The sequence below is a fragment of the Lissotriton helveticus genome, chromosome 1_2, assembly GCF_964261635.1.
Source record: "Lissotriton helveticus chromosome 1_2, aLisHel1.1, whole genome shotgun sequence".
In the NCBI taxonomy this organism is placed as follows: domain Eukaryota; kingdom Metazoa; phylum Chordata; class Amphibia; order Caudata; family Salamandridae; genus Lissotriton; species Lissotriton helveticus.
The window spans coordinates 37,508,299-37,995,885 of record NC_136058.1 but is presented as its reverse complement, the minus strand read 5'-3'; the positions used below and the strand labels follow the sequence as shown (position 1 = coordinate 37,995,885).

The 487,587-nt window shown below is 45.6% G+C and overlaps 2 protein-coding genes and 1 long non-coding RNA gene across 7 annotated transcripts; 1 reads left to right on the top strand and 2 right to left on the bottom strand.

Moving 5' to 3' along the window:
- Positions 1-1,977: 1,977 nt before the first annotated feature.
- Positions 1,978-230,195, bottom strand: CRYZ (crystallin zeta). 3 transcript variants are annotated; one of them, XM_078668603.1, is made up of 9 exons: positions 230,079-230,195; positions 191,128-191,244; positions 190,128-190,280; positions 187,955-188,118; positions 162,365-162,416; positions 114,755-114,904; positions 54,081-54,182; positions 51,181-51,276; positions 1,978-3,001 (listed from the first exon to the last, which is right to left on the bottom strand). In XM_078668603.1, exons 2-9 carry the CDS (start codon positions 191,236-191,238, stop codon positions 2,840-2,842), a joined length of 990 nt encoding a protein of 329 aa, XP_078524729.1. In that variant the 5' UTR covers positions 191,239-191,244; positions 230,079-230,195; the 3' UTR covers positions 1,978-2,839. The 3 variants fall into 3 exon arrangements, with proteins under 3 accessions (XP_078524729.1, XP_078524739.1, XP_078524747.1); XM_078668613.1 differs by lacking the exon at positions 230,079-230,195 and adding an exon at positions 229,733-229,919; XM_078668621.1 differs by lacking the exon at positions 230,079-230,195 and adding an exon at positions 228,750-228,843.
- Positions 138,501-139,696, bottom strand: LOC144797847 (uncharacterized). The gene is made up of 3 exons (XR_013603477.1): positions 139,298-139,696; positions 138,920-139,031; positions 138,501-138,808 (listed from the first exon to the last, which is right to left on the bottom strand). It is a non-coding gene; the product is annotated as an uncharacterized LOC144797847 (long non-coding RNA).
- A 97-nt stretch (positions 230,196-230,292) lies between the features above and the next one.
- TYW3 (tRNA-yW synthesizing protein 3 homolog) lies at positions 230,293-356,903 on the top strand. 3 transcript variants are annotated; one of them, XM_078668633.1, is made up of 6 exons: positions 230,293-230,679; positions 252,793-252,873; positions 337,188-337,286; positions 343,429-343,500; positions 351,955-352,088; positions 356,649-356,903. In XM_078668633.1, the coding sequence occupies exons 1-6, from the start codon at positions 230,503-230,505 to the stop codon at positions 356,851-356,853; spliced, it is 768 nt and encodes a 255-aa protein (XP_078524759.1). In that variant the 5' UTR covers positions 230,293-230,502; the 3' UTR covers positions 356,854-356,903. The 3 variants fall into 3 exon arrangements, with proteins under 3 accessions (XP_078524759.1, XP_078524773.1, XP_078524766.1); XM_078668647.1 differs by lacking the exon at positions 252,793-252,873; XM_078668640.1 differs by lacking the exon at positions 343,429-343,500.
- The last annotated feature ends 130,684 nt before the right edge of the window (positions 356,904-487,587 follow it).

Genomic DNA, 487,587 nt, shown 5'->3' with positions numbered 1-487,587 from the left:
CTTTGTAGGCTTCCTGAATAGCGTGCGTCAACAAGCGCTATATAAATATAAACCTTTGTCCTCCTCTATCCTTCTGCTATCATTCCAAATCCAAATAACTGACTAACCTATCCACCACTTAAAATGTACTTGCATGTTTTACTATACTAATTTAACACTAATCCTCTATGGGTCCCAGAGTAGCGTGCTACTCGCCGAAAAAGTGCTTCGACGCCTCGTCAGGGGTAGTAAGCACTATATAAATGCAATTACAATACAATACAATACAAAGCTCCACCAGCTTGATTCTTCACACTGCAGCATCGACCCCTTGCAGGGACTGCCAATGCGAATCTCTAGCAATGCCTGTGACGCTGGCCAGCTCCTCACACTTTGCCAACAGCCTCCTGCAACACTCTGTCTGCGCCTTGTGGCAATGTTCAATGCGAACAGGACTCTTGGCACGAACTTGAGAAGGTTAACTTCAGCGGGACTAACCTGGTGACTGTATCCAACCTGAGCTCCATCGTCTAGCATGTGTATATGGCCCAAGTGGGCACTTTGTGCTTTTTGGTGCTATTTTCACAAAAAGAAATTAAAACGTCATATCTCTGGTTTTACTGATTTAATTTTTTATGTTTTGATCTTGTTTTATTTAATAAATTCTGCTCTGTCTACACCGGGGATCTTGTTGTGTGGTGTTTTTACTTTTTTAAGTGTTGCACAAACACTTTACACATTACCTGTAAGTTAAGCCTCACTGCTCTGTGCCAAGCTACCTGGGGGTAGAGCACAGGTTAATTTGGGGTTTGCTTGTGTCTTGCCCTCACACATATTGTGGTTGCTGCTTGACCAGGGGTCACACCCCAGTCAACCAGTAACTCAATTTCTCACACTAGTGCACTGCGTTCCACGCTTTCATCACAAATAATCATGGCATTTTGCCATAGGAAATCCAGTACAAGCTACTAAGCTCTGGAACTCATTGCCAGCCAAACTTTAAAGCATGCAGGAATATGTACACTGCAGATGACAGTTAGAAACCTGGCTATTTCCAAGATAACTAGATCATCCCACAACCTTAGAACCAAAACTGGAAAGATAATCACACTTTCAACTTCAGTCTACAGTTTTCAACCCCCAGATATAGAACAACTTCAACAAATCACCACTATCTATATCCAGATCAGCAAAGAAAGGCTGACCTATGGTTGACTGGGGTATTGTATAGTAATGTTAATTTACATACAACGCTTCTGGGCCACACTTATACCAATACACTTAGCCACCAACTTTAAGTTAATCATCTAGCACTCATATGTATGCTATGAATATTGTCAATCTCCCAGTTGTGTAGCACATCATACACCAGCCATCACCAAATGAACAGGGATGGAATAACTGAAGTGATGTGTCACATACTACTGGCCAACCGGAAAACTCTAATCTAATGCACCACTGCTAGTCAGGGAACAGCCAGAAAAAAGCGGGCAGAGCCTAGCGAGTTCGGACTAAGTAAACCTAACCACGCTTGCCTTAACCACGCATATGCATGGTTAATGCAGTGCGCAGTCTAGCAGCTGCCGGGCGCGACTTGAAAGCAGAAAGACCTTGGATCTTGGCGGAGGACATGGTGAGGTAAGTGGGGCTGGGTTTGGGGGATAGTTTGGCTGGTTTTGGGGGGTAATTACAGGGTGGGGGGTCGAGGGTTGTTTTCAGGGCTTGGGAGAGAGGCGGGTTTGTTTTCAGGACTGGAGATATTTTTATTTTCAGGGTTGGGAAAGGGGTTGTTTTCAGGGCTGGAGAGGGGAAGTGTTGAGGACGCATAATATGACGTACATACTGTTGTTTTCCCTCTGCATAATCCGCTCCACACAAGGCAGGAAGGATGCAGCTTTTAGACCAAGGTAACATTTGGCAATTCTTGTGAATTGTTGCTGCTTAATAGCTGCACGATTCACTCCTTTAAAGCAAAAACAATCAGACACATTTACAAAATATGAGAAATCAGCATTTATTAGTCCCGAGAGAAATTTTCCTTATTGCAAGTATAATCTCCAGGATTTTGCATTACCTGAAAATCCCGGAATTACACCATAACGCAACGCTGCGGAGTTTCAAGTCACTAGAAAACTCAATATCCAACACTGCAGGGGTTCAATTCATGCTTCAATTTGTAGAATCAAGCAGAAAAACCTCTGCAAAACAGATATTAGTTTAAAGCCTATGAAGAAAGGAAATAAACGGTTGTTGTCCTTAAGCAGAAAAGGAGTAATGCAGACTAGTATCGAAGTCAGGAGATATTACGAAGAGGGTCAGGGCAATGCAGACTTCCCACTCTCAAATCCATAGAACGCCTTCTGCATGTCCTTGACCGTTTTGAAAATGAAGGTCTTCAGTTTGGCTTTGGCCACATAACTGCACTCACAGCACTGATAAAAATGACTATATGGACGTCAAACAATGCCTGTGTGCATATTGTTAAAAAATCCTGATAATAGACTATTCAAGTAAGAAGCTTAGACTGATACTGACAGGGTGATCTGATCTTGGTGGATGTGTCTGGGACAGAAGAGATTAGGACCAAACCAAGTACCTCATTTATTGCAATAATATTTCAAATTGAACCTGAAGTACAATTTACAGACCAGAAGAAATTGTTTCATAACATGAAAGACATGATAAAACTGTTTGCAAAGCAATGCAACAAATGTACATAACATTTCTTTACAAGTGAAATTAACAAGAAAGATTCAAGCAGATGTTAACCAACCGCTATTTCGGTAAATGTGTTTTGGATGAAATTTGCCATTAAAGATTTCTTAAACAAAATAGTACAGTTTCAACCTGCATTACTTTTTCACATGATCAAAACCATCTTCCCTAGGGCCCCCTTGCTATTGATGATATCTTCATGAGCTTGGGATACTTTCTCCAGTGGATACTCTAGGCCAGTTACCGGCTTCAGCCAACCTGATTCCATCCCAGCAAAAAGAGCTGCAGCAGACTCATCTCTCTCTGCCTGGATCAGAAAGACATAGCATTATTACAACATTTAGTACAATATATTTAGTACAGGTTCAGAAAATAGAATTCTGTCACTCATAAATTTACTATAATAAAAAATAGGGTCAACATAATCAATCACTTTAAACGTCTTATGATCTCATGTACTACTTTTTAAAAGGTGTCATTCATAAAGTATTGCCTTTAACAATGGTTTTACTCAAATACAGAAGTGTAGACATTTTGGATCCATGGGGGAGGGAAAACCTCGAAGCTTAAGACGCTCAACTATACCTTTCACAACACTGATTTTTAGCTATTAGCAAAAAGAGGTTTGTCAAAGGCTTTCAAAGTATCCCTTCTCTCTCTTTGGCATACTGACCAAGTAAGAGCCTTGACCTCAAAAACATTGCTGGGGGATTTAAGGCCCAAAAAATAACCATACAAAACAGAAAAAATAACAATTTTAACATCCAAACCAAGGTACATATGAAAAGGTTTTTATATGTATATATTTATAATATGTAGTAGGTGAGAGCCTACAAGCTCGATATAAAAGCCCACCTCTAGTTTTATTATTACAGTTTTGTTGTGAAGCCTCTAGTCACCTGTAAAAGCCGGCTCAGGTAAGCGTGGTGGGGCGGGATAGGGCGCAGCAGGGGGGGGGGTCGACTCCCCCCGCACCCCACCCCTCCCCGGCCTCACCGTGCTTACCTAAGCTGGCCGCTGCTGTCTAGAATAAAGTGCCAGTGCTTTTAAAAGGTCCCACATACCATGTGAAAGAGAGCTGTAGTTTTCTGTTAACTTATCCATGCAGCCACACATGGAGAGTACGGGGTCAAAAAAACGCCCATGATGGCTTTGGTTCTTGTCAGCATTAGAGGGTTATACAGATGTTGGGCCCCTATGGAGCGTGATGCTCATCTGACAATTGATTGCTCCCTGCTGTGGCCATTGTGTCTTTCAGAAGGGAACGAGTGTGCTGTACAAATTTCCTGAACTTGGCCATGTCTGCCTCAGTGTCCCAAGATGGACCGCTGGCGGACGGCTTTGTTTGCTGTACCAAACCCCTGTAGGCGAGAAATTGGCCTGAGAAGGTTCCGACGGGCCGGTTGCAATGCCCGGCAGCATAAAAGTATGTGTGCTAATGAGTCCCTTTTGTATTTGCACAGTCTGCACTCTATGATGCATCCACGGGACTTCCAGGTTGAGTACAGTGCTCTTAAGGGGAGCTGGGACAGCCTTGCTGCTAAGATTTGATTTAAAGCCCATTTCCTCAAGGCCAGGTTGAGGGGATGCTTTGTTGCTAGGATTCTTTGCGGTAATTTTGTGGTTTTGTGAAGGCCCTTTACCTGGAGAGTTTCCAAGTCTAGATCACGAGACTGAAGACGCAGTTGTTTCTTGTTATTTTAATGGATGTATAATCAATTATATTTTGGTCAAGGTTCTCCATAGCCAGTTGCAAGGATTCCTTTGCTACAGTGATGTTTGTGGAACAGGGGTTTTTCGGTCTAGTGAAAATGTTTTTTATGACAAGCTTCATCTGGGGATGAGATTACCAAAAGAAAAAAAGTACTTTGCCAAAGCAGCCAGCCCTTCTAATTTTTATTGAATGAGATCGAATTCTAGACAGATCAGGGTATTCCTTGTACAAGGGGGAAGGTGGAATCATTTCTTGTAGGCTAAACACTGTATTTTTCCTAGTCTGCTGCTAGCATGCCAGGGAATGCCTGCCCCGCATATTTGACAGACGGAAGCAGTTTGTCCTCTATCACCCTTCGTATAACCGTTGTCATTGAACTATCAAGGGTGGCATTTAGCCTACAAAGGGTACACGTAACCATCTTCCCTTTCAACCTCATTTTTTGCAGCTGGAGCGAGGGTTGTCCTGATTCGCACAATCAAGCGCCCAGGTAGTTGTAGCCTTGTACACATTCCAGGCTCAATGATCCAAACCACCATTTAGTGAGCCTTTTTTGGGGTAGCTACCAAAAATCTGTATCTTGGATTTACATGCATTGGCGACCAGCTCATTCTGGGAGTTGTATATTGTCAAAGCATTGAGAGCTTTTTGTAGGCCTACTTTAATGTGGTCCAGGCAGAATAGGTCATCTGTGTATTGCATCAAATGGATTTTTTTAATTCCAATTCTTGGTGTGACAAGAGAGGCTCCACATAACGCCGGGCCCAAGTCTGTGGTGTATAGTCGAAGGCGGCCTTTTATGCAGGACAAATTTTAGGGGCAAAAAACTCTGCCAAAGAGCTCTTTTGTATTTACAAGTCATTGACTACTATTGACTCGTCTGCAGATCCAAAGAGTTGCTCGATCGAAATGTGCGATCGTATTGCCAATTACTCCACCAAAGTCGAGAAAATGTATTCGACCTTCCCCAACTCTCGTTCCATGGGGACCGAGCCTGAAGTAACATCAGTCGGCATGGAGAGTTTGGGGCTCCTCACAAAATTCGTCACCCCTCCTCCTGTGGAGCTAGTCAGGACATGTCTCTCAGTAAAATCTGGCTCCCCTCTGGACCCGGTGTCCCCCAAGCGGTTGGGGGACAGCCTGGGAGTCCTGGAACCCTACATAAGGCATGTCCTGGATATCTCCTTCAAGTCTGGAATGTTGCCCGAGGGGTGGAAACAGGCGGTCGTGCTCCCCCTCCGAAAGAAAGCTCACATTGGTTTTGAGGTGTTGGAAAATCTGAGACCTATCTCACTACTACCTTTTCTGTGCAAAGTAGCTGAAAAGGTGGTAAACACTCAAATTATGCACCATGTAGAGGAGGTGGGTTTGTTACACGACACGCAGTTTGGTTTCAGACCGCGTCATTCCACTGAGTCGGCCCTTTTAATGGCAACAGAACACCTGAGACAGGGTGTAGATGAGGGGCACACCATGGCCTTAATTCTACTCGACCTCAGCGCGGCATTCGACACTGTAGCACATTCAACCTTGCTACAGTGTCTGAGTAAAGGTGGCATTGCGGGCACCGCGCTGAGGTGGATCCAGGCGTTCCTGACGGGAAGGAGTTTCCGGGTGAGGCAGGGTGACTGTTACTCCAGTGGGGTACCTTTGGGCCAGGGCGTGCCTCAGGGCTCGTCCCTGAAACCGACCCTGTTTAACCTGTACGTGGCGCCTGTGGCATCTATTGTGGAGAGTCATGGCCTCCAATTGGTATCATACGCAGATGATACGCAACTGGTCATCTCCCTGTCACACGCGCCCTGTCTTGCTGCGGATGGCTTCCGTCTGTGCATTAAAGATCTTGCCGACTGGATGGCCATGAATTGTTTGAAGCTTAACGGTAGCAAGACAGAGGTGCTGGTGGTAGGGAGAGCCCAGTCGGCCTGGTCATCGGCCTGGTGGCCATCTTGTCTCGGGCCAACCCCCATCCCCTGTCAGGAGGCAAAAAATCTTGGCATATGGTTCGACGCGGGTCTTACCTTCGGGCCCCAGATCAATCGTGTGGTCGGAGTATGTTTTGGGATTCTGAAAAGACTGAGGAAAGTCCTTGACTTACTGCCGCTGGAAGCTCGTCAAACTTTGGTACATGCTCTGGTGACCGCAAGGTTGGATTATGCAAACCTGCTGTATTTGGGAGCGCCGAATAAAAGTGATAGCCGTCTTCAGGTGCTGCAGAATGCGGCAGCACGCTTGATCCTCAGGCTACCTAAAAGAGCGCCTTCGAAACAGGCTTTGCAAAAACTACACTGGCTGCCTGTGAGGAGCAGAGACGAGTATAAAGCCCTCTGCACCTGCCATCGGATTTTGAATGGCAGGGCACCCCGTCCGTTGCAGAGTTTGATCGAAGCCTATGAACCTGCCAGAGCGCTTAGATCTGCGGGGGGGGGGGACTGCTGAGGATCCCTAAGGTGAAGAAGGCTCGCATGGGAGGCAGATCCTTCAGGCACCTAGCACCAAACCATTGGAACAAACTGCCAGTGGCTCTTCGCTTGGAACCAGTAGAAACTAGGTTCCGAGCCAAATTAAAAACCCACCTCTATGTTAGATAAATTGGCCCGCGTGGCAGCCCCAGTCTTTTTTCTGTTTATGCTCTCCCACCGTTAGCGCGGGGACACGCCGGTGTGCGTAACTCAGCGCTTTACAAATGTCCCTATTATTATTATTATTATTATAGGTTAAATAGTAGTGGAGCCAGCACACACCCCTGCTTTAGCCCTCAGTCTGTGGCAATTTTTGCAGTGGCGGAATCCCCAGTGAGTTTGATCCTTACCCAGGTCCTGCAGTAGAGTGACCTAATAGTTCACAGTAGTTTTGGGCAGATGTTTTCCACTCCTCCAGAACATGTTTCGGAGTACCCCATCAAAGGCAGCTGAGTAGTCAATAAAACAGGTGAAAACTGGGGGTGGGGGAATTGCGAGATATTGTTTGCTGGGCTAAGTACGAGAGGAATGTGATGTTATCAACTCTGTAGACCCCTGATCGAAACCCCGTCTGATAGAATGGTAGAAGCCCTTCAGTGTGTACCCAATCTGCTAATTCCAGCAGGAGAGTGCTGGCATAAGACTTGACGTCAATGGGAAACAGGGCTATCATTCAGTAATTTTTGGGGTCAGTATTTGTGCCTTTCTTAAACATGGGCTGCAGAAGGTAGTCCCTCCATGAATTTGGCACTTCTTCCAGGAACCTACATTCTGCGTAGAACGTTGAAAGGGTTGAGGCCCAAAACTGCGTGTCCTCTCTGAATAAGAAACCTGGCAGCCCATTTGGACCCGGGCCGCTGTCTTTTCTGATCTTTTTAGGATGATGCATACTGCTATTTTGCTTGGGCCTGCGTGCACTGCTGGGGACGAGGCACCTCAGTTCCCGTTTCGTTGGATATTCTCTTCGGATCATATTGGGCCAGTGTTGTCCTGGTCCCTAGTGTAGAGTGATTTCTTGTGTGTGCAATCCGTATCTCGTCTGGGACCGAGTTTCCTCTATTGGAAGCCCCGTAGGTTTGGTTATTCAGATATTCTTAAAATCGTTGGGTATTATTGGGGGACAGCAGCTCAAAGTTTTTTTATCCATTCATCTTCCTGTCCTTTTTTTGTATTTCCAAATGAGTGGTTTATGTTGCTTGGCTGCTAAACTTAGCTGCTTTTTTGAAGATGCACTTTTTATTTTCCTGTGCGCTCTTTGTTTTGTTCTTAACAACAGAATACTTTGTTTGATCTCTGGGACTATACCAAATACATGAATTACATTATTTGTTTTTATTCTTGCCCACTTCACTCGGTGCAGCATGCCCAATTCCAATGTGAGATTGCCCTAGGCCTCTATGATGTCAGATTTGTTTGTCACTAATGGCCAGCCTTCCCAGGTTGATTTCCAGCTTTCAAATTTATAGATGGACATTTGTGACCACTTCATTCTCCGCAAGAGTCTATACTGTTCCTTGCCTTTGGCACATCCTGGGGGGGGGAAGGGTATGGCGGATTTTAGCTGTTACATCCAAGCGTACCAGCAAGGCTGCTTAATCGCTTGCGTCCTGTTGGAAGACGTCGTAGCTGAGCTTGGCTTTACTTATGCACTGGCTCTGAACGATGCGATCAATACTGGTCTGATTTTTCAAGGTGGGTAGATAAGCCGACCTAGGTTAGCCTGTATTGATGCAAATTGTGCTGACTCTAAATTATGGGACATGGAAAAGATGTAAAATCTCACCGTATCACTGGCAACCCTGCAGTGTGTGTTCAATTCTCCCAGATGGTACATTTTAAAATCTCCAAGTATAATGATTTCCAAGGACACATGCTGTGCTATTATGGCCTCAATTTGTTTGATTAATTGGTCCAGCTTATCAATCAATCAATCAATCAATCATTTGTTAAGCACTACATACCCGCGAGGGTCTCAAGGTGCAGGGAGGAAGAGCGGGGGTGGAGGGAGGTGGGGGCCGCTACGTATCGAACAGCCAGGTCTTTAGTATCCTCCTGAAGGTCAGCAGGTCTTGGGTCTGTTGTAGGCTCAGTGGGAGGGTGTTCCTTGTCTTGGCGGCGAGGTGGGAGAAGGATCTCCCGCCGGTGGTTGTTCTTCGGATGCGCGGGACGGTGGCGAGTGAGAGGTTGGCGGAGTGTAGCTGGTGGTTGGGGATGTAGAAGGAGAGCCGTCTGTTGAGGTAGGCTGGGCCGGTCTTGTGGAGTGACTTGTGTGCGTGGATGAGGAGCTTGGAGGATATCCTCTTGTTGACGGGGAGCCAGTGTAGGTTTCTCAGGTGGGGGGTGATGTGGCCGTGTCGTGGTACATCGAGGATCAGTCGTGCCGAGGCATTTTGAATGCGTTGTAGTCGATTGATGACCATTACAGATTTCTTTAGGTTATTTAATACCAGTTTTGTAGTACTCTACACAACACATATTGCTCATAATTGAATTTACCTCTTCAAATAATTGGTCACGGACCATTTTTTCATTCCCGTCGTCGATTCTTGAGCTTGGTCGGGGCTCCCGCGTAGAGGGCGTTTCCGTAGTCGAGTCTGCTGTTGACGAGGGCCTGGGTGACTGTCTTTCTTGTATCTGTCGGCATCCATCTGTAGATCTTGCGGAGCATGCGGAGGGTGTTGAAGTAGGAGGAGGAGACGGCGTTGACTTGCTTGGTCATCGAGAGCGTTGAGTCGAGGGTGATTCCCAGGTTGCGTGCGTGGTCGGTGGGGGTCGGGGCTGCCCCCAGTGCCTTTGGCCACCAGGAGTCGTCCCAGGCTGACAGGTTGGAGCCGAGGATGAGGACCTCCGTCTTGTCCGAGTTCAGCTTCAGACGGCTGATCTTCATCTACTCGTCTTATCAAGGGCCTTGGGGATTATAGTATATGTTAACTATCAGTATAGGTAGATGGACTGCCGGGCTTTTTAGGCCTTTTAAAGTGCCTACTAGGAACATCTCGGTGGTGTGTTTAGTTCAACGAAGGTCAACTTTGTTGCGTGTTTAATATATACGGAAATGCCTCCCGAAGGCATCCCAAAAAGATGGATTTTCCTGGCAGGTTTATGAAATTCTGTATACCCTGGTAGTGGGGTTGGTGTTAACGCCCATGATTCTTGTATGCAGATATGATATGCCACCTCGAGAAATGTAGTCGTAGCCAAACTTTGAAGAGTCTTGGTAATGCCTAAGACGCTTCATGTCATAATGTTAAAGGGTGGAATTATGTCTTCCATGCCTTTGGGGCAGGGATGCCTGTGCTAGGAGCATAACTGCATCTTTTTGGCCAGGCTGGTGGAGACCCAACCCCAGTAGGTTGAGTTGGGTTAGTGGAGTGGGAAAGAGGATTCACTGCTTGTCGTAGTAACTACTTGCATACCCCTGCTCTGTTCATTCAGCCTCCACCTGATGTTCATGCTCCCATAGTCTACTAGGGTCCCAACTTGCCTCGTCCCCTTCAGGATGCACATCATGGAGGTGTTTTTAGGTCGAGGCTAAGCATCGCATGTGCATTCGCTCGACATTGTGTATCTCTCTCTGGGCTTTCACGATGCCCATCACACGCCCATCCCTTTCATAGGGTAACTGGCCTGGCTTTCTGGTTTGGTATGTAAACCCTTAACTTTGTCCCACCTTCTGCCTGTTAAGGTACCACCCTGCAGGCTGGTCCTGTTACGTGGATCATTTCAGGAGCGGCCATACATAGTGTCAGTGCGCTCTTTTTCTTTTGCTTTGGCTAATTTTCTTCGCTGCCTGCTGCTTGTGTTTGCACCAGCCGTTGCTCATGTTGACTTTGATCCTGCTTCCTCACATTGTCTGAAAGAGCTGTGGCAATATAAAGAGGATGGGATTCTTTCTTCGTATCAGGAGGAAACACGCTTAGCAACCAGAAAGTGCCTGACTCGTGCCCCATCCCATCTTACCTTTCATTGCTCAAACCAAGAAGGGAAGCATGCCCGCCTTCAACATAGGAGTCAATACCAATCAGGTTCCTAGCTCATCCCTTCATCTTCTGTGAGAACTTAGTTCCTAGACCACCTGTATTATGGCACAATCCATTGCGCACTCACGAGATTGACTATCTTCAACAAGGTGGAACTAAATGAAGTTGGATGAGTAAACTATTTATTTTTTAAGTGTGTGTTGTTATGTGTTTATTTTACAAGGATGCTTTCTACATTTGTGTGTGACTTCCAAGTGTTACTTTTTTTTTTTAACTGTTTATTTTATATTTTGGGCACATTTACTAAGCACGTGTAGTTGTTGCTGAAGCGCTCTGTCTGCGGAGGCATCAGTCTTTAAAGGGCCACGCTTCCATGTCTACCGTGTTTACCCTTTCACTCAGGCTTCTTGGTGCCTGAGAATTTTTTAGAACAGTGCCTGGCTCAGAGTTGCTTCCCTTTGCTTCAGCTTTCGAAAAGAGAGTATTTTAGGTTTCAGTACATTAGGTAGTTTCAGTTGATTAGCTTCTTGTGCCAACCAGCTGAACACTTTGTTGTTTTGTACCATGTTAGCAGCCCAAGAACAGCTTCAGAAGATCAGACCGCCACTACTGCTGACGTAAGCTTACTTGTAACAATAAGGAACCAAATATTGTCACCCCCATATCCAGACTCTTCCTGAGAGAAACAAGTCAAGGCTTATGTGTCTGACATTGCACTTCTATCCCCTTTACCTCCTTCATCTCCAACGTGAAAGGAAAGCTGTTTTTTTCCAAATCACTCTGGTGTAATTTTACGTTCCCCTGCAGGAAAGTTCACTTCTGTAGTCCTTTCCACGAAATTCATCTTTCAGCAATATAACACAACTCTAAACTACTTCCGCCTACGGCACCAATAAACAATCTTTCTCTCGAAGATGTGCTCCTAATGCATTGATTCATATGGCCTGTTCTAAAGTATTTTGAATGTAGTTTTAGATTATGATAAAACCAAAGCAAAACTAGAGCTCCTCTGGGATTAGCGTCTCAGATGTTAGGTGTGCTTTTTGGCTGGATAACGTCACTTTTTGATAAAGGAATTAATCACTGAATAAGGTGACAATTAGCAGAAGCAACACTTTTCTTGACGTTGAAGACTATTTCCCAGCTGTTTGTGTAGAAAAACATAGAACTTTATTTGAAACAATTGCCCTTGGGTCTATTTTAACCCGGTTATGCCCCTAATTACTGGCATTATTAGAGTATAAAGTGCTATATTATAAGAAGCACTTGCAATGCATTAGTTCTCCCATTTACGCGAGTTGGAGCTATTCGGATTGTAAATAAGAATACCTTTTATTTATGTGTTTTGAAAACCTGCAAGCAATGCGTAAACTTGCGCTCTGTACTTATAATCCTTGCTTACAAGAAGCAAGGCTGGCAGTAAAAGAGGCACAGTTACTGCCAGCCTTACTTTTCGCAAGCAATGGCTAAAGGTACAGAGTGCGTGTTAACGCATCGTTGCAGGTTTTCAAAACACATCAATAAAAGGAATTGTCATTTACAATGCCAATAGCTCAAACTCTCGCAAAAGTGAGACCAATTGCATTGCAAATGCTTGTTAGGAGATGCTTCTAAAATTAATGGATACCTTTCCTTGGCTATCATCAGTATATCAACCCCCCAATTAGCAAATTTCCCTTTTTCAATATATATATTTGCTTATATTCTGGCACCTCGCCATGTTACGATAGTCAGTTCTCTCCCTGCGTCTGAATCGGGGGGATCAAACTGTACCCTGGTAATATCCCTGATAGTAATATGAGACAGGGATTGAATGTGTTTCGGGAGTTTCAGAATGTTTGCTCTATTTAAAATGTTTATTTTACCTTTAGATGCGTACAACAGAGTCATACTTATTATTAGGTTTCGCCGGAGCCAGCGTGCTTGCGCTACTCTGCAAGACTTTTAGTAAGGGCTTTAAACTCGGCAGACACGCTCATGTGTGAGCTTTTTTTTCATCACCCGCTGTTGGCCTTTGCATGCCTCTTTCTAAGAAAGACAGCACGGAATTGGCCAAAGGAGGGTGCATGTCCCGCCTTCTCTCTCCCCTGGCCTAGAGAGCTCGGGAGCGAGCAGCAGCGCCATCTGTTTACAACTATCGCGCCGTGTCTCGCGGTCGCGTTAATTGGAAACAGATGGCTGTCGCGCTGGCCCTGGTGCAGTTTTGCTCCAAACGCGGCATTTTCACTTTCGTCGCCGACCTTGTTTTAATTATGTTTCTGACTCTCCTTGGGGTTGGAACCACAGTGTACCGCAGCTGGTGCCATTCGTCAGTTTAGCAGGACCTCACGACCTACAATGAACTCAGTCCGCTCAAGTTAGACCTTGTACGGTGCCAAGGACGCCCAACCGGGACATCATGTACTGTCTACAGTTTTGTAAAGTGCTACGGTAGGCCTTAAATCATAATCAAATTTAGACTTTTTTATCACAAACGATCGGGCTGCAATTCAGGTACTGTTTTCATTTCCTGTGTTTTCCCCATAACTTTAAGCCTTGCTGAATGACTGAAAGTTCTGAGAAAATAGCGCTGTGTTGCATTATAATGCTATGTAAAAACGCTATTACAATACTTCTCCCATGAAGGTGCTCACGTCGTTTATATACAACTTAATTTTATACTACGAGAGTGCTCACAGTCACAACATATATATGCAACTTCATTTTACAGCATATTTTCATAAGTAATAAGTTTTAGCATGTAAAGGTAAAGTTGTTTTATCAAAGGGTTTTGCATGCAGTAGCTACCTCCGCTACGTGGCAGAGTCAGAGTTTTGCATGAATTCTGTGTTTTCAATGTAATGCGTAGTTAGTAAATCTCCGCAAACTCCGCTAGCGGAGCGGAGTTCATTGCCCACGGTTATTTGTCAATGCCCGGCAGGCTGAGCCTTTTAGTGCTCCTGTGTTATGGCTTGCTGGGGAAGGCTGGCAAAATGGTTATCCAACTCACAGCTGAAATAATAAGCTTTTGTCACACATTAGGAACTTGATACTGCACTGACATCTACTGGCCACATTGAACATGATTGCCCACTGTTACTGACCACCTTAGCCTTTGCCTCCAAATATTAGACATTTTTCGATTGTCAGTGTTCTTTTCTTGTTTAGTCTCACGTTTGTAATCCATTCCTGCATTCCTCACATACTTTACCTATTGACTGGTGTGTTTGCATTATTACTTTCACTACACATGTTGGTCTCCCAAGGCAGGAATGATGAAAGCAGTGGCAATGTGAGCCACCTTTATGGAACTACCAGGGCCCCTAGAGAGACATAGAGCCAATGGATATAAAGCTTTGAGATGCACTTTGTAGCAGTTGGCACTATGGAGTACAAAGTACAGTGTAAAAATCTATAGATTACAATTGCCTGGAGTGCTGAAAGTAGACAACTATTTGAAAATGTGACACACATGGAGACACATGAAAGAGAAGAAACCTGAGATCAAAACATAGAAAAAAAATAGAACATTTTTACGCTACACCAGTATTATTATGGAAAGTCATCATTTGTATTATAGATATCAGGCACCAGAGGAGTCCACTGAGGTGTACTTTGCAACATTACACATGTTGGTGTCCACATGTTCATTTAACAAAAGAGACAACATGATATGCGACCAAGAGGTCATGCATACCATGTGTATAATGAGGAGAGAAGCAGGAATGAATGCTGCCATTGTGGATGAAACAATCATGTAGCAACATACAGACTGTGTCCAGCACTTGGCAAAAACTGTCAACAGATTGTACCCAGCATTTGGCAAAGACTGGCAAAATAGTCACTTCTTCTGCATTTTTGACAAAGTTTGTTGGTTACTAGTCAAATTCAAATGTGAACACGTTGCGGAGTGGAGTTTGTTTTCCTCGCTTGCAATCGGCAACGTCAAGTGTGCGAGTGAGGAAAATCAACTTCCTGGTGAGATTTATCAACGCGGGGGGGGGGGGGGAGTCAGGTTTCTCATTGCGAGTGGTCGCGAATGCTTGCAACCGCTCGTGTTGAGAAACTGCCCGTTCACGTTGAGAAAGCTGCTGCTCAAGTAAAAATCTACTCAACGGGGAGAAAAGTAAAGCAGGGACCGCTTGCACTGTGCATGGTGCCATTAGCAATGATTGCACAGTGCAGACAAGCATCCGGCACTGAGCAATCACTGCAAATGGCATTTTCCTATTGTACTCCGCCGCTAGTGGAGCTCCGCGTAGTGTGAAGGAGTTTTTTTGCACTTCGCTGAGTTCCGCGTAGGGCAACTCCTCGAACTCCGCCCAGGATTAGAAATGACCTCTGAGCATACTGTACCACTCCTCATAGTGTGACGGGCAAAACCCAAAAATAAATTATAGAGAGACTTGGTAGGCTCCCATCAACCAACCTACAGCTCCATTGGTTTAAAAGAGGGGCAAAGTGTGTTCTTATAATATAGCTTAAGAGAAGGAAGCAATGTGTGGTATTGTTGGAAAAAAAAAATTCCTCTATAATGAAGCAGCATTATGATCTAAGAGAGGCAGTGATCCAAGGAAGAATATGTGTTGCGGGTGTGGTCAGAAACATATGCCCACATAAAGTCAGTGGAGACAAATTTGGTTGTCCCATTGGAGTAATTAAAACCTCAAGTTCAGCCTTGATGCTACAGAATGAGAATTGGTGGAGTGTTTCACATACTATGTGGGTACCACGCCAAAACGTTCTGCCTAGACTTCCTTTTAATACAAGAGATGATGTGGAGTGTGGCCTTAGCAATACCTCCTCACAATGAAACTCATGTGTGACTGTAACCTACCACCCAGTGTGACTATGCTCAAGGTCCAAACATCAAAATAAAGCGAGTGTCCAATCTTCGTATAATGTTGGCATGCCGGTTAGATTCAACCACCAATGGATCGTAAACTGCGCCAACACCCTTGCCCCCTCAAAAAGGCCACTGGCAAACAACACGTCAAAAAAGAGAGCCGGTTTACCCCCACACATCAAGAGTACAGACGCACCTGTAGACAGCTCGAGAAGACATGGAGGAACAACAAAACCCCAGGACTTAATGCCACCTTCAAAGCAGCCACCCCCACACACCACCACCTCATCTAACCACAAGGAAGAAGGCCCTCCAAGACTGAATCACCAACAACACACACAATAGCAAAAAACTCTTCAGCATCATCAAGGAGTTCGCCAAATCCAACAGCGAGGGCACAGACGTCCCACCCACCCAAGACCTCTGAAACAGACTCAGCACCTTCTTATACCACAAGATCAAGACTATCTACAACAGCTTGGACACCTAGGACCACCCAAACGAGCCAGCAACCAACGCAACCAACGCCGATCCCCCCTCGACTGACTCTGCCCAGTTGGTCCCCACTCACCACTGACAACACCATGAAGACCATGAAAAGCATTCACTCCAGAGCACCTTCCGAACCCTGCCCGCACTGCATCTTCCACAGAGCCGCCTGCACCATCTCCTTCACACCCTATCTATGGTGAACCATCAACTGCTCCCTCGAGACCGCCACCTCAACCCAGTCCTGAAGAAACCCCCTGCAGACCCGATGGACCTCAAGAACGTTTTGCCAATCTCCCTCCTCTCCTTTCCAGCTAAAGTCATTGAAAAAGCCTTCAACGCCCAGCTCACTGACTTTACCAAAACCAACCACATTCTGGACAGCTCCCAATCCGGATTCCAAAGCAATCATAGCACTGAGACAGCCCTTCTAACCACCACCAATGCCTCCTTGACCAGTGCAAAAACACGGCCCTCCTCCTATTGGACCTTCAGTGGTCTTCGACACCATCTCCCACCGAACCCTAGCCAGAAGACTCCACGATGCTGGTACCCGAGACAAGGCTTTGAACAGGGTCCACTCCTTCCTCACTGGCAGAACACAGCGGGTAAGACTCCCACTGTACCTCTAAAAACCAACAGTGATCAGTTGCAAAGTACCCCTGGGCTCCTCCCTCAGGCCCACCCTCTTCAACGTCTACATACCCTCATCAGCAGTAGACTCGACTACGGCAACACACTCTACACCAGTGTCACCCAGAAACTCCTCCGAAGACTCCAGAATGTCCAGAACGATGCAGCAAGACTAATCCAAAACTTCCCCTGTCACAGCCGCATCACTCAACACCTCCGCAACCTCCACTGACTCCCAGTCGCCAGAAGAATTACCTTCAAACTCCTCACCCACGCATACAAGGCCCTTCACAACACCGGACCCACATACTTGAATCTCCGCCTCACATTCCATGTACCCAGACACCTCCGCTCCGCTCAGCTTTCCCTGGCTATCGTTCCACGAATCTGCAAGACCAGAACCGGAGGAATGTCTTTCTCCTACCTCGCCTCCAAGACATGGAACACCCTGCCCATCCACCTCAGGAAATTACCCTTGCTGACACAATTCAGGAAAGACCTCAAGACCTGGCTCTTAGGATGAACTCAGCATTTTACCAACCCTGATTGATTGATGGATTGAGACAAAGATTATGTAATTAATTTACTGCCTCAAAGAGAGGGGGGAGATGTAATTCATCTTACATAGCATAGAAGTAATACCTCAAGTTTATTATTCATTATTCTCTCCCTGTATTACCATTGTTTGTCTCACCAATTCCCCTCACTCCATCCTTGTGTGTCTGTGCATGCAAACTGTTGCATGCTGTATTTTAGAATGTTGGGAGATTGGGAGTGGTTGGGAGTAGGGAAGTTGAGGCATTCTATGAAAGATAATGTGACATGGTCATAAATGTTGTGCTCTTAGCAGAGGCTCCTGTGATCATTACAGTCACTTTGAGTAGCTTTTAGATTTGGTCCAAAGCAGAGAAACAGCACATAGGGGTAGACAACATAACACGTCTCCAGTAGCTGCTCCACCCACACAGGATGTCACAACACCAGCCTTCATAAGGTGCAGTCTCTTGCACTGGAATCAGTTCCTGTTTTTGCCAGCACTACCGTGGGTCCAAAGCTCTACTTTGAGTCAACACAAAATGTGTCAGCAATTTCTTCAATGACAAGGGTAGATGTAACCCTGTAGGATCCCAGGGTTCAAACCCATTTGACGGTATCCTAATTAGATGTCTGCCTAATCCCCACAACATTTGATTAAGGTTTGTGGGCATCAATTATGTCCCCAAAGCCTGCGACTTCTGTATTGCCATGCACAGAAATGCCATAAGGGAGCATGAGCCCTAAATGTTCTTAGGTCAGCCCCATAAGGACAGTTCAAAACAGTATCTTTCCTCTGACAAGGGACAAAGGTCTAATCTTATTCAAAGACACGCTCAATATCCTTGGAAGATTTACTTAAGGTGAGAAATTTGCAGTAAGAAGAAGCGATGAGCAGCAGCCTCTCTCTGTTACAGGACTTCTCTGTCAGCACTCCAGATTAATACTTGCACTTCCTCCTTACAAGCTAATGAGGCTAATTCTGTTCAAATCTGCTTTAGCACACCGATCTCCCTAGCCTTCTCTGGCATCACCCTCTCCCACCCCCCTTTCTCGGAGGCCCGAAAATAGTTCGCAACCACCATGCTCCTGTTGCGCCCTCTAAGTTCATACAGAATAGGGTGACAAGACATCTCAGATTTGCCAGGGACGTCCCAGTTTTCACCAGCTGTGCTGGCAGATTTCGGTAAATATGTCTCATGCCCCGTTTTTTGGAGAGGATCAACTCAAGACAGTGCGAGCTACATTATGTGTTCCAAAGCAGGGCTAGTTATCAGCTTTTATAAGAAAGCTATTTAATTAACAGGTATTATACTGGGTATAAAAATTGAATTGTATTTCTTTTCTTAGTGTCTCTTCTGAGTTTTTATGTTGATGAGCGTTGGTATTCTGCGCCCCCTTGGTTTATTTAAAATTGTAGTCCTTCTAGGTCTGCGGTTTTTAGTTTTCAAAATCTGGTCACCCTCCTAGAGAACTGCCTGCAGAATTCTGCAAAAGTCTCCCCTCAGGCGTGAAGGCAACCCCTCTTTCAGTGGGATTTTGGGAGGGAGGAGGGCAGATGGGACACACGCACACATACACACACACACACACAACCATGCACACACACATACATTCACAACACTCATTACCAAACATTCAAACATACATGCACGTACCAAACATTAATTTGAAAAAATAAGTTAAAAAAAAAATCACACTTACTTGCAGCTCTGTCTCGGAGGTCCCAAGAGGCTTGGGACTGCTGCCTTCCCTCACTAGCTGACCTGGTCAGCCAGTGAGGGAAGGCAGCAGTCCCTACGTCGTCACAGATTGGGATGGGGTCAGTGAGACTGCTGACCGCACCTCACTCTATGGTGAAGTGTCACTGATTGACAGTGGACCCTGGGCCCTTGAGGGCTTAAAACTGAAGCACCCAGGAGGGAGGCAATGAGTGACGCTACCCTTGGTCACTGAGGGGAAGGGCTTTAAGGGCCTTTGCTGAGATGAGGTCAAGCCCACAGGAGCTGCAACTTCCTCAGTCCAGCAAAGTTCAGCTCAGGCAGCCAGGAGTCTGTGCATTTCGTGCATGCCTAGATCCTGGCTGCCTGATCTGCAAATGAACAGTGTCTGTCAGGCTGACCTTTGCCAGCCTGATAACCCTGCTCTTGAGGGGCAAGAGGTGAGGGGCGTGGCCCCTCAACCTCAATGGACCGGCTCCTCCTGCCCTATATCCTATATAGACGGTTGGCTAAATAGCCACAGGTTGCTGAAAGTTATCACCGTGACATGGGGCCCACGCCGGTTGCCAGTTAAGAGTCACGCTTGTCCAGCTGGTCTTAAAAAAACTGTATTTAAGAAGACATTTTGCCTTCACCTGACTTTAGGTTATGTTGTGTTGATTTGTATAGTCCACCAATCACCCGTTAAAGCATGGGCTTTTGGCATTCAGATCATCGCCTTGTGATAGAAAAGAATGGAGGCGAAAAGAATGCAGGCCGTACTCAAGCCTGAAAAAAAACACACAAAAAACGCCCTGAAGGGTTCACTAAAAACTTTATATGGCCACATAGACTCAATTCAAAAACTGCACTTAAACACTGTCACTCAAATACAAATACATTTAGGAGAAAACATTCAAGGATCTATTAGAAATGGGAAAAAGAGTATAATTAATTACTATGACATACAGAGACAAGCGACTCTTACATGAAAAAATAATGTATTATTGAAATAAACAATTTAATTTTCAATGGTTATTTCTCATGTACGCTCCTTTAAAACACTGGATGGCGCTGTCGCCTTATCTATGATACACACGGAATTATCACGGTGACACGCTAGAGGGGGCGTCACGTGCATTGCAAAGGCAGCAAGTAGGCAACAAGCACCACGTGGCAGGAGGAGAAAAGCAAACCAGAGTTCACCGTGTCAACTCCTGTGTACGAGACATTTATTAATTATATAAGGGCCGTTTGAGACAGAGTGCTCCAAACCCACATGAGAAAATATGTATTTTTGCGAGGGATACTTTCACGTCCACGTGACACGTGTCAAACGCAGCAGTACAACCAGCGCAGCCAGACACGGTTTATGAGATGACGCCGAAAGTGAAAACCGGACACTGCTTTTTGCTAACCTGAAAATCTTAACTCCCGTGACAAGAGGGAACACACACTCAAAGGACTTCGAGACACTCACAGATGTCTCGCTTTTATAAAGAGCACGTTTAAACCCGCTGTAACCATGTGAGGATTAGAATCAACAGACAGCGGTGTTGTGCTCTCATTAACACACTTGTTGCACAAGCACGGGAATGGCTTAACACCCCTCTCAAGGTGGTGATATTTATTTACTGTGCGACGTCAGCAGTTCCCAGCCTCGCGTTGTCATGTTTTACTTGTACAGCCAATCATTTGCCTATAAACATTTCTTTCATTTCTAACTAAAGATAGCTATAATAACCAGAAGAGTTTCGATGTGCAATAGTTTAACTCGCACCTGTCGTCTATAATACTCAGAAAAAGTAACGTTTGCCTACAGCCACATTGCCAATATTAATGGTGAATTGCTTCGACAAAATACATCGACCTCTGAGCCATTCACAAACAAAACAAACGCCAGGCTCCAGTAGCCAATTATTCAAGATGAGCCCACAGCACTCTCTATTCTGCCACGGGAGTTTACTTGTCCCTAATTCAGAAACCTTTCCCTGGTCTCAAATTGACAGGCAGTCTTACAAATGGTACTGGTGCATGAGCCAACTTACAAAAACACACAGACACAAAATGTACCTGGGGACATTTTCTTTGTGTGGACCGGATTTACACAGCCATTTGCGGGGCAAAATACTCACATGGATTCACAGATTATGAAGTGATGAAATCCTCCCCCACCTCTGCACACACTCAACGTGCACTTGCAAATGTGGCATTCCCACCACTGTACTGGAAGCTACACAAATGCAAATATAGAATTATGGGAGGGTTGGTGTGTATGCTTGCATTATCCTGTCTGCATAAGTAGGCGTGTAAACTCACACACATACATGGTGGGCATTCACATACTACTCACAGATAATTTACCCATGCTCGCAAATTCACCAGGGATCCGGAAAGGGACTCTAACTGCCACAGATGCATTAACTACTGTGGGGGTAACTCTGAGGACCTGCTGTTTGGCGTTTTGAGTGTTGGCTGTTGTCATCCCTTCCCTGCTTGGAGTCCCGGTCCCCCTGCCTGCCTCTCGCCGTCCCGCTGGTGTTGCCATCTGGCCGGCACGACCGCCGAGCGGAGGCCGGGCCGGGGACCACATCTACCGGCAACCTTTGCGGACCCTGCATCTTTCAACAGCGCCAGGAGGCGCATAAAAGTGCTGTAAGCCCCTGCCGAGCGGGGTAACTCTGAGGACCTGCTGTTTGGCGTTTTGAGTGTTGGCTGTTGTTGGAGAAGTGTGGCTCACTGGTTAGAGGCGGCAGACCCGTAAGCAGAGAATGGCCCGGGACCAGGGTTCGATTCCCGACGCGGCAGGGTCGTGGACCAGGGTCAGCGGACTCGATAATTCTCGCCTCGGTGCCTACTCTAGTCAGAAACCACACTCGGCAACTCTGGGCATCAGCTTGCCTCATCTTCACAACGACCCCCCCAGACCGCCGGGGATGCTTGGTCGCACCTTAGAGATACCCATCAGGGACCATCTCTCAGGGTGAGCCAGGACGGGTTACCCAGCGGTCGAAGCGTGGAGATACTCCTCCGGGAGTCGATTCCTAGCGCTATATAAACCCACAATTAAATTAAATTAAATTAAATCCCTTCCCTGCTAGGAGTACCGGTCCCCCTGCCTGCCTCCCGCCGTCCCGCTGGTGTTGCCATCTGGCCGGCGCGACTGCCGAGCGGAGGCCAGGCCGGGGACCACATCTACCGGCAACCTTTGCGGCCCCTGCATCTTTCAACAGCGCCAGGAGGCGCATAAAAGTGCTGTAAGCCCCTGCAGAGCGGGGTAACTCTGAGGACCTGCTGTTTGGCGTTTTGAGTGTTGGCTGTTGTTATCCCTTCCCTGCTTGGAGTCCCGGTCCCCCTGCCTGCCTCCCGCCGCCCCACTGGTGTTGCCATCTGGCCGGCGCGACCGCCGAGCGGAGGCCGGGCCGGGGACCACATCAACCGGCAACCTTTGCGGCCCCTGCATCTTTCAACAGCGCCAGGAGGCGCATAAAAGTGCTGTAAGCCCCTGCTGAGCGGGGTAACTCTGAGGACCTGCTGTTTGGCGTTTTGAGTGTTGGCTGTTGTCATCCCTTCCCTGCTTGGAGTCCCGGTCCCCCTGCCTGCCTCCCGCCGTCCCGCTGGTGTTGCCATCTGGCCGGCGCGACCGCCGAGCGGAGGGCGGGCCTGGGACCACATCTACCGGCAACCTTTGCGGCCCCTGCATCTTTCAACAGCGCCAGGAGGCGCATAAAAGTGCTCTAAGCCCCTGCCGAGCGGGGTAACTCTGAGGACCTGCTGTTTGGCGTTTTGAGTGTTGGCTGTTGTCATCCCTTCCCTGCTTGGAGTCCCGGTCCCCCTGCCTGCCTCCCGCCGTCCCGCTGGTGTTGCCATCTGGCCGGCGCGACCGCCGAGCGGAGGGCGGGCCGGGGACCACATCTACCGGCAACCTTTGTGGCCCCTGCATCTTTCAACAGCGCCAGGAGGCGCATAAAAGTGCTCTAAGCCCCTGCCGAGCGGGGTAACTCTGAGGACCTGCTGTTTGGCGTTTTGAGTGTTGGCTGTTGTCATCCCTTCCCTGCTTGGAGTCCCGGTCCCCCTGCCTGCCTCCCGCCGTCCCGCTGGTGTTGCCATCTGGCCGGAGCGACCGCCGAGCGGAGGCCGGGCCGGAGACCACATCTACCGGCAACCGTTTATATGTTCTTGTGGCCTATATTGCTTTAGGCCCTAATTGCAATACATAATGAGTTCGAGCTCAACAAAAGGATTACTGCCTTTGGCTATTGGTGGCAATAAAGGGACATTGGATGACTTTGTGTTTAGGGTAGTTCCTGATACTGAGAGGGAAAGTCTACTCGCAGAGCGATGCGCTGAGCGACGCCGCTCTGTTGAATCACTTAAAAACAAACGTCCCTCCCCTGGTCCTTCGCAGCTAGACACATCTTTGCATATTAGTTGTCCCGACGTGAATGAGGATTCTGATACAATATTTAATAGTATCCCAATCCCACTCCTTTTGCAAGATGTATCTTCTACTCCGGATGTTGTTCCATCTTCTCCCTGCGAACTATTACCAGTAGTGGAAGTTATATCTGACAAACCCTTACCGGTGGCAAAGGCTATGCGGAAAAAGCCTATTAATACAAAGTAACCTATAACACAAGGCTCACCCCCAAGAAAAAGAAGGAGAAGGGGAACTGACCCTCAGAGGAAAAAGATCAGCCATACTGACTTTGGCAAATCTGCTAAAGGCTTGCCACCAAAGACATCCACTATACCAGTACAAGGTTCCCCAGCACAACGGTTGATACGAGACCCTCCCGATGTGGATCTGAAGGGAACTATGGAACAGTTAATTAAATGCTCAACTTTGCTGTTGATAGAGAGACTAACTAGATTAGAAGATCGCCTTAAATCACTAGAGGAAGCACTTGCGGTAAACTCAGGGGTTCCAAAGCATAATGTGATGCCAGCATTGGCTCCCCCACCTATGGTACAAGTTTCAAATATTATTGCTAAAAAAAATCCTCATAATATTGAGCCGGGAAAACTCAAATCCCCAAAGTCAGTCATCCACAAACCTACGCTCCAAACTGTACAACATGTTCCCAGAGAGGCACAGGAGGGAGAGAGACCACCTGACAAATCCACTGCTTCAAACAAGCAGAGGAAATTAAGTCCAGTCAGGTCCATAAAGCCAAGGGGTCTCCAAGTGGATTTGCCACCGAGGCGGTTCCGCTGGTGGTGGTCCTTACTGGAATCCCAATATTAGAGGTTGGAAAGAGGGAAAATTATGCCCAGCTAAAAAACAAAACTACGCATTGGCTCAGGCAGAATCGTCCCCTTCCTCCTCATTTAAACGGCGAGATATTACATGTTCGCCGTCTCCCATGGCTTGGAAGTAGAGTAAAGGACAAAAAGGGAGACATCATTGTCATAAATTTTAGGGACCACAGAACAGTAAGTTATATTCTAAACTGGTTTCCAGAAAATGGTAATAGCTCCATCATACCCTATGATCTGACCTATTTTTACCCCAGATCCTCATTGGTTGCTATGCCCAATCTCAGGGTCCCAACTTATTCTCAGGACAATTACTTCATACCCCTCCAAAATCGTTACAAGGCTCTTTCAGGCTTAGAGGGGGTGGATTGACTTTATCATTCGCTTGTCGTTCATGAATCGGACAGCAGAGTGTTGGCCGGGTCTGCAAAAAATATCGAGCCAAATTGCACGCATGTTTCCCCCGAGCTTCAGTTAAATAACTTTGTACCTCAGGACCCTGATGGCATTCTTGCCTCCAATCTTGGGGTTCCGATCATGCACCTAAACCCTGGCGACTCTGCCCCTGTCGCCCCCAACCAGGAGATGTTAGGGAGTGTTGATCCAACTAACTCTGGGCTTGGGGATGGTTTTCTTGCTCAGAGTTCCTCTCTTACAGCGTTTATGGCAGAGGACGAGATGCTGAAAATAGTTAGCTGGAATATAGCGGGCTTATCGCGTAATCTGGATATGCCCGAATGGAACCTCTTCATTGAGGATTTTGGAATATGCTTATTCCAGGAAACTTGGTGCGTGGAACCTCGATATAAGGTCGGATATACAACCTATTTTGTTCCCGCAATCCCTCCCCCCTCGGGGAGAGGTCGCCCTTCAGGCGGGTTACTGATCTGGATAAGTATTTCACTGGGTTATTGTATAACGAGCAGAGTCACCAGGTCTCCGGATTTACAGAGATGATCAATTAGAGGGCCCTCAGGGGGGAGGTCCCTAGAGATTTTTAATGTTTATGCTAGACCCTCAAAAGGAAGCAAGCCCTCATCGACTATCAGCTCTTGAAGGCGAACTTAGTTCTGGTTGTGTCGACTCATTTATAATGATAGCAGGGGATTTCAATTGCACTTTTGAACCCCTAGTGGTGGATGACATTTTGGGCGGCCAAGAGGTCAATGGTAGGAGAGGTATTCCATTCCTCTCAATACCACCAATCAAGCGTTGGACCCCAGGAGCTATCCATTTAAATGCCCTGACTCTGGAACACGGTGTCAGGGCAGTTAATGGTCGGACAAAGTCAGATATTGGTGGGGCCCATACTTTTAACAGAGTAGGTCATTCATCTCGAATTGACTACATTCTGTTGAACTTTAGTTTCTGGGAATTTTTGCTGGACATGGCAGTTTTGCCCTCAATTGACAGTGATCACAATCCATTATCTCTGTCACTGTCCTCTAGTCGGTTGGGTGGGAAAAATCCCCAAGTACCCCAGGCCTGGAAGTCGTCATCCGAAGTCGGCCCCTCTAACTGTGGGAGACGCCTGAAATGGGAAAAGGTTGCTCTGGATGAAGGAAAGATATTGGAAATAAGATCTATTATGGTCAGCGCTATTTCCAGTTTGGATACTGTTGCAGTAAATCCCCATGAGGTTTCTACTTTATTTAGCAACACTACTAAAGCATTGGGTGACCTTTTTATCATACAGAACCCAGGACATAGGGCCAACAGGTTGGGGCGCCCCAAAGGCAATCCAGGCCGGTATTCTGCCTCTTGCCGAAGCGCCAAAACAGATGTAATTAAGGCGGTTAAAACTAGGGACAGTAGTTTAATCAGTACTGCCAGGAAGACGTATGGGCGCGCTATCCGTACAGCGAAGAAAGAGTGGGAGGACCAATATTGGTGTGACCTAAAACTAGCGAGTGCTGGGAGGGACTCTAGGAGTTTCTGGGATTTGGTTAGAGCCATGGATAAACCCATGGACTCCCTTGTAACATGTAATATCTCAGAGGTGTCATGGTTCAATCACGTTTCTAAACTGTATACCGTGGCCTCGGGCGTGGAGGACGATTGTACTGAGAGTTATTCTCGAGACTTCCTTGGGCTAGATGAGATCTGTTTGTTTACAGGGAAGGAAGTAGAGGTTGCAATCTCATGTCTTATCCCAAACAAAGCTGCGGGGCTGGACGGCCTTCCAGGAGATTTGATTCGCATCTCCAAACTAGAATGGGGAAAGCTCATAGCATCCCTACTCAATGCTAGTTTCAATGATGCCCCTTTTCCAAGCTCATGGATGGGCGCAGAGGTCGTCCCGATTTTCAAAAAAGGGAGCCGGGACGACCCCGCTAATTATCGCCCTATAAGTTTACTGGACTCCACCCAGAAGGTTGCAGGCACAGTGGTTTTGGGGAGAGTGCTACAGTGGGTAGTGGAGAATGGGATTCTTTCTGATTTCCAGGCAGGCTTCAGGGCTGGTACAGGGACCATTGAACAATCATTCCGCTTATTGTTGTTATATTGGAAGGTGGTTCTGTTGGGCAAAGGCAGTCTGTATCTTGCCTTCATAGACTTACGGACTGCCTTTGACCTAGTGCCCCGTAACCGTCTATGGAAGGTCCTATCTAACTTGGGCATGCCACGGTACCTATTATCCCTGATAATTAAGTTCCAGGAAGATAATTTTGCCCAGGTTCGGTGGGGAAATCAGGGCCAAAAGACTGCTAGAATATCTGTAAATAGAGGGGTCCGCCAGGGTTGTGTTTTAGCCCCCACACTGTTTTCCTTATACGTTAACGGTGTGGTGGAGCATCTTTTACAATACCCTGCAGATGCTCCATCCCTGGCGGGCAAAAGAATACCTACGCTCCTATTTGCAGATGACACCCTACTGATTTCGAAGACCCCGGTCGGGCTGCAGAGCCTCCTTGTTAGGTTCCAATCTTTTTGTGATGCGAGGGGGTTAGAAATCAACTTGGGGAAGACCAAATATCTGATCCTGAATCCCCCGAAGAAGATGGGCAGGCCTCCTGTGTTGAACTCAGTATGCCTCGAAAGGGTCAAGGAGTTTGACTATTTAGGAATCCGCCTCACCGACACCATGAGGTGGAACTGTCATCTTCAAAAAATGCTGTTAAATCACAAAAGGGTGGTGGGGGCCCTGCTTAAAGAACAGCGTTCCTCTACCTTTAAACCAATTGCCCCGGTACTGGATATCTATAAGGCAAGAGGTGTGAGTGCGGCATTGTACGGGGCAGAGCTCTGGTGGGGCGCAGAATGTGGATGAGTTAACCTGTTCAGAACACAAATTCTTGAAGGACTTGATGGGTCTCCCTTATAGTACCCCCTCTGTTCCTCTACTCCTTGATATGGGCTGTCGCTCTATCAAGTATCAGGCAAGGCTACGCCCTCTTCTCCTCTGGGCGCGCCTATGGAGAGTCCCGGAACTTGCGAGTTATGCGGAGGGGTTAAAAGAGGTTTTATCATTGCCTGGCTGGCACAGAATAAGATGGTTAAGGGATGTGAAATGGTTACTTGGAGAAGTGGGTCTTGGAAATATTTGGCAGTCTAGGACCGCACTCCCCAAGTCTGCCCTGAAAAACTCGTATTGGAAATGGGTAAGGGACTCGAGAAACTTAAATCCTAATGTAGGTAGTTCTACTGTCGAATTCCTATTGCATAAGGAGGTGGCATTCCGAGAGCCCTATCTCGATATCATCACTAAACCTAGAGATAGGGCTCTATATTTTAAATTTAGAGTCGGAGTGCTGCCTGTCCACGAATTGACTGCCAGATAGAAGCCCCCAGCACAGACCATTCCATTCTGCCCATTCTGTGAGACTATGATCGAGACAGTACCTCATCTTCTTTTTGTATGCCCCGCATACAATGCCCCTCGTATTAGGTGGTTGAAATCCATCTGCAAAGAATTAGGTACAAGACATTGTGGTGAGGCCCTACGCATTCTGAAATCGGATACACAGCCCCTACTTGTCTGTGGCTTGGCGAAGTTTTTAAATTGGGCTTGGTTGATCAGGTCCAAAAGGCTTTCTTACATTGTTTAATTGAGATTTTATGACTATTTTATGTAATTTATTACCGCCATTTGTATTTCGTATTTCGATTTTTGTATAACTGTTACTTTCATGAAATAATGCTTCATATGTATTTCAATAAGGCTTTTTATGTATTTTAAAACTGTACTGTGATGCTTTTAAAGATAAATTCATATCGAAATAAAGCCTACTTTGACTGACTGACTACTGTGGAGTGCACAGACAAGAAACCCACAGTTGTAAATGACCATTCAAGGAGTGGGAATTCTAAAGTGTGCTTGAGAAAACCACAAACCTGAATATTTCTGGTATTTCTAAACTCCTTTCCACCCTGAGAATAGTCAGAGATTTAGTCCAGTCAAGGGCACATTACATGAAGGGAAGGGAAACGGATCACTCCCAGAATTCTGGGGGGGGAGTAGGGGGAAGAGCTTTCCCCCACATCGGAAATAATTTCCCCAACAGAGTAAAAAAAGGTGCATTTGTACAAGAGGCTCCTTTCCCCTGTACAAAGTTCTCCATGACGGAGAACTACTGACAGCAGGATGATGAGGAAATTGTCACATGACATTCCCAGTGAAACCTGTACTTGGAGCAGTTTTCCCAGGCATACTGCCTGGAATGCTTATCGAAAGCTCGCTCAGCCGGAAATGTAAATCTCTGACCAAATTCTTATATTTTTCAGGTCGAGCCTGAGCCACCGCGCAAGCGCTGCTCTGGCGATGATCTGCTGTAGTACAGTACAGAGAGAAGCCCCGCCCACTCCCCTACTAGTATTTTTCATTGGCTTGTGTCTTTGTCCTTCGTAAATGCTGGCTTCTGATTCCTAATTAGGCTTGTTAGTCCCTCCTTCGTACGGCCATGTCTTCATTTGTAACCTCATAAACACACGAAAACCCATTCTCTAAGGCAATTTATGTTAAAATTAAGTGTATCAGTCGCTTTGGTTTTCTACTCTGCGAAGTGTATATATCACTAAAGTTTTTTTTATATACAAGTGTATCTACAACAAACCCCCTTATTCTTTATTTCTTGTGTGGTAGTTTGCAACACTCTTTTGCCTATCATTTAAAAAGACGCTTTTTCCACTGACAGTCCTCCAGAAGGCAAAAGGTGACTGAAGTGTAGTTTTTACAATTCTCAATATATTCAGTACACCAAAAGACTTTTAAATAAGCCATAAGCACCAGATGCTAGTGAAAAAAGTGTGAAAAGACAAAATGACCCTTCACGGGCGAACCACCAATGGGGTAACTGGTAGGTACTCACCAGATAAGCCCACTATTCTCATCATCGGTGGCCATTTTGTCCCAAAGGAAAAGTGTCCAAATAAGAGAAAACATTAGTAAACTGTGTAGGTGCAGTAGAGTGACAGATAAATACACTCCACGTTTGTGACGAAAAGTGATTAAAATTGGCAGACACATTTTTCTCGCAATTACTTTATTATTCACTAAGTGTAATCTGTCAAATGCCTCTAAATTTATGGCAAATTCTTCAGGGCCAGACACCTCGTCACAGCACCAGTGTTGGACACAACACTCTAGTAGACTGTCAATTGAAAAAGAGCAAAACACTGTGTTAGAACCTGCTTACTCCCAACGGGATCTATATTCTAAAATCAGGATCATAATAGTTACCCTCAATCAGCTTATGTCTTTCCAGCTTGTGAGGTGACACTGTAGTATTACAAACTCCGCGTGTGAGTCCTCCTTTTTGATTGTCCCTTCAATCGTAGTATCAATTTAAACTCATGCCCCAAACATGGAAGAGTATTTTTAAAAAGCACGTATACTGAGTTGTTACAAGCTTTCATATACCACATATCGGTGCACCAAACAGCCTCAGTATATCAATTCTGATCATGCCCATTATTTGAGATTCAAAATCTTGCATTCCTTTACTGTAGTCTAATTTTCACACAAGAATGGAAATCCATCTTTTCCATTACATTACGCATTATTAAGTGTACTCCACACCGCCAAAACATAAAACACTTGTGTACACTGCTTACGCCTCTACCTTCACAGATAAACCACAAGGTCTTAATCTAGATGCTTATTGCGTGTATCGCGAGACTACGGTCCATATCTCTAGCTCAAACTCAAAAGCAACGTACTCGAGAGCATAGGCTCTCACCCATTTCCGGCCCCCCTACTCCTCACCGGCTGGGGCCTCACGTAGCGTGGCCTCTCATCCTTCGTCTTCCTGCCGCTTCGGAGAGTGTTTAAACACACTTCGAGTAGCGGTCACGTGTGCACGTGGCTAGCGCATTGTATGGCCGCCACTCTACAGCACCTACACAGTTTATTGGTCGTATCTGGTGAGTACCTACCAGTTACCCCATTTGTGGTTCGCCCTTGAGGGGTCATTTTGTCCTTTCACACTTTTTTCACTAGTATCTGGTGCTCATGGCTTAGTTAAAAGTCTTTTGGTGTACTGAATATATTGAGAATTGTACAAACTGCACTTCAGTCACCTTTTGCCTTCTGGAGGACTGTCCGTGGAAAAAGGGTCTTTTTAAATGATAGGCAACAGAGTGTTGTAAACTACCACACAAGAAATAAAGAATAAGGGGGTTTGTTGTAGATACACTTATATATACACTTCGCAGAGTAGAAAACCAAAGCGACTGATACACTTCATTTTAACATAAATTGCCTTAGGGAACGGGTTTTCGTGTATTTATGATTTGTGAGTGGAGGGCAACCCGTGGTCTCTTTCACCCTCTGTGCTCCTTTTTGCATATATTCATTTGTAACACCCATGGCTACTAGCCCCTTTACTTGGTTGTTACACGGTACGTGTACTATTTTCTTTACTAAGTTTCCCCTACATTAGGCATGATGATGTGCTTTGCTTACATTCAGCGGGCCATGCCCACTTTCACTTTCGAAGCAGCAGGACAAATGCGGCCATTTGTTTGCAATGCCGTAGGTCTCGCATTTAAATGCGAGACCTATAGCATTGCAAATATTTTCTTAATTTCAAGCTTGATCCCTATCAATGGTGGCCGCGTGTCTTTTCTTTTGTAGCGCACAGCCGCCTAACTTTACGCTTGTAGCTGCATGGCATCTAAAGCGAGCTTCGCACAAGCCACAACACAAAACATTTGAAAACTACGGCACAGCAAGGACACCAGCGTCACAGGCAGGAAGCTTGCTCCACCTGTGGGGCATGGACAGAAGGGGAGCTGCAACCGACAAAACACCAGAAACAAACCCATAGTGCTGTCCTCTTCAAAAAAGCTGCATATCCCAGTTGCACCCGAAGTCTCTCAGTATGCAATAGGTATCCGTTTATATTCTGTTGTATTACTATCATACTACCCCAGCAAAACAACAACATTCCTAAAATACCCGCCAACGTCGTTTTGCCTATATCTATTCATTGCTTACCATTTTTTTTGGTGTCCCTTTTATTCTTCCAAAATGGCCTCCACATTGTTTAACATGATGCGTGAGACACATCCAGTTACTTGCCTCGTAGTGTTGTTAGGAGCCTATTGTAATTTTCCCAATTCATGCCCTTATATAGGTATAAATCACCATATCCTTATATAGGCAAAGAAATCATAACCATATTTAGACATATCTCATGCAGTCCAAATACGGCAGGGCTAATTCCACTAGTTCCGAAAATCTACAACGATTTCTTGGAAAACTCGGCTTCAGCAGCTAGGGACTTCCCCTTGCTCGAAAACTGACTTGTCCAAGAACTCATGGAGTTTTCAAAGAACTGAGACTCTTTAATGACGTTATTATGTCCACCTTTACGTCAAACTCGGTACCTTCAAGGTATAAATATGCCCACACTTGCCATAGCAAACGCACAGTGTTTTGGAGCAGTTCGACTATCTACTTGCCCGACGCACCCTGCTACTGCAAGTGCCGAAGGAAGCAGACACTCCAGCAGACGCACTGAGAGAGACACTGTCTTTTCTCTGCCGAGAAATCCAGCTCCAGTGTTTCCAAGCTAACCTTGCGGGTTGTTGGGAAAGCGAGTCCTGAGCCTGACCTTCTTCATTCCAAATCAAGGTACGGAGCTGATTAGACCCTAAGAGAAATCTCGGACAGATTCTTGGCAAAGAATAGTAAATTTATGCTACACCTGACTTACTTCTTCCCTCGTACTAAGCTTAGGTTAGGTACATCGGGGTAGGCGTATTTTAGAAGCACCAGTTGAGTACTTTTAGCCTCTGTTATTTATGTATGTATTTATCTATGGTTTAGGAACCATACAATGCTCTTACAGTATTATTTTATTCTACTCTTTCTACTGTATGCATTATATTTTGCAACCAGTTTTACGATTGTAGCAGTTCATTTCTTATGCTTGAGAAAGAAGACTGTTCAATAAATCCTTTTATTGAAAACGCCCGTCTATCTATATCTCAGCACCTCTGTTGAAACGAAGCATGCACGATTGACTGAGTGAAATATCTATCTATTGTTTCCATAACTCTGAAGTTCAGTTTTATCTTGGGGAAACAAAGTTGTCATGTTTATGCGGTTGTCAGAAACTAAATCCCTTCTTGTGAACTTGAGAAAGTTTCTAGTGACCTCTGAGCTAGCTGGCACTCACAATTAGGTCTAATATATTCGATAGAGACCTAGTAGACATAAGTCCTACGTCACATCTATAGGATATATTATTCCAATGCGCAGAGCCTTTTGGGAATATAGGAATTACACTACATGGCGCCCAACGTTTCGTAAAGCACTAATTTAACGCTGGATACTAGTGTAACTCAGTTGTGCTTTTCACAGAGACCCCTTTTATCCCGTAAAAACTCAAATAGATGTCTGGAATGGTTAAAGGATAAAAATATCTACCTTAGACTGAGTAGGACGAAAAATCCTATATATTAGTTTTTGGTTTGTTCAACGTTGAAGGATACAGTGTTCCAAAAGATTGTGCACCTAATCTTTGTTTCCTTGAAACTTGCTCTGCAAACTTTCATTAAACAATGTGGAATAACGACAACACCGAAACCGGTGGAGCTGTAAATACTCAACCAGGTTTTGATACCACAGGGTTTAATGAAGACGACGTGGATGCCATAATCATCCCGGAAAACGTAAGAAAAGCCATAGCTATAAAGCTTATAGAAAATGGCCTATCAGCAAGAGGTGGTAGAGTCCTATTTGTCATAGAGGCACATGAATATCGGCAGACAGAGGTATTCTGTTCATGGATTATCTTTCCACAAGCAAATCCAACAACACATGTGTTTCACTTCTACAAGATGGAGGAACCTCCAGCGGAATAAGCTCCTTTTGAGGACATTGAAATTCCACTAACTTACCAAGAGCATCAGCTCTGGTTTAAAGGCGCCCTACAACATCAAAATCACATTACCTGGCTCGGTCCACTAGGTAGACCAGGAGCAACATGGCCAGTACTAGCCAGCTATACACCACATCCTGACATGGAAAGAATGACAGATGTAGAACTGTTAGCTCAGCTAAAACAATCAATTAAAATCCATAGACAATTGGTACAATATGTCATGCTATAAGAATTCCACAGCACACCCCTCATCAGGGGATCATAATAAAAATTACACTACAGACTATACAAACAGTCATTGGTAAGTTTCCCGCAAAAAGCTGAAATGAAGGTCACTTCAACAGAAAAAATTCTGACAGCGGTTCAAACTGCAGTAGCAAAAGAGAGAGCCCTCGCGCAGGGAAAACGCATTAAGGTCGTTACTCCTGTACCTGCCTTAGAGGCAGTGACAAAAGCTAGCATTCCAAATGCAAAAGCTCTACATCCAAGATGGATACAATGGGTTAATTCCTTTGCTGCGACAGACGTTGAATAAGTTATTGATCCTTACTTGAGGACACAAGAATTTCTCCAAATACGAACAAGAATGTCCTTCGCCCACTGAAATTCTGCCTCTAGAACATTACGGCTGTATAATAATATATACAGACGGATCAGCACAACCCGTAATTGGGGGTAAACAAGCTAATAGTGCTGCGTGCACGATTGTTAAAGGTCGCTGGTGCGATGGTAAATTCAGACCCATGGTCACAAAAACTCAATCTCTAGGAGATTGTACAGCTCAGCGAGCTGAACTACAGGCTTTCAAGATGGCACTTTAAAATACCGATCACGAATTCCCCACACTCAGTGTGCGATTCGTATTACTGCGTCCAGTCTTACAATGACTATCTGCAGAACTGGGTTCAAAATGGTTTTAAAAACGCAAGCGGTGGCATAATCAAGCATAAAATGCTTTGGGAACAAGTAGTTCTTTTACAGAAAGTACTACAAAAGACTCAAGTGATCCATACACTGAGTCATCAGCGTAATGGCGTTCACCTTGAAGGGAATTCATTGGCTGATGAAGCTGCGAAGGCAGCTGTGCAAACGGCTTCCGTAGCTGCAATCACTCGTTCAAAAACAAAAATAGACAGTGAAACCATGCTCGCTGTCAATGCCACGAGCAAAGGCAGCGGAGTTGCGTTTCCTCTAAACTATCCACTTGAGTATACATACGTAATTGATGCAAACTCTGTTCCTTATGCTCGAATTCCTGGAGTGGGGGATAGGGTAATTCCAACCAGGAACCGGAGCGGTGCTCTGATTCACAAAGCACATATGGGAGAGGGTCTGATACATCAAGGGATCTCAAAATCTCTATTAGAATTAGAAGAGATGTACTGGTGGCCAGGGATGAAAGCTCACATATATGAATTCGGAATTAATTGCGATAACTGTTACAGAGATCACAGCTTGGAGCGCCACCAGATTCCTGACTACAGTGTAGCCAGCCCAGTACAGACACCATTGTTAGATAGCATTAGACTATCCACCCTCAGACGTCCCCATGGACAAAAGCGGTCCCACAAATATTAGGACGAGATTCATTTGGATGTAGCCTCAGCGCTCGGCTGACGCCTGAACTGTTATAAAAGATTTGCGAGTCTTCATCGGCACACATGAAATCGGTACGCTACATTCTGACCAGGGACCTGCGTTTAGCTCTAGGGCTTACAAAGAGGCCATGGCCAGTTTGGGCATTGCATTGTGGTTTTCGAGTCCATTCCATCCTGAGGGAAATCCGGTTGTGGAGAGAAAAAACTGTGACATAAAGCAATCTATAACAGCTAGGGTATTAGGTTTGGGTGATGGGTGGGTCAGACATCTAATAAGTGTCCAACGTAGTCTTAATAATCTGCCAAGACATTCTCTGGGTGGAATAACTCCATATGAAATCCTTTTTGGTACTAGAATGTTGGTTGAAGACCTCGATCGTCATACTTCAGTGGTGGAACAAAAACCCTTTGATATCAAAGATCGTTTGGCTGTTTTACAGGACTTAAATGAAACAAGAAAAAGTCTAAAAAACACTATCGAAAAGCCAACGACCACTGAAGAAAAACCACCTGTCCCAGCAAGACCGGTCTGGATTCCAAAGATTGGGGATCTGGTCAGAGAGAAAATAGCGGATAAGAAGGAATTTGGGCCTTCTTACAGAAAACCAGTACCTGTACTAGCAGTCCATGGATCAAGAACAGTGTTACTGCCGCCCCTTGCTGGAAGAAAGGAGAACCGGTCCGTATCAATTTACCTGGTAAAACCACACCATGTGGCCGATAATAAGTAGTAGGCCCAGTGGACTCCCAAGATGTAGCAGACGACCAAATCTTGCTACTATCCAAGAGGTTCAAACTGAAAGACTCATCACCTTTAAAAATTCTGCAGTGACAAAAGAAGGACTATGCAATAAAGCCATGGAACATGTGCCTCTTGACACCCAAATAACAGTTCGTCAAGACACTCCCGTCTACAATGATGTAGCATCTGACTATACAAACATGTCAAGGGAACAAGCAGCTCCAGCAATTTCAAATAATCCGGATGAGATACCAACAATTGACAGAACTGCCTCTGGCTATTTCATCAACTTTGATACATTTTCTGAGGATCCAAGTGAGCCAGAAACAACGCCAGCAAATAAAACTTTCAAGGAACAATTAACGGAACCAGCTTGCAAATACATATCTAGTTTCACCATGGGTTGAATTTTGTATTGTGTTAGGTGTACTTTTTCTCCTGCTATGGCTCATTCTTGTTTTTAAGTTTGGGAAAGCTGATAGATAGAAAATATAGTAAAATGGACACAGCAAGTAAGAACATCAACTTGCTCCTGAAACCACACAAATCATCTCAGCGTGAACAACGAGACCGGTCATCAGTGAACATCACAGCCCTTCATCTACCTGGTGGAATAGAATGGGATAGAACTGATTATGACATTTATGGCCCTGTCGCGCTGCTGAAGATTCCACACCAATTTAAGGTTTCCTTGAGTGATTTTGTTTCACCTAGTACATTTTCTGATGATTGGGACTTTGAGACTGTTAATAACATTATGACAGACTTAGAAATGTCAGCAAAATTAGCAAAACATGAATACTTAGAAGGTTCATCAAATTATGAAGAAATTTATTGTTTTAATCATTGTGGTCATCATTATTTGCACAAATCTGCAAACCCTAGAAATGTTTTAACTTATAATGAATAGGAACATTGTCCGACACCTCCAAAAGGTAGCTCTAAAACATCCTGTAGAAAATGTCCATACTTTACAGGTTTTAATGTCACAAATCCAGAAATCTTTTACTTCAAAAATGTTAATAAGACAGGCGTGAAAAGTATGTTGACAAATACTAAACAGATTTATTCTGCAGCCTTTTATGCTCAATTGTCCACATTAGGCTTTGACTTTTGGAAAAACAACATTGAGACAAAAAGTGTTTGGGGCACAAAAGACTGGCAGGTACAAGGTTTAGAAGCATTGTTCAGAGCCTGCATCATCCCAGAACAAATGCTGTTCTTAAATGAGACTGTACAACAGACATCTTTTCTTGGCATGGCTAAGATAAAAGATTTAAACAAACCGTCCATACCTAAGCCCACACCTGATAGTAATAGAACTACAGATGAGGAGGTAGACGTTAATTATATTTTACAACAAAACAGAAGTAATCCTGAATGGAAAAAATGGTTAATCTGGCCCACAGACATGAATATCTGTCAAGATAGATTCCTGAACAAGACACAAGGGTTTACAGTAACTCGGCCAGATCCAAGATATGTCCAGAGACAACATCCAGGGATAATAACAACTTACAGTGTAGGAAAACTGTGCCTTGAATGGCTACAAAAATCCAAACTCCCAGATATAAAACAGCACTTAACTTTACTTAAAGATGGCGTTTTTGCAGTGTTTTTATATAGCGCGAACTAGACCCGAACCGAATCAGGTATCAGAGCGCTTTACATATTTTCCAGTTACGTTACATGAGGACACACTTTCATTTTAGGCACGGGGAGATTAAGTGATTTGCCCAGAATCACAGGAGGTTTTTGGCGTCGTTACCGAGACTCAAACCCAGATCCCCAGGTCCGAGGTCGAGCACCCTAGCCGTTAGACCAACCCCTCTCCCCAATTCTTACGTGGACCTCGTAAACCACGTAAAAAACGTTTCATATACGCCGGTATATACGTGGCTTACAATGATGCTTGGAAAGTCACGCAAATGGAAACTGCTGAACGAATGCGAGAAATTGATCGTATTAATCTAGAGAAAGCACTATCTGTAGTTGACCATGGGTTAACAACTCTGTCGTCCAGAATGTATTCTTTGGACAGCATTGTATCCTCTGCCATAGAGATAATGGAACATGAATTGCTAATGGCCAGTCTCAATTACGTTCTATAATGCTGTCAGGCTGGACGTTACAAAGCCTTCGTTCTGACTATGTGCCTTGGCGTCTAAGCAACACCACGTCACTGTTTACTGTATTTAACCTTACAGATAAACAAATCTCTTTGGCACAGAGGGAAGCAGACTATACGGTACTGAGCATAGAAAAACTGGAGAGATTACCATTGACCGTTTCTGAGAAAACATCAGTTGAATGGATAATACATGGCACCATCACAATACCAGTGACGATTTTCAAGTTTCAATATTGCTTAAAACACATACCAGCAGGCCTGTATGAAAGGTTGGGTAAAGAATACATAAAGTCGACCTGGGATTTACCATACACACACAAATGTTGGAGTGGGGGAAAGGAGGTATTTCTTAGTGGAAGAAATTGTAAAAACACATTAAGCGGTACACTTCTGTGTCAAGGCATTAATTTACATGGAGCCTGTGAGGGTTCTTCAAACAACTTATCATGCCTCTTGCAGGGTTCCCCGGCGGCCGTGATAGATCCAATTTTTAGGCAGCTTTCCAATGATAGCTACATAATGTTGAATGATCACAGCTGTTGTGGAATGATGCCAGAAATAGCCTATCTAGTTAGTGTGTCAGCCATGGTCACTTGTTGTATGCAAGTATTGTTTCCTTAAAGCAAGACAGACGGGGAGTCGCCACTATGGCCTTCACTGAACATCTCTTCTATACGAATTGATGCTTTAAGCAGAATGAAAGCCATTCTTTTACAAAAAACTGTGTCACTGACCTCGTCCAAAGAGACGTATGATCTGCAAGTTGCAAGGTCCTCTGCGGAGATACATGCATTATTATCAACAAACTGCCCCATACATTTCGCAGAAATGTTAGGTCTTATCTTAAACATGTCTGATACCAGCGGTATTGTACATGTATTTAAGACGGGTTTTTTTAAGCAGTCCTGGGCATTTTTCCTAACTTCGTGCACTCTGTGTTCGGCGGCCTGCCTCTCATCTCGGGACTCATAGCAGGGATCCTATTTTTATTCCTCCTGCTCCGTTATGGCAAGTCCGGCCACCAGGGATACCCAAATTCCCATGGAGAATGCTCTCCAGGCCATGCAGTATTGTGAAAGAATAACACAGATCCTTGGCTTGGCTCGTTTAAGAGATCTGAATACCACATGGTTCCTGTCATTCAGACCAATCTGGCAAGATTGCATCTTACCTGTTCTACGATGCCTGCTTTGTGGAGAAGAATGAGTTTTAGATATCTGTCTAACACTTCCATAAGCAATGCCAACGGATGTTGATGTTTTACTGGGTCCGGTAGCGGCTCATGTATTGTGTTGCCCCCAACGGCTACCAATCCTGATGACGGCAGTCGTTGAGATCTCACCGGCAATTCCAGCTGAAGGTGTGAAACGCGGACCAACAGGCACACAGGTACCATCTACTACGAACATTGCTAACGCGGCTGACGCTGACGGCGATGTTTCACATCTGTGTACAATTGATCATCTTAATGAAGTGGTTCAACTTTCATCTACTGTGGTAGACGATTTCTTTGCCCGCCTTGACGACTTTATGTTTTCTCCTGACACCGAGAATAACTTTTGAAGTTAGCATACAGCGTTCTTTTGAAATCTGAAGTTTGACCTTCACTTTTTTCAACACTGAAAACTTCTGAACTTTATTTTTTTTCTCTCTCTCATTCTATGATTTGATTTGAAATGAACTCTTGACACAAAGCAATCTGCTTAAAGTAAAACTATTCTTAGAGAACAAGAATTCTTTGAATACTTCCTAGAAACATTGACCTAATCGACAAACAAGTTGTATATTCTGCTATGGGATGGTCTCGATTTTACTTCTGTAACTAAGAGCCATTTCATAAATGTAATTGAATGATTCATTCAGTTAGCATTTCCAATATAATATTACAGGCTTACAATGAAATAATTGCTTTTAAATGCGTTCAGTACAAATGCTCATTTTTTCGTGTGCAACCATTTCAAATGCATTTTATATGTATTTTTGGGTGGGATTGTAAACACATTCTCTAGATTATATGTTTTAGTGCTTGATCTTAGATGAACATGGTAACGTGGAGTGGGTGTTGTGTACCATTTTAGGACCCTATTGAAATTTTCCTGATTCATGCCCTTATATAGGTATAAATCACCATATCCATATATAGGCATAGAAATCATAACCTCATTTAGACATAGCTCGTGCAGGCCAAATACGGCAGGGCTACTTCCACTAGTTCCGAAAATATACAACTCCTCCCCCACAACAGCCAGCCTTCACATCACCCCCTTATTCCCTTCCCCCCCTAGCACGGATGCGCTTCCCAATAACACCTATCCTCTCGCTAACGCCCCCAACACCCACATCAGCTCCGCCTCTCCACCCGGACTGCCCCCTGTCAACGTATTCGCCGGTTCAGCGCCAGTACCCTCCCCCAACACCGCGCCCATCATCACCTTGGACATTATTATGTCCACCCTCCTCCAATTGAAAGAAGAATTTCACTCCATTAAAGAGTTGCTCATCACACACCCCATCAGACACCCCCCCCATCACCACCCTTACCACACCTAACACCACGTCCCCCTCACCGCCTACTCGCCCTACCACACAACACTCCACACACCGGACTTCTATCCCCCCTCGCAACACCAACAATCGCAATAACAATTGCAATCTCATTACTACCAAGCGCAATACTCCTCCTTCCTCTACACCTAACAACACTTCCTCCACACCTCCTACTCGCCTCATCACACATCTTTCCCCACATTGGACTTCTACCCCCTCTTGCAATACCACCAATCGCCCCAGACGCACCACCAACACGATCTCTGACCTTGACGTACACACCCTTCTCCACTCTTACGACCCGGCTCCCCAAAAGCCACTAGCTACCAACAACATGTCCATCCCAACGATTATATCTAACCACCTCAGGCACCAAAAGGATAACAACAGAGGCGCTGTCCCTAACAACCTCACTAATGTACCCCTCGTTTTGGAATCATCCTCCACCCTTTGCACCCCTAGCCTTAAATGCATAGTTCTCAACTGCAGATCGGCCCAAAGACATTCCACGGAGGTCGCCGACCTCATCATGTCCCTGGAACTGGACCTAGCCATTCTGACTGAAACATGGCTGTCTGATTCCTCCACACCTATACTGGATATCCTAGTCCCCCCCAACTACTGTATCATTAGACTTGACAGGGACAAAAAGATAGGCGGTGGAATTGCCTGCATCTACAGAGGCAACCTCTCAGTCTCCAAAGTGACCGTCTCCTCTCTTACTTCCTGTGAATACCTCTGCCTTGATATCATCAGCGAAAGCAAACCGGTATGTTCCCTACACATTATATACCACCCACCTGGGGACAATCTCTCCTTCGTCCAACAACTCATGGATACAATTACAGCCAACTCAGGACGACAGCACACCCAAATTTTCCTTGGCGACTTCAATCTCCACTGGAATGACAACAGTGACACAGTGGTAAACAGCCTCAAAAGCTTTCTCAACGCACTTGATCTCAACCAAATATGCAACAGCCCGACCCATAAGAGAGGTTCTACCCTTGACCTTATCATCTCCAAAGAGGGCGCTATTCAACTGGAGTCAATCCAACCTTGTGACTGGTCAGATCACCATATTGTCTCCTTCATCATCAAGGAAAAAACCAGACTTAACTCAGTTCAACCCCCTAAGCACAAAGTGTGGAAAAGAGACTTGAAGAAACTCAACCCAAACTCCCTACCACCTAACAGCTGCAATCGGCTACTTCCCCCTCCCGGCGATACAGACGTTCAACTTCTGACTGACTACTATCTCAATACTATGTCCACAATAATCGATGAGGTGGCGCCCATGCAACTGAAAAGAGTCTCGTCCAAGAAGACTTCCAACCCATGGTATGACGGAAGCCTCAATGAGGATAGACGGGCGATGCGAATGGCAGAGCGCACCTGGAGGTCAGCCCCTTCTGCAGTGCACCTAAAAAGTCTAAAGAAACAGAGAAACGCCTACTTCAGGAAAATAAAACGCTCAAAAAGAGACTTCTTCAGCCTCCAGCTCGCCCAAGCTAAAAACCGTCCAAGAAAACTGTTTGAGTTAGTCAGAACACAATCCAAAGAGCATCCCCAGACAATCAGCTCCATGGACGTTACTCCTTCCTGCGAAGACTTCTCTGCCTTCTTTATCCAAAAAACTGAGAGAATAAGAAGCGATCTCCTCAATGACGCTATCCTGTACTCCAACCCCCGACTCTCAGCAATACCTCAACCAAAGAACAATGCTACTTGGTCATCCTTTGACACTTACTCCGTAGAAGAAATTGGCAGACTGCTCAGCGCCCTGAAACCTTCCAATCACCTCTCTGACCCCCTTCCTGCTAACGCTGTAAAAGACTTTTCCCCTTGGCTTCTCCCACTCTGGTCTAAGATTATCAATAGCTCTCTTCAACAAGGATCCATCCCCAACGCCCTCAAAGTAGGGCAAGTCACACCGCTACTAAAAAAACCAACAGCAGACCCCACTGATCTAAACAATTACCGCCCTATTACAAACATTCCCACTCTCGCTAAACTGTTGGAAAAATGCGTTCAACTACAACTGACTAAACACATAGATAAGTTTGATCTCCTAAACGCTCATCAGTCAGGCTTCCGAGCAGGGCACAGTACCGAAACTGCCATGACTCACATAGTGGACGATGCCCTCCAAATCCTAGACCAAAACGATACCTGTCTCCTCATCCTTCTGGATCTCTCCTCAGCATTCGATACAGTTAAACATGAGAACTTACTCGAACTGTTAAACACAAGAATGGGCATATCTGGGACTGTGCTAAAGTGGTTCACCTCATTTCTACACAACCGGACACAAAGAATCAAAAGCAACAACCTGCTGTCCTCTCCGGTACCGGTATCGCTAGGCGTCCCTCAAGGATCCTCCCTCTCCCCAACACTGTTCAACCTAGTTATGGAACCTCTCACCACGTTGCTACAGGCTTCTAATGTGCACTTTCACATGTATGCCGACGACACCCAACTTTATCTCAAAATACAATCTCCCAAGGACATCATGCTGCTGAACACCACGATCAGGAACACCCAATCCTGGCTTGCAGAGAATCACCTCAAACTCAATGCTCTGAAGACCGAGTTCCTCCTGATGTCACCTCCCGCTAAAATATCCACGGCTCAAACATGGCTTAAGCAATTAACGGTTCTAAATGTACAGCCCATCGTAGTAGACTCAGCAAAATCTTTAGGCATAACACTTGACACCAATCTCAACATGCAGCAGCACATCAGCAAGGCAACCAAAGGAGCGAACTTCCAAATCAATACCCTGAGAAAACTTAAACCCTTCCTTCCTGCCAAAGACTTCCAAACTGCAGTACAATCTATAGTCATCCCGCACATAGAATACGGTAGCACCGCCCTCTGCGGGCTCCCCCTAACTACTACGGCACCCCTAAGAGCGTCCCTTAACGCCGCAGCGAGACTCGTCACAGGCTCAAAAAAACACTCGCATATCTCCCCGGACTTTAAATCACTGAACTGGCTACCTTTTGAAGCCAGAATCCAACTGAAAATCGCATGCATGACACACAAGGCTGTGCATCTGAATTCACCCGCCTACCTCACTCAAAAGTTGACAATTTCGGGTGGCTCCCGAACTACTAGGAGCACAAGCAATCTTTTGCTGAAACCTCGAAGATTTCGGAAGGAAAAAACGTATAAACGCTCCTTTTCAGGAATGGCACCCAGGATCTGGAACTCACTCCCTCCTGAAACAAGGCTCATCTCCTCCAACACAATCTTTAAGAATGAAGTTAAAGCGATCCTCATGGCAAAATACACATGACCTATTACTACGTATCACTCATGAATCTGCTCTGTAAGCCCTGCCCGTCCATGGCCTATTGTACCCTGTATTATCGAATTATGTAATTGTATACGCTCACTCTTTGTACTTTGTTATAATGTTTGATGCACCTGGTTGATTATGTATATTGTTTACATTGTTGACGCACCTGGTTGACTTTGCACACTTTACCCTCTCCACCTCAACCATCCTTACTTCCCTTCTACTGTCGCACCTGTGGGACTATACATCCTGCACACACCCACCTCAACTAGGCCCACCTTTAAACTCTAAATACTCTAAACACGCTTAAGCAAGTATATGCTCCTTGCTATGGCACTTTATGCTATTGACACAATTGTTTGTCTATACTCAGTGTACCTACACTACCACACCTTTGACCTACCTCATGTCCTTTGACCTACCTATGTAACTAGCACCTTGTACCTAACTACCTAATATTCGCTTCTTTACTTTGTATTTTTACTTTGTATTTTTTACTTGTAAAGCGCTCTGATATCTGCAAAGATCTTGTTCGCGCTGTATAAAACTCTCACAATAAATAAATAAATAAATACAACGATTTCTTGGAAAACTCGGCTTCAGCAGCTAGGGACTTCCCCTTGCTGAAGAACTGACTTGTCCAAGAACTCATGAAGTTTTCAAAGAACTGAGACTCTTTGATGACGTTATTATGTCCACCTTTACGTCAAACTCGGTACCTTCAAGGTATAAATATGCCAACACTTGCCATAGCAAACCCACGGTGGTTTGGAGCAGTTCGACTATCTACTTGCCCGACGCATCCTGCTACAGCAAGTGCCGAAGAAAGCCGACCCTCCAGCAGACGCACTGAGAGATACGCTGTCTTTTCTCCTGCCGAGAAATCCAGCTCCAGTGTTTCCAAGCTACCCTTGCAGGTTGTTGGGAAGTCGAGTCCTGAGCCGGACCTTCTTCATTCCAAATCAAGGTACGGAACTGATTAGACCCTAAAAGAAATCTTGGACAGATTCTTGGCAAAGAATAGTACATTTATGCTACACCTCACTTACTTCTTCCCTCGTACTAAGCTTAGGTTAGGTACATCGGGGTAGGCGTATTTTAGAAGCACCAGTTGAGTACTTTTAGCCTCTGTTATTTATGTATGTATTTATCTATGGTTTAGGAACCATACAATGCTCTTACAGTATTATTTTATTCTACTCTTTCTACTGTATGCATTATATTTTGCAACCAGTTTTACGATTGTAGCAGTTCATTTCTTATGCTTGAGAAAGAAGACTGTTCAATAAATCCTTTTATTGAAAACGCCCGCCTATCTATATCTCAGCACCTCTGATGAAACGAAGCATGCACGATTGACTGAGTGAAATATCTATCTATTGTTTCCACGACTCTGAAGTTCAGGTTTATCTTGGGGAAACAAAGTTGTCATGTTTATGCAGTTGTCAGAAACTAAATCCCTTCTTGTGAACTCGAGAAAGTTTCTGGTGACCTCTGAGCTAGCTGGCACTCACAATTAAGTTGAATATATTCGATAGAGACCGAGTAGACATAAGTCCTACATCACATCTATAGGATATGTTATTCCAATGCGCAGAGCCTATTGGGAATATAGGAACTACACTACAGTAGTAACTACATAACAGAGGATTCTCCTTCACTCACTTTGTGCGCGCAGCTCTTTGCTCCTGAACGGACTCAACTGCCATATTTATTTAACTACCATTCAATGTATATTCATTCAATATTGTTTATTTAGTAGAAGCCTGAATCCAAACACGTATTTTAATTTTCTGACTGGTTTTCCGTTTGGGACGTTCCTCATTTTTTTCTTTATACTCCAGAAAAGTATTCTTTACAAAACGGCACCTTGCCTTCCCCTTGCATCTAGCACACTCTTCATAAGTTAAGCTTTGTATCACATGTAAAGCTCCAGCTGAACACAGAGCAGCACACTAGCAACTCTCTCCAGTGCCATAAACACGTACCATGTCCACATTTAACATAACATCATAATACCATTTGGCAAGTACAATGTGGTACAGTCAAGGAAAAGCACAAGGGACAATAAGTAAATAATAGCACTTTATACCCTACATCAACACCACATAGAGCGAGCAGCCCCCCATTTTTTTTGCTGTGCTAAAGTGCACCACAGTTTTAATAATTTTGTGATACACCCTCAAACAGGGCCCACGACAGACACCATGAAACCACAAGCCTTGCCTGTGCATCCCCCATTTCCTCTCCCAGAAGCTGCGTAAACGAATCAGTATTTAAGGACAAGCCGCAAGGTGCACTGCTCCCCCTTCTAAACTCTTTAGGTAGCTTGCCCACGGACTAGCATTCATGCATCATTACTAAAAGCAGCACGTGGAGCTTTCATTTTTTCAGCAAGTTAATTGTTGCATTTTTAAAATCCTAAAAAAAAACAGTATAAGAGCAAGTGAATTAGGTTCAGGTTTTTGACAGTTGAAACGTCTATCATTCAATTCCCATTCCCAATGTAAATACTTGTGTCCTATTTCTAGACTGTGAAACCTATGGTCCTTCGTTTCCTTTGCTGATTCTCTCCCAATATACTTTCAAATAAAAAAAAAGGATTCTTAGGCATTTCCAGACAGATTTTAGTCTCCTTCATGCATAGGTTAATTGTTTTCTTTGAGCCTGCGCTATAATTGCCTTTTTTTTTTTTGCAACATTGGTTTTATTACCTATTGTACACTGCTTATGCAAAGCTGTTTATACATAATGACTTAAATTCCTAAAGAATTACGTAGTTTATTTTATACATGATTTCATGGTCACCATCTCTTATTAGATTCCTGTAAACTATTTTCAGTACTAGCTGTCAATCTTTGCAGACCGGAAATTGATGAGACAATATACCGGATGTATGCTATCAAAATGTTCCTTAGAAGTCCATCTCCATTGTGGGTCCTTAATTTGCTTGCTTTGTTTTTCTTGCACAATTCCTTCCTACCACCAGTCTACCAGCCATTGCACGATTGAAAAACTTGTAGTAAATGGGCTATGACGTAAAGATAGTGGTCTAGACCTGCGTGCCGGTGAAAGGTCTTGCACTGGGTCTCTGTCCAGGTTTTAAAATAACAGTATTCTTTTTTTTATGTTTTCTGACCCTCTTCTAGTTGTAAAAATGGGAAAAAAAGGACAAAGCCTACATGAAGGTTCATGAAAGCCATTTCACCTTAGTGAATCCCGATTGTCTCTTTCAGATTTGTTTTACTTTGCATTTCTTCACCGGTTCATACGTATTGATTTTTGACAGTATTTGCATCAAAGTGCATTAGAGAAATTTTATTGGGATTGCATAGATGGCAAGTATGTTACAATATTATCACAAAACTAAAGATATCCATTCTCAAGCACGCTCTTTCTCAAGTTTACTGAAGGTGTAGAGCCAAGCTGTCCCCAAGCAGACTATTGCCCCGCGTTTCTTTGCTGCTGCACTGGGTAATTTGAAATATGGTTGACAGAATAGGTAGGGCAGTAACTATCTACCTCTTGAGAATGCAGAGTTCTTCATCTGGAACTGACCCTGTTTCTTGTTGGGTTTGATGCTTTTCCTGCCATTAGACCAAAGCAATAGAGGTAAATGGGGATGTGAGATACATCTAGTTCCTTCCACATACCGACATTGGAAATAAATTGGGAATTGCAATACTGTTTCGTTTCAAACTTTCCTGATTGAAGAAAACTTATTAGAGTTGTCCAGATTATGAACGTTTCATGCCATAGTTCCAACTAAGACTCCATTGACTACTACCGCTATTACAGGTCATCAATGTTTCGCAGATACAGATGTTAAATGTGATCCACCAGTATGCAACACACCATCTTCTAATTTTAACTGCATGTTTGGTCATACTACCTCATGGTAGGATTATTGAAACTGAGTATTCTGGCCTCCTGTGCTCACCTGGTGAGAAGTTTTGACCACCAACCGCATAATCAGCATCAGTACATACATGAAGTTTGTTTTTCCTATGAGTAGTGGGGCAGGGCTGACTGCTAGGTGAAATCAGCCACCACTGAGGGGAATACACAGTGTGTTCCCACTTACTGATGGCTCTCCAATACCAAGTTCACCGCACTGCTTGCAGGTTATGTAAACACATAAATAAAAGGCATTATCATTTACAATGGCAATAGCTCAAACTCTCGCTAATGTAAGACCCATTGCATTTCAAATGCTTGTTTCATTACTGGGGCCCAATTTGTTCTCTTCTTGTCTCCAATACTGTCAAAAATGACATCCATAATTACTATAGATGAATAAACTACTCGGTGTATCAGCAACTGTTGTGCTCTTGGTACACTCAGGATGTTGACAGTGTGTAACAGTAATGCCTACATGCCTGTCTGACTGAGCTGTTCAATTAGTCTGTAAACAATATGTTTAGTTAGACAAAAATCTTCAAAAACAGCATACATGCCCAGTATATGAACAAATGCTCTTTGTAAACCAATAAAATCAGTTAAACATTCTTTAATAAAGTCGTTCACTACTATTAAAACCTTCCTATTACACAGGTCACATCCAAATACCTCATATTCTTTAAAGATTCTGCAGCTTGTCTTCGATCTTATATTCCATACAAAATGAGAGTTAGCTTTAAAAAAAAAAATTGTACCAGCAGTAACCACATACAATCTAATAAAATATGTCGCAAATTACATCTTAGATTCAATACACATGTTCAGTTACTATGGTTATAAAATGTCATTCTTTACTGTTGAACACAAAACAACTTCATCACAATGCTATACTTCAGCGGCTCAATGGTACGTTGGGTAAGATATCAATATATGGAAACAATTCTCAACTTTTAAATCTCTAATGCTCAACATGTCTGACTACTTCAAAACATTTAGGCACAAAGGTATCACTATCTGCCAGGTACTCTAGAGACTGCGCCTGGGAATCTGGGGCTAAAGGTGTGCAGAGCAGGCTCTGAAAAGGCATGCAGGCTGCAATTAGGAGACAACAGGGAGATGCCAGGGGCCCTGCACACAGTCCAGCGCGCACTCAGTATGTGCCAGGATCTTTGGCCCCGAAACTCTGGGACTGCAGTGGTCAGGGTAAGAGTGAAGCTGTGACCAACAGAGCTGCTGTCACGGTTACTGGAGGTTATGACTGGGATGCCGAGCCTGAAGGCATGCTACGCGGTCTCTGGAGAAGCAGTGCAGGCTGTGGCTGGTAGAACTCCTTTAGACTGTTGACCTATGCAAATAACTGAGAAAACACGCAAGACTGCACAATAATCCTGTGGAGTAATCCAAATGTGACCAACACTTCAGTTAAGCAATTGCGGAATGGGGGTGTCCTCTGCATGTAGGTTTTGTTAGTGTTGTTGACATGAGCTCTGGCAAATAGCTACGGTAGGCTGTAGCCAGAACTAACCGTTACCCCTTCCCTGAGAGTTTACAACATGGGATACCTCAACAAATAGATAAGGATAGGTTTCCTTCGACAGAAGCCCTTACTTGCATGAAGCAAGTTCTTATTTCAATACACAGGAGTAAACCCCTGGACCTTTTCGAACAATGCAGAACTGAACTCCACCAAATTAAAAAAAACTGTTTTGGTTTGTAATCTGGAATCAGAGACAAGCTCACCCTATGTCTACCCCCAGGTACTTTGTGCTTGTTGAGCACAATAAAAATCGTAACCATATAATTTTTGGGGCAGATTGTCAGATTAGTTCCACTAATTGGGAGTCTTGACAAAGGCTGCAGGCAAAATACTTATTTTTTCAAGATTCACAAACATCTCCATAACTATTTTGCACCAATCTGAAACTGCACAGGCTGCAAAATGAAATATCTGTTAATCACCTCTTTAAGCTCATTCTGAAACTAGCCAAATGAGACACGTTTAGGAATCACGTTATGCCTATAATATATTTCAACATAAATTAGGCCCAATGTATTCACACATGTTGAAGATGTTCCCTTGATGGGTCTGGGCCTAAAACCTTCACCCTATCATTTGACCGTTTTCAGGAAACTCTTGATCTCAGCACAATTTTTGCCTTCAATTTATTAATGCACATTGAAGTTCACTATTTATTGCATAGAAATCTAGCACTTGGAGAAAAATTGTCTGAAGTTAAAAATTAATGAAGAAATAAAATGATTAGGTGCTGAAGAATAGGGCTGTATGCTAAACAGTGAAGGAAGTAAAGGGCGAGAGGTGAGGGCGGCACTATGAGACTAGGATAATGAGGGAAGGGACAGAGGCACGGTTTATTGTTGCAGCAAATACATACCTCGGAAAAAAACTTATGTTCATACATTAATTAGTGAAAAATAGTCATGTAACTTAGTCCACAATCGCAAGCTCTATGCCACATGAATTTTCAATCAACCAACAAATCCTACTCACTCAGTTCATTTGGTGCCACAAGAATGCTAGCCTATCTGAGCAGAAGAGGAGCCATTGGAGAAACAGACGGCAGCGTCCATCCAGAGTGAAACTTATTTTCACTTCACTTTGTGACGTTCACAATGGAAGCTTATACTTGTTTTAAATTTATATAAGAATTTACAAAAAGGTAGGTCCTGTTAAGAAAAAACACTTCAAAAGTCCACTTGGGGTTGCCTTGCTAGCATGAAAATTCTGCAAATGTTTTTGGGTTAAAACTTTTCTCCATACTCAAAATTGTATCACGCTGAAAAGTTTCTCACAAAGAAACTTTACTGGTGAAATTATAATTTGACATACTGCTACTGAATATTCACCTGTTTACAATAACGTGCCTTATGGAAAGTGATTATTAAACATTAACCACGTCCCATAAAAACTGATTGAATTAAATCTTTTAGTCACTGTTTATTTAGCAACAAGATGCCACTCTTGGTGATGGTTCACACAAATAACAAAATGCTGCATAACATCAGATAGAACCACAAAATCTGATGAGATACGTTCAGAAACCTATTACAATATATATCAATTTACAATATTTGCACTGAGCACCACAATCAATCACTGACTCTCCTTGGTAGGCAACCTAACTGTGGGTGGTCATGATAAAGAGTGGTGCAAAATCCCCCCTTATGCCCCAGTAGAGGGGCTGGGAATGGAAATGAAGTCTTCTCAAATGATTAGCACTCTACATGCTGTATTTGGCCACTGGTTGCAATCTAATACTATTCAATCAGAAACAAACATTCACCTTTTTTGGCATAATCAAGCCTACATTTTCTTACCTTGGTTTGACTGAACAGAGAAACACCAATAATGCTGGTTTCTTTCACCATGGTGTCCCTGGGGTTTATTTCGATTGAGCCCCTACAGCCTACGATCTGTTACAGAACACAAAATTGAAACATGAATTTCAATCGAGAGCAAGAAATAAAAAATACACCATTTCAAATCCCATGCACCTACAGTATTTACAAAGAGCAGCTTGAGTTACAAAGTTCCATCTCAGAAGGCTTAGCAAATCTCCGGGCTTGGCTGCATGTGTTGGGAAATTTAGTCTAGCCTCGGCGGCTCTGTGACAAAAACACATTTCTTTTGGTCAATTAAATTTCCTCCAGGTATTCTTGATAAAAGAGAACTCCTCCCTCATATCATATTTGCAGTTACACAAGCCCAACACAACTTGCTTAAGGGAGTCACATAATGTATGTCCTACTCAGTTTCAAAAGAGCTCGAATCCTGCAGTTGAGGTACTACTTCAAAAAGGACACCACAGCTCATATTGATTTGTCTAGACTGCACCATTTTATTCCCTTGAAAGATCTCTGTCGAAAAATGTGAGAATGAGGTCAATCTAGAAGTGTCCAGACTTGTTTTTTTATTACTGCCCAGTTGCTCCAGCCAAAGGATGAAGCATGAGGTTCAAAAGAGTTATCACAAAGAAGACAGAATGTCTTCACTTCACTCTAGCACAAAATGAAAAGCCCACACAAAACATTTTTTTCCATCTCAGAAGCAATAAATGTGATGTTGGTTTCCAAACACCACAATTTCAAATATCACTCTGCGATTGTTGTAGCGACACAGTTGTAGTGCGGTTTAGCATGTAATCTCTATTGCATGTCCAATAGGGTGACCAGATTCCAAAACAAAGAAAGGGGACAGGTCATAGACATAGAAGTAGGACTACGGTTTGCAGTAATCATCGACATAAAAGTAGGACAATTTCACAGCTGTCATAGACATAGAAAAGGGACTACAATGACCGCTCCCTCCACAGATCGAGATGAAGCATTACAGACGACAAATCAGAGGTCTTTTATTACTACTTGCAAGTCCCTTTGTGACTACCAAAATTCATAAACTTAGACTTTTGGTCTAAGGTTACCATTGTGAATCATGCCCAAAGTACTGACGCTGTTAAGACCAAGTACAAATCAGCTTGAAGTGCATATTGTCACTGCACTCTAGCACTAAGCAGTGAGCCCGCTCGTGTGGACCTCCCCATTCTGCTGGCTTACAAGGCCAAACTCAAGTTGAATTTGGGCAGGAGAGGTGTGGCGAGGCAAACGGAAGGGCTGCCGGTAGATCTTAAGAATGTACAGAATGAGTGACTCCATTGTATTGCCTCTTGGCCACACACACACACACACTAGTCACACCCACACACAGATTGCACATAGCGGCCATCAGTGAAACGTACACACAACATGCATGGCACAGCACCTTTCACAGGCCGGCTGATGTAACCTGATTTCTCTGTGCTGGCCTAGATACTGACTTGACACTGCTTACTAATGCCACTACGCATGATCAATCATCTCCCACATAATTTCTTATTAGTAGCTCAAGGCTGCCGGCCACGCGGGATCTGACCAAGTAAGTGTTGGCATCATAGGGCCCAAGGCTGGCTTGCCCAAAATGCTAGAGGAGGCGTGCTGCAGTCTGCCACGGTCAGTTTTCACTTGACTTCACTGTGGCGCTGTGCTTTAGTTGGATGATAATAGGAAATTAAATTAAGAGCTTACAAGATGCTTGTAGGTGTCTCTCGAAGGTGGTGCCCGTGTATGTGAAGGCGGCTGATACCCAGATGTATACCTGTGGTACATGACTGATAGCTAAACTGAAGATGAAGTGCATTAAAAACACAATAATTTTTGGAGCATATGGGTGGAAAATAGAGCAGGACGTTTATTTTGTATATTAACTCATTTGTGCTGAGCGGGCTCAAGATGAACAGGCCATTCCTTAAAGAACTTTGAAAAAAATGTCTAAGTGTTGTGAGAGACTCGTTTTTAAGATTAAAAACACTACAGCGCACTAGCGGTTGGCTATACTTGAGACTTCCCTGCGCCTTCAGGTGCTTTGCTGCAGCTGAAACATTTTTTGTTGCTCAAATTTAATTTAATGTAATATATTTCCCTCTCTTCATTGCTTGATTTTGCTCGCTAAAAAGTGTCACTCAGTCCTTCAAATGTCACTCATAATTACATTAAAAATATGAAAATGTTACACATAGCAATATAAAACCTTGGCAGCCATGGCTGCTTAGTCCTGCTCGCTAAGGACTACCGTCTGATTTTCGGAACATGAGTGTTTGCAAAGTCTAATTCGGCCGGGACATTTCAGATGAAGACATTAAACAACATTAGGGCAAGCATTTAACCCTGTTTCAAGTCATTTATACCTTCCTGGATATGCAGTTTCCATCACCAAGGTTGATCCTAACCTGTAGCTGGCGCTGCGTTGTACAAAGGGAAGGGAAATCCTGAGAGAAAGGCTCTCTCTTCAAAGGATTTCCCTTCCTGATACAACGCTCGGCTCTCCTAAGTGACATGACGTTAAGAAAAGAGAGCATGCGAGCGTCTGCTCAACTGAAACACCAATAAAACACCGGGACATTTCTATGTTTACCCCGGACACGGTTTAAAAACCCGGACATTTCACTGACTTGGAGAAAAGTGTCGGGACACTTCTTCAAAAACGGGGACCGTCCGGGGAAAACTGGGACGTCGGGTCCCCCTAATGTCCAAGCCATGCCATCCATTTCATGCCTAAGCCCTGCCCTCCCCTGCATGAATTAGCATGGACTGTTCTTAAACACGAGAAATCAAATTAGTATCACCAATGTAATTGCACAACCCAATGGTCAACTTCAATCACAGCTGCACAACAAAATACTTACAATTACTCTTCCATCCTGTGACAGAAGTTTTAGATCATTGCTGAGATTAACGTTCGATAGCATCTCTATTATCACATTAATCCCCTGCTCGGCCGTTGACTCCTGAAAGAAAAATGTAAAGCATTGTATAATTATGAACTAAGTGACTTTTGAAATCAAAGCAACCGAGATCTAGCAAACTCTGAAGGTACATCAACTTCATTCACTCTTTCGCTGATATAAGGTCTTAGTTATGGGTCCTATTTTTTTCTCATGGTATATCAATATACCCTTAAAGTAGATAGCAAATAACTTACTTTTGGCTGCCGAATGGCGAGTTTAAACAAGCAGTGGTAAAGCCAATATGATAGGTAACACACATAGAAGAGAGAGCTATTGACCTTGCCAATGCTTTTTTTCATTTGCATCAACATGCCAAAAATGGCCACCAGTGCATTACAATGTATGTATCATAATACATGCTCAAACATGAGAGTACATGGCTGGACATTTTGGAATGGGTTTTCCGTTTAAAAACAGCCATTTCAAGATGGCTACAGAGACGCACGCATGTATCGTGACTCTAGTCACTTCAGGGCCACAGGACCCCCCGCCCCAACATTTACAACATCCCGCAAATAACACACAGACACAAGTGTTAAGATTGGGAAAAATTGCTGCAGGTTTATTATTACATACAACATTATGTAATCACGGTGGGTTATCTTACGGATGATCAAAGGGCAGGCCGCCTTCTCGCCACCTGCCCGCCTGTTGAGCCAATCAGCACAGTGGCGAACCACCCAACTGCTGCACCATTATGGTAATAAAACTACACATGCCCCTTGCGGGGCGTATCTAGGCAAACCCCCGGTTGCACAGGCCCACAACCGCCCGAAGGACTACTGGGGCGCCGACAAAAGTTCCTGGACCTCTCATGAGGTTCCAGGTTAGGCTCTGGCACCCCTATGTGCCCGCTGAAGTACATTGTTGCACCTCTCAGCTTCCGGATCGCCCTGTAACTCCGCCTGCAACGAAAAAGGAACACATTAAAAACTCCCTTATGAGCGCCTCCCCCAAGCAGACACTCTGGGTAAGAGGTAGGGAGGGAAAAGAGTGTCCCCGACGTGGAGTGCGCAACGTCCGGAGCGGCAAAGAGGCCTGAGAAATGGCGAGAGGGAGAGATATACCCCCCTCTCCCTGCCTGCCGCCCCGGACGCGCGTCACCGACCCGCCCACATCCCACAGAGCAACGCCTGCCCTGGGGAGGAGTGGCTGACCATATTACGGGACGGGGGCAGCCCTCCGCGACTAAGGGCCCGCCCTCCTGATGGCCACAGGGTGGCCTCGGGCAGGCGCATAGTCACTTCAGGGCCACAGGACCCCCGCCCCAACATATACAACATCCCGCAAATAACACACAGACACAAGTGTTAAGATTGGGAAAAAAAATTGCTGCAGGTTTATTATTACATACAACATTATGTAATCACGGTGGGTTATCTTACGGACGATCAAAGGGCAGGCCGCTTTCTCGCCACCTGCCCGCCTGTTGAGCCAATCAGCACAGTGACGAACCACCCAACTGCTGCACCATTATGGTAATAAAACTACACACTCCCCTTGCGGGGCGTATCTAGGCAAACCCCCGGTTGCACAGGCCCACAACCGCCCGAAGGACTACTGGGGCGCCGACACGAGTTCCTGGACCTCCCATGAGGTTCCAGGTTAGGCTCTGGCACCCCTATGTGCCCGCTGAAGTACATTGTTGCACCTCTCAGCTTCCGGATCGCCCAGTCACTCTGCCACAGCCCGGCCGGCGGCCACCGTCGCCGTCCGGGCCCCCCACCACTTCGCTTTTTAGGGAAACCTGCAACCCCTGCTCTGCAGAGCATTTTGTCGGTCCAAGGAACAAGACCAAAATGACAGGTGAGCGGTGGACCCTTTCCACCTCGAAGCGACCTGATCCTGACATGAAAATTACATGCCTGAAGTAACCCAGGCCCCTCTGCCCCTAATCTGCAGATACCCCGGGTCTTTTTAATGCTTTGCAACCATAGTGTAACCATGCCCGGTTACCTGAAGTCATACTTCCAGGTGACTGACAAAGTGATGAGGAGGGGCCCCTACTACTGAAGGTGCTTCGAATCGAACAATAGGCGTTCCAGCACATGCCCTGCAACTCAACCACACCCTTCACAACAAGCGTCCGCAGGCTATACCCAGCAAGTTACAACTCCTGCTGTACGCCGTTCTCCGCATAACATGGAGAAAGTGTGCTTACAATGACGCTTGTGCAGCTATACTCGAAAGAGCACAGGGGCCTTGAAGGGATAAATACATATTATACTATATACTTGGGCGATGACTTTGCATATGCCAATACAGGATTGAACCGGTATAACAACAGGCATCACCTGCCCTCTCGGGTTTAGTCTGGAAGCAGCTTAGGCCACGCTACTTGTAGATAGCTTGTCTGTAAGAATGACTTAAGACCACCACCAAGGGATTGCTGGGACAGAAACCAAGTGCCCCCTTAAGATCCCGACGTGCAACATGACACGCCCGCTGACACCACAAGCCCACTGAAACTAGTCAGCAAATACCCCAGGGAACGAATCCCTCTACAGCAATAGTGTAGACTATCCCAGGTCCTAGAGGTAATACCCCTGGAAAGAGCCCAAGAGATGGGGGGCCTTCCCTGCTGATATCGCTCCCTGATCAAAACCATAGTAGAACCAGCGCATGACACTGATACCCACCACACACCTTCGCACAAAGCATCAGCAGACTACACCCAGTAATGTACTAATTCTGCTGAAATGCCGTGCACAAACATACAACAGTGAACCCTGCTTTGTGTACGCTTGAGCTGTGGAAAAGTAAATTTTGCCATGTTCTGTGTCCCTACGTGTCATCCATCATATGTTATGTGTGCATGATTAAATATGCATATGCATTCCCCATGTTCGATTAATGACGCAATTACAGTTGTGTCCACCTCTAGTATGCCAGTTTCCAGTCCTCGTGAATACTACGAATATCAGGCCTATGTAAAGCTACGTTGCCACGTTTCTCAGTGTGCACGTTATTCTATTATAAAGTCCCCGTTTCTAGGCCTCAAAAGGGCCTGGACACCAGACTCAGCTCCTGTCTCCTGAAGCCTCGCTGAGGAGCGATACAGCCCCCACCTGTATCCTCGACCCTTCACTTACTTCCTGCCTCGCAGTGCCCGGTCCAGCCTGGCTCAGTCTCTGAGTCTGCCAAGAATATGTTATGATTCCAGTTATCAGTTCAGTCCTCCTTCTCTGCATTCCTAAGCTACTGAACTGCATCAATAGTTTCCGTCATTGTCTAGCCTTCACGTCTCCACGTTAGAGAAATACTGCATTTAATGGTCATTTAATATTCTTCATCACGCACTACATGTAGAATAATACATGGTCCAGTCTTAGAATCAAGTCAGCCTTTCCTCTCCTGACTTCTAGTTTATATCAACATGTTCTCTAAACATCAGATACTAGATACTGTTTAGGTACATGTCGCCCTGACTCTCCAGACTTCAGTCTCTGCTCCTAGCACAGAGTTCATAGCCCCCAGCTTCTCCTAGTGATACGTCATTGCTAGTTTGCGCGCACCATCAGGTTAGAGGTCCCGGCTCCTTAGGTAGCCCCCTCCATGGTTTCCGCCCCATTCATGACATATTCTGTTACGTTTGCATCACATGTCTATGTATACGCCCTGTTACACCTCTTTTTACCCTTATCTTTCGCGACTGCTACGCGTCACGCCTTCTGCTCCACCCACTGCTACGCCTACTGCAATGTAATGCTATGTGTTTGCGTTATGTATATATGCTCATGTATTGTTATTAAAAGTCAGCGCGCTCATCCCAGATCCAACCCCAGCAGCTGCTGGGCCCTGCCATCCTATTCCTATGCAGGTTGTCCTGTTCCTGTCCTTATGCTGTATTAAACCTGCAAAACTCCTACTACCTCGAATCTTGACTCTTATTTATTGAGCTATCTGTTATGATATATGTCTAGTCAAAAAGAGAGGTATTATTTATTTATTTACCACATAATGGCGCCCGAATAGGGACTTGCCCTTTCCCCACGCGTCGGTGAAGCCACGCCGACCCCCTGACCCTCTGCAGTCGTGACGGAACTCTTCTGTGCACCGGCAGATATTTCTGCTTCAAGTATCCCTCAGGCCCACGGAGGAGACGGAGGAGGCGGTCCAGCATCCAAACGAGACGGTGGAGGAACGCGGCGAGTCCCGACCAGAGCCCAAGCCAAGAGTCCAAGGTCCGAGGTATCCGGAGGTCCACCCGTAACTGAAGTCCGAAGTTCGTCGTCCGTCGTCGTAGCAGTCCAGTCCAGTCCGAGGCTTTCCGTTCTTGCTGCCCGGTGAGTACCATTACTGGGGTAGTATCTAGACAGGGTCAATCTAAATTGACTCTGGTCCGTGGGTTGGTGGTACCCAGACTCACAAACGAAGTGTTCACCTAGGTGGATACGGGTCTTGATGCGTCCCTTTATGGGACCGGTATGTTCCGTACTGTTTCAGCAGTGCATCCAGTAACTCTAGTCTGTTCCGTTCTCGAGAAATTCTTGTGTTCCTGTTCTCAGTATTCCAGGTAATATTCTGTCCGAACTGTTATGTTATGATGTTGTTCAATGTATTTCCAATGTCGTGGTATGCCTGAATTGTTCTCCAAATTGTTATTGTTTCTCGTGTATTGTATTGTGTTCCGATTCAAGTTTACAATGTCTCTCTTTTCGAGATTACGTCAGTTAAAAACTAGAAAGGGTTTGTTAGAAGAAGCAGTTCCTGTTCCGCCGAGGGACAGTCCAGGTCACTTTATGTATCAGAAGCATGGCATAAGCGCCATATTGTATCTAGATTTATGGGTAGAGTATACCAAACAGTTAGAAGAAAAGTATAGATGGCCCGTATCGGGTACATGGGATGCCGAGTGCATCATGCGAGTAGAAGAAGCATTATGGAAAAAGAAAGCCAGACAGTCACAGAAAGATGCCATCGAGTTATGGCGTAAAGAAGCTCATAAAAGAACCGAAAAAGAAATCAGAAAGTCAGAATTAAGTAGAGAATCCTTAGAACGAGCACAAGAAAAAGAACTAATCGAGATAGGTGAACAAGTCAAAGCCGAACAGTCAGACAGACAGAGGCATGCCCTTATTAGGGGTATGTATCCTCTCCTTGCCGAGGGCTTGCCAAAAGCGACCCCAGAGGCATCCAGTAATTTCCCGCCACCATTAGTTCCGACCATGCTACGTCACAAACAGACCGCAGCTGATATTTTTATTTCGTCCTATTTGGACGACACAGTCCCAGAATATGCAAATCCTGTTCGTGCTCCGCCAGTCCCTGTAAATCAGGCACTTCCCGCTTCTCCAGACACCGGAGTACCTGTTACGGTACCCCCGGTCCAGCCCGCCATACAAGTCCAGCCTGCATTTCCATTTCCCACTCTGCCAGGACGAAGAGCCTCAGTAGACGACTCCAGTTTAGGGGCCGCAGGGGGAGGTACTCCTCAAACCCCGCCGCCACACAAGCGTTTAACGACAGCCGAATTACATGCACAAGCGTCACAGCGTACGCCTAGACATCAGACTGTAGCAGAAATAAGAAAATCCCTTGCCGAATGCGGCTATGATCCAGTCCCAGGCGAGGATAATATGGTTTTATATTCATTCCGCGTAAGAAAGGTGGCCGAGTATCTAGTCACCTTACCGAATATGAAAGAAGATCTAGACAGAATATATCGTTTCATCCGTACAGGGGATGATCCAGAAAGTATTAGCGAGGCCATGTCTCAAAGGAAAGCCGAGATCCAGCTCATGATATTAAAGTTTCTGATCAATTGTCTAATAAGAGAACAAGATTACCCGTCTAAAGATCCGGCCGAAATGAAAACCCTAACAAGGTGGAGTGATAATATAGCCGAGGGTAAGCACAAGACCGTCGGTGCTATGGAGAGTATGTACAAGAAAATCCGTAGAGAAATAATAAAGATACACGAACAGCGTAAAGCAGCACAAGTAAGCGAGAAAGAAAGTAACTCTGATACTGAAGAGGTAGAGGACGAGAATCCCGCCAGAATAGCGTATGTAGGAAAATCTAGATTTCCAGATCGCCATTTACGCCTAGAACACAAGTCTATTTTCCATCATCCAGCACCAGAACAAGGTTCACTAGAACAAGTGTTTCAAGCTACCGATCACATTCTGAAATCACGAATCGGTTACAGTGAGTTAAGTACCATGCATGAACAAGAACTAGCCCGATCAGCAGTCCGATGGATTACTGATTCTACCACTTTTCCAGACGAAATAGTGGCACAAATGTTTCTGAAAATGCCCCCAGCCGAGCAACGACTGGTGGGTATGTATATGATTCAGCACCTCATTACTTTGTATGAGGGTCAACACTCTGATCCAGGCCCGTTACATGATATCCTGAACGAGTTACTCCAGTATAGATGGAGAGGTCTAGGTACCGACTTAATTAGTGTCATTCTAGAACAGCGTCACAAATATAGAACGTTTCTGAACCCGCATTTTGTTCATGCCTCACCTCCAGAAGGTAAACCATTTTACATGGAAAGACAGAATCCGTTACGAGAAGTCCACCCAGTTAAAGGAACGGGTGGCGAAATGCAGCGAGTGTTTGTTTACACTCCAATTACAAAGATGGAACTCCTCGAGATGAAGAAATTAATTCCCTGTCATGACAAAGATCCAGCAGGGTTCCATAGAGAATTAAAAGACATGCTCCGTATGGGAGAATACACATATCCAGATATAATTAAAATGTTAAAGGTTCTGCTGCCCGCAGGGGTGTATGAAAAGCTCAAGGAAAAAGAATGGGAGGTGGGAGAGAAAAAGATCGATTGGGCAGTCCTAGAAGCTGAAGACAAGGCACGAGTACCAGGTACCGGTCTTGGAGATAAATGTAAAGAATTACCAGAATTATTAATACAAGTTTTACCCAGATTATTGACAACGAGAAAAGAAGACTGGGATGCAATCTCAGCCTGTAAACAAAAGCAAGATGAGGATATTAGTGATTTTTATTCTAGATTTGAAAAATGTTTCAGTATCAACAGTGGCCTCAAGACAAGTAGTGAGTCATACCCTCACCTTTTTGTTACTAAATTAGTCGAGAATTCAAGCCCACAAATTAAAAATCGAGTTTTGAAAGTCGAAAGTACCTGGCAAGCTAATACCCCGTCCCAGATGTTGCAAATGCTCCAATACCACCAGAATAGAATCAGAGAAGAGCAAGAACACGAGAGAAAACGTATGAAAGACACGAAAATGAAAGTACTAGTTGCACAATCTGTTCCTCAAGACAGTCAGAAGAGGGGTCCGAATCAAGCCAGTCATCCTGCAGCTCCCGTTAAAGGGAATTGCAATTATTGTAAACAGCCAGGTCATTTTATAAATGAGTGTGCAGTCCTGAAACACAACATAGCTACCGGTAAGACTAAAGAAAGACCACGTCCGCCTAGACAAGAACAAGTTTCACAGATTCCTCAGCCACAGAATGCACAACAGACAGTTCCAGCACCGCAGCCTATTGCTGCAACACAGCACGTTACATCGCAGATGTACCAGTATGCACAGTCTGAGTATCCAGAGTACCAGCAGTATTCATGAAACAGCCTAGAGAGGGAGGTAGGCTTGCCTCTCATCGAGATACCTGTAGATCAAGAAGGTCCCTATGTTCACAGTCAAGTATTAGGGAAAGACAGAAAGTTTTTGATTGATACAGGGGCAAGTAGGACCACAATTAGTCACGCCGAAGTTCCAGGGGCTCCGCTCTCAGGCTCAAGAAATGTTTCCCTTGGATTTTCAGGAAAACCTATCGTAAATGAGATTTCAAAGCCAGTTACTCTAGAAGTAGGTCCATTGTCCCGCACTACTGATCTGTTACTTACTAAGTCATGTCCAGAAAACCTATTAGGCATTAAGACACTGAAAGAGTTAGGTGCAGTTATATGCTGTTCCCCAGAGGGAATACGATTGTTCCTACGTGACTTTAAGGGTCACTATGTATTACGAGATTTTGATTCAAGACTGTCTAATGTCCCGCAGCATTTATGGGCGCAAGGTCCAACTGATGTAGGTTACATGCAAATCACACCCTATCGTGTGACTCTCAAGCCAGGTGTAGTGTTACCACGAATCAGACAGTACAGATTGCCACCTGAGGCTGTAGCAGCCTTATCCAAAATTATTGACGAGCTTATTGCTCAAGGAGTGGTTGTAGAAACTGACTCCAATGTATGTAATTCTCCGATCATTCCAGTCATGAAACGTACTGATCCAAATGCACCCCCAGTATATCGATTAGGGATTGACCTACGAGAGCTTAATAAATGTATTATTCCTCAGTACCCAGTTGTCCCAGACATCTCTTCCCTATTAACGGCCATTGATTCCGAAGCCACGTTCTTCACTGTCATTGACCTCAAGAACGCATTTTTCAGTGTTCCTATTCATCCAGACAGCCAGTTCCTTTTCGGATTTTGTTTAAATGGAAGGAGCTATATGTTTACACGAGCTCCTCAAGGTTTCACAGAAAGTCCTAGTATTTACAGTCAAGCACTCAAGAGACAACTAGACAACATTCACATGCCAACTGACACTGCCCTGCTCCAGTATGTCGATGATCTACTGATCACAGCCCGTTCTGAACGTGGTTGCGAGCGAGCATCCCTTACAGTCTTGTATTTCCTAGCCGAGATGGGGCACAAGGTGTCCCCTTCTAAGCTTCAATTCTGTGTCCAGCAAGTGGTCTACTTAGGACACTTACTGTCCAAGAGGGGTAGGCAGTTGACACCAGACCGTATCCAGTTAATAGCAAGTCTTCCTCAGCCCAAGACCCAGAAGGAGGTACGTGCTTTTATCGGCCTTACTTCTTACTGCAGACAATGGATTCCTCAGTATGTATTTCTAGCCAAGCCACTGATACAGTTAACGACACAGGAGGCAGCCGTATCGACTGTCCTCCCTTGGACATCTGAACATACACTTAGTTTCAATGAGTTAAAGAAAGCCCTATGCCAAGCTCCAGTTCTAGCGACACCGAACTACAGTAAGCCTTTTACACTTTTCGTTACTGAACGCGAAGGTACAGCATTATCTGTTCTCACACAAGATCAAGCAGGACAATACAAGCCCTGTGCTTATTTTTCGAGCACATTAGATCCTGTAGCCCAGGCTCTGCCTGCGTGCCTCAAGTCAGTTGCAGCCACAGCACTAGCTATCAGACAAAGTGATTCCATAGTCTTAGGACATACCTTGACAGTACAAGTTCCACATTCTGTGGAAGTTCTTTTAAACCGAACACAAACTCAGCACTTGACAATTGCACGTTTAACAGGTTATGAATTGACACTGTTCCAGCCACACATAGAAATCAGACGCTGCAACATCCTGAATCCTGCTACATTGTTACCATCAGTTAATTCAAATTCTGCCACACATGATTGCGTGGAAGCAGTTAACATTATGACTAAGCCAAGACAAGATCTGACAGATATTCCGTTATTAGATCCCGACCTGACACTTTATGTGGATGGTTCGTGTATGAGAACTAGTACAGGAGAACTAGTCGCCGCGTATGCAGTGACTACTGACACCGAAGTTATAGAGACACACCGTATTGACACCCTGTCCGCTCAAGCAGCAGAGCTAGTTGCTCTGACACAAGCCTGTATACACGCCAAGAACTTGAAAGTTAATGTTTACACAGATTCACGTTACGCATTTGGAGTTGTACACGACTTCGGAGTGCTCTGGCAGGAGAGAGGTTTCATGACTTCTCATGGAACCAAGATTCAGCATGGTCTCCTTATTCAAGCTCTGTTAGATGCCATACACTTACCGACATCTATTGCTATCATGAAGTGCAAAGCACATACGAAAGTTACTGACACTATTTCCCAAGGTAATGATCTAGCAGATCGCACAGCCAAGCTTACAGCACAGACTCTAGACATTCCAGTTAATCAGACACATGCTCCAGATCCGATTACATGTATGACAGTTAAGGACCCTACTCAAGATGTCATAGATATCCAGTTACATGCTACTCCTGAGGAAATCAAGAAATGGTCCGAACAAGGAGGGGTCCAGACAGATCAAGGATGGTTAACGAAGGGTAGAGCCACATGGTTTCTCCCCGACTCTATGGTTCAAGTCATTATCAATACCGCACATAGTCCAGCACATTTAGGAGAAAAAGCTATGTTAGACAGTATCCAGAACATTTGGTTCAACAAGCATTTACGAGCTGCAGCCAAGCAGAAAGTCCGTACCTGTATGATATGTTGTCAGTTTAATCCAGGTAAAAGTGTCCCGGTGGAACAAGGTGGATTCCAGCCCCCTGACCACCCTTTTGAAGTCCTCCAGATGGATTATATTCAGATGGAGCGATGTCGAGGTTTCAAGTATGTCCTTGTAGTTGTATGCGCTTTGTCCAGGTGGACAGAAGCATATCCAGTTCCAGATTACACAGCCGCGACCACTGCCAAGCAGTTGGTTCGTGAGTTCTTCCCTCGTTATGGACTCCCTAGAGTCGTATATTCTGATAACGGCCAGCCATTCTCATCTGAACTCATGAAGCATGTTTCCCTGTTGTTAGGGTACCAGTGGAAGTTCCATTGTGTACGCCATCCTGAAGCAGCCGGTCTCGTAGAGAGACATAATCAGACTCTGAAAATCCGAATTGCAAAAGTGTGTAAAGAAAAAGGTGTGGACTGGCTAGTAGCTCTGCCAGTCGCTTTATTTTATATGCGCATGGTCGCACATTCCAGATCAGGTCTGTCCCCGTATGAGGTCGTTTTCGGCCGCCCCCCTAACATGTGGGGTACACCTAGACCCCGAAGTATTACCGATGTTTCAAGTAATATGCTGACAGATTACCTAGCTTCCTTGATGTCTGCCCTCAACTCATGTCGTTCACAGGTTGCCGCCGCATTTCCAGACAATACCGAGGTGGCACCGCATGAAATCGTTCCAGGATCCATGGTGATGGTCCGCAACTTTGACAGATCAAGTCCGCTGGAGCCTCGTTGGAAAGAGCCTCGACAGGTCCTCCTCACCACCCGTACAGCCGTGAAGTTGGAAGGACGCAAAGGCTGGGTACACCTTTCTCATGTCAAACTTTTTAATGGACTGAAACCCGTCTTAAAGAACATTTCCCAGGATTTGAAGGATTGCCAAAATATTGTTCTCAAGGACTGTCCCGCCAAAGACATTGCTACAACCCCTCCCCTGTTAGAGAAAACTCCGCAACAGGAGTACAAGCTAAAACTCCGGTCTAGTAAAATAAGTCAGTCAGTTTGATTGTCTAAGTCCTCCCCTAGGTGAAACGGTTAGACTGTTTCTGACATGTATAAAATAGACCCCCATAGTGAGAGAGTTAGTCAAAACTCAATCCGATGTATCGTTTTTCTATGTTTCATATTATTTCTCAGCCTTATGATTTCCTGCACCAGTTATGCATTTTACCTGTATTTCTCAGTTCTTCATGTAAATAAGTCTGCTAATGCTACAGTAGAGCACACGTTTAGTGATCTGCCTCCTCATGAACTCTCTTACCGCCTCGCCATGCGAAATAACTCATTTATCCGCATGTTACATTACTCACACCAGACCAGCAATGCCACTAATTGTTGGGTGTGTGGTCGACTCCCCCCTTTCCAGACACAGAAGGGAGTTCTGCCACTCTTTCCTTATCCATTCTCACATAATGGTTCGTGTGGAGCATGGTCCACGTTAACGTCATCCTCAACAGATATGTCTTTTCTTAACAGTACATGTTTTCCAGACAAGCAAGGTCTTCCCCACAGAACAGGGTTAGATCTAGAAAATGAAGTGTATAATTTAGGTAATTATTCGTCGAATTTCATGGTCTTGAATGTTCAGTCTGATACTACTCCAGACTTACCTGCTATTTCAGTACTACCAGTCAAAGGCGAATTATGTGTCCGTAATTATGGTTCTGTACATGTAGGACATAGTGATTGTACTACTATTGTCAAGTATAGTGACAGTGGGAAATCTATCTTCAAAGCTTCACGTCATTCTTATTTTATTTGTGGTCAAACTGCATATGTTCGTTTGCCTCTCGATTGGGAGGGAACCTGTTACATTGCCTTCCTACTGCCACCAGTTTTCCTAGCCCCATCTGATTATCACAGGAATACACATCTAGTACACGTTAGACATAGAAGGGAGTCCCCAATTGTCGATTATACTGAAACTGCTCTAGAACAGTATACAGATTTCAACAGAGGTTTCTTTTTCTTTATAGGACCTATCCAGAATAGTAAACTGATCCGTAGGTTAACCAGAACCCTCGAAGCTGTAGTAAATGAGACTGCCTCTGCTCTAGGTAACTTAACCGAAGAGCAGTCTGCTATGAGATTTGTCGTTTTACAGAATCGTCTCGTCCTTGACGTCATACTGGCCGATAGGGGCGGGGCCTGTAGAGTCATCGGATCTAGTTGCTGCATTTTCATTCCAAATAACGCGCCGTCTGTTTATTCAGCTATAACCAGACTCCATAAAATTGCCCATCTGATACACCAAGATCCAGGCACCTGGACATGGTCCGGTTGGTTCTGGAATATAATTTCCGCATGGGGATGGAAAATATTGTCCTTCCTAGGTATTGCAGTAGCGATCATATTCAGCTGCTGCCTCTGTATACAATGTGGCCCTGCGATTTGCGGCATTTGTGCTACCTCTTGTATTCCTAGTCCCAAGCCCCGTTCTAAATCCCGTTCCAGGATAATTCGAGACGAGCAAATGATACTGTATGAAATGATAGACGGTATCATGAAAATTGATGTTTCCTGATGGAAACGTAGTGACAAGGAGGGAATGTGGAAAAGTAAATTTTGCCATGTTCTGTGTCCCTACGTGTCATCCATCATATGTTATGTGTGCATGATTAAATATGCATATGCATTCCCCATGTTCGATTAATGACGCAATTACAGTTGTGTCCACCTCTAGTATGCCAGTTTCCAGTCCTCGTGAATACTACGAATATCAGGCCTATGTAAAGCTACGTTGCCACGTTTCTCAGTGTGCACGTTATTCTATTATAAAGTCCCCGTTTCTAGGCCTCAAAAGGGCCTGGACACCAGACTCAGCTCCTGTCTCCTGAAGCCTCGCTGAGGAGCGATACAGCCCCCACCTGTATCCTCGACCCTTCACTTACTTCCTGCCTCGCAGTGCCCGGTCCAGCCTGGCTCAGTCTCTGAGTCTGCCAAGAATATGTTATGATTCCAGTTATCAGTTCAGTCCTCCTTCTCTGCATTCCTAAGCTACTGAACTGCATCAATAGTTTCCGTCATTGTCTAGCCTTCACGTCTCCACGTTAGAGAAATACTGCATTTAATGGTCATTTAATATTCTTCATCACGCACTACATGTAGAATAATACATGGTCCAGTCTTAGAATCAAGTCAGCCTTTCCTCTCCTGACTTCTAGTTTATATCAACATGTTCTCTAAACATCAGATACTAGATACTGTTTAGGTACATGTCGCCCTGACTCTCCAGACTTCAGTCTCTGCTCCTAGCACAGAGTTCATAGCCCCCAGCTTCTCCTAGTGATACGTCATTGCTAGTTTGCGCGCACCATCAGGTTAGAGGTCCCGGCTCCTTAGGTAGCCCCCTCCATGGTTTCCGCCCCATTCATGACATATTCTGTTACGTTTGCATCACATGTCTATGTATACGCCCTGTTACACCTCTTTTTACCCTTATCTTTCGCGACTGCTACGCGTCACGCCTTCTGCTCCACCCACTGCTACGCCTACTGCAATGTAATGCTATGTGTTTGCGTTATGTATATATGCTCATGTATTGTTATTAAAAGTCAGCGCGCTCATCCCAGATCCAACCCCAGCAGCTGCTGGGCCCTGCCATCCTATTCCTATGCAGGTTGTCCTGTTCCTGTCCTTATGCTGTATTAAACCTGCAAAACTCCTACTACCTCGAATCTTGACTCTTATTTATTGAGCTATCTGTTATGATATATGTCTAGTCAAAAAGAGAGGTATTATTTATTTATTTACCACAGAGCAACTAACCTCAAGCAAAGTACAGCGGGCTATTTTAAGTGCTCGGTGCAAAATAGTATAGCTTGAGTGGTGGACTCACATTTGGTAAGCAGCCGATAACACATGCCCCCTGGAGGCCGAAGACTGCCTAGACCCTGACTGCTTAGACCCGGAGACTGCTTAGACCCTGCTGACAAAATTCAATAGCTTGTCTAAAAAGTTGACTGACATCCCCCGCCAAGGGATGAGTAAGCTGAACCAAGGAGTTCCACCTCTGAACTAATCAGCATAACCCCCGGGCAGAATCCCTCTACAGCAATAGTGTAGACTATCCCAAGTGCGTGAAGGAGGAGGGCAGAGAACCTATCCCTGCCAAAAGGCCGAAGCGGTTGCCCAAAACATTCTAGCCGGCCAAGGCCACTCAAGCTGACATAGGACTGTGTAGATCCTACGCTGTGCACACTCTATTTACATGAGACTGAAGGGGGGTAGAGCTATCCCTCTGTGCTAAGAAGTTGTGCAGCTGAGTTCCATGCGGATCATACTCTGATCCCAGAGAGGAGCTATCAGCACGCCCAGTCATCTCAGACATGACTGAGCTATGCAGAATAACCTACATCCTAATCCTGAAATGAGCCCATCACGAAGCTGTTCAAACGCAAAGCAGGGGAGCCCAACCACACTAACCTAGAAGGGAAGCTGCGTGTACAAATCCTGATGGAGTCCATCGTACACAGCCACCACCAAATAGTGAAAACGAACAAAAAAGGGTGGGGGGTTTGGAATACCAGATAGACATTCTGAATGTCCATAACCGCTGTCACTTCACTTCTTGCACAATACAATATGAGAGTTTTCTAGTGGCCCACTTCTATAGGTATATTGGCAGTCCAGGCTCAGGCGGTGGTTACACAGTAACTACACTAGATCGTGACATGGGTGTAACCCTGCAGGCTGTAGACCTTATATACCACTAAAGGCAGCAGAAACTCCAGAACTGATGGCACAGCGGAAAGGCTGCCTTCCAGATACGGAGCCTTGGAAGAACAGACAGACAAAAGCAGTGTCATGGAAGAGAAAATTGACTATTGTCATGTGACCCTTTCTTCTCGTGGTTAAGAAAAAACAGTGCAGGTCCCGGGATTGTTTAAAAGACCAACTATCCCTCTTGGTTAAGGCCCTAGGCGATAGCTATGTGCCAGGGGCTATTATGACCTAATAGCTTAGGGCAGATCTAGCATTTGCTAACTATCCAAGTTTTGGCACAACCGTAGAAGGACTTCCCTACAGGCCTACCTTGCCATGACAGTAAGAAAGATAATACCCAAAAGTGAGGGCCCCTCCCAATGGAGCGCCACAGGAAAGGGCACAGTAGCAGATCTGCTATATGTATGATAACAAAGGTGCCAATATAAATTCCCACACAGCCATAAGGAGTCACAACGTGGCTCGGGGCTCCCCCTAGCACACCTATAGCACACTGATTCCTCACTGTTGTGGTCTACGTACTTCTGTTCTGACAGTTGCACTATCTTGTTTTGAGTTAATGGTAAATGTAGTCAAGAAGCGCTCAAAGTCGGCCTTACAAATGTGCCAGAACAGGCGTACATCACATACATGTATACTGAGCGCAAAATTACGCGCCTCTCCTGGACCGAGCAGTCATACATAATTCTGCTGTGCACACATGACCCATTGCTCGGCACCTCACCTGCGGGTGACAGGCCCTGATATACACGTCCGCTGCTCGCCCCTCACACCGTGTCTGTTCCATGCCATTCCTCTGCATGGCCACTCATTTACAAGCCCCTCAAAAACATGCCCTCCGACCACCGAATGCAGGGCTAGGTGCGTCGTACATCTCCGACAACATGCCTCAGACACATGAATACATATAGTGGACGGCTTGCCCCAGTTCAGGCCCCTTAAATGTGAGCACTCAAACCCATAAGTATTCTAGCCACCACATACTGTATCTGTAAGCTGGTGACCTGAAACACTGCCCATCTCCTGTACACCAGCAAACGGTTGTGTGTACATATTGTCCACACTATGCAGTAGCATTTGCTTGGCTGGTGTATCGCATCAGACCTAGAACTGTATCCTCAGACCTCTGTACCTACTGATCACCTCATGCCCGGATGGCTTCCTATTTGTCTGGACTAACACAGATCTCTAATTTGGGCACACGGTTATACGTATACAATCCTCACCTCATACACTACCAGCTTGCAGCATAGCCTGATGTATCACACGTCTTGCACAGGGGCACCCCGACACACGTGCTCATTAACCGCCTTATGCCGAATACCCTCGCTGGTGGCCTGGTGTACCACACACTTCAATGCATGTACTCAAACCCATAAGCAGCCAGAATAAATCACCTTAACCCATCTGCAGGCACCCCGGATATATACGGGGATGTGAATCTCCTATCTGGGATTTACAGTGTCTAATGCAGGCACACAATGGTATGTACTTACTGAGTATACATACAGAATCAGCTTGCTGCTAGCCTGGTTGCCTCACACCCACACAAGCACTTCATACAGGTGTACACAATCCCGGAAGGCACCTCATAGCTTGTGTAACACAACAAAGCTACCACTCACCACCTTTCCTAGGCATCTGTGAATGATTGACTAATACAAGATTATTCGCCCAGCGTAAATGTGATGCAACTGACACTCAGCGTAAATGTGATGCAACTGACTCTCAGTGATGCGCTCTGCCACCTATGTGCACAGAACGCGCTATGAACAACACCCTTAACTAAACGACTACAGCTCCTACCCCGCAGCCTGATGGGAGCATAGCCATGGCTAGTATCATGAAAATCGGTTCATAAATGCGCCACTCAGACCTAGAAAAGTTCGCGCCAGATCTAGGTGGATTGGGTAACATACACACGCCTCTTATCTCCTGAAACACAGCTTTGTAATCTGTGTATTTGAAAATATCTCCTCCCGTGACATTACCGTTCCTAGGTGAAGCGCTCTGCCGCCTACAGGATCGCGGTGCGGGGGCAGAAGGTGTACTGGAGCGCGGTGCGGGGGCAGAAGGCGTACTGGGGTTACTACCAATCCTACCACCCTGTCACCATCGCCTCCTACAGCACAGTAATGATCGCCTTTGCATTAATATAACACAAAGCATCATGCCTGCTGAGAGTCATGGCCCTAAACCCCAGACGATGCAGCAGGGCAAAAACTCACAGGAACGTTACCCGTTCATCGGCAAAGAAGAGAGGCTGGATAATATAGCAGACAAAATTGGAACGACGCCAAACAAAACGGCCTATGTGACCAACGGCAGCCACAGCAAGGTGTAGGAAGCACCCCGATGACCTCGCGCATGCCTCGACTTGTATTGCGCCCATAGTAGTCTAAAATACTGACCCGCACTAACTACCGGGGGACGCCCTGATATACCGACCGAAGCTACCGGGAATCAGTAGGGCAGATGGGAATGCTAACACTACGCTTATGACGCCTGAACACGTCTCACTGATACCCTCTATGAAGTACATTTGCTAACTGTGTCACACGCACTCTATCTATTGACACTCTGCCGCTTGTCTTCAGCGCATGCTCTGCAACTTGCTCACTACACTTATATCCCCACCACGAGAGTGAATACTAGACCCGTGGTGAAGCGCTCTGCGAGCCTGGATCAGTCGACGCATAAATTAGCATAGAAATAAAATAACTGGCCATGCAAAGAACTCCAAAGGTCGGACAGCCTATAGAAGCGGGGGCCCTCGTTGGGCTAACACAGGAACCGGGTGGCCTAAGACCGACCCGAAAAGGGGGGGGGTTACACAAGGATTGTCTCACTTCCCGTCCCCACCCCAACAAATGCAATTAGAATGGGCCAACGCCAGGCAACACCTGTACAAGAAGGCTTGTATCCCGCCTGTAAGGAGGGGCAGACGTCCAGGCGACATCACCCACGAAGTGCCACGGAGAAAAGTTGCCAGAGGATATGGAACGCCACAACCGGGAAGTACTCGCATCCAAAGAACCTGAAAATGCGCAGATGAACCTCGCATTACGGACTCCTATCCATGCTACTGCACAGAAGACCCTGCATTACGGCAACCGAGGCAACCTGAAATGAAAGAGCTATGACTCATAACACGTAACTTGGTCCTCGTAAAACCGGACAAGTGATACCATTTCGCAAATGACAACATTCCTCTTTGCCGCTCCGGACGTTGCGCACTCCACGTCGGGGACCCTCTTTTCCTCGTCTTCTCCGACCTAGGTGGTAGTGCCGAGGAGCTGCTGCATTTGTCAGGCGTCGTGTTCCCGGTCCTTCTGTTTTACGTGGTGAGTGGTTTAGGGACACCCTTGTCGTCCTCGTTTAGCTTGCTTAGTGGTATCGTGTCGAGGAGCGGCTGCGGTTATCTTTCTAGACGTTGTGTCCCTGATCTTTCCGGCTTATGGTATGTGGCGGAGCGCTTCCAGGCCCCTCCAGTTGCCCCCTTACCTTGGGTGGCATGGGCTTGGAGGCCCGGTTTGCATGGCCTGGCTGGATTACACGTGCGCCAGGTTTGTCTGCCTTGGTGATGGGGGCAGTGGTTTTCCGGCCGGGTCCACTGTGTGTGTGCAATAAGAGTATTGTGGAGGGGATCGGAGTAGTGTGGATAGTTCCGAGAAACGATTTGTGTCGTCATATGGCGAAGCTGGTGCTATATGAAGCGCGCTGATGCACTATTTTGTGTTGGAATTCGCCGCGTTAGGGTAATCTAAAGGGCGGCAGAAGTTCTTAAAAGAGTGGCCCGACGTGGAGTGCGCAACGTCCGGAGCGGCAAAGAGACCTGAAAAATGGCGAGAGGGAGAGATATACCCCCCTCTCCCTGCCTGTCGCCCCGGACGCGCATCACCGACCCGCCCACATCCCACAGAGCAACGCCTGCCCTGGGGAGGAGTGGCTGACCATATTACGGGACGGGGGCAGCGCTCCGCGACTAAGGACCCGCCCTCCTGATGGCCACAGGGTGGCCTCGGGCAGGCGCAAACTCATTAGCGGCCACTGTATTTTTTGTATAATATTTTGTACCACTCGTGTGGCCCTGAAGAAAAGAATGACACTGTCAGGTAAAAGGCAACCCAGCTTTATATAAATGGTTAGGAAAATCTATTTTCACAATTTGTCCCACTTGGGAAGTGTTGGGTGTCCTGTGTGAGGGCTGCAAGGGTGCTTCTGTCTGGCGTTCTGAGTTGTTACTATGCCTCTACATTTTGTTGAGACTATGCAAAGCTAAACTTCATAGATTATGAATATTTGTGTCGCTATCCAAATGCGTCCACCTTTCTGCCTTAGCTTACCAATGATGCTGCACTACAAGTGTCTGTGGCAAATCCTCCAGTTACACTGAAAAAACTACAAAGGTCCCTCATGTTTGTGGTGGATCGAGAATACAAAGAGGAAGGCGGCCCCCAGTGCTGTCAGGTAATCACTGAGCCAGGGGGACACTTGAACGTGCAATACACACACGATTAACACCGTGTGTTAAGCGAAAGCATATTGGAAGGGTTTTTCTGTGTGCATTTGGCAGGCTGCTGCTTCTCTCCAGCTCATTGAAGATTTATGGAAACAGATGCTGAGCTAAAAAAATAATTTGTGACAAAGTAAAACAAACAAGCAATCACCTGTTAGGATCTCTGTCTGCAAACAGTGGAAATACAGCTTTTGAGCACTCTGGTAAAAGGATTATAAGCATACGCACCAATACTATTACCTATATTTGTTTAACTTGAATATTTTGAACTAAAGATAAAATCCTTAAAGTTTAGTTTAGAGTTTATGGTAATAGGGCTATCCTTTCTCATCCCCAAAGAGAACATCAATCATGCTTGTGGTGCTCGGTGTTAGGACTCGGAGCTTTTAAGGAGGTCCCATACCTTTAGTGGCTGTTCAGGGTGTGCTGTGATTTGCTTTCAGCCTAAACGGGACTCCAAGTCCCATGATGCCTTGGGGCGTTCGAGAGAGACCATGCTTCTGTAGTAGGGGATCTCTGTGTATAGTCATAATCTAGTGAATAGTCCCGCCCATATGCGTGGACCCCGGAGCAATCAAAAATAATCTCTTACAGTGTCAAAAAATGCAGAAAAGCATAGACACTTAAGAGAGAATTTAAAGACAGATAATGCAGCCTAAAAAGCTACACTGTCCAGTACTTCAACTAGAAATTCCACCACAAAATCCACAAAACAGCAAAAAGCCTGTACAGATTTCCCTTGCTTTAACAGCAAACTCCCTCAGGAATGATAGAGAGAAGAACCTGGACAGACAAGCCCCATAGGCTGCCATTATGTGGCTCAGAACAGGATACTGTGCCTTTAAGAGAATCTTCCAGAACCTTCTCCCAGTATCCCAGAATGCATAGCAGGTTCAACTTACTTTCAGTTCTTTTTTCCGGCTCCTGCAAGCAGGACCCTGGAGCATTGAGCTCTCCCTTTTCAAGGGTTTTGTTGGTGTTTTTTCACTAAATTCGATTTTGTGTACTTTTAAAGTACTTTGGTGTCTTTCTTCTTGGTTTCTGCACTCTTTTGTTGTCCATAATGCCTGCATTATTTGACAAATGCCCGGAGTGCTCCAGGAAGAAGGCCAAGTCAGACCCCCATGAGGTGTGTATCCTCTGCCTTCCCTCTTCCCACATCCCAGAGGAGTGTGTGATCTGTAGAGGCTTCTCTGGCAGGGCCCTGAAGGACAGGAGGAAGATCAGACTTCAGGGACTTGAAGAAAGAAGACTGAAGGCTCGAGGTGGGTCTGGAGGGGCTTCTACTGCCCATGCTGAGGCCTCTGGGGGGCTCCCCAGGGGCAGGAAGTCCAGCAAACGTCCAAGGTCTCCGTCTGGGTCGGTTGCTCTGACCACGACGTCGAGAGGAAGGTCCACGGCCAGTTCCCGGTCTCCCCAGGGCTCTGGGTTGAGAAAACGTCGCCCGTCGACGTCGAGGGACTTACACAGGCCGCCGTCGAACCCGGTGTCGATTTCTTCGTCGTCGCCGTCGAGTGGACGGCATCGGAGGGCCCGGCGTCGGCGCTCGCCGTCGAGGCAACACCGCCGTTCGCCATCGAGGGCGAGGTCATGGTCGTCGTCGTCGAGGGGATCCTCGTCGTCGAGGCCGCCGTCGAGGAAGGCGAGGTCGCCGTCGAGGCGGAAGAGGTCTCCGGCGCTGAAGAAGTCGACGTCGAGGCGCTCGAGGTCGACGTCGAGGCGATCGAAGAGGTCGTCGTCGAGGCGGTCGAGGTCGCCGTCGAGGCGTCAGCGCCCGTCGTCGAGGCGTCAGCGCCCGTCGTCGAGGTTTAGAGGATCGTCCATCTGGTCGGGGTCGACGTCGAGGCATAGAAGCCGGTCGACGCCGGGGCGTGTGAAACGGTCGACGCCGAAGGGCCGCTCGACGTCGAAGGAACCGCGGTCGACGTCTGAACACCGGTCTTCGACGTCAGGGGGTCGTAAGGACAGGCCGAGGACTGTGGGGGGCTCCCCTCAGTCAGGACAGGATGGTGGCTCGCCGGGAACGGCGTACTCAGAGGTGTATACCCCGAAGAAGTCTGTTAAGCCGCCTCCTCCTCCTCCTTTGCCTAGAGGTCCTCCTCCGAGGGCTTCGACCCCTCCTCCATTGCCTCCTCTACCTGCTCTTCCGTCAGGACCGCAGGCCCCGGTGCCGGGTGCTCCTCCTCCGGTTCCCCGAGATCGGTGTCGATGCCCAGACTCCGAAGAAGACTCCTAAGTCGAAGGTTCCTCCTAAGACCAAGACGTCCGACCCGGGGAAGCCGGCGGAGCGTCCCCAGGCCCAGGAGATCGAGGTCACGCTCCGGGAGGAAAGACAGATCTAGGAGTGGACACGGTTCCTCCTCGAGATCCAGACATCGCCATAGGAGGCATAGGTCCAGGTCCCGTTCGGCCTCTGGGACCCATTCATATTCACCTACATTGTCGGATTCACCGGAGACGAGGGTGTCTCCGATAGATGACATTGGCACGTTCCAGGAGGTTCTCCTGAGAGGGGCTGCGAAGTTGGGGATCAAGGTGACGGCCCCTACGCCCACAACTTCTGTGATCTTCGAGACTTTGCACACGAAGCACCTGTCTCGCCCCCTACTGCCTTTGGTGCCAGGACTGGTCGAGCCTGCTGAACAGCTCTTCCTTACGCCGGCGGTGGTGAAAGCTGCTCCCTCCAGGCTTGTCAAGAAGTACAGGGCTCCAGAGTCGGACCCGGCCTTCTTACGGAAGGACCCAATGCCTGATTCGGTGATTGTGACGGCAGCTCGGAAACTACATGCTACCTCCCCGTCCTCCACTGTGCCTCCGGATAAGGAGAGTCGCTGGATTGACTCAGCTGGACGGAAGGCGTGTGGGACGTCTTCCACGATGATGAAGGCCTCCAGCGACTCGGCGTTGTTGGGGCGATACGACCGTGCACTGTGGGATTCCATGGAACAGTTTGCGTACCTTGTCCCGCGCGACAGGAAAGAGGACTTCATGGAGATCGTCCAGGAAGGGATGCTGGTTTCGAACCATGCCATCAGCGCCGCGGCGGATATCTCCCTGCTGGCCGCGCATGGATACTGCCACGGTATCAATCAGAGACGCTATGCTTGGCTCCGGCTGACGTCGCTCAAGCCTCAAGCGCAACAACGAGTGGCAAATCTGCAGTTTTTCGGCGACACCCTCTTCGGGAAACACGCAGATGACGAAATGGCCAGGATGAAGGCCGAGGCTGAAACCCTGACGGCTGTGGGCTTGGAGAAGCCAAAAGAAAAGAAACCCTACCGCCAGTTCCAACGACGGTTCGGGTCGCAGGGTAGAGGAAGGGGACAGTCTTCTGGGCAACAACAGCAGCAGCAACAACAGCAGCAATACAGAAGACCCTTCCAGAAACGTCAGAGGGGTAGAGGTGGACAGCAGTCCTCTACCGCGAACAAGGGCCCGGCTGGGTCTCGCCCCTGAGCGGTTACTTCCCCTTCGTCCGTTACCCGCTCCGGTGGGGGGAAGCGTTAAATTTTTTCTGGCAGAGTGGAGAAAAATTACTCAGGACAAGTGGGTGCTGAATATTGTTTGCAATGGATACAGTCTTCGGTTCATCAGCCCTCCTCCATCGATTCCTCCGGTCAGCTCGCAGTATCAACTGCGCGAGCTCCAGGCGGAGGCCGACATCCTTCTAAGGAAAAGGGCGATAGAAGATGTACCTCTGTCTCAAAGAGGAAGAGGTCTGTACTCCCGGTTCTTTCTGGTCCGCAAAAAGGACAAGAACGAGTTCAGGCCCATTCTGGACTTGCGACAGGCAAACAGATGGATTTGCAGAGAAAAGTTTTGCATGCTGTCGTTGCATCAGATTTATCCTCAGCTGCAGCGGGGAGACTGGCTTTGCGCCATAGACCTACAGGATGTGTACTTCCATGTGCCCATTGCACACAAACACAGGAAGTTCCTGCGATTTCAAGTCGGCACCAATCACTATCAGTACACGGTACTTCCGTTCGGGCTGAAGTCTGCGCCCCGGACGTTCTCGAAGTGCATGGCAGTGGTAGCGGCACACCTGAGGAAGAACAAGGTGTTTATCTACCCGTACCTGGACGATTGGTTGATCAAGGCCTCCTCCTTCTCGGAAGCTCAAGCACACTTCCAGAAGACGTGCGTTCTCTTGAACAAGCTGGGGTTGCACATCAACATGTCCAAGTCTGTCCCGACTCCGGTCCAGTGCATCCAGTACTTGGGAGCCTCCATCGATACGCTGTCAGCAAGCGTGTCTCCTTCGGAAGAGCGACGTTTATCACTCCTTCGGAAGGCTCAGGCTCTCATGTCCACTCCATCCACGACAGTGAGGACGGTGTCTTCTCTGCTGGGATCGATGGCCTCTTGCATCTTCCTGACACCACATGCGCGGCTGCACATGAGACCGCTGCAGGAGTGCTTGGAAGATCAGTGGGACCAGAGGAGAGGATCTTGGGACGACAAGATACGACTGTCTCTACATGCTCTCCAGTCTCTGAAGTGGTGGTGTTCAGCAGAGAATCTCCTCAGAGGGGTTCCCTTCCACAAGGACATTCCCACTCAGACTATCGTGACGGATGCTTCTCTCCTGGGATGGGGAGCGCACTCCGGAGACCTGCAGATTCAAGGGACGTGGTCCCCGTCGGAGTCCACGTACCACATCAATTTCCTGGAACTCAGGGCTGTTTACTTGGCGCTGAAGGCTTTTCAACCGTCCTTCCGGACCAACTCTCTGCTTGTACAGACGGACAATATGACCACGATGTATTATCTCAACAAGCAGGGGGGCTCGAGATCACGCACTCTGTCTCAGGAGGCGCAGGCGATCTGGCATTGGCTTCTGGCTCGAAGACTCTCGATAACGGCCACTCATCTGCCAGGTGTGCAGAATGTTCAGGCAGACGAGCTGAGCAGATTGATTCAGGAAAACCACGAATGGGTCATAAACGACGAAGTACTAGGAGAAGTCTTCGCAAGGTGGGGCACTCCAGACATAGATCTGTTCACCACCGCCGAAAACAGCAAATGCAGAGACTTCGCCTCCAGGTACTACCAGCCGGGGACGCTGGGGAACACGTTATGGATCAACTGGTCGAACAGCTTTCTGTACGCTTTTCCACCCATTCCCCTGATTCCAGCGGTTCTCATCAAGCTCTCCCAATCCAGGGCGAAGATGATTCTGATTGCCCCGGAATGGCCCAGACAGTGGTGGTTCACGGACCTGCTTCACCGGTCTCTCCTTCCTCACATGAAGCTGCCGTGCAGGCCGGACCTTCTCACGAAGTTCGGGGGGCGGATGGTGCACCCCAACCTCTCGTCTTTGAGTTTGGCGGCATGGCTCCTGAAATAGTGCAATATGGCCATTTGAATCTCCCAGAGGATTGCATGGACATACTGAAGGAGGCTAAGCGACCTTCCACTCGGACTTCTTATGCTTACAAGTGGAAGAGGTTTTGCATCTGGTGCAAGTCTAAGAACTATGACCCTACGACATGCAAGGAAGATGTCATCCTTCCATATCTGCTACATCTGGCGCAGTCTGGCCTTAATGTCCATTCCATTAAGGTTCATCTGGCTGCTTTGACTGCCTACAGGAAATGCCCTTCATAGACTTCCTTCTTCCAGATCCCTGTGATCAAGGATTTTTTGGAAGGCTTGAAGAAAGTGTTCCCTCCTGTCAGGCTTCCTTCGCCTTCATGGGACTTGAATGTGGTGCTGTCCAGGTTGATGAAGGAGCCTTTTGAACCTATTCATAAGGCTTCGTTGCAGCACCTGTCCTGGAAGGCGGCGTTCCTCGTGGCCATTACATCGGCCCGCAGGGTGAGTGAAATTCAGGCGTTGTGTTGCCAAGAACCTTATACTGTATTTCATGCTGCTAAGGTTGTTATGCGTACTCACCCTAAGTTTCTTCCCAAGGTTGTTTCTGATTTTCATATCAACCAGACTATAACTTTACCTACGTTCTTTCAGAATCCTTCCTCTCCAGCGGAAAGGTCTTTGCATTCCCTGGATGTTAGGAGGGTGTTGAAATTTTATCTGGATAAAACCAAGGATATTTGTAGGTCAGACCAATTGTTCATCAATTATGGATCAGTCAGGACGGGTCTTGCTACCTCTAAACAGTCCATCCCGCGGTGGATTGTGTCCTGCATACAATTGTGTTACCAAAAAGCTAATAAGACCTTAGGAGGTAAGCCTAAGGCTCATTCCACCAGGGGCAAGGCTGCCACGACAGCATTGCTTCGTAATGTTCCGATTGCAGAAATCTGCAAGGCGGCCACTTGGAAGTCGGTTCATACCTTTGCTAAGCATTACTGCCTGGACACTGATGCTAGGGCAGATGCTCAGGTTGGACAGGCTTCACTGCGAAATCTGTTCGCCAAATAGTGGTGTTGATTCTCTTTTCTCCACCGCCGCTTTGGTGTGGGGATGGGCTTGCCATTCTATTCACTAGATTATGACTATACACAGAGATCCCATACTACAGAAGGAGTAGTTTCTGTCCTGTAACTCCAGTTCTGTAGTAGGGGTATCTCTGTTATAGTCATAAGCGCCCGCCCTGCTCCCCGGTGGAGAGAGACATATTCCTTTAAGGAATGCTACAGGTCTGGCGTGTTACGCCTTCAAAAAGTAAGTTGGACCTGCTATGCATTCTGGGATACTCGGAGAAGGTTCTGGAAGATTCTCTTAAAGGCACAGTATCCTGTTCTGAGCCACATAATGGCAGCCTATGGGGCTTGTCTGTCCAGGTTCTTCTCTCTATCATTCCTGAGGGGAGTTTGCTGTTAAAGCAAGGGAAATCTGTACAGGCTTTTTGCTGTTTTGTGGATTTTGTGGTGGAATTTCTAGTTGAAGTACTGGACAGTGTAGCTTTTTAGGCTGCATTATCTGTCTTTAAATTCTCTCTTAAGTGTCTATGCTTTTCTGCATTTTTTGACACTGTAAGAGATTATTTTTGATTGCTCCGGGGTCCACGCACATGGGCGGGACTATTCACTAGATTATGACTATAACAGAGATACCCCTACTACAGAACTGGAGTTACAGGACAGAAACTACTCATTCTTTCTGCACCAATCAGATGCAGACTGGGAGGTTCATATGCCTCCTCCCTCTTACTTGGCGGTGCTTGGTTTTCTCGTTTGGATTCCTGCTGGGTTCCGACCCGTGTGTCATTTGTACTTTCCTTCGTTCCCTTGGAATTGCAGTTTGTTCTTTCCGCTCCCTGTGCGAGAGCTGCGCGAGGCCTCGTGGGCTCTTGTGGTGAACTCCGAGAACATTTACTCTCTGCGGCATTTTCGAGCTGAATCCTGTTGCCGCTGCAAGCGCCGGATTTGAATCTGCTTCCTCCGCCGCCTAAACGGCTCACAGGTGTGGCGCTGGGAAGCGTTACACTGTCCCGTGGGCCGCTCCCTTGCTCCCCTGCTCCCTCGGACCCGAAAGCTGTGGATGACTGCAGCTAACTCTCGGCATTTGTTTGAAGTGAAAAGACAAGTGCCGAAGCGTTTATTTCCTTGCTCGTTTGTTTCTGTTCAAGTGTAAGCCGGGTGAGAAAAGCCGGTTTACTTAACCCTTGTGAAGACCTTCTTCTGTTGTTTGGAAATCTTATCGTTTGTGCACAACAACGCTTTGTTCATTCTAGAGCTGTACAAAGGACACGGGAACTCTCTATGTTGCATCAAACAAAACTTTATTGACAATTACGTCAGTGGGCAGACTTTCTCTGGTGTACTTCGTTTTTGCCTGCATAGCGAGGATTATCGCTTACCTTCAATTCTATTTTGGAACACTTATATTTGAGAAGTGACTCAAGTCTATTTTCACAAAACTCTCAATTGAATCTATTTCATTTATCTGGAGAGACCAAAGTATCTACCCTTCTTTTGGTTCGTATATTGTTTTATTCTTCCATGGATTCCTTTTGGGTGTGATACAATATTTGGGCAGGTAAGAGCGTTACAGCACATTCTGTACAGAGATATAGCGAAAAGCTCCTTCTTGTTACCATCCTGATTCTGATAAGGTTCCTGTTGTGTGTTCTGTTTTCCTCTCTCCTCTGCAGGGTACTGTGTCCATTCCACCTTGCACTCTTGAGTGCCCTGTCTTCAATTTGGAGACCTATGGGTTTTGGTCTCTCTCTTTTTTGGCGACCACTCAGACCTGTGTGTATATATGCTCGCTAGGTGTGTGGTGTCGTTTGAAACAGAGAGGGATACTGTCTACACTTCTGAGGACGCTGGTTTCTGCCTGGAGCTCGTTCATCGCCCGACACTCGGAGGACACACAGGAACAGCGTCCACCAAAAACAATCCTCGAGTCATTATGAAAGCAGACACTGAACTAAAAAAAATATATAATTTGGGAGAGAAAGCAAAATAAACAAGCAATCATTTGTTACGATCTCTGTCGGAAGTCAATGGAACTGCAGCTTACGCATTTTATGTAATTGATTTGCTCATGCAGTTTTATATAGCACACATATTATCAAAGGTGTTAGAGCACGTTTCAAAAGAAATAGATTGCATAAGGCATATAAATGACATTACCCATGGGTGTTGAGACATTCACAATAGACAAAGAGCATTAAAGTAAGATATAAATCACAGCAGTCATTAAATATTGAAAAACTAGATATGGGCAAGTGGCAGGCATAGGAAGGAGTCCAATGAAGTTGAGATAGAGAGGTAAAAATCAAGGCAACGAGCAGTGTGGAAACTAGACCAACTTCCTGTAGAATGGAGAAGAGACATTAGCTATAATGTCTTCCGAAAGGAAGGGCTTTCAGTTAGTATTTAAAGGTATCCAGCGAGATAGGGGTGCATAACTTCGGAGGTAAGGAGTTCCAGACTTTGGTGGCACTTCTTAAAAAGGGCTAAGTCATTAGTCGTTCCTTTTGAAAAGTCGGGGGTCCTAGCAGTAGAGCTTCAGCATTCTGGGATGGTCTAGCACCAGCAGGTAAATTAAGGTTGTCGGTTAGGTAATGTGGGGAGGATGTGTGCAGAATCTTGTGAATGATACATGATGTTTTGTGCATAGCCCTCATTTCAATGCAACATCAGTAAAGAGTTAGCAAAATCTGTGAAATATAGTAATTCCTTTTGGACCCAGAGACTAAACATGCTGGCATATGGAGGACTACTTTAAGTGCAGTGAGATAAATCTTGGGAAAAACAGACAGGATAGAAATACAGTAGTTGATTCTAGATAGCACCTGTGATTGAAAAAGATATGTTAGATCTTGCTCTAGAACAAAACAGCAAAATCTACAGAAAAGATGCAATTTAAAGCTTACATTTCTGGCCATGGTATTGGTTTAGGATTATAAAATGAGTCAAAGGATTTGGCACTGTTGAAAATAGTAGGTTTGCTGCGGAGGATGCAGAATTAGTCAATTTAGGGTTGTACTTCGTATTGATGATTTCGATGAGGATAAATTCAATTTTGGATTGATTCAGTTTTAACTGATTTTAGTCATCCAATCTCGGTTGTGCAGAAGAATATATAAAAAGAGAGAGGAATCCTTGGTAACCCAAAGGACTGGGTTCAAACAAGAACTTTTTATAACAAGCATTTGCAATGCAATAGGTCTCGCATTAGGAACGTTTGAGCTATTGGTATTGTAAATAACACATTTTTATTTTTGTTTTGTTTTTGAAAATAGCGAAATTAATAGCTTTGTCATTTACAATGCCAATGGTTATAACTTTCGCAAATGTTACACCTATAGAATTTGTAATGCAATAAGTGTTGTATTTACGTGACTTACATGTATTGATATTACAAATAACAGTGGCTTTAATTTAAAAAAAATAATTAATCTATATATATAAAAACGAATGTATGTCTGTCTGTCTGTCTATCTGTTTGTCCTTTATGCATTACTACACGGAAAAACAACAAATCGTGTATGCACAAGCACTCGAATAAATAAATAGAATTAAAACACCATTCATCCGATCGCCATGAAACTTTGGAAAGTTGTTGAGTACGCTCCCGCGAAGGTTTCGGCCATAAACATTTTTAAAATATCGGCCCTCCAGGGCCCTTATAATCTTTTGAATACTGATGTATGCACAAGACGGAAAAACAAAAAAACGTGTATCCACAAGCCCTCGAATAAATAAATAGAATTAAAACACCATTCATCCAATCGCCAGGAAACTTTGGGAAGTTGTTGAGTACACTCCCTCGAAGGTTTCTGGCATAAAAATTTGATGTACGCACAAAACGGAAAAACAAAAAATTGTGTATCCACAAGCACTCCAATAAATAAATAGAATGAAAACACCATTCATCCGATCGCCAGGAAACTTTGGGAAGTTGTTGAGTACACTCCTGCAAAGGTTTCTTGCATAAAATCTTTTTAAATATCGGCCCCCAGGGCCCTCATAACATTTCGAATACTGATGTACCCACCAGACGGAAAAACAAAAAATCGTGTATCCACAAGCACTCAAATAAATAAATAGAATTAAAACGACACTTTGAAATGTTTTCCATATTAAAATGAATACGTTTCAATAAAAATGACACAATGTAAATTGAATGTTATCATGACGAGTTTCCTTGAATTTCCTTTCTTCGGAGATCGCAGCAACGGGCGACCGGTAAGCCAGTACTTAAATAAAAGTTATTGTAATTTATAATGGCAATATCTTAAACTTTTGTAAATAACTTTTGTGAAGATAATTTTCAGTGTATTTTATTTTGACAAAAATAAAAAGAACAGAAGTGAAATATTAACATCTTTTTGTTACATTTGTAATAAAACTTGAAACATTGAGAGAACATATCTGAACCAGTTGTTGTTGAATGGTTGCACAGATTGATGCTGTGGTTGCGCTGAGTGATGTTGTGATGGCGAACAAGTGATGCTGTGGCGTTCAGTGATGCTGTGGTAGCGCATAGTGATGTTGTGGTGTCCCTGAGTGATGCTGTGGTGGTGCTGAGTATGCTATGCTATGTTTTGTTTTGCTATCCTGTTTTGTTTTGCTATGCTATGTTATGTTATGTTTTGCTATCCTATGCTTTGATTTGTTATGCTATGCTATACTGTGTTTTGTTACGCTATGCTATGTTTTGCTATGCTATGCTTTTTTATGGTATGCTATGTTTTGTTATACTATGCTATGTTTTGTTTTATTATGCTATGCTATGTTTTGTTATGCTATGCTATGTTTTGTTGCATTTTGTTAAGCTATGCTTTGTTTTGCTATGCTAATATATGTTTTGTTTTGCTATGCTATGTTTTGTTGTGTTTTGTTAAGCTATGCTATTTTTTGTTGTGGCTTGCTATGTTTTGTTATGCTATGTGTTGTTGTGTTTGGTATTTTTATGCTATGTATTGTTATGCAATGCTATGTTTTGTTTTGCTATCCTATGCTTTGTTTTGTTATGCTATGTTTAGTTTTGCTATCCTATGCTTTGTTTTGTATGCTATTCTATGTTTTGTTGTGTTTTGTTATGCTATGCTATGTTTTGCTATGCTATGTTTTGTTATGCTATGTTTTGTTATGCTATGCTTTGTTTTGTTATGCTATGCTTTGTTATAATATGTTTTGTTATGCTATGCTGTGTTTTGTTATGCTATGATATGTTTTGTTATGCTATGTTTTGTTATACTATGCTATGCTTTGTTGTGTTTTGCTAGGCTATGTTTTGTTATGCTATGTTTTGTTTTGCTATCCTATGCTTTGATTTGTTATGCTATGCTATGCTATGTTTTGCTATCCTATGCATTTTTTGTTATGCTATGCTATGTTTTGTTATGCTATGCTATGCTGGTGAGGGTGTGTGAGGGTGAGTGATGGTGTGAGGGTGAGGGTGGGTGAGGGTGTGTGAGGGTGAGAGGGTTGTGGGGGTGTGAGGGTGAGGGGGTGTAAAGTCCACATAACTCTGCAGCAGACTGATTTACCTTCGCCTCATATTTAATTAAAAAAAAGAACGGAAGTAACACTACTATTGTCTTGAAAAAGAAGGTGTTATGTGAACATACCTTCTAAACACGTTGACGCTCCTATGGCAGCCACAAATCCATCTGTTTGAACATTACCTTAGATGTTTATGACTTGTAAGGCATCAAGGTTCATGTGGTGAAATCTTGTTTTTTGGATTGTGGCAATTGATGACAAAGGTTACTGTCTGTTTTTGAACTCTTGTGTAAAAATTTTTGTCTTTTAACTTGGATCAATTAGTTTTATTATTGAAAGAATTGTAAGTGCTTTATTGTGATTTCTCTGACAGAATTGTTTTTATTATATAATGTCTTGAAAAATATATTGTTTTAATACATTAAAACCATCAATTCAATAACTATAGGTTCTTTGTGTCAATACTTAGCAGACTCAAGGTGTGGATGTGGTCGGTATGACTGGATCTAAATGCATGTGACTTTGACCACGAGTGGGATGTAAGGTGTGGATACAAAACATTCCCTGAGGACATTTTTGTAAAAAGTCATCCAATCTCAAACAGTGTTTATAGTGTAGGCAAGTTGTGAGATATCACATAGAGAGAAGAACTTTAAGTGCAGTTGAGTATCATCATCTTACTGATGATAAAGGTTCCCCACATTTTTCATTCAGGCCACAAGAGCTTCAATATAAAGGTGAAACAAGGTCAGGCCGAGGATAGATCCTTGAGGGATCAGTTAACCTAAGATACTGGTTTTGAGAAGCATGCATCAATTTTTAGCCTCTGCGACCTACCAATGAGATATGATTCAAACCTGTTGAAATCCACACCATCAATGCCCAACCATTTTTTTTTAGATTGTCAAGAAGCATGCAGTGATTTACTGTATCAATGGACGCTGATCGGTCAAGAAAAATAAGGAGGCAGGTGTTGCCTGAATAAGGAATACAGAACGCATCAACGAGCATCTGAAGCAGTGTTGTTTCAGTGCTGCAACCTTGATTAAAATCCAATTAGTATTTGTCTCGGAGGTTGTTGTCTTCGATGTGTAGGATAAGTTGACTCACTACACATCTTTTGATGTTGGAAATGGGACAAAAATTGTTTAGATCATTTGTGTCTGTGAGAATTTTTGAGGTGTGGGCTTACTTGTCGACTCTTGAGGCACTCTGGAATCACTCTCTGGCTGAGCGAGAGATTCACTAGTTTCATCCACTAGGGGAAAATATGAGTGTAAATGTCTTTGGCAATGTTGTCAGGAATATGTTCCACAAAATGATTTGAAGGTTTAGTCTTCATGATGGTTGTAAGTAGCTCTTCCTTCTCAATTATGTCAAAAAGTTGCCAAGTGTTCTTGGATTTGCCTGGATTGATCAGGTTGGATTGGTCATTTGGATGGATAATCAGGGATTGTTTCATCGATTTTACTTAGGACTCAAAATCTTCCAATTTTGTGGCAGGGTCAGCAAATCTAATGGGCAACGGGGGCGATTAGCAGTTTTAACCAGTTCCAAATGTTGTTTCGGCTGTTTCTAGGCTGAGTCGATGAAAGATCGAACATGAGTTGCTTTCACAACAAAAATGTTCCTTTTAGTATAATGATGCTGTGTTTGGGAGGAAAGTGGGGTTGGTGCGGAATACGATTGTCACTACAACACATAAGGGTCTCCCATACGGACTAATGACTGAAGAAAGAGGGTGTAGGGTCGTAATATCCCTCAAATGTTTCTGATGTTATGCATACCCAAACATCCGCTATTAAAGTGAGTGATCAGGGCATTTTTAACTCTTATTAGACCCAGATACCTGGTTTGATCAAAGTATTTTTTAACTCTTATGCTCCCTGGAATGTGGATGAGTCCCAATGATATAGCATGCCACTAATAGATTGGGTGTTAGAAATGGGGGTCTCTAGCTGGAAATTGTTTGTACCTTTGTCCAAATAGGGACCCTTCCTTCTAGTTGGGATAAGGGGGGTGCACTACTGAAATAACCCCTACTCACCCCCTTGGTAGCTTGGTACAAGCAGTCAGGCTTGTCTCAGAGGCAATGTGTAAAGCATTTGAACATAACACAGTAATAAAGTGAAAACGCTACAAAAGGACACCACACCAGTTTTAGAAAATATTTATCTGTGCAAACAAGACCAAAACGATAAAAGACCAACATACAGTAATCAAAAATATGCACTTTGCAAGGATGACTTAAAAATCTAGTAACTTAAAAGCCGACAGCTCCATCTGGGGCTACCGCGATGCTGAAAACAACAGAATCCAACAGTTCCGGCCACAGCATTGGTGTGGACCGGCGTTAGTGTCAGCAGACTCGTAAACAGTACCTTTAGTTCCTGTCAACTGCGTCGGTGTGGGTCAGATGTGGCAACCTTCGCGGCTGCTATGTATAGCGCATCGGTGTGGCATCCGGGCCCTCAGGTCGCGGTGCAGGCAACGGCTCGGTGAACGGTATTCCAGCGGTGTTGGTGAGACCAGGGCTGCGGTGCGGAGTGAGGAGGTGTAAGCGGCAGTCCTGGTTGATGGGAGCTGGTGTCGGTCGGCCCACACTGCGGTGTGGAATGGGGTGGAGGGTCATGTGACTTACAAGCTGTGCCTCCAAACCTTAGTGCAGTCAGAGTGTTGAGGTCAGCGTGCAGGGATGTCGGCGGTGAGACCAGGGCGGCAGAGTGAAGCGAGGCGGTACAGAGTGCGGTGCCCACTGGTCAAGGAGGGGTGGTGGTCATCATTGTCGGTGAGACCAGGGTTGCGGTACGAAGTGTGTCAGTGCCTTCTGTGGGTCCTTCAGGACAAGGAGCCAGCTGGGGTGTTGGTGACAGCTTTCCCCCTCTGTGGCAACTGATACCAGCGGCTCCAGAGGCGGTACCCTGAGTTAATGAAGTTTTGCCCTCCCTGAGACTTTGTGAACAGGAAGCAAGCTATATTTCAAGCCCTTGGAGATACTCAGCGACAAGTGAAGAAGGTTCAGTCCAGTCCATTCACTGCCCAAGGCAGAAGCAGTCACAGCAGGCCAAGCCAGCAAAGCAACAACACAGCAAAGGGGAAGTGCTCCTAGTAGCAGCTCTTCCAGCTTTTTCTCTGCAGGTTCCTTGATCAAAGCGAGTTCTGGGGTCTGGGCTCCAATATTTAAACTCAGTTTCTCTTTGTTGTCTTTGTCAGAGAATGTCTGTGTGCAGTCCAACCCAGTCTCTCTGGCCGAGCTTCCCGACAGGAGAATGAGGCTGCATTGTCCAAGGCAGACCAGGGCCATTCAGATGCAAGGAAATCTCCCACTACTCTAAATGCAGCCCACGTCTATTCAGCCCAGCCCTGTCTCATCCAGTAAAGGCAGGACACACCTTAACTCCCCCCAGTGGCTGTCTGGAGAGAATGCACATCCCAGGTCCTTTTTTCTCCAAAGGCAGACAGTCAATCAACAACCCTTCAGCGGCACAGAGGATGGCTAAGCAAGAAAATACCTACTTTCTCAAAGTGGTATTTTCAAACAAAGAACATAAAAATCATCTTTACTAAAAGATGCATTTCTACATTCTGAGTTCAGGCATACTTAACTCCATTTCTCTATCTTGTCGCAATGGGAAGATATACTAGTAAAGTGTTTACAAAGTATTCCCCATTCTATCCAATGGGACAGATTGCCTTTCAACAGTGAAAATGAATTGCACTGTATTTCACCATCTGGACAAGTTACACACACCAGTACATGTTCTACCTTTCACATGTACTGCACCCTGCCCATAGGTGTACCTTGGGCCTACCTTAGGGGTGACTTACATGTAATGAAAGGGAAGGTTAGTGCTTGGCTAGTGGGTGACTTGCCAAGTCGAAATGGCGGTAAAAACTCCGTGCAGACAATGCAGTAGCAGGTCCGACAACCCTTTGAAAGGCTGCTCATGTGGGTGGCACAATTGGTGCTGAAGACACAGTTGCAGCAATTGATTTACAGGCCCTGGCACTCTCAGTGCTCTTTACTACGGAATAACCAGTAAATCAAACATGCCAATCATAGAAGCACCAATCCTTAATAAAATTTACAATTACAATAGACAGCAGTGAGAAAGTGGGCAGACACTAAACCAGCAAAAACAGGGTCAAAACCAGGAGAGCAAAAAGAAAGGGGAACCACGCCAAAAGATGCCAGACCTAACACATGTCCCTTCCAGCTGAAAGTAGGGAGTATTACCCTACCTCCTTGCAGTTCTCTTCACTAAAATGGAAGAACCTGAACACTATCAGTGTTCGCGAGTTCTTTGCCAGGGCGGTGCTCCACCGTAAAGTCCATTCCCTGTAGGGAGATGGATCACCTCAACAGCTTTGGGTGCTCACCCCTTCTTTGCATCAACCATCTGAGGGGCCTGTGGGCTGTCTGAACTCTGAAGTGAGTCCCAAACAGGTAGGCTTCTTCAGTGCCCAGACCACAGCAAAAGCTTCTCGCTCGGTGGCACTCTGCCTCTGTTCCCTGGGGTGTAGTCTCCTGCTAAGTAAGATTGTAGGCTGGTCTAGGTCCTCATTGTTCAGTTGTGTGAGAGCACAGCTCCCACACTGTGCTCTGAAGCATCAGTATGCACTAAGAATTCCTTGGAGAAGTTGGGTGACTTGAGCATGGGTGCCATGCATATGGCTGCCTTCAGGGCATCAAAAGCTTTCTGCTAGGCTTCAGTCCAGATCACCTTTCTGAGCAGCTTCCTGGAAGTTAGCTCTGTTAAGGGGGCAACAATGGTGCCTTAGCCCTGAATAACTCTCAGATAGAAGTTGGTGAGACCTAAAAAAGCTCTCACCTTTGTCTGGGCCTTGGGGTCTTCCAAGCCAGAATGGTGTCAATCTTAGGCTGTAGGGGCACCACCTGGCCGGTTCCTACCTGGTGCCCTAAGCACACCACAGATCCCTGCCCGATCTAGCACTTACTGGCCTTGAGCATGAGGCCTGCCCTCTGCAGAGCCTCCAACACTTCCCAGAGGTGTTGCAAGTGTTCTTCCCAGCTGGAACTGAACACTGCATGGTCATCCAGGTAGGCAGCACTGCAATCCTCCAGCCCAGCCAACACCTGATTGACCAAACTCTGTTAGATGGCAGGGGCATTCTTCAACCCAAAGGGCATCACCCGAAACTGGAAATGCGGACCTCTCCTTGGTACCCTCGGTTAAGGCAATCTGCTAGTACCCAGACATAAAATCGTGCTGAGGAACGAGGAAGCGCCCAACCGATCAATGAGCTCATCAGCTCTAGGGATTGGGTGCACTTCAGTCCTGGTGATGGCGTTGAGCCCAAGGTAGTTCACAAAGAACCGCAGTTCAGAAGTGGCACCGGGTGAATCAGCCTTTGGGGCCAAGACCACTGTGCTCACCCAAGGACTGTTTGGGCACTCTATCACCCCCTAATGCCAATATCTTAGATATCTCCTCTTTGATGCTGGCTCTGACACGGTCAGTCAACATATAAATCTTGTGATTCACAGGAGAGCTGTCAAAGTGTCCACGTCATGGGCACACCAGTGAGTAACATCTGGGGTCAGGGAGAACAGCATGGCAAACTGCCCCAGAAAATGGTGATAGACACTCTGCTGCTCTGGGGTGAGTGCAGTGGAGAGGATCACACCTTCAACTGACCCAACATTGCTCTTTGGCAAAATAGGTTCACTCCCCTCTTCCACCCCATCATCTGTCAACAAGAGCATGCTTACTTCAGACCTCTCAGAGTTAGGCTTTAGGCGGTTCACATGGAGGAGCTGCAAAGGATTTCGGGGGTCTGCAAATTCACCGGGTAGGGGACATTACCTTTGAGCTCCATCACCTCAAAAGGCCCAGTCCACTTGTCGTGCAAGGCACAAGGTTCGACTGGAGCCAAGACCCACACTTTCTGGATAGGCTGAAACTCTACCAGACTGGCATTCTGGTTGTACTAGTGTTTTATCTCCTCCTGGCTTGCTTGCTTACATGCTTGCCTGAGCGAGTTTCCTGAAGTGAGAAGCTTGGTTCCTGAAGGTAAGCATGTAGCTAAATACATCCTGGGGATTTTTCCTGGGAGCTGTCTCTCAGCCTTCTGTGACTAAACTGAGAGGTCCTCTCACAGGGTACCCATACAGAAGATGAACCCTATTGACTTCTGTGGTACTTCTCTGTATGCAAAGAGAAGGGATGGTAAGAGGACATCCCACTTATGACTCGGGTTTGGTGAGACCCTTGATCATGCCCTTTAAGGTTTGGTTGAATATCTCTCCACCAAACCATTACCTTGTGGGTGATAAGGAGTGGTGATCATGTAGGTTACACTGCACTCCTCCCACAGGGATGTCATATGCTTGGAAATGAAATTAGTCTCACAGTCAGATACCACCTCTCTGGAGAGACCCACAGGGAAAAAGATCCCCATTAACGCCCGGCCCACCACTGGTGCGGTCGCTGTCCTGAGCAGGATAGCCTCCATGTACCAGTTGGCATGGTCCACCAAGACCAGGATGTACCTGTTGCCCATGGCTGTCTTGGGATCCAGTGACCCCACAATGTCCATCCCCACCCTTTCAAAAAAGGTTGTAGAGGATCCTTACACTTCCTCCCACTCTTACCACTTGCCTGGCAAGTATGGCAATATCTGCAATGTGAGTCTGATGGCCTTTGTGTTTGGGGCCAAAAGAAGTGGGTGACAACCCTGTCAAAGATCTTGTCCTACCCCAAATGTCCTGCCAAAGGCACGTCATGAGCCAGGTCCAGTAGGAAGGTCCTGAAAAGCTGGGATACCACCAGCATGCGGGCTGACCTAGTCTCAGCGACCTTAGGCTTGCTGTATAGCAGACCATTCTCCCAGCAGATCCAGACTGATCACCAGTTGTCTGGTTTGCAGCCTACCACCGCACCCTTCAGAGAAGAGCATTCCTTCTGCTCCCTGCAGAATTCTTCCCTGATGGGACCACCTTCTTGCTGCCAATGGGTTAGCTCAGATAAGTCCCCTCAGTTCAGCTATCAGCTCCCCTGTGGGTACCGGGGTGTCCCCCTCAAGATCAGCCTCCTCCCAGGCCATGGGAACCTCAGGGGTGGGTATACCCACCCCCTGCCCTTTCTCTTGGCAGGAACCTGGGCCACTGTTTCGGGCTCCAGGTCCTTCTGATCACCCTTCCTGGCTGCCCTAGACAGTGGTCACGCATGGCCACTCTGGCAACCCAGGCATCTCCAAGTTAGACCTAAGCTCAACATCCTTCCACAAGGACTGCTCCAGGTCGTTACCTAGCAGACAATCTACAGGCATGGTAGGGCTCACAACCACCCTCAATGGACCCGAGACCACCCCTCCCCCCATTCAAAGGGAACCTGCAGCACCATACATGGGCGCTCGGAGTTGCCCCCAGCAACTACTTGGTGGAATGCCCCGGGGACTACTTATTCCTCAGAGACCAAGTGACACCGGACTGAGGTCACACTGGCTCCAGTATCTCCGAGAGCCTCTACCCTTCTCCCATTGATGGTCACCCAGGCACTGTATTTCTTAGTGTTATAAGCACCTGGTTCCATGGGACAATCTCACTGTCCCCTAGTAAGATGAAGGTCATTTCAGAGGGATCCCCACCCTCCCGCGGGTACCCCTCCTCCTTAAGCGCTACACTAGCCAACACCTTGGACTGCCCACCAGTGGGTGGCTGTGCCCTCTGGGGACACTTTGGGTCCCCCTTCAAGTGACCCACCTGCTCACAGGCATAGTACTTGCGGGGGCCGGTCTCTGCAAGCTTACCTGAAGAGACCTCTTGTTTCTTATCTCCTGGGGGATGGGAAACTTTACCCTTGGTATTAGTTTGGGGCCCTTTAGAAAACTCATGTGCTATACCCTTTGTCCCCCCATACCCTTTGTCCCCCCACTCTCCTGCTGGGGAACCTGACCACCTTTGGCAGAGTCTCCCCATATACCTTCTTGTGGACCCTGGTACTCACCCAGCGGTCCACCTTGATAGCAAGCTTCCTGGGGTCAGTCAGAGCTGACTATCAGTCAAGTGCCAGTGCAGCTCTTCAATGCATAGACAAGTGCTCCCATGCAATCAAATTATAGAACCCCTGAAAATCTGTCACATTACTACCCTTCACCCAACCATCCAGTGACCTGCAAAAAGAATCCAACCAAGAGTTTGCATCAGTTTTCCTACTGGACCTAAACTGATCCCTGTACTTGTCAGGAGTGAGACCATACCTGGTGAAAAGGGCTTCTTGCATATCAGCATAGATGAGGCTCTGCCCCTTACCCAAAGCTACTAAAGTGTCCCTCCCCTCTTCTGGGAAAAGAGGCCACAATCCTGCTCCCCAATTCTTTTCAGGGACTACATTCATGTGTATTGATGCCTCATAACCCTGAAACTACCTTTGTATGTAATCCCCCTTCTTGAATTCAATGCCTACATTCTTCGGGGTGAGAGCAATTCTATCTGTCCGCTCGAAGAAATTGCAGCCACCTTCTATGCTGTACCTGCTTCTTAGGTCCAGCTCCTTAATGTGACGCTCATGATCCAAGATCATCTTCCTTTCCTCCATGGCTATTCTTTTATCTTCCCTCTCATTTTTCAGCAGGAGTTTTCACAGTACAAAATAATTGCCTCCCGCCTGTCCTTCAGTTCCTCTGCGGACAAGCCACTGCTGCCTGGTCTGGAGGGTTCCCCCCTCCCAACAGCACATTCATCCCAGGAATAGGCTCCTTCACCTCCATAACAGGATTTTTAGACTGACCGCTGGCATGCCTGGCTGCTACCCGGTCCCTCAGCACCTTTTGTAGCTCCTCTTTCCTGGTGAGACCCCTGATTTGGACTTTGAGGTTCTTGCAAATAGCCTTCAACTCCTTCACATTGTAGCTTTCTAACCTCTCCTCCTCAAAAGCCAATTCCAAAGATGCAATAGAGGATGCTCTTGACTCAGGCACAATGCAATGGAAAGTTCAAGTTCCAAAACAATAGGATCACAAAAAATAGACCAAAAAGAAACAGTAAGTGGTACATAGTGGTCTGCTATATGGTAGTAGTGTACACCAATCACGGTAGGTCAAGTGCAAACGTAAGTCCTATCCTCACCGCTGACAACCAATGTTAGAAATGGGGGTCTCGAGTTGGCAATGGTTTGCACCTTTGTGCAAATAGAGACCCTTGGTTCTAGTCAGGATAAGGGGGATACACTACTGAAATAATCCTTGCTCACGCCCTTGGTAGCTTGGCATGAGCAGTCAAGCTGATCTCAGAGGCGATGTGTAAAGCGTTTGCAGATAACATACAGTAGTACAGTGAGAACTATACAAAAGAACATCACACCCATTTTAGAAAAAAAATATTCATCAATCAATCAGTAAATTTGTAGAGCGCGCTACTGCTCGAACAACCAGGTCTTGAGGTGTTTCCTGAAGGTGAGATGGTCTTGGGTCAGTCGTAGGTGAGCGGGGAGGGAGTTCCATGTCTTAGCTGCCAGGTAGGAGAAAGATCTTCCTCCGGTGGTGGTTCTGCGAATCCGTGGGACGGTGGCGAGGTTGGTGGAGCGGAGCTGGCGGGTGGGGGTGTAGAACGAGAGACGGTTGTTGAGGTATTCAGGGCCCATGTTGTGGAGCGCTTTGTGTGCATGGGTGAGCAGCCTGAACGTGATCCTCTTGCTGACGGGGAGCCAGTGCAGTTTTCTCAGGTGGGCGGAAATGTGGCTGTGGCGAGGGATGTTGAGGATGAGTCGTGTGGAGGCGTTCTGTATGCATTGAAGGCGTTTCTGAAGTTTGGCTGTGGTTCCTGCATATAGGGTGTTCCCGTAGTCCAGTCGGCTGGTGACGAGGGCCTGGGTGACCGTCTTTCTGGTTTCGGTGGGGATCCACAGGAAGATCTTTCGGAGCATGCGCAGGGTGTTGTAGCACGAGGACGAGACTGCTTTGACTTGTTTTGTCATCGTGAGGGAGGAGTCCAGGTTGAATCCCAGGTTGCGTGCGTGGTCCACCAGGAATCGTCCAAGGCGGACGGGGATTGTCCGAGGATGAGGACCTCCGTTTTGTCCGAGTTGAGCTTCAGACAGCTGTGCTTCATCCATTCTGCGACATCTTTCATTCCATCCTGGAAGTTGGCTTTGGCGGTGAGAGGGTCTTTGGTGAGGGAGAGTATCAGTTGGGTGTCGTCGGCGTAGGAGATGATGTTGATGCCGTGTTTGCATGCGATGGTGGCGAGGGGACTCATGTAGATATTGAAGAGGGTTGGGCTGAGTGAGGAGCCCTGGGGTACGCCGCAGATGATCTTGGTGGCTTCGGAGCGCAAGGGAGGGAGGCGGACTCTCTGGGTTCAGTCGGAGAGGAATGATGTGATCCAGTCCAGGGCCTTTCCTTGGATCCCAGTGTTGTAGAGGCGGGTTATTAGGGTGCGGTGGCAGACTGTGTTGAAGGCTGCTGAGAGGTCCAGGAGGATGAGAGCGGCTGTCTCTCCGTTGTCCATCAGGGTCCTGATGTCATCGGTGGCTGCGATGAGGGCGGTCTCGGTGCTGTGGTTGGCTCAAAATCTGGACTGGGATGGGTCGAGCGAGTTGTTTTCTTCGAGGATTGCAGACAGCTGTTTATTGACGGTCTTCTCGATGACTTTAGCTGGGAAGGGGAGAAGAGAGATGGGGCGGAAGTTCTTGAGGTCTTTTCTTCAGAAGGGCGTTGATTTCTGCGTGTTTCCAGCTTCCAGGGAAGGTGGCTGACATGAAGGAGCTGTTGATGATGTTCCGGAGGTGGGGTGCGATGATGGTGTCTGCTTTGTTGAAGATGTGATGAGGGCATGGGTCGGATGGGGGGTCGGAGTGGATGGTGTTCATGACGCGGATGGGGTCTTCCGAAGGGCGTTGATTTCTGCGTGTTTCCAGCTTCCAGGGAAGGTGGCCGACATGAAGGAGCTGTTGATGATGTTCCGGAGGTGGGGTGCGATGATGGTGTCTGCTTTGTTGAAGATGTGATGAGGGCATGGGTCGGATGGGGGGGTCGGAGTGGATGGTGTTCATGACGCGGATGGGGTCTTCCGAGCTGATGGAGGTCCATGCACTGAGGCTGTTGGTGGGGGTCGTTGGTTTGATAGCTGGAGGTGGTGTCTGGGGTCCGAAGCTGTTGTGTATCTCTGCGATCTTGGGGTGGAAGAATGTGGCGAGGGAGTTGCAGAGGTCTTGCGATGGTGTGATGTCGTTGTTGCTGGCGCTGGGGTTGGAGAGCTCTTTGACGATGCTGAAGAGTTCCTTGCTGTTGTGGGCATTGTTGTCCAGCCGCTCTTTGGACAATGTCCTTTTGGTGGTGCGAATCATATGGTGGTATTCGCGGGTGGCGCTCGAGGGCGGTCATGTTTTCTGATGTCCGTTCGTGGCGACAAGCTTTCTCAAGGGTTTGGCATGATTTCTTTGCGGCTCTGAGGGCGTCTGTGAACCATGCGTTTTTTCTGTTGTAGTCTTGCCTGCGGGTTTCTTCAGAGGGGCGAGGTCGTCGGCTCAGTTGGTGATCCACTGTGCGAGATTGTCTGCTGCGTCGTTGGTGTTGTGGGTGTCTACAGGCGGGTTCTGGCTCAGCGATGTGGTCAGTTGGTCTGTGGTGACTTTGCTCCAGCTTCTGCGGGGGATCTGTGGTGTCTGGTGGTGGGAGGTGGTTTTCCTGAAGGTGAATTGGATGCAGCTGTGGTCGGTCCAGTGAAGTCTGGTGGAGTGGCTGAAGGAGACGTGGTTGCTGGTGGAGTAGATGGGGTCGAGCGTGTGGCCGGTGAGGTGGGTGGGCGTGTCCACCAGTTGCTTGAGTTCGGGTTGGCGAGGTTGTCGAGCAGGGCGGTGGTGTTGCTGTCATTGTTTTTCTCCAGGTGGAAGTTCAGGTCCCCTAGGAGGATGTACTCTGGTGAGGCTAGAGCGTGCGGGCTGATGATGTCGGCGATGGTTTCACTGAATTTTCTCCGTGGGCCCGGGGGTCTGGAGATGAGTGTTCCTCTGGGGGTCGGTGTGGATCTGGAAGTGTAGGTGTTCGGCGGCGGTGAGTGTGTCTTCGGACATGACGCTGATGGTGTTCCTGTAGATGATGGCGATTCCTCCTCCAGGTTTGTTGACGCGGTCCTTCCGGGTGATTTTGTAGCCATCCGGGGTGGCTATGGCGATGTCGGGGGCCGAGGAGGTGCTCATCGAGGTTTCCGTGAGGAAGGCGACGTCTGGTGCTGTAGTATCAAGGAGTTCCCAGAGTTCGATGGCGTGTTTGTGAACGGAGCGGGTGTTGAGCAGGAGGTGGTTGTTGCTGTCGTTGCTGAGTTCGGTGGGCGGGGTGCAGGTTCGGAGGCAGGAGAATTTGCATGCTTGGCAGGTGAAGGGTCCGTGGGTGCGCCTCGGGGTAGCTCGGTGGCAGGTGGCAGGTCGTCCGGTGTTGAATGCGGTGAGGGTGGCGCTGTGGTACCTCAGTCGGGTGCCCTGGCATCGGCTGGGGCCAGGGGTTCTGGCACTGGGCACGGTCCAGGCGCGGACGGGCGCAGACGGGCTCGCCTTTGGCGCGTCCGCTGCGCTTCCGCGCTGTGCCTTCCCTAAGAGGCAAAGTGGGAGGGAGGAGCAGCTGGGAGGCGGGAGCGGGCGGCCAATGGCCGAGGGTATTGGGCACAGAAGGCAAAAGGGGGCGGCCCGCGGGAAGCAGGGAGCGAGTGGGGGCACAGAGGGCAAGGGCAAAACGAGCGGCAAACAGAGGGGAAGAAAAACTACAGAATACAAGCCAGAAATGGGGGAGAAACAAGTCAGCAGCAGTCACAGGCAACCTGGAGGAGCCGTGCGGCGTGGGGAGCGACCAGAGGTCAGGTTGCACTCACAGCCGCGTGGTGCCCTCCTTAAGAGGCCAAGTGGGAGGGAGGAGCAGCTGGGAGGCGGGAGCGGGGCGGCCAATGGCCGAGGGTATTGGGCACAGAAGGCAAAAGGGGGCAGGGCCGCGGGGAGCAGCGGCGGGAAGCAGGGAGCGAGTGGGGGCACAGAGGGCAAGGGCAAAACGAGCGGCAAACAGAGGGGAAGAAAAACTACTGAATACAAGCCAGAAATGGGGGAGAAACAAGTCAGCAGCAGTCACAGGCAACCTGGAGGAGCCGTGCGGCGTGGGGAGGACCAGAGGTCAGGTCGCACTCACAGCCGCGCGGTGCCCTCCTTAAGAGGCCAAGTGGGAGGGAGGAGCAGCTGGGAGGCGGGAGCGGGGCGGCCAATGGCGAGGGTATTGGGCACAGAAGGCAAAAGGGGGCAGGGCCGTGGGGAGCAGCGGCGGGAAGCGGGGAGCGGGTGGGGGCACAGAGGGCAAGGGCAAAACGAGCGGCAAACAGAGGGGAAGAAAAACTACAGAATACAAGCCAGGAATGGGGGAGAAACAAGTCAGCAGCAGTCACAGGCAACCAGGAGGAGCCATGCGGCATGGGGAGCGACCAGAGGTATTTATCTGTGCAAACAAGAGCAAAACGATAAAAGACCAACATACAGTAATCAAAAATATCCACTATACAAATGTGACTTATAAATGCAGTTCCTTAAATGCCGGTAGCTCCATCCGGGGCTACCACAGGGCTGAAAACAACAGAATCCAAACGTTCCGGCCGACTGCGTCAGTGCAGACCGGCATTAGTGTCAGCAGACTCCGGCCGACCGCGTTGGTGTGGGCCGTTCGTGGCAACCATCGCGGTTGCAATGTGAAGCGTAGCGGTGCGACGTGATGTGCCCTCAGGTGAAGATGCAGGCAACGGCTTGGCGATAGTCGTTCAGCTTGTTGGTGAGACCAGGGCTGCGATGCTGAGTGAGGAGGTGCTCGTTGCAGTGTTGACAGGTCACTGTGCAAGCGGCAGCACCGGTTGATGGGAGCTGGCGTCGGTCAGCCCACACTGTGGTATGGCACGGAGCGGTGAGTCATGTGACTTACGAGCAGTGCTCCCAAACCACGATAAAGTCACAGGTGTCAAGGTCAGTGGGCAGTGACATCGTCGGTGAGACCAGGGTGGCGGAGTGAAGTGAGGCAGTGCTGAGTCCGGTGCCCACAGGTCGTGGTGCAAGCAGCAGCTCGGTGGCAGTCATCGGTAAGACCTTTGTTGCAGTGCGAAGTGCAGCAGGGCTTTCTGCGGTGCCTTCAAGACCAGGAGCCAGCAGAGGTGTCTGTGACGGTGTCGGCTGCTTACCCCCTCTGTGGCAACAGAAACCCACGGTTCCAGAGGCAGTACCCAGAGGTAAGTGAAGTCTTTGTTGTCCCTGAGACTTAGTGAGAAGGAGGCAAGCTCTATTTCAAGCCCATGGAGATACTCCATGACAAGTGAAGACATTTTCAGTCCAGTCCTTTCACTGCCCAAGGCAGAGGCAGGCCAACCCAGCAAAGCACAGTAAAGGGGCAGAACTCTTCCTAGCTGTTCTTCCAGCTCTTCTTCTTGGCAGGTTCCTTGATCCAAGCGAGTTCTAAAGTTCTGGGCACCAATACTTATGCTCAGTTTCTCTTTGTTCTCTTTGGCAGAGAGTGTCTGTGTTCAGTTCAAACCAGTTTGGTCCTCTCTGTCCGAGCTTCCTGGCAGGAGGTGTGGACTGCATTGTCCAAGGAAGACCAGGCCAATTAAGGTGCAAGGAAATCTTCTCCCACTACTCTAAATGCAGCCCAGGTCTATTCAGCCTAGCCCCGATACATCCAGGAAAGGCAGGACACACCTCAATCCCCCCGTGGCTCTCTGAAGAGAATGCACATCCCCAGCCCCTGTCGCTCCAATGCCAGACAGTCAATCCACAGGCCAGTAGAGGCACACAGGATGGCTAAGCAAGAAAATACCTACTTTCTAAAAGTGGTATTTTCAAACAAAGAACTGAAAAGTCTTGTTTACTAAACGATGCATTTCTACGTTCTGAGTTCAGGCATACTAAACTCCATTTCTCTATCTTGTCCCAATGGGAAGATATACTTGTAAAATGTTTACAAAGTATTCCCCATTCCACCCTATAGGATAGATAGCCTTTCAACAGTGAAAACAAAATTGCATTGTATTTCGCTATCAGGACATGTTATACACAAATGTGCTACCTTTCACATGCACCGCCCCTGCCCATAGGTCCTACCTTAGGGGTGACTTACATGCAATGAAAGGGAAGGTTAGGGCTTGGCAAGTTGGTGCACTTGCCAGGTCGACATGGCAGTAAAAATTGTGCGCACTGGAAGGTTTGAGAACCCTTTCAAAGGCTCTTCGAATGGGTGGTACAATCAGTGCTGCAGGCCTACTAACAGCATTTGATTTACAGGACCTGGCACTCTCTGTGCACTTTACAAGGGACTTACCAGTAAATCAAATATGTCAATCATGGAAACACCACTCCATAATACAATATACAGTAGGAGCACTTGCACTTTAACACTGGACATCAGTGAGAAAGTGCGCAGAGATACTAAACCAGCAAAAACGGAGTCAAAGCCAGGAGGTCAGAAAGCAAAAAGACTGGGGAAACACGCCAAACGATGGCAGGTGGGTAAAGGACTAAAAAAAGATAAAAGTAAAAAATATAACTTAAGGGTTTCCTGATGCAGGGTGTGCATCTTTTCCAAATTTTGGTTATGGGATATCCTTATGTATTGCAGTAGTAAGCAGGGATATTGTATCCATTATAATCTTCTCTCTTCCCTTCAAGAGAAGTGATTAGAGAAGAATTTACCTAGACCCTTGTGTTTGGGAATTCGATTGTTGCCATTTCTTCTCCTGCAATCTCGGGGATCTTATGCCCATGTACACAGTCTTGTTGAACCAGGGAGCACGTTGTGCTGAGCAGACAACTTGCATACCAATAAAGCTTTGGCCATTATTCACACAGCTTGAATCCTTTCTGCGAGAGTTAAACTCTTTAAATATTTTACACATTTATAAGCCTGAAGTTTTCCTTTTTTTGTAACATGGTGCATATTTACAGTAAAAATAAATAACTCTACCTTTTTATTGTCAATCTGAAATTTTCTAGTGCTAGGAACACTCATTTAGTAACATACCTCATGTTTCTTTGTTTTTCCAGAGTTTTCAGTATGCATCAGTATTTGTGGTCTGAGGTGGTTTTGCCTCTCATATCTCCACAGGGAGCAATTGTAGAATAGGAGTGGAGAACTGCTGGGCAATCTATCTACTAAATGACCAACTACTACATGATCTGTAAGCAATAGGTACAGGGTTGCCAGAGTTCTAAATAAATAATACGAGTGCTCAGCAGAGTTGTGTGTGTAGTCCGCCCAAAGCACAGTGGAAGGATTAACCAGTCCCATTAGAACGCATTGCAGTCTTCAATTTAGATAGACACCAAAGTCATCTAATCATGAGTAAGTATTGATCCGAAGCCCATTCTACATATAAGATATATATTGGAAACAACAGGTCTGCCTTAAAAGCCTCACAAAGAAGACACACATGCATAGTAGTGCCAAAATGGTTAAATGATGTTTGCGATATAAACCTCTCTGCTGACAGAGTGAATAACATTTCATACTAGAAGGCGCTGCTATTTAGAGGGGCGTAAAAGCTGTCCCATGTAGCTGTTGGTGTATTAAATGGTATTACAGAAAAAGGTCCGTGTCGAAATATCAGCACTAAAATTGAGCTATATGCACTACAGAAATTGATAATTCCCTACCCACTCCCACATGCTAAAGTTACATCAAATTGCAATTGGAAATTAAGCAACTGCATGCACAAAACTGACGGCAACAGAAACAAGAAAACTTACAATTTTACAGTACAACAACGTGATCTAGAGCATGTTAAAAAGATTTTATCATAAATAACACTGCATTAATTAATAGCTATTACAATGAGCAAAACAATAGGAAAAACCACAGGCATGGATGTGCATCATGCAGCCATCCTGAGAAGTGCCAACTATGTTTATAAAATGCAGAATTAACTCATAACTATCAAAATATTATTACGACGTAATTTACAAGGCATATGTGCTGAACACATTGGCTGTTACCATTCTGTACAACTGTATCATTTTTCAGTTCACCAGCACATCAGGCTAGCTCCCAGTTTGAAATGTTGATACCAAGAAGCTACATTTGGCAACACCTTGTGGTGCAGGGGATCACTTCATAACTTCCTAAGAGAGTCAGATGTCTAGTATTATTAGTGATTTTAAAATACAACGTGAAACTTCAACTCAGTCTTATTTTATAAATTAATTTCCTTGCCTGGAGTTTTGCTTTGTAACTAAATATTTTTGGGGAGATATTTACTGATACGCAAATTACACAGATAAAGATATGAATCATTAATTCAGATACAAGCATTTTATGGGGGAAAAAGATTTCTAATTTCGTTTTTAATAAAGCATTACATTAGAGTTCCAAACCTATGCCAAAGACCCTCAAATTCGTGTTTGATCTGACTCAGGATTCCCAGTAAAATTGCAAGGAAATTGCTGACGTGTTTGTCCAAATTAAGGAGTGGATGATCTCAAGTCAGCTAAGCCTTGATTAGGCACAAAATTAATTTCTACTGGTAGACAAGGATCACTGGTCGGAAAATCATAGTGTCCTCAATAGTTATTTCAGTGCAGTTCACACAGAGCGTCCTGTGAGAGATAAAGACTCTGAATTTCCTGTTTGTCACTAGATGACCAAATTAACTGCATAATGGCAGCATACAATTACCATCAGAAGCTCCTTTTTTAGGCCAGTTATATGCACTCGCTAGACAACTAGGCTACAATTGCTGGGGCCACTGTAGGCACCAGAATGGATTACAGCAAAGCCTTGCTTGGCGGCGGGGGCTCTAAATCTAATCAACAGGTCTTGCAGAAATCTGCATTTAGGAGTATTATCAGCCCTGGATGTGTCACACCTCCTGGTTCTTTGGAGGCTTCACTGGCTCCCAGTGGCTTCATGAATTAGATTTAAGAGCCTGATGTTCATTTATAAATGTGTTTTACAACAAGCCCCTGGCAACTGAATGCAGCAGTTTCTGCCACATGGGCCAGTTAAAGCAATCTAATTGGCAAATACAAACCTGTGGATTCCTCTCATAAGCAGAAGACAAAAGTGAGTGGTTAGGCTTTTCCTAACATTGCTTTTCCTAAAATGCCTTTCCTTGAGACTTATGGCACATGAATCAATGCAGGTCTTTTCTGAGTTCTCTGGTGACAACGCTGTTCCATTATGGGCCAGATGTATCAAAGGTTTTCACCCATTCTGTGTCTGGGGAAATGTGTTCATACATATGGCCCTATGTGTATTAGCCTCAGTGCTTATTTGCTTAGCTGGTATTTAGAGTTTTCCAAATTAGTGATCTGATTTGGACATTCAGTAGATTGGATCAGCTTTAGGAGTATGTCCATATCAATTTAGAGAGCAGACTGCTTTTGTAAAAAACTATTTAGTCTTTCTTTAGGAAACTTAAGGCAACATGTATCAAACAAACTGTGCAAATCAAGTTTGCCCATTTGCGAATGAAAAATAGCCTCTCGAGATGTATGAAAGGCTTTGTAGTCACAATTTTAGGTAATTGCAAAAATTGTGATTACCTAAAATTTCAACTATAAATAGGGAATCTGTAGTAATAAAGCATAACACTCAAGTAGATCAGTAAGAGAAGTTTTTTATTTGTCAGAGATTAGGTAAATCCCAACAGCCCCAGCCAGGCACAGGCACATATCTCCTACCGAATAAGGGACCTTGGCCACGCCAGAACCGGAGTTGATTTCATGAGAATGTTATACGGTCACAAAGGTCTTGGCCTAGACAGGGTTACCTAAACCCAATATGTGACATCTCCTTTCTTAACGGCAAATAGTAACATTTCCCATTAAAAACAAAGCAATGTTGACTGTAAATAACAGGTTACAGAAAGGAAAAACATTTGAAGCTCAGTATATACGTTTCAAAATGCAAAACAAAGGTTACTACATCCTTAATAACAAATTTGCTAATAAACGATAAAAACTATATACCTTCTCCCTTTCTCATTTTCATTGAGCATTTGAGTGTTTCAATTACATACATACTCTGCTAAATAATCAGGCAATTTCCTTGTTCTCACACACGTTCAGCATGTGTTTCACCCTCGACCTCCTGAACCTCTTTGTCATATTCTTTGTTGTTGCATTTCTCATACCAAACCACATTATCCAACCCTACATTCGGTAACCTTGAAACCTCCTTCCTTGCTCCTCTTTAGTTTTCTTGTGATACAAGGCCACCCTTATCAAATTCCATGTCTGACCATTGCCAAGTCTAACCAGTTACCACCAACTTGACTCACTTGGTAATGACCTCTGAATTTGGATAAACTCCTATTAACTCCCCCCGGTTTTACTTTGACCTAGTCTCCTGTGTGAATTAACCTTTTCTGTACTCTTTCCGTATTCACTCCTCTTTCTTGTTTTCTGATTTTCTCTAGCATCCAATATGTTACCATCTTGGTACCCGCTCATTTACCCCTCATCATTTCAAAGGGACTTTTGCCAGTTCCGCAATGTATGGTAGTGCAATACTACCATAACATTTCCTTCACTGCCTTCTGTACTTGGACACCATTAGTGGAAGCAAGTTGCATGGTACCTTTGACCATCTTATTTATTCTTTTGCGCTATCCATTGCCTTGTGGATTGTATCAGGAGGTACAGGCATGCCTTATACCCAATCTTGCAAAGACGTTCTCCATATCAACAGAAGTTAACTGTTTGCCATTGTCAGTAAGGATCACAGCAGGGATTCCCTTCCATTGAAACACCTCACTCAACACATTGATGGTCGCCTCAGTGGTAATAGATCTCATGAACACTACTTCCACCCATCTAGACTTTGCATCCACAAACATTGCAGCATATCTCTCATGTTCCTGTAAACACTTAAAAGGTCCAATAAAGCCCAAGCATACTTTCTCCCAAACATTCTCCACCTTCCCCACATGTTGATCCTCATGGATTTACCAACCCCTAGCCACAATCTCTTTTCTGACTCCTTTCAGCGAACACATTTTTCCACCCCCTCGTTCATCTGTTTATCCATGAGCGGCCACCAAAATCTTACTTCAACCCTCCTGATGGTGAGTGTTTGACCTAGATGTCCCTCATGTGCCAGCTTTATTACTATGTCCTGGAATGACAAGGGTGGTATAAAACGTTCTCCCCTCAAAATTACCCACTCACCCTGAACAGACAACTCATCTTTCACTTGAAAAAATAGGCTTAAGCCCACTGGAATGGCACTTTCCCTTCTATCATCATCTAAAATAAGGCACATTACCCCTACGTGTGTTGCCATTCTTCATACCTGTAAACCATTCCACCTTGGAAACAGCAACTTCTAACCCTTCAGTGACCTCATCAAAATTGGCAACCACCTCCTCGTATTCAAATTCAAACTCATCAACACTGTCATCAGGTAGTCTTGAGAGGCAATCCGCCACAGCATTTTTCCAACCTGGTACATATTGAACATTACAATTGTACTCTTGTAATCTCACTGCTAAATGGGCTAATCTTCCAGAACAGTTTTTTGTGCCATCAGGCCCCAATACTTCAATAAGGCTTTGTGGTCAGTTCTCAAAGTGAATGTTATGTTATGTTATGTTATATCCAACTCTTCTATAGCGCACGGCTACCCCAGAGGGTGTCCCGGCGCTTTGAATGTACTTCCCCATAGAAACACTCAGAAGTATTGGGTAGCCCAAGCAGCTGCCAATGCCTTACCCTCTAGGACCAAGTACCTTCTTTCAGTGTTAGACAAAGAACGTGAGGCAAACATCACAATTCTTCTATCTGACCATGTTTCAGAGCCAAAACAGCACCAATACCAAGTGCACTGGTGTCGGTGGTCACCATCATTTTGTATTCCATTTGGAAAGGTGCAAGTACCCCCACTTGGGCTATATCCTCCTTAATCTTTGTGAACACTTCCTGTTGTGCTATATTCCATGCAAACGTCTTCCCCTTTCATAACAACTCTCTCAAAGGTTCTGTTTTTGATTCAAAATCCCCCACAAATTTCCAGTAGTACTCGACCAGCCCCAAAAAGGATCTCAATTGGTCCTAATCACATGGTGTCTGCAGATTGACAATTGCACTTACTAGGTTCTGTTTGGGCTTAATTATATCCCTAGCAATGTGATACCCAAGATAATCAACCTCTTGCACCCCAAATACACATTTTCCCTTCCTCAAAGTCATTCCAGCATCCCAAATTCTTTTAAACACTTCGCTCAGGATTCTGCTGAATTCGACTTCATTGCAACCAAAAACTAAAATGTCATCCGGTGAGAACACTCGATTTTCAATGTCACTCAAAATTGTAGTGATAGGACACTGAAAAGCACTGGCAGCAGAGCACAATACATTGGGTAACCTATTAAACAGGAAAGTTCCCTCTGACGTTATGAATGAAGTAAGGTGTTTACTATTAGGATGCAATCTGACCCGGTGATATGCACTCTGTAGATCGAGTTTGGAGACAAACGTTCTCCCCGATAGCATCATAACAATCTCATTTGTGTTAGGCAACGGAAAACTGTCTATAATCACACTCTTATTTAAGCTGCAAATGTCAACACAGAAAATAAGAGACTCGTCAGTTTTCTTCGTGATCACCACGGGTGCTAGCCATTCCGTGGCCTGCACTGGCTCTATTACCTCCTCATCCAAAATGTATTGTATTATTTCTTTGGCTTTGGCACGTGCCACCATTGGTACCCTCTATGCCACATGTTTAACTGGGATAGCATTGCACTTGAGTATGATTTTATGCAGGAAATCCTTTGCCTCCCCCACCTTCTTCTCAAATACCCTGGCATTGTCATTTAGGTAGCTCATTAACTCACCTCCTTCGACCACCATAACTTTATTTTCTGCTCTAGGATCTACTTTTATATGTAACTCGTACTGATGCGCCCAACGCAAAATACATAACCAACAGTTGATGGACAGAATGCAGAACAATGTCATACATTCACCCCAGTACAGAGATCTGGGCCTAAATCCATTGTTTTTTTGCTCACCATGCCATTCCAGTTTGAACCCAGCCATATGCAGATCAGTCTTGACCCTGTGCCTCATGGGAACAGTCCAGCCCAAACTGCCAAGCCAGGTTCTCCCTGGACTGGAAACAAGCATCCTAGGGCCAGTTTCAGGGTTTCACCCCTCTTCAGCCAGGATAGCTTGATTCCAGTGGCATAGAGAGCACAGGACCTACGTCTGGGCATACCCATCCCACTCAGGGTGACAAATGCAAAAACAACAGTTGATGGACAGAATCCAGAACAATGTCATACATTCACCACAGTACAGATATCTGGGCCTAAAGCCATCGTTTTTTGGCTCACCATGCCATTCCAGTTTGAACCCTGCCATATGCAAATCAGTCTTGACCCTGTGCCTCATGGGAACAGTCCAGCCTGAACTGCCAAACCAGGTTCTCCCTGGACTCGAAACAAGCATCCGAGGACCTAGGCATTGTTCAACACTCCGTCCATTGTCCCCTTTGGTTTTGCTTTGCTCGCCCTAAGTTGGCAGGGTATGCCCAGACGTGGGTCCCTTGCTCACTTTGCCACTGGATTCAAGTTAGTCTGGCTGATGACCGCTGATTAGCCAGAAACCAGTCCCAGGATGCTTGTTTCAGGTCCAGGGAAGACAGTTTGGGCTTGACTGTTCCCATGAGGCACCGGGTGAGCCTGATTTGCATATGGCCATGTCTGAAGTGGGGTGGCGGAGTGAGCTAACGAATGATGATGGATTAAACCCAGATCAGTTGACTGGGTGTGAGTGCTTGCAATGTTCAACACTCCGTCCATCATCCCCTTTGGTTTTGCTTTGTACGTAAAATAGGTGGCCGATCAGGAGCAACAAACACCTTACCTTTCATGCACCTTCCTGTAAACTTAATGACCGCCATGATGTACCGCAACCCTCCAAAACTCAACCCTTAATAACCCCTCAACACAACAACAGAAGGTACCAGATAACCCCATGCCACGAAACACCATATAACCACTTGGGTATTTTAGTTTAGAGAGAACCAGAGTCAACAATCAAAGATACTATCTTTCCATCAATGTTAAAGTCAGCTGTCGGTCATTTTCTATTTTTTCTCCATTTCCTCCTCATCCTCTTCTTTAACGTTCAATACCCTATGTTCATTCTTTTCCTCCTCTACACAAGCTTTTCTTTTCACTAGCTCTGCACAAGTGTGCATAATGCCCTTTCCTCCAACATTTGTGACAATTCTTAGTCTGTGCAAAACAATTTCTTGAGTATGCCAATGGGAATTTGCTGCCACACCTGTGACAAATACATGCCCCAACACGAGATGTTGACCGTCACCTTAGTGTTTTTATCTTTACCATATCTTGCTCATCCTAACTGTGTTTTAGCTTTTACAATAGTTACCAATTCAGTCTCGTCTTGCATGAGTGACACTTCTGTTCCTTTTTCTTGAGAAATTATTCTCATTTATTTCATACACTTCTGCGATTGCTCAACCACATTAGCAATATCAAAGTCCTCCTTAAGAGTAGGATTCTTCACAGCCCACAGCCGTTCTTGTTTTTTTTAATGTTGCTTTGAACTATTTGTTGGTCTCTCACCATCTCATCAGTCATTGACCCAAACTGACATTTAATAGACAATTCATATAATCTGGGCACAAACTAATTGACCGTTTGAGCAACCCTTTTTTGTGGAGTACAAAACTTGTGTCCGCACATAACCACATTTTCCTGCTTGGCAAACCTCATTCTTAACCTGACAATTGCATCTTTGTATATAACATCCATCTTTTCTATAGATTGTGGTAGATATTTAAAACACACTGCCCACCTTTGCCCAAAGCTCCAAGCAATAAAGCTTTCTTATGTATTGCAGGAAATCTAGTACCATCCAATGCCACCAAATAGTTCTCAAAGCAGTCTATCCAATCTTCACATTCAATGGGTGGATCACCAGCAGACATTATGAACGGTGGTGGAGCAGTATTCGTATTATCCAGATTCATATTTGTCCTTTTTATCCCCTGGAACTTAAATGGTGTGTGTTCCTTTATTTTTAAATTAAACATTTACACCCAACACTATAGCGTGCAAATCGCTGAAAAATCCACACAAATGCAGACCTGCCATCCACATTAGCGTGCAAATTGCTGAACACTTAACAAAAGCTGATCTGCACTTTTTATGGAATGTGCTAATTGTACAGAAGCGTGCAAAATCGCTGGAGAAATCTTTTGTACCAACAGTGAGGCAAATGCTTCAAAGAAACCCTGCACCTGCAGTACCACCATTAAATGTCGCCCAAGTGACTGAAAAAATATGGGGTGTATCTTGAACATGCACCACATGGAAGGCGAAAGCGATGCAACAGCCTTTTACAACGTAATAGGTCAGTCAGCCCGCCTGAGGAAATTCATATGCACTGGAGGCTGCTCGTGCAATATGTGGCCTCATAAGCCTAAATATGCCAAGAATCTTCGTACGTGTCTGAGGAAATTGCTAACCAGCGAAAGCGGGTATTTCAATTCTTCTTTGACTGGCGCAATGTTGAAACAATTCCAAAGTGCACCTCTGCCACGCACAAAAGTCACATACCTCAAGTGTGTGTTATGGCTCTTCACACCATGTAGTGGATACACCCCCTATCTCAGTGCCTCCTCGCCTTCAGGAAATGCCTGACCAGTCAATATTGACACAGTGCTTCTTCTCACATGCCCTTCATGCCTTCAACGATGCCTCTCCAGGCACACTCTTAGGGAATAAGTGTGAGTTCCTCTATGAATTTCCTGATCGCTGAGAACACCCTGCCTGGCCTGGATCATTGCCAAAAATGTAGTAATAAAGCATAACACTCACATAGATCAGTAAGATTACTATTTTATTTGTCAGATATCAGGTAAATCCCAACACCACAAGCCAGGGGTAGCCAACGATCCCCCACAGAATAACGGACCTTGGCCACACCCGAACCTGAGGTGATATCATGAGAATGTTATGAGATCACAAAGATCTTGGCCTAGCCAGAGTTAGCTAAGCCCAATATGACCGAATCACAATTTGCAATTCCCTTGGCACATCTACCAAGCATTTTCTAAAGGCAAACTGTGCATTTTGGAACTGATATTACCACCGACTCCAAGTCGATTGTAACCATGTGAAAATGTTGTAAAATGCATAAAAATGCATTTTTCAAAATGCCATGTAGCACACACATGCTGGGGTGCTTCAGGGAGACATTAGGCCCCCGGGCACCCTTGGTATTGCATTACCTAAGTTGTGATTACCATAGGTACGAATGGAGTAGTATTACCTAATAGCAATTACCTAATTGTTATTGCGAATCTTTAGGAATCGCTATTAGGTAATCACTATTTTCTTACATGCCATTTTGCATTCTTTAAATAGCGATTCCCTAATGTTTAAGGAATGCCAAATAGATTATTGATACATGTGCCCCTTTACATCTCATGAAAACGTTTTGGAAAACTGGGACCTGGTTACAAGATTTGGAAGCATACAAAATCAATAATGCATTCATTAGGGCTTTCCTAGACTCTGTTGTGTATCTTGTCTCATCCAGATTAAAGTTTACCTCCTTACACTAATTTATGCAAGTATTCATAGACATGGATTTCTGAGCACATGTTTTTTTTAACAAGTTAATGTTGCTTACTCTTTTCTTACTTTCACAATGCTATAACTATAGATAATCTATACAAACCGGTCTAGAAATATACCTACAACAAATTAAATGGGCAAAAAAACATACATGGGAGATGGAATAGAAACAAAGATGAAATGAAAGAGCTGTGCAAAGTTTGTTATCTATGAATTATACAATTCTATGGACAATAACCACATAACTTAATAATATACACATTAAAAGCACCTTGCTTGATCACTTTATCCAACCAATATTATTTCATATTTCATATTTGCTTATCTATTCTAACAGGAACCAGGTGACTTTTCTTACCTGGCTATATCAAAGAGTACCTTGGATCAGTAAACAGTCCTCTAAGAGCAAACATATACCGAGATACAATTCTGAGGAGACAGTTCTCTTTCACACCTCCCATGGTTACAGCATGGATTATAGCTATAACTCAGCACCAGTAACCCAGTTACTTTGTAGATCTACCCCTTATATGTCTCACCGCCAAAGGCCTTACTTACCAGATGACGACATTTCCAGAACAGACACCACCTTTATTTAACAACACTTCCTATATACCCCAGTGCCAGTTGCTGCCACTTTATATATGTTCAAAGATCTCCCCAAGGCTCGCATTTGGGGCGTTGGGGGCACGTGTGGCCCTACATCCATCTTTGAGGACACTTGGTGGTGGAGAAAGGCCCAGGCTTGATGGTTTACAAATAGGGATCCTGGTTTTCCGTTTAAACGGATTTTTACATATAAATACAGACGGAAAACAAGTTTTCCTTTAACTGTATTTATATATAAAAACGGGGAAATACTATAATACATCAATAGAATTACACCTCCAACCATCTGGTGTCTCCCCCTCCTTAGAGGGTTAAGAGGTGTCGGCCCGGGCCGACACAACCTGGCACACACATAGCCGAGCACATCAGAGGTCTTTGACAGACCGTTTACTTGTTAATGAGGCTTTTTTGTTCTTTGACCCCTTAGCCCCTGCCTCGTCACTCTGCTGATTGCACCAGCAGCTGTCTTTTCCTCGCAGACTGGGGTTTACTTCTGGAAACTAAAGACAAACATCAAACTTAAAGAAAAAAAAAACTCCCGAATTCGTGTCAACGAGAGTATAAAAAAAAAGGATGTAAACATTTACATTTAGAATCCTTTGAAAACTTTGCATGTTATTCGCCAACTTTTTTCCCTTGCCGACAACGTTGTTGGTGCCACACATCACGAGATGCACTCCAGGTGGGATGGGATTTCATCCAGCAGGTCGTGCACACAACTATTGCTGTCCATGAAGCGCTACATAAATACCAGTATAATACAGTATCTATGTCCCTTTGAAAGATCTTTTGGTGAAATGAAAACCAGCAGCTCTGGCGAGTGCTATATAGGGAGGGGTACTGCAAGGGTCGTCCCCCACAACCCTCTACTGGTCGGCCAAATCCCCACACTGGCGCTCGGGGAGGTGGGTCTCAGGGTCTGCCTGTGTGCTGGAGGCGAAGCCGTGAATAAACAAACGCTCAGTAGTCCAACCGGGGAGTGGGGGATTAAGAGAAGTTTTCAAGATAAGATTTTTAAAAAAAGAGAAACAAATTAAGAGCTTTTTTTTGCGTGGGCTGAGAAAGGAGACAAGAGGCAGTCGGTTTAAGCACCACAATGAAATGGAACCAAAAAAAGAAAAAACACTTTTTGCTGCAAATGTCTTTGCAAAATGCAGCCTCAGGAGGAGAGAAAAAAAGTTTTAATATACAAACAATAAATACATAACTAAATAAAGCAAGACAGAGTAGTCACAAGGTGGGCAGACTGGTTTTATTTACACTGAAACACATTAGTGCCACCTTACAGATTTTGTGAGTGAAGCACTACTTTTCCTTTCATGTTGTTAGCTTTTCAAGCAAAAACACTCATTGATTTCTGAATGAGTTTAAAAGTTTAAGTTGTATTCCCTATGAGTGTTTGCTTTCTTTCGGTATGTTGTTACTTTTTTTTAGGGGTTAACAATTTTTGGAAACAACCGCGTAGTAGGAGAAAAATAGTGTTATGAAAAGTATTTAAAATGAATGAGCCCTACAAGTCTTGGCCATCATACAAATGATACACCAATCCAGAATCCCCCGTGAAATACCTGCTGCATAGGAGCACACACATAATTACTATGAATTGCCAGCTATAAAAAAGGGTGGCTGTGGCCGATTACATGCCCCTACCAAGTTTCAAAATAACGTAGCACTGTTGGTCGATCATTTACTGGCTTCGTTTGGCATGAAGCTAATGGGGAACTTGGATGCTATCACTATAATTGTTCTTAGAAACATTCGAGTTGAAGTGGTGCTATTGCCATATGCCTTCACCCTGCCACTGTGTCACTCAAGCAAAAGGGCCATGAGTTGCCCAAATATTATGTACGAAATATATATTTATATCCAAGTCAAGATGCCTCAGCTACTCGCCCCCAAAAACTGCAAATGGAAGGCCGTAGCTGAGGCAGAAGGAGCGATGAGATATACAACTCCTTGCGTGAAAAAGAAGCAAAATGGCAAACAAAAAACCTGTACAGGATGGCCTTGGTAGCAGAAATCTAAGGGGATTGTCAACTGAGGGTCTGTAAAAGAAAGAAGATGCCAGATCAGTATTATACACTGATGGCCATCCTCTGCATTATTGTGTAGAATCTGGGGACAGCAGACGCACTGAGAGACATTGAAAGTGGCTGAGTGAAGTATCTGAGAAGGGATGAGTGCTCCAGTCAGAAGACTGAAAAAAGGACAGACTCAGCAATGAGTCTACTATGGTGGGCATGCATTGCTATGCCGCTTACATCCTTGGCTTTTTTCAGGGTTCTAAAGTGAAGGAGCATATAACGAAGACACAGAGATCAAGGGTCCATGTATATCTCAGATAGTTACTCTTCTAAAATGCAGCCAGATTTCACTCCACAGGTAATATAGGAAAAATGTGAGGGTGGACAAACTAAAGGGATCTGCCCCCCTCATCCATACAGTTTTGTGATTTGATCGAATGGCACTTAAGAGGTGCAACAAGACTAGGCAACATGAACGTAAAACTTAATTTATTTTACAAACTTTGGGTTACTCGGTTTGTGGTACAACCCATTGTAAAGTGGCCATGTAGCTTTGCTTGCCTTAAAATAATTTTAAAAAGTGATTACGTGAATCAAATGTAGTACGAGGGAAAGGAGTAAACTGAAAATCCAAAAAGGTATAACTTCTACAAAGTGGTTTGGGCACATTTGAATGAGCTCATATAACAGTGTAAATAAGTATGGTAATCTAAACAATAGGCTGTATTGAAGAACCTCATTTATAGCGGTGCACATATTGAAAAGATTAAACAACATGTGTGGTGTTTTCAGTGCTTGTAAAATGAAAATAATGTAAGTGGTTGAAATACTTTATAAAATGTGAAACGACATATGTATGTTTGCATTTTTGATACAACAAGTGCACCAGAAAACAAGAATGTAGTGGCATTGCATATAACAATATCAGAAGCTCGTGGGAGAGAAATGCACATTGAACACAATTGCTTTTAAAATATATATGAAATACCTTAATTTTTTTGATGTAATCCTCTTCTTTGTGATTAAAAACTTCATGAGCTCCATTTTTTAAAACTAAATCCAGTCCGTCCTGAGAACCAGCTGTGCCGAGGACCTTCAAACCATACGCTCTGGCAATCTGGCATGCAGCTATACCAACCTAAATATCAATAAGGTTTTTAAAACACGGATTGAAAAATATTCCCTTTATCTTACACAACTTAAAGTTTACTTTATTAGCATTCATCATCTATTGTAAAATAGCAAATACATGAGTTGTGTGATTTAAAAAAATAGTTATGTTATCAACTTACATATAAAAAAAAGGAATCGAAATTACCGGACCAGGTGAGACAAGTGATTAGCCTAACACATGGCTATTCTCCTGCCCAATGTAATCAGCAGTTAGCCCTGAGAATCGGTTTCTTTTCTTGATGTGCAATCAGCTAGAGATTCTTTCTGAGGATAATTTGTCTTTTAACCTAGGTTTATCCCCCAGTTTTGTGCAGTAAATATTAGCGCCAAGACGCCTCTGGCATTCGTGCTCTTTATAAATCTCTCAATGTCAATATATATCAATATCATTTTGAGAACAGGAACAAGCTAAGTTAGCACACCACCTAATGTAAGAGTATTGTAGACTCTAGGTAATTCTAGATCCTCCCTTAGAATCGATCAATTTCAACAGATATTTAGTAACTATTTCGCCATTGGATATACACAATGTCCAATTCATAAACCGTAACAACAGATTCAGAAATCCAAAACAAGTAGTATTCTTTATTAAAAATCCATATGTAGATTAGACTTCTCAGCTCACACCGCTGTTCTGAATCCGTTGTTACGGTTTATGAATTGGACACTACCTAGAGTCTACAATACTCTTACATTAGGTGGTGTGCTAACTTAGCTTGTTCCTGTTCTCAAAATGATATGCACTTTGTGTGCTATTTAACACTCTTGGTAGTGAGTGTGTATCAGGCTATATAAGCACCCATTGTTTGTTGATGTAAATTTATGATAACTTTATGATTTCACGTATATTTTTGTATCTTGAGATAGATTACTTTATGTGCAGACGCTTCTCCTTGAATGAGGAGAACACTACTACCGACCTCTTTGTAATATATCAATATCAATATTGACCTAATGATTAAAAAAGTGGGTAGCGCACTAACTTCCTGGGAATGCCACCAATATTAAGTCTTGGCATGGAAGGGGGCAAGACTAATTGCTGAAAGCAGTTAAATAAAAATAAAAATATTTTATTCCAGTCAAGCATATGTCCTTGGATTCAGATGTGAAGGCAGAATACAAGGAGGCAGGATTGCAACACCCATTGGGCTCATCGGCTTCAGCCCCCTCTGTCGTGTGTGTCAGCCCGGGCTGAGACAGCTTCGCGGGCTGGCGAGCGTCTAATTGCAGTTGCACCCGAGAACTTCACTGGTCTTTAAAAGACCATTGACTTGTTAATGAGGCTTTTGTTGTGTTTTCACCCCTTCTTAGAGCCACTCTGCCTATGGCTGGAAGAATTAGCCATCCCCCCTGAAATCTTTTTTAGCCCCCTCTCCCCCAACTTTGGCTCTAGTTGCCCACCTGCAAGGAGGTCATGATTGACATCCACGACTGTAAACAGATCTAATAGGGCTAGGCAATACTATGTCATTAAAAGAGATAACCTACAGTCTTGGTCACAACATATGGTTTTATCAGTCAATCAATACAGTAATTTTCCCACCTCCATACACAGAGGATATTCTGGTTAAACTGCTTTTCATTAGTGTATTCAACACAGAAGTCCAGAAAGGGTGTATGACAGGCCATTACCATCAAATATAAAGTATGTCACACCTCCCCCCCATGGATGGCTACATAGCCAGCAGCAAGAAATGGAGCGGCGTTTCACTTTATGAAGTTTGCTTGGTGACCACTGCCAGTCATGGAGGATTTAAAAAAAAAAGATGAACTTCAGCCTAGCTTCTCCGCTACTTTTAAGGTCTACACGGTCTTCTGTTGTATATTCCTTTATACAGGTGCTGTAAGACGCCACTTGTTCTTAAGAATGATGCTAGTTGAGTATAGCTCACCTACCAAGGTTTCAGAGAGTCCATTAATTATATTTCTAAAGCTGCTCCATTTGGTCAAGCGGCTGTGCACTATACAATCTGAAAGATTTTGGGACAACTGTCCCAGTTTTGTGTGAGACAGTCTTTCAGTTGTTGATATCTCCAGTCTGTGGGTAGCCGAGGAATGCTTTAAATTTGCCCTCGATTAACAATGCAATGCAATGCTCTTAGAGGCCCAATTAATACATTGAAAAGGCTGATTATAGATAAGCAGATATGCAGTTTTCCAGATAGGAGCTTGAGATCTCTAGACACATCATTCAATGGATGATAGTGTGTTTTGGTCCCTTGTAGCCTTTTGTCTCCTGTAGAGTATTTGTAGTCCTGAGGAATTGTTTTTTATGTGTTCCTCTATTGGGATCCAGTCAGGCATCTCTAGCTCAGAGGTGAAACAATATACCATCCAGGATAAATGATGTGCTCTGTAATGAAGTTCTAAGTTCGATAAAAGCAGGCCCCCTGATGTTGTGGCTGCTCAAAGGCTTATTGTCACTATTCTAGGAGTCATGTTACCCCAAACATACGATCTGACTGTATAATCGAGACTTAGAAGTTATTTTAGGGGTATATTCAGAGGAATCATGCCAAACACGTATATATTATTTTTAATTGCTCTTTATTGAAAGTCTTCATGTTAAATACAGAAAAAACAAGGGAAACACTTGCATATCTTTATAGGTGAGATAACATAACTTTCTCATATCCAGAACGACTGTCCACGAAGATGAGTGCATGAGGGCTGTAGGCACTATCATGACCACCGGGTAGGGAGGAGGGGTTCACATGCTGCGCAGTCAGTGTCAATGTGGGGTTACCCACCCATGAGGGGAGGTGTTGATGTGGATTGTACACTGGCGTATGATATTGGGTCCCGTTGAGAAGTCACTCTCACTGTGTCAAAGCAAGAGGCGTGCCTACACCCCCGTCTATGGTGGTCCGAGCCCAGCGCCAGCTCCAACAGTATGGTATTCCACCCAGTGATCTGCGGGACCTCCCCGGCCCTGAATCACAGATGCCTGGAGAGGTCATTGCCCATTCCCAGAATATGTGTTTCCAGGACTGGGTGGATGAGGCATTCACAGCCTTCCAGTTCTTAAAGATTTCTCAGCACACTAGTGCAAGCGCCACATCAATGATCTTGGACCCCTCCCTGTCTGTCTGGGGCACGGCATAAGACCCAACAAGCATGACTTCAGGGTGTTGAGGTGGTGGCCGCCTATAATGCGCTGATGAATGGGCAGATTTCCGTTCAGAAAGGCCACAGTGCAGGTCACTGCCAAGTCACTTGGAAGAAGTCAGCATGCTTAGAGACAAACCTGGGGCAGCTGTCTGAAACTGCAAGGAATAGCCAGTGCAGTGTACATAGTTAAATTGGAGTAGTTTAAATCATGCTTTTCTGGAAACTATGTGAATGCCGTTCAGGTTATGGGACCAATCCTAGTCAGTCAGTTCAATTTGGAGGTCCAGGCTCCAGCAGAGCCAAAGGGCCAGCAGTCGGAGGCTCTGTGTCCGAGGCACTCCAAGCATCAACCAATGCTTTCTTGATGGCAGCGTGAGTTAGGAACTGCCCAGACAGGACAGCATCCGGTCCACAGAGCTTTTCGGACTGGAGTGGTTTTCCAGCTTCATGCAGGTGTCAGAGAGTATCCACGCCCACTCAGTGCCATCTCCCCGAGTGGTTTGGGCTCCCAGTTCAGCACATCTCCGTAGGCACTACATAGAAAATTTGGTGAATATGTGATTTTACATCATTTGGGACAAAGGTACCTAGACCAACAGTGTTGAGCTACGCGTAACTGCAGAGAAAACAGAGACCCTTGCAGAATATGTCCCAGCGCGCCTTTCAGGACCTCCATGAGAGAGACTCTAGGCCAGAGGCAATGAGCCCCCAGCGATGCCTCTGGAGCCAGCCAGGTCATCAGCCACTGTTGAGGTGCTAGGTAGTATGCTTAGAAACTATGCGCTGCCAGTCTACTCGCCTCTGGGTGGGGAAATAGTTTGTCTAAGACTACCCTGCATTGGCCATCCACCCATATACGGCTGGATAGCCAAGAGTCAAGTTCCTGAATCACCGAGCCATGAAGGAGTGATAGAAGAATGGCAAACAGGTGCAGTAGATGTGGAAGAGCTACCACCTTGGACAAGGCTACCCTCCTCATCGGGGACAGTAGCAAGCACTGCCAGAACACTGAGGTCTGCCTTAGGGCTGCCAGCTGCCTACCGAGGATGCCCTCAAAGACAGTAACCAATATTCTATAGACCTGGACACCCATGTATTTGAATGCATTTTGTGTAATCCGAACCGCCATTGGTGCACCCTTTGACATGAAGAGGATACAGGCCTCCGTGAGCGGGAACACCCAGAGTTTGGCCACTCTGACCCGAAGGCAAGAGAATTTCCCAAAGGAGTGCACCACCTCCATTGCCTGGCCCAGTGTATTGTTTTTCTTGTTGTTGGCAGGATTCAAAAAGTGAATGCGAACATCAAAACATGAACAATTCATGAAAGTGTAATAAAAACACGAAATCACTCCAATAGTTTAGGTGGTTCCTTTGATAAATGACTTCAATTTGAAAGCACACCCTGACACCCCGTTGATGATATATCACTGTGTTTGCATCAGTTTATGGCTAGCATCCACCTTTGACATTGCGCAGAGCTCGAGGGAGCTCCAGTTCGGTCTACGTCCGGTGGTCATGCAAAGATGCTTGTACCACCGTGGTAGTCTTTATGCAAATCCCAAGGATGTAAACTTTGAATGCATCTCATTCCAGTAGAGGGTCCGAGGCTGTCCCTGTTTTGACGTCAAAGTAGTTGCGAATTACTCCCTCTATCGTGCCACAGTAAGCACGGTCTTCGAGTGCCATGCATTCCAGCCACCATGTGGGGACCTTTGCTCAAGATGGCCCCCACTGCAAGGGACAATGGCCTGAATTGGTTTGGCTAAAAGCTCTGCATAATGCACTGCTCTGGCCAGGTGAGGGGATGTAAACAAATCTATTCTCGTGTGTGTGTGCGGTAGAAATGTGAGTATTCCCTATCTAATGGGTGTGTCCTATGCCATGTGTCATAAGTTTCCATTATGGCCCAATTTGTCATGCTATCGGCTTCTCTGCGACTGCCCAGCTGGTAGAGGGGGTGGGATCTGTCCAGCATGGGGTCAAGCACACAGTTGAAGTTCCCAGTTATGACCAGGGTCTCAGTCAAGGAGTAGTCCATGAAGTATTCCAGGCTCTAGAAATGCGCAATTTAGTGTTAGGGAAGTAGACTCTCAGTTTGTGGATAGGGGGGCCGGTCCAACTGTCTGCACAGGCACACATACCAACCCTCAGGGTCCACCTGGTGAGTTCCCGGCTGAAAGTGTGTGTTCTGATTCAAACCAGGACTCCGTCAAACCAGGTGACCACCGCGTTATTGAAGCGCTGAGCGTTACTTAGACTTGCGCTGTGGTGTGAATCGCGCTGCTCTTTTTAAAACCTGTTTGCTTTTTATTTTTCCTCAATTGCATTTTGCCTTTTAACTTGCCATCGCCGCTACCCCCCCCTGGCCCCTCACCGCATATAATAACAAATTCAAGCACCGCTGCTTAGCGGGTCCGGGCTCCTGGGGTTCCGCATCACGTGGTCTCTGACGTGACGCCGTCGCCATCTTGGGAAGGCTGGTTCCTTCACATCGGGGGTTAGCGCGCTAGCGCTTGTTACCGCCAGTCGCCTACATAAGGTGAGTCTGGACACGGGGTCTGCCTGGAGAAGGTGACCACCGCGTTATTGAAGCGCTGAGCGTTACTTAGACTTGCGCTGTGGTGTGAATCGCGCTGCTCTTTTTAAAACCTGTTTGCTTTTTATTTTTCCTCAATTGCATTTTGCCTTTTAACTTGCCATCGCCGCTACCCCCCCCTGGCCCCTCACCGCATATAATAACAAATTCAAGCACCGCTGCTTAGCGGGTCCGGGCTCCTGGGGTTCCGCATCACGTGGTCTCTGACGTGACGCCGTCGCCATCTTGGGAAGGCTGGTTCCTTCACATCGGGGGTTAGCGCGCTAGCGCTTGTTACCGCCAGTCGCCTACATAAGGTGAGTCTGGACACGGGGTCTGCCTGGAGAAGGTGACCACCGCGTTATTGAAGCGCTGAGCGTTACTTAGACTTGCGCTGTGGTGTGAATCGCGCTGCTCTTTTTAAAACCTGTTTGCTTTTTATTTTTCCTCAATTGCATTTTGCCTTTTAACTTGCCATCGCCGCTACCCCCCCCTGGCCCCTCACCGCATATAATAACAAATTCAAGCACCGCTGCTTAGCGGGTCCGGGCTCCTGGGGTTCCGCATCACGTGGTCTCTGACGTGACGCCGTCGCCATCTTGGGAAGGCTGGTTCCTTCACATCGGGGGTTAGCGCGCTAGCGCTTGTTACCGCCAGTCGCCTACATAAGGTGAGTCTGGACACGGGGTCTGCCTGGAGAAGGTGACCACCGCGTTATTGAAGCGCTGAGCGTTACTTAGACTTGCGCTGTGGTGTGAATCGCGCTGCTCTTTTTAAAACCTGTTTGCTTTTTATTTTTCCTCAATTGCATTTTGCCTTTTAACTTGCCATCGCCGCTACCCCCCCCTGGCCCCTCACCGCATATAATAACAAATTCAAGCACCGCTGCTTAGCGGGTCCGGGCTCCTGGGGTTCCGCATCACGTGGTCTCTGACGTGACGCCGTCGCCATCTTGGGAAGGCTGGTTCCTTCACATCGGGGGTTAGCGCGCTAGCGCTTGTTACCGCCAGTCGCCTACATAATGCTCGCCCGTAGCGTAGCGGTCTAGCGTAGCGGTCACGCCTTCGCTACGCCTGAGTCTCGCCAGAGTCCTGCCCGTCTGCGCCCGTCAGCGCTAAGGCAGGGCTAGGGCAGGGGACTCTGGCCTGTTCACGATGATTTCCGCTGAGAATATCCGCCTACTGCGGAGTCAGGTAATTCCCTGTCGACATGGTACACTGGATCCTCTTAGTGGGCCTTATCAGTGCCCCTTTTGTCTTTTTAAACTACCTCTACCGTTGCCCATCAAGAGTTTGCAAGCTAGGCCGGCTACGGTTTGTAAATTGGACACTGTTGTAGTTTCGTCTACTCCATCATCTCTTAAAATCTTTCATCTAAACGTCAGATCATTATCTTGCCACGCCCTTGAAGTTTTTACCTTGATAACGGACGAGGCTCCGGATATCTTTTTCTTTACGGAAACTTGGCTGCTTGACCAGTCTATGGCGGTTATGAACCTAGCCTTGCCTGTGGGATATACTATGCACTCCCTTCCCCGTAACGCCAGAGGTGGAGGTATAGCAGTTGCGGTGAAGTCATGCTACCCCTGCATTTGGAAACCCATCCCATTGCCAGGATGTGAGAGTGCCCTTTGTAACATCTCAGTTAATCCCCACTTTACGTTTACGGGACTTCTGATATATCGGCCCCCTGGTCCCGATGGTGCCTTTCGCCAAAGCCTCCCGGAGGTGATCTCCTCCCTAGCTCTGAAATCGGCGAATTTTACAATCCTAGGTGACCTTAACCTTCATATGGACGTTCCACTCTCCAACTCGGTACACACCCTATTGGAGGATTTGGAAGCGCTCCAAATGACTCAACTGGTCCAACTACCGACCCATACGGGTGGCCACATACTAGATCCCGTTATAACGAACCTGGCAACCAACATTTCAGTCCAGCCTCCTAGACCAATGGCATGGACTGATCACCATTTGATTGAGATCCTTATTGCCACTACTTCTTCTTTCCCGGAAAAGAAGATTCCAGCCAGTTTCAGACGTCCCTGGAGAAATTTGAATCTGGAGCATTTCCATCAGCTACTGATGAAATACCATCCTTCACCTCCTACTGAAGTCTCCCGGGGCTATGATACTTTCTGTGAATGGCTCAATCAATCTTTAGATAAACTCATTCCGGCCAAGTGGTGTAAGACCAAATCGAGCCCTTCAAGCCCTTGGTACGATGAATCTTTGAAAGCTCTGAAAGTCTCCTGCAAAAAAGCAGAACGCGCTTGGCGTAAAGCGTATGATACTGACCTCAAGGCGGCCTATAGGGCTTGCACTAGAGTGTATCATCGGGCCATTTGCACTGCTAGGGCTGCTTTTTACGCTCTGGAGATAAAAAATAGTACAAACCCCTCCAAGGTCATCTTCAGGGTATGTAAGGACCTTACCAGCAAGAGGACGGACACTGTTACTATTGAGCCCTCCTTGGCACATTGCGAGGATCTAGCCTCGTTTTTTGTTGAAAAAGTGGAGGCCATCTACAGGTCATTTTCTCAGCTTCCCATCTGGGAGGAAATGCCTACTTCTATGGCCCCAAAATCATTGCTAACCATCCCTAGTCCGACCAGGGATGAGTTTTTAGCTCTGACAACAAAAGTTAAATCCGGCTCTCCGGATGATCCTTTGCGACCTGCTCAGTTCCGGGAACTTGCTGAATGTTGTTATCCTGCCCTTCATGATCTCATCAACATATCTTTCAGCTCCGGCAGTGTTCCCAAGGCCTGGAAACAGGCTGTGGTCATTCCGATCCTTAAGAAACCTACCCTCGATCCGACCAAACCAGAACACTACCGGCCCATTTCCCTTCTTCCTTGGCCAGCCAAGCTAGCGGAAGCTCATGCTAACCGCATTTTATCTGCTCACCTGCAAGAAACGAATCTACTGGATATTTCCCAGAATGGATTCCGTGCAGGTCATAGCACCGAAACAGCTCTCTTGGCTGTGGTGGAATACATAAGGAAGAAGTTGGATCAGGGTCAGACGGTGGCACTGATCCTTTTGGATCTCAGTGCCGCTTTCGACACGGTGTCCCATCAGATTTTATTACATCGTCTGATGGAGGCTGGAGTCGGAGAGACGGCACTTGAGTGGTTTCGCTCTTTTCTTAAGGATCGAGGTTTTAAAGTGTCCACCCCCCCTTTTGTTTCTGCGTCACGTCCTATTCTTCAGGGTGTTCCCCAAGGTTCGGCTCTTAGTCCCACTTTATTTAATTTGTATGTTCAGCCTTTGGCGGAGGTTGCCCATAGTTTTGGTCTTTCCTTAGTGTCATACGCCGATGACACGCAGCTGGCGGTGGCACTGAATGGAGACTCCAGCATGGACGCCCCCACCTTCCAGTCAGCGTTAAAAGCTGTTGCTGGCTGGATGACGGACAACCGATTACAACTAAATGCCTCTAAGACCGAGGTCATTATCTTCGGTAAGGAAAGTGGTCTATGGGGAGATCAATGGTGGCCTACTGATCTTGGCCCTGTGCCTACCCCTGTGAGTGAAGTCAGAAACCTTGGGGTGTGGTTCGATGACAAGCTTTCATTTATTTCCCATACCAAACGCGTGGCTGGCGCATGTTTTGGTACTTTGCATGGTCTGAGACCCATTTTTAAATTTTTCGATGCTGAGACCAGACAGATCATGGTCCAGGCTCTGGTTCTTACCAGACTGGACTATGCCAACTCTCTGTTTTTGGGCTTAAACCAGGCCGAACTGTCCCGTCTCCAGAGGGTTCAGAACGCGGCGGCTAGGATGCTTGTCGGCCTCCCGAAATTTGTCTCAGCTCGCCAAACCATCCGCAATCTTCATTGGCTTCCGATTGAGCAAAGAGTTAAGTTTAAAGCCCTCTGCTTAACTTTTAAAATCCTCAACCTAGCCTCTCCCCCGATCCTTGCACAGACTATTCTGCACTATGTTCCTACCAGAGCTCTTCGCTCTGCTAGTCTTAACCTTGTCATAGTGCCTCGTTTTAAAAGGGCTAGAGTGGGTGGTCGCTCGTTTTCAGTGCTGGCGGCTGCTCTTTGGAATTCTCTTCCAGCTCCACTCCGCTCAATTTCAGATCTGCTTCCTTTTAGGAAGACCTTGAAGACTTTTCTTTTCTCCACAGTTTAGCCTGTTTTTTGTCCAGCTTTCTTAATCGTGTTGTGTTATTCAGATCTCCAAGCGCCGGGACGCCACTTGGCTGCGGCATCCGCGCGCTATATAAAAAATAGTTAACATAACATAACATAACGTAGGTAGAAAATGTTGTGTAGTAGAGCGGACATTCCCACCGTGCCCACAGGCACTGTCCCTCAGCCACGGTGAGATTTGTTTCTTGTAGGATTCCGATGTGGGAATGAGTGTGGTGAGGTATGAGTTAATCAGATGACGTTTACCTGGGGGACCCATCCCCTGGATATTCCGGATTTTAAAATTGTATGCAGAGAAGTGGGGCATGACGTGGTTGGAGAAGAGAAAACATCCCTCCACGCACTACCGTGCCTTGAAGTTGGTTATTCACGAAGGTGAAATGCCATGTCTGGATAACCCATGTTAGCTTGCTGTGAGTGCCCTCCACCTCAATATAATAGTACCATCTGTGCTATTTTTAAAAGCAAAACTAAGGAGAAAGTGTAACATGTCCGACAACAAATCCCCACCAAGGGCTGGGACAAAATCCATAACCAATAAAATCAAGAAATAACTAAGAACTAGAAAGGCCAGAGAAGAACAACTGCAGTCAGAAACAAGACCACAGAGGGCGAGGTGAAGACTCAAGGGAATGGCAAAGATTGAAGGATCTCAGAAAGGACAGCTAAGCAGTGGAAAAGCAAGGCCAAGAAGGGAGGGAGCAGGGCATGGGGAGGGGAGGCGGAGGTACAGAGCACCAGAGAATTGTAAAAGCCGGAGAGAGAGAACAATTGAGATGAAGGACATTGGGGAGGCGTGATCAGTGGCACCACCCTGTATAGTCCATGTCACCTTGCTGCCAGCCTGTTGAGGACACAAAAATAGCAACAGAAGCCAGGGACCCAGGGACTCTTTCTGCAGCGGGTGTTTTGGTGACCCTGATGCAGAGACTAGTTGGGCTAAACTAAGTCCTCTAGCAATGGCGTCATGATTTTGGGGCGTGACATTGCCTTGTTTCCGGACCTGGTCAGTGTGGTATTGTGGTATTCACCTGAGTGATACCATGGTGATGGAACCTTGGGGAACAGAATGTTGGGAGGTTGAAGCAGGTGATGCAGGGGAGCTGATGCTGATGGATGGGACCTTTGAATCTGGAATAAACTTCTTCTACCTTATTGGAGTCTCCTGGTTCTTGAGTGATACCGATCTTACACTGGCGACGAGCGAGGGATCACATTTCAGCATTTCAGATAAGGATCAGGGTTTCAACATCGTTCACGATCAATCTCTGGATTTACATGTTACTTGGCTGAGAGATGTCCGCACTGGAAAACATCTCATGTGAGTTTTGAGACTTCCTTCTTTACTTTACAAACAATTATTTTGTGGTGGACGCATTGCGGAAACTCAAAGTCAAGTTACCCTCCTGCTTTGGGTTTATTGGCTTTATGTTATAAGGCTGTTACTAGGGCAAACTTGCTCAGACATTGGCCACTGCTATTCTGTTATGTTTACGGGATTGGGAGCACTCAACACGCAAATTCACCCCAACATTTCATATAATAATGGGATTGGGAGTGAACGGCGCAAGCTCATCCCGATATTGTCTACTTAAACAAAAAGCACACAGAGGTGCATGTCATTCATCACACTCACCTCACTAGACAAGTCACTGGAACCCTGCAGCACACAACTCACAAAGCAGAATTCTGCAGTGAACTATCTGTGAAGCTTTTCATCTGTGCACGTCATGTTCTCCGTTAATCATACATCTAGACCACACGTCCCACGTAATTTACATGATGTGGACGCCCTTTTGGATCGGGAAGTTACTACGCTAAGGACATTCGCATGCTCAATACATCTGTATTTTCAATTATTTCTATTTCAGTGATGCGCACACTCACTTGATGATTTCCTGACTTCCTTGTTACCGCTCATCCTACATCCAGTCAAACCTCAGTGATGCACACACTTCTCTCCGATGCGCATTCTTGTTTACTGATTTCCTGTTAACTGCTGATCCTGCATCTAGTCTAAGCTCAGTGATGCGCACAGTCTCGTCTGATGCGCACACTCAATCCATTTACAGCGGTTGCTAACCATTGAGGTACTCTTTGATGTAGAGTGTGGTTTCTTTTTAATATGACTATCTACTCACAATATTTTTACAATGGTGAGATACACCAATTATTGAATCTTTATTTACATAATGCTTTTGCACAGGAGGTGATAATACTTACTTTTTCAACTTGTTATTAATTCCTACAACAACTCCGAGTGGAGCTGTATTTCAGTTCTGGTTACCACGAGTCTTTGTTGAGTTGAACAGTATATTTTATTATCGTGTTATTAGTATATTTTTACTCACTATGCAAAATGTAACAGCACCTCGGTTTTTCCTAATGTCACCAGGAGATCCTCCCATTAAGTGGCAAAAATGGAGAAAAGTGTTTGAAAGATAAGCAAAGGTTTGCGGTACCTCTCTGAGTGCAGAGAGGAAAACAGCTCTTCTCCTACATTGTCTTGGTTTGGAGGGTCAAGAAGTGTTTGACCATCTACCTGAGATTGTGGGTGAAAATCTGAATGAATATGAAATTTGTATCTTGAAACTTGATAGACATTATCTACCTAAAGTGAGCACCATTTTAGAGGGCTGTCATTTGGGGCGTAGAACTCAAAGTGATGGGGAAATCGGTAGAAAATGATGTCACTGCTTTAAGAAAATTAGCATTTTCATGCAAGTTTGGTGCTTTAATTGAAGAAAGGGTAAGGGACCAATTCATGCTTGGATGTAATATGGAAAAAGACAGGGATGATTTGTGGCAAAGAGATGATCCCTCCTCAGATGAGGTGGTAATAACGGCAAAACAGATATAGCTGTCTTTGAAATGTGTAGAGGTTATCACGAGAGAAGAATCTAAGGGTGATGTAGTCCACTTAGTGAAAAGTTCCTCCAAGGAGAAAAACCAAAAGAAAGAAACCAATCATAAGGTTGAAAGGAACTTATCAACCTAAATGCTAAAGATGTGGGAAATGTGTTCATTTGCCAATGACAAGAAGTGTCCTGCACTCAAATCTACCTGCTCAAATTGTAAAAAAAACGGGGAATTTAGCTGCAGTTTATAAAGCTAAAACGTTAAGGGGAAATGTTAATGGAGTCAGAATTGAATAGAACGGTGACAGTGATGAGTGTACTGATTTTGATTGTGGTCAAATTGTTTCACAAGTGACAGCTAATGAAAAGATAGGTCCATTGGAAGAGGTAAGGGTGGAAGGGAGTAAAACAAAGGTGTTGTTTGATTCGGGGGCAAAAATTACCATTGTCTCAAAATAATTGTATCTATACAACCTCAAAGACAAAATAAAAATTTTAAAACATGACATTAGGCCGTGTGCTTATGGTGGAGAACCTATAAAAACTATTCGGCTATTTTGGGGGTTTATTTGAATATGAAGGAAGATATACCTCTGCCAAGATCTACGTATCACAAAAGGGTGATAGCATTCTGAGCTGATTTACCCAGAGAGATCTTGGTGTGATCCTTGATCCCAATAGTGAACCCCCCCCCCCCATTATTTTGAAAGAGGGGTTTCAAATAAAAGAGGTGAATATACATGAAGGTTCAGATGACACATTCTCAAATGTTAAAAAAGGAGTTTCCAAGGGTGTTTAGGAATGAACTTGGGTGTCTTTGTGGCTACATTCCCAGTATACGATTGGTAAATGGGGCCAAACAGGAAAGGTATGTGGTGTGCCATTTGCTGTAAAGGAGGAGATGATGTTGGAATTGGAAAAAATTAAAGCTGATGGAATCATTTAGGAAGTAGAGGGAACACAGTGGTTGGCTCCAGTAGTGGCTGCTAGGAATGCTAATGGTAGTCTGTGCCTATGTGTGGACTTCAGAGAGTTAAATAAACAAGTAGTAGTTGATAAATATCCTCTCCCTAACATCTCCGATATGCTAATGCTGTTGAAGGGTGCCAAGGTCTTCTCTACCGTAGATCTTAAATCACCCTACAATCAAATTATGCTTGATGAAACATCTAGGGACCTTACCTCTTTCATAACACCTTTCGGCACCTACAGATTTGTTAGATTACCATTTGGGTTGGTGTCGGCAAGCCTCCGTGTTTCAAAGAACCCTTGATGAGGGTTTGAAGAGACAGAAGGGTGTAAAGATTTACCAAGACGATGTATTGATTTTTGACAAAGACAGTGAAGAACACGATGTGAGAATAAGACAGGTATTAGGCTAGACAATTACACGTTTAAGAAGACTTTAATAGATTACTTAGGCCACACAATAACTGGTGAATGGGTAACACCCAAGAGTGATTTAGTGAATGCTATATAGAAATTAGCATCCCCTACCAATAAGGATGAACTCATGACATTTCTTGGAATGGCAGAATACTACAGCAAATTTGTTAATGTGTTTGCAGAGATGTGTTATGCAAAGGTGTTGAATTTGCATGGACTGAAACATGTGAAACAGAATTTAAAGAAATGAAGGAAATGTTGGGCAAGACTCCCAAATTAAGAGGTTTTGACCCTTCTGGATATTCAGTCTTAATCACTGATGCAAGCATGAAAGGGTTAGGAGAGGTATTACAATAAGAGTCTAAGGGGTTCAGAAAATGTCATTCTGTGTCTCTTGCGCAGTCTCCATGGGGCAGAGCTATGCTACTCCGTCATTGAGAGGGAGGCTCTGGCAGTTCACTGGGCAGTCGTAAAATCTATTCTGTGGGACGAAGTTTGAGGTTCGCACAGACCACACACCTATATATGAAATATTTTAAAAAGGGCATTGATACAGTGTCTGGAAGAATATCCAAATGGGTTGTTGTGTGGCAGGAGTACAACTTTCAGATAAAATACTTACCTGGTGTAAAGAATAAGGTGGCTGATACACTTTCAAGATTAGTTGAAAGTACTGAAGGAGAGGAGTGTCTTGACAATAGTGAGGAGGATGAATGGGTATTTAAGATTGAATGCGATTGTCTCAAGGAGGAGAGGTGGTGTGATGCATGTGCAGTGGACAAGGAAGTACAAGCAGTTGTCAGTTTACTGAGGGAAGGTTGGCATTCCAAAGTTAAGGGTGTTGGTGAAAAGTATTGGAATGTTAGAAATGAGCTCTCTGAGAGTAATGGACCTTTGTTTAGAGGTACCAGACTACTTCCTCCTGTTTCTTTTCACCAGGAGCTTTTGGTTTTGGCTCATGCGGGTCACCAGGGCATATCTAAGACCCAAGAGAGACTCAGGTTGACCTACTGGTGGCCTGGTATGGATGTGCAAGTAGAATGGTTGGCGAGGGAATGCATTCCATGTGTTATGAGTGAAAAAAAGCGTGAAATCCAAAGTACAGCACATGGTGATCAGGGACCATCCAAAAAAACATGGGAAGAAGTAGCCCTAGATATATTGGGGCCCATACAAGGTAATGGGTGTGTAGTCTATGTTCTGGTCCTCATGGACATGTATTCAAGGTGGTCAGAATTGAAAATATCTAAAGGCATTGAGACTAGACATGTTGTACCCTTTCTTAAGGAGGTGTTTCAGAGAGAGGGCATACAGAGTGTCTTGTTAACTGACAATGGAGTACAACAAGTTTCAAAAGAGATGGAAGAATGTTTGGAGAAATGCTCCAAACATAAGAGATGTTCATTTTATCATCCAGAGAGAAAGCATGGTAGAACGCTTCAACCATGTGTTAAAAGAAACCGTCACCATGGCCAAACAAAATAGCTTGGATTGGAAGGAAGAAATAAGAATAGTAATTGTAACCCCTGCACTATCCAAAACTTACCCTACTATTACACCCCCCTGGAGTAAGAATAGTAATTTTAACCCCTACACTATCCAACATTTACCTTAATAATACACAACCCTGGAGTAAGAATAGTAATTAATACTCCTAATAGTACATTTCTAAATTACTTGTATTTATTTAAAAATAATAATATTCTTTAAAAAAATGTAAACTCTTGTAAAAAAATATTAAAAAAAGATCTTTAAATATATATGTTTAAAAAAATAAGATAATAATTAACTACTTAAAAAAATATTTTAAAAAAGTTACCACGCTTTATATTGATTTCAATGTAAAGAAATGTCCTTCGTTTATTTCCATAGATGTCTAGGTGATTGCCGCGTTTATCTTTTTTGAAGTCATTGTAAGAGTAAGGCGGGAGGAAAAAGAAGCCTATTGGAGCATCCTAAAGGTAAGAATATTATTATACATAACTAGTAAATTTTTAATTTGAATTTTAAAAAAAGAATACTTACAATGCGTGAATGTATTATTTAGTTTATTTATTAAAATACTTAATTTACAATTTAGATATTTTGAAAAAAATTATAAAAAACATTTTTTTAACATATCGGTAACCTTTATTTATAAATAACATTTTAGTTAGAAAATAAATTAATCTTAACAATAAATAGTACATAAATTGTCCTTTTTCACTAGCTCCAGATGACTTATTCGCGTATACGTGAATCACGAAGGCAGCTATTTTGAGGAGCGTCGCCGGACAGAGCAGAAGCAAGGAGACCTGCGCTCAGGTAAGAAACTTTAAAAACGTATTTACACTTGTAAATGATGGTGTGAGATGTGAGTGACATTTATTGCAAGGAGAGAAGAGGGAAGTTTAGATAAGTATATTATATGTATAGTTGGTATATTTTTAGCATGTCTCCGAACTTGTTGCTAGTGTATGCCCACGTCGGGTCACGTGTGAACTGATTGTTTCAAAAAGTGTTTGTTAAATAGGATGTAGTACATTTAATTAACTGTAAAATATGAGATTTGATCTAAGAAAGGCAAAGAGATTTTTTTTTTTAGAGAAGACCGGAGAAAGAAGAAGATCGATTTACGAAGAATGGATTTAATTTTGGGAAACCAGATTTTTGGGGGGGAATTTTGGATTCAAAGAGGACTTCAATGTTATTTTGTTTTTATTGCCAAGGAATATTTTAAAACAACTGAGGATTTCGATGGTTTAGATTTCTTTACGAACAAAGAAGATGGATAGTTTTTTCTATTTTTTTTGGGATTCGAGAAAATTTGGATTTGGAGAAGAAATATTTTTGGGAATTTTTTTTGTAATTCGATCTTTTTCGGAAGGATTCATTTTTGGAATGGAGTGCCAATTATTTGGAATGTTTTTTTGGGGGGAATTGGAGTTTGAAAAAGAAGATTTTTCGAAGGCGTTTTTGTTATGTGGATTCCAATTTGGGAAAAAACAAGCATGGAAAAGATTGTGATGGATTGGAATATTAAAGAAAAATAAAGAAAAAAAGAAGACATCTAAGGTAAGGGGACCCGACTTTAATTTTAAAAAAAATGTTTTGAAAAATGCCAATTTAAAAGTCTATTTTTATAATTTAGGGCAAAACAGGAAAGTAATAGAGTAGGTAGAGTTAGTAATGTAGAATGTGTGCAACATTATCCAGGTAGTCTGAAGCCACACACAACGAGAATTGTTGTAATGCACCCAATAGTCTATCAGACATTTCCTTTGACCTTTTAGAACTGCGTGGGTTTAGACTACCTGTTAATGCTTGGGACATTCTCATTTCTTGTAAGCTTTGCTCCTTCCTCAAAGTTTCCAAAAAATGATAAAAGTTGGGGTGAGGTTTGCCAATTGTGTGGTTGAAGGAGTTGTGCCATCCCTCTATGGCATTGTTTGTCTTTGCTCCTCCTTCTAAGCAGCTCGAGTAGCAGTTCCACTACTCCACATGGAAACGTGGATTCCTCCTGCGACCCGACCTGCTTAGATGCCCAATCAGAGTCTTTGAAATGTGTAGAGGTTATCACGAGAGAAGAATCTAAGGGTGATGTAGTCCACTTAGTGAAAAGTTCCTCCAAGGAGAAAAACCAAAAGAAAGAAACCAATCATAAGGTTGAAAGGAACTTATCAACCTAAATGCTAAAGATGTGGGAAATGTGTTCATTTGCCAATGACAAGAAGTGTCCTGCACTCAAATCTACCTGCTCAAATTGTAAAAAAAACGGGGAATTTAGCTGCAGTTTATAAAGCTAAAACGTTAAGGGGAAATGTTAATGGAGTCAGAATTGAATAGAACGGTGACAGTGATGAGTGTACTGATTTTGATTGTGGTCAAATTGTTTCACAAGTGACAGCTAATGAAAAGATAGGTCCATTGGAAGAGGTAAGGGTGGAAGGGAGTAAAACAAAGGTGTTGTTTGATTCGGGGGCAAAAATTACCATTGTCTCAAAATAATTGTATCTATACAACCTCAAAGACAAAATAAAAATTTTAAAACATGACATTAGGCCGTGTGCTTATGGTGGAGAACCTATAAAAACTATTCGGCTATTTTGGGGGTTTATTTGAATATGAAGGAAGATATACCTCTGCCAAGATCTACGTATCACAAAAGGGTGATAGCATTCTGAGCTGATTTACCCAGAGAGATCTTGGTGTGATCCTTGATCCCAATAGTGAACCCCCCCCCCCCATTATTTTGAAAGAGGGGTTTCAAATAAAAGAGGTGAATATACATGAAGGTTCAGATGACACATTCTCAAATGTTAAAAAAGGAGTTTCCAAGGGTGTTTAGGAATGAACTTGGGTGTCTTTGTGGCTACATTCCCAGTATACGATTGGTAAATGGGGCCAAACAGGAAAGGTATGTGGTGTGCCATTTGCTGTAAAGGAGGAGATGATGTTGGAATTGGAAAAAATTAAAGCTGATGGAATCATTTAGGAAGTAGAGGGAACACAGTGGTTGGCTCCAGTAGTGGCTGCTAGGAATGCTAATGGTAGTCTGTGCCTATGTGTGGACTTCAGAGAGTTAAATAAACAAGTAGTAGTTGATAAATATCCTCTCCCTAACATCTCCGATATGCTAATGCTGTTGAAGGGTGCCAAGGTCTTCTCTACCGTAGATCTTAAATCACCCTACAATCAAATTATGCTTGATGAAACATCTAGGGACCTTACCTCTTTCATAACACCTTTCGGCACCTACAGATTTGTTAGATTACCATTTGGGTTGGTGTCGGCAAGCCTCCGTGTTTCAAAGAACCCTTGATGAGGGTTTGAAGAGACAGAAGGGTGTAAAGATTTACCAAGACGATGTATTGATTTTTGACAAAGACAGTGAAGAACACGATGTGAGAGTAAGACAGGTATTAGGCTAGACAATTACACGTTTAAGAAGACTTTAATAGATTACTTAGGCCACACAATAACTGGTGAATGGGTAACACCCAAGAGTGATTTAGTGAATGCTATATAGAAATTAGCATCCCCTACCAATAAGGATGAACTCATGACATTTCTTGGAATGGCAGAATACTACAGCAAATTTGTTAATGTGTTTGCAGAGATGTGTTATGCAAAGGTGTTGAATTTGCATGGACTGAAACATGTGAAACAGAATTTAAAGAAATGAAGGAAATGTTGGGCAAGACTCCCAAATTAAGAGGTTTTGACCCTTCTGGATATTCAGTCTTAATCACTGATGCAAGCATGAAAGGGTTAGGAGAGGTATTACAATAAGAGTCTAAGGGGTTCAGAAAATGTCATTCTGTGTCTCTTGCGCAGTCTCCATGGGGCAGAGCTATGCTACTCCGTCATTGAGAGGGAGGCTCTGGCAGTTCACTGGGCAGTCGTAAAATCTATTCTGTGGGACGAAGTTTGAGGTTCGCACAGACCACACACCTATATATGAAATATTTTAAAAAGGGCATTGATACAGTGTCTGGAAGAATATCCAAATGGGTTGTTGTGTGGCAGGAGTACAACTTTCAGATAAAATACTTACCTGGTGTAAAGAATAAGGTGGCTGATACACTTTCAAGATTAGTTGAAAGTACTGAAGGAGAGGAGTGTCTTGACAATAGTGAGGAGGATGAATGGGTATTTAAGATTGAATGCGATTGTCTCAAGGAGGAGAGGTGGTGTGATGCATGTGCAGTGGACAAGGAAGTACAAGCAGTTGTCAGTTTACTGAGGGAAGGTTGGCATTCCAAAGTTAAGGGTGTTGGTGAAAAGTATTGGAATGTTAGAAATGAGCTCTCTGAGAGTAATGGACCTTTGTTTAGAGGTACCAGACTACTTCCTCCTGTTTCTTTTCACCAGGAGCTTTTGGTTTTGGCTCATGCGGGTCACCAGGGCATATCTAAGACCCAAGAGAGACTCAGGTTGACCTACTGGTGGCCTGGTATGGATGTGCAAGTAGAATGGTTGGCGAGGGAATGCATTCCATGTGTTATGAGTGAAAAAAAGCGTGAAATCCAAAGTACAGCACATGGTGATCAGGGACCATCCAAAAAAACATGGGAAGAAGTAGCCCTAGATATATTGGGGCCCATACAAGGTAATGGGTGTGTAGTCTATGTTCTGGTCCTCATGGACATGTATTCAAGGTGGTCAGAATTGAAAATATCTAAAGGCATTGAGACTAGACATGTTGTACCCTTTCTTAAGGAGGTGTTTCAGAGAGAGGGCATACAGAGTGTCTTGTTAACTGACAATGGAGTACAACAAGTTTCAAAAGAGATGGAAGAATGTTTGGAGAAATGCTCCAAACATAAGAGATGTTCATTTTATCATCCAGAGAGAAAGCATGGTAGAACGCTTCAACCATGTGTTAAAAGAAACCGTCACCATGGCCAAACAAAATAGCTTGGATTGGAAGGAAGAAATAAGAATAGTAATTGTAACCCCTGCACTATCCAAAACTTACCCTACTATTACACCCCCCTGGAGTTAGAATAGTAATTTTAACCCCTACACTATCCAACATTTACCTTAATAATACACAACCCTGGAGTAAGAATAGTAATTAATACTCCTAATAGTACATTTCTAAATTACTTGTATTTATTTAAAAATAATAATATTCTTTAAAAAAATGTAAACTCTTGTAAAAAAATATTAAAAAAAGATCTTTAAATATATATGTTTAAAAAAATAAGATAATAATTAACTACTTAAAAAAATATTTTAAAAAAGTTACCACGCTTTATATTGATTTCAATGTAAAGAAATGTCCTTCGTTTATTTCCATAGATGTCTAGGTGATTGCCGCGTTTATCTTTTTTGAAGTCATTGTAAGAGTAAGGCGGGAGGAAAAAGAAGCCTATTGGAGCATCCTAAAGGTAAGAATATTATTATACATAACTAGTAAATTTTTAATTTGAATTTTAAAAAAAGAATACTTACAATGCGTGAATGTATTATTTAGTTTATTTATTAAAATACTTAATTTACAATTTAGATATTTTGAAAAAAATTATAAAAAACATTTTTTTAACATATCGGTAACCTTTATTTATAAATAACATTTTAGTTAGAAAATAAATTAATCTTAACAATAAATAGTACATAAATTGTCCTTTTTCACTAGCTCCAGATGACTTATTCGCGTATACGTGAATCACGAAGGCAGCTATTTTGAGGAGCGTCGCCGGACAGAGCAGAAGCAAGGAGACCTGCGCTCAGGTAAGAAACTTTAAAAACGTATTTACAATTGTAAATGATGGTGTGAGATGTGAGTGACATTTATTGCAAGGAGAGAAGAGGGAAGTTTAGATAAGTATATTATATGTATAGTTGGTATATTTTTAGCATGTCTCCGAACTTGTTGCTAGTGTATGCCCACGTCGGGTCACGTGTGAACTGATTGTTTCAAAAAGTGTTTGTTAAATAGGATGTAGTACATTTAATTAACTGTAAAATATGAGATTTGATCTAAGAAAGGCAAAGAGATTTTTTTTTTTAGAGAAGACCGGAGAAAGAAGAAGATCGATTTACGAAGAATGGATTTAATTTTGGGAAACCAGATTTTTGGGGGGGAATTTTGGATTCAAAGAGGACTTCAATGTTATTTTGTTTTTATTGCCAAGGAATATTTTAAAACAACTGAGGATTTCGATGGTTTAGATTTCTTTACGAACAAAGAAGATGGATAGTTTTTTCTATTTTTTTTGGGATTCGAGAAAATTTGGATTTGGAGAAGAAATATTTTTGGGAATTTTTTTTGTAATTCGATCTTTTTCGGAAGGATTCATTTTTGGAATGGAGTGCCAATTATTTGGAATGTTTTTTTGGGGGGAATTGGAGTTTGAAAAAGAAGATTTTTCGAAGGCGTTTTTGTTATGTGGATTCCAATTTGGGAAAAAACAAGCATGGAAAAGATTGCGATGGATTGGAATATTAAAGAAAAATAAAGAAAAAAAGAAGACATCTAAGGTAAGGGGACCCGACTTTAATTTTAAAAAAAATGTTTTGAAAAATGCCAATTTAAAAGTCTATTTTTATAATTTAGGGCAAAACAGGAAAGTAATAGAGTAGGTAGAGTTAGTAATGTAGAATGTGTGCAACATTATCCAGGTAGTCTGAAGCCACACACAACGAGAATTGTTGTAATGCACCCAATAGTCTATCAGACATTTCCTTTGACCTTTTAGAACTGCGTGGGTTTAGACTACCTGTTAATGCTTGGGACATTCTCATTTCTTGTAAGCTTTGCTCCTTCCTCAAAGTTTCCAAAAAATGATAAAAGTTGGGGTGAGGTTTGCCAATTGTGTGGTTGAAGGAGTTGTGCCATCCCTCTATGGCATTGTTTGTCTTTGCTCCTCCTTCTAAGCAGCTCGAGTAGCAGTTCCACTACTCCACATGGAAACGTGGATTCCTCCTGCGACCCGACCTGCTTAGATGCCCAATCCATGTGTCTTCAAAGTAATTTAGTAAGGGTGGCAATTTTTCTTCGTTTGATGTGTAAAAGTCAGATTCTGTAATTGCAGTGCAGTACTCGTCTACACTATCAGGAGGAACAAAGCAAAGTGCACTTCGTTTTTTTATTTGAATTGCAGTTTGCTATCCGATACGTAATCCACTACTAAGGATGTTTTTGTATCTTACGCCAAAATGCCTGGGAAAAATGGAAAAAACATCCTTGAATTTGGGTATCTGTGTACGTTTTAGAAATAACATTTTATCATTGCGAATTCAAAATCAATAATAATTTTCCTAGGACTTTTGTTTGATGTTTTGGATTTTAACACTGTTAAAAGTTCAGTGTAAGTAGTGGATTGTTTATCAGGTAGCAAACTGTATACTAAGGGGACTACTGTATTGTTAATTTTTGCATGAATAGTTTATATTTGGGTGAATGGATGGGGCATGCTTTTAAACGTCCCATCCATCATCCAAACATCACTATTCTCTAACTTTGCTAGATTACGGGGTGTGCTAAAGAGAAGTATTCGTTTTTGAGAGTTTTTGTTGTCATTCAGTACGAAAGGTTCGTTAGATAGAGAAACAGAGTTCAGGAGGAATAAGAATGTCAGAGTATGTTTGAGGGGTAACTCTTTGAGGGTTACTTGCCTGTTTTTTGCGTTGGATAATTCTTCTCAGATTGGGTATGACGCGCATACTGCTAGCAACATGACTAAGGACATGCTGGGCAACCTCCCTCAAAATGGAACCAGAGGATTCATTGGAGGTGCTTGCAATATCTTTCATTTCATTTATTGTTTCTCTCACCTCAATCTCCATTGCAGAGGCAGAGTGGTTATGCTCTGTTGTTTTTACAACTGTCACCCAGAGTAACCGCTCCGCCTGTGCAATGGATTGAGTAGTATTGCACACACCTCCAATGTCTCCTTGGTTCTGTTATTCTCTCCTTGCAATACATGTACCCTGCATGCTTAAGAAGTCGGTTTCCTTTGCTGGATGTAATATAATGGGTTGTCTTATTCATTGACATTATCTGAAATGATAAGAAATACAAAAATAAATTGTCAGAATTACTATTATATTATGTGTTATCATTTTTATGGGTCTAATTTTTTTGAACAGTTGCTTAAAAACTGATACATGAAACATTATATGCTTGCTTGATGTTCTGATTTTTTTGATTTTTCCTGTTGATAGAAATATTCTTTGCAAAATTGGTTTAAGTTTTTTCACCTTTTTGGTTGGTTTCTTCTTTGTTTCGATGGATTAGGTTGGTTTTCTGGTAGGTTCGTTGACTTTTCAAACATTTGGGCTGTAAGATAAGAATTTTTTTGTTAATTTTATATTGTCGTTTTGCTATATTGGTCTATATGGAGAAAAAGGGGTTAATTTATTTTTCTTTTCATTTTTGAATAATAATTACCTTTAGTAATGGATGTAGGATGTAGTGAAGATGCTGGTGATTTTCTTTTGAAGGTGTTCTAAAGGTAGTGTTTTTTTCTTCGTTGATTGACTTCTGTTGTAAATGTTGATATCTGTTGTAGGATAAAATATATATATAATTTTAATTTAGATTTATTATATCCCGATTCATAGGATTTAAAATAGTGCATTAATTCAAGGTAACAAGTCATTACTTTGTATAAAAAGCAATTTTGAAAGCAAATGTTTTTTTTAAAAAATTTAGAAAAAAAACCCAGATGTATCAGTTAAGAATCAGTTTCAGAAATGTACACAATTTTGTTTTTCATCATTTAAAAAAAATGCACATGTTTAATGAGGTTATTATTAATTTATATACCTTGAACATAGATGTCGTTCTTTGATATTGGTTTAGTTTGTTCTTTCAATTGAATATTGATATGGGCAGAAGTATTTTCTGTATGCTGTAATTAAGTAAAAATGATAGGATTTAGTATTATTACCATTTTAAACAGACACTTTGATAGTTCATTAAAAGAAATATATATAAAAATAGCTTCAGTACATTTCATACATTGGCTTCATTTTGAATATTTTATTATAAAATACTAGCTTACCTGTCGCGCGTTGCTGTGATCTCCGAAGAAAGGAAACTCGTTATGATAACATTCAATTTACATTGCGTCATTTTTATTGAAACTTATTAATTTTAATATGGAAAATATTTCAAAGTGCCGTTTTAATTCTATTTTTTATTCGAGTACTTGTGGATACACGATTTTTTGTTTTCCCGTCTGGTGCGTACATCAGTATTCGAAAGATTATGAGGGCCATGGGGGCCGATATTTAAAACATCTTTATGCCAGAAACCTTCACGGGAGTGTACTCAACAACTTCCCAAAGTTTCATGGCGATCGGATGAATGGTGTTTTAATTCTATTTATTTATTCAAGTGCTTGTGGATACACAATTTGTTGTTTTTCCGTCTGGTGCGTACAATTCGAAAGATTATGAGGGACCGATATTTAAAAAAGAATTATGCCAGAAAACTTCGCGGGAGTGTACTCAACAACTTCCCAAAGTTTCATGGCGATCGGATGAATGGTGTTTTAATTCTATTTATTTATTCGAGTGCTTGTGGATACACAATTTGTTGTTTTTCCGTCTGGTGCGTACAATTCGAAAGATTATGAGGGCCCTAGGGGGCCGATATTTAAAAAAATGTTAAGCCAAAAACCTTCGCGGCAGTGTACTCAACAACTTCCCAAAATTTCATGGCGATCGGATGAATGGTGTAGTAATGCATAAAGGACAAACCGACACAGACAGACAGACATACTTTCGTTTTTATATATATATATATATATATATATATATATATATATATGTATATATATATATATATATATATATATATATATATATATATACACATATAGATTCTTAATTCGGCAAATTAATATGAAGCACCTTTTTTAATTATCATACAACTCAGATTCATTTCAACATTTCAATTATAAAGTAATTCTCCTTTTGCGAACGAAAACTCACTTATTTGGTAAAACCACTCTAAATTGTTTTTAATTAATTCTCTTACTTTCACGTTTTGTAAATAGTTTTCAAATATTCTGCTCCTTGGATAAATGTCTGTGTAGTTTTCAAAAAACTTGAAAAATAATATATATTCATTAATTAAAATTTTATAAGGTTTAATAATTAAAGTTAATATTATATTAGCAATGTATTATACTTACTTGATTATTGAGAATGGTTGAAACTGTATGCCACTGTCTTAGTTTCTGTGGGAGAGTGATAGGCAGCGTTAGATGCGTGTTCTCTCGATGGTAGTCAGATGACCACTGATTTCAAAATGGTGTACAATCATTATTTATACCTTTTTTTTTGGTCTCGCCTTTATTTTCATAAAAATATTCATTTTGATTCACGTCTTTTTTGGATTCATTTTATGTGAGAACTTATAATTTAATTTATCTGTAAAAAAGTGCCTGTTTATTGCGTACGTCAGTGTTTACTCCTCCATTTTGTTTGCTGCAGGTTCCATTTCTTGTCATGAAAAGTGTTGTAGGACTTGTGTTTGTGAAAAGCATTTAAAATGGTGGCTCGTTTTTAGCTATTTCGTTATTTTTCTTTGTTGAGTACGTTTTTCTACGATTTCTAATGTTTTTATTATATATATAATTTAGTTTTGTTTTCGGAGTTAAAAATGTTGTATTTTTGTCTTATTTCATGCTACTTGATTAATACCAGAGTATTAAAATGAATACCCGAGTATTCATTCTGCAAAATGTGTCAGTTTTTTAAGTAAATGATGTGCTCAGTTGGGTTCCATTTTGTAATACACTTACCCACCCAAAACCTCTATTTTCCCTGCATCCCGTGCCAGGAGTTATTTTACAAATGTAATTAAAAATATATTTTTTTGCGCTGTAATGGTATGTGTAGTATTGTTTTGCATTGTAATGGCACTTTTAATGCATTGTATATATTTTGCGTTTTAATGGTATGCGTTGTTAAAGCATGCGTTGTGTCGTCATACATCCAGCCCTTTTCACTCAGGCAGCAGGGTAACAGGGCAACAGAGCATCAGTCCTTCTTGCAGAGCAGATCAGCAGTCCTTTTGAGTCCTTCACAGGTCCAGAGGTGTACTGAAGTGTTGGGTCTCAGAGACCAATATTTATACCTGGTGCCAGCTTTGAAGTAGGAGAAGGGTTTGGTTTTTCCACCCCAGAGGTGTTTGGAATTTCCTGCCTCCCTGCCCTGTCCACATCTTGTCTGGAGCACAAAGGACTAGTGTCAAAGCCTTTGTGAGAGTGCTCAGGCAGAGACTTTGCGATGTGCATATATAGCAGGTGATAGCTTGCCGCCTATCAAGTCAGAGATGGCCCATCCTGCCAAAATATATACACCTTTTGCCTCACTGTCTGGGATCAACACACAAAGGACAGCCATTTATTCTGCCTTTGTAAACCAACCGTCAATGGAGGAGGACCACTCTTAGGATACCAGCCCTCATCCCGTAGCTTTGTCCAATTGGGTTAGTTTTTCTGAAAGAACAAATGAGATGGCATAAAAAGACTATGTTAAAGATTAAATCAGATTACATACATGCCCTTCAGGACCCTTATTTAAGCTTGCACCTAATAGTACTTTTGAACAAATCACGGAAAAAAACAGAGTATCCCTCAGCCTGGAAGCACGCCCTGGTCCTGCCGTTGGTGAAGAAAGGTGGGGCAGATCATATGTAGAATTTGTCCAGTTATCCTCTCATTTCTCTCATGCCATACGAGGTGAAGGTATTGGAAAGATTAGCTAACAATCAACTTCCCCACTATTTGGAGAGAAAAAAGCCTGCGGGACTACTCCCAAACTGGTTTCAGGACCAAAAGCAGGACTGAATCCACTGTGTTGGCAGTGCTGGATAGCATCAGGTTCCTGGTCGATGAGCGTAAATCTGCAGCCCTCACACCTCCTGGACCAGTCTGCACCATGTCCCACCACCTATTCTTACATAGGCTGCATGAAATCAGCCTGCCTTCCACTACTTTACAGTTGTTTTGATAGCTTCGGAGCAATAGACCTAAAACGGTGAAGCTGCCCCCTTTCAAATCCAGCCCACGGTTGACATATTATGGGGTTCCCCATGGGTCTTCCCGAAGCTCCACTTTGTTTAATGTTTATGTGTCACTTCTGGCAGTATTGTTAAAGCTTGGGGGTTTGAGAGCACTACTAGGCAAACGATACCCAGCTCATTATTTCTATCAATGGTAGTAATACGGAGACGTCAGGAAATATAGTGTGCTTCCTTACAGATGTGGTATTCAGTCACACTGTCTGAAATGCAACGCAGAAAGGACTGAAATGCAGCTGTTTGGACTGACTCTTGTTGGCCCTCTTTGTTAGGCTCTGACCCCAGGCCTAAACGTGTAGCTAAGAATCTGGGTTTCCTGATCGATTCATCTCTCTTCATGCAGGACCAGATGAATGCAGTCATTGGGAGCTACTTTGGGCTCCTACGGACTCTTCACAGACAATTTCAGTGGATCGCAGTGGCGTGGCATAAGACCACTGAAAAGGCTTTGATTGTGAGCAGATTAAACTACAGAAATGCTCTGAATGTTGGAATGGCTAATCATTTGTTTACTCGCCTCCAATTGATTCAAAATGCAGCGGGAAGAACGATTTGCAATATTCCCCATCGAGAACTTGGTGACAGCTTGCTTAAATTCTCTTCACTGGCTTGCAGTTCTTAAGAGAGCCATCTTTAAGTTACTTTGCAATGCACACAGAGTGCTTTACGACACTGGTCCAGCAACCTTGCATGGTAGAGTCGCATTTTACAAGCCAGCCATTGCCCTCCGCTCCACTAAGCAGGCTTTCATACAATGTAGACGAATAAAGAGATCTATAATGGGTGGCCACTCCTTCAGTTACTTGGTAGCTTCACACATGAATGCCCCCCTTCTCAATATAGGATTTAAGTCTGATGTTTCCGGAGAATGTTAAAGACTTCCCTTTTTTTGCTCTAATGGCTTTTTTGATCTATGGAGTCTATTTGTTTTGAGGGCCTGTGCCATGATATTCCTTAGGAGATGGCTGAGCGCTCTACAAATACTATAATAAAAAAAAAATCTGACCCAGGATACAGACTGCTGGCAGCAAATGGTCAGGTCAAGAAAATGTGGCATTTTCAAAATCGTAACTTAAAATCCACTTTACTGTTAAAAAGGGTTATAAATGACAACTCTTTAGACACCAAACTCGATATTACCATCTGCTCCCAATTTCAAGTTAGCACTTATTAAATGTAATAAGGTACCCCAATGTTATCCTATGGGAGAGGTAGTTCTTGTAGTAGTGAAAAATGAAAAGTATATGCTGTAGTGACAGGGTACTAAGGTCTTCACAAGACAAGAAGATATCACAATCTTCATGTTCCATAAAAGGAGGGGGGTGGGAGCTAGGCAGTTATGTTATGGAAGTTTTATATAGCGTTCAGCTACTCAAACCGAGTGTCCCGGCACTCAGAAACCTAGTCAGACTGAGAGAAAAGCCCAAGATTACTGTGAGAATAACCATGTCTTAAGCCCCCACCTAAAGGAGAGCAGGTTGTTTAGCTGTCTGAGATGTACTGGCAGCTTGTTCCACAGTTGGGGGGGGCCAAAAGTCTGTATGAGCGCCCGCCAATACGTGCTCACTTGACCTTAGGAACAGAGGCAAAGGCCAGAGACGCAGATCGCAAGGACTGGACAGGATAATAAAAGTGCACCCTTTTCCTCAAGTAAGTTGCTCCAATTCCGTGTAAGGATTTGAAGGAAGTGGTCAGTGTCTTGAACAAGATGCGTTTTCGCACCAGAAGCCAGTGCAAAGATCTCAGCAGCCCAGAAGTCTTTGATCTACGACTCAGGCCGTATATAGCCCTGGCAGCCGAATTTTGGACCAGCAAGAGACGAGTTATTAGATACTCTGACAGACCGAGAAAAAGTATGTTTGCATAGTCCAGCCGAGATCCTATAAGAGCTTGCACAATAATCCTCGTGAGAGAAAGAAAAAAGTGGAAGGAATTTTTGAGACATTTTAAAAAGCCATAGCACTGACCAGCAACTGTAAGGATGTGCGATTTAAAATTGAGGCTGCAATCAATTTTTTCCCCTAGGTTTTTGGCCTCCTCTGTGACAGACGAAGGGGGGGGACATATCGGCGGGCCATCAGGATTTCCAATTATCATCTGGTGGACCTCCAAAGAAAATAACCTCCGATTTGTCTGAATTGCACCTAAGCTGATTCAGTTGGAACCAGGCGAAAACTGCCGATAGGCAACCTTTGATTTTATCGCCCGGGAAAATTAGAATTTTTGTCGCAGGTAAAAAGAAGCTGCGTATCGTCAGCATAGGATACAATTTGGGCGCCGTGAGCCTCAACTAGAGTAGCCAACGAGGACATATAAATGTTAAAAAGGGATGTACATTGTTACAACGCATGCTTTTAGCATGCATGCTGTAACAACGCGGTTTTTATAACGCATTCTTTTACAACGCATAACAGAAAAGGGTGTTGGATAGTGAATATTTTAATTTACTATTCCAACACCAGTCCCCGTTGACACTAGGGAAGGTGTCTGATAGTAAATTAAAAGTATTCCCTAATCCTTGAGCGCCCCCCAGAGTCATGCGTTGTAATAGAATGCGATTTAAAGACTGCATTGTAATAGCACTGCATGCTAAAAGTTACGTCGTAAACGACGTTCCCCGTTAAAAAGAGTCAGACTGAGAACAGATTCCTGTGGGACTCCAACCTCCAAAGGAGAAATGACGGCTGAGAAAGGAGGGGTCCAGATCGATTGCTGGCGACCTGAAAGAAATGGTTTAAACCAGTCAAATACCGTCCCTCTAAGACTAATCTCCTGTAGTCTAGCAAGAAGACGGTTGTGAGGGAGTTATCAGATGTGCATTGAGATGGAGCAGACATTACCTTCTTTGTGCTTTATATTGTGTGACAATTCCAATCCTTGTCGGCAATTGTAGAACAATCGAAACTTGGCACAACTGAAGGCTGTATAAATCTGTGCTTTTTCCGGGGGCGCTAGAGGGCGCACAAGCGGAATGGCTGCTTAGGCTAGTAGCTCCCGCGCCTTGGCAAGCTATCCTCCACATATCCTTCGCCACAGGGTGACGATTCGTCATATACATTCATCAAAAGCGATAGAAAGGTGTCCTCGACACTCGTTCCAAGTTTGGAGCCGCTGCGTGGTGCGAGGCCGGAGTTATAGCCGATCTCGAATTCACCGGAAGGGGGTCTGGAGCCCGTGAGCGGAGAGACCCGGCTGCAGCACTCTACGACACACCGGGGCCGGCCACGAGGAACTAGGCCGCGCTCTCGGACGCCCGCCCGGCGCCGACACAGAAACTGCGTGAAGGACTGCGGCTGGGGGTGAGGTGCGGAAGCCCCGTTGCCTGTGTCGGTCCCCCCCCTCTCCTGCCGTTGCGGACTCCCGGAGCCTTACCCGCAGGTGAGCCGCCTCCCCCGCCGGGGAGGCGCTGAGTGGCGGAGCGCTCCCCGAGCGGCTGGGGGGTCGGCGACGTGCCAGGCTTCTCGTGGGGAGGCGGGGGCCGCGGACTGCCCCGGGCCGGCGGCGGTGATCGTCTCTTGGGCCCCCCGGGCGGGAGGGGCTGTGACGCTCGGCATTACCGGGAGACACCTGGCCCCGCTTGCTGCGCCGAGCGGGCTGCTTAGTGATTGTACACCTACTGGTGCCACTGGGAGCTGGGCTGGACCCCTTGAACTGGCAATATTCCGACTTTTCCTGCAATTGGGCACTGCTTGCTGCCAGACCCCGGCGGATCTTATCCTGACAGCTGCCCTCCTTTGTCCTGGGTGCTGGTGGCCGTCGTAACGGATCTTGGCTCGTAGCTGGGACCCGCCAGATCCACTGGGAGGCTGGAGTTGCCTTGTCGCTGCCCCCTTGGACGTTGTGCCCCGACTTTGCGGACGCGCCTGGGACATCGTGAGGTGCCTGGACAACGTGCCCTTCCCCCGACAGCTGCTGCCCTCTACCCTCGCCTTCTTCCTGGAGGCTGCCACGTTACAAGCTGCCAGTGCCTGTCCGGCCCCCCTGCTTCCTCGCCACCTACCTGCCTGACCACTATACGCAACAAGCCGACGAGATACGCGGCAGCTGGATACCGGTACTTGCCGCCACCATGGGATGCCTAGATAACCGCCAAGCGAAGCTGAGTTTTGAGGGAGCCAAAAAGGGCGCGAGGTGCCCTCGAAGGCCGCTACACCCCCAGCGGCTGAACTGGACCTACACAGCCTCTTTCAGGAGATGCGCCAGGGGTTTGCTACGGTTGTCGAAAAGGTTGATGGCGTCACTGCACGACTGGACGCACTGGTCCATAAGGTGGATCGCTAGGAGGAGCGACTGACGGCCACGGAACAACGTATCTCCGAGACCGCGGATGTTGCCGCGACTCACACGTCGCAGCTAGTTCGAATGGACAATCTGCTCAGGATTATAGCGGCTAAAAACGAGGACTTGGAGGCCCGCAGCCGCCGGAACAATATACGCATTACGAATGTGCCGGAATCTACAGATACGGGCAGGATGGAACTATATGTCGAAAAACTGCTTAAGGGATCTATCGGGGGCGCGCTTTTTCTCCCCACTTCATTGTGGAGCGAGCGCACCGTTCCTTAGCGCCTGTGCCCAAACCCGGATTGCCGCCTAGACCCATCATTGCCAAACTTTTGAACTATCGTGACCGGGACGCTGCATTGAGGGCGGCCCGAACTCAACGGACTCTGCATTATAATGGTATCACATTTTCCATATATCCGGATTTCACCCCGATGGTGCAGGAAGAACGACGCAAATTTCTCCCGGTAAAAAAGAAGCTGCGGGAGGCTCAGGTGGATTATGCCCTCCTATACCCGGCGAAGCTGCGGATCACACATCAAGGCACGCAGCGTTTTTTCACGAATCCGCAGAAGGCAGAGGATTTCCTAAAATCGCTCCGGAGAGTGCGCAGGAAGGAGCGAGATGCTGCGGCGGATATTGAAGACGACGATTCGCCGCCAGCGCCAGACGATCAATAAATACATGCACAGACTGTGTTGGATGTTTCCTCTACACTGACTGCAAGACGCCCATCGTACTACGTGTGGACACTGAGAGGGATACCTGCACCGGACCTGCACGGACTCGACATGCCTGTGGTAATGTAAACCAAGGACCACTCTCTTGGCCCTGAGCTCCGCCGAGGGCGGTACAGACTGGAGCTAAGGACCGAGAGGGGGCTGTGCGTGCTCTATTCCTTACCCCTACAGGGTGTTCCCCTTAAGATTACTACTGTTCTTGATGTTGTTGTAGGGGTTGCCAATGGCTGGGTGGGGGGCGGGAGGCTGGGTGGGGCTCATTGGCTACTGGCATGATTGGGATGCTGGGGTGGGAGGGGGGTTGGGTTGTTCTAAGAAGAGGCGATTATTGCTTGGACTATGTATGCAGATTCTACGAAGGTTTATGCCCCTGGGCTGGTGGGGTGGTGCAGTCCCGAACTCATTGCCTTGGTTGGTACTGTCACTTCTGCTGTTGACCTACTTATGGCTACTGTGAATGCTAACGCGCAATTGACTTATTTGTCCTGGAATATTCGTGGTTTGAATAATGCTAAGAAATGTCGCAATGTCATTGCCTATCTTGATAGACATCATGTACAGGTTGCCATGCTGCAGGAAACCCATCTGCCGCCACGTGCTAGAACTACTTTTGCGAGCAGATGGGCTGGAGACCGCGTCTTTTCTTCACACTCTACCTATGCGAGGGGGGTGGCTATTATTATAGCCCGCACTGTACCGTTTCACAAATGTCGGGAGCTGGTGGACGGGGAGGGGCGCTGCTGTGGAGTAGGCTAGGCCGAGATACATTCACATTTGTTGTTGCATATGCACCGAATGTGGACGCACCTGCTTTCTTTTCCACTCTATGGGGCAAGGTCATGGCCGTAGGATCACGCCACGTCATTTGGGGAGGTGATTTCAATCTGGCACTGGTACCTCAATTAGACAGGGCGGACGGAGTTTGCACTTATAAACCTAGAGCGCGAGAGGCGCTGGAGGGGGTGCTCGCAGAGGGTGACTTGCTAGATGCCTGGAGACACTTGCACCCACTCAGGAGGGAAGGCACACACTTTACCTCTCACACGGGAACGTGGGCACGATTGGATTATTTTTTAATTACCAAAGAGATAGCCTCAGAGTTGATAGGGGTGGTACACCTACCCTGGACATACTCTGATCATAGTCCTGTCATGCTTCACCTCCGCATACCTGGGTGGGATAGCCCAAGGCCACACTGGAGACTCCGCCCTGACATCTTGCTGGACACTGTGTTTCGAACTGAACTAGGAGAAGAGATAGCTGCCTTTTTCCCCAGAAATAAGGGATCAGTGGATTCGGTGGAACACATATGGGAGGCATTCAAGGTCACCATCAGGGGCTACTGCATCTCCAAGAGTAGTGGGGTTCTACGTGACATCCTCCGTACTATTAGCTCATTGGAGAAGGAGCTGGGAGCTCTGGAATGTCGTATGGTGGAAGAGGCTGACCCGGTACTACATGCTGCTTTCAGGGAGACGCTATCCAAGTATGAGGAAGAAGCTGCTAGGGAAACCAGGTTCCGTGGTAAACACTGGCAAGCCCGAAAATACTGCGAGGGAGATCGGCCTGGGAGGGTGCTCGCCGCGCTCACACAACTTTCAAGGGGCCGCAATATCATTGTTGAACTCACTGATACACATGGCACCACAATTCGAAACTCGGATGAGATTCTCACCACATTTACAGCACACTATCGCTCGCTCTACACCTCCATCACGGGGTCCGACACGTCATATGCTGATTATCTAAAGGATGTAGCGCTGTGCTGGCTCAGCGATGGGGATAGGGCATTCCTGGCGGCACCTTTCGAACTCGACGAGATCCGCGATGCCATCATGTCTCTTCAGAATGGTAAGGCCCCAGGCCTAGATGGCATTCCTGCCGAGTTTTACAAGGCTTACATTGATTATAATGGCTCCTGTCCTACGCGAGATATACTCAGAATCCCTAAGTGATGGCATCCTTCCTGGCTCCATGCGCGAAGTGGTAATCACCTCCCTCCTGAAACCTGGCAAGGATCCCTGCTCCTGTGACTCTTACCGCCCACTCTCCCTCCTAAACTAAGATGTGAAAATACTCGCTAAGGTTCTGGCTACCCGGCTCTCACTACTGATGACTAGAATCGTGCTGCCCGATCAATCTGGATTCGTGGCTGGCCGGTCTACTTCACATAACCTCCGTCCTACGCACGGTCCATCCCGACATGCCTGTCGCGGCCGTCTTTCTCGATGCGACTAAGGCTTTCGACTCTGTCGAATGGCCTTACCTGTTCTCGGTATTGACTAGCATGGGATTTCCGCCTTTGTTTATATCTTGGGTTCGTCTGCTTTATACTCGCCCCGCGGCGAGAGTATTGATCAATAATCGCCTATCGCAACCTATCGACATCAGAGGCACGCGTCAGGGCTGTCCACTATCTCCCTTATTGTTTGCCATAGCAGTTGAACCTCTCGCCTGCCGCTTGCGTCAGCTACATCGAGACGGGGCGGTACAGTGCCTCCAGCGACAAATAGATGTGTCCCTCTATGCGGACGATATTACATTATATGTTAAACACCCGAGATACACCTAAATCCCTTACTCAGGGAGTTGGTTATGTTTGGCGGGATGTCAGGTGTGCATATCAACTGGTCTAAGTCCCAACTCTTCCCCTTAACGGATGCGGTAGATGACTTTTCCCTTGACTATCCATTGGAGTGGTGCCGGACGGACCTCCGATACCTGGGGATCCGTATCTCCCGAGATAGGGAAGAGACATTGCGATCCAATTATGGAGTGGCAATCACTAAACTGACCGCCACTGTGGATCGCTGGATCACCCTGCCGCTATCCATGGCTGGCAGGGCGTCCCTTATCAAAATGGTTATCCTTCCCCGTTTTCTTTACTTATTTCTTAACATTCCCTACTTCCCCGGCGCTTTTTTCTTTAAGACACTAAAGATGGAACTGCGCAGGCTTTTTTGGGGAGGCAAGAGTCCACGACTCAAATGGTCCACGCTTACCCTACCCTACGACAAAGGTGGCTTCGATGTCCCTGACTTTGTGGAGTATTATCAATGCGCGCAGGCACACTTCGCGTACCACTGGATGGCTCCCACGCCTTTCATGCCACATATCGCGGTGGAAGATTGGATTGTGCATCCTCTTCCACTAAGCGGATTGCTTCACTGTCCGGAATCCTCCATCACCACGCCGAATACTTCGGTCTCGTGCACAATGGATGCATGGCGCCGGATAGCTAAGAGCTTGTCCTGCCGCCTACCCTATTCACCGAAGCTGCCGCTCACCTATCATCCTAATCTCACCCTACTATGGTAACAGGGATTCTGTAACCTCTGTGCAAAGCTACATGTCTCCTGCTGGGGTGACTTGTTTGCTAACGGGCAGTTTAAGACGGCGGACCTATTCTTCGCGGCACATGCCCACACCCCTCTAGAGCTATTTTATTACGTGCGCTTACGTGCGGGGATGAGAGACATCCTACCTGACTTCCCTAACGAACCTGAAGTTCTCCCTCCGCTTCATTTCCTATTATGCTCCCAGGATGGGACTCATTTGGTCTCTGGCCTTTACCGCCAGCTTAGGGGTGCGGCTCCGATGCCGGAATCTGGTGCTCGGTCGCGTTGGGCCGCTGAACTGGCCACTGACATCAGGGACGAACAGTGGCTGTACTGCTGTGCGCTCACCTCCCGCATATCTGCCAGCAGCAGATTGAAAATTATACATTATAAATTTCTACAGCGGCTGTACTATACGCCAGTAAAAAAAACATAGATTTGGCCTGGCGGACGATAACCGTTGCATACGCTGCCGTGCCGCTCATGCGGATGTGTTGCATCTGGCGTGGGAATGCCCTCAGGTGGCGCTTTACTGGCAGCAAGTGACGAGTGCCCTCGAGGACATGACAAAAACCACTGTGCCCATGGACCCCTTGGTGACACTTCTCAGATATACTCCGCAGATCCCTAGCTCATGCCGGAAATTTGTTGACACTGCACTTCTGTTGGCCAAGCGACTCGTGGCTTGTCGGTGGGGCCGAGGAAGGGCGCCTAAATTTAAGGACTGGCTTGCGGACTTGACTCATTGTCAGGACCAATATACTACGTTTGCCGAACTCTTACCTATATCCAGTCGGCCCAAAGATATATGGGGTCCCCTGGTGTGCTATCTTCTAACACGGTCAGACGATGTGGGCGCGCCTGACGACAACCCTGTTTCTATTTGATGACAGGTCTCATGGCCCGACACGGCCCATCACTCCAGACCCTGCATCCACAGCTCATTGTAGACAATGCTGGCCGGGATCTGTCGTCCCTGGGCCGGGATGACTCGACTTGCCTTCTGACCACTACACAGTATCTGACACTGGGAGCCTTCCTCCCGATGGCGACTGCCCCCCCCCCCCCATGTTAGACCGGGATCCCCTACATCACAGCAGGCACATCCTCACACTTCTATTCTATTACATCACACCGCATTTCACGCCCCTGCATCCGTCGCGATCGACGGCTTGGATGGTTGACTGTTGCAAGTATTGTATTAATGGTATTGAGACGTGCACGGCTCTGCCTTTCAGGGATGCCTTACCGCTTTGGTACCTTCTATTGTCCAAGAAAGACTGAATTGCCTCTTAGTTTTTTTCACTGTTGGGGAGTTTTCTATACTGTTATGACACTAAACGTTACCTTTGAAAACGCTGTTCTGCTGCTGCTCATCCTTCAAACGCCACGCAACATCGGCTGTGTTACCTCCCTCGCTTACAAATGTATCACGCCGCCGGGCCTCAGGGATGCCGGTTACAAGGCTGTGTTCTACTTACTGTAATACGCTGCCGGCCTCCGGGTTGTGGGCGCGAAAAGCTGTGTATTCATTATCATCGTACGCAATAAAGATGTGTTGAACTAAAAAACAAAATACAAAAAAAAATAATAATCTGTGCTTTTTCCTATAAAGGCATCAAGACTTTAAAACAGGCATGCTGAGTTGAACACACCATTGCTGCCACTTTTGGGTACAGGAGGGCTAAAAGTAGTAGGTTCCTTTTGTATGAATCTGTGAGGGACGGGGAGGCAGCAAAAAATACATTACAAATTAAAAGTGTGAGGGAAGTTGTCATCACGCCTTTGGGGTATCCGGAGTCATACAGGTCTCTGGAAGGGAATGTATCAGGAGCATGATTCTTAGCATTGTCTCTGTGGCGGCCATGCAGTGTATGAGAAACTACTGTGAAGAAAAGCATGTTCTCACGGAAATTGCCGGTGTGTAGCAGTCTGTCGTCTTACAGAGATTATCTCACATCCATTGTGGTTTAGTTGCGGTCCTTCAAAATCTGTTGTAGTTCATCTGGGTCATTCAGTTCTCTGATTATGCCACCAATCTTTATTAACAAGGTTGCTTGATCTTGAAGATCATAGCACATATCTTCATCTACGAGCAGGATGCAGAGAGCCAGGAATTTCTTTCAGATGACATTTGATTCAAATGAGAAGTCAGTGGCATCCGAACGTTTGTGATCTCTATAGATATAGGTATCATGCTTCTTAAAGGCTTGCAGTATTTACAGAGTATGCAGAAGGCAGGCTATGAAAGGTTAGGTGCAGATACAACTGAGCTGATGTCTATGTCACAGCCTGTATGCCCTCTGGAATTCCCGGGATTAACCGAAGTCCATGGAGAGTAGATTCTTTATGAAGGAGGTCAGGATTTAGGTAATCTCTGCTCCTTCTTCGGTTTCCGGAATACAAAATATTTGTAAATTGTCTCTCCCAGACCAGTTCTCAAATTCGATCACGTTTTTCTTTTTGAGATTCCAACGTTTTTCACCCCAATCTGGACTTTCAAGTAACTTAGGCTCAATCTCATCAACATGACATTCAGTCTTGTTGAGTTGTGTCATTGATGTCTCCAGTTCATTAGGAATGGTTTTGAGTGCTTTGTTCATGTCTGCATTGGCAATCTCCACTGTGGAAATTGAGATTTTATACTTTTAAGTTCATCAAAGAACACAATGTGCCCGTTGGAATTACTGTGGAATTCAAGTATTGCTCTCTTTTCTTGCCTCCACTTTTCAGGGCCTCCAAGAAAGTTAGTTATCTAGCAGGTTTGTGATTAGACAATCATGGTAGTCGAAGGAGTGTTAATTGTTGAGCCATGGGTATTCACATATATTTAAAGTTCCTGACGAGTACTATTTGCAGGGGACATCAGGAAACAGCAGTTTGTAGCACCGGATATAGGAGGAAATAATCAGTGTGATCTTCTGAGCAAACAACAATAATTAACAAAGACCTCCACCAGATGGCACCCTTTCTCTGCTCTTAAGCAAATTCACTCTCATTAGGGACCCTTGTAGTCATCATCAGGCATACCCCTACCCAATCCTATATGGTGGATTTTAAACCATCAAAAAAGTAGGGGCCTCTAGGTGCCCTCCACTGACCGACCTGCAGAATATTGCAGGGGCTAGACCAGACTGCCCTTCACGTAGGAAGCCTCATTGCTCCAATGCTACAAGCGCCATCTCCTGGGGCCATCACCACTATCAATCGTCTCACCTCTCCTTGCCCCCCCAACATCATCCATGGTTGAAATTGCATACATCAGGATTCCAGCAGCAGTGGTCCTCTCGTGTAAAATAACAGTTGAGCAGTGGCTCTAGCAGCCTCAAGTAGAGGAGCAGTGAGTGTGGGTACGATTGCCTCCTTCTCTGCCATGGGTATGATGTAATGCAGGGCCTGCTGATTAAGAGCCTATGAGGTCATACTAGCAGTAATAGTCCCCATGTTACTACCCAATTCTGTATCAGGACTGGAGGCTACAGATTATGCATTATCCTCTTTGCTTAATTTTTAACAGCAGTCATCTAAACACACATAAACCATAGGGATGCTATAAAAAATGACAAATCCTTGAGTTCCAGCACAAACACCTATGCCATTACAGAATGTCAAGTAACCAATAAGCAGACACATCAAGGTATAAACTGGCTGACCCATCTTAACTCCTCCTCTTCTTTGCTGCTCAAGGCCATGTTTAGTATTTCTTCAGCTTCTTTAATTTCTAAAGATCAAACATTTTTCATTGCATGAAACTACTCTTTACTGGTTTTACGGTATATGCATCGAGCCTGGCAGCGTCACTAGCTCGATTTTCTTACCTCACGGACTGTTGTTGGTGGTAATCTGGCTTTGTCCCCACTGGGGAGCACCACACAGACTGAGCTGCCACTGCCATTTTAGAATTTGTCTCTGGTGGGGGATGCAAGCGGTGCACAGTGTGAGCTTCTCTCGCCTCATATGTGAGGCACAGACGTCCTCTCTTTTCTCTGAATTTCATCTTGCGCCCCTTACTGCGAGATTCCCCCAACTCTGAGGGGATGTGCACAGCATTTTGGAGAGGTGGTGTCCCAAGCCATACAAAACTATGTCCAGTGGACCATTACAAAATCGTTAGGTCCTTTGGCTGAGAAGCTTCAGATGTTTTTTGAAGGCATGCCATGTTCGATGCTTCAAGATGCCTCGGTTCCTCCAAGGCAGCAGCCCACTTCCCTCAAAGTCACATCCAAGAGAGATGCCTTGGAACAACTTAAATTGGCCTACTTGACTTCTTTGGCCTCCTTCTTGGAGGAGGATTTGGAAGAAGACATCCCAGACTATATAGTGTCTGTCAAGATGCTGGACCCTCAGAAGGTGATACTGATGTCTGATTAGGATGCTAGATCTTGGTTGCCTGTCCTCTAAAAAGAGGCACTTGGATCCTTCTGCAGAACAAGGCCCTTCTGGTTCATCTAAAAGCCTGTTATTGTGGGATACTTGTGGAGAAGTGTGGCTCAATGGTTAGAGCAGGCAGATCTCGATGCAGAGCTCTGGCCAGGGACTAGGGTTCGATTCCCGCCTCGTCGGGTCTCGGGCTCATTAATTCTCCTGACCGGATATTCTCGCCTCAGTGCCTATTCTGATCATGGGTCCCGCGCTGCAACTCTGGGCAATAGCTTGCTTAGTCTCCACAACGGCCCCCACAACGCGAGGGATGCCTGGTCTGCACCATGGGTGTGCCCAGGAGTGGACACTTCACAGGGAAAACCAGGAAGGGTTCCCTTGCGGTATTCGTACAAGCGCCGGGAAACCCACTGCGGGTAGCTGTGCGCTATACAAGTACAAAAACATTTACATTTACATACTTTTAACCTGGAGGACATAATACACCTGCACTCCACAGACTGGACGCCGTCCCTCAAGACCACAGCCTACTTACAAAGTAGATTTCGCAAGTCATTCTCTAAGGAGGTTAGGAGTCTGCTTTACGAAGAATGATCCAGACCTTCCTAAGAGGGAAAAGTAGCTTTGACCCTCAACATTGATCCTAAGTTGTCCTCTTTTATGGGTAAATTTGTTAGAGACCCTAAAAAAGGGTTCTATCGATCCTGGAAAGGTTGCCAGGATAAACTATTTGATATTTCTGGTCACTGGCAAAAAACCTGAATATGGCTTTCCTAGCGAAAGACCAAGACACCCCTATTGATCCTAATGTGCTGGCTTATTGGGCAATGCTAACTGTGCCCTGTCATCTGAGCCTTGCAATTTTATCCTCCTTTGTATTGACCCTAAGCTTTGCGAGCCGACTACTTACGAGGCTGGGCCCTAAGCTGATAGGCTTCTCTTCGGTGATCCTTTTCTTAAAGAAGTGGTGAAATTTGTAAACACATTTACTTCTCTTGACAAAGCTCAGAGGGCATTAAAAAAGGTTTTCCAGCCCCACCTTTTTTCCCTGGCTGGTCGAGGTCGGGTCGGGCCGCTCCACGAGCCATTTGCAGTATACAAGCTGATCTTTTCAAGGCCAGAGCCAGAGAAGGTCCTTGGATTGTAACGACAGATAGACAGAGAACAACCCCTTTCTACCTGACCCAAGGTTTCAGAGGACGAAGTGGTGACATTTGTAAACAAATTTACTTCTCTTGAAAAAGCCCATAGGGCATTGAAAAAAGTTTTCCAGCCCCACCTTTTTTCCCTGGCTGGTCGAGGTCTGCCCGTTCCACAAACCATTTGCAGTATACAAGCCCAACCTTTCAAGGTCAGAGAAGGTGCTCCGGTTTGGAACGACCGAGAGAGAACAACCCCTTTCTATCCGACCTGAGGTTTCAGAGGAAGATTCCACCAAGCGAATACCTATGGATAAAATTCCAAGGTAGATTTGGGGGGGGGGGGCAGAATGTGCTTTTTCTCCAAAACTGGATTTCCATTACTCGTGTTCAGTCCAAGGTTTTCAAGTGGAGTACTACGAGACTCCAGTTCAGATGAGTATTACTCACCAACTCCACTTTCCAACTCACAAGAATACTTTCGTAAATCAAAAGTTGTCTGCTCTTCTACAAAAGCGAGCCATAGCGACATGTAAACTTCATTCGATGGGTTTTCTCAGCAAAATTTTCCTTTATCTACAAAAAAGTCGGAGACTTCCGCCTAGTCATCAGCAAATACTACTACTGTCCTTAACCTTCATTTGAAAATGGAAAGGATTCATCTGTTAAGGGACCTGCTGAGAGAAGGCGACAACATGGTCTGCTTCACCCTGAAGAATGCCTATTTGACAGACCCCCCACTTGCCCCATCACCATAATTTCTTACAGTTCCAATTGCGGGAAACTGCCTACAAATCTTTGGCACTGTCCTTTGGGCTCTCATGCTTGAGTTACTCAAGCCGGTGGTATAGTTTTTGAGGGAGAGAGGGATCCGATTGATGACTCCCTCTTGATGTAAAATGATCCCAGTTTACTCACAAAGCAATTGAATTTCACAATAACGCTGTTAGAGTCTCTAGATTTTGGCCATCAATCTCAAAAAGCCGACCTTCCTGCAAAGAGCGATAAAGAAGTAAAATCGTAAATCTCTCTCTACTTCTTTGGTTACCAGCATCCATCCAGGGTATCTTCATGGGACCCCTCTATTATGAGGCTTTCAGTGTTTGAAGGTTGCTCACCTGCGCAAGCGTTTGTGCTATTCATACCAGGTTGCTCTCACTCCAAAGGTACGTCACACACTACAGTGGTGGCTCGAACACATGGAAGCTTGGAATGGAACAGCCATTTTTGGTCTCATTTCAGACATGATGGTAGAGTCCAATGCTAGCCGTTGAGGTTGGTGTGCTTGCTGCACCAACATCTCAACAGGGGGATGTTGGTCAAAATCAGAGCTATCCATACACAAACATAAGTTTTAAACTTGCATAAACTGAAGCCTCAAGTCCTGACATAGAATCAAATATTTTCTAGCATTCGTGAACAAGTATTTTCAATTCTTCAATTCTTTTAAGGACACAACGGCAAAGATTATCCTTCCTGTTAATTGTATACTTGTTCAATTATTCTTCGGCTAACTATAGTGATGGTGCTTGTTCATGTTTTTTTTCAGAGATTATGAGAAAGGTGGCCTACCCGGTTATTGTGCAACTTTAAACTCTCTCAATTTTAGTTGCAGATCAAAAGCAAGAAAGAGGTCGAGAATTTTATTACCAAAGAACGTTTTTGCTTGCAGCAGAGTTAAGATGGTTCCGCCGGTTAATACATTGATAGGTCTGCTAATGTGTTACTGGACATTCTGTTATGACATGGGTGGTTGTGCTGGAGCTCTGGGATTTGTAGTTTTTCATGTCATCCCTATGGCTTATGTGTGTTTACATGGCTGCTGTAAAAAATAAATCAAATAGGAGAATGCATAATCTTCACCTCCATGTCATTAATAGAAATGAAAATTCTTGTTCACGATTGCTAGAACAGGTCTGATTCTTGCAGCTGGGGGCCTCGTCCCCATCGTGCTCCTACACAGTTTTGTTCACAGCTGAGAAAAAAAAACAATCCAGCTTTCAATGCCAGTTTACAGTGGCCAATGGGCAGGGCTCATTTACAGTTTGCCATCTTCCTCATGGCCAGGAAGTGCCTCCATCAATACATTTCTTAAGACTAAAATGTTTTGATTAACTGTGATTACTTGGTGACACCTTTCTTTCTTGATAAAACAAAAAAGAAAAATGCTGATCAATAGCAGCCCGATAAAGAGGCAAATACCAGCAAACGTGTCACCTATATTTGCCATGTTAGGAAAAATAAATGTAACTGACAAACGGAGAAGTCTTTTAAAAAATTCGGTGTCAATGTGAGCCAAAGTGGTAAAAAAGTGAACTTATAGCCACTATTTTCAAATATTCATCTCCTCCAGGTAAGAGAGATAGTAATTCTTGGCCATCCTATCCAATTTTTTTTGTTCCATAAAGCTGTTCATGTAACCATCACAAAAGCTTTTTCTGAAACTTTAAATGGAAGATCACTTAATGGATTCATGGTTACTGTTATACTTGTCAACAATCCAGCTTGAATTGTATAAGCAAAATGCATGTCAGTTATATGTACCCCAAACAAGAACTCATCAATTCCAGATTCACATGCAGAACCTTATGTGCGGTTGTTGAACTACCTTTAAACTCGTTTTTTTAATTAAACTATGCAGTTACTCTGTTGGGTACCTACAAAAATAATTTAGAGACTTGTTTTCTTGGGCAACAATTTTGTTAGCCTTTGGACAAGCAAAGTGACAAAAAATTGTGCATGTCGATAGAGGCAAACTGAATACAAATGTTTAGGGTATATCTTTCAAGCTGGTCATGGAGGTGGGATTTGAGAATCCCTATGGCTCTAATTTATAAAGAGAAGTTGCTAATATTTTGGCATGGTAAGCTTCCATAGAGTCCCCAGAATATACCATGACAACCTTGTATTATTTAAGTCAGGTTAGTCCAAGGACAATCACACTTTTATTTAAGTGGGATTTTGTGATATAGGTTGGAAACAAACTAATGTACAGCTTATTAAAAAGACAAGATGCTTTACATCCAGAATTATTTTTTTTATTGTTTCAGCTGGGAGGAGGAATTACTTTTCTGCAGCAATTCTTGGGGTATTTAGAATTATTTGCTGGTCTTTTAATATCCTAGTTCATTAGTAAAGAAGTTAACTAATGATGGTGAAAGTACATACCTTTAAGGGGCTACCTTTGTAATTGGGAAAGGACTATTAGGTGTGCCCAAAACTAAAGTAAACCAGTGTGGTCCAAGTATAGATTTTTCTAATGATGACATCATTACTGCAGAGAAGAGAGTTTTCCTCAGCATATGCATTTCTACACCATCAAATTATATTTGTTAACCAATAAACTATACAAAAGTGTGACACCTTTTAAGAAGAACCAACTTGATTAGTATAAGCAAGAACTTAAAACCTTGTCCAGGCCAGACACCCTGTTGGAACTTTGAAGTTCCAATCATAGAATTTTATTTGATTCACTTCTGGCTGAGAACCAACAATACACTTTATAGTCCCCGATCCAATTGGTCACTATGATGGCAGACCTAAAGCCAAATATTTAGGATATCCAGATTAGATACGTTTACATGTGACAGTTCTAAATGTTGGTAGTTAACCACATTCCCAATGGCTTTCCTGAAATCATGGTTTGATCAGATCTCATGTCATTGGGTACTGGACACTTAAGTCTCGACCATAGCCTGGAAGTTGGAGCTTAAACCTTTCTGGAATGGAAACTGCTTCAAACACAGCATTGGCTTAGTACTTTGAAAGCTGACAGGGTGTTTCTAAGCATGAAATATTCAGATATGAAATAAGCATCCTAACTCTCCACTGTGTGTTCTGGACGAAGGCTAGAATCAACAGAGCTTTAGCCATTACATCATTTTTTTTATAATTGTACTGAATCAATTTTAGATAAAGTGGCCATTTCTTATCTTTCAAATTGGCAAGAGCTGGATCTGTCCTGATCAGTACAGGAAAAAGGAATTACTGTTTAGACTTATTTCAACTTAAAACACTTGCTCATTTCAATAGAGTCCACTTCCTAAGAACATCATTCTGGGAACATGGACAGAGAATAAGATTCTGAAGACAAGGGAGGACTCTAGTGGAGAACTATTATCCTATTGGTAAAGGGCTACCATCAACATTAAAGGCATATATACTGCTTTTAGTGGCTGCTGCCTCGATTTGAATGAGGCACTCAGAAAAGGATCATCATGTAAAGGAATACAACAAAGCAAAGTTCGTCACCATCATTGTATTACAGCTATAAAAAAAAAAGTACAATAAGGAAATGCTACTTTGGAGTTTTCCTGTTGTAACAATCAGTTTTGTTATCATGTGACCTCAGAAAACAGAGCGAGGGCAGTAATGTGATGTTTCCATCTAAGATTTTGAGTCTTTAAACAAAAACGTATTCTTCTAAACTATTGTAATATGTGCAGACATTAAAACTTCATGAAACACTCAAAAGGTGACAGTTGGAATCTAGCAATAAGTATTAAATCTGACAAGTCTAACACAGTATAACCCGTTCTCTTGCCCACCATGCCACCTCGGTTTGTACCCAGCCATATGCAAAACAGTCTTGACCCTGCTCCAATAGCGATCGTTTCCTGAATGACTGTCACTGGTTAGAAATATTGCAAGCATTCCTCCAACCATTTTTTGTGTGTTTGATGTACCACCCTAGATGGGAAGGATATGCCCGGATGTGGGTGGATTGCTCACTGTGCCACTGGAACAAAGAAACTCCTGACTGAAGAGCTCCTATCAGGGCAGCCTGTGTTCCGGGCCAGGAAGACCTGGCATGGCAGTTCAGCCTGGCCTGTTCCAATTGGAGCAGGGTCAAGACTGGGCAAAAGAACAATGGACTGGAATGCTACCCCATGCATCCCTCCCATCACGTGTTGTACGAGTGATTAAAACTTCTCCAAAGTGGTGCCTGGGAGCATCAAGTAGTTCGACCAAGCTGACAGTCCAGTGATGGAGTAGGCCAGTTTTACAAAAAAAAATGTCTTGCATGTTTGATACTGTTAAAAAAGGGAACTTTTTATGTGCAATGGGATAAAATATGAAATGGAGAGAAACCATTGAGTAAATGCACACAATTTAGTGGTCAAAACAACTATTTCTACTTTTACGGCCACATGCATCATCCCGGCCGTTTGCGAATTCCAAATTGCGAAAAATAGCGAATCGCAATTTGGAATTCGCAAAACGGGATGCATGAACTTTTTCTAATAATATTAGCGATTCGGTAAAATTCGCATTTTTTACCGATTCGCTAATATTATGCGAATTCTAATTTGCTAATTCGCATTTCCCATTGATTCCTATGGGCCAAAAGGCCCATAGGAATCAATGGGAATTGCGAATTTGCAAATTAGGATTCGCATAATGTTGATGCATTCCATGGGTGCAGGGGGGGGGGGTCCAAAGGACCCCCCCCCCTGCACCCCTGAAATGTATTTTTAAGTGGATGTTTCACACACACATGTCCTAAGGACATGTGTGTCTGTAACATGCAAGTTAAAAAAATTCATTTTTTTGTTTTTTTAAACATTTTCGCAAATTAACACGAGGGTCAACCTCGTGTTAATTTGCACTTCCAATTTCCATTTTCGCAATTTTAAAAAAAATGATGCATTCCATTTAAGGAATCGCACAAATGCGATTCCTTAAATGCATCCGCATTTTTTAGAAATGCTAAAAAAATGCGAATTATGCACAAAAGTTTGATGCATCCCAAAAAAAGATTTTGCATTCGCAAACGGCCGATTTTTCCGAATCGCACCGTTTGTGAATGCAAAAAACTTTGATGCATGTGGGCGTTAGTCACTTCCAGCTTCTCCTTTATTTTCAGATTACTATAATTGTTTTTCCAAGTAGTATGAACAGTTTGAAAATACTTACTCCTCCACTGGCACCATGCACTAGTACGCTGTCTCCGGGTCTAGCACCTGCCCTGAAATGTGAGAAGAAGGTGTGCAAATAAAATACAAACTTAGTTCTTACATTAGGCATTTCCAAGTTTAGAATGATACAGCAGAGTAACTAAATGAAAATAGCTAACATGCATGATACCTCTTCCATACATAAAATGAAGCTCTGAAATAACACAAACGTGATTATTAATTCAATCTGTAAAGGTAAACTATGGTAGGAAAAACACTGAGATGCAAATTCTGATTACATAAAACAGGCAGACATGTTCAAGTAGTATGCAAAAAAAGAAAAAAAAAACGGAATGGAATACTCTTCTGGCTCCTGCAAATAACTGCTTTTCATCCTTCTCAAAAAGTACTACATTGATACTGGAATAACGAATATATTATAATGCAGGTGCCTGGCATCTTCAGCCAGGCCTACATACTACTAATTTGTTAACTCACTGATCTACCATGGTTGCAGGTAACCTTAACAAGCACCTCTTCCGGTCTTTGATTAGGGAATATTATCTTCATACACTGTTGACTGAGTTCATAAAGCGGAGAGCAACCTTTTCTCTACTCTGCCCGGTAAAAAAAAACTATGGGTGCAGTTGTGGATTAGCCATGTTTAATCTCCTACAGAAATTATGAGGCCCTTTGAAAAAAATATTTTCATGTTTTTTAAAAAAGCACTGTTAAACTCCTGAGGGTGACAGGGGCTTTGCAGTCAAGATTGGAAGCGAGGATAGAAGAGGTCTGTGCAATATCTGAGCTGTGGCTAGGCATGGCTTCCTCTATAAATTGAGGCGCATGCTGGAGGTATACATATTGACGGTCATTCCTGAGAAAGATGATTAAACAGTCTGCTGTAGTTAGCAGGTGAATAATCAAGCGTGCAGAGTAAGAAATAGGTGGTCTCAGCCTATGTAGTCAACAGCAATCAAAGAGTAGGATGATAGTGTCCTTAAAATATACCAATAACTGATGCCAACTTCCTTCTCTTTGCGGTGCTTTCGAAAATCAGGAATATATTTTAATATATAAAAACAAACGATTTAAATTTTGTGACAACCCAGTAGAGAAGGACTGACTTAGATAAGTCACGCTAGGAGATGATTGGTGGTTATATTACCGTATTTTCCGGCGTATAAGACGACCCGGCGTATAAGACGACCCCCTACTTTGCTTGATAAAATGTAGGTTTCGTGCTATACTCACCGTATAAGACTACCCCCACTTCCAGCGCAGTCCAACGCAGTCCTGCATAGTTAGCTCGTACTTTGTACGCTTTTGTAACCTGCACACTTATCACTTTTTACTCCAGGAATGTACCGATTGCTACCTCATGTATTTTGGTTGCTCACTATTGTCACTTTTGATCCATGTAACTTAACGTTTGCTTTTGTAATTTGTTCATTTGTAATTGTTCCTCTTGTATCAATACTGTTCCTACTGTAAAGCGCTCTGACACCTGATGGGAAAAACAGCAAGCAGCCCCTGGATGGAAAATCTGTCATAAGTAACAGTACAATTCAGGGGAAGAGGAGCGCCACCCCTGTCACGGTTGCGGAGAGTAGCAGTTCAACCTTTCAGCACTGTGAGGTCAGGTACAGGAGTATTAAAGCTGGCAGAACTAAAAGTAAAGTCCGCGCTATGTAAGAAACGCATGAAAACATACGTCAAATTTGGCATTCGCCGTATAAGACGACCCTTGACTTTCCAGAACATTTTAAGGGGTTAAAAAGTCGTCTTATACGCCGGAAAATACGGTAAATTAGATGATTCTTTACTTTAAATTTAAAGAGTTCAAAAGCCGGAAAAAAGGCTATGGGGCAAGAATGCTGCAGCTTGTGAAAAATCCTCAATCCACATTAACATAATTTCCAAGTATAGTTTGAAAACACTTCGTATCTGATGTGTATCTCAGGCAAAACTATAGGGACCATTTGAGTGAGCATCTAACAGGCTAAATCTTGGCTGGCGAGACCCACAGAGTGATATATTGCAGCTGAGTAGAGGATTTTCAACCCCGGTTTACTCCATATTCCTGATCACTTGTAGTGGTTGGGCCAAGTGTGTAGGGGCACCTGCTGACTTGAGAAGCAGCAGGCCACTCTCTGGTCTAAAGAGCAGAGACATCCTGATAAGAGAGGCTGGGTTCACTGCCTCTTTTTACATGCCAGGTTGGAACCTGCAGCACAACCAAGCAGTGGCAGGCTGGGCCTGTATAGAAGGAGTAAATGAGCGAGGTGGTTTGGAGGGTAGTGGTGCTTGCCCAAGCTGCTCTTGTGGACAGGTACCCACCGGAGAATACTAAGTAATCACAAATCCTGGAGTTTTGGGAGGCTAAGTCTATGCAGCAACCAGGCCAAAGGCTGTATAAATAATCAGCAAAATTGGAGGGGCAGTAGTGAAAATAGCAACATGATCACGTGGGCTTATCTCAAAAGGACACGTACATAAAAAAGGCACATAAATTCTATTGATAGAGCAAGGATTCAAGAAAACGAAACTTGCTCGGAGCAATCTCTCATTAACAGTACTAATCGGTACAAATAGTATACGGACAACATTTACATATGGGGAAAGGAGCTTTATGCATGCTTAATTAATGAAGAATAAAATGCAACCCAAGTGAAACCCGCATTAAACTGAAAAACGCTTTTGCGAATGTGCAAACCAGAATGATGTAGATAACAACGTGACTAACACGTTGTGAGAGGGAAAACTCTCACGCATAAGTTACTAACATAAGGTCTTCAGGCACCGCATGCCTGGCATAAGCTTGCCTAAATTTAAAGAGAGCTGTTGCTGCTAATGCTTTTGTTTAAAGAGAAAATAGCATGGGATAGAGTAGAAGTGGGTGGTGAACAGTGATATTTACATATTTGAGAAATTAAAATCCGTTTATGATTCCTTTATTAATAGTCTACGTTTGGGCCTAATGTGGCATACAAAAGAAAAAGATGGCAAGCTAGACATGCGCAGTGTAATAGTGATGTGAACTTCGGACTGTGTCACGGACAGGCTGCCAAGAGCCAAGGACACCCACCATGTGCATGAGGTGATGACAACTCCCCTGTCCAAACTCAGTGCGTAATCCATCAATATTAGAAACTTTTGAGGGGGGTGGGGGGGGGGGGGGAGAAGGAAAAGAAAGAAAGAAAGAAAGAAAGAAAGAACGAAAGAAAGAACGAACAAAAAGAACGAACAAAAAGAACGAACAAAAGAAAGAACAAAAGAACGAACGAAAGAACGAAAGAAAGAACGAACGAACGAAAGAACGAAAGAAAGAGAGAGAACAAAAAGAGAACAGACTGGGAAGAAAGAGAGAGAGAGAACAAAAAGAGAACAGACTGGGAAGATTCATACCTGAATGACAACCTGATTAGATTGAAGACTCCGGAAGAATATCGAGGAGGGAGAGAGTGTAAGAGAGAGAAACACCCTGGTGCATCGGGTCTGTAGAGAACTTTTAGTAAGTATTGCCCTGTCCTGATCCTGCACTATATAGTCTTTGTCTCCTGAATCTTCATCAGGGGACCTCCATCAGTCCTTTGGCCAAAGGGCTGGTTTTCCCGTTATCACCCGTAGGTAATTATTATTCTGCCTTTAAATTTGCATATCTTTTGCAAATGAATGATTTATTATGCCTTTTGTCTCTTCATCTATCCACTCCTAATGCATTGAATTGTTGAATGATTCTGTGAATAGAATGTATTGCTAAATGAATTTTCTCTCCCATGAAAGTTGGAGTTTGCACTGTGAATCTGTACTAAACGAACGTTCATTTAGGACTGAAATTTAGATAAAAAGCAATTAATCTTACCAAGAGTCTGTGTTTATTTCACAAAAATATGTGAATTACTTAGTTAATTGTGAATATTACCATCAACTACTCATCCAATGGTCCATCGACCAAAGGAGGAGTATTGATCTGTGAAGATTAGTTAGACATTAAATGAAATTTCTCAGTAATGAATTTGAGTCTACAGTGAGTTAACTAATCAAGATCAAAGTGAATTACAAAACTTGACCCCCAGCGAAACAGCCAGGAAACTTGAATGTGTATATTGGCCCATTTGAATTTTTGTTGACTTTAATGTGTTTATCCTGGCCTTTCCGCTGGATCACTATCACTTCCTTCTACACCGAAGAGAGGTTGCAAAATAGATTATATAGCATATAGTGGTTTGGGGATCACGGTGATACCTTCAGATTGGACCACAGTGCTATGATGTAGGGACAAACCCAAGTTGACAGGCCAACAGCACAACAGAGGCAACCTGAATAGGTCAGTTGTCAAAGCGGGTGCCGATTGAATACAGTCGCTCAGAAAGTGACAACCACTGTCAATTCAAAGTTTACTGTCTCCCATAACTAAACACATTACTGAACTGAGTTTGAGAGTTTGAAATAATACAGTTGATAAACCTCATGCCTTGATTTACACATGGGAGCAAAATTGAGGTAGCCCTGTCAAAGATCAACATAATTTGGGAAAACAAGTTTAAACAGATGGGCCATAAAAGAGGAGCCTGATTAACCCAACAACTTAAACTGGAAAAATATGCATTTCTTTGGAATAGGCCAAAGGAGGGAGCTGAGAACAGAATATAGACTTGCCCTCAATTTCTTGAACCTCCAATGAGAGAATAGTTGTCCAGAGAAAAAGGTGTCAGAAATAATGCTAGGGACCAAAACAAGAGTTAAGATTTTATTTTCGTTGGGGGTCAAAGGATACACAGGGACAAAGGTGGACCAATGAGGATGGACAGAACATGCCCCTCTAAGGATAGGAGGAGTTTGGCCATGAAGTCACAAACAAAACCATGGTCTACTGAGCATGAAGTCCCAAGCTTTCATGCAGAATCAGAAATTACACTGTTCATGGATTTAGCAAGGGACATGGTCCGATGCTCCAAGCTGATGAACAATAGTTTGTGCCAAGGACAATAATGATGGCATGCATTTTACTGAGGAATCTATGTTGACTAGACAGCAGGAATTCTTCTGGACTCTGACTCAGCTAAAGATTTCAGGTTTTATTTTTCAGGGTTAATTTGCATTATTCATGAACAAAAAAAGGCAACTGTGGTGTGAGTGACACACATCCCCACCCTTAAAGTCTAGTAATCACAATATTTTTGGTGCTCCAACCCTATTGTCAAATCTGTTGCCAAGACGTTGATCCTAGCCAAAACTAAATAAAAAATTAATAGTGGCACACTCAAAGTACAAATGAGCAAATCAATTGATCAAACTGACAGCCTATTAGATGTGAACATAGCAAGTACATCAAACAGTTACAATCCTTATACATAGCTTCAACAACGAGTCCAGACTTGTTCAGCGTGGTAGAGGTTTTTGGACTTCTTCCTGATACAGTCAAACAGTCAATACAGTTGTTACAGTAATGACAAATGGGACATAGTAAAGATCATGTCGTAGTCAGGAGAAAATCTGCAGAGGAGATTGCAAGTTAAGGGAAAGGAATATATAGCACTGAAAAATGGCTTGTCTCAGGCAACGCACCAGAGACCACAGAGATGGATATAGATAAATATATAATATAGACAACAAGGCACGCGAATACGGCTGTATAGCTAAGTAAATGAGAGGTTGGTACCAGACATATACTTGTCTTACAAGCATAAGATAAAGGAAGAAGGAGTAGTGGGGACAATCACATGTTAATTCTAAGCCTTACAAAATCCAATAGAAACTTATAGTTGGGCCTTCAAGGTTATACATAAAAATATAATAACAATCACAGTGCAAACAAAAACGCACATGATGGCAGAGGAAAAGAATACACGTCATTGTCTGTTTAACAAAACAGCGTCAAAGGTCTCCTTTGGCAAACCAAGAGGAAGCATATGTCGCACAATTGATCCGGTTATAAAACGGACAAAGACTTAAATTCTTTTCCTCTGCCATCGTGTATTTTGTGATAACACTGTGATTTATATTATCATATGTTTGTTACGTGTAACCTTGAGTACCAACTGCAAGTTTGTATTGGATTTTGTATTATTCATGTTCTACAAACAATATTTTCAATAACAAAAAGTTTTCACACCAATTTATTGTGGTTGCCTTTTTATTTTCACTATTTACACAATTTCTGTTTTCTGTTCTTTTTATTGTTGCACTGAATAACACAATTCTATGACTCAGTCACTGCATGATGGTTATATATATTCTTTTCTTTAACACCAGTTCTTTCCCTGAACCACTGTAGCTACCATAATGTTTATCCAACATGAGGCATCAACAAGATGCAGAAGGCCAGGAGGCCACGCAGACACAAGATCAGCAGAACTGGGATTAGAACTCAATTCAGAAAGCTCAGAATCATCTCCCAAATATCCACCATCCTTTAAGAAAGATTAAAAGCCTTCATGTGGGTTGATTCCAGTACAGCCCATATGAAGGTAGGACACTGTGATGGGTGTGGGACTTGTAGTTATTAATGGTGAGGCACAAGTCATAAAAGAAAGTCCTTGTCTGCTAAAGGTGATCCCTCCCCATCACTGGGGATTCTGCTTTCAACAGTCAGTCGTCCAAGTAAGGAAACACCTAGACTCCTGATCGTTCCAGTGTGGGTGCTACAAGGCTAGAGGAGAGGTCATCAGACCAAACGGTAGAACTGTGAACTGACAGTGCTGGAATCCAGTTGTGAATAGCAGGTCATGTCTCTGGGTAGGAAGAATTGGAAGATGTACACAGGTGTCCTGAAGAACATTGGATGCCATTCAGTCTCCTGCATTCATGGCCAGTAGTCTGGGCTAAGGGATAGCATCTTGAGCTTGTCCTGCCATACAAAAGCAAAAAGGTGCATAACAGGAGGACAATTTGTGGCTCAGAGCAAATTCTGGTGGAAGGTTGGTCCAGTCAGTGCAAATTAGCTGGATGATCCACGACAAAGAGTGATTGCCTACCAATTGGTGGGAAAAAAAGAGTCCCCATCAACACCAGCAAATGATGGTTTAAAGGGTGAAAGTCAGTGGGGGCTTGACGCAACAGATTTGGAACAGGATGGTGTAGACTGCATCTGCATCTGCTGCTGTTGCTTTTGTCTCCTAGATCCACCACAGCCACACAAGGAGGGGTCCAGTTGTTGGTTTTTCCAGACAGGCTGGAAGGCTATACTGTCTTGAAGTAACCACAAAACCCATTATTGTTGGTTGAATTGGTGCAGTAGGCTAAGCCCAGTGTGTTAACTGTTATTGTAGCATTTCAGGCAAAAGTCACATATCTCTCCAAACAGCGGCTTAACATCAAAGGCATTGTCCATGAGTATGGTTTGAATACAACCAGAGAAGCCAGTAGAACCCATCCAAGAGTGCCGGTTTAACGAGACAGCCATGCCCATTGACAGAACAATGGTGCCCGCAGAATCCATGCCGGTCTTCAAGATCTGCTTGAATACATCCAAACAGTCATCAACCTATTCAAAAACAGCTTTTCTTTGTGGTCAGGTACACTGACTACCCTGTCAGAGGGATAGACGAATTAGAGCAGGGCCTAGTCCTTTTGCCTTCTCCTTGAGTGGCTCATACAGGACATCTGATGACAGCTTAATAAGTATTGTGCTCATGATATGGGTATCATTACTAGCTGCTGAATAATGCCATAACCTTACGTAAGGCCTATATCTGCACTGCAGCTAGACAAGGAAATGTGAAAGGGAGCACCATTAAACTGATTCCTGGACTTCAGACAGTGGCTACATCCCCGGTCTGAAAAAGTGCAAAAAATGTAGGACCCAAAGCTTCCCACTTGGCTCCTGTTCCAAGTGCTTCACTGACTCATAGAGGTTCTGTGAACTAGGGTTGGTACTGCTAACAGCCAGTCTCATATAGGTGAGGTGACATCAACTCAAGTCAGTGCATCATACTGGAGAGCTGTGGGTCTAACTAAAGCCTGGGAGCCTGCCTGACTCCCTGCTGAGGGTGTAGAAGGTGGGAATTGTCCCAAAGGAGCTCTCTGCCCAGGAGAAGCCAAGCCACTCAGTTCGGAGAAAGTAGGCCTAGGACAGGCAGACTGCTGTGGGAGTGTAGATGGGAGTAGACCAGAATGTGTGCGAAGATCTACTTGCTTCCCTATGTACCCAGGATAAACCACCACAGAGGAAGATCAGAGAACCTGTGCAAACTCAGCCCTGGCTGCACAATTTGACTGCCAGGGAGGACCACTTTATGACATATGTATGTCCAGAGCTGAAATGGGCATACTATATGTACATTTAGAGTGGGAGAGGCTAGCACAGTTACGCTGTGTGATTCCATAGAAAGAGAGATGACTGCATGCCAGCCTGGCTTAGTATGTTTGCAGATCAGTTCTAGATCCAAGTGCTTCAGGCCACAGAAAATAGAACTGGATAAGAAGCTCAGGAAGGAATGTAGGGTCTACTGAAAACTAGTACCCGTGTCTCACTCTTCACAGTTACAAATGTTTTGACTATTTGGAGTGTGCCTCCCTACACTTCTATACCTGTGAAGTCACAAAGGATGGGAAGGCCACAAGAGAGTCACAGAATACATACTACTGAGAATCAGGAAACATACCTGTAATACCGGACAGCTATTGGTGTGGTATCTCCAAAAACATTTTGCCCCTCGCGTTTGCTGAAATTTATTTTTTTGCCATAGGACTCTGTGCACTTTACCACTGCTAACCATTGTTAAAGTGCTTGTGCTTACTCCTTAAAGCATGGTAAAAATGAATAATTCCCCATTGGCACATTTAATTTACTTATACATCCCAAGTAAAGTGGTACTACTTGCACACAGGACCTGCAAATTGAATGGTACCAGTGGGCCTGCAGTACTTATTGTGCCATCCACTGAAGTAGTCCTTTAAACAGGTCTCAGTTCTGCCATTGCAGCCTGTGTGCAGCTTGAAACTAAACTGCCAATTCTATCTGGCAAAATAAACCTTTCACCAGGCCTAATCACCCCATTTTAATACATATGTGTTAAGCCATAAACAGGCCATAGAGCAGGGTATATTGTATTTAACTGGCAGGACATGTGTTTCAAGTTTTACATGTGCTGATAGTGAATACCTCCTAAATTCATTCTTCACTTCTGTGAGGCCTTCCTCTCCCATAGGATAAGATTGGGTTACATTATTATTGCTTATTTTTGATGGGGTACATGTAGAAATATCAGGTTTGGTCTCAAAAGAATTGTAATTTTAAATGTATTTTAATGGTAAACTTGGATTTCAAGTGACAATTCTGAAAATGCTACTTTTAAAAAGTTATTTTCTATTCCTAACCATTTGGTGCCTGCAGCCTGGGTAAAAGTACTGCGAATAGCTGGCAGTTGCCCTTTGTGTATTCTTCCGAGGCAATGAGACACAGGGGGATAGGTCAGGATCCTGCCAGAATGGTGAGGCAGAGTTGTTCCCGGTCCCTATTACATTTCAAAGGGCTGCCTACAGCACTCTCACAAAGAACTTGACACCAGCCCTTGTCACCCCAGACTTCTTGGAAACTGGGTAGGAAAGGAAGGACATTTATAGAACCAGATAGGGGAGAGCCTAGAAGTTTCTCCCACTTCAAAGGCTGGCACCAGGTATAAATATTGGACCCTCGGTTTAACTTATCAGTTTATTCCTGGATGTGTGGAGGACCCCCAGAAGGACTTGCCTTGTATTTCAGAGTAGTGCACTTCTGCTTTAAACCTGTTTTGTACCTCAAAGGACTGCCATTCTGCTACCAAATAACTGCCCTGCTGCTTGAAGCTTGCCGTGTGCGCTCAGAAGACTGCCTTGCTGCTTGATCCCAGGACCACCAGAGTGACTCCAAGGGCTAGTTGGCTGGGCTCCTGTTCTGAACTACAAGAGAACAAGCTCCAACAAACTTGAAGCCACACCTGGACCCTTTCTGAAGTGAATCCTGCCCTCCAAGTGATACCCCACCAGGCTTGGACCATTGGAAGAGGTGTAAAAGGTGCTCAAACTGCCAAAAACTGAAACTTTGGACTTGGAAAATTCCCCACCATAAAGTGGTCTGAGAACTGACAGAAGTCTGGTACCTACCTACTCACTGATTCACCCAAGGTGCATTGCGGGTGGCTTGACTTTGCGGTAGCTCTTGCTATTTTCTTCTCTGCAGCAGCAAATCCTGTTCAGCTGCTCTTCTTGGAAGGGGAAACCAACCTCATGAAGTCCTTGGTGGCTACGGCCTCCAGTTTCATCCCGCTGGAAAGTTTCAATTCCCAAAAAAGCAACAAAGTCCGAACATAGAAATCTTCACTGAAACTTCATCCAGTTGATCCCTTAATGACTACCTGCCTTGCCCCATTGAACTTTACCTTATCAGCAACCTTTTATTCAAATGTATTCTAAATCTGAGGATAACCTGAGACCGAACCCAATCCACCTCTTGTGTCCAAACTGCACTCCATCGGGGTCGGCTGGAACTTTTGACTTTGTCCCAGTCACGCACAACTAGATGCCTGTGGGTGGCGCTTTGATCTTTTAGATGCTATTTTTCTCTAAACTTTACAAATTCATAACTCCAGTCCTACTGATTGGATTCAATTAATTTTGGTGTCAAATTATTTATTACAATTGCATCCTAGGTTTCTAAATTGGTGTGGGCTTTTTCTTGTGGTATGTTGTCACTTTATTACTGTTTGAGTGCTGCATATATACTTAACAATTTGCCTCAAAGGTATGCCTGACTGCTTTTGTGCCATGCTTCCAGACAGTTAAGCACAGGTTAATTTAGTGACTTTTGCAGCTCACTTTAACAAGGATTGTGTTGGTTGCCCACCCCGCTCAGTCAAAAACCTATTTTCCCTCAATATCCAACCCCTTGCATATAGGAGTCCACAAAATTCACACAAAGGATGGAGTGCTCCCCAACTTAGCAGATCCTGTTGCGCTGGGAACAAATGTATGCAGGGTTGACATACCCAACCGTTTGGGCCTTGCAATGAGAAGGAGCCAGTTGGGCGCCTGTTGAGAAAGGCCCCTTTTCCACAATGGAAATACAGGAATAGAAACAGGATAAATGCATAACAAGGAAAGAGGAAGAGATGGAACTAGACGACTACCTGTAGGTGACCACAGGGGAAAAAAGGTAAGTGCTAATTGTGATACAAGAGAGGATATGTCCCTGCACAAGTGAAGGAACAGAGCCTTTGTAACATGTCCAGCAACACACAGCAATGGAACTACACTTCAATTGCCATGTTTTAGGATCCTAAAAGGACAGCGCTACTGGTTTGTATAAAGACTAGTGAAGACCACATTGACACTATCAATATTATTAGTTCACTGTTCCTTCAGGAGTGAAGTATTACTAACAAAAATAATCTGACTGAATGCGTCATGGTAACAAAATTAAAAATAAAATTAAAAGAAATACTACAATTCTTTTGTACAGGAGTACATGCAACCTGAAATAGGTACTGAGCCCAAGTGCCAGATTCTTCACTTAAAGAAGAAGAACAAATAATTGGACACACTTTCAGAGCCCTTTTGCTAGTTCTGCCTACACTGCATGTTCTATTTCTGTGTATAAGAATGGATATAGATGGATTACTAAAGCCCATCGACAGAGCACAAAAACACAACTGTGGTGATAGATTATGAGATAATAGGGTCAGAATTAACAAGCATGATGTTGCTAATGTTGGTTAACTACTCCAGAAGTGGAATCAAACTGATGATCATGATTTAATATATAATTTAAAGAGTTCCCTTCCAACATGAAATGGTGTGAGAAATTGATTTGCGGGTTGAGGGGGTGTGAGCCCTTCTCAAGCAATATCCAAGATCCTGGTTAAGGTGAACCACAAAAAGTAACTAAATTAAATTGTTCTTAACCCTTCTGGTAGGCACAAAAGAAGACAGGTTTAACTAAGAAGCAATGTGTAAAGTATTTATGCAGCACACAAAACAGTAATAGAGTGACAATACAACACAAGAAAAATCCCACACCAATTTCAACACATAGACTATATGATAATAAATAATTTGACATGAAATTGATCAAAACCTAATCAATTGAAACAGAGTTATGTATTTTTAAAGTCTGAGGTGTAAAACAGCACCTAAAAGATAAAAGTACTGTGGACATCTAGTTGCACGAGACCAGGGAAAAGTCGAAAAGTATGATCGACTGCCATGGAGCGTGGTTCAGATTCACGCAGTGGATTGGGCTCAATCTCCACTTACTGTCTCAGAAGAAAACATTCAGTGGGGCAAGGCAGCCAGAGGTGTCCGAGGAGGAGTCATCATCGTCAGGAAACCCCTGAACAGAATCATGGTGAACATTTCTACGTTTGAACTTAGTCTCTATTATGGAAGTTGGAAATCTCTAGCGGGATGAAGCTGCAGGCTGTAGCCGATGAGGGCCCCACAAGGTCGGATACCCTTTCTGCAAGGAACTGCTGAACAGGATTAGCTGAAGTGGAGAAGAACGTAGCGGGAGCTACCGCTTAGTGAAGCCAACCGGGGAGTTGGTAGGTCCTGGTCGCCTCTCAGTTCTCAAAGCACTTTTTGCTGAATATTTTCCAAGTACCACGTTTTGGATTTGGGATATCTGGGCACCTTTAGCAGCATTTCCAAGGATCCATCACGGGAGGGGCTCCCCACAGAGGGTCAGAACCTACTCAGGGGGAGTCCAGAAGTGGGATCAAGATGATTGGAGCCTTTTCTGTCTCTGAGGCTCTGATCAGGAGGCTAGCCAAATAGCCCTAGGAGTAACTCTGATAGTCCTGGGTTCAAGCAGAAAAGCAGGTCTCAAGCTGCAGGGCAGTACTTGGAGGGCACAGGGAAGGTTTCAGGCACCAGGGCAGTCCTCATGGTGCAGCTAGACAGTCCTTTGAAGTACACAGCAAGCCACATTCAGCAGGCCAGTTCTCAGAGTCATAAGCAGGTTCAGAAGTGAGCTGAAGAGTGGGTTTGAGGTTACTAAGTTTATACCTTGTGCCAGCTTCATAGTAGAAGACACTTCCAGAGTCCCCACCTCCCTCACAACAGAAGTGTGTGGAATGTCCTGCGTTCCAGCCCTGGTTCCAGTAGAGTCACAAAAGGCTAATGTGAAGTTTGTTGTGTGTATGCTGAGGCAGCTGCTTTGAACTGCAAGTAGGGCAGTGCACAGTTCAGTGCCCTCACCACCACACACACTGCCAGGATAGCCCATCTTGCCAACAAGCAGTGTGGCGGTCCGTGTGGCATATACAAAGGCCAACTACACATAGTCATATGACCCAGGAAACAGGCTGTAGGCACAAAATGGTTAGGAGAAGAACATGCAAATTTCTAAAAGTGGCATTTTCAGTATATGACTTAAAATCTGACTTTATCATTAAAGAATATTTTAAATTACAATTCCTTAGGCAGTGAAATTGATATTTCTACCTGCTCCCAAACAAAAGTTATCACTTATTAAACTTAAGATAACTCAATGTTACCCTATAGGAGAGAGAGACCTCGTCCTGGTTTTTCACTACCACGGCATGTAAAGCTTAAAAGTACATGTCCAACTTTTTAAATACACTACATCTTGCTCCATGGGCGGTTTACGGCTAACCTTAGGGGTGACAAACATGTATTAACAAGCATTTAGAAAGCAATAGGCCTCGCATTTGCGAGAGTTAGACCTATTGGCGTTGTAAATGACAATGTATTTTACCCATATGTTTTGGTTTGGAATGGAGTGGACGTATAAACAAAATTGTTCAAATCAATCGGTTTCACATTTGTGAAAGTTAGAGCTCTTGGCATTGAAAATGACAAGGTTTTTTACTTTTTTTGTATGAAGTGGAATTATGGTATTTGTATATCGCTATTCCCATTTGTATGACCTCGCTGTGCTGGAGAACCAGTAAACAGGAAATATGTTATGAGGGAGGGCAGACAAGAGTAAAATCCTGGCAGAATTTTTTTTTACAACATCCTGGAAATAGTTAACACACATAGGGAATGCAAGATTAAGAGACCCAGCTAAGATGGCCGCAAGGAGGGAGTGATTGGGACAAGCTCCGGACCAAGGGATCACTTTCAGTGCAAATCCCGTCCGGAGCGACCCCACCCAATCCCATCCGCCCCCCCCCCCCACCCGGTCCTAGACATTATCCGGCACTGAACGTCCAGCTGAACGAGAGAATCTGATCGAGAGATTCCATCTGCTGTGACGCCCTTCCCATCAACGAGGACCAGGCTCACTGGCACCATAGACCCTCGTCTCCCGGAACCTCGCCCCGCTCCCCCACCCACAGCAGCAACCCTTCGGCAGTGAGCTGTCCCTTTCTCTTACCGGAGTGGCGAAAGGTGACGAGGCTTCCAGTGGCGGCTCCGCCGGACATCGGAGCTCGGAACATCGGGAGCAATGCCGGGCCGTGACATGAGGAACGGGATAGCAGCGGAGGCTGAGGGTCGCCTGTTCACGACGATATATCCGGTGAGTGACTAGCTTGCCCACGAAGGGCAGGGTGCCCCGCGCCGGTCTCGACGCTCCTTTCCCCCGGAGCTGCCTGTCCCAAGATGGCCGCCAGCTCTACAAAAACAAGACTTCCTCAGAATCGAGGGACTCACTTGGCAAATAAAAGCCCCCCGCCATCGTAGCCGGGGGAATAAAAATATAAATAAAAGCAACGACCAACAAGGACGCCTCACCCAATCCCTCCACACAAGCAACATCCACTGTGTTCACGCTAAGGGCCGCCTGACCCTAAGATGGCCACCATTCGGGACACCAAATAGAAAAGGAAATCAGACTCGATGGAAGTCAACTTATCCTCAACTGCAACTCCTTGCAAAGGGGCAGAGGAGGCCCCTATTTACAACGTCTACCTCCCATTTAACTTAACAAATTAAATTAATTTAAGGAACCAATTTCCCCTAGCGAAGGGACTCTGGAAACCACTATTTACAACATCTATCATTCAAGTATTCTGTTGATCACCCACCTTTGGGCAACTACAAATCTGCTAGACAATTAAGGAGGCCCCTATTTACAACGTCTACCTCCCATTTAACTTGGCGAACTAAATTTAAGGAACCAATTTCCCCTAGCGAAGGGACTCTGGAAACCCTATTTACAACATCTATCATTCAAGTATTCTGTTGATCACCCACCTTTGGGTAACTACAAATCGGATAGACAATTAAGTAGTTTCCTTTCTCTAAGCACTCCATTGCGCAAGCACGACGCCTAGACCCAAGGAGACAAACGCAGATCTTCAGGGACACCATCCCCTGCCCCCCATAATAGTTCAGCTCCCTCGCCCCTACCTAAAGCGGCCTGACCCCTTCAGGTCCGCCTCCTAGTCTTCGCATATTCCGGTACTGGACTAATAAAGAGCTTCTCCCAACCTACTACCACACCTGGACCCTCGCTATGCCAGCTCGAAGCCACATACAGAAGAGACATACGCTGATCCGCTGAAGCACTGGACTCTTGCCAGGAAGGTGCATTGTGGGCCCCAGACCGAACTCCCTCTCTTCCGAATCTAAAACTCAATCCTCCCCCTTTGTCAACGCCGCTCTCAGTCCCCCAGCGGCCACCCCCCCCCCAGCTCTACCACAATGCCTCCGTCCTTGCGCCTAGACATACACCCCAGCCCAGCACTCAACCATTTATTTCTTCTTGGACGGAATACCTATGCCATTACCTTCCCACACAGCATCTCCTTCAAAGCCAAAAAACGCCTCAAACAGAATTTAATTAGACAACACCATGAAACCCTTATCGTGGACACCTACCACTGCTCAACGAGAGGGCTGAGAAAAACAGACTTCATTTTCCATACCACCCGACCAGACCAGACGCCTGGGTCTCCACCTTTAACTCACTCCTCCCAGTCTCCAAAACCACCTTATCAGAACACAACCGGAAACTAACGATCTCCCCCCTGAACCAACAGTCCCTGACCGGAGACATCTCCATCTCCATCTTCAAGAATGGCACCATTCTAATCCAGGCGAAAGATGACAACCTCGAATTCTTCGACTCCCTCTTTCACACTCTTAAGAGGGCCATGGCTCTCTACCCATTACATCCACGCCCCACCACCCCCTTTGACCCTCGCCAAACTTCTATCCCGCAGAGCATGCCCCATTCACCCCAACAATCCCCTCCCCTCGCTCTTAATCACGCCAACAACCATCCGTCCCTCCGAGCCCCACCCCCCTCTATCCCACAGCCCCAAACGCCCGCCCCCCTCTCCCAAACATCCAGAACCCCCCACCCCCCTCTCACCTACATCCCCAAACGTCCTCCCCTTCTCCCAAACTTCAAGAACTCCCCCACCCCCCCCTACCCCTCCGACCTCCCTCCCCCATCACCACGTCTCCCTCACCCCCACAGGTTCTCAGTCCCCTCCCCTTAGAGCTCCCAGTCCCCCCTACGTCTATGAGTCACATCGCCCTGTGCGATCCCTCACGCCCACTGCTCACGCCATCCCCCGTAGTGAAGACATCCACCTCCCCCAAAGAGACCGCAACCCCCCTCCCTCCCTACCCCCGCCCATCCGAACTCAAAACACCAATCAGTTCCTCCCATCCCGACCACTCCCCCTAATAGTAACTCGCCAAGCAGCCCCTCCCACCACCCTGGACCAAAAGTTCACGAAAGCTAACTCCGTGCCTCCCTCTACCGTCTCACTTCCTAACAGTATCTCGCCCCAAACCCGCTCTCCCTCACTAGTCCTCCCACAATCGAACTCCAACCTGGACCCGGTCCCCCCGTCACAGACCCCCCCCATTAGACGTCCTGCTCCACGACCTCTCCCACGCCAAACCCAACTTCACCCACTCGCCCCCCTACTCCCCAGCACCTAAACTGACACAACGCCTGGACTTTCTAGAAGCCCAGATCGCCACCCTGATCTTTGGCCTGAAAGAAACCCTATCCTCCCTAGAGAAACTCCAGCCTCCCTCCCAGAACGTTCCTCCTCCTCACCTCCAGCCGCCTCCCGCCAAGACTGACTCTCATACCCACACTGGGTCCAAGCCCCCCCACAGGATCCCAGCCTCTTCTCTCCAATCCCAGGACTGAGGCTCGAATCGACAGTCCTAGAAGAACGGCTCCCTCCCTTTCGCCACAGGAAGTGACCTCCCTCATCGCCTCCTATGAAACCCCGCCTAATCAGCCAGCTCAAACAATTCCCCCTGACCACCGTCCCTTCTCCTCAATTCAAGTCATCACTGGAGTGGGAAGGGACCCGTCCCGCCGTAAAGCTGCCAGACCACCACCCTATCTCTCCTCCTTACCCAGAGCTACCTCTGTCAATCATATCTCACAGGATGACTCCCAAATAAATTGTATGCTCATCAATTGCAGATCCGCCGTCAAACATGCAACAGAAATAGCCGAAACCATCCTCTCCCATGACCTGGACGTAGCCTTCATCACTGAAACATGGCTAAACACTCTATCCAGTCCCATCCTGGACACGCTGGTGCCGCCCGGTTTCTCAATTATACACAAAGACAGGCCCATTCACAAAGGTGGCGGAATAGCTATCATCCATAAAAGCGACCTCTCCATCACTGAATCTCCTTCCGTCATTTACAACTCCTTTGAATCCCTCTCGGTCAACATCAATTCTCCTCACCACCCTTCACTCCAATGCCTTCTCCTCTACCATCCCCTGGGCAACACTTCCGAATTTGGCGCTCAGCTGACGGATCTGATCACGCAAACCACTCAACAGTGATTTCAGAATAATTCTGGGCGACCTCAACCTAAGATGGAATGTATCAAAAAACCCGCTCATTCAATCCCTCACCACCCTTATTCAGGACCATGACATGACCCAGCACTGCACAGAGGAAACCCACCACAGAGGAGCAACCCTGGATGCTATCATCGCAGATAGAAAGACAATTTCAATTGACCACATCATCCCAGTAGACTGCTCTTTCATATCAATCACCCGGCGCTTTCCGTCCCTCCCACTCAAACCTCCCCCAAGTGGACCAGAAACTTATCGAGAGTACCTCTTGACAAGCTAGAAAAGGGCCTCAGCTCACTCCTCCCGAACTCGACAGAACCCCTTTCAACCACAGAACTCACCTCGCTCTACCATTCCAACTTGGAGCTCGTCTTAGACCAGCTGGCACCGAGGAAACTAAAAAAACAAAGAAACATCCCCTCCAGATCCTGGTTCTCCACTGACATTAATGATGAAAGAAGACACCTAAGATACTTGGAAAGATCCTGGAGATCCAACCCCTCCTCATGCAACCGGGACCAGCTCAAGGCAGCCCGCAAAAGCTACTACAACCATATAAAGAACAAAAAGTCGTCCTTCTGTGCGGCCCTTGACAATGCCAAAAACCGCCCCAAAGAACTTTTCAACATCATCAAGAACCAAATCTCCATTCCGGTAACAAGAGACATGGTGGCGTCCAAATCCCAATGTGACGACTTTGCCAGCTTCTTTAACGAAAAAATTACCAAAATAGACCGATCTCTCGGCACGTTGCCCTCATACCACCTCGCTACAACTTCCCATTTAAGACCAACAATCACATCCACTCGCTGGTCCTCCTTGGAACCTATCCAGGTTGAATTGATAAGTAATCTCATAGCCACCGCCAAACCCTCAACCCACTCCCTTGATCAGCTTCCCCCGAGAGTGACCAAAGACTTGAAGCTCACTCTAGCCCCTATCTGGGCCAAGATCATCAACAGCTCTTTGAGCGAGGGCTCCATCCCGGACTGCCTTAAAATAGGTCAAGTCACGCCTCTACTAAAAAAACCGGGCCTTAACCCACAGGATATGAACAACTTCAGACCAGTCTCGAACCTTCCACTATTATCCAAAATCTTGGAAAGATGTGTGCTGTCGCAACTATCCCAGCACTTAGAGAACACGAAGCTTCTCGACCCATATCAATCAGGGTTCAGAAAAGGCTGCAGTACTGAAACCGCAATCCTTAACGTCCTGGACGATCTGCACATGTCGCTCGACTCCAACCAATGCAGCCTTCTCATCCTCTTAGACCTATCGGCTGCATTTGACACAGTTGATCATGCCCTACTAATCAATGTCCTAAAGGAGAGAGCAGGCCTCGAAAAGACTGTCCTAAAATGGTTCTCCTCCTTTCTCAACAACCGCACACAAAGAATCAAAATTAAAAGCTGCGAATCAGACATTCTTAACATCAGCAGAGGAGTCCCTCAAGGGTCAGTACTCTCTCCTCAACTCTTCAACATCTACATGGAGCCCCTCACCTCAATTCTAAGGAAAGCTAACATCCCCTTCCACCTTTATGCGGACGACACGCAACTCTATCTGGAAACCACATCGATCTCGGACATCCACAGACTGAACCACACACTTACCGAAGTTCAGCTCTGGCTCTCTTCCAACCACCTCAAACTCAATGAGGAAAAAACTGAAGTGCTCCTCATCTCTAACCAAGAAGAAAACCCCCAAATTCTTGAATGGCTCAAAGCCTTAAACGCCCTGAATGTTCCTCTTGTTCCATCGAACTCCATAAAATCTCTAGGGATCACCCTTGACCCCAAACTGGATATGAAAGAACAAGTCTCAAAAACTGCCAAAAGTGCCTTTCTGAACCTGAAACTGCTCTACAAACTTAAACCATTTCTCCCCACAAAAGACTTGAAACAGGCCACGCAGGCTTTGGTTCTCTCCAGAATGGACTACGGCATTGCCACTCTGACTGGAACAGCCAAATCGTACCTGCGACCTCTGACCTCTACCCTAAATGCCGCTGCAAGAATGATCATGGGAACAAAGAAATATGATCACATCACACCAGCTCTTAAGGATCTGAAGTGGCTCCCTATTGACCAACGAGCTAGCTTTCGCACAGCTTGCCTCACACATAAAGCCCTGCATACGGGCAAACCGGAATACCTGGCCAACAAGCTCAAAAGGGCCGGTCAGTCTAGAAACCTCAGAAGCTCCAACACGCTCCTACTCATTCCTCTGAAATCCCAGAAACTTTCAACATCTAGCAAATCCTTTGCGGGCAATGCTCCCAAGATATGGAACTCCATCCCCCCACACATCAGAATGACCGCATCCTTCCCGAAATTCAAGAAGCTACTCAAAGTCCTCTTCCTCGAGCGTTCCGGAACCAACTAGAACTCAACCTAGACTTTATAGTTCCATGTTCTCGTTCACCCCAGAGCTGATTGACTTGCCTACGACTCTCCGCCCTGTTTCACACCTGGCTGCTATTGCACAGACTGTACTCACTCCTGTGCTCATTGCCTTGTTTTTTTGTCCGCATTGTCTGTCTAAACACCATTACTCTTGCTGGGAAGCGCTCTGATACCCTCGGATCCAGCTAGCGCTATACAAAACTTTAATAAATAAATAAAAATAAAAAAATTAAGTAAAGCATGTGAAGTGTAAGCTACATAGTTACCTTAATGATTTACACGTATTATCCAGAGATTGAGTGTTTTTTCCTGAAAGGTTAACAACCACTCTGTATTGATTTAATTTGGGTGGGGACTTTTTTTTATCTCCGTTCTGAGGCTGCTTTTTGGAATGGAAAAATGTCAGACAACGGTGACATTTGCAGCTGAAACGTTTCTTTCTTTTATGGATCAATTTCTAAGGGAAACCAATAAAGGACAGGAGAGGAAAGAGAGGGTAAGAGCAGTTTGTTGAAGTCATGATTATGAGCAAGTGAATAGGAGTGAGACAGAGACAGAAATAAGAGGAAGAAAGAGAGACAGGGGTGGGGGGGGAGCATCTGCTAGCGGCAAAGAAGAGGTGAACCCTGTAGGGAGATGGGCGGTGTGAGAATAGTGTGGTGAGGGGTGGGGTTGATCATATTTAGAAGGGGGCCTCCTACACCATGCAATCTATTTTTTTTAACGATTGGACAAAACACGAGACGGGAGCAAACTTAATTGTTTTCCACTGCACGCATCAACAAGGTATTGCAGTACCTCTGGAAATTATGTACTTCCCCACAGAGGAAAAGCAAGGTTGTTCAAAGAAAGATGAGAAAATAAAAGTACAGCTTCCCTGGCAAACTTTCTAATGTGTGCTTTTGTTAATAAAAACCACTCTGGCCACTTTGCAACCACTCGGTCTTGCTTTATTTCGTGTTTAATTATTATGTTTTGTATCATGAACGACTTTTTTCTCTGTGTCCCGAGGCTGCACTTTGTAATAGAAAAATGTCCGAAAAAGACAACATTTGCAGCCTAAATGTGTTTTTTGTATCAGTTTCACAGGGTACCAAAACTAGGAAAGGAGTGGAAAGAGAGGGTAAAAGCCGTTTGTTGAAGTCATGGTTTTCAGCGTGTGAACCGAGGAGCAAACCTAATGCAGTCAGATGTCCTTGTTGGAAAATGTTAACGCGTGAGCTACCACTTTGGAACTGGACAACTGATGCTCACATAACGTGCTCCAATACCTTCTAGTCTGGTGTGCGCTACAACTGTCAAAAAAATAACAGGAAAGCAGTGCCTCCGTTAGTGTACATAGACACAGAATTGCTCACAACTATGCAGGCCCAATTGCAAAGTGAAATTAAGTACTGTTTCATATTAGTGCACAGAGCAGTCGCGCTCATTATAATACAAAGGTCCTCGTTGGAAAAGGTTACTGCAGCGAGCTGCCACTTTGGAACTGGAAAACTGATGCTACGTAAAGAGCTCCAATACCTTCTGGTCGGGTTCTTGCTACAACTGCAAAACATGAGGAAACCAGGGGAGCCCGAGAATGGGGAGGACAGCGAGCAGGCCAGGAAACTGCAGAGGAAGCGTGGCTGCATTGAATCCGGCCCATGCTGTATGAAGAGCTGTTCCTAGTTCCCGAGTAAAAAGTGAAATAGAAACAAAAGTTTGCACATATGAAGAGCAGCTGTTAAAAAGAAAATATAAGTCCCTAAGAAAGTAAAAAAAAGTGGAAGCAGACAAGTACTGCGGCAGTACTCCAGAGCCCACAAAGTACATACAACAGTTCATCCTGCAGTGCAGGTCTGCAGGCTCGAACTAAAAAGCGACATTACACCCAGGCAATTGGTTTATTTTGCCAGGTCGAATTGGCAGTTTAAAACTGCACACAAGGTGTAATAGCAGGCCTGACAAATGTTTTAAAGAGCTACTTAATTGGATGGTACAATAAATGCTGCAGGCCCACTAGTAGCATTTAATTTACCAGCCCTGGGTATATGGTACACCACTTTACTAGAGACTTTTAAGTAAATTCAATATGCCATTTAAGTGCACACCAATTTTACCATGTTTTAGGGAGTGAACACAAGCACTTTAGCACTGGCTAGCAGTGGTAAAGTGCACACCTTTTAGCACTTCTTATTATTGGTAAGTACCATAGAAAATAAACTATTAGCACAGTGGCATAGACAGTGTCCTTTGTTGGAACCAGTGGCTCTAGTGGCTAACCATGTTTTCCAGACATCACGTAAATCTCCTTAAAAATAGTTGTAACTGTAACAACCATTTGCTCCAGTCTGATAATCCACAAAAAAGAAGGAAGTATATGACAAGGTTTCAGAGACCCAAAAGAACAAGAGTCCTGACCGATCTCACCTCACTACGACACAGCAAAAAAAGAACGTAACATCCTTGTTCAAATCATCAATGTTTACTGAATTCAATGGAGTTCAAGCATCGTGAACATTTTGAAGCCAGACAGATTGAGATGCTTCTGTATTAATGTTGAACAGTCAGTTGTATTTCTGCCTTACTCCTATGCCTATCCAAGCGTTGATAAAACGATCAAGAATTAGGCATATCACTTTCAATCTGTTGAAATGGTTCTAGCACATCTTATTACGATAAGCAGAGAGCACAGAGTTATCTTTGTGTAACCCTACGGATAGCCAGATAGCTATCCAACTCAAAAATACATTAATATTTATCAGATCTAAAGATCACTTTCGTAGTAGCGGTGTACACTTATTGTTAACGATTTCTGGTAAAAACTGAATAATCTTAACTCTCTGGATGTGCCATCAATTGTGTAAAGTCAGGGAAAAGCCCCAAGTATCTGTTCAGTGAAATGAGGCCTGTGAGTGACTCTTGAGGTACAAAGGTCCGCATGGGAGTATGATATTAAATTATTGCTATGTCGAAAGTTGAGCGACTACGTAGTCCTATAGAAACGAAAGAATTTTCTCTTTGTGGCTTAGCAGCCAACATTGATAAGTAGGAGAAATAAATAAATCATTTTAAGGCTATTGAACCAGTGAGGTTCCGTCACAGGATTTGCAGGTTACTATAATCTTTAAAATATTAATGTAACTCCTTACAAATGAACGATTTTGGAAAAAGGGGGTGGTGATGGACAGAGTTTCTGAATGATGCAGAATACTCTTACCAAGTCAAGAGATCATGGTTTTAATCCATCACCTGTTTTTTAGCTCATTGCACCATCCCAGCTCAGAACCTGGCTATATGCAAATAGTCTGTTCCTGTCCCAGTGCATGATGGGAACAGGGCAAACCAAACTACCAAGCCAATTCTTATACTGTTAAGGAGACAAGCTTCCGGGGACCGGTTTCTGGCATCACAGCCTTCGTCGGCCCGGCTTGCTTGAATCCGGATGGTGCAATGAGCAAGGGACTCACATCGGAGTATACCCTCCCACACATAGTGTGGATAAAATCGATTTTGGAAAAAGGGGGTGGTGATGGACAGAGTTTCTGAATGATGCAGAATACTCTTACCAAGTCAAGAGATCATGGTTTTAATCCATCACCTGTTTTTTAGCTCATTGCACCATCCCAGCTCAGAACCTGGCTATATGCAAATTAGTCTGTTCCTGTCCCAGTGCATGATGGGAACAGGGCAAACCAAACTACCAAGCCAATTCTTATACTGGGAAGGAGACAAGCTTCCGGGGACCGGTTTCTGGCATCACAGCCTTCGTCGGCCCGGCTTGCTTGAATCCTGATGGTGCAATGAGCAAGGGACTCACGTCTGAGTATACCCTCCCACACATGAATACAGATCAAACATCTGGCAGCGAAGAAGGTTGTTGATTGAGATCTAATCAAATGATCCCCTTTACTTGCTAGTAACCAGTGGATTTTATTGGCATTCAGTAACGTTTAACAGTGACATGTACTTATGTAGGGTGGCTATTAAGTATATCATTATCACAATATCCTTATTTCTTTGAGAGTCTAGGCATGCTAAACTGCCAGAACTATCTTCAAGCCCAATTTCATTGCTATCACAGTGATCCTGGACATTACAAGTACATAGAGAAATGTTTCTGCTGTTACAAAGCTTGCTGAATCCATGGTCCTTTCTGGTAATTGGGGTCATCTAACACCACAGCTTTTTCTGGGGCCCCAACGAACCAGGCCACTGCTAGCTTACAGCCTCTTATGACTTGAAGAGACCTACTGAGTTTTTCGGTCTCATTAGTACCAGGGTCAGCTTACAGAACGAGACCTCATGGCATAACAACCATCTCAAAGTCAATGGTTTTCATGCTGCCATAAGGTGGCACATTCCTCTCTGGCACTTGGGATAAGTTGATGACTTTGTATTTGGGTGGCGTGCTACTATGGAGGCATAGCTCTGTGGCAGCACAGGTATCTGCTGGTGCAGACCTCTCATGGGGGTATCCTCTGGCACATCGTTTGTCTTTCCGTACATGTGAATCCTTGTGCGCATTCTCTTGATCTTAGTAAAGTACTTGGGCTGAAAAAAGCCCAGAAAACTACAGGTGACATGACTCGACTGCATACAAGGAAGCAGCAGACAGGAGACTTCAGGTGGGTAGGATGATAGTCACTCTATTGTACATCCATACTTAAGAGACCTCAGCCACAAGACTGTCAGAACCAACGGCCAAAGATTAAACAACAACATTCTTTCCCTTGGGAAGACATTCTAAATGACATCCTAGCCTGGCAACTGAAACCAAGGCAAGGCACTTACTATACAGCAGAACACCACAACACGCTTTTCTCAAATTTCACAGTGAGAAATGATTCATGCGTGAGCGGCCGGGTCACTTCAGCATGAAGGTGTGGACCCGCAGAGGCTTCCCTCCCCATTAAGGCACCCACCCTTAACTGTTCAGCACCTTGGGTCGCAATCACAGTCAAAGTTACTTTCAGGAGTACTACCGTAACATGTACTACTGGAACCTCCCAGAGAAGTTCAGGTCCATGTGGCTAGAGGATGTTCGAGCGTGTTGGGAGCAAGGCTAGAAAATAAAATCTTGCGTACATTTATTAACAACAACTACTGGTCTGGGGACGCATACAAAAAGCAGTAAATACTGTAATTAGGAAGCCCTTTCAGTAGGTGACTGTACAACCCTAGCAATGCAAAGGCATACTTACCTTATTCAAAAGCCCATGAATAAGAGCATTGAATAGATGGAATCATACTTTCACTGAAAACAGAGAAAACATAAACGTATAGATAATTGTGTATGATGATATTGTCACTCTTTATTTTAATGCATCCAACACGCAAGATAAGAGCTCCATCCAGGGTTGCTAGCTTTTAGTGGAATTAATCATCATCTTAGATTAAGATTTGCAGTATATTACGCCATATTCCATTCTAGTTTTCCATTTGGCTTTCAATCTTCATAGAATCTATAACTCTTACTTGAACAAGAGGGCCCGGTACGCAGTAAAATATGGCACTGAAATCGCTGCTCCTTGCTTAAAGCTTAGTTTTTCAGGGAGGTGGAAGACTTCATCTGCAGATGCAATGGTGTATTCAGCATAGCCACCCGTTATCGTTTTACAAGTAAAGACTCTGTCCCCCGTCTGCAAAAACAAAGTCAAAACAGATTTTATGCTGCACACAATGGGAAATAAAACTTAGTTCACATCCTGAATGCGGTTACTTCAACTATATGTTACAGCTTTTAGATTATGGATAACTTGTTCTAGTGAATTCACCCTTCTGTGTGGTCTCCATTGACTTTCTGATTTTAGAGCAATTAGTTATCTGGCACACTTTGCCTCTGGGCTCTCAGATGCTGCTAAACAGTCTGCCTCCTTAACACGGTAACCGATTTGCCTAACTTCTACATATGGCATGGTTCCATGATGTGAAAACATCAACAATGACACAAATATTAGCTGCCACATGAGCCACTTTAAATATAAGACTAAAGGACTTCAACTGCAGGCAAAATATGATGTGAGCATGCTGCAGAACACACGTCAAAGGAAAACATTTTGATATATATGAAAGACTTCATTTTGACAATAGCTAAATCACCTAAATGTGATACCTTTAAGCCCACAAGGTCTAGGTGGTAAATGGCCAAAAGTAGCACCGACCTAATGTGAGTTACTGCACTGAATAGGTACAAAGATCACCTTATCAGTCTTCCTACAGTAAAAGCCTCTAGTCTAGTCAAGTCAAGTCTAATAAAGTCTCATTTTCTACTGGCCCGGTTAAGAAAAAGCTTAAGACATCTCCTGTGCACTGTTACAAGGTGTATCAAACATCCATTTCATTGGTGAGCATAGCTCTTCGTCTCCTTTACTGAAAAGATTATTTTTATGACACACATGCATACCTCTAGCTGATAAACCTAGTCAGTAATCAATTCAGTTTTGTTGGGCTCTATCTTCCCTCCACTGGTAGTACTTAGCCCTTTGATAAGGTGTGAAAAATTGTTCCTTGGAGAATACTTCTTGCATCTCTTTCTGGCCCTTTTGCACGCGAGCCTGTGATATGCTCAGATGCACAGACAAAAATGCCCCTGCATTTTAATGAAGCACACCTCCGTGCAAAAGTGAGAATGCTGGGCTTCTATTGGCTGGGTACTAACTTTGAAGCCATTCAGTGGATAATTTAGAAGGGAATGCTCAAAGTCTGTAGAATCTTTTGTATTAAAGGGGTGGTGTAGGAGCAGGCACACACCATTGCTCTTCAGGACAATTTTAAGATACAGCCCAGGGTGAAGAGACATTCCATTAACCCGGTACGGTGTTCACAATGTTGAATATTGTGGATTTAATATTGCCCTGTGTCCTATATTTATATGAATTTCTGCTGTAAAGTTGTGATGTATGTTTCAGGAGGAGAGTGGTGGTATACATTTGCAGATACATTTTATTTACACAATATTATGTGGGGTTTGCAGTGGATAGTAAGTTTCTTAATGACATTATAAGCGTTGGATATTGCGTTAAAAAAATAATATCAATATAAATGTAATAGTGATAAAAAGTAAATATCCGGATCTGTCCAACTTGGCCGTATACACCATCCTAGGTCCCTTTACACCTGCAGCCATCCTTCTAACGTCCTTTAGTGGGGTGTTAGTGCCGTTAATGAACTGACATTGAGTTTCTATATAAATGGCCAACGAGAAACAACATTACCTGTCTGAGGACTCTACAGCATACCTTATGTGCATTACTAATAAGAGGATGAGAAGTCAAAATACAGTTTATTCTTCAGGTACATTCATCCCACAATGTCGGAAAATACACTGTTGCTTGGACTCTAAGGTAGTGTGTCTCGGTCTACAGCATAATTACGGGAGTTCACCCAAGCTCTGTTTAGAGCTTTGATACGCAGAAAGAATGTAAATCAAAGCATACACCTTGCTGTTTTCGTAACCCAGCCCAAATGGAAGTTAATTGGGCCCCAGGCCCGACGCGATCTAGTGCTTTGGTGAGGGTGAAATTAGTAATGTGGGAATTTGAGTCATATGTGGATTCTCTCCTTGTCTGAAGGTTTGTGGCCCCTCCCAACTGCAGAAGCAGCACACTCGATCACTAAATACATCAACAGTACCATACATACACCATACCTTGAATTTAGTCACACCTTTTCCTGTTGCTTCAATGACTCCAGCGACATCAGAGCCAGGTGTGTAAGGTAAAGTTGGCTTTCTGGCATAGACACCTGCACGTATATATGTGTCAACTGGGTTTACGCCACAAGCATGAACTTTAATCAGAACCTAAGAGAGATAGGATTTTGTCAGATTTGGCACACTGGGACATTGCATTATTTGTTGACATGTTTTAAAATCTCCTTCTATCTTACGACCTCCTTAGCCCAAAACAAACTACTGTAAATCCTAGATTGTGTCCCCAACCATCTAGACAGTAGACGTGCTGGAGGGTGGGGGTGATCTGTGCTGGGGAGGACCGAGTTTTAAGCATGTCAGAAATATGTCAAACGTGTATATGGACAGAAAACTGGATCCTCTTTTGAATCAGTTTCCCCTTTCTCGATTATTTCTAAACTATGAGTTTACCCAATTAAAAAGAAGGACATTGACAAACTAGCCTTGCAAATGACCCATCCTCGCTGCTACTCCTTCCTTTTCCGTGTAACTCCATTAAAGAAGTGAAGCCCCTGGAGACCTCAGAAGCTAGAACCTCAGAAGTTCACTTAATGGTATGTCTATTGAAATAAACGCCTCAGTGGAGCAACCAACAAATTATAAAGCAATATCACTAACACAGCGCGTAGCGTTACGGTTTTCTGAGTGATATTTTTAATAAAATAACTACCAAGAACATAAAGAAGCACGCGTGCATTTTGAACTACCCCAACATCGAGTTTAAATACTTATATCAAGTCAGCACATTGTCTGCAGGTAATTTATTCCATCACAGATGGAGTGGTGGCTACATCTCGTCATATTAGGCTGCAGTGGCTGTAATGAACCCTGACAGCTGCAGGACTGGGGCCGCCTGCCTCCTAGGGATTCAGGGGTCTGCTTTCGATTCACAATCGACTCATCTGTTATAAATCAGCATTCAGAGCAATTATATGTATTTGTAAGTAATCATTTCCACCTGATAGTCTCCTGGATTAGGTACTGCAACATTTGACTGAAGTTTAAGCACATCAGGGCCACCGAATTCAAGAACTCTGACAGCACGCATCAGCATTCTGGAAGTTGCCATGGTGCTCTTAACAAGGGAAAAACAAAAACATTTTAAAACTTCATCAAAACTGGATTCCCAAAATGTCAGACAAAACCGCTTACACACTGTCAATCTTGGTCTACTACAGCTAGTAAATAACCTATTGCACTGTATAAAGCAAATGACACAGAAATATGCAAGAAACAAATCCATGCTTTTTCCATGACATATTATCAAATTAACTTAAGTTTCAGAAATGTGAATAAACGTAGGACAAAGGAGTGTGGTCTAGAAAGTTAGAACTTTTGGATCAAACGAAAACAATGTGAAGCTAGAGTGTAAAGACTAGAAACAAACTTGGCACACACAAAAGGCAATTAAGACAGTGTAAGATGGCAGATGGCATAGATATAAATGGTGCCTCAATGAGAAGAGTTGGTTTTATTATAGTTATAATGCACAACCAATTACCAGGTCTTAACTTAGCTTTGAGTAGTCAAACATCACATATTATTCCCCCAAAAAACAAAGGTTACAGGGACATTATAGTTAGGTTCAGAATTTACAGACATAAAACCCAACAAATTCAGCAGTTATACTTAAGTCAAGTAACCATAATTCGTGACCTAAGGTTAGTATAACTTGAGCCTCCGCAATGCACAGTTTTATCATCAATAATTTCACTGCAAATGTTGCAGTGGTATTATCAAAGACGTCTTAAAAGAGGTTATGAGTGATGTAATATGTGGGGTAATTTGCAGTGCATGGTTAGGGCATAAGTTATTGTTACCTTAGGGCACGTGTTCTAGTTACTAGAGATAACTATGACTGCTGAATTATGTTATGTTATGTTAAAAAACATTTTTATAGCGCACGGCTGCTCTAGCCAAGGGGCGTCCCGGCGCTTACAAGAGTAACAAACACAACACAGCAGCTACGGAAAAGAAGAACTACAAGAAGGCTAAACTAAACAAGAAAAAAGATGGGTTTTAATGGCCTTCCTGAACTGCAGGAGCTCATTCATTTCGCGGATATGGACTGGAGGGAGTTCCACAATTTTGTAGCCAATACCCTAAAGGACCGACCACTGGCTCTACATAGCCTGAACCGAGGGACAATTAGCAGATTCTGTCCCAGAGATCTCAAATTTCGGGCAGGAACATAGGGCACCAGGAGATTCAAAAGATTCTGGGGGGAAGCCAGCTTGAGGATCTTAAAAGAGAGGCACAGAGTCTTGAAGTGGATCCTTTGTGCCACAGGCAACCAGTGTAGCGAGCGGATGGTACTGTCCGCCGAGCAGAATCTAGGTAGGCCCACCAGAGCTCTGGCTGCGGCGTTCTGGACGCGTTGCAACAGAGTGATCTCTGCCTGATTGGCTCCCAAAAGGAGCGAGCTGGCATAATCAAGCCGAGATAAAATGGAGGCCTGTATTACTAGCTGCCTGGTAGGTGGATCAAAAAACCTCAAAATAGGTCTTAACCCACGCAGAATGCCAAAGCAGGTGGCCGCCACTTTTTTAGTATGTCCAGAAAAGCTAAGGGCAGGGTCCAGCCAAACCCCCAAGTTTTTTAGCTCCAGGACAGGAGTGGGAGTCGCACCCAACTCCGGGGGCCACCATATGTCACCCCAAAGGTCAGCCCGCTTGCCCACAACCATGACCTCAGTTTTTTTAGCGTTCAACTGGAGACAGTTGGTATTCATCCAGCTGGCCACTGCAGAGAGTCCATTCCGGAATCTGGGGGCGTCAAGGTCGGAGTTTCCACTTAGGACGACCGCCAGCTGAGTGTCGTCAGCGTACGAGACCATAGTAATGCCCCATTGCTTGACGACATCAGCCAGCGGCCTCACATACAGATTGAATAGAGTGGGACTCAGCGACGATCCCTGTGACACACCCAGCTGCAACGGATGGGACTTGGACTCAAATGGTGGGGGGACTACTTTGAAGGTCCGGTCAGCGAGAAAAGATCTGAACCACTCAAGTGCCGTGCCTGACACACCTGCCTCACTAAGACTTTGAAGTAAAATCCTGTGTGAGACCGTGTCGAACGCGGCGCTGAGATCTAGCAGGATCAGCGCCGCGGTCTGGCCAGAATCAATCACGGACCGAAGATATTCGGTCATAGAGAGCAGTGCGGAAACCGATCTGGGATGGATCCAGAATACCAGCCCTGGCGAGATGTTCAGACAGCACCCCATTTACAAAGGCCTCAGTGATTTTAGCGGGCCAAGGGAGGAGTGAGATCGGGCGGTAGCTCTCAAGTTTGGAAGGGTCCAAGGTGGCTTTCTTGAGTATAGGTGTCACCACAGCCTGTTTCCATTTAATAGGAACGACACCAGAAGAGAGGGAAAGATTAATAAGGTGGCGCAAAGGGGGAAGACAGAGGTCTGCTGAGTCTTTAAACTGAACTGGACGTAGAGGGTCAGTAGGAGAACCAGATTTTACCTTACTGACCAACATAAGAAACGTCTCAGAAGATAAATTAGGAAGGGAGACAAGGGTATGGCCACCGGTCAGAAGAAGATTAGTGGGTTCAGCGACCGGTACAATACTTGAGAAAGCGCGGTAAATAGCTTGGACCTTTTCAATGAAAAACAAGGCCAGATCTTCACAGTGGGTCGCTGAACAAATCTCTGTCACAGCGGCTCTGTTGGCTGTGAGGTCCTTAAGGACCTTAAAAATAAGTTTGGACGGGTTGGAGCTGTTACTAAATTCCTGAGCGTAGTAGGCAGCACGGGCTCTACATACTGCTCTATGATAAATTTTGACTTTCGCCAAATAAAGCTTCTTCTTCTCGGCGTCATAGAGTTTCCGCCAGTCCCTCTCTGCCACTTTGCAAGCTTTTTTTAGCGGCTGTAGGGAACTGTCATACCAAGGGTTAGACGTTTTAGAACGCTGTTTGGTCCAAACAACAGGAATCAGTGCGTCCAAGGCCCGAGAGACCCAATCAAAGTAGTAATTGTAACCAGACTCAACGTCAAGAAGGGGGCCTAGAGGATTAAGCTCCAAGAGATGATGAAAATCATACAGATTAAGTTTCCTCCAATGGCACTTAAACACAGCTCTGTGCGCGGGCATGAAGAGACGCTCTCCAATCTGGAGTGCTATTTTGACTAAAAAATGATCAGTCCACGCAACCGGACAAGGACTGGCCACTTTGACCCCAGACAAGTTGGTAAATAGAGGATCAAGAGTATGGCCCGCCACGTGAGTGGGGGAAGTGACCAGTAGGGTGAGCTGTAGCGCCTTCAGATCAGCCAGAGTGCTACTAATAGTTGGGATGTGGCTACAGTCAAAATGGAGATTAAGATCTCCAATTATAGTAAAATTAGCACAGCCTATTGCTAAGGAACTGATACACTCCGGGAGAGCCTTTCTAAAAGTGATATCGCACCCAGGAGGGCGATAGATAAGAAGGCCAGAGAAAGTGAAATTGTGGCTGAAGGAGATTTTAAAGGAAGCACTTTCGCAGCCTGCCAGGTCTACTGTCTTCCATACACAAGGATAATTGGATTTCACGGCCATCGCAATACAGCCACCCCTGGTAACCCGATTAAGAGTAAAGATGGAATACTCGGGGTGGAGAGCAAGATTGACGACTGTCGTATCCATATCCTGAAGCCATGTTTCAGTCATAAAAAACACATCTGGTGTCTCGTCTTTTAAAAGGTCATAGACTTCTGAATAATGTTTCCGAAGAGACCGTATGTTAAGATTCCAGATGGTAATATCTCGAAGAGCGGAAGATCGGAGGCGGGGAGAAATATCCGAAGGAGAGCCCGCCACGGCACCGGACAAAGAAGGGGCATCAAGCGACCAAGTGTCACAGGCACAAACGAATGGGCCACATGAAGGGCTAACTGATCCATACGAACAGACAGGGACCGACCGCCTGATCTCCAGTAACTCCTCCCTAGTATAACCACAGGGTGGAGACATTACCTACTGTCTATCATAAAAAGAAAGGAGCACCGCCAACCGCCTCCTTAGCGCTGACGGGAGCAGACGGGCAGGACTCTGGCACGACTCAGGCGCAGCAAGGGCGCACCCGCTGCGCGTACGAGGACTGGTTTAAGAATTACTATGGTTCTGTGTGTGTAAAATATAACCCTCACTATAACGTCCCTGTAAACTTTCTAAGGGTTTTTAAATTTTATTTCCTTACTATAGCATCCCAGTAACCTTTGTTTTTTTTCAGTGAAATTCTGTTTTTGTAATGTTATTTCCTAACTACAGTGTTCCTTTAACATGGGTGTGTTTGTGGGTGTGTGAGTGGTTGTGGGGGTGTGAGTGGTTGTGTGAGTATGTGGTGAGTGAGAGTGCGTGTGACTGGCTGTGTGTGTCTGGGAGGGGTTTTGTGGGTGTGTGAGTAGGTGTGTGAATTGGTGTGTGAATTGGTGTGTGAGTTGTTTTGTGGGTCTGTGATTGGGTGTGCGAGTAGCTGTATGGGTGTGTGAGTGATTGCGTGGGTGTGTGATTGCGTGGGTGTGTGAGTGAGTGTGCTAGTGGGTATGTGCGTCTGCAAGTGGTTTTGTGGGTCTGTGAGTGAATGTGTGAGCGGCTGTATGCATGTGTGAGTGGATGTGTGGGTCTGCGAGTGGGTGTATGTTTTTGTAACAGAGGTCCACACATCCATCCAAATTAGTGAGAATTTGTGAGGATCCAGGAGGATCCGTGAATCTTCGCGTAAAACCCCCCCAAAAATTGACAATTTCTTGCCTATGAGGGGAAATCTCACAGACCACCCCTCCCCCCCCAATCAGTCCTATTGGATCGGGAAACCTCTACCGTGACCCCTTATATCACTTAAAAATGTATTTTCCACACTGGGAACAGAGTCCTGATGAAAAAAATGGCGGCGTAACTTTCCTCTAAGGTTGCAGCCCGACATGTACTGTGTTGCTGTTGGCACGTGAAACCACAAATCTACCCGGATCAGCATCTCTAGATATACATAAATCTTTTTACTTTAAAAACTCCAAAACACCTGAACAGATTTACACCAAATTCCAAAAAGCACACCTTTTGAACCAAGATCTAGATTTCTGCCAAATGTGGTGTGATTCTGTTCGGCGGATCAGGCAGTAGTTGCGTCTAAAATCCTGATGGGAAATTGAACGGGCAAATGCGCTTTAGGACACCCCATTTTTCTCGGCCTCGCATATATTAGAAAGAGTGCAGAGATGAAAACAGGATGCCTTTGCGATGGGCGTTACCCGAGGGACAAAATAAATGTCTGAATCAAAAATTATTTTCTACTCCAGTAATGTGCTTGGGTGTGGCTCCGCTTGTGAATCTAGAGGAGGTCCTAAAGACTAAATGATTTTGGATGTACTTATATTCAACTATATATGCAACAGTTTGACATCAATTTCTCTGTAAAAACAGCTTAAATTGACCCTTCAAGAAGATCACTTCATTAAAGTCCAATAAAATCTGTGTGTCAATGGCATACAGCTGACACTGCAGACCATGGGCCCAGGCGGTCTTTCTAGAACATTACATGATTACCAGGGCAGATTGGAAATCAAAATCAGCCCTGGCAAAAATGTTCAGTCCACTCACACACTGCAGGAGACCACGTTTAGGAGCTTTCACGGTTGGGTCCACCTCCAAGACATCACCCTGCACTATAGTCTACCGGGAAAATGCCAGAAGTGAAGAATGATCATTCTGGCCCTGAACAGGTAAATGTTATTGAAAGATATGCAGTGGCCTTCATACGCACCAGTCACAATTTTAAAACCTGGGATGCCAGGTAAGCCTTCTTTCTAAAAAACAGATAGTAAAGTGCCACTATGTTTAGTTAGGATAAAGCACAAATTAAAAGGCAATTTACACGTGATGGAGCATGTACCCAGATCCAAGAATGCTTCTGAGGATTTTTTTACAAAATGGAAATTGAAAGAGATGTTTGGGTGACAAGAAATAAATTATCAAAGCAAGTATGCAGGATGTGCTGCCTCTGTCAGGGACAGTAGCGGAAGAGAAAGTGGAAAATGAGCAAAGATCAATGATTAAAAAAAGCAGTTTGTAAGACAGTTTGGAGTGAAATAATGCCCAGAGGATAAATATATTTCAAAGAAAGCAAAATATTATTACCAAATGGGAGGGGAGTGTATGAAGAGAATTGCTCTTGTGTTCAGAAAAAATGGTATCATTTGACTCTACAAATAAAAAGGCAAACCTTTTATTCTTATTCTGGGTATTCCATAAAAGAGAAGCAATGGGGGGGAAATCGGAGTGAAATACTGGTGGGGAGTATGTTATTGTATGCTGGAAATGTGCTTCTTTTAGTGATCGTAAATAAAGACTTAAAAACGTGTAAAGTAATAGAAAGTGTGGTGGTAAATTTAGGAAGCTCATGGAAAGGACAATTTTATTGGCCCTGTGTACTATATGCCACACAACTTAAAGTATGCCATTGTCATGGTAGATATTTGCAGTAAGTACACAGCAGTGAAATATGTAGTAGTATCCAATACCAACATTGATGGGTTGATTATTAAAAGGAGCCAGAGGTTACAGTGCATGAAATTGGTGTGCAATTTCTAAACAAAAAGGATTTAAAAAAATGTAAAGTTAATGTGCATAAGAGCACATTTAGTCATGTATCATAGAAAAAGCAATGGATTAGCAGAACCAGAATCACTGGGAATGAATGCATCAAGAGAACAACTATAGTGAAAAGGTATATGGTGGAAGCCCTTAACCTGTTTAAATCATTTCGAATCACTCAAAATCCCAGATCTGGGTTATCTTGTTACGACAAAGTAAGTCCTGTGTCAAGTCAACATATCTGTGTCAAGTCAACATATCTGTGTATGCATCCTACATGATTGCAGAAATGTAGGAATGGGCGGTAAGAAAAAGAGCAGGAAAAGGAAGGTTGTGCAGAAATGCGCAGTGTAGGAAAAGTTGAAACTATGCTGTTGAGACAAAAGCCCACTATTCAGCTCAAACAAAGCCATGAAGTCTATTTGGGATGGGAGTTTTCTTTCCTGTTCAACAGTAGAGGTCTCCTCTGTGGACTGTGACACTCAACAGGAGCACATGCCTTTCTAAGTCTATCCTATTTGACGACTGCCTACAGGCTTTTCCCAGATAATGGTCTGACTTATCAGTCAGTCAAAGCTTTTATTTTCGCTTAAAAACCATAAAAAGATTATGGAATTACAATTCCATAATCTCATTAAAAAATACAAGTTTAAAAACGTGTTAAAACGGTTTAAAAAACTTCACAATAAAAAACTGTATCATAAAATATACAGAGGGACAATGGAGGCAATAGGGGGCCATACGCCCATCTCATAATAACAGACATAAAATAATAGCTAGGGCCCCACACAATTTTCCAAAAGAGGAATGCCTCTGCCATGATCTTTTAAAATTGCACTTCTGGTATACCACATAGATAAAAGGAACATTGATGTTGCGAACACAGCCAGGGCCGTGGTATCCGTTCTTAAGATTCTCAACACTACCCTAAAGTCTCTGAGGCCCCTGGACTTGCAATACTGGACTATCCATTTGGCCCTTGCACCGTGGTACGAGGGGCAGAAGAGCAGAACGTGCTGATCTGTCTCCTCTGCAGCCCCGCACCCGGGGCAAGTGCTCACTGATTGTAGGCGCCCAGTCCACTTATGAGAGAAGCCCCTAAGCGACAGTGAGCCATGCCTAAATTGGATGTATCATTTCTTGGCCAGTGGAGGCTGAATATCGTCCAAGAATTTCTCAAATCCTGAGAGTGCCTTGAAATCAAGGAAGTGCTCTGTCAACCTACCCATGGAAGGATTAGTGAGTACGCTAGCGAAGCGATGTTGGTTTAAGGCCAGACTCAAGGATTTTTTAGAGATCTGGGGGCAGGCCGCTTCAGGCGAAGTCCACAAATCCCCCATTCCAAGTGCTAGAGTAAGATGTTTAATATAACTCAGCCATGGGATCTTTCCCGCACCACTTGCAGACAGGAGATCGCGCAGGTCCTCTCTGAAGCTCTCTAGTTCCGGGGTGGACCAAAGCCTTCTCCAGTATAGCAGTGGACGATTTGAAATAGTATCCTGTATAGGGACTAGTCCAAGATCGAACCTTAGAGGAGTTAAGGGGGTACTCCTGGGGAGACGCAAGAGCCGTCTGATGAAGCTGTTCTCTGTGAGGGAGAGTGAGGGAGTACTAGCATGCCCCCAGAGGTCCGCCCCATAGATCGCACCCCCTCTCGCTTGCACTTTGTAAATTTCAACCAGCGGACCCACTAGTTTCTGCGGTGTTTTGTTGAAGACTTTTAGGATTCCACCCAAGGATTGTGATAGTTTAAAGTTCGCCCTGGCTACGTGTGAGGACCAGTCCATTTTATCATTAAGGGTGACCCCCAAATAATCAAATGTGGACACTCGGTCCAAGGGGAGTCCATCCATGAGGGGATGGGGACAATTTTCTTTTTTTAAAGATTGTACACCATATACTTGGTTTTGGAGACATTGATCTCCAAGTCCCTCATCCTACAAAAGTCACAAAAAGCCTCCAATGTTCGCTGGATACCCCCGAAAGATATTGATAGTAGGAGGGTATCATCAGTGAACATTAGTGCCGGTATTTTCTCCGCCCTGCCAGGCTGGGGGAATCCAAATTCCTAGCCCCCGCTAGATATGCGATCAACCCGTTGAGATATAAGGAAAACAGCATAGGGGCTAGAACACACTCCTGTCTCACGCCTTTATCAACGGGGAACGGGGCCGACAGCTCCCAACTTTCCCCAAACCTGACCCTGGCATAATTGCCCTCATGCATTCGTCTTAGAAGATCACACAAATAGGTCGGGGCACCCAACTCCAGAAGCAGGGCCCAAAGTTTATCCCTATTAACTAAGTCGAATATGGACCTAAGGTCCACAAAGATCAGAAACAAACTACCTGCCCCTAGGACTACAGTCCTCCAGTAAATAAGCTGGAGCCTGAACAGTTGGTCGATCGTAGATACTCCCGCCCGGAATCCTGCCTGCAGGGAGGTTAGGATGTGGTGGTCGTCCATCCAGTTCTGCAACCTGGACAGTAGGACTCGAGCGAAGAGCTTCTGTAATACGTCGATCAAACTGATGGCCCGGTAGTTTGCTGGATCAAGTGGGGAAGCCTTCTTATAAATGGGGAGAATTTCCGCACCCAACCATGTACTGGGGATATCCAGGCCCTGCATGATGGCATTAAACAAGACACACATGTAGGGCGCCCAGACCCTTTGTTCAGACCGGTACAGGTCGCCTGGGATTGTATCCAGGCCCGGAGCTTTTCCAACAGCCAGGCTTTTAAGTGCTGCGTTAACTTCCAGCAATGTGCAAGGATGGTTGACTTGAGTTGTGCCCCTCAAGGGAACAGTAGCCAATGGTCTTATTATTTCCTTTGCAGCAGCTGGATCATCTGGAGAACCAAGCGAGCATAGGGGTTTGAAGTGGGCAAGCCACATATCCTCGCTGAGGTTGGGCAAAATGGCTGACGTTTCTGCCACCGATCACCCCCGCACCAAGTTCCAAAAGGATCTGTAGTCCCGGGCGGCGAGAGCCCTATTCACATTATCCCATCGATCTGCCTCCCATTCAGATTTGGCCTCTGTAATTAAGGTTTTATAATTTTGTCTAGCCTTCCTGATCCGTCTGGGTGACCCCATTTTTACCTCTTTTACCAGGATTGTTTTCGCCGCCCTACAGTTTTTGTTAAACCAGTGGTGCTCATTCTTCCAGACCCCCGACCTACCAGGCTTGGAGGTATAGAAATAATCTGCCAATGCAGAAAGAAGCTCATTATGGGTGTGCTAGAGGGCCAAGAGACTTGATGGGTCTAAGTTAGACCCAGTCATGTTACTGGCCACTAGTAGGGCCCCAGCTACATGTTTATAGATTTCCGCTAGCTTATCCGGGGCTAATGCCACCTTCGCCCGGCGAATTAGTCTACCTTCCGCCATTTGCAGGTAGTTTTCATTGTGTGCGGGTTCCACTGTAGACGGTGTATTGTGAGCCTCTAGTTGGATGGCCAATTCCAGGGTTAATAGGTTGTGATCACTCTCGGCCCTGGGGATTACCCTAAACATTTTTACTTTTGCCCAGTATTCAACGTTGACCAAGATGTAATCTATTGTGGTGCTTCTGTCTGGTCTGTTAAAAGTGTGAGCACCCGGAATGTCTGTAACAATCTACCATTGCAAGCCCTAAGGGAGTTAGATACAACCAAATTATTGATTGCAAGGACCAATGGCGATAGTCACTTTACTGGATACATTTGGCATTCAGAGATTGACCAGGTCTCGTCCTCCTCGGTCGTGACCGGGGGGGATCCCCCAGAGTGGCTCAAAGTGGCAGTTAAGGTCTGCACCTATCACCTTGTTATAGGAGGGAGGAAAGGATAGGAGTAATGCCACCAGGGCCTTGATAAGCCTAGCTTGAGTGGAGTCGGGCGTAAATAAATATCAATCACAGCCACCACCGAGGCATCCTTAAATGTAAGAAGAATGCAAAGGATGTCTGGACTATGCGTATCAACCATCTTGACTGTACCCCCCAGGTGCACTGCTACCCAAATACATAATCCTCCTGATGGTCTTCCCCTAAGACCCTGCACTGCCGGTATATGGTAGGACGCGAATCCTACCCTATGTGGGACGAACAGGAGCCAGGTTTCCTGGAATAGGCATACGTCGTAGCCGTCCATCAGGTCTCCCCACTCCGGGATCGGCAGTTTTGCACCCAGCCCTGCGACGTTCCAGGACCCAATCAAAGAATGACTGCGAGATCCCTGGCCAACGGGAGATTCCGGGTGAGAGTCAAGGGGTGGAAAAAAAACGCCCTGACAAACACCAGACTCCCGGCCCCCCCTGGGAGCATTCGAGATCGTTGGTGACCATGGGGGTAAAGTACCAACCTCTATGGGACGCTGGTTTAGGTCCTCAGACCCTATTTTGCTACTAGAGCCTCCCTCAGTCAGCCTCTCCAAAGAATGACTGGCCGTAGTATTATCATCCCCTGGTGTTGTTAGTCAGTCAACATAGCTCAAGGCCCTGTATCTGTTGGCCACTGGCACATTATACTCCAAACCATACCCGCCTAGATGAGGAGGGAGCTGCGCCATGGACTGTGGATAAAAATACCCCAGGTGATGTGGGCAGATTTTACTCGTGTTTTCCCACCCACCATTGCCTAAGATATATTTAACCGCCTATGTGTCCCTAAAATTGATGATCACACAATCGCCTCCTATATCCTTGTGTCTAGTGCCCAGCCAGCTGACTCTGCGTGCAAATAGGATCTCCCCCAGCCCTGGTCCTACTATAGGTCTATGTCGATTTAGCCAAAATATGATTTTGTTTTTTAGCTCTGGATAGGATTCGGTGGAGCTTGTTTCCAGGGGTGGAACTCCCGTAAGGACCACCACATAGGGCATGGCCTCAGGCGGTAGCAGAGGGCGGGGAGCAGGTTTTGTTAGGCTCTCTACCTGCCGTTTCTGGGAGACAGGAGGCATGGGTTTGCAATCGGCCCGTTACTGAGTCACAGGAGCTACCAAAGGAGCAGGCGGGATACGGTTAATGGAACTATGGCTTTTGGTGCCTCGGGGAGGACATGGGGTACCTGCAGATCTATTTGATACACCAATGGGTTTCTGCACAACTACATGGGCCATGACATGTGGTGGTTTGGTTGTTTGTGTGTGTGTGTGCTACCTTCCAAACTCGTGGCTGCTGAACTACCCAGAATAGGAGCTGGACCCTCTCCAGAGCCGTGGTTCCCATGAGATCTAGCTAGCTGGGGCTTCCCCGGGCATTTATTAGTGACCAGAGAGAGGATTATATCTAGTCTTGATGATAGGGGCTTTACGTAGGAACCAATTACTTGTTCTATGTAAGCTTGCAAGTCAGTCATCAAATGTGTGACCCAAAGAGGTGGTGCAGAGACGGGGCAGGGGGGAACTGACTTAGACTGCGCTCTTATGGGAGAATGTGTTTTCTTCTTCTTCGTGTATTTTCTCGTGGGTTTCGGTTTTTTCCTTTTAGGGCTAGGTTCAGGATCGTTAGATACTGTTGAGTGGGGAGCCAGTGGAGAGGGTGGATCAGAGACAATCACCTCCGGTATGATCTTGGCACACGGTAACTCAAAGAAGGAGGGCATTTGATAGGCGGTCGACTCAATCGGATTTGGAATGGTCATAGAGGCGTCACCTTCTAACTGTGGGGGGGACTAGTGCGGGGGTTGAGGATAAACGCCTTTCCCTATCTTCGATAGCCGTTGCTACTGCTCCTATGGTTTTCTGGAGCATTAGATCAATTGCTGTAAGGGTCGGAAGTGGATGGGTCGTGGCGACTTGTTGCTTAGTTCTGGGGCGTGAGAGGGAAGGGTTGGTGAGTTTCCCCATACTGGACATACACAAGGGAGAAAAAGCCTCAAACGCCTATATACACCAAGAAGGATACGAAGTAGGAGGGGGTATAGCCTGTGTGAAACCCTGTTTCAAAAATAAACTAACGCTTGACTGTTTGGGATAATTAAACTAACAACAGATAATATATCACGAGTAAAAGACCAAATGGTCAATGTCTAATGTCTTACAGTTTTCAGATGAAATGTCAGGGGGGTGGCCCAGCCTCGTCCTGCCCCGGACGGCCACAGACAGTCCCGCCCTTGTCCCGGACTTCTACCGGCGCGACCTCGCGTGAGGAGGGACCAGGCGAGGCTTTATGCGCCTCCTGGCGCGCACCAAAAGTGTTCCTGCCCCGTGGGATCGTGAGGGTTGTAGGCAGGGACAGCATGCCCGGCGGAGCAAAGCCCGGCCGGTCAGTGTCCACAGAAGTCCCGGTGATTGCAGTCAGAAGCAGGGGGGGCAGATGGGGGCTGGGGGGGGGGGGGGGGGGGGGGGTGGAGCCAAGCCCGGCCAACAGGAGAACAGGAGCAACGGCTGATTCCTTCAGCCTCGGTCAAGCTTGTCATGACTAAGGGTGATCCAAGTACACCATCATCTGGGTTGTATATCTGCAATGTCACCTGTATCTCAAAAGCTGGCACCAATGCCAAATAACCTAGTTCCTAGGTGCATCTTTTGCACGAGTGAGAAGCAGCCTAATTTTACACTATTTGCATGACTGGTTGGTTTGGCTGAAGATGATCATACTTATTCTAAAACAGTATGATCAATTTTTGTTGCCCATATGGTCTAAGAGAAGCCAATATTGAAGTAGCTAACCCGAAGTCCAATTTCCAGTAGGAACCGGTAAACCTGTTGGTCTCGGTAGATGCAACCGGTTCTGCATGTGCCACCGGAAAATCTCAATGCAAACCGTATGTCTCAAAATACAGGCCCCTTATTTCATGTTACACTGGGAATATACTTATTGAGAGCTTGTCCACCATTACATTTGTCACCACTGAATTACCTGGATGGAGTGTCATAACTGGACACCACTGACCACACAACATCTAATTATTGGGGATCTTGTAAACACTCACGTGGTGATGATGATGATGATGATGATGATAATGATGATGATGATGATGATGGAATCTTAGAAGCTGGGCATTGACCCACCATAACCCTTGAATTCTCAAGTCTGGTACCCAAGGTTTGTCTGCTGGAAGGACTTGGTCCACAGTCCAGCACCTGTTTCTCTCTGGATACTGACAATATTAAGTGCTACTGGCTGTCTTACACTATTGAGTATATAACCTGTAATACTCTGAGATTATGGATCACTGTATTCTATGGAATACTACCTTAGTGTTCCATAGAATGCTGCATGACCCAGAGTGGAATGTTCACATTCAATGGTTGACATTTGAGAAGTTTTACAGAGGATGAGAGGATGTGATGGTTGCAGCTCTGTTTATTGGAATAAAATATAATAAAGAAGCCACCCCGAATTTAAGGAAGATTACTACAATGTTTATGATAGCGATGAGTGGAGTGGAGCTGTAGAGGAACCCACTACGAGTCAAGAAGTACAGAGCTACAGAGTTCCTAATACTCGTATCAGATAAGTAAAATGACCTTCTGACTATTGTCACTCGGACCTGGATACACTGGAAGTGTGGTTACTAGATACAAAGCTAGTTCTGTTAATTGTGAGGGGCTCAATTTAACAGGCTTTTCATTGCTCATTTTCTCTTCCTCATGTGTTCCATGACTATAATTTATGTGCAGCGTACATTCCACAAGCATCACCAGTGCGCAGCATCAGACGCATATACACTCTGATGTGGGTTTCGTTGGAGGCAACTTTAGCTTCGGAAGCCTTGCTCAGCATAACACTATTGCCACGGCGTACATTTTTAAGCACGTACGGAGCCGTTTTTAAGTAGGGTTTTTTTCTTCACAAGATAGCGTTTGTGCCGCACTTGCCGTGTTTAACTTTTTACACAGTACAACATCTAAGAACACGCTCACTAGTGGGGTCACAAGGTAGAGTATATGAAAGGTAACCAACAGTGATATGCACACTTATTTTAGAAGCGTGTCAACAATCAGTGACATGCACACTCATTTCAAGTGTGTCAACACAGTCATGATACAAACACTTGGTAAAGCGCTACACTAACAGGTATGTAAAACAAGTGATACGGTAACTCAGTACTGTTTTAAGAGCGTGTCAGTCAGTGACACGCACACTCAGTTACAAGCTTGTCCACAGATAGCACACTTATTTATGTGTGTCAGCAATCAGAGACACACACACTCATTTCAAGCTTGTCAACAGTCAGTGAAATGTACACTTGATAAAAAAGCTACACTCACAGGCATCTACAAGGTACATGCTCACTCAGGTACAAGAGTGTACACAGATAGCACACTTATTTATGTGTGTCAGCAATCAGTGATACCCACACCCATTTCATGCGAGTCAACAGTCTGCGATACACATTTTAAAAAAAAAATAAACTAGACTTACAGGCATGTCCATAAAAAGTGGTGCGCACACTCAGTCTAAGCATGTCAACAGTCAGTGACACGCATACTTGATTAAAAGCGACACTAGCAAGTGTCTGCAGCAAGTGATACGCTTACTCATTTACAAGCACGTCAGTACTCGAATCATATTTATAGCTTCCTACTTTTGTTGTTTCCTCAACTGCATCTCAGGCATCAGTCAGTGATTGGTACACATTTAGAGAAGTTCTATTTTGAAAGAAAATGCAATCAGTGAATTCACCACCTCCTTTCTTGCAGAGTGACTGGTTGGATGCCTTCCAAACGTATCTGGGTGCCATTGCTGGATCAAGATTTCGCCCAGAACTAAGATACCTTTTCTTACATTCTATTGCCTTTAAAGGTCGTTCTATTTTTAAACACTTACTTGATGTGGTAATAGCAGAAGGTGATGTGATCGATGAATATATGGAGGCCATAAGTAAATTGGAGGCTAGGTTTGATGTACAACAAAGCATTGTAGTACTGCACCACACATGTCTTTATAAGAAAACAACTTTCTGGTGAAAACTTTGATACCTATGTCTCAGCACTTAGGAGATTAGTGGCAGAATGCAACTTTTACAAATCAGTTGGTCTACGATCCATTTATTAGTCATTGTACTAACAAAGCAATCCAACAAAATTGGTTGTCCTTAGGCAATCAGACGTTGGATGAAACATTACGCATTGCTAAAAGTATAGAAACATCTCAGAACTCTGTAAAGGAATTGTAAGGAAAAAATGACACCGTGAATGTTGTAAAACTCAGAGACAACAGTGTTGCAAAGATGTTAGAGCTAAAGAAAGTAGAGAACTGGAGAGATTGAGCAAAAGTAATGTTTTCAATCATTTTTTTTTACTTCAGGTGTGGAATTCCAGCTCATCTCATAGGAGGGAGAGTCTGTCCGGCAAAATTGTGCACATGCAAAAATTGAAACATACTTGGATATTTTGCCAAGGTGTGTCAGGGGACAAAGAGAAATCCAGGCGAAGAAATAAGTGTGGTCATGGAAGGTTTAGGAGAAGGGTCCAACTGCAGTTTCGACCAAATTCAGAACGATTTGAAAGACATGGTTTTAGTAATCAATGAGGGTGAGGTCAGGGCAGGTGATCCATCAGAATTTGTTCAAGATGGCCCCAAAGAAAGGTGCAGCCAAGAAAGTGGCCAGTGGGGAGATGAAGAAGCTGATTTCCACCACTGGTGTGCCGGCCAGGACCTTTTCGGCAAACTTGTGCCTGCTGCACTGGCCTCCGGGGAGCAAGCTGGGAGCAGCACCCCTACATCGGCAGACCCTCCCCAATATATGCCCAAGCCCATGTCTGGCACAGAGGCAGCCAGTCTAATCACAGCGACGCTGATGAGCTGTGATGTTGAAATTGACTTCTTTATTTCGCAAAGTAGTACCCAATTGTTCCATGAAACTCAGATAGGTGGACAACAACAGCCGCAGCCAGCAATAGATGTTCCTTCCACAGTAGGAGTAGTTCGGGCGATTGAGCTTCATGCTGAGGAAGTAGAAGAAGTCACTCTTTCAGAAGATCCATGGTCTTCCAGATCTCCAGCAAGAAAAAGGAGGGCTTCTTCTCCAAGCCCACCTTCTGATGATCAAGGCTCACTTGGATCCTGCCTCAGTCTGAGAGTGAGCCAGGAGAGGGTATGGAAAAGTAAGGTTCTTGAAAGCCTTAGAGTTATGGATTTAGAAGAGAATGATGACGACGAGCCAGTCATCATGGATGTTAGCCCAACCCCAGTGGAAACTGACATTACCCCCATCTCAACCAGCTCTGAGGGATGTGGCACAGATACCACCACCACCACCACCACAGCCACCACCTGCCATATTTGCAAGGCTCCGGCAGCAACCTACATCCAAGTAGGCACTCCAGAGAGGCACATGTCAAAAACGTCCACCTACCACCAGCTCATTGGACATTAGCAGTGGCACCAACGTCAGAAAGTGGACCGCCCCAGTTTGGGATTTCTTTATGGGGAGCAAGAAGGTGCTCAACATTGCCATATGCTCCATTTACGGAGCAAGTGTTAGTCAGGGTAAGCTTGGTACAAACTATGGTACCAGAAGCCAAACAACCCTTTTTAGAAACCACACAATCCAGTGAGAGGAGCACCTTAGCGGTCAAAAAAACTAAGTGGTGTTAGTGAAGAGTGTGAAAGGCTAAGCAGGGAATCCAATAATATCATGACGGAAGAGATTTTCATTATGCAAATCAGCCCATTTTGCCAGAGTTGCTGTTCCAGCGCTACATCACGATGTGCTGGGAGAAGCTCTGTAGCAGAGTCCTTTTCACACTATCAACCTGATGACAGACATGTGGACCAGTAGCTAAGCCACTGATTAATGTGTATCACTGCACACTGGATCTCTTTTGTTGGGGTTAGAGAAATTAGATCTACAGGTGTTGACACTGCTGAGATTTCTTATGGCACTCAAATGCATGCAACCGTATCCATGTTTGCTTTGGAGAAATCCCATACTGCTACAAACATTTTGGAAGACTTTCACAACAAGCTATTTGAATGGCTGTGACCAAAAGAGCTTAACATGGCTTTGTTGCCATGGAAAATGGCAGTAATATAGTTAAGGCCATGGCAGATGGTGGCTATTTCAGGGTCTGGTGTTTGCTGCACTGCATTATCATTGTACAAAACTTTCTCAAAAAAGAAGACCTAGTCATCAACTTACTGTCCATCTGCAGAGGAATCTGCACTAATTTGAGCCATTCTTTTAAAGCCCAGAAGCAGCTGAGGACCATTCCACGTGATAATAGAATGCCGGTTAAAGCACTCATAGAGGAAGTGCCAACACGTTGGAACTCGACGTATTACATGTGCAACGTCTGTTTGAGCAGTACAGACCGATCAATGAATCTGTCATGCAAAGAGGGGCTGCAACTGTGAAAGGCATGATCATTGAGAAGGACCAATTGGGCCTAGTTAAATTCCTGACAGAGATGCTGCTTCCTTTTGAGGTTTTCACAGGGAAAGTCAGCAAGGAGGACAGTACCATGGGCTAAGTTATCCCGTTGTTGCATATGCTACAGAAACAGCTAAAGGAGGTGTCTGAAAAGTATGCGGGTGTGAACAAAAATACAAAATAGATGCGCATGAGCTTGTGGAGATCTTAAACCTTATCTTATGTGCTAATACAAGGTTGCAAAGATAAATTGTTTCCTCCAAACATTACATCTGTGGCATAATTTTTGATCCACGGTAGAAACAATTACTGGCCACTTTCATTCTTTTTACAGACCACATCTAAGCCATATATCATATAAAGCATAGTATGCATATCATTATTACATATTTTCGTCATTCGACCCTGGTTGGCCGCCTTCTTATTATTCATGCATATTAGACATGTCTAACATTCTATTCACATATTCACCTGTAATAGCCGTATATCGACAATTCTACTAGGATTGCAAAAAGATGGTCTACCACAACACCCACTAGCATTGCCCTCATTCAACATCATAATAACTTTTGATTGACGAAAATATGTAATAATGTTATGCATACTATGCTTTATATGATATAGGGCTTAGATGTGGTATTATTTGATGAAATGCATAATCAGTGGTAAAACACACCGTTTGCATAAAAGTAAAGGAAAGCCGATCCATGGCAAACAACGGCTGCAAAGCTGCAATTTGCAAAATTGTAAATACATCAATTAACATCTGCTGGTGATGTATACAATGTAAAATAATCACATACCTTATGGTATTTTATAAATGCAAAGAAAATGCTTAATACATTATTTTGTAAATAACTTGTGAACTACTAAGGTGGCGCACAGTCTAATGAAATGACGGTTGTCCCTTTTTTGTTTTAAATGCACTGTCATGACGTCTCTATAAAAATGGCCCCTTCCGCTGTGTTCACTAACACGGAAGAAGGCAGATCGCTGAAACGTGTTTGTTGCTGGCTACGAAATAAAACTTTATTCAAACGCCCCCGCAAGTGCGAAGTTTCTTTTCAGACTCGGAGGAACTAGAGCGACAATAATTTGCACCATCCATAACCGCATGCCGCACCCGCCCGCAAGTGCTTCACTGGAGGTGGAGTTCGAGCAGCAAAATATATATACACACATACATATATACACACACACAATACATATATATTTATATCTAGCATGGGGAACATTATTTTCTTTTTGTTTGAGTTGGACTGCCGCCCCACCATTTTAGACACATTTTATTGCCCGAATGGAGTTGGACCAGTGTGCAGTGAAAAAGCCTCCCCCCCACCCCCTCCCATTCCCCTCAAGGACACTGGAGAGACATCTGTGTCTGTCACCAACCTGTGCCTATCTATCCTTTCTTTATTCCCCTAGCTGGACTGCCTCACATTATTTAATTTACAAGACTGACCTTTGTGTGTTTTGTGAAGCAATGCTTTCGCAATGTACCACCATCACTGTGCCTGAATTAGAACGGGTAAACGGTCTGCATACACCAAAGGGGGATATATTTTAAGAGTGATTGTTGTTTGTGAGTGTATCAAGATGGATTCATGTGGTAGCAGGCAGCGTGGGATGAAATGTTTTCAAATGAAAACATTTCATCCTACGTGTGTCACGTTTAAGAACAATAAACAAATGAATACAACATTTTGGAGCAGTTTGAATGACTTTCAAAGTGATAAATGGATAACCTTTTGATCGTGGAGAAGCGTGGCTCAGTGGTTAGAGGCGGCAGACCCGGAAGCTGAGATCGGCCGTGGACCAGGGTTCGATTCCCCGCCTCGGCGGGTCTCGGGCTCAAAAATTCCACGGACTCGATAATTCTCGCTCCGGTGCCTACTCAACTCACGGGGTCACACTCTGCGACTCTGGGCAATAGCTTGCTTAATCTCCACTAAGCCCCTCGCGGCGGGATGCCTGGCTTTCACCTTGTGGATACCCTGCCGGGGTATCTCACAGGGGAATACCAGGACGGGTTCCCTAAGCAAGCTCTTAGATACCGGGTCAGTGATTTGCGCTATATAAATACATCTACATTTACACATCGTGAACATTTTGGAAAAGGTTGTGCGCTTGGATAGGAGTGTAATCGCGCTCCCTCTACAGTTGTTTCCAGGTTCGCCTGAGCGAGTTTCCTGAAGCGGGCAGTTTGGTTTCGGAAGGCCAGCATGTAACTGAACACATCCTGGGGAGTTTTCCTGGGAGATGCCTCCCAGCCTTCCTTCACCAAACTTAGAGGTCCTCTCACTAGGTGACCACGCAGGAGCTCAAAGGGACTGAACCCAAGAGACTTCTGTGGTACCTCACTGTATACAAAGAGAAGGCACGGAAAGAGGACGTCCCACTTACGCCTCATGGGTTCTATTATACCCTTAATCATGCCTTTCAAGGTCTGGTTTAATCTCTCTACCAGACCATTACCTTGTGAGTGGTAAGGAGTTGTGAACTTGTAAGTCACACCACACTCCTTCCACAGGGATGTCATATACTTAGATATGAAGTTGGTACCCCTGTCAGACACCACCTCTCTGGGGAACCCCACTCAGGAAAAGATCCCCATTAATGCCCGTCCCACCACTGGCACAGTCGTTGTCCTGAGAGGGATTGTCTCTGGGTACCGGGTGGTCTAGTCCACCAAGACTAGGATGAACCCGTTGCCCATGGTGGTCTGGGGATCCAGTGGCCCCACAATGTCCATCCCCTACTCTTTCAAAGGGTGTTCCAACCACTGGAAACGATTGGAGAGGAGCTTTGACCTTCATCCCACTCTTAACACTTGCCTGGCAAGTTTGGCAAGACCAGCAATGTCCATCTGACTGCCTTCGCATTTGGGGCCAGAAGAAGTGGGTGACAAGCCTGCCAAAGCTCTTGTCCTGCCCCAAATGTCCCGTCAAAGGCATGCCGTGAGCCAGACCCAGTAGGAAGGTCCTGAAATGCTGGGTTACGACCAGCACACAGACTGACCCAGGCTCAGCGACCTTAGGCTCACTATATGGGAGATCATTCTCCCAGTAGATCCAATGTGATCCGGATTGATCACCAGCTGCCTGGTTCATAGCCTGCCACCGCAGACCCTCTAGAGAAGGGCACTCTTTCTGCTCCTTGCAGAACTCCTCCCTGGTGGGACCCCCTTCTTGTTGCTAATGTGTCAGCTCAGAGATGTCCCCCAGTTCAGCTACCTGCTCCACTGTAGGCACCATCGCGTCCCCCTCAAGGTCCGCCTCCTCCCGATCCATTGGAACTTCAAGGGCCGGTTTCCCGCGCCCCTTGCCCATTCTCTTGGCAAGGTCTTGGGCCACTATTTCAGGCTTGAAGTCCTCTTAACCACCCTCTCTAACCGCCATTGACCGAGTAGACACGCATGCCCACTCTGGCAACCCCAGCATCTCCAAGTGAGACTTGAGTGCAACATCCTTCCACAAGGACTGCTCCAGGTCGTTACCTTGCAGACAATCTAGAGGCATGGAAAGGCTCACAACCACCCTCAAGGGACCTAAGATCCCCCCACTTGAAGGGAACCTGCGCCACCTGACACTAGTGCTCTGAATTGTCTACCTTAATTACTTGGTGGAATGCCCCTGGGACTAACGGCTTCTCAGAGACCCGGTGACACCGGACTGAGGTCACAGTGGCTCCAGTATCTCTGAGAGCCTATACCCTTCTCCCATTGATGGTCACCTAGGTGCTGTATTTCTTTGTGTTAGGGGGCACCTGGTTTCCTGGGACCAGCTTACTGTCCCCTAGTGAGATGAGGGCCATTTCTGCGGTGTCCCCCCCCTTCCTGTGGGTACTCCTCCTCCACCCCAAGCGTTACACTAGCCAACACTTTGGATTTCCCACCGGTAGGTGGCTGAGCCCCCTTTGAGCATCCGGGGTCCCCATTCATGTGCTAGACCCAGTCACATGCAAAACACTTGCAGGGGCCGGGCTCAGCAGGCTTTCCTGACGAGACCCCTTGTTTATTATCTCCGGAGGGATGGGAACCTTTACCCTGGGTGTTAGTTTAGGGCCCTTGAGAGAACACCTGTGTCTTACCCGTGTCCCCCCCACTTTTCTGCCAGGGACCCTGTCCACCTTTGGCGGAGTCTCCCTTAAACACTTTCTTGTGGACCCTGGTACTCACCCAGCGGTCAACCTCCATAACAAGCTTCCTAGGGTCAGTCAGGTTACTACCAACTAGGTGCTGGCGTAGATCTGCAAAACATAGACAAGTGCTCCTATGCAATCAAATTGTAGAGTCCCTGAAATTCTGTCACATTACTGCCCTGCGCCCAGCAATCCAGTGACCGGCAAAACACATCCACACATTCCAACCAAGTGTTGGCATCAGACTTCTTACTGGACCTGAACTGATCCCTGTACTTTTCAGGGGTAATACCATACTTAGTGAGGAGGGTGTCCTTCATGTCTGGATAGGTGAGGTGAGGTCATACCCCTTACCCAAAGCTATTAAAGTATCCCTTTCTTCTTCTGGGAAGAGAGGCCACAATCCTGCTCCCCAATTCTCCTCAGGGACCCCATTCATGTGGATTGCTGCCTCGTACCCTTGAAACCACCTTTGTAGGTCATCCCCCTTCTTTGAATTCCTTGCCTACATTCTTAGGGATGTGTACAATTCTGTTTGCCTGTCTTGACGAATTGCTGCCACCATCTGACTTGGGGCTAATTCTTAGCCCCTGCTCCTTAAGATCTCTTTCATGGTCTAAGAGCATTTTCCTTTCCTCCATGGCTATTCTTTTGTCTTCCCTCTCATTTTCCCTCCTGAGTTTTTCCAACTCAAGCTTCCTTGCTTCCTGCCTGTCCTCCAGCTCCTCTGGGGACAGGCTACTGCTGCCTGGCCGGGAGGGTCCCCCCCTCCCAAAAGCACATCCACCCTAGGAATAGGCTCCTCCGCCACTCCACTGAGATCACCAGATCCACTTGCATCCTCGCTGCTACCCAGGCCTTCTGCGTCTTTTGTAGCCCGTCCTTCCTAGTGAGGCCTCTGACTTGGAGTTTTAGGTTTTTGCAAATTGATTTCAGTTCCCTAACATTGTAGGCTTCCAACCTATCCTCCTCAAAGGCACTTTCCAGGGATGCAACAGATGATGCTCTTGATTCAGACACTAAGAAGTAGAAATTTCAAACTGGCAAGATCAAAAACGGACCAAAAAGAAAAAGAACTAGTATGTGGCACATAATGGTCTGCGATATGGTAGTAATGTACGCCAATCACTGTAAGTCAAGTACAAACGCAAGTCCTGTCCTCACCGCTGACAACCAATTTTAGAAATGGGGGTCTCTAGTTAGCAAGGGCTTGCACCTTTGTTCAAATAGGGACCCTTCTTCCTAGGCAGGATAAGGGAGTTACACTCCTAAAATAACCCCTGCTCACCCCCTTCGTAGCTTGGCACGAGCAGTCAAGCTCATTTTTGAGGCAGTGTGTAAAGCATTTGCACATAACCAACAGTAATACAGTGTAAGCACTACAAAAGGACATCACACCAGTTTAGAAAAATAGCCAATATTTTTATATACTTTAAGACAAGACCAAAAAAAGTTGTCAAAATAAACTTTAAAAACAGCTCCTTGATGTCGATAGCTCCGTCCGAGGCTATCACAGCATCGTCAGCAAACAAATCCAAACAGTTCTGGCTGGCTGTGGCGTCGTGGGTAAGCTACGGTGTCGGGAAGACCCGCAAACAGTACCTATTAGAAATGCAAGGCGTCTGGGGCCTCGCGTTGCAGTTCCGAAAACACGGCGTCTGCATGCGTCAGGTCCGGACGTCGGTGCAGGAGTCATTTGGGCCCTCGAAGACACACGCGTTGCAGGTCGACCTCCTCTCTGGTGGGATCAGGAGCGAAGGTGTCGGCAGGCATCGTGTTCTGCAGTGCGAAGTGCAGCAGTGCCCCCAAGTCGCGGTACGAGCAGCGGCTCGATGCCGGATGGCAGCGGCTCGATGCCGGATGGCATCGTCGGTGAGACCAGGGTTGCAGTGCGAGATGAAGGTGGTGCTCGTCACAGTGCTGGCAGGTCACGGTGCAAACACCTTGTTGGAATATTCAAGTTACCACCCGAGAGGCTTACGAGATGGCTTACCATATGGACAATTTTTACGCATCAGACGTAACTGCAAGTGGCGAAAGGATTATTTTAGGGAGGCGGAGGTCCTAATGAAAAAACTTATTCACAGAGGCTACCTACGACGTCTGGTCACTCAAGCCAGAAAAAGGGCATGGTATTGCCACAGGGAGACACTCCTTTCACCACAACCTAAAAAGACCTTGAACCGGATCCCTTTTGTATCTACATTCAGCCCGCACAGCAATGAAGTTAACAAAATCATTAAGAAGAACTGGCCAATACTTCGAATACACAAATCTTTCACGGATCCACCTTTGTTCTCTTACCAGCGTGGCCGAAACATCGCTAATCACCTGGTACATGCCATTACATGGCCGCAGCCCATAAAAGAAAAACACACCATCACCGCGGCATGGGGACTGGATCCAGTGGTGGGACACTTTAAATGCCAGAACTGTAGTGTTTGCGAACTGACCAAAAACACCAAGGTCTTCTCCTACAAAGATCGGACATACAAATTGAAGACACATACTAACTGTAGAACACAGAACGTGGTTTATGCCATTACATGTCCTTGTGGCCTTATTTATATAGGGCAAACGACTCAAATGATCAAACAAAGGATCATCCAGCATAAGAGCAGGATCAATTGCAAAGTACTCACTGCCCCTTTAGTACCACACTTTATTGATTAAGGTCACCTAGATACAGACATCGCCTGGCAAGTGATTGACAATCCATCCCTCCCTGTTCGGGGAGGAGATATCAAGAGGTTGTTAAATAAATTTGAATGTAAGTGGATGACCATTTGTGATTCTGTGGCATCCGGGCTCAATACTCTTGATGAGTGGAATAATACTGTGACCACCTAGCAGCCTTGTGATACATTGTACTTGTTTCCTGTCTATCCAACTGCTCTGCCAATCTATTTATAGCTGGTTACACTAGAATGTATTATTAATTTCATCGTATGAACCTTTCCCTTTTATATTGTTGAAATACCCTGACTAGGTCTGTATGGAATTGTTTATGTTTATATTGATTGTTTATATTAATTGTTCTGCAACATGGTTGTTCAGCAGTATATATATGTCACTCAATAACTTTTTGAATATACATGATGTGAGAGACCACGATTGTTGTATGCAATAATTTTCTGTTTAGTTGCTGTTGGTTACTGCACCTTACATTAATCAATTTCACCCGGGTCTCCCTTCATGTCATTAGTTGTTTCTATCCTCCGTCCCCTTTTATTTTCACCTTGCCCTCCAGTCCCGCCCACTCCCGCCCATTGACTGCCGACCCCGCCCCCCAGTTACGCATTGCCTTTCCGGTAACTTTCCCACTACAGCGAGTGGTTGATCCGAGCAGCGATTAGACGCTATCCGCGGGCTCATTGACCCTTTGGCTGGCTGCCCACGCGTATTTATTACGTGACCGGCTCCCTCGACGATTCCGGTAAGCTTGTACTATATCGCGCCGCGTTTCATCATGTCCCACATAATTACACCACGGATCCTGACCGTTTCTCTCGGTTTCAGGTCCTTCAGTCTACCGAACATAACGGTCCACGAATTTTACCTGCTTTGACCGGAGTAGACGTAGAACACTGAGGTACTTTTGCAAATACTCGTAGTATGGTTTGTTTAAATTCACAGTGCGACTTGTTTTTACATAAAACTTGTCTCTCTCGCTGTATCATATAGAAGCAAAGAATTCTGCATGCCAGATCCTCGGATGAGGATTCCGAATTGTCTTGCCTACAGGTAACACCGGCTCCCGGTATTCTGTGTCCATATATCACACGTGCATGGGTGGATACCTACCCTTTTTCGCCCCCTTGATGATTAATTGTCATACCCACCAATCAGCTGGTCACTTGGCTCACAATCAAGGACGTATTACTCCACACATGCCCTATCTCACTTTCTAACGCCGGTCCTTAATCATCACCACACCCCTGTACAACCATGGTTTTAGGTGCGGGACTCCCACTGATCCCCTTCCACGCCACTTCTGTTCCCGTCCCCTCACCACTAATAATGTAATTTGATTACCCATTACCCAGTACCCTAGGACCCTAACCCATGTCCTGCTTTCCCGACAGCACTCCAAATGAGACAACCCAGTCCTGATGATGGTCCGCATTCAATAAGGACCGAAACGTCGTCGACTTTACAGCGCAAATTATAGGCGCATTCAGCTGTGACAAAAAATTGCAATGTGTATTATATAAAGTCATTTTGAATATTGGTCACTTGTTGAGCTAGTCACTGTATATATCACCTTGCTCACCTGCGCCGTTTATCGCTGTTCACTCACTTTCACTTGCGTCGCCACCTTTTCACTTGTACATATTGAGCACCAAGTATTATTGGTTGTCTTCTGATTTTTCGAATTACGTGCTGTACATATTCCCTGTGGCATGAATTTATCTTCATAATTTTCGATTATCAAGAAACTAAAGATCATTTTTGGATTTAAAAACTTGTGAAGAAGTGTCTCCTTTTTCTGACCTTTGTAATGCCCTGTGCATGCAATATAAATTGTCTTCTTTATTCATACCTGTTGGGATAATGTTTTTGCTTTGAGTCATCGTTGCTGAAGCGCTGTCGTCGGCTGACGAACTGGGGTTAATGGCACCGGCGTCGGTAGGCCACGGCTGAGGTGTGGGATGAGGGTGGTGCGGAGTGTAACTTTACGAGCGGTGCCCTTGAACCAACTAAACAACCATTCCCAGCGTGATACGTAATGAAGGAACTCATAGCACACCACAGCAGCTCTTACTTTGCTCCAATCAGCTTTGCATAAGCCAAAATATCAAAATACAAATATAACTCCCACCGGTTTACCTAAATATATATAGAACCATCACCCGCTCTAGGACCAAAGGCAATAGCATCCTTCTGGTTCTATCAAACACACAGAGGAAGTTCTCAACCAGCCGGAACTCACTCAGACTAATGCAGTCTGATCAACCAGATACTAATCTCAATTGCTATGATCTCACAATAGAAGTTTAATATGTCCTATCTTGAAGTGGCCGATGGTGCCTCATGATCCAGCACCCCAACCTTAACAGACAAGTCAAATACCTCGTAATATATCTCTATCTATCCCAGGATCTTGGATTGTGACAAATCTGAATATCAAAATTCAGCTCTGCAGCAAACACATTACTAGTCATAGGCGCTAAAAATAAATTCCAAAAAGCATTTCAATCTCATCTCAGAGCCCCTCCCTCTTGGACCAATATGCGACCAACCACTCTCAAAACATGATAAATGAAAAACTGCAAACACTGCATCTTGACAACTTATTAGCAAAACTGCATAACTCTACTGATACTCAAACCCCTAGGACAGTGCCGGCTGGTGGCTTTAGAAAGTGGTGAACGTAAAGGTTGCTATAAAACCGCATCAGCCCTAGAGTTAAGCAAGTCACTTAAGTTTGAAGCCAGATGCCTGGCTCGAGCTCAGCTTGAACACAAATGAGCCAAATCTTCAGATGGCTTCTGCCTCGCACCCTACCCCTATAACTTCATACGCCAATAATTGAAAACACAGTAGTGACAGCTGAGGTCGGATAGAAAGAAATATCCTTCTAGTGGCTGAATTGCACAATGTGAAATAGAAAAACCGACAGTCTATCCTGGCTTCCCCATTGAACCAAATTGTGTGATTCTATGTCATTTTTTTATTTAATTTTCTTCCTTTTTTCAGTATTCCATATTAAAACACCTTAACACACATGAATTATAATTGTGTGCTGTAGAAACACATCTTGTGTTTTATTTAATGGACTGTAGTGTTGCTTGATGTATATTTATCTAGGCCACATAGATGGAACAAATAACTGACTTGCCTCTTTTTTTTTTTTACTTATGGCATCTGCATGTGGGTGCAGGAGGAGGGAAGAGCATGACTGCTTTGAAGTTTATTTTTTCTAAACTACCTCTTCTAAAAAAAAAAAAGATAATTTGATAAAAGGTTTCTGTTAATTAAAGGAACATGCTACTGAACTTTGAAGAGCCTGTTTGTTGCATGATTTATAAGTCAACCTTTTCATAGTTGGGATAATGTTAGGGCTGTTAGAACGATGCAAGACCGTTGTCACGGCTCTTCTTGTTAATTTGCTAGTTTGCTCACCCTTAGCAGACATACACTCCTCTGAGCACACTCCTCTGAGCACTCTCTCAGTCTCATGATGCAGGTACACACACATGGAGACTCACATATACAGTTTTACATAAATACACACACACACAGAAAGACACAAACACGAGACAAACGTACACAGGCACACAGACATATCAGCGCTGGTCTACCCTGTTACTTTGGTGCATTCAGGATCTCTGATCCTGAAAGACTGCAATATGGGGCGCGACCTCAAGGTGTGCACTGCTCAGTGACCATGACAGCTCAATCACCCTGGCACTGCACAGTCCTGCCAAGTATCACGCATCGGTCGTGACTCTAACGCATTTCAGTGCGGTGATCCGCATCACCGCGCTGAAATGCATTATCACGCATAATGCTACTCTCTGAAGCTCGTGCTTCACTTGTGTGCTGGCTCTGCTGCTCCCCGGTGCTGCAGACTCACTACAGCAGCTGGCTCAGTCAGATAGTTAAACAGTTAAATATGTCTTTCCTCAGAGTCCGTGAGGTGCTACAATGTTGCAATCTGCCGCTGCGACGGACTGCCCCGGCTAGATTTCATTTACTCCCGGTGCGAACGGGCCCTCGGCGCGGCTGTCAATCAAGACTACCTGCCTTCAGCTCAACAGAGCAGAGGTTGGCTGCCTGTCGCCGTTGGAGGGGGTAAATTATTGGATGTTGGGACCTCAATTCCGGCTGTCACAAGAACACAGGAAGTCATTAGAAGTGGTGGGGGACTTGAGAGACAGAGAATCGAGCTTCTGCTGCCTCAGAGCCTGCAGTGCGCATAAAAATTAATTTTTTTACCGCGGCGCCCCACACCTATCAATGACTGACTCTCAGCATGGGCTGCCCGCGCATCAGGCATTGTGATCATCCATATTGCAGTGGGAGAGTCTGGAGACCCCCTGCGGCACAGTGACGTGACTCAGAGAGATAGAGATAGAAGTAAGTAATGGCCAGGCAGCCGCCTGTGCAAGGCTGCCACTGACGTACGTTGAATGTGTGAAGTTGTGGTCTTACTGGTCAGACACCGTTGCAAGCAGGGCTGCTCTCATCCTTCTGACTGGTTTATCTGCAAGATATTAATGATCTGAGAATGCTTTCATGAGACAATAATCTGCAGGCCGCAGCGGAGGGCTGGTCTCTGTCTCCTGTCACTAGGCTCCGACCTCCACCTCTGAAAGCAGCACTTATTAGGATTTTAAGTTCTTATGGGCCAGGCAGCCTGCTACCACTCAGACTTGTAGTGTGTGTGTCTGTTGTAACTTGTCACATACACAGTGCTGAGCCGAGCACACGCACTGCAAGATCTGATCCTTTAATTTCAGACACAATTGCAGGCAGGGCTGCTCTGAAGCCTTTCACCGTTTCAGTCGTGTTCTGTCTACAGAGCAGAGGGGGATTTTCGGACATTTTCACACCAGAGCCATGGCACAGGCAGCCAGGGACTCTAGGAACTGCTAGAGCTAAGTAAGTACACAGGCAGCGAGGGCTTCCAGGCAGGCGTACTGTTAGAACTGAGTTGGGGTACAAGAATGATAGCAAATAAACATTTTTCATTTGTTTAAGAGTGTATTGGCAATACTTCACTATTTTGTAATAACTCCAACATTGTTATTCCAGATCTGTAGTGCTACTTTTTAAATAAAAAGGTTGTTTTATTTGATTATTGTATTTAACATCGCTTCTCTTCTTACATTCTAGTTAGTAGTCACCATAAATGACTAAACAACACATTTGCATTCTTGTACCTGTGCATGTTTTCTGGATTTTTACCAGCTCTTCTCTAATCTTTTCCTATACTGAGTAAGATTGGGAATTTACTCCCGACAATGGCAGAAGCAAAACTTATGCCAAGGTTAGGAAAAAGTGGTTGGACGGAAAGTGAACTTGTAAACACTCAACAGATTTCCACATGAGTAAATCTATACATGTATATTTGCTGGGGCTAAAAAGCAGTTCACACATTTTTTCTAGGAGTACGTATTTCTGGACTATTTCTGTAAATTCTTGTGGATTTATGAAAGATGTAAATCTGAAGTAATGCAAGGAAATATACCATGGGTGCAATTTTGGGACTTTCTTAAAGATTTGGGCCTCTAATTAGGTCTGGCATTAACCAAAACCGTTTGCTTTTATTAAATTCTCTTTCGCTCTATCGGCTGGCTTCCACTCTTTCACAAGTAGCATATCGGCACACAAAGTAATTTTGATCAGTGCCAGGAACTACTGAGGCAATGTGTGCTTTTTGATACCAAAAGATATTGTTGTTTTTTGCTAATGTTTGTTATAATAGTGAGGGCCTGGCTGCTCCCACAAAGTTTTACAAAAAAACATTTTAAAAAGACACACATAGACAAAACCAAATATCTGACCACCAATATCAGGCTTATTCGATTTGCCAATGTTTGTTTATTTTCATGTTCCCATAATTATGTTTAAACTGGTTGCACTGATTTATCCCTTATGAATATTTTTGGGAAATACTCACATGCATCTACACATTTTACTAAATGATGCTTCAAAGAAATGTAACCTATAATTTAACAGTAGTTTAGCAAAATGTTTTTATTTGCATTTTTTGTGAACGTTTTATTTGAAAAGCAAAGGATTATCAATCTTTTTTTCAAGCTTCTGCAGTAGTTTACTTCTAATTAGAGAGCATTCTGGGAGCACTGTAGCCTCACATTCTTTAACTGTGCAAACGTGTACACACATTTTTACACTGGAACCAGTTGCAGTAGTGCAGACCAATCTTACAAAATGTCCTTGGAGCGCACACTCTAATAAGGAAGGCTCTGTATTAATGAGCCATAAATACAAGTTCAAAAAATTTTAACATTTGGACACAGGTATTACCTTAACTGCAGGCATTGCCCTTCCCTGATCCATTGCGTGGAACTATAAACTGGAAGCCAAAGGGTTTGTGCTGCAGGGGGTTGAGCCTACTTGTCCTAAGGACAAAATAAACATGAAACTGTGTTGTCCGTGACGCCAAACAATATGTCCAGGGTGTCGGGCTATAGGAATTCCACACCCCTGCACTAGTCTGTGGTTCAAGCGACTAGTATTTTGTAAAGTATTGACTATATAATTCACTGTGCATTATCCTTGCAAAAAGGCTCAAACAAAGCATACAATGTATCTAAAATCTGGGAACTCGGCTTCCATTATATCTTTCCCCCACACGGTCGTATTTTTGGCCATCTTAGTGAACCTCAAAGGCTTCCTGTAGAAGAGCAAATGATTTTTAAGGCCTTGTACATTTATCAGAGAACCCTGCAACATCGTGCCCTGAACTTTATTTTATCCATAATCACCGACTACATTAACTGCCATAAGCGCCATTCTGTTGGAGCTGGAATGACATGGGTTCCTCGCATCCTTCAGTCTTGTATGGGAGGGACAGCTTTCTTTTATGTAGCTACTAAATTGAATGCATACACAGTGTAGCGTCGCGTTCTAGTCGTCACGTTCCTACGCGATGACGTAGAACGCGGCGGCCATTTTGGAGGCGCACTCAGCGCCGATAGCCGAGCGTTTCGGACGTGTTCCCGGTGCTCTCTTGTTTCATAATAAATATAAGTACTCAACCCCTCTCCAGTCTGGTATAAATCTTTTGGAGGTATTCTACATCATTACAGTGGCGACGAAGGTGGGATCTGAACAAAAGGAGACACCAGGACCCACCAGAAGAGAAAAAAAAAAAAAAAAAAAAAAAAAAAAAGAAGAAGAGGAAGACACGAGGAACAGTGACTCGGGGGGCAGTGCAGGCAGCAAGAGAGCGTGGCAGAGGACATACCTATAACAGGCAAGCACCCATAGTAGTGGCCAGAGCAGCGGCAACCAAGGATACAGGGGGCAAGAACACCTCCAAGAGCAAAGAGGAAGGAGGGCAGCCCCACCCAAACTAGAGCAGACACAGAACCCAAGGGGGAGGAATAAGCCCACCCAGGCACGACCAGGCACCACTGAAGCGCGCCATTGAGGGAGGCACTCACACAGGGGGACCAACCACCACAACGGGAAAGGAGTGAAGCATAGAGAAATAACGCCCCACCACGAGTGCCGCCACCCACTAAAGTGCCTACTAGATATCCAGGGCCCTGGCGGAACAAGCGTAGCACGAAGAGGAGGGTGCCTTGGAGCCCCAACCGAACCAAATGCATAGCAGAAGTGCAAGCGCACCAGGCAGTCCCAGAGGAGAAGAGACAGAGACAGAAAGACGCGCCGAAATGTGTGCGCAAGCGTCCTCACTCACGACTCCTATTCCATTCCTCCCCAAACCAGGCGAACCCTTGATGAAGTGGGAGGATTGGAGAGAATACTTTATGAACTACTTAGAAGCCCTGGAGGATGAGAGCGGGGAAGCCTTTTCCAGCAAGAGGAGGAAGAGAATATTACTGCACAACTTAGGCTCAGAAGGGATCAGGGTCTTCCAGAATCTAGTCCCCACGCCAAGACAAGCCGCGGATGACGACGTGTTTCGGCACACGATAGAAGACCTAAACAACCATTATAGACAGGCAGTGTGCACGTCCATAGACAGATACAATTTCCAACAGAGGAAACAAGCGACGGGCGAATCTATAGACGACTATGCAGCAGCATTAAGGAAACTAGCGATCACATGCAAATTTGGCACCTTGCATGATGAGTTTATAAAAGACAAAATAGTCATGCACACGACTAACACTGCAATCCAAGACAAACTATGGGTGAACAGAGATGCCACCCTGAAGGAAGTCATAGCCATGGTAAAAAAGGCGGAACTATCCAAACGATGCACAGAAGCAGTGAAGAGAGAATCCACCTCGAGGCCCATGGTCAATAAAGTTGACGAGGCAGAACCACCGGAGAGAGGCAAGGCAATGGCAGCGGAAGGGAAGGCGCAACACAAAGGGACTACAAGACCCACACAGCAAAAAAGACCGAACAAAGAGGGCACAAACACATGCTACAGATGTGGAAGCCCGTCCCATGCAGCGTACGACAAACGCTGTCCTGCGTTCCGGGCGAAATGCATGTATTGCGGGATCGTATGACATTTTGAAAAAGTGTGTCGCCGCAAGATGAAGAGACCAACGATGAAATACGTAACGCAAGACCCAGGAGATGAAGTAGAAGGAGGCCTGGACGAAGAGGACAATGTGCTGTGCGTCGAAGAACAAGTGCTAGGCATTGACTGCAGACGCTCCAAGAAACCGCAATGTGACATGGGTATAGAAGGGGTACAGATCAAGATGGTAGCGGATTCGGGCTCCCTGTACACCATCGTACAATGGACAGTGTGGAGTGGAACCTTTAAACCAAGTCTGGGATCGCACCTGGAGCCCCCAGACATACGGCCTGTTACGTTCACAGGTGAACCCATTCCAATGGTTGGATATCGAGTCCTGAAGTTCGAGTTCAAAGATCGCAGCGTGCAAACTATATGTGCCAGAAAAAGGTCTGTCTTTTCTTGGGTGGATGGATCAAGGCGACTTGGGCATACAATTGAACCCAGGAGAGGACAAGCAGGTGTTGATGACCAGCACAGAGCATCAACCGAACTTCAGAAGGATGAAAAGCGAGTTCCCCACAGTGTTTGGAGGAACAGTGGGTAAATTAACGAAATTCACGCATAGAATAGACCTCAAGGAGAATGCCACACTGGTTTCCCACAAAGTAAGGAACATACCTATAGCGGTCAGGGACGCAGTACAGAGTTGCAGAGACTAGAAGACAACAGGATCATTGAACCGATAAACTGCTCAGAGTGGCTGGTCCCGTTGGTGGTGGCGATGAAACCCAACGGTAAGGTCCGTCTATGTGTGGACTTACGTGAACTTAACAAATGCATTGTCGTGGAGAAATTTCCGTTACCACGGATAGAAGAAATGCTGGCAAAAACAAAGGGGATAAGGTGGTTTTCCACCATTCATCTCACTTCGGCCTATCACCAGATAGCTTTACACCACACGAGCCGGAAACTGACATCCTTCATAACACCCTTCGGATGCTATCAGTTCCGCCGAATGCCCTTCATACTAGCGTCAGCATTCCAAAAACGTATGCACAAACTGTTCAGAGACATAGAGGGAGTACAGTACTTCCAAGACGATATCTTGGTGATAGGCAAGGACCAAACTGACCACGACAAAAAGCTGGCAAAGGGGCAAGTCTTGGAAGGAAATGGCCTGAAGGCCGAATGGGAAAAGAGTCAGTTCGGAATGACGTCGGGCACCTACCTAGGTCACGAGATCGGTGAACAGGGCATTACACTCAAACAGGCCAACATAAAAGCAATATGCGAAGCACCAGCACCGAATAACAAAGAGGATGTGAGGTCATTCCTGGGGATGGCCGAATACTACAGTAAGTTTGTGCAGCACTTTGCCACCAAGACGTACCACCTGAGGCAGCTCACACGTGGCAAAACAACGTTTACATGGACAGAAGAGGCACAAGCAGACTTCCAGAAAATCAAGGAAGACATCAGCAAGGTGGTATCTCTTAAAGGATGTGATCCACAGGGGCAGTCCAAATTAACCACTGATGCAAACGAAAAAGGACTAGGGGCAGTCCTTATGCAAGAAAGGAAGAATGGAAAGATGGCGACCATCAGTTTTGCGTCCAGGTCCCTATCACCAACTGAACAAAAGTTCAGAGTAATAGAAAAAGAGATGCTGGCTGTAGTGTGGGCCATGGGGAAATTCCACCAATTCTTATGGGGCACGAGGTTCCAGCTCAAGACAGACCATAAGCCCCATGTCAAAGTACTCACGTCCTGTGGACACGCTAGCGCTACACCCCGCATCGCCAAGATGACTCTGAAGCTGTTAGACTACAGATATGATGTGGAGTACATCCAAAGAACAAGGAATAAGGTAGCTGATTATCTCAGCCGAGCCTCAGCGATGGAAGAAGCGCCGACCAGCACAGAAGAGGACGAAGTCCATGTGGCTTTTGCGGAAGACCCGTTGAAAGTGATAAGCGGTCAAGAATGGGAACAAGCCTATGGAAATTATCCTGACATCAAAGACATTAAAGACTTCCTGATACAGGGATGGCCCGAAAAAAAATCTCAGTGCAGCACTCAGGAAATTCTTTGAGGTGTGTGAGGAGTTGTCCATTGGAGATCAGGGGACATTCCTGTTTCGAGGGCATAAAGTGGTCCCTCCAACGTTGTTGATACCTCACCTGCTAGCTGTATTACATGAAAGTCACCTGGGTATCGTGAAAACGAAGATGAGAACCAAACAGATGTACTGGTGGCCGGGAATGGACATCCAGATTGAAAGGCATGTAAGGGAATGTGACCAGTGCCAGAGAGCAGACAAGTCTCAAACCCTACTAAAACCATCACTGGGGAAATTCGACAACCCTGCGAACCCTTGGGAGGAAGTATCCATAGAAATTCTGGGGCCAATACTGGATGCACAGGGGACCCCGAAGTATGTGTGTGTTCTCATCGACCGGTATTCAAAGTGGCCATAAGTAGACGTACAGGAGAAGATGGACACTGAGACAGTCCTCAGATTTCTTACAGCCACTTTCCTCAGAGAATGCATACCTCGCTCCATCATGAGTGACAATGGGCCCCAATTCACTTCGGAAAAGTGGCACAAATACATGGAGCGAAACGGGATCAAGACAAAACACTCCTCCATATACCACCCTGCCGGCAATGGTCTAGCCGAAAGGTTTAACCGAGTCATAATGGGTTCCATACAAGCCACCATTGCAATGGGCAAGGATTGGGAAAAGGAAGTACGGAGTATGCTGAGGGCCTACCCCCACTGGTACTGGGTACAGTCCATTCCAAATCCTAAGAGGACGTGAATCTTTCACCAAGGACAATCTGGCATGGAAGGAAAAGACCGTCACGAGTAAGTGGTCACCAGCAGTGATTCAGCACAACTTGGAGAGAGCACAAAGAATATACCCCAAGCACTACAAAAAGAGACGCAATGTGAAAGAGAACTCGCTAGAAAGAGGAGAGTGGGTCAGAGTCAAACTTGCCCAGTTGAGAAGGAAAGGAGACAGCAAATACAGCCAGCCCAGCCCATGCAGGTAAAGGAGGTGTAAGACCGAGCAGCATTGCTTAGCGACAGAAATGTCTGGCCCCAGGACCGCATGTCCAAGTGCAACAAGATATTGCAGTGGGCCAATGAAGAAAGATCAAAGACACAACAAGGCCAACACTCTTCTGTAGACAGAGAGTTACCGCGCAGAGGAGATGAAGACTCAGGAGCAGAAGGAAGATGAGCTGAGTTCGAAGAAGGAGACAATCCTATTGCAGGGGAACATCAGGAGGAAGCTGGTGGGACTACGGAGAGAAAGAGTCCTAAGGGAACAGGAAGGAGAATGGCGAGCCTGGCAGAGAGCAACTTGGGGAGTTTAGTCTCCACTCCGGTAAGACGTACGCGGGCAGGGAGAACAATAGTGAGGCCTGCCAAATACAGAGACTATGAACTGGGTGAAGTGAAACAACTATGACCCGAGAGAAAGAGACTCCATGGTTTGTCATTGTTATATAAAGAAGGGAGATATGTAGCGTCGCGTTCTAGTCATCGTGTTCCTACGCGATGACGTAGAAGGCGGTGGCCATTTTAGAGGCGCACTCAGCGCCGATAGCTGAGCATTTCGAACGTGTTCCCAGCACTCTCTTGTTTCATAATAAATATAAGTACTCAACCCCTCTCCAGTCTGATATAAATCTTTTGGAGGTATTCTACATCATTACACACAGAGGCGTAGCTTTGTCAGTAAGACTGAGTGGTGGGGTGTGAGCTCCTGATTTTCCGACAATCACACTGACAGATCACGTTAATGATTATATGAGAAGCAGTGCATGAGGGGGGTTTAAGAGCCAGATGAAAGGGAAAGGAGTGAGGATTGCGAGGGGGTACTTAAAACGGTATTTTTTAAGATAACCATGTTATAAACCCTTCAAAACAGACAATGGTGTGTTGTGTGTGTGTTTTTTTTTTTAATCCTCAAGTCAAATTCGACAGATGTGCTTACCATACCCGCGTAAAGCTCCTGAAACCTCTCCCCCTAAGCTACGTCCCTGTGCCTACATGCTCAGCTTCACCAATAATTACTTTACCTCAAATGCTTAAAGGTGTTAAAAAAAGGGTTATTTTGTTGAATCTGTTTTGCCTCAATTAGCGCCAGTGTCAGGACACGTATTTTCGGATAGATGTGTATTATAAAAACATTTAACATTATCAAGCAAAACCTCAACTCTATCCATTCCACTGGGTTACCTGCTATATCTGTAGAGTGACCCTTTCAATCGCTGGCTGAAACTTTTCCTTGCACCCAATTGCGTGTCTTCCCCTGCACTCTGCTCGCCTCACATCCACTGCTGCTTTTAGCAGGCAGCCACTATAGGTCCCATTTTCCCTATACCCCACTTACCGCATTACGCTTCCAAACTGGTAAAGCACTGTTTCCCTCCTGCTACAACACAGATGCGGTAGCTAGATACATGCTATGCAAGCCTAAATACACAGACATTTCCACTGTCTCACCGGTAGGTTTAACCTTTAAACCCTGCACGTTTTAAATTCTATTTTATTTACTCTCACTGTTCCTAGTTGCTGACAGTGCAGACAGATCTCATTAGTTCAGTGAACACTGGGTATCAGCCAATGCAAATAACTTGTGCTGATCTCTAACTCGGTTTAATGTGTAAGAGAGTGCAAAGCCCCTGTGCTTCTAGTCTCCTGCAAACTAAAACCACTGAGTAAACAGTACCTTATCACCTACATCGATCCCACCATGTTTCTGGTCTTGCGCTTTTATTTAGAAAACATTATGGTTTTCTAGGGGCTACAGTTCTGAGCTGCCTCCACCTAACCAATCGGATTTGCACATCTAATGACAGCGAAGCACAGACATTGAAAGTAGTTTCCCTACAACATATAGCAAATTAGCAAACCTATTGGTAAATACAGCAAGTATTTGACAAGCGTTTGTGTGAAACCGAAAAAAAGACCCACCCTACTGTTTTTTTGCGTGAAACCGAGCCAGAAGAACTGGAGAGCTTTACATGGGCACCAGTTACATTATATACGGTCAGTCACGTTCACTTGATAATATGAATATGCGCGTTAAGCACGTGCAGCTTGTCTTGCCGAAGGTTCAACGGACGGGATCTCGGCAGGGTTTGTACTTCATCATTCCAAGGCCAATAACATTAGCACCATCATGTTGCGCAACAAAAGCAGCTGTATTTAGAGCCAAGCGTCATTTTACTTTACGCTCTAACTCATTTTATTAGTTATCAATAGCACTTTTGATTATTGTGTCGGATGCTTTAATTACGTTGCTTATTTCTGAACGAATTGTAGGCCGAATACAAGAGGTTGATAGGTGACAAGAGGGACTAGGGCGCTTACCTTTTCACCCACGGCTACATTTCATATTACAAATACAAGTAGACCATAAGCTGATGTTTCCCGTTTGCAACGTCTGGAAAAAGCAATTGTGTAGCGGTGTAGAACTACAATGCAGATCAAAACCGTCAGATTTACATTTAACCACGACTAACATTCACGCCACAGCTATGCTGTGAAGCGTTGACAGCTGACTTGGACAGGTTCACGTGTCGATGCGGACAGTGAGAAGCAGGGGTGACGCACTCAGCGTGAAAGGTAAAGCCCTGGTGGCTCCCAGCAACGGGTTGCGCCACAGACGCTGCAACGTCGTTACACCGGAGACCTGGAGGCTGGCGAGACAACTTACCAGCAGTCCTACAATTCGGAAAACTGGCTGCTCTCTTCCTCCAGTAAACAGCAAGACTCTTCAGGGGCACCTCAGTAAAGGAATTAACAATCTCTGCACTTTGATCAAAGGCGTGCAGCCAATGAAAAACTGGCGAACTGCACCAGCCAATCCCCTGTTAATATTTCTTCCAGCCAATTGCAGTAAAGCTAACATTCTCAGACGCTGAGATAATGTTTCTACATGCCTGATTGACGGAGCGTTTGGGTGTCAAACCTGTGTGTAGTGTCTCCATCCAATTGTGTTTCATGTGAATTATTGAACAAAATACACCATAGAGAGCTACAGATTTCATTCTGAAGTAAAACAGCGGTCGCGGAAATTGTATCTCGGCTGCAGTCATCTGTGCGTGTCCACGTGCGTCGGCAATGCACTGAGAAAGAGCATGGCACTTTCGGAAGAGTTTAGGAAATGGAAACAACAATGCTTAAATAAAACCGACTTCAGTAAGAAGGGTAGCGTGGATGCAGACATCGCAGAGCTAGTGCAATACTTGAATGCCCACGATCACTTCTTTACCACCAGCTCTTGCTCAGGGCGGATAATACTCATTGATACGCAGGTAAGCAGGGGCAAGCCCTAACACGGAGTAGAGCCTTTTACCTTTTGCCGTCTAGAGATTAGCTGATTAGTTTAGCTAGTTAGGAATAAGACCCTGCATCCTATTCATGTCGCCCCAGGCACCACTGCCCCTTTCCCCCTCTTCTAGAGAGATTACTGATATATCTTGCAATTGGTTTTGATGCCACCGCGAGCTGGTGGGAAGATATATAGCCTCATGGTTTTGAAAAGTTATGTTTTGGTACCACTTCTGTTTGAAAATGAGACGTAAGACAAAATGCTTTGATATTAAGGTATGCATGATACTTATTGGTATCAATAAAGAAATATGTTGAAAAAAATGGTGCCTGTGATGAAAACATCAACTGGCATGGCAACGGTAACAAAATATTTTCATGACAGAAGGAATCATTCTGTTTAAATTATATATAAATATGTAAGGTTTTTGGTTCCTGCTGTGGACAAAATCATTACTCCCTTAGAACCCATCAGCTGTGTATGTTTACTTTACCAGAGCAAACGCGTCCCCTTTTTAAATAGCTGAGTAGAGTAATCAGCAGCGGAAACATATCTAGTTCATCTATTTTACACAGTCTTTGGTATAGCGTTTATACACATGCACTTGCTTTTTGTCCATTTTGAATTATTTTATGTAGAAGCTTGTATTTGTTTGAAGGTGCAAATTAAGCTGCAAATAGAGGGGTAAGTAGCAGGTTTGGCAAATGTGAATTCAAGGGAAAACACTGCAGAATTGGAGTGACCATGATCAAACATATGTCTTAAAAAATTCCAGCATACCACGTCCTTTTGATTAAAAAGCACGGACTGACTGAAGAGTAATTCCTGACATGGGGCCACTTTGGCAGCTTTTAAATTGTCTTACGTAAGGACATGCATAGCCAAGTTGGAAAAGAAGGGCTCACCCTTGAGCTGCCTGGACCAGAGGCAGTGGGTCAGGAGGCCCCTTTACCTCCCTCTACTTTTGAGAGACAGGTAGGAGGCTGCATGTCTTCTCTGCAGCTACCCATCAGTCCAGAGGCACCAGTTGTGTAAAGCAAAACTTACACCACGTGGGCACGAATAGCGTGAGGTGACGGTTTACTGAGGGACATAAGGCTGTATTCCTCTCGACGCTACAGATTGAGCACTTACTTGACCATGCCTTCCCCTTCATCAGCCCCAAACAAGTTTTACCTCAAAGCTGCTGCTTGGTCCTCTGTCCTTTCATGCATACTTGTTGACTGTACCATTTTCTTCTCCTTTATGAGTACTCACATGGGGTGCACCGCCTACTTCCTATATGCCTCCATTCTCCTCCCTGGTGCTTACCCCTGGGTTTTCTCCAGAAATAGTCACCTGTGTGTTGGTATTGTTATTTGCATTATATAGTGGGCTTCTACCGCTGGTGTGGTCTTGCAGCGTTTTCTGTGAACGTTTCCCTGTTGCGAATTGTTGAGAACATATGTGGTGGAAACGTCTCTTGGGTATCCAGTGTGTAATGTCATGTGTGAGGAAGTACAAGAAGGGGTCCTTTATACTGGTCGAGTGCAATTTGAAAATATATATGAACTTTATTCTTTGAAATACATGCACTAGAAATGAGGGGAAAGGTCTCTCCACTACCTTTGAGCTCTGTCCTTATTCTGTTCCAGGCTTAGGGTATTCTGCGCACACTGGAAAGGCTGGGCAGAGTCAAACACAATAAAAGAGAACTTTGAGTCGAACTGGTGTTGTTCCATGTCAAGTAATCAAGTGCTAATCTTATTAGTGAGCTCTGGCAGGGCCAATCTATGTAAACATATTTTCAAAACTTGAAAATACTGCTACTGCTACAACACATTCAACGTTTCCAGCAATTGTGATAACCTTTCAAAACCTATAATGCAGTTTTTAAATGTACCTTTATATGTCATTTTACCAAGTCATAATTTAGTAATGTGTTCGGTCAAGCCAATATTTTGAAGATTCCATAGTAGTGATTCCGTGTAAAACCATACGCAGCAGATGAAAATCCTACCATTGCAGTTCACCTGGTTCTGTAATAGAAACACAATTTTATTATATAGTTCTTGCTAAATTCTTCAATTATGGCAAACAAGCTGACAGAGGCACATGAGATGAAATGATTTGCTGTAAGTTACACAATGTGGCTACTTGGAGAAACTCAGACTTCGACTGGTCCAGGTGACGATTTAGGCTGTGAACCGCAAGTGTATTCTGGGTTTACTTGCAGTAAGATTTTGTAAAAATCAAATGAGTGTGTTTAGAAAACATGTTCCCGCTGCCACTAGTTTACAAGATCCTGTCTTAGAAAGTAAGATAAGAAAGAAAGAAATGACCTATTTGGACGCCATGGCAGATACAGCACTCTGCAAAATGAGAGGCCTGGCCTAATAGTAGTTCTAGCATATCTAGAGTCCTACCACTATCAGAATGCTGGCATTAGCAGAGATCTTACACGCACAGAACCCCTTGTTGATACGAAAGGCGAATCAACTGATCCACACTGCACCTGTTTGGAAAGAGTACAAGGGAAATAATAGAACCTTTAAAGGATTTGTTTCCAGCATTCCCTACAATGATGAGGAAAGCGTGTATCTCGCAATTACATGTTTTGAACATGTCTTGAAAGATCTTAGGTATAACCAGACTGCAGCAGCGTAGTAACTTAAGTTACGTAGTCAAAGTAAGTGTAATGCACTTCACCCAAGAACTGGGCACAGTATTGCTTTTTATTTTAAACGAACATAAGCAGCAATGCATGATGCTCTTATTTTCCTAATTCTCAAATACTACAAGAAACGCACCAATTGAATTAGCATACCTCCTCTTTCACAACAGTCGTCGACCAAAACTGAGAACAAGTAAAGGTTGAGTAGAAATACTTATTAGTTTCCTATTAGAGCATGGGTAGTTCACTGACTTATGGTTGCAGCTGAGATATGCAGTCTTCTGGTGGTTATTAGTTTGAATCTCGGGAGGCTGACTCAACCTTCCAACCTTGGTAAATTGAGTACCATTAAGTGGGTAATAGTAACATCCTTTATTTACAGTGCCTAAAAAGGCAAAAGTGTGTTATGAATAAAAACAAGCTATTATTTGCTTCATACCCACACAAATAGTCAATGCCATGTGCAGTTTTTCAATCTGAGCTGTATGAAATGGCATGGAGGTGCACCCACTTTAGAAAGGTCAAAAACGAATAACTGGGCAGTTACAAAAATGCAGGGCATATTAAGTCCTAGCACTTGAATCCCTCACTGAATGCTTGAGGCAACTGAGCTGTACTCCAGGCTCAGGTGTACAGAGAATAAGCAGTGGCTAAGATGTAGAAATAGACTAAGGTAAGGGGGCTCAAAAACACGCACACACACACACACACGCATGCACATTTTTTTGTAATGAGCCCATTCAAATTGAAGGAAAACAGGCAGCCTTATCCCTGATGTATTTATCAGCCGTTTTCTGCTCCAGTTCCTGCAAAATTGGTGGGTTTGAGCGTCAGTCTACCAATATTACAGAATATGTTCTTCACTGTCAGAACTGCTTTCCACCGACAGCGTGTTTCAAAAGGAAGAATCACAAGTGTACAGTTTATAGCCACCCCGCTTTCTTCAGAGTCCAGCAGATCGACCTACCCCAAAACAGAGCGCCAAGGAGAGAAGGCAATTGATTGTTTGAGCCCTGGAAGAGCTATGGATAACCCAAGGCAGCAGATGCCCTCGGAAGGGATGCGTGGTAGGTGAGGAGGGTGACAGAAATGGTTTACCCATAATGCATCAGCTCTTCAGTGGGTGAGCTGCCCGAAGTAAACCTGTCATATAGCTCAAAGTCTGTGAAAAAAGATCTGGGGTGCATTCCTATCTGTTCATTTGTAACATGAAAGAGGCAGAAGGGGCTCTCATCTCGTTGCCTTGTGGGGATTATATCCTCGGAGGTGACTGGCGCACTGATCCAGCTACCACCAGGGGCCACGGTCCTGATATCCACTTGGGAACCGTACACCAGGCCAGTGTTTCCTCCACAGGATGTGGATGATTACCCTTTTTCATACTGTTGCGCATGGCTTTAATGTTTCACGCGCTCTCAGAACCTGTACTTCCTTAGTTACAAAGGAAGAGCATCAGCGCTCCTTAGTGGCAAGCAACTATTCTGGGGTACCTGCATCTCTAGTTGGCAAAGGTAAGTACCTTTTTCCAAATAGGGACCCTTGCTTCTAGTCCGGGTAAGGGAGCTACACACTTTAGATAACTCCTGCTCACCCCCTTGGTAGCTTGGCACGAGCGGACAGGCTTATCCCAAAGGCAACGTGTAAAGTATTTGTACTCACAACACACAGTAATACAGTAATAACACCACAAATTAACACCACACCGGTGTAGAAAAATAAAGTATCTCAATCTAAACTTAACAAGGCCAAAACGACAAAAATCCAATATACAAGTATTAACAAATATGACTTTCAGAAGGGTTTAGCAACTGTGCCCATAGAAAACTATGGATGCGTGATTTCTTGCAAAGTGCCTGTCGTTGCTACAAAATTCACCAAGCCAAACAGCCACAGCGATGGGAAGCTTAGAAAAACAAAGAGATGCATTGATTCCTGAGACCTTCGTGGATGCGATGCAACAGCTCCGCTGGGGACAGTGGAGCGATGCTTCAAGTCTGGTCTGTAGGGGGAATCGATGCATTGATTCTGAGATGACTCCGATCCGCGGGTGATGTGTCTGGGAAAACTTGGCACACAGGGATGATGCGTGGAACTACGGGATGCGTCGGCGAATGATGCGGCGGTGTTGAACAGCACTGCATCGATTATTACAGCCGCGATCCCTCGATGCGTCGAGTCTTTCAGCGGCGGCAAGCTGTGTCGGTTTCAGCAGCGGCGCGGCGATGCGTGGAGATTCTTCTTGCACCACGGCGTTGCGAAAACGGTCGCAAGAAGAGCGATGCGTTGATTTTCTTGTTGGTGCATTGCTTTCCAGCTCCTAGCAGCAGGTCAGAACTCCCAGCAAGGAAGTTCAGGGGACCTGGGGCTGAAGTCTTTGTGTTTCTGAGACCTCAAAACAGGAGGCAAGCTCTACTCAAGCCCTTGGAGACTTTCCTCAAGCAGGGGACACAACACACAGCAAAAGTCCTTCTCCTTTCTTTGGCAGATACAGCAACTGCAGGCCAACCCCAGACACACAGCAAGGGCAGTATTTCTCCTCTGTTTCTCCAGCTCTTCTCCTTGGCAAAGGTTCCTCTTGATTCCAGAAGTAGTCTAAAGTTCAGGGGTTTTAGGTCTAATACTTATACCCCAAAATGTCTTTGTTCTCTTTGTGCAAGGGTCTCTGAGCCCAGTCCAAACCAGTTGTGTCCTCCCTTGTGCAGCTGCCTGGCAGGAGGTGGAGACAGCATTGTGTAAGGCAGACAGGCCCTATTCAGCTGCAAGAAAAATCTCCTCCCACCACTTTAAATGCAGACCGGGCCCATTCCGTTGCTAGTGAGAACTCCTCGCCTACTCTGAATGCAGCCCAGGTCTATTCAGCCCAGCCCTGACTCATTCAGGACACACATCAACCCCCGGTGGCTGTCTGAGATAATGAACCTCCTCAGCCCCTGTCACTCCAAAACCAGACAGTCAATACACAAATAAGCAGAGGCACACAGAATGGTTAAGCAAGAAAATGCCTACTTTCTAAAAGTTGTGTTACACAAAGGGATTGGTCCTAAGAAATGCAGCTAGATTGGGCCAGTAATATACATAATACAAAAGATTATCTAGCTGACAATTTTCATGCTTCTTCCCATTAGCAACCTCAGACCAAACTTCTGAATGTGTTGATCTACATCATTTATTATGTTTTTTCTTTACACAGTTTTTGTAAGTTGTTCAAGTAGTTGATTATAGGACAGATCAAGATTACACCTCTTGCTTACATCAAAACATAAAACAAAATAACATGAACCTTGAATAAACAGAAAAGTTTCATATAACTAAAATTACACAAAGAACACAACAGTTTTCAAATATTAGATCACTCAACTTTTGCAAAGCAACCCTACTCTTGAATTCATTGTCAGAAATGAACAATACTCAGAGGTTGCCACCCAGAGGGAATAGTGTTCTTGCAAACAGGGTCACGTATTCAGAGATGATTTCCCTGTGAGACTCTCTCTATTTGTAAAAAGACTCGTTTTTCCCTTGGGTAATGCATGTCGATGCATTTCAAGTCCCAATACAATTTATGGAACTATCTTCATGGCAAGGACTGGGTGATGTCTAAAGAAACAAAACATGAGGAGTTTTTTTTTAGTACTGCCCTTCCTTTTCTGATATATCATGATCACTCAACGGTTAAAACAAAATGAATACCTGCTGAGGTCGTCTTTTCTTTTTCAAAAAGTGTCAAATCGCTTGTGTTGCCGACCGTTGGGTCTCAGTAACACAAACAATTTATTTAGCTAACAATTTGGATTTTCAATTAATATTACATAAGGTGTTAAGAAGCACAGTCATAGACTTACTGGTATTCTTGGTTTTCGAAAGTCTAAAGCGTGTGCCTCTGGTTTGTTAATCATGCCCTTGTGAGGGACTTCCTGGTTGAGTTATGGCATTAGTTTGGAATTCTCTGTAACAGATACACGATTGTTACATCTGTATCCGCCCCGGGTTACGGCGTTGAACAACACTTCGCGGTTGTGCTCACTTACTTTGAAGTATGGAGCATGTCCCTGCTACAACTCTTCATTTGCGGCGTATGGCTGAATCGAGTCAGAAGGTAGCGAAATCTGTCTTCTCATATACACCCGGATTCAGAGGGGCCAACCCAGACACACAGCAAGTGCAGTACTTTTCCTCAGTTTCTCCAGCTCTTCTTCTTGGCAAAGGTTCATCTTGATTCCAGAAGTAGTCTAAAGTTCAAGGGTTTTAGGTCTAATACTTATACCCCAAAATGTCTTTGTTCTCTTTGTGCAAGGGTCTCTGAGCCCAGTCCAAACAAGTTCTGTCCTCCCTTGTGCAGCTGCCCGGCAGGAGGTGGAGACAGCATTGTGTGAGGCAGGCAGGCCCTATTCAGGTGCAGGGGAAATCTCCTCTGACCACTCTAAATGCAGCCCGGGCCTATTTAGGGGCTAGTGAGAACTCCTCCCCTACTCTGAATGCAGCACTAGTCTATTAAGCCCACCCCTGACTCATTCAGGAAAGGCAGGACACACATCAACCCCCCAGTGGCTGTCTGAGAGAATGCACCTCTCCAGCTCCTGTCACTCCAAAACCAGACAGTCCATACACAAACAGGCAGAGGCACGCAGAATGGTTAAACAAGAAAATGTCTACTTTCTAAAAGTTGAGCATACAAATAGAGATCAGCCCTGCAGCAAATCAACCCCCAACGCAAGCAGAGGTCGAACCCACAAAACCCGTAGAGGCCACCAATTCAGCAATAACCAGGGGATCACGCCGCAAGAAACACTAGTGGTAAATATTTCATCCAAAAAACTCACAGAGAATCAGATGTCGGTCTTGAAGAAAGGGAGCTCATTTGTTCCTACTCATCAAACTAATAGCTTAGGAGCGTCTCATATCTTTTTACAACGCCACGGACTCAGAACTACGGACCTTTGCTGTTTCTTCCCTGTTGGCCGCTGCTGCTCGCCGGACCCGCTGCGCGGGTCCCGCTTCGCGGTCTGCAGCGTGTGGAACATTGCTTGGGGCTGTTGTGACACCGGCAGGGCTGCGAGGGTAGAGCGGGTGGACTCTGTGTTCCAGGAGTCCCCGCGCGCCCCTGTCAGCTGGGCTCCTCTCCCTGCCGGCCGCGCCCTCAACCACACCGGTATTTAATTACCATCAGCGTTCACACCAGCGGGAGCGTCTCATATCTTTTTACAACGCCACGGACTCAGAACTACGGACCTTTGCTGTTTCTTCCCTGTTGGCCGCTGCTGCTCGCCGGACCCGCTGCGCGGGTCCCGCTTCGCGGTCTGCAGCGTGTGGAACATTGCTTGGGGCTGTTGTGACACCGGCAGGGCTGCGAGGGTAGAGCGGGTGGACTCTGTGTTCCAGGAGTCCCCGCGCGCCCCTGTCAGCTGGGCTCCTCTCCCTGCCAGCCACACCCCCTAGTCTACCTTAAAAGAAGTAGCCGTTCCCGCTGCGCGGGAGCGCGCGGGAGGGCGCCGGGAGAAGCCCGGGACAAGGGCGGGACCGTCTGTGGCCGTCCGGGGCCGGAAGAGGCCGGGCAGGGCCTGACCCCTTTCTTCTTGCAGTTCGGAGGATAGCATTTCGACACAAGAAGGACATGGCAACAGATGAGGCTACTCCGGGTAAAAATTTGAAATTACGAAATGGCTCACTGGAGAATTATTTTCCTAAGAAAAGCGAAGGGGAAAAGGACGCTATCTTAGCAGAGCGTAGGGCAGAGCGGCGCCGCTCTGTTGAGATTATGAAATGCAGACCCCTCCCCGATAGTCTTCATACATTGAACCGGGAGGGAGATTCGACAGATCTGATTGATTTGAGTGAGGTTAACTCTAGCCAAGACGGAGTTCCTTTATTGTTTCGTGACTTTGTAGCCTCCCCCGGAATGCCCGTGGAGGACATCGTAAACGACTCACCCACCCCCAGCTGTAGCGGTGTAAATGAGACTTCTAAACATAAGCAGCATAAAGCAAAGTCCTTCTCTGTAGTTCAGATCCACCGCCCTCCCCCTAGCAAAAGAAGGAAGAAACATAGGGTGGTACCAGGCACAGCCAAAACATCGCACACCGTTTTTGGTAAAGGGTCCAAAATTCCTTTTGCATGCGAGGTGCAATCAGCTGTAGAGCAGGATCATACTCCCCAGGGTGCGGCTATAACGACCTATTGCCCGGTTGTTGTGGATGCACAAGATGCGGCTCCAATTAACAACGATGGAGCGATCCCATCTGCTACTTCACCTCAACTTCTCTCCTCAGCGACAGGGAATTTGGAATTCTTGTTGAGATCTCTTCTCCGCCCTATTAATGAGTCTATTAAGAGGGTTGAAATTAGATTAACTATACTGGAAGCCGCCATAACTAGTTTGTCCACTGCAAGCATTAATAAAGGGAATGGGGCGGTCCACTTTATAACCCCGACAGGGCCCCTTCCCACCATACCCCCAAAGGAACTTGGAATTCCATCTGCCCCCGCAAAGATTAAGCAAAATAGTCAGCCCCAGGGCAGAGTTGATCCTCCTCCATTAAATTCATCGCCGTCTAAACATCTAAAGGCAGCAGTTACTGTATCGAGTGCTGTCCCCACTAACTCAACCTTAAAGGCTTCGACCAGTAACACTCAAAACGTACATCGGGATGGTGAAAATAGTAGAAAAGCTCATAAAAGGGTCCCACAAGTCGAGATCCCCCCTGAAGCTGTGCCTTACGTTGTGATTTTAACGGGGGTGCCACAGTTAATAGGTAATAAGAAGGAGGGTTATGTTGACCTTAAGAACAAAATCATCCACTGGCTGAGGTTGCACAGGCCGATAGCACCGAATATAGATGGGGACATAGTTCATGTCAGAAGGATTAACTGGCTGGGGAGTACCAAGAAAAATATAGAGGGAGATTTAGTGGTGGTTAACTTTAGAGACCCCCGGGCAGTTGATTACATCTTAAACTGGCCACCCGGGAACGGGGAAACCGGCATTACCCCACGGGCCTTAACATTTTTTTATCCCAGGTTTGAAACCACTAGTTTTAAATACGCTAATAGACCTCAGTCTTTCAGGCCGCCCCCTTTAATCCCCTATAGTAATAACCATCACCAGTATGGGCACCAGTCCACCAGGGTGCCTGATCTTCACCCTGCTTGGTCTACGGTTCCTTATAGACATTCGTTGAACACGGGCCCCAGGATGAATCACCTGATACCGTTTACCCCGTTGGATACTTACAATCGGTTTTCTCAGCTTTCAGGGCTGGAAGACTGCGATTGAAGTTTGGGATTTGGGGGGGGGGGAAACGATTTTCAGGAAGCAGAGGTAACTGGATTAGACAGTGGGATTATAGAAGCAGGAGTAGTTAGTTTTCCTTCAGCCCGTACGGCCATCATTAACGAGCTCAATGAAGATTCTAGGCTAGCCGGGTCTCTATCTATAATGGCTGGTCACTCTAAAATCACCACTTCATTGGTCAGGGAGGGGGGGAGTCTGGCAGGCAGGGCGGTTGATGAGAGTCTGACGGTGGTGGGTAATTCTTCTATCCCTGGAGGAAAACGGGTAATAAACCTCCTTTCCTGGAATATTGCCGGGTTAAAGAGGAAACTGGATATCCCGGAGTGGCATACATTCATTGAGCAGTTTGATGTTTGCCTCTTCCAGGAAACATGGAGTTTAGTCCCGCTACACAAATCGGGGTACAGCACCCACTTCGTACCAGCTGTAAGCAAAGGTAAGGGCAGACCAGCGGGTGGGCTCACCGTTTGGTTAAAAATAGATCTGAATTGGGGGGTCACATGCCACAATGTGGAGTGTAATGATTTACTCCACCTCTCGGCAAGAGGACGGGAGGATGCAGCCAGGCTCGATCTTCTTAATGTTTACGCTAGAGGGACACCGGGCGACTCTAACTCCTCGACTCTATCAGCTCTTGAATTGGCCTTAGCCAACTGTCCTTGTTCGGCTAAAATCCTGGTGGGGGGTGATTTCAATTGTACTTTCGAACCTCTCCTTGGAGATGATCCCCTGGGAATTGAAGAGGAGGATTCGAAATGGTCCATTCCAACGCTCTCCCTCCCCCCTATTAAGAAGTGGTCACCTAGGGCCATTCAATTGAACGCACTGACTAGGGATTATAAATTAAGAGCCCTTAATGGCAGGACCCTATCCGATCAGGCAGGGGCAGTGACCTTTAATAGACTCTCAGGCCCGTCCCGAATAGATTACATCTTAATGGATGTTGGATTCTGGGCGGACCTAATTGATATGAAGGTCTCTCCTAGCCAGGATAGTGATCACAACCCCTTGTGCTGTAAGTTTAATTGGGGGGCTTCTAACGCCAGGGGGGTTAGCGTCACCTTAATAACAACTAAAGAGGTGGTCCCATGTAATAATAACCGTAGATTAAAATGGGACAAGGCTAACCTTAAAGAGGATGATATGGGTACCATTAAAACCCTGATTGAGGGCTTGTCCACTAAATTAGAGATCTGGGAGGGAGATAATTGGACCAGTGATCCCCATCACCCCTCACTTGACTTTGTCTATAAATCGACAATAGATCAAGTTGGCCAATTTTTTATTTCTAAGGGGAAAGGCAATAGGGCTCCCGCTAAGCCTTCTACTCTTTCTAAACCATGGTATACTGAATATTGCAAGTGCACCAGGAAAAACCTGACTAGAGCTCTGCTTTCGGGTGACCCCGTACTGGTTAGAGCGGCCAGGGGGGATTATCTGAAGGCTTTGTTTCTGGCCAAACGTGAGTGGGAGGAACGACATTGGCAGGAACTCTCCTCGGCTGCGAGCAGTAGGAACTCGAACCTCTTTTGGGATTTGATTAATAAAACAAGGCAGGGTAAATCGCAACCTCTGGCTGTTCATATAACTAGTCAGCAATGGTTTACTCACTTTTCAGCCCTATATGGCGACTTAGAGGATACATCGAGTTCTGGGGCGAATGGGTTGGGCGTTGGGGTACAACCGGATGAGATAGCCTTGTCATTTTCGTCCTCAGAAGTAATGATGGCAATCAGACACCTTACCCCTAAGAAAGCTGCTGGGCAGGATGGGATCCCCGGAGATTTGCTGATGGCTGAGCCAGAAACCTGGGCTAAACTAATTGCCAGAATAATAAATCTAATCACGAGGGGTCACCAAGTACCAGACTCCTGGAAAGGAGCCGAGGTAGTTACTGTGCATAAGAAGGGGGCAAGAGACGACCCTGCGAACTACAGACCCATTAGTCTGATTGACATCATTCAGAAAGTGGTTGGCAGGGTCATCATCTCGCGAGTAGATGACTGGATAGAGGAGGCTAGTGTTCTCTCCCACTTACAAGCGGGGTTCAGAAGGAAGGTTGGCACGATGGACCAGGTCTTTCGTTTTTTTGCAATCTATTGGAAGGCGGTTACCATCAAGAAAGGCAGTTTGTATATGGCCTTCATAGATCTCAAGACTGCATTCGACCTGGTCCCTCGTGCAAAACTTTGGCAAATACTTAGTGAAATGGGGTTTCCCAGTAGTCTTCTGTATCTCTTAATGAAGCTGCATGAGGGGAATTATGCGCGGGTTAGATGGGGATCGCAGGGACAATTAACAGATAGGATCCCTGTGCGGAGAGGAGTACGCCAGGGTTGTGTTATGGCTCCGACCCTCTTCTCCCTATTCGTAAATGGAGTGGTGGACCATCTGAAGGGGGAAGAGACGGATGCCCCATCCCTGGCGGGGGAGAGAATCCCCACACTTCTCTTCGCGGACGATACCCTATTAATCTCCAAATCCCCGGTGGGCTTACAAAAACTTTTGAACCTGTTTAGCTCCTTTTGCACTACTCGAGGCTTAACCATCAATACATCGAAAACTAAATTGATGGCTTTTGCCCCCTCAAAAAGATTTAAAAATCATTTCGTGCTTAATAGTGCCCCCCTTGAGCTGGTCACATCCTTTGATTATTTAGGAGTACGGATAAATAATCGTATGACCTGGAAAGATCATCTTTCCAAAATGCTACTTAGTCATCGCCGAGTTTCCGGGGTGACGTTGAAGGAACTCCGGGAATCAAGTAGCAAACCGGTCTCTCCAGTTATGGCCATCTACGAGGGACAGATTCTTCCGGCAGCACTATATGGTTCTGAACTCTGGGGGTTCGAAGGGGTTTCAGACCTGATGGTGGCGGAAAACAATTTCTTCAGGAAAGCGGTTGCTCTTCCCGCTTCAACCCCAATGATCCCCCTAAGACTAGATCTGGGCAGAAGATCTTTAAAAGACTTGGTGAGGCTACGCCCGTTGCTCTTTTGGTCCCGACTTAGAAGAACTGAGGAGCTTGCTAAGTATGCAGATGGGCTGGACGATCTACTCTTGCTGGACACATGTAACAAAATAGGATGGTTGAAAAAATTGAAAGATCTGGCCTTTAATCTGGGTCTAAGAGAGGCATGGGAGTCACAATCCCCGCCACCTAAAGCTGTTATAAAAAAACTTTACTGGGACTGGGTACAGAGCAAGGCCACGAGGGCTATGAATGTGGGTTCTCTTACTGACCAATTCTTATCAATTAAGTGTGTGAGGAAACTGGAACCCTTTCTAGACTTGATATCTAAACCGTTGGACCGAGCGCTGTATCTGAAATTGCGGTATGGGACTCTCCCGGTGTACGAGTTCACGGCAAGATGGTCGAACCCTGACGCCCTCCCGCAGACTTGTCCCGGCTGTGCGGCCCCAAAGGAATCGGTGGCCCACCTGTTTTTCGCATGCCCAGCCTATAAAGGGGCGCGGAAATCCTGGTTGAAACCCGTCTGCAGAGAATTAGGGTTGAGGTGCCATAGCCAGGCACTTCGTGTCCTTTCTACAGACTCTTCATCTGCCTTTATGATCTGTGGGGTGGCTAAATTTCTGGGAAAAGCATGGTTGATACGCTCCCGTTTATTAAAATTGTTCCCGGGGGGCTCTATAGGCCGTTCCTAACCCTGATGTGCTGTAAATTTATCAAAAGGAGTTCTCCTTGTTTTTATTGTGTTTTATAATTTTTTATTGGTAAAATTGGGTTTGTATATGTATATGTACTCTTTTATGGTGATAAAAATTGCCGAATAAAGATATTACAACAACTTACAACAGCTTAGATTCTCAAATCGCTCTTTACAGATTTACCAGAAAGTTAAGATTGAGATACTTTTATTCCACCATAACTCATGAATCAGTCGCATTTCAAGAAGATGAATATCAGGAATTTAAACCGAGGAGTACTTTTATTCCTCCCACATCGCACAAAATGATTGACTTATTTGAGTCATTAGTTAAACAAGATGTCACCTAATGTCACCTCAGGGAAAACCAATTTACCGACTAGAGAACGACTCGCACTGAAATCTTTACAATTGAACAAATCGCTAACTTCACCAGAGCAGACAAGGGTGGAGCCTTGGTAAGCATGGACCGCTCTCAATAGGACCAACAGATTGGCTTGATGCTACAGGATTCCTCAATATACTTACCGCTCTCTGAAGATCCCACAAATACTTTTCTAACATTGTTGGACTCCATTCTTACACACGCCATAGAGAAGAAGTGGATCAATTCCAAAACTAGGGAGTATTTATTCACCCGTTTTCCTAGGAGACCGGGTTTATACATGCTCCCTAAAATTCATAAAAATGTGAGGGATCCTCCTTTGAGTCCTATTGTATTCGGTTGTGGATGTTTAAATGAGCCCCTTGGGCAGTATTTGAATGTGTTTCTTCAGCCCATTGTACAAGCCAGCCCGTCATATCTTCAAGACACCACTCACTTACTAAACATCTTACGTACGATTAACTTTCATGAAAGTGATCAAATCTGGTTGTGTACTATAGACGTGGTGTCTTTGTACACTTCCATACCCCACACTGAAGGCATCGAAGCCATAGAATGGGCTCTATTGAAACAAGATGACATAAAAGCCTGTAAGGTTTTTCTTTTGGAAATCCTTCACTTTGTTTGTTTCATAGTTATTTTCACTGGCAAAAACAGTTTTTTCTTCAAGCTATTAGCACTTCAATGGGCTTTTCGCGAGCCCCCAGCTATGCGAATATTTTTATGTTAAAATTTGAGACTGAAAACATTTTCTCTGACCACACTTGGATTTCGAATCTGGTTTTGTACAGACGATTTATAGATGACAAACTCATCGTTTGGCAATGGTCACGTAGTTTGCTCGAAACTCAGATTCTTAAATTTAATAACATTAACCCTCACATTCAATTCATGTCTCAAATTGAGTCGCATAGTTTTTCTGGATGTCAAGCTTAAACGCTCTGGTACCACTATTGGGACTACTGTTTTTAAGAAGCCCACTGATCGTAACAATGCTCTTCTCTACCAGAGCTTCCACCCCTGGCCTTTGAAACGCCACTTGCCTTTTTCTCAATTCCTGAGAGTCAAACATATAATTTCAGATTTGGAGTTGGGCCTGCAGACTATAAGAGAAGCCAAACAACAATTTCTATCAAGAGGTTATCCTCAACAAGTTGTTGACCAAGCAGAGAAAAGATCATCTGCTTTAAATCGAGATGACCTCCTGCAAAAAAGAATAGCGCCTCCTTCCCAATCCAGAGAAGTATTTGTCTCAACCTTTTCCACTCATTCTATGCTTGTGAAAAAAATTATCCTACAAAGATGGGATTTACTTCAATCAGAGCAGGACTTTGAGGGCTTGTTTTTAGAACCTCCTCTATTTGCATATAGAAGATCATGCAATCTAAAAGAAATTTTAAACAAAAGTCTTGAAATCCCCCAAAAAACATTTAGAGGTATGTCCAAGTGTATGAATTGCTCACATTGCAATAACGTTATCACAGGCAACAGCATATGCCACCCCCGCACTGGGAAAAAGATCACCTTGAATTTTAATGCGAATTGCAATAGTCATCATGTAGTTTATGTCATTAAATGTCCTTGCGACTTGCTATATGTTGGGAAGACAGAGAGGATTCTTCGTACTTGAATCACTGAGCATAAAAGTAGAATTCGTACTAAGACTATGAGTTCACCTATAGCGCAACATTGGCAGCGCGAAAATCACTCTATCGCACAGCTTAGATTCAAGGTGTTGGAAAAAGTGGAGAAACAATTTGAGAGGGACATGTCCAAGTTACTTTCGCAGAGAGAATCACACTGGATATAGTACATGCAGACATTGCCCCCTATGGGGCTTAATGACAAATTTGAACTGTCTTGTTTTTTTATAATTCAGAGTTTCTCATGATCCTACTTCATATGAATTTGCTTCTCTTGATTTGTGAATCATTATTACATCAGTGATTCTCAGTGATGTTCACATCTCTCTCTACTATAAGATAGTTGCTTTCTGTATTACAACATGTTGTTCGTTTTTCTTTGATTCTGGTGCCAGAGCATCTTTAATTCATGTCAACACCCTTTTTTTATTCATACCTTTTCACCGTCTTTTTTGGTCAGTCACATGCACTTATTCATAAATCTTTTATTTATTTATTTTTCACTTTCGTTTTATTTCCTCACTTCGTTTTGTGCATGCAGTAAGATATTGCTCTGTGTATTCAGTAAGGCATTATACTGGTTTTTAAGCAGCACACTGATATATCTCCATATTGTGGAGTTCATTCAGTGTTACTTCAATAACATTTCAATATGGTGGACGATTCGGCATTAGTTTTCAAGTTACACAGATTAATCCTCTTTCTATGCATACTACCGCCAAGGGTTAATACGCTGGACCTGAACGCGGCATGGTTATCTCAGCCGGCATTCTTTCGAAGCAAGCACAACTTAGGAACCATCGTTGTTATCAGCGGTAAGCTTGGACCCCCTATATTTTATGACTACACAGTGCTTAGGCATTATTAACAGTATTTGATAGAGTGTCTAATGCGAGCGCTCTGGTTTCCAGGTGCTCGCGTGTACGTATGGTGGCGTGTTCGACTTTGGAGGCTTTTTCATTACCAGAGTGTCAGCGTGAACATAAGGTACAGGGGGGCTCTTTTAAGTTTCTCGTTCCATCTAGGTACACTTGTCTTTTGGTAACTATACTTTAACACATTGAAGGCTGGCTTTGGATTTTGGCAGTCTTTTAGAGACTGATTTTGGATCACAGCAGTCTGTGCATACAGTTCTGCTTTCAGGTATTCTATATATATTGGTTTTTGGATGTGGTTCCTTTTTCACTTTTAAGTTCTTTATCTGGCACTTGTGGAGTTCATCAGTTTGGGCGTGGTTTCTATTTTTTAAGCTTCTTCGCACACAGCACCTGCGGAGCTTGCTTCTTGGCTACAGTGTTCTTGCTTACTTTTTCTTGATCTTTTGTTGACATGTAGTTAGAGAACCGGTGCTCTTTAATCATTTGCTGTGTTTTGAGCCTATGTCAGCTAAAATTCATGTACGTAATTATTGTTTAGTATCATCTTCGTAATTTATTTACTTGTTACAGAATCCCCTGATGAAGGGCTATTGTTTACAGCCCGAAATGCATTGGGAACTTTGAAGCTTGTATCTGCATGTTGAAACTCAAGCTGCAACATTTCTTTTACTTTGGATTCGATCTGCCAGAACATTGAAATAAACCACGCAGATCTTGAATTACTGAAACTCATCATGAACTTTTTTGAATTTCTTGATGCTATTGATGCAGTTTTGTTGATTACTGTTGTTTGATTGTATTATAACACATGCTTATTTTTGATACTGGTGAAAATGATGATTGTACACTGATATGTGACACACCTCGTAGTGCACTGGGTCAACCTAGTAATCTTCCTACGTATTTCCTTTTCATTTACTTTCTAAAAGTGGCATTTTCAAACATACAATTTAAAAACCATCTATACTAAAAGATGTTATTAAATTCTGAGTTCCGAGGGCCGTGACTTTAATTTGCTGTCTTATTCTAATAGGAAGTTATATTTATAAGATATTATGAATAAACTCCCATTCTATCCTATGGGCAAGATAGCTTTTCAATAGTGGAAAAACAAAATTTGCAGTATTTCACTATCAGGACATGCCACACAGACTAGCGATTGTCCTACCTTGTGAAAGTAAATATAATCACAGTTATAAAATATTAATAATGATACACTAGCTAGATCATCTTTCAAAGCATTTCTTTCAAAAGAAGTGAAATCTAGCACTAATGGCTGGGCGTCAGAGTCAATGTTATTACCTTGCTGTTTACTAGGCTTCTTTCAGTACCAGTACTGGAAGAGAGATTGTCTTCCATCCTTCAGCTGCCACAACATTTTACTGATCCCTATGGCATACATAGATTCTGAAATCCCAAGACACAGTGTTGCTTAGAATTGTTATCTTTAACTCTTTACTGCACAGCAGAATTCAGTCTGAGATGGCATAGGTCATTGGACTTGATCAACCAATGCCTTTTATGTTGTAACTCGTTCAGGGGCCAGAGCAGGCCATAGCTCCTGGGTACCAGTTGTGTCAAGTGGAGATGTTTGCCTCTCCTGTGGCTTGACCTACCACTAGACAGATAAGCAATACTAAAAATAATCGTTGAGCACTTGACTCTCAGGGGAATGAAGCAGAACAGTCCAAGGTTTCCTCAGGTAGGTGATTTGGGGTTAGCGAAGTCAGTAGTACATAAATAACATACATCAAATTGATGTCGAATGATTGCTTTGTATATAGAATTAAAAAGTACTCTTTATACTTCGCAATGTAATACTGCACATATAAGCATGGAGTTTGAGGTGTCTACACTATTTACTGGGCAATCAGAAATGTATCTCTAAAGGTACTGGATTGATGCTGAGGTTTTCCCACCTCTGTGTATGGTGGCCACGCTCCAATAGTCACTTCCTGAAATATTAGAGTTTTCTCCTGCTTTATAGAGGGTGTATTTTTTCCACAAACCGGAGCCTTGCCCCAATGCACATAACGTAGGATGCGCCACATCACAGACAGAAAGTTTATCCAATGTCTACTGTGGCCCTTGTTCAGTCTCGAATATTATAGGGTGGAACTTAGTTTTAAACGTGGCCTAATCCGGCTACAAAAACAGAAACATCCTTGCCAAACGAGCAGCACCTGAAGAATTGCAGTGTTGCTATTGAGTATTGAGTATTCTTGCGCACCTGAATGAACAAGATAATTTTAAGCATGTACAGACAATAGCCATGAGTGATATGAAGGTATTTTATGATGAATTAACCAGACCACTCATATTTCGCGAAGTTTTACAATTTGAAGACTTTCTCTTATTCTTTGATCTCACTCCTCTCGCAGCAGGATACTAGGGCCAGTCACTGTTGAATTGGTAAGCTTCCATGCCTTTGGTTCTATGCATCTTCACTTACTCTTTGTTTGAGATTTACCGTGCTTGTGCAGTTTGTCATTGATGTTTTGTATCAGCTCTAAGCAGAAACGAAAATAAGCCACAGAGCAGTGATGAAAAAGTAAAGCGTGCTGCTAAAGGTTGTTGGGTTCAACAGAGAGAGGGTTTCACTCTCGAGCCTCTGTTCAGCCCAAGGACCTCTTCCCCCAAGGCTGAATTTCAGATAGCAGGTAGGGGGGCATGCTGCTCTCTGTCCGAGCCCCTACTAGGCCCCGGGAGCCCACCCCGCACCATGTGCTTCCCTGCCTAGGAGAGTGCAGACATACCCTAAATGCACTCTCCTGTGCAGTGAATTCCACTTTGCTTTCGCTTGCCGGGAGCAGTAGAAAATTCTGCCCCCACCCAGGAAGGAGCAAAGGAGTAGTGATGGCTCTCTCCAGCACCCAGTATGGTGCTGGCTGGGGAGCCAGATGGTGCCACAGCATTTTTGGGACCCCCGCATCAACCAACATAGTATTTTGTGGGTTCCCCAGGTGGGCACTGACCAGAGGCCCCGGGGAGGGGGTCCACGGGCTGTAAATGCCCATCCATTAAATAAAAATGCTCCATTGGATTGGGTCACCAGGGCCAGTTGTGGCTCGGGGAAGGGCGCTGCATGCCCCCTCCACTTAATAAAGAATATATGGTCCAGTGGGATGGGGGTCACCAAGGCCTGCAAAGCCTCAAGAAGGGGAGCAGTGTGCCCCACCTTATAAAAAAAATAAGGCATGGATGTCTTGGGTGGGCACCAGGACACTCAATATAAATGTAAACATTTTTTAATAAAAAAATTAGCGGCAGACGCAGCACATTTATTATTCATTACTCCTAGGGAGGAGCTCCCCATAATGCCCTAGGACAGTATCATAAATAATAGTTTAATGCTTTTGGAGCTCCAAGAAGTGGCAGGTAAGTAAAAGGGCCAACAACGGATTCATTTGGAATATAGGGATGTTTTGATTGTTCTGTGATTAATCCCTTGTTGGCCCTTTTACTTCCATTATCATAGATACCCAAGCCTACAAGGGAATACTGGATTGGCCTTTTGTGCACTCCAAGAAGCGGCAGGGGCACCGCCAAGCATTTTTATTTATGTTGTGGGGAGCTGCTGAAAGTGAAGCAGCCCCCGAGCAACATTAAGAAGAAAAAACAGTAAGTCCCCTTGCTCATTAAAACTAAAATGCCTGGAGAAATTACCATATTTTCTAAATCACTCCTAGCTGGAGATTTATACTCTTCAGCTGCAGTGCATGGCCCTCGTGTGTTTGTTTTTATGATTGCATTTTGTGGGCTGAAAATGTTTGAAAGACTCAGAGACAAATTGGTTTTGTTTAAAAAAACAATGTCTCTGAGCCTTTCTTTTTCAGTCCACAAAATGCAACTATAACAAGCATTGGCAAAACCAATAGCTTTAGCCAATAGGTCTCGCCCATGCGCAGGGTATTGGCTTTGCTATTTGGATGGGGGATCACAGGGGGGGCTAACAGAAGAGTCGGGGGGTAGAGAAAGGTAGGGTGGATTTTAGTTATCTGGATGGTTAAAAAAAGCGGTAGAAATGGCCAGTGCTGGTTGTGTTACAATGCTTTCTTTCCTTTTGTCTGTTGGGGAAGAATAAGAAACACGGCAGGGGAAGACACAGTACCACCGACACAAGCACATAGGGTTATTGGTGAGGCAGGATATGCAGCCCAAGAGTCAAGAGAGGTATGGGGTATTTGGATCATCCAAGAATTAAAGTTTGAGGAGCATGACTTCACTGTTTTAAGAACTAACATGAGATGGGTGCAGTGTATTTTAGCCAATCATAGCAATGAGGCCTTTTTACTGTGCTCAGACTTGGCCCCAAAAAAGCAGCCCTAAGTTTGACTTTTATTCAGGTTAAAATTGTTTAGAAATAATCCTAACAGTTTAACCGGTGGCATACGATACAAAAGTATGGGTCAAGAAATGCATAAATAATTAATGCTTTAAAAAAAATTGACTCTCTCCCTTTTACCGTTCGCCAAAAAGAAAAACCATCACTGCAGCGTTGGAACCTTGGCGATGCCCGGCGCTGCAGCAGAGATCAGCTAATGGGATACAAAGACCATCTGCCACCGAATTGTCCACAAATTAGAGGCTCCTTTCCTTATGTAGAATTAGTACCTGAAACAAAACGAGCAGTGAATAGGCAGCAGAGGGACACTAATCAAAGCAAATAAATCCGTACTTAGTCCTTTTGCCACAGAACGAAAAGGAAGTGACGCATGGCAAGCGCTGCCTAATGAGAATGCAGCAAAAATAACAATAATGATGCCAAAAAATGGTAATCTATGGATAGATTCCAAGCCCATTATCAGACACAAGAGCCTCACAAGCGAGGGTGCATGCACTATCGCATTCTTTCGCAGGCTCCACCAAAACACTATGTTAAAAGAAAGATTCAGACATGTTTTTTGCATTGAAACTTTATTAAATATTTTTTATAATATTCACTATTATTAAACACTGTGTAAATTACTGAAATATGTACTAGATTGAAAATATTGGTGATTTTTGGATAAAGATGATAGTAGACTAAATTTTTATATTTTGATGTTGTGACTTTTTGGCTAAGTCAGTAAATCTACCTCATTGCTGCCAGGACCTGTAAGACCAGATGCATGCTGTGCATGTCAGAAGGCTGTATGTGGCATGGGGTTGGATGCTTGGCCAACCTCCCGCCGTGGGTTGGCTTTATGTATGGTAATATAACTCTTGCCATTGACATGCACAGCTAATTTTCACCTCAGTTAAACCTTGTATGAGCCAGGTGTTGTTAACGTTTATAAAACATACATTTCCAAAAATTAAGGACTCAAAAAGCAATTATTCAAAAATGAAATAATGGCATTTGAAATTATGGTACATCACCATCTCAGTCCAGAATTACGGAAAATGAAATAATGGTATTTGAAGTTAGGGAATGGTAACTAGAGTCACACAACCTTTTGATGGCCCTGTGCCAAGTTATTGAGTAGTCCATTCCATGTTCCATCCAATCTTTGAAAACTGCAGAACTCAATCAAGTCAATCTCTTTGTTAAAATGTATTGTCCGCAGTTACTTGACAGCATTTGCTTTGTTTTTATCTCTAGTGTTCAGAAAGTTTAGAAGTGCAAAAGCAGAACTGTTCCTGGCTTTTCGTTACACATGAAAAATGTAAAAAGGATGAAGTGGTAAGAAATGTAATTTAGATTTTTGGAGTAATAATGCACCTGATGGAAATGTCTCAACCAAAATGCATTCTGAATGAATTTCAAAGTTGCAGCGTAAAGTTATTTACTTTGCTGTAACTGCAAGTGATAACTTCCTTTTGTAGGGGCTTCAAATGTTGCACAGTGGTTGCAGGTGCCGCTGAGCTGGTGGGTGTCTTATAATTTAGAATGCTCCACCTAATGCCACAATCCAAACAAAGGGGTATTCTGAATTTAATGGTTGGAACAATAAAAGACTAAATTCAGAAATGTCCATATGATGAAATCATTTCATTTATATGAGTTGGTTAACATGGCTAAGTTGAGAGAGAGAGAGAGAGAGAGAGAGAGAGAGAGAATAAACAATATAATATAATTTTCACCTAACTATAATGTCACTTTACCCTTTTATCTCAGTAAATTTCTCGGGTTCTTTTTTTTTTTTTTAGTTCAATATATTTTATTACGTTTTACAAACCGATATACAGTGGTGAAAGAAGCAAATATACAGAGAGAGAGGTGGGTTACATTGAGGGGGAGAGAGAAAGCCTGTGCATAAGTTGATTCATTATACAGTTATGCAGATGATATAGTTCACTTCTTTGCGTGTGAATAAATACAGATACAATTAGGCATAAATATTACTGAGAATCGTTAATATTTGAACAGCAAGGGTGCATACATATTCGTAAAAAGACATTACATTTTCGTCAGTCGTACATCAGCAGGGCATATCCATATAAAAATTTTTTAGTACGACTGATCAAAAGATGCAACCTGATTAATACACCTTGAAGTTCATGAAACACAGAGGATCTTATCCTTATTTAGATATTTATGCTGGTTGAAGCCGATTACACACAGTATGATTATACAGTGTTATAATTCAAGAAGGATCCGAGTGAATATATAAGATGCGCACAGATGTGAATAAAAAGTGTCTGTCTCACTTGAATGGGGGAAGATGGTGGTAGGGATGACCTTGGGGATTAGTAAAAAGCTGGCGGGAGCGTGTTTTGTCAGTCGTGAAGGGAGATTGCCTAAGGAGAGGTGACTTTCATTGCAGGAAATTCATGGTGGCTTGTGGATAAAGGCTCTTGCGTCTAGCGAGTTCCATATTGAACATTGGGAGGCGCGCCATGGGGATAGCTGTAGTGCAATGTTATCGTCTCCTCTAAGAAAAGTTAACCACTCTTGCCACATAGAGAAGGAGATTGATTTCAAGTTTTTTCCGTTGTTTAGTATTAGCTTGCACGCGAGAGTCAGCATAAGATCTAGTAAAAGTGGTTGTTGTCCTTCTTGAGTTGGGGGTCCAAGGGGCCCAGAATAATCTATGAGAACTCTTTTGTGGGAAGAATGTTTAGGGATTAGATGCATTCTAAAACTTTATTCCAGAAGTCTTGTAGAGGGGGGGGGGGGCAATCGAATAACATGTGTGCTAGGGAGCCCTCTTGCTTATAACAGCACCAGCAGTTGGGATCTTGTTTGAGTGAAACCTTAAAGAGCCTGGCAGGAGTCCAGTATGTCCTCCTTATAAACATATATTTAGTTTGTGATAAAATAGGTAAAATTCTGTGAGAGAAGGGATATTTATTGATGGCGATCCAGTCAAAGGCTATGTTTTTTGTATTCGATTCAGCTTCCCATTTTCGCTGATTATGTGTTGGAGTTTTATTTTGGTTCGGAAGAACAATTTTGTGTATGCTAGAGACCAAGTGACCTACTTTGAGGAGGCGTCCCAGAAGGGCAGTGAGAGAAGGAGTGGTACCCGAAATATTCTTATTAGCAAGCCTTACTTTAAGCTGTAAGAAATTATAAAAATCTTATTTTTCGAGATTGAACCGATTTTTGAAAAGATGAGAATGGTAGAGGAGAAGTACCTTTGAAGATGTCTTGCACTAGGTTAATGCCTTTATGCGACCAGTCCGACCAGAAATTAGGGAACGGTTGATTTTGAGTGTGGGATTGTACTATAAAGAGGACAGGTAGCAATGTTGTACTGTACCTTAACCTCCAGTCGTGAATCAAGGCTCAGGAGGGCTCTTTTGGTGTTCTGTATAATATTTCTAGAATGTGGTAGGTGGGTTGTGCCCATCGTAGCAAATGCAACAAGAGGGGTATTCTGTATGAGGGACTTTTCTATTGTTACACAAGGAGGTTCATAAGATGGGTTATCAACGAACCAATTGGCACCCTGCTTGCATAGAAAGGCTGTTTGGTAGTTTCTGAAGATGGGTTGGCAAAGGCCCCATTTGTCATGCGATAGCTTGAGTTTTTTCATAGAGATTCTGGGCTTTTTGCCCTGCCATAGGAATTTACCAAAAGTTGTATCCGTCTTGTTTAAAAATTCTTCGGTTAGGGTCATGGGCAGCATGCTGATAAGACAATTGATAAGAGGGGTGATCATCATCTTTAGTGTCTCGGCTCTGCCCCACCATGATAAAAACCTAGGAGACCAGTTATCTAAAAGGGAGTCTATGTTTTTTGGACAGTATTTTTTCGTTAGTATGTAAAGTAGTGATTAGTTTGTGTGTGAACTCTAGTCCTAAATATTTGATAGAGTCCTGTTGCCAGGCGAGGCCTTGAGGTTCCGTGGTTTTCGGGACCGGACTCCATTTTGTTTGCGTTGTTCATAACGCCATTTTGTGTTGCCCTCACGTAGGCCGTGGAGGTAACCGAACGAACAAAGTTGCATGGGCCTCATTGTTCATGTATGCATTAAACAGGCCCTTTTCTGACTTGTGAGTAAACTGCAGGACGCTGACCTCTTCACCTGAAACTGACCCTTCACGAAGCCAATTTCTCTGGCTGATCGTTGTCTGAGATTGCCAATCAATGTTCAGGACCTCGTTAACCTTTAGTTTCCTTTCACATGTTTTATCTTGTCCAGCATCTATTACTGTTTCCTTTATGTTCTGACATTACATGGGTTGTGCTTTTCAATTATAAATTTGTCCGGCTTGCAAAGATTGAATTTGGGACAGTCCTAATAATTAACTTTTGGGTTGGGTTACTGTAAATTGGGTTTTTGTTAATGTGATACTCAGTTAGAAAATGTGTCCTATTGGTCAGAATTTTGCGCAGTGGATGTACATTTATAATGAGAATATTGTGTATAAAAGGTGATGTCTTGCTCTATGAAATTTGAACAGTTTCTTGAGTTGTACACCGTGTTGTATTGCTGAGATTACAGTTACTAGCTGCAGCTAATAAATTTGATCTCTGACGCCACCTAGAAGTATTCCGTGTCTCTGTTTGCCAAGACAGGAGAACCCGACGACTTTGGGCGTGTCCCTGGCGCCGCTGGGTTCTAAAACCCGGTTCTTCAGTTGGCGCCCAACGGTGGGGCGACTTCAGTGGTACCTGTCCAAGCCAGAGGATCGTGAGGAGCCACGTGAGGAAATTCTGGAGGAAGGCCGCCACTTCATTGACCCCTGCATGTCGACGTGGACCGAAGGTCTTTTCTGCGAGGCTTCCCGCTGTCCAACGGCTACGAAGGACTGCTGCCCTGACTGTCGCCCTGTCTTGGACCCTTGATTGATCCTTTGTAAAGCGAGACGATAGACGGTCTTCTGGTGGCGTGACAGATATTTGGTTAAGTATAAGTGGGTCGCTCCCACGACTTTATTTTGGTTCTTGGTTTTGATTTGATTTTTGCAAAAATCGAAGCAGAGGGGCTCGTATATTTACGAGTGTATCGATAGTTGATAACCCCTTGAAGTTTGAAGCTAGATTAGTGAGCTATCAGATGCCTGGTCTTAGCAAAATTGGGAAATGGTTTAGTTGTGGTTGCAACAGGGATTCCCGATTGGAGGATTCGTGTCCGATACCTCCGGTTGGAACTCCGACTTATGAGCTCTATTCAAAACACGGAGTGGGTCCTATCACTTATAATGAAGTGTGGGTCCGCTATACAAGGAAAGATGGTGTTTTACAAAGGCCCCAACATGGTAGTTTTGAATTAAATATTTTAGATAATCTGGAAGTTGCGCTATTTAAGAAGAAAGCCCGGCCGGCAATGTTTGACTCTTTCCGCCTTTGGCGAAAGGAAGCCAAACAGCGAGAAACTAAGCAAGCAAAGAGAGATAGGAAAGATAAGAATATGTCAGTACTACAAGCTGCCTGGCAGTTTAAGTCAGATGAGGAAGATCGAGTGTGTGAAGTTTTAGATAGACAGCGTTGCATGGCCATAGATAAATGTTATCCGGCCTTGCCGTCTTCTCCTCCGAAAGTGACGGAAGACCCTGAAAAAGATCATTTGATGTCTCATTTACTGAGATTGCCACCCCCTTATGTGCAGGGTGCTACTGCGCCTCCATTACCCCCGGTTATTCTACCCTTTGTTGTTCAACCTCCTGCTGTTGTTCAGCCACCCGGTGCTCCACAGATGGTTTTGCCTCCTACTGCGCAACCCACTCTAGGGTCGCAAGCTTTGCTTCCAGCTTTGCCTCAAACTCCTTTGCCTTCTGCTTCTGCATCTCAGACCCCTACTGCTCTTGTTCCTACTTTGTCTCAAGATTTTAACTTTCCTGTTTTTACGCCTACTTCTTACCCTTCTGCTCGTAAATGGATGACAGAAACTGTTGTTAACCTGTTGTCTCCATGGTTTGGGCCACTGAGTATGCCCCTGTTTCGGAACGTAAGCAGAGTCGTAGTCAGCTTCCTAGTTCCGAAGAGCGAGCAGTGTTGGATCTGTTGGCTCGTAGATGGGTTTTAAATGCTTCCAGGTATAATTTGCCAGCAGGTATGGATGTTTTCTTTCAGTGGGAGCCGCCTAAGCAAAGGTTTGTTTTTGATGTAATGTGTGCTTTTCTGCGGCAGGAATGGGAAGATAATGAGTTGGGTCCGATTCCGCAAGAAGTGCTTGATGTTCAGTCAGAGTTTGCTAAAGGGTCGATAGTGGAATCTGATGTTACTGATGCTGTAGAGATGATACTTGCCTTCAGAACTAGACTCCCGTCTCAGCCATTGTACGAACCTGATCCTTCTGTTAGGAGGAAAGTGAAGCAGTATCCTATGAGAGAAGTTCCCCCTGTATGGAGAGAGGCAGTTGCTGCTAATGTTAATCAGGGTATTCAGGCTGTAGAGGCCCATTTTCAGCGAGTGTGGGTACATGTCCCTTGGAAGAGAGCAGAGGTCTTGGCTCTTAAGCAGACCTTACCTGACCCTGATAAGAATCCTGCTGGTTATTACAAGGAGTTGTCCCAGACAGTTGAAGCGTGTATTACGAATTTAGCTGACATAGATATGTTAATGGGTAATGTAGTTCCTCACCCTTTGTGGGCGAAGATTCGTCATGAGAATCATGCGGCAGAACTAGGAGATACGTGGGCTAATATTGTTGCTGCAGATGGTCGACAGGTTGGAGGTGCCAAACCTGAGCCTTTAGTTGCAGAATTACCTGGTAGGATTATTAATCTAATGAAAACTATGATACCTGCTTTACGAGTGAATTGGGACAAGTTAGCAGCATGCAAACAAAAGAAAGACGAGAGTGTGTCTGATTTCTTCACAAGGTTTGAAGAAACGTTTATCGATCATAGTGGTCAGGACATGAGTACGGAAGGTGGTCAAAGGTTGTTCGTGGACAAATTTGTCTTTAATTTGCTTCCCGAACTTTCCAATAAGTTAAAGGACTCTGAGAGTTCATGGGCTGTTTCTTCGTCGGCCCAGATATTGGCTACTGCACAATATTATGAGAGTAGGGATAAAGATGAGAAGGATAAAGCAGAGAAGAAAACTAAAGATTTAAAGACGAAGGTTCTTTTGCAGCAAGCTTATCCGCCTTGTCAGAATCAGCCTCAGTTTCAGCAACCTCCACAGTTTCAGAGATTGTTACAGAAACCTGAGCCTTATGCTCCGCGATTCTTTCCTGGTCCTAATCAGTGTGCTTATTGCAGAGAGGAAGGTCATTTTAAGAATAGTTGCCCGGCTTTGTTACAGCGTGCGAATGGCGTATCTGGTCAGAGAGGTCGTGGTGGTTTCCAGCAAGCTCCTAGGGGTAGGGGACGTGGTGTGTTACCCCAGAATGAGCGTTCCTCTTCCCTTCAGAATTCTGCGAATTATTTTGACAGACCGAATGTTCCGAGTAGTCAGTCTGCACTGTACTATGTTGATGATTATTATGTCGAGAGTGAGAGTGCTGGTTATAATGATAGTTAGGACAGCCATGGGCAAAGAGAGGGAGTAGTGTCAGTTCCAGTGGACCAGAGTGGACCTTATGTTGAAGTGACTACATCAGGTGTGACAGAACCTTTTCTTTTGGATACTGGTGCGACAAAGAGTTCTATTATGCACTCTAAACTTCCTGGCGCACCTTTGTCTGGCTTGACCAATGTTTCCGTAGGATTTTTAGGCGCCCCAGTTTGTAACCCGATTTCTAATCTTTTGCCCCTTTCTATTGGCCCTTGTGAATTGGAAGCTCCTCTTATTTTGACGACTGGTTGTAATGAGAATCTGTTGGGTTTGGACTTGCTGAAAAGATTGTATGCGACATTACATTGTTCTCCTTCGGGAGTACATCTTACCTTAGGTAAGAAAGTGATTTCTCCGATGTATGTGTCTAAAGATTGTCTTCCACTGGAATTGCGTTCTCTTCCTGATACACTTTGGGCTACAGGTCCCAATGATATTGGTCTTTTGCAGATTCCACCTTATGTTGTCACCCTCAAATCGAATGCTAGGCTACCTCGTATCCCACAGTATAAAATATCTAGTGATGGCGAGAGAGCTCTTTTGGCGATCAGCTATGATCTGGTTGAGAAGGATGTAGTTGAGGAAACAAGAGGTAATGTGTGTAACAGTCCGGTTTTGCCTGTCCTTAAGCGTACTGATGCTTCTCAGCTACCTGTGTACCGGTTTGTGATTGACTTTCGAGAGGTAAACAAGATTGTGGTGCCACAGTTTCCTGTTGTTCCAGATATCACTGCTTTGTTGACTCTGATTCCTGCTTCGGCAGCCTGGTTTTCTGTTATCGACTTGAAGAATGCTTTCTTTAGCATTCTGATTGCTGAGGAGAGTAGGGATATTTTTGGCTTCTCTTTAGGAGGACGAAGCTTCCGGTTTAAGAGAGCTCCCCAAGGTTATTGTGAAAGTCCCTCCATCTATAGTCAGGCGTTGAAAACTCAGCTTGAAAGCTTTGTGTTGCCTACTCTTATCCAGTACGTTTATGATCTGTTGGTTGCCGCTGATGACGAAGAGATTTGTAAAGAGGCTACTCTTTCTTTGTTACGACATTTGTCTGACCTTCATCATAAAATGTCACCTTCCAAGTTACAGTATTGCCGACAAGAAGTAACCTACTTAGGTCATCTCTTGTCAAAGGAGGGAAGAAGGTTGACCCCAGAACGAATTCAAACAATTGCGCAAATGAGTGTACCATCCACACAGAGAGAAGTGCGTGCTTTCTTAGGTATCACCTCGTATTGTAGACAATGGATCCCTAATTTTTCCCTGCTAGCGAAACCTTTGTTGGCACTGACTCTTAAAGATACTCCGCATCCTCTCCCTTGGTCTGATGAGTGTCAGAAAAGTTTTTCTGAATTACGTGATGCATTGTGTTCGGCTCCGGTATTCGGTACTCCTGACTACAGTAAACCTTTCACGTTGTACGTTCACGAGAGAGAAGGTTGTTGTTGGAAACCGGCTATTTCTGGTAGGCTAAGGCTGATGCCAAAGCCAGGCAGAAACCACCATTCCAGTCAGGGCAAGGAAGTCACACGCCAAGATAACCCCTGCTCGCCCTCTAGGTAGCATGGCGCGGGCAGTCTAGGCTAAACTCGGAGGCGATGTGTAAAGCATTTGCGTCAGCGCACGACAGCAACAACATACTAGGCACACCACAAAAGAGACTCCACACAAGGTTATATTAAAATAACTTTTGTATTGTCAAAACATATCAGATAGAAATCACACATGTACATTGTGCCAACTGGCACGGCAATATTCACAAGGGATTATTTACAAGACAGGGCCACATGGGCCACTGTCTGAATCAACACTTTGCAGATATAGAAATACTTGTCAGAAATTAGAATAAAAGTATATAAACTTCACTGTAACACAAAGTAACAGTTATAGATCACATCCAGTAACTACTGGGAACAGGTAAGTACCACCTACGCAACCCTAAACTCCTTGGGAGACTGTCACGCAGGGGACCAGGACCTCACTAGGACCACCTGTACTAAAAAGAACAACCACCTAAGTATCACCCAGCATTTAGGGGTCTAAGAAAGAACACATTACCCATGATGTATGAACCACATTCAGAGGAGTATTAAAGGAAAACCACATAAGTAGCACACAGCGTCTAGGGGTCTAAGAAAGAACACAGTACCCATGATGCACAAAGATACATTCAGAGGAGTAATAAAGAGAAACACATAATGTATAAACCTACACATTCAGCGGTGTTAAGAATAAAGCACATGATGCAATAAAATTACATTCAGAGGTACCAGAATAATACAGTAGCGCAAAAGTCACATGATGTCTAAAACATTCAGAGGTGCAGGAATAAAACATGATGCAAGGAAATACATTCAGAGGTGCAATAACCATACAATTGAGCAAAACCTACATAAGCCACCACCTGTGGCAGTCCCTAGGCCAACTGGCCTTGTTGGGGCTAGAACGCCCTGAGTCTCAATGTCAGGGGCCTAAACGATGCAGGGGCCCACTACTTGCTGGGCCCCTGGGAACACTCACAAGGGCCTAAACGTAGCAGCTGGCACTAAGTGCTGCGCAGCTGGGTAGGCCTGGCACCACGGTGCCCTCGCTGTCCCACACAGGGACTCTCTCTCCAACTTGCGCCTAAACGGTGCAACTGCCCACTAATTGCTGGACAGCTGGAGAATCATCAAAACTGCGCCAGGGCCCTCACTGGCCCTCAGGCGCAAACTGCGCCAAACTGTAGGAGCCACACAGGCTCTGGGCAACACTACACAGACGTTGGAGCCACACAGGCTCTGGGCATCACATGCCCAACGTTGGAGCCTTCTGGGGCTCTTAAACAACCATGGTGCTCTCACTGGCACCAGAACTACACAAGCCCAGGAGGGGACGGGCATCGACAATATTCCCCGAGGTGTCCCAGGAGCCATCTAGACTCCTTAAACAAATATGGCCTGCGTTGGAGCCTCTCAGGGCTCGTAGGGGCGTCACCCACTCCGTTGGAGTCCCACTCGGGGGACTCAGGATTACGACATGCCCCCTGCGCCTCCCGGCGCTCTCAAAATGAACAGGAGCTTTGGAGCCTCAGGCTCCGTCGAAACCTGGGGGCGGCCCACTGTCAGCTGGGGCCGCCCTACCTCCACTCCCGCCCAGGTGCCGCTCTCCGGCACCAACAGCAGCTGCACGGAGCCCTCCCAGCCCTTCCGACTCACCGGGCTTTCTTGGGCGGGCTCCTCCGGACGGCGGCTTCTCTGCTAGGCGGCGGCTCACTCTCGCCGCCTCCTAGCAAGTCCGGTCTCCCTCTCTGCAGGGCTCCCTCGGCACACGGGAGCCCTGTCAACCGGCCGCCTCTTCTCCTCGGGGCTCCCTCAGCCGAGAGGAGCCCCGCGAACGGCCGCCATCTCCAGCGCCTTCTCCTTTCTTCTCGGGGCCGCCTCGACCAGCCAATCCCGTCGCGGCCCCGATGACGAGTTTCCTCTCCTCCTCCAATCACGGCCCGACAGGGGCCATGACGCTGCGCCGCACGGGCCTATCCCGTCGCGGCGTTGGTGAGGGGGCTCGGCTCTCTCAGCCAATGAGAGCGCGGCGCCTTCGGTTCTGCCGGCGCTTCCAAGCCCGGGCGGCGGCGGTGACTGGGAGGCAAATGCCGGGGGCACCGGCCAAAGCCCACCAAGCGCCCCCCAGCGCTAGAACACAATAAAGCGCTCCTAAGCGCTATGGCCAAGGATAAAGCGCTCCTACGCGCTAGGGGGAAATCAAGCGCTCCATAGCGCTAGCAAACAGGCAGAGCGCTCAGGGGGAAGCTCAGCGCCTCCAGGCGCTAGAAATACGGTTCCAGCGCTATCCACAGAAAAATGCAGCTCCTTCATGCTGCCAAAGCCCCAGAGCTTCCCAGGGGGGCAAAGCTAAGTCTCCCCATCAGCCCAGGCACGGCAGAGGGGTCCCCCAGGAATCCAGGAAAGTCCATCAGGAGTCCAGGGGCTGGGCAGGACTCAGGGATTCCCTGAGCCCAAGCATCAGCATGCCCCTGGCAGATTCAAGTCAGAAAACAAGAACATTTTGGAAGGGGCAGAGCCCCTTCTTATACACAGAAAAAGCTTTGAAGCCCTTTGAAGTCGTTGTGTAAGCGAGCCCTAAGCTCTGGGTGTATCTGGTTTCCCTCTCCTGTCAGCCTCAGGTCAGAGGTGACAGGGGGCCATCAGGAGGGAGAGCCATCAGGGGTGGGCTGCCAGGCACGGCACGGCACCACCAGAGCTCTTTCCACTCCTCCCTAACAGCAGATGGGGGCCTTTCATCTACGGCTTGACTCAGACCCCCCTCCTCCAGACAGTCCATCTACCAACAGGCCCAGGCATGCCTGGGCCAGGCCCATCAGCCAATCACGTGCTAGCAGACTCACTACACAATTATGCCAACTTCTAAAAGTGGCGCTTCTGGACTAGATACCGCCATGCCGCATACACCATTCTGCAGCATTCATTCTCACGAGTTCATACATATCAAACTCGCCCCTGCATTCCCCATGCATCAGGAATCTACCATGGGCATACATATTCCCCATTCATTCCTATGGGAGGGCAGGTCACTCACCATCCATACACAGAAAGCACACGCACTTTATACTGTACCACAGTGAAAAAGTGCGCAGAGGCCTACAATCACCAATCCAGGTTCCAAAAACAGGCTAGGAAAAAGCAAAAAGTCACGGGGTAAACCTGCCCAAAGGACCGGGTCCAACACATCCCCCTTCCAGCCAAAACGCAGGGTAGACCAATCACTACACTGATGGTCTTCAATGCTTTGGGCGACAAAACCACGGAGACGGGCCTGCAGGGCAGGGCCACCTTACAGTTTTTCGCCACTCTGAACCCACAGGGATTTCCCTCAACAAAAGCTCTCTGACACAACTAGGATACCCCACTGGTACACACTAGTCATCCACAGTCAGGACCAGGTCCTAGGCCATCCAAAGATCACAGGTCCTAACCACTCCACAGAGTGGGGGCAGAAGCCCCTGGCACACAATAGCCAATCTCCACTCTCTCTCTCAGGGTAGCTACACTACCACTGATCCTACAACCTAGGGACCACACCCTCAGGCTGACTAGAGGTCACGGGCAAGCATGCCCCACCCTACCTCTACTCCATCAATGTTAGAACTGGGGGTCTCCAGTTGGCAGAGGTAAGTACCTTAGACCAAGTAGGGACCCTTGCTTCCAGTCAGGGTGAAGGAATAACCCTCACAGGGAAGCACTCACCAGAACACAACTCTCCTACCAGATCAGGACCTCACTCCGTCACTGGTCTACCACCTGGAAACGATTCCACTTCTGAGGTACAAAGCACACAGTACAGTCCCTCTTCAAGCAGGTGGGGGGACACAGCACACAGCAAAGCCCCCTTTCCTCTACCTTAGTGGAAACAACAAACTGCAGGCGGGCCCCAGAACACACAGCAAGGGCAGCCCCCTCGGTCTCTTCAGCTGATTCACTTTGGTAGAGTTCCTCTTGACCTAGAAGTTTCCTAATCTCCCAACCTAGGATTTACACCCTTAAGTTGCACCGGGGTCAGAAGTACACCGTCCTTCTGCACCCCCTTCCAGTTCCATGATCACAGACACAGTATGTCTCAGGCTAGACAGAGCACACGCCAGCGGCGTAGCAGTGACACACTCTCCTCCCACCGGGGTCAGAAGTAAGGACACCGTCCCTCTGCACCCCCCTCCAGAGTTCTGCACCCTCCCACCTGGGAGCGGTACCCCTGGAAGCCAACAACCGGTCAGGACACTGATTCCAGATGCCCTTCCCTCCAGGTCAGGCTGAACCTGAACCTGGCCTCCCCCCTCCTCGGGGAATGACCTCCAGAGGCCCAAAAAATGGTCAAGCACTCTAGACGGTCAAATGCCCAGCGAACCAGGACTTCTGCACCCTCCACTTAGGAGCGGTACTGCCCAACACTAGGACCGCCGGAGTTCTGGTTACAGAAACTCCCCGTCCTTTTGACACAGGAAGATCCTCTTCAAATGACTTGTAAGTACAGCCTAGGCCCCTGACCTGGCGCTCCCTTAGGGAACCCTCCAGGCCCTGAGACAGGGTTTCGGGCCACCGTGGGACACACCGTCCCACACTCACTCCACCTCCACTGAGACAGGACGCGAGCCCCTACACCCCTACCATCCTACTGGGACCTAGCTGGGCTACACATGAACCTCTTCACCTACACCGGATCATCAGATACACAAGCCACTACTTTTAGAATCACTCCCTACTGTCTCTGCACAACATCCAGCACACCGCCAGACATCCACCTCACGTGCAAGCTCCTTAAAAAAAAAACTCACACCACTCCTCCAGTTCAACACAGAACTCATCCACACAATCCCCCTCCAGACTGGTGAGACAGTTCCTCACTGCCTCCGACTCTCAACCTGTCACCCTCTTACTGAGCGCACCAGGCACCATACTCTGGGAAATGGGAATGGGAATTCGCGCACTGGACACATTTAAGCTGCCACCACTGGATCCTACCATACTGGGGAATCCAGACACACACACTACACTCAGGGAATAACCACCCTCCTGAGCAAGCAATTTCTCCTCCACCCTCCCTCTCTTCCATCTACCCACACAGGGACAGGAACAGGAATTGGACACTGGACCCAGCAAGGGATTCCTAATCTATGGGAACCTCCCCTCTCTACTGGCGTCCCGCCCTGTCATTTTCTCTCATCTGCCACTAAACATAAAGCGCAGGAACACCATCTGAAAATGACACTTTTGAGGAAAAATAAAATCAAAAACAATAATCCCAAATATGTGACTATCTGAAAAACGCAGAGTTTTTGTAATGTAGCCAGTTGTCGCTATGGCACTGGGCAAATGCAAGTCCAAATCCGCACCGCTGACCCACCAATGTTGGAAACCGGCTACTTCTGGTAGGCTAAGGCTGATGCCAAAGCCAGGCAGAAACCACCATTCCAGTCAGGGCAAGGAAGTCACACGCCAAGATAACCCCTGCTCGCCCTCTAGGTAGCATGGCGCGGGCAGTCTAGGCTAAACTCGGAGGCGATGTGTAAAGCATTTGCGTCAGCGCACGACAGCAACAACATACTAGGCACACCACAAAAGAGACTCCACACAAGGTTATATTAAAATAACTTTTGTATTGTCAAAACATATCAGATAGAAATCACACATGTACATTGTGCCAACTGGCACGGCAATATTCACAAGGGATTATTTACAAGACAGGGCCACATGGGCCACTGTCTGAATCAACACTTTGCAGATATAGAAATACTTGTCAGAAATTAGAATAAAAGTATATAAACTTCACTGTAACACAAAGTAACAGTTATAGATCACATCCAGTAACTACTGGGAACAGGTAAGTACCACCTACGCAACCCTAAACTCCTTGGGAGACTGTCACGCAGGGGACCAGGACCTCACTAGGACCACCTGTACTAAAAAGAACAACCACCTAAGTATCACCCAGCATTTAGGGGTCTAAGAAAGAACACATTACCCATGATGTATGAACCACATTCAGAGGAGTATTAAAGGAAAACCACATAAGTAGCACACAGCGTCTAGGGGTCTAAGAAAGAACACAGTACCCATGATGCACAAAGATACATTCAGAGGAGTAATAAAGAGAAACACATAATGTATAAACCTACACATTCAGCGGTGTTAAGAATAAAGCACATGATGCAATAAAATTACATTCAGAGGTACCAGAATAATACAGTAGCGCAAAAGTCACATGATGTCTAAAACATTCAGAGGTGCAGGAATAAAACATGATGCAAGGAAATACATTCAGAGGTGCAATAACCATACAATTGCGCAAAACCTACATAAGCCACCACCTGTGGCAGTCCCTAGGCCAACTGGCCTTGTTGGGGCTAGAACGCCCTGAGTCTCAATGTCAGGGGCCTAAACGATGCAGGGGCCCACTACTTGCTGGGCCCCTGGGAACACTCACAAGGGCCTAAACGTAGCAGCTGGCACTAAGTGCTGCGCAGCTGGGTAGGCCTGGCACCACGGTGCCCTCGCTGTCCCACACAGGGACTCTCTCTCCAACTTGCGCCTAAACGGTGCAACTGCCCACTAATTGCTGGACAGCTGGAGAATCATCAAAACTGCGCCAGGGCCCTCACTGGCCCTCAGGCGCAAACTGCGCCAAACTGTAGGAGCCACACAGGCTCTGGGCAACACTACACAGACGTTGGAGCCACACAGGCTCTGGGCATCACATGCCCAACGTTGGAGCCTTCTGGGGCTCTTAAACAACCATGGTGCTCTCACTGGCACCAGAACTACACAAGCCCAGGAGGGGACGGGCATCGACAATATGCCCCGAGGTGTCCCAGGAGCCATCTAGACTCCTTAAACAAATATGGCCTGCGTTGGAGCCTCTCAGGGCTCGTAGGGGCGTCACCCACTCCGTTGGAGTCCCACTCGGGGGACTCAGGATTACGACATGCCCCCTGCGCCTCCCGGCGCTCTCAAAATGAACAGGAGCTTTGGAGCCTCAGGCTCCGTCGAAACCTGGGGGCGGCCCACTGTCAGCTGGGGCCGCCCTACCTCCACTCCCGCCCAGGTGCCGCTCTCCGGCACCAACAGCAGCTGCACGGAGCCCTCCCAGCCCTTCCGACTCACCGGGCTTTCTTGGGCGGGCTCCTCCGGACGGCGGCTTCTCTGCTAGGCGGCGGCTCACTCTCGCCGCCTCCTAGCAAGTCCGGTCTCCCTCTCTGCAGGGCTCCCTCGGCACACGGGAGCCCTGTCAACCGGCCGCCTCTTCTCCTCTGGGCTCCCTCAGCCGAGAGGAGCCCCGCGAACGGCCGCCATCTCCCGCGCCTTCTCCTTTCTTCTCGGGCCGCCTCGACCAGCCAATCCCGTCGCGGCTTGATGACGAGTTTCCTCCAATCACGGCCCGACAGGGGCCATGACGCTGCGCCGCACGGGCCTATCCCGTCGCGGCGTTGGTGAGGGGGCTCGGCTCTCTCAGCCAATGAGAGCGCGGCGCCTTCGGTTCTGCCGGCGCTTCCAAGCCCGGGCGGCGGCGGTGACTGGGAGGCAAATGCCGGGGGCACCGGCCAAAGCCCACCAAGCGCCCCCCAGCGCTAGAACACAATAAAGCGCTCCTAAGCGCTATGGCCAAGGATAAAGCGCTCCTACGCGCTAGGGGGAAATCAAGCGCTCCATAGCGCTAGCAAACAGGCAGAGCGCTCAGGGGGAAGCTCAGCGCCTCCAGGCGCTAGAAATACGGTTCCAGCGCTATCCACAGAAAAATGCAGCTCCTTCATGCTGCCAAAGCCCCAGAGCTTCCCAGGGGGGCAAAGCTAAGTCTCCCCATCAGCCCAGGCACGGCAGAGGGGTCCCCCAGGAATCCAGGAAAGTCCATCAGGAGTCCAGGGGCTGGGCAGGACTCAGGGATTCCCTGAGCCCAAGCATCAGCATGCCCCTGGCAGATTCAAGTCAGAAAACAAGAACATTTTGGAAGGGGCAGAGCCCCTTCTTATACACAGAAAAAGCTTTGAAGCCCTTTGAAGTCGTTGTGTAAGCGAGCCCTAAGCTCTGGGTGTATCTGGTTTCCCTCTCCTGTCAGCCTCAGGTCAGAGGTGACAGGGGGCCATCAGGAGGGAGAGCCATCAGGGGTGGGCTGCCAGGCACGGCACGGCACCACCAGAGCTCTTTCCACTCCTCCCTAACAGCAGATGGGGGCCTTTCATCTACGGCTTGACTCAGACCCCCCTCCTCCAGACAGTCCATCTACCAACAGGCCCAGGCATGCCTGGGCCAGGCCCATCAGCCAATCACGTGCTAGCAGACTCACTACACAATTATGCCAACTTCTAAAAGTGGCGCTTCTGGACTAGATACCGCCATGCCGCATACACCATTCTGCAGCATTCATTCTCACGAGTTCATACATATCAAACTCGCCCCTGCATTCCCCATGCATCAGGAATCTACCATGGGCATACATATTCCCCATTCATTCCTATGGGAGGGCAGGTCACTCACCATCCATACACAGAAAGCACACGCACTTTACACTGTACCACAGTGAAAAAGTGCGCAGAGGCCTACAATCACCAATCCAGGTTCCAAAAACAGGCTAGGAAAAAGCAAAAAGTCACGGGGTAAACCTGCCCAAAGGACCGGGTCCAACAGTTGTGCATTGTCAGTGTTGACTCAACAGTTTGGAGACAAGCAACGCCCATATGCGTATTTTTCAGCAACGTTAGATCCGGTAGCTAAAGCGTTGCCGAGCTGTTTGAGAGCTACAGCGGCAACGGCTGTTTCTATCCGACAGTCTGCTGGTTTGGTATTGGATAATACGTTGATTGTGATGGTCCCACATGCAGTGGATACCTTATTGAACAGGACCAAGACACAGCACCTTACTAGTGCACGTCTGTCAGGTTATGAGTTGACTCTTTTGGCTAACCATGTTCACATTAAAAGATGTAATGTATTGAATCCAGCTACGTTGTTGCCGATTTCTGTAGAGTCAGATGCTCAAGAACAGCATGATTGTTTTCTTCGTACAGAGGAAGAAACGAAAGCTAGAGTTGACCTAAAAGATACTCCTCATGAGAATGTTGATGGTACTTTATGGGTAGATGGTTCGTGTTTTAAGCTTCCGAATGGTGAAACGATTGCAGCATATGCCGTCACAACTTTACATACAGTTGTTGAGACAGCACGCATAGCACAGAATTCTGCGCAAGCAGCAGAGTTGATTGCACTGACACGAGCGTGTGTATTGTCAGAGGGAAAGCGAGTGAATATTTATACTGATAGCCAGTACGCATTTTGTGTTGCCCATAGTTTTGGACGTTTGTGGAGAGAAAGAGGATTCCTTACTTCCCATGGCACAAAAATTCAGCATGGACAGTTAGTGAATGAACTTTTGGAATCTCTTGCTCTCCCAAAGCAGATTGCAATCGTGAAGTGTAGTGCGCATAAGAAAGTTGTGGACGATGTAGTTCGAGGGAATGCATTTGCGGATGAAGTTGCGAAGGAAACGGCGAGAGACATGATGAGCCGTATGTATGTAGCAGGTCCTGCAAGATGGGTTGTGGAAAGTGGAATGTGTGAAGACACAATAGAAAGTGTGAAGATGATTCAGGCTGAAGCTATGGAAAAAGAAGTGAGTACGTGGAGAGAGAGTACGGGTATGTTGGATTCGACGGGTTGTTGGGTTGAGTTGTCAGAACACCAGCGATGGTTGTTGCCTGATGCGTATGTGCTCCCAGTGGTTACTATGGCTCATGGAATGGCTCACATTAGTTCGAAGGGAATATGCAAGTTGTTGGCTCCAGTATGGCAGAATGCTGGAATTCCGAAATGTGCTGAGAATGTTGTGAAGCATTGCATGATTTGTCTGAAGTATAATCCTGGCAAGGGAAATCCAACTCCAGCTGGTCATTTTGCTCCTCCGACGTATCCATATGAAGTGATACAGCTAGATTACATTCACATGGAGTGATGCAACTATCTGACCTATGTCCTTGTGGTTGTTTGCGCCTTTTCCAGATGGATACAGGCCTACCCCCTAAAGGATAATACTGCCTTGTCTATAGCTAAGGTTTTGCTCAAATAATATTTCACTAGATTTGGCTTGCCGAGAATTGTATGGTCGGACAATGGGAGTGAATTTGTGGGTCGAGTCATGAAGATAGTGTGTATTGGATTAGGGATAAATCAGAAGTTCCACGCTGCGAATCACCCCCAGTCAGCAGGTCTGGTCGAATGCTATAATGGCACATTAAATCTGAAAGTCGCTAAGATTCAAGCGAGCACTGGTCTTACATGGCCGGATGCCTTGCTGTTGGCTCTTTTGTCAACAAGGACGACAGTGCATTCTCGTTTTGGACTTAGCCCATACGAAATTGTTTTTGGTCGTCCAGCGAATATTTGGGGTGTGCCTCGTCCTAAAAAATACAGTGACCTTGAGTACCCTATGTTGGTGGATTACTTACATGATATGACTGCAAAATTACGTGTTCTCCACCAACAGGTCTATGACAGTTTGCCGACAGCTACTGCAGATCCAGCAACACGATCCAACCTGGTGATTTTATCTTGACGAAGAATTTTCAGCGATCCAAGAATTTGGAGCCGAGATGGACTGGTCCCTATTTAGTATTGCTGATCACTAGAACTGCTGTTAGAGTAGCTGGTAAAAAGAACTGGGTGCATGCCACCCATACGAAAAAAGTTCCGTTGCCCTTACCGTATGATAAGTGGGTGAGGGATGGAATAGCTGACTCCGAGTGTGAAAGGGTTCCTAGATTCGTACCTTTTAGTGATGCACATTTGACATGAACTCAGTCGGAACGCGAGGATGATGATGTTCTGCAAGCTGCTGTGCCTCCGTCTCTGAGACTCGACACGATGAATCCGGAACTCCTCTTTAAGGATCAGACTGTGCCTGGCAAAGAGCGCTACAATCTGAGATCGCAAAAAGGACGTTTGAAATGGACAAATAAATCTGAATTTTTTTATGTAGTGAATTACACCTTGTCCGATCAAGAGACTTTTTAACTTTTTCTTTTTCGAGTCACCATCCGGACTCAGCTGCAGGGTCACGGTATAAGTTCTCAAGGGGTGAGCCGCGTATTGACACAAGGTCTGTGGTTTAGGGTCGTTAGTACGATCTTGACGCACACTTAAGTGAAGAAGGAAAATTGCCGTGAGCAGCACGTTAGAGGATGGAGTCTTTTGAGTCCGACAAGGGTGTTAAAAGAGTTGATTTCAGAGTGCAAATGTGTATATTGGTTCGTAGCAAATGTTTTTAATAATGTGTTTTCTTATGCTTTTGAACATTATGTTGGTTTGTGTGGGTTGGATTTTCTATGCATCACAACAGACACTTGCATCTACCTCCCAACCTACTCTTTCTTTTCCTACTGTTTCCCCACATGAGTTTCATACGTTGCCTGAACATGAACAGACACGAAGATTAGAATTTGTGAACAATTCGTTTATACAGATGGTACATCAGCATCAGCTAGAACGGGACGCCTGGAGGCGCCATCTTTGTGTGCGCTCTAGTGGCCAGCAGGACACTCGAGAGCTGTATTTAAGATGGCCTCGGTAGTGCGCAGTGGGTGCGCCGGTCGCACGCCGGAGTCACGCCTGAGTCCAGCCCGTTTGCGCCCATCCGCGCTTGGACGGGCCCAGGGGCTGGACCCCTCTGGATTATTTTCCGTCTCGGATGCTACTCCCACTTATGTCTACACATACACCGGTGAAGAACTCCTACTATTGAGGCAAGTTCCTCGCGCAGATTGCATTCAGTGTTTCCTACCAGCACACAATTTTATGTGCTCGGGCTGTGCTTTTTCTATGGGGAAAATGTCAAGGTGCAAAGGAATGTCTCGTACTCAAGCACGCGGTAGGCCGAGGAAAAAATAAAATTGCAATGGCTCACCCCCCATTGAAGTTTTAGAACATCAACTGCAGGTCCCTCCCTAAGCATAAGTTTAATATCCTGACTTCCTTGTCGACGAGAATCCGGATGCTGTCTTTTTAACCGAGACCTGGCTCCATGAGAGGTCTGGGCCAGATAATGCAGCTGCTATCCCGAATGACTATGTAATAATGAGAAAGGACAGAGACACTGGTAAAGGGGGGGGTATAGCTATAATTTTTAAATCAATGTACACTTGCCAACTTGAAGCTTTCCCTCTCCGTGGATGTGAAGCCGCCCTCTTTAAGCTTACGATCAATGCTCAATTAACCTTGTTGGGCATCTTGATATATCGCCCTCCAGGCAATGCTAATCTCTGGGTGTCTTCCCTGGTGGAAGCACTAGCCCCTCTGATGCTGAGGGTGGCTAATTTCACTATTCTTGGAGATTTGAATCTTCATCTTGAAGACTCGTCCTGCACTATAAGTCAACACCTTCTATCTGACCTTGAAGTCTTTGATCTTTTACTGTGTAATTCCGGACCTACTCACTCCGCGGGTCATCTGTTGGATCCAATTCTTTCAAATCTTCAATATGATTGCTCACAGGAAGCTCGCCCTCTGGAGTGGTCTGATCATTATGCTGTCTTTTTTTCTTTGCCACCTAACAAGATCAAGGCCAGGAGCAGTAAGGGCAAAGACGAGCAGATACGTCGCTGGGGTAGACTTGATGCCATTAAGTTTAATCGGCATCTTTTAGGGTCTCTTCCAGAGGCCAATCTGCCCATACCAGAGCTAAATGAGGTGGTATCTAAATGGTTGAGCAATGCAGTGGACACCATGCTCCCTTTGACATCAAAGTGTTCCATGTCACATCTTCAGCCTGTACCTTGGTTCTCAGAGGAGTTGAAGCTTCTTCGGGCCAACTGCAAGGCACTTGAAAGGAGATGGAGGCGTAATTACTCCGTCTCGCGGAAAGTGGCCTATAAGGAAGCCCTTAGAGGTTACCATAAGCAGTGCAAAAGTGCGAGAGCTGCCTATACCACGAATACGGTAACCCAAGCGCAAAATTGTCCCCGAGTTCTGTTTTCCGTTGTCAGGAAATTAACAGGAGCTGATACTACTCCCATTCCCCCTTCCTTGGATGAGGCCCAATGTCAGTTGCTGGCGGAGTTTTTTATTTCAAAGGTTGAACGCATCTATGATTCACTGAGTTCTACTCCATCGGCAGAGAAATCCCAGACTGGAATTTCGTTGTTGCCTGAAATTCCCGTCACCTCAGTGAAGCTCACGGAATGGCAACTGTTTGATGAGGCCTCCTTCCTTTCATGCTTGAATAGTGTGAAATCAGGGTCTCCCCGCGATCCTTTACCTGCCAAAATCCTGAAGACGTTAGATCCTAACTTATATCAGGTATTTACAAAATTGTTAAATGCCTCTTTATAGGAATCTCATGTACCCCAGGCATGGAAACATGCAATGGTGGTGCCCCTTCTAAAAAAGGCTGGTGCGGATGTTTCTAATCCCTCTAATTTCAGGCCCATATTCCTGTTGCCCATCTTTTCAAAAATCCTGGAAAGGCACGTCAACACTCAACTGAACCATCTAGTGGAGAGTTCTGGTTTTTTACACTCATCCCAGTCCGGCTTCCGAGCTCACTACTCCACAGAGACAGCACTTCTCGGAGTTACGGAGAGTCTACGACACGGTATGGATCAAGGTGAAACATCGGCACTCATCTTGCTGGATTTGAGTGCCGCGTTCGATACCGTGTCCCATTCCATCCTTTTGAGATCCCTCCGCTCCCTGGGAGTGGCAGGCCCGGCTTTAGCCTGGATTGCCTCCTTTCTTAGTGGGCGTACTTTCCAGGTTTTCTCGGCCAAAGCTACATCTACAATCTGCTCATTGGCTTATGGCGTTCCCCAGGGGTCTATACGCAGCCCCTTATTGTTCAATATCTACGTAAGACCCCTGGCCACCATTGTGGAGGAAGCGGGGCTGACGCTATTCTCCTACGCCGATGACACCCAAATTGTCTTCTCTCTGTCAGGCAGAGATGAGAACAGCCCCTCTGCTTTAAAGCTCGGCCTGGTACGCGTGGCCGAGTGGATGCAGAAGAACTGTCTGAAATTAAACGGGGAGAAGACAGAGGTGGTGATATTGGGCAAGAATAAAAATCTATGGGGCCCCCAACATTGGCCTAGTGATATGGGACCACTTCCACAACCAGCCACAGTGGTTCGCAACCTTGGTTTCCTTGTTGACGACAAGTTATCTATGAGGCAGCAGGCTACAAAGGTTGCAGTGATCTGCTTTTCCATCTTAAGATGGCTCCAGAAAATTTTATGGATGCTGCCCCTATCCACTCAGAGAACTGTTGTCCAAGCGTTGGTTGTCTCCCGCCTGGACTACGGTAATGTTCTCTATTTGGGAGCTGATGCTGCAACCATTAAGATTCTTCAGGTAGTCCACAATGCAGCTGCCCGTCTGCTTCGGAAGGTTCCTAGGAGAACTTCAGCATCTTCTGCTCTGCGCGACTTACACTGGCTTAAAATCTCAAGCCGGATTAAATTTAAAGCCTTATGTTATCTGTTCAAGATTAGGCAGGGCACAGCCCCTAAATACCTACAGAACTTAGTTCAACCATACAGGACTCATTGAACCCTTAGATCTTCTGGGAATAGAGGCTTTGTTATCCCAAGATTCAAACTTGCCAAAATGGGCGGGCGGTCTTTCGCTCATCTAGGGCCCAAGCTCTGGAACGCTTTACCAGTTGCTCTAAAATTGGAGAATAACTTGCTGCAGTTCCGGAAGGAAAAAATTATTTACAACAAGGGGTGGTGATGGACAGAGTCTCTGAATTAAGCAGAGTACTCTCACCCAGTCAAGAGATCAGGGCCAGATCCAACACCGTTTTTTAGCTCATTGCACCATCCCAGTTTCAGAACCTGGCTGTATGCAAATTAGTCTGTCCCTGGCCCAGTGCATCATGGGAACAGGGCAGACCAGACTACAAAAGCCAATTCTTACACTGGGAAGGAGACAAGCTTCCGGGGACCGGTTTCTGGCATCACAGCCTTCGTCAGCCCGGCTTGCTTGAATCCTGATGGTGCAATGAGCAAGGGACTCACGTCTGAGTATACCCTCCCACACATAGTGTGGATAAAATCGATTTTGCAAAAAGGGGGTGGTGATTGTCCATCACCACCCCCTTTTGAAAATATTTTGGCCACCTTGAGTGTGGAAGGGTATGCTCAGACATGAGTCCCTTGCTCACTGCACCATCAGGATTCAAGCAAGCCGGGCCGAAGACGGCTGTAATGCCAGAAACCGGTACCCGGAAGCTTGTTTCCTTTCCAGTGAAGAATTGGCTTGGTAGTTTGGTCTGCCCTGTTCCCATGATGCACTGGGCCAGGGACAGACTAATTTGCATATAGCCAGGTTCTGAACTGGGATGGTGCAGTGAGCTAAAAAACGGTGATGGATCAAGCCCTGATCTGTTGACTGGGTAGGAGTGTTCTGATTAACTCAGATACTCTGTCCATCACCACCCCCTTTTGAAAATAGCAGTTCCGGAAGGGACTTAAGACCTTGCTTTTTGAGTGATCTGCCCGTTGTCCTGGTCTTCTCAATATTACCTGATACTTCTTTCTTCTTGAGTCTATCCCTAGCGCCGGGAAACCCACTGCGGGTAGCTGTTGCACGTTACAAGTTAAATAAATAATAAAATAATAGTTGTAAATACCACAAATTGTTGGGTGTGTGGTCTTATGCCACATACGACTAATAAGGGAATGCCATATTTGGTTTTGCCTTTTTCGCCTAATGGGTCAGTATGGGCACTCCAGTCAATGTTTATCTATGCGAATGAAGCATCTCCTGTACGTTCTGTCAAAGATAGTGCGAATAATAATGCCTTGATACAGGGAATAGTAGATATGGTCAGAGATATTGATGCATATAATGCTATCCCTAAAGATGAGGTACGAGCATATGTTGGTTGGAACAAGATGAGATATAGTATTAGTCTGACAGAGAAAGAGAGACAGAAAAGGTCTCCTCCTATTTGGATTGTACCCCACCGAGGTCATTTTTGTCTGCAAGGTAATGGTCAGAATCCGAGAGCTCAGCTTGGTAAGAGTGTCTGTGCTCACACCTATGTCTATACGTCCCAGAAATCTCCACCGTTCGTGCCAGCTAAAGGCAACTATTTTGTTTGTTATGATAGAGCATATACATGGTTGCCTTCTGACTTTTCAGGCACATGTTATGTGGCATTTTTGCTTCCCCCTAAATACACAGCTGCTTTCAACTACCATAAGACAAGATATGGTAGAGGTGTTATCGATGCAAAAGACACTGCCGCACAAGAAGTTGGAGACTTCTTTAAGGGTTACCTGCCCTTTTGGAGTCCTATGGCTAATGGTAGGACAATTCGTCAGCTTACGAGAGTGGTTGAGGCCACTATAAACGAGACTGCAGGTGCCCTTAGCAATATTACAGCCGAGCTTCAAGCGGATCGCCTTATGACATTACAGAACCGCTTTGCTTTAGATATTATACTTGCAGATAGAGGTGGAGTATGTAAATTGATCGGGTCTAGTTGCTGCGTTTTCATACCAGATAACGCCCCGACAGTATACCAAGCCATCTTGAGGTTACATAAGTCCGCTGAGTCTATACATGTAGACGAAGGGAACTGGTCATTGATGGGATGGTTTTGGGAACTGCTGTCCAAATGGGGATGGAAGATTCTGATGTTCCTTGGGATGACTTTAGCGATCCTTTTCTCGTGTTGCTTATGCTTACAGTGTGGTCCCGCCATTTGTAGTCTTTGTGCTACAATCTGTGTGAGAAGACCAGTCCCGAGAGAAGCGAAGGATAATAAGATGATGTTACAGCAACACCTTGATGGTCTGATGAGAATAGATATAGACCTGGATTTAGATTGACGTGAGTTTAGGTCATTGCCTACGTAATGGCAAAAGGAGGGACTGAGGTTCCGTGGTTTTCGGGACCTGACTCCATTTTGTTTGCGTTGTTCATAACGCCATTTTGTGTTGCCCTCACGTAGGCCGCGGAGTTAACCGAACGAACAAAGTTGCATGGGCCTCATTGTTCATGTATGCATTAAACAGGCGCTTTTCTGACTTGTGAGTGAACTGCAGGCCGCTGACCTCTTCACCTGAAACTGACCCTTCACGGAGCCAATTTCTCTGGCTGATCGTTGTCTGAGATTGCCAATCAATGTTCAGGACCTCGTTAACCTTTAGTTTCCTTGCACATGTTTTATCTTGTCCAGCATCTATTACTGTTTCCTTTATGTTCTGACATTACATGGGATGTGCTTTTCAATTATAAATTTGTCCGGCTTGCAAAGATTGAATTTGGGACAGTCCTAATAATTAACTTTTGGGTTGGGTTACTGTAAATTGGGTTTTTGTTAATGTGATACTCAGAAAATGTGTCCTATTGGTCAGAATTTTGCGCAGTGGGTGTACATTTATAAATAGAATATTGTGTATAAAAGGTGATGTCTTGCTCTATGAAATTTGAACAGTTTCTTGAGTTGTACACCGTGTTGTATTGCTGAGCTTACTGTTACTAGCTGCAGCTAATAAATTTGATCTCTGACGCCACCTAGAAGTATTCCGTGTCTCTGTTTGCCAAGACAGGAGAACCTGAAGACTTTGGGCGTGTCCCTGGCGCCGCTGGGTTCTAAAACCCGGTTCTTCAGCCTGATGAACCTAGGATACTTTTGTCACCACAACGGCTGAGGAGTTTTACCTCAGATTTGTCCTTATTAAGGGAGTATCCTGATACTTCTGGAAATTGATGTATGTGTAGTATCCTCAGGTTGTATTTATTTTCCTGTTCTCCTCTTCACCTAGCTGCTCAGCCAGTCTGAGTGTTCTGGTTAGAATCTTAGTGTGAGTGGAATGTTTGGATGCATGAGAGTTGTCAGTTGAGGATGGGCTGAGCAGCTAGGAGGCTGCTCCTGGTGGGGCTATGGTTATCTACATCTGAAGAACTAATAAACATCATCTACATGTACCTGGTCTGGTCTACAGCATCTACTTATGTCAGCTCAACATGTGGGACCAGCACACTACAGTATGGTATTCATTAAGGCGGGGAAGGCAGAGGAGGCTTCTTCAGTGACAATTAACCTTTTCGTCCGCGTATGCAGCAAGCTTGACAGTTGTGTTACCAAAGGAGACACCAACAATATCTTTATTTTCTCTGACATATTGGAGGAAGGGCTCTAGTGCTAGAAGAAAAAGGTGAGGGGGCTAGGACAGCCCTGCCATGTCCCTTGTTTCAGACAGCCCTGCCATGTCCCTTGTTTCAGGCTAAAGGCAGAGGAAATTATGCCTCCAGCTCTGACTTTGGCAGATGGTTTATGGTAGAGCGCCATTTACATTTTGATCAGATTATCACGTAGATTAAATTTCTTCAGAAGAGCCTCAAGATATCTCTAATCAACCTTATCAAAGGCTTTTTTCTGCATCCAATGTGATGGCTACCGTGGGAGAGTCTTGGAGGCTAGCCTTTTCTATGGTATGACATAGCAGATGTGTGTTGTCACTGGAGAGTCTGTGCTTTTTTTTTATAAAATCCCACCTGTGATGGGTGTATTAGTTTAGAAATGTGTTGTTGAACCCTATTGGAGAGGATTGAGGCATAGATCTTGCAATCGAGATTTATTAACAAAATCGTCCTGTAGCTTTTATGTAAGAGGGGATCTTTACCTTCTTTGGGCAGGACAGTTATGATTGCTTCCGCTGGAGTGCCAGTAACCTGACCAGTTTCTGAGAAGTGATCAAAGAGTTTCAGTAGTAGTGGCAATAGGGACGTGGAGAAGGTTTTAAAGAATTTAGCATTAAACCTGTCGGAACCTGGGGCTTTACCAGATTTAAATTTATTGATCGCCATCATGATTTCATTCTCTGTGATCGGACCATTAATTGAGGTTTTGTCTAGTTCCGTAAGGCTAGGCAGAGTGATAACATTTAGATAGTCATGACACTTTGAATGATTTACACTAGTATTTTCCTCGTATAAGTCTTTGTAAAATCTTTGAAGATATCAGCTATCTTATTAGGATTAGTGCTAATGTTCCCTTCCTTGTCCTTCATAGAATTGATGTTGTATTTCTGTAGTTTAAATTTTAGGTCGGGTTCTTTTTAATGGGTACAGCAGTCACTTATCTTAGTTAATGCGATAACCTGAGTAATCCCCGCAGATACACAAGATCTGCAATATTCTGTCCACGTTCTGTCTCGATCTTCTTACATGCAGTAGGATATCATCCACATACCAAGAGATGCGTTCTTCCCATTCCGCTGCCCCTGGGATTACCCATATTAAGGGGTCCTGCCTCACCCAAGCCGCCAGCGGCTCCAGGGCAAGGGCGATTAAGATCAGGGACAAGGGGCATGCCGGTCACGTTCTTTCTGAAGAGAGAACACCCCAGACACTACGGCATTGACCCTCACTCTGGCCACCGCCGCTGGTAAAGAAGCTTCACCCATCTGATAAAACTTGGCACAATGCCCAAATGGCTCAACATCGCAAAGAGGTTGTCCCACTCAACACTATCGAAGGCCATCCTAGTGTCCAGGGACAAGAGAGCAGCTGGGACAGCCAAATTTGATTCCTTGATGTGAAGGACCCCAAACAACCTCCGCAAATGTAACCTGGTTCCCCAATGTAGCAAAAAACCCGACTGATCTGGATGGATAAGGGAGGTAATTTCCCTGCCGAACCAAAACAGTTCAAAGCAGGAGGGTCCCAGGGAATTTTTTAAGCCCACACAGTATTTGCTCCCCAATAACTACTTAACAAACAGTATGAAATCCTTGGGTCTATAAAAAAAACAGTGTAAGTGTGTGGCAAACCACTACTAGAGATTAACAGAGCTATCAGCACAGAACCTATGTCTATGCACCACAGCGATGTTGATAGCTCTGTTAATCTCTAGTAGTGGTTTGCCACACACTTACACTTTTTTTTTAATAGACTCAAGGATTTCGTACTGTTTGTTAGGTAATTTCCCTGCCCAGACGCATGACCAGGGCCATTGCTAGGACCATGACTTTGTAGTTGTGCAGGGAGATCGGTCTGTATGGGGAAACATCCTTTACAACTAACCATTACATCGCACTACTCTTACAACGCATTACATCGCAACATCCTTTACAATGCTTGACACTACATCACATGTCACTACAACGCAGGCATTCCAACGCATGCCATTACAACTCATAGTACCCCTACACTATCCAAAGCTTACCCTACTGTTGCACCCCCGGATTTAGAATAGTAATGTTTACCCATACACTATCCAACCCTTACCCTACTGTTGCACCCTCTGGAGTTAGAATAGTAATTTTTACCCATACACTATCCAACCCTTACCCTACTGTTGCACCCTCTGGAGTTAGAATAGTAATTTTTACCCCTACACTATCCACCACTTACCCTACTGTTGCACCCCCTGGAGTTAGAATAGTAATTTTTACCCCTATTCTATCCAATACTTACCTTAAATGCAATGTAATGCTATGCGTTGTAATGGTATGCATTGTAAAGGTATAATGCAATGTAATAGAATGCGTTGTAAAGATAGATACTAAAAATGCAATGTAGTGTCATGCGATGTAATGGAGTGCGTTGTAAAGGATGTTGCGATGTAAAAACTGCGTTTAAAGGCATGCGTTGTAAATGTATGCATTGTAACTTCATACATTTGTCTGTATGAACCACAATCCGATGGGGGTTTACCCTCCTTGGGAATTAAAACTATCACTGCTGTCCTCTGGTCTTGGGAGAAGGGCACCTTTCACCTTGGTCTCTCCAAACATACCCAAGAGATAGTCCACCGTTTTACTCCGCATACACTTAAATACCTCAAGGGGTAAACCATTGGGTCCCACCGCCTTACCAGACTGCAGAGTGTGCGCGGTGCTGGTAATTTCCTCAATCATCAGTTCCCCCTCTAGCATATCCCTATCCTCAGTGCACAGTCATGGTAGACTATATCACGTAAGAAGTCTCCGCACTCCAGTTCATTCTTTCCGGAGGAGGATGAGTACAATGTTTCGCATAACGTGGCAAACACTTCTGCTATTTCTTTCCTAGTTTCATATCTGTGGCCAAAGCTGTCCACTATCTCAGGATCCCCACTACTACTCGCTCTTTTTTTATCCGGCCACGCTAGCAGTTTGTTGGCCTTGTCCCCAATGTCATATAGTCTGTGTTTGGTGGGAAACGCCTGTGCCCTGGTACTTTCCTGCAATATCTCATGTAATTCCGGTTGCCTCAGACCTAGTTGGTGTCTCACGTCCTGTGCCCGGTTTCCCTCTCCGCCGCCCGGGTCTCCAGATCAACTATACACTTCTCTAGGGTGCGGCATTTGAGCTATTTTCCTTTGTATTGGCTCCCGCCTGTGCCTGGGCTTGACCCTTAATTACTGCCGTAAACACCTCCCAGAGCATCACTATTGAATCTACGGATCCCAAGTTTTCGGCGCAGAATTGCTCAGCTCCCTTTCTCATGGCCGATTTATATTTGTTGTCTCTAAGATATCAAGGGTCTATCTTCGGGTGTAGGGTGTAGTCCCTCGTGTGGCATTTGTAAAGTCCCCTAAACACTAGGCCTGTGTAGCTAGATAGTCTGGTTAAGCCCCCATAGGCCGCCGACATGTGGTGTACTGCTTGGTGGTGGGATGTTGATGCCACCATATGTCGCCCAGACCCATGGTCCGGAGGAAATCTCCAAGTGGGCCATCCCTCCTCCCCAGCGCTACCCCTCCCGAAACATCCATCTCCAGCGATATGATATCATTCATATCTCCCCCAGTATCATTCGGCCATCTGGGAATTCAAGGCTCATCGGGCCTAATGCATTCAAAAGGAGGGCTTGTAGCCCAGGTGGAGCATACACTGAACATAAATTAAGAGTCCCCCCCCTCCCATTTGTCAGTCACTGCCACATACCTCCCAGATGGAACAGTCCATGCCGTCCCCGGGATAAAGGGGAGTGCCCTCGTACAGAGCACACCCACCCCTCTAGATCCAGTTTTATAAACCACATGCTCTATCAAGGTATAACCAAACCAGTCTCGAGCTTTACAGTAATTAACATGGACATTTGTTTCCTGTAGCAGGATAATATCTGTAGGATGTCTCTATATAAGTAATTTGTGTGAGTACTGTACTCTTTATCTTGTCATTGAGGCCATTAGCATTCCAGGACCATACTTTCAGCTGGGTCATTATGGCTTCAAGTCTGGCCATGGGGAAGATTTCCTTCTACTCTTGAACCCTTTGGATCACTGTGTTTCCTTCCACAATTACTACACTACTTTTGATAACTGTTCCCCTTCCTCCCACCCTGAGCACTTTGCATTATAATAATCATGCCTACCGAACCAAACAACTTGACTCAACTTCCTCTCTCCTCCCCCTCCCTGCTACATAGGTCCCGCTGTCCCCAACTTCCCAACCTGCCTGTCACCCAAACAATAACATACAACAACTACAGTAGGGGGTGCCTTGCCCATGGCATTGTAATCAAAGAAATAGAAGAGAGAAAGTCACTTGCATCGAACCCCTGTTGAAACAATCAAAGTTTGATGCCCCAGTTTGAACAGATGATCTATTGAACTGGGCCCGGCAATTTATTCCGAGTCTCTGCTTACAGTTCAGTGTCCAACTCAGTGTCGATCTATATCACCTGGGCTGCAACTCTACCTCCTCACCAGCTCCAGGTCTCGTTTTCTCTTACCATCAGGACCATTCAGTTCATTCTTGCGTTCCGCCCCCGTTTGCTCTTTCCTCGGCCCCAGGGTCTCCTCAACCACCTTTTGTGCAGACTGCTCCCCAGGCTTCTTATGTCATTGCGGTCCTCTGTGCCCCCATCCTGGACCTTTGCCTCTGTGCCGCTTAGTTGAATGCCAACCCTCCAACCACCCCCAAGCCTCCTATGGGGCGCAATGTGCCATGTCTTGCCCTCTGCAATAATTTGTAGCTTTGCTGGGAAAAGCATCATATACTTGATTTCTCGCTCCCCGAGCTTCCTCTTCACTGCTTCAAATCTTCTCCTCTGGCGCTGCACCAGTAGCGTACAATTGAGGGCAAAAACATATCAGTGTTCTCAAAATGTGTCCCCTGTTTCGCTCTGGCTGCCTGAAGGATTGCATCCCGGTCTCAGTAGTTGAGGACTCTCGGAATGATTGTCCTTGGGGGGGCACGGTCTGGAGGGGAAGGGGGGCCGGGGCACGATGCGCCCTCTTGATTGAAAAAAATGTGGACAATCTCTTCAGGCTCAATTTATCCAGTATGAAGGCTGCCAGGAAGAGGTCCACACCGGGCCCATACGCCCCCTCCGGGACCCCCACAACCCTGATGTTGTTTCGTCTCACCCTTCCTTCTTGATCTTCGAGCTTGGCTTCCATGGTCGTGGCTTGGTGGATTAGACTTTGAACTTGGGATTCAAGGCGTTTTGTCGTGGATTGGGGTTTGGTGATCTGGGTCTCCGCCGTCGTGACTTTTTCGATTTCTGTAGCTCGGCCCTTATCAGACTTAGCTCAACAGTCATGGTATCTGTCTTGGGCTTTAGTGTTGCTCTTAACTTCCTATGTTGCCATCATGATCACACCCAACGAGGGTTCCGCTGCAGCCTCCCCTTCCACTGCCATAGAGGTCGCTTACTTATCCATTTTGTTGGTCTGGGGAACTCCCATTCCTTTTTTCGTCACCATCTCGATGCTAGCGTCCTACCTGCCGGTACCTGGACCAGCCATCTTATAGGCTGTATAACAGTTCTTCTACCTTTAGTCCATTGCCACCTGTTGTGCACATGGGTTTTCTGTTAGGGAGGGTGGGCTCGTTGTCGAACTACCCACACCCCCGACTCCAGAAGACTGGGCATTCTTGTCAATCCCTCCGGGCGTGTTACACTGCCATCCGGCCTCAGGGCATTCTCACGACCTGCCTAGTGGAGGGTTTTCAACCACCCCTGCTGCAAGGGCAAGAGCCGCTCATTGCACTGGTACCGCAATCCCGCCGCTACCATTTACAATGCCATGTGTAGGTAGTGATTTTGGGGAGCAGCCGTGCCCACACGCTGAGGCCCTCTCCTCCACTGTGCACTGTGAGTCCCCCAGACCTGTCAATCAATGGGATCATTGCCTCGTAGACCGTCCCTTAGTTCTCACCTGCAGGCAGACGGCCCCTACCAATGTCTTCTCCTGGTCTCGTTGCAACCGGGTCCGGGCTCCGATGCCACCGCTGCTCATTCCACTGCGGGAGCCTCCGCTGCCCGCACTGTGTTCTGTAGCATGCCGCCCTACTCGTCGGTCTATTTCTCCTTCATCAGAGCCGATGCCTTATCAATCACCCAAGGGGAGACCCAGGCACAACACCGCTCCACGATCCAACCTGCCCCGGTCGACTCAGGAACGCCCATACAGTACATGGGCCTTGCCAAGGCGTAGCCCAGCTCCAACGACCGTAAACCAGAGCTCTACCTGACTGCTCAGCACATCTTTCATTGCTTGGGGACTTATGTCGGGTCCAGAGTCGGAACCTACCGGACCCTTTTCAGCCATTATACATCCCCCTGTTTGGGGAGTGCCAACGGGCGTCGGATATGGTGACAGATTATGGGGTTAAATTCCTAACAGAGTGGAGCTCTGTTATTGTGTGGCCTTAGTTTTTCGCAGCCAAGCCACACTCCCCCTTCTACTGCTATATTGAATTAACAGGTCCTTTCTCTTTCACTGCAGATTTTTTATGTTTGTTGGGTTGGCCCCCTAGCTGCTGGATGTTCATTCATATCCCTGTTGGGTTACAGATTGCCAGCATACTCTTTATTGTTATGCCCCTTATGGTAACCCCTGTATCAGGTAATTATATTCATGTCCATAACTGCTCTTGTCTTGGTAAACCTTTTACAGGCCATATTTCTCACAGAGAGTTCCCACTGTGTTTTCAATTGAGGTTGCTTTCTTTTCAGGACCTTAATGGGCCTGTCCGCTTCATCCTTTGTAGCCTGAATTGCACCCTTAATGACCGTTTTCTCCTGTTCAGGCCACTTACACCAATTCATATCTATTTGTTGGGCGATATGCCTTCCCCCAAAGATCAAGTAAAAAGCCTTGGAGTCTGGCTGGACCATAACCTGAGCTTTAAGACTCAGGCGGCCAGGGTAGCATGCTCCTGCTATGGCATTCTTAAAATGATCAGGAGTATCATGCCCCTCCTACCTTTTAATGCTAGAAAATTGTTGGTGCAAGCACTGATTTTATCTAGGCTTGATTATGCCAATGTGCTCTATTTGGGTGCCCCCTGTTCGATGATAAAAAAACTTCAAACGGTTCAAAACTGTGCGGCGCGACTTCTTATGCAGGCTCATAATAGAGAATCTGCTAAACCGCACATTAAAGCACTGCACTGGCTGCCAAAGATAAAAGAATTCAATTTAAGACCTTGTGTATTGCCCATAAATCAATGGCGGCCTGTACTCCTCTGATTCTCCAATCTATCATTTCCCCGTATGTCACTAGAAGACCTCTTCCTTTGAGTTGAAACATCTTGCCATTTCCTAAATTCAGTCGAGCCCGGAGCAGGGGTCGTCTCTTTTCTGTGATTGCTGATAAAGGTTGGAATCAGCTGCCTGATGTTATTCGTCTTGAGGTCAATCACCTTCTATTCCGCAAGCATCTTAAAACCCTCTTGTTTTCTTGATCTCTACTTTACCTGTGGTTTTAGGTGTGTCTTTTGGCGCTAGGAGGCCTTTGGTAGCCATGCGCTTTATAAGTGTTTTATTCAATTTCATTAAATTATTCGGGAGCAAATTATTTTGAGGTTGCATAGAGAGTGTTATGCGCTTACTGGCAGTTGCCGATCTTCCCATCTGCCCATGTCTTTGGTCTTCCTCTTGCTTCTGCCTGGCCTGCTACAATGCCTTCAGCACCCATGGTTGCCAATAACACCTACTTGACTCCTGTGGCTCTTGCAGCACCTGTAGCTCCATCTGCTCACGGAGCACTTTCAGCGGTGGCAGGAGGGCCTCTGTCAGTGACATTTTGTTTTGCCATCGGGTGATAGCTTAGTTACGGCGCCGTGTATATTTTATCTGGTGGCTGTTCTCATCAGTTGTCACTTCCGCAGCTGCTCCAGTTTTTCCTCGTTCGATGTCTGTTTTTATAACTTATTTTTAACACTAGGGCATTTTGATGGGAGCCCCGGATCATTGCGCCCATTCACAGTGACTTCACAGCCTACTCTTATATTAAACAACTCTAACTCGGCCAAACAATTTTTTCCTACCATCCCTTTTTTGTAACAGTACATTATTCATAGGGATTCCTCAGTTTCCCACAAGACCTAAGCATTCTGTTAATTATACAAATCGGGGAAGCCAAAATTCCAATCAGCTGACCACTAGATTGCCGGTGACCAACAAAGTTAAGATCCCTCCGTATCGCCCTCAGAAATGAAGTAAATATGTGTTAAATGTCTTTGCATTTCTTTGGAGGATTGTTCTTCTGATTTGAGAACAGGGTTGTTATATATAATAAAATAAGTTCAATCAATAAAGCTCACTTTGAATCCAATGAAGTTTTCAAAAAACTCTTGGAAGATTTTGTAGCTATTTTGCACAAGGTTTATTTGTGTGCTTTTTCTCCATGTGCTCTTGTCTCACGCCTCATCCCATGTCCATTCGCTCTTGCTTTTCTCTTCTCTGCCTCGCATTAACCTCATTTTCTCCTCCTCCTTTCTCTTTTGCATTTCTCATTTCCTTATTCTTCACTTCCTATTTCTCTTATCATGCCTCTTATCCTACCTCTACTTCCCTTACAGGCCCGGGCTTTGGTGGTCAGATGCACCATATCGAGCAGACTCGACTATTGCAATGCCCTCCTGCTTGAGTCACCGGGCATGCTGCTAGACAGACTTCAACGATTGCAGTCGGCCGCCGCCAAGCTTGCTCTGGGCTGGCCTAGAAGATCCTCTGCCTCGGCGGCGTTGGCTGAGCTTCATTGGCTTCCGCTGAGGCAGAGAATATCCTTCAAATCCCTTTGCCTTGTCTTTAAAGGCCCTGCATGACTTGGGCCTAGCTCTCTGCAAGCCAAATTTGCCTGGTATATTCCTACCAGAGCACTCCGCTCGGCAACTGCCTGTTTAGTGAAAGTACCCAAGTTTAAAAGGGTCAGGGTGGGGGGCAGATCTTTCGGAGTTGCTGCCGCTAAGCTTTGGAACAGTCTGCCCCTGGAGATCCGTCAAACCGAGGAACTTCTTCTCTTCAGGAAACGTGTCAAAACTTGGCTGTTTCCGAAGGTCGAACCTGCTGGACCCCCTTCCCCCTGCCACATTCTTGTCTGCCACTTTGTGAAGCCTAAGCGCCAGGATACCTGTAAGGTGATAGCTGCGCTCTACAAATTCCCAAACTAATAAATAAATAAATAAATAAATTATCTCATTATTGTGGCACTGTTCTCTTCCTCTTATTATTTCCCAATGTTCCTCACTCTGCTCCTGCAATATATCTGCCTCTATAGATCTGGCCTTTCAGCCTCATTTAGCTGCTCACTAGGCTATTGCTTTTCGGAAAAAAGTCCATACTTACATTATGTAGTTAGAGGGGCTTTTGATCAGAGGACTTCATCTATTGATCTGTTAAATTGTCCTTCAAATATTGCTTCCTCCCAACACAGTATACAGCAATGGGTAAGCCATCTTTTGCCCATTGACTCTCTTCTATTTGAGTGACAGCACAAAATGTGCACATTGTTCACATCCTGATTAAAGTGGTTCATTTCTCTTCACTGACAAAGCTGTTTAAAAGTGTTTTTTTTTAATTTTTATGTATTTTCTATATTAACTTTAAATACCAACTATTTTACCTGCACTTTGGGTGCCAAGTTAAGAAGTGATTTTTTTCTGTCTCCTTTTTAAAGCTGTGAAGTTTTTAAGCAACATTGTAGCTACCTATAATTTTAGTGCTTGTTGATGTAGTGATTTAGGGCCAGATGTAGGTCGGCAAATACCGGTCGGTAACACCGGTATTTGCAAATGGAGATGTAGGGGCCTTCAAATCTACCGATTCGGTAAAATACCGAATCTGTAAATTTACCTAATCGGTAAAGCCAGATGTAGGTGGCACTTTAAACAGTGCCACAGGCCCTTACCGATTCGTTATTTACCACCAAATACTATTTGGTGGTAAATAACAAATACCTGTGTACATGCACATCTGTGCATGTACACCTGTGCCATGTGGCACACATACATGCCCGAAGGGCATGTATGTGTGTTACATGGCAAACAAGCCAAAATCAGGGGTGCAACAGGGTGTCAAAGTGACACCCTGTTCCCCTTGACAATTCGGTATTTTTACTGATTCGGTATTTATCGATTCGGTAATTGACATTGATTCCTATGGGCCTCAAGGCCCATAGGAATCAATGGCAATTACAGAATCGGTAAATACCGATTCGGTAATTACCGAATCCTACCGATTCGGTAAAAAGAAACGAATTTTTAGCTACATCTCATTTACCGAATCTAGAATACCGAATCGGTAAAATTCGGTATTCTAGAGTCGGTAAATGAGGATTACCTACATTGGGCTCTTAGTCTTCTCTCCTTGAAAAATCATAATAATGATAAAGCTGTGCACAGCTTTCTAAAGCCGGACGTATTAGCTTTGCCAGTGTTTGTTGATCTATTCCTCCTTCACGTTTTCCTTTTCCTACTTCATCAGCCTCTTTCTGTCCTGATCCTCCTTTTTCCATGAATCCCTCCTGCCCTCATTTCCTCCCTGGGCCCTGTTCCCACTTTGCACTAACCTGATTCGAAATCAAATTAACTTAGGTGAATACTTACCCTTCCTTGTATTGCCTGAGCACCTCAACATGCCAGAGCTAATACTCCTTCAACCCAGACATAAAGACTATCCTATTTATTCAAAGATTCTAGCGTTGGTATTTGGATAATGTCTCTCTGAGAGAGTTAAAGGTTCTGAATTTTTTTCATAAATGTGGACGAGTTACATTTTTGCCAGCTCTGAGCGTACCGCTGTGAAATTGATGTGGCCTCTTAGCTTAGGGATCGAAATTCCGCAACATGCTCAGTGTGTATTTATGTTACGAAATAAATCTGTTTATTTCACGTGAAGCATTTGACCATCATATCCCCAAGAGTAATCAAGCATAGGATTGTGATCTTTCCAACTATGTTTTTTTGTCACACCTCGATTCATCAGTAGTTTAAATTTACGTTTACACAAATATGCATACATTCTTGAAAACACACATTTATATATGTATTTATTATAGCACGTTGCCTGCATTCCACAATGATAACTAGATTTAGGTTTGCTGTCCTGCCAAAGAAACCCTTTTGGTCAGACGCTTTGATTGCTATAAATGCATGTTTTCTACCAGCAGAAACATTTCCTGGTATCTGTTTAGTCTGGCGCACACATGTTTTTGGCAAAGTGTCTTATAAAAATGTGATTCTGTTATTAAGGCCTGCATAGAAATCTCTTGTCAAAATCAGTATCACCATTCATTGTACCCGATTTCTCAAATAGAATATGTATTCCACATACACCCAGGTACCCATGCCAAACATATGCTCGCCCGCTTTTTAAATTGTTGCTGATAATTTGAAGCTGATAATTTGAAGCTGGTGCAAAAGAAACCATACAATGATGTTACGGTGTGTCTGTAGATCTTGCTTTTCTTGATGTTTTTCTGCTATTGTTTTTTTTTCTCTCTGTGTAAATTGCATTAGGTTGGCAGTTCTGGTTATTAGTGTTTGCATAGTCTAATGTGCATGTGTATAACTCTGCTCACCTGCCATGACATACAATTTCAGATTCTGCTAGCCAGTTGTGAGGGAGAGTCCTGATTTTATTAAAGACAAGGGAGGTGAGTATTATGCAGTCTCTTTTCTTACGGTGTATTCCCATATCTCTTAAGCACAGTTGCTATTCTCACTATACTGTTCATCAAGACAACAAGTATAAACACAAAATAAATACACATTATACAGCATTACATTATTAAGAGGGCAGTCTCTTAAGTCCCTTCCTCTTTAGATGATGTAGTCCATGTGTAAACCTAACTAATAAAAATAACAACAAAAACCCAACAGCAACCACATTTGATCCTCTTGCTTCTTGCGTTCCTCCAGTCTTCCTCAACAGTGAACAAGCATCTTTGACCCAAAGAGAACCTGCCATCTCTGCTCGTTGTTTGATTGATTGTGGCTTGCACTAAATTGAATGAAAATACTCACTCCAACAATCCCATGGCGTGCAAATTAAATACCAGTGGTGGAACAATACTCACCTCCCTTGTCTTTAATAAAATGAGGACTCTGGGTTATAACTGGCTACGATAATCTGCAATTTTATTACAAGATGGGAGGCTCATGTTGGGCCAGATGTTCGACCATTCACTTTTGCGAGTCGCAAATTCCGTCGAATTGCGACTTACAAAAGTGAATATACAACAGTGTCTCAGACACTGTTTGCCATTCTCAATGGGGTCGCATATTGCATGCCTCATTAATATTCATGAGGCAAGTGCAATTTAAGAACCCATTGGGAATGGCTAGCACTCCCAGGGATGGTGGCCTGCTGGGGTCATGTCTGTGACTGCTTTTTAAATAAAGCAGTTTTTTTTAAATGCAGCCCTTTTTCCTCTACCTTTAAAAAACTAAAATGAAACTTTTCAGTTTAATTTTTTAAGGGCAGGCAGTGGTCCCCGGGATCACTGCCTGCTCTTAAAAAATATTTTCGCACACACTCACAATGGTTACGAGTGGTTTACACCTACTTGAAGTAGGTGGTAAACTGCAAATGTTTTGCGGCCGCAAAACAATCATACATTGCATTGAGACTCTCTATTAGGAAGGGATGCCTTTGGCATGCCCCTTCCTAATAGCGAGTTGCAAACCATATTTTGCGAGTCAGTAATAAGTTACTGACTCGCAAAATATGGTTTGTGCATGGGGCAGACCCAATTTTGCGGTCGCAAACGGACCGAATTCTTTGCTACCATAAGAAAACGGTTGTACATCTGCCCCATTATGCATTTTTAAAACATATTCACAACTCTTTCTGAAACATGTTTATTTGGTTTACTTTAAAATGTTTTAAATGTTAACACTCTAGAGCAGTGTGCTGCCTTTATGATGTCCTCCAATCTAGCACCAGCCCACAAAGCTTTAGATACCATAGCACCACTACTTGTGCGTGCCCCACTCATTCCATAGCCATCACACCCTTAACCCACCTTCTCAAAATAGTTGAAGATACTGACATCGTTGGCTTCCACAAGGCTATTAATTACTATCCAATGTTCTAGCATCTGAAACCCTCTTAAAGGGCACTAGACATAAGAGCATTACAAGTTTGACTGACAGTAGTTTCAAAGACAACTTGTCATTATCATTCCCATGACTGAAACAGCTGCAAAACTAGATTACTATCCCATATAGTGGAATACCTAAGTTTAGGAGGGACAGCGTGGCTCCTCCGTAATGACAGAGGAGCGTCACCCCACTGCAGATGGAAAATAAAATGATAATAAATGTTTTTATTATTATTTTGTTGTTCACTGACAGCCGATGCTGCCGAGTCTAGAATGGGGCTATCCTCCATGGACAGACAGCAGCACTGTAAGAGTGCATGTCAGTTTGGCTGGCTGGCCTAGGAAGGCCAAACCCACATACACTCTGAGATTTCTCCAGTCTTGCTGTATTGTACTGCCGGGTGGAGAAAAGGCACATGCTCTCACTCCCTTAGTTAGCTCCTAACCAGGCCGCTCAAACCAATCCTGGGGCTGCTCTCATGTTGGTTAATAGCTTGAGAACAGCACCCAGATTGGGTGGGGAGTCTGTGAGCCTGTGCTGGCCCATGGACTTCTGGAAAAAGAGGAGCATCAAGGCTGCTGGGAGCGGCAGGTTAGTATTTTATTTATTATTATTTCACCTCCCTGCCATTTTATTTGGGCAGCAGCCGCCCCTGAGGATGGAACAATGTACTTTATACCCTCTACTGATCTACACATAAAAAGGGGGGTTCCCCCGCTGTCTTCTCATAAACATTTTCATTACCAGCCAATACACCTCCTTTATTCCCATTTTTTGGCCTCTATAAGGGGTGCCAAGAAGATCAAAACCGGCTGAACTTAGATCTAAACCCAGCTCCGCACACCAGCCATTCCATGTCTCCCATGCTAATTTATACATTTCGACTGTGCCCCTAGCCCAGAAAGCTGGTTGGAAGCTGACTCCGAAAGTCCTAGCATTTTGTGCATACCAACACCAATTGGCTGTAACTGGACCGAAAGGGCTTTTCAACAGCTGAGGGAAAACTTGAAGATGAATTGGGCAGTGTTTGAACAGTACCAACAAAATCGGGCACCAAGGTGACTCCTCCACAAAAGAGTTACTACCTCTACTGATGCGAATTGCTGGTGAATCTGGGCCAAATATCTGCAGATCATGGCAAATGGAGGAAAGACATAATGATTCCCTCCCAGACCAATCCTGGAGAAAGGCATCCATCACCAAGATTTCTGTATCTGGTCTCCACTTAAAAAACGGCCCAGCTGAGTTATTAGTCTGAAAGTGAGCAAATCTGCCTAATGGCCCCATGCTTCATTCAGAGCTTTGAACACCTGCCCATCTAATTATCACTTTCTGCTGTCATCCAGATTTCATGAACACCAGTCACCACCCTGTTATCTGACACAGGGTGATACTCTGCTATCAAGGATACACCTTGTTGAAGGCAAAACTCCTACAAGGCTTTGGCCAACTCCGGTAAAGGTTTTGACCTTGTTCCTGCCATTGTTTATATCTTACTGCAGTGAATTTGTCCATATGAAGTCTGGTGTTTTATAGAACTCTGGATTTCAAATGAGCCTGCAAGAAGCTTCAACAATTTATGTGCATCGATCACTCCTTCTCTGACCTTCTTCCTCCAGTCAAGAAGATGACTCAGCCTGCCACTCCCATACGCACACACTTGCATCTGACAACTCTAAAACAAGATCCAGGAACATGGAGAAGATGGGTCATCCATTCCCAGCTTCTAAATGGTGTAACCACCATACCACATCTGCTCTTCCATCCTGGTCTAATGCAACCATCTCTGACTGACTGAACCACCGTAATGCCCTGTAGTAATAGTGACTTGAAAATACCACATGAATAGATGCAGACAGGAGACCCACCAGCCTCAACAGTTCCTTGAGTGAGATCTGAGTCTGAGCTAACACCTCTCTCAGCTCACTTTCTAATAATTTATAGCTTTAAATCCAGAAGGAGAAAGGTGCCTTTCTCTAAGTCCACAAGGAAACCCAAGAAATACATCCTGCTCAGGTGTATTACGTCTGGCTTCTCCACATTAATTGTGAATGCCAGAGCTTGAATCAAGTCCACCACTTAATGTTTCTGGCTCACTAGTAGATCCTTCTGTTATCCCAGAAATTTTCCATCCAGATATATTACCATTCTCACCCCTTGACAACTGAGGGTTGCTGCAGCTTGCTTTAGAAGCTTGGTGAAACACCACGGGGCAGTAGACAGACCAGATGGAAGGGATTTGAACCTGTAAAAATGACTTTGCCATTAAAGTTGAAGAAATTTCCTGTGTTCCAGATATATTGCTACTGTGAGATAGACATCCTTCAGGTCTAGTCTCCTGGAAGTATGATGCCCCGAAGACTGATAATTGTTTCCACTTTGAAATGCCTGTACTTTTTTTTTGTTCTGAACTAGAAAAATATTGCTGAAATTCCCAGGGATGTCTGTAACACTTTTCTGTTTACTTTTTTGCCAACAAATCATGGACGTCTACAGAAATCCCCTCTCTGTACCTTTGCACTGTCTACAAAACCCATAGATCTTTTGATATCAACTCCCATTTGTGCGTGAACCAGGCTACCCCATCCACTACCTTTGTAGAGAGATGGGATAGAACTCTTAACCTCGGGTTCCTCCTGTTTAGGGTCTATTCTCAAAAGCAATTGTTTGCTTTTCTCATTAGACAACCCCAGATGTGCATTGCCCAGAAAGCTAACTGCCCCCGAGTACACTTGGATACCACCTCTGCATCAAAATGCTAATTATAATCCGTAGTCTGTTCAACCAAGCATATTATAATTAAATGACCTAAAATGCTCAAAAGTTTGCCCTGAGAGAATTAACAGCTCCTGTCAACTCCTCTTCTGGGATCCCTGCCTCCTGTTCCTATTGCCGTTTCTTTGCTTTCAACCTTTTTGCTGTTTAAGGATTAACATTCTGATCAGACCAATATTAATCGTAGTATAAATAATAGTATTATCCAAATATATATTCGAAATGTCTCTGAATTGTCCATTATGACCACCATTCATACTCGAATCCCAATCATACCAAGCTATATTTAAATCCATATCAGTAGCTGGAATTTAACCAAAGCGAAAATTATCATGATCCTGGTCATCATTCTGCACAAATACGTCCTTATTGTTAATGTATTTGTTTACCCCACTCCTATGGTGCCAATGAGCTTGTTGTCACTGTAGCCACGGAGTTTCTTATATCAGTGGCTACAGTTTTAAATGAGGAATACCTTTCCTATAGAAGTGAATACTGAAGTGTCATAATGTATTTTCTTTTTATTTTCTTCCTCATTTTCAGTGAGTAGCAGGGGCGTGACAGAGACCCTTGCAGGCCCCGCATTCCTGAAGGAGGGGGGGCAGTCCTTCACACATAGAGATAGCCCCCCTCAACTTGTCAGCGTGCGGTTTGGGTAGTGCGAGGGCCCCTTCACCATGCATCCTGAGGTTTCCTTTCACCGCTGGATAGTAGCAATATTTTCAGTATTGTTTCTGTTACACAGCAAAACGCAACTTAGAGTATGGGATAGAAGCATGTTTTAAAGAAATATACTTTTAGTCACAACTTTCTTTTACAATAAATGCACACATAAACATTTCAAAAATAAAAATATAGAAAATAAAATAAAATTCAGATTTCCCGGAAATCTTACACGTTCAAAGGAGTCCTAACCCAAAACGTCACTCCTAGGCCACACACTTTGTTTTTAAACAGGCCTATTTCAACAGAAATACAATGTAACGAGGTGAAATGGTAGGGAACAGTGTCTCTGCAAATGCGTTAAGATACAGAGGAAGACTCCCAAGCCAGACTAAAACTGACACTATTCCCTGGTATAAAGTAACACTCTATAAGTCAAATTGAAACTGACAATGCCCTTCAAGCTTGTCTCCTGCCATACAAAGTAACACTCATTCCAAGTCAGATTGAAACTGACAATGCATTTGAAACTGGTCTTCTACTGATGCTAGTAAAACAGAATCTGTCTATGGTCTCAAAGCAAACTGAAACTGACAATGGCCTCCAAGCTGCAGAAAACATCAATAATAAAACAACTCTTCTCTCAGAACACATGCAAGACTCCCACAGTCTACAAGCAGCAATCAACAAACAACTACAAAGTAAAAATCCCCAAACAAGTTCTCTTTAAGCCCCAGCATTGAACACATATAACCGCTGTCCACTCAGAAAAAAAACTGATCCCAACAGCAAGGAAAGAGGCAGACTCATGGGACTGCCCTATTTATCACCTTCGCTGCGGCGGCTATTCCGCGGGGGGGGGGCGCGGCTCACCTGCGCTGGTGACAGAACCGTTCCGTCACGGCTCGCGGGTGAGCTGTGCTTGTGACGGAACGGTTCCGTCACGGCCCCGCCCGTTTAATGAAACGCACCGCGCAGGCGCAAGATCAGCGCCGCGCAGGCGCGGCGAGCGGGCCGTGACGGAACCGTTCCGTCATGAGCACAGCTCACCCGCGAGCCGTGACGGAACCGTTCCGTCAATAGCGTCGAAGCAGTTATAGTGAGATGCTGTTATGTTGTGTTTACATTTTTTGTTTTGCTGAACAAGACTGTAGAATTGTAGTTGTGTTTAAGTGCTGTGTGAAAAAATTAAACTGCATAATGTGATCCTCCCATCTTACAATATAATTACTAAATGCCTTAATAGTGAGGATCTTATTTAGTATTATGATCTGTAGTTATGTAAGGTGTAAAGGGTAAGAGTTTTGTAAAGGGCAAGAGTTTATAAAATAGATGTTTATTCTGACCTGTGGCACAACAGTTATATGTAATGAAATGAAGCAAACTTAAAATAAGTTTTGTAAAGCGCAAATCTGCCCGAGGGCGTCTTGATGCTATCCAGTTCAGCAGAAGGGAAAGAAAGGATGACAAAGGACTAATCGAAAGATTAATAAGCCTGGTTTTAAGATTTTTCCTTGTGCACCAGTAGCCAGTGGAGTTGGATTAGGGCCTGAGAGGCATATTGATGCTTAGAAATTAATGTACAGGGTGTTGCAGTAACCCAACATTGAAATAATGAGGGCAGTGGCCAATAATTTCATAAGTTCCAAAGGAATAAAAGGCAAAACCTTTCTCAGAATCTGTAAGATGAAGAAAGATGAGAAGGGCACTGCATCAGTCTGCTTATCAAATGACAAGTGATCGTCAAATACTATCACTTGGGGTACTGGAACAGGGAAGTTCCCCATGTCTGACAGCCACCTATGTGGAGACCAAAAGGAGGTATTGTTGCCTAGAAGCAACACCTCCATTTTGCCCGGAGTTTAACTTTAAAAAGTTATTAACCATCCAGTGACTAATCTGTTGCATTCAGCTTCAAAAAATGGCAGCTTATTCCTGCTGATTTCCAGCCACAGAGACAACGATCTGGGTGTCATCTGCAAAGCTAATCAGAAAAAACCTGAATGATTTGATAAGGTTGGCTAGAGGCATAACATTTAGTTTAAAAATGGTAGGGTTCAATGAAGAGTCATGGGGCACCCCACATGGAAGAGAGAACGGGCTGGAAGAGTAACTATCCATAACTACAAATTGCTCTCTCTCTGATAGAAATGATTTAAGTAGTGTGAGAGCTGAGCCTCTGATTTCCAGAAAATCGATACGGTTGATCAATGCCTTCTGATCGAATATATTTGATGCGCCCAAGAGGTCTAGCAAAATAAGTGCTGCAGGATTACCCCCATCCTAGATAGAGCCTAGCTCTTCGGATGCAGTTATTAAAGCTTACTCAATACTGTGTTGGCTCCTGAATCTATATTGTGTGTGATCCACCCGTTCATGAGAGTCCAAAAGCAAGTGAGTTCTCTATTAATTGCATTCTACTGTTGTCTATAAATCTGTTTTAGTTGTCCGAGTTTCTCAGAGAAACAGGATTTGGAGGTTAATCTACTGTTGCTGACCGATTTGGTGCGGACCAGATGATTAAAAGTTGGGATAAGCCAAGAATGATACCTCTGAGTAACATAATCAAGATGATTAGTGACCTTGGGTGGTGATAATTGCAGATTATTATCAAGCAAATCTGAGTCAATTTTATGCCAAGCACAGCAGTTTTTAGAAACAGAAGAAGGGGAGGTTTTACATAGCTTGGTCTCAAATTTTAGATTAAACATCATAGCAGGGTGATCTGACCAAGTGAAGCCATTGAAAAGGAATATGAAATATTTTCAGACGAAACGCAGTTGAGTGTGTGACCCGCATAATGAGATGGGGCTGTAACTAACTGATCCATGCTAAGGCTGTTCATTAAATCTGGTGGGCCTTCAGAGTCCCTTTCTTCATTGTTCTCAGGTGGAAGTTAAAATCACCGGGAACAGTAAAATCTGCAGTCTCTGCCTTGGCTTCAAGCAATTGGCAGAAGCTGTGTAAAAAGGTAGATCTAGGAGCTGGCGGTCTGTAAATTAGAAGACCAATGAATGAGGTGTGGTTGTTCGGAATTAACTTAAAATTCAAAGCATCGTATTGCGTGGAGATGGGAATGCTGAGAAATGACTGGAAAAATAGTTTTGAATCCCTATGGCTAATCCGCCAACTCACTTACCAGATCTCTCGAGTACAAACATTGAGTAGCCCTCTGGAATGGCTAGTACTAAATCACGGCCCAAACTGTTGTTGACCCAGGTTTCCGTACAAAGGCAACATCTAACTTGTGAGCTTGAAGGAATTGGAAGCATTTCAACTTGTTTTTAATAAGTGATCTTGCTTTGGTTAAAGTGCTACAAAGGAGTTGGTGGGCGGGTGCAGTTTTAGATGGAGTTTGTTCAGCTGTTTTGACTGTGCTGACTTTGGAGTTGAGAAATGTTATAGAACAACTAAAGCAAGTCTGCAGCTTGACCATTGTCGGGGTATCGAACGAGGGCAGCATTGGTTCCTACCATGGGCACACAATGTGAGCAGGTAATTCTTGGTTTACTGAGATGGCTGTCTCTCTTCTGGTAACAAACCTCTCAGAGTGGCTGGCGCTGAGTGCCCTCTGAGCGTGGACAGGCGCAGACAGGCTAGCCTTTGGCACGCCTGCTGCGCAGACACAAGGTTTGGCTGTTTTTCTAGCCCAGCATTCAGGGTGGGCAGAGAGTGGGGGGTGTCCAAAGCACTCCGTGCTTCAAAACTGTGAGGCCAAAAGGACAAAATGGGTGGGTCCAGCAACCCGTTTTGTGTAAGACCAAGCTCCTTTGTATTGAGCAAACACTTGTAAATTAAATAAAAAGTAACAGAAGGGGGAGAAAATGCTAAAAAACACATAAAAGAAAACAAATGAAAAGGTAACGTGAACCTTACTAAATGGCATCGGTTTTCAAAGTGTTGGGAACCAGGCACCTCCCTGAAAAGTGCACACTAGTGCATACAAGGAAATAAACATGCTGGAAGGGCTAACATTCATTTCATTTCATTGTGCTTTGATAGGAAAGAGTTGCAAAAAAAGGGAGATACCCTACTGCTTGCGATAGGGACTGGGTCAAAGCTAAGCAACAAGAAATGTCCCAAGGTTTCACATACAGTTATGTGAATACAGTTTGACAACAGACATGTATAAGCTTCTAGCTGCTATTTTGTGGCTGCTTTGATAGGAAAGCCAGGGCATTATATTTGTTCTGTCATAGTACCTTCTTGGTAATTTAACAAGTAGGTAGGTTGTGCCAATCAGTTCCCCACATTTTGGAAGTAGGTCAAGTGTTAGATGCCCCATTTTCCTTGTACTGAAACCCCAAGTATCACTTTCTATCAATAACAGAGAGATAGGCAGGTTTGCACAAATACAGAGCGGCTACTTGGAACGTAGTGTAGAGGTAAACTAGCACTGACATTGGGCAAAAAAAAATGTTGCGCCCACCATTGTGATATTACATTCTGCTTGACATTGGAAAACTGGGACGTTAACCTAAGAGATCTCGCAGACCTTCACAGCGTTTCCTAGTTTGTTTAGGCAGATTAAGTGGTTGAGGAAATGGGAAAGGTGTGACGAACTGATTATAGGTCTACCATATTAACATGCATAGTAACAACATTAAAGGGCCTAGTGCATGGCTGTATACTATCTTCTGCACTGTTCTCCCTATACACAATGGACCATGGGTCAGCCCTGTTGTCAATAAATGCAATCCCACAATTTCCAGACTAGTCAAGTATTATACCCCATGTATGTGGATGAAACTGTCCTCCATGACAAAAGCAAATGGAAATTTCAACATTGAAAGCAGTAAAACCTGTTTTATATTAGGGAGAACCAGGATAATGGTATTCACAAGGAGAAAATGTACCTACAAATGGTTTAAGTGTCCGGTTTTATAGAAGGGACTGATGCTTATGAAAATTTGAGAAAATCCGAGTTTGAGCTGCATTGACGAATCTTAAGCAGCTCAACGCCTTAAGCAGAAAGGAACAGTCAGTCACCTGTGGTGTTGCAAAATTGAACAGTATACTACTTTCCCCTTCAGCAACTCTGTTTTTACACATGGTTGAGTCTAAAATTATTTGTTCTTCTATGGAGCTTCAACACTTGCGGTGTGATTGAATGCTTTTCTGAATTCAGTTTATTGTCAAATGTATTGGGTCATTTTTATTTTTACACTGTCTGCGCCTATACTAGAACTGGATTTTATTGTCAAGAGGCTCCCTCTTGTGGTGACTGGGCCTTTCTAAAATATACTTATTGTCTTTGACAACTGAGTTCCACTACTCTGGGTGGCCTTATTTTAAAAGTCGTTCATAGCTCCATCCATCTAGGATGGAACATTCGAGTCTATTCAAGAGGATTTTGGTATGGCTGTGGAAATTATCAACCCCCTTCCTCCTGCATCCCTTCACAAGTACTGGAGTTTTCCTTATTAATGGGCTCTATCCGTACCTGTAGCCCGGTGGAACGTGTCTAGGGTGTTAAAAAAAACTTTCAATATCTTCTCATTAGCTGAATTTCCTGACCATCATGTTAAATTATCCTCTTACGAGACACATACAGTCAGGTCACAAAAGCACTTATGTTTTATTTAGGTTTTTTTAAACATCAGTCTCTATTTTCTCACCTGGAATAGCTTGGCTGCAGTTTTTCTCAGACTGAGCTCCGATGTGTTTTATCTGTTCACCAGAATCCATGCCCTACACATTCTTGTGATATCAATGTACACAATTATTATTTTAGGTCGACAAGACTCCCTGATAGAGGCATGGGGAGATTTGTATCAGCCGGGACTCTGACACTTACATTTTATAGCATAATCCTGGCGGCTGTACTACTTAATGACCAGTCTCTGGCATGGTCTAGGAGGGGTTGTGAAGTCTCCATACAGTGCTTGCACAGAGCTGGCTTTATTTTATCTCTGTGATGTTGACTTGATTTGTTTCTTAACTCTTATGAGAAATCCCACCCTGCTTCCATCTTGTGAGTGTTGGCACTTTTTTATGGCACTATCTTTATGGGGAATCAGATAACTCACAAACCACCCATTGTTTAAAGCACAAACACTATTGTTATTCCACTTCCGTCTTTTTGTGCCTAAGTCTAGGGATCTCTTCGGCCACCAGGGGCACTTTCTGTGCCATAAATCCACCTTGTCAAACCACTTTTGCCGGGTCACAAGCTAGGGTAACCTTCTTGTTATCAAGCTCGTATTCGTGCCGGTTGTCATGGGAACGCTCAGAAACATAAATTCTAATATTACTTACAGGGAAATAATAGCATTGCTGGATCACAAGCCTCTTCCACTATGGAGCAAGGTGAATTTCATGCCTTGTTGTGCAACAGAGCGATACCAGAGGGGATGATGGACGGAGCGCTCGAGCAAATGAAACCCTCACCCCCAGTCAACTGATCTGGGTTTAATCCATCATCATTATTTAGCTCACTCCCCCACCCCAGTTCAGACATGGCCATATGCAAATCAGTCTGACCCTGTGCCTCATGGGAACAGTCCAGCCCGAACTGCCAAGCCATGTCTTCCCTGGACCGAAAACAAGCATCCTGGGACTGGTTTCGAGTTCATAACCCTCATCAGCCAGGCTATCTTGAATCCAGTGGCAGAGTGAGCAAGGGACCCAGACGTGGGCATACCCTGCAATTCTGTCCATCAACTGTTGTTTTTGCATTTGTCACCCCAAGTGGGACGGGCATGCTCAGACGTGAGTCCCGTGCTCTCCATGCCACTGGAATCAAGCTATCCTGGCTGATGAGGGCTGAAAGCCCGAAACCGGTCCTAGGATGCTTGTTTCCAGTCCAGGGAGGACCTGGCTTGGCAGTTCGGGCTGGACTGTTCCCATAGGGCACAGGGTCAAGACTGATTTGCATATGGCTAGGTTCAAACTGGAATGGCATGGTGAGCAAAGAAACGATAGATTTAGGCCCAGATCTCTGTACTGGGGTGAATGTATGACATTGTTGTGGGTTCTGTTAATCAACTGTTGTTTTCGCATTTGTTCTGCAACAGAACAATAGCGCCATTTGATTTTCACCTTTTGAGCCATGGACATCGCAACATATCGTCCCATGAGTGCAAATTCGAAAAATGTGCTGATTTATGCATGTACTGTCTCTGGTTTCAATAGTGTAGCGAGGATGCCACGTGCCTTAGTACATGAAGTATAATGGCCCTGCTGACTGCTGTTGAGGTAGTAAATACAGCTACTATCAGGTGTCATTGACCCATCAGGGCTCTAGGTCCTGGTGGCACTGCACCTGCTGCACCAATGGTAGCTGTGCCCCTGTCTGGTTTAATTTTTTACGTAGGATCTCACAGTAGTTGGTGAAAAACATGCATTCCCCTTCCAAAAAGTCAATACATATACATATGTGTGTCTTAAATTAATCTTTAGTTCTAAATGCACTACATACTACTTTGCTGCTAAAACACACCATCTCAAACTAGGTTAATACATAAAATCTTTCTCTGTGATGGATTTATTTTTAAAAGTAATATTAAGCACCAGGACCCAGTTGAAACACATTGGGCCTCAACCTGCAATTCTGTTACTAAAAAACAAAACCTATTAAACAACTATACACTTTTGAATGCCTAAATCCCTGTTCATGTTAACTATAAGAATCCAGTCTTTTCTGTACATGGTATAGGTTTTCACAATCAGTGTTTATGAGCATAATTATTTCATGCAAATGCATATGAGAGATCCACTTTGCTTTAATTGGTTCACTAATAATATAGCTAATTTCCTTTACGTAGCAAAGGCATGGGACTATCTAAACATGAGCTTTGCACTATTTAAATAAACTATAATTGGTGCATATTGATCCCTTTCTTATATTTATCACTGCTTTCTTCTCAATAAATTACAGGCCTGCAGCACAGCATACTTTGCTTTCCCTTATGATGCTTTAAAACCGTAGACTAAAAACACTAGGTTTCTATTATTGAGATACAGGCTATTACTTTTAGCTGTTAGAGAACCACTACGTCGGAACCCTGGGCCACTAAGATAGATGTTGTAGCCTCTGAGAATATAAAGCAGCGTTTACCTCAGTTTGCTGGTGTTCTGCACTTTTATTTTAAGTATGTGTCTTAAATTGTTATTGCCAGTTTCTACACCATGCAATGTTTCTTCATGGTCAGAAGTGGTTTTATTGTGTTTTAAAGACTCAGATAATCAGAAGTATGCAACAGCATGGTTGTTGATGACCATTTTGGGAACTGCCTTGATAAATTATAGTTCGATATTAAAACATTTCGGGGTAGATGTATCAACATTTGCGTTTGCGATTTCTTAATAGTGATTTTTTGCGAATCGCTATTATAAAATCACAAAATGTGATGTATGTACTTTTCTGCGATTTTTCTGCGATTACTTAAATGTCGCAGAAATGTTTGCGATTTTTCTGCGATTCCTTATTTTGCGATTTTCGCAAAATAAGGAATTGCAAAAAAGTGTGAATCTGCTGCTGCTAACAAAAAAGTAACTGAGTCATAGTCAGGAACTGCTCTTGATTAGCATCACCTGCATGCCTGAGCCACACCCAGTGGCAGTTGGAATCCTGCTTGGCTGGAGAGAAGATCAGTTTGACTGCAGTATGGAGCCTGAAAATTCAGAAGGAGGTGCCTCAGCTGAGAAAAGGAAGAGAAAGCAGAAATTTTCTGAGAGGGAGGTGGAGACACTGGTGGAAGAAATGGCCTGTAATCACGAACTTTTATTTGGAAAGCAAGCCAAACATGTACCAGAAGTGAGGAAAAGGAAGATATGGCTTGAAATTCAAGAAAAGGTATATGCTGTGAGAGTCATCCCAAGATCTATTGACGATTTAACCTGTTCGATGCTAATGACAAGGCCAGCTCGTCATGAGGCACGGCTGAGCTGTGCTTATGACGAGCTGGCCTTGTCATGAACAATGGTATTCTAAGAATGTTAGCGCAGGACGGGAAAACCCCTTAGCAGCCAAGGTGTTAAAAAAGCGTTGGTATGATATGCGTCTGAGGTCAAAGGAGAAACTTGCAGAGAGAGACTGAAAGACGCTAGTAAAACGGGAGGAGGAACATCACAGATAGACCAGCCAACCCCACATGAGGAGCTTGTTGAGGCAAAAATACTGCATGAAAGTGTCAGTGGAGTCTCAGCCATTGATCGTTCTGAGCAAAGAATTGCAGAAGAAGGTAAGAAGGATGCAAGATTGATTGAATTTATATGTGTCATGTTTGTGGGTTTTTATAGGAACATGTAACCAGAATGAGTGCAATTATTTTGAGGATGTTGATTATTTTAATGACAGAATTCATCCCCTTAAGTTTTCAATTTTAAAAACCAATTGATTTAAATGCACTTAAGCATTAATTTATGAAATAACTGATAGGAAATAGACACACCAAAGGAGTGCATTGGTTGTTTGCAGTTTTTAATGGTAATAAAACAGACAGACAGACAGGCAACCATCTCATGTGCCTCTTTTTTCATTCTCAGACCATGTTGAACATTCCAATGATGTTGTTGAAGGTCAATCTTCTCATGAACATATTATATCTCCGGATCAATCAATCAATCAAAGCATTTATATAGCGCGCTACTCACCCGGAGGGTCTCAAGGCGCTTGGGGGGTGGGGGGTCCTCTACTGCTCGAATAGCCAGGTCTTGAGTTGCTTCCTGAAAGAGAGGTGGTCCTGGGTAAGGCGGAGGTGGATGGGGAGGGATTTCCACGTCTTGGCAGCCAGGTAGGAGAAGGACCTTCCTCCCGTCGTGGCTCTTCGGATGCGTGGGATGGCGGCGAGGGCGTGGCTGGTCGATCGTAGTTGGCGGGTGGGAGTGTAGAAGGACAGGCGGTCGTTGAGGTATCTGGGGCCTTGGTTGTGGAGAGCTTTGTGTGCGTGGGTGAGGAGTCGGAACGTGATTCTCTTGCTGACGGGGAGCCAGTGCAGGTCTCTCAGGTGTCCGGAGATGTGGCTGTGTCGGGGGATTTCCAGGATGAGTCGTGCTGAGGCGTTCTGAATGCTCTGGAGTCTTTTCTGAAGTTTGGCTGTGGTTCCGGCGTAGAGGGAGTTACCGTAGTCCAGTCGGCTGGTGACGAGGGCCTGGGTGACCGTCTTCCTGGTTTCGGTGGGGATCCACCGGAAGATCTTACGTAGCATGCGTAGGATGTTGAAGCATGACGAGGACACGGCATTGACTTGTCTTGTCATCGAGAGGAAGGAGTCCTGGATGAAGCCCAGGTTGCGTGCGTGGTCCGTTGGTTTGGGTGCGCTGCCCAGGGCAGGGGGCCACCAGGAGCCGTCCCATGCGGAGGGTGATGATCCCAGGATGAGGACTTCCGTCTTATCTGAGTTCAGTTTCAGGTGGCTGTTCATCATCCACTCGGCTACGTCTTTCCTCCCTTCGTGTAGGTTGGTTCTGGCGGTTGCGGGGTCGTTGGTGAGGGAGAGGATCAGCTGGGTGTCGTCGGCGTAGGAGATGATGTTGAGGTTGTCTTGGCGTGCGATGGCCGCGAGGGGGCTCATGTAGATGTTGAAAAGCGTGGGGCTGAGCGATGATCCTTGTGGTACGCCACAGATGACTTTGGTGTCCTCGGATCTGAACGGGGGGAGGCGGACTCTCTGTGTTCTTCCGGCGAGGAAGGAGGTGATCCACTCCAGTGCCTTCTCCTGGATTCCGATGATGTTGAGGCGCTGCACTAGGGTGCAGTGGCAGACCGTGTCGAACGCTGCGGAGAGGTCCAGGAGGATGAGGGCCGCTGTTTCCCCGTTGTCGAGCAGGGCTCGGATGTCATCGGTGGCTGCGATGAGGGCGGTCTCGGTGCTGTGGTTGGCTCGGAAGTCGGACTGCGAGTGGTTGAGGGATCCATTTGTCTCGAAGAAGGCAGCCAGCTGTCTGTTGACGGTCTTCTCGATGACCTTGGCAGGAAAAGGAAGGAGCGAGATGGGGCGGTAGTTTTTGAGGTCGGTGGGGTCCGCTGATGGTTTCTTCAGTAGGGCGCTGAGTTCGGCGTGCTTCCAGCTCTCCGAGGCGAGCGAGTTGCAGAGGTCTTGCAGAGGTCTTGCGAGGGGGTGATGTCGTTGTTTCCGGCGCTAGGGTTCGAGAGCTCTTTGACGATGTTGAAGAGTTCCTTGCTGTTGTGGGCGTTGTTGTCTAGTCGTTCCTTGAATGCAGTTTTCTTGGTGGTGTGGATCAGCTGGTGGTGTTTTCGGGTGGCGTGCTTGAGGGTGGTCATGTTGTCTGTAGTTGGGTCTCTGCGCCAGGCTTTCTCGAGGGTTCGGCAGCTCTTCTTAGAGCTCTTGAGTTTGTCGGTGAACCAGGATGCTTTCTTGTTGCCGGGTCTGACGGGGGGGTCTTCAGTGGGGCGAGGTCGTCTGCGCAGTTGCTGATCCACCTTGTGAGGTTGTTGGCAGCTTTGTTGGGGTTCGCTGAGCTGGCGGGAGGGTTCTCGCTCAGGGATGTGGCGAGCTGCTCGGCTGTGATCTTGTTCCAGCTTCTGCGGGGGACCTGTGCGGGTGGTGGTGGAGCGTGGTCCTTCTGAAGCTGAAGTGGACGCAGCTGTGGTCTGTCCAGTGGAGTCCGGTGGCGTGGCTGAAGGAGATGTCCTTGCTGGAGGAGAAGACGGGGTCAAGCGCGTGGCCGGCATAGTGGGTGGGGGTTGTCACCAGTTGCTTGAGTCCGAGGTTGGCGAGGTTGTCCAGCAGGGTGGTGGTGTTGCGGTCGTTGTTGTTTTCCAGGTGGAAGTTGAGGTCCCCGAGGAGGATGTAGTCGGCGGAGGGCGTGCGGGCTGATGAAGTCGGCGATGTCTTCGCTGAATTGTGTGCGAGGTCCCGGGGGTCTGTAGATGAGGGTGCCTTGGGGTCGGTGTGTATCTGGAAGTGCAGGTGTACGGCGGCTGTAAGGGTGTCGTCAGAGTTGGTCGTGATGCGGATGGTGTTCTTGTGGACGATGGCGATGCCTCCTCCTGTTTGGTTGACGCGGTCCCTCCGGGTGATCTTGTATCCGTCCGGGATGGTGATGGCGATGTCGGGCGCTGAGGAGGCGTTCATCCATGTTTCCGTGAGGAAGGCGACGTCTGGAGATGTGGTATCGAGGAGGTTCCAGAGTTCCACGGCATGTCTGTGGACGGAGCGGGTGTTGAGCAGGATGCATCTCAGGTGGTTGTTGCTGGTGCTCGGCTTGGCTGGTGCGGTGCAGGTCCGGATGCAGGCGAACTTGCAGGGTTGGCAGGTGAAGGGTCCGTGGGTGCGTCCTGGGGTGGCACGGTGGCAGCCGGGGATCCGGCGGGTGTTGAGTGCGTTAAGGGTGGCTGCGTCGTAGGTCCGACGGGTGGGCTGGCATCTGCGGGGGCCAGGGGTTCTGGCGCTGGGCGCGGTCCAGGCGCGGACCGACTCAGACGGGCTTGCCTTTGGCGCGCCCGCTGTGCGTCAACGCTGCGTGTACGCGTGCACTCTGCCATAAATGGAGAGTGGGGAGGGGAGGGGCGAGGGAGGAGCAGCTGGGAGGCGGGAGCGGGGTGGCGGGAGGGGGGGCAGCGGTGCGGTGATGCTGGAGGGAGCGTGGGTGGGGCCGCGGGGGAGCAGCGGCAAGGAGCGGGGTGGGGCCGGGTACAAGCGGACACAAATTAGCGGGGCACAAATTAGCGAAATACAAGTACAATCCAAAAGAAAACTTCACAACAGTACAATACCAGGACTTGACGAGGACGGCGGAACGAGTCACAAAAGCGTCAAAAGGGCGGCGATACAGGTGCCGAGGGCAGGCAGGGTCCAGAGGCAGGGGCAGAGCTCAGGGCAGCAGGAGGAGGCCGGGCACACTCGAGGCGGGCCACGCGGCGGGAGGAGGGAGCGACCGGGTCTGACCAGGTCAGATCAGGTCACAGCTCCTTGCCCGCGAGTCGCGCCTTATCTACCCTAGTGGGAGGGAGGAGCAGCTGGGAGGCGGGAGCGGGGTGGCGGGAGGGGGGGGCAGCGGTGCGGTGATGCTGGAGGGAGCGTGGGTGGGGCCGTGGGGGAGCAGCGGCAGGTAGTGGGGTGGGGCCGGGTACAAGCGGACACAAATTAGCGGGGCACAAATTAGCAAAATACAAGTACAATCCAAAAGAAAACTTCACAAACTTCACAACAGTACAATACCAGAACTTGACGAGGACGGCGGAACGAGTCACAAAAGCGGCAAAAGGGCGGCGATACAGGTGCCGAGGGCAGGCAGGGTGCAGGGGCAGAGCTCAGGGCAGCAGGAGGAGGCCGGGCACACTCGGGGCGGGCCACGCGGCGGGAGGAGGGAGCGACCGGGTCTGACCAGGATGAACTTTATTGTAATGAGGATGAAGAATCCATTTCTTTTGTGAGATCTAAAAGAAGAGCTGTTGCTCCATTACAACCTTTCCAGGATACAGATGAAGAACCTGAGGGGTCAAGACACAGTGCACATGAGTCAGTACATGAAGTTGGGCATTTGGAAAATGTTAATGATTCTGCAAGAAAAAGAGCTTAGTCTTTAAATGCTACCAGACAGAATAGGTGTGATGTTACAGGCATCTAAAATGTTTTTGAAGGGTTGGAGCAGAACATGCTCAAAGTCCAAGAGAAGCAGCACAAAGCTTTAAGGTCCATTAATGGACAACTATGCAAGTTAAATAAGAGCAATGCCAACATGGGTGATGGAATGAGGCGCATGGCTGACTCTTTGGATAGACTTTGTGTGGCGTTTGAGACATGTGAGACTAACAGAGTGAGAGCTTCACGCAGACATGATTTTAGATTAAAGAAATACTACTCTGCAATCAATAGACTGTGTACTGTGACAGCACAGAGCAATAGGCGCAGTATTGGCATGCAACGCATGGTGAGCGAATGTTCCAGAAATGTTGCCAAAGGCCTTGACAAAGTTTCAAATGCTTTTGAATTACTTAAGACATGTAACACAGGTGCTAGTGCATTTTTTTAACCCATTGAAACAGAGGACACGGGAAGTAGGAGTAGCAGCAACCCTACGCCAACATCAGACACCTCTGACCGCAGGAGTGGGAGCCATGTCACACAACCAACATCTGTGAGGAGAACTGGCCCAGGGCAACGCAGAAGCAGCAGACAGGGCAAAAAGTAGAAACTTTTCTAAAGATTTAACAGTTAAATAGCATGTAACTAACTTTGATCACACAGTTAGTGATGTATGTCCTGTGAAGTAACAGGTTTCAGATTTAAATTACATTTTTGCATTACAAGAAGTAAAACTTTTGAAAGCTAAAACCAGTTGTCATGCTTTTTATTCTTACCTAGAAATAATTGTTTGTGATTTCTGCACGCCTTTCACGACCAGCCACAGCTCCTAACCCTGTAGCACATCTTCTTGGGGGAGGTACATCTTCATTGTCTGAAGAATCAGGGTCACTTACTTCACATTCAGTTCCTTTTCTAATGGCCATGTTATGTAACATTGCACAACTTATTTTGCAACACAAGGATGGTTTATATTGCAAAGATCCTCCACTTTTATGGATTCTTCTGAATCTGCTTTTCAAAATTCCAAAAGTTCTTTCAATAACTCCACGTGTAGAGCGGTGTGCCTTATTGTATCTCCTTTCATGAATATTTGTAGGATTTAGGTATGGGGTCAAAATGAAGTCACGTACAGCATATGCACTGTCTCCTACATGGCAATATGATAAATAGTTTAGTTTTAGAAAAACAAGAGATTGCCAATTAGAATATGGAGTATGTCTTTTGAAAATGCACTTCCCTAGCACAAATCCATCTCCAAATTGACCAGCACTCAAACGTCCATGTAATCCACTGTGTCTAAACATGTATGAGTCATGAGTGCTTCCTGGGAACTTTGCAACAATATCAGTAATGATATACTTGGCATTACACACCATTTGAATGTTTAAAGAGTGGTAACTTTTCCTATTCCTATAAACATATTCAGTTGCAGCAGGAGGAGTAATGGCAATATGTGTTCCATCTATGCATCCAATTACATGAGGAAAATGAGCAATTTGATAAAAATCAAATTTAGTAATTTGGATATCTTGTGGTATGCTGGAGAGGTAAATATGATGGTGCAACCTGCTCATCATTGCATCCAAAAATACCCTAAAAAATCGTGAAAAAGCACACTGAGATACTCCTCCAACCTCAGCAATCACCCTTTGAAAAGATCCTGAAGCCAGAAGATGCAGGGAACACAGAACCTGCACATGAGTAGGTATTGAATGTGTTCTGTGTGTCTCATGCTCTAAAAAAGGCTTTAATTCCGCAATTAGGTCCAAAATGGTATGTGGATGCAGTCTATACTTCTCAAAAATGTCTTCTTCAGTCTGTTGAAATAAGGTAATCCTCAGTCTGAAAATCCTTTCCTGCCTCTGTCTCCTCTGTGCAGGAGCTTGAATGCGCAGCCTCCTAGCTATCAGGTAAAGTGCAGCCATTGTTCTGTTCAAAAAATCAGTTGGGACTTTTTTTTATACTTTCAAAAACATTAACACCTGATAGGAGTTAGTGTTAATAGCGATTTCTTAATTTGCGATTTTTCATTTTTCGCAAACTGCGATTCCTTAATACATCTTACTGCGAAATCTAAACTTGCGAATACATATTTGCGACATTCGCAATTCCCGAAAAATGCAAAATAGAGAATTGCAATAAAAATTCGCAAAACGAGAGAAATCGCAAAAAATAAAACGCAAAAGATGCGAATTCTAATTTTGCGATGCGAAAAATCACATACAGCTTGGATTTCTATTTCCTTGTCGCAAACGGGGAATTTCTGCGATTCGCACCATTTGCGACAAAAAAAAAGTTGATGCATCTAGGCCTTCTTGTTTTAAACAAAGCATGAATTGCGATGTGGGTCTAAGACTGTGATTTTCTCTTTTATTATCATTTTATATCTTATGGTCAATACATTCCCCTTTCTATTGTGTTGTTGTACGGTTCGAATTAACCAAACAATAAAACCAACCCAGCAAAATATACATTTTCGAATAAACGTGTTGCACTTGTTATTTATGCAGATCTGAGAACAGACCACAGGAGTATCAGTTTTATTTACTTAGCGTCCAAACCCTCCTTTAACATTACCACCCTTCACGTAAGAAAGGCAACAATGAATAAAACACATTGGTTTACTTAGAACAAAACTGTGTCCTTCTGACGGCCATTTTGAAGTCGGGTATAAAGCTCGGTCAACATGCATGCGACTGGGCACAGCCATCTTACTAAGAAAAGAGTGGTTTATTGTAAAAGCAAGCCCTATCCAGTGGGTTATGAGTTCATATTCCGCTGGAGTAAATTATTCTTAATGAATCAGAGAAATTCAAGAATGGTATTCTCCCTCTCGCCATCAGTGATGTGGAAACTGTTATTGGACATGTGAATCATCTTTCCCTGCTTTCAGGACTTTGATATATTTCCAGAGAAAAAACTTTAAGATGTAAGATGTTATGTGTTCTCACAGACGTTCGTACATAAAGTTCAGAATATAGGACGATACTAAAGTGATTATGAGTTATTGCATTTTTTGGTTTTATGCAAGCACTGACTAAAGACTAAAATATTGTTCCAGTTTTTGGATAAACAATTTATTTTAGATATACAAATATCTTTGTTATTCTTGTAAAGTATCTGGTTTAACGCTCTCCAGAAGTATTCTTACTACCTGATGATGGTGAGGGTTTGTGTGATTCTAACATGGGCCATTGGTGTTTTCCCTATGTGGGCCTAATCATGCACGTTGTAGGCCGTTTTGGTTTTGCACACGTTACTAAGTATCACGCTTGCCTTTGTGCCATATCGTATTTTCACACGGAATCAGCACATGTTTTTGTGTTTCATTCTTTTCCTGGGATTTAGTCTGAATATCCTGGGCACGGTCAGACAACATTGCCCCTTGTTATTCTCTCTGGTCAGACACTAGCCCCTAGACATAATAAAGGAATGCAGCTGATGTTTTTGAATACACATATCTTGTCATATAACTGAGGATGGGTTCTGGAAAAAACAAGCACACAGAGTGAAGGCCCTGAGATGAAAGTGCTGCATCAGCTGAGATGTAAAACATCCACCTAAGGTATGGGGTCTGCTGCTAAACCCAGAGATCTATCATATGTAACCACTTAGCTTCAGTAGTATGGGAGAGGTTAGGCTGATCTGTCAGATAACATGCCAGAGCTTTTAGTCGCGTATGGTTCATTAACCATGCTGATGATATTATTGACATTTTACATTTTCTAATTGTGGCACAATTATTGCATATTAGAGCATGATAGTTTAAATAAATATTGTAAACTTTTTCTGTGTCTCTTTTTTATCTTATAGTGGACAAGTATGAATGAGAGAGCGGGAGGGTGTGCCCTGTTACCAAGTTCCCTTAGAAGGTTGCGAGTGTTGTGTTCTGGGGTGTCATTGCTATACTTCTCAGTCCAAGTAACTGTGCTTGTTATCCATATGGAAGGTGAGAGATGCCTTTGGTGTACCAGGGGTATGGAGACTGGTACAGGGAGGGGTTTTGTCCCCGAAGCAAAGCTGCTTTCAAATTATTTGGGGCAAAAAAATGCCTGAGCAGGATTAAAAATGTACTGACTTTGGTCTACCTCATAATGTGTGGTACATGGGGTTCGGGGATACATCAAATTGGTTTAAAGTTAGCCTCAGACAAAAGCATCTGAATATATGGATTCCACAGAAGAAAGGGTTTTATTTTCTGCAGCATCAATATTTGAGTTGTCTTTGTCAGCGCTCTCTCCCCGGTGCTGCTGTGCCACTTGCCAACTGATGATAAACACAGTCAGCATCTTGGAATGGTACTTACATACTCTGTTATATTTACCGCTCCAAGATGGCTGCCATACTTTTGATAAATGGACGAGCGGCCAGAAAATATGTAGAGTGAGTGCTTATAAAAGCATCTGAAAAATGGTTGTTGCAGCAACTAACGCAATCCTTTTTTCTGTAGCAACCATTTTTCAGATATTTAGGTTTGTGCTTATTAACTAGTACGCAAACAAGCATTTTCAAAACTAAAATGTTTGATGTTTGTAGTGGATCCATTTGTGCAGTCTGCATACCGCATAAAGGTCAAACCTGTTAGTGCTTGTCGCTGGGTGTCTCATCTTGCCCTACCACCAGGTGGATTTTCATTTTAAGTGCTTTTTAAAGCATTATGTTCTTGCTTTGGTGTGTTGTACTGGCTGTTATAAAACCTCTCCAAGATGAAGCCCACCTTACTACTTATATTTTTTGAACAAAACATGTGCTTCTTGGCTAAGAAATATCACTTTTCATACTTGTTGTCTATTTAACTGCCCGGTGTTCTCCTGAATGCTGTACTCTAGGTTGAAGCAAGGCAACAACATAACAACATAAAACTAGGTAGCCCAAATTTATATTAAATATATGTATTTATTACCTTGTTACAAAGCTCGTCTCTGTAATTAATAAAAACGAATATCTGAATATGTAAATTATTTTACAATCAAAGGAACTTTACTTTCTCTTGGCATGGCTAAACCTTAGCGGACACGTTTTGCAACTTCTTCCTCACGGTAATTTTGGCAGTTTGATTTCTTAATCTGACATTTTTAATGTGCTCTTTATAACCCACCCCGGTTTCATGCTGTTAAAGGACACTGTTCCTGCTGCTTAGTGTTTTGCGCGTGATTAAGATGAGGAGTCAAGAGGTGAATATAGGATTTCAGAAAATTAGTTTGTTGCCAAGTCCTGTACAAAACATCCTCTTTCAGTCCTTACCTGTCTATGGCAGATATCAACCTCACTGTACCTACATAAGTGGTGCACATCAGGGAGTGTGGAAGCCTACGCTTGCACTAGTATCATGCACTATGGACCTTTGTGTCTGAGGGACCAGCTCCCATGGCAGCTAGCTCTCAATCTGGACCCCTAATCCTGAAGGCAGTTTTCACTCCTTCATTGAGGCCAGGCTGCAAGGGTGACATTATTCTAATGATTGCTGTCTCTTTCACCAGGTTTTAGTTTGTGAGCCACTGCGCTTTAGTCCGCAGTTTCTTTCTCAGTATGCTGCTAACTGACTAATGAATAGTGGTGATGGCATTGTTGCCCTCAGTGCCTCACTGCTGGATAGAGCGGAACCAGGAGGATAAGGGGTTGATCGGAAGGTGGCAAGATTATTCAGATGGGCATTCACTGAAATGGAGGAGACAAGCACGCCTGCCACCATTAAAGGCAACAAGGCAGTTCTTATAAGAAGAAGAGGTTTCAGGAACTCAGGTCACCTAGTTATTACTCTAGCTTCAGCAAAGATTAAGCTGGGTATAACATCACAGACCCAGCCAAGATGAGAAGGTGATAGGGAGCAGAAGACAGAATATGAGGAGAACGACTGCAGCTTAAACTTCATTGAGCAGGGAATTTTATACCAGGGAGGGGGGAAAGCTTCGAAAGCCGGAAGATGACTAGTTTGAATGAGTCATTTATTCTGCCCTCTTAGGAAATGTGGTGTTGACTAGTGAGGAGGCGGAGAACCGGCTACCCTCTTTTGAAGAAAACAAGTCTTATGAAGGAAGTTCATGGATTGCAGCATTGCTGGATGCAACAGCATAGCTAAGTCTGTCTACATGATAGAGGTCTTTACGTACTAAAATAGTGAATGAAACTGCTAGTGTCTGTTTTGGGCTCTGCTTGCATCATTTATGCATCCACCACTGGCCTTCAATGAACACATGAACCTACTAGGTAACTCTTAGAAATAGATTATGCTATCATCCGTCAAGGATGTGAATAAAATATGTTTAACATGATTAGATGATTAGGCCAACCGCAGGTTTTAAGAATTTTCAAAACTGCCTCCATCTTTGAGACCTGATGAAAAGCATCTAGGAAAAAGTAGGTTCCACTATTTTCTTCCCTTTTAGGATGTGACAAAGTAGTATTTTTCCTGAGTTTGCTACAAATGGAGTTGGTGTTTTGGTGTGTTCGATGCAGAATCTTTACTTGTAAAAGCTGTGACTTCTACAGGAACAATAAGTTATGTGTTTGTGATATGATGGAAGCTGAGAATAAATTCCCAAGATTGGTTTGTGGGAAGCAGAGCAGTGCTTAATGTGTGCAGTAGCTTTCATGTGCTAAGCACCGGCATTTTTTTAACAGGGCTATTGAATGTTTCTCCCCAGTGAGATTAGCCCAATATTTAATAAAAAGAAATGTACCTATCTGTCCTGTGTCCTGTGTCGTCCTTCTTTCTTCAGGATGGCCCACCCAGGTCCAGTTATGATGACTGCATCACGTTAGTGATGTCAGTAGTGCATGCCTGCCTTTCAAGGAGCATTTTCTTTCGCATTGGTTAATTATTACAGTTGAGGGCGGGCTGATGGGTGAGCTGCGGGCAAGGTAGACTGGGTCCTGGAAAGTTCTGGTCTCGGCAATAACCTTTATACGACATCGTCGAAGTAATAAATAAAAAAAAAGTGCGTAGCTGCTTTCTGTTAACAACTCGCATGCACTGAAATGAAAACCCAGCAGAAGCAGGCCATAAATTATTCCTTTTGACTTGTCATTTGAATTGCATGCTGATGCTCTTGGCCTGGACCGGGGGCCCACCAAAACACATTTTTTGCCAGCGATCTAATGGAGCCAGTGCCAGGGAGACTGCAGGTCACAGGTAAGAGAGTAGTAGATAGTACTACAACAAGTCGCTATTAATTAATCTGGAACATATTTACTATTGTGTGTCCTCTTCACCACTTTCTTTGCAGCAAATAAATGTATAAGTTAACTGTCAACTCTGCTTTTTCAAGCTCAGCACCTCGTGACTCAACGGCCCCTTTCCTCTGCCACACCTGACCTCCCAATTTATGGGTTACCAGAGTAAATTGCCAGTGCTTTTCCGCATATGTAAACTGCCATGTTTTTCTTTTTGCAGAATCTGCAAATGAAAGAGGACAGGTTACAGCACTTGTCTGCAGCTGCAGTACAAGTTTTAGGCAGAACTTAGTGACACTTGTATGGACAGAAGTTCCTGCAGGTTATCTATGTTTGTGTTTCTAGTGCAAATTGGTCCACTGTAGGACCTCTGGCTCTGGCATCTCCATTCTTGTAGCAACCTTAGATGTAAATCACGCAGTTGAATGATTATCAGACAGGCCTTGTGTGTGAACACTCACAGATATTTTAAATTTGGGCATTCATCTCAAAGGCGCGGACTGTGCCACGTTTCATGTGGCAGTTTTCTTCTGCACTGCTTCCCCGCCAACACAAGGCAACATCAAATGAATACTACACTCTTCAGGCAAGCTGCTTGGAGAACCTCCAGGCTTCATGGCGACTGATGGAGTTAAAATGAGATTGACTTTTTCCAAAAACAAGGGGTAGTTTCACATTGAAAAATTGTTCTTTTGAGCTTGAAACTAATTAAAACAGCAGAATTTAAACAATGCACGCTATATTATTTGTGTTTTGGCCCAATAAAAAAATACCACTATCACTCTTGCACACACATTTTTCGCACACACTTTGTGCCCCTTTCACGTAATTTACACTACCGCACCCACAGTTATCTTCTGGCTGACTGGCCACTTCATCGTTCGGCAAAGGCATGAATTAGCACTGTTTCTGTTTGAAGTAATTTGTAGCTGCTTAACTTGGGAATTTCTCTGGAGGCTGGAAGGGAGAGGGTTGGTTTGCTGTTGCCACCACTTTTTCTCACAGTTTACCCAATTTGAAGCTTGGAATGGTTAGAGGAGACTGTAATGTTTTGTTAATGTCCATATGGAGTAATGCTAAACAAAACCGGACATTGCATGGCGATAAACAACTTAGAAGACCTTATTAAGCAGGAAATTAAATATGAACAGCAATTGCAAAAAGAGCTCAACTGCAACTATTGTCTATGAAGTATTGGTGTGGCTCACGTAAAAATCATAGATTGTATAAATGCTATATATAATATCACAATGAATCATGTCTTGTTCTCTGTGGTAGGGCCAAGGCTGCTGCTGTATTTAGGGTGCAGCGGTTGCGAGACATTACGTTATGATCGGATATTGCAACTGCGAGCCTGCGTTCCTGCATACCTGCAACTGCATTGCATTGATTGATGCTTCTGTTTTGGAGGGTCAGATCCGGTTGCAGCTAGAGAGAAGGGGTGGGGTAGTCAGGTGTGAATAAGTGACATTCCAGAATAAGCATCATCAGAAAGGAACAGCAGGGCTTTAATTTCAGAGTTTACATGGGTCCGCTCACTGCAGTACTGGACTCCAGACAGGAGCTCTGTCCTTCACATGGTCCTCTACCCACTGCTGAGCACCTGCAGGGGTTCTACAAGTCATATCCGTACAGCCTGTGTATACAGGAGCTAATGGGGCCTTGATGGGCTTCCTCTGGGCTAGGGATGTGGAGGTGAGATGTCATGGGTGTGTGGTGCTCAGTCTTCCACCTCTCTGGGATCCTCAGGATCTTGCTGTGCCACAGCTTGGCCCATCTGTGCTTCGATGACATGTGGCTAGTGACTGACTCTCGGCCACATGTGCACAGTACAGCGTATAGACTGTCCTGTAGTGCATCCTTATGGCGATGCACATGCCCATTTCCTGACCTTTCAACCTTTAGATTTTCGTCTACCCCTTGTTAGGGCAGGTTCAGCAATACTAGTTCTGGGTGTGGGTGGGTAGAGCTAATAGAGGACGTGGGTGGAGTAAGTGGAGTGAGTGGGAGGAGCCAGGAATGTGTGGGTGTGGCCTCCTTAAACAATTTGAGCACCTGCACTTAATATTTTACAAATTAAGCACTGGAGCGGAGCATCTATTATTATTATTATTATTATTAAAAAATACTTATATAGCGCCTAAACTACCCGGAGGCCTCGTAGCGCTTCAAAACCAATAACGCCACAGACAAAAATCTCAGCCGACACTACCAGTTGAGTAGATGTGTTTTCAGAAGTCTACGGAAGATTGTCAGACTACGGATCTCCCTTACTGACTGGGGAAGTGAATTCCATAATCTGGCTGCCGAATAAGAAAAGGAGCGACCTCCCCATCTTGATTTCCTAATTTTCCTTGTGGTGGCCAGAAAATGGTTACTGGAGTGGAGAGATCTTGATGGTACATAGGGCGACAGCATAGAGTGAAGGATGGCTGGGCCAGAGTTCCACATAACCATATGGGCTATGCACATCGCCTTAAACTTTATCCTGGCGGCCATAGGTAGCCAATGCAGCTGACGAAGCGCTGGTCCTGCAGATTGTCTCCTAGGAACCTGCAGGAGTAGTCTTGCTGCACTATTCTGAACCACCTGTAGTTTGTTTATTGTGGTCAGTGGGGCTCCTAGGTACAGGACATTTCCGTAGTCCAGTCGAGATAATATCAGGGCCTGGACCATAATTCTGCGGGCCTCAAATGGAAGTAGAGGAAGAACTTTGCGTAACATCCTCAACAACCCATAGCAGGTTGATGATAGAACCATAGCTTGATGGCCAAAGTTGAGGGTGTCATCTAACCACACTCCCAAACTTTTTATATGTGGCTTTGGCGGTGGCACTGGTCCTAGACATGAGGGCAATGCGGGGATAGGAAGTGTAGGAGAAGAGTTGCCCAGTAACATGATCTCCGCCTTATCTCCGTTAAGGCGGAGATAAGAGTCCTCCATCCACCTGGCCACTGCTTCAAGGCAGGGGGGCCAGCATGTCAGACGATCCCTTGTCGTGGCCCAGAGATACCACTAACTGGGTGTCGTCTGCATAGCTGACGATCTTGATGCCAAATGGATAGATGACAGCTGCCAATGGCTGCATGTACACATTAAAGAGCGTCGGACTTAAAGCCGAGCCCTGTGGTACCCCGCATTCCAAGGACAGACTGGAGGAGACCGCATCTCCCTCAAAGACTTGGAAGCGGCGGTTACTGAGGAAGGAGGTAAGCCAATCGAGTGCAGCGCCCGACACCCGGCTACTCTTGAGTCGGTTGATCAGGATGGAATGGTTGACCGTGTCGAACGCTGCACTGAGATCTAAAAAAATGATGGCAGCCCTTCCTCCCTCATCCACCAGCCTCCTTGCCTCTTCCGTTACCAACAACAGCGCGGTCTCTGTTCCATGGTTTGGACGGAAGCCGGTTTGGGTGTCGTCCAACAGTTTGTTGGACTCAAGATGGTCAACCAGAATGCTGTTTACATGCTTCTCCAACAACTTACTAAGCCATGGCAAGAGAGAAATTGGGCGGTAGTTCGAAAATGTGGATGGATCTAAGCTAGGTTGTTTTATTAATGCTTTCACCATAGCACATTTTCACATGAGAGGAACTGTACATGTGGAAATGGAGAGATTTAAGACCTCTATAATGGTAGCCTGAACAGTCTTGATAACTGTCTTGAGCTGTTGGGGCAGAGCCATATCCAGTGGAGAGCCCGAGGTGACTTTACTGACAATTTTGTCGAGCATCTCTGCGTCCAGAAGATGTAGTTGATCAAGCACTGGTACATGAGCTAGGTCTATGGTGATATTATCCATCAAGTCAACCTGCTTGGGAGGGAAAGCAGTGTAAATAGCCTGTATTTTCTCTTTAAAAAACACCGCCAATTGATTACAACGTTCAAGAGCCCCTTCTTTTGAGGAGGAAGTTTGTGGAGGGGTGATAAGAGACTTCGCTATTCGAAAAATCTCTTTAGGGGAGTTCGCTGCTGTACTTATTTTGGTCTCATAGAAGTTTGCCTGGGTCGTTTTAATCTCGGTTTTGTAACTCCTAATCGCCTTCCTCTAGATTTCCCTTGTTTTTTGCGAAGGGTCAAGTCTCCATAGCCTTTCCAACTTACGGCAAGATTGCTTTAATGATCTTAGTTGGGGGCTATACCACGGGGCTGAATTTTTTCTATTATGTTTTTGAACGATGACCTTGGGGAGAGCCCTATCAAGAGTTTCCTGGATCCACCTATTAAAGTTTGTGTTTGCATCCTCAATGTCAGTACCTAGCAAGGGCTTGGCTGATTCCAAGGATGCTATCCCTTCATCCAGTGGTAGATTACCCCATTTCCGGTCCCATTGTATGTTAGATGGTTGTGCTCCCCGTCCAGCTTTTGTTACCCAAAATAGGGGAACTAGGGAGTGGTCGGACCAAGGTAGAGAAATGGGATCCCCTGATGTAAGATTGTCCAAATTACTGAAGACCGGGTCAAGAAGATGGCCTTTTTCATGTGTTGGGAGAAGGCACTTCAAGTCTAAACCCAGCGCTTGGAGGCCAGATAAAAGATTATTAGTTGCAGAAAGGGATACATCCTCCAAGTGTATATTAAAATCTCTTAAAGTTGTAAAATTCGCCATGGCAACCACTCGTTCTGAGGCCAAATCAATAAGTTTAGGAATGAAATCCTTTAATGCCTCAGGAGGGCGATAAATAAGTACGCCGGATAGGCAGTCGGTTGGGGACAGTTCCAATGAAAAGGTGAGATTTTCCCCGTCCGTGAAAAAAGATGGTAATAATCTGCACCTATAGGTATCTTTATAAATAATAGCCAGGCCTCCTCCACTTCCTGAGATGCGATCCATTCTGCAAATACCATATCCTAACGGAAGGGCCTGAATAATATCGGGTTCATTCCCAGGCGCGCCACCCCAGCTGACCGCTATTCCAGATCTCGGCCCGCTATATAGAGGAGTTCACCGTAGCTTGACCTTGCTCCTTGGCCAGCCATTCCATCACCCGTGGAGACCGCCGACCGGAAAACACGACCCGACCCAACTTTAAGTAAGTGATATCCCTGAGCCCGCTATGCCCTCTTGAGTCTATCCGCCAGAACTGCAAACCTTTCTCTAAGTATTTTTACTCCGAAATCACGCGGTGACCTTTATCCTTAATTTTATCTCGCCAGCGTCGTTGCTGATCACCGTAGTCAGAAAATGCCAGAACGCACTTAAATTGCCAAACAGCAGATGGGCCGCTTTACACTTTTGGACACCATTCGGGTAAGGATCCAAGCCCGCGCCCCCCAGCTCACGCAGTTCCATCTTAGGCGCTAGCGGCCAGACGCAGTAGGTCTCAATTTTTAAGCCAGCCGCCTTGTGTATATATTTTTTGTATAGGTGCTTATTTAATCCTGTACCGGTCGGCGGCGCGCCCCCCCTTCCCCGAGAATCCATTGAGGAGAGCATCACCTGTTATCACCGGTAATTGTTCCCGTTTTTTGACGTGTGTGATTGTCTGCCTAAATTAAGCCTTCCATGTTCTTATTAACCAGCCCTTTGCACCATTATGAGTATGGATTGTTTATCAACAGAGTCTCCCGTGCCTTGAACCTGTCCTAGGACCCTATCAGCCCCGCCTTGCCCGTGCATGGCCCAGGGGGCATTCCCTTTGCCCTGCCAAACAGGTATGCCAGACTGCAAAATTTATCTGGTGTTCTCTCCAGACCATTAACTCCAGAGAGACTCTAAATATGCTCAGAAATGATCAGGCCCTCTCTGAGTTGTTAACTTATTAAATCTCCTTAGAAACACCACGGTGAATTTTCTACATATTCCCAACGCAAGCTGATAGTAATTGTGCTCCCTCAAGATAGACTGCACCTCCTGTGATAAACCAGGTAAAAATCCTGAACCATTACACCTCAAATTTTTGCATCTCATCAAAATGGTTGTTTAGCCCTCCGTTAGACCTCCCCATTGTTTGTTTTATCAATAGTTCCAGCAGATTGTAGTCATCATTTGCCTGTTAATTTGTTCCCCACTGTTTCCCCTCTCTGTAAATAAATATCACCATTATGCTATGAATGTGTTTTGCAAGCCTAGTCTCGACCGCTAACAAACTGGATGTCACTAGTCTGATTACAGAAGTCAGCCTTTGCTAGTTTACACCTAAACCCTCGCAAAAATGTATATATACCTAACCATTGCTTTTAATGTTTGTTTCACAGAAACTCTACCTGTTTGTGGTTCCCCTTCCGTCCTCTCACTGTGCCCTGATGAAGGTGTAGCCCCGGACGGGGCCATACACCGAAACGCGCGTAGGCGCTTGCTCCCACCCAGGAACTCTCAGAACCAACCTGGACCCCGAACCATCGGTCCCTTTGTTATTTACAACCATCATCGCTTGGTGTTGTATGATTGGAGAATGATTGTTGTATGAATGTAGATGATATGTTAGAGCGGAATTTGAACCACTGTTTATATTTATTTTTATTATTGTGTCTATTTATTATGGTGTAGGTTATCCCATAAATCATATTTATGTATCTGCAATGAAAGGCAGTCTTAAAAAATTTACTCATGAAAAATAAATTTTGATATAAAACGAATAAATCTGTATTTGTGGTGTAATTTGCCTGGGTTTAGGTGTTTCTATATTAATACATTGGACCTCTCCTAGGCCTTTCTGTCCAAATCCATAGGGCAGGTACCCGCTCCGTATTTGATGTTCTTTTCCCCGTCTACCTGCCTTAGATCGATGTGGGGTCCCCCTCTGAATTGAATTTTCTTCGCAGCCCGGTGCTGCGGGGGTTAGTGCGCATTATTCTTCTCTTTGGACTCCAGTATTGTACATGGTCCCTTCCTAGGCTTGTTTGAACTGCTGAATCCCCTGGTTGCTTGTTGTATCTTCTCGTCATCCCTCTTCTGACTCACAGTCCTCCTTCCCCTTCCCTCACTATTCCCCCTCAGCTTCTCCTTTGGAGTTGATTATTCCCCCTTAGAGATCACCACATGGAGAGCATCAAAACTTTTGGCTTCTCTGATGATGATTACGCCAAAATGGTTGGCGCTACATCCAGCGATAATTCTGCCTTTCTTCCTCCTAAAGGATTACAGGGCGAATGGTCCAAACTTCTTAATCTGCGCAAAAAATCTAAGCGCACAGAATCCCATGCCAAGTTTATTCTCGATTATCTTAAGGCGGGCACTATACCCATAGGCCTTAGAGTTAGAAACATCCCAGGCCTCTTTATAGAGGTCAGACAGTTCCTGGAGAAATGGGCCCTCATCTCCAATAGATGCTCCAGGGACTGGATGATGCTCATAATTGAGACTGCCCGTGAGATCCTAGACATTCTTGCCAAAGAAATCGAGACACTTGAAGAAAAATTAAAATCAGAAGACGCGTTAGACCTTGCTAAAAAGAAAGTTGATGAGATCGAGGCAGAATTAGACTCTTTCTCCGAGTACCTACTTAAGAGGAAAACGGAAAAGTTCCGCAAGGATATCCGCCTCTTCACTCAAGAGAAGGCATACCCTTACCTTGCAAGTAACTTTTATAGTGTTTCTAACAGCTTGGACCAACAGAGTGGCCACCAGAATTGGGGGAACCAGCGAATAACCACTTTTTCAGACACTACAGACTCCGGCGGCGAAGAGAACCATAACTCAAACTATGATACCCACTATGACAGTAACTATCCCCCTCCGGGTAGACCGGATAATACTGACAGACCCCTACGATCCAATCGTTTTTTAGGGAACCGCCGGGGGAATTACAAACCAAGGAACCGGAACCCGCACAGAGGCAACTACCATCAGGGTCCTCCTCAACCATATGTCCAGACTCGACATCAACAGTATTGGACAAGGTGAGACCAATTCCGGTCTTCAACCTGTCCACTAATGACATGACCCCGGACACGGTGGGACTGTTATCTAGGGGTCTATCCTTTGTGCCCACCACACGGTTCAACAAATTTGAGTTTCTGAGTGATCTCTATGCATTTTTCAGAAAAATACGCCTTAAGAAATTCTTCCTGAGTCATCCCTCCCCGGAGGAAAATGAAAACAAGTCCGGCCTTAAACCTCCGTCTAATTTTACTCCCAACCTGGAGGATATAGGCCATGAGGTCGGAACCTTTGAAAAAACAGTCATCCTTAAAATCAATAGGATGCTTAAATCTATCCCCAAGGGATCCAGAAACCTCACCAATACCGAGGAAGAAACTCTTAAGTCCCTGGAAACCAATGACACTCTCACTATAAAACCTTGTGATAAGGGCGGGGGTATCGTCATTTTCGACACCCCCACATACATAGAAAAAATGAACACCCTTCTGTCTGCTACTGAATACTACAAAAAAATAACTAGGAACCCGGAACCTGCCCTCAAACGCCGTATCCTACAGATAACCGAGAGAGGAGTCTACAATGGTCACATTTGCGAGAAGGAAGCTGAATTCCTCACCCCCACATTTACCAGAATGCCGATCATTTATGGGGTCCCTAAGACCCATAAGAATCTACATGACCCCCCTCTAAGGCCCATCGTGTCGATGATTGGATCTGCCTTAGAGCCATTATCCAAATACATTGACCGATTCCTCCAACCCCTAGTGGGAACTTTGGAATCTTACATCAAGGATACAGGCCACTTTATTTCTAAGGTGGAAGCAATTACTTACCACCACAACCGGCAACTCCTGGTTACCCTGGATGTGGAGTCCCTTTACTCCAACATCCCTCAGATAGGAGCCCTATCCGTTGTACAGAAGATTTTAACATCCAACCCCCAAATTGAGAATGCCAGCTTCATCATGGAATGCCTAAAAACAGTTTTAATGGAAAACTACTTCGAGTTTAACAACAATTTCTACCACCAAACAGGTGGAGTTAGCATGGGAGCTGCATGTGCACCCAGCATCGCCTGTCTGTACATGGGAGAATTCGAACGAACCCATGTATACAACGAGATGGCCCCATTCTTCGAGAATGTGCGCGCCTGGTCTCGTTTTATCGACGACGTGTTTTTCATCTGGGAGGGGGATGACACCACCCTGATTGAATTTATCGCTTGGCTCAATCTAGCTGACCCTAATCTTAGGTTCACCAGCCATTTCAGCCAAGACAAAATTGAATTCCTGGACCTATGGGTCGAACATCATAATCAGGTCATTACGGTATCCCTATTCACCAAACCCACTGCCCGTAACACCATCCTTCAATACGGCAGTTACCATCCCCGCTGTCAACGCGACAATATCCCGTTCAGTCAATTTCTCCGAATTAGGAGGAATTGCACAGACATTAGGGATTTCTTAACTGAAGGGGATATTCTTAAGGACAAGTTACTACAACTGGGCTACCCTTACCGGCTGGTTAAGGAGAGCTTTAAACGGGCCAGATACTACAACCGTGACTCCATGTTCGAACCCAGGAACTCCAATCCTAAGGAATCGATTGTTTGTATCACGCGACACTCTACGGCCAACAACCAACTTAGACAGGCCATTAACTCTAGCTGGTTCCTTTTGAACTTAAATCAGGACCAAAGTGCTTTACCCAAACCCATTTTTGCATTCAAGCGCAACAAAAATCTTAGAAACCATCTAGTAAGAGGCAAAATGCGTGAATCGAAACCATGGATCGAAAGGTCCATTGTTGGCCCTGACCCAGTTACTGGCAACCACAAATGTGGCAGATGCCAAGCATGTCCGAATGCCATAGTGGGAAATGTGATCCCCACGCCTACCCGCAGCATAAATCTCTCTATAATGACCAACTGTCGGACCACCAATTGCGTTTACATAATCTTATGCCCGTGTGAAATTCCATACGTGGGTGAAACGGGCAGGGAGATAAGATTCCGCATCGGGGAGCATAAATCCAATATACGTATCGGCAAAAGGGGAGCCCCCCTTGTCGAACATTGGATGTCCCTCGAACATTCTGAAACTGACCTTAGGTGGTCCATATTGGAAAAGATGCAAGCACCGGCGGGCACAGACCCCACACTGTGGAGAAAAAAACGAGAGGTCTTTTGGATCTTTTTTCTTAACAGCATGGAAAAAGGTCTTAACGAGGAATGCCCATGGGCCAATGCATTACTGTAAATAACAACTTCGTCCCCCCCTGTGTAGTAGATTGCAAAAAAGGGCCCCTTCGAAACCTGAGTCCTACTTATGGTCTTTTATTCGTCCCTAGCTTATATGTACTCTCCCTAATATGATGCAGCAGTAAGGTACTGAACAGTATTTCGGTTAGGGTATCCCGCTTATTGACAGATACAACCTATAACTCCCCTCTAATGACCTTGCACATGATCAATATGGAAGCGTTTTTCGTATCCAATTTTCTTCCTTTTTTTCTCACATAATATTCCTCGAATATTCCTTCCTTCAAGTAATCTTTATTTCTCTCGATTATTCTCAGCACCCCTAACACCATTCCGCGCCCCTCATAATGTATTAGGATTGCTTCCGATCTCGGAACCAGGCTCTGCGCCCCATTCCAAGATGGCCACCACAGTCCCCACTGAACCCGGGGCCATTTCAAACTGTCTTTTATTTCACTGCCCCCTCTGTGGCTGCGCGCCACCCCAGCTGACCGCTATTCCAGCTCTCGGCCCGCTATATAGAGGAGTTCACCGTAGCTTGACCTTGCTCCTTGGCCAGCCATTCCATCACCCGTGGAGACCGCCGACCGGAAAACACGACCCGACCCAACTTTAAGTAAGTGATATCCCTGAGCCCGCTATGCCCTCTTGAGTCTATCCGCCAGAACTGCAAACCTTTCTCTAAGTATTTTTACTCCGAAATCACGCGGTGACCTTTATCCTTAATTTTATCTCGCCAGCGTCGTTGCTGATCACCGTAGTCAGAAAATGCCAGAACGCACTTAAATTGCCAAACAGCAGATGGGCCGCTTTACACTTTTGGACACCATTCGGGTAAGGATCCAAGCCCGCGCCCCCCAGCTCACGCAGTTCCATCTTAGGCGCTAGCGGCCAGACGCAGTAGGTCTCAATTTTTAAGCCAGCCGCCTTGTGTATATATTTTTTGTATAGGTGCTTATTTAATCCTGTACCGGTCGGCGGCGCGCCCCCCCTTCCCCGAGAATCCATTGAGGAGAGCATCACCTGTTATCACCGGTAATTGTTCCCGTTTTTTGACGTGTGTGATTGTCTGCCTAAATTAAGCCTTCCATGTTCTTATTAACCAGCCCTTTGCACCATTATGAGTATGGATTGTTTATCAACAGAGTCTCCCGTGCCTTGAACCTGTCCTAGGACCCTATCAGCCCCGCCTTGCCCGTGCATGGCCCAGGGGGCATTCCCTTTGCCCTGCCAAACAGGTATGCCAGACTGCAAAATTTATCTGGTGTTCTCTCCAGACCATTAACTCCAGAGAGACTCTAAATATGCTCAGAAATGATCAGGCCCTCTCTGAGTTGTTAACTTATTAAATCTCCTTAGAAACACCACGGTGAATTTTCTACATATTCCCAACGCAAGCTGATAGTAATTGTGCTCCCTCAAGATAGACTGCACCTCCTGTGATAAACCAGGTAAAAATCCTGAACCATTACACCTCAAATTTTTGCATCTCATCAAAATGGTTGTTTAGCCCTCCGTTAGACCTCCCCATTGTTTGTTTTATCAATAGTTCCAGCAGATTGTAGTCATCATTTGCCTGTTAATTTGTTCCCCACTGTTTCCCCTCTCTGTAAATAAATATCACCATTATGCTATGAATGTGTTTTGCAAGCCTAGTCTCGACCGCTAACAAACTGGATGTCACTAGTCTGATTACAGAAGTCAGCCTTTGCTAGTTTACACCTAAACCCTCGCAAAAATGTATATATACCTAACCATTGCTTTTAATGTTTGTTTCACAGAAACTCTACCTGTTTGTGGTTCCCCTTCCGTCCTCTCACTGTGCCCTGATGAAGGTGTAGCCCCGGACGGGGCCATACACCGAAACGCGCGTAGGCGCTTGCTCCCACCTAGGAACTCTCAGAACCAACCTGGACCCCGAACCATCGGTCCCTTTGTTATTTACAACCATCATCGCTTGGTGTTGTATGATTGGAGAATGATTGTTGTATGAATGTAGATGATATGTTAGAGCGGAATTTGAACCACTGTTTATATTTATTTTTATTATTGTGTCTATTTATTATGGTGTAGGTTATCCCATAAATCATATTTATGTATCTGCAATGAAAGGCAGTCTTAAAAAATGTACTCATGAAAAATAAATTTTGATATAAAACGAATAAATCTGTATTTGTGGTGTAATTTGCCTGGGTTTAGGTGTTTCTATATTAATACATTGGACCTCTCCTAGGCCTTTCTGTCCAAATCCATAGGGCAGGTACCCGCTCCGTATTTGATGATCATTCCCAGGTTGCAACCACGTTTCAGGTAAAAATAATGCATCCAGCTTGTATTCCTCAATTAAAAGGGCTAATTCGGTGCAATGTTTGGGCAGAGACCTACTGTTTAGGAGGGCTAGATTATATTGTGTAGTGGAAGTACGATCTCGATCAAGGTGGTTATAAGATTTAAAATGCCGATGACGGGGGGAGGAGCTACGCAAGCAACCAAGATGGCCGCATAGGCTCCCGGCTCCGTCGACCTCCGTCGCTGGCGGACTTATCCTGAACTTCATCCTGACCTCCCGCCAGACTCCCGTGTGTCTGAATCGTTGCTGAGCCCAGGGGAGCAATCCCGGAGTTTTTATCGCCTTTATTGACGAAGTTACACCGTCTTTCATTTTTGGGCCTCCTCCAGTGTGTAAGCCGGGGCCTCGAGTACTGACCCAGCCGGGTTTCAGTTGAACAACATCGGCAGCGGGTGCTCGGCAGAGTCCGGTCTCATCGGAGTGGAACATATTCTCTATCCTGGTGGGGGTCTTTGGTCCCAGCGAATACTGAGCGAACGGCGACGAGACGTGGTTGCTGCGGTGGGTGGGGGGCCAAGTCCCGGGACCCTGCTGCAGCCCTCGGGGTCCGCGGGTGGGGCCCCCGCTCTCGGCAGTGGTGTAAAGGTTGCCAAGCCTGTGAGTCGCCAGTCGCCTCCGTCCACTCCGCGCCTGTTGGTTTCCCCGGAGTAGCCGGCCTCCGGGGTTGAAGATCTGCATTGTTATCGTTCAAGCGGAGATGGATCGGACGGTGTGTGGACCGACCCTGGGGACTGTAATGGCCGCCATCGGGGCTCTTCGCCTGCAAATGGAGGCTGCTCTCCACAATTTGACTGCGCGGCTCGAGACTGTTTGTTTGAGACCGGACTCCAGCCTTGTGTCAGCCCTGCAACATACGGTTACCCCCGCGAAGCTTGATCTACCTCGAGAGGAGAACCCCGAAAATGATCTGAAACTGGTGCCAATTGTACCCGCACGATTACAGCGGTACGTTACTGGAGCCCCTGAACCCCTAGCAAGATCGGCGAAGTCATCGCTCGCACAGGACTCACTTCTTCCTTCTCTTCTGGAGACCTCCCCTAATATTTTTTGGATTGACTTTCGTGTATCCGATAGACTTCGAGACTTAACCTTTTTAACACTTTCAGGCTATATTGATCTCCTTTTTCAACAACGCTTTGACTCTTTTGCTACTATATTGGTTCTACTGGATGGGGTTTGTGCAATGGATCGTAGGGGCCAGAGCTGAATTTGACTTGAATTCGGTACAGTGACTTTCTTTCGGCTCTGCTGGGTTGTATCTGTGGGAGTGAGGGCCAGATGGAATTCTTATTGTCTGGGTTTGGTGTGACTGTTACGATCGAAAAGGGATTTGCTGCCTCTGTGGTACCGGGGGCTGGGCGGGACGGTCTTTTCTCTGTCGGTGGCTCCCCTATCGGTTTGCTTATTAGTCTGTTATAACTGGTTCATACCACGGTAGGGGATGTCTGCTTTTGGCGGCGGGGAGGGGAGTCCGGGAGCCCGTATTGTCTTGTAATACATCTCCTCCATCTTTTCCCTTCCTTGGGGTGTAGTTTAGGGGGCGACAGGCACGCTGCTAGTGGGGTTAGGTCGCAGCCATCTGCAGGGGTGTAGGGTGGGGGGTTGAGTTTTTTTTGTATTTTTCCTTTATTTTGTTCTATGACCTTTCTATATCCCTTTTCCCTTCTCCACAAGAGATGTGGCATATTCTCCTGATCTGTTTGTCCCTCATATCCGGGTATCGAATGTCCAACCTGCATATCCTGTATCCTTGGTGGGCGGGTTCTGATAAGGTTTGCTTATGGTTATCTGTATCGTATTGTTTTGCCTCAGCTCTAAGCTGGTATTGATATTTTTCAGATGCCTATAATTGTAATGTATTTCCTCAATTCCTTCGCCCGTTCACCGCTGTACTATGTACCATCAAATGACGCCCGATATGTACATTTTTACTCTTGTGTTATAATCAATAAAAATATATAAAAAATAAAATGCCGATGACAGTAACGACATACCAGTGGGGGCTTTGCAGGGTCTAAGGTGTGATGCATTTTAGCATTGGGCTTGAAGACTGTTAAGAGTTGGAAGCCTACAGAGTGAAATTTGGCACTCTCCTCAAGATTTTTGTAAGAAGGGGAAAACAGAGAAGGTATAATAGAAGGCAGGTTACAACAGGCATGTGGAATGTTATCACTCAATACACAAGAAATTTTGTTTGGGGTCAAAGACAAGTATGCATGTTTATTTTGTACACTGGAGATGGGGGCTGAATGTCCGGCAGCACCAACACTGTCAATTACAGTTTAAAGTGCCACAAGTATTGTTGTGGAAACGATGATTGTCTTCTGCTAAGGCAAGATATTCAGCAATATGTATAAGATGTTTTGAAGATGCACAGTGAGCTATAAGTTCAGCCTGCATTAATGTCAGTGGTTCCAATAAAACAATGTGTGCACATTTGCAAATTGTAAGTTTGTGGCTAGTTATAATGTTTAGAGGGTGCTCCTTTAATTTGTGAAAAATTCGTGTAAAAGAATGGAAGCAAGATTGGTGATTTAATTTTGATAGCAAACAATATATTAAAAATATTAACTTGATAAAAATGGATGAAGGTTGCAGACCGTTTTTTCTAAACTTGTGTGCAGTTTGCTTGCTTTCAAACCACAATGTACCCCAAATATTTTCATCTTGGACAAAAACAAACAAATATTACAAAGAGTTTTACTAATTGATACTGTACTTTTGAGGATAACCTTAAAAATCATTTACTGAAACATTATTTTATTATGTTCAGTGCACACCAGTATTAAAAACAAATGTGCAGAGCACATGCTACTTCACTTGTTAAATGGGAGTAAGCTCCTTAATCTTCAAGCGGCAACCTAGCTACTTGGTCACCAAAATAATCTGAGTTTATTTATAATGACATTTCTAGAAAACATGTGAATGGTTAAAAGTAAGTTTGCCAGAGCTATTCACCAGACACTTACTCAGAAACTGAGGAAAGAAAGAGAGCAATGATACATACTGAACTTTGCTACATTCAGATGTCCGGCATAACAAAGTGCTGGCAGAGCGCTTCCTAATCAGAAAGCTACCCTCAGTAGAACACAATCTTTGACAGCGCCTCTGCATTTGCAGAGCCTGTGAAGATGAATTCAATGAGTTTTGCTTAATAGAGGCCTAAGATGTCCGGTATAATCAGAAAGAAGTACGATTAGTGTTAGCCCTGTCACCATTAGGGTGATTTTCTCCCAAACCTTTTGCCTGTTTGCCTCCACTTTTGCTGAATTCTTTATTGGCCGTAGGGCTCTGTGCACTTTACCTCTGCTAACCAGTGCTAAAGTGCTTATGCTCACATCCCTAAACATGGTTTGTTTGACATATACCCAATTGGCATATTTAATTTAATTCTAAGTCCATAGTAAAGTGGTATACCATGTATAGAGGGCCTCTAAATTAAATGCTACCAGTGGGCTTGCAGCATCTATAGTGCCATCCACTTAAGTAGCTCCCTAAAACATGTCCCAGGCCTGCCAGTGCAGCCTGAATGCAGTAATCCCCTGCCATGTTGACTTGGGATTCAAAATCCCTTGCCAAACCTTAATCTCCCCTTTTCTTACACATAAGTCACCCAAGGTATGTCCTAGGTAGCACACAGGGCAGAGCGCTTTGTAAATAAAAGGAAGGACATGCACTTTTAAGTTTTACATGTCCTGGTAGTGAGAAAACTCCCTAATTCTATTTTTTTGCTACTGCGAGACCTTCCCCTCTCATAGGATAACAATGGGGCTTCCCTATTACATTTAATAAGCTGTCATACCTAGTTGAGAGGAGGTGGATCTGTCATGTTTGGTACCTTTGCAATTGTAATGATAAATCATGTTTACTGGCAAAGTTGAATGTATCATTTCAATTTTGAAAATTCCACGTCTGGAAAGTTGACATTTTCCTTCTGTTAGCCTTATGTAACTGCAGCCTGTCTTTGATCGCATGTCTGAAGTGGGTGACAGCTGGCCCTTGTGTATTCCCCCTAGACAGCCACACACAATCGGGGGCTTAGTTGTGACTTGATGGCCATCCTGGGAGCAAGAGAGGGAGCAGCTGGGCACGGACTCACACTTACACCTGAATAGGATGTGTCCTGTCCACTGAGAAAGGACTGCTTAACCCCTGTAGTGAGACTGGAGGCAAGGCAGTAGGGGAGGACCTTTGTGCACTTCAAATACCTTTCTTTGAAGTCTCCCCCACTTCACAAGCACCTCTGGGTATAAGAACTGGACCTCTGACCCTACCTATTCTCTTCTCGACCTGTGGAAACTCTGCCAGGGAGAAGGACTGCTGTGCTGCAGAAGGACTGCCATGCTGCTCCTGTTGCGTGGCTCGGAGACTCCGCTCTGCCTTTGGAACCAACACTATGCAACACTCTACTGAATAAACATCCTTGTATCTCCGCCGATGACAACCTCAAAAATGATGTTCAATCTCCGCATCGGAGTAACATGCTCATCTGAATCAACGCCTTGCCACTGTTGCATGACCAGGACCAGCACACCGCCACGTGGATCAACATCAACGCATCACCTCTCAGCACTTTGCATCTTTGTCATCAACAGGATCCTCAACATCGACATCGACACAACCCGGAGTAAGGTACTTTTACTCAGCAGGCCCAATTTGGTCCCCTTAGCTGGCCCGCGCTCCATCACGGTTAGCCTGAACTTTTGACTTAGTCCTGGTCCAGCGTGACCAGAGATCCCTTTTTGTTGGTTAGCGCTTTTTAGCGCAATTTTTACTTAATTGTTAAAAAATTCAGAACTCCAGTTCTACTTATTGCATTTTGGTCATTTTAGTGTCAAATAATGTGCTAAATTATAATTTCTGTTTCTAACCAGGTTTGGAATTTTTATTGTGTTGTGTTTTCGCTATATTACTGTTTATGTGCTGCATAAATACTTTACACACTGCCTCTAAGTTAAGCCTGTGTTCCAAGCTAACCAATGTTAAACCCACATTAATTTAGTGGTTGTGGTTCACCCGGCAAGGGATTATGGCTGTTGCTTGACCGGGGCTCACACCCCAGTCAACCAACAAAATAACAAAATCAGAGATTCTATTATTATAGCTCTAATCAAGGGAAAATGCTGCTACCATTTGTTACATGGGAGATGTGTTTTGCTTTAATGGACAAATAGATTTCTGAAGCATGTAGTCTGTTAGAAAATCCAATGGTCCAGTAAATGAAGACACAAAGGAGGTGAAAGCGACGTGATTTAATTGCACGTCTGCTCGTAAAGAAGTACAAGTCAATAATGCCCTAATCTCCCATCAGTACAATCCCCCAACCTTCCAACCTATTTTGAAACACAACATTCTTTAGATGACACGAGTCAGTCACGAGCTAAGACAAAGTGTCACGCTCGTGTCTGCTCGTGTCAGTATACAGTGTTCCCAACACAACTTCCCCCCTTGAGAAAAAGGTTCTATGATGTTTTTTTGACACAAGTCTTTAAGCATGTCCTTCAATATGTTCCTGTAAGTGAGGGGAACATTCCTCACTTTGTGGCGAACTGGAACAACATTGTCATGTAATTTGATGACATGTTCAAAACCTTGGTATCTCCCTAATTCCCCACTAAAAACATTGGGAAATGATTTCTTTAATTTATTAACAAGATGAGAGTTGTCTTTGTGGGCAATATTGTGGGACTCAACGGCATAGACCTAGGATCAAGCTTAATTCCTAATTGTTGTTGATGGGGCCACACTAATAATGACTGTCCTGATCTTGCTACATATATTTTCCCAAAAATATGACGACCTAACAACACTAAATTGGCACAAAAAAAACAATAAGGTCAATTTTGTGTCCAGTGTAACCTCCAGGGGATACATCCGGTGGAGAGAGTATTTTCCTAGGCCACTTGTCATGATGAATGCTTAAATAAATAATAGTGTACCATGCACATGAATCAGAGAGAAATTCTAAATCAATATTATCAACAGTAATAAAAGATTAAGGAAATTTAGTACATTCTCCACCCTCACAAATATTAATGACAGTATTGACCTCGTATTCATTGTCATCATATGGGCTTTCATTGTCACATATGTCTTGAATATAAATAACTTTTTTAGGAATTGATTTACAAAATTTTCCAAAAAGACCTTTCATCTTGCATTTTGAGTAAGTTCTCTCGATAGCAGGACAGTTTTTTAAGTCTGCTAAATGTCAGTCGCTTTCACATCTGTAGCAGAGTAATTGAGAATTATTTTTTTCATATTTTGTACCTCTAAATTTACCATTAATTTTTGATGAGTTGTTGTTTCTCTGTGGAAAAAATCTCCTTTGTTTATCAGACTCCTTAAAAACGTTAAAAACATAATTTTTATCATTTCCTCTAATCTCTTTCACAAATTTTTCGGAGTGTTCAATGGATTTGGCTATGTCAATGGCATTATTCAATGACATGTCAGATGTGGTCCAAAGACGTTCTTGAACTTTTTTGTTATTTGTTCTCATCAATATCTGGTCTCTAAGAACCTGTTCATATGATATGTGCTCGAAGTCACATGTAACGGCTAGTGATCTAAGAGCAATAGGTTCATCGACTTGTTTTCGTGAATAAAAAATACATCTTTCCATCACAATGTTTTTCTTTTTACCATACCGTAAATTAAGTTGTGAGGAAGCATACTCGTATACATTAATATTACCAAGATTAAGTAGTGCAGGTAAGGTTTTAAATTCTTTAACGCAATTCCACCTAAACAATGTTTCAAAAGAGAACGTTTTCTCTCAGGTTCACATTCTTCACCCTCCTAAACTTTGACATACGCTAAAAATTCAAGTTTCCATATCTCCCAAGACATGGGAGGATCACCAGGGGAAGATAGAAATGATGGAGGAGGTACAATACCTGACATGGTTGATTAAATAGGCAAAATAGTAATCACAATGACGCAATAACTAAAAGCTCTGAAAACGTAATAGAATGTTGAATAGGAGAAAAAGAGAAGATAAGGAAAAAAAAAATAATAATAATCATATATGTATGACACGCGGTGTGCGTGTCACCGATGAAGTTTTACCGCAATAAATCCTTGATGCGTCGAAGTTCCGATTGCAGTATGTGGTATGCTGAAGCTTCCTGGTAGGTTCCGGTGTGCAGGGACCGTTGCCAGGATACTGTGAATACAAAGATGGCGTTCAAGTTGTTGTACGTTGCGTGATGACACACGTTCACATTAGCATGTGCCTGTGAAAATTGATGCCGCATAAAGAGAACTCTTCCAGAGTTCCAAACCGTGGCTGCGATCACGGAGGCTGGAACTCCTGAGCTACTTGAAAAATGCAGCAGTGAAGTAAAAGTTGAAGTAAGTCCAATTTTTAAAGTAGATTGGTGATCCTTAGGCACGCTGATCCATTGGCTTCCTATAGAGCACAAAGCGAAAATTGAGCTTTTCGTCCGTTTTACGATCCAAGTATACCACGTCCCAAAAAAATAATAATAAAAATTAGATTTACGATGAGTAGAAGTAAATCCCGCTCGTCGCCAGTGTTAGAAAATCCAATGGTCCAGTAAATGAAGACACAAAGACGGAGGTGAAAGCGATGTGATTTAATAGCACGTCTGCTCTAAAAGAAGTACAAGTCAAGAATGCCCCAACCTCCCATTAGTACAATCCCCCAACCTTCCAACCTATTTTGAAAGACAACAGTCTTCAGATGACACGAGTCAGTCACGAGCTAAGACAAAGTGCCACACTCGTGTCAGCATACAGTGTTCCCAGCATAGTCCGTTGAGCAAGTAGATATTTTATAATATGCAACACCCCCTGCACATCTAGCAAACATGTTTTTTCCACTCTTGTGTCTATAGGTATGTGGGACCTTCAGGTTGAATATATTCAGGACATCTCTTCTTCATGTGCAAATGTATGATCAGCGGAGTACCGCAAAAGTTTTAAAGCAGCATAAAGCCACAGAATTCCTGAGAGAATGTGAACCTGCCATGTTTCAACACATGCCCACTTTAACAAGTTGGAAAGGCACACAGCTGCTGATATGCAAAGTTGCCTTTATTTTTCTATTTTTAATTATGTGGAATTTAGGGAAATTTTGCAAAATAATACCTACATTTTCCTAAATACACATCTAGGTATCGCGAGTGAAAATTTAATATGAGGCTATCCATCACATTCAAAAGACACTCAAGGTACCAGCAATCAGACTTGAGGAGAAAAGGTCTCCCGTGACACATTTTCTGTCAAAACCAGTGTTTCGCAAGACATTTTGTACTTGATCCAGTCCCCGGAGTCCAACACTATATGCATGCATCATTATGTGTAATTTGCTTAATGCGAAATTGCATGAATTATGCATGTTTTGATCATGTAATGAACATTTGCCTGGGACTGTACAGAGCCTGACAGCCTACATCCAAGGGAAAAGCATGGGACAGCAGCTAATTACAGATCTCCTAGACGTTAATTGCAATAAATTGTTGTCTGAAAAATATAATTAACTTCCGCAAAAACTGCCTTCTTCATCGCGGTCCTGGAATCATTTGATACTCAGTTAAGTTTTTTATATATATTACTCACATGGTTTGATTCTCAGCTTTTTTCCATTCTATATGCATAAGTAAGCTGTAAAAGAGCAGTGCTGTTTTCACCATGCTGCGCACTGTTGCATTTTGCCACCTATTTTCTTCTAGTATATTATTGTGGTCCTTCTATTTTACATATAAATACTCTTGTGTTTCTAGGTAGCAGCTCTTCAGAACGCCTATGGTGATGCTGTATTGAAATTTGAAGCTTTTGTGCTCCATGTACAATGTCAGCGTTTAGAAGATGCACAGATACTAGTAAGGACATCAATTATGCAAATCGTTGTTAAGATATTATTTTATATGCCGTACATTTTTAAACTCTGTTTTATTGAAATTTTAAACAGATGGAAGGCATTTGATTATACATTGCATGTAATAGCATATAAAAAGTACACATTTCTCCTAGTACAACTTCAGCAGAAAAAATCCCTCCATCAAAGAGCCTTTAATGCCTCGGAGTAATAGGTCCATAAATTCACATAAGCTTTTATGGAATGATGGAAAGTGTTTTTTAGGTTGTTCCTATGCAATCAATTGCAATGATTTTAAGTAATTGTGCAATAAAAACGTATCTATCTATCCTCAGTCTCTGGTTGCATTGTCTTAGGGGAGGCATATGTTCAGAATTCTAATTCACTTCTCGCCAAATTATGCAGTGACACGTTCCATTACCATTGTCTCCAATACTTTAAAGAACAAATTACTAAAGCAGTCTACCGCTATAACCATTTTGGCATCCAGAAGCATTTTGAATATCAAGGTGGAGGACTTTCTACCCATTGACATCATTGCAGAGCCTTAAACCTAGGACTCCCAGAGCCTCCGGTATAGAATATCACCTTATGACCCCTGTGCCCTCGCAGGCGGTCGCCCCCTTCACGCTGCTCTGCCGCTCACCTGCCTGCTGCCCTAGCTGCCGCCTGGCCGCTACCTGCTCGCTGCTGACCTCCGTTCACCTACTCCGCTGCCCTCCGCATCAAGCTCACCTTCTGCCCGCAGCCTGCCGCCTCTGCCCCCGCTCCTCTCCGGACCCGCTGCCCCGGTCACCTCCGTGATTCCCGCCGCCGCTGACCAGTAGCTCCGCCTCCCCTCCACTCCCACTGGTCCTCCCGCCTCCCCGCTGACCCTCCCTCCCGGCTCCTACTTAAGGGGTCCCTGCCGGGTCTCTCACTGTGACCCCTGTGCCCTCGCAGGCGGTCACCCCCTTCACGCTGCTCTGCCGCTCGCCTGCCTGCTGCCCTAGCTGCTGCCTGGCCGCTACCTGCTCGCTGCTGACCTCCGCTCACCTCCTCCGCTGCCCTCCGCATCAGGCTCACCTTCTGCCCGCAGCCTGCCGCCTCTGCCCCCGCTCCTCTCCGGACCCGCTGCCCCGGTCACCTCCGTGATTCCCGCCGCCGCTGACCAGTAGCTCCGCCTCCCCTCCACTCCCACTGGTCCTCCCGCCTCCCGCCTCCCCGCTGACCCTCCCTCCCGGCTCCTACTTATGACGCCCCCTCAGCGACCGCGCGCAGCGGAAGCGCCGATTGAGCGCCGAAGGTGCGCCAAAGGTAAGCCCGTCCGCGCCTGGACCGCGCCCAGTGCCAGGACCCCTGGCCCACGCCGTCACCAGCCCACCCGCCGGACCTACGACGCCACCGAACTCAACGCCCTCAACGCCGGCCGACTCCCGGGCTGTTACCAAGCCAACCCAAGACGCACCCACGGACCCTTCAGCTGCAACGCCTGCAAGTTCACCTGCATCCGGACCTGCACCACTCCAGCAGCGCTCAAGACCTCGACGAGCAACAGCAGCAACCACCTGAAGTGCATCCTGCTCAACACCCGCTCTGTCCACAGACACGCCGTCGAGCTCTGGAACCTGCTCGACACAACATCACCAGACGTCGCCTTCCTCACGGAAACCTGGATGAACGCCTCTTCAGCGCCCGACATAGCCATCGCCATCCCAGACGGCTACAAGATCATCAGGAGGGACCGCATCAACCACACCGGAGGAGGCATCGCCATCGTCCACAGGAACACCATCCGCATCACGACCAACACCGACGACACCCTCGCAACCGCCGAGCACCTGCACTTTCAGGTCCACATCAACCCCAAGACCACCCTCAGAGGCACCCTCATCTACAGACCCCCGGGACAACGCGCACAATTCAGCGAAGACATCGCCGACTTCATCAGCCCGCACGCCCTCTGCTCCACTGACTACATCCTCCTCGGGGACCTCAACTTCCACATGGAGAACAACAACGACCGCAACACCACCACCCTGCTGGACAACCTCGCCAACCTGGGACTCAAGCAACTGGTGACCACCCCCACCCACTACGCCGGACACACACTCGACCCCGTCTTCTCATCCAGCAAGGACATCGCCTTCAGCCACGCCACCGGACTCCACTGGACGGACCACAGCTGCGTCCACTTCAACTTCGCAAGGACCACGATCCACCACCACCAGCAACAGGCTGCACGCAGGAGCTGGAACAAGATCACAGCCGACCAGCTCGCGTCCTCCCTGAGCATGAACCCTCCCACCAGCACAACGAACCCTAGCCAGGCGGCCACCAACCTCACGAAGTGGATCAGCGACTGCGCAGACGAGCTCGCCCCCCTGAGGACCCCGCCCAGCAGACCCGGTAGCAAGACAGCCCCATGGTTCACCGACGAACTCAAGAGCTCCAAGAAGAACAGCCGAGCCCTCGAGAGAACCTGGCACAGAGACCCAACACCGGACAACATGACTGCCCTCAAGCTCGCCACCCGAAAACACCACCAACTCATCCGCGCCACCAAGAAAACTGCATTCAAGGAACGACTGGACAACAACGCACACAACAATAAAGAACTCTTCAACATCGTCAAAGAGCTCTCCAACCCCAACGCCGGAAACAACGACATCACCCCTTCGCAAGACCTCTGCAACTCCCTCGCCTCCTACTTCCACAACAAGATCGTGGACATACACAACAGCTTCAGCACTCAACCGACGAACACCACGACCGAACCACAGCCCCCCACCACCACCCTCCGCGCCTGGTCTCCGATCAGCACCGAAGACACCGTCCGCACGATGAACTCCATCCACTCCGGATCTCCGACCGACCCCTGCCCTCATCACGTCTTCAACAAGGCCGACGCTGTCATCGCACCCCACCTGCGGGACATCATCAACACATCCTTCGACACCGCTTCCTTCCCAGAGAGCTGGAAGCACGCCGAACTCAGCGCTCTACTCAAGAAGCCATCGGCTGACCCCACCGACCTCAAAAACTACCGCCCCATCTCGCTGCTCCCGTTTCCTGCAAAAGTCATCGAGAAGACCGTCAACAAGCAGCTGGCCGCCTTCCTCGAGACGAACGGATCCCTCGACCCCTCGCAGTCTGGCTTCCGGGCCAACCACAGCACCGAGACTGCCCTGATCGCAGTCACCGATGACATCCGAGCGCTGCTCGACAACGGAGAAACAGCGGCCCTCATCCTCCTCGACCTCTCCGCGGCCTTCGACACTGTCTGCCATCGTACCCTAGTACAACGCCTCAGCAACGTCGGAGTCCAGGAGAAGGCACTGGAGTGGATCATCTCCTTCCTCGCCGGAAGGACACAGAGAGTCCGCCTCCCTCCGTTCAGATCTGAAGCCACCGAAGTCATCTGCGGCGTCCCTCAAGGCTCCTCGCTCAGTCCAACCCTCTTCAACATCTACATGAGCCCCCTCGCAGACATCGCACGCCAGCACAACCTCAACATCATCTCCTACGCTGACGACACCCAGCTGATCCTCTACCTTACCAACGACCCCGCCACCGCCAGAGCCAACCTTCACGAAGGGATGAAAGAGGTAGCCGAATGGATGAAGAACAGCCGCCTGAAACTGAACTCAGATAAGACGGAAGTCCTCATCTTGGGATCCTCACCCGCCGCTTGGGACGACTCCTGGTGGCCCCCCGCCCTAGGCAGCGCACCCAAACCAACAGACCATGCACGCAACCTGGGCTTCATCCTGGACTCCTCCCTCTCCATGACCAGACAAGTTAACGCCGTCTCCTCGTCGTGCTTCAACATCCTGCGCATGCTACGTAAGATCTTCCGGTGGATCCCCACCGAGACCAGGAAGACGGTCACCCAGGCCCTCGTCACCAGCCGTCTGGACTACGGCAACACCCTCTACGCCGGAACCACCGCCAAACTCCAGAAGAGACTCCAGCGGATCCAGAACGCCTCAGCACGACTCATCCTGGACATCCCCCGCCGCAGCCACATCTCCGGACACCTGAGAGACCTGCACTGGCTCCCGGTCAACAAGAGAATCACCTTCCGTCTCCTCACCCACGCACACAAAGCCCTACACAGCCAAGGCCCAGGATACCTCAACAGCCGCCTCAACTACTACGCTCCAAAACGCCAGCTTCGATCGACCAGCCACGCCCTCGCCGCCGTCCCCCGCATCCGTAGAGCCACCACAGGGGGACGGTCCTTCTCCTACCTCGCCGCCAAGACATGGAACTCCCTCCCCACCCACCTCCGCCTGACCCAGGACCACCTCGCCTTCAGGAAGTAACTCAAGACCTGGCTGTTCGAGCAGTAGCAGATCCCCCTCCCCCAGCGCCTTGAGACCCACTGGGTAAGTAGTGCGCTATATAAATGCGATGATTGATTGATTGATGTATTTGATCAAGAGCAGAATTTGCTTCAAGAAATTGGTTATACACCCACCAGGCATTTAGTTTTAAATCCCTTGCACAGCCTCTGTTGCATCTAGCTGTTAATCGAGTAATATTTATGTAAAAGCAAAAACCAACCTCATTGTGCTGGTCAGTGAGAAGACAGAAATCTCATATTGTTTTGGTTTTGTCGGTGTGCCTGCTCCTATTGAGTATTTGATTGTACCTCCCTCTCTCTCTTTCTTGTAGACTAAGTTAACACGTACACGTCTCTCTTCTCTCAACCATACACCTATTTCTCTCAGAACATTGCCTTGAGCCCTCTTCCTCCTTTTTGTATTACTTTAAATTATGTACTTTATTTAGTAGACTCTTTGACACTTTTGGTAAGTACCTTGTCATTTGGTCCCTGGACTTTCGCCCAGATTTATATGGCATGCTTCTTCATTAAGTCCATTTTACCTTAGGGCTCTTGCTCCAAGGCAACCTCGTGTATACATTTTGGAGCTACAGTGAAGTGTGGGAATGTTCCGCACTGTCTGGTCCGTTAACATTGTGTACTGAAAGAAGGCATATTAATTTTATTCTTTGTTGTCTCCTATCACAAGGTTAAAAACAGACGATTTAAGGTGGGCTATTAAGCCCTTATATGGTTTATGTAAAGAAGTTAACATGTTTCTGCCATCTGACTTATTGCCATTATGGGTCTGAGCCATTCACCAGCAAAGGAAGATCCCCATCCGTTGTTAAATCCGCAGTCCAAAATCTTGTCACTGTCTAAAGTAAGATTCCAGTGGAGTTTGTAATATTTGGTCAATCACTATGCTGCATATTTCATGGGTGCGGAAGAAAAGAGTTCTTCAAATGTACCTTTTACTTGATGGTGATCGCACCTTGTAATCGTACCTGACACTTCTCTGCTACCTCGTCTCCATTTGCAACATGAATCATAATATGATTTTCAAAGAAAAATTCCAAGTCTAGGGGACATGGTGTCCTGTTAATATGAAGTGATACTCAAGGGTTAATTTCTGCAACAGTCTGTTTTATTGCCTTTTTGCGGTAACATATTCACAAAGAGATGAACATGTTGTCATAAATAAACACTGCATTTGACTTCTACATATCTAAGCTCCCAAACAAGTTCAGACTCATGAATCTTGGAGGCAGAACTCTGCAAGCCTATGGCTCTAGTTTTTAGAACCTTAAATTCAAACCTTAGGTCTGAATCAAACTTTATGTGGTTCAGGATACTCATGAAAATCGTGTGTCCTGGGATGCTTACAACTAGGCCAAAATGTGGGCTGGGTTAAGGAAAACAAAACTGGGCAGTAGCCCTCCCTTCTGCTATTGAACTTTAACTTCCACCTTCTCAAAACGGATTTGCATGTTTTCAGCACTTTAAAGAAGCCAAAAGATCTATATAGCTTTTTAAATCTTCTAACACATAAATTAATTCAGGGCATGGGGATTACCAAGGGAGTTGAAAGGCAGTGTTACTTCCTCGAGTCACTTCATCTGTGTAATAGTATTGTATCACAACTTTACCAACACAGATCCAGTATCTATTGGGCCAATACGTTTTCAGATTATCAACTTTGATTATCTCCCAAACTTTCCTGCACTGCTGATATTCCCACCACATTATATATTTTGTTGTTTGTGGAAACGGAGTCTATAAATGTACAAAATTATCAATTTTCAATATACAACGAATATAATTTTCTCCTTTAAAGCACTCGGTGGCTATAAATGCTGGGTTCAGGAACTCCGGGATTACTGTCGGCAGAAAAGGGAAAATTGTGATGGTGAGTGGGATTTATATTTATTTTGATCTTTCAGTGGATGTTGTTGAAATCATTAATGCATTTCATAAAGGTCAAAGTATATATTCAATCTATAATCGCCATAAAATTGCATTTCTTGTGTTATGTTTATCATTTTCAGTCGGGAGTTGAGAAAGTATAATCACTTATACTAAGTAGTAAAATACTCTTTATTCGGTTAAAAATAAACATACATGATGCACCTATATACAATTAATACAGATTATAAAACAATAATTACATTCATCTCCCTCACTAGGGATGCCATGGATAACAATGCTCGATCTCCACTCATATATTCATAGTAATCATTTGCTCATTAAATGCAACATAAGGGCGGTAAGATCAAAATGGGCTATGCTTTACAGTACCGTGTAAACTGTACACAATAGCAGCATCTTTTTAGCATCTTTAGCACAATTCTAATACAATACTTTTCAACTCGGGTAAGTGCATGTACATTGTAATGACCTTCTAGTCATGCTTAAAAATGACAGCATAATTACATGGTAAGAACCCCAAAGTCCAGTCATAACAATTAAGTGCTTCCACTTTAAAGCAGCTCATCGTTGCCTAGTTTAATATATATGTAATGTGAAAGACCTTTAATCGGTTACACAACCTTAAATGTTATACATGCAATAAAATAACTATTAAAATTCCCCCGAGACAGCTTAAATATGGCGCAAAAAATAACAATTTATTCTCCCACAATCTTAGGCAATCGAACAGAAGCCATGATGTACCTGTAAACTGTGTGACACACCAGTTCGGTTTGCAACAATTGGAGCTGAGCAGGGCTGCACTGCCTAATATTTGGAATCCTGAGCAGAGGGACCAGTATGGACTTTCTGGGTTCAGTGTACAGGCCGCAAAAGAATAAAAAGTGTAACTGCGACTGTGCCGAGTTTGATTCACAGGGACAGATTGATAGATCATTATCACACTGAGCTGTTGATGGGTAAGAGACAAGCAGATGGGACATATTAAGGCGGAATCTCTCCCGAAAAAATTATGCATACTAGGAATAGTGGGCAAGTAGGGTTCTATACATTTAGTCATCATCAATATGCTATATGTCTTCACCATCCACTTGCCACTCTCCCCCTCCTCTCTTTCTCCCATCATGTGATCCAGCAGTTCTTTTCTAACAACTAATGGTAGATGCCTCAATATATTTTGGGGGTTGTCAAAGTGCTCTTCACAACCTATCAAGTGGAACTGGGCCTTGACATACAGCCTCCACTGAATATCACAAACCTTCTTCAGACCATAATTTATGACGGCTTTGGTGAGTACTTCTTCAGGTCGACACCAGGTAGAGAGCCATAACATATTCAAAGCTATCTTAACCATATAGCTCAAGTGAGTAAACCCTAATTCATCATGGCATAAAGACACAGGTATACACCCAAGTAATCAAAGTAATTTGCTTAGGAAACTGTTTTCGGCAGTCTGTAGTTGTGTCGGCTCTTGGAATCCCCAAATACCTGCCCCACATGTGGCTGCTGAAATGCATCTCGCCTTGTATATAATAAATAATACCCCCAAAGGGAAAGATCCTACTTTTTTGGCAAACTTAAAGATGGAAACCTCGTTTTGTTCAAATTGTGTGGGTCTAACCTTGCAAAGATGTTTCCAATCACTTTTATTTTCAAATGGTAACCCAGGGCACTTGAAGGTGTTTAATGTCTGTAAATTAGTGCCTTGTATCTGGAATGTTCTCGCCTTCCCCCTGGGCCGGCCACAAATCATAGTAAAAGACTTTGATTTATTTGTTTGTAGCCCCAAGGAGTTCATAAACTCCACAAACCCCTCCAACAATCTCTGCAGGCCCACACCTGTTCTGTACATGAGCACACAGTCATTCGCATACATTGGTACTGGAATGCCTCTTCTCCTCGCCCTCAGGGGATCAGCCACTATCTCCACTAGATGCTTCTCCAACTCATTTGTGTAGATGCTAAATAAGAATGGAGCGAGTACGCAGCCTTGGCGTACTACCTTCTTGATGTGAAAGGAGGGAGTACATTCCCCGTTAGGACCATACCTGACACAACCTACAACGTCCTCATGTAGTTGACTTAAGACATGTACTATCCTTGCCTCCACTCCCAAAGCCAGCAATTTTAACTAGATTCTACCTCTGTCAACATTGTTAAAAGCTTAGCTGAGGTCCATGAAGGCAAGGTAGAGATGAACCCACTTAATCCGTACATACTTACTGTGCATGAGAAAAATGTTCAGAAACTGGTCGATAATTCCCAGGCCTCACTTGAAACCATATTGCACAGGAGATAAAATGTCTTCCTCTGTCGCCTAGACGTTCAAATTGAATACTGCCCATCACTTTTGCTATGCAATCTATAAGCAAAATTGGGTGAGAGCATTTGGGGTTCCCTCTGTCACCCTTTCCGAAGATTGGCACTATGATTGCATTTGACCATGGCCTGGGGGACCGCAAACAATTGCCCTATTTAGGACACCGACTGTTATGGGAGCCCACAGCTCAGTGTCAATCTTAAAAAGATCGATTTGCATCCCATCCGTGCCCGGTGCTTTATTATTGGTGGCATCTACTCACTGCTAGATTGACTTTGTCTAGTGTAATTATCAACAGTACGTCTGTCTCTGAAACGAGGGTAAGATCTTCAGTTTGCATGCTATGGCACCTGGGGTGTGGATCTTCAGATGCCTCAGTAAAACATGTAGATGGCTAAATGGAAATGTCCGTGCTGGAATTATGTGCAATAGCAAAATACAAGGAGTTCACCACTTTCCAAAATATAATTGTGTCTTTTTCTCATTGGCCCTGTTTAACTGTTACCAGGCATCCTATCATATTAAATGTTTCCTTTCCTCAATCATGGCCTTGTACAGGCATCTACAGCACCTTACTACCTCCATATCCCTAGGAGAAATCTTCAGGGCATTTTTTACTGTCTGTGTGCTTTGGAGCATGGTCCATCAAACCATTTGATGACCTTTGCTGGGAGGTGCGCCACAGGTACTCTTAAGAGTTCAAAGTTTCGCCTACATGACCCTTTATTTGCCTCCAAAATATCTGAAGGATTGGCATCACTGTCTAGGCATGTCACAATTTTACTCTTGCTACTCCCCACTAGACTTCTTAGCAGCTCCCCCAAATCTACCTCTGCCTACTTACGTCTTATGGCCTGTTTCTTTCAATACTCTATAGATGGAGTAGTATAGGTGGATGTGGAGGCCACAAGGCCCAGAAATAGGGGCTTGTGGATTGTGGTCACTCTTTTCGCAGGGGATGATGAAGTATTTAGACATTTTCTCTCTCATCTCCACTGAAACTGCTATAAAATCAATTAGGCTGCCATCGCCTTTCCCTGTGAATGAAACTTGTCTACTAATTTCATCCTTCGCCCAGTCAAAATTGAGCATGAGATTGTGGTTCACCAAAAGAGTGTTTATTGTGTCACCCAAAAATTGTGGGTAAAATGGAATAAGTCCACTGGATCAATCTCCTACAATCCACACACGGAGTCACAGGAAAATGGACACAATCTATGAGTAAAGTCTATTCCCCACAATATATGATAATCCCCCTGTACTGTGTCGGGCGATGGTATATTTTCCTATTAGGTTCAGGTTCAGACACTGTTCCACTGTACCCCGGTGGCTCCGGTATCCCAACTGGCAATTATTTAAAATATTTTCTTCCTCTGCCCATGCCCTGATTTTATTAAATAAAACTCCTCCTAATATTTTGAGGGTATTGTCGATTAGTGAGATCGGCCTATGCACTTTGGTTACCAACAGGAGGGAAGGTCTAATTGCACTGACATTGCATCTGGTTGATAAAACAGTGCAGCATTAGTAAATGGGGTACAATGTAGTGTCTGCTATGGGGTTATCCCAGTATCTGTTCCAATAGTTGAACCAGTGTTTGCTCCATTCGCTGCCCCTTGTCGATCTCTTTGCTTGGTTATCTGCTCCACCTTGTTAGCAGAGTGAGGCTTCCCTCCCAAAGACATGGGACTGTACTTGTCAGATAATTCCTCCAGTTTCCTTTTGATGTCTTTCAGTGTTAATTTAATACCATTCAGACTTGGGACTACTGGGCGGAGCAGTTATGCAAGAACAGACTCCATACATTTTATAGATGGAATAGCGATATCAATCTTATCTTGTAGGGGCGTGATTACTTTTAACCGGGGTGTACCAGTTATCAATTCAGTAGTATGGGACCCTTTTTCCAGTGTCCCGCTGTTTCTGTGTATGCTTTGCGACAACAGCAGGTTCCCAATGCTGGATTTAGTGTGTTTTCCATTGCTCTTCTGCTTCTTAGTAAGCGGTAACCCTATTGAGACTTCCCAGTCCGTAGTTTACTCTCATTCGCCTGCACGATCTCTAGTACACCCCTATGTACACATGAATTGTTCATTTCCCTACTGCTACTGATGTTCTGACAGCCATCCACCTCCTTCAGCACATCCCTGTGTGGATGGCCCTGTGGATTCTATGCACTTGCACTATTGGGCAATATGTCCAGTGTGGGGGAGCGACTCGCGGAGGCCAAAGTTAAAGCTTTCTTTGTAGCAGACAGCCTCCCTTCGGCATTTTCAATTTCAGTATTAATGATGCCCATTGCGTTACTCAGAAAGCTGGTAATTGAACCAGCTGAGGCCCGTTTCTTACTAGCCATAACAGACGCAATAGGGTCATCGGATTTTCTCTTACGCACGATGGAACCCTAAGCGTCTTCACCATGAACTCTGCACCGTGGCCTCACCTCTCACGGCCAAGAGGGGGGGCCCAGCCCAGCCTCGAGCGAACATGGACAGGTGCAGACAGGCCCGTCCTTAGCCTGGGTGTGGCCCACGCGTGCCCCACACCGCTGTGCGACTTCAGGTACTTTATAGCACTCTACAATCATCGGGAGGCAGCTGGACCCTGGCCCTTCTTCTCAGGCCTAGGGAATGTGGGCTTTGCAGTCCCTCTGTTTAGCAAAGCAAAATAGCCAGCAATACGGCGTCCCTCACTTATAAAATCAACATGGTTCTAGACCGATCTACCTGTAGCTGTTTTTCAGTGATAATACACCACACTGCAACCGTTTGAAACAATGTCTGTCTGCATTGAACCTCAATGACTTCATTTTATGACTCATCAGTTTAAAATCCCTGGAATCGCATTTTGATAATACCCCCCAGCTTCATAACCCAGTGTCGAAACCCAGTGTCCCAAAACCCTTTGATAACACCCTTTGATTGGAAGAAACCCTCTTATCAACAACGGTGTATACTTCACAGAGTGAATTTTTCTCTTCCTGACTCAGACTTCAGAACTGCTCTGCTCATCCTAATCTTGTAACACTTCTTCAGAGCCAATACTCTGCTTGTTGGGTTCATTGAGTCTCATTCAATCCCCTTGTAGTATATCTTCAATGCTGCTGTCTATCTCTTCACAGACTTGAAGACGTTTGACAGGATCACCAGCGCTCTCGAAATTCCCCTGGGTCTCTCTTGCTACACTCATCACTGTTTGGTTCTGCTTCTTGATATTCAAAAAGGTAAACTCAAGTTCCCCACCGTGCATGGCAAAAAAGTTCAAGATGTCCAGTAGGCTATGCAACATCAGCTGTGGTTACATTGCCAGGCTTGAGAAAGAAGAAAATGACATGACTTCAGACCTTCTTCTAATATGGATCAAGGATTTGGATTTCAGTCAGTATATGTATTCAACAACCCCCTTCCCTCATCGCCCACAAAATCGTTAAAGATCCATCTCTTCAAACATTACCTTGCTTTTGAGTAACCACCCAAGAGTTTGGACAGCTAGTGAAGAGAAGCCAGTCCCTGTAAGTCACTTAATTTTGTAAAGCCCCTTGTAACCTGCGTCATTTTCCATGTGTCTTCACTATCCTACCTACTAATGACTTATTCACTTCTGTGTCCTTCATTTAAACCCTATCCCACACCCTAAATACCATTCTCGTATCATTCTATTACAGCAGAAGACTACACTGATTTCGTTCTCTTTATAATTATTCTTGTATGCACAAAATGGGCCAGAGTTATTATTGTACAATCATAGTAAAAATATTGTTTCATGTAAACTGATAAATACATAATTACACTGAGAAATGTAGAAGTGCAAATAAAACACATACAATTCTCTATTAGTGTTTGTCTCCAAAATTTCGTCCAAGTAGCTTCCTGTTTGTTTATTTTGGTATATTAGAACAGAAGTACAGGTATGTGGAGCTCTGTCTAGTACCTCAGTCATAAGTGCAGTTGCTGTTCATTCCTATCATATAGTTTTCTCCCTCTCAGTGAAACATGAGGAGTTTCTGGGCAGCGCCAAGGTTGACAGCTAAGATGAAGAGCTTACAAATTGAGGAAAAAATTTATTGGTATTGTTGATGGTATATTTGCTAATTTTATAAGATAAAGCGCCTTCGCTGGATTGAGGATACTGTTTATTTCAAGAATATATGAGACTAGTATACATTAGAAACCACGAAGGTGTATTTAAAATGTGAAGTTCATTACAGAAGGCAAAAATAATGATCAGTCAATATGCATAATAAATCAAATATAGAGCAGCTTAATGCTCAAACATATGCAGCAGGTAATATAATATAAAGTCAAGTCTCAGAGAAAATATTCCAAGACCTAAGCATGAGACACACCGTCAAGGGTCTTTTCTCCAAGAGTCAGGGCAAACCCGACCAATTTGAGATCCTTTTATATAACAAAGTACAAACCAAAAGTTGCGCAGTCAACACAAATTGAACAAAATGTAGCAAGACTCAACCAATCATAATACAAACTAGCATCATTCCAACACATCCCTAAAAATAAATCAATTAGACCCTGCTTGACCGAATGTTATCGGATGTCACAGTACAAATCTAGTTACACACAAAGCAATGGCAGTCTTTGACTGAATAGACCCACAGAAAATGGTCAGGAAAGGGCTTACAAAGTTAAAATTGATAAGAAAAGCTTCCTCTGGAGTGATTTGAGAATAGCATGTCAACACAGAACATTTGATTAGTCCACATTTTCCTACATTCAATAGGAAGAGAAATGAAAACACATCATGCAGATGTGTTGTATTCCAGATGGAGTTCTGCCTAGTTTGCCCAAGCACAAGAAAAGACGATTTTGTAAAGTGCAGTGAAATGATTTTAAATGCAAAATATTCAGGACACTAGACCAATATTATTTGTTAATCCAAAATAATGAAAACATCTTTATCAATATCCACAAGACAGATTTTTTTTTTGTACGTTCAATTATGATATCTGCCAGTTAGCAGTTGTGAACAGGATCACCATCATTCCTGTTACATAGAGTAGGTTCATAGACTTCATGTCAAATTTCAACACTTCCTTTAATAAGGAGCCAGTCTCTGTTGGAGTGTTCATTTAGGCTCCAGTAGCCAACACGTTGGACTTCTTAAGTTACCTTGCATACTAGCTTGGGCTAAGGCAAACGGAAAGCGAAAAAAAGTAGTCAAATGTATAAGGACAGTATTGTACATCGTATGAATCTTGCAATTGAAGTATGACCCAAGCGAACTTTGTGCTGTAAGTTTCACCACATCCATTTTTGAGTTACATTACTGTCCCACCATCTGTCTTTCTCCTCTTCCCGTGCTTAACTGGATACGAGGCTTCATAATATAATTAGACCCACTTATGGTAATCTCTGGTGCAGTTTAGCTTGTTCGAGTTCATCTGGTACCATTAATCTATGAATATCTCCTCATGACAAAGTAAGAGCTACATGGTTTTGGAGAACAAAGCATATGTATATGTAATAGTTCATGATGATAAGCCTGTGACTCACAATTTCCCTTTATAATTCCTTTGCTGCTGGAAGAGTATATGCCCGCTTAGCTGACCAGTAATGTGAAATGACTTTTGAAACAAACGTTGGAGACTCCTGCCAAGGCATAATCTGATGCAAAATTGGCAATTTTTTGCACTTTGTCAAAGTATTATTGCTACCTGTGAGGCACCGATCTATTTGGGTAATCGCATCCAGAAACTCAAAATAATGAGTGATCAGGAAGCAAACTTTGGATATTCAACATTTAATGTATATAGGATGCCCATCAGCATCATATTTGTGTGAATTTGCATTAATCATAGACCCCCTATCGCTATTGTTTGGAAATGAATAAGAATGTGTAGTTTCAGCCTGCTGAAAATGGTAGTTTACAATCTGCAACATTATTATGTGACTGAAGTCCTGCTGAGCACCAAGCTTGCTACCACACCAGCCTCTTTCAGAATATCATTCCTAATCTCTGCTGTAATGTTTGATATTGTTGTTGTCCCTGTTTGTTTACTGGGCCAATCAGATTATTTTGGTTTCCTCTTGGATAACTAGATAGCAGGAATCGATATCATGTGGCAATCATTAATGTATTTACTCCTTCTTTTAAAAGGCTGTACGGAGTACCCACTGTTTAGAGGTCCCGCTAAGCAAAAAAGGGAGACTGATGGTGAATGACGAATATATTGACTACATTGTACAAATTGCCAACCAAAAGATGGAGGAAAACAAACATAGAATTGACAGGTACTGTGTGATCATTACTATGTTCCGTTTGAACACAATTGACATAACAGATTCTTGGTGATTGTGAAAATGAGAATAACATCGGTGTAACACTGATTTATATATAAAAACGGATTATACAGTGCACATATGAAAGTGCTATAGCTCAAGACCAGCAGTGTATATAGTAAGTCATAACTTTATTTTGTTTAGTAAAATATAACAATAAAAGTACATTTAAAAGACACAACTTTACTACTACTAAATGCCTTCTGTGAATACCAAAAGTAGTAAGTTTAGGATTTTATCTCAGTTTAGTAGTAGTAAAGTTAGGAGTTCTCATTTACTAATACTAAATGCCTTCTGTGAATACCAAAAGTAGTAAGTTTAAGATTTTATCTCTGATTAGTTCTGTGAATCGGCCCCATTGAAGTTGAGGATACGATCTGATTTCCTGGAGCATTAATTGAGTCTCTCCTCAACATGTAAAATGGCTTTGATGGTGGTAACAGCAGTCTTGAGAGTCTAGCCAAAAGTGAATTGCTAGTTTTAGATGTGTGAGCACTAGTATGTACAGCAGTCATAAAATCCACAGGAGTCATGACAAATGTAAGCTTTTTGAGCAGGTGTAACTGGAAGGACTCAGTCCTTGTCAGTCTGGCCATATGTTCAGTTGAGCAGCAATGAAAATTACTGATTTAGTGCAGAGGACCAGTGGTGGTGAATCCCAAGTTGGGTCAGGATTCACAAAATTGTTTGTGACATGGTGGAGTCTGTTTCAGTCTTAATTTCAGAATGATTTCAATGTATTCATTTTTATAGGAAGTTTTTCAAGCATCAGATGTTTGATGAGTGGCACACTCTGGGTTGGTGTTATCTACTTACACATGAGTGGTGATGTTGCCTTACATCATAGTACCCTGTGGCTACAGATTGAGTTTAAATAGTTCTAGTGAGCTATACATTCAGGTGGAGTTTATTTTTATGAACTTACATTTTTATACAAATTAAGATTTCTGGTCCTATCCTAAATAAAATGTAGCTTAGTGTTGTGGTTATTTCTGACAAATGCCTATGACAGAAGAAACAACACGAGGAGGCGGGCATCCCGTTGTCCAAAATGTGGAGAATTTCATCCAAGAATTTGAAGAGTTTCCATGTTGTCCTGCATGTGGGTCAGAATCCAGATTGAAAACTGCTTAGTGGGTTGTCGTTGAAACTATGCCCAAAACATTGGGTTTAAAAACCTTTCAAAGATCGTCATAGATTCTACAATTCTCCATTATCTATCTTTGGTTTTCCCAGGAAATGTGTGATCTCACCTGATTTAACGAGACAGGGCATATATCTTTTATTGAGAAGTTAAAGATTCTTAGACTCACAATGCTAATTTGGTGATGTTGAATCAGCGCCTTTGACACCGTCCCCCATCGAGGTTTCCTGACCAGACTAAGTGAGATCGGTTTGCGGGGGACGGTGTTCAGTTGGTTTGAGTCCTTTTTGGCAGACCGTCATCAAACGATCTGGGCACCCCTTTTTCCGCCGCAATGCCGCCATTGGAGGTAGGAGTCCCCCAGGGCTCAATTCTGAGCCCTACTCTCTTTAACATCTACATGGCCCCTTTGGCGGCACTGGCGGAATCTCATGGTGCCCAGATTGTTTCGTACGCTGACGACACCCAGCTTCTCTTTTCTTGCAAGAAGGGCTCAGACTTCAATGCGGAGAGTATTAGAGGTTGCCTCGGGCGGTGTTTGAATGGTTCCAGCAGAACAGCCTCAAGAGCAATTCAGATAAATCCGAGGTGCTCTTCTTTGGTTGTCCCTCTGACCTTAGGTGGCAGTCTTGGTGGCCTGCCTATGTTCTCTCCCTCCGCTGTTTCGGACACGGCCAAGAATCTGGGAGTGAAGATTGACAACAGTCTTACCTTGAAGCCCCAGATTATCGGCCTAGTTGGCAAATGTTTCGGCATCCTCAAAATGCTTAGAAAATGTCTTCCTCTGCTTTCTAAGGCTCATAGGAAAGTCACCGTGCAGGCATTAATTGGCTCTTGTCTGGACTACGCCAAAGTGCTCTACCTTGGACTCCCAGAGTATCTTCTATCACGCTTACAAGTAGTCCAAAACTCGGCCGCGCGAGCCATTTTTGGCTTCCATCGGAGAACCAGTGCAAGCACCCTGTTGAGAACTCTTCACTGGCTCCCTATCCGTAAGCGTATTGTTTTCAAGACGCTCACCTTGGCCTTCAAGGCTCTCCATGACTCAGGCGCCAAGTACATCAGGAAACGGCTGGCTTTCTACCATCCATCGAGATCGCTCAGGTCATCTTCGCTGGCCTTGGCTACTGTTCCTAGTATAAGGCGCGCCCGCACTGGAGGACGCTCTTTTAGACGCTTGGCGCCTCAGTTGTGGAATGCATTACCGGTCTCTCTGAGAAAGATCGGTAATTTGCTGGCCTTTAGAAAGGATCTTAAGTCCTGGCTTTTTGTTCAGTAGTGGGTGGCATCTTCTGCCTGCACTCGGTCTGTATTGGATTCGAAGCGCCGGGACACTCCTCTGAGTAGCTGAGCGCTATATAAAACACGTGATAACATAACATATCTTTCAGTTCACTTTCCTGTATATGAATATCCGGCGATAGGCTGAACAGTGCTGTTTTATAAATCGATGGTACACTTTATTAATTCAGATTTTTTATAATATTTTGTTCACTTAGAAAGAGACAATCCAAAAGATTTTGAAAGGTGGTTAAAGGATATTTTTGACCATTTCACTTGTCATAAATAAGAAAGTAAAACAGATATTAACTGTGTGATCATAAATGATAAATATATTGTAAAGGCAAATACATATTTGACGAAAATAATGTTATATGTCTCCACAGGTTTCAATACGATATGATGTTGTGTTGTTATGGTGTAAATAGTTTAGTCTACTTCCAGTTCGATATTTAATTTGGAAAGAAATTGTAATTCCACTTGGCTGTAGATCACCCGTCCACTAGTAGAGACATTAGCAGGTTGGCAGTTTATATATTCTTCAGTGAGTGGCAGAGTGAGACCTGCAGATTTAACATTTTTGATTCTTGAATGGATAGGATAATTGATATGTAAGATTTTTTGTTGGTACTTTCACTAATCTGAGGATAATACTCATCCAATGTGTTAGTTAGCAGAGGCACTACATAGTGCAACATTTTTAAAGTCTATCCTGTTTATCCTGAGATGCGGAGCTTCTCAAAGCTTGCATGCCATTATCTGTCCCATTGAATGCTTGTTGCGGCGCAGAATTCTTGTGCCAGAGTCGAGTGAGTTTAATGACTAGCTTCAAACTATTCCTTGTCCCAGATTACATCCTCATCCATATTTTTCTAAAACTCGGCTGTTTTTTTTTCTCCCCTCATCCTCATCCTCTGTTCTTCGTTTTATTTATTATTTAACCATCTTGTATACCACGGAGCACCGGAAGGTACATGAGAGTGCTTTTCATAGAACAGAAGAGCTGCAAAGGTCATACAGAAAACACAAATGTGATGGTCAATGCAACAATCATAGAATTAGTAATAGTTGCAGCATCGCAAACGACTGTAGAATGGAAGCCAGTGTAGTGTGAAAAGGAGAGGAAAGTGAGGACTAGTAAGTAGGAGAAAGGGATATAGAGAAGGAATGAACAGGTAGTAGGAGGGAGAGGTCGAAGGTGGTAAGTCAGACCAGAACAAGAGTGATAGGATGGGATGGGGAGAGGGGGCAAGAGTAATGAGTGACAAATGAGACAGAGTAAGAGTGTGGAAAAAGGGAGAGGAATATAGAAGGGTGAGTAAAAGAAATGTAAGGAAGGAGGAGCCAAGTGGAAGAGGAAAGTTAGGAGCAAGATCGATTGCAGAAGCAGGATATTTAAATGGCAATACTTAGGTTCTTGTGGGGAGGCATTGCGTGTGCTGTCCCTAATTCCGCAAGGGGAGAGGCCCAAAGAAGTGAAGCTGCTCTGGTGAAGGACTGATGTTGAGAGTGGGAAGTTAGTAAACGGGATGGCTCGAGAAGGAGGCTGTGTTTTTTACTTCTTTGAGATTTGGGGCTGCCCAACTATGAGGAGGCTGGAGACATTTACCACTTTGTAGACCAAACAGCCCGGCTTTGACTTTATCTGCACTTATGATTCAGTTGTTGTGATAGTGAAATTATTCTCATGATTCATTCCGTACTCTTACTTTATTCTGTTCTCATGATCTTGCGCAAGGCTAAATGCCCTTCCCCATTCAGCTTTCCACCTCTGTATACACAATACAGCACACATTTGTCACTCTCTTAGAATACAAAAAAGATATATATACATCTGTTCTCTTCCTTGCATTGCGTGAGTGAGCAAGATGAATGAATGAATTTATGTGACTACAGTCAAAATACAAATCCCTTCAATGTCATTGTGTTCACTGGTCTAGTTCCTCGCTAATATATATTGAATTTGCGTCAAATATAGCACACACATGATGTGTATGGTATTCTAAAACACACCTGATTTTGTTAAAACTGCCAAATCACAAACTACCACAGACTAATATGAATGACAACTGTTTCTATCTTTTCAGGTTTTACAGCTGCTTGCAGTCTGCACTGAGTGTTACCGATTGTGTTTCCGGTACAGCAGTAGAGTTTCAGAAAACAGGACCTGTGTACACTCGCCGTCGAAAAAAGAACAAGGAGACCAGGAGCTGCAAACCCCTCTCTTCAGATGATTCAGAAAGTGATGTGGAGCTACAAACTGGACTAATGTTTTTCAGTGAAACACATTGATGTAAATGGATATTATTTTAATAGCAATAAAGTATACATTTTAAGATCTTCGGCCATCTTCATTTATTCTGCTTAGTAGACAATATGCAAGTTAATTTGGCTTTTCTTTATAACATACTAAAATGGATTATTCTCAATGTCTGTGCATAATTCTCACTGTTTCAGTTACAATTCGAAGCATAACAAACAATAAAGTTATTGAAATGACGTTAAAAGGTACAGACGCTTTTAACTGTGACATAATAAACAACACTTTTTCATGTCAGTTACATTTGGAAAGAGGGTCAAGACAGTCTATTTCCAACTCCCAAGAAGGTGTGGGCCAAGATGAGACTAACATGAACATCAGGTGAGAGTCCTCTAACCATTATCACTTTCTTTCGGGACACTCTTCCCTAGTTTGGAGATGTGTATCTAGTGAGTGAAGTGAGAAGCAAAGGTGTCTTCATATACACTTTTGATCCATGGTTAGGACAGTACTGACATTAATATGGTACCTAGATAAGATGTGAAGTTGGCAGTGAAAACCAATAGTGGCCCAACGCTAGTAATTGGGTTGAGGCCTTTCCCATTTTTTCTTCAATCATCATGGAAAAGTGCCCAAAAAGGAAGCCCAGGAGCCCATGATCTGCAGATGTAATCTTATTGTAAAGTAGAGTACTAGCCTAAGGGCCAGGTGTAAGAACTCACAGTTTTGGGATTCCCTTATTGCAAATCCTTGCGATTCGCAATTAGGAAAAAGCAAAACGTCATGTATGAAAGTGTTTTGAACACACTGCGATTCCCAGTGGGTCGCAAATGACCTACCTCATGAATATTAACAAGGTAGGTCGCAATTTGCTACCCATAAGGAATTGCAAAAATGTACAGGGATGGTGGCCTGCTGAGGTCAGCAGACCACCATGTCTGTGATTGCTTTTAAATAAAGCAATTTGTTTGTGTAAAGCAGCCCATTTTCCTTGAAGAAAAACTGGATACTTTACAAAAAGAAAAATGGAATGTTTTCCTTCCATTTTTTAAGAGCAGGTAGTGGTCCGTGGGACTACTACCTGCTCTTAAAAAATGCTTTTACAAACGCTCACAAAGAGGAAGGGTCCTTTGGGGATCCCTTCCTATTTGCAAGTGGGTTCCACCTACTTGAAGTAGGTGGTAAAATGTGAATGTTTTGCTACTGCATTTTGGTCTCAAAACATTCGTACATACCGATGCGTTTCGGTATTAGGATGGGTCGCCCTAAACACGCAGTCTTTCTAATACCAAATCGCAAACCCAAATTGCCATTCGGTAACTGGTTATCGAATCGCAATTTGGGTTTGATACACTGAAAAGCCTTTTATGCATTCGCAAACACGCCAATTTGTGAATTGCCCCGTTTGCAACCTCAAAAAGGCTTCATACATGTGGCCCTAAGAGTGCAATTCATTGTAAGTATTAACAATGGGCATTCCATAAAAAAATCAAAATCTCTTGTCAAATGTCGGATCAGAAGGAAGTATGATTTTTGAATGATATACCTGAGCTCAAATAATGCTCCTATTTATGCTGTTTGCAGAGGAGATCTCAAGACTGTATTGCGTACCACCGCTGGGCTAAGAGGTCCCATTTCTTCTGACTACAACCCACAGCCCAGATGATAAAACATAAAGCGTAGATTTCACATGTGAAGTCAGTGATGGCGCTGTTCACTAGTGAATGTTGTTTACGAGACCAAGAGCCCAATGTAATAACCCCTTACGTGCGTCGGACGCACTGGAGCCGTCCGACGCATAAGTGGTCAGGTGCGTTGGACGGCTCCCGCGCGTCCGAGCCATGACCCAGGGAATCCCTCTGGTGCGGGCACCGGAGGGATTCTCTTTACCCCCCCAATAGCCTCGGGAGCTGGGGAAGAGCTTCCTTAGCTCCCGATGCCCCCCTCTGGTTTCCCTGAAATGACGATCATCGCGCACGTCGCGCTGACGTCATTTCAGTGAAACCTAAACTGAAATGAGCCAAGAGGCTCATTTCAGTTTCCCTTTCTACGTGCTATGGGGCTATCTCAGCCCCCTGAGCACGTAGAAAGTCAGGAGAGATATCGTTGGAAAGGGGAGAATCTCCCCTTTCCAAAGATACTCGTCCCCAGTCGATCCTTGCTTGGGGATCGCCCCAGGAGGGCGGTATCCAAGCAGGGATCCACCCACTAGGCACCAGGGAGGGGAAGCAGCCCCTTGGACAAGGGCGTTTGCTCCCCCCATAATAATTTGGGCACATTTAGTCTCTCTGCCCCCCTTGGGGGGCAGATGGGACGGTAGCCCCCAATTTAATTTAATTTAATTTAAAAGAATTTATAAAGCGCACGTATGCCATGCGGCTTCATGGCGCTGATGAACACTAAAGACCAGGGACAGGGGAGCAGGCATATTTAAGCAGGGAAAGCTTTCAAGAAGAGATGAGTTTTAAGTGATTTTCGGAACTCCATGTAAGAGGCAGCTGAGCGTAAGGCCAGCCGGAGGGAATTCCAGAAAGATGGGGCCAGGACCGAAAATTTCAGGCCCCCCATCCGACTCTTCTTGAATCGGGGGACTGTCAGAAGGCACATAGAGGAAGAGCGCAGCTCCCTAGTGGGATGGTTATGTTATGTTATGTTAAATTAGCTCTTCTATAGCGCACGGCTACTCGGAGGAGTGTCCCGGCGCTTTGGCGAAGAGTGAAACAAGGTTAGGTACAGCATAACAGTGATCCAGAAAAGACACAGACTACAATGGTAGGCTTGAATTGCCGAGGAAATATAAACGGGCGCTGTTGCCGCTCGGGCTTGAAAGGTGGTGCAACCTAGTTTGAATAAGGCCCGCTCCTTGATCGGCAGCCAATGGAGGGACTTCAATAAAGGGCTCTGCCTCGGGGGGGCAGAAAGCCCAGTAGATACCAGGGACTTTTTTTTACACCAAAATTAGTGGTAGGTATTGCCCAATATGGGCATTCCAATGCCCCCACCCCACTGGCCACCAAATAACAGTCTTTCTGCCCCTTTGGGGGCGGATGGGGGCAGTAACCCCCAATCTGTCCCCGTGGGGGCAGAAAGCCCACTAGAATCCAGGGATTTTTAAAAAAATAAAAATTTGGGGTGGGAGCTGCCCAATATGGGCACTCCAATGCCCCCACCCCGCCACAAAGGTACAGTCTTTCTGGCCCCCCAGGGCAAAAAGCCCTCTAGATACCAGGGACTAACAATTATAATTAGGGGTGAGGGCTGCCCAATATAGGCATGCCAATGTCCCCTGCCCCTGCTGCAAAGGTACAGTCTTTCTGCCCCCCCTGGGACAGTAGCTCCCAATTTGCCCCCCCCCCCGGGGGAGGCTGAAAGCCCACTAGACGCCAGATTTTTTTTCCCCTGATGAATTTAGGGGTGGGGGTTGCCGAAGATGGGCATGCCACTGCCCTAGCCCCTCCCCCCACAAAATTTCAATCTTTATGCCCTGCTGGGGGGCAGTTGGGGGCAGTAGCCCCCAATCTGCCTCCCCCGGGGGACAGAAAGCACCCCCACCCCTATGTCAATTCCCCCACCCAAATAAAAATGCTACAGTCTTTCTGCAACCCCTTGGGAGGGAGATGGGGCAATATCACCTTATCTGCACCCCCCCAGGGGTAGAAAGCCCAGTAGCCACCAGCGATTTTTTTTCTCCAAAGTTCAGGGTGGGGGATGCCAAGAATGGATATTCCAATGCCCCCACCCACCCCAAAAAATATGCCACAGTCTTTCTGCCCCTCCCAGGATGCAAATGGAAGCGGTAGCCCCTGATCTGCCCCCCCAGGGGGGGCAGGAAGCCCAGTATGCGCCAGTGATTATGCTGGATTTTTTATACGCAGGGGTGGGGGCTGACCAGAATGGGCATACCAATGCCCCCGACCCTCCAAAAGAATAGCCACAGTCTTTCTGTCCCCCATTGGGGCGTATCGGGGCAACAGCCCCTGATTTCCCCCCTCCCTAGTGCGGCAGAAAGCCCACTAGGCACTGACTTTTTGGGGGGAAATGTGCCTACCTGTGGATTTTGGGTCCTAGTGCAGCCGGCACGTAAGGAAACATAGTAAAACTATACATTTTTTAAATCTAGACACCCAGGGGAACCCAGGATGGGGTGCTTGTCTGGCTCCCACCAGGTTCTGTTACCCAGAATCCCTTGCAAACATCAAACTTTGTAAAATAAAAATAAACATTTTCTTCGCATTTATGTGATGGAAAGTGCTGGAATCTGCGTGAGACCACAAACTTCCACCCATCCCGCATTTTACAAAGTCTCCCAATGAAAATGCTCCCTCACTTGTGTGGGTAGGCCTAGTGCCCGCGACAGGAAACGGCCCAAAACGCAATGGGGACACACCACACTTTCACAGTGAAAACAGACCCTTTTTTTTGCAAAGTGCCTAGCTGACGATTTTGAACCTAGCTCTGCAGGCACCTAGGGAAACCTAGCAAACCTATACATTTCTTAAAACTAGACACCGAGGGGAGTCCAGGATGGCCTGACTTGACTGACTCTCACCAGGTTCTGTTACCCCGAATCCCTTGGAAACCTAATAATTTGTAAAAAAAAAAAAAACAACATTTTCCTCACATTTCTGTGGTGGAAAGTTCTGGAATCTGCGTGGATCCACACAATTCCACCCACCCCGCGTCCCCCAAAGTGACGTTTTCAGAGAAAAATGGTACCTCACTTGTGAGGGTGGGTGAAGTAACCACGACAGGCAAGGGCCCAAAAGCTATTGAGGCGACATCAAAATTACCTATCATAAAACAACCTGGTTTTCCAAGGGGGGGGTCCTATGTGTTTTTGACCCCGGGTTCGGCTGCCATCTAGGGAAACCTACCAAACCCACACATTTCTGAAAACTAGACACCCGGGGGAGTCCAGCAAGGTATGACTTGTGTGGGTCCCACAACATTTCCCTACCCAGAATTCCCTGCACACCTCAAATTTAGCTAAAAAAAAGTTACTTTTTTCTCAAATTTCTGTGTGGGAAAGTTCTGGAATCTGCGTGGATCCACAAATTTCCTTCTACACAGCATTCCCCCAGGTCTCCCGATAAAAATTGTACCTCACTTGTGTGGGTGGGTCAAGTACCCACGACAGGCAAGGGCCCAAAACGTATTGAGGAGACATCAAAATGACCTATCACTAGACAACCTGGTTTTGCAAGGGGGGTTTCACCTGGGTTTTGGCCCCGGGCTCACGGGCATCTAAAGTTACCTACCAAACCCACACATTTCTGAAGACCAGACACCCGGGGGAGTCCAGCAAGGTGTGGCTTGCGTGGGTCCCCCAACATTTCCCTACCCAGACTCCCCTGCAAATCTCAAATTCTGTCAAAAAAAATCCGATTTTTTTCTCACATTCCTGTGTGGAGAAGTTATCGGATCACCAGGCTGACACGAATTTCCTACCACCAAGCGTTCCCCCGGGTCTCCTGATAAAAATAGTCCCTCACTTGTGTGGGTAGGCATAGTTTCTGCAACAGGAAATGGCCCAAATCGTACTGTGGAGACTTCAAAATTACTTATAACAAAACTACCTGGTTTGGGGGAGGCACCTGTTTTATTGGCCCCGGGCTCGCCGCCATCTAGGGAAACCTACCAAACCCACACGTTTCTGAAAACTAGACCCCCTGGGGAGTCCAATGAGGTATGGTTTGCGTGGATCCCACAACGTTTCTCGACCCAGAATCCCCTGCAAACCTCAAATTTAGCAGACCTAAATATTTGTCCCAAAAACCACATTTTCCTCACATTTCTGTGGTGGATCCACAAAATTCCAACCACCCCACATTCCCCAAAGTCTTCAGAGAAAAATGGTACCTCACTTGTGTGGGTGGGTCAAGTACCCGTGCCAGGCAAGGGCCCAAAACCTATTAAGGTGACATCAAAATGACCTATCACAAAACAACCTGATTTTGCAAGGGGGGTCCCATGAGTTTTTGGCCCCGGGCTCGGTGGCCATCTTGGGAAACTATCAAACCCACACATTTCTGAAAACTAGACACACGGGGGAGTCCAGCAAGGTATGGCTTGTATGGATCCCCCAACGTTTTCCTGCCCAGAATGCCCTGCAAACCTCAAATTTAGCTGAAAAAAAGCACATTTTCCACATATTTTTGTGTGGAATCCCCGTGCCGGCACAAATGTCCTACCCCACAGTGTTCTCCTTAGTGCCCCGAGTAAAATGATACCTCACCTGTGTGGGTGTCCAATGCAGAATTGACTAAAAATGTATTTTAAAAAAATGTAGCGCTTAGAATGATCGGTGCTATAACTTTATTCCCTAAGTTTTGAGCTCTTCCCAGTCACAGGCCCTTGCCCCATCCACACAAGTGAGGTATCATTTTACCTGGGAGACTGAGGGGAACGCTGTGGGGTAGGACATTTGTGCCGGCATGGTGATTCCACCCAAAAATATGTGGAAAATGTGCTTTTTTTCAGCTAAATTTGAGGTTTGCAGGGCATTCTGGGCAGGAAAACGTTGGGGGATCCATACAAGCCATACCTTGCTGGACTCCCCCGTGTGTCTAGTTTTCAGAAATGTGTGGGTTTGATAGTTTCCCAAGATGGCCACCGAGCCCGGGGCCAAAAACTCATGGGACCCCCCTTGCAAAATCAGGTTGTTTTGTGATAGGTCATTTTGATGTCACCTTAATAGGTTTTGGGCCCTTGCCTGGCACGGGTACTTGACCCACCCACACAAGTGAGGTACCATTTTTCTCTGAAGACTTTGGGGAATGTGGGGTGGGTGGAATTTTGTGGATCCACCACAGAAATGTGAGGAAAATGTGGTTTTTGGGACAAATATTTAGGTCTGCACGGGATTCTGGGTAACAGAACCTGGTGAGAGCCAGTCAAGTCACTCCATCCTAAATTCCCCTGGGTGTCTAGATTTTAAAAAAAAATGTATAGGTTTGTTAAGTTTCCCTAGGTGCCGGCAGAGCTAGGGTTCAAAATTTACAGCTGGGCACTTTGCAAAAAAAGAGTCAGTTTTCACTGTGAAAATGTGCTGTGTCCACGTTGCCTTTTGGGCCGTTTCCTGTCGCGAGCACTAGGCCTACCCACACAAGTGAGGGAGCATTTTCATTGGGAGACTTTGTAAAATGCGGGATGGGTGGAAGTTTGTGGTCTCACAAGTGAGGTACCATTTTTCTCTGAAGACTTGGGGGAACGTGGGCTGGGTGGTATTTTGTGGATCCATGCTGATTCCAGAACTTTCCACCACAGAAATGTAAGGAAAATGGGGGATTTGTAAAATAAATTACGTTTGCAAGGGATTCTGGGTAATGGAACCTTGTGAGAGGCAGCCAAGTCACCCCATCCTGAATTCCCCTCGGTGTCTAGTTTTCAGAAATGTATTGGTTTGCTAGGTTTCCCTTGGTGCCGGCAGGGCTAAAATCAAAATCTTCAGCTAGGCACTTTGCAAAATAAGGGTCAGTTTTCACTGTAAAAATAAAGTGTGTCCATGTTGCGTTTTGAACCATTTCTTATTGCGGGCACTACCCACACAAGTGAGGTACAATTTGTATCAGCAGACTTGGGTTAACACAGAATTGTAGAGCAACTGTTATTACCCATTGACCTTCGATGCATTTCTGCCTGGTTCCCCGTCAGGTCTCGTATCAGGATTCACAAAGGGGACGGTATCCCAAAGTTGCAAATCAGTTATTTTCTTCTTTTGTGGGGTCTTTAACTGACCTGTAGTTTGTGACTGCACTCATATTCGTAAATCCTTGATTATCACTATTGTGATTTACAATTAGGAGGGTAACGTCCTATAAATGCCTGCTTTTGGAATGGCTTGCAAACCCAATTTTGAGAGTTGGAAAGGCTTTCCTCATTCACAAAATGGGTTTAAAACATAGACAAAGTTATTTTTCAGTTGAAAACCCTGTATTTTTGCAGATTTCAGGGTTTTTAATTGCAAAAGAGCTTTTCATATCAGGGTACACATTTGTAAATGTAACCATGTTTGTGCAGAATGTCTAGCCAGACATCTGATCACAGTATACTACAACGGCGGTAGAAAAACCAGACCTTGGACTGTCTGTAAGCAAGCCTGCCTCAAGTATATTTTTCTAAGGACAATAGGATATGAGGTAATGTTCCTAGGTTTCTGACACCTTTGGGCAAGCTTGTTCGAATCTCCTTAGAGGTCCCAGAGCACAAAATAGTTACATGTTCTCAAACGTAGGAGTTGAATCCTCTTACCACTGTGTCTTTTGGCATGACCTACCGTGGCCGCTATTATATCAGCACAATGTACAACACTTATTCACCTGGATATGAAAGAAGCAAGGTGAGCTGTCCAAGGACTACCCGGGGAGATCATGTGGGATTAAAGACTCAGGGCCACATTTATGCAAAGCAGAAAGACAACTTGCTGTGTTCCATGACCGGGAGGAAGAGGGAAATCACCATATCTACTAAGATATGTTGCATGCCTGCACTGGCCCACTTGCTTGCAGCCTAACGCGAAAGCAGGTACCCTTGTCCCATGGTGCAAAGGTGTCTGCGTTACACCCAGGATTGTTTTATGCCTGCACAAAAACAATCCTTTGAGGCGTTTTCCTCTTACTAAGTGTAGTGCAGAATACAGCACACTTAGAAAGAGGACAAAACGAGGATAAATAAATATATTTCTCCTTGGTATGCCTCCCCTGTGAGGCATTCTCAGGTTTACTAGTGTTAGTAAATCTGGGACTGCGTCAAAAATACATGGATGGTTCATTGGAACACCCACTCTATATCCATGTAATGCCTTCCTGGCACAGAGTAAGGTAAGGCAGCAACTTAATTATCATTATTAGATCTCAGCTACAGACAGAAGACCTATTGTTTCCAACTTAAAAACATACTGAACATTTGTTTTTTGTCAAATGCTTGCTCATGAAGCGATGACTGGCTTTGTTGTCTCTCTCAGGTGGCTGCTTCTCATTCATCAGCTTTCACCCTTATTCTTGTTTTTGTCCTGCCCAGGAGCATTTCCGTCTCAGCGTTCTGAGGGGTTGAGTTGTATTGTTTCACTCCTGAATTTATGAAAGGATTTGTTTTTATTAGCATTGCACACTCCATGAAAGTATGTGTGTTTCCTTGCCTTCTCACCTGCACCTAAATTGAGGATCATAAAACAGACAAGCATTGTACCACTCCCCTCACAAATGTGAGAAGTGTGATTTGAGCCTGGTGGCCTGGTCAGCAGAACTAGGCTGCAGCTCCTCCCCCCTTCAGTACTTAATAATTGGGGGAGAAGGAGGAATGGCTGCCTTGGGCTCAGATTACGTATGCCCTGTGAAAGATTACCATGTCCATGGCATAGGGTAAACAACAACAAACGGTTGATGGAATTGTGTGGAGACATAGTAATTTGAGTGCATTGGGAATACAATACCTTTCTACATACAGAACAAATGTCAGTGCTACGCCAAGGTTCACAAAACGCAATTTTGAAGTTCACTATTAAAGTACTTGGTAATGGAGGTATAAGCAAATCAGTTAACACTTGGTAATACCAATATATGTAAACAAATTAAACAGCACATTTCGATTACAATTTAGTATGGACATAGTCTTTTTACAATTTTTTTTTAAACTTGTAACCGGTATTGATATTGATCAGTTCAGCAAGGCTGCTGAAATCTGTGTAACCTGCAGGCAAGTCAGGTCCTAGGTTTTATTTGGCCTTGTGGCAGAAACGGGAAAATAAGAAGCCCCTCTAATTTGTGTATGACTTCATGTCACTGGAAGTGGTGTCAGAGTGGCCTCACTTGACCATTCATCCTCTTTGGTAACATTGAAGTTTGAAGATTGTAGTAACTTTCCTGGATGTAACATTAAACAAACAAACACTGATGGGAGAAATGCTGGCATTAACCCTAACCACTGTCACTCAAGGTAGCATTCCAACGAATCGCCTTTTGTGTGTTTGATGTAATGCCCTAAATAGCTGATGATGTGCCCAGGCATGGGTCCTTTGCTTACTGTGACTTTGGAACCAAGCTGCACCCAACTGACAAACCCCTAGCAGGGTGAAACCACTGTTGGGTTATTTTTGTTCCGGTTCAAGGAGGAACTGGCCTAGCAGTTCAGGCTTGACTGTTCCTATTGGAGTGGGGTCAAGACTGATTTGCATATGGCTGGATCCAAACTGAGTTGGCACAGTGGGCAAAATAACGATGGTTTGGAATGCCACCAGAGTGATTGCAAGCATCCTCACATCCCCTTTTGTGTGTTTGATGTAAAACCCTAAGTGACCAAGGGTATGCCCAGATGTAGGTCTCGTGCTCACTGTGTCAATGGAACCAAGATGCACCTCACTGACGAGCCCTGATCAGGGCGTAACCGATCTGGGGTTGCTTGTGTTTTGATTCAGGAAAGACATGGCCTTATTGCAAGTATCCTCCCATCTTTTTATTTTTATTTTTATTTTTATGAAAACCTTTATTGCACTATACATCATTACACAGCTTCTGGCCTACAACCCAGGGGGCCGGCCGCTACACAGTTTCATCAGTAGTATGTATATTAAACAACTCCGCACATCGGTCTCCCCTTCCGGGGTACGGCTACTTCACAATACAGTGATGGTACATCAATCCCAATTAGTTTACTAATCTGAGTAGGTTTTGTTTTTTTTGTTTTTTAACAATAAACAACGTAAGAGTCACCAAAGAAATCACATTTAGGTCGTCAAGTGTGGAAGTGAGTCTGCACTAATCGTGTCGTGGCAGGTTTCTGGAAAGTGTGTTGGCACATATGTCCGCAGGGCCATTCGCATCTTTGTATACTGAGGATACGTGTAAATGGAAATCTCTACTGTGTTCCTGCCCCAGTCGCCCCTCTGCCCCCCCCTCCTGTCTGCCAGGGTCCACCCAACGTCCTACCCCTAATGCACTTCCCTCATCCCCAAGTTCGATAGTCTTCCTCCCCCTCTTCGTCAGACGTTATTGGATCGTCTTCCGGTAGGGCGTCACAAATATCACCTCTGTATACGTTCCATGGGGTCCAGATCTTGTTCCACTTCCTCGGGCAAGCCCTGCTAGCGTACACCGCCCTTTCCGTGATCATTACCCTATCCATATTTTCACACCATTGTGTTCTCGTCGGCACTTTTACCGCCCCCCATTTCTGCGCGATATCCCTCTTTGCGAGTACCATGCCCAAAGAGACCCATTGTTGCCCATGCCTGGACAAATCGTTGGGCTCCCACACATTGAGTATGCATTTTCATGGCTCAGGGACCAGGGAAGTCCCCATAGTCTGAGAAATTGTGTGCATTATTCGCCTCCAATACTCTTGAATGCGTGGGCAGTCCCATATTGTGTGGAAGAACGTCCCCTCCTCTCCACAACCTCGGAGGCAGTATGGGTGCTGAGCGCGGCCTATGAGGTGTAAGGTTGTTCTCGTATAGTATACTCTATGCAGAATTTTAAGTTGTATAAGCCGGAATTTAGCTGAAATGCCTATTTCTTTGGGTGATGCCAGTGCCTCATTCCACTCGTTTTCATCCATAGCTGCTACCTCTCCCTCCCACTTGTCCTTAAGCTTGACCATGGGATCTGGCAAGATGTTGATTAACTTACGGTATGTGAGTGAGGTTGCCCGCTCTGGCATAAATTCCGTAAGTAGGCGATCTTCAAGCGGGGAGGCTTTTGGTACCTCCGTCTCTGGAGGGATGGCTTTAAGCAGTGCGTGCCGAATCTGATTGTATCGGAACAATTCTCGTGGTCCCAGCTCATACTGTTCTCTCAACCGTTCAAAGGAGATCACCGTGCCCCGCTCCCATAAGTCTCCCACCGTAGACAGGCCTATCTCATCCCAGCGTGAGAATCCCTTGCTGTTCCGCAGGATTCCCAGGGCTCGGGAGTCCCCTAGAGAGGTGAGTTTGGTCATTCTCCCTTTCCAACCTAGCGACGCCAGTGCTATGTGCCACAACGTTGCAGCGAGTTTTGTGGGTACCTTCAGTTTGCGTACCAGTCGCTGGTCGTGCAGAGGGGCCAGTAGGGTACTTGTTCCTAGTTGTGTCCTGTCTGACCTGAATGCAGGGTCGTTTTGGGGGGCATGGATCCATTGATTTATGTTTTTCAACTGTGTTGCCCAGTAATACAATTTCAGATCCGGCAACGCAATCCCACCGTCATACCACGACCCCTTGTGCATTTTAGCCTGTGCAATGCGTGCTGGGCGGTTACTCCACAAAAGACCAGCCACCAACGCCGACACCTTCCCGAAGTATCCTGGTGCCACCGGGTACGGCGTTTTCTCCAGAATGTATAAGAAGCGGGGCAGTGACATCATCTTGTAGAGTGTTGCTTTACCCAGCATCGTCAGGGGCAGCCCGGCCCAAAATACAACCTCCTGCTTAAGCCGTTCTATGGTTGGTGTCAAGTTTTTCTGCGCAAATTCTATTGGATCCATGGTGACATGAATGCCCAGATATTTGAAGGACGAACCGGCCTCTTTCAGGGGGCAGTCTGCGCTAAGTGTCGGGAGTGGGCCCTTCGGAACATATAGTTCCGACTTATTCCAATTCAGCGTGTAACCCGAGACTTTCCCGTGCTCATCACACAGGGTCAGGAGAGCTGGGATACTACGTTCTGGGTCCGTTAAGTATACTAGCATGTCATCGGCGTACAGGGAGACGCGATCTTCCCATCCCTCAGCCCAAGAAATCCCTCTAAGCAGCGGGGTCGACCGAATCAAGTGCGCTAATGGCTCTAAAGCGATTGCGAAAAGCAGTGGCGACAGGGGGCAGCCCTGTCGGGTGCCTCTCCCCAGGGGGAATGTTCGAGAAATATGGCCATTCGCCACCACTTGCGCCACCGGTCTCGTGTATAGCAGTCTGACCCCTGTTAAGAATTTGGGTCCGAACCCCAAGTGTGCTAGGACTTCAAACAGGTAAGTCCATTCTACCAGATCGAATGCCATCTTGGCATCGAGTGCCAATATTACCGCCGGTTCGGGGATCGAATCCACTCTTGCCAGCACTCCGTGTACCCTCCGCAAATTCAGTGCCGTGTTTCTGTGCGGCATGAACTCGGATTGGTCGGGATGTATGAGGTCCGGTAGGTGTGTCATTAAGCGGGTAGCCAGGAGCTTGGCCAGAATTTTAACTTCTGCGTTGAGCAGGGATATGAGGCGGTAGGACGTACAATCGTCCAGCGGTTTCCCCGGTTTAGGTATTGCGACGATGGTCGCTATTCTTTGGTCCGGTGGGAGTTCGCCCTTCGAGAAGCAGTCTTCATACATGGCAAGTAGGTGGTTACTGAGCCTCTCTGATGTGGCCTGGTACCACTCTATCGGAATGCCATTTGGTCCGAGCGCCTTACCGGGTTTTACCGCTCGTATCGCTAATTGGATTTCCTCCGCAGTTATGTTTTCTTCCAGTTCCGCTATCGCCTCTGGTTGCAGCTTTGGTGTTTGGATAAGTTCTAGTGCCGCCCTAGCCATGTCTACGGTTACCACCCTATCAGATGTGTAAACACCCTCAAAGTGATCAGCGAGTGCCTCTACTATTTGCTCGGGGCTCGTGTGTAGCATTCCCTTCTCGTCTCTGACCTGTTGGATACCTCTGGAACTCCCTCCCTTCTTGTCCAACCATGCCAACATTCTACCCGCTTTGTCTCCTATATCATAAATCCTATTCTTTGTGTCAGTTATTTGCCCCCTCACCTGGTGTCATAAATGTTCCGTGTGTAAGTGTTGTTGGATGTGCAGTGCATGGGATGTGTCCGGTGTGGGGTGCGTTTCATGTGTTACAGTTGCCTGCCACAGTGCTAGCTCTATCACGGCCAATTTGTGTGCCTGTTCCCTTCTGTAGCCTGTAATTGTGGTCATTGCTTGCCCCCTCAACAACGCTTTGTATGCTTCCCACAAGGTCGCAGAGGACTGTACCGACTTAACATTCTCTTCAAAGTAATGCACCGTCGCCGTCTTAAGTGCCTTCCTGATCTTGGGCACCTTAAGGCACGCAGCCTGTATGGGGTAAATTCGTTTACGCGACTTCTCCTGGGTGGAGAGTTTCAAAATGATCGGGGAATGGTCTGAAATGCCTCTCGCTTGGACGTCGATAGTGTCTACGTGTTGTATGCAGTCTCCCAGTGCCAGGAAGTAATCTATCCTCGATAAGCTATTGTGTACAGTAGAGTGGAAGGTGTACTGTTTCAGTTGAGGGTGGGCATGGCGCCATATGTCCACTAGACCCATAGCTTTCAAAAAACGTTGGAGGCGTGAAGGACCCCCGGTCGGGCCTGTGGCTGGGAACCTGTCAGTTAGAGTGTCCACTGTTGCATTGAAGTCCCCCCCAAGTATAACATCCCCCTCAGGAAGGGTCAGGAGAAAGTCCCCCAGTGCCGGAAGCATGACTGCGTGGAGTGCCGGGGGTATATACACCGAGACCACATTAATAAGTCTCCCCTCCCACTGTCCCTGTAGGGCCGCAAAGCATCCCTGCCCATCCGTCTTCGTACTCAGAGGTATAAAGTGCGAGGACTTCTTAAGTAAAATGCCAGTTCCTCGAGACCCTGACGTGAACTCCGAATGCGGTATCATTTTATACCCTCTCCTGTCTAGCGCCTTGGTAGTTCCGCCCTGTAAATGCGTTTCTTGAAGGAGCACTAGGGCCGGTCCCTGTCTTTTCATTGCAGCGAGTACCAACCCACGTTTGACCTTGTCTCCCAGCCCCCTTACATTCCATGTCAGTAGGCGGAGGGGCGCTCCCTGTGATCTGGGCGCCCCCTCCCCCCGACTACGTGGTGAAGAATCTGACATAGTTTGTCGTGTGGCTGAGCAGGCCTCTATCATGCCCTGCGGCCCAGGTGGTCCGTCTCTTTCTGCCACGTAAGCAGCACAAGCGCCAGATATCACAACTTGACCCTTATTGTAGATTTCTTAAAAACACAACTGGTGTCCCCTTCCCCAACCCAACCTTAACTTGGTGAAACGTGTGTTTTGTCTCGGTTTGTAGTTTGCTTTGAACATTGAAACAACGCCCCCTCGCCTCCCTCCTCCCTGCCTCCCTGCCAACCGGACCTATAACTGCCCGCCTCCCCAACTCAGCAGAGTGCTTTACCCAACCCATGAACAGTTACTTGCTTGCTGGGGTGAAGTGCCCCCGGAGTAGCCAGGTCCCCTGCCCTCTCCGGTCTCACCCGGGTCAGTGTCCAAGTCGGGTAACACCCAAGAAGTCTCTTCAGTGTTCATTCAGTGTGGTGCCGGGCAACTATTCTACTACACCCTCCAGTGTGTCGGCGTTGTCTGGCGTGTGGGAGTGCGTCGATCCATCTCTACCCGATGCATGTGATCTCGGTTGGCTGTCTCCGCGTTGGCTTTGTTGTGCCCTGTGTGAGCGGCGGGGTAGTCCTACTTGTCGCCATCCTTCCAGCCATTCACGTGCTGACTCCGGTGTATCAAAAAACCAAACCTTACTGTCCGCAACCACTCGCAGCCGTGCTGGGAATAGCATGGAGTACGGTAGTTCTTTGGCTCTCAGTTCCTTCTTGATTTCAAGGAAGGTCCTCCTCCGGCGCGACACCTCAGCAGTATAGTCCGGGAAAAAGGCTAGCGTGGAGTTTTGAACCTGTATCGGCGCGGCCACCCTTGCTGCCTGTAGGATCGCATCGCGATCGCGAAAGTTAAAAAGTCTCGCCAGTATTGGCCTAGGTGGGGCTCCAGGCTTGGGCTGGCCTCCTGGGACCCTATGTGCTCTCTCCACAGAGAAGAATTGCAATAGCCCCTTTGGTTTAAGTTGTGTCTGGATCAGGTCTTCCACGTAGAGGTCCATGGCTCCGGTGTCTTCCGATTCCGGAACCCCAATAATTCTTACGTTGTTGCGCCTGGAGCGCCCCTCCTGATCGTCCAGCTTCTCTTTCAATGTCTTATTCTCTGCCGCCACACGCTCCATTGCTATTTGTAGGTCCGATACGTCCTCCACTAGAGATTTGGCGACCACCTCGACCTGCTTCACTCTTTCGCCCATCTTTTGAAAGTCCGCCCTCAGAAGAGAGACTTCGGTGGCCGTGGACCCTACCTTCGCCTGTACTTGCGCCAGTGCCTTCATCACGTCTTCAAGTGTTGCTTTCTTCGTCCCATCATTCTCTGGAGTCTTCCCTGTGGATGTGCGCGGTTCGGATTGGGATTGGGCTTGTCTCTCAAATGCGAATTTCTCCAACTTAGACTGCGACGCATTGTGTCTTGGGCCTCTGCCTGCCATAATTCTTCAGGCGTGCCTGTCGTTCACTGTGTCTACGGTCTATGACCTCAGGGGGGGGGACTTCTGCACCTAACCGGTACAGCACGTGTCACAGTGGCGTTTTCCAACCGCTCCCTCTATTCAGTGACAGGTCATTCAGTCCCGTTGTGCAGTGCAGCCGTGCTGGACCCCTCCTCTCCTCAGTGCCCACAGTTGCTGCCTTCCGCTGCAATTGAGTGTGGTCGTATCCCTTACCCAGGCAGCGACGTCAGTGTCCTCCTTGCCTGCGTGATGTGGCAGGTAGGTCTCTCCCCTGGACGTGTCCAAAAGTCTTTTAATCGTTTCAGGGCGGTCCCGCCCGTTATGTGCACTCGCCCCACTCTGTCCCAGCTCACACTGGTAGTGTCCCTTCGCGCTATTCTACCTGCACAACCGCATGGTAGGGCAACATTCCGCTGCCCAGATCTAGTGCGTCACGCTTTCAGATTGGCGCGAAAAGGTTGTGCGCGCCGGTGGGACCTGTGGAGCTCGTTGACGGCCGTTCAGGGGAATCGAGCAGTAAACTGCTGTGCAGGGGTCCTTTCTGGCCGGGCACTCCTCTCTCTGCTCCCCGCTGTTATGGGGCACTGCTGGGGGGACTTATCTCTGTGCGCCAACGTCACCCATTTGCCGCTGCCGTCCGTCCGGGTGCTCTTCTCCGTCGCCGCTAGGATGCAAAGGTATTCGGGGGGGTCAGGGGAGGGTTCCGTGCGCTGATTCCGCTGATGTGTTACGGGGGGTCCCAGGTAGCGCGCACTTCCGGGCCCCCTCCGCCGACTTGCCTTCACTTCCGCCCGGTCACTACTCGTACTGGAGCCCGGTGTTGCTGGTCCGATGTAGGCCCACTGCTGACGGAGGTCACAAGTCTGCCATCCGGCACTCGATTTTGACCGGCTTTCCTTCGGGTGACTCCCGCTCGGTCCTGGCTCCAGGTTCCTCCGTGCAGAGGTCAATTATGACCGGATTATTGTGCGGATTGACGTGGGGACACTGCCTTACTCACGGAGCCCTACCGCTATGCAACCGCCATGTTCGTCCGCCTAGCCACGCCCCGTCTCTCCCCATCTTTTGTTTTTAATGTAACTTTCCTGGGAACTAGGACTTCAAAATAAATAAATAAAAAGTTTACTTATACTAATTACCTATATTCAGTAGCTCCTTAAAGGGCACATGCACTGCATTAAACTCATGTAATTCAAAAGCGACACCTAAGCTTTTTTTCTGAACATCCTATACGTCCAGGACAAAGTCCATCACATTAGATGCAGTTCTTCATAGCATGTTTTTATGTAGAGCTGCATACCATAAATCTACTATTTCTAAATGCTGTGAATAACAGATGTTATTATTACCTAATACATGATGGTTAATTTACCAACCACAGAAAGATGTAAGCCTTATAGGATTGAAACTCATAACCTCCAGAACAGTCTATCATTTGACTGACTATTCCCCAGACCTACTTGGCATTTTTAGAGACGTACCTAAAAACAAACCAGTCGACTTTCTACCTGAATCCTCTCTCTCAGTTCTCTCCTTGCTATCATCTTATAATCTCATATAACGTATTTTGTCCATCCTCGCCTTATATCTGGTCCCATAGGCTCTCATACCTATCCCCAGGTCATTGTTTTCTTTCCTGTTCTTCTCTTTCCCCTTCTTATGGCTCTCCACTTGTTTCCTTTGCCACTTCCTTATGCCTCTTCTCTTCACACCACTTTCTTTCCTTTTTCTTTGACTCTTCTTTCCACCCCACTCTTCTTCCAATTGCTGTTTATATATCAGCATTTATTCTTATCTTCCTTTTTGCTCCTGCCTCTCCTCTTTTACCCTCTTTCCTTCTTACCTTTTGCTTGTGATCCCCTACTTCTCAATAGGGGTGGGCAGAAATCCCTGTGTTTTACTCTGCGGAATTCCACGGTGTTACAGAAAAACTCCACTGGTTTCCGTGGAATTCTGCCACAGGGTGGAAAATATGCAACTCATGCTGCTGGCGCTGCAATTTAGCATTAGTGAGCAGCACCGAAAATCGGCATGAACACCACCATCCGTTGCACATGTGCGGGCAGCCATTCAAGTTGATTTTACTGCCGCTCGAGTAGAAAATGTACTCGGGCGGCAGCATATCTACTTGAATGGCAGCCCTCTGACCACGACCGCTCGCAAACACTGGCAACCTAGGTGCATTAGGGGACACCAAATCTCACTCACCAGCTCAAATATTTTGGAGCATTGCTGTAGAAAAATTCCGTAATCCGGCTGAATCTGGCCAAAACTCTGCATTTAAGTGTAGCGTGTAGTGGACAAAATTGGGCCAATTCCGCAGAAGGAACAGGATATTTCACCCACTACTACTTCTCACCCCAATTCCTTCTTATCTCCTACTTACACCACACATTCCTTCGCATTTTCTCTTGTTTTATTGTCTCTCCTTCCTATCCTCTACTTTCATCATCTGGATCTACCTATTCACAGCATCTTTCTTTTCAGTATTGTCAATCCTTTTCTTTTCTAGTCTTTCCACCTCACCATCTTTCCTTTCCTTTTCTAACTTCTCTTGTCATCACACTTTTACTCTCCCTCTGAAAGGCCCAAGGGGATGTGAAACATTCAGTTACATGGTATTTAGAGCCTTATGCAAGGCTTGACTTGTGAATAATTCGGACCCTGCACAGCCGAACTTTCAACAAGAGGCTAGAGAGGAGCACCTGCAGTGCGTGAGAGGGAGGCGATGGTATATGTGTGAATGCAAGTATGTACTGGGCCTGCTGCTGCACAGTAACCTCACTGAAGGCTCGGGTATGGCATCATCATCATTTAGTTTTTGCCCAACACACCTTAGTCGACCACTGGCATTGATGCGCTGCAGAGCAGAACCATGTGGCAGATTGTGAGGAAGTCTGTCAATTAAAAGAAAAGAATCGCTTATCTGGGCGAGATGGTCAATGTGGAATAGTCCTCTCATACACAGGGTCCCTTGAAAGAAAGAAAGAGTTTAATGTCAACAGCATCGAAGTGTGGAAAGTAAAAGAGAACAGGCAAAGAGGGGGGCAGAAGAGGAAAAGGTGGTCAAGGACAGGAGAAGCAAAAGAGAAGAAGCGTCCTCAAGGAGCCATTTGCAACACCCCAGCTGGATTCAACGATGGTGAAGGAAGACAGAAGCACTGAACAGAAAGAGGAGGACCCGAATCACAATACTTGGTGTGAGGAGAGGTGGGTGCCATCGTCGGACGCTCTGAAGTGCATCACAGTCGTGGAGGACTGTTGCACCATGGGGATCAACGATGACTGACCTATCCGGAAGATCTGGAAGAGAAAACTAATGAAAGATTTAGTGAAGAATTACGAAGACTTCCAAGTCCCCAACTATCTACTCTCATCACTGCCAAGGTGCTACAAAGACTTTGTTTTTCTACTAATCACTAAAAAAATCGTCATTACCAAACAAATACGTGGAAAGTCCCCTAGACCTTAATTCTAACTCTGTCTCCCACACAGAGCCTGAGTGAGGATACACTGACTGAGGGCCCTGTGCCACAGCCCACTCTGAACATGACTAGTAGTGGCCCTGATTGCAGTTCCCATATTTGACCCTTCTTGGATAAAACTTGTTTTTATGTTGCATTTTTTTTTTACCAAACTCGGACAGATGGAAGACTGCATCTTCCATTCGAATCACTGTCCGAGTCTTCCAGTAGCTCTTCTTGCCATCTTACTAGCTAATAACATTATTTTACGTTGAGAGAGACAGTTCAGTAACTTGTCTCATCTACATAAGTTGTCAATATTGTTTGTTCTAAATAAAAAGAAAATTAATGTTTGCAATGAACAGGAGGGTCTGCACATGAGTGCGAACTGAGTCCACCTTCCATAGAGTGTGGCCGTCCCATGAATGTGCGAGATGAAGGGTGGAGCTAGAGGGTCACCGGTCTCCAAGCACCGGCCTAGTGGTAGTATATCAAATAAACGTCATATATTTAAAAACAAGAAGAACAGTGACGCCTAATACATGGCCAATGTGTGGTCATGTGCTCAGAGTTAAAAGAACAGCCCTACTGCTGATATTTTGTGTGACCCTAAAATTAAATCTATTTCTTTTTTTGCTTATGAATGAGTTATTAAAAGAAGAAATGAATACGAGAAAAATCAGCATCAACACATGACCAATAGTAATTACAGGAAATGTATGGAAAATACATAAATATTGTATTCAGTATAAAGAACTATTGAATAAATGAGTATTTCAAGTGTATCTTAGGCTACATGTAGAATAGAACATCAGCATTTTATAATTGTTAAAAGGTTTAAAAGTATAGAAGCTAAAGGAGAGGAATATAAGAAAAAGAAGGAAAGAAAGAGAAAGAGGAGCCTTACCAGTACTATGAATCAATGTGATACACTTTTGATAATTAATCATAGTATTAACTAAGCATAACATATAACAATACTATAAGAGGCAAATGTATAAATAGGGAAACATATTTCCAAAGTACAGGTAGGATCAAAGACTACAACTTCCATAAACATATTTGTGTTATGTCTGTATAGAAAAGAATACAGTGGTAACCATCAACCTTCTCTGTTGATTATCATTTGTGTAGAGGAAAGATTTGCTCTCTCCAGACAGTCTGTGTTTGTGGCACAGCATACTTCAGAATTTAGCAAAGTAATATTTTCAGTATCTTTCCAATGTGATGTAACAACTTGTAATCTAATTGCAATAAGGAAATCCACAAACCTCCCAGTTACAGGATTGGTATAGCAAACATTTGAAGATACTCTGAGAAAAATCAGCACTTTGTCAACAGTAATTATGTGTGAGTAATCTTTCTCCAGACTTGTATCCAGAACATTTTTACATTCAAGCATTCAAAGAACATATGTAAGCCGTCACTGTCTTCTTTATTACAAGGCTAAACATTGTCATCTATAAAAAAACCTTCATTTTATGAATAGAAGTGGAAGTTAGGAGTCATCTACTATAGAAATAAACTGTATTTTTAGAGTACTTACTGAGCGAAAAGTTGAGTGTATCTTAGATCATGTTTTACTCTGTATGGCGATGGGTAACATTTGATCTAAATTTTTTACCACTGTAGCTAGATTTTAGCATTAAAGTCTTAAATCAATCTTTCCACTCATCAACTTTATCAACATAATATCTATTAGTTTAAACATTTTCTGTGGGAGTTGAACCATGAATAAGTAAAAATTCATCTTTATAGAATCTAATCTGCCGCACCATGATAATAAAAGAGATCTTTTTTAGATAGTATTCTTATTTTGCACTTAATTTCTTCTAAGTTACCATTGATGTGTCTGTTATATAATTTGAATATATAATTCTTAAATATTTCATTTGTTTAGATATCCATGAAAAGCCAGAATCTTTAAACATATTTTTAAACAATATTTATTGAGTAGCATAACTTTAAATTTGTCAATATTTAGTTTACCCTGATACAGCTGAACATGCCTCTAATAATTCAAAGAATGCTAGGAAACAATTCTAGGATAGTAGTGTTGGCATTAAATATCTATCTATAATAATATTTCATCAGCATAAGCCGTGAATTAGATCTTCATATATTTTTTTTAACATTCTGATTATTCAACATTTTGCTCAGGTACAAAACACATATTCACCAATCTTGCATTGAACTCAGGACATGCTAAAAAAATTGACTTTGAGCTCTAGGGCACCAAAAGGCAGATCTCACCAGAGGAGTACTCCGTCCTGATCTGTGTGTGATATAGGGCCAGTGAGTAGTGGGGTCACTCTTGTCATGCGGGGCCAACCACTAATACCCTCTTTACTCCTCCCACATACCCCACACTTTTCCCCACTTCCTGGGACAGCCTCAGCTTTAATATACAACTTTCTCGGCATGACTACAGCAGTCTAAATCTTGATTCCATACTATCAGACTTGGCTGGAAGTCCACTCTCCAGGCCCTGGCTATTTTCCTCTTTGCCACCATAGCAGCCATCATAAGCCACTTCTTCTGGCACTTGGACCAGGCCTCTTTGCCCGTTACACACACTATAAGCCATCGCGCTTCTAGTGGGAACTCTAGGCCCATGACTTCAGACATAACCCTTGTGATCCCTTCCCAGTACCCCTGGATAAGCGGACACTCTCACAATATATAAAAGAACGATCCCACAATCCCGCAGCCCCTAGCAGATTTGTCAGTGTTGCTTTGTCCCAGTTTGTACACAAGTGACCTAGAGGAATAGGATATGTGTGGTATTCTCAATTGTACTAAACGGAAGCAAGACCTAATGGCCACCTCCCTTGGACTCTGGAGTGCCTCAGCCCAATCCTCTTCCTCCAGCAGTCAATTATTTGTCTCCCAGGCCTCCATCAGTGCCCCAATTGATCCAGTGAATTGTTTATGATCTTCTATGTAAGAGAGATGGCCTTGGATATCATACTGTGCAGAAAAAGCCTATCCTCCAGGGGCATGAACTTCATTAATTACCCCCCCTCTGTTATATGTTTCTTTAGTGTGAGACCCAATTGCAAATAGCCAAACCTTTCTGTGTCCATCATACGGTATTCTGCTAGCACATCCGAAAAAGTGCCTGGTTTCTCCAAATGTCTCCCTGATTGGTATTCCCCAGGAGTTCCCATTTATGGAATCCCCCTAGGTTTCCCACCTCTCCTAATAGATCACTGGCCCAAAGGTGGGTTATCTGAAAGAGACAGTTAGTTATTGATTCCTTATCTTAGAATTTCCCCCAGCTGTCAGACTGAATGTAAAGAATTTTTTCTTAGCAGTACCTCTGAGCGTCAGTAGGAGGCGTTGGTCGACTCCTCATCCGTCTCCTGTGCTGTACTCATGGGGATGACATTGCGGTGTCTACTTAGACGTCACCTCTCCATGCTGACGTCAGTTCTTTCTTTTTCCGCACCAGCCTAGCGCAAATCCGGAGAGAGCTACCCCTTTAGCCTCTTTTTGGCTAAGCTTTTTTCTACGTTTTGTCTACTTCTTTTTTTTTCCACGTCTTCGACTCCTGGTGCGCAAGGGATGTCTCACTGTCAAACTGGCTTCAAACCCTGCGATGCCTGTCACAAGCTGATGTCTGTGACGGACCAGCACGTCATGTGCCTCGGGTGTCTGAAGCGCGACCACGACCTGAAGTCGTGCTCCTACTGCGGGGCCATGAATCCAACGTCTTTGCGGGAGCGGTTCCGAAACCTATTGAAGGCCCGGCAGTCGGCTCCACATCGCTCCCAGTCTCGCTCGAGAGTAAGGTCTCGAGACCACTTGCAGAGCCCTCACACCTCGTCCCATTCCAAGTCTCAGATGTCTTCCAGTAAGTCGAAGCACAAGAAGAAGGCAAAGAAGCACAGGTGCTCTTCGCCTTCTCTCCGTCTGTCGGCTGACGTGACGCAGGACCCAGAGTGTTGTTGCTTTTAGGCTCTGTTTTCGGTGCCTCCTTCAGGGATGACTCCGTGCCTCCCCCTGTTTCAGGAAACCGGGCTTTCCCTGTCCAACTTCCTACATTTTAAGAAGCCCTCCAAGGGCAGCCCAACTCCGCCGGTGCACCTTTAGGCCCCACGGAGCCTGGCAGGAGTCCTGGCCCTTTGATGCTGGTGGCTGCAGCCCCGGAGAGCTTCTAGGCCTGGATCCGGATCGACGCCAGTCGACCTTACTCTACCTTCCCCGGCGCTGATCCCAGCGACGATGCCCCCAGCATCGGCCATGCTCCCAGCCGACGCCATCCCTGTCTTTACCCTCGAGGTGGACCCAGAGCTAGACCGATGTCGGTCAGCATCAAATCCGATGCCAAAGGGTACTTTTGTTCCCCTATACATCCCTGGTATTCCCTATTGCCCAGAAGGTGGTGATGAGGATTGTGAGGGGGCGCTGGATCCTTTGGCGGACTTGCTTGAAGAGCTGAACTGGAGAGAGGACCTGGGTGACGCTAGTGGTTTGGACACTTCTCCAGACCTCGGCATGCTTTCTCCCCCTACCGTGGCTATGGAAGAGGGAGTATCCTACACTGTGGTGGTCCAAAGGGCAGCCAGGTCCTTGGGCCTGGAGCTCCTATCAGTGGCAGTCAGTACTAATCTCCTGACAGAGGTGCTTCAGTCTGCGGCAACCTCCTCTAAACCCCTTCTGCCCTTCAACAAAGCCCTCACTGATGTCCTTCTGGGCACCTGGTCTAAGCCCAGCACAGTGGCTCCTGTGGAAAGGAGGATTGCCTGCTGCCACTGCCCCGCTCCTGGCGACCCATTTTTCCTCACCCAACAGCCTTCCCCTTACAGCTTGGTGGTCCAAGCCTCTTCTTTCAAGGGCGCATTCCCTTCAGCTCCCCAAACATACTTTCTCATCCTCCACTTTGGCACTGCGGTCCATGAATGCTGCGTGCCTCTTGGGCTGATACTCCCATACTATTTTGGATACAATCCCACAGATGCTGCCTCAGTGCCCGGAGTAGGCCCGGGGCATTCTCTTCCACGCAGTGGCAGATGGGAGAGACGCAACTAAATTCACCACCAACTCACTATGCAAAATGATTGCCACATCGGTAATCCTGGACTGGACGTCTGGCTTTTCGCGGGATGTCCTGTCCATTTTTCTGAACATGCCCTTCGATGGCCATCGCCTTTTCGGCAACAAAGCAGACTCGATGCTGGATCGCTTTAAGGATTCTCGGGCTAGGGCCAGATCCTTGGGCCTCGCTGCATCTTCCTGTCCACCACAGTATGCTCTACGCCCCTTTCATGGCTATATAAGGGGTGCCCAGCCACGTTCGACCCGGTCCAGCCACCGGTTTACGCAAGCTTTCCAGCCTCTGCGTGGCCGCGGACATGGGACCCATGACCTTGCGGGTCTTAGAGCCAGTGGGCGGGCTAGTCTACCCTTTCCCCCCCTGCAGCAGCCTCCAAGCCTTCCTAGTCTGACCATTCAGGGTCACCAACAGCCAGAGGGCGGCAGGATTTGCCATCACCTACCCCACTGGCAAGCCATCAGGTCGGACAGATGGGTTTTGCAAATAGTCCGAAGGGGCTACTCCCTCCCCTTCAAGACTACACCTCCCTCCATGCCACTGTCTTTCGATCACATGTCGGAGGATCATTTGGCGCTTCTCCGTCAGGAAGTCTCAGCTCTCTTGGCCAAGGGAGCAATTGAGAGGGTTCCTGCACAAGAAGGAGGTTGTGGTCGCTATTCCCGCTACTTTCTGGCGCCCAAGAAGGACAAAGGCCTGCGTCCTATTCTAGACCTCAGGGCCCTCAATCTCTTCCTCCGAAAGGAGTAGTTCAAAATGCTAACATTGGCTCAGGTCCTGTCTGCCCTCAACCCTGGAGACTGGATGGTGGCTCTGGACTTGCAGGATGCCTATTTCCACATTCCCATCCTGCCAGCCCACATATACTACCTACGGTTCATGGTAGGCCACAAGCATTTTCAGTTCACTGTGCTCCCCTTTGGCCTTACCAGTGTCCCTCGGGTGTTCACGAACGTGATGGTGGTGATCACAGCTCATCTGTGCAGATCAGGGGTTCCAACCTTCCCCTATCTTGATGACTGTCTGTTGAAGGCTGTCCTCTTCCATCTCCAGACTACAGCGGACATCCTGCATTTGCTGGGGTTCACTATCAACATGCCGAATTCACAACTGACTCCCTCTCAGATGCTCCGTTTCATTGGGGTGGTTCTGGGCACGGTGCCGTTTCAGGCCTATTCTCCTGAGCAGCATTTTCAGGATATTTGGGCTGTGATACCGATGTTGCAGCCTCTATCCCGGATTTTGGTGAGAATGACTCTGAGGCTGCTCGCCTCATGGCCTCCTGCATCCTGCTGGTGGATCATGCCAGATTGCATGTGCAGGCTCTGCAGTGGGACCTGAAGTTCCAGTGAGCACTGCATCAGGGGAATCTTCCCAACTACATACAGATCTCAGAGGGAACTGCACGACAGTTGCAGTGGTGGTTAACAAACCAAGATTGGGTCAGAGGCAGATCCCTCTTCCTTCCCCAATCAGACCTCACTGTAGTGACAGATGAGTCACTACTGTGTTGGGGCAGCCATTTGGGAGAGGCGGAGATCAGAAGCATCTGGTCTCCGGCAGATTCCAGACTCCATATCACCCTGCTGGAGCTCCTGGCGATCCTCCTGGCAGTGAAAGCATTTCTTGCCTCGCTCAAAGGGAAGGTGGTGCAGGTGTTCACAGACAACACCACCGCAATGTAGTACTACAACAAACAGGGCGGGTTGGGGTTGTGGACCATATGTCAGGAAGCTCTTCGCCTCTGGACATGGCTGGAACATCAGGGCATGACCCTGGTGGTTCAACACCTTGCAGGTTCTCTTAACGCCAGGGCGGACAAACTCGGCCACCGTTGCATGGTAGATCACGAATGGCGTCTTCACTCAGAGGTGGTGCAAGGTCTCTTTCAGCAGTGGGGAGAGCCTTGGTTAGATCTGTTCACCACCGAAGAGAACGTGCAATGTCAGCAATTCTCAGCGATGCTTTTCATCGCAAGTGGCCTCCTGTACGCCTTTGCGCCTTTACCACTTCTGCCCAGAGTGCTGAAGAAGATCAAGCGCAACCGGGCCCAAGTTATTCTGGTGGCTCTGGACTGGGCACGAGGAGTCTGGTATACAGAGCTTCTGGGATTGGCCATCTATCCTCCACTCAGACTGCGCCTTTGGGGGGATCTTCTGTCACAGCAGCAGGGGAGGGTTCTTAACCTGAATCTGTCCAGCCTCCACCTCCTTGCGTGGAGATTGAGCAGCATCAATGGACAGCTTTTGACCATCCACCCGAAATCTGTAATCTGATCTTGGCAGCCAGGTTACCCTCCACTAAAACAGTATACGTCTGTAGATGAACAAGTTTGTGGCATGGTGCACAGCAAATGCTGTGGACCCCCTTTCTGCCCCTCTTTCAGAGGTCATCTTGTATATACTTTCTTCTGTTCTGGGCACTCTTAAAGGCTATCTTGCGGCTATCTCTGCCTTCCTTCGGCTGCCAGATCAGTCTTGTTCATGTCCTCTATTGTAAATAGATTTTTTAAGGGCATTTCTCATCTCTTTCCTCCATCTCCTTTCGTAATGCCCCAGTGGAACTTGAATCTTGTTTTTACTTATCTCATGTGTACTCCCTTTGAGCCCCTTCATAACTGTCCTCTCAGGCTCCTCACTTTGAAAAAACTGCCTTCCTTGTTGCAATCACTTCTGCTCGCAGAGTGAGTGAGCTTCAAGCTCTCTCTTCCAAGCTCCCTTTCTTCTCTGTGCTTCCGAACAAAGTGGTGCTTCGAACGAGGCCCTTGTTACTTCCAAAAGTGGTTACACCTTTTCACATTGGACAAACTATTACTTTGGCCACCTTTTTCCCACGTCCGCACCCTTCCAAGGAGGAGGAGAGACTCCACCATCTGGACCCCAAGAGTGCGCTGTCCTTCTACCTTGACCACACAAAAGATTTCCGGGTGGATGATCAACTCTTCGTTGGCTATGTAGGTGCTAAGAAAGGTCAGGCTTTTCAAAAGCATACCATCTCTAGATGGGTTGTCCTTTGTATCAAACTCTTTTACGCTTTGGCGAAAAAGGAACCTCCAGTGGGTCCTGCGGGCTCACCCCACTAGAACTACAGCAGCCACCACTGCACTGGCACATGGAGTTCCATTATTGACATCTGTCAGGCAGCCACATGGGCATACTCGCACATGTTCACCAGACATTACTGCCTGAACAGCCAAATCCGGAGGGATGGCTACTCTGCCCATTTGGTCATCCAGGACTTCCTGGTGTGAGCTTGGTTCGCAGACCCTCCTTCGGGGTTGGTATTGCTGGAGTATGTATTCTAAGGTAAGGAATCAATAACCAACTGCCTCTTTCACATGAACAAGTTACTTACCTTCGGTAACGGTGTATCTGTAAGAGACATAGGTTTGTTATAGATTCCTTACTGCTCCACCCATCCTCCCCGCTCTGCGAACTGACTTCTAGGGATAGGGACTCCCTTACAGGGCCTATGTTGTGGCGCACCAGTGGTCAGTGTCTGCGCTTCTGGCTGTCGTGTCAGAACTGACGTCAGCATGCAGTGGCGGCGTCTAAATAGGCACTGCAACATCATCCCAGCGACCACAACACCGACAGACGTGGAGTTGACCGACATCACCTACCGACACACAGGGGTACTGTTGGGAAAAATTCTCCGGATCCAGTCTGACGCCTGGATACAATTCGAAGGTAAGGAATCTATAACTAGCCTACGTCTCTTACAGATACATCGCTATCAAAGGTAAGTAACTTGTCAGTTTGCCTGCGCACTGCAAATAGCGGTGGACCTTGTGCCATATTTGTATCATGTTAATGTTAATGTTAATGTTAATGGGGGTCTTATAGAGCGCTCGGCTACTCGGGCAGAATGTCCCGGCGCTATACAGATCTGTAGAGGTGTGGCCCAAAAAAACACAGGCGAACTATTGACCGAGTAGCCAAGTCTTGAGCCCCTTCCTAAAAGACAACAGGTTGTCTAATTTCCTGAGGGAAAGGGGGAATTTGTTCCAAAGTTGTGGAGCAAGCAATATGTTGGAATGTCCTCCAAAGCGCGCTCGTTTGGTTGCAGGAACAATGGCCAGCGCTTGAGAGGTGGATCGTAAAGATCTAGAGGGAAAATAAAACCGCACTCTTCTCCTTAGGTAGACAGCGCCGGTCCCATGCAAAGATTTAAAAGCCATGATAAGGGTCTTGAAATAGTTGCGCTTGCGCACCGGCAGCCTGTGAAGCGAATTCAAAAGAGCAGAAGTATGAGCCCTACGGCTAAGGCCAAAAATGGCACTTGCCGCCTAATTCTGTACAGATTGGAGGCGTTTAAGAAGATAATCCGGAAGGCCTAAATAAAGTACATTGGCGTAGTCCAGGCTAGAGCCGATCAGCGCCTGTACAGTAATCCTCCTATGAACATGAGAAAGAAAAGGAAGACATTTCCTGAGAGTTCGTAGAAGGCCAAAACACTGGCCCACTACACTAAGAATCTGAGGTTTAAGGATTAAACCATTATCAATTTTTACACCCAAATTTTTTGCCATAGAAGTGGCATATGATGGAGGGTACATGTCAGTGGGCCACCATAATTTCCAGTGGACATCGGGTGAGCAGCCAAAGAAAAGAATCTCTGACTTATCAGAGTTGCATTTTAGCTGGTTCAATTGGAACCAAGAAAAAACAGCCTCGAGGCAGCTCCTGATGCTGTCACCGGTGAAGTCTGTGTTCTTATTGCAGGTAAAAAGAAGTTGCGTATCGTCGGCGTAGGATACAATCCGGGCTCCATGTGATTCCACCAGATCAGCCAGAGGGGACATATAAATATTAAAAAGAGTGGGGCTCAACACCGAACCCTGTGGGACTCCCACATCCAGAGGAGGAACTGGAGCAGTGAAAGGGGGGACCCAGATAGATTGTTGGCGACCCGATAAGAAAGACTCAAACCAATTGAATACCGTCCCTCTCAGACCAATCTCCTGGAGTCTTAAAAGAAGACGGCTGTGTTGGACGGTATCAAAGGCCGCAGAGAGATCGAGTAAAACCAACATCGCCTTCCCTCCACTGTCCAGAACCTCTTTTATTGACTCTGTAACTTCCAGTAAAGCGGTCTCTGTGCTTAAGTTCGAACGAAACCTGGATTGAGTGTGATGGAGAATATCTCTGGTTTCAAGGAAGTTAGAGAAAGTGGAGTGGATATGTTTTTCCACGAATTTAGCCAAGGCAGGAAGTAGCGAAATCGGTCTGTAGTTAGAGTGTACAAGCGGGTCCAAATTAGGTTTTTTCAATAACGGAAGGATGAGCGCCATTTTCCATGGACTGGGGACAATACCGGATTCAAGAGAGACATTGAGGACCGGATTGATAATGGGATTGATAATATGTGCCATCTTGGCCAGAAATTTTGCGGGGCAAGGGCCCTTTGGAAAATCTTACAATCTGCCTGACATTCATCTACCATCAGAATCAACCCCATATGTTGTGGTATTGGGGAACGTGCCGACTCTCCTTCAGGGCACGAAGGAGGATTATACCCAATTGAAGAACAAGGTATTACATTGGTTATCCTGCAACATGGCAGTTGGAATAAGGGCAGAGAAATACATTAACATGGTGCGAAGGGTCAACTGGGTTGGTAGTTCCCACAAGTCGTTTAACGGTGACTGTGTTATCATCAGTTTTAACCAACCTCAATTCTCAGAAAGGATTCTATTCTCTACTGCTTACAACTCCTCTTAGGGCCCTAAGACATCAACTACGGCTCTACCTCTTGGTTTCTTTTATACACCCAAACCCATGGCAGACATCCTCAATGGACCAAACAATAGTCTCATGTCATTATACCAATCATCAAGGAACCCGATTCCAAACTGGGCACTAGATATAAATCCCTTGAACTGCTCTGGACATGGTTGGCAGGAGCTGCCCCCTCTTCCTACTCTAGAGTTTACTAATCGAGTTGCATCTTTGATCACTCTAGAGGCTTGTGATTGACTTTGTGGACCTGATTCATCAAATTCGCAGGAAACTCCACAAGCAAGTATCAGGACTGCAGGCTTCAGTAACAGAAACTTTATATCCTGGAGTATTGCTGGACTCGCTAATACATTTTCTGACCCCTCATGGATTACGTATGTCAAACAATTCAGTGTGATTTGCCTGCAAGAGACATGGCTAACTGGAAACAGTCTACCACTGGAGGGTTATAAGTAGTTTTCAGTTCTGGCTATCTCTTTTCACATGGGAAGATCAAGAGAAGGACTTGTAATTTATATCTCCCTGGCAGTCAAATGTGGGTTGAGGGTCTTGCCAACAGAAAGCCCATGTACACAGTTCGTGGTACTTCATAGGGGGTCCCATAAGTTGGGGCTCATAAATCTTTACAACTCAACATCTTGTATCAAGGAAGTATGTAACGAATGTGACATTGAAGATCTTTATAAACCCTCGCTGAAGCTGCTGTACAAGGTTGTTAAGCCGGCAAATCTTAAGAAGAACCACTATTTTGCTATTAAGAGATTATATTACACCCCTGCCAGGATAGCAAAGTTTGCTCCTCTCTCAAACCCCAAATACTCAAGATGTGACCTTCTCCATGCTATGAGTGTCCCAGATTCATCGCCTTCTAGATGGGAATTGAGGAAGCCTTATGTGGTATCTTCGGAGAGAAAATCATCCTAAATGTGACTATAGTACTATTTGGAGAAGATGGCACACTGAGCAAGAAGTTAAGACATACACATAGAGTTATATTGTTGTACCTGGTTTTAATAGCTCGAAGGGAAATATGCTTGAAGTGGAGAGATCCTTTGCCCCCCAAGCCCCAGGATTGGGTTAAAGCTGCCGCCATAATGGCTAGGTTAGACCAGGGAAGTGATAATGATAACTGCCTGAATATCTGGCAGGCCTTTATAGTATGGGGTAGAGGCCTGGGCTTTGTGTGACACCTCCTGGTCCTATGATTACAGCAAGCCACCAACAAAGGGGCAGGTCTGGATCTGGAGCTGGTGACTAGACCATAGCAAATGCTGTAGCCGTGGGGCGCACAGGCTGGAAGGGCGGCTATCCAAGAATTACAGACGCTTACTTGGTGAGATGAGGACATAAAAAAAGGAAGTATGTAACATAACTCCTTTAGGCTCTTTTGTAAGGCAGCACCTTAACATGACTTTTCATGACTGTGTGATTGTCGGGGATTTCAATATCCACACCTGTGGCGACCCCAGCACTGTTCTTGTGGCTAACTTGGGGTGCCCAGGTGTGCAGGGAATCCACTTCGACCACTCAACACAGGGGGGATATATAGAATGGTTGCCTCCATAAATTCAACTTGTTGTCCCTCATGTGTTTATCTGACCCATGTAGCAAGTTAACCATTCCATCTTTTAAAGGTAGGGGTGATGGATCATTTATAGATTTTATTTTGGTATGGTCGCCCACATTAGATCTATTCTCAGGATTTGCCATACAAGCGAGTGTCTATAGTGACCATAATCCCCTATGTGTATGTTTTCAAGGGCCCTTAATGCTACACAGTGTGGGGCGGTGAGACCAACATATGGCAGGAGGCGGTTAAAATGGTCCCAGATATCCCCTGATGTGTTTTACGAGTACATGTCGGCCTTGTGCGCCAATGAGTAGGCTAGGTGCTGTTCTAAAACCTTGGCGCCCAAGGATGTTATTGATGCCTTTAAAATCTTCTTAGGTAAAATAAGTGACTTCTCAAGCTCCCCGGCTAGGCGACCTATTACTCAGTCCCCCAGAGCACGTTGAGGGACAGTTCAAGATTTTGGAACAGAATAAATACTCCTTTTTTAAGCTTTGAAGAGGGGAGAGCGGTAGCTGCCCATATAACAGAGGAATAGTGGGTTCGCCATTATGAAGATATGTTTGAGTGTCCCCCTGAGTTAACCTGCTTACTACCAAGAGTGGTTGCTGTATCCGACTTGGTTTATAGTTGCTCTGAGGTCAAGGATGCAAAACCAACAGTTGATGGAAAGAATGTAGAACAATGTCATACGTTCACCCGAGTACAGAGATCTGGGCCTAAATCCATCGTTTTTTTGCACCCCACACCACCCCAGTTCAGACATGGCCATATGCAAATCAGCCTTGACCCTATGCCTCATGGGAACAGTCCAGCCCGAACTGCCAAGCCATGTCTTTCCTGGACCGGAATCAAGCATCCGGCTATCAGCCGTCTTCAGCCAGGATAGCTTGACTCCAGTGGTGTGGAGAGCATGGGACTCACGTCTGAGCATACCCATCCCACTCGGGGTGACAAATGCAAACCAACAGTTGATGGACAGAATGCAGAACAATGTCATACATTCACCCCAGTACAGAGATCTGGGCCTAAATCCATCGTTTTTTTGCACCCCACACCACCCCAGTTCAGACATGGCCATATGCAAATCAGCCTTGACCCTGTGCCTCATGGGAACAATCCAGCCCGAACTGCCAAGCCATGTCTTTCCTGGACCGGAATCAAGCATCATAGGACCGGTTTCTGGCTATCAACCGTCTTCAGCCAGGATAGCTTGACTCCAGTGGTGTGGAGAGCATGGGACTCATATCTGAGCATACCCATCCCACTCGGGGTGACAAATGCTAAACCAACAGTTGAGTAGTATCTCGTCGGGGGCCTCGTAGCTGTACCTCCGCTTAAGAGTGATCCGAGATTCCTCACGCCCTATGAGTCACAAAACAGAAGGAATCCACGTGAAGCATGCAGATATAGTTGAGTCTTGAGTAGCTACAGTGGGAGGCAAAGTAATACGTGTATTGCTGCTGAGTAATGTTAACGTCTTGCCACAGGTCATGCAGTCCCATCGCCTACACCACCCCCTCCCTGGAGCTCAATGATCTACCTCTCTCTGGGTCCCTGACCGCATTCATGTCACCCCCTCCCCTGGAGACGGGTACACTCATGGGTACGTCCAACAATAGAGTGCTCAATGCCAGGAGTCTATCGCCATGGAGCCTAGGGGGAACATAAACCGAACAGAAGTTTCCGGTCATCTCCTCCCACATTCCTGTCACTGCAACATATCTGACCAGGTTTTCATGCCTATATCTGACCTGCTATGAATGTAGTGGAGGCTCAGGCTAGTACACCCACTCCTCTAGAGCCTGATGTACAGCCGTGTGGGCAAGTAGGACATAATCATAGTGGTCTAGCAGTTTGTAGTGGTTCCTTTTCACTGTGCATTTTATTTTGTTTCCCAGCCTGGTAACGTTCCAGGACATAATCTTCAGCGCCTTCTCCCATGTGGTTCCAGTGAAGGTGCCACGTGGTATTCCTCAGTTGTATATATAATGTCCGATGGGGTTGTGCCCCGTGTCCTTACGGCTGATTAGGCAGCTGGAAAAGGGAGTGCCCCCATTGTGTTGATGTGTACTCCAGTCCTGGTGTCAAAATAGTTCCTGAGCAAAGGTAGGGCATATAAGGTAAATTAGAACAACTTGATTGTGACAGTCCCCAATACGTAACTCCCTCCTCCCTCCTCCCTGCTATCCTACAAAATGGGTCTAAAACCACCCACCTCCGCAACTCGCACAGTGCCCGTCACCCTTTTACTAACAAGTTGAGCCAGTTTCGACCCCTCGGCCCCCAAAACCAGCTAGATCGCCAAAGTTCGCAGCACAGTCTTTATGTTCCCTGCTTGGGCAATTCTCTTAACTTACTTTAACAACTTAACTTCCTCCCTTGACCCTTGGCCAACTCCTGCTTCCGCTTATCCAATGACATAAAAGGATATATTCAGTACTCTGCATCCATGTCTGGCACAAGGTTCACAGTCCTGGACCCTGGTCCAACTGTTCACTCTCCCCTGGTGGCTTTCATCTTGCATCTTGGGATATGGTGGCCTCCCGTTGGTACTCGCCTGGCAAGCTTGCTCCCGTCGTTTGACCGAGGGCACCTCCATTCCTTGCACGGTTAGGTGAGCAATGCCTTACCACTTGCCAGCCATATAGCCACTCCCAAATTTCCTCCAGCGTATTAAAGTGCCACATTTTCCCATCGGCTACAACCCGCAGCCATGCTGGGAATACCATCATGTACTTGAGTTCCCCGGTGCGTAGTTACCTCTTCATGACTTTAAACTCCGTGGCTGGCGTTGGACCTGCACCGTGAAGTCCAAAAAAAAGCGGATCACTGTGTTTTCATACTGCAGGCCTCCATGGAAGCATGCCTCCTGCAGAATAGCGTCCCTGTCCCAGTAGTTTATGATCTGGGCGATAATCGTGCGGGTGGAACCTCAGGTTTCGGCTTTGTGACTGGCGCCCTGTGTGCCTGCTCCACGGTGAAGAAATTCGACAGGCTCCTAGGGTGGAAGTGATGAAGAATTAGGTCCTGCAATAAGAAGTCCACACTGGTATCTTCCGCCCCCTCCGGGACCCCCACTGGGACCCCCACTGCACAGATGTTATTTGGTCTCGCTTGTCCTTCTTGATCATCCAGTTTCTCAGCCAGAGTCACTTGCTGCTTGATCAAATGATCCACTCGTTCCTCCAGACATTTGGACAATTGTTGTAACTTCGCAATATTGACTTCTTCCGTGGAGACTTTGTCTAAGATTTTATGGAAGTCAGCCCAGAGCATGATCACATCTGCTATGACGACATCTAGTTTATGCTCAAGTGTGCCTTTCAAGTCTGTGCTGGCTGCCATGAGAGCCCAGGGGGTGGGCTCAGCAGGCTCCACCTGATCTGATTGGCTCTCCATTCCCACAACCTAAGCCTTAGTCACTGCATATGTGTCCATTTTTTTTGATTGGGCCACCATCTGGCACTTGAGCTTAACCATGGTCACCTCCGTGTTTTGGAGTGGGACTCTCACTGTCACTTTTAAGCTTTCCACCCCTCGCGCCACTTCAGGATGTTATTGCTTCGGGTCCCTGTCTCTGGCCCCTTCGATGGTAATGTGGCATAATTGTATTTCTCAGGGTCACCTGGACGTCTCTGGAGCTATGGCCTCATGTCTCACTCATTTCAGGTCGAAGATGTAGAGCTGTTGTGACACCGTGCGGCCCGCTCACTCCTACTTCAGCTGCCACAATACACACCAAAGAATTTCCATTGGTCTGGCCCTTGCAGGTGTTTTCCCCTTCTGTTGCATGTGCAGTCTTGGGCCCTGCTATATCCTCCAACGCGCCTCCTCCTTCTTTCAGGGGCCCCAGCTGTGCTCGGTCACCACGGACCTCCGCCCGGGCCGCCAGTTACCACCAGCTCGGCCCAGTCGCTGTCGCCGCAGCGAGTTCCCATGGGGCCATGCCTCTCACCTCTAGGACAGGCCGTGAAATCTAGCCTCAGGCTTCCCTCTCGTCGCGTCTTCAGCCTGGGCCAGGCAGATCTCCAGGCCTCCCTCTCAGGCTACAGTCCACTACCCACCTCAGCTGCACCCTCATCACTCTCGCTAAAGGCGGAACCTCTGTGTTTACTCTCTTAGGCAATACAGGACCCACCAGGTTGGGTGCTCCTCCAGTCCGCAGTCCAGGTCCCGATTGTTCTCCTCATTGTCTCCGGTCGCAGCCACAGGCCATCAGGCTTCACACTCATGCGACTCTGTGCAGATCTCTGCCACAACTCTCCAGCCTATGATCCCAATGCCCTGCATAGTGCTCTGTTTGATAGGTGTGGTGGTGGGGGGTGGGGGCGGTTGAGCCACCAAAGTCCTCCCCCGGTCTAATCTCTTAACTACGGTATAGTTCCGAGCAGGGACGGATCAGAGGACGGATGTGTGTGCCAGTATTGCGATCTCGGCTCAGAGCTCCTCTAGGTAGTGGACATTGCGGTCGGCTTCTTAACCATGCCCCCTTAACTTCATATTCTTATGCTTATTATAACCAACAAAATCCCTTGATCTACAAATTTTCTCCAATAATGATTTGCGGGACAAAATGAGAAGTAAATGATATAAAGGGAAACCTTGCCTTGTATATCTTTTTAAATAAGCCGATTGTAACCATTTACATAAACTGAGGACTTGGTGCTGTCAAACCAATATATTTTGATATCCTTGGACCAAATCCATGCCAGCCTAATTCCTTCTACACAAAAAACCAAGCAGCATGATCAAATACGTCAATGCCTTCTACATAAAATTCCAATTATTGGGATCAAATGCGTCAACTGTTATTGCCGTAAAAGTTACGGTTCCCTTTGAAGCTCTATTTATAATGTCTATAAGAGTTCTAGTGTTATCAGTAATATATATACTTTCAACAAAGCTGCATTGTTCTATACAATTCAAACCAGGAATATGTTGATTAATTTGTAGAACTAAAATCTTCCTGAAAATTTTAAAGTCCATATTAGTTAGAAAAATAGGTATGTGACTCTTATGAATAGACAAATCTTGATCTTTCCTGGAAATTGGACAAAGCATTGCCTCCAGGAAAAAACTTGGGCACTGTCTGAAAGGAGCTGAAAGACTGACATTCATCTCAGCCCCAAAATCCCAGAGAAGTGAGAAGGAATTCTGCGGAAAAGCAATTTGGATGTAGTGGTTTATCTTTTGGTAGTCTGGACATAGCTACACATATTTTATTAAATGTAATATTTTCTTCCAAAAAACAAAGGTCATCTGTTTGTTCTAGAGATTTGGGTATATAATTTAAAGATGTCTTCCAATGCATTCTTTGTTTGAATAATCTGCAATACGTTAAAATAAATTCTGAATCTTTATAGTGTTTATTGCCATATTTGTCATTAATTACACTTATTTTTGCTTTTTGATTACTAAAAGTACTTTATTTTGACAATCAAGTCCATTAAAGTGCAAGCAAAATGAGTTAAAAGAAAATGTACAAATCTATCACTCGTTTCTTGGTTAAAATATGCTAAAAACAGATGGGCCTCGAAGTGATCAACATTATAAAGGACAGACGTGTGTTTATATAGTCATAATTGTGTCTTGATTGAAGTATGTTGAAATTGGACGAACCTCAATATAATTAACAGTGACAAGTGCATATGACTGTTTAAAGAATCAATAATCAGCAAAAGATTAAGTGGTTCCGCAGTTTTAGTGTAGTATTTCAAATACTGAGTGATGACATTTAATTACATTTGTCAACACCTACCATAAAAATGAGCTTGTATGAATTAGCCCTAACTTTATAAACTACTGCAAAGGTATGTAAAGTGCTATCCTCTGTTGAGATAAAGTACTAGATCTAGTGAAGATAGATAGTATAGATATGCGTTTCTCAGGTCATTTGACTGTTCTCCCAAATAAAAGTGAGAGAATTTAAGAAATTACATAAAAATAACTCTACGGGGCGATTCATATCTGTCCCTGATGTGTGTGAATGAGATTAAGACGTGCTTTTCACTTAGAGCTTTCTTCAGTCACAACAAAACTAGAAAGGTTATTGATATAGAACAAGCACGGAAACCTTGGAACCTTGCCTCTTTAAAACAGTCTGACTCATGAACAGTAGTTAGACAGTCTGCAATGAACAGTTACTAGTCATTGTGTTCCTAATGGTGGCAGGATAGTTAAGGTTGTCCAATTAAACTGATCATGTGATAATGTTCGAAGATCTGTGGTGGGCCAGTGTCCAGCCCTGCACAGTGCTGATGAAGAACAAAGGGAGGTGCCAATGTCCAGCCCTGCAGGGTGTTGATGCTGCACAAAGGTAGACAGCATGTCCTGCTCTGCAGGGAGGTGATGCTTTACAAAGGGAGGGGGCAATGTCCAGCCCAGAAGAGTGTCGATGCTGCAAAAAAACGTGGATGGCAATGGGCAGACGTGGATGGCAATGGGCAGTCTTGCAGGTGTTGATGCTGCACAAAGGGAGGAAGGCAATGTCCAGCCCTGCAGGGTGCTGATGCTGCACAAAGGGATGGAAGCAATGTCCAGCCTTGTAGATGTTAATGCTTCACAAAGGAAGGGAGGCAATGTCCAGCCCTGCAGGGTGTTGATGCTGCACAAAGGGAGGAAGGCAATGGCCAGTCCTGCAGGTGTTGATGCTGCACAAAGGAAGGGAGGTACTATCCAGCCCTGCAGGGTGTTGATGCTGCACAAAGGGAGGGAGGCAGGCAATGTCCGTCCCTGCAGGGTGCTGATGCTGCACGATGGGAGGGGGCAAAGTCCAGCCCTGCAGGGTGCTGATGCTGCAGCAGGGAACAGCTGACAGTTACAGCAGAGGCTCCTGTTCCACAGGATTGTGCCAGTGGATGCGGACAACAGTGATGAAACTTTGGAGTTGAATGGTGCTACCACACCTGTTTTCAGGAGATTTCAACACTCTGTTGTCTGTATGGTTTTACCATGATGTGCTATTTTTATAGCTTCATGAGATTTTCATTTACAATTCGAATAGCTTAAACTCTCACCCTAAATGACTGCTACCCTTGTTGATAGTCGCTGGCAAGATGGCTCATTTATTTAAGTGTGGAACAGTCAACTGAGCTTTCATCAATACGAGATCAATCAATTGGGTAATTATGATCCCTGTTATAGACAATGCTCAGTCCTTCAAAAATTTCGAGCATTAAATAATAAAATGAACTAACATTTGTTAAACCTAAGAACAATTTTTGCTGGTCTTAACACAAACATCTAGACTTAGGATTTTGAATTTTTTGTATTTATTTTGACGGTTTTGTATAGCGCGAACAAGAACCTTGTGGGTATCAAAGCGCTTTACAGGGCAAATATAGGTGAATGATATATACATATAAATACACAGAATTATGTGAATACAGTACTGGTAACTATTAGCGATTAGCACATATCTGCAAGAGTGTATAAGAAAATGTTCACATGAATTTGGACATGAGAATCGATTTCACTTCTTTTTTAAAAAAATGCAGATTAAGTCTCCTTTCTGGGGGTAAGGCATTCCAAATCCTGGGAGCCATTCCTGCGAAGGTACGATTGTATGTTTTCTTCTTGTAGAAACATTGTGGTTTAAGTAGAAGATTATCAGAACTCCTGGTAGATCTGTTACCACCCGATAGCACTAGTTTCTCCGCTAGGTACCTCAGGGTTTTGTGATGCAATGCCTTATGTGTCATACAGGCGATTTTTAAATGGATTCTTGCTTCAAAAGGTTAACCAGTTATGGGCATGAAGGCCAGGGGAAATGTGGCAGTTTCTTTTGGTACCAGGAATGAGTCTAGCAACTGTATTGATTGAGGCTCTTAGCGGAGCTGTCGTTGATTTGGGAAGGCCACAGAGAGCGACACTCCCATAGTCAACTCTGGGAACTACTAGAGTTTGAATTGCCTGTTTAAAGTCATTTGCGGGTATGAAGGGTTTCAGTTTTCTCAGGGTGTTTATCTGAAAATTTGCTCCTTTAGTTGCAGCGCTGAAGTGCTTCTGCATATTTAGCTTATTATTCAGGTGTTATCCCTAGAGATTTAGCAGAATCGATGATGAGAGGTTGGCCATCGAATGCAGTTAGGTGCTTCATCCACTCGCGGATGATGGCTGTTTGGTTGGGGGGAGCGATTAAGACGAATTCTGTCTTTAGTGTGTTTAGTTTTAAATGGTTCCTAGCCAGCCAGGTCTGTGTTTTTTGGAGCGTTGAGTTAAGGGACTTGATGTCTTCAAGAGAGTGGACCTTAATGTAGAGCTGTGTGTCATTGATGTACGTGTGATATTGGATATTTGCGGAGTGGAGAAACTCAGTGAGTAGTTCCATAACAAATTTGAAGAGTCTTGGGGAGAGGGAAGATCCCTGGGATACTCCCAAAGTGACTGGGGTGGGGTTATATAAGGATGGGTTGATCTTGAATCTTTGTGTTCTATTTTGGAGGAAGGAGGTGAACCAGTTTAACACCATTCCAGATAGTCCCATTCTATGATTCAAAAGGTCAAGTAGGTTGTCGTGCTTGACTGTATCGAAGGCTGAAGATAAGTAAATTAAAATGAGTCTTTGTTTTGGTCCAGTATTTGTAATGCGTCATCTATTATGTGGGTCATAGCTGATTCGGTACTGTGCCCTGAGCGAAAGCCTGATTGGAATTGGTCGAGCAGGTTGAAGTGGTCTATGTGGTTACTAAGCTGCATGTGGACATATTTTACGAGTAGTTTGGCCAGGGTCCAGATGGTGGATATTGGGCGATAGTTATTCAGGTCTGATGGGTCTGCTGATACTTTCTTTAGGGTGGGGTATCTCTGACCAGCTTTGAGGAAGTCTGGGATGGTTCCTTGCAGAAGAGAGGCATTTATAATCCTAGTCCATAGGGGCAATAGCAGTGGCAAGAAGGTCTTTAAGTGGGATGCTGGGAGATGGTCTCTGAAATGATTGGAGGGATTCAAAGTAGTGAGTGTGTTTAGGAGAGTTTCTTTGCTGTAGAAGTTGAAGGCAGTCCAGGAGGCGTTGTTCTTGAGGTCAAGCTTTGCAGAGCAGTTAAGCGGGGTCCCTGGTGTGGTCAGTGAGGAGATTGTGTGTGGGCCGGTAAGGGTTAATAGATTGTTAAGTAAGTCTGTCTTTAAGTTTTCAGTCTTTGTTGTGAAAAAGGAGGCAAGATCCTCACAATTGTGGAGTGAATCTGGATTGGCATGGGGGGAGTGGGAAACACCCTTAGATTAAGCTTTGATTATTTTGAACAGTTTTTTGGGGCGATTCTTAGCTTGGCCTAATTGTTTACATTTTAAATCAGCTTTTGAGCGCCTAATCCTTCTGTAATAGGCATTTCTGGTGCTTCTTAGTAATTTGAGGTGGGGAGCGGATGGGGCGGCTCTCCATTGTCTTTCAATTGCTCTCAATGATCTTCTGTCTTCATTTAGCCTACCATCATACCAGGGGTTTGACATTTTTGTGGTAACTCTTTTTAATTCTAAGGGAGCTACACTGTCAAGTACCCTGTTCATAGAGTGGAAGTAGTGATTGGTCATATCCTGTACATCCTTTAATCCATCTGATGGGGGCGTGAGTATGTGACTAGCGGATGCAAGATCAGCAGGATTGATGTTTTCTAGGTTCCTCTTCCAGATATTCGTTCTCGATGGTTGGACAGAGAGTAGTTAACTACTTCCTTGATATGGAAAGTGATTATGCAATGGTCTGACCGATCGCAAGTGAGAATCACTTTCAGCTGGGTAGAGTCTGGTTTGGAAATTACTAAATTATGGATTGAACCTTTTTCATGGGTGGGGCTGTCACAGATTTGGGACAGATTATTGTCAGACAGGAATGCTTTGAGGCTATTGACCTCTGGGTCGTCAGGATCGTTCCAGTGGAGGTTGAAATCCCTGAGGAAGATATGTGTATTCTGTTGTCTGACATTTGTGGCTAGAATATCCATCATGTGTTCGATGAAGGTAAGGTTGTTACCAGGAGGATGGTAGAAAGAGTGTAGCGAGCATATTGGCTTGCTATTGCTAGTGAGGTACAGGCAAAGGTATTCACAGGAGGAAAACACCGGGGTGTTGGAGCGGTTCACAGAGAGGTTGTTCCTATGGATGCAGGCAATACCACCACCTAGCCTGTCGAGTCTATATAGTCTTGTGATGTGATAGTTTGGGGGAACTAGTATGTAAAAGATGGGCGTGGAGGATTTGTTTAGCCAAGTTTCCGTTTAAATTATAAGTTCGGGTTTATTGGTAATAATGAGGTCAGCTATATTGGCGGCATGACGTGCTGCCGATCTACAGTTTAGTAGGATACATTTTATCTGGCACTTGGTTAGGGTGGTGTTCTGGTCATGGGAGAGGGGTACTTTTTTAAGTTGTTTTCAACAATACCTCTGGGAGTGTGTCTTGTAATTCTGGAGGCAATGGAATGGGTGGGTTGGATTAAGGACAGTTTCTTTGTAGTCTCCCTGTGCGCAGGTCTAGAGGGTAGGGAAGGGGGTTCATAGGAATGAAGTAGGGAATTAAGATCATCCGGTGATAGGCTTTTATTTTCCCTGATCAGACAGGATGAGGCATTGGGGACGGGGTAAGGTACTGTTTTCCATCTGGGAGCAACTGAGGCGAGGGGCTAGTACATGGCCACTGAATGGGTTTCTCTTGTGGTTTGGGTTGTTGCCGGATCAGGACATGAAGAGTTTGGATGTCCTCTTTTATTTGTTGTAAGGATAGTAGTATCTCATCTAGTCTGGGGTCAGATGTAGGAGCTGTCATATTGATAGTCTGGCCTGTGGTTAAGTGAGGAGGGATTGTAGCTTGTGTGGTGTCCCGGGTGTGACATGAACTGGTTTGAAGAGTGGTGGTTTTTCAGTGTGGTAGTCCGTGGGGATGGGAGGGATGGAGAGGGGACGTGAAGGGGTATTGATGTGTGCCTTAAGAGTATCTGATTCGTTAAGTGGCATTGTTGCAGAGTGGAAGTCACTGGCCAGGGGGGAGTAGAGAGGGGACATGAGGGGGTATTGGTGTGGGCTGTAGGAGGAGGGACGGTGAGATCTGAAGTGCAGTAAGGGGGAGAGGGTGGGACTGCATACTTATCGGGAGTAGCTGTGTAAGGAGAGATTGGAGTAGAATCTGGAATGGAGGCAATGGGGGAGGTGGGGAGGCGTGAGCTATCTAAAGAGGTGGCGAAGATGTGGTTGTGGGGATGGGGAGTGGTAGTGGGGGGCGAGGGGATTTGTGGGAAAGCTGGGGGCGAGGTGATGCGAGTATGAGGCAAGGTGGGTGTAGTAGAAATTGTGGTGGTGCTGGGGGAGTAGGGATAATGGAGATGTATGTCATTTAGTGGGGTGTCGGTTAGGCCTGGGGTGGGTCTATTCGTGCTAGGAGATACTGAGGGAGAATGTCTAGATAGGGAGTCGGGTAGGTAGTCAGTCAGGGGGTAAAGGGAGTGGTTTGTATCATGGAATAGCTATGTTTGACATATGAAGCCTAGATCTGTACAATCTCTGCAGCTTCAGGGGCAGTCAAGTGGCTCTATTGATCCTATGGGATCTCTCAAGCGTTTTAGCATGAAGTTTGAACTTTATTAAGATAGCTATGCAGACTAAAGAGCACACCTTTGTTCAACGTATATATCAGTTTTATTCCCTAAAGCCAGAAGCTATGACATTTACCTCAACTGTAATACTAAAATTCCTGCTTAGAAGCAGAAATTGGAGACTACGGTTTCTCGGGCCACTGCTGTGATTTGCATTCCAATGGACTGTAAATCTGCACAACCAGGGCCTTGCTTACATAAACAATTGATATTGGGCATGATAGAATTGAAATGTAATATTGTCATCTTATTTGTGTATTATGTAATACGGAGCGTTTTGAACATTCTGCCAGGCCACTTGCTGAATTTGAATAATATTGAAAAGGCCTGGGGCCAGAGCCTAACTTATCTTGCTGCAGTCTGGGGACTGACTTGGAGGGCTCTTTTTGTTTGAGTGTTCTTGTTGTGTGTGTGTGTACGTGTGTTGATTTAGGTGGAGAGTGAATGCGTCTGATGCTAGAATGCCTTGTTGGAGTAAAGTGTTGTGCTTGGGGTGCCGCTGTTCTGCTGAGCATCAGCTGGAGGAAAGGCAGCCTGCGCCTCTGGAAGGCACTCCAAGTTTTGGGATGTATGTGAAGAACGCTATTGGCCCTATTATGTTCCGTATATTGTGGCACAAGTCAATATTGAGCTTCAGTGGCCACTGGATGGTACCTTTGATGATCAAAAATTGAATTATTTACAGGACAAACTATTTGCTAGAAGAAGTAGGCAGTCGATGTTTGATACTTTGCAGGTATGGCAGAAGGAGGCTAAGCAGAGGTGTATACGTGCCGAGAAGGAGTCCAGGAAGAAGGCAATCTAAACAGTGGTTTAGAAAGCGGTAGCTTATGATAAGGAACAGATTGAAAAATGTATTGAGTGTGCAGATAGGAAGTTTAGATTGCAATGCAATAAGTCCTATGTTGTTCGAAAGGATAAGGATCATTTTGTAGAGGATTTATTGGACACTCCTCTCCTGCCTCCCTTTGCCCCACAGAAAATATATCCTGTTGTTCCGGTGCTTTAGCCCTCCATTTCCTCACCACCCCTTTCTGCAGAATGGACAGCTTCGACTCCAGCCCCCTCTGTCTTCCCTCCAGTATCGCAACATGTGAGTGTGGTAACTGCAGACACTCTCGCAGTGCCTGCTGCTTCCCATTATGCTTCTCCTCCTACTCTCACACCCACTACACAGTCCTTGCTGACATTGTCGCCTGCATCTGCACCTCTTTTGTCTTTTCTGGGTACTGTATCTGTGGGTTTGAGAATCTTTGGAATGCCAGTGCGAGGGTCAGATACAGGGGATTGAGCGGCGGCACGGGAACGAATGGGGAGGGCATTGATTCGGGATAATGTTGGTGAAGAAGAAAAGGAGATGGTTGCAAACCAGGCAGCGCAATGGGCTCAGAATCGGATTTATAGTGGGGAAGATATATGAAGTGCAATGAAAGATTTTGATCCGTTTGTACAACAGCATGCCCTTCAGCATATGTCGGCTACATTGATTGGTTTATGGGAACAGTGTATTGGAGGTACAGCTCCTCAGGTTATTTATAATATTCAAGATCGTGTATTTTCCGGTTGGTATGGCCACTGCACACGTTTTTTGGAATGTTGGGACGCTTCTCAGTTATCGAGAAAGATTGCATAATCGTACTCCAACTTCAGTGTCTGAATTTCCAATGAGAGAGGTGCACCCTGTTTTTCATCCCGAGATTCCAGAAGAACGTAATCAGAATGGAGATGTAGTTCAGCAGTGGGTGGAGGTTCATTTTCAAGAACAATGGGTCTATATCCCATGGAAGAGAAGTGAGGGGCTTGCTCTTAAAAGTCAGCTACCGGATCCTAGAAAAAATCCCACTGCATACTATAAAGAATTAACAGAGGCTGCCTCCTCGTCGGTTATGACTTTAGCAGAAATTTAGATGTTTTTGGGGCTTTTAGTGCCAGTGGACATTTGGAGGCAGGTGTATACACAGGATCATGTGGTGGAGGTGAGTGGAACTTAGAATGAGATAAGTTCATGGGATAAGGAGAGAAAGGCTGGTGAGAAGCCTAAAGCTGAAATGTTGGCCTTGCCGAGCCGCATTATTACCTATATGCATTCTCTTATCCCACCTAGGAGGGTGGATTGGGACATGTTAATGGCATGTCGTCAGAAGAAAGAGGAAAGTGTGTCTGATTATTTTACTCGTTTTGAAGGGGTGTGTCTAGATTTTAGTTGGCAGATATGTCAGTTGAGGGTGGTATTCATTTTTTTGTCAACAGATTTGTTACAAATTTCATTCCTGAAATTGCAACTTGGCTGCAAGCTTCTGAGAGTACTTGGACTACTTCCTCCCCTTCAGTGATATTGAGTATGGCTCAATATTATGATCATCAAGAGAACGAGGAAAAGGATAAAGTGGAGAAAAATAGTAAGGATTTGAAGACAGAGGTGCTGTTGCTGCAGGTTGCGAGTGGGTCGGGAAGGGGTCAAGGCTCTTGTTCAGCTCAAAGATCACAGGGTGCCGGTAGAGGTGTTATGCCCTTGGGGCTGAATCAGTGTGCATATTGTAAAAAGGAGGAACATTGGTGAAGCAAATGTCCAGAACTGCTACAGAAACTTTCAGTACCCAGAGGGAGTGGTCCAGGAGGACGAGGTCGTGGACAGGTTAGTCGGGATGAAGATCAGGTTGGTGCATCTGCAGGGGGTCATTCAGATCAAATTTATTTCGATTGCCCCAGGGGAAGGCAATAGTATCTTGATGATTATGATGTGGATGAAGTTAGAGAAGTGTCCTATATCTAGAACAGCAAGGAACAGGGTGAGGGATCAGTCCAAATTCCTGTATATCAGCATGGTCCTTATGTCACAGCAGATTTGCATAGTTCGGCACAGAAGTTTTTTGTGGATACAGGTGCAATGAATAGCTCCGTTTCTCATTCGCTGGTCCCCGGGGCAGCCCTGTATGGCCATAACAATGTCTCTGTAGGTTTCTCAGGCATACCGGTTGTGTGCCGCATATCCCAGCCTCTTGCTTTTACTTTTGGTCCCTTTACTGTGGACTCCCCATTTCTCTTGATGGCAAATTGTGGGGAAAATGTATTAGGACTGGATTTGTTGAAGAAGTTACATGCCACCATTTATTGTTCCCCGGATGGCGTTTATATGACTTTCGGACCTAATGTGGTTAGTACAAAACAGTGTTCGGCGAAAGATGCACCACTTCCTGCTGAATTTAAGGATGTATCATCTTCATTGTGGGCCACAGGTGATATGAATGTGGGGTTGTTACAGATACCACCAGTTTCAATAAAGGTCAAAGATAATGTTATACTTCTGCGTATTCTCCAATATAAAATATTACAGGCTGGGGAACGGGCTTTGATGTAGACTATACAGGACCATATCAAATCGGGGGTGGTAGAGGAAATAGTAGTGAATGTGTGCAATAGGTCTATTCTCCCTATTCTTAAAAAGACACCTGTGGATTCCCCATATGCACATCCTGATGTCTATTGTTTGTGATTGATCTACGAAAATTTAATAAGAGTGTTATTCCTCAGTTTCCAGTAGTCTCTAATATTACTGTCCTTTTGACAAGCATCCCTTCCACAGCAAAATTATTTTATGTTATTGATTTGATAAACGCTTTCTTTAGCATACCGGTTCACCCAGATAGCCGCTATTTGTTCGGCTTCACTTTAGCCGGCAGAAGTTTCCAATTCTGCCGGGCTCCTCAGGGGTATAGCTTTGAAAAGTCAATTAGATTCTCTCTCTTCCCACAGGTAATGTATTGTTACAATATGTAGATGACCTTCTGATAGCCTCCGATACCGAAGAGGGTTGTGGGGATGACACTGTACAATTATTAATGCATTTGGCGAAAAATATACATAAAGTGTCCCTTTCTAAATTTCAATATTGTCAACAGCAGGTCACCTATTTAGGTCACCTCCTGTCGAAGTGGGATCAGAGGCTAATACCTGAGCGAGTTGATGCCATTGTCAAGATGCCTGTCCCTGTGACCCGGAAGGATGTGCGTGCTTTCATAGTCATCACCTCGTATTACTGACACTAGATTCCCGCGTACTCTTTATTAATAAAGCCTTTGCTTCGCTTGATAACTAAGGATGTGCATAAACCCTTGCCTTTGATGCATGAATGTCAGCATGCTTTAGAGCAATTAAAAGTTGCGCTCTGCACCTGTGCTTGGTACTCCTGATAACAAGAAACCCTTCATGTTGTACATACCCGAAGCGGTTGGATGTGCGTTTTCTGTGTTATCACAAACCTTTGGTGGTAAGCAAAGGCTGTGTGCTTATTTTTCTGCCACTATTGAACCTGTTACCAGGGCCCTCCCAGGTTTTAGGAGCCACCGCAGCTGCGGCAGTCTCTATTCGAAAATCAGCAGGGCTTGTTTTTAATCATGATCTCACAGTAATGGTGCCCCATTCTGTAGATGTACTTTTGAATAACACAAAGATTCAGCACCTTGCCAGTGCTCGTCTGACCGGCTATGAATTGACTCTATTTGCACATCATATTACTATCAAAAGATGTGCCACACTGAACTCAGTGTTATCAAAAGAGGGGCACTGTTGCGGCAGAGGGGTACAGTATGTCACCCACTCACTATGAGGAAAAAATGAGGTAGTAAGGAAGAGGGGGAGAGAAGAAAAGCGTAGAGACTTCTAGGTGTTCGCACCCACTTATGAGAGGGGAGAACTAGTCTTGCCTCTTGTTGCCCTCACACACCCTGAAGGATGTCATGCTTCATCATATGGCATTTGTTCCTCGTCGGGCCGGCACTGCAATGCCCTATGGGCCCCCCAAAGTGTCCCTTTGGCGAGATCTTTTTAGACAACAGCCGTTTGATGCATGCAGGTGTGTGGGGTGGGTCCTATTGGAGTGGCAGTACCCTTGACAGAGTAAAAACCCATAGGTTGTATGTTACCACAATAGGCTTAATGTGCTCAGGTAACTAGAACTGTAAGAAGGTCGACATGTTTCATGCCTGTATGGTCTCAAGGATCCATGGCACTTATTTAGGAGCGAAACAAAATACGGTGAAGTGATGTGCACATTAAAAGGTGAAGGGGTAAATACCCTCTAATGGTGTCAGTGCGGGCCAAAGAACTGTGTTCCCTACAGTGTGGCTACAGACTAAATAGTCATGACCGCTCCTGAACAAACCCAAGGAGAAGAAGCAACAAAAAACAAACAGGACATGCGTCAGAACAGTCTCTGTGGCACCATATTGTGTCCCAACACTGGATGGCCACATTGTGCACATCCCACAGTATAACATGAAGGAAAGATGTGGAGGGACATGAAGATGCACACAAGACAAGAGGCTCTGAATGATGCCAATGACTTATAAACCGCAACACGGTGTCTCGACCCAGACAGCTTCGTTGACCGGGCACACACAGTGCCTGAAGGCATGGCCGTTGTGTGTGTGGCCCCGCCGGTGTCCAAGGAGTCACCTGCACTGAACGTTACGTCAAAGGATGAGGGGCCCAGCGTTATGGGCTATTACTTGCATGTAGCATCTTGAGTTTAGGGACAAAAGAGGTAAATCTCCGAGCCATGTGGGGAGGCAGCGGGAAGACTTCTGAACTTATGTGGCCGTGAATGACTGCCACACATGTATAATCACAACTGTCCGAGTCAAATGAGCCAATGTAGGAATAAGACACAGCCCCTGTGGAGGAGTTTAGTGCTATTCTGTATCCCTTACCTATAATTCAAAGGAGAGTTTCTCCATAGGCTAGATATGTAGGACGCCCGCACCTCACCGGGCTGAAGAAACAAGAAAACATGCGACACAGACATCAAATAGTACCCATGGTTTAAACACAACAATGCGATACACAGAACTTACTGTGTACTCTCTGTGGTCCCCATTGTAGCGTTTCTACTTACAAATGTGCTTTGGTGCTGGCTCAGTCTCACCTGCCCCGTTCATACGTCTGTCTGAAATGAGTAGCCCCGGTGAAGACTGCTTTAAATACTGTGGCTCATTGGTAACTAGGGAGGGTCCCTCTTCTGGTATGACCGGTTCTTGGAGTACTCTGAAGATACCTCATCATGTGCTCTATAAAGGCTGTTTCATCAGAACGTAATAAAAGAGCCACGTATAGTAAAGTTTTTCTAGAAACACATCAAAAATTATTTAGGGATAACCCTGCTTGTTATCCCACTGATTCTGTTACAAGTTTATGGACTGCTTACCCCTTGTCATTGGTGAATTACACATATGTTCGTCCTCCCTAATTCGTAGAAGTAAAAGGTTAATTTGGTCTGGGATATCCTGGACCTTGTCTATATTACAGAAAGCTGAGAGGAATAGGGTACCCTGGATGCATGCCTGAAATGTATTGTGGTGATTTGTATCTTGATAAAAAAGAATATCCCCCTGAAGGTTGGCACTATCAAGATCTGACTTTTACTCAAGAGGCTGGGTTTTACTCTACGTGCTGCCCTGAAATAAACAGTACTGATTCTTATTTGTATCTAAATTGTTGCAGGGAAGTAGTGCATAAAATGTACTGCGGTAAGGGAAAAAGGATGATCCTAGTTTGACAGGAATGAATACTAGATATGCCTCATTAGATTATTAAGGTCCGCTTTATGCACACCCGGGTTTTTCTTTTTTATCAAATGGCACATATTCTAATATGTACAACTGTACAGAGGATGTGGCTTTAGGAATGGTGTTTTGGGTACCTTGTAAGTACAGCAGACCAAATATAAGATGGGTAAAAAGAACATTGACAAAGGAATTCTGTGAGGGAGTTACCGATTTGGAAGTGAATAATTATAGTAACGGTATAACTTTTGGATATATTCTTTCCTCTAATATTACATTTGGTGGTAACGCTATGGCCTGGGGTGAACGAGCTAGAGAGTACTTTGGGTGTAAGCTGGAAATTTTATCTAATTCTACAGTGGCAGCTTTACGAGACATTACGACCCATTTGGAAACTATGCGCTTATTCTCTGACCAAACAAGATATTGCAGTCGATTTTATTCTAGCCAAAAACGTTGGTGCATGCGCAATAATAGGAGAGCAGTGTGTGGTCGGTATTACGACTATGTAAAAGAATATTACACAGCATATTTTAGACATCCTGGAAAATGTAAAGGGAATGGAGAGCGGAAATTGGAGCTGGTCTCTGTTCGGTGTTTGGGGATGGCTTTTAGAAAAGGTGATATATATTTCATTGTTCTTTTAATATGCTGTTGTGTTTTGATACAATGCCTTCCCTTATGTTGCTTGTATTGTACTACTTATCTCACTCCCAAAAGAGTTTCAATTCATGATACAAATGAAACAATAATGCTTCAAAAAGAGCTTGATACCTTTATGCAATTGGACAAAGGGGTTTTTGGTTCCTCTACTTCCCTTAGAGGTTCTGTCACTGATGTTACCTGTACCGAAAATGTGTAGTGCTAAAATTTCTTTAAATTGGTTATATTCATATATTTTCATACCAGATATATTATCGCCTGCATAGCTATATTTTCCTTTGCTCTGTTAGAATTGTAAAGACCCTTACCTGATAGCAAGAATAAGGGTTATCAAAATTAGCAGAAAAATGCTAAAAGGAGGGCTTGATAGAATTGAAACGTAATATTGTCATCTTATTCGAGTATTAAGTTAGCGTTTATATGGCTAATACGTTATATCCGTATATTGTGTGCAGACGCAACCAGTAAATATAGATGCTACGTTAGTTAGGTTTAAGCATGGGCGAATTTTACGAATTCGCGATTCGCGAATTTGCGTATTTCCGAATTCGCAATCTGCAAAATTCGCGAACTTTCGCGAATTTGCAGATTTCTTTTTGTGTGTTTGCAAGGGTTTCTGCAAGTTCGTGAGGGTTTTTTACGAGTTCGCAAATGCGAACTTACTTGTCGGGTCGCAGCTGTCGCGACCATGTTGTTTCTACGTCTGGTTCATCACAGCACCCTCTGTTTCCCCACTGCCACCCTCTGGTTCACCCATGCCACCCTCTGGTTCATCACTGCCACCCTCTGGTTCATCACTGTAGATTATGGGGGGAAAAGCACACCTGCCCTGCCTCAACTGACATGAATTAATTTGGGGCTGATTAATGTGTCACTGAATTTGAGCTGGCACCTGCTTCCTTAGCTGTAAGTGCTTCCTGATTAATGTTGAGCTTGAACTTTTGCACCTGCTAAGTGCTTTCAGTTTTGCAAAATTCGTTAGCACACCTGCCCTGCCTCAACTGACATGAATGAATTAGGGGCTGATTAATGTGTCACTAAATTTGAACTTCCAGTCTGGCACTTGCTTCCTTATCTGTAATTTCTTTCTGTTGCAGTGTAATTTTTTTTAACAGGACCTTTGTGGCATACTTGTAGCTATTCTCTGAGCCTGCTGTGAGGGTCAGAGCAGGGTCGTAGAATAGTTGCAAGTAGGCAACTGAACTCTGGAGGGGCACCTCAGGAAGCACTAAAGGGAATGGTTACTAATGATGAGCTTGAACTTTTGCACCTGCTGAGTGCCTTCAGTTTTGCAAAAATCATTTTTCTGCAATTTCACGCGATTCGCGGGGTGTGAATTTGCGCGAGATCGAATTCAGAAGCCGCGAATTCGTGCGAATATGCGATTTGTTTTTTGCGACGTGTCAGTTCGCGTGGTTTTTTGCGTTTTTGCGAGCCGCTTGTAGCGCAACGATGCGAAGTTACCCTAGCGGTCGTACATGGGCGCGGCCATCTTGTTTGCGCGACATATTTCCGTTTCCGGGCGCTATGTGTAATCTCGCGAAGTGTGCGGCTCGCTAGTACAAGTTTGCGCGTGATCGCGGGGGAAATCTCGCGCGAACTTACCCACGCGGTCGTGAACGGGCGCGGCCATCTTGTTTTTCATTCATTGCTATGGTTCTGGGCATCCTTTTTGTATCCTCACTCAATCTCTGCCATCCTTTGCTTGTTTGAAGTGTTTTGATCTATTTTACTTATTATCTATCCCTCTATTTTTCTAGCTCTATATTTTTGTGTTTTCTGCTACTTTTGGTTAATTTTAAACTACTTTTTTAAACTCTTTTCTTTTCTTCTTCCCTATTATATTTATTATTTATTATTTACCTTCCTTTCTGCCCAGACCATGGTAAAGGGAGACGGGAAGCAGCCCGAGAAGGGGAAGGGTCCCGCACCCCGTGCCCGGCTCCCGTGCGGGCGTTTGAGGGGGGAGCTAGTGATGCCACGGGAGATCTTTAGCGCGGAGGAGGTGGCCGCACTAGTGTACTATGTACAGCGCCACCTCCCCAGGACCATTGCGGCAGGCGGCAGGATTGCAAGCGGCTACGGGATCCGGGAGCGCCGGAAGCGGTGGGAGAAGGTGCGCCGGGCCATGTATGAACACTCTCGGGTCCGGCGCACCTACAACCAGGCCACCCACCGTTGGACGGATATCCTGGACCGGGAACGCGACCTGCTCGACCTGCTCGGCGTCGGGATCCCCGGGCTTGGTGAGTAGTAGTAGCTATTTCATCACTACTCTGTTTTCTCCTGCTCTGTGTGTTATTATATTGCACATTTTTGTTTTTTACCAAGAGCAATAATGCTGCCGATTACATTGTAGGTAAATTATATTTCAAAATCTTCTGTGCATTTCAGGTGCACTTCTCTCCTTCTCAGCGTTGCTACTATGCTTATTTCTTTTCGATTTTGTGTTCATTTCATTGGCCTGAGAAATTATGTATGAGTGTAGTTTACAGAACTGCGTAATGCTAGACACTAAGGGGCAGATTTGCAATTACCGGCGCATCCCTGCAAAGTAGCAGGGATGCGCCAGTAATTGTGCGCCCGTCCACCACCACCCATGGTGCGCCGTATTTACAATACGGCGCACCATGGGCCCAAAACATCACCGAAGCGTTACGCATCTGTGCCGTAAAGGCGGCGCATTGTTGGAGTTGCGCCGCAACGATGGCGCAGCTCCAGCAATGCTCTGGGGTGCCCTATCTCCCCAATGCTGCGTCAAGCCATACGTCTGCTTCAAGCAGGCGCAGGGTTTGAGTGACGCATCATTGTCCTAAAAGTGACTGATTGAAATCTTGTAGATTTCCCTCAGCCACTTTTATGATGCGTTCCTGCGCAGGAACGCCATCTGATGGCACAGGGCTTTACAACGTGATGCATCTCCCATATGCGTCACGTTGTTAATATACGCCGCACCATAGCGCCTCTTTTGTTCTGCCGCTGCGTCACAAAAGTCACGCAACAACGGAGCAAAAGAGCCGCAAGGGGCTTGTAAATCTGCCCCTACCGACTCAAGTCCAGTCCTTCCTTTGTACACCTGGCAATAAGAAGAAATAGTGGTGGTGGATTGATAGTTTGAGTATTTTAATGACTGGTTAATGTAGTAGGAAACTTTTTAGTGTTGTCACTGATCTGCAATCACGATGGAGTTTGTCTGTCACTTCGCGTGCTACGGACTGCTGCCTGCCAGTCCTAGGCGAACCTTTTTAGTAGTTTGTTTAGTAAGTTACATAACTTTCCAAGTCGACGGTCCGCAAATCAAGCAATACTAATATCGTAGTAGACCACATGAGATAGGTCAATATATCCCGTGGAATAGTTGTCTATTTGCTATTTCGCCAAAATATTTTGTTATTGTTCTTTTGAAATGTTTGATTTGGTTGACAACAATCATCCATGTTTTCGGGTCTTTCTTTCTTTCATGTTGTACATCAGCTCCCCCCAGGGGCAAGAGGACAGAGGAGGAAGTGGTATCGGCTGCTGCTGCTGTAGAAGGCCAGGATCGGTCAGGCGAGGGCTCCTTTGCTGGCCGCGGTAAGTTTTCATTTTAATATAGAGTACCTATTTTTTCCTAGCGTTCCTCATTCGATTTTTTCTAAATCGTCTTTAATCTTCTTGTAGACTGTATCTAAATTCTTATCCTGCCTCTACTATGACTCCCTGTGGTATTACTAGATTATTCTTATTAGTCTGTCTGTGTAGCTAACTAAGATTGCACAGTTGGCAAAAGGTGTTAAACAAAACTCCCATTCTAGTCAGCAATAGCTCTATGCACTGAGTGCAGTCTTCTGGGATTGTCCATAATGTCTTTTCAAGTCTTCTAAATGTTTATGCTTTGACAATTCCCAACAATAAAATGTGAATGACCACCAAGAAAGAATAAGATACTACTTTACTTTTGGTTTGGATAGGAGGACAATCCATACTACTACTGTTGCAGGGACAAATCTGCACAAACAGAACTATGGACACTAAATAGTGCATTGTTTATCAATTATAATAGGCGCAGGTAGACTTTCCACATACCTCAGTGATAACAGACTTTGAAGAACCCCCAATCTCCTTACTTACTAGATAGTGTGGCAGAGTCATTTAGCTCCCGAATTCATCAATGATTGATCCCCAAGGATGATTATCCAACGCAGGGCAAGAGTACGGAGTCAGAGTCCAGAAGTGTCAGAGGCACGGACTCATGCTTGCAAATTACAAAACCTTTTGCTCAGTCACTCTTGACCAAAAACCACAGAGTCTATTTAAGTTTTAAAGCTTTATTAAAAGTAAAAACATTTATTAAAATCAAGTTTGTCATAAAACATAAACGGTTGATTAAAAATGGAAAAGTGCTTAGTGATTTATTTCACACATTTATTGTGGGCGAGCCGAATCCTCACCTGGTTTGAACTTTAATTGTTCTTTTTGGTGCTGAATCGTTGGTCACTCCGTCCTAGTGATGATGATCTGATCTTGCTCTTGTTCTTAGAAGTGAAGCCTCTGTCTGTTATGAGAAAAATGGTGCGTGTTAAAAAGCAAGCATTCATCAGTTGTGCCAAAAAGTGCAGCAAGACAACACCCCTCCCTGGAAAAAGGGAATTTTTTACTTTAGATAGAGTAGACAATCACAAATTATTAGATTGGTTTCTGTATTCACATTTCTTCATTCCTAGACAAAATACTAGTGAGTGGTGTATGTCTATGACATCTAACATTCTTAAATGTACTTGGTAGGTGGAACATCTGGTGCCGGGGCCAGCGCGGAGGTGGAGGAGGACACTTCTGGGGAGGAGGCGGTGCAAGTGCCGGAGGAAACTGCTGTGAGGGTTGCCAAGGTAGTGGCGGGCAGTGGTAAGCTCTTATATTCCTTACTTATTGAGATTGCAGACTGCAGAGTGTGCTCTCTGCACCGGTGTAGTATATATGTTATACAGTTAAGTTACTATACTGTTAAGAAGACTTTCAAATTTAGAACAAAGTTTTTATCAACCAGGTAGTAGCCTCCTCTAAATTTACTTCAACTCAGCTGTGAATTTTTTTTTCGAGAAGCCAAATCCGATCTGAGATGAACTTGATGGATGGGATGAACGAAAAGCGAAAGAAGGGTGTAAGTAAGTGTGGAAGGACGAGCAAGTTAAAAGTAATGATGGCTGACAAAGAAGAATGATACATGTTTGATTGGTGCCCGAGGTGGCTGGGAAGGAATATGATGCATGACTGGGTGAAGGATGAAGCAAGGATGGGTGGAATGAGAACAGCCTGGGTGGGTGAAACAGAAACTGTATGTGTGCGCAATATATCCATTGGTTGAAATTCAAATGCAAGTCAAGCATGGATGTATGGCTTGCGGTTTCCCAAATAAAATGAAAAGGTTGTTTTCCCGTGAGAAAACGTAAGGTTTGTCCAGATGAGAGACATGAAGAAGAATGATTGACATATAGTTTGAATGGATGGATGCCTGGATCATGGTACTATCTGACTCTTAGATAGCACATGTGTATCTAGAGAGAGTAGACGGTCACTGGATGAACTAAGTGTTACTTTGAAGAGCATGTAACACCGCACCCGCACGTCTGTTCCAGTGTAGGAAAGGCAAGGAAAAGAAGTTTTAATTTTGTCCGAATACTACCATGAATAGTAGCAGTAGTTTGTATTGCAAGCACAGCATATATCGGGCTATTACGATGGCCACTCACTACCTCTGTTAATAAGTTTAGTAGAACTCGGTCATTCATGTGTGTATGTTTCACTGTTCACTCAATAAAAAGCAAAGCACCTAAAGCCATCCCATATGTAAGCAAATACATACCATGTGCAGTGATAGATAATCAGATTATTTATCTTCTTCATTTTCCTTTTCTAGTATTCATTGGCACTGTAGGGTGAAAGTTAAATTAATTAAGCAGTAGCCCTTGTAACAGAGTATTCTCAGAGCCACCCGTAATAGAAAAGTAAGAGCATCACCACCTGCATGTACTGGACCGGTACAGTAACGCAAGTCTGTCTCACTCATCAAGGCGGGCGTCTGTTTTTCTCGGGTGCAAGTTGACTGCGCTGGCATTATGCCGGCTTGCAGAAGTTAACGTACCAATTTTGCTAAACAAGAGAGAAGAAGAAGAATAAGACTGGTGTACTGTCATAGTCGACTCTAATGGAGTGAGTCCATAGTGCTCGTAGAATTGATTCCTTAAACTCCCACTAATGTTAGAGCAAGGATGAAGAAGTGGGAGATTAGATAGATACTGGCCACAAAAGTTATGTACTGCGCTTGCAAGTTGCTAGTTCTACTGTGACACAACTTTCTGCTGAATCATTTTGTGTTAATCTTAAAGAGCATTGGTTACAGACTATGTCTTTCTTTCTTCATATATATGCTCCTTCCAAACCAACACGGAAGGAGCTGGCTAAAAGGGCCCGGCAACGGAGGCTGGAGAACAACTGTCGCCGAATATCGGCGGCTGGTGGCCCAGGAGGAGGAGGACACGCAGTCGACCACAACATCGACCGGGACAGCTGCATCCTCCTCCGCGCTCCCTAGGTCAGCCAGTCAGCGCAGCAGGTCTCCAGCGGTACAGAGCCACGCACCACCGCCAAGCAGCAAAAAAATCAGCTGCCCCCCACAGCAGTACCAAAAAAAGGTTGCACCGCCTTTCACTCAGGGTGTCCTACCCCGAACAGGAGCTGTTGAACACCAAACCCTGCTCGAGACCCTCCGCAAGGAGCATGCCGACCTGGCCCGAAAAGTGAACAGCAGCCAGCAGTAGGAGGAGACTTCTGGGGGGTGGGAATTGGGAGTTGGGTTTTTTGGACTTTTCACTGACATTCGTTGGGGTTAGGGAGGGGGGGTGGGTTGGGTCTTGTGGGAGATTATTTATGTTAGGGATATAAATATACTTTAAACTTTATCTTAGCATACGTGTTTTTTACTGCTTTTGAGGCTGGTGGGTGGGGGTTTAACAGTAAGTTTGTTTTCCTGAAACTTAAGTGGCATCTTGATTCAAGTTGTGTAAGTAATTGCCCAAATGTTTTCAAAACTAAGTGCCTCTCACAGAGTAAGTGAATTCAATAGTCCTAGGACTTTACTAGTACTACCATCAGTCTCTCGTCTCTCCTAATCCTCCATTATACTACCTCCCCCCAAACGCTTATCTTACCTGTAATTTGTGTTCAATCAATCAATCAATCAATCAAGCATTTATATAGCACACTACTCACCCGGAGGGTCTCAAGGCGCTAGGGGAGGGGGGGTCCGCTACTGCTCGAACAGCCAGGTCTTGAGCTGCTTCCTGAAGGCAAGGTGGTCCTGGGTCTGGCGGAGGTGGGTCGGGAGGGAGTTCCAAGTCTTGGCGGCCAGGTAGTAGAAGGACCTTCCTCCTGTGGTGGCTCTTCGGATGCGGGGGACGGCGGCGAGGGCGTAGCCGGTCGATCGAAGCTGGCGTGTGGGAGCGTAGAAGTTGAGGCGGCTGTTGAGGTATCCTGGGCCTTGGTTGTGTAGGGCTTTGTGTGCGTGGGTGAGGAAACGGAAGGTGATTCTCTTGTTGACCGGGAGCCAGTGCAGATCTCTCAGGTGTCCGGAGATGTGGCTGCGACGGGGGATGTCCAGGATGAGTCGTGCTGAGGCGTTCTGAATCCGCTGGAGTCTCTTCTGGAGTTTGGCGGTGGTTCCGGCGTAGAGGGAGTTGCCGTAGTCCAGACGGCTGGTGACGAGGGCCTGGGTGACCGTCTTCCAGGTCTCGGTGGGGATCCACTGGAAGATCTTGCGTAGCATGCGCAGGATGTTGAAGCACGACGAGGAGACGGCGTTGACTTGTCTGGTCATGGAGAGGGAGGAGTCCAGGATGAAGCCTAGGTTGCGTGCGTGGTCTGTTGGTTTGGGTGCGCTGCCCAGGGCGGGGGGCCACCAGGAGTCGTCCCAGGCGGAGGGTGAAGATCCCAGGATGAGGACTTCCGTCTTGTCCGAGTTCAGTTTCAGGCGGCTGTTCATCATCCATTTGGCTACGTCTGTCATGCCTTCGTGTAGGTTGGCTCTGGCGGTGGCGGGGTCGTTGGTGAGGGAGAGGATCAGCTGGGTGTCGTCGGCGTAGGAGGTGAAGTTGAGGTTGTGTTGGCGTGCGATGGCTGCGAGGGGGCTCATGTAGACGTTGAAGAGGGTTGGGCTGAGCGAGGAGCCTTGAGGAACGCCGCAGATGACTTCGGTGGCTTCTGATCTGAACGGGGGGAGGCAGACTCTCTGTGTCCTTCCTGCGAGGAACAAGATTATCCATTCCAGTGCCTTCTCCTGGATTCCGACGTTGCTGAGGTGCTGCACTAGGGTACGGTGGCAGACAGTGTCGAAGGCTGCGGAGAGGTCTAGGAGGATGAGGGCCGCTGTTTCTCCGTTGTCGAGCAGGGCTCGGATATCATCGGTGGCTGCGATCAGGGCGGTCTCGGTGCTGTGGTTGGCCCGGAAGCCAGACTGCGAGAGGTCAAGGGATCCGTTCGTCTCGAGGAAGGCGGCCAGCTGCTTGTTGATGGTCTTCTCGATGACTTTTGCAGGAAATGGGAGCAGCGAGATGGGGCGGTAGTTCTTGAGGTCGGTGGGGTCGGATGATGGCTTCTTCAGAAGAGCGCTGAGTTTGGCGTGCTTCCAGCTCTCCGGGAAGGTAGCGGTGTCGAAGGAGGTGTTGATGATATCCCGCAGGTGGGGTGCGATGACAGCGTCGGCCTTGTTGAAGACGTGGTGAGGGCAGGGGTCGGTCGGAGATCCGGAGTGGATGGAGTTCATCGTGCGGACGGTGTCTTCGGTGCTGATCGGGGTCCAGGCGCGGAGGGTGGTCGTGGCGTGCGTCGGTTGAGTGCTGAAGCTGTTGTGTATGTTCGCGATCTTGCTGTGGAAGTAGGCGGCGAGGGAGTTGCAGAGGTCTTGTGAAGGGATGATGTCGTTGTTTCCGGCGTTGGGGTTGGAGAGCTCTTTAACGATGTTGAAGAGTTCCTTGCTGTTGTGTGCGTTGTTGTCCAGTCGTTCCTTGAATGCAGTTTTCTTGGTGGCGTGGATCAGTTGGTAGTGTTTCCGGGTGGCGAGCTTGAGGGCAGTCATGTTGTTCGGTGTTGGGTCTCTGCGCCAGGCTTTCTCGAGGGCTCGGCAGTTCTTCTTGGAGCTCTTGAGTTCGTCGGTGAACCATGGGGCTTTATTGCTGCCGGGTCTGTTAGTCGTGGTCTTCAGAGGGGCGAGGACGCCTGCGCAGTTGCTGATCCACTTCGTGAGGTTGGTGGCCGCCTGGCTTGAATTCGTTGCTCTGGTGGGAGGGTTCATGCTCAGGGAAGTCGCGAGCTGGTCGGCTGTGATCTTGTTCCAGCTTCTGCGTGCAACCTGTTGCTGGTGGTGGTGGGTAGTGGTCCTTCTGAAGCTGAAGTGGACGCAGCTGTGGTCCGTCCAGTGGAGTCCGGTGGCGTGACTGAAGGTGATGTCCTCGCTGGATGAGAACACGGGGTCGAGTGTGTGTCCGGCGTAGTGGGTGGGGGTGGTCACCAGCTGCTTGAGACCGAGGTTGGCGAGGTTGGCCAGCAGGGTGGTGGTGTTGCGGTCGTTGTTGTTCTCCAGGTGGAAGTTGAGGTCCCCGAGGAGGATGTAGTCAGCGGAGAGGAGGGCGTGCGGGCTGATGAAGTCGGCGATGTCTTCGCTGAATTGTGTGCGTGGTCCCGGGGGTCTGTAGATGAGGGTGCCTCTGAGGGTGGTCTTGGGGTTGATGTGGATCTGGAAGTGCAGGTGTTCGGCGGGTGCGAGGGTGTCGTCGGTGTTGGTTGTGATGCGGATGGTGTTCCTGTGAATGATGGCGATGCCTCCTCCTGTCTGGTTGACGCGGTCCCTTCGGATGATCTTGTAGCCGTCCGGGATGGCGATGGTGATGTCTGGCGCTGAGGAGGCGTTCATCCAGGTTTCCGTGAGGAAGGCGACGTCTGGGGCTGTGGTGTCGAGCAGGTTCCAGAGCTCGACGGCGTGTCTGTGGATGGAGCGGGTGTTGAGCAGGATGCACTTGAGGTGGTTGCTGCTGGTGTTCGGCTTGGTCGGTGCTGGTGTAATGCAGGTCCGGATGCAGGTGAACCTGCAGGAGTGGCAGCTGAAGGGTCCGTGGGTGCGTCTCGGGGTGGCTCGATAGCAGCCCGGGATTCGACCGGCGTTGAGTGCGTAGAGTTCGGTGGCGTCGTAGGTCCGGCGGGTGGGCTGGTGTCTGTGGGAGCCAGGGGTCCTGGCACTGGGCGCGGTCCAGGCGCGGATGGGTGCAGACGGGCTTACCTTTGGCGCGCCTTCGGCGCACAATCGGCACGCCCGTCAACGCTGCGCGTGGGCGCGGTCGCCATTTATGGCGAAGTGCAGGGAGGGAGGAGCAGCTGGGAGGCGGGAGCGGGGAGGGTACAGAGGGAAGGGGAGCGTGTCCACACTCGCGGCGGGAAGCGGGGAGCGGGGCGGGTGGGCGCAGGGGAAACTGCACAGGGGGGTACAACAATACAAGCAAGGACAGAAATTGGAATAAAATACAAAATACAATACAATTACACTACAAATGACGACAATTACACTCTAAGCAGAACAGCAAGAAATGCGGGAGAACGAGCGACGGCGGGGGGCGTGGCCAGGAGGAAGAAAGGCTCAGCGAGGCTGAGAGCAGCGGCAGGCGGGGGGCACACGCGACAGCTGGTGGCCATGCGGCACGGGGGTGTCCTACGAATAGGTCACACTCACCTGTGCCGCACGGTCGCCATTTATGGCGAAGTGCAGGGAGGGAGGAGCAGCTGGGAGGCGGGGAGGGTACAGAGGGAAGGGGGGGCGTGTCCACACTCCCGGCAGCGGGGAGCGGGGCGGGTGGGCGCAGGGGAAACTGCACAGGGGGGGTACAACAATACAAGCAAGGACAGAAATTGGAATAAAATACAAAATACAATACAATTACACTACAAATGGCGACAATTACACTCTAAGCAGAACAGCAAGAAATGCGGGAGAACGAGCGACGGCGGGGGGCGTGGCCAGGAGGAAGGAAGGCTCAGCGAGGCTGAGAGCAGCGGCAGGCGGGGGGGCACACGCAACAGCTGGTGGCCGTGCGGCACGGGGGTGTCCTAAGAATAGGTCACACTCACCTGTGCCGCACGGTCGCCATTTTATGGCCAAGTGCAGGGAGGGAGGAGCAGCTGGGAGGCGGGAGCGGGGGGGTACAGAGGGAAGGGGGGCTTGTCCACACTCCCGGCGGCGGGAAGCGGGGAGCGGGGCGGGTGGGCGCAGGGGAAACTGCACAGGGGGGTACAACAATACAAGCAAGGACAGAAATTGGAATAAAATACAAAATACAATACAATTACACTACAAATGGCGACAATTACACTCTAAGCAGAACAACAAGAAATGCGGGAGAACGAGCGACGGCGGGGGGCGTGGCCAGGAGGAAGGAAGGCTCAGCGAGGCTGAGAGCAGCGGCAGGCGGGGGGCACACGCGACAGCTGGTGGCCGTGCGGCGCGGGGGTGTCCTAAGAATAGGTCACACCTATTTTGGAAATAGGGCTAGGCACAGGGCTGGCTGCACGGGAAATGGCGATTACGGTTGGCAATCCTGGGCGGATGAAATGTCATCATTGCGGTGGTACTAGTGGTGTTACACAGTGGCAGTTGCAGCATATGAAAAAAAAGAAAATGAAACCTTGTTTGTCCTTACCGTAGCATTAGAACGGTACGATAGAGAATATAGCAGGTGACAGTACACTAGAACAGTGCCACAATGTAGCCTAACAAATGGTATAGTATTGAAAGTATAACTACTACTTGCTTTGAATTTCTTTGACATTGGCTACTACTACAAGAAATAGTACTGAAGGTGAAGGACACAGAAGCGTAATCATTTGCCACGTCTAGGAGGAGGATGTTCTTGATGATCAATCAAGTTGATGGCGCACATGAAAATCTGCTTTCATTTGCCAATAGTCATGGGTCTGTGTCAAGCTGAGTAAGAATATATCCTCGGATTCCTTCACCAGCCTGTTGCTATGACCTTATCTTCCCCAGCAAGTGTGTGGAATTATTGCTGTCATTTAGTCACACATCAATCAAAACCACACAGCCCGGGGGAAGAGGGTTAGGGTTTGGAAAATGGTTGGGAATGGGGGGTTTTGGGAAAGTTTTGTTGAAAGAAGAAAAAAAAAGCACAGCATGGACAAACAATAATTGAAGATAAACAAATCTTTGAGTACAAAGCTATCCATAAATCTTTTAAGTGACATAAAGGAAGTGCATGCACTACTGCATGCATGGTTACTGAAAAGTAAGTAGTACTTTCGACAACCGTGAATGAAAGAATGTGACAGTACAGGGCTGCAGTAATTATGCGTTTTCACTTGCCTATCTCTGCACTCAGAGAAACACTTCGTACATTAAATTAGGTTTGAAAAATAGCAGAAGTAAACCCTATACAATGGCTGTAGGGATGAATTTAGAAGCAGAGATAAGAAATGCAGAGTCACACTCATAGAAGTTCACAGCAATAACATTACTTAAAAGATAATTAGAAAAGAACGGATACTGTATCTGTATGTTGTTGTAGTTGTCCTGTTGAATTTGGGAAGTTGCATGCATCCAACCATTCCTCTTATTAGCGGGACTCCTCCATTCCATCTGACGCTCCGTCCAACAATGTTGGTGACCAGAAGACACCCTGTCCACTGCCTGCCTGGCGGATGCTGAATTGCGGCTCGCTAATGTGATGCCTGACTTTATCCTTTTTTTCCCATTGCACAGGCTGAAACCCGGCCTGTAATTATTGATGGAAAAACAGGAAGTGATATTAGAACACCACTGACAAATAAATATAAGGTATGTACGCTGTGTAGTGCAAAAAGTCACACTTTGAGTTTCCTAATAGACAGTACAATATTTTTTAAAGTGCGCACTCTGTCTGAGTCTCCTTTTGAAGGATAAATAAGTATGGGCGAATTAATTTAGCGGATCTTTCCCCTCAAGCTCGGTGTACTGTAACCTGTGTTTTAGAACAAAATTAGACCTTCCCAGCAGTGCTCCCTTACTAAACCCAGTCGCAGAAATGTAGAAGACCCCCAATCGGATGTCAAAAAACGTGCGATACTGCTACCTGTCAGAGGCCTAGTAGAAAATGGTGACAAAACGTACTTTGAAAGTAAAGTAGGCCCAAATCCCCCCTTACCCACCATGGATTGTATTCAAACCACTTGCAAGCAAGCAAAAGTATCCATACCCTGCATTACTCCAAGACTCGCAAACCCCCCACAAACACCAGGAACCCCCACAAACAGCCCCCCGAGAACGGTAGAGTGAGCGAAATCTCAGAAAATGCAAAAGGTTTTTCCCCAGGGATTGTCTCCAAAACACTTTCTTTCGGGTATTAGACCTTCCCAGCAATGGCCCCAGAACTGTCAACCCGGGCGAAAACAAGTTTAACACCCCCAACAAGCCAAAAGGCAAAACCCGGGAAAAGCCACACTTAGAAAACTTTGGGCCTACCTGGAATTCAGTCCAAATGCGCTCTGCAGCTAGGCCCCAACTCCCCTTTTCCACCATGGATCTCCTGTAAAACAAATGCAATCAACATTAGAATGTGCCAGCAGTGCTCACAGACCCCAAAACCCACCCCCAACTACCTAAAAGCCCCCCAAACAGCACCCCAAAGACAGGCAAGTGATCAAAAGCGCAAAAACTTTTTCTGCTCCGATTTTTTCCAAACCACTTTTAGCCGATATTACACCTTCCAAGCAAGGCCCCCAGACCCGTAAACCCGGGCAAAAACAAGATTCACCCCCCCAAAAAAAGCCGAAAAGCAAAACCGGGAAAAGCCACACTTAGGAAACTTTGGGCCTACCTGGAATGCAGTCCAAATGAGCTCTGCAGCTAGGCCCTAACTCCCCTTTTCCACCACGGATTTTCTGAAAAACAAATGCAATAAACATTAGACTGTGGCAGCAGTGCTCCCAGACCCCAAAACCCACCCCCAAAAACCTGGAAGCCCCCCAAACAGTACCCCAAAGACAGGCAAGTGAGAAAAAACGCAATATAATTTTTCACCTTCGATTTTCTCCAAACCACTTTTATCCAGTATTAGACCTTCACAGCAATGCTCCAGATCCGTCAACTCACCCGCAAAGAAGTAGAACACCCCCACAAGTGCAGAGTCTTTCTTCATTGGGCGTAATCCAGCCATCTGCTTTGAGGGAAATAGGAGTCTGGAGGAGGAGGATAGAGGAGCATGTTCTTGTGAACTTGTGAACCTGAGGAATGCAGACTGCGGCACCTTCAAATCAATAAGCAAATAAGTGAAGACAGTTCTGCTGATGGGCTTGTTTTTGTGATTAGGTGATTAAAGTTTTTTTTATATAGATTTTGCAAAAGAAAGAAAGACAGACACACAGGAATAAAAGTGAATAAGGACGAAAAAGAAAGTTAGTGATTCATTGACTCATTTTCAGGGCTGGGTGTCAGGGAAGAAGAGCTCATCCTCAAACTCTGCGAATTCAGACGGGAGTAGGTCAGTTAACAGAGAAGAATTTCCCGCATCTAAGTTGGTGTCCTCCTCGTCTTCTTCCTGCATGCATTCTCGTATTTTGTAATCTGGTGGTATGAAGTGCTGATTCATCTTGATCATTGTTAACCTCTCCACATTTTTGGGCGAGAGGCGGGTCCTTTTGGAAGTTACAATGCTACCAGCAGCACTGAAAACACATTCAGAAGACACGCTTGCGAGTGGGCAAGACAAGTAATTTACAGCCAGGTTGGTGATCACTGGCCACACATCTCTTTTCCCATGCCAATACGCCAATGGGTCATGATGAACATAGACCTCTGTTGAGTCATTCAGATAGGCCTGCACCATCGACTCAAGGTTCTCCAGGGTTCCTCCACTTTGCTTACTTTTTTCTAGGACCTTTTGAGAAGCAAACCCAAGCTGAGTTAGCCAATCTTCTTCTTCACACAATATTACTGTTGTGTCTGGTGCAGATGATACGGTTGCTGGTGTCGTTAACGGCTGACAGGGAAAATCACTCACTTCTGCCACAGCCACAGATGCAGAAGTGGATTTTTTTGACTCCGGATGGCCTGCTGATGCTGATGTACTGCCTTTTCCTTCAATTTCCTGCCGTTCTTTGTCAAACCGAGTGGCTGACACAGCTAGCCAATGTTTGTACTTTGTAACATCTGCGTCATCAAAAGGAAAGAATACTCTGCCTGCCACTGCCTTTTTGTACCGTGGATCCAGAATAGTAGCAGAAATGTAATACTGTTCTGTGTGGATCTTTTCAAGACGTTCATCGCGGAGTAGGTGCTGTAATAACTTCTCCGCCAACTCAAATGCTTCTTGCTTTCCATCTTTTTGAAACGTAGAAGACACCGCCTTCAGTTGGTGCTCTAGCATGCGCAACAATGGGATAGCTTTTCCCAAATTACAGTCCTCCATGCTGACTGCACGCGTGAAGACCTCAAAAGGACGAAGCATGTCTGTCAGGCTTTTAACTAGCTCCCATTGCTCCACCTGTATCCTCAGGTCTATCATAGGTGCACCCAGTTTAAAGAAATACTGATCGACTACCGCATACTGCTCATACAGACGCTCAAGCATGTAGAAGGTTGAGTTCCAACGTGTTACCACGTCCTGGATGAGTGCTTTCACTGGCACTTTACGTTCATGTTGCAGGCACCTCAGCTGCTTCCGGGCCTTAAAAGAATGGTTGAAATGTGTGCACATTCTTTGGCAGGTGGTCAGTAACTCGTAGACTAGACTTTCTTCATGCAAGGATTTTTTAACAACCAGGTTTATACAGTGTGCCAAACACGGCACTCTGAAATAGTTACCCTTATCCATGGCCTTAACTACATTGGCTCGATTTTGGAAAAGGGGGTGGTGATGGACAGAGTTTCTGAATGATGCAGAATACTCTTACCAAGTCAAGAGATCATGGTTTTAATCCATCACCTGTTTTTTAGCTCATTGCACCATCCCAGCTCAGAACCTGGCTATATGCAAATTAGTCTGTTCCTGTCCCAGTGCATGATGGGAACAGGGCAAACCAAACTACCAAGCCAATTCTTATACTGGGAAGGAGACAAGCTTCCGGGGACCGGTTTCTGGCATCACAGCCTTCGTCGGCCCGGCTTGCTTGAATCCTGATGGTGCAATGAGCAAGGGACTCACGTCTGAGTATACCCTCCCACACATAGTGTGGATAAAATCGATTTTGGAAAAGGGGGTGGTTATGGACAGAGTTTCTGAATGATGCAGAATACTCTTACCAAGTCAAGAGATCATGGTTTTAATCCATCACCTGTTTTTTAGCTCATTGCACCATCCCAGCTCAGAACCTGGCTATATGCAAATTAGTCTGTTCCTGTCCCAGTGCATGATGGGAACAGGGCAAACCAAACTACCAAGCCAATTCTTATACTGGGAAGGAGACAAGCTTCCGGGGACCGGTTTCTGGCATCACAGCCTTCGTCGGCCCGGCTTGCTTGAATCCTGATGGTGCAATGAGCAAGGGACTCACGTCTGAGTATACCCTCCCACACATAGTGTGTATAAAATCGATTTTGGAAAAGGGGGTGGTGATGGACAGAGTTTCTGAATGATGCAGAATACTCTTACCAAGTCAAGAGATCATGATTTTAATCCATCACCTGTTTTTTAGCTCATTGCACCATCCCAGCTCAGAACCTGGCTATATGCAAATTAGTCTGTTCCTGTCCCAGTGCATGATGGGAACAGGGCAAACCAAACTACCAAGCCAATTCTTATACTGGGAAGGAGCCAAGCTTCCGGGGACCGGTTTCTGGCATCACAGCCTTCGTCAGCCCGGCTTGCTTGAATCCTGATGGTGCAATGAGCAAGGGACTCACGTCTGAGTATACCCTCCCACACATAGTGTGGATAAAATCGATTTTGGAAAAGGGGTGGTGATGGACAGAGTTTCTGAATGATGCAGAATACTCTTACCAAGTCAAGAGATCATGGTTTTAATCCATCACCTGTTTTTAACTCATTGCACCATCCCAGCTCAGAACCTGGCTATATGCAAATTAGTCTGTTCCTGTCCCAGTGCATGATGGGAACAGGGCAAACCAAACTACCAAGCCAATTCTTATACTGGGAAGGAGAAAAGCTTCCGGGGACCGGTTTCTGGCATCACAGCCTTCGTCGGCCCGGCTTGCTTGAATCCTGATGGTGCAATGAGCAAGGGACTCACGTCTGAGTATACCCTCCCACACATAGTGTGGCTAAAATCGATTTTGGAAAAGGGGGTGATGATGGACAGAGTTTCTGAATGATGCAGAATACTCTTACCAAGTCAAGAGATCATGGTTTTAATCCATCACCTGTTTTTTTTAGCTCATTGCACCATCCCAGCTCAGAACCTGGCTATATGCAAATTAGTCTGTTCCTGTCCCAGTGCATGATGGGAACAGGGCAAACCAAACTACCAAGCCAATTCTTATACTGGGAAGGAGACAAGCTTCCGGGGACCGGTTTCTGGCATCACAGCCTTCGTCGGCCCTGCTTGCTTGAATCCTGATGGTGCAATGAGCAAGGGACTCATGTCTGAGTATACCCTCCCACACATAGTGTGGATAAAATCGATTTTGGAAAAGGGGTGGTGATGGACAGAGTTTCTGAATGATGCAGAATACTCTTACCAAGTCAAGAGATCATGGTTTTAATCCATCATCTGTTTTTTAGCTCATTGCACCATCCCAGCTCAGAACCTGGCTATATGCAAATTAGTCTGTTCCTGTCCCAGTGCATGATGGGAACAGGGCAAACCAAACTACCAAGCCAATTCTTATACTGGGAAGGAGACAAGCTTCCGGGGACCGGTTTCTGGCATCACAGCCTTCGTCGGCCCGGCTTGCTTGAATCCTGATGGTGCAATGAGCAAGGGACTCACGTCTGAGTATACCCTCCTACACATAGGGGTCGATTAGGATGGCGGACGGAAATGGGTACTGTCCGCCATGGTGGGGGAAATTTTACTCCCGCCTGCGCCGCGGAGATTCCGCGGTTGGGATTAGGATAATCATGTCACGAAACTCCGACCGCGGCGGACGGATCATAACCAACACCGTCCGCGGTGGACGGAACACATCCAACTCCGTCCGCGGCGGACGGAGTCCAATGAACAACCACTGCCGCGGACGGAAATGACCGCGGAAAATAACACATGTACCGCCATACCTGTGAATACTCCGTGGCCGCAATTAGGATAAATCCGCCCGTACCACGGAACGCACAGCCATCCACGTCCGCGGCGGAAAGAATGCAATGATAACCACAGCATCACTGCGGAAGGCCAACACGCACAACATCCCTAGCGGCAAACAAATGTTAGAAAGTGTACCGCAAGTCCAAAGCAAACATACGAACATTGTCAACGCCCCTCCCCCCCCCCAACACCAAGCACAAGCCACCATGACACGTCCCAATTATCCAATAATGCACACTAGTCAACACGCCCACCTACCACCTGACTGCCAACAACCATTGAGACACGACTATAAAATGACACCCACACGCTACCACAATCCTTTGCATCACAGCATTGCTGCCAGCAAGAGGCCCAATTCGAGATACTGCAAACTCACATAGAAGACACACAACCACCACCCTACCACACCCACCACACAAACACCCACCACACAAATCCTACACATCACACACCACACACCTGCACCCCCCAACTCACTCAACTCACACACTGAGCACCACACACCATGGCACCCAAAAAAAAACCCAAATTCACGGAGACAGAGTTGAGGGTAATGGTAGATGAAATAATCCGTGTTGAGCCCCACATCTTCGGGGCCCAAGTCCAGCAGACGTCCGTGGCGCAAAAGAACCACATGTGGGACAGGATCGTCACTCGGGTGAATGCGTCGGGGACTGTGCCGAGGACGAAGCATGACATTCAGAGGCGGTGGCATGACCTGAAGACCAGGGTCAAGGGCATCCGAGCTAAAAACTTTGCTAGAGCCAATCATACTGGCGGTGGCACACCCCCGGAGCCCATACCCTACACCGATTGGAAGGAGAAGGTGCTGGTGATACTACACCCAGAGAGCCTAGACGGACTTGACGAAGGAGAAGAGACTGGTGAGTACAAACCAAGCACCACGATCAGCACGACATGGTCAGGCTCACACAACTGAGAAGAAACATCTCCTACGCCCCAACCCATGCACGTTTGACACCAACTCACTAACATGTCCATGGCTCCCAACAGGCCCCCATGTTAACGGGGAGGGTGGTGGTGGTGGAGGGTGTGTGGGGCGTGTGAGAGGCCCAAACTACAACTCCCAACAGGCCCCCATGTTCACGGGGAGGGTGGTGGTGGTGGAGGGTGTGTGGGGCGTGTGAGAGGCCCAAACTACAACTCCCAACAGGCCCCCATGTTCACGGGGAGGGTGGTGGTGGTGGAGGGTGTGTGGGGCGTGTGAGAGGCCCAAACTACAACTCCCAACAGGCCCCCATGTTCACGGGGAGGGTGGTGGTGGTGGTGGTGGAGGGTGTGTGGGGCGTGTGAGAGGCCCAAACTACAACTCCCAACAGGCCCCCATGTTCACGGGGAGGGTGGTGGTGGTGGAGGGTGTGTGGGGCGTGTGAGAGGCCCAAACTACAACTCCCAACAGGCCCCCATGTTCACGGGGAGGGTGGTGGTGGTGGAGGGTGTGTGGGGCATGGGAGAGGCCCAAACTACAACTCCCAACAGGCCCCCATGTTCACGGGGAGGGTGGTGGTGGTGGAGGGTGTGTGGGGCGTGTGAGAGGCCCATACTACAACTCCCAACAGGCCCCCATGTTCACGGGGAGGGTGGTGGTGGTGGAGGGTGTGTGGGGCGTGTGAGAGGCCCAAACTACAACTCCCAACAGGCCCCCATGTTCACGGGGAGGGTGGTGGTGGTGGTGGTGGAGGGTGTGTGGGGCGTGTGAGAGGCCCAAACTACAACTCCCAACAGGCCCCCATGTTCACGGGGAGGGTGGTGGTGGTGGAGGGTGTGTGGGGCGTGTGAGAGGCCCAAACTACAACTCCCAACAGGCCCCCATGTTCACGGGGAGGGTGGTGGTGGTGGAGGGTGTGTGGGGCGTGTAAGAGGCCCAAACTACAACTCCCAACAGGCCCCCATGTTCACGGGGAGGGTGGTGGTGGTGGTGGTGGAGGGTGTGTGGGGCGTGTGAGAGGCCCAAACTACAACTCCCAACAGGCCCCCATGTTCACGGGGAGGGTGGTGGTGGTGGAGGGTGTGTGGGGCGTGTGAGAGGCCCAAACTACAACTCGCAACAGGCCCCCATGTTCACGGGAAGGGTGGTGGTGGTGGAGGGTGTGTGGGGCATGTGAGAGGCCCAAACTACAACTCCCAACAGGCCCCCATGTTCACGGGAAGGGTGGTGGTGGTGGAGGGTGTGTGGGGCGTGTGAGAGGCCCAAACTACAACTCCCAACAGGCCCCCATGTTCACGGGGAGGGTGGTGGTGGTGGAGGGTGTGTGGGGCATGTGAGAGGCCCAAACTACAACTCCCAACAGGCCCCCATGTTCACGGGGAGGGTGGTGGTGGTGGAGGGTGTGTGGGGCGTGTGAGAGGCCCAAACTACAACTCCCAACAGGCCCCCATGTTCACGGGGAGGGTGGTGGTGGTGGAGGGTGTGTGGGGCGTGTGAGAGGCCCAAACTACAACTCCCAACAGGCCCCCATGTTCACGGGGAGGGTGGTGGTGGTGGTGGAGGGTGTGTGGGGCGTGTGAGAGGCCCAAACTACAACTCCCAACAGGCCCCCATGTTCACGGGGAGGGTGGTGGTGGTGGAGGGTGTGTGGGGCATGTGAGAGGCCCAAACTACAACTCCCAACAGGCCCCCATGTTCACGGGGAGGGTGGTGGTGGTGGAGGGTGGGGTGTGTGCGACAGGAAACAGAAATGTCTACAAATCTATATAACCATGTAATGTCCACATTACTGACCAGCTCCATCTTGTCCCTCAGGTGATCGTCAACTGACTGGGGAAACCAGTACCCGGCCGCCAGCCTCGCCTCCCACACCTACAGGACTCTCTGGTGACGAGGACACAGGCAGCTCCGGTGCGGAGGATGGAGCGGGACCAAGCACGCAGCCAGGGCCATCTGGCTCACAGGGACTCCCGGGACCGACCAACGTCGCATGTGTGACTCCAGCGACACCTGTCTCTGTGATCTGCACAGTCCCCACCACCACCAGTACCACCAGTACCACCAGTACCACCACTACCACCACTACCACCGGCACCACGACTCCTGCCGGTGCCACCCAGCATAACCCAGCGCACGACGCTGGTCCATCGGCCTCACACACAGGCAGGGTGAGTGGGCCACAAACACAGGCAACGGGACATCAGCCAATCAGGCGAGCCACACACCGCCGTGCAGAGGAAGGACAGCTACCCCATCCAGTGGCACAGTCCCTACAAGCCCTTGCCAGGTGCCAGGCGTCATACGACCTGTCCCAGGCAAACGCAGATCGTGCACACCAGGACTCAGTGGACAACACCAACGTCCAGCGCGAAATCTGTGGCATCCTTGGCCAGATGTTGCAGATCATGGGCCAGCAGGCAACGATGTGGAGGGAATGGGTTGGCCGGAACAACCCCCCCCCCCTCCACCAAGTGTCGTAGCGCCACCGCCACCGTCGCCTCCACCGCCACCTCCTCCTCCCCCGCCACCGTCACCTCCGCCTCCACCGCCGCCACCACCACCTGTGCCCCTGGCGACGGATGTGGCCCATCAACAACCTGCCCTCCCAGCTGACTCTGTTCCACCTCAGAGACGGAGGGGCCGGCCGAGGCAGGAAGTGGCTGAGAGCAGTGTTGGAGCGCCATCCACACGCTCCAAGAGGGGACGACCATGACAATGTCACTGCCTGTGCCAGACATTCACCCAGCTAAGTATCCTGTCCCACAGACAATCATTCCCACTGGTCTGCTGGACTACCCTGACACCCCCCAATGGGGTGTCAGCACGGACATTTCATCTGCCATTACCTTCAACTCCAACTCCCTCCACCCCACTTACTTGTAAATATTCACCAGCACAGAAGCACAACCTGTAAATAAATTGCACTTACTCACACAATGATGTTTTGCCTCCATGTTTATTCACATGATTGCCTTCAGAAACAGACGTAAACAGGTTCAGGGATCACAGTCGTACATGATCATGGCGCTGCGGGAGTGACCTAGAGAAAATCAGAGACAGCAAACACACGTCAGGAAACAGATTCACACACATCACAACACAATGCACAGCAACATTACACAAACGACAACCATCACAAAAGCATGGGATGAGAGCACACACATCATGGAGACTTGTATGTCCAAAGACATGAAGACACACATATGCAACCATCACAAACAACACACAGCTGATTAACCCCACATCCACACAACACCAGCAAACATACATGAGGCATTGTCAACCGCCACTAGAGGTAGTTACTCACATTCAAGGGAAGTAGCGATCTATGAGCTGGCGCCTCTGGTCCACACCTTCCTCCTCACCACTATCCTCATCAGTCGACATGGGTGGGATGGGAGGCCGAGGAACTCCTTCGTCTTCAGGGTCCAACAGCAGTTCAATGTCATTGCGTACTGCCAGGTTGTGGAGCATGCAGCAGGCAATCACGATCCTGCATACTTTTCCTGGTGAGTAAGGCAGGGCCCCTCCGGTCTTATCGAGGCACCTAAACCTAGACTTTAGCAGTCCAAAAGTACGTTCGATGACTCTCCGTGTCCTTCCATGTGCTTCATTGTACCGCATTTCACCCGCTGTTCTCGGATTACGTAGGGGACTGAGGAGCCAGGGCCGGTTTGGGTAAGCCGAGTCGCCTATGTAGGGGGATGACAGAGACAAACATCACAACAAGATATGGTGGGTACCCCATGCAACACAGAGATCACAAGAGTCCCCACTGCACACTCACCAACAAGCCACGCTTGACCGGGTCGCAGATTAGCAATGAGTCGTGGGACATTGCTGCTCCGCATGATGTGGGCGTCATGTGCGGATCCAGGAAATCTTGCACACACATGGGAGATGATGTTGTTTGCCAGGCACACCACCTGCACGTTCAGCGAATGGAAGTGTTTGCGATTCCTGAACACTTGTTCCCGTGCCCGTGGTGGAATGATAGCGATGTGTGTGCCATCAATTGAGCCCACAACGTGAGGTATGTGGCCCAGTGCATAGAAATCAGCTTTGACAGCTGCCAACTCTTCCGGCCGTGGGAAATGTATGTAGTCATTCTTGTACAGCATCATAGCTGTCAAGACATCCCGAAGAACCGTGCTGAACATGGCCTGTGACATCCCCCCGGCATGTCCAACTGTGTACTGAAATGTGCCAGTAGCGAAGAAATGTAGTACCGCCATGACCTTTGCAGTGGGTGTAATCGACCCAGGATACGTCCTACGTGGCTGCAGATGAGGAGACAATTGAGCCACAAGCTCCAGCAACCGACGTCGATCCAGCCGGAATTTCCGAATCACCTCCTCGTCAACCATATCCTCCAGCACAGTGTATGGCCGATGCACATTTGGAGCCCTCCTGTGTGGGAGAGAGATGTAACTTAGGTCAACTTACAAACGACGCATACGTGTACAACTCCATCACATGTGAACCTTACTGACACAACTTCAGTCTTCACCCTAATGTTTAGTAGCCACATCACAGACACACATGCAACTGCATGCACACAAACGTATATTATACACACGCCATGTCATCAAGCACAAATGCCAACACCAATAATGATGTGCATACGGTAATTACATGCATGGTGACACAACGTACAAAACACATACACAGAATGCATGTGTACCACCACCACTGTAGTCACCTCGCCAGAACAAGACACTGACAACAGATGCATAATTTGGCCACACAGCCGTGATGTACTGTGTAGTTGTGAAGATGTAAGAACGTCTGTAGGGTCACACCCGACGTCAACACGTACAAATGCACATCTGTTGCCCATTGTGTGCCGACCGATGGGCATTGTATGGACACACATGCTATATTGTATGACATATGACCTTTCCCCATCACGCTCACATCCCTCATGACGCAACTGCACACAACACATCACGGTGCAGCGTCTGACAAGATAACATAATTGGCGCCGCCATGGCGGTGCTCAACTTCCGCTACTTCCCAAGGGCCATACGCGGCCAGCGTCCCTCTTCCCATTGGCTGCATGTGCAGGGACCGTCACGGGCACACATCGGCAACCGCACGTGCAAGCCTCAGGCACGGATGCTTCAGTTGCAACAATGTTCTATCACTGGCGCCTCCATGGCGGTGCACGTACTCAGCGGGGGAGGTGCAGGCCTATACACCCTGTAGATGTACTCAATGGACATGCCAGTTCATGACCCCCCTTACAGTCACCTTGCATCATCCACCGTACACCGGCCGGAGCGGCCGGGACTAGGACGGCCGTGCCCGGCCATGAACACAACCGCCGTGCCCGGCCATGAACACAACCGCCGTGCCCGGCCATGAACACAACCGCCGTGCCCGGCCATGAACACAGCCGCCGTGCCCGGCCATGAACACAACCGCCGTGCCCGGCCATGAACACAACCGCCGTGCCCGGCCATGAACACAACCGCCGTGCCCGGCCATGAACACAACCGCCGTGCCCGGCCATGAACACAACCGCCGTGCCCGGCCATGAACACAACCGCCGTGCCAGGCCATGAACACAACCGCCGTGCCCGGCCATGAACACAACCGCCGTGCCCGGCCATGCGGCTGTGTTCAGGGACGCTGGCCGCATATGGCCAATCGCAAGTAGCGGAAGCAGTGCACCGCAACAACAGGGTCAGTCATTGGCCCATTTCACGATCACGCTTCCAGGGCTGACCAATTGGTGGCGACGTATGCTACTGACACGTGCTGAGGGCCCTATATATGTGTGTTGGCCAAAATGACACTTCCTACCCTGGGGACCAGTGCTGCCTGTTCACCTCGACCTGCTGCTGCTGCTGAGCTGACCACCGAGTGCTGCCTGTGACCATCACCTCGACCTGCTGCTGCTGCTGCTGAGCTGACCACCGACTGCTGCTCTAGTGCCATACTCCGTGATCTTGCCATGTCGAGAGGCAAAGAGATCCGGTCTCGACCCTTCACCGCCGCGGAGCTTGATGTCCTCGTGGACGGTGTACTCCGCAACTATGGACGCCTCTACGGCGCACCAGGACGGGTGGTAAGTGCAGTGTGGGACATGTTGGTGTGCATGAGGGGGCCAAATAATCACGCCTATTTCTATCTTAGCTGTGTAGTGTGGGCTAGACATATGTTCATGATTGTGCATGGCTGCTGACAGTTACGTCTTGCCCCTATGTGTGTGACAGGCCACCTGTCCACTGACTTAAACCCTTTTGTCTCCCATCATGGTAGGTCAAGCTGCACCTTCGCAAGGACCTGTGGAGGAGCATAGCACGGGAAGTACGGGCATTGGGGGTGTGCAACAGATGACATGCACACTGCCACAAACGCTGGGACGACATTTCCAGGCTGAGCAAGAATGTAGCGGAAGTAACACTGGGCCTGATTCCAAGGACGCCCCGTCTGGCCCGACGCTCCATGACCCCTCTCATGCACCGTATCATTGCAGTGACGCATCCTGAACTGGCCGAACGTCTGAGTGCCGATCAACAGCAAACTAGCGGTGAGCATACTGTCTGTGTAGGAAACCTGTGAGTGCTATGCATGTATTGGTGCACAGACACACTATTGAGTTCCGTGTTGTGTATGTATGTCTGTGATGCCATTTTGGTCCCATTGGGTGGTTCTCATTTGACATCCAGGTCCGCCATGTTGACACGCCACTTGCTTAGTAGTTGAGTGTTGAAGCACATCCCCTAGTGGTCCATGGCCCCATGGCAGGAAATGTGAGGATGACTGGTAGAGGTGGGCCATGTGCAGGATGAGGGCTACAAAATCTTTGTCAGCTATGTAATTTGGCAATCCTGGTCCTTCTGTACGTCAGTGTGCCCATGACTCACACATCTTTTATGTGCATTTCAGCTATGGCAGAGGACACTCAGCCAGAGACGGTGGAGAGTCGTCGAGGAAATGAGTCCGGCTCAGACTTCGCACACACGCAGACTGACACAGAGGAGGCCAGCGCCGGAGAGGGGGACAGGACCGTCCCTGAGGACTCGCATGTGGAGACACCATCGTCCTCCTCGTCGGACACTCTTGGTGAGCCTGCACTGTTGTCACAGACTGGGAGTGGGCACTCATCACCTTCTGTCGGAAGACAGCACACAGGGCCCACACTTCCGCCAACTGCACCATGTACTGTTCGTGGCCGGAGGAGTAGGGGGAGCAGAGTGGCGTTCGGTGCAGGCACCGCTGCCCCTGCCACGGTGAGCCAAAATGCACTGTGTGCTGAGGCAGTTGATCTGCTGCGACAGCTGTGTGTGGGGCAGACCAATATGACAAATGCTTTCCAGGACCATGATAGGAAGTTGGGGCAGGTGGTGGCATTCATGGAAGGGATGCATGCCGATCTTGCAGGTCTACACAGGACAGTGCAGTCATTGGCAAGCAGTGTGTCGTCTGCAATAGTACAGTCGCATGAACAGGGTGCTACTTCTGTTTCCCCATCTACACCACTGGATGTCTCAGGGGGTAGTGATTATTCTGCGCAGGACTCAAATACAGGTTATTGCACTAGAAGCAGCGTCAGACAGCACGTCAGGGCACGCAGGGCACAGACCCCATCCCCTAGATCAGCTAAATCTGTTCACGTACACGACGTCAGATACACTGGAGTACACACACAGGATCCACAAGTGTTGTTGGGGGACATGCCTTCAGGAGCTACACAGGCATTCAACACAAAAGGTACTACCAAGGCAAGGGATACTCACATGTCCATGGACTGTACCTTGTCAAGGCCAGTGAGAAGACAAAGGCACCTACTAAGAGCAGGGAGACTCCCAAGGGCAGGCCCACAGCAGAGGAAGGGGACACTCCCAAGGACAGGGACAAGACAAAGGCACCTACTAAGAGCAGGGAGACTTCCAAGGGCAGGCCCACAGCAGAGGAAGGGGACACTCCCAAGGACAGGGACAAGACAAAGGCACCTACTAAGAGCAGGGAGACTCCCAAGGGCAGGCCCACAGCAGAGGAAGGGGACACTCCCAAGGACAGGGACAAGACAAAGGCACCTACTAAGAGCAGGGAGACTCCCAAGGGCAGGCCCACAGCAGAGGAAAGGGACACTCCCAAGGGCAGGGACAAGACAAAGGCACCTACTAAGAGCAGGGAGACTCCCAAGGGCAGGCCCACAGCAGAGGAAGGGGACACTCCCAAGGGCAGGGACAAGACAAAGGCACCTACTAAGAGCTGGGAGACTCCCAAGGGCAGGCCCACAGCAGAGCAAGGTCCATCTCCCAAGGGCAGGGACACACACAGAGAGCAGGTGTATACTGGAGACAGGTGCACCACAGACGACAAGTCTGCTGGCAGGAACAGGGCGGCGACCAGGGCACAGGCTACATCCAGAGACAACACTCCACCTAAGGATAAGGCACATCCTACGGACAAGGCATCTAGCATGGACAATGGCGCAATCAAGGACAGGCATACTTCACCCCTGGCTGCACTGAGGCTGATGTTTTCTACTAAACGCCAAACTGATGTCTCCGCGGCGGAGTCCCCCCATACCTCCACTCCCATCCAGGCCAGTCAGAAGCAGAGGAGGGTGTCCCCTGTAGTTGCATCCCCCATTACACATGATTCCGAGTCCAGGCGGCAGGCACAGAGCAAACGACAAGCAGGCTCCAGCACGTCCCCAGAAACCAGATCCCCGCCAGCAGATGCTCCACCTATGGTGGGTGGTGATTCTTTGGAGTCCACACCACTTGGCAGTCCTGTCCTGTCCAGGGTGCACTCACACATCCCTAAGAAACGCAGACACACACCATTGACTACTGCCAACCCCGATTTGGCTCAAGGTCAGCTATCCCCAGCTCCCAGGCCCACCCTGCCTCCTGGCCCATACAGCCCTGTGGCTCATCATTTCAGTTGTCCCAGTGGCGCTGGTGCAGTTGACTCTCATGTATCAGATGGTGGCACAGTGTCAGTTGTGCCCTCTCCTGTTGCAGGTCCTGGCAGTGTATCTGGGTCTATGGCTCACGTGTCAGTTAGAAGATCTGTGGCTGTGTTGCACACTCCTGTTTCTGGTGCTGGCAGTCTGTCTGGGTCAGTGGCTCACGTGTCAGTGACTACATCTGTGGCTGTGTCTCACACTCCTGTTGCTGGTGCTGCCAGTGTGTCTGGGTCCGTGGCCCATGTGTGTGTCACTCGGGCTGTGGCTGTGTCTCACACTCCTGTAGCTGGTGCTGCCTGTGTGTCTGGGTCCGTGGCCCATGTGTGTGTCACTCGGGCTGTGGCTGTGTCTCACACTCCTGTTGCTGGTGCTGCCAGTGTGTCTGGGTCCGTGGCCCATGTGTGTGTCACTCGGGCTGTGGCTGTGTCTCACACTCCTGTTGCTGGTGCTGCCAGTGTGTCTGGGTCCGTGGCCCATGTGTGTGTCACTCGGGCTGTGGCTGTGTCTCACACTCCTGTTGCTGGTGCTGCCAGTGTGTCCGAGGCAGGTAGTTCACGCAGTCCCCCTGATTCTGTGATGTGAGGTGCTGAACACTTCACTAAAATGTTATTTCACATGGTGTGTCCATTGAGAACTGCGTGGCACTCTTGTGGTTCCTGTGACGGGTTGGTAGGGACACGTACTTGTGCAGCCTATGATGTACCTGCTCTGTACTGCACAATGCCCTGTTGAAGCTCTGATACTGCATTCTGCCCTCTCGTTACCTGCCTATGATGTACCTGCTCTGTACTATACAATGCCCTGTTGATGCTCTGATACTGCATTCTGCCCTCTCATGTGCTGCCAATGATGTACCTGCTCTGTACTGCACAATGCCCTGTTGATGCTCTGATACTGCATTCTGCCCTCTCATGTGCTGCCAATGATGTACCTGCTCTGTACTGCACAATGCCCTGTTGATGCTCTGATACTGCATTCTGCACTCTCATGTGCTGCCTCTGATCAACCTGTTTTGTGCAATGGACTGTTGATGCACTTAGCCCCTCTCACGTGCTGCCCCTGATGGACCTGTTCTGTGCAATGGACTGTTGATGCACTTAGCCCCTCTCACGTGCTGCCTCTGATGGACCTGCTCTGTACTGCACAATGCCCTGTTGAAGCTCTGATACTGCATTCTGCCCTCTCGTTACCTGCCTATGATGTACCTGCTCTGTACTCTACAATGCCCTGTTGAAGCTCTGATACTGCATTCTGCCCTCTCGTTACCTGCCTATGATGTACCTGCTCTGTACTGCACAATGCCCTGTTGATGCTCTGATACTGCATTCTGCCCTCTCGTTCACTGCCTATGATGTACCTGCTCTGTACTCTACAATGCCCTGTTGATGCTCTGATACTGCATTCTGCCCTCTCGTTACCTGCCTATGATGTACCTGCTCTGTACTGCACAATGCCCTGTTGATGCTCTGATACTGCATTCTGCCCTCTAATGTGCTGCCAATGATGTACCTGCTCTGTACTGCACAATGCCCTGTTGAAGCTCTGATACTGCATTCTGCCCTCTCGTTACCTGCCTATGATGTACCTGCTCTGTACTCTACAATGCCCTGTTGAAGCTCTGATACTGCATTCTGCCCTCTCGTTACCTGCCTATGATGTACCTGCTCTGTACTCTACAATGCCCTGTTGCTGTTCTGATACTGCATTCTGCCCTCTAATGTGCTGCCAATGATGTACCTGCTCTGTACTGCACAATGCCCTGTTGAAGCTCTGATACTGCATTCTGCCCTCTCGTTACCTGCCTATGATGTACCTGCTCTGTACTCTACAATGCCCTGTTGAAGCTCTGATACTGCATTCTGCCCTCTCGTTACCTGCCTATGATGTACCTGCTCTGTACTCTACAATGCCCTGTTGATGCTCTGATACTGCATTCTGCCCTCTCGTTACCTGCCTATGATGTACCTGCTCTGTACTGCACATTGCCCTGTTGATGCTCTGATACTGCATTCTGCCCTCTCGTTCACTGCCAATGATGTGGCTGCTCTGGTGCCCACTTTGCCCATGCTCACGCATACACTGTGATTATACCCCTATTTTGTACAATAAAGGTAGTCTATCAAGTCTCGTGGTCTGTCGTTGTCATTCCTGCTTGCGTACTACAAATGTGTATTCGTATATGCTTCTCATCAGTGGTTTAGGTAACATGACACTCCCCCTCCCTACGTCACGTCCCTTGCTGGTATTCCTCTCCAGACAGCCAATGGTTTGTGCCTTACCTGCGTCGTCGTCCATAGTGGGCCATGACTAGGACGTGATGGATCGCGAAGAGCATCGGGAAAGCGTGTAGCGCTGGGTCCATGGTGGTGGTCAGCTTGCGGTGGGTATCTCTGCTATGTCACCTATGTTCGCTGTGGGGATTCCGCCGTGTTCAGACAGGTTGTTTTTCCGCTGCGGTTTTATGTGTGTTTTCCGCCATCTTGATTTGGGGGACGGTCTTAGACGTCAGTACGTACGGCGGGGCCTCCGGATGTGTTCCGTCCGCCACGTGGTCGTGTGTAGTTGGGCGGCGGTGCGTGCTTTTCCGTCGCGGACGGAAATTGGACACGTTTTCCTATCCTGATATGGCGGACGGAGTATCCGCGGCAGGCGGACTCGGAAAAGGGTTTTTCCGCCTACTCCAGGGCCGCGGTGGCTCTTCCGTCCGTCATCCTAATGAGCCCCATAGTGTGGATAAAATCGATTTTGGAAAAGGGGGTGGTGATGGACAGAGTTTCTGAATGATGCAGAATACTCTTACCAAGTCAAGAGATCATGGTTTTAATCCATCACCTGTTTTTTAGCTCATTGCACCATCCCAGCTCAGAACCTGGCTATATGCAAATTAGTCTGTTCCTGTCCCAGTGCATGATGGGAACAGGGCAAACCAAACTACCAAGCCAATTCTTATACTGGGAAGGAGACAAGCTTCCGGGGACCGGTTTCTGGCATCCCAGCCTTCGTCGGCCCGGCTTGCTTGAATCCTGAGGGTGCAATGAGCAAGGGACTCACGTCTGAGTATACCCTCCCACACATAGTGTGGATAAAATCGATTTTGGAAAAGGGGGTGGTGATGGACAGAGTTTCTGAATGATGCGGAATACTCTTACCAAGTCAAGAGATCATGGTTTTAATCCATCACCTGTTTTTTAGCTCATTGCACCATCCCAGCTCAGAACCTGGCTATATGCAAATTAGTCTGTTCCTGTCCCAGTGCATGATGGGAACAGGGCAAACCAAACTACCAAGCCAATTCTTATACTGGGAAGGAGACAAGCTTCCGGGGACCGGTTTCTGGCATCACAGCCTTCGTCGGCCCGGCTTGCTTGAATCCTGATGGTGCAATGAGCAAGGGACTCACGTCTTAGTATACCCTCCCACACATAGTGTGGATAAAATCGATTTTGGAAAAGGAGGTGGTGATGGACAGAGTTTCTGAATGATGCAGAATACTCTTACCAAGTCAAGAGATCATGGTTTTAATCCATCACCTGTTTTTTAGCTCATTGCACCATCCCAGCTCAGAACCTGGCTATATGCAAATTAGTCTGTTCCTGTCCCAGTGCATGATGGGAACAGGGCAAACCAAACTACCAAGCCAATTCTTATACTGGGAAGGAGACAAGCTTCCGGGGACCGGTTTCTGGCATCACAGCCTTCGTCGGCCCGGCTTGCTTGAATCCTGATGGTGCAATGAGCAAGGGACTCACGTCTGAGTATACCCTCCCACACATAGTGTGGATAAAATCAATTTTGGAAAAGGGGGTGGTGATGGACAGAGTTTCTGAATGATGCAGAATATTCTTACCAAGACAAGAGATCATGGTTTTAATCCATCACCTGTTTTTTAGCTCATTGCACCATCCCAGCTCAGAACCTGGCTATATGCAAATTAGTCTGTTCCGGTCCCAGTGCATGATGGGAACAGGGCAAACCAAACTACCAAGCCAATTCTTATACTGGGAAGGAGACAAGCTTCCGGGGACCGGTTTCTGGCATCACAGCCTTCGTCGGCCCGGCTTGCTTGAATCCTGATGGTGCAATGAGCAAGGGACTCACGTCTGAGTATACCCTCCCACACATAGTGTGGATAAAATCGATTTTGGAAAAGGGGGTGGTGATGGACAGAGTTTCTGAATGATGCAGAATACTCTTCCCAAGTCAAGAGATCATGGTTTTAATCCATCACCTGTTTTTTAGCTCATTGCACCATCCCAGCTCAGAACCTGGCTATATGCAAATTAGTCTGTTCCTGTCCCAGTGCATGATGGGAACAGGGCAAACCAAACTACCAAGCCAATTCTTATACTGGGAAGGAGACAAGCTTCCGGGGACCGGTTTCTGGCATCACAGCCTTCGTCGGCCCTGCTTGCTTGAATCCTGATGGTGCAATGAGCAAGGGCAGGCCCGGACTGGCCATAGCGGGCACCGGGCAATCCCCCGGTGCGCCGCAAGGGTGGGGGCCGGTTTTGAGCCCCTGGGGGCCGATATTGTTACAGGGCCGTTTTTGCAGCATAGCTGCAAAATCGGCCCTGCAAAAAATCGGCCAAAAACCGGCCCTAGCGAAGCACTCGGCGGCACCTCCAACCCCCCCGAGTGGGGAGGGGGGGACAACCGAGTACTTTGCCAGGGCCGGTTTTAGTTCCCAGTCCGGCCCTGAGCAAGGGACTCACGTCTGAGTATACCCTCCCACACATAGTGTGGATAAAATCGATTTTGGAAAAGGGGGTGGTGATGGACAGAGTTTCTGAATGATGCAGAATACTCTTACCAAGTCAAGAGATCATGGTTTTAATCCATCACCTGTTTTTTAGCTCATTGCACCATCCCAGCTCAGAACCTGGCTATATGCAAATTAGTCTGTTCCTGTCCCAGTGCATGATGGGAACAGGGCAAACCAAACTACCAAGCCAATTCTTATACTGGGAAGGAGACAAGCTTCCGGGGACCGGTTTCTGGCATCACAGCCTTCGTCGGCCCGGCTTGCTTGAATCCTGATGGTGCAATGAGCAAGGGACTCACGTCTGAGTATACCCTCCCACACATAGTGTGGATAAAATCGATTTTGGAAAAGGAGGTGGTGATGGACAGAGTTTCTGAATGATGCAGAATACTCTTACCAAGTCAAGAGATCATGGTTTTAATCCATCACCTGTTTTTTAGCTCATTGCACCATCCCAGCTCAGAACCTGGCTATATGCAAATTAGTCTGTTCCTGTCCCAGTGCATGATGGGAACAGGGCAAACCAAACTACCAAGCCAATTCTTATACTGGGAAGGAGACAAGCTTCCGGGGACCGGTTTCTGGCATCACAGCCTTCGTCGGCCCAGCTTGCTTGAATCCTGAGGGTGCAATGAGCAAGGGACTCACGTCTGAGTATACCCTCCCACACATAGTGTGGATAAAATCGATTTTGGAAAAGGGGGTGGTGATGGACAGAGTTTCTGAATGATGCAGAATACTCTTACCAAGTCAAGAGATCATGGTTTTAATCCATCACCTGTTTTTTATCTCATTGCACCATCCCAGCTCAGAACCTGGCTATATGCAAATTAGTCTGTTCCTGTCCCAGTGCATGATGGGAACAGGGCAAACCAAACTACCAAGCCAATTCTTATACTGGGAAGGAGACAAGCTTCCGGGGACCGGTTTCTGGCATCACAGCCTTCGTCGGCCCGGCTTGCTTGAATCCTGATGGTGCAATGAGCAAGGGACTCACGTCTGAGTATACCCTCCCACACATAGTGTGGATAAAATCGATTTTGGAAAAGGAGGTGGTGATGGACAGAGTTTCTGAATGATGCAGAATACTCTTACCAAGTCAAGAGATCATGGTTTTAATCCATCACCTGTTTTTTAGCTCATTGCACCATCCCAGCTCAGAACCTGGCTATATGCAAATTAGTCTGTTCCTGTCCCAGTGCATGATGGGAACAGGGCAAACCAAGCTACCAAGCCAATTCTTATACTGGGAAGGAGACAAGCTTCCGGGGACCGGTTTCTGGCATCACAGCCTTCGTCGGCCCGGCTTGCTTGAATCCTGATGGTGCAATGAGCAAGGGACTCACGTCTGAGTATACCCTCCCACACATAGTGTGGATAAAATCGATTTTGGAAAAGGGGGTGGTGATGGACAGAGTTTCTGAATGATGCAGAATACTCTTACCAAGTCAAGAGATCATGGTTTTAATCCATCACCTGTTTTTTAGCTCATTGCACCATCCCAGCTCAGAACCTGGCTATATGCAAATTAGTCTGTTCCTGTCCCAGTGCATGATTGGAACAGGGCAAACCAAACTACCAAGTCAATTCTTATACTGGGAAGGAGACAAGCTTCCGGGGACCGGTTTCTGGCATCACAGCCTTCGTCGGCCCGGCTTGCTTGATTCCTGATGGTGCAATGAGCAAGGGACTCACGTCTGAGTATACCCTCCCACACATAGTGTGGATAAAATCGATTTTCGAAAAGGGGGTGGTGATGGACAGAGTTTCTGAATGATGCAGAATACTCTTCCCAAGTCAAGAGATCATGGTTTTAATCCATCACCTGTTTTTTAGATCATTGCACCATCCCAGCTCAGAACCTGGCTATATGCAAATTAGTCTGTTCCTGTCCCAGTGCATGATGGGAACAGGGCAAACCAAACTACCAAGCCAATTCTTATACTGGGAAGGAGACAAGCTTCCGGGGACCGGTTTCTGGCATCACAGCCTTCGTCGGCCCTGCTTGCTTGAATCCTGATGGTGCAATGAGCAAGGGCAGGACCGGACTGGCCATAGCGGGCACCGGGCAATCCCCCGGTGCGCCGCAAGGGTGGGGGCCGGTTTTGAGCCCCTGGGGGCCAATATTGTTACAGGGCCGTTTTTGCAGCATAGCTGCAAAATCGGCCCTGCAAAAAATCGGCCAAAAACCGGCCCTAGCGAAGCACTCGGCGGCACCTCCAACCCCCCCGAGTGGGGAGGGGGGGACAGCCGAGCACTTTGCCAGGGCCGGTTTTAGTTCCCAGTCCGGCCCTGAGCAAGGGACTCACGTCTGAGTATACCCTCCCACACATAGTGTGGATAAAATCGATTTTGGAAAAGGGGGTGGTGATGGACAGAGTTTCTGAATGATGCAGAATACTCTTACCAAGTCAAGAGATCATGGTTTTAATCCATCACCTGTTTTTTAGCTCATTGCACCATCCCAGCTCAGAACCTGGCTCATACAGACGCTCAAGCATGTAGAAGGTTGAGTTCCAATGTGTTACCACGTCCTGGATGAGTGCTTTCACTGGCACTTTACGTTCATGTTGCAGGCACCTCAGCTGCTTCCGGGCCTTAAAAGAATGGTTGAAATGTGTGCACATTCTTCGGCAGGTGGTCAGTAACTCGTAGACTGGACTTTCTTCATGCAAGGATTTTTTAACAACCAGGTTTATACAGTGTGCCAAACACGGCACTCTGAAATAGTTACACTTATCCATGGCCTTAACTACATTGGCGCCATTATCCGTGGAAACATAACCAATCATGCATTTTCTTGGGGACAGGCATTGAAAGACCTTTGTGTTAAACTCATGCAAAATGTTTTCTGCTGTATGAGTTTTCTCCATGGCAAACATGGCTACTGTTGCATGTTTACGAGCAGCTTTATAAACTTTGTCCGAGTCAACACCTGCGTTTAGCTTTGCTTTAACCCCTGAAAAAGAGACCCAGTGTGCAGTGATGCACATGTAATCAAGGGCTTGGCAACTGGTCCACATGTCTGTTGTCAGATGTATAGTGTGAATAGCACTCTTCTGCAAAGCTGCCCCAATCACCTCCAGCACATCTTCATGTAGTGCTGGAACCGCAACTCTGGCAAAATAGAACTGGCTAGGAACCTTCCATTTAGGGCAGAGCGTTGCCACCATTTCAAGAAAACCCACCCCTTCCACAAAAGAAAAAGGGAGAAGGTCCAGCGCTAGCATTTTAGCCAGCTTAGTGTTATACAGACGCGCCATTGGGTGGTTGCGTTCAAATGGCGCATCTGAAAACAACATGCTTCTAATGGTGGGCTGGACCATTTTACGGGATGATGATGACTTTTTCGACCCAGTTACGCTCAGTGATGATGATGAACTTGTTCGCATTGGTGTCTCACTCTCTTCCACACTCTTAGTGTGGCTCATATATCTTGCAGGGGGTGTGCTGCTGACAGGGGTACTGGGTGTAACTGAAGAAATGTTTGACGCTTCTTCCTCCTCGTCATCATCAGATGAAACATCAACGGATACAATTTGTTGACTTGCAATTCGGGCTGCCTTGATCTCCCTTAGGTGCGCATGCCATTTGACAGTGTGCTGTCTTTCAAGATGACCTCTCTGGCCTCCGGTACCATCGTTGGTACCAAGCTTACCACGACTAACTCGAACCTTACAAATGGTACAAATGGCTATGTTTTCCCTTGTTGGGCTAACACTAAAGAAGTCCCAAACTGCGGACTTCAAATGTCTGTGGGGGGCGGAGGAGGCGATACTGGGAATGCTAATGCCAGATGAAGTGGAGGATGTGTGTTGCCGAAATTTACTACGTTGTGCACTTACAGCACCACTAATTGAGGAAATGGAGGTCGAGGTGGATGGAGGTCCCTTCTGGCGAGAACATATGGAAGCTGTAGGTGGTGGTGTACTAGTTAACTGCATTGGTGGTGGTCCCATTGACACGTCGCCAACATCACGCTCAGCAGCATTTCGGGATAGGGTAAAAATGTCTGTTCGCTGCATGCCCGCTGAGGCTGGAGTGACGTCTATGATGACTGCGTCGTCGTCCTGAGCGTCTTCATCAGCCGGAGTATACGCCACTTCTTGTTCAGCGTCATCATCACACTCCATAACTATGAGACTTTCGGGGGCCTTCCTTTTACGCTTAGCTACCTTTGTCAGATCATGGTGTGCCTCACTCTCAGACAGCACTGGTGGTTCCCAATTTTGATCCATATCATCAGAAGGAAGGGGGCTTGAAGAAGATGTAGACACCATCCTTGATCTTTTCCTTGCTGGGGATCTGGAAGACAATGAATCATCAGGAGGAGTGGCTTCCTCAGATGATACCTCGGCTTGAATGTCGATTTCCTGATGTGCCCCTACTTCGGGAGGAACAACTATTGTGGGCACTTGTGCCGCTCCATGCACATCTGCTTGCGCCTCTACTTGCGCCGCCTCTCCTTCCACATGTACTTGGGCTTATACTTGCACATGTGGTTGTTGTTGCGGCTGTGGTTGTTGAATACTCGTCAGATGAGTTACAACAACCTGTGTTGATTGAGGGATGCTGCTACTTTCTTGCGATGAGCCAACATCACTGGTCGACGGTGATTGAACAACTATACTGGCTGCCTCTGCAGCACTCAAGGGCTTGGACCTAAGTTGGCGTGCTGGTGGTGGCACTGAGCCCAATGGAGCAGAGGTGCTGCTCCCAGCTTGGTCCCCAGCAGACCCCGCTGCTGCTGCAGGCGTACCTTTTTTTTCCCCAAAAAATGTGGCGGTCGGAACACCAGTCTCCTTGGTAAGTGGCGCCACTTGCTTCTTCTGCTCCTTACTGGCAGCTTTCTTGCTAGAGGAGCTACGGGCAACTTTTTTTGGGGCCATCTTCTCCAGATGTCAGAACAGCAGGCCGCAGTTCCACAAGTTGCAGAGTTGTCTGTGACCACACGTGACGTTGTGCTGCACACACCGCAGCAGGACTTCTTCCTGGCACTGATGAGGAACGATGAGGCTGATGATTCGTCTTTCTGCACATAAAAGCAAACGACGCCAGAGGAACATCAGTTAAATAAATGTTGCATATGTAGCGCTTCAATTAATAGTTTGCAAGTAAGCATTTTTATTATACCCACCCCCCAAAATGGAAAGACCAATAAAATGCACCACTGACAGAGTACCCCTGGGCATAATGATGAAAGCATGGCAGACTGGGTGCAGGCCTATGGCACAACAAAGCACACTGCCTGGCTTCAAAATGGCCCCTAGACCCCCACCCACATGGCCAGGCCCTGCCTGGACCAGGCCTCAAAATGGCCCCCACCCACATGGACAGGCCCCCACCCCACCCAAAAAAGTCGAAAAACACACAAAAATCACCACAATCCAATGCCATCCATGCCCTCCATAATGTTTAAATTAAAGAGACCCCACAGAAAGACTCAGTCTATGCACCACTGAGTACCCCTGGGCAAAAGGCCCCAACAACAGCCAAAAAAGTGAAAAACACACAAAAATCACCACAATCCAATGCCATCCATGCCCTCCATGATGTTTACATTAAAGAGACGCCACAGAAAGACTCAGTCCATGCACCACTGAGTACCCCTGGGCAAAAGGCCCCAACAACAGCCAAAAAATCAAAAAACACACAAAAATCACGACAATCTAATGCCATCCATGCCCTAAATGATGTTGAAATTCAACAAAACAGTTGTATCATGCATCCATAACTAACCCTGGTCCTACTGGATACTGTGGCTACCCACAGTATATTTTATTTAATGTTCTGAAAAAGTTCCAAAATTGTAGTTGCAGCAACTGTAATGCCCCAAACAAACTTACTTGTGAAATTTCTAATCCAAATGTGATCCAAAGAAAGTCAAAAAGGCCTCAAATCCAAATATCCAGCAGCATCCACAAAAAGTAATCCTTCCAGGTCAAGATCCAAATCAAAGTGACCAGGACATGAACAAAGCACTGGGAAAAGCCTGCTGGACAGGAACAGGAAGTTGGAGACTGTGGGGCACTTCCTTCTTCCCACCCCCCAAAAATGGACTCCTTGCAAAAAAAAGTGCAGGCAAATGTCAACCTGAGGAGTTATTCTGATAAAAATCATCATTTTCAGAAGGTTTATGCTGCCTGCTGGTGGATTTCTTGTGCAGAATTGCAAATTTTGCAATTTCGCGAGCGCGAGATTGTTGCTGCCCGCCGCATCTACGTGTTCGCAATTGTTTACTCCCGCGATGCGTGATCACGGGCCTTTATGACGTACTCGCGTTGACAAACTCTCGCTGTGCAAGGTGGCGGGCCGCGATGACGTAATCGCGGTCGACAAACTCCCGCGGGATCACGCAGCAAGATCCAAAATGGCACAGCACACGCAAACATGGAGAAAAACAACTCTTCAAATGCTGAATGACGGTAAGTGAACGCCGCGCGCCGCAATATTGTATTTGTCGAGCGTGACCAAGCAAAAAAATCTGCTGCGTGCGAATTTGCGAATTTTCGGCAAATACGCGAGAATTCGCAGATCGCAAATTGCCGAAAATCCGCAAATTCCGCGAGCGGAACGGATTTTACACCCATGCTTAGTTAGGTTGACATCTGTGCCACCATTTTAGCTTTTGAAGACAACTTTTTCGATTATCATCGAAACTGTTACTTGCTCATTTACGAGAAATGCTCTCTGGTAAATTTTGTTTCTCCAACGTCAAAACTCACTCATTATTGCCTGCCTTTTCTGTTACAATGAGGCCTTCTCCCACCTGCCTAGAAGGGCGGATAGGCCAGATGACCTTGGATAGTAGATAGCTTGCACCAGGCTGTGGAATCGAAACGTATGTTCTATGCCCCCATTGTATTACCAGTACTCTTCCATAATAGGCGGGTCTTTGTGGACTCCGCAACCTACGTGATGTAACTATATGCTTGTTAGAGCCAGTCCCTCATCAGCCATCATAGGAGTCTGGTCAGATTGGACTCCACTATGGTGTACTTTGTGAATAAACTAATTTGCTTGTATTCTCAACTGCATCATCGACTCTTCATTCTTTGTCAGGCAAGAGGAGGTCAAAAGTGACCCTGGTGACCCTAGTCGGTCACTTCCTTCACGCAGCGCCACAAGTCTTTCTGTTGCGCTAGCCTATGGCAATTTGAAAGGGCAGAAATGCACCGTGTTTACGAAATATGGTGCATTCCTGTCCTTACAGCCAGCGCCAGTGCACATTTCGATGCCTAGTGCCAATGCATCTGCGTCGTTAACAGGATTGTTTTTTGTGCAGGAAGGGACACCTTCCTGCACAAACATTATCCCGAGTGGTGTTTTCCTAAGTCTATGTGTGCTGTAGAATGCAGCACACATAGAAAGAGGTAAAAAAGGAGGAGAAATGAAAACATTTCTCCTTGTTACGCCTGCTCTGGAGGGGAGTAAAGTTTTGGCGCTGCCCCAGGTTTATGTGATTTTGCAAATCTGGGGCAGAATCCATGAGCGTTGCGTGGAAAAAACCATTGCAACACCCACGGAACACCTCCTTGATGCAGAGTAAGGCAATGCATTGCCTTACTCCGTATCTATGAGGCCATGCCAAGCCACGCAGGGTGGTTTTGCGTGGCCTCATAGATATGATTGAGAAGCCTGATCCACCGGAACATCAAAAAAAGTTATGCTCTGGCGGCACAGGCCTCTTGTAATAAGCTGCATGGGGTGTAAATTGCAACATAGAGTCTGTGTAATCACACTTTTTTCTGCATTAACAAACTGCAAGCATGGTTGATTCAGCCATGCAGTCTCAACACCTCGCTCTAGCCAAGAGGCTTTCACTATCAACATATGCTATGGTGCAGGCCTCTCAAACAAACTCTATCTGATTCCTGATTCCACAATTTATAATATATAGCTAACATAAGATTGAAATATACCCCCATTTTACAGAAATAAACTTCCCACCAATTGCCTACTATTCGTGCCTTTCTTATATATAAGAGGGACATCTCAGTTTTGAATTTCCAATTCCTAACTTTATTAAATAGTTATGGATAGGAGACTCAAATGGTCATTTCCTCTGCGCCAAATACTGTACATGTCTTCCTGAATAGGTTAATGGCCCAATACCAGGATGGGCCGCTTAGCAGAATCCCCGCCTCCCCAAATATTCATTATCTATCGACACTCAGAAGTACTTATTTGCACCTCCTGTAGAAGTGACCAGAGTCAACTCTCCCTTGCAGAGCTCCATATCATTGTCATGTGTACACATTAAAGATGCTTTGACACAGGAGAAAATCCGCTGACCCCCCTCACCTATCTGCGCCTGGTGGTACAACACATATGCCTCCTGGTCCATCACCAGCTCTTCACCATCCTGGAGGGGTTCGAGGCCAGGAACATACACCTTCTTTGGGCTCTTATCCCCCCCATCCACTTCCTCCTCCTCCATGATGTTCCCATTGTCCTCATCATCTTCGCTACCAGTCCCATCCATAAACTCGTCTTCTTCCTCCTCATTTCCTCTGATATCCTTACACGTGCTCTGCTTTTTATCCACCATCTTGGTAAAGGAAGGGAGAAGGCAACGCAGGCTCAGATTGGCTGGTATGTTACTAGCTCCCATTGGCTGCTGTTGAAAACATGAGCCGCCTCCAAACACATTGTTTGTTCCCTTCATTTGGCTGTCAAGCTAACGTTCATCTAATGTGCTGAATGGTTTCAGTTTATATCCTCTTTCAGCTTAGGAGGCTTGTAAATAACTTCGAAGTTACTGGTGCTTGCATTGCTGAGAAGAGTCAGACAGAGGGGTTAGAAATGAACGAGGAAACAAAAGGAAGACACTGAGGCTGTGAAAATAATGGAAAATATACAAGAGGAAGTAAGATGAGCTAAATAAAATGAACAGTGAATACAACATAGAAACAAAGGTAGACAGACAAAATGAGAAAAAGCTGTAACAAGAGGAGAAGGAAGAGAAAATGTGTATGGAAAAAAAAAAGCGGTTGCGATTGTCCCGGCAGCTTTGAAAGTGAAAGTGCGCACATCACGCTGAATGCAAATAAATCACGTCGCCGTGCCTCAAATAGGACATACTCAATAAAGAAAATAGTGCTTACAACATTAAAATAACACATACCGTGTATGAACCAAAGTAAAGGGGCTAGTAACCATTAGAGGATACAAATGACGACATGGCCGTACTAAGGAGGAACTAACAAGCCTATTAAGGAATCCGACACTAGCATTTACTAAGGACAAAGACACAAGCCAATAAAAAATATGGGCGTGGCTTCTCCTCAGTACTCTACCTACAACAGATCACTAGAGCAGCGCTTGCGCGATGGCTCAGGCTTGACCTAAAAACCGGCATGGATCTCAAAATGGAAGCCTAAGTGTTCTTTCACATTTTCATCATAATAATTTTAACATAATAACAACCTTGGGAACCATGAATGGAAAACGAGGTTCCGTTTCACGCCTTCATACATAATTGAGTTTGTCTTCCTTTATTGTTTTGTATATCAAGCTTGTGACTTCCAAATACAAAGAAACAGCATAACTAAGTACTAATTCTGAAAGAAACCTGTGCATTCCTTTATTTATTTTTTAAAGCTTCCGACTGTGCATAAACATGTCATAAGTCACCTCAGCAACGCCTTAATGTAGCTTCAATCCACGTCACTTGCTATCTTCTGTATCTTGCAAAGTTTAAGGCAGCGCTGGCAAAGTTAAACAAAATAGTCATTACAAGTTTGTTTATGGTCTTTACCAATATTACCAGAGAAGGATAGTCTTTCAAACATTTCCTCTTGTCTGTAAGGACATTTCTGAACTTTGCAAGCACTGGTGGAAATAAACAAAATTGCACTGGAACTCGAAAGTATGTTAAATTGATACACATGGGTGCACCTACCATAATGCCTTACTGGCTCAACACGTATGACTTGATCAGTGCACCTACACTTGTTAAAAACAAACCTTTGAAGGAATATAAAATCAATGTCATATAATGTTGGCCTAATATATCCAATATATTAACATGCTGCTTTAGACAAACTCCTTGTAAATACGCTCATACCATGTATACATTAAGAATCGGGCCTAGAATGAACAGACGCCATTATGGTTTAACTTTCTGGCCTCTCTTTCGTTAGTAAGGATACACGTGACATGCTACTGTGAGGAGACCCTGAAAGGTCGGCCTGGGCTATGAACAGACCGTTGATTCTAACTTAGGAAACTCAAGGTCGCATCTGCCTTTCTTGTGGGATGAGCACATTCTTGTAGGCGCCATGCCTGTACTCCCGTGCACCAGAATGAAAGGGAGGCACCTTCACTGACCTACCCCCGGAATAACTTGAGCTCAGTTTCGAATCAATCAGTTGTGCCTTATATGGGTTTCCTGCTGGTCTCACGAGAAGTGGTACTTTTCCATGTACGGGGTTTCCATGAGGTATGCTGAAAGTATATATGCACTGTCTTGTATGTAATTCAGCAGTCTCCTCTGTGCACTTTTGAGGGTTGTGTCGAGAGGGAGGCTCCCCTATATAGGGCGCTTTTTGCAAAATAAACGATTGAACCTTCTCCATTGCCGACTGACTTATTCTTGGTAAATATGGTATATGGGCTATTGGTAAGTATAGCTCTATGGTATAATTTTTAGTACTTCAGTTGGCGACTCCGCCGGGACTCCGTGATAGGGTTGTTCCCCCCTGTAAACAGGAGAAGAGGGACGCGGAGGGGTTCTGGTCGAGTGGGTGGATTGAAAAAGGATCCTGATTGAGAAACCAGTTTGTGGTAGAAAAGGAAATTCCACTCTCGAGCCCAGTGACCTTCCCAGCTGCTAAATAGCCCTTCGCCGGAGTCCTTCGGGCTTAACCCGGGAACAGTTGACTGTGTTGGTCTATAAAGGAGTCGGCAGTGGAGAACACGCAATCAGACCTGAGTGCACCAGGTGAGTGAATTGTATTATAGGTCCTTTGGTGACTTTGGAACGAGCACTTTGGAGAAGTGTCTCAGAAAAACAGTTAACTGTGTATGGAATTTGGTGGTTAATGAACCACAGGGAATCTGGGGGTCTGACGTGGCAGTGGAGTGACTGCACGGGCAGATGCCCCACAGACTTGTTCGGTGATTGGTTGGGACAACGTCGGACGCCTTAGTGTTGCACAAGGGGTGCTCACTCGGCCGAATCCTCTTCGGAAAAGCCCTAGGAGCAACTGGGTAAGCTTGGGTTCTGGAGCTATGCGCCCAGACGCCCGGCCCAACCAGCACAGGACTACGGGATAGTCTGTAAGACGGTTCGTGGTTCGCCTGTCTGATGATCCCAGGGCAGTCTTTGGACTGTCTCTTTTGTGAATTCTTTTAAGTGGTCTGGAATCCGGCGTGATTGATTCCCCGAACAGGAGGCGATGGGCTCTGTTCGAGTATAAGACATGTCATTTGGAATTTTGAATTTCTGACCGAAGCTTTTCTATCGATCGAAACTTATGCACTTTATGTATGTTAAGTGAGTGGACTTGTTTGAGTCAGAAGTGAAAGAGTATGTGGTGAGCAGACACGTCCATGTGAGTAACTTTGCCTGGAATGGTATGAGTTATTGAATTTATCAATATGTCGTGTTTTAGTAAATTGTGTTTTGGATGTTGCCGTCGGCAGAGTGGACGGCTGTAAGAAAGACAGCCTGCTCCTCCGGAAGGCAGTTCTAGTTTTGATATGTACGTTAAACATGGTATTTCTCCCATTTTGTTTAATACACTGTGGAACAAATATACTAAAGATAACTTAGAATTACAATGGCCTTTAACAGGGTCTTTTGATGAAAGAAAAATTAATTATTTACAGAATAAATTGTTTTTGAAAAGGAGCCGTCAGACTATGTTTGACTCCCTGAACTTATGGTTGAAGGAGGCAAAACGGCGATGAATAAGAGAAGAAAAATTGGGAAAAATTAAAGCAGGACAGACTGTTACTCAAAAGGCAGTGGCATATGAAAAAGAAAAGGTAAAAAAGAATATTGAACAAATGGATAGACAGTTTTGATTACAGACAGATAAAAGTTATGTGACCCGGACCGAGGCAGAAGATGAAATAGAGGAATTATTAGAGGCTCGCCCGCCACCTACATATGCCCCCCAAGGTTTGTACCCGGCGGTCCCAGTAGATCGGACAGGGAAGGCTGGAGCAACAGTGCCTACAGCTGCTACCGCACCGGTAGCCGTGCACCCTCTGGCCCCATTGTCTGTTCCTCCTACCCTTCGTTCAACTACCTCAGATTTACTTACTTTGTTACCGGGGCCGGTTGTTGCCTCTCCCTTGTCCCAGGTATTTTTAACGCCCCCAGCTAAAGGAACGACGGTCACCCCTATGGGAATGACCGCTGCCTCTTTGGATCTCACGCCACGATGCCCTGTAGAAGGGTTGGAAGGTCGACGAGTTTTTACTCGATCGTCCTTAGGAACCGAAGAAAAACGGGCTATAGTGATTCAGGCATCCCAATGGATGCGAAATCCAATTTATACTTTGGAAGACATTTGGAGTACTATGAAAGATTTTGAACCAGTTACGCAACAATTAGCATTAGAACACATGGCAATCCGATTGATTTCCTTGTGGGAGCAAAGTTTTCAGGAAGGGTTGGCCCCTCAGATATTATGTGATATCAGAGACCGAGCTTTTAAATTTGAACTACAGGTCGAAGAAGTATTTCAGAATGTCGAAACTTTGATACAATACCGGGACCGAATGAATAGGATATGTCCAGATTTGGGGGCACAGTATCCTATGAGAGAAGTGCACCCTCTCTTCCACCCAGAGATTCCCGAAGTAGTAGATGGAGGTGGCCAAGAGACCAGAAATCGTGTAGAGGCACGTTTCCAAGAGCAGTGGGTCTATACCCCTAGGAAGCGAAGTGAGGTTCTTACTTTAAAAGCCCAACTTCCTGACCCTCGTAAAAATCCTACGGCTTATTATAAAGAATTAACAGAAGCCGCAAATTCGGCCGTTATGACTTTAGCTGACATCGAGTTATTTTTCGGCCTTTTGATCCCAGTAGATATATGGAGGCAGGTACATGATTCAGATCATGCTACAGAACTTGGAGGGACCTGGGATCAGATTAAGGCATGGGACAAAGATCGGAAACCGGGTGATCAGCCTAAAGACGAAATTTTAGCTATACCCGCTCAAATCATTACATATATGCAAATCCTTATTCCCCCGCGAAAGGTGGATTGGGATAAATTAACAGCCTGTAAGCAGAAAAAGGATGAAAATGTATCTGATTTCTTCACTCGATTTGAGAAAGTATTTATTGACTTTAGCGGACAGGACTTGTCCACGGAAGGTGGCATATGATTATTTGTAAATAGATTTGTCACTAATGTGTTGCCTGAAGTAATGGCACGATTACAGGCTGCCGAAAGTACATGGACCACTTCGACCCCCTCAGTTATTCTTAGTATGACTCAGTATTATGAACATCGAGAAAACGAGAGCAAGGATAAGTCAGATAAAAAGGTTAAGGAGTTGAAAACCCGAGTACTGCTGCAGCAGGTTAGCAGAGGACAAAATGCTAGGAGTGGAGGAAAGGGTTCCTTTCCAAGAGGAGCAATGATGAGAGGAAGAGGAGGAGGGGGTCCAGTCCCTAATATAGGAATGAGTCAGTGTTCCAATTGTAGACAGGAGGGACACTGGCGAGCTCAGTGCCCATTATTATATGGACGGGGTGGTTTTAACAGGGGACGAGGGCGAGGAGGTACTGATCGGAATAGTATGAGACGTGGGGACATGTTCGGTGGTGAGTCAGGCAAGAACTATTTCGATGATCTTCAGGGAAGACAATATTATAATGAGGATTATTGGGAAGATGGCTATGACGGAAACGGCTATGCATGAGACAGCCACAGACAGAGCAGGGGCCACATATTAGTACTAGTTGACCAACAGGGGCCTTAAGTACAGGGGCAATTGATGTGGACATCTGAGATGTTTTTGGTGGATACTGGAGCAATGAATAGTTCTGTTGCTCATTCACTGGTCCCAGGGGCTGCTCTGTCTGGGCAAAATAACGTATCAGTGGGTTTCTCAGGGATTCCCGTGATAAGCCCCATTTCGAAGCCACTTCCCTTTACTATTGGCCCCGTTACTGTGGACTCACCATTCTTGCTTACTTCTAGTTGTGGCGAGAATTTGTTAGGATTGGATATATTGAAGAAATTGCATGCTCGTATTTATTGTTCTCCTGATGGTGTTTATCTAACCTTGCAGCCTCCTACTGAATGTGCGTCTAAATGTTTTGTAAAAAAAAAAACCTCTCCCTCCTGAATTTTCTGAAAATTCCCCAGACCCTTTGGGCTAGAGGGGACACAGATGTAGGATTGTTGAAAATACCCCCTGTATCAATTACGTTAAAGCCAAATGCACAATTGCCACGTATTCCCCAATATCGAATTTCACCAGAAGGTGAAAGAGCTTTATTGCATGTCATCCATGATTTAATTGAGAAAGGAGTGGTAGAAGAAACAGCTGTGAATATTTGTAATAGCCCCATTTTACCGATTTTGAAAAAGGCCCCTCTAGATGGGATACTTACTGACCTTAGAGAGGTTAATAAAGTAGTGATTCCTCAATACCCTGTGGTTCCAGATATCACTGCCATCCTTACTATGATTCCCCCTACTGCACGGTATTTCTCGGTAATAGATTTGAAAAATGCTTTCTTTAGCATTCCAATCCACCCTGACAGCCGTCCTATTTTCGGATTCTCGTTATCTGGCCGCAGTTTTAGATTTTGTCGTGCACCTCAAGGCTATACCGAGAGTCCTAGTATTTATAGCCGAGCAATAAAAGCAGTATTAGATGAATTAGTCCTACCTCCTGGTAATGTTCTCATCCAATATGTGGATGACATACTGGTGGCGTCGGACACAGCAGAAGGTTGCAAAGAGGCCACTGTTAAATTATTGACCCATTCAGCAGCTAACGGTAATAAAGTATCCATATCCAAATTTCAGTATTGTCGACAGGAAGTGCCCTACCTTGGTCATTTACTGTCAAAAGCGGGGAGAAGATTAACTCCTGAACGGATAACTGTTATTACTAACATGTCTGTGCCCCGTACTCAACGTGATGTTCATGCTTTTCTTGGCATAACCTCTTACTGTCGCCAATGGATTCCTAATTTTTCTCTTCTGGCTAAACCCTTGTTGCACTTGATTACCAAAGACGTGCATGAACCCTTGCCCTGGACGGTTGAATGTCAGGATGCTTTTAATTCTTTGAAATCTGCTCTTTGCTCTGCACCCGTCTTGGGTACTCCGGACTACCGAAAACCTTTTGTACTTTACGTGCATGAGGTGGACGGTTGTTCCCTTTCAGCGTTAACACAAGGTTTTGGCGGAAAGCAACGACATTGTGCATATTTTTCGGCAGTATTGGATAATGTTGCCAGAGACCTTCCTAGCTGTTTAAGGGCCACTGCTGCTGTGGCGGTGGCCATTCGACAGTCGGAGGGGATTGTTTTGAATTCCGACCTCACAGTGATGGTACCGCATGCTGTGGACATATTATTGAATCGAACAAAAACTCAGCACCTCACAAGTGCACGATTGACTGGTTATGAATTAACTCTATTTGCACCCCACATCATTATTAAAGTATGTGCCACTCTGAATGCAGCCACGTTACTACCCCTCCCATTGAGTGATCAAAAGGACGATGTCCATGATTGTATATTTCGAATCGAAGAAGAAACAAAGGGACGAGTAGACCTCACTGACACCCCTTTATCTGAACCCCAAGGGGAGTTGTATGTGGATGGCTCATGTTTCAAGTTACCAGATGGCACGACAACAGCTGCTTATGCTATAACTACCCTTAGAACAGTAGTGGAGACCGCGCGGGTTTCTCAGCATTCAGCACAAGCAGCTGAACTAATAGCATTATTAAGAGCATGTGAACTGAGCGAAGGTTTAAGAGTAAATATTTTTACAGACAGCCAGTACGCCTTTGGCGTGGCCCATCGTTTGGGCGGCTGTGGAGGGAACGAGGATTTCTTACCTCCCATGGCCAAAGAATACAACATGGCCCTTTGATTGAGAGACTATTGAATGCCTTAACCTTGCCAGAGAAGGTGGCCATCATTAAGTGTAGTGCCCACAAGAAAATCATTGATACTACAGGAGAGGGAAATGCCTTTTCTGATCAAGTAGCAAAAGAAACAGCACTAACTAAAATGTCCACGATGTTCCCCAGTGTATCAGCCAGATGGGTTGCGGAGACCACAGTATTTGATAATACCATTGAAAGTGTTAGAGAATTGCAGAAAGAAGCCACTCCTGACGAACTATTGAAATGGGAACAGGAAATAGGGCGGTTGGACAAAAATAATTGTTGGACTGATTTGACTGAAAAACAGAGATGGCTGTTGCCCAATGCACTGGTGTACGCAGTAGTAGTGATGGCCCATGGTCCCGCTCACATTGGAGCAAAGGGTATTTGTGCATTATTGGACCCAATGTGGAATAACTCGAACATCCCCAAGACTGCTGCCCATGTGGTTAAATACTGCATGGTCTGTTTACAGTATAATCCCGGTGGGAGGGAGACAGTTCTTAGTGGAAATTTTGCGCCTCCTTCTTTACCGTTTGAAGTAATACAAATGGATTATATCCAACTTGAAAGGGTAAATAATCTTAAGTATGTGCTGGTGGTGGTCTGTGCTTTTAGTAAATGGGTTGAAGCATACCCCACCAAAGACAATACTGCTTAGGCCACTGCAAAAGCCCTGATTAAAGAGTTCCTGCCTCGATTTGGTTTGCCCCGAATTATTTGGACAGACAACGGGGTACACTTTAATGCAGAACTTGTTTAACATATTTGTAATGGGTTACAGATAAAACAGAAATGTCATGCAGCACGACACCCGCAGTCTGCAGGACTGGTTGAAAAATATAATGGCATACTGAAATTAAAGATGGCAAAGATTCAGGAGAGCACGGGTTTGAGTTGGCCTGATGCGCTGCCCCTAGCATTAATGTCAATAAGAGTAACCCCCCATTCTCGTGCTGGGCTGTCACCTTATGAGGTTGTTTTTGGTCGACCAGCCAATGTGTGGGGCGTCCCAAGACCTAGATCCTTCCGAGATCTTGATTATCCTATGATGACAGATTATCTGTACGCTTTAACTAAAGATCTGCGTTCCATTCATCAACAGGTGTCAGCAGTACTGCAGCCGCTGCCGGAGGGTCCCGGACATCGCTTGGAACCAGGACAGTGGGTCCTCGTTCGAAATTATCAACGGAAATCGAGTTTGGAACCCAGGTGGAGCCGTCCCTACCACATTCTTTTGGCCACTCGAACAGCAGTGAAAGTAGATGGGAAAAAGCACTGGATTCATGTTTCACATGTGAAGAAATTACCCCTACTGCTTCCTTTTGATCAGCAGAACCAAGGCGGAGTTCTAACACAAGAGGGAGAGCGGAGGTTGAGTTTTGTGCCTTTCTCGGATGCCCTTCAAATCGGGCAAGAGGAAGGATTGTTGACGCCACAAGGAGACGAATCAGCCTCAGTTTCTGAAACTTGTGATAAGGCTGATTCCTCAGAGGCTTCTGAAAACTGTGTTGCACCGAATGTCCCTGCTGCTGTGTTGTTCCATGACCAGGAGCAACCTGGCCATCTTTGATACAATTTACGGCCCCGAAAACAACACGGTACCCCAGTTTCGGATTTTAGGAAATAGGGAAAGACTTGAGCTGTAGAGTTGATGATAGCTCTTTTATGGGGTATTGAGCAAGACACTGGACTGAACCCGTTGAGAGCTTGGAACTGTTACATTGCTCTGTTCAGAAAGAAAGACTGTGTTATGTTAAGGGCCTAAATTGCAATGCTGAAATTACAGTGAAGATTGTTTCTTTGGATGAATAATAAGAGCCTACCTGTGAGGCTCTAGATGGACACAGGGAGAAGAAACCCTCTGGCAGTAGGCTCGCACCTTTTTCCGGAGTTTAGTATGGACTTTTAGTTAGGATGTATCTCTTTGCCCGATTTGCCCTTGAAGACAAGCGACCCCTTGCTCCCAGACCTTTTCTTGAAAACGTCCCCATGTTTTCCGGTTGGGCTACCAGAGTGAAGATAGCCTTTGTAATAACTATTGCAGTAATTATGATAATATTAATGATTGTGTTTATGTATTTGGAATTTTAATACCCTATGCATGAGGTATTAGGTACCACAGCAGCCCCACCTGAGCATTTCTTTTATACCTTGCCTCCCTACAATGAGAGACATCGAGAAACATACGCTAAAAATGTGTTCATAGAAATGTTGCACGAAGCTCATAGTACAACGAATAAGACTAACTCTTGGGTATGTAGCCTTTTGCCATCTGTAATGCATCGCCATGATTTATTCATTTCCTTGCCATTATCACACTTAGCGAGCTGTGAAGCCTGGTTTCAGTTGCTATCTCTTATGTATCTGCATTATGTGGCTGACCCCAAAAGATATACTGAAAAGGATTATGAAGCTGTTTTAAAGTATATAGAACAACATTGGGGATTTGATGCTCAGGGAAACCAAGGAGAGGGATCTTTAGATCCAGAAGCCTATATGAATCTGTATACCACTTATGAAAATGCTTTTTGGTTGAAAGAAGAAATGTTAGACTTTGAACATTTTAACTCCACGCAATATTTCCAGCATTTCCAAGATCGTAATGTTACTGATGACAAGGTAATGCCAGTTCTTATTCTGAATAGTACTGCTTCCTTTTGTATACAAGGGAAAGGTCATGTTATGGTAGGAGACAGTAGATGTAACTACACCTACACTTTGCATACCAACAGCACCACCGGCCTTGATAACTCCACCTAATGTGTATTTTGTATGCGGTGAGAACGCTTACACTTGGCTTCCTCGAGGATGGGCAGGGCGGTGTTACCTGTCCTTCCTTTACCCTCCAGTGTATATAGCTCCTTCTAATTATCAGAAGACACAGCAACTGACTAAACAAAATTCAGATCCTTACCGAGTTAGTAGAAGTATTGATACTGATGGCACTTACCAGACCGACACTGCTTCTCAGTAGTTTGTAGAAATAGCAAGGGGCCTTTTTTCCATATGGGGTCCTATTTTTACCAGTAGAGATGCCAGACGTCTTTCCAGAGTAGTGGAAAATGTGGTTCAAACCACTACTGGCATTTTAACTAATTTAACGGTAGAGCTTCAGGCTACAAGACTCGTTTTGCTTCAAAATCAGATGGTGCTTGACGTCATCCTAGCGGATCGAGGAGGAGCATGTCGCGTGATTGGCAGCTCCTGCTGTGTATATATTCCTGATTCTGCTCCAACTATACACTTGGCCATTCAGAAACTACATCGCTTAGCTGCTGAAGTTCATGCAGACACTAGCACTTGGTCCTTAACCGGGTGGTTCTGGTACCTCCTATCCACCTGGGGCTGGAAAATTTTCATGATCCTGGCTGGAGCACTTGGGGTGGTATTTGTTTGTTGCCTCTGCCTTCATTGTGGGCCGGCATGCTGCTCTTATTGTGCTTCCTCATTGACCATTTCACGACAGACGAAAATTGAGAAGCAGTTAGTGCAGAAGGAGGTTACTGACCTCATGCAAATAGATGAAGGTGTGTTCTTGGATTAGACAATCTGTTATATTATATTATATATTGGCTAAATCACGCCAAAAGGGCGGTCTGAAGGAATATAAAATCGATGTCATATAATGTTGGCCTAATATATCCAATATATTAACACGCTGCCTTAGAAGAACCCCTTGTAAATACGCTCATACCATGTATACATTAAGAATCGGGCCTAGAATGAACAGACGCCATTATGGTTTCATTTTCTGGCCTCTCTTTCGTTAGTAAGGAAAACACGTGACATGCTACTGTGAGGAGAGCCTGAAAGGTCGGCCTGGGCTATGAACAGACCGTTGATTCTAACTTAGGAAACTCAAGGTCGCATCTGCCTTTCCTGTGGGATGAGCACATTCTTGTAGGCGCCATGCCTGTACTCCCGTGCACCAGAATGAAAGGGAGGCACCTTCACTGACCTATCCCCGGAATAACTTGAGCTCAGTTTCGAATCAATCAGTTGTGCCTTATATGGGTTTTCCTGCTGGTCTCATGAGAAGTGGTACTTTTCCATGTACAGGGTTTCCATGAGGTATGCTGAAAGTATATATGCACTGTCTTGTATGTAATCCAGCAGTCTCCTCTGTGCACCTTTAAGGGTTGTGTCGAGAAGGAGACTCCCCTATATAGGGCGCTTTTTGCAAAATAAGCGATTGAACCTTCTCCATTGCCGACTGACTTATTCTTCGTAAATATGGTATATGGGCTATTGGTAAGTATAGCTTTATGGTATAATTTTTAGTACTTCAACTTAATTCGTGTTTTGTAGCCTGGCGAGTACACAAACGTGTTAAAAAGTAGATGTTACCCATACAGATGCACAGAAAAGTAAACAGTTTCCAAAACTACAGTCAAATCCATCTACCTAGAAAATATAATAAATGAATTAAGGGTTTCGCACACACGTATGGCCTTTAGAAGTGTTTCTTATGTATGAGCCAGAGCCAGCGCATTTATTGTCTTGTGATCGATGCAGGCAAGACGGCTACCTTCACATGGTACTGTGATGTGAATTACTGTTGTGTTTTTTTTATTGGATTACCAAAGATCGACAGCAAAAAATGACCTTCAAAATAAGTAAGTAGAGGTGTGACCCCAACTCACCTGGAACCAGTGTAGGAAACAAGGTGAGGAAGCAGGCGGCGGGCGCCCTTCAGCGGGCCTCTCATTCATTCGAAGCCCCTTGAGTGAGTATCTATGAGACATGGGAGTTTCAGGCCCGCGCACATCAACATTCTGCAGGTGGGCCCCTTAAAGCGACATGCGGCTACATATGAACTACAACTTTTTAGCAAAAACAAACCAGCGCTGGTAAGTTATCTAGATGGCCTAGCAATCGACTCAAACAGATTATACTGAGCTAAAATGGGTTGCAAGACATTGCAACAAGACCAGCCGTCAAAAAATATGTATCCAAGAATATATGTATTTTACCAGAACTGTCTACAGGGACAGCTGTTTCAAATTAGACAGTGCAAAGGAATCGTTTTGTGGGAAATACTAAATGCATGAAACCTCCTGCCCTTTTTTCCATGACAAAAAAGACACAACTAGGCGGTCTGCCTTTTAGCCAGGGAAATGCAGCCAGACGAAGTAATCTTATAATAGAGGAGCAAGCACCCAGCTTCAGAATTTGGCAAAAATATGCTTGCCGCCCTCGGAAAGCGCAGAAATTGAAAATGTTGTCTACTAGTATATCATATTTCATTCAGTTTTACATGCCCCGCTTGCCGCATCCTATGAGAAATGTGCGTGTTCGGCAATTTTTACTTAATCCAAAATAATCTTCTTTACAGACTGCTTTACTTGCTTGTAAGCCTTTTATTAGTAATATTCGTAATGCATTGCCTTCATGTATTCTTCAGCGCACTCCTGATTTTTTTCCCGTTTGAATTTAATTTAGTACTGGGAAAAACATCAAGGACACTGCTTTCCTATTTCTGTGAAAAGGTTTTGGTTCCTGTAATATTTACAAATGGCCACTAGATGGCACAAAGATGCCAGTAATGTTGACGTGTCCCTACCTTTTTTTTATTCTCTTTTGTACATGCAATTTTATTGAGTGCTTATTTTAAATGACTGGTTAACAAAGACACCGGTTTCTCTTCAGTAAAAAATAATTGTCACGATACAAATGCAACAAAATATATAAGGCGTCGAAGTTCAGTGTTAAGTTTCTCAACGCCTAGTTTAACACGTACAATAAGTAACATGGTAGAATGAAGTCCTAAAGCGCTACGACATTTCTTTCCAACAGTTCAACCTATTTTGAAATAAGTTTAAAAATACAGGCCTATGCATTACATTTTATAAAACGCTCCGACTAAACTGTAAACTATGTATTATACTATTAAAATAATCGTAAAATGCTCCGCTTTATGAAAAGTAAATTCAGAAATGCAATTGTTCTTTAAGACATTTCTGTTCTTTTTAAAATGCAATTATTTTTGTAAGTGCTGTAAATACTGTAAGCGTGTAATCTTACAAACCTGGCGGGTCAGCTTAATCCCCTGAAATAACGTGTGTGCGACCCACAGGATCACAGACTTCGACCCCGTCGGGTGCATTCACGTTTCTTCCTTCCGAGGTCGATGCAGTGAGTCACGCGAGTAATTACAAACGCCTGTGATCTGCCAACCCCGCCACGAGACCACCTCCGGGGTGCACGTGCGCTCTACAAACAGGCCCGTTATGGCCGTGAAATTAGACGGAATATTTAGCGAGTCAACTTCATGAAAAGCAGGTCTTAAGAAGCCGTCAAGTGCCAATGTAAATGCAGGTTAAAGATACTTAGAAGTCAAGTGTTCATTCATAAACAAGTACCTGTAAAATAGCATAGTTTTAGCTTAACGAAATCTGCTTGAATGTGCTCGCGCTGCTCTTTATTAGTGTGATTAAATGTTAAGACCTTTACATGCAGCTTCAACAATGGATTGAACATATAATTTAAAATACGCGGAACTGTACAACCGCTGTAAAGTTTCCTATTTAGCATAACACTCCTTTTTTCTATCAGCGTGTTTAATTAAATGTTCCCTTTATGCCCTTTTTACGGGGGTTGGGGGAAGCATAATCAACAATTATTCAATCCTCATTAAGACATAGAACGACTAATGTGAAAGCATTACCTAATGCCTGGCTTTGCGCAAAAAAATCAGCTAGACGTGTCTTTGTGATTAATCATTTCTAACGGTGCGCTTAAAACTGCTTTATTTCATTTAAATTATTTTCTGCATAGTATGGCTTGCAAGCACTGCAGAATACGCAGGTTATTTTATGCGAAATAACGTAATACAAAGTTAACTTAAAGATCTATGGATGGAAAAATAGGTAAATAGATACATTGATAGACAGGAGACAGACATATAGATAGATAGATGTCGCAGTGCACTGGGAGACTATAGTTTATTCTTAAAATTGAACATTACTAATACGAAATGTCGTGCACTCAAACACCTCGTTATTCAGCAGGCCAGTGCACTGCGATGGTGTCAGTGCTACAGTAATACGCCTGTTCAGTGTTTATTCATTTATATGATAACTTTTCTTCACAGCATCAGGATTCTAATCGTGTCTGTTTGCATAGGGGTTGGGAGGATACAGTGCCAAGAAGCCCCCACCCTGAAGTGCATGCAGACCATATCCCAGTGATATCCCTGTGGCTGTCAGAGCTGCCGACTTTGGAACTGGGGAACCAGGTTCGAGTCCCGGCTCAACATATTGTGATTCTGGGCTAATCACTTAATCTCCCCGTGCCTACCAAAAATGTATGTGTCCTTGTGTAACGTAACTGGTGTTCATGTAAAGCACTCCAATACCTTTAGGGTTGAGGTTGCACTACGTAATACTGCAAACAATAAAAATAATTTGTTGAGGCTTCACCTTCTTCCTGAAGGTTATGAGGTCAGGGGTTAATTCCAGCTAGGAAGGAAGTAAGGGGCATATTATCAAGGACCTGTGTTAGAATTATCGCTGTTTTATCGGCAAGAAACTGCAGATAAAACGGCGATAATGGGCTTGATAATACGCCTTTGTTAATTCCCATAGAAGCCCATGTTAACACCAAAACATGGGCTTCTATGGGAATTAACAAGGGCGTATTATCAAGCCCATTATCGCCGTTTTATCGGCAATTTCCTGCCGATAAAACGGCGATAATTTTAACACCGGTCCTTGATAATATGCCCCTAAGTCCCTTGTTTCTGGTGCCTGCAGTGAAGGCCCTATGGTTCAGATGCCTAAATACCCCCTGAATGGCGTATGAGGAGAACACTGATGCGGACCACACTGGGCTAGATGAAAGGGAGGATGTATGACGTTACAACGCAGGCTGTTACAACGCCTGCCTTTACAACGCGGTTTTTACATCGCAGTCCATTACAACGCATAGTGCTTTTGGGTGTTGGATAGTGAATAGTTTAATTTACTATTCCAACTCCAGTCCCCGTGGACACTAGAGAAGGTTATTGGATAGTAAATTAACCTATTCCCTATCCTAGAGCGCCCCCCAGCGCAATGCGTTGTGTAATAGTTTGCGTTGTAATGACCGCGTTGTAATGGTAGTGCGTTGTAAAAGTTTCGTTGTAAAGGTTGTTTACCGGAAGGGAGCATGGCATGGCAGTGTTTGAAGTGCAGGTAGTAGAGATGTGGAGCTCCTACTGTAGATGTGAACCACTTTGATGGGACCTGTAGCGGTGACTAGAGACATTTGAAAGTGGTGTGGCGTAAAAGTTCGGCATGAGTCCCCGGTGGCAAGCGAGCATAGAGAGGAAGCCCGACTGTCATAAGGAGGGTTGGGGAGGGGTCTACTCCCTGAAAAATTTGAAAAAAGAGTGGCAGTTGGTACATTTTCAGATACATTTGAGAAAGCAAGAAGGTTAATAAAGCAATTGTAGAACACACAAACAGACTGTATGTTGGTGTGCACGCAGGGCAGCCCTGGAAAGAGTAAACATGGGTAAAATAAAAATTAAAACATACCTCAAAAAGTTGGCGCCATGCTACTTGTGAATTCAGCCGCAGAAGGTTGCTCGCAGAACGCTTTCCCGATTATGGTAACGGAAGCAGCAACTGCAGCCTGGTCATATGTACACAAGTAAGTGCAAGTATGTGTACGCAACCATACATGCCAACATTTTAGAAGAGGAATGAGGAAGATTTTAAAAATGTAATCTGGAGAACGTATTTCTCCCATTTACTTCTATTGTAGCAGAGGAAATTTCAAGCGGGAGACAGCCAAAATAAAGCAATTTTTGGCCTAAAAAATTGGGAGTTTCTTCTCTGAATGGGGTCTATTGGCATGTATGACACAACTTTGTCCATTGCAGAACAAACATTCATCTTTAATAATTTATTATTAACGGTTTTAATCTCTAATTAGGACGCAGTAAGAAATAAACTGGCTGGCGTATGGAGAAGAAGGGCAAAAACACACTGGAGTAAGAGGGCAAACTCCTGTTCAAGCTTCCCACGACCAATCAATAATGAACACAAGGCTTGTGCAGCAAGCAGCATAGTTTATTATCTAAGGCAATCCCCCCACATATGCAATCTCATCAGTAAAATCATGGACTACAGGTACCTTATAGACATAATGAATAGAACTGCCAAGTGAGAAGCCTGTTGGTTTCAGAAATTACTTTGTAGTTTTTCAGCGGTATTCTCCTTGCATGGAAAGATCTTCGGTCATATTCGAATTCTTCGTAAAGTTCTAAGACACACACACAATTTCGCAGACCTTCTATAGTATGCTGACGTCAGGCAAGGTGATTTCCTTATTTGAATTATTACATTAGCATACCATGCATCTACATTCACGTATTCTCAACAGGAAACAGTTTCCTGAATTAAAGTGTCAAAGGGGCTTTTGCTTTAATGAATAAAGTCCTTAGAGGACACCCACATAACCAACAGACCCTTATGCAGCTAGTAGAACCTCAAGTATCAACCAAATGATTGAAATATAGCTCACAGAGTCCTCAGGTTCAGGCAAAACTCACCCTTTCGCGCCTCAGGGACAGACACCACAGAAATATACCACACCCCCCTGGTCCGCACTACCCACATGTAAATAAACTTCCACCCCTGCATATCTGCAGCCCTAACTTCCTCATCCGGGCTCTTGCTTCAGTGCTGACACTTCCATCACACCAAGCCAGGCTGTTTATCATGATCCCCTGTCCTATCCAGTGACGTGGCAAGGTCATGTGGTACCCATGCAGAATTTTTTTTTCTCACCCCAGGCTTGACAAAATGTGGGTAGCTGCGCGCGATATAAGCTTAAAATGGCAAACATATATGTTTAAAACACATATTTTTGCTATTTTGTCACCCTCCTCAGTGATGACACCCGGGGTGGCCCGCACCCACCGCACCCCCCTTGCTGCGCCACTGGTCCCATCAACCCTTTAATCAATATCACAGGACACAAACTTACTGGACTGTAAGCCAGTCCCTGATGTGGCTACAGCAGAGAAGCTTAAAAACAAATTGAATGGAAGAATATGGGAAGAGAAGCGGGCCTTGACTATGTGACTGAGTGAACTTGAAGGGGGTGGATTCATTGAGTGTCTGGGAAAATATGTCTGTTAAGAGAGGTCCTCCCACTTCTTTCCTCCAGCCAAAAGCACCAGACGCCTGTGTTTTATTACTGTCTATTTTCCACGGCCCCAACAACAACTCACTGACTATAAAACATACTTACCTGCTGTGGAAGCTCAAATGCGTGCCCTAGTAGTGTGCCCGTAACCAGGGCACAAGCCATAAAAAACAGAAGTGGGGGGAACTGACCAAGACAGGCAGTATTCAAGTGACATCATGACGCGTGCTATCAAACCACATGACGTCACAACACTTGACATTCCACGTGGCATCACAGGAAGTGACCTCAATGGAAGTGATGCTCTGGTATGTGTATGTTATAACATATGCCAACTGAAAATGCAATAAAATATATATTTTTTTAATTGTCTCCTGACAAGCATATCGTAACATGTAGATCATAGATTTTTGTTTTATGTAGATTGGTAACTGGACTACTGCTTTGAACACAGAGATCATTTTTTTAGTTGCAGTTATTAAATTGTAATCTTTCTAGTGGACCAAAGTGAGCTATGAAGGGTATTTACTGAGATAGACCAACCCATCTGACATTCTTACAGTGTATGCACTTGTGTACAACAGAGTAAAAAGCATGCATCTCTTAAGTACCTGTGAAAAGATAACAAGCTGTGTCCTTTTGCTTCCTCACCTGCTCATTTGCATTTGTGAATCTCCAGGACACCTCCAGTCTGATACTCGACCAAAAGAGGTCTGATGGTCCCTTAAGCGTCTGTCTGTATCAGTGCCCAGCTGGAGGTGAAAAGAAAAAAGCCCGCTCGCTGCCTGCACGTTGCTGTTGTGAATCGAAAGCAGATAATGTGCAGGAGCTGATGAACGTGTCCCGGTGTCTCAAAATTACACTGGAACAAGTTCAACATATTTCTGTGGGGCCTCACTTGTTAGCAGGGGGGGGGAGGGAGTAGCGTCCACCCTGTGAAAAGAGTGGGTGGACGCCGTGTGCCCACCTGTACCCCTGACTCGTGCCCTGCCCATAACTCACTGCCGTGCCAACAGCAGTGCCTGTCTCTGTTCGTGCCGCAAGAAAAGTGAGGAGTGAGAGACAGCCTACACCCACCCCTGAGCTGCCTCACATATCGTGCTGAATAGAAAAGATTAAGCATTCTGAACAGCTTTTTACACTCATTTTAAAAGTGTTCTACAGTAAGAGTAAAAACCGCTGCTGAGAGATATTTTTTCCTCAAACCAGTCTCCTCCCACTATCTTGTGTCACTTTTGAATGTGATGCAAGCACTCGAGCTCAACATTCACACAAAATATGGGCATGTACCGTTCACAAAAGTTCATGTAAATTTGCTTCATTTCTCAAAATTTCTAGAAACTCCACAGAAAAGGTGATTTTGAGCACCCCAAGGGGTAAATCTATCAAAAAAAGCAGTTAAAGGGTATTTCCTCTCAAGCCCAAAACATGTTTGCACTGGAAAAGTGCCCTGTTTTTTGTGTGCAAATAATACTTTGTGCTGCATGGAGCTACTTTGCATCAAAGGGGTGATCCAAGGGTGGACACAACCACCCATGTTTTTGACAAAGTCATATCTACTAAACTTGTTAAACTAGGCTTTGCATAAAAAAAGAATGCCTCTTTACGGCAGGTGCAAAGTTGGAGAAGTCTTTTTATTTCTCCAAAACACATTGCATATGTGCTGCATTCTACAGCACACATTGCATATGCACTGCACCGTACAGCACACATTCAATGTGTGAAATGTCTCAACGTTTGTTTAGGTTTAGGATTTTTTATGGGGAAGGGATGCCTTCCAGTAGAAGACCTATGCTAGATAGTGCACCAGCAGAGGGGATGACAGCAGGAGCAAGCCAGACAGATTTACTAAGTGTGGTTCTGTGCTAGTCTCTCCCACTAGCACAAAGCAGCGCAAGAACTTTAGTTGCTGCCCTGTGCTTAAATTTAGTAATCGTCCTCCTAGTCCTAGTCTCACAAGAAGAATTTTGCATTCATTTTCAGATCAAAAACGCTTTTTGCTATGACCTTCACAATATTCCCAGGCATACACACAGACAGCTTTTGATCTGCTGTGGGCTGGCTGGTCTGGCGTACGTCTTATTGCAGCCGCAACAGGAGTACTTCACAGGTCTTTAAAATACCATTTACATGTTAACAAAGCTTTGTTGTTTTTTCGCCCCTTCTTAGAGCCTCTGCAGCTCCACTCTGCCTATTGCTGGAAGAATTAGCCCCCTCCTGAAATTTTTATTAGCCGCCCCAGAAATTTGGCTTGAGTTTCGCCTCTGCTGGAGTGGCAGCTGCACTTGCATGTCAGTGCAGAGTACCCCCATTTAACTTAAAACGCTAATGGCTATGTGCTAATAACACGCACAGAGTGGTGGAGGTGATGCGTGTTGTTTGTTTGCAGTTTTTATATAGTGCCAACTCCACCTAAAGGTATTGGGGCGCTGCACATGAGCACCAGTTACATTACATAAGGACTCATGATTTTTTTTTAGGCCCAGGGATATTAAGAGATTTGCCCAGAATCTAAGGTATTGAGCCCACACCAAGATTTGAACCTGGCTCTTCAGGTCCAAAGTAGGCAGCTCTAGCCATTATGCCACGTCTTCAGCACAATACACTAATTTATATTAAACGTACGTAGCTCCCACACCTCCAAACTCACTCAACAACTACTTTCCTCCTTCTTGCTACCACCAAAAGGATACAATGAGGATTGTGGTGAAGAAGAGAAAATACATTTGCCAGAGGCCCTTGCTCTCCTGCAATATATACATATCTAAGTGCCTTGGGTGCACATCTGTAATCGTTTTATAAATGGGCAGCTTTACAACTATCTTGTTGTTAAGTAGTAATGTAAATAATATATGTTGTTATCACCCAAAAATATGGTAGTGATTTAATCACGCTAATTAGATAAGGGCTGAGCTGGTTACAATGTGATTTTTAAGTTAAACGCAGATTTTAACAGTAGAACATTAGCACTGTCGTATCTGTTATATCTGCTGGCTATGTGTAAAAGCTAATTAGGAAGCTCAGTTTATTAAGGCACTCTCTGCAGAAATCTGTGTATATTCTGCAGGTCTCAGTTTTCAAGACTGATACAATAGCTCAGGTGGACGTTGTTTATTTTTCAGAGTACCTTCTGTAATGGGTCGTCCACACCCACGCCAGTCAGTATGAAGATGTCCGGCTCACGAAACCCCACTGCAAGCACCTGGAATGACGATGGTGCTGCACCCACAACACCATTGACATAGCCGCTTCAACTTGGCCCTTAACATCCATTACCAACGCATCAAAGCAACCAAACGCGTCCTTACACATTCAGAACTCCATCAAAGATATCGTCATCATGAGCAAGGAATTCACATGCCCACCCTCAGCTCCATGGTGAAAACCAAACCCCCTCACAAGAGCTCTGCCACAAACTTGCAATCCACTTCTCAGAGAAAATCACTCACCATGCATGACAAGTTTGCCCCAACCGAATCCTACATCCCTCAACTCTCCGACTCTGCCACCAGCACCACTCCAGGCCCCCACCTATTGTGCTTGGCAGAAAACAGCGCAATAGCCCAAACCATGTGATCCATCAAATCCAGAGCTCCTCTGGACCCCTTCTCTCACTGCATAATTTTAGGAGGATTGGAACCCTTTTTCTGACCTCAATATTTAACCTCTCGCTCTCTACTGCCACCTTCTTGGACACCTGGAAACACATTACCATACTACCTTTGGCCGACCTAATGACCATGTCCAACTACAGGCCCATTCTCTTCTAGCCTATCCCATTTGCTCGCTACCTTGAAAGAAACCTTCTCCTTGACCCCTCCCAATATAATGTTGTAGCCGACCACAGCACAGAGACTGCATTGATCACTACCATGGATGACATATGCTGCATCACCAACAAGGGAGACACGGCAGGCCACATCTTTCTTGACCTGTTGGCAGCCTTTGACACCATGTCCCAACATGTGCCCATCCAGAGGCATGGATCCTCTCCATTACCAGATGCTCTTAAACTGTCAGCCTCACCCCCTTCCTGTCAGACACCACCATGCTGATCTGCGAAGTTCCACCTTCACTCACCTCAATCGTTCACTACCATGGCCTCAGCATCTTCTCTTACTCAGATGACACCCAACTCATACTCTCCCTCGCAGAAGACACACCTACCACACAAGTCAAGCTCTAAACATGCATGTCCAAAATAGAAGACTGGATGGAAAGGAGTTGCCACATGCTCAATGGCGAATAAACAGAAGTGGTGCTGTTCGGCAAGCAGACCACTCTATGTGCCCCGGTCTGGTGGTCACATGATAGCTGTTACATTTCCACATCCTCAAGATGCACAGAAAAATAATCTTCAAATGGCTCCACCTGGACACCTATAGGACAGTAACATGAACAGTCATCATTAGCATACTAAACTACAGTAACTCGCTATACATAAACATCTGGGCCATGCTCACCAACAGACTAAGTGATTTAGAACACTGGCGCCAAACTCTTACTCAACCTCCTGCCTCGAGTTCACATCTCCACACTCCTCAGTTACTCCCCTGGCTCCTCTTTCAGAAACGTGCTACATTCAAACTCCTCACACTCACCTACAAGGCACTGCACAGCTTGAGTCCCGCCTACCTCAACAAATGTATCCATTTTTAAACACCTACAAGGCACCTTAAATTGACTTAATGATTCCTCACCCATAACCCCAGCATTCGGCCCACTTAACGAGGGGGGGATGGGCACGTCTTCTCCAACATCAGCCACGACTTGGAACGAGCTCCCTTTCTCCGTCTGGGCAGCCAGCTCCCTCACTGATTTCAGAAAGAAATTAAAAACCTGCTTTAGCGCTGGTGGCACCCGGTGCGACAATCTTTTTTTGGCCCCCCATGACCTTCCTACCCGGATTCCCTCACTACCACCTTGCAAAAGTGCCCCTCATCTCTCCATAGTCTGTCTTTCACATACATTTCATTTGTTTTAAAGCGCTGGTAAAGGCTGTTTTTACAGCAGGCATATTAACACTCTGCCCTACTTTCTGGTGAGTCAAAACTGCCACTAGACAAAACTTCGACCTCTCAAATAAAATAAAATAAAATCAGGTGTTTGTTAAGCGCTACTACTCACCCGTAAGGGTCTCAAGGCACTGGGGCTGTGGGGGGTTCGCAGGTTCCAGTCCATCCTAGGACGTGGTCTGTCGAAGAGCCAGGTTTTGAGGTTTCTTGCGAAGATGGGGAGCGATGTCATCTGTCTGAGGTGGAGCGGAAGGTCCTTCCAGGCATTGGCTGCGCAGAAGGAGAAGGAGCGGCCTCCTGATCTGGTCTTTCTGGTGCGGGGGACCACGGCTTAGGAGAGCTGGGCTGATCATAGGGTCCTTTGGGGTGTGTGGAATTTGAGTTGGCTGTTCAGGTATGCTGGTTCGGTGTCATGGAGGGCGTTGTGAGTGTGGGTTTGCATCTTGAAGGTGACACTAGTTTCAATGGGGAGCCAGTGGAGTGTGCGCAGGTGCTGGAAGATGTGGCAGTGGCTTGGCAGGTTGAGGACTAGTCTTGTGGCGGCATTTTGGATGTTCTGTAGCTTGCGGGTGAGGTTTTTGTTTATTTTGGCATAGAGTGCGTTGCTGTAATTGAGCCTGCTGGTGACCAGGGCGTGAGTGACGGTCTCTCTGTGTGTGAGGGGAATCCATTGAAGGTATTACGTAGAAGGCGGAGGGTGTGGAAGCAGGAGGACGAGACGGAGTTGATCTGGTGGTCCATTTTAAGCTCTGAGTCCAGGATGATTCCCAGGTTGCGTGCGTGGTCCGTAGGGATGGGTGGGCTTCTGAGGGCGGGGGGCCACCAAGTGTCGTTCCAGACATCTGGGTTTGGGCCCATGATGAGTACTTCTGTTTTGTTTGTGTTTAGTTTTAGGCAACTGTTTTTCACCCATTCGGTGACGGCTTCCATGCCTTCTCAAAAGTTGTGTCTGGCAGTGTTGGGTTCGTTGAATAGGGAGAGGATGAGTTGGGTGTTGTCTGCGTATGACAATGTTGAGTCCGTACGTTCTGATGATAGGGGCGAGCGGAGCCATGTGGACGTTGAAGAGCGTAGGGCTGAGGAAGGACCCCTCGGGGACTATGCAGGTGGTAGGTGTAGGGTCTAAGAGGAAAGGGGGGAGTCTTACGCGCTGCGTTCTGCCGTAGAGGAAGGATCGTATCCAGTCGAGGGCCTTGTCTTGGATCCCTGCATCGTGGAGTCTGCGTATTAGGGTGCCGTGAGAGACTGTGTCGAACGCCGCTGAGAGGTCGAAGAGGATGAGGGCTGCTGTTTCTCCTTTGTCCAGTAAGATACGGATGTCGTCTGTTGCGGCTAGGATGGCGGTTTCCGTACTGTGTTTTTTTCTGAAGCCAGATTGGGAAAAGTCGAGGATGTTGTGCTCTTCGATGAATGTGGCGAGTTGGCTGTTGATGGCTTTCTCGATGACTTTCACTGGGAACGGGAGCAGGGAGATGGGCCTGTAGTTTTTGAGGTTGGTGGGGTCAGCCAAGGGTTTCTTCAGGAGGGGGTTGCTCAGCGTGTTTCCAATCGTAAGGTAACGAGGCGGTTGCCAGGGAACGGTTGATGGTGTGGCAGAGCATGTGTGCGATGGTGTCGTTGAAAATGTGGTGGTGGCAGGGGTCTGTGGGTGCCCTGGAATGGATTGACTTCACATTCTTCAGTGTGTCTGGTGGTGGTGTCGATCGCTGGCTTCAGGATGTCGGGTGGTTGGTGAGGGTTCCGTGTGTTGGCTGTCTTTCTCGCTCTCTCTTTCTAGCAGGCACAGTAATCACAAGAGTTATCTTGATATTTGTATTGCTGCCTGAAACCTGGATGCCTAAGTCACTCTGAAGCAGGTGCTTTTAATCTTAAATTATGCTAAACACAGCGCCTCCCCACTTTCAGGTCAGTGTCCCTCTCCAGGTCAGAGTCAAGTGCGGCCGCACCAGACGCACTGCCCTGACATGACATAACATATCTGAACCCGATTCAGTGAGATTAGTGGGTTCATTCACTTGTTGCAGAGAGTCACTTGTAACATGCAGCCTACAATACCAATTCTGATCAAATTGCTCAGTAGATTATGCATCCTCCGCAAAGGCTTGCATGTATTGAGCAAGGACTCACTTTGAATCTTGACAAAGCTAACACCAACTTCAATTCATCCAAAATCAATGAAATGAATATTATTGAGAGGCAAGTAATTAAAAAATCATTATTATAAGTGAGCCGGTGGTGTGTACTGTATAGAGAGTAATCATTAGTATAAATGTTTAAGCAGACCTAGAATACTGTGTAAGAATTATGCATTCAGGAGTCATGCTTTCTTCCTTGCTTCATGCCAAAAAGACAGGCCATAGCACATCTTTCACCAAAGTATGTTTCTTAGTTCTTTACAGAATTTCAACACCTTGGAGTGGAAAGCAGAGTGATTTTCTCAAGGTTTGAGAAAGCACAAGCGTCCACATCTTTGTTTGGCTCTTATCAGAATTGTGAACTGAAATAGTGTTTTTTTGTGAAAGGAGGTCTGTTGTCCTTCTGAGCTCTCACAAGCCTAGCCATAACACCTTATTACCACAAATCAAACTATCAAAGTGTGTCAAGTTGTTGCCAGGGAGTAAATAAATACAGAAAGGGTCCCAGTATTATTATAACTGGTAGAATCCTTTATATTAGGAGAGAAGAGGAATGATTCATGTTGCCTCTGTCTTCATTTAATATTTTCACACCTAGATGCAGCACCGCTGGGGTGGGAGAGGCTCCAGTCAAATTAAGGCCCCAGATGGGGACTGGCGTGACGTGGGCCATGACCAGCCTGGGTAGAGCTGACCAGGGCCCACTGGACCAGGGCCATTAAAGGGGGCATATTGATACTCTGCATGGCGATGAACCGCCCTGCTGTGTGCTTACAAGGTCAACCCTTTCTCAGCTTTGTGTTTGTTGCAGGCAGCCCAAGCACACGAACAACCATTAAAAAAAGTATTACAGCTGCTGCATGGAAAGAAAAACAGCCCATGAGTGTGTAAATGACTGTGGCAATGATTGAGTGCCCGTGGGTCCAAGCCATACCCGTTCCACCACTACCTCCACCCGGCAGAAGTATAGTGCTTCTACCCTCGGCTCTATGGTGGTCACCCTTCCAGGACAATTTTGGGAAAATAAGTTTGTTAATCGGGCCTAGAAGCTTAACATGGCTAAAGAATCGATTAACTCAGATCATCAAGATCGACAAAAACGTGATTGTTCACAACGTTTCCGATTTCACAAAGGATTGGATACAACCATAAAATGTTACAAAGGGGTCACAGCGTTTAAGAATATCCCTGTCCTGAAGATGGTCTGACTGAATAATATCATACTAGACTGAAACGTCGACGACTACACCCATCTCCTAATCACTGTTTATCACACAAGTGATCTTTATTTATGAAAAATAAGTCTCATTTGTCTTTTATATGTATTTGGTTTGGGTTGGCACAAATGAGATATAGGAAAAAGTAAAATTCTCCATATACATTTGTCATTTTGTACTGTTTAGACACATGTACCCTCTTTACCCCATTTATTGCATTTATATAAAAACCTTTTTCAATAACATATAGTTCCCGTGTTGCTTTCTGTTTCATAAGTTATCACTATTTGCTTAAATAATTAGCAAAATATTGTTATAAATATTAATTTAATTGAAACAGACATATAAGGAGACATATATAGTCTGTCATCAGAGATTGATTCTTTAAAATAAAATCCCTTGTAGGCATACTTTTAATACAACGCTGAGTGACAGTAGCAGGGATGAGGGTGGGCTGTATATGCTCTGTTTAAAGTGCGTATGTCTTTTTGGCCAACCATCTTGCGAGGGCCCGCCAGACATGCACACTTTAAGCATCTCTAACGCAGCTGTCTTAAGACATCTGGGTTAGAGCTAGTGCAGGCCTCCACAGCGCTGTGAAGCAAAGAGTGAGGCCGCTTCCTCAAATCAGGGCGCTGCTCTCATAGTATAAGAGCAGCGTCAGGATTGGTCAAGGGAGTTTCCTGGTGGCCGAGCTGCAGATGAAGAAAGAAGAGAAAGGCGTCTGGTGCTTCTCGTTAAGTGTTTCATTTTATTTATGTTTTTTATTTTGTTTGTGCTCCCTCACTCGCACCCACCGCTTCCCCCATAGATGCCAGACTCCACTCAACTTTGACTACCTTTTCCTATGCTGTCAATAATATATTCTAAAGATGTGGGACTTATTCACAGAGGCATTTTGGAGTATGTAAAAAAAGCACGCTTAGTGTACTGTTTTACATACTTTTGCCTACTTTTGTAAGTTAGTCCCAAAATATCCAAGTGGGAATAAAATGGGAATATTCAGGGATAGTCAAATACAATTAGTACAAATAGAAAGGAATGTGCCCTCCTTGCCCTTTTACTAGTAGGGCGTTGGATGTTATAGGGTTGCTTCCCAAAGCCGTGGACAAGTATGTAAAAGTGTTCTCCTGCAGTACAGATTCTTTTACCCTCAAATGCTTGTGTGAGTCAGCTGCAAATGCCACTATGAAGGTTGTACTTCAGTGTTACAGACGGGTACTTTTCTGAGTTCCACCCACACTGTGGAAATGTCCAGTAGATACAAATCAATCTCAGATGTTTGTGGAGATGACAGGGACGGGTAGGGCCGTTAACCAATAGACTGATATGTTTTTTTTAAATAGCAGACCGCAAATTGTTAGATCAGAGATGGATATTTCAGTGCCGTGGAAGTGTCACATGGTACCCAAAAACCAATTGGAATGCAATGTTTCTATGCTACGAAACAAGATCTAATCCCACATACATGTGTGCCAAATCCACACTGAAAAATTGCATGGTAGCATTATTTTTCTTAAAAATTAGATGATTGGTGTGTCAGTTGTGCTTAAAGAACAGTGAACACATAACTGCAGTGGAAATGTGGGCTCACAAACCCAAATCCAGCTCTATTCCTTTGCTGTGATTTAATATCTGAGTGTAACTGCAACCCAAGACTGGAACAAGGCTCTTTCCTGCCAAATCCTATCTTCAAACACTGCACCAAGACAGCTTATTGTGCTTCAGAGGCTCGAAGAATAAGATGCACAGGATATTCAATGCTGTCCTCAGACACAGGGGCATATTCCCAAGGACTTATCGCCAAAGTGGCGATAGATTTATCGCCCTACTCACAAGCTGGTGCCAATAGCCAACATTTCCAGGTTTCCAGCGATAGCAGCTGCAAAAAACATCGCCACGGATGAGACAGGCAACTAATGTTAATGAGATACAGAGTAGGCTTTCCCGTGCAAAAAGGCACAAAAACACCACTTCGCAACATTCTCAACGACCAGCCAGATCGGCGATAAGATCACAAAACATGCGATAAAGCGGGTTAGCAGCAGGGAATTAACACCTGCTCTTTCCTGGTATTAAGACGGACGATAACCTGCCCCAGAAATGGGAGCCCAGCCCACAGCCACACCAGAACAACAGATGCCATGGAGCTACTGATCATGCAGCTCGGACTCCCAAGAGGGCCACAACACCCACTGCCACCCCCCCCCAGATCCCCTCCTGGGCCCTACCCCGGGCACCCGACCCATCCGGACAAAGATATTTTACATCAACTTTACGAAATCATGAACAAAACAATTCGCCTGATGTTGCACAATTACAACAATTAACATTCATGTGTGGTCAGAAAAAGGAGAATCATTCATTCAACTTCGAATTTCCTAACACATTTTTTAATAAAAATTAAACTGAAAACAACTTTTTGGAAGAGTCATGGCGGGTCTTCTCTGGACAATCTGTAAGTCACAGCCTGCAAGACAAAATTCAAGATAAGAAAGTGTGTCATGCGCTCATCGAAGGACAGAGAGAGAGAGAAAGAGGGAGAGCAAGAAAGGGAGAGAGAGTGAAAGGAAGCGAGGGAGAGAGAGAGAGAGAGAGAGAATGAGGGAGAGAAAATGAGAGAGAAAGAGAGGGTGAGAGAGAGACAGTGAAAGGAAGAGAGGGAGAAGGAGAGGGAGAAAGAGAAAGAGTGCCGACACTGTGCACCCAGGCCTCACTGCTCACCTGCTGCCACCGGTGTGTCTCCAACCACGTGACGGTATACACTGCAGTCCACCAGGTGCTCCAGATTTATGAATGGCAGAATTTATATCATCACTTGCCCGCCCCTGCGCACACAGGCTGCTGCACCCCAGCCCCTCGCACCGCGCAGCGGTGATTGCCCACCGCTGTGCACCCAGGCATCACTGCTCACCTTCCGCATCTGGCGTGTCTCCAAGTGGGCTCACTACGTGCCGGTGCAAGCTCCAAGTCCGGGGCCCGCGACCCTGGCAGCCTCCACATCATGCAGCCATGCACCACGGGCCACCAGGTCACACACGTGATCCTGGGTCTTCATTTTGTAATGGCAGAGCTCAAATCAGTGCACTCGGCATCATTGCAGGCTCTACACCCGCCCAGCCACACTAACCCTGTGAACCGCGAGGCAACGCCACGTGGCCGTAAGCCCACGCTGCCAGCTGACTCAGGCCTACACTGCGGTCCAGCAGGGCTCACACAAATCCTTACCAGTCGGTCCTCCAGGACAGCGCATCATCGCATGCTGCACACCCGCTCAGTGCTTAAGGGGCCCCTACCTCAGTGCATCGAAAGTCACTGTCCCATTGTTTTAGGCCTGTACCGGCCACAGTGTATCCGGTGCCACCAACTCTGTGCAGTGCAAGTCATGGACCCTTTATGATTTAGTCTCGTGATATTCCAGGCAGATGCAGCCATGTCACCTCCGGCAGTTGGGAAGAACTGGGACATGTAGCATTGTCCCCCCCTTTATATGTAAGAGGAGTGGGCTTGCTCGGCGTATGCCAGGCCTGCGTAGGGGTATGAATAATTATCCCTGGGCTCTGGGTGTGGTTCATTTCCGGGCTGGACAGGAAACCAACTGATGCATGTGTCTTTGTCACAGTGCCGGCGCCACATGGCCTGCAATCAACAATGTTGCAATGTTGCATGCACCCGGAGGGCGGCTGCGCACGAAGGGATTGTACAAGGAGCGCAAGAAAGCTCAGGCTCTTGGCTCATACATGCCAACTGTTGTGTGTGTATCACTATTGGTGCACCCTAAGCCTAAGGCCTAGCCTCAATTGCAGTGCGAAAGCCACATTTCCAGAAAGCAAGCAGTAGTCAGACTAACATTAGGGATAAAAGTTCCTTTGTCTCAAAACATAAGGCGGAAGGAAATTTGCACCTCCGACCTTGGTCTGGCATGCCGCAGGCACCACCTGAGAGATATACCACAGCAGATGATGGTGCTCACGGTCACACATGCACATTGCTTTCATTTCCCAGGGTATAGCTTTTTGTGCAATCAATGTCCTTACATTCATCCATACTTTCATACTTGATAGATTATGGATATGACACATCTGTGTGAATTTGAACGATTTATTCACATTCGGTGGAGTGTCAGAGCTGGACCAGTACATGGCCATGCAAACCCCACATTACATTATAGCCAAGTGGAGGGCCTGCCAGAGTCATTTAGGGATTGACAAGTACATCAGAAGAGGAAGAGTACAGTCTGCTGCTGTGTCATTGGTAAGTAAACAAAATATGGCAGTCCATGTAGAAGTCCAAAGTGAGTGTTGCAGAGTGTTTTGGAAGACAGTGAGAGGTGTTGTTACAGGGCATGATGCTGAGGTCAGAACCAAGCTGAAACAAGAAATTTGGCGGAGTAGATTGCTGCTGCCTCCTTCTTAATGCACAGGTGGAATCACCCACATCTTCGTCCTCTATGTCATCTGTCTGACATGTGGGTGCTGATGTTTGGTCCGCGATACCAAAGGGAATGATGGACGGAGCGCTTGAGCAAATCAAACACTCACCCCCAGTCAACTGATCTGGCTTTAATCCATCATCATTCTTTAGCTCACTCCACCACCCCAGTTCAGACATGGCCATATGCTAATCAGTCTGACCCTGTGCCTCATGGGAACAGTCCAGCCCAAACTTCCAAGCCATGTCTTCCCTGAACCGGAAACAAGCATCCTGGGACCGGTTTCTGGCTAATCAGCCATCATCAGCCAGGCTAGCTTGAATCCAGTGGCAAAGTGAGCAAGGGACCCACGTCTAGGCATACTCTGCCAACTTAGGGCGATCAAAGCAATACCAAAAGGGATGATGGACGGAGCGCTTGAGCAAATCAAATACTCACCCCCAGTCAACTGATCTGGGTTTAATCCATCCTCATTCTTTAGCTCACTCCACCACCCCAGTTCAAACATGGTCATATGCAAATCAGTGTGACCCTGTGCATCATGGGAACAGTCCAGCCCGAACTGCCAAGCCATGTCTTCCCTGGACCGGAAACAAGCATCCTGGGACCGGTTTCTGGCTAATTAGCCGTCATCAGCCAGGCTAGCATGAATCCAGTGGCAAAGTGAGCAAGGGACCCACGTCTGGGCATACCCTGCCAACTTCGGGTGAACAAATTGATACCAAATGGGATGATGGACGGAGCACTTGAGCAAATCAAACACTCACCCCCAGTCAACTGAGATGGGTTTAATCCATCATCATTCTTTAGCTCACTCCACCAACCCAGTTCAGACATGGCCATATGCAAATCAGTCTGACCCTGTGCCTCATGGGAACAGTCCAGCCCGAACTGCCAAGGCATGTCTTCCCTGGACCGGAAGCAAGCAACCTGGGACCCGTTTCCGGCTAATCAGCCATCATCAGCCAGGCTAGCTTGAATCCAGTGGTAAAGTGAGCAAGGGACACACGTCTGGGCATACCCTGCTAACTTAGGGCGAACAAAGTTATACCATAGGGGATGATGGACGGAGCGCTTGAGCAAATCAAACACTCACCCCCAGTCAACTGATCTGGGTTTAATCCATCATCATTCTTTAGCTCACTCTACCACCCCAGTTCAGACATGGCCATATGCAAATCAGTCTGACCCTGTGCCTTATGGAAACAGTCCAGCCTGAACTGCCAAGCCATGTCTTCCCTGGACCGGAAACAAGCATCCTGGGACCGGTTTCTGGCTAATCAGCTGTCATCAGCCAGGCTAGCTTGGTTCCAGTGGAAAAGTGAGCAAGGGACCCACGTCTGGGCATACCCTGCCAACTTAGGGCGAACAAAGCGATACCAAAGGGGATGATTGACGGAGCGCTTGAGCAAATCAAACACTCAACCCCAGTCAACTGATCTGGGTTTAATCCATCATCATTCTTTAGCTCACTCCACCACCCCAGTTCAGACATGGCCATATGCAAATCAGTCTTACCCTGTGCCTCATGGGAACAGTCCTACGTAATGAACAGGGGTTCTGCCCAAATTACCCTCCCATACCTGGGCAAGGAGCATCACAAGGATGAAAAAGTAGAAAGAATGGTACTGAGGGACAAATAAAGCAAAAGCTACTTCAAAACAGGATACAGTTTATTATCCTGTTTTCTACAATATTTTTCTCAGCAATAAATGATATGGTTTAAAGAAGGACAATATTGTGAATCACAAAAAAAAGGGTGGCCAGAATAAATACAATAAACAAAGCTTGTAATTACAATATATACATTATATATACAACTGTGTACCCTAAACAAAAAGAAAAAAGGGGGGAGAAAAAAACACAATCAATTATCAACTGAGCTGGGTTTAATCCATCATCATTCTTTAGCTCACTCCACCACTGCAGTTCAAACATGGTCATATGCTAATCAGTCTGACCCTGTGCCTCATGGGGACAGTCCAGCCTGAACTGCCAAGCCATGTCTTCCCTGGACCGGACAACAAAAACACTACGGTAGGAGGGGACCTGGGGGAAGTTTACAGACCACGCTCTGGATACAGTCCCCAAAAGGCATATAAACAACAGAAGGTACCAGAGGGTCTCAAAGGGTGTGCCCACAAAGAATAGAGAGCCAACCAATCCCTACAAGCCAAAGTGATGCGTCACAGAAAATTCTCACCAAGGTGAGGAAAATACCCATCAGTCAGTGGACCGGAAACAAGCATCCTGGGACCGTTTTCTGGCTCATCAGCATCATCAGCCAGGCTAGCTTGAATCCAGTGGCAAAATGAGCAAGGGACTCACGTCTGGGCATACCCTGCCAACTTAGGGTGAACAAAGCGATACCAAAGGGGATTATGGACGGAGCGCTTTAGCAAATCAACACTCACCCCCAGTCAACTGATCTGGGTTTAATCCATCATCATTCTTTATTCTCCATGCCACTGGAATCAAGCTATCCTGGCTGAAGAGGGTGGGGTGGGGATGTTTGTTCTGCAGCACTGTGTACCACTGACACATCAGGGTCCGGAGATGTGTGTTTAGAAGTACCAGCAGCATTCATCAGCTACTGCCTTAGTGGCACCAATGCGACGATGAGGATCTGCAGGGCATGGAAGATACCAACAACTTTTCGATGGTGTGCATCTGTGGCAGCCATTCTCCTTGATGCAGCTGGGCTGCCATGCTCCCAGAGGTAGGTTGCTGTAGTTGTCCATGAGCTGTTGTAGGGCATCGGTGTAGAAGGTGTGGAGGTCCTCTTCATCATCACTGATGAGTTGTCTGGTCTGCCCTGCAGGAGGTGTTGATTTTCCCTCTGCAATGTTAGGGGGAGATGCATTTTAACATTGTGTTGACATGTATGTTGACACATTGTTCAAGTTTACATACAGACTGCATGACAATGTACATTGTGACTGTTTGGGAGCAGCTGACTATTTGATGCGGGACAGTGGACATTTGAACTACATCACGGATTTAAGGTTGTACGCGTACATTATCATCTCACAGTTTCCTGCTAATCCAGATGTGATTGGCCAGTTTCTACGCACAAGCTGAACCAGGTGTGTACTCTGTTCTGTAGTGAAAGTGTTGCACTTTGTACCACATTGTCATCAATGTTGATGTGCTGTTATTGCTATGTGTGTATGTGCTGCATTGTGGAAGAGTCGCACCTGCAGCTCTGATTTTGCTGCACGTTATCCCTTTGATGCGGTGTGCCTTTGACTTCCGTGCTTCTACAGTGCTGAGATGTTGCAGACTTGGCTAATTTTGACTCTGTTCGGATTTTGGACTCTTGGGCATGGTTTATCTGCAGATGTGTTGTTGACGTCAAGGGTTGTTTGTGTACGTGGATGTGTCAGAGTGTGACCTGCTACTTTCCGGATGTGTTCCACACTCAGCCACCTCAGTGTTGTGGAGTGCACCTTGTCATGATAATTGGACTGCAGCCATGCTATTCGTCATGCAGTGTCTCTCGCATTGTCAGTGTGGCTCACAGACATGCAGCTTTGCTGGTTTTAACATGTGTGCATGGGTTAGTTGTGAGATTGGTGCTGTGTGGGGAGGGACCCCTTTGTGCCCATAGTGGACTGGGGCCTACTTGCTGTTTGTACGTGTGCTGTAGTGTGCCTTGGGGATCAGGGACATGATCCAGAGTCATTGTGGGTGTGCAGTGAGCTCTACTTAATTGTGCATGCGTGCCATTGTGCCCATCTCCCTCCATCCCCCCCGTCCCTGCTTGGAACTCACCCTGTTGCTGTTGTGTCAGGTCATGTCGAGCAGTGTCCGGACCCCCAACTCCTGCCACCGTCTCCCCACTGATGACTGTGGACACCATTTCCTCCATCTCATCCAGCTCCTGGTGTTTTGCTGGACTGCCACCTCCAGTCTGCATTGCAGCCTGATGATTGTCAGCAAGTTTCTTCATGGTTTTGCGCTTTGCATCATTCCAGCGCCTCTTGACCTCTCTAATTGTCCTTCTCCTCACTCCGACTGCATTCACCGTGTCCAGGATGGACTGCCATATTGCATTTTTATTTGCCAATGACATATTGGAGGTGACGAACAGTTGTTGGGGGTGTTCTATCACCTCCGTAATGATGATCCTGTTTTCTTGCATACTGAACCTCATTTCCTTTTCTTCTTCTCCTTGCCCTTCCGTGACACTGAGGTCCCAAGCTGGTCATCCTGGAGGCTTGTGGGGTTCTGGTTGTCCTCATTACTTGCTCCGGCTTCCTCCATGGTGTTACGCAGTGTAAATTATTTTGTTTGAGTTTTTCAGTGCTTTTATAGTGCATTTTCCCACATGACGAGTGGGAATTGCAGGCCTGTTGCTGGTTATCACTGATTTTTGTATCACGATTTGGGACATCGACCCTTTTTTCACGTTTGTGTTTCGCATTTTTTAGGCATCGCGTTAATTTTAACACGGTCATTTGACGTGTTATCGTGAGACTATCGCATAGTACCACTGTGATGAGAATACAACGTTAACACGGTGTTATTTTCCCGCAATAGACTGCGATATGCAAAGTTGTGTTAAGCTAATTTTGCGATAATTATCCCTCAATCTTGAGAATTTTCCCCGGGAAGTATGAATAGCTACTTGTATTTAAAAAATAAGCATTGTGTAGTGTAAGATCCAATATCAGCTTTTTGTTTGTAAGCCCACCCTACTACTGTGTTTAAATGTGACCCACAGTAACTCCAAGTAACCCAGTTTATGGTCATTAAAGAGCAGAGGAGCATTGCATCCCAATATTGTCCAAAATGCATAATAATGTATTGTGCCTTTTATGCAACAGAAAACATGGTATAGAAAGGTGCTTAGGCTCTAAAAACATTCACAAGCGCTTTGTTGGAATGTAGACTCACCTACTTCAAAGCTCACAGCAGTCAATCCATTATAGTAAAATGTAATGTTAGAAATATTCTTGTGCTATTGCGAAATAGTGTGCTCTGCTCAGGATATCAAAAAAGGAACATAATTATGCATTTTAATTTAAAAGTATGTAATTGCAAAACACTGCAAAACTAGTTTACAAAATGGCTGTATTATAGAAAAATAAAAAGCGAGTGTCAAGTAAGGTTTATTAAGTTTAAGATACACAATAAATATCTAGAAAAAAGGTTTAGGATGCAATAAACAAACCCAGCTTAAGGTACTTAATGCTTGCAACGCCATCGCCTGATGCAGATCAATGCTGTTGGGAAATCATTTGTCATTTGCTACGAGCTTAGACTAGCGCTTTCAAATCATGTGACATTTCAGATTAATGCAAAAAATATAAAGGACAAATTATGTGCAGGTGGCAGATATGATGGTTAGAAAAAAGCTTCATGAATGAGAGTTTTTTGCTCGGACAGAAACGACCAGGTCAAATATATTTTATTTAAAATAAAATGTAAAACATAATTAACTTTATAAATGATTAACAATACAAGTTTGCAAACAATGTCAATTTTTAGTAAATACATAAACAGTTATTGACAAAATTAACAACGTATGCCACAAATTGTAAAGGCTCAACAATGTCAAAAGATGCTAGTACATTATTCTGGAATCAAATAATAGTTTCAGAAGATTTCATTGTTTTTTTTTGCACAGGTGTGGTATATTTATTTTAGTCAACGTACATACGACTGGGGAATGTATGTGATACGAAGATCAGTAGAAATCCTATAGCCATACATCTCAGACAGCCCGAGTAATATTGACATTCACTTGACTGCCTCTAGGACTGCAGCTGATGACAAACTTAAAAGATTGTATTATTTGGTGGTAGAAATGACCCCGTTGAGATCCTTTACCAGGTGTTTGCACTGAGATGATTTCCACATCCCGGCACGATTTTGAAAAATAAATAATTATGCGTATGTACTGCACACAGACAAGTAAATATATCTTCTTTCAGGGTCACTCAGTGAGACGGTCTAGTTTTAGTGTGATGTGTGCTGAGGAGAAGTGACATCAGAGGCCCTTGTGCTGAACACGCACTGTAACAATCACTGTGGTGCACTACACGTCCTCGTATTCAGACGTGGCCTGAACATTCTTGTCGTTTTTGTGCGAGCTCTTCCTTCCTCGTTGTGGAAAACGAGGGTTTCAGTGCGCTGCGTATAAAAATCATTCAGTTAATTTAAACCTCGGTTGCACGCACTTGCTCTAGAAAAAATACCACTAGAAACACAACTGCATACGTGTACTTCCGAACAAAATTATGACTGGTGCTGAAACATACAGTACCTCTTAAGTGGAAAATGCTAGCGCAGGGCATTACTCTGTCATGATTATAAACTGTCCGCGAACCCAAGATTTATACTTGAATTCCGATACTTTCCTTCTTCCGACAAGAAAATGCACATCTAAGGTTTTCAAGCGATATCCTATCTGGATAGCGCTCCCTCCTGGAGCAAGGAGCGGCAATGCAGCGCTAAGGTGCTCTCATTTCATTTACAAATGTTGAAAGTACGAGCGACCAATGGCTTTGTTATTGCCACGACGACACATCTGTATTTTAAACTTAAGTCCAGAAAAAGAGTTTGGGATCCGTTTTCAAACATTGAAATCTGTTTTGTGAAATTGCGGCGCGCAAAATAAATGCAGCTTGCACCCTGATGTGTTTTACTGATATTTCTGTCTGTCAGGCGTGTCCTCTGAACGCAGTGATTGTGCAATCTGGGCTTGTTTCCTGTAGACCAGACGCGAAGCAATTCCAAAGCCATCCAAGACGTGAAATCTTAGTTGAAAAATGAAAGATGCAAGTCAAGCAAAGACACAACGTAAAGTAATAACATATGATGTATTCATACATCAGTAGATTGAGGAAAAAACGTAAAATCTATTTTTATTGATATTTTCTCAAGGTTGTGAGAACCTATAAAAACAAGACTTCAATATATGCGCGCAGAAGAACCTAACAGAAGGATTCCGTTCTTTTCAGAAGCTTTGTGCTGTGGTGAATGTGACATTTCTTTAAGGGGCAGGAATCTTGCAACTCCCCCACTGTGTGTGATTTCCTCAGAACACAAGTCTAAGAAGCACACCCCCTTTCAAACGCCAGTCGGAATGAGTCTGGACGGGCGAATACCCCGTTTCAGAGACTTCAAGATGCGGCCATCTTTTCCGACATTCTTCCTGAACATTTACTTATTTTCCAAAGCTGAAATGCTCATTTTCTAAGATTAACCATCCCCCCCACCCCCTAAAAGAAAAGTCGAAGAAATTGCTCATTGCACAGGAATGGAAAAAGCCACAAAATAAACGAGTTTATGTTAAGATGGTTTGATAGGATTTCAGCGGATTGAATATCATTTTTTTTTAACTTTGTGACTTTATGCTTCAATCCCTGCCTTTTCTCCCCCTGTGTCTAGCTGGAGCGTTGGTAGCCAACCGCTGATAATTGGTTGCACAACCTAAGCACAACAGTGCAACGCTACTTACAAGATTCAGAGTTGGCTGTCCTTCCTGGGCAGCTCTTCAAAGGTTATCGTGTTATCTAAAGTAAACGTGCCAAATGCTGATTGACGCTTTATCTAAGGTGGAATCCAGGGTCAAAACTGGTCAACTAAAATTGTAACCTGAAAGCAGTCTAGGCTTGGGGTTTAAGCATTAGGGTCTGTGAAAATAAAGGGATGCAGTCTTTGAAAGTGAGATAAAAAAGTTAGATTCAAGAAACATGGAATAAATAAAGGAAGAGGAAATATGCACAGTAGAATATTTGTTCATATGTGAAGACTGTGTCATAATCATTTAATACATGTGTGTGTATGTGTAGTTTTTGTTTATTGTTCATGAATAGATTATTGATAAAAAAATGTGAAATTATGTGAATATATTGCTAAAACACTTACGGCATAATTATTGATTTACTGGACTTG

Coding starts and splice junctions, on each gene's coding strand:
- CRYZ (XM_078668603.1), bottom strand. CDS start 191,238: ATGGCAACTTCCAGAATGCTGATGCGTGCTGTCAGAGTTCTTGAATTC. Junction 190,281..191,127: donor CTAATCCAGGAGACTATCAG/GTGGAAATGATT, acceptor TATCTCTCTTAG/GTTCTGATTAAAGTTCATGC. Junction 114,905..162,364: donor TGCATGGTGCCAGTGGAGGA/GTAAGTATTTTC, acceptor ATTGATATTTAG/GTTGGTATAGCTGCATGCCA.
- TYW3 (XM_078668633.1), top strand. CDS start 230,503: ATGGCACTTTCGGAAGAGTTTAGGAAATGGAAACAACAATGCTTAAAT. Junction 252,874..337,187: donor AATGTAAAAAGGATGAAGTG/GTAAGAAATGTA, acceptor TTGTGTTTCTAG/GTAGCAGCTCTTCAGAACGC. Junction 352,089..356,648: donor AACAAACATAGAATTGACAG/GTACTGTGTGAT, acceptor CTATCTTTTCAG/GTTTTACAGCTGCTTGCAGT.